We start from the raw sequence: 576,716 nt of genomic DNA on the forward strand, positions 1-576,716 counted from the left end.
AGGAGTTTCGAGGTTCTGGGGGAAAAGATTAGGGCGCTCAGCAAAATGCTGGAAGGGCGGCGATCGATCCACCAACCAATGAGGGATCTGATCGATAACATCATGGCCCTTTACACGACGGCAGACGAAGAGATGCCAATGGAGGCATCTCCTGTAAAGCCCAAGCCATCCGAGGGCAAAAGGGCAAGAAGCGAGAGGGGGTGAAAACACTTTACCACCACCGAGACCGAAGAAGCCCAGAGGCCATGCAGAGCCCAAATCAAAGGCGGAGGTAAAGGCCCTCCCAGAAAGTGCCGTCTAGGCCTTCCCCGGCAGACGAGCCTACGGGAGAGGAAAAGTGGAAGAAGGTGGAAAGGAGGAAGGCAAAAGCCAAAGCCCCTAAACCCGCCAGAACCAAACCCGCTAAGCGGGACGCGATTGTGGTGAAGGGGACAGAAAACTCCTCATACGCAGACATTCTGCGCTCGGTCAAAAGTGAACCATCGCTAAAAGGCCTAGCGCAACACGTTAGAGGAATCCGAAAGACGGCGAAAGGAGATCTGCTCTTTGAGCTATCAAGGCCGTCAGACCCGAACACAAGGGCGCTGGAAGAAGCCGTTAAAGGTTTTCTGGGGCCTAAAGCGGAAGTTAGGACCCTGACAGAAACCTCAATTGTCGAGGTCAGGGACATCGATGAGGTCACCACGGAGGAGGAACTACTGGAGGCATTGTTAACCCAGTTTGGCGAAATTCAAGCCACCAAGTCCTGCATAGTGTCTTACCGGAAAGCATACGGCGGCACCCAGACCGCGTCCCTAAAGCTCCCAGCAGACATGGCGAATAAGCTGGTGGAGACGGGTAAAGTCCGGGTAGGGTGGGTGATATGCCGGATAAGGAGGAAAGTGCAGCCGGTCCGCTGCTTCAAGTGTATGGACTACGGCCACATGGCTAGCCGATGTCCAGAAAAAGCCAACTGCAGGGACACCTGCTTCAACTGTGGCGAACCTGGTCACAAAGCTAAGGACTGCAAGAAGGGTCCGAAATGCATAATTTGCGCCAGGAAAGGCGAATAGGCAACGGACCACAAGGCTAACAGTAGTAGGTGCCCATACCTTAAAAAGGCGCTGGCTAAAACACAAAAGAGATGATCTGTATTTACCAATTGAACTTGAACCACTGCGAAGCAGCGCAAGACCTGCTATCACAGAGTCTCCGAGAAAATAGGGCCGACGTCGCCATCCTGAGCGAACCTTACCGTATAAGACCCACCAATACTTGGGCTGGGGACAAACTGCGAAAGGCAGCAACGTGGAGCTGCGGACAACACGCTTCCCCTCTTACAGACATTATGTCTGAAAAGGGATTCATACGAGCTAAAGTAGATTGGCTATATATATATAGTTGCTACTTAGCTCCATCGCTTAGCTTGGAAGAGTTCACAGGCATACTCGACCTACTGGTGACAGATGCGAGAGACAAGTCGCCATGCCTAATCGCAGGCGACTTCAATGCATGGGCGACCGAATGGGGTAGCGTCAGCACTAACCCGAAAGGGAGAGCAGTCCTTGACGCTTTTGCGGCACTGGAGGTCACCCTTCTGAACAACGGGCGCGAAAACACGTTCATTAGAGGTAATGCAGGCTCTGCCATAGACCTGACATTCGGAAGCAGCACACTTGTACCCAGGACGTCCTGGAATATAAGTAAATGCTACACCCATAGCGACCACCAAGCCGTAATAACCATGATCCATAGTCGAGCCCTCGCTCCTGTACCCACCAGAGTTACCAGATACAAATCAGAAACCCTCGACAAGGAGGTCTTCGAATACATGCTCCAAGGGCTGTATCCAAGTGGGACAGCCACAGACATGGCGTGTCAGGTCATGGCCCACGTGACCAGGGCATGCAACGCTTCCATGACGAAGACTGGAAATGGGCCCAGCAGGCAGCCCGTTTACTGGTGGAATGAAGACATTGCTAAGGCTCGGAAAGAATGCTTCCGTTCGAGACGAGCATACCAGAGAGCACTCAGACGTGGGGTTACCCACGCCGCCGCCCAACAAAGCATCTTTAAGGAGAAGAGGCGAGAGCTCAAAGCCCTGATTAAAGATAGAAAGAAACGGTTGTTCCTGGAACTCTGCGACCAGGCTGACGCGGACCCCTGGGGTACCGCCTATAAGCTAGCGATGAAGAGACTGCACGCATTTAGGCCAGCCAGCCCAAAATGCCCCGTTCTGTTGGCAAAAACAGTAGCCCACCTCTTCCCACAGCAACCGCCCAGACCGGCAGACAGGATGGTACATGCAAACTGGAACGAGATCACCCCCCAACAAGTGACGGAAGAAGAGGTCCTGATAGCAGCGCGGCGTATAAAACCAGAAAAAGCCCCCGGCCCCGACGGAATACCGAGCGCGGTCATGAGGAAGGCCATCGAGCTTCAACCAAGCTACTTTGCTACTCTCTTCAGCAGGTGCATCTCGGAAGGGGTGTTCCCCAACTGCTGGAAGAGACAGAACTTAGTTTTGATCCCAAAGGGAAGCAAAGCGCCTGAAGACCCCTCAGGATACCGACCGATCTGCTTGCTAGACACCGCTGGCAAAGCTCTAGAACGGGTCATATGTTCCCGACTAGAGGCCTCAATCAGCAGCACAGGAGGGCTCTCTGACTCCCAATTCGGCTTCAGGAAAGCTCGCTCTACCAAGCAAGCCATCCAAGAAGTCGTAAATTTGGCCGCTAGAGCGATCGCAGGTAAACGGTGGCGGTGGGGCACCAAGGAGTACTGCCTGGTGGTGACGCTAGACGTCAAAAATGCTTTCAATTCGGCGAGCTGGGCAAGGATTATAGAATGCTTGGTCAACAAGAGCATAGATCCAACCCTAACACGAATTATAGGAAGTTACCTTAGCCAGCGTGTGCTACGATACGAGACCAATGACGGACCTAAAACATATAGAGTGACGGGAGGAGTTCCGCAGGGATCGGTCCTTGGGCCGACACTGTGGAACCTGATGTATGACGGGATCCTCCGTTTGAGCCTCCCATCCGGTGTAAAGATGATCGGATTCGCAGACGATGTTGCCATTGTAGCAGTAGCCAAACATACGCACGAGCTGGAGGCTATTACTAACGAGGCGATCAGGCAGGCGAGCGAATGGCTGGCAAATGCCGGTCTTAGCCTCGCAGAGCACAAGACGGAGGCGGTGCTCATAAGCTCCAGAAAGGTCGTGGAGAGCGTAACTCTCACAGTGGGTGGCACAGCCATCAGATCTCGGCCTCACCTCCGATATCTAGGAATAATCCTGGATCATAGGCTCTCCTTCAAGGAACACCTGAAGTACACAGCCCAGAAGGCCTCGATAGCCTGTTCAGCATTGGCCCGTATCATGCCAAATACGAGAGGGCCCAAAGAACTGCGTAGACGGCTACTGAGCAGCGTGGTAAGGTCGATAACGACCTATGCGGCACCAATTTGGGCAGACGCCACAGCGAATAAGACCTACACAAAAGAGGTTAGAGCGTTCTACAGAACCTGTGCCCTGAGAATCGTCAGCGCGTTTCGTATGGTCTCAGGAGATGCAGCCGAAGTTCTGGCCGGTATGATGCCATTTGATGTAGGCATACGCGAGCTCGCACGTGCACACGAGCTTTCCCCAGAGGAAAACAGGAAGAGATCCCTTGCCGAGTGGCAGCGAAGATGGCAATGCTCCGTTAGGGGCAGATGGACGCACAAACTCATCCCACGGGTTGAGGCGTGGGTAGACAGGGCGCACGGGCAGGTGAACTACTACCTGACCCAATTCCTAAGCGGCCACGGCTGCTTTAGAGCGTACCTCCACCGCTTCGGGCACGCGGAAGACCCGTCCTGCCCAAGATGTGGCACTAGTTGCCCAGAAGATGCCGAGCACGTCATCTTCACCTGCCCAAGGTTTTCCGGGCAGAGGGACGATCTGGAAAGACAGTGCGGCGAGCCGCTGACATCAGAGAACCTGGTCAGTAACATGCTGGCAAGCGTCGCAAACTGGGATGCAGCTGCAAAAATGGCATACAGCGTAATGAAGGAACTGAGACGCGAGGAGCAAGTCTTAGGAAGGAGCCACTAGGGCTATACTCCCCCCGAGGTAATACCAAACGGTGGTTCCGGGGGGGCAGTGAGACGCGCAACTAAACAGGAACAGTCCTGGTTTCACAAGGGCCACTTGAGTGTACTGCGGTACGCCAACGTCTATGTGAAAGTTGAAAAAAAAAAAAAAAAAAAAAAAAAACAGGCGCAAGTACAAGCCGCCACACGGGCGCACACCGAAGCCGCTACACGGGCGCACACCGAAGCCGCCACCCAGGCGCAAACACAAGCCGCCTCCCAGGCGCATCCACCAGCCGGCGCAACCCAGGCACACACCCAGGCCGCTCCACGAGCACAAAGACAAGCCGCCCCACGGGCACACGCACCAGCCGCCACGCAGGCGCTCCCACGGGCGCATTCACCAGCCGCCCAGACGCACTCATCGCAACGCCCTGACGCTCAACACAGCGCCAGGGACACCAACGCGCGCACGGTCCCAAGCTGGGCCGGAGCACTACCTACGCCTGATCCAGCAGCGGTTCAGCGAAACCCATTTCACAAAGGGGACAAGAGAGTCCGCTTCAGCGACCTGGAACCACCGCCTCCATCCTGCGGTATCGCTGACGCTGAGTACGACACCGATGAGGAGGCCGACACCGGGGAGGAGCCCCTCCCAGACGAAGTGCTACTGCAAGGCGCCCACGTGCGCGACCGAAACAGGTGGATCACCGCCGACGGCTGGGCCCCCTTGGCCCTGCGGAAACGGGTCGACCAGCACCTGCGCCAGCCGAGACACCGGGAGGTCCGGTATTTGGAGGAGGCAGCCGGCGTCCGGTACCGAGTACAGATCGCCCGAAACGGGCAAGTAAGGATCCTTCCCCACCCCCGAGGAAGGGATGGGGTGTGAGGTAACCCTCACAAGGGCCCCCCCTACCGTATGTACACAAAAGTTAGGAATAGTTTATAAGATAAGAGTTAGGGATTTAGGTTAAGGAGCTAGAAAGACCCATGGAGGGCACTACATCATCGACACATCCCCGGCCACGCCGACACCACACCAGCAACATCAACATCGGCAACATCGCCGACACCACGCCAGCAACATCAGCATCGGCAACAACGCCGACACCACGTCAGCAACATCAACATCGGCAACATCGCCGACACCACGCCAGCAACATTAGCATCGGCAACATCGCCGACACCACGCCAGCAACATCATCATCGGCAACATCGCCGACACCACGTTAGCAACATCATCTCCGGGAACACTACCATCTCTCCAAACTTGCGCTCTCGGCAGCCGACTACCGGCAGAACCGACGGCCGGGTCCGGAGAGACACGAAAAGGAAGAGAGGAGCACGATCGCGTAGAGAGACGCGAGTGCGGGAAGCAGCAGAAGAAATAGGACGCCAATAGACTGCACGGAAGCAGCGAAAGGGCCGCTGCCGTGGTCGACGGCAGCAGCGAGGGCTTAGAACAGCCTTCGCTGTTCGCCGATCGAGGAGTTGAATTTGGACCACCGAAGTGAACAGTCAGAAGCGGATACAGAGGATCAACAAGGACACGTGGACATGGAGTCCCTCCAGTAAACGGGTGAGCCGGCCGCGGGCCATCCCTACGGGGTGGCCAGGATGTGCGCAGGGAATTAGGGACTCTCAGACATTAAGAAAACTATAAATAAAATTGTAAGAAAAGCACAATCGACCATAGTATTCTCTCTCCCAAGTCCTCCTTCCCCCTTTCCCCTCCATACCTACGAGCACCGGCCACCGGGTGACGGGGCCGGCATGCTGACCCCCGGGTAACGGGGGCAGCCGCTCATATCCCGTACTTAGGGGCCGGCATGCTGACTCCCGGGTGACGGGATCAGCCGCTCATAACCTGTATTTAGGAGCACCGATTCCCGGGTGACGGGATCGGTCGCTCAAAATCCCCTCCTTCGTAGTTCGAGCACCGGCCACCGGGTGACGGGGCCGGCATACTGATTCCCGGGTGACGGGATCGGTCGCTCAAAATCCCCTCCTTCGTAGTTCGAGCACCGGCCACCGGGTGACGGGGCCGGCATACTGACTCCCGGGCGACGGGATCAGTCGCTCACTACATCCTTTCCTTGGGCACCAGCACCCGGTTGACGGGGCTGGCAAGTCGACTCCCGGGTGACGGGATCGGTCGCCCTTGGTCTGCCCAGGTCCGCCGGCCGCCCGGGTGACGGGCCGACGGCATAACCACGGTACGCAACCCAAACTTTCCCGAACTTTCCCCTTCGAACCCACACCTAATTAGGGAACCCGCCTCCTTGTCCTGTCTGTCTCCGTAAATATAAATTAGTTCTGTAGGGGACCCTGGATAGACTGAGTATTTATCCTGGCCCGTGATTAGCATCCTTACAAAGTAACCCCTCAACATTTATTGTACATGGCTATGAAAATAATGAGAATTAGAATTAGGGACTCTCTTTATATTGCATTCAAGCATGTCGGCCAAGATATTGCAATAAGTAAAGAGCAAATACAATCTGACGATTATATTCACGGCTGCATTGAAACTAATTTGGCATTCCTTCGATCTATTCCGAATTCAGCATACTATTGGGCAGAAAGGAAAAGAAATCTTTTTGCTATGATTCGTCAATACGGCAAGCCAACTGTTTTCTTTACTAAACGCTAATGAAATTAGATGGCTTAAATTATTACAATTGTTACATAATTTGAAAAATAATGCGAATATATCGGTTGAAGAGGCTGCAAATTTGCATTTTATTGAAAAAAAGCACTCTTATTAATGAAGATGCCGTAACATGTGCTATATACTTCAATAAATTAGTCGGAATTATTTTAAAAATATTACAATCAAAAAGGTACAGTCCTTTCAAAAAATACAGGATTTTGCATTACTTTAAAAGAATTGAATTTCAACATCGAGGTAGTCCGCACGCGCATATTTTAGCTTGGCTTGATAATGCCCCAGAAGACGCTCTTAACAAAGATTATAATAAAGCTATCGATCTTATCGATTTTTTGATACCAGTATCTGCTGCCGAGGCTTCTGGTGATATCCGATTACAAACTCACAAGCATACCTTTACTTGCTATAAAGGTATAGCATCGAGAGGACAACAAAAATGTAGATTTGAAGCTACGTTTATGCCGGTTAAAAAAACCATAATTCTGACGCCTATGCCAGACGGTGATAGTTCAATCCGAAAAAACTTGGAAAAATATGAATACAGTGGTTTTCATTCTTTCTACGATGAGAATAACATTGCTTCAGATGAAGAATATGTCAACATTATTCGAGCAGGAATTAATAGACCGCGAGTTTTTCCTAAACGTGAACCATGTGGAAAGTGGAATAATCCATTTAATCCCTTCATATTCAACGTCGTCAGATCCAACACTGATTTCCAATTTATAACTGAATAATATTCTTGTGCAGCTTACGTGGTCGAATATGTAAAAAAACTAACAGAGGTGTTAGCAATTTACAAAGACAAATAATTGTAATAATGAGTTTAATTTATTTGACATGACTAAAGATATTAGCATAAATCTTTTGAACCACACTGAGATGTCGAGTCAAAAGGCTGCATGGTATCTATTGAGAGAACCAATGTCAAAGAGTTCAACCGTTATTACTTATATACCAACCATTTGGCCAGTCGAAAGGCATAGAATCAAGAAGACAATGAAAGAATTAAGTGAATTAGAAGATGATTCGATCGACATATGGAAGGAAAAATGGTTCGACAAGTATGAGAAGAGACCTGAAGATTTAGCAGGTATTTCTCTTGCTCAATTTGTTACGAAATACTATAAAAATAATTACCCTCTTTATTATGTACTCAGGGAAGAACCAAAAGTTATACGATATCGCAATTATGATATGGGTACAGACTACAATGAGTATCGGAGAGAAATGGTTACTTTGCACCTTCCGTTCCGTCATGAAGAATCGGAAATTCTTGCAGAATCGCGATATATTCTGTTATACGAAGAAAATGAGGCACTTATTCTAGATCAAAGAAAAGAGTTCGAATCGAATCTTGATATTGAAAAAACATTGCAAATCTGCAGGAAGTTATGTTGCGAATCTGTTTCTGATGATGAAGAGGAGATAAACGACGTCGTTGGTAGAATTCGTAATGAAACCCCATTCGCTGAATTATATAACAATCCAAACGCAGATTTAAATGATGATTTACGACTTGCGTTGTTTGATAAGCTCGGATCAATTGCTAGAAAGAAAGATAATATATTACCTTATTCAGAATTTTATGGGCTTATGCGCAAAGCAAACGAGGAACAGCGAGAAATTTTGTTTCACACTATGCATTATTTAATATCCAACGACGAGCCAATGCAAAAACCGTTGTTGATATATTTGACTGGGCCGGCTGGTAGTGGTAAAACGTTTGAAATAAAAGCACTCATGAAGATTTATAATCGATTTTCCGACACGGATGGAATTTTCAAAGCATACATTGCATGTGCTTCAACTGGAAAAGCAGCTACAGCCATAGGTGGAATAACGGAACATATTGCTTTAAGTATATCACTCTCAAGGCTGTTGCCAGTCAACATCGAAAAAGCTCATCACTACAGAGCGCTATTTAAGTTCATTAAGGTTATTATCATCGACGAGGTAAGCATGGTTTCAGCAGAATTATTAGAACAAATTAATGAACGTTTGAAGCAAATCACTGGCTTGTTTACAAAAGCTTTTGGTGGATTGGATGTGATTCTTATCGGAGATTTGCGGCAATTACCCCCTGTAAAAGCCACACCGATCTTCAAGCCAATTAAAAAGAAAATTACTGGTGAATCAATTTGGCGTAAATTTCATCAATTCGAACTCACGAAGGTAATGCGCCAAGAAAATATACTCTTTTCTGCCATTCTGACAAAAATCGGTGATGGTTTCATTCTAACAGAAGAAGAATTAAATATGATAGAATCCAGATTTATAAATAAAGAACACGCACAAGCAGAATGTCCGGGAGGAACTAGACTTATGTTTACAAATAATAAGGTTAACGAATACAACAGTACAGTTTTGAAAATAAAATTGTTTCATTGGCATCGGATGTTTTTATTGGTTGTCATAATGCAGAGCAAGAAAATTTTGTAAGACAGAAGTTACATAAGATGAAACCGGACGAGGCTGGTGGATTACCTAATGAACTACTTCTAGTTCCTAACCGACCCTATATGATAACTATAAACATAGATGTAGCTGATGGTTTATCTAATGGCACTGAAGGGAAATTACTACTTATAGAATATGATAAATATGATGAAATCACAAGACTTTGGTTCAAATTTTCAAAATCCGTTGGTCAAAAACGTGTAGCAAAATTTAGAAGCGGCATTGCACGCTTGGAAATCGACAAAGACGCTGTTTCAATTTCTTTACAATTATCGTCAATACCACTCAACAAAAATAAAACTATAGTGGCAAAAAGAAAACACTTTCCGCTGATTTCGGCTTTGGCAATGACAATTCACAAATCCCAAGGAGGTACTTTCGATGCTATTGTTTATGAATACAATCGTTCTCATTCAAGAGAATTGGTGTACGTTGCGTTATCAAGAGTAACTAGTATAGACGGTTTGTTTTTAGTCACTGAAGAAAACGCAAGGAGGAGCTGGAAATTTCATCATGGCAAAGTAGGAAACGCACAGGTGGAAGAGTCAGACGCAGCAAAAAATGAAAATAGGTCATCAACTCATCGACAAGATTAATCAGTTGAATTAAAACGATTACGTGAAAATCCTTTGCAAACTATCACCAAAACACTTCAAGATTTCATTTCTAAGAATAATAGATTGTCTATTTTTTCATTCAACTGTCAAAGCTTACGTGCGCATGTAGATGATCTAGCAATTGACGCTCTTGTTAAAAATATGAATGTGCTAATTTTATCAGAAACTCATATGGGTAACGATGAAATAATTGAGATTCCGAATTTCAACTATGTTGCGAGTTTAAGAAGAAATTATCGTCCAGCGGGAGGAGTAGCTATATATATTAAAATAAGAACTCAATTCATTATTGCTCAAATTTTATGGATGTGTATGTGAATACAATAGCATGTTTAATGCTACTGTTTCTAATGTTGGTGATATTTGTATAAGTCGTTGCCACTCTGGTGATAATCAGTTCATTATTATGGTTGCTGTTTACATCTCTCCAAATAAGTCTTTGCGTATTATACGAGACTTCTTGTACGAAAATTTATTTATTTATTCTCATGACGCATCTGCATTGCTTCAAAAAAAGATTGGAAAAAGCTTTGATAAATTGCCAATGGTTTTAAATGGAGATTTTAATATAAACTTTGCAGACGATAAAGTTTGATTGAATTTTTAAATAATGAATTTGGTTTAACTATGTCAAATGATCGCAATTTTAGCACAACGAAATACAAAACTACTATTGATGCGGTCTTTATTAGACACTTAAATAGGTTCGAATCAAAACTGTTTGTTTCTTACTTCAGTTATCATAAACCAATTGTATCAGCTGTAAAAATTTGCGATGATGATTCTGAATAATAACTGATAAATTGTCATATTTGTGTACGATATCGCAATAAATAAACATTGTATTCTACCTCATAAATGATAGTACTTTTATACTTATAATTAAACACAACGTTAATATTGAAGTTTTCACTTCTGCCGTCACTCCCAGAGTGCTACCGGTGTGTTTTTTTTTTTTTTAATCCACATAGACGTTGGCGTACCGCAGTACACTCAAGTGGCCCTTGTGAAACCAGGACTACGTCTGTTTAGTGCACATATTACTGCCCCCCCGGTACAACCGTTTGGTATTACCTCGGGGGGAGTATAGCCTTAGAGGCTCCTTCTGTTGGCTTGTTCCTCACGCCTCAGCTCCTTCATGACGCTATTCGCCATTTTTGCAGCTGCTTCCCAATTCCCAAGACGCTTGCCAGCATGTTGGCGACCAGGTTCTCTGGTGCCAGCACTGCACTGTCTTTGTAGCTCATCCCTCTGTCTGCTGAACCTTGGGCAGGTAAAGATGACGTGCTCAGCATCTTCTGGACAACTAGTGCCACATCTTGGGCAGAACGGGTCTTCCGCGTGCCCGAATCGGTGGAGGTACGCTCTGAAACAGCCGTGGCCGCTCAGGAGCTGAGTCAGGTAATAGTTTACCTGCCCAAGCGTCCTTTCTAGCCACACCTCTACCCTAGGGATGAGCTTGAATGTCCACCTGCCCCTAACGGAGCAGTGCCATCTTCGCTGCCACTCAGCAAGGGATCTCTTCCTGCTTTCCTCGAGGGAAACCTCGTGTGCGCATGCAAGCTCGCGTATGCCTACGTCGAATGGCATCATTCCGGCCAGAACTTCAGCTGCATCTCCTGAGACCGTTCGAAACGCGCTGACGATTCTCAGGGTACAAGTTCTATAGACCGCTCTTACCTCTTTCGTATAGGTCTTGTTTGCTGTGGCGTCTGCCCAAATTGGTGCCGCATAGGTCGTTATTGACCTAACAACGCTGCTCAGTCGCCGTTTACGCAGCTCCTTGTGTCCCCTCGTGTTTGGCATGATGCGGGCCAGTGCTGAACAGGCTGTCGAGACCTTCTCGGCTGTATACTTCAAGTGCTCCTTGAAGGAGAGCCTGTGGTCCAGGATTATTCCTAGATAGCGAAGATAGCGACCTTCCTGGAGCTTATAAGCACCGCCTCCGTCTTATGCTCTGCAAGGCTAAGTCCGGCATTTACTAGCCATTCCTTCGCCTGTCTGATCGCCGCATTGATTATAGCCTCCAGCTCATGTGTGTGATTCGCAACTGTCACCATGGCAACGTCATCTGCGAAGCCGATCATCTTTACGCTAGGTGGGAGTGTCAGTCGGAGGATCCCGTCGTATATAAGGTTCCACAACGTCGGCCCGAGGACCGATCCCTGGGGAACTCCTCCCGTGACTCTGTATGTTTTCCTTCCTTCATTGGTCTCATAGCGTAGCACTTGTTGGCTTAGGTAGCTTTCTATAATTTGGGTTAGGGTTCGATCAATGCCCTTGTTAACCAGGCATTCTAGGATCCTTGCCCAGCTAGCCGAATTAAAAGCATTTTTGACGTCTAGCGTCACCACCAGGCAGTACTCCTTGGTGCCCCACCGCCACCGATTACCTTCAATTGCTCTAGCCGCCAGATTTACGACTTCTTGAATAGCCTGCTTCGTAGAGCGAGCTTTCCTGAAGCCGAACTGGGAGTCGGACAGACCTCCTGAGCTGTTGATTGAGGCTTCTAGTCTGGAGCATATGACCCGTTCTAGGGCTTTGCCAGCGGTGTCTAGCAAGCAGATCGGTCGGTATCCTGAGGGGTCTTCAGGCACTTAACCTACCTTTGGGATCAAAACTAGGTTCTGTCTCTTCCAGCACTTGGGGAACACCCCTTCCGAGATGCACCTGCTGAAAAGAGAAGCAAAGTAACTTGGTTGAAGCTCGATGGCCTTCCTCATGACCGCGCTCGGTATTCCGTCGGGGCCGGGAGCTTCCCCTGGTTTTATTCGCCTCGCTGCTAGCACGACCTCTTCTTCTGAGGAGGGGGTATCGGTCCAGTTCACGTTTGCCAACCTGACTACCCGTATGGGCTGTTGGTGCGGGAATAGGTGGACTACTATTTTTCCCAACAGATCCGGGCATTTTGGGCTAGCTGGCCTGAAAGCGTGCAGCCTCTTCATCGCTATTTTGTATGCTCTGCCCCAGGGGTCCGAGTCCGCCTGGTCGCACAGTTCCAGGAACAGCCGTTTCTTGCTCTCTTTTATCAGGACTTTGAGCGCTCGCCTCTTCTCCTTAAAGGTGCATTGTTGGGCGGCGGCGTGGGTAACCCCACGTCTCTCTGGTATGCTCGTCTGGCACGGAAGCATTCTTTGGCAATGTCATCGTTCCACCAGTAAACGGGCAGCCTGTTAGGCCCATTTCCAGTCTTTGTCATGGAAGCATTGCATGCCCGGGTCACGTATGCCATGACCTGGCTGGCCATGTCTGTGGCTGTGCCACTTGGGAGCAGTCCTTGCAGCATATACTCGAAAACATCCTTATCAAGGGATTCCGGTTTATATCTACTTACTCTGGTAGGTACAGGAGCGAGAGCCCTACTATGGATAACCGTTATTATCGCTTGGTGGTCACTATGGGTGTAGCATTTGCTTACATTGCAGGACGTCCTGGGTACGAGCGTGCTGCTTACAAACGTCAGGTCTATGGAAGATCCTGCATTTCCTCTTCTGAACGTGTTTTCGCGCCCGTTGTTCAGAAGGGTGACCTCCAGCGCCGCAAATGCGTCAAGAACTGCTCTCCCTTTCGAGTTTGTACTGACGCTACCCCAGTCGATCGCCCATGCGTTGAAATCGCCGGCGATTAAGCATGGTGACTTGTCTCTCGCGTCTCTGACCAGTAAGTTAAGTATACCTGTGAACTCCTCCAGGCTTAGCGATGGAGGGAGGTAACAGCTATATACGTATAGCCAGCCTACTTTAGCTCTTTTAAAACCCTTTTCTGACATGATGTCTGTGAGTGGAGTGGCGTGTTGTCCACAGCTCCACGTTGCTGCTTTTCGCAGTTTGTCCCCTGCCCACGTATTGGAGGGTTTTATGCGATAGGGATCACTCAGGATGGCAATGTCAGACCTATTCTCCCGGAGACTCTGTGCTAGCAGGTCTTGCGCAGCTTCACAGTGATTCATGTTCAGCTGGTAGATGCGGATCATCGTTTTCGGATTTGGGTCAGCGCCTTTTTAAGGTATGGACACCTGCCGCTAGTAGCAGTGTGGTCCGTCTCCTTTTCTCCCTTCCTGGCGCACAATATGCATTTTGGACTCTTCTTACAGTCCTTGGGTTTGTGGCCAGATTCGCCACATTTGAAACCGGTGTCTCTGTAGTTGGCCTCTTCAGAACATCTGCTAGCCGTGTGACCGTAGTCCATGCACTTAAAGCAGCGGACTGGCTGCACTCTCCTTCTTATGCGGCATATTACCCAGCCCACTCGAACTTTTCCCGCCTCCACCAGCTTGTTCACCGTGTCTGCTGGGAGCTTAAGTGACGCCGTCTATGTGCCGTCGTATGCCTTCCGGTATGACACAATAGAGGACCTGGTGACTTGGATTTCACCAAACTGGGTTATCAATGCCTCCAGCAATTCCTCCTCTGTCGTGACCTCATCAAAGTCCCTGACCTCGACCAGCGATGTCTCAGTCAGGGTCCTTACCTCCGCTTTCGATCCCAGAAAGCCTTTTACGGCTTCTTCCAGCGCCCTTGTGTTCGGGTCTGACGGCCTTGAGAGCTCAAAGAGCAGATCTCCCTTTGCCGTCTTCTGAATTCCTCTTACACGTTGCGCGAGGCTTTTTAGCCATGGTTCGATTTTAACTGAGCGCAGCATGTCCGCGTAGGAGGTGTTTTCCGTCCCCTTCACCACAATCGCATCCCGCCTATGAGGGTCGTGTCAAAATAATATCAGCAATGACCTTTACCACACGATAATACCATCTTGCAAGGGTCGAGTCTAAATTGCATTCAGTCAGGCCCGTATCCAGAAATTTGTTTCGGGGGGGGCTCAAGGACAAAAATCAATAATAAAATGTGGACTTATTCGAAAAAATTCAGAAAAAGGCAAATCACACTTCAATCTTTAATCGTTTGATCTTTTATTGAAGACTTTTTAATGAAAAATCTTGGTAATACTTCGGAATTTTGACTCCAGCTATATTTAAGCCCCAAAAAAACCTGCGAACCAAATCAAGGGTTTTTTCATTTTTCATATGATAATAACCCCCTTAAGAGGGGCAGAAGGTTTTTTACCTTGGAAAATGGAAATTTCCTCGGAAAATCAACAGAAAACTCTTACATGCACGTCATGCATTTCCGCGCTAGGGGAGATTTGAGGACATATTTTGGGTAATTGGCCCAAAATAAACACTTTTTAATATATAAAATTTTTCGATTTCTCGCACCGTTTACGAGATATCGAGCCTTAAATTTCCGATAATAGTGAGGGCTGGTAGCGGGCGAAAATATTTATTGCACATATTTTTCGTGTTTTCCGCTGATTTTCCGAGGAAATTTCCATTTTCCAAGGTAAAAAACCTTCTGCCCCTCCTAAGGGGGTTATTATCTTACGAAAAAACCCTTGATTTGGTTCCCAAGTTTTTTTGGGGCTGAGATATAGCTGGAGTCAAAATTCCAAAGTATTACCAAAATCTTAAGCAGAAAAAAATTTTTGAATTCAAAGATTTCGGGGGGCTCGGGCCCCCGGGCACCCCCTGGATACGTGCCTGCATTCAGTAATGACCTTTACCACATGATAAAATCGCCAATCGATTGATCGCGTTAAGCTTTTTTTGGCATTATGGAATTTTGCAGGACGCTCGTATACGTCCACTCTCTCTCTCTTTTCTTCTGATCGCCGATCGAAACGGATCTCTCGCAGTGATTAAATTTAAAATTTCAAAAAGTGAGTATTAAACATTTGAATTATTTGTACTGCAACAAGAGAGACCCGATTAACCCCCCAACTGGGAAAACCTTCAACCGATCCCACGATCTGTGACGTGTAGAAGTGTGAAATCAAGGAATTTGCGAATTCCAGGAACTTGTGAATTCTAGGAGTTGGTGAATTCGAGGAAACTGCTTTAGTCAACGGTAAGCCAGTGAACGGCTAAAGGCCTAGTGATTTAAACTAGTGTTTTTACAAGGGCGGAATTCCAAGAACGCCGGAGACGCCGAATTTGAGGAGGGACTTCTCCAGACGCCTGGCGCGTCACATCGTTGCCATACTTAGGCGATCGCATACATGCACATCGCTGCGTGCAGGCGGATCACACGCACATAGCTGCACACGCGCAATCGCACACGCACATCGCTGCACGAGGGCGAAAGCACGCACATCGCCGCGCGAAGGCGAAGGCGCCATCTTGGATCCGCGCTCGTGCGAAAGCGCACACACACATCGTGATCACGAACGCACATCCGCGCGCCCAAGGCGCCATCTTGCATCAGCGCACACAAGCGCAAACGTCTTCGGCTCACACGGACGCCGCATCTGCGCACACAAGCGCAAACGCCTTCGGCTCACACGGACGCCGCATATAGGCAAACGTCGACGACGACCGACACGATTGTTCGTGCCCGCCTGGATCTCTAATTGGAACTTTTTTTTGTATCGTATACATATATTTTTTTTGGCTACCTTAAACTCGTAAAACATGTACTTATAAACCTCTTCGACCCCATTATAGTTTTATGGTGCAGCAGTAGAGGAGTATATATTCGCCTTTTTCTTTTGTAAAACAGCAACAACAACAACAACACCGTCACAGGCCTGCTGACTTCGTTGGAATTGTCGTAAGTACGGCATAGCCGTGTAATCTCTTGAATTTTCGTATATTTTGGCTATATATATATATTTCCTATTGCTTGCAACCCTTGAATAAATATATGGAGTAATGTGAGAAATCGTTTAAAGTTAGGAACCCTTCTGATTTTTATACCTTTTCTTTACCTTTTGAATTTATAAACAAACACATATCGGATAGGTCTTAAGCTTATCTTAAATACCGTTAATTAGATCTAAGGTTAGGTTAAAATTCAACATGTATATTATCGCTTTTCTTTCGTTTTCTTTTTAATTATATTATGTTAACCATGAATTAAAAGTAGTATTTTTGGAGGGCAAAGTTTTGGAAATGTAGCATAGCAGTTAATAAAGGGGTGGAATCTTCTCAGATTCCACTGGTAGGGTGGGTATAGAGGAGGCCATCACCATCTGGTCCTCCAACATCGATGGATACCTTGTAACGAACTGCGGAGACATAAACCGCTCGCTACGTAACGTGCGGCTAGCTCAGTTGAGTTTGTGTGTTCGTCCCACCAAATTTATTGTTGCGTGACCCCGAGACCAAAGAAGAACACAGAGATAGGTTAGCTTTAGAATATGTGTTGGGTTTATTGCTTGTGGATTTACAGCTTGGTATTGATTCGTGGATCTGCTGCCTGACGACTCGCCCTCCCTCGTTGACGCCGGTAATGGCTCCCGCGTCGACTCTACGGCGGCACGCCTGTCGCGCGTCCTCTGCCTTGCCGAGTCTTTTGGGCACCGGTCGCGTACTAGGCTCGCTACGAGCCTCTCACAACCTTGGAGGATGTTAAGCAGAACCTCCCTAGCGGGGCTAAGCAGTGATGCCTGCAGTCACCACTCTTCGCTCCACCCCGGAGTTCGGTCGGGACTTCGTCGGCCTGGCCCTCAGCAGGTCCTCACTCTCGTGTGGACCGACACCGGGTACCTTTCGCACAACTCCTCTGGATCTTCGTCGGCCTGGCCCTCAGCAGGTTCTCAATCTTTCATGGGAAACCGACGCCGGGTACCTTTCGCACAACATCCACTGCCAAGACTCCACCAGCTTCGTCGATTTCGAGACTCGTAGACGCACCCTACAACTTACCTTGTACCCTCGGGATCTCAGCTTGGCAGTCTCAGCTTAAGTAGACGTGACCGTCGTTGGGCTTCTCGACTCGGCGATCTTGATTCCGGACTGAATGGCACTTGCTATTCTCCTTGGGGTTTCACTCGCGTTGGTACGATCTCGTTGCACGACTTCACTTGACTGTCCCGCTTCCTGCACGCGTCCTCCTTTTATACGCCACCCTGGTCCCGTTATTTCCCTCCTTCGGTGGCGTGATTGGGTCCAAAGTGCAGGACAAGTGGCGTGATCGGGTCCAAAGGGCAGCACAAGTCCCGTTAGTTCACGGTCTCTCCTCTTTGTGCTGGTCCAAAGTCCGCCAACTTCACCGTTATAACGGGTACAAAGTCCAGAACTTCACCGTTATAACGGGTACAAAGTCCAGAACGGTACCGTTAGTTCACGGTCTCTCCTCTTTGCGCGGGTCCGAAGTCCGCAGACTCACCGTTATTGTGTCCAAAGTCTGCAGACTCACCGCAGCATTGAGTCCAAAGTCCTTTGAGCCGTTATTTCCCTTTTCTTCTGCACGCAGCGCATCCCGCTGTTGCTATGCGGCTCTCCTGCACTCAAACTTGTAAGGAGTTTTACAAACCCTTACATCTGCCCCTTCCTTCGGAAACTTTTAAAAGCTTCGGGCTCCGGAATGTCCTGGGGAAACGTTCTCAAATTGCATCCTTCCCACGTCGACCTCCACTCCTGAGTGCGGCCAAGGGCCCTCTGGATCTCAGCCGGACAGTCTCAGCCTAGTAAACCCTACCTGGTCGTTAAGCATCTCGACTGCGGCGTCTCGACCCCCATGGCTCCTTGCGCGCACATCCTTCCTTGATCCTTGTGGCCGTTGCCACTCCTTCGTCGACCTCCTCCCGCCACGGCTGAGAGCTCCTCAAATCTCAGCACCTAAGTCTCAGCTTATGTAGACTTCCCGTCGTTGGGCTTCTTGACTAGGGCATCTTGGCTGTCGGAAACTCCCAGCGCGCGACTCCTTCCGATCCTCGTTTCAAATTTGAAAAAGTCTCCCGCGCAGAATTTCCCCGCGCACAATCGATAACTCTTACCGATCGATTGTGGCGTTGCCACTCCTCAGGGTGCCGTCATATTTAGTGTGACCGGCCAGTGATGTTTCCAGTATTTCTTAGCTCCCATCGATCGCACTATCGATCGACCGCCGTTATCGTGGCGACCCCATTCCCAATTTCCGCTGGCCTCGTGGTTTTGTTTTGGTAAGTACTTGCGGTTATTTCTTTTTTTTCCATTTCTCACCTTTTCCGCCCTCTTCTTTCAGCGCCCACCACGATGCAGCGCGTCCCGGCAGGCCGCCTTTCGGCCCTTTCTTCCCCCACTGCCCCCCCTACCCCAGCAGCCCCTTTGGACTGGACGCCCGGGCTTGCTTCCAGGTAAGTTCGTGAAATATTTCCACTGTTCCTTGGCTTACCCTTTTTCCTTTTCTTTCAGCACGTCCAGGCTTCCAGTCGATACTTCCTCCTTATGCGCCGGGGAGCCAACCCTGGCCCAGCGCGTCCCGGCAGTCTTCTCCCTTGAGCCGTTGAGCTCCATTTCCACCGCATGCCAGGCCGGCGACGGGGACCACGACACCAGCGGGGACGCCAGTAGCTGGAGGACCGACGACAAGCGCCGGAGCCCCCACTTCGCCCCTGGCTGTTCCGCTGGCCGCGGCCTCCCACCTCGGCCTAAATTGTTGCCGCTGTTGTAGTTGTGCTGCTGCTGATGCCGCTGTTGTTGCTGCCGCCGCGGTTGTTGTTGCTGCTGATGCCGTTCTTGTTACTGCTGTTGCGGTTGTTGTTAGTTGCTGCTGCTGCTGAACTCCGGCCGTTTTTTTTTCCTCACGGCTCTTGTTTATAAATACCCTCCTCTAACCCGCTTTCGCGCTCCAAAGTACCCTCCTCTGACCCGCGTCTCACGCTCCTGGCGCTCGCGCTCCAAGACTATACGTGTGTGTGGGTGGCCATTTTCCCGATACTCCGTATCGTCCTCTCCCCTTTCTCGCGAAACACACGTACAGTGCGCCCCCAGTATGACGGTCACCTCTATTTTTCCCCTTCGGTTGTGCTCGGCTTCAGCTCGCTAACGTGAGCCCTCTTTTCTTTGCCATTCTGGCTGTGCCGTAAATTACAAATTACCGGGGAAATAAAATTAGTGATTGTGAATGGCCCGTCATATCTGGGGGCCAATTTCGCCGCGAAGCCTTCCACCGCTTTGGACAGGTGGTGCTCCTTGGCCCAGACCTTATCACCAATCCTTGGCGTCCACGGTCTCCTTCGCAGGTTGTTATGCCTTGCCTGATCCTGTGCTGCCTTCTCCATATTACGTCTGACGAGTTCGAAAATTTCCGACAGTTTTTGTGCATTTTCCTTCGGTGTTTGTGTCGCCTTTCCGGTCCCGATTGTGTGCTCGTCGAAAAGAGCTTTTGGCAGCCTAGGTTCTCGACCCTGGGTGACGAACGCTGGCGAGTACCCGGTGGACTCCGCCACACTGGTATTCACTGCCAGCTGTAGTTCTGGCCATTTGTCGTCCCAGGTCCTCTGGTCGGCTCCGCGAACTGGGCGATCATCGTCTTAACTGTCCTGTTTGCTCTTTCTGTCGGGTTTTCCTGCGGCGTGTATGGTGCAGTGAATTGGTGTCGCACCCCCAATTCTTCCAGAAATCTTTTAAACGCCCTGCTTGTGAATTGTACCCCGTTGTCCGTGATTAACACCTTAGGGACGCCGTACCGTGAGACGATCCTCTCCCTTATCGCCTTCTGTAGAGATTCCGTGGTCGCCTTCCGCATCGGCACCAACTCGGTCCACTTCGAGAATCGGTCCACCAGCACGAGCAGCATAGCATTGCCGTGTTTTGACCGCGGCAGTGGCCCGACGAAATCGGCACACACTGTCGCCCACGGCTCCTCGGGAATCTGCGTCAACATCTTGCCTGCAGCCTGCAGCTGATTCGGCTTGTACCTCATGCAGCTCTCACAGCTGCGTACGTAGGCTCTGATGTCCCTGTGCATGCCCGGCCAGTGGTACCTCGCAGCCACTCTTGCGATCGTCTTCCTGCTGCCCAAGTGACCGGCTGTTGGTGCGTCGTGATTTTCGGCTATCACCCTCTGCCTTGATCCTCTGGGTATGCATAGCTTCCACGCAACCACGTCCTTGTTCCCCGCCCTGTGGGGTATGTGGCGATACATCTGATCGCCTTCCAGGATATAATCCGGGTATTTCTGCGGGTTTTGCTCCACCTTGTTCCTCAACTCTGCTATCCAATCGCGTCCCTGTTCCGCTGTCTTCGGGTCTGCCTTCTTTGTCTTCATGCGGCGGCATTCCGCTGGCAATGGCTGTCTTGACAGGGCATCCGCCACGACATTAAGTTGGCCTTTCCGGTAGGATATCTCGAAATCATACTGCTGGAGTTCCAGCGCCCATCTCGCAATCCTTCCCGACGGGCTCTCTATGCTGTTGAGCCACTTCAGTGCCATATGATCCGTGATTACCTTGAAGTGGTATCCCTCCAGGTATGGTCGCAACTTTCTTATGGCCCATACAATCGCCAAGCATTCCTTTTCCGTTGCAGAGTAATTTCTTTCCGCTCCATTTAGGGAGCGACTTGAATAAGAGATTACTCTCTCGCCTTGATCTGAATGCTGCGTGAGTATGGCGCCGAGCCCGTAGTCGCTGGCGTCTGTTTGCAGGATGAACGTCTTCGTGAAGTCTGGGCATGCCAGGATTGGGTCTGCGACCAGCCTGGCCTTGACCGCCTCAAATTCCTTCTGGTGGTCGTCGGTCCACTCCCATTTCACCTTCTTTCGGAGTAGGGCATTAAGCGGCTGGACTAGTGTGGCGAAGTCGGGTACAAAACGTCGGTACCATGATGCCACTCCCAGGTATTGCCTCAGCTCCTTGACGTTGGCTGGGGGTTCCAGCAACGCTATCGCCGCCACCTTCTCCGGATCAGTTCCAATTCCTTGGTCGGTGATGCGATGTCCCAAGTACTGCAGCTCCTTTCTGAAGAACTTGCACTTCTCCACATTTACCTTTAGGTTCGCTGCTCGCAGTCTTCGGAACACTTCCCTCAGGTTTCTTTTATGCTCCTCCAGCGTCCGTCCGATGACGATAATATCGTCTTGGTACGCAAAGGCGTGCGGCATCATCTCAGGCCCTATGACCTGATCGAGCGCCCTTTGGAACGTTGCCGACGGTGAGTGCAGCCCGAATGGCATCACCTTCCATTGGAACAGTCCTTTTCCTGGGACGGTGAATGCGGTATACTGCCTGCTCTTCTCTTCCAGCGGTATCTGCCAGTATCCATCCTTCAAGTCCAGGCTGCTGATGTATCGTGCCTCCCTTAACTGATCCAGGATGTAATTGATCATAGGCATCGGGTACGCATCCTTTACCGACTTTGCGTTGATTTGTCGGAAATCTACGCACAGCCTCCATTTTCCCGTCTTCTTCTTTACCATGACGATTGGAGAGCTGTACGGGCTTCTTGACGGCTCGATGCGTCCTTTTTTCAGCAGCTCGTCTACCTTTTCATTTATTTCCCCCTGCATTTTGGGGTTTTTTGGGTAGTACCGCTGCTTCACTGGCTGGTCGTCCTTCATCGTGATCTTGTGGACGGCTATGTTTGATGCTCCGCTTGACTCTTTTAGAGCTTTCAGCTCCTCCTTCAGGAATTTTGCGATGTCCTCTTCCGAAAACTGTTCTGGTGTTTCTACCACTGCCACCGACAGTCTTTCTTCCAGCATTCCTAGTCTGCGCTTCCTTGCTGGTATCGCCACCTCGAGTCCTGCGCATTTTACCTTCGCTCCTATTTTTGAGAGGAAATCCCAGCCCAAAACTAGGGCGTCTATCACTCTTGGGAGGATTAATAATTGCATCAACACCTTCCTCGTCCCGAGACCAACCACTATCTCCAGCTGTGATTGGATGCTCCCGCATCTTCCGTCTGCCATGCGCACCTGCCTTCTCGTTGGTACGACCTTACCGGCGGCCTGCAGCCTGTCCGCCAACTCTTCGCTTATAAAGCTGGCCGTGGCGCCAGTGTCCACCGTGGCCTTCACTTTTCGTTGGTTAATGAGCACTGTGGCGGACAGCTGCATCTCTTTCGCCTTCAGGTCGCCCATTAGTTTCGAGAGGCAGGACCTTGCGATCCCTGGCCGCCCCTCGGTGGCTGGGGTCGCTTGGCGTTTCCCGCTCGTGCGCAGCATTCGCCGTTCGTGACGCCTATTCTTCCGCATCTCCAACAGAATGCGATCCTTCTATTGCGGCATTCTTTGGCCCAGTGGTCTTGGCTTCCGCATCTCCAGCATTCCTGGGATGGATTATTTATGTATCCCGGCCGTGCGTTGCGCTCGTTTGGCTCCTCTTGACAGCGCCTGCACGTTGCTGCGTGCTCCCTCCTCATGGCCGGCGCATGATATCGGGCTTTCGGGATGTTCTCCTGCTCGAACCGCTCCCTCTGCTGGTCGAGCTCCTCAAATTCGTCCGCTAATGCCATCAGGGTATCTAGGTTCTGGCACCTGTAGGGGCGTATAAACAGCCGTAATGCTGGGGTGCTATTTTCTTTAACCCGCTCCAAGATCTCGTCCTTGTTCATACCCAGGGGTCGCATCAGTGTCTGCATGTCTACCATGTAGTCTTTGAAGCTTTCACCGTAGTTCTGCTTCCTCTGCCTGACCTGATCTGCGAGTTTGCTCATGAATCCCCTGGGCAAGAAGAACTCCTGGAAGCTCTGGCTAAATCCGCCCCAGGTCTCCCAGAACCTGTTATTAGCGATGAACCATTTTAGCGCTCTGCCCTGAAGGAGCTCCGGCATCGCCCTCGGAATTTGGTTGATGTCCAGCCCGTACGTCATGGCCGACCACTCTACTTGTTCGAGGAATTCCAGGGGCTTCTCATTCCCGTCGTAGCGGAAACTCCACTCCCTGACTTGTTTTGCGACTTTGGCATACTCCTGTCCTGGTCTGCCATTTTCCTCGCGTTGTTCGCGGTTGACGCTCTTTCTCTCCTTGCTGTTCTCCCGTCGGTCGCGGCTGCTGCTCCTGCCGGCGTTCTGCATGCTGCTCACGTCCAGGCTGCGCACCAGGCCCTCGGCTCCGGTGACTTTCAGGCCGACCGACGGGTATTTGGCGTAATCCCTTTCCAGAGCCGCCAGAATTGCCAGCGCTTCATGATCATGTTCGGAGTGGTCGATGAATTCGGCCAGTGTCCGCCTCATTTCCTCTACAAGGCCCTCTAGCTCGATGCCTAGGGCGCTTGCGATCGCCGAGAAATCTTCCTTTTTAAGGTTATATAACCAGGACTTTCCCATTCTATACCTATTCTGGTCTCTTTGGTCTGAGTATCACGCTTGGGCGCCAGATGTAACGAACTGCTTTTTTATGTCTCCGCTCGCTACGTAACGTGCGGCTAGCTCAGTTGAGTTTGTGTGTTCGTCCCACCAAATTTATTGTTGCGTGACCCCGAGACCAAAGAAGAACACAGAGATAGGTTAGCTTTAGAATATGTGTTGGGTTTATTGCTTGTGGATTTACAGCTTGGTATTGATTCGTGGATCTGCTGCCTGACGACTCGCCCTCCCTCGTTGACGCCGGTAATGGCTCCCGCGTCGACTCTACGGCGGCACGCCTGTCGCGCGTCCTCTGCCTTGCCGAGTCTTTTGGGCACCGGTCGCGTACTAGGCTCGCTACGAGCCTCTCACAACCTTGGAGGATGTTAAGCAGAACCTCCCTAGCGGGGCTAAGCAGTGATGCCTGCAGTCACCACTCTTCGCTCCACCCCGGAGTTCGGTCGGGACTTTGTCGGCCTGGCCCTCAGCAGGTCCTCACTCTCGTGTGGACCGACACCGGGTACCTTTCGCACAACTCCTCTGGATCTTCGTCGGCCTGGCCCTCAGCAGGTTCTCAATCTTTCATGGGAAACCGACGCCGGGTACCTTTCGCACAACATCCACTGCCAAGACTCCACCAACTTCGTCGATTTCGAGACTCGTAGACGCACCCTACAACTTACCTTGTACCCTCGGGATCTCAGCTTGGCAGTCTCAGCTTAAGTAGACGTGACCGTCGTTGGGCTACTCGACTCGGCGATCTTGATTCCGGATTGAATGGCACTTGGTATTCTCATTGGGGGTTCACTCGCGTTGGTACGATCTCGTTGCACGACTTCACTTGACTGTCCCGCTTCCTGCACGCGTCCTCCTTTTATACGCCACCCTGGTCCCGTTATTTCCCTCCTTCGGTGGCGTGATTGGGTCCAAAGTGCAGGACAAGTGGCGTGATCGGGTCCAAAGGGCAGCACAAGTCCCGTTAGTTCACGGTCTCTCCTCTTTGTGCTGGTCCAAAGTCCGCCAACTTCACCGTTATAACGGGTACAAAGTCCAGAACTTCACCGTTATAACGGGTACAAAGTCCAGAACGGTACCGTTAGTTCACGGTCTCTCCTCTTTGCGCGGGTCCGAAGTCCGCAGACTCACCGTTATTGGGTCCAAAGTCTGCAGACTCACCGCAGCATTGAGTCCAACGTCCTTTGAGCCGTTATTTCCCTTTTCTTCTGCACGCAGCGCATCCCGCTGTTGCTATGCGGCTCTCCTGCACTCAAACTTGTAAGGAGTTTTACAAACCCTTACAACCTTTATTTTTTGTTCGATTCATAGCCGTTTGGTTCATGATCAGTTTTGGCCTTTTGTTTATCTCTGTCTACTATTTAATTCTGTAGCACCCCTGTTCTCTTTTAACACAAACCCACGCCACCTACCCTGAGCAGGCCGGACAAAATGTAGACAGAGCGTGTTGGGAGTGAGCAGCACTTGTGTGTGTGTTCGTTACAGAATTAATGGCGCCCAATCGTGAATCCAGCGTAGCCTGATTAGGTTCTAGTCGTTCTCCCTAGCTTCCCGAAAATAGTACTTCCATCCAATGTTTTGAGTCGTAGTTTCAGGTGGTGAAAATATATTCTCGTCTCGGATTTACTGGCAGTCTGGATAGTTTCGGACCCAGTCCAGCAGATATATTTATCATATTAATTTTCGTTTTACTATCAGTTCGGAAGCCGAACATTATAGAAAACGAGCTCCACCTTAAGCAAATTTTTCTTAGGATTACTAGTTCTGATGTTGATCGGTTCTAGACCAAGAGAAATTGCTTAAGCCCACTATCTTACCTAAGTGAAATCGAGATTTGCTCTTGCTGAATAATTTCGGCAAGTTCCTCTTTCACTGGGTTAGACATCACAAATTTTATTGCCATATTAAATCAGTTTCCACATACTGTTTATATTATCCATCGATGTTAAATTCCTGCTTATGCTGCTTTTCAAACATAAGTCCCTCAATTATCGTCAGTTTTATCGCTTATCGTCAGGTTTATCGCTTACCGTCAGTTTTATAGCTTACCGTCAGTTTTATCGCCTACCGTCAGACTTATCGTTTACCGCCAAATTTATCGCTTATCGTCAGACTTATCGCTTACCGTCAGATTTACCGTTTATCGCCTATTTCATTTATTGGAATCTTTTAGAAAGTATATGTTCTAATATTCTCGCAATTAAAAATGCCTGTAGTACGTAGTACAGAAAATTTGGTCTCACTTGAAAGTGAGGAAGAGTTAGGGACTTGTCTCATTTGCAATGTCACAATTGCTTCAGCAGACCTGCACGAAACAGGCTGCAAACACTCTTTTCATGTAGCATGTATACAAAATTGGCTACGAACCAATTCCAATTGTCCCACGTGTTCCAAATCTATTGGATCTCAGAGCGATCCAGGCGCAAGCTCGAACAGTCACAGAATGACAACTAGATCGAATTCACGCGCGCTCATGGCAAACGCTAATGCAAATCAACAGGATTCTCAGCCGACAAGTGGTCGAAGCGGCCGCAGCCCACACAGCGATCTATCAATCGATCGCCCAGACAAGATCTCAAACACTATTTCGAACTGGCGCATCAAGTTCAGTGGCTCGCCAAGCGATATAACTATCGAAGACTTTATATATCGTGTAAATTGTCTTACTCAACAATCCCTTGACGGAAACTTTATCGTACTCTGCCAATTTGCCAACTTGCTGTTTACAGGCTCTGCATTGTCGTTTTACTGGCGTGTTCACAAATCTGTAGTGTCGTTGAACTGGTCAATTCTATGCAGACATTTGAGAGAGCGTTATCAGGATCAGAGATCTGACCGTGAAATTAGGAATATTATGCGTCGTCGAAAACAAGGACATAACGAAAGCTTCGATGAATTCGTAGACGCCATGCTCTTAATAGCAGACTCTCTCCAAGAACCCATGCTTGACGCAGACCTAACGGCGGAAGTTCGCCACAACCTCAAGCAAGAGTTAAAGCTCGAATTGTTGTACATTGAAACCCCAAATTTGGCTTCCTTGCGTAAAGAATGTTATCGCCATAAAGAATTTTATCGCAATAACCGCTCAAAGACTGTGAATCGTTTCAATCCTCCTAAACGAGTAGTAAACGCAATCGAATGTGAAAACAATGTTGAAGAACACTCTGAAGACGACAACTCAACAGTTGACGAAGTCTGTGCCATCAAGATGGCAGAAAAGCTAACCTGCTGGAATTATGACGCCAAGGGTCACAGGTACCATGATTGTCGTAAACCTCGCCGCATCTTCTGCTATGGTTGCGGTACCCCAGATACGTAAAAGCCCGACTGTGCTAAATGCGCATCAGCTTCGGAAAACTCCAAAGCGGATGTCCGTCTAGTCTCGAAGGGGGACATCCGACACTAACCACGAATGCTAAAGAGCCGGTAAAGGTGTTGCAATCAGCTGATTCTTCAGTATTACCACCAGTTACATCGGACATATCACCTCCCAGACATTTCAAACCCTATCACTTACGCTTAAAGGAATATCAAAAGCGTTAGGCTGAAATATTTCATGCATGTTCTGTAGTAGCAAGCAAACGTCGATCATCAGTGCGCCTACGTCGTTACTGGAGCCGAAAGCGCAGATGCAATCGTTTCATAATTTCCTCAATTGTTCATAAGACTAATGACATTCGCCCATTTACTAACATAGAGATTTTGGGTAAAGAACATCTAGCTTTGTTAGACAGTGGTGCCAACAAAAGTGTCATAGGAGGACAGCTTGCCAAGCATATATTATCATCTGGAGATTGAATTCAACTGTACGCACCGCCGATGGCCAGTCCCAAACAGTGGCGGGCACTATTTGCGTCCCTGTAAATTATAATTCAAAACATTTAGAATTTGCGGGATGGATTTTTGGAAAGTTTTCGGTATTTCCATTGTACCTTCCGTCTCGGTCAACGAAATAGATTCCTCTTCAACAATAGAATCAGATCGTTTGAACCTTTCTTCTCTACAAAAATCCAAACTGCAAGCCATTATTGACTTCTTCCCATCATTTGAAAAGGATGGCTTGGGCCTAACTAAACTGATCGAGCACAACATCGATACAGCGGATGCTAAACCAATTAAGCAAAGATTCTTCCCTATATCGCCAGCAAAAGAAAAACTATTGTGTGCGGAGATCGACCGAATGATCCAGATGGACGTTATTGAAGAAGCTTCAATATCCCCTTGGTCTTCCCCAATTATGTTGCACATTAAGCCTGGTAAGGTACGCTTCTGCCTAGACGCTAGAAAACTCAACGCTGTCACAGTCAAGGACGCTTTTCCAATTCCCATTATGGAGGGCTTATTGAGTCGCCTACCGCCCGTTCATTGTATTTCGAAGATAGATTTGAAGGACGCATTTTGGCAAATTTGTTTGGATAAAGAATCTCGCGCAAAGACTGCATTTACCGTACCAAATCGTCCGTTATATCAATTCAACGGATGCCTTTTGGGTTGACCAACGCTTCCCAAACCATGTGTCGACTTATGGATTTAGTAATTCCGTACCACATGAAGTCTCACGTTTTAGTGTATCTTGATGACTTACTTGTTTTGTCAAGCAATTTCGAAGACCACCTCTTACATCTATCTGAAGTGGCAACTCAGCTGCGGAAAGCAGGTTTGACAATAAACGTGCAGAAAAGTCAGTTCTGTCTTAAAAAGGTAGACTACTTGGGATACCTAGTGGGAGACGGAACACTCCAAGTGAATCCCAACAAAATCAGCGCAATCAGCGAATTTCCAATTCCGAAAACACAAAGACAACTTAGACGTTTCCTAGGTTTCATCCCGAACTACTCTTCAATCATATTCCATCTTACTGAGTTGCTTCGAGGAAAGTCGTACGCCTGGAACGAGGATGCTCAGAACGCCTTCGAATTGATAAAGGAAAAACTCTGTTCAGCTCCCTGCCTAATTCATCCGAATTATGAGAAACCATTCATCGTGCAGTGTGACGCATCCCTGTATGGTATTGGTGCTGTTCTGGCGCTATGCGATGAATCTGGATGGGAAAGACCTATTGCCTTCATGTCCAATAAACTAAATAAGGCTCAACGTAACTACACAGTCACCGAACTAGAATGCTTAGCGGTCGTGTTAGCAATTAAAAGATTCCGGATGTACATTGAAGGACAGACGTTCAAAGTAGTCACAGACCACGCAAGTCTTAAATGGCTTATGAGACAATCGGATCTAAGCGGAAGACTAGAAAGATGGGGTAACAAACTGCAAGGCTTAAGTTTTAGTATCGAACATCGAAAAGGAAGTGAGAACATAGTCCCGGATGCCTTATCCCGATCATTTGAAAGCGAAGACGTAATTGCCGCACTTGATATCGAGGTTCATCCCGACATCGATTTGTCATCGGACGCATTCCAATCGGAAGAATATGTAGCTCTTAGACAGAAAATTAAAGCTTCCGAATTACCAGACTTTCAAGTTGTTGCCGATTTCATCTACCACCGAACAACATTTCCCAACAGTCTAGATATCTCACCTGATGATTGTTGGAAGTTACTGGTTCCTGAGTCACTGCGACATACGGTGATAGCAGCTGCTCATGATCAGCCATCACCAGCGCACTGTGGCATGGCCAAGTCTTTAGAGCGCATTCGTCGTCGATTTTATTGGCCAAATATGGTAACAAATGTACGCGACTACATTCGTAAGTGTGAAATATGCCTTACCACAAAATATCCGACCCGGTCTTTGAAACCACCCATGTGTAGTGAAGTGCAGAGCGAAAGAATATTTCAAAGACTCTACCTTGATTTCATAGGTCCTTTCCCGCGTAGCAAATCAGGAAACATAGGAATACTCATAATCCTAGACCATTTCTCGAAGTTCACATTCCTAAAGGCGGTCAAAAGATTCAAAACAGATGTGGTAACCAAAATCTTGCGTGACGAAATCTTTTCTTGTTTCGGAGTACCACAAACAGCTGTCAGCGACAATGGTACTCAATTCAAAAGCCATGATTTCTCCAATTTTCTTTCCAAGTATGGTATTCAGCATGTACTCACTGGTGCCTATTCCCCGCAATCGAACGCAGCGGAGAGAGTAAATCGATCTATTAACGCAGCATTGAGAGCATACATTCGTTCAGATCAACGCGAGTGGGATATGTATCTCAGCAGTATCCACTGTTCCCTTCGAAATTTTCTGCATCAATCAATAGGTGTCTCACCGTACCAGGTTGTCTTCGGTCAGCATATGCTATGCCATGGAAAAGATTACAAATTACTGCGAAACCTAGGACTACTGTCAGAAGGAGACGTCAAACTGAGCAGAGCGGATGAATTTCAGAAGATCCGATCCATTATGAATAAATATCTAAATGAGGCTTATGATAAAAACCAGCGAACCTACAATTTGCGTACCAGACCCCGTACATTCGAAGTAGGGCAAGAGGTTATCAAAAGAAATTTCGTATTGAGCAAGGCTGCAGATAACTTTAACGCAAAATTAGCTCCAGTTGGCACCAAAGCTCGGATCAAGAAGAAACTTGGACAATCACTTTACCTTTTACAAGACATGAACGGTAAAGAACTAGGAACTAAGGACATTGCATTTGGACCCTTTCTTCAGTTTCCATTTTAATCGCAGGGACTAAAAAAGAATCTGTGGTTATGAGGGTCGTGTCAAAATAATATCAGCAATGACCTTTACCACACGATAATACCATCTTGCAAGGGTCGAGTCTAAATTGCATTCAGTAATGACCTTTACCACATGATAAAATCGCCAATCGATTGATCGCGTTAAGCTTTTTTTGGCATTATGGAATTTTGCAGGACGCTCGTATACGTCCACTCTCTCTCTCTTTTCTTCTGATCGCCGATCGAAACGGATCTCTCGCAGTGATTAAATTTAATTTCTAGGAGTTGGTGAATTCGAGGAAACTGCTTTAGTCAACGGTAAGCCAGTGAACGGCTAAAGGCCTAGTGATTTAAACTAGTGTTTTTACAAGGGCGGAATTCCAAGAACGCCGGAGACGCCGAATTTGAGGAGGGACTTCTCCAGACGCCTGGCGCGTCACATCGTTGCCATACTTAGGCGATCGCATACATGCACATCGCTGCGTGCAGGCGGATCACACGCACATAGCTTTTTTTTTTTTTTTTTTTTTCAACTTTCACATAGACGTTGGCGTACCGCAGTACACTCAAGTGGCCCTTGTGAAACCAGGACTGTTCCTGTTTAGTTGCGCGTCTCACTGCCCCCCCGGAACCACCGTTTGGTATTACCTCGGGGGGAGTATAGCCCTAGTGGCTCCTTCCTAAGACTTGCTCCTCGCGTCTCAGTTCCTTCATTACGCTGTATGCCATTTTTGCAGCTGCATCCCAGTTTGCGACGCTTGCCAGCATGTTACTGACCAGGTTCTCTGATGTCAGCGGCTCGCCGCACTGTCTTTCCAGATCGTCCCTCTGCCCGGAAAACCTTGGGCAGGTGAAGATGACGTGCTCGGCATCTTCTGGGCAACTAGTGCCACATCTTGGGCAGGACGGGTCTTCCGCGTGCCCGAAGCGGTGGAGGTACGCCCTAAAGCAGCCGTGGCCGCTTAGGAATTGGGTCAGGTAGTAATTCACCTGCCCGTGCGCCCTGTCTACCCACGCCTCAACCCGTGGGATGAGTTTGTGCGTCCATCTGCCCCTAACGGAGCATTGCCATCTTCGCTGCCACTCGGCAAGGGATCTCTTCCTGTTTTCCTCTGGGGAAAGCTCGTGTGCACGTGCGAGCTCGCGTATGCCTACATCAAATGGCATCATACCGGCCAGAACTTCGGCTGCATCTCCTGAGACCGTACGAAACGCGCTGACGATTCTCAGGGCACAGGTTCTGTAGACCGCTCTAACCTCTTTTGTGTAGGTCTTATTCGCTGTGGCGTCTGCCCAAATTGGTGCCGCATAGGTCGTTATCGACCTTACCACGCTGCTCAGTAGCCGTCTACGCAGCTCTTTGGGCCCTCTCGTATTTGGCATGATACGGGCCAATGCTGAACAGGCTATCGAGGCCTTCTGGGCTGTGTACTTCAGGTGTTCCTTGAAGGAGAGCCTATGATCCAGGATTATTCCTAGATATCGGAGGTGAGGCCGAGATCTGATGGCTGTGCCACCCACTGTGAGAGTTACGCTCTCCACGACCTTTCTGGAGCTTATGAGCACCGCCTCCGTCTTGTGCTCTGCGAGGCTAAGACCGGCATTTGCCAGCCATTCGCTCGCCTGCCTGATCGCCTCGTTAGTAATAGCCTCCAGCTCGTGCGTATGTTTGGCTACTGCTACAATGGCAACATCGTCTGCGAATCCGATCATCTTTACACCGGATGGGAGGCTCAAACGGAGGATCCCGTCATACATCAGGTTCCACAGTGTCGGCCCAAGGACCGATCCCTGCGGAACTCCTCCCGTCACTCTATATGTTTTAGGTCCGTCATTGGTCTCGTATCGTAGCACACGCTGGCTAAGGTAACTTCCTATAATTCGTGTTAGGGTTGGATCTATGCTCTTGTTGACCAAGCATTCTATAATCCTTGCCCAGCTCGCCGAATTGAAAGCATTTTTGACGTCTAGCGTCACCACCAGGCAGTACTCCTTGAGCCGCGCTCGGTATTCCGTCGGGGCCGGGGGCTTTCCCCTGGTTTTATACGCCGCGCTGCTATCAGGACCTCTTCTTCCGTCACTTGTTGGGGGGTGATCTCGTTCCAGTTTGCATGTACCATCCTGTCTGCCGGTCTGGGCGGTTGCTGTGGGAAGAGGTGGGCTACTGTTTTTGCCAACAGAACGGGGCATTTTGGGCTGGCTGGCCTAAATGCGTGCAGTCTCTTCATCGCTAGCTTATAGGCGGTACCCCAGGGGTCCGCGTCAGCCTGGTCGCAGAGTTCCAGGAACAACCGTTTCTTTCTATCTTTAATCAGGGCTTTGAGCTCTCGCCTCTTCTCCTTAAAGATGCTTTGTTGGGCGGCGGCGTGGGTAACCCCACGTCTGAGTGCTCTCTGGTATGCTCGTCTCGAACGGAAGCATTCTTTCCGAGCCTTAGCAATGTCTTCATTCCACCAGTAAACGGGCTGCCTGCTGGGCCCATTTCCAGTCTTCGTCATGGAAGCGTTGCATGCCCTGGTCACGTGGGCCATGACCTGACACGCCATGTCTGTGGCTGTCCCACTTGGATACAGCCCTTGGAGCATGTATTCGAAGACCTCCTTGTCGAGGGTTTCCGATTTGTATCTGGTAACTCTGGTGGGTACAGGAGCGAGGGCTCGACTATGGATCATGGTTATTACGGCTTGGTGGTCGCTATGGGTGTAGCATTTACTTATATTCCAGGACGTCCTGGGTACAAGTGTGCTGCTTACGAATGTCAGGTCTATGGCAGAGCCTGCATTACCTCTAATGAACGTGTTTTCGCGCCCGTTGTTCAGAAGGGTGACCTCCAGTGCCGCAAAAGCGTCAAGGACTGCTCTCCCTTTCGGGTTAGTGCTGACGCTACCCCATTCGGTCGCCCATGCATTGAAGTCGCCTGCGATTAGGCATGGCGACTTGTCTCTCGCATCTGTCACCAGTAGGTCGAGTATGCCTGTGAACTCTTCCAAGCTAAGTGATGGAGCTAAGTAGCAACTATATATATATAGCCAATCTACTTTAGCTCGTATGAATCCCTTTTCAGACATAATGTCTGTAAGAGGGGAAGCGTGTTGTCCGCAGCTCCACGTTGCTGCCTTTCGCAGTTTGTCCCCAGCCCAAGTATTGGTGGGTCTTATACGGTAAGGTTCGCTCAGGATGGCGACGTCGGCCCTATTTTCTCGGAGACTCTGTGATAGCAGGTCTTGCGCTGCTTCGCAGTGGTTCAGGTTCAATTGGTAAATACAGATCATCTCTTTTGTGTTTTAGCCAGCGCCTTTTTAAGGTATGGGCACCTACTACTGTTAGCCTTGTGGTCCGTTGCCTATTCGCCTTTCCTGGCGCAAATTATGCATTTCGGACCCTTCTTGCAGTCCTTAGCTTTGTGACCAGGTTCGCCACAGTTGAAGCAGGTGTCCCTGCAGTTGGCTTCTTCTGGACATCGGCTAGCCATGTGGCCGTAGTCCATACACTTGAAGCAGCGGACCGGCTGCACTTTCCTCCTTATCCGGCATATCACCCACCCTACCCGGACTTTACCCGTCTCCACCAGCTTATTCGCCATGTCTGCTGGGAGCTTTAGGGACGCGGTCTGGGTGCCGCCGTATGCTTTCCGGTAAGACACTATGCAGGACTTGGTGGCTTGAATTTCGCCAAACTGGGTTAACAATGCCTCCAGTAGTTCCTCCTCCGTGGTGACTTCATCGATGTCCCTGACCTCGACAATTGAGGTTTCTGTCAGGGTCCTAACTTCCGCTTTAGGCCCCAGAAAACCTTTAACGGCTTCTTCCAGCGCCCTTGTGTTCGGGTCTGACGGCCTTGATAGCTCAAAGAGCAGATCTCCTTTCGCCGTCTTTCGGATTCCTCTAACGTGTTGCGCTAGGCCTTTTAGCGATGGTTCACTTTTGACCGAGCGCAGAATGTCACGCACATAGCTGCACACGCGCAATCGCACACGCACATCGCTGCACGAGGGCGAAAGCACGCACATCGCCGCGCGAAGGCGAAGGCGCCATCTTGGATCCGCGCTCGTGCGAAAGCGCACACACACATCGTGATCACGAACGCACATCCGCGCGCCCAAGGCGCCATCTTGCATCAGCGCACACAAGCGCAAACGTCTTCGGCTCACACGGACGCCGCATCTGCGCACACAAGCGCAAACGCCTTCGGCTCACACGGACGCCGCATATAGGCAAACGTCGACGACGACCGACACGATTGTTCGTGCCCGCCTGGATCTCTAATTGGAACTTTTTTTGTATCGTATACATATATTTTTTTTGGCTACCTTAAACTCGTAAAACATGTACTTATAAACCTCTTCGACCCCATTATAGTTTTATGGTGCAGCAGTAGAGGAGTATATATTCGCCTTTTTCTTTTGTAAAACAGCAACAACAACAACAACACCGTCACAGGCCTGCTGACTTCGTTGGAATTGTCGTAAGTACGGCATAGCCGTGTAATCTCTTGAATTTTCGTATATTTTGGCTATATATATATATTTCCTATTGCTTGCAACCCTCGAATAAATATATGGAGTAATGTGGGAAATCGTTTAAAGTTAGGAACCCTTCTGATTTTTATACCTTTTCTTTACCTTTTGAATTTATAAACAAACGTTTTTTACGTCCAACGTGCATACTAGGCAGTACTCCTTTTTGTTACGCTCACCTTCAATGGTGTTACTAGCAATTCTCACTAGCTCACCAATGGCAGCGGTTGTACTCCGATGCTTACGGAAGCCGTATTGATGGTTTGAGAGTCCTTGCCGGCTTTCAAGCTCGTCTTCTATGCGGTTGCAGATCAGCCTCTCCAGGATCTTGCCAATCGAGTCCAGCATACACAAGGGACGATATGCTGACGGGTCCTCGTGCTGTTTCCCCGGCTTGGGAATGAGTACCAGCCGCTGTGTCTTCCATCTTCGCGGAATTGTGCATTCCCCAATGCATTTGTTGAATAGCTCAACGAATGTATCATGACGTGCGGCAATTATGGTCTTTAGGGCCGAGTTTGGTATGCCGTCAGGCCCAGGTGCCTTCTTTGCCTTGAGCCTCGCCGCTATTTCAAGCACTTCGCTTGTGTTGGTAAGCGCCGCGTCTTCTACCTCTGGGGTCGGGCCCATGAGAGGTATAAGTGGTGGCTGCCGTGGGAACAGTGTGGCAACGATGTGCTCGAGCTGCGTTGGGCATGTTGGCATTGGCTGTCTATTAAGTTTGCCCATAACCAATTTGTATGCGCCACCAAAGGGTTCCGCATTTGCAGCCTCGCAGAGCTCCTGGAAGCATGCCGATTTGCTTCGTTTGATCAGGTAGCTGAGCAGCCTTCGTTTTTCTCTGAGGGTATTTAAGTTTTTGTCGAAATGGGGTCTACCTCTTGATCTCTGCAATCGTCTCTTTGCTGAGTGGCATTCATTTCGAGCACGCGATATTTCCTCATTCCACCAAGGGACGGGGCAGCGCCTGCTACCTCCAGTATATGCTTTCCCCATTGATGCATCACAGGCTGACTTTATGGCGTCTCCCATGTTGGCTGTACAAGTGTTTGAGTCACCTGCCATACTAATTTCCTGCAAGCTGCTGAGGAACACATTTCTATTGAACGTGCTGTCTTTGTACCCCACCTGGCGCATGGGCATTCTATAATGGCATTGTGGTCGCTGTGTTTGTATCTTCCACATACCACCCACCGAGATATCCGCGATAGCTCAGGACTCGCAAAGGTTAGGTCTATAATGGATTCGCGTCCTGCGCTGCAAAAGGTGCTCGCATTTCCAGAGTTCAGTAGGCAGATACCCAGGTGTGCCAAGCTGTCTACGAGAATACGACCTCTTGGATTGGTCGTTCTGCTTCCCCACTCTGTGGCCCATGCGTTAAAATCTCCAGCGATGATAACGAAGGATTTTTCATTTGCATCTTGAGCTATTTCTTCGATTATTATTTGGAAGTCTGACATCGGGATTCTAGGGAGTATGTAGCAACTATAGATATAGGTGTTCTTATATCGGGCTCTTGCAAAGCAATGGGATGCTTTCCTATGGGTGAGCTGTGCTGGCGGTTGGCTACAGCTCCAGATGGCTGCTCCGCCTTCGCTACTTTGGTGCCAGACACCTTCCTGCTTTGGTGAGTAGGGGTCGCTTAAGATGGCAATGTCAGTTTTTTCTTCCCGGACCGTTTGTGTTAAGAGGTCCTGGGCCGCTCGACAGTGGTTTAGGTTAAGTTGGTAAAACCTAATTTTGGTGCATTTTCGGCGCCTTCTGGTATTGTGGGCACATCCTACTCAGGGTGTTATGTGCCTTATTTGGCTCGGCAGTCCTGCTACAGAGGATGCAGACGGGTTTTTCCTTGCACTCTTTAGAGGCATGGGAGCTAGCGCCACAGTTAAAGCACTGCATGCTCGCATCATGCTTGCTTCTGCATCTTGCCGCGATATGGCCAAAATTTAGACACTTGAAGCATCTTCTGGGCTCGATTTTTGCACGAACTCGGCAGATGGACCAACCAATGCGCAGGTTCTTTTGCTCAAGGAGTTGGTCTGCTACACTTTTTTGGAGGGACATCAAAGCGATCTGGGTACCGCTGTAGCCCTTCCTTAGTTTGGGCGCTGCATCTGCGTTCAGATCGCAATCCAATTGCTCGAACACTGCCCCTAGGACTTCATCAGCTAGGGTCCACTCGGCGATGTTGCAGATCTCAACTACTACCTTGTCAGAAACTGACTGAACCTCAGCCTTTTCTCCAAGCGCCTTTTGGACTGCCTTTTGGAGGCCTGAGGTGTTTTCGTCTGCAGCTTTGTTCATCCGAAGCAAGATTTCGCCTGCCGCAGTGCGCCTAATGGCCGTGACACTCTGCTTGTACGACTGCAGCGAGCTTTCGCTCTGTACCGCCTTTAGGACGTCAGCATAGGCAGCTTTATCCTTGCATTTCACCAGGATTGCATCTGGCCGGCTTTTGCGTCTGGGTGGCTGTCAGTCACCTTTCTTGGCTCCCGCTGATGGTGTTTTTTTCGTCTCACTCCTTTGGCCGTTGCCTGGTACAGCACTTGGCTCGCCAGGTTTGGTGGCCCTGTCATCTTCAGGAAGCAGGAGCGGTGATGGTTGCACACCGTTTGATACTCGTCGTGGCGGGCTACGTCTTTCCACAGATTTCCTGCAGCAGCTATGCTGCTCAACATCCTTTGGGGAACTCTGCAAGTATGAGCTAACTCTAACTCTTGGAGCTCGCGCATTCGGGCCATGGAGCTTTTCATCTCCTGGTTTATGTGCCTCACTGGCTTTTTGGCGTTGACCATGGTCAAGAGCTCATCCAGGATGCGGCCAATCTCACTTATCGCTTCAAGCGGTATAGGAGAGCACTTCGATTTCTTGGGGGGCGTTTGCCTTTGGCCAGCTGTAGGACTCACAGAGTCCCTGCCCCTTTTCGGGGTTTCGGCTTCGTTTGATGCGCAGAAGACGAATACTTCGCCCACTGCGACTCTCGGCGGCGCAAACGCCGGAGCGCCTGCCATAGCCGGTGGTGTCCTCATCACCTTACACGACTTGGCAAAGACCAAGTCGGCAGCGCCTGCTTCCATACGGGACCACCTTAATCTCTCGTTTGCCTGCGTAGTGGGCTCCCTCGGTGACCAAAGGTTTCCCTCTGGTGTTTGACCGATGGAGTTTATACCGCCTCGGCTCGGTCGCCAGAGCCTCGTTTAGTAGCACCAATAATGGGGAGGTTGGCAGTCAGTCAGATCCGCGACCTTTGCTTCTTTTATACCCACGCAAGAGACAAGAGAGTTTGATCCCGCTCCAATCAAAAAATTTTTAAATTAAATTTTAAATTAGGGCGCCAAACAGACAAATTGAGCCAAAAGAAACCAATGGCGATAAAAGGCTAAATAAGTCGATAACCGATAACCGACCAGGTTGGCAGCCCCCGAAGGCTTCCAGTTGGTAATCAGCTGATCACCTCTGAAAAGCAGATCGGAACTGAGGAAACTCAAGAGAGAAAAACTCAGCCAAGAGGAAGATGGTTCCGAGTGAAAACTCGGGAGAAGCCCTCCGGGAGCCCCTCCGTCCCCTCGCCGTCAACTGGAGGGCGCCTGCTGGACAAAAACTTACTGGGATTCCGCAATTGGACCGGGCTTGTTGTAGCCACAATATTCACCTTCTAACTTATTTTCGCGCAGGAAAACTTCGAAAAAACTCGTAAGTAGAGCGACGCATGAAAAACTCGACCGGCGGTTTTAAATTTTCACTCGTCTCCTCTGTATGAGAGTGTGTATGAGAGTGTGTGTGAGTGTGTGTGTGTGGGTGCGTGGGTGTGTGCGAGAGTGTGTGGTTTACCCCATAAAATAGACAGATGTGTAGGGTGGGTTTTGTGTAGGTATGTGTGTATTTATTATGGTAAGTGCCGGGTTATTGCAAGTTTTGTGTTTCTGGGATTTGTATGTTTGTATCTTATAATGCGTAACAATGCGTCCACTGCGTCGCTGCCGGTGCCGTTGTTCCTCGTCACTGGTAATTTTCCACTTGTCACTCGCGCTATGTTTTTGGCTCGTTTACTCTTCGCGACCTGCTCACTCTGAACTTTGGAAATCGACTTGCTTGCGCCGGCCCATGGTACAATTATACAAGGTAGTCTCGTCGGCTGCCTAATCATTCGGCTTTTTAGTCAGTGCGTTCGTGCTTGTTGAAGGATGAGCACAAGTGCGGACGAATTTTTTCAGAGTATTAACCCTTGTGCAAAGATGTCGTTCTGCCCTTGGCTGCAAATTTTTTTGTTTTTTAACATGTCGTTTCAGATAATTTTAGTATAACAAAATATGTAAAGGAGAAACTATTAATAGCTGCTAAGAAACATTAATTTAGATATTACAAAAATTTACTTTAATATTGACATTTATTTTAAAATTAAGAACCTAAACAAAGAAATAACTATCCAAAAATAAAAACAACGTTTAATTTTAAATTCAAAACTATTAAAAATTCATTTATAAAAAACTTCAACTCTTTTTACTATATATGAGCAATTTGAGCCCCATGCGCCATCTAAGGGCTAGGCAAAAAGCTTTTTTGTCGTTTCACTCGCACTTACTACGCAGACTCCTCTCACTCGCACTTGTGGTGAGTAATGAATAAGGGAGTGCTTTTTGCCGACGAGACTACCTTGTATAATTGTACCATGCGCCGGCCCTTCGGTTGACGTCGCATGCCGATCGTTGTTTTTCTAGGTTGCCAGATCGTAGCCATCGGGAGGGTGGTCGTTGCAGTGTCGGTGGACTATTGTTTACTTGGGTCCTAGTTTCGGCGGGGTGGCAGGGCTACTGTTGTTTTGGGCTATGTGTGTCGAGGGTGGCAACCTGTTTTAACGTGGGGTGGGTTGCGATTTTGTGACTTCGTCACAACTTTATGCCAAAAAATCGGCGTTTCCGCCCAATGTGCGGTGGCACACCAATTTTCATCTATTTTGCCATCCCTGGCTTTTTTGGTAGCCATTTAAATTCAGCTGATTGTTCTAGGTTAGGTGTTCCAAATTTTTTCTCTTAACACCTTTTGCGCATACTTGCGCAAATTAAAAATATTTGAATAGTTTTGGGACAACTCAACATTCGTCGCTCCGATTTTTTGGATGTGTGGCTGGGCAGGGGACGCAGTATTGACGCTACTTTTGATTGACTATGCGATAAAATAAACAAAAATTGCTTATCTACCGACGGTCTAAATTAAAACGACGCTCTATTAATTAAAATTAATAGACATTGTAGATGCGCTCGTCGCTGGCTGTCAGTTGCGTCCCACAAACATGCACAGATTTTTATAAAGGCCTAGAAGCCGGCAATGCTCTTTCGCTGCCTGTGGCTCAGAGCTTCGATTAAGTTGCCCTACGTAATTGGGGTCCGTCCCAATACGTTAGTATTTTGGTTATTTTATAGGTTTTAGTATAAATTGTAATTAATACAAAATAATCTAATTAAAAATAAAGGAAAAGGGCAATGAAAGAAATGAATTTTTTTGTAATTAACTAGTTGGAAATTGTAGATTTATATTTGCATAAAATGAATACTAAAATTTATAGCAGATAATATGCAAGATTTTTCTCCCACTCCCGGGATGGTATCCTTTCCTAAATGTCATCTAGACTTCCTAAAAGTGTCATGGCGTTCGGGAATCGGGCCTATAAAAAGTGGCCTTAACCCTAAGCTCATCCTATTTGCCGCTACACCCTGGAGAAGACCACATCGTCAGAAAACACATCAAAAAGTAATTTTTTTTATTAGTATCCATACCGGTTGCAAGCCTAGACAGGCAAATTAACTTCATTTTAAATAATACCCTTACTTGGGAAAAAGGTAAATAATAATCGGCATTGAACACAACAAAAATTCCAAGTTCAGGGGATTTAAGGGGAAATTGCTTTTCCAGGCCATCATCGAAATCTTCCGATTTCCATTCCTCGCAAAATTTCTCTCCGCAAGTCCAAAAAGCTTGCGGGGCGAAGAGAAAGAGGAAGAAGGGAGCAGGCGCCAAGCCAAGATAAGTTCTTCGGCAGCTTAAATAGTATTCGCCGACCTATAAATCGAGAAAGCCGCATGATCGTTAAATAAACGCCGGGATACGTTTTCGCTCGCATCACCAAAAAATGTGTAAAAATGTGGTAAAATGCGTACAAAGTTAGTCCCGATCGTAAGGCAGCCCCAAATATAGTCGGGAAATTCGTGGAAAATTGGTTCGAAACAAGTGCAGCAACATAACCCCTACGCTGACCATAGGTTATGTAATCGCCGCGAGACACCCCAAACCACGATGCCCAGAGCTGGCAAAAATCCGTATTTCTCTTTCCGAATTTTCCTTACTTAGTTTGTTTTATAATTTCTTCTTTTTTTTTGCATTTTTTTTTGTTGTTTGAGAATTTGAAAATGAAAAAAAAGGTGAAATCAATAAATGTGAGAGAATGGTGTGGTAAGTAAAATAATGTGCAAGAAAAAAAAAGTGACTTAAAAATTATCAAATAAATAAATTAAAATAAAAGGGGAAACATAAAGTGGAAGGCCCCAACGGCAATGATAACTCAAGTGAAAATTTAATAATAAATATGGGAAATCTTAGACCCTCTGATCTGGAAGCCAAAAAAAAAAGTGCAGTGTACCAAAAGTGAATGAAATAAGATAAGGCAATGCAAGTGTAACCAAAAGAAATAAAAAGGTTTGAGAAGCATTGGAAAATAAAACTGAAAGTGATCTAAAATCCAAAAAAAAAAATTCCTCTCCCCTCAATTCGCCGAAAGCGCTTTCGTCACTGTTTCAGAAACCTTTTTTAATTAAAGTCTTGCTGCCGAAATACAAAATATTAAATGAAAAGAAAACAAATTTTAACGTAAAGAAAAAAAAAGGAAAGTCAAAGAAAATAATTTTTGTTTGTTTTTTTTTTGGAAAATATTTTGCTTGATAATAAATAAATTTGAAAATGAAGAAAAATCAAAGAATGAAAATCCAGTTGTAAATAAATAAAAAAAAAAAACACGCACCACTTTTCTTGTGTACGGTCCAGAAATGATGATGGAATTAAATAAAACCCTTTATTTATTATTTGTCTTATATACACATATATGCCGACTTTTAATCTGTCGCAGTGCCAAATATTTTTGCTAATTATAATATTTTTATATATATATATACCTATGCCATATTATTTTTCCCACAGCACCATTCTCACGATTTCTCACGATTAACAATAAAAAAAAAAAGAACATCTTAAGATTTTTTTTCTTGCGAAAATTAAAATAAAATACCAAGCCTAATTAAACTAAATATTTTCATAGGAATTAATTTTAAACGCTACCACCACCGTGATGGAAGTCTATTAGAATGAATAAATTGTGTACAATGAAAATGAACAACTGCTAAGCGTTTACCGTGGGGGTCATGTCGAACAGCAATATGGTAGGGTATTAAAGAAGCGACTTGAACATAGGGACCATTTAATGAAAGACATAATTTTGGAGCCGGAGTAAATGGTCTAGGTTGGGTGGGCTAATGCAAGTTGCTGAACAACAACTACAGCAACAACATTCAAGTCAAATTGTTTTAGGATTGAATCTTTCTCTTTTTCTATTGTCGATCGTTTCTTTCTTTCTTCTTTATCCTGTCAGTTTTGAGTGAGTTAATCCCTCCTACCCCAAAGCACGCGAAATCAAATAATATTACTGCATAAAACGCCAGCATTTCGAGAAGTATTCTCATAGAACCCCCCCCATCGAACCGATTCTGAGCAGCGCCGGTAGCAACGCGTGCTGTACTACCTCGTACGTCCATCAGCTGGTCACTACTGAATACCCTCCTATTTTTGTATACCCGTAATATGCTACAATAAATATTATTTGTGGCGCCCAAAGTGTCGGCCAACCGGCAAGCCGAGTTATCCATGATTATAGCCATGTTCGCTTCCATCTAGGAACTTGGGGAAAATTTCAAAAGTTTTCGCCATTTCATTCTCCCACACACTCGATTCTAAAATCTTTCCTATTTCTTGTTGTGATTAAGAATATGCTATGGGATAATGGGACAGGTTGAGGAAAAATTCTGTAATCGAATTTTTAAGCCCTGGTTCTACAAAAGTGTACTTAATCAAGCCTAGTATCTGAGGGTCTTGACTAGCGAAGGATTTTCAAGTAAACGCGCTTCGGCCACGTAAAAGATATTAAGGTACAGAAATTTAAATTGAGATAAATGATAAAGTCGACATAGGGTGTCTTGACTCAGCAAAAGCCCCTTCCTTTGTTAATTTTACTCGATCTAAATGCCATTTTTTTATTTAGCTGTTGAGTACGATTAGTTTCAAAATAACTATCGGAGCCAGTTAAAACTTTTTTTTGTGTTAATACCTTTCTTTTCTTTGATGTGAAATGGGTGTTTAATACATGAAACTCTGTCGTGGTGTAAGACTACCATTGAGATCTATATTAAAATAAACTACATCCATTACTTATCAGTGTGCTAAACTAAAACAATTTTTCTTACCCTTCCAGAAGCAAGTGATCGCATGACCCTAGTAAATTTTATAATATTATATTTATAAACTCTTTGATAAACATTCTCTTATAAAAAATAATTATTTACCTTAAACCATGCCTTTAGCACGTAGCCCTGAGGTCGCGCAAGAAGAAAGGAGAGAAGGACATAGTTTTATTTGTTTAAGCTCAATTGAGTATACAGCACAGCTGCTAACGACTAATTGCAATCATACCTTTCATCAAGCGTGTTTTAATAACACAAATCGTAAAGTTTGTCCCGTTTGCAGAGCTCCAGTGGAGTCACCAGAAACGTTAGACGACAGTCAGGCAGAACAACCATCAGGTTCCCAAAGTTTAAATCGAGAACGGGAAGCAGAAGCCGAAATGGACTCGCAAGAAAAACCACCAAATTTAGGTGAATTAATGCGGGCAATAACCGATGCCATGAGAGCTGCTTCACATACGCAGGCAGAGGCAATAACCGATATGTCGGACAGGCAAATACAACTCATTACAAGAGCTATAGAGTCAGGTTTCCAAAGAATGTCAGTTCAGGGTCGACCTAGCGAAACAAGAGATAGAAGGCAAGCTTCAGCAGTAAATTCGCCAAATCATCAGGGAAATATAAACTCACAAGCCAGTTTCCATTCCGATGCATCCGAACTAAGGCCAGATCGTATTAGTTAAATCATGACTAATTAACCCTAGAAGGGAATTTTACTTTGTTGGCCCGATATTCGAGCAACTTGTTTGAAGGCGGTCCCGCTGAGTGGTTCTGGAGATACCATAAAACAGTACCATTCTTAACGTGGTCCGATTTGTGCGTAGCGCTAAGGACGCAGTTTAAAGATGCGCGTACCGATAGGGATATCCAAGCCACAATTGATCAACGTAAGCAAAAACACAATGAGTCATTTGATGAATACTACCAGGTAATAGCAGCAATGGCTGACCACTTGTCGCAGCCAATGTCCGAGTCCTATATGTTGGGCGTCTTAAGGTCAAACCTTCTGACTGAGATACAACATGAGTTGCTTCATGTGCCGATCCACAGCGTGGCTGACCTACGTCAAGCCGTACGTAGGCATGAGATTTTCAAGCAGAATGTGTCGAAACCTCATATTACTTTCAGTCGACAGGCACCAAAGAGACAGGTGAACGAGATAGATACCCAAATTCAGAATCAACAAGACAGCGAAGATCCTGAGGTTGAAGAAATCGCAGCGATCGAGTTGAAATGTTGGAATTGTGACATGACAGGTCATAGATATCACGACTGTACCAGTGAACGCCGCGTTTTCTGCTATGGATGCGGAAAGCCTGACACTTATCGGCCAACCTGCAGAAAATGTCAGTCATCAAAAAACTGGGTTGCTCGAGCACCAACAAACAGTGCTCGCAAAATGTTTCCGTCGTCCGAACAGAAAATGAATCAATAGGTTCTGAGGAAGTTTTAGCTATCCCAGAAGTTAATAAACCACCAGATTGTAATAATTTACCGGATGTAACAATATGTAATCGATGTAGTCAGCTTGGTGCAAGGCACAGTAGTCTTCCAGAACGGGAGACCGAACCAAGACAACGCAAATCAGAGCGTCGTCGAATTTATTTTAAGGTGCGCAAGCAAGAACGTTCCAAGGTACTTTCCGCTATCATTGGAAATCCATTAGATGTCAGACCATACGCAGAAGTATCGATTCTAGGGAAAAGGATTAGTGGCTTGCTAGACACGGGAGCATCTATTAGTTGTATTGGCGGATCTCTAGCGAAGGAACTTATAAATGGTGGAAGTAGTTTTAAGCCTTATAAATGTTCGGTAAAAACAGCAGATAGTAAGCCTCAGGAAATTATAGGCAAACTAAAAGCGAAGGTTATTTTTAGGAATTTGCAAAAAGAACTGGTGTTTTATATCGTGCCTTCGCTCTCCCAAAATCTTTACCTAGGTATTGATTTTTGGCTCAGTTTTGAGTTGCTACCGTGTTCCCTTTCCAACCTTGCTGTTTCAGAATTAGAAGATCCATTGCTGCGACCACTATCTGCGGAGCAGCGAAAACAATTGGAGAGCACCATTGCATTATTTCTTTCCTTTTCTGAAAATGGTTTGGGTCGAACTTCGATACTTGCACATACCATTGATGTTGCAGATGCAAAACCAATAAAGCAGAGACACTATCCCGTGTCTCCTGCTATAGAAAAAATGATGTACGAAGAGCTCGACCGTATGCTGTCTTTGGGAGTTATCGAGGAGTCCAACAGTGCGTGGTCTTCTCCTGTTGTTCTTGTACGTAAGCCAGGAAAAGGTCGCCTGTGCTTGGACAGTAGGAAGGTAAACGCGGTAACCGTCAAGGATGCCTATCCTATGCCGTTTATCGACGGAATTTTAAGTCGACTGCCAAAAGCAGAATTTATTTCAGGTCTAGACTTAAAGGATGCTTTTTGGCAAATTCCGCTTGAACCAAAATCAAGAGATAAGACAGCTTTTACCGTCCCTGGTCGGCCCCTCTATCAATATACGGTAATGCCGTTTGGGCTCTGCAATGCACCCCAAACCATGTCCAAATTGATGGACAAAATTGTTCCGGCAGACTTAAAGAGAGAAGTTTTTGTTTATCTGGTCGATTTATTAATCGTATCCGACTCCTTTGGAAAACATATTCAGACGTTACAACAACTGGCAGCTCAGATTTCGAAGGCTGGACTTACAATCAACGTCCAGAAAAGCAAGTTTTGTCTAAAAGAAATTCAATATTTAGGCCACGTTGTAGGACAGGGAACTATCGCCACCGATCCAGATAAACTTTCAGCCATTGTAGATTTTCCAGAACCACGTTCAGTCAAACAGCTTCGCAGATTTTTGGGTATGACTGGGTGGTACCACAAATTTATAAGAAACTATGCCACCATCGCTTCACCTTTAAGAGATGCCCTCAGACAAAAGAGAAAATTTGAATGGTCCACTGAGGCGCAAAATGCGTTTGAAGTTCTCAAGAAGCATATGTGTGAGGCACCTGTTTTACATAGCCCAAATTTCGAAGAACCTTTCTTCATACATTGTGACGCCAGTCACACTGGAATCGGGGGAGTTTTGGTCCAGCTAAGCGCCGAAGGTGACGAAGTACCAATTGCCTTCATGTCTCGTAAGCTGAATCAATGCCAAAGAAACTATTCCGTAACGGAGAAGGAATGTCTGGCCGCGATTATGTCTATAAAGAAATTCCGAGCGTACGTTGAAGGCCATAAGTTTACCGTAGTCACAGACCATGCGTCGTTGAAGTGGCTCATGTCTCAGACGGACTTGAGTAGCAGATTGGCAAGATGGGCTCTCAAGCTCCAAGGGTTTAGTTTTGAGATCAAACATAGGAAGGGCAGCCAGAATATTGTCCCTGATGCGCTCTCGCGAACATTTACAGAAGGCTTGTCATCCTTAGAGGTAGATCAGTTTATAGATCTCCAGTCAGACCATTTCAAATGCAAAGAATACGAGGAATTAAAATGCAAGGTTCAGCAGAATCAGTCTCAGCTTCCCGACGTGAAAGTTTTAGGCGAGGTTATGTATCGCAGGATGGAGCATGCGACTGACGATAGGATAGCGGATGATATGGCCTGGAAAATTTGGATCCCGAAAGGATTAATTCATACTGTGCTGCAAATATCGCATGACCACCCCTTAGCATCTCACTGTGGTATAAATAAGACCCTAGAACGAGTACGCAGATACTTCTTCTGGCCCAATCTGGTAGCAGACGCCAAGGCTCATGTGAATGGCTGCGAAATATGCAAATGTTCGAAACATCCCAATTATAGTCTTAGACCGACTCTTAGCAAAACCAGCGAAACGCATAGATTTTTCCAAAAACTCTACGTAGATTTTCTAGGACCATATCCGCGATCTCGATCTGGCCATATAGGAGTTTTCGTGGTGTTGGATCATTTTTCTAAATTTCCGTTTTTGAAGCCCGTCAAGAAGTTTACGACCGAGGCAATTTTGAAATATGTTGAGGAGGATTTATTGCACTGTTTCGGTATTCCTGAGGTGATTGTATCTGATAATGGCGTTCAGTTTAAGTCTCTCGCTTTTAATCGGCTGTTAGACAAATATAATATACGTCACGCATACACAGCAATTTACGCACCTCAGGGAAACGCCTCCGAGAGAGTTAACAGGTCAGTAATCGCTGCAATTAAGTCAATTAAGTCACCCAAATCAGACTAACTGGGATGAGCAGTTGAGTAAAATTTGCTGCTCGCTGCGTTCTAGCTTCCATACGGCCGTTAATACCATGCCCTATAGGTTGACATTTGGCCAACACATGGTTACCAATGGTTCCACATATAAGCTCTTACGGCACCTGGAAATGCTAGAAGACCGCACAGTTTGTTTCCAGCGAGATGACAGTTTCGATTTGGAACGGGAAAAAGCAATAGTTACAATGAGAAAACAGCACCAGAGAAACGAAAACGCTTACAATCTTAGAAGTCGTGAAGTTTCCTTCACAACTGGTCAAGAAGTCTATAGACGAAATTTTTCTCAGAGCAACTTTGCCAAGGGCTACAATGCCAAACTTGCTCCAACGTTTCTCAAAGCCCGAATCAAGGGAAAACTCGGTAATAGCTATTACGATGTTGAGGATCTACAAGGTCATTATATAGGCAAGTTTCATGCAAAAGATCTCAAACAATAACCTCAGAAAACTCTCAGCTCCGAGCGTGGACCCCGCTTTTTACGGTTTTTCTTTCCCTCCTAAGCGTGATCTTGCTGGGGGGTTTTGTAGATGCGCTCGTCGCTGGCTGTCAGTTGCGTCCCACAAACATGCACAGATTTTTATAAAGGCCTAGAAGCCGGCAATGCTCTTTCGCTGCCTGTGGCTCAGAGCTTCGATTAAGGGGGGCTTCTCATGTAACATGCCAAAAAGTAGTGGTTTTTTGGGAATTTTTTTCACTTGGAAAATGAAAACTTACACGAATAATTTTTTGCACATATTTAAAGACATGTTTAAAGTATGAGAAAAACATTTTTTGAAAATTCTAAAAAACAAAATGGCGGACTTATTCAAGGTCGCGTGTGGCTCGACGCGGCTGAGGGACTTATTGCGGTATAGTGTGGAGCAAAAAGTTTTCATCTGAAAAAAACAAAAAAAAATTTTTTCTATGCAGCAAGGTTCAACCGAGTGCGTGAATGTCAGCCACTTCGAAAAATTCGATTTTAAAATATTGAAATCACGTCTTGAAAAAAAAGTGCCATTTTTTCGTCTTTTTTTTTGCTGAATTGGGCTGAAAAGTGTATAAAATAACTTTTTTTTCACAATTTCAGATATTCACGCACTCGTTCAATGTATAATCTGCAAAACACTTTTTAGAAATCAAAAATCGGTTCAGTAGTTTTTTCGTAATCGTGTACCGCGTTTTTTAAAACATAGTTTTGAGAAAAAACGATTTAAAGTTTTGAGTTAGTGTGGGTCTTGAACTTGAGCGCGCTCGTTCAATCACTGATATTTTCCATAATATTGAGAGTTGAGTCATAAAACTTCGGGAATATACTCTCAAGACGTTATTCTATCGATTTATGAAAAAAAAAATTTCGATTCTTTTAAAATTTTACATGAGAAGCCCCCTTAAGTTGCCCTACGTAATTCGGGTCCGTCCCAATACGTTAGTATTTTGGTTATTTTATAGGTTTCAGTATAAATTGTAATTAATACAAAATAATCTAATTAAAAATAAAGGAAAAGGGCAATGAAAGAAATGAATTTTTTTGTAATTAACTAGTTGGAAATTGTAGATTTATATTTGCATAAAATGAATACTAAAATTTATAGCAGATAATATGCAAGATTTTTCTCCCACTCCCGGGATGGTATCCTTTCCTAAATGTCATCTAGACTTCCTAAAAGTGTCATGACGTTCGGGAATCGGGCCTATAAAAAGTGGCCTTAACCCCAAGGCTCGTCCTATTTGCCGCTACACCCTGGAGAAGACCACATCGTCAGAAAACACATCAAAAAGTAATTTTTTTTATTAGTATCCATACCGGTTGCAAGCCTAGACAGGCAAATTAACTTCATTTTAAATAATACCCTTACTTGGGAAAAAGGTAAATAATAATCGGCATTGAACACAACAAAAATTCCAAGGTCAGGGGATTTAAGGGGAAATTGCTTTTCCAAGCCATCATCGAAATCTTCCGATTTCCATTCGTCGCAAAATTTCTCTCCGCAAGTCCAAAAAGCTTGCGGGGCGAAGAGGGAGAGGAAGAAGGGAGCAGGCGCCAAGCCAAGATAAGTTCTTCGGCAGCTTAAATAGTATTCGCCGACCTATAAATCGAGAAAGCCGCATGATCGTTACATAAACGCCGGGATACGTTTTCGCTCGCATCACCAAAAAATGTGTAAAAATGTGGTAAAATGCGTACAAAGTTAGTCCCGATCGTAAGGCAGCCCCAAATATAGTCGGGAAATTCGTGGAAAATTGGTTCGAAACAAGTGCAGCAACATAACCCCTACGCTGACCATAGGTTATGTAATCGCCGCGAGACACCCCAAACCACGATGCCCAGAGCTGGCAAAAATCCGTATTTCTCTTTCCGAATTTTCCTTACTTAGTTTGTTTTATAATTTCTTCTTTTTTTTTGCATTTTTTTTTGTTGTTTGAGAATTTGAAAATGAAAAAAAAAAGGTGAAATCAATAAATGTGAGAGAATGGTGTGGTAAGTAAAATAATGTGCAAGGAAAAAAAAAGTGACTTAAAAATTATCAAATAAATAAATTAAAACAAAAGGGGAAACATAAAGTGGCATTTAATTAAAATGGCATTTAGTGAAAATTTAATAATAAATATGGGAAATCTTAGACCCTCTGATCTGGAAGCCAAAAAAAAAGTGCAGTGTACCAAAGAGAAGCATTGGAAAATAAAACTGAAAGTGATCTAAAATCCAAAAAAAAAAAAAAATTCCTCTCCCCTCAATTCGCCGAAAGCGCTTTCGTCCGACTAGAAATGGAGCGGTAAGTCTTTTTTAAAGCTATTATCACTGTTTCAGAAACCTTTTTTAATTAAAGTCTTGCTGCCGAAATACAAAATATTAAATGAAAAGAAAACAAATTTTAACGTAAAGAAAAAAAAAGGAAAGTCAAAGAAAATAATTTTTGTTTGTTTTTTTTTGGAAAATATTTTGCTTGATAATAAATAAATTTGAAAATGAAGAAAAATCAAAGAATGAAAATCCAGTTGTAAATAAATAAAAAAAAAACACGCACCACTTTTCTTGGGTACGGTCCAGAAATGATGATGGAATTAAATAAAACCCTTCATTTATTATTTGTCTTATATACACATATATGCCGACTTTTAATCTGTCGCAGTGCCAAATATTTTTGCTAATTATAATATTTTTATATATATATATACCTATGCCATATTATTTTTCCCACAGCACCATTCTCACGATTTCTCACGATTAACAATAAAAAAAAAGAACATCTTAAGATTTTTTTTTTCTTGCGAAAATTAAAATAAAATACCAAGCCTAATTAAACTAAATATTTTCATAGGAATTAATTTTAAACGCTACCACCACCGTGATGGAAGTCTATTAGAATGAATAAATTGTGTACAATGAAAATGAACAACTGCTAATCGTTTACCGTGGGGGTCATGTCGAACAGCAATATGGTAGGGTATTAAAGAAGCGACTTGAACATAGGGACCATTTAATGAAAGACATAATTTTGGAGCCGGAGTAAATGGTCTAGGTTGGGTGGGCTAATGCAAGTTGCTGAACAACAACTACAGCAACAACCTTCCAGTCAAATTGTTTTAGGATTGAATCTTTCTCTTTTTCTATTGTCGATCGTTTCTTTCTTTCTTCTTTATCCTGTCAGTTTTGAGTGAGTTAATCCCTCCTACCCCAAAGCACGCGAAATCAAATAATATTACTGCATAAAACGCCAGCATTTCGAGTAGTATTCTCATAGAACCCCCCCCCATCGAACCGATTCTGAGCAGCGCCGGTAACAACGCGTGCTGTACTACCTCGTACGTCCATCAGCTGGTCACTACTGAATACCCTGCTATTTTGTATACCCGTAATATGCTACAACATATGGAATGTTTTAAGGAGGCAAATAAAAGCTGGCTAGCGTCAGAAATATCATTTCTGTCCAAGGAGGATCATGCCACAAAACAGAGGGGAAGACCCCATTTAGCTTTCGAAGAAGGAGGAGCTCGTTTGAAAAGAATGTTGGCTTCAAAACTTTCGAAGGAAAATTCAAAAGACATTCTTATACCATGCAGCTGCCATGTCAGCAAAGAAGTCCGGAGATAAGGAAACGTCCAGGATTTTAAAGACAAAATTGAATGCAAATGAATGTCATTCGAAGAGTTCGACACCAATTTTACTGTCACCAGATGAGGCGTCCTTCTCAAAGCAACAATATATTAACATTAGATTAATAAATATATAAAAAAGAATTGCAATATTTTTTCTAGCTATGAAAAGGTCAAGGAAGCTAAAAACAAGAGCAGGCCACTTGCAGTACAAGTATCAGAAACTGTTGCTGAAGTGCCGTTGCAGAACTTGTTAGACCATACTGTTTCAAGAATTATTTCATTTCAAACCCCGGTCTTTGAACAATTTTCTTATAGAAATAAACTGAAGTTAACCGTAAGCTATGGATTTGATGGTTCGACCGGACAAAGTATTTACAAGCAACGATTTAATGAAGTAGAACCTAAAAGCCTTGACCAATATTTGTTTGTGACGACAATAATTCCTCTTGAAATGACTGATCAAATGGGACGAATTATCTGGAGAAATCGAAATCCACAGTCCGTCAGGTGTTGCAGGCCATTAAAGATAGAATTCACTAAGGAAAGTCGAGAACATATCGACGCATTTCCGTGACTGTAACGTATGTAGAAAAATCAAATTTTACAGGAGAAGCTTTTTTCTTTATTTTTGTATTTCGGTATTTTTGTGCGATTGCAGTATTTCATTGCAAATTTGTATGGACATGCGATAATTTTGCGCGCACATTGTAACATACGATAAAATTGAAACTTAATTTTTATCAGAACTATAGGGCTTTCAGTTATAATATTTCACAGGGTAGTGGGACATTAGGTGCCTAACAATTTTGCATAAAAATCTCAATTTCGAAAAAAAAGCGACATACGACACAGTCGCGGAAACGCGTCGATATTTTAAACTCAAAAAATAGTTTGGATTTACAAGTAGCCAATTTAAAAACATTTTTATATGAAGAAGCCCCTCTTAAAGTAGAAATTTCATACGACTTACGCATGACGCTTATAGATGGCAAAGTTTTGAATACTTTAACGGGGACAAGGTCCACCCAATCATGTCCGATTTGTGGAGCAGGCCCAAAGGACTTTTTTAAAATAACTGATATTAACAGTAAGGTCTTTGAACCAAACCCGAATGCCTTGCAGTTCGGAGTTAGTCCTCTACACTCATGGATTCGATTATTTGAGTTCGTTTTGAATGTATCATACCGAGAGGGTCTTCAAAAATGGCGAGTAAATAATGATTCTGATAAGGACAAGATTTTGGCAAGAAAAAAATAATTAAGAAGAGATTATGGACAGAAATGGGACTACATATAAACAAACCCAGTCCAAACGGCTCTGGAAATTCTAATGACGGCAACACGGTGCGAAGAGCATTTTCAAATGTGCCATTATTAGCATCAATTCTAGATGTGGGTGAAACGTTATTAACAAATCTTCAAACAATTTTAATTGTCATTTCCTGCGAATTTAAAACTATCGCCATTAAGTTTAAGAAATTCTGTGAAGAAACCCTTATCTTACACCTAAATAAATATCCATGGTATCCGACGACCGCTACCGTTCACAAGCTCTTAGTACTTCCTGTCGGTTGCTTGGGAGAAAATACTTCTGAGGCGCGTAATAAGCATTATAAGCGTGATAGACTATTTCATGCTAGAAAAAACAGTAGAATAAATAATTTGACAGACGTTTTCCACAGAGCTCTGGATTCTTCTGATCCGTATCTATCCGGAATCTCTTTACACAGAAACTCCAGGATACAAGCTCTACGGAAAAAAGTTATTGAGCTCTTGGAATCACCGACATTTTTGAATTTAAAAATATGTTTGATTTTGATTTAGATGTAGAATTATAAAAAATTTTTTTTTTTTTTTTTATGGTGTGCCAAAATTGTATGAATTGACCCATCAACCGAAATTTTGAGACTGTTGGAGTGTTGTGATGGAACATTTTTCCGCGGGATAAATCTTCTTCTCAAGGTCATGGCTACTCTTCCAGTCACAACGGCTAGCGTCGAAAGAACGTTTTCAACAATGAAGAGGATAAAAACTCTACCTCGTAGTGTGATGGGCCACGACAGACTTAGTGCACTCGCGATGATGTCAATTCACTGGGATACTGTTGTTGATCCGGAGGAAGTTCTCGACCGTTTGGCGAAGAAAAAATCAAGGAAGTTACTCATTTAAGGTGTATGTTCTGAAGGAAAATACATACTGTGTTCACATTTTGCTATTTGCAGATATTTTATGTGAAACATAAATAATGCCTCAATTTTTTTAACATTATAGTAACTGTTAATTGTAACCTTATACTTTGTACTGTACCTTTTTCTTGCACAATGAATAATAAAAGATCAAACGTCACGTACTAATTAAAGATTGATGTGTGATTTGCCTTTTTCTGAATTTATTCGAATAAGTCCAATTTTGTCCTTGTCTTTAATTCAACACAATCAAAATATTCGAGCACAGATAAAGTCTTTTTATTTTTAATACGTATAATACTAATCTTTTATATTTCCTTAAAGAACAGTTTAACAAAAAGAAAAACCCAATCCTTAAAAATTAAGAAGGAACCAAAGACGGCTAAGCCAGAACCAAAACACGGATAAGAGAACACAAGTCATGGATTCAGGCAACGGTATAAATACCTCAATAACCACGACACTATACCTAAAAGACACTCTGGCTTTTGTAAAGCAGTACCAACTTTTGGAGGAAACAATGACACATTGTAAAAATGTATTGTAATGTAATGCTTCAATTGTAAACAAAATAATAAAATAATTAAAAAGCTTTTTTGGACTGATTCAATACGATCTACATGCTAATCGTATTAAATCAGTATTGAGGACTCCAAAAGGGTGCCCCCTACTCAAGGATTGGACGGACCAACGATATAAATAACGCCTTGGTAACGTAAGGATCCTCAAATTCCTTCGACCATCGTTTAATAATTCCACGCATTCCCCTAGCTTTATTCACCATGTTCGAAATATGAAGTGAATTTAATTTTTGGGTCCAAGAGGACGCCAAGATCGTCAATAAGCGTTATTCTTTCTGTTGAGCTAATAAACTTTTTTATTAGCTATTGAATTTAAACGACGAAAGTTTGGGTTTTGATTTCTGCAACTGCAGCGAATTTTTATTTTAGCAGAAGCGATTTACAGATGGTCCGCGAGATCGAAAGGAAGAGTTAGAATTACAAGTGAGAAGCGGATCAGCCGATTTCTGACCCAAAATGGAAGCAACAAGCAACGAGAGTGCGATAGAAAAAGATAGAGAGAGAGCGATGGTAACAATGCAGATAAGATAAGAGCTTGCATTAAGAGAAATTAATTATCTGCTGCGGCTGACCCGACATACTCCCCCGTTGGAAGCTTGGCTTTCAACAGCACCTTTAAGGGGCAGCAGACACAGCTTATTTACTGCTTATTTCGTCACTCCTGATGTTGTCTTGAGAACTGCAACTCGAGCAACTCCATCTGCACCACACAGAAGCTCAATGACTCTCGCTAGGGGCCACTTCTTCGGAGGCAAGTTCTCGTCCTTGACCAGCTCCATTTCACCGACAACCAGGCCGGGCTTCGGGGTGCGCCATTTAGAGCGCTGCTGCAGTAGCGTCGGGTATTCTTCCTTCCATCGGGTCCAGAGGACTTGCTGCAAGTAGGCCACACGTTGCCATCCACCCAATCGTTCCTTTGGGAGATTCGCCATTACACGCTCCACTAATCGAGGCCTCGTTCGAAAGCATCTGACGCATTTGTTCAAGACCTTTCTCACCGTCGTCCTCCCCCCAATAGGACAATACTATGCAGAGTAGGGCCCGAGGTCCAGTGTACAGATTACGCTCATGAAAGTGAGTAATGATGGCGGCAGTGACAGGATAGCTCCGTGGCAATATGATTGGATGACGGCCATTGAAGTCCAGCGACGAGTTTCTTAGTCGGCCATCCACTCTAAGAAGCCCAAACTGATCCATAAGGGGAAATAGAGATGCAAGCGAACTAGGGGCTACTACTCCTTTAGACTTAAGATCCGGCTAACAATAAGATTGATAAACTTGTAGACGTATCCGAAAATCCTTTGAAGCGCAGCGAAGGAATTGGAACAGGCTACGATGTCTGCGTATGGCGATTTTATTAGCAGGACCTTTCGACGATCATCAAGGCGATCCAAGCTATTCTCCTTACTAACAAGAGGTACAGCAAGGGACGAGATTAATGAAGAGCCATTGGAGACGCCATATCCTCCGGAAACAACCCATCCCAGTCGAGTCTTTTGAATAAGCGGTAATCCAGGTGCGAGCTTAATTTGTCCAACGCACAACAGCTCGTAAAACAAACTGGCTCCAATCAAAAGATCCACACGCTGAGGGATATAAAATGTAGGGTCAGCTAATTTAACGTTTTGCGGTATTTTCCAGCTGCCGATGTCCACATTGAAACTAGGCTGAAGCTCAGTTATATTGGGGGCAATTACTGCGGTTAGAAGCATTACAGAACGAACGAATCCAAGAGTTAATATTTGTGGCAACAAAAGCGGATCTACGAGAATTAGACGTTCCGTTGTTTCCCACCTGATTGCCAGACGCATAGCTTGCCATGGCGAAATCCATAGTCTCCAATGTTCTGCATCGCTGCTCCAAAAATGATGCCATGGATTCCCACGCCGGAATTAGATTGATGAATACTGGATCCTCTAAACGCTCCTCCCATTTGGCCTGGCTCGCAGGATCTAGCTTTTGAAGTAGTATTTGGACGATGATGCATCCTGCGATTTGTTCCGTCGTGCCCAATCCCTTTAGAGCACGAATATGAGCGTTAAATTTATGGGACAGCTCATGAAGCATCGAGACGGAACCACTCTGCACTGCCTTAAGCCCCAGGATCTCAGTAATGTGTGCCTGAAAAACCAAACGTCGATTATCAAATCTTTTTTGCAATAAGTCCAATGCAACAGAATAATTGCCATCCGAAATTTCCAGCGAGCGGATGGTTTCTAACGCAGAATCCCTCAGGCATGAACGTAGATGCTGCAGCTTATTACGGGCGTATTACCATCAGCAAAGGTTGAATGCTGAAGCAATTGCGAGGAGCGTTTGGTGATCTCCGATCGAACCGTCGACTTAAGAATTACGACGACGTCATCAAATTTCTCATCCAAATCGTTTTCAATTTCCTAGAAATCCAATTCCTCGAGCTCGTTGAGAACCTTTTTAAATGCGTCTTGAAGCTCCTCGATAAGCTGCAACCTCACATGAAGGCCAGAATCGTCTAAAGAGTTCAATGCCGAACTTGACAGAGATTCCATTAATCGCTCCACTCTATTAAATAGTGAAGTTGCCTTGCGCCTCAAAAATGTCACCCTGTTTGAATTGCCATTGCCGGTGACGCTTACCGAATTTTCTGTAGACATGTTAAGCAGCAACAACAACAACAAAAACTGCAGCAGACTCTGTGGGCAAAATTCGGCTTAGCGGGAAGATGAGCGCAAAGAGTAATACCGAAAACAGTTCGCTACTGGTCTATGTACCGCCTTATGTACAAGCTTGTGTAATATTATTTGCACAAATCAACTTATACAAATTTGATTTGTTTATGGCCGACCAACGCACAACGAAGCTGCAGCACCGATAAAAAGAGATATGCAGCTGGTAAAATAAATTAATTCTTGTGACTTGCACTGGGTATTTTTATGCAGAAATCACGTCGGGGTCACCAAATGTTGAGCTAATAAGCTTTTTTTATTAGCTATTGAATTTAAACGACGAAAGTTTGGGTTTTGATTTCTGCAACGACAGCGAATTTTTATTTTAGCAGAAGCGATTTACAAATGGTCCTCGAGATCGAAAGGAAGAGTTAGAATAACAAGTGAGAAGCGGATCAGCCGATTTCTGACCCAAAGTGGAAGCAACAAGCAACGAGAGTGCGATAGAAAAAGATAGAGAGAGAGCGATGGTAACAATGCAGATAAGATAAGAGCTTGCATTAAGAGAATTTTATTATCTGCTGCGGCTGGATGACCCGACACTTTGCAAGGTATTACCACTTAGCGCAGTGGTTCCCAAACTTATTTTGTCTACTGCCCACTTTGAGAATAAATATTTTTTAGCGCCCCCTTTTTTCCACTATTTAAAAACCACTATAACTTCAAATTAAATGAATTAATTATTGTGACCTATATATGTATTTTTACGGAGAATTCTAAACGAAACTTTTACTATAACCTGCAACGTGAAACCTGAGCGCAGTAGGTATTATAACATAAAACGGCGCTTCGGTCTCAAGTTAACTCTTACGGGCTCCACCTGCCAATAAGAATGATTATTGAAACGCAACTTTATAGTATTAAAACAGAGTATCTTTTATTAAAAATATAACTAAAATATATCAGTCCTTATATAAAAACTAATGTGAAGGATGAATCTGATGCTGTTTAATAAGTTTGCTGATATCAGGTAACAAGCAAACGATTTCTCTTTTTAGCAGTGTTGTTACAGCACTAAATCCACGTTCACACAAATATGACGATGGGAATGCTATCAAGAATCGTTAAACGATTGACCACAACCCAGGGCACAATTGCGGGATCGGTTTTTGTAGCCAAATTTCTTGGTAACCATTTTTGAACTTGATTTTTATTTCCTCGTTTGTTGTCAATTCTATAAGTTGTTCTTCCAGCTGAGGTGGCATTGCTGTGTTGACATTTAAAAACGGATCCAACACCCAGTCTGGAATTTCCAAGTTCAAAATTTCCTGGTATTGTTCGATGAAGTCAATGTGGATGTTTTCCAAATGTTGACAGTAGGCAAACAATTCGTCGTTACTGCATGATACTGATAAATCTGGAAAATTGTGAAACACACGTCTGCCAAGATTCTTTTTGTGTAGAAGCAGTTTGGCTGCGAAAGCAGCAACGCATTCCAACAAATTTGGTATTCGACCAGGGAAAATTTTTTTGTCGACTTTTGCAAACAATACGACATTGTTACTGACGTCAAATCATTCCAGCAATCAATAAGTAATTCACCCGTAGAAGGATTACAATTATCTCTCACAGAAATTGATTATAACACAGAACATGACTACCTACAAAATCCTAACAAATATCGAAGCACCTTGAATCCTAAAGTCAAAGCACAACTAGAAGAAATATGAACTCCAAAATTGAACAAGAAAGGAAGCTTGCTTTTGATGAAATTTAATATGTAATTCAAAACTAGTTAAAAAACTCTATATTCCAAAAAACATGCTTGTCTGATGAAAAACAACGATTTCAAAATGTTATTTTCCTGCGTAGAAACGGACAGGAGAACAGACGGATAGTTAGACAGACGTATTTCAATTCAGATCGTGATGCTGATCAAGAATATATATACTTTAAGGTGTCTCCTTCACTGCGTTGCAAACTTCTGGCCTAAATTATAATACCCTTTGCTCTGAAAGGGTATAAAAAGAAACTTAGATTCAGACGTCGCGATTGGTAGTCGATCAACTAAACTTCAAAAACTAAAAGGCAGAGTAGAAATGTTGTTACCCAAGAAAAGACAAAGACGTGGGCTAATAAATGGACAAGGAAAGGTCATTAAAGTTGTTGAAGGAAACTTAGACGACGCGGACGGACGTAGAATCGAAAATAATTTAAAAACAAGAAAGGAAGCTAGCTTCGGCAAGCCGAAGCTTATATACCCTTGCAGTCATCAAATATTTCGAAAATTTTATTTGCTATTCAAGAGTCGTTAGAAAACTCTATATTCCAAAAATCATGATTTTCTGATAAGAAATAACAATGTTATCATTTTATTTCCGTTAATTCTATATAGATTTTTCGATCTTTCTTATGGCAGCTATATGATATAGTTGTCCGATTTTTATGAAATTTTTTTTATAAATCAAGGCTAGTTAAAAAACTTGATACTCAAAAAATCATGCTCGTGGGATAAAAAACAGCGATGCTATCAATTTATTTCCATTAATTCTATATATATTTTTCGATCTCTCCTATGGCAGCTATATGATTGAGTTATCCGATTTTAATCAAATTTAATCTGAAATTCAATAACAGTTGGAAAACGCCATCTTGAAGAATTCAAGTCGATCTGATGAAAAACAACGGCGGGAGAATTTTTCATTTCATTCCCTCGTATGGGAGCTATCCGATATAGTCGGCCGATCCGGCCCGTTCCGACTTATATACTGCGTGCAATAACTACACACCTTTTGGGAAAGTTTCAGCAAGATAGCTTTAAAACTGAGAGACTAGTTTGAAGAGAAACAGACAGACGGACAGACGGACAGACGGACAGACGGACAGACGGCCAGACGGACAGACGGACAGACGGACAGACGTACAGACGTATTCTGATTCTACTCGTGATGCTGATCAAGAATATATATACTTTATGGGGTCTGAGGTGTCTCCTTCACTGCGTTGCAAACATCTGACTGAAATTATAATACCCTTTTGCTCTGCAAGGGTATAACAAATACAGAAAATCGAAGAGAAATAACACTAAATGCTAACAAACAGGAAATATTCAATAATGACTTTTTATGAGGAAGACACTGAATATGCCACCCTTGTAAATAACCAAACGCACGAGTGGGTTTAGTTCATTTAAGTATGTATTTATGTGGTGCTGCAACTCTTCGTTTTTATGTTTTCAATATGGGTACAATGTGTGTGATGTGAGCGAGATAATTTGGTATGCTTGAACTGTGTGCCGACCGAAAACGCGGCTACTTGAACTACAAGGAACAAAAATTAATTAATCATTTCATAAATAATTATAAAAATACTATTTTTATAACTATAAACTCAGAACAGCAAACATTTACATACACTTCAATACATATCTCGAATTAATTTGAATATAGAAGTTAAGTCCTTGCACATCCCGACGCGTGAAGGGCACGTAATATTACCTAAACATGTCCAGGTTTGAAGGTTTTCTCCTAGAGATTTGTAGCTCTGCTCCGCTTCCCCAAGTTAAGAGATCCGTTGTAGTTTTGCTCCGCTTTCCCAAGTTAAGAGATTTGGTTCGAATAATCGTTATAAATTTATTGTTTAAGTAACTTATAATAATGCCAATTAACTTTCTAGTTCTCCAGTCCAGTTAGCAGTGACGCTCTCCGCTCGTTCCATTCCTTATCAACCCTCTGCTCGCCGGCAGAGCTCGCGGCGACGCCGGCAGCGGCGTGGCGCTTAACGGTCGAATTGCAGACATTGCAATTCTTGACCGCTGTGTGTTGTTATGTCGCTGGACCCAAACTTGACGTCGGCAGCGGTGCTGTGTTTAGTGGCCAAATTGCAGGCATTGCAATTCTTGACCGCTGTGAGTTGTTGTGTCGCTGCTCCAGCCAAGTCAACGGCACCCGAGAAACGTCGCTGTGCAGTTTTAGCTCATCGCCGGAGCGACGAGGGCAGGGGAGATAACTGCACTGTTAACTCCTCCCCCTTTAAAGATCTGCGTCCCGCAGATCAGTGGTCTTTCGGGGGGTCGAACTGTCACAGCATGCTTCCATTCATACAGTAGAGCGACCACAATGATGATTATCGCTGCTTCTGTTAAAATTGAAAATAAAAAATTATTAGATACAGTCGATAGTCTTTTTAGGTTTTGAAGGCTAAAGTCGTGAACGTATTTCAGGGAAAAATTTTACCCCGCGGCCGTTACATTGGTTAAAACGGCCGGCATGGCCATCACGTAAGTTGACATATACATAGCTGCTATACGACATATTTCCGATGCTCACGGTCTCATTATCGTATTGGACTATAAATGAGCCGAGCAGTTGACGGTTTCCAGAGTCCGCGATGATTGTACCGTTGAAGTTGGTCAGGAACAGGGTGCCGTCGTCCACTAATTAGGTAGTCACAAAAGGCGTGGCCTCCTTTTAGCAGTCTAGGAATGCAGCTTGTCTCGTCCAATTTCTTTAAGTCTTTCTCCTGACAAACCGTCATATTTCCAATGGAGAGGCAGTTTCCCAATACTGCATAGGTTTCTAGGGGATTCATTGCTAATTTATTAAATTCCAGTACCACCTGCTTCCCAGTATTGATTGTTGGGTATAGAAGCATCAATCGGTGTTTTTTATCCACGACCTTGGGCATTGACAGAACGTATAATAGAGAGGTTCCATTGGTTAAAACCGATGGCTGTGCGAATTCCACTGCTTCTACTACATTTTGGTAGGGTAGGCTGCTCGTTTCTGCCAACAAGGTTACCACTTAAAACTTCGAAAATAGACTATTTTTATCTCGCAAAAGTGTGTTAAACACAACATCAGATAACGAACTTAGACCGCAAAATACAATCTGGTCAAATAACAAATAAATATCAGTGCAAATTATATTTGGCGCGTCAAAATTTTTGTCGAAAACAGAATTGGGAAAAACAACAGCACAAGACCCAATCGAAACTAAGCGGAATCACTCAAAACAAAACGCGAAACAAAGCACTCAAGCACAAAACACTTAAGAAAAGCACTCAAACGCAACAACAACGTAACAAAATGCCTTCTGTTACCAAGCGTCAGCGTGAAAACACTGCGACTGATCTGGGAGGAGTGAGATCATCGGATGCTCCGTCGCCCCAATTGATCCAGCTAATTGACCAGCGGTTTGCAGAGCAGGCCACTCTTATCTCCTCTAAAATGCAGGAGGCTGAGGAGCGCTTTATGCATATGCTGGAGGAACGCCTGGGAGGTCTGGCTGGCCAAGTCCAACAATTGGCACAGCGTGTGCAGTACCTCGAGCGCGAGGTTGCTGATTTGGATATAATTCGGCAGAAGCTGGGAGTTCTGGAGTCCAATTTTGTGGCTCAAGAAAAGGCAAGCGTGGCCAGAACTCTGAGAATCCATGGTGTGCCGATAGTGGAAGGGGAAAAGTGCTTCAACCTACATATTACACCCGCGCCCGCAATTAAGGAAATATACAGAACAATACAGAGAAACGCGACAGCTACTGTGGTCGACACAGCGATCATGGTTAAACTGGAGCGTGTGGGAGACAAGGCAGCTATTCTAAGAGCAACGGCGGCTTACCGAAGAGAGATGAAGCAGCAGCTGACTCTAAAGCACTTTGGCATTGACTCTCCTGCAGTAGTCTACATTAATGAGCAGCTTCCGAAAGGTGCTTACGAGGCTTTCAGAGAGGCCATGCGCATGAAAAATAATAAGCACCTTGTTGCAGTTTTAGCTTGGAAGAAAAGAGAGCCCATAAACACTAACAGACAAGCCGAAGTTTCCCCACTCCAAACTAATAATCACTCTATTCGCTCTTAATACTAATCACTTTCCTTTAATAAAAGAACACAACTTCTCCCTTCTTATTTTTCTCAATCACACCCATGTTAACTCTTTCTCTATTTTATTAAGCTTATATTATCATCTTAAAATTTTTATTATGCTGTATATTGACAATTACTTAATAGGATTTATAACTACCCAATATGACACTAGCTAACGCAAAGTCCAATGCGAACAGTGAAACTTTAGTTCGTATACTTGCCAGTCGAAAGCCAGGCCTACACGTATGCCATATAAATGCTCAAAGCCTAAAGAAAAAGATTGATGAATTCAGATTTATGTTTGTAAACTCTAATGTCGATATTATATGTGTGTCTGAGACATGGTTTTTACCTGATCTATGTAGCGTATTAATAGATTGTGATGGTTATAATGTATTTCGAGTGGATCGTCCTAGTCGGGGTGGTGGTGTTGCTATATATGTAAACAAAAAACTTAAAGTGTCTATACATTGCCAAAGCCCCCCTGATAGTCCAATGGAGTACATTTTTCTTCAAATTAAGAATGCACCTGACAAGAGTAAAATTTTAATAGGCTGTATATACCGACCTTACAATAATATTGACTTTTCTCATTTGATAGACCTTATTGCGACTTTTGCCTCTGCTTTTACTGACATCATTCTGACTGGTGACCTTAAGTGTGACATGTTGAAAAACAATCGACTTTTAGGTAATATGGAATCGATAGGATTAGCGCTTGTCAACTCTACAAATCCTACTCATTTTACAAATTCCACAAATACGCTCATTGATTTGTTCTTTGTAAACAATCTTGAGAAAATTTTAAAATATGACCAATTGGCAGCACCAGCTTACTCTAAACATGACCTCATTTTCCTGACGTATAATACCCACCCAGACTACACTGACCACTACATAGAATTCCGTGAATTTAGAAATATAGATTACAACCGCCTTGCCTGTGATTTCGATTCAATAAACTGGAACTATATTTTTTGCTTAACGTCTATTAACTGTCAAATTCAACAGCTAGAAACGAACATCAACTACTTATATAACAGACACGTACCACTTAAAAAGAAAAGAGTAAGACTGAAAGAAAACCCATGGTTCAATATTGACATTAGGATGGCAATAGCAAAACGAAATAAGGCATTTCATAAATGGAAGAGATATAAAACTGACTCTCATTACATCGTCTTTGCTAAATTAAGGAAAACCGTCACCAAACTTATTAGTTCGGCCAAGAGCAACTATTTGAGTAGTAAATTTGATAACGCAGTGAACACTAAGCAGACATGGAATCATCTTAAAAGTCTAGGTATAGGAAAACAGAAGCACGCAATAATAGAGAATATAAATGTGGAGGAGTTAAACAATAAGTTCCTGAAGCAACTGAAAATATATATCTGAATTACCCCCCAACTCATACCTGTGATACTAGATTTAATTTTATATGTATGTGTCAGCCCAAGCGATGTATTATCAGGCATCTGCAGGATAAAATCTAACGCAGTGGGACTGGATGACCTAAGCCCTACATGTTTGAGAATTCTCACTCCCAAAATCTTGACATACCTATATAACCCATATTTTTAATACAGCAATAATGACATCCACTTTTCCTGATGCATGGAAAGCGGCTAAAATTATTCCTGTACCCAAAGGACGAAGTTGTTCAGGCCTATATCGATTTTGCCATTTTTATCGAAGGTGTTTTAAAATGTAATGGCTACACAAGTGAACAAGTTTATTTATGAAAACAAATTAATAATCTGCAATCAGGCTTTAGGAAAAACAAAAACTGTACCTCGGCAGTCATTAAAATATCCGAGGAAATTCGAGAACACCTAGATAAAGGCAAAGTCACTATTTTAACACTTCTTGACTATAGCAAAGCGTTTGACACTGTTGACCACTTGATACTTTGCACAAAGCTTCGTTCACTGTTTTTCTTCTCTGATACGGCAATTAAACTTCTTTCGTCATATTTAAGTAATAGATGTCAAGCTGTTGTAACGTCTACTTGTGCTTCGTCTTTTAAATATGTGAAACGTGGTGTACCTCAGGGTTCTGTTCTTAGTCCTTTGCTGTTTGTGATGTATGTCAATGACTTAGTCAATGTTGTGTGTGATGGTCCACTGATTCACTTGTATGCTGATGATGTACAAATGTATGTTAGTCGTCCACTACATCGAATCAATGAAGGTATTGAGTTCTGTAATGAGCAGCTTAAAAAAATAAGTGTATGGGCAAAACAAAATGGACTTGGTTTAAACCCATCAAAATCAAAAGCATTGATAATATACAAAAATAATATCGACACATCCAGTATACTCAAACTCAATGTCAATAATTCACCTATTGAATATGTGGACCATACGGCTAACTTGGGCGTCATATTTAATAAAACATTAACGTGGAACAATAACATAAATCAAGCTACTGGCAAGACTTATAGTCTACTGAGAATGTTACATACAACAAAAAACTATTTACCGACGAACATTCGACTCTTAATTGCCAAAACTTGTCTTGTCCCAACTTTAATGTATGGTGTTGAAATCTTTGCGAGTTGTGATTCAGTTAGTCTCCGTAAAATCAATGTTTGCTTCAATAATATTGTTCGATATGTATACGGTCTGAGGTTGTATGATCATGTCTCGACACTAGCATGTAATATATTTGGATTAAGTACCTATAAAAGACTATATGAACTTTAGAACTTTAATATTACTGCACAAGATTATTAATTCAAAAGAACCAGCGTACCTGTACAGAAAACTTCAGTTTGCCTCTTCAGAACGAATGAAAAACATTATAGTTAAAAGGCACAGAACATTGACCTCAGAAAGGCAATTCTTTATTCACGCTATTCGCATATGGAATCAACTACCCTCTTCAATAAAACTGATTGGAAATGATATGCTCTTCAAAAGGGCGCTATTAAGAATATACCAAAATATAGCATAATGAAACGAAAATTAAAAATGAAAATAAAATAAAATAAAAATGAAAATAATATTAAAAATGAAAATAAGATTAAAATTAAAAAAGTAAATAACAACTAAAATTAATTCAACTATTAGATCTTAATTTCAAGCAAAGCCTTTTTAAATGTTAAATGTCTAAATTATAGTTTTAACTTACCTTAAACATATATATATATGTTAATTTAAATTCAATGTGACTAGGGCAATAATAAATAAGCAATAGCTTGTAGCCCTGGGAAAATAATAAAATAAAAATAAATAAATAAAAAATAAATAAAATAAATAAATATTGGAAGATGTGGAGAGTTGTTGCGATGTGAACGATCACGATAATTGGATAAAATTTGTTACTTATTGTTCTAATTTTTTGTGTATTACAAGTTTGTTTGTTTTTTTGTGTTTGTTTTTTTTATGTATTTTTTTTTTTGTATTTTTGTTCTTAATCTATTTGTGTTAATGGAATTTGAGGGCGTAAAACGTTTTCAGGGCATTCGGTATTAGTTTTTGAGGTGGAATTTGTGCAAAAGTTTCCCCGATTTGGTCTTAAAGGTTACTCTGCGGTCCTCGTGTACCACTTCGGGTTTGAAGCGGTGCCTGTCTTTACTTTTAATTTGTTTATAGGCGGCATAAACACTCTCGCCATGATTATAAACGATAGGCTTTTTCCTATTTTTGTTAAGCCTAGAGGAGGACATTTCCTGCCTATGTTGTAATAATCCCCTTATATCCTCCTGGGTAGTCTCTTTAAAATTTGTGAGGCCTTGGTAATTTATTCGGGAGGTTTGGTCGAAAAAAATATCGACTGGTTTACGGTTCGTGACCGAATAGACAGAGTTGTTGTATCTGTCTACGGCTATAAAAACCAGTTCAATAACCTTAAGATCTGGATTGTCCTTCTTTAGGCATCCATAAATTTCGAGAAAGGTCGAGTGGAATCTCTCGATCTGACCGTTTACCTCCCTTTTCTTGGATGGCGTGTAGTATACGGCGATTCCTAAAGATTGCAGGTAGTTTAGTACGGTTGGGCAAAGTAAGCCTCTTTCATTATCCGATACCATAGTTTTAGGTGCAGTGAAGTAATGCAGCACTTCAGTCAATCTCTCGCGTAGATGTATTGAAGATTTGGATGCAATTGGGAAAAGTTTGGCGAATTTAGAGAATTTATCTATTTACATTCTTTTACTCCACCCGGGAGCTTAGAGCCTCTACAATTTCTTGTATCGAAAATCTATGATAATAGAATCCTCTACAATTTCTTGTAGAGGATTCAATTATCATAGATTTTCGATCGTGCCGGTGATAAGCCAGTAGCGACTTATCCTAGCGGTGGGGTTGCCACCTGGCGCCATCTAGGAGTGACTGGCGCCATCTAGGGTGTGCGGGTCCGGGGAGCCGAAATTTGTTACTAATGTTAAGTGAGCGATAGAGCATAGAAGTGGTGGAGATTTGGAAAAAGAGACCATTTCTTTTTCTCGGGGAGCCTGGGACTCGACTCGAACCCGGGCCTTCCGGACCGGAGGCCAGCGCTCTACCTGCTGGGCCACCGTCCCTCCGGGAATTTATCTATACAACTTAGAAATCTGTCGTTTTCGATCATGAAAATATCGATATGCAAAATCTCGCATGGGTAAGTTGGAACAGGGGTCAGCTGAAGCTCTGGTTTGTTGGGGTGCCTATCATATTTAAACATTTTACAAACCGAGCAAGAAGACACTTGTGCCTTAATCCGGCTGGTCATTTTAGGGAAATAGAAATTTTCTAAAATTTGTACCCTCATTTCTTTAGGATTTCTGTGAGCTCTTGCGTGTTCTTCACCGATCCTGCATCACTTCCTCTTCATCTTTTAAATCTGCTACTAACCTCTGGGTCAGGCGGATTTTGTATACGAATACGTGATGCGAGAAAGGGCATCAGCAACTATGTTACGTTAGACTTCCCTGGTTTGTAAATAAGCTCGCAGTTATACTCCTCTATGCGAGCTTTCCATCGCTTTAATTTAGCGTTGCCTTGACATTAGCATATTCCCCCTAGTGAGGTTCGTCAGGGGCTTGGCCACTTTCGCATAATCGCAAATAAACTTCCTATAATAAGAAGTCATTCCCAATAAACTTTTAAGTTCCTTCACATTTGATGGTGGCTGCATATCTTTTATGGCTTTAACCTTTTTCTCATTGGCGCGGATCCCGTCTGAGGTTACAACATACCCCAGGAACTCCACCTGAGTGCTGTAAAGTAGTTTCCTGGCTGGGATATGACTCAGTCTGTCCAGGATCGCTTACAGAAAATTTATATCTGCGGGACTATCGGAAATTTTGATAGAGGGTGAGCCGACGGAGATGGAGGAGTCGGACTCACGGTAGTGTGGATGGCAAAGGCGGGAAAATATGGAGAACAACTGAGGCTGGTCGCCGGTAGCAGTTGCCAGGATAATGGGTAGCGGTTCACTCTCGGGCACAGAGGCTGGGCGCCTGGCTGTGGTCGCCGGAAGCGGCACACACGCGGGAGCAGCGGCAGGACGCCGGGCTGCCGTCGCCGGCGTACACGCAGGGACGGGACGTGGCACGCAAGCGGGAGCAGAGGCTGTGCGCCTGGCTGCGATCACCGGGTTCCACGTGGGCAGGAAAAGGGCGTGGCACACAAGCGGGAGCAGAGGCTGTGCGCCTGGCTGCGATCACCGGGTTCCACGTGGGGCAGGGAGAGGGGCGTGGCACGCAAGCGGGAGCAGAGGCTTGTCGCCTGGCTGCGATCACCGGGTTCCACGTGAGGCAGGGAAAGGGCGTGGCACGCAGGCGGGAGCAGAGGCTGTGCGCCTGGCTGCAGTCACCGGGTTCCACGTGGGCAGGGGAAGGGGCGGATGGGACCCTGAAATTGGGAAATGGCTGCCGGCTCTAACTACTGGGCACGGGAATGAATATGCAAGCGAGGGTGTTTCAATTTCATATACACGTGTTTTATTTTAATGATAAAAAAAATGGTCCCTGCCTATACCGCACTCCTGTGTGTTCTAGCACTACTCACTCAGACAGATTTCTTAGCAAACTCGGGGCGGGAGAGTCGGCGTCCTGGATGCTGGAGCGGGGCCTCCTTCGATGGTGATGGTTCCACTCGCGTAGATCACGAAGGGCGGCGCGGGGCCTGCCACGTGTTGGGGCGCGCGGCGTGTATTCGCGGCGGGGTTGCGATGTGCGAGGTGTGCCAGGTGCGCGAGGTGTGCGAGGTGCGCGAGGTGTGCGGGGTGTGCGGAGCGTGCGAGGTGTGCCAGGTGCGCGAGGTGTGCGAGGTGTGATTCACTTTCCCGGTGTACTGTCGAAGGGATCTGGCACGTGGTCCAGAGTACGCAGAGCCGTGTCGAACGGGTGCTGAAGTGCGTGTGGTCGCGACCGATCCTCGAAGATAATTCTCACTCCCGATACTTGGGCTGACTTGCCACGTGGTTTCTATTCGCGAGGCGTTGCGCAGAGCCGCGTCGAGCGGGTGCCGAAAAATGCGTCCTGTTCAAACCGGGCCTCGAAGATAATTGATTGATTGCCCTCGCCAAAACTCATCAGCAGCCAAAACTAATGCGTTCTGCCGCAGTCCTCTGCCCGCATGATCGGCGCTTTGCATATTCTAATGCGTCGTAACTACTTTGTATCCGCTCTCTCCCGCTTGGCCGCCCTATGCTCGCCCAAGCGGGGCCTGCATTTTCGTAATGTGAGTGCGCTCTGTCGTCCTCTGCTCGGGGATCGATGCTTGCGCTGGCCTCTGCTCGGTGCCTGCGTCGGTCCACGCAATTGCGTCGTAGCTTAGATTTTGGTTGTTCTCTCGTTCTCCACGCCGTCGTACTCTCTCCGCTCTTGCTGCCAGTGATGCTCGTTTGATTTGTACTTAGCTTAGACTAAAACACTGGAAAACTTCATGAACTTAATACTAATTCCACGGTCTTAACTCTAAGAAGGAAAAATAAGATAAAAATTGTGGGGCCCAAATTGGGGCGTCACACCCCCCCTTACTTCGCCGGGCGTAAGGAGATGGTGACCTCGTTTTTGGTGTTTATGTGGACTCGGAAAAGGTAACATTAATTTAGGGACCTGTCTAACTAACCCTGGGTAGTGCGGTATACAAACTGGCTGTGAGACTTAACGTTAGGATTACAAGTTTACTAGGTCTACCCGTTTTCCCCAAACCTGGTTCATTTGGCGATGTCCTCGGCGCTTTCGGGCTTACTGTCGATGTCTTCCTCGTGGAAGGTCTTGAGATCAGCGAGGCCGGCGGTTCGTCTGCGCCTGGTCTGCGGTGCTCGGTGGGTGTTCGCGGCGGGGTCGCGGTGCTGGGTCCAGATCGCCTTGCTGGTCGCTCGGCTTGTCCCCTGAAGTTGTGTCGCCCTGTCCGCGAGTGTCGTAGATTCCTCAGTGGTGGCGTTGGCCACGGCTGCCGTTCCTGGTGGTCGTCTAAATGGATTCCTCCGCCTAGCTTCTACGCATGGTGGCGGAAGAACGTTGCGGTGATGGCTCGTAGTGGTCCTCGGGAAAACGACGATGTCCTGGGTCGTGGGTACGGCCGAGTTCTTCTCCGGCAGTACGTCCGTTCGAGTCCTTCGGATTATTGGCGAGCGCATGTCGCTGTGCCGCTGTGGCCTTGAGGCAGGGCTTGCTGAGGTTGGTGGGGCTGGTCGCCGCTGCACCTTCGGGTCTGTGTTCGCTGAGCTGGGCGGGGCTGGTCGCCGCTGCGCCGTGGAGTCCGGGTTTGCTGAGATTGGCGGGGCTGGTCGCCGCTGCGCCGTGGAGTTGGTGTTCGCTGAGATTGGCGGGGCTGGTCGCCGCTGCGCCGTGGAGTTCACTTAGATTGGCGGGGCTGGTCGCCGCTGCGCCGTGGAGTTGGTGTTCGCTGAGATTGGCGGGGCTGGTCGCCGCTGCGCCGTGGAGTTTGTCGTAGAAGGAGCCCGTCTAGTGGGAAGTAGCTTAATGTTCACCTGGTTTATGTTAAGGGTCGCTTCCGCCTGGTTGAGAAAATCCATTCCCAGAAGTACGTCGTCAATTGCCGTTGGCAGTACCAGGACAGGTATGACTACCTTTCGGCCTCCCAAACCAATGGTAACGCTGAGGGCCTGAGTGACCTCTCTCCTGCTGCCGTCGGCGAGACTGAGCTGGGTGATACCCGCTCGTTGGTTTAGGTCGGTCCTGACCATCCCGGCGACCCTCTCACTGATGAAGGTGCGCGTGGCTCCGGTGTCGATGGTGGCATCGAAAACCTGACCTTCGATGGACACAGGGGCCACTATCCGACTCCCCTCACTTCGGAGAGCGGAATTGATGGCTGTAGAGGAAAGGGTTGGCGCTGTCTCCGCTTGTTCCTTGCTTGGGCGGAGGCGCTCCTCGTTTCCCGCAGGCTTGGCACGGCAGCAATGGATCGTCCGTGTCCCTCGGCGGCCGCAGTCCCAGCAGAACAGAATCCGTGTGTTTCTGCATTCTCTGTTAAAATGTCCAGCTTGCGCGCAGTTTCTACACGCAGTCCTGACGTTAATCCTGGGTTCGTCTCTGATGCGGCGATGTGTGCCTTCGGTTGTCATGGGTACCAGGGTACCGTTGGGTGCCCGTGGTCTGTCGGTGCGGGGGTCTCCTGGTGCTTGGTTCGCTGAAGCTGGGTTCCACGTAGTGGTTGTTCTTAAAGTCCTCGATGCTGTCATCATTTGCGTATAGCGGCGTTGGTCCCGGTCACGGGTAAATTCGAAGTCCGTCACCAGCTGGGTTAATTTCGCCAGCGATTCAAACTCGTGCCGTCGCGTGAAGAGTTGGTACTCTGGTAGGAGGTTTTCATAAATCCGGTTTAATTCCTGAGTCCTGTCGTAGTGGGCTCGGCGCATCATCAGGCGTAGACTTAGAGAAAAATCCTTGAAGCTCTCTCCCGGCTGTTGCATCCTGGCTCGGATCTCGTCCTCCAGCGTTTGAAAATACCGCGGTGGCAAGAAGAAATCCAGAAACTCCGATCGAAATTCGTCCCACTTGGCTTTCTGTAGTTGGCTGACTCGGAACCAGTCTCCGGCTCGGCCAAGTAGTACACTGGATAGCACCCTCGGCAGCTGGTCCTTCTCGAGCTCGTATGCGTCGATTCTCTCCTCCAGTTGCTCCAGGAAGTAGAGGGGGTCGTTGGCCTCTCCGTCGAAGAAAATGCCCCATTTCCTTAATTTTTCGGCCAGGCCAAACTGCATGGCCCGGTCGCCTCCGACTCGCTGTGAAAATCCTGCCGGGCCGGCCTCGGTGTGTCCAAGCAAGTTCCCGCTGATCCCGGCTGAGGGGACTTGAAGAAGGAGTTGGCCTAGTGGTTCCGTCTTCGGTGACCTGTCCTCCGCGTTGCCGTACGAGGGGTTCGGTGAGGGGTCCCTTGAGTGATCCCGTGATCTGGTCCGGCACATGAGCTCCAGCTCGGCTAAGCGTTCTACCCGCTCCTTGGGTAACTCCGCTTGATCCATGTATGCGGACATCCGCTTCCGTAGGTCCGCCAGGGTGCCTTCCGCAGATAACCCGAACTCCTTGCAGGCCTCCTCGAGTTGCTCCTTTCCGGCCTCGTAGATCCATTGTTTCCCCATGGTGTGTCGGTCGGGAGATCAGGATGACTTAATTAAGTATTCAGGTGACTCGGGAAGATCGGCAGACTTAATTAAGTATCAGCGGAATTCAATCAAAAATATCGAAAATTCATGCAAAGATCTGTGGTTTAACTTAGTGCTAAAATTTCGGCGTGCGGCTAGTACGGGGCGGTTGAAAACAATGTAATGGCGAGTGATGCGTGCGAATGATTCACCCTATGAAAACGAGAATTTTCCTGCGTCTGGACAAGGCAATGCTTCTTCTGGTTATGATAATTCTCCTCGTCGATTATAATTTGTCCCTATGCTAAGATTTTCCTCGATGGTTAAGAATTTTCTGTCTGGACTCGGCGATGCGATGATTGTATTTTTGTTCTCGGAGCAATGATTTTCCCTGTTTCTATGATGTGGCTTGAGGTTCACCAAAATTTTCCTTTTGCACTCAGACACTGGTGACGTTTTAAGTCACGAAGGATGTAATCCTCTAAAGATCCTATTCCCTAGTCCCTGCTCGGGCGCCATCTGTAAAGTAGTTTCCTGGCTGGGATATGCCTCAGTCTGTCCAGGATCGCTTACAGAAAATTTATATCTGCGGGACTATCGGAAATTTTGATAGAGGGTGAGCCGACGGAGATGGAGGAGTCGGACTCACGGTAGTGTGGATGGCAAAGGCGGGAAAATATGGAGAACAACTGAGGCTGGTCGCCGGTAGCAGTTGCCAGGATAATGGGTAGCGGTTCACTCTCGGGCACAGAGGCTGGGCGCCTGGCTGTGGTCGCCGGAAGCGGCACACACGCGGGAGCAGCGGCAGGACGCCGGGCTGCCGTCGCCGGCGTACACGCAGGGACGGGACGTGGCACGCAAGCGGGAGCAGAGGCTGTGCGCCTGGCTGCGATCACCGGGTTCCACGTGGGCAGGAAAAGGGCGTGGCACACAAGCGGGAGCAGAGGCTGTGCGCCTGGCTGCGATCACCGGGTTCCACGTGGGGCAGGGAGAGGGGCGTGGCACGCAAGCGGGAGCAGAGGCTTGTCGCCTGGCTGCGATCACCGGGTTCCACGTGAGGCAGGGAAAGGGCGTGGCACGCAGGCGGGAGCAGAGGCTGTGCGCCTGGCTGCAGTCACCGGGTTCCACGTGGGCAGGGGAAGGGGCGGATGGGACCCTGAAATTGGGAAATGGCTGCCGGCTCTAACTACTGGGCACGGGAATGAATATGCAAGCGAGGGTGTTTCAATTTCATATACACGTGTTTTATTTTAATGATAAAAAAAATGGTCCCTGCCTATACCGCACTCCTGTGTGTTCTAGCACTACTCACTCAGACAGATTTCTTAGCAAACTCGGGGCGGGAGAGTCGGCGTCCTGGATGCTGGAGCGGGGCCTCCTTCGATGGTGATGGTTCCACTCGCGTAGATCACGAAGGGCGGCGCGGGGCCTGCCACGTGTTGGGGCGCGCGGCGTGTATTCGCGGCGGGGTTGCGATGTGCGAGGTGTGCCAGGTGCGCGAGGTGTGCGAGGTGCGCGAGGTTTGCGGGGTGTGCGGAGCGTGCGAGGTGTGCCAGGTGCGCGAGGTGTGCGAGGTGTGATTCACTTTCCCGGTGTACTGTCGAAGGGATCTGGCACGTGGTCCAGAGTACGCAGAGCCGTGTCGAACGGGTGCTGAAGTGCGTGTGGTCGCGACCGATCCTCGAAGATAATTCTCACTCCCGATACTTGGGCTGACTTGCCACGTGGTTTCTATTCGCGAGGCGTTGCGCAGAGCCGCGTCGAGCGGGTGCCGAAAAATGCGTCCTGTTCAAACCGGGCCTCGAAGATAATTGATTGATTGCCCTCGCCAAAACTCATCAGCAGCCAAAACTAATGCGTTCTGCCGCAGTCCTCTGCCCGCATGATCGGCGCTTTGCATATTCTAATGCGTCGTAACTACTTTGTATCCGCTCTCTCCCGCTTGGCCGCCCTATGCTCGCCCAAGCGGGGCCTGCATTTTCGTAATGTGAGTGCGCTCTGTCGTCCTCTGCTCGGGGATCGATGCTTGCGCTGGCCTCTGCTCGGTGCCTGCGTCGGTCCACGCAATTGCGTCGTAGCTTAGATTTTGGTTGTTCTCTCGTTCTCCACGCCGTCGTACTCTCTCCGCTCTTGCTGCCAGTGATGCTCGTTTGATTTGTACTTAGCTTAGACTAAAACACTGGAAAACTTCATGAACTTAATACTAATTCCACGGTCTTAACTCTAAGAAGGAAAAATAAGATAAAAATTGTGGGGCCCAAATTGGGGCGTCACACCCCCCCCTTACTTCGCCGGGCGTAAGGAGATGGTGACCTCGTTTTTGGTGTTTATGTGGACTCGGAAAAGGTAACATTAATTTAGGGACCTGTCTAACTAACCCTGGGTAGTGCGGTATACAAACTGGCTGTGAGACTTAACGTTAGGATTACAAGTTTACTAGGTCTACCCGTTTTCCCCAAACCTGGTTCATTTGGCGATGTCCTCGGCGCTTTCGGGCTTACTGTCGATGTCTTCCTCGTGGAAGGTCTTGAGATCAGCGAGGCCGGCGGTTCGTCTGCGCCTGGTCTGCGGTGCTCGGTGGGTGTTCGCGGCGGGGTCGCGGTGCTGGGTCCAGATCGCCTTGCTGGTCGCTCGGCTTGTCCCCTGAAGTTGTGTCGCCCTGTCCGCGAGTGTCGTAGATTCCTCAGTGGTGGCGTTGGCCACGGCTGCCGTTCCTGGTGGTCGTCTAAATGGATTCCTCCGCCTAGCTTCTACGCATGGTGGCGGAAGAACGTTGCGGTGATGGCTCGTAGTGGTCCTCGGGAAAACGACGATGTCCTGGGTCGTGGGTACGGCCGAGTTCTTCTCCGGCAGTACGTCCGTTCGAGTCCTTCGGATTATTGGCGAGCGCATGTCGCTGTGCCGCTGTGGCCTTGAGGCAGGGCTTGCTGAGGTTGGTGGGGCTGGTCGCCGCTGCACCTTCGGGTCTGTGTTCGCTGAGCTGGGCGGGGCTGGTCGCCGCTGCGCCGTGGAGTCCGGGTTTGCTGAGATTGGCGGGGCTGGTCGCCGCTGCGCCGTGGAGTTGGTGTTCGCTGAGATTGGCGGGGCTGGTCGCCGCTGCGCCGTGGAGTTCACTTAGATTGGCGGGGCTGGTCGCCGCTGCGCCGTGGAGTTGGTGTTCGCTGAGATTGGCGGGGCTGGTCGCCGCTGCGCCGTGGAGTTTGTCGTAGAAGGAGCCCGTCTAGTGGGAAGTAGCTTAATGTTCACCTGGTTTATGTTAAGGGTCGCTTCCGCCTGGTTGAGAAAATCCATTCCCAGAAGTACGTCGTCAATTGCCGTTGGCAGTACCAGGACAGGTATGACTACCTTTCGGCCTCCCAAACCAATGGTAACGCTGAGGGCCTGAGTGACCTCTCTCCTGCTGCCGTCGGCGAGACTGAGCTGGGTGATACCCGCTCGTTGGTTTAGGTCGGTCCTGACCATCCCGGCGACCCTCTCACTGATGAAGGTGCGCGTGGCTCCGGTGTCGATGGTGGCATCGAAAACCTGACCTTCGATGGACACAGGGGCCACTATCCGACTCCCCTCACTTCGGAGAGCGGAATTGATGGCTGTAGAGGAAAGGGTTGGCGCTGTCTCCGCTTGTTCCTTGCTTGGGCGGAGGCGCTCCTCGTTTCCCGCAGGCTTGGCACGGCAGCAATGGATCGTCCGTGTCCCTCGGCGGCCGCAGTCCCAGCAGAACAGAATCCGTGTGTTTCTGCATTCTCTGTTAAAATGTCCAGCTTGCGCGCAGTTTCTACACGCAGTCCTGACGTTAATCCTGGGTTCGTCTCTGATGCGGCGATGTGTGCCTTCGGTTGTCATGGGTACCAGGGTACCGTTGGGTGCCCGTGGTCTGTCGGTGCGGGGGTCTCCTGGTGCTTGGTTCGCTGAAGCTGGGTTCCACGTAGTGGTTGTTCTTAAAGTCCTCGATGCTGTCATCATTTGCGTATAGCGGCGTTGGTCCCGGTCACGGGTAAATTCGAAGTCCGTCACCAGCTGGGTTAATTTCGCCAGCGATTCAAACTCGTGCCGTCGCGTGAAGAGTTGGTACTCTGGTAGGAGGTTTTCATAAATCCGGTTTAATTCCTGAGTCCTGTCGTAGTGGGCTCGGCGCATCATCAGGCGTAGACTTAGAGAAAAATCCTTGAAGCTCTCTCCCGGCTGTTGCATCCTGGCTCGGATCTCGTCCTCCAGCGTTTGAAAATACCGCGGTGGCAAGAAGAAATCCAGAAACTCCGATCGAAATTCGTCCCACTTGGCTTTCTGTAGTTGGCTGACTCGGAACCAGTCTCCGGCTCGGCCAAGTAGTACACTGGATAGCACCCTCGGCAGCTGGTCCTTCTCGAGCTCGTATGCGTCGATTCTCTCCTCCAGTTGCTCCAGGAAGTAGAGGGGGTCGTTGGCCTCTCCGTCGAAGAAAATGCCCCATTTCCTTAATTTTTCGGCCAGGCCAAACTGCATGGCCCGGTCGCCTCCGACTCGCTGTGAAAATCCTGCCGGGCCGGCCTCGGTGTGTCCAAGCAAGTTCCCGCTGATCCCGGCTGAGGGGACTTGAAGAAGGAGTTGGCCTAGTGGTTCCGTCTTCGGTGACCTGTCCTCCGCGTTGCCGTACGAGGGGTTCGGTGAGGGGTCCCTTGAGTGATCCCGTGATCTGGTCCGGCACATGAGCTCCAGCTCGGCTAAGCGTTCTACCCGCTCCTTGGGTAACTCCGCTTGATCCATGTATGCGGACATCCGCTTCCGTAGGTCCGCCAGGGTGCCTTCCGCAGATAACCCGAACTCCTTGCAGGCCTCCTCGAGTTGCTCCTTTCCGGCCTCGTAGATCCATTGTTTCCCCATGGTGTGTCGGTCGGGAGATCAGGATGACTTAATTAAGTATTCAGGTGACTCGGGAAGATCGGCAGACTTAATTAAGTATCAGCGGAATTCAATCAAAAATATCGAAAATTCATGCAAAGATCTGTGGTTTAACTTAGTGCTAAAATTTCGGCGTGCGGCTAGTACGGGGCGGTTGAAAACAATGTAATGGCGAGTGATGCGTGCGAATGATTCACCCTATGAAAACGAGAATTTTCCTGCGTCTGGACAAGGCAATGCTTCTTCTGGTTATGATAATTCTCCTCGTCGATTATAATTTGTCCCTATGCTAAGATTTTCCTCGATGGTTAAGAATTTTCTGTCTGGACTCGGCGATGCGATGATTGTATTTTTGTTCTCGGAGCAATGATTTTCCCTGTTTCTATGATGTGGCTTGAGGTTCACCAAAATTTTCCTTTTGCACTCAGACACTGGTGACGTTTTAAGTCACGAAGGATGTAATCCTCTAAAGATCCTATTCCCTAGTCCCTGCTCGGGCGCCATCTGTAAAGTAGTTTCCTGGCTGGGATATGCCTCAGTCTGTCCAGGATCGCTTACAGAAAATTTATATCTGCGGGACTATCGGAAATTTTGATAGAGGGTGAGCCGACGGAGATGGAGGAGTCGGACTCACGGTAGTGTGGATGGCAAAGGCGGGAAAATATGGAGAACAACTGAGGCTGGTCGCCGGTAGCAGTTGCCAGGATAATGGGTAGCGGTTCACTCTCGGGCACAGAGGCTGGGCGCCTGGCTGTGGTCGCCGGAAGCGGCACACACGCGGGAGCAGCGGCAGGACGCCGGGCTGCCGTCGCCGGCGTACACGCAGGGACGGGACGTGGCACGCAAGCGGGAGCAGAGGCTGTGCGCCTGGCTGCGATCACCGGGTTCCACGTGGGCAGGAAAAGGGCGTGGCACACAAGCGGGAGCAGAGGCTGTGCGCCTGGCTGCGATCACCGGGTTCCACGTGGGGCAGGGAGAGGGGCGTGGCACGCAAGCGGGAGCAGAGGCTTGTCGCCTGGCTGCGATCACCGGGTTCCACGTGAGGCAGGGAAAGGGCGTGGCACGCAGGCGGGAGCAGAGGCTGTGCGCCTGGCTGCAGTCACCGGGTTCCACGTGGGCAGGGGAAGGGGCGGATGGGACCCTGAAATTGGGAAATGGCTGCCGGCTCTAACTACTGGGCACGGGAATGAATATGCAAGCGAGGGTGTTTCAATTTCATATACACGTGTTTTATTTTAATGATAAAAAAAATGGTCCCTGCCTATACCGCACTCCTGTGTGTTCTAGCACTACTCACTCAGACAGATTTCTTAGCAAACTCGGGGCGGGAGAGTCGGCGTCCTGGATGCTGGAGCGGGGCCTCCTTCGATGGTGATGGTTCCACTCGCGTAGATCACGAAGGGCGGCGCGGGGCCTGCCACGTGTTGGGGCGCGCGGCGTGTATTCGCGGCGGGGTTGCGATGTGCGAGGTGTGCCAGGTGCGCGAGGTGTGCGAGGTGCGCGAGGTGTGCGGGGTGTGCGGAGCGTGCGAGGTGTGCCAGGTGCGCGAGGTGTGCGAGGTGTGATTCACTTTCCCGGTGTACTGTCGAAGGGATCTGGCACGTGGTCCAGAGTACGCAGAGCCGTGTCGAACGGGTGCTGAAGTGCGTGTGGTCGCGACCGATCCTCGAAGATAATTCTCACTCCCGATACTTGGGCTGACTTGCCACGTGGTTTCTATTCGCGAGGCGTTGCGCAGAGCCGCGTCGAGCGGGTGCCGAAAAATGCGTCCTGTTCAAACCGGGCCTCGAAGATAATTGATTGATTGCCCTCGCCAAAACTCATCAGCAGCCAAAACTAATGCGTTCTGCCGCAGTCCTCTGCCCGCATGATCGGCGCTTTGCATATTCTAATGCGTCGTAACTACTTTGTATCCGCTCTCTCCCGCTTGGCCGCCCTATGCTCGCCCAAGCGGGGCCTGCATTTTCGTAATGTGAGTGCGCTCTGTCGTCCTCTGCTCGGGGATCGATGCTTGCGCTGGCCTCTGCTCGGTGCCTGCGTCGGTCCACGCAATTGCGTCGTAGCTTAGATTTTGGTTGTTCTCTCGTTCTCCACGCCGTCGTACTCTCTCCGCTCTTGCTGCCAGTGATGCTCGTTTGATTTGTACTTAGCTTAGACTAAAACACTGGAAAACTTCATGAACTTAATACTAATTCCACGGTCTTAACTCTAAGAAGGAAAAATAAGATAAAAATTGTGGGGCCCAAATTGGGGCGTCACAGTGCACAAGAATTGTGTATTTTCTAGGTTTACTTGCAATCGGGCTTGCCTAAGTTTCTCAAAAATGGCACGAAGATCGTGCCAGTGAGACTCGTGATCTCTACTAAAGACGATAATATCGTCTATGTATACGTAGCAGATTTTGCCGATGTGTTCTCGCAACACATCGTCAATCATTCTTTGAAAAACTGCTGGGGCATTCTTCAGGCCGAATGGGAGACGAAGGAATTCATATTTCCCATTTAGGGTCGAGAATGCGGTTTTCGGTATATCGGATTCTTTCAAGTGATTTTGATGGAAGCCTGATGTCAGATCGAGCGTGGTGAAGAACTTAGCTTCGCCTAGGCTAGACAAGGTCGATGTTATGTTGGGGATCGGGTAGGTGTCGGAGATCGTGACCGCGTTAAGACGTTTGAAGTCGATCACCATCCGGTACTGTTTCTCCCCACCACACAGTGGGCGATTTGGTCTCGCTAGCGGCATTTAATAAATAACTTCTAACTAGATATCTTCAGTCGGTTTTTTTTTCACTGATCAGAGAAAAATCATAGAATTTTTTAGGTTAAAAAAAAATTTCTTTTTTCAATTTTCTTTTTTTTTTTTTTTTTTTTAATTAAAAATATTTTTTTTATATAAAATTTTGTTTTATTTTTATTTTTTAACTTCAAATAACATATTTCATAAATAAACATTATCTAAAAAAGGCTAGAATTTTATTTGGAACTACCGAAATCAGACGGTGGCATAGTAAAAATACTAAAATATACTAAAAAAGATCCCATTTTGCTACTGACATTGTGCCTTAAAAGTACCATAGTTTGAAGGCTAGCAGGTACTAGCAGTTTATATTACACACATTGGACGCCACTGATTCACACTTTCGGCTAATAAAAGAGTTAGACTGAATCCACTTGAATCAGGTAAGTTCTACTCCACGAAAGACAGGTGTACGCTAATCCGGGCTCGTTGTTAATACACTGAATTACCACTACGTTTTATGAGCTACACATTTATAGACAGGTCACAAACATTTTTTTTGTAACAAATATCTTGAAATTAAAAAAACTCCAAACTTTAAATAAATTCACTAAAAATTGTAAATTTCCGAGGAACTTAAATTCGATGCGCGCAAACAGGTAAAATTTTGTAAAGCTCTTTGCAAAATCATATGCTGTGTTTGTCCGTTCACAGCTGATGATCAGCTGATCGTAGAGCTTTTAAAATGCTTGGATAAATCGAATCAAAGTATCGATTATCGAAATGTGAAAAAAATAATAGCTTTTTGAAAGTTGAAATTTGAATTAAATGCCGCTAGCGAGGCCAAATCGCCCACTGTGCACCAGGCTTCGGTTTTTTAGGAACCACCCATACAGGGGAGTTATAAGGGCTTTTTGAAGGCCTTATAATTCCCTCGCGCAGGAGTTCGTCAACCTGTTTTTCCACCTCACCCCTCATATTAACGGGATAAGGGTAGCTTTTTGAATATATTGGTTCTTGAGTGCTGGTGTGGATCTCGGCTCTTACGCTCGTTTCCACGGCCTTGCCTGGTGAAAGTGGTTCGAAAATAATAGAATATTCCTTAATGAACCTACCAAACGACTTTTCTACTTCTTCCGGGTGCTGCCCGTCAATTAACGAGTGGACGTTATGGGATTCTTACCCCGGGACTTAGTGTTAGGAAATCGTTCTCCCTGTCAATTACTGCCTTGAGTGATTTTAAGGTATCATCACCATCACAAAGGACAAAAAATGTAATTGGAGAGTCATTACCTATAGCCTTGAAAAACGGTCCGGATAGTTGATAGGTTATGTTAATTTCGCCTGCTGCTGATTGAACTTGAAAAGGTTTCAACAAAGGTTTAGGACCCTTGGCTAGCTGGGGGCTAATAAAGTTCTTATTGGCGCCAGTGTCTATGAGAAATTGTAGCCTAGCCCCATCCTTCACGCCATACTCTATGTACGGAACGCTAGAGAGGCGTCGGCCATAAAATTTACCTTATCTGCGCTGCCAACCTCGCCCTCAGCGGGGAGTTGGTCGACAGTTTGGCCGTTTGGCAGTTGTGTGGTGGTATGCCGGTACGCATCTTCATAATGGGTCTCACCATTAGGGCTTCCCTCGAACTCGCTCGTAGCGGTCCCCAAGGAAGTACCCATATGGTACAGCCTTTGAGATTTACGGAAGGGATTAAGGTTAGCTGAAGCACTCGGAGAGCGCTTCACACTAGAATTGCCGTTGCCATGACTTTGGTTGGAGCGATAAGAATTTCCTGATTGATTTGATTCCATCTTGATAGCTCTGGGACTCGCGTATTTTTGGGCGGATTGGAAATTTTTGCCCGCGTTCTGATAATGGTTACCTGCTGTTATTTGGTTATTGGATGTAGGATAAGTGTTCTGCGATCCCCAGGAATATTTGTGGTAATAGGGTTGGTGTGTCTGTGAATGGTTCGCGTAAGTCGTGTGACTTTTTGAGGTAAGGTTTTGTAATTCTAGACAGATAGCATATGGGAGATTTTTCGGGCCTCGAATGATTAACAATTTTGATAGGTCGCCACTCAATCCTCTAATAAACACATCCAACGCACGGTCCCTATATGTTATGATTCCACAAAAACATTGGTGATCTCGGGGCTTTGGTTCCCATTCTTAAGACGGCGAATTATTAAGGCAAAATGGTTATTGACGCATGAATAAAATGCGTCCACGGTTTTCGCTCCCTGGCTCATTTGACCCATCTGGTGTTCAAGAGTGCGTAGGTCGCTTTTGTCGGCATAATGGAGAGTGAGAATCCGTTTGATTTCTGGCCAATCGTCATCCGGACGTTATAAGAAATAAGTGTAGTCTCGGCATTACCCATTATTTTTTGCCTAATGCTGAGAACTATAGATCGGTAAAGGGGTCGGTTATTATTATTATTATACTATTTGATAGTCCCTTAGGACAGCCTCGGCTCTGCCGATCCAAGAATCATAACTGCTAAATTCGCCCTCAAAAACATGTAGCTCCTTGACGCAGTCCGGCAGCTTTGCAATCTCCTTTAGTTCGTACTCAGTGCGCGCGGGCCTCAAGGGCTTCGACTGCGGGATAATTGGGTTCTGCTTGTCCCGGGAGTCCTCTAACCTCACTACTTTATCCGTAACCTTTTTGAAGTGAAACTTCTTTATCGGCGTTGGAAAAAATTTAGCGTCACATTTTTTTTGGTTACGCGTCACATTTCTCGGTTACGCGTCACATTTCTCGGTTGCGCGTCACATTTCTTGGTTACGCGTCACATTTTTCGGTTACGCGACACATCCCCATCCCTCTCTAACCACTGACGAACGATCTCTCTATCTTCTTCTATCCTCTCTCGAACTCAGCGCGCTCGCACAAAGTTGAGAGCGTAAAAATTTAAAAATAGAATACGGTTGCGTGTGTGAGAACAAGTAAGTGCGTATGTATGTATGTATGCTTACTTGAGCAAGAAGACGATTTTTAAGCCGAAATCCTTTCTGTGCCAAAACGAATTAATTTACAGCAGTAGAAAAAAGGGTGAGAGGTGTGAGTGTCAAAAGAAATTCTAATTGAACAGGTTGCATACAGATATTAACAGTTTAATTGATGTATTAGCTTATTACAGCTTAACTATGCATTAACTATTTTTGATTGGCACCTTAATTCTTATCCATTTTTTTCATCAGAGAAGCATAATTTTTGGAACATAGAGTTTTCTAACCACTCTTGAATTACGAATTAAATTTTATCGAAATCGTATAACCATGTCATAAAGCTGCCATATAAACAATAGTCGAAAATATGGAAAATTAATAGGAAAATCGTTATAGCTTCGATGTTGTATTTTGTTCGACATATGTAAATACATACATATGTATGTATTTGATGACTGCAAGGGTATATCATAAGCTTATTTTCTTGTTTAAAAATAATATAGTAAAATCTCAGATGTTGAATATTAAATTAAATTCCTCGTGATTTTTTGTTAATAGTAAAAATACCTGACCTCAATATAAATTTATACAAAATCATTGTAAATTAATGATAACTATAAAAGTTCCAGATTTTAACTTATAATTGTTAAAGTTGCGCTTTAGGGGCTTTTGCTAAAAATGGGCTAGGAAATTTATTCCTTTTTAAAAATGCTACCTTGTTATTTGTTAAAATAGCTGCGAGACAACCCCTTTTTAGAACATTGCCATGTTTTTTAAGCGAAAAACTTTACCGGAAAGAATTTATTGTCTTCTCAGATGTTTTTACTATATTATTATACTCTTGCAGAGCAAAGGGTATTATAGTTTCTGTCAGAAGGTTGCAACGGAGTGAAGGAGGCACCTTAGACCCAATAGAGTATACATACATATTCTTGATCAGCATCACGATCAGAATCGAAATACGAATGTACGTCTGTTCGTCTGTCTGTTCCTATGTAAACTAGTCTCTCAGTTTTAAAGCTATCTTGCTAAAACGAAAAATATATATAGAATTAATGGAAATAAATTAATAACATCGTTGTTTTTTATCCCACGAGCATAATTTTTTGAATATCAGGTTTTTTAATAACCCTTAAGTTGAGAAAAGAGTTTCATGAAAATCGCACAACTATATCTTATAGCTGTCATAGGAAAGATCAAAAAATTACAGTAGAATCCTGTTATAACGACTCCGCTTATAGTGTCCGTCTGGTTTTTGCGACGAAAACTCCATGGCTTGATGATTGGTCCCTGTACAGACTTATACACTTAAATCCTTCTGCTTAGTGCGTCTTCCGGGTATAACGACGAAAAATCGTCGGTCCCCTGAAAGTCGCTATAAGCGGATTCTACTGTATATAAAAATGACGGATAAGCTCAAAAAATCAGAATATAAAGTTTTCCCACGACTCTTGAATTACGAATTAAATTTGATCAAAATCGGACAACTATATCATATAGCTGCCATATGATCTATAGACAAAAATATGGAAAATGAATAGAAAAATCGTCCTAGCTTCGTTGTTGTTCAGCCTTTATGCGTTTTGTTCGACATATTTGATGACTGCAAGGGTATTCGGCAAGCCGAAGCTAGCTTATTTTCTTGTTTTTAAAAACAATACTCATAGGAAACGTGTCGAATAGTGTAAATATTGAAGAAATAAATTTAAAAAACTAAATTTATAATTTACAGTAGAATCCGCTTATAGCGACTTTCAGGGGACCGACGATTTTTTGTCGTTATACCCGGAAGACGCACTAAGCAGAAGGATTTAAGTGTATAAGTCTGCACAGGGACCAATTAAGCCATGGAGTTTTCGTCGCAAAAACCAGACGGACACTATAAGCGGAGTCGTTATAACAGGATTCTACTGTATATTAATTTTCAACACTTTTAATATTTTAATGACAATTAAAATCCTAACATATCTTCCTTTTTCCCTTTCTTTAAGTCTCGGAAATCTAAAGTTTTAGATTTGTATAAATATAAACAAGACTGATAAATTAGTTCGCCAAAGAAGTTTCACTTCTGACATGTGTACTTTGTACGCACACACTTTTTTTTTTATATCTTCTTTAACATTGGCCATCTGGCCAAGCAATGTTGCCAAGGTTTCCTCAAACTTCGTCAGGGTTTCTTTCATCTCTTCCATTTTAATGTAAATTAACACGGGCGAAACTTAGTAGGATTTTATTATAAGAGGACAGAGTGACAGTTAAGACTCGGGTTTTTCTGTTAATATATTTTTTGTTTTATGCCTGAAAACGTTTCACTCACCGGTATTCCGTTTTTCTTTGTGTGGTTCTTGGTGTATTCGTATGGTCGTTTGCGTAGGGTTGATGGTTGGTGCCGTCACTTACAACGTGCAGATCCTAACCATAAAGAGTGATTTTAGTGGCGTTCAAAATAATTAATTCGTAAACATTTGGGAAGTTAGGTGTGTGTGTGGGATATAATTTTTTCCCAGTGGACTTGTTTCATTATAATTTTTATTTTTCGGGGTGTAATATTTTTTCCCCAGTGGACATTTTTATTTCACAATCATTCTTCTAATTCCATTTTAGAAGGCTTTAGGCACGGTGGGCCGTATTGTTCCCCTTTGGCTTACTGCCTACTAAGGTACGGTTAACCACACAGATCACTAGGCGGCCCTCACTATGTTGGTTACACTGAGCGTATCTAGTAAGTTACCACCACCATTTTTTTCGTTATAAACTTATTCTTTATAAGGGGCCGCTCGTAATCAATTTACCGCAGCGGTTGTTTTGTCTGATTATTATAATTTCTGTGACGCATAATTAGCGCCCGTGATTTAAAAAAAATCACCGCGGCGGTTCTGTCACTTCTTTTACTTTTAGTGTAACATTTTTTGCGCTCGTAATAAAATCACCGCAGCGGGTTTGTCACTTCTATTATTTATTCGTACCGTTTTTTTGCGCTCGTGATTTGAAAAAATCACCGCAGCGGGTCTGTTACTTTTAATTTTTTATTGCAACATTTAATTAATTTTTCATTTTATTTTGTAATCGAGGAATTGATTGTGTTTCACCTTTCATTTTAATTTTATATTTTCTCCACTTTTCATTTTTAATATTTTCTTCTTATTTTCTCCACTTTTTTCACACCTCAGACACAACCTCCCAATTTTACGAACTTATTCTTCTTCTCATTTTGATTTTTGATTCGGGAATCCCCATCGTTTTTTTTCGATAGGGTCCCTGTTCGGGCGCCAGTTAAGTCCTTGCACTTCGCGACGCGTGCAGGGCTCGTAATATTACCTAAACATGTCCAGGTTTAAAGGTTTTTTCCTAGAGATTTGTAGCTCTGCTCCGCTTCCCCAAGTTAAGAGATCCATTGTAGTTTTGCTCCGCTTTCCCAAGTTAAGAGATTTGGTTCGAATAATCGTTATAAATTTATTGTTTAAGTAACTTATAATAATGCCAATTAACTTTCTAGTTCTCCAGTCCAGTTAGCAGTGACGCTCTCCGCTCGTTCCATTCCTTATCAACCCTCTGCTCGCCGGCAGAACTCTCGGCGACGCCGGTAGCGGCGTGGCGCTTAACGGTCGAGTTGCAGACATTGCAATTCTTGACCGCTGTGTGTTGTTATGTCGCTGGCCCCAAACTTGACGTCGGCAGCGGTGCTGTGCTTAGTGGCCAAATTGCAGGCATTGCAATTCTTGACCGCTGTGTGTTGTTGTGTCGCTGTCCAGCCAAGTCAACGGCACCCCAGAAACGTCGCTGGCCTCGAACTTGCTGATATTGGGCAACAGGGCAGCGGATACGGGGCCGCTGCTTCAGCGGCACCTGAGATCTCTGACTCAGCGCAGTGTGCGTGTGAACGTGGGGCTGTAACCGGATGCGCGTGTGCAAAGGGGTAGGGGATTATTATTAGGGGATATATTACTTCTATATAGAATAAAGCTTGTTATTAGCCAACCTAAAAATTGTACCAACCTTTATTGTGTCCGAAAACGAATTAAGTTTAATCAGACAAGAGATAAACGATTCAGATTTACATAATTTGTCAGACGGAAACATTTTTGAAATGTTCGAATTATATATGTACATTTATGATCGGAAATAAGATAAATTTTAGAATAAGAATACCTACACTTAAAAAGATTCCCTGCAGTTCTGGATGTCCACTGTGGACTTTTAGCAATCAAGCAATCATGTGTGTAGGAAAGGAAAAGAGATATTCCTACGTGTTCCTCTCTTTCTCACTCTTATAATACGATTTCGTTGCTTGCACCCGACGGCGGCCCGACTCCAAATTTGTCTTCTATTCTTTCGTTCGGAGAAAAATGAAATTGACCTGCGTCATTCTTTTAAGTAGTGCGTCGACGATTGGTTGTGAAATTACTTCACTTGTGCAACGGGCAGCGGAAATGCTTAAAAATTATGTAAGTGTCGTTAATATTACAAAAACATTATGGTTTTTATTACAACCTTATTTAAATCTTTTTAGGATTCAGCCATACATCCGCTAAATTTGTTTGAAAGGTAAGTTTGCTTTAAATTAAAAAAAATAATATATAATATGTACAGTCGAGTCCCGATAATTCGAAATGGCAAGGGGATCACTTTTATTACGAATTAGACGGGAATTCGATTTATCGAGATTTTTTCAAGGGATTTTTTTTTTCAAGGGAACAGAATTTTTTACGAATTATCGCGATTTTCGATTTAGCGGGGTACGAATTATCGGGATTCGACTGTAATAATAAAAATATTTTTGTACCATAGATGGACGCAAAACAGCCGATGTCCTGCAAATACTCCACAGAAATGGTAAACAAAATCTTTCGAATTTCATATTATTTATGTACTTATTTCTTATATTACAAAATAAAATATTTTAATAAAATAAAAAAGAAATAAATAAATATGTATTTTGTTTTTCATATGAATTTGGGGATGACAATTTTAGGCTTGACATAGATGATTTCACTAAGGGCATCCTCGCAAAAGCCATCGATGAAAACTTCGCCTCCACGTCAGCTACGAAAGCAACGATGGCTTATACGAATTTTCTCCATACAAAATTCGTATAAGCCACCGACGACTCGTTCGATGAAACGAACAAAAAGTTCATCGAGAGCGACATGTATCCCGAAAACGGCGATGCCATATAAAATGTCTCTATGAAATTGAGTCGCTGCGGCAACGGTTGCTACCCCCGTTGTCGTCGGTGCGGCTTCGCACACTTCATCGACGACAAAGCAATTTTGGAACTGTAGGGTTGTTACCAACTCACACACATTATTCCCTTACCCATAAATGAATTAAAATTCCTAATTTTCCCAATTATATCATAATCCGAAATATATTATTTCACGAACAAATGTAATGGAGAATAAAAATATTAGGTTTTTTGGTAATGGCATACCGGTTTTTACATTCAAATGCTGCGGAATTTCGCAGACAGATAATTGCTGTCTTAGGAGATAACAAACTTTCGATTCAAACCGCCGAACAGTGGTTTAGGTGATTCCGAAGTGGCAATTTAGATACCGAAACACTTCCAGTGACCGTTGATACTGGTAAAAGCATGGAAATAGTGGATCAAGATCATGTGACTATTAGAACCATCGCAGAGGAGCTGCAACTAAGCACGGAAACCGTCCATAGGCAAAAATTAAGTATCAATCTGCGAATCTTTATTGCAGCGTAATAAACTCGACTCATTTCTGGATCGGTTAGTCACTGGTGATGAAAAATGGATCACATATGACATCATATAGCGTAAAAGATCCTGGTCGAAGCACGGTGAGTCGTCTCAAACGGTGGCAAAGCCAGGACTGACGGCTCAGAAGGTGTTGCTGAGTGTATGGTGGGATATCAGGGGAATTATCCATTATGAAGTGTTGACCTATGGCCAAACCATCAATTCTGACCTCTACTGTAAACATCTGGAGCGATTGAAGATTGCACTTGAACAGAAGCGGCCAGCCATGGTGAATCGCAAGGGCGTTGTGTTCCATCATGACAACGCCAGGCCCCATACATCTTTGGTGACGTGTCACAAGCTACGGGAGCTTGGTTGGGAAGTGTTAATGCATCAACCTTATAGTCCTTACAGTATTATATTGCCCCAAGCGATTACCATCTGTTTTTGGCCATGCAAAATTTTTTCGATGGACAAAAATTGAATTCAATGGAGGATTGTGAAAATCGAATCGCCGGGTTTTTTGCCAGAAGGGACAGAGACTTTTTTAGGAGAGGCATATAGAAGTTACCATTAAAATGGCAGAAAATCATCGAAGACAACGGTACATATAGCACTTAAATCGGACAGTGCAAACTATGTTAAAAGCGTCGTCAAAAATCAATAAAGAAACCGGTATGTGATTACCTGTTCAGGCCTCTCCCGCTCTCCCTCTCCCTGAGCTTCTCCCCACACCGCACTCTCCCTCTCCCGGAGCTTTGAGCGTCTCACGCTCGGCCGTCCAGGCTCTCCACTCCCCGAGCGCAAGAGGTCTCCGCTGCGCCCCAAGCGCCTAGCTTAGAAAAGCTTAAGTTAGTACCAAATTCGCCATCGTTTGAATAAACACCCGGCCGGTCCGCGCTATTACCCGAAATCCAAGTGTTTTTCCTTCCCGCGATCGCCGAGTGCTTTTTCCACCCCTACAGCTTAACACCGCCAGCCGTCGCTGCCCACAAGAAGTTTTGCTGCCTTCAGTCGGACGCCCCATCACTTCATTTTTTGATCCAATCGAGCCAGATTGACCCAGCAAAATAAGTACGAAGATCAATATTAATTTGCCGGTCTGCAGTCAGCCACTCGAAAACACTGTTTCGTTTGACTTTCTGCATGATTTTTTCTAAAATCCAAGTCCGATTTAATCCGAAAACGGTAATTAATAAGATCTCTTCCATTTTCCGTTTTTCTTTGATCGTGCCGCCATTTATTTCCAATTCCTCTTTGTACAAAATTTCTAAGTACATTTGGCCCGTACATCAAAGTAAAACTGTACACATACATACAAACTTTAATAAAAAGTGAAAATTCCAAAAGTTAATGAAAAGTGTAAAGTGTGCAAAATATTCCAAGTGAACAGTGAGAAAATAAGTTCTGTGAAAAATTCCAAGTGTTCTGCCGAAAAAGGCCCCCAATTTCAAAGTGTTTTTTTTCACTGTAGTCCTACGCTAAATATATTGCACACCTTTTCTTCCAATACAGTCCACTACAGTGTATCACATTAATATTCGGTTTTTGTTTTTTTGCAACTTTAAACGCGAATAACTTGTATAATACTAAGAAAAATCGAAATTTGAAAAATGGTATATTAAAGTTTGTAATATTACCTTTACATAGATATACATATGTTAGGCCTTTATTAAAAATTAAAAGAAGAATCACATCTAAACAAAAAAAAACCCTGTAAATAAAAATCGAAAGCTCAACACATACCCGCCGGCAATAATTTAAATAAATTTTCCGCCACAAATATATACATACATATATCTCCAAATATATTCCATATATATCTCCAAATATATTCCATATACAGCATATTTTCTACTTCCTACAGCGAAAATATACCAACATTAAAAATTTTCCGTCGGCCTCCGTGTAAAATAAAATAAATAATTAAAATCCACCACCGACGCGGAAAACTTTGTTGGTTTCAGTGTGTTTTTATTTCCAACATTTTTTTTGGCGTGAGCGCGAACTGCACAAACGCACATACATACATATATCTCCAAATATATTCCATATATTCATACATCATATTTTCTACTTCCCACAGCGAAAATATACCAACATTAAAAGTTTTCCGTCGGCCTCCGTGCAAATAAAATTAAATCATTAAAATCCACCACCGAAGCGGAAAACTTTGTTGGTTTCAGTGTGTTTCATTTCCAAACTGCACAAACGCGCATATGTACGTACCCTGCAGTTCTGGCTGTCACCTAGTGTCTTTTGGCATACAAGCAATCAATGTGTAGGAAAGGAAAAGGTATATTCCTAAGTTTCCCCCTCTTTCTCACTCTTCGAATACGATCTCGTTGCTTCCACCCGACGGCGGCCCGACTCCAAATTTGTCTTCTATTCTTTCGTTTTTCTAATTGCACTGTTGTCATTCTCCGTTAGAAACAACAAATTGGTTTTCGATGGAAAATACGGCTAAGGGGCGCTCGACTTATGTATACTCTTTTGATGTTAAAGTTCTTAAAATATTAAATATAATATATATATAAAGTTATATACATATATAATATATTTTATATATACAACATTATTTAAATTATTGAACCAAGATAACCATAACCATAACATAACATTGATTGCAAATATAGATATAATATAACTCGCGTGTCATTTATGGTCGGTTATACCCAAAAAAAGAAGGGTATACTAAAAGGGTGCAAAATAAAATTGAACTGCTCATTCTTTTGCGTTGTGCGTTGACAGTTAGTTGTGAAATTACTTAATTTGCGCAACGGGGAGCGGAATTGTTTAAAAATCATGTAAGTGTCGTTAAGATTACAAAAATATTATGTCTTTTACTACAAACTTATTTAAATCTTTTTTAGGATTCAGCCTGTCTGTACGATAAATTCGTTTGAAAGGTAAGTTTGCTTTAAATAAAAAAAGTAATACATATATAATATGTAATAATAAAAATATTTTTTGTACCATAGATGGACGCAAAACAGGCGTTGTCCTGCAAATATTCCACATAAATGGTAAACAAAAACTTTCTAATTTCATATTATTTATGTACTTATCTCTTATGTTTCAAAATAAGATTAATTAATAAATTAAAAAAATATATATATATATATTGTTTTTCATATGAATTTGGGGATGACATTTTAGACATTGGCATAGATGACAACAACGCCTCCACGCCAGCAACGAAAGCATCAATAGCTTATACGAATTTTCTCTGTACAAAATTCGTATAAGCCATCGATGCCTCGCTCGATGACTCGGACAAAATGGTCATCGAGAGCGACATGCATGTCAAATCCTTAAATGCTATACAAGAGCTTTATATGAAATGGCACCAGTGCGGCTCCAGGTGCCTCGGACCCCCGCATCAGTGGGTAGTCGTACATGTCATCCACGACAAGGCACTTTTGGAACTGCAGGGTGGGTAGTCGTCCATGTCATCCACGACAAGGCACTTTTGGAACTGCATACATACATACATACATTTATATCCAAACCCAGCATGCAAAGTTAGGAGCGCTCCGAATTAGGTGTCTGAAAAGAGCCCTGCTTCGGAGCGTTTTTGGAGTAAACACATATTTCAGAGCGATTTAGGAGCGTTTTCGGAGTAAACACATATTTTAGAGCGATTTCGGTGCGTTTTGGGAGATAATGGAAAGTAAACACAAAGTAAAGGGCTCGATTAGAATAACGGACTGCAGATTCTTGCGACAAGAAAATGCTAGAAAATTTTCAGTTTGCTCATTACGAAAGTGAAAGTCGGACGGTTTAACACGTGAAGTGCAAGTTAAATTAAAATACTAAAAAAATAAACGTAAATATCTTTATAAATATATAAATATATTGACAATAAATAATAAAAATGAGTGATCGAAGATCAAGCCGAAATGAGTCGAAAAAATAATTAATGCTCTTAGAGCTAAGCGACGCTGCAGTGAGTCTCCACCGTCAGTGATGCTCAGCGAAGGAAATAAACATATAAACATAATAAACATAAACAAACATCCAGATAATTACATTAACCAAAATTATTCATAATGTCTGACTTCACTGAGACTTTTGTAAACGAGGACACCCAGTCAGCAGAATCAGCTACTTATACCGAGTTAACTACTTCTTCTAACTGTCCATCTACATCAAGTAAATATATTTGTAAAATCTTTTTTCTAAGATATTAATTAAATTGTATAATTTCAGATATGCTGCAATTAATAAATAAAAATTTAACAGGTATATATGTACATATAATAATATATAATAATTACTGGGCATATTCTAATTTTTCATTTTATACATAGAACGAATGGACAAATTGGAGGCTGAAAATTTAAATCTTCAAACTCGCCTTTTGACAGAGATAGTAACTCAACGGAAAATATCATCAGGAAATAGAACTCGCGTGCTGCTGCCACCAAAACCGTTCAAGAACACAGATGATATTGACAAGTTTGAAAGCAGCTTAAATAATTCATCTGAATTGTGCGAACAACTGGTAAGACAGAATAAAATCGCTCTTTTTCATGAAACTAAAACAGTCTTTTTCTATTTTTTTATATTTTATAGGAGGCCGAAATTCTGAACTACAACATTGCTGACCCTTCCAAATTTGTACGGACAATTCTTAAGAAGATATTTACAGACGAACTTGCAACAAAATATTCTTGGAAAGGGACGAACTGCAAAAAATGCATTCTAAGCATGACATTAACAACAACAATTAGAGGTAATCATTGTATTTTAAATGCCTTTCATTAACCAATTTAATTAATATTTGTTTTTCTTTTATTCCAGGAGCTTTCAATCAAAAATTTTCGGTTGATGATAAAACATTTCCAACAATATGCGGCAAATGGTTCCAGACTGCTTCGGATAGAATTAAATATTATAATAAGTCAGTAAATAAAGTAAATAACTAGTAAATTTTGTTTAAAAATAAGATAAAAAACTGAAAATGAAACAAAAATTAATATAATGGAAAAAATTTATAAAGTATGTTTAATGTTTAAGTTTATATTGAATACTATAATGTTTAATTTTTACAATTTTTTTTTTTTTTTTTTTTTTTTGTAGCTTTGCTCTATTTATTGAATCTTCTCCTTACGAGACTAACAATAAGTGTATCAAATCTTATACTATAACCTAACTATCAGTCATATAGACTGGAACAGTAAAAAATGGCCCTGACAAATTATGGCTGGGTTGGAAGGTCGTTACGTTGCAGGCGGGTTCTTCTGGAAACCCGAGTCAGATCTCTTGCAAGAGGATTTGGGTGTGCTGAGAGTTTTTCCTTGTATGAGGCTTTTTGCTTTTCTATTTCATCTTTTACTGCGAGAATGCCAAGGTCCCTGTGGATGTTTTCGTTTCGAATATACCATGGTGCCCCAGTGATAGTTCTCAGGATCTTTGCTTGAGCGCGCTGTATGATGTCTATGTTAGTTTTGCTCGCGTTTCCCCAGAGCTGGGAGCCATACGTCCAGATTGGTTTAAGAGTGGAGTTGTAGAGCAGTACCTTGTAGTCCAGACACATGGGCGATCGGGCGTTTATAATCCAGTGGAGGCTGCTGGCTTTTAGTTTTAAATGTAGTTTCTTGCATTCGATGTGTCTACGCCAAGTTAGACGTCTGTCGAGGTGGACGCCGAGAAACGTTACTTCGTTGACTTGGGGGATCTTTGTTCTATTCAAGTAGATCGGAGGGCAAGTTTGTCTGTTGAGAGTAAACGTTACGTGTTTACACTTCTGTTCGTTTATTTTGATACGCCAGTCGGATAGCCACTTACCGTGAGGTGGTTGGCTAATTGGGCTGTTGCACGGACTGGGCATCTGGAGCGGCTGAGGATCGCAGTATCGTCAGCGAAGGTGGATGTTAGTAGTCCCTCGCTCGTGGGAATATCCGCTGTGTAGAGGACGAATAGAGTTGGTCCAAGTGTGCTTCCTTGTGGGACTCCAGCTTCGATTTTATAGTTTTCGGATGTTGTTGTATTGCACCTCACTGCGAAGACTCTGTTGTAGAGATACGACTCGAGTAATTTGTGAGTGTACCCGGGAAAGTGTGTTTTAATTTTATGCATAAGACCGGTGAGCCAGACACGGTCGAATGCTTGGGATACGTCGAGGAATATCGCGCTGCAGTATTCTCTATGTTCGAAGGCTGTGCGAATCTCTGATGTTATTCTGTTTACTTGCTCGATAGTTCCATGTTTTTCTCTGAAGCCAAATTGGTGGGCTGGGATAATGTTATGAGCTCCCATATATGGTAAAATGCGTGTTAGAAGGCATTTTTTCGAACAGTTTCGACAGGCATGATAAAAGACTTATTGGTCTGTAAGAGGACGGAATCGTGTGATCTTTTCCGACCTTTGGTATCATTATAATTGTTGACTTTTTCCATTTTTTTGGATAGTAGCCAAGACTTATGATCCCATTGAAGAGTTTACAGATGACCTCAATAGCACAGTTTGGAAGTTCAATTATCATTTTCGGAGTTATTTGGTCATCGCCGGGAGCCTTTTTCGGTTTTAGCCTTCGAATGACTTTGGTGATCTCATTCGGTCGAAACGATGGTATTGTGGATTCGCTTTCAGTTTGGATTTCCGGTAGAACGAAAGGACTTGCGGCGGGATTCGGTTGGAAGACGCCCCTGAGATGTGAGGCAAATGTTTCGGCTCTGTCTGTGTCGCTGCGCGCCCAGCCACCTGAAGAATTTCTTATCGGGGAGACGGTTTCAGCCGGAGAGCTTAGATTTGGGTGAGCCCTCCACAAAGGATGCTTTGCACTTGTTGGAGAGAGTTTCTCGATATATCTCAGTTGTGCGTTTTCGGCATCTTGCTTCAGAACCCGGTTTAGTTTGCGGGTGGCTTCATTTAGACGTTGCTTTGAGCATGGCGATCTGCTGGCTTGCCACGCCCTTCGCAGACGCCTCTTTTCCAGAACGAGCTGTTCGATTTGCAGGTTGGTTTTGAACTTCTTTATTTTCACATCATGTCGTTGTGGTGTTGAGATCCTGGCTGCTGTGACGAGTACCTCTTCCAGGGCGGCGGTAGAGCAGTCGATGTCCTCTTCGATATTGAGCTGGGTGTTAAGCTCAATGTGGGAACTGACGTACTTCTTATATTTCATCCAGTCAGTTCTGTGCGACGTCAGCCTGTAGGTGTAGTCCGTAATATCTGGGCTTTGAAGAAGGGTTATCAACAATGGAGAGTGGTCTGATGAGAGATCGGGTAGGGCCGTGGCGCTTATTAGGTTGCGTGGGATGTTTTTTGTAACCGCGAAATCAATTAGATCTGGGATCTTTCTAGGATCTGCTGGCCAATATGTGGGGCTACCAGGAGAAACGTAGTCCAACTTATTTCTCACATTTATAAGTGCATTATAAAGTTGCCTTCCCTTGGGAGTAACGAGGCGTGATCCCCAGTGCGTATGCTTAGCGTTGTAATCTCCAGCAGCTATGAAGCGGTCCCCAAGTGAGTTGTAGAATTCCATGAATTGACCTTCAGAGATTGTAAAGCGAGGTGGACAGTAGACAGCGGCGATGCAAAGGTTGTCGTTTCCTGACTGCACTTTTATAGACGTGGCTTGCAAGTAATTTGTTGCAAACCTTTGGTGAAAATGGTGTTTGATGCGTTCTCTAATTAAGATGCCGGTGCCGCCGTGGGCTTTACCATCGGGATGATCTGTGCGGTAGAAGGTATACCCCCGTATATGGAAGTTATATTTGCTTGTGAGGTGAGTTTCAACCAGCAACATGGCGTCGATGTGATTTGCATTTAGGAATTGAGCTATTTCCAGTTTATGCCGTGAAATGCCGTTGGCATTCCACAATTTTTACAATTTAAATAATAAATAAGTAAATGAATAAAAATGAAATCCAAATGAGTAAAAAAAGTAACTTTTTGGGGCGATTTAAGTGCCTGAAAAACGCACCTAAAAGTATCTTTTTGTGCTGTTTAAAACGCACCTAAAAGTATCTTTTTGTGCTGTTTAAAACGCTCCTAAAAGTATTTTTAAGGGGTGATTTAGGTGTCTGGAAAGGCTACTTTTATGTCCGTTTTCTGAGGGCTTTCACTGCTTCATTCGGAGGGTGAAAGCACCTATTTAGGATTCAAAAAAGAGCACTTATCGGACTCTCAAATTACCATCCTTATGACGGACCATTTTCAAGAGGAAAAACGCTCTTTCCGGTATCTTTTCGGAACACTTTATGGGTGTTTTTACCCAAAAGAAAGGTTCAAAAAACGCTCCGAAAACGCTCATATTGCATGCTGGATTAATCCAGCACTCCAACTGCATACACATATACACCCATACCCATTAGGGAGCCGTTGCACGACATCTAGTGCAAGGGCCTTATACACGACATAAGGTCATAAACATAGAAAAATTTTCCAAAGACAAAATAAATTATTTCTGAGCTGTAATAAATAAATTCCAATTCCAACAACAACACAAAATTAATAATACAATCAAATTAAATTAAAAATACCAAATACTTGGAGATTAATTTTTTTTATTATTTGATTTGTTTTTTTTTTTTGTCCAGCAACATAAAATAATTTTTTTTTTTAATTTATTTCTTTGTCTGGTTCCATAAAATTCCTTTAGAAAAAATAATAAATACCAGCATACCACAAAAAAAATAATAATCCCGTTTTTACATATCCAAAACATTAAGAGTAAATATTATTTAATTAGTCTGGGTTTTTTTTGGCAATTAATATTCGCTCCTGTGCAATTTAAATATACCCCGTTTCCACTGGGCATATATTTCTTTTTTTTTGGTTTATCGTCGCTTCCACGGACCGTTTCCTTTTAGCGAGACAAATTCCTCAAGTCAGCTAAATACAAATTTTTTTCAAGAGTGCAATTCCTATAGCAAAGGTCAAAAATTTGTTTGTCAAGCCGCCCACACCTAAACCGTCCAATAAGACTCCCTCTCCCCAAGGAAGACACACTCGTTCGGACACAAAGATGGCTCTAGCTGCGTCCGATTTTGCGCTGAATCAGTTCATTGAGGTTTCAGATCGACTCAGTGAATTCGAAGCGAGATGCAACACTCCGGCGCCGACTCCTCCGAGCATGTCCATGCTAAATATCCGACGCGAAGAGGTCCGGGCAGTACGATGAGTGCAATGTACGCCTGATTTCAGCCGGAGACAGTGCAGCTGATAGCTTGCCAATTCTCCGAGCGAAATACAACTATTGCTACGGCGTCTACGAAAGGTGTGGTGCGAACATAGAGGATCTTACTGCGCAAGGTCCACGAACCCCCCAAACACAAGCTGATCCGTCCCAGACCTATGTTCCTTCAGGTTGTCGGCTACCTCCGTGCGATACCGAGGTCTTCACCGGCGATTATCTTCGCTGGCCGACGTTTAGGGACGGCGATTTACATTAACAATCCAAGATTGACGCCGGTCGAGAAATTGTTCCACCTGAGCTCCAAAACGAGTGGCGAAGCACACACAATAGTAGCAAAGTCGGCTTTGACTAACGATGGTTTTCGCTCAGCCTGGGATAACCTAACTAAGCGTTTCGAAAACAAACGGTTGTTAGTAAACAGTCATTTGAAAATACTGTTCAATGTGCAATCACTCAGGAATCTGGGCCAGCTAAGAGAGAGCTTCAAGACACCATCCAGAGTTGCCTTACCGCTTTAGAAACGAGCGATATTAGCACCGACAAATGGGATTGCCTATTGGTTTATATGGTCTCCGCCAAACTTCCAAAGTTAACACTTTCCCTCTGGGAGCAGTCGCTCCACAACAAGGTCGATGTTCCCACTTGGCAGGAGTTAAATAATTTCCTCACTGAGCGTCACAGGACACTAGAGGCCATAGATGACGTCCGTCCGTCAGGCTCTAGTCAGCCTCAACCCAGAGCAGCAGCCTCTAATTCCACGGCACGTAGAATCCATTCCTATGAAGCTAGAGTAGTACCCAGAGGTAGAGGGTGCGACCTGTGCAATAGAGAAAACCATCCAGTGCGGACATGCGCACGGTTTCTCCGGATGTCTGTCGATGAGCGGTCCGCATATATCAAAGGCAAAAAGCTGTGTCTGAACTGCTTCGCACGAGGACATCAGCTACGGGACTGTGACAGCACTCATAGTTGCTTCACCGGCCGCGGCCGCCATCACACGCTACTCCATCGTGGTAACGCGTCTCCAACGCCCTCAACTCCAACTTCCGCGCCCAGATCAAGACCAACTACGACCGCTTCAGCGACTACCAGTGGCGCAACGTCCACGGTGCAAAATTATTTTGCCACGGGTCATAGATCCGTCTTGCTGGGCACCGCCATTATTGACATTTGTCATTTGGGATCAACCTTCAAGGCTCGTGCCTTGATCGACTCTGGATCGGAGGCGACATTCATGACAAGCTGTTCAACTTGATTAAGTTGCCTCATCAGCTCATTCGTGCCCAAGTCTCCGGCTTAAGCCAAACACTGGCTGCAGAATCCAAAAGACACTGCCAGTTTTCCATTCGATCTCCGACCAGGCCTGGCCTGCAACTAGACGCGACTGCCTATGTCCTTCCACAATTAGCTGGTTAACTTCCGTCCTGCTCAATTCCGCAGCATTTCCTACGGGAGCTTCCCGATTTTTCTTTGGCGGACCCGAAATTCTATGAGAGTGCACAGATAGACGTGTTAATTGGGGCTGATCTGCTGCCTTCCATACTCCTAAGCGGCACCCGAGCAAACATCTGTGGCTCTCTTCTTGGTCAAGAGACTATATTCGGATGGATCCTTACCGGACCAATACCAGCTGCTAGGCAAGAGCAAATTTCCGCTTTCTCCACTCGAATCTCCCATATATTCGATTCAAACCTGGATCAACTTCTCACCAAGTTTTGGGAGGTGGAGGATCTGCCAATAAAAATGACAAAAGATTCCGATTTGGCTTGTGAGGAAAATTTCCTCCGGACAACCACGAGAGACGATAGTGGAAAATATATCGTAAGCCTTCCATTCCGTGATCCGGAGAACGTAAAGTCCGCCATGGGACACTCCAGATCCTTCGCGTTGCACAGTGGGCGATTTGGTCTCGCTAGCGGCATTTAATTCAAATTTCAACTTTCAAAAAGCGATGATTTTTTTTCACAATTCGATAATAGATACTTTGATTAGATTTATCCAAGCATTTTAAAAGCTCTACGATGAGCTGATCATCAGCTGTGAACGGACAAACACAGAAAATGATTTTGCAAAGAACTTTACAAAATTTTACCTGTTTGCGCGCATTGAATTCAAGTTCCTCGGAAATTTACAATTTTTAGTGAATTTATTAAAAGTTTGGTTTTTTATTAATTTCAAGGTTTGCATTACAAAAAAAATTAATGTTTCTGACCGGTCTATAAATGTGTAGCTCATAAAACGTAGTGGCAATTCAGTGTATTAACAACGAGCCCGGATTAGCGTACACCTGTCTTTCGTGGAGAAGAACTTACCTGATTCAAGTGGATTCAGTCTAACTCTTTTATTAGCCGAAAGTGTGAATCAGTGGAGTCCAATGTGTGTAATATGAACTGCTAGTACCTGCTAGCCTTCAAACTATGGTACTTTTAAGGCACAATGTCAGTAGCAAAAAGGGATCTTTTTTAGTATATTTTAGTATTTTTACTATGCCGCCGTCTGATTCCGATGATTCTGAATAAAATTCTAGCCATTTTTAAATTATGTTTGTTTATGGAATATATTAATTGAAGTTTAAAAAACATAAAAATAAATCAAAATTTAAAATTAAAAAATATTTTTTTTAAATTAAAAAAAAAAAAAATAAAAAAGTATTAAAAAAAAAACTTTTTTTAACTTAAAAAATTTTATGATTTTTCTTTGATCGGTGAAAAAAAACCGACTGAAGATATCTATTTTAGTTTAGAAGTTATTAATTAAATCCCGCTAGCGAGACCAAATCGCCCACTGTGCGTTGGCTCAATTCTTAAGAAACGAGCAGCGTTTAAAAAGGGACAGCCAACAGAAAATGAAGTACGATACCGTCATTCAAGAATATCTCGATCTCAACCACATAAATGAGGTCTATCCTACCCATGATTCTGCGAGTTATTATCTTCGTGTGGTGTTCAATGCCTTCAGCCCTTCAGACAATGGGGTCAGTCTAAATGATGATCTTACAGTCCGATCTAACCATTCAAATTCTGAAGTGGCGATATTTCCGATACGTTTACAGTGCCGATATCGAGAAAATGTATCAACAGATCTGGGTAGACCCGAAGCATACCCCGTTCCAACGCATTTTATTCCGAAACAGCGAGGGGTACATTCGAGATTTTGAATTAAAGACGGTAACTTTCGGGATTAATTGTGCGCCCTTCCTGGCGATACGAGTCCTACAACAGCTGGGGACTGACGTGCAGCTCAGCCATCCAAGAGCGAGCAAAGTCATTCGTAGTGCATGTGTATGTAGACGATGTCCTTTCGGGAGCTGACTCTGCTGAAGATGCTCAGCTCACAATAAAAGAGTTACAGAGTGCCCTAGACTCCGCGGGCTTTCCGTTAAGAAAATGGACATCCAACAACAAAGAGGTGTTAGCTCATATCCAAACCGATCATCTTCTGAACAGCGATTTCCTTGATCTCGACACTAAAAGTACAGCCAAGACTCTCGGTGTACGGTGGAGAGCGACGTCCGATGAGTTTTTCTTCGTTCCCCCAGATCTACCCACAGAAATCACCCCCACAAAACGCCAGGTGCTTTCCCAAATCGCCAAACTGTTTGATCCAGCAGGCTGGCTCGCTCCATTTGTTGTGTGTGCCAAGATCTTTATGCAAGAGATTTGGCGTGGGACAATAAGCTCCCATCTGAGTTGTGCCAAAGGTGGCACAGTTTTCTTTAGAGCTATTCGGTCCTTGATCAGGTCCGGATTCCAAGATGGGTTTCCTTTCGCCCAGAATTCCGCTTAGAGCATCATGGTTTTTGTGATGCCTCGCAGAAAGCCTACGGCGCTCCACTGCTGGACCGACTCCACCATTGTGTTGGCATGGTTAGCAAAACCAGCTTGCCATTGGACTACTTTCGTTGCCAACAGAGTGACGAAGATCACTCAGTCCACAGAGGCAGCCAACTGGTCACACGTTCAATCCGAACATAATCCCGCTGACTTGGCTAGTCGAGGGGTGGCCCTTCCAGAGCTTGTCGGTAGTTCCCTCTGGTGGCATGGACCCACTTGGTTGCAAAAACCACGCAGCCAATGGCCTAGCCAGGGGACCGACCTACTCGTGAGCGAGATCGAAAAGCGAGCAGTCAAAGCCCACGTGGCGTATATTCCGAACGAAGACATCCTTGATCGGGGTATGTCCAGCGTATGTCCAGCGATTTATCAATCGGTGCAAAAAACAATCGCCGCTTTCAGAGATCCGTCTGGAGGCCAAGGAACTTGTCGTCGCCGAACGGCTCATGATTCTCTGCACTCAGCGCAAGTATTTATCTAACGAGTATCGCTGCTTGAGTCAGAAGCTTCCGGTGCCCCCTTCCATTTCGATCCTCTTCTTAAACCCTTTCCTAGATCAGGAGGGGCTGATAAGGGCATGTGGCCGTGTCACAGCCTCTGAAAGTTTGCGTTACGATGAACGACATCCGATAATCCTCCCGTACGAATGTTCACTCTCTCGGCTTCTGGTAAAGTTTACGCATCTCAAAATGCTTCACGGAGGTAATCAGTTGGTGGTACGTCTCACCCGGTCCAGATATTGGGTTCCGAGAATTAAAAACTTGGTGAAGGCAGTTATCAATGCCTGCAAGGTCTGCGTTATTTACAAAAAGAGATTGCTCGGTTCGTATCCAGAAGAGGGTGTCCTCGCCAAGTGCAGTCGGACAATGGGAAGACCTTTGTTGGCGCTTCCACATTACTGTCCCGAGATTTTCTCCAGGCCGTTAAAGAGTCTGTGACTGATGCGTATAGTCACCAGCAGCTCGAGTGGCATTTCATTCCGCCAGGGGCACCCCATATGGGAGGCCTATGGGAGGCTGGTGTCAAGAGCTTCAAAGTATTGTTTTATAAATGCACAGCTACGCGGAAGTATTGCTTTGAAGAACTTGCCACTCTGCTAGCGAAGATTGAAGCTTGTCTAAACTCTAGACCGCTATCTCCCATGTCAGAGGATCCCACTGATCTTCTAGCGTTGACACCAGGGCACTTTCTTGTCGGCGGCCCTCTTCTATCCATAGTGGAACCCGAAGTAAATGGAGAATCCAAGTCCATATTGAACCGGTGGCAACACTTAAAAGCTCTCCATCAGCAATTCCGCGCTCGATGGAAGGATGAATACCTTAAAGAGCTCGACAAGCGCAACAAGTGGAAGTGTCCCACCGAGAATATGCGTGTCGGGGACATGGTCGTCATCAAAGACGACAATCTACCCTCAAATGAGTGGCGACTCGGTAGAATCGACTCCGTCTTTCCTGGAGCCGATGGCAACGTCCGCGTAGTCGACATCCGGACGGCGCGCGGCATTGTCCGGCGTCCAGAAGCCAAAATTGTTCTCCTTCCCGGAGAGGCTCCCCAAACTTCTACCCAGTAATCCATACGTCGTTGTCCGTAGTCCGTAAGCCCCGAGTCGTACCTTTATAAAACATCTTCTTTGTTTTTTTCTTTTTCATGATCCAACGCCGAAACCCGTAGACAATGGCTCCGCGTAAGCAAAACGCTCAAGTGTTGGAGAGCAGGCGGACTCGAGGCACGCAGTCCTACCGTTGCCGGGTCTGCCGGGGGATCCACCCTCTAAAGAGGTGCCAGAGGTTCCTCAAGCTGAGCGCGGAGAAGCGGCTACGGGCAGTTCTTGTCAATAAATACTGCGCAAATTGCTTTGCCCACGAGCATTCGCAAGGGGACTGCCGTAGCGGTGACCGGTGCAGAACGTGCGATGAGGAGCTGCTCCACATCACCGAGCCTTCCAAGCCTTCCAAAAGGGGCTCCGCTTCTCAGCAGCGTTCGCGCCGGCAAGATCCACCAACTCGCAGAGCGCTCGCTTCTCCACCGCGCTCAGCATCCTCGAAACCAGAGCCCTCAACTCGCGCAGCGCACGCCGCTCCGACGCTGGCAACCCTCCTTCAACACCACGTCGTCAACGTCCTTCCAACGGCTTTGGTCACCCTGGAGGCGGGTCCGAAGATCGTGGACACCGTGGCGTTCATCGACCCCTGCTCGCCTCAAAGCTGTATCGACGCCACCCTGGCGTCCAGCCTTCGTCTGCCGACCACCAATGTCGGAAAGGAAAGGGTGTGCACGGCGATCCTCCGATCGAAAGTCGTCGAGGGAGCTTCGTTGGAAGTCGTCCTCAAGATCGAACCCGGCGTCGGCGTCCGCACCCCCATCCGAGCGATCGACGAAGCTTTGAGCGTCTCGCGCTCGGCCGTCCAGGCTCTCCACTCCCCGAGCGCAAGAGGTCTCCGCTGCGCCTCCAAGCGCCTAGCTTAGAATGGCTTAAGATAGTACCAAATTCGTCATCGTTTGAATAAACGCCCGGCGGGTCCGCGCTATTACCCGAAATCCAAGTGTTTTTACTTCCCGCGATCGCCGAGTGCTTTTCTCACCCCCACAGCTTAACACCGCCAGCCGTCGCTGCCCACCAGGAGTTTTGCTGCCTTCAGTCGGACGCCCCACCATATCATTACCAAACAACCTAATATAATATTTTATCTGCGAAAATTCTATGACAGCCCAAGATAACCTTAACACCGAATGTCTATATAGCATACTCTCAATAAACACTACCAAATGTAAAGTCAAAGATATTGGAAACTCGGATTCTTAGCAGATATCACAGCTCCTCTTGGATCCTTATGGAGACTCGCGTTTGAGAACGAATTCTGTTTGTATCCTTATATAACTGTCGAGGGTCACGTTATTGAAATTTGGTAGGATGAGCTGGCCGCACGTCCATAGTGAGAAGACCAAAAAAAATAAGTTCATAACAAAAATAACCAAAAAGCAAAGACATGGTGTACCCAATCAATAATTTGGGGAACTACGAAATATGCGAAATTTAAACATTCCCTGGGACTTTATTCAGTTAAAAAATAACCTATTTATACAAAGAGGAATTTACTATGAGAAACTAAACCGCATGGGTTGGAACTCAAAATTATTTGTTTGTTTTATGTTTTATTTTCATTATATTTTGTCATTATTATTTTGTTTTTTTTTTTTATTTGTATTAACAATAAGATACACATTTCATAAAATATAAATTATTTATGCGTATTTATAATTTAAAATTTGTTCCTAAGTTTACAGTTTTTTTTCCGATAACAGAGAGACACAAATTAAACTTCGCACGGATATTTGTATTTGTTCATAAACTTTATTTTTCATAACCATTTCCCCAAAAAACATAAGGGAAATAACATTTTTATGTTTGTCTAGGCATATTACCTGATTTGGTCCTGTATATTATGTGGAATTTTTTAGATTTTAATTTCGTCTTAAAAATACAAATGAAATGAAAGTAGCTAAAAAGTATTATTTCTATTGACATGTTAGTTGGGTTGTTTAAAGTTAATTCTTTCCTTATGGCGACTTAAGACTCGTTCCGATTTTCGATTGAGATGTTCCATGTAAGCTGCTGGAGCCCATCCCTCTGCATTAGTATCTGTGAAAAAGTTATAATCAGTACGAATAGCTAAATGTTAAAACAAAAGATAAGGAGGGTAATCTGCCATTTAGGTTTTTATGATCACTTGCTTTGATTAAATAACAATAACATGACTTTTCCGAAATTTTTTAAGTTAAAACGGAATATCTTACAAATATCTTGTCGCATTGTAATGTAAAATCTTTAAAACTTTCACCAAAATCGTGTTCTATTATTTTTTTCCAAAAAATATGGTTTTTAAAGTTAATTTTGCTACGAGATGTTTGAATAATGAATTCCATTACTTTTTTATTCATTAATTTTTTTGAATACATAGGGCGAGTGATATAAACCTACGATTATTAGATGTGGATTAATAACAAATAGTTCAAAATTTTGCTCTTATCAAATTTATAAGTTACCTAAAGTTCTCACGTACCACCAACCAGCACATCCCACCTTCAGCAGTTCTACCGTATCTCCTTCCCGCATCGCAACTTCCGAGTGTGTCATGGCTGAATAATCAGCCAGCACAACAAATGTATCACCCTGTTTAAGATTTACCAAATAAATGTATAAGTCGAGGTAATAGTTTTCAAATTTTAAATTTAATTCTTAATATACCTCAATTAGGAAACAAAAAAAAATCAGATACCCATTGCGTTATGACACCAGATGCCTGCATTGGCTTAGGCCAATCCTAGATTATTTTAACACAAAAAATACATTAAAAAACTTAAGCTTATCAAATTTTTATAAAAAATTGTTATTTAAAACAAGCCTATTTTCCTGCACTGGGATTCGTGTAACCTCTGAAGAGAAGCCAACTTAAGCAGAAATGCGAAAAATGACTCTTTAAGCTAGTTCTTTAAGCGGTTTTACTTTGGACACCGTCTAACAACGTCAGAACGTCGGGTCAGGCCCTGACCGTCAGGGTACTGCCAATGTATGCCAGATTTCGCACAAATAATGGAACTGCTTAACATTCTGATGTAAGGCTTGCCTCTGTATAGACAGCAACGATCATAAATTGATTTGGAAGCTATGAGATTATATACCCTTGCAGACATCAAATATGTTGAAAAATCATGGTCGTGGGATAAAAAATTATTTCATTATTTCTATATATATTTTTCGATCTTTCCTATGGCAGCTATTGTATATGATAGAGTTATCCGATGTTGATAAAATTTGATTCGGAATTTGATAGTAGTTAAAAAACACCATCTGGAAGAAACTAAGTCGATCTAATCAAAAACAACGTTGTCATAATTTCTTATTTATTTATAGGTACATATATACTTTAAAGGGTCTGAGGAGTCTCCTTCACTGCGTTGCAAACTTCTTGTATTTTTTGTGAAATTTAATACGAAACACAAAAATCATGATTGCCTGAAAAAAAAAAAACGATGTTATCGTTTTATTTCAGTTAATTCTATATAGATTTTTGATCTTTCTAATGGCAGCTATATGACCACGTTGTCGGATTTACCATAAATCAAATTTTTTTCTCGATTCAAGGGTTTTTAAAACACTCCATATTTTAAAAATCATGATCTTGGGATTAAAAACATCGAAGTTATAATATTTATACCCTTGCAGAGCAAAACGGTGTTATAATTTCAGTCAGAAGTTGATCAAGAATATGTATACTTTATGGGGTCTGAGGTGTCTCTGTATGTGTCTGAAATTATAATACCATTTGCTATGAAGGGAATAAAAACTGACGGACTTTAATATACTTGTACATACAAGTCTACTGCTGCTGTAATATATAAATATGTTAATAACTATAAACTATAATAAACACAAAAATATATATTTATATTATAAAATTAATAATAGAAAAAAGTGTTGCATGTCCTAAGGATAATAGAGTTCTGTGCTAAGTCAATAGTTAACTCATACTTAGATGTATCTTATAGTTAAGATGTTTAGTTAACCTACCGGGGAGCTACTTTCTTCAAGAAAAGCCAGTTCCTCTTCGCTGTTTGAACATTCTAAGCTAAAACTGCAATTTTGTTGTTGATCCTTGTCCGACAATTCGGTAACAGTACTAAAAAAGTCGCTGCTGCATTTCGACTTCAGGTTAGAAGCCTCTGGAAGGGTTTCTACATATATTGTGTGGTTAGTAGGAGTTACAGTATTGCTTGGGGAATCCCAAAAAGTTGTTTGTCTAAAATCCTGTTGATTTATTCCATATTGTTTTATTTTCTCTCCTTTTAGTTCCTCGAGTTGATTGAAGAGGACACGTTTGATCTCTGCAACCCATTTTTGTTTTATATCAACTGAAGGTGCCTGCAAGGTATGAACTTCCTGGCGCCCTTGTAGCCAAACTTCAAAGCGTTTTGTATCACCCCTCACAGACTCCGTTAATCCAATTTGCGACATCTGTAGATGTAAATACAAAAAAAAGTGGTACATGAATCCAATTTTAACTAGTTATATATTCAAAAAGTAAAAATTATATTTTGTAAGTGAAAAATTGTAAGAAGGCTGCAGCAAAGGAAGCTAATAAAACTCAGCAGCTAAATTTAAGTCACATAACCAGTGGCTTTGATACTTGCAATGCCAGTCGTACCAAAAAAACTTGTAATATTTGAAATACTTGAGTAAAGTTCGCTTAACATTATGAGCTCGTCACCAATCAACTTTAAATTTAATAAAGAAAATATTACCTTAACATGGTTCTTAAATTGATAGGTGCTTTTGTTGTGGCCGGGCTTTAAAGTTTCCTTACAAAACAGCATTGATTTTTGATAGAGGAATATGTGTCGCTGCTGCGGCTTGATTCGAAGGCGAATATCCTTTTTGGATTCTGTCCAAACCTGGAATGAGTCTTGCATCAAAAGTTCACCCTGTTGTGCTACGTCACCCTGAAAAATGTAATATTTTTCTGCGTTACCGCGGATATATTAATTAAAAAGAAAGTACCTACCGGAAACCCGGTTATTGCTACTTGGTGCATAGAGTCGTTGACACATTTTAAAACGATAAGCATACAATCAAGTGCCTTTTGAAGTTCCTTGGAGCAGCTACCACTATCGCTGAAGCGCAGCAAGTCCTTTAAAAGGAGCTGGTATTTTGTAATCCTCTGAACTGGCTTTAACAAATATGCAGCCAGCGGGAGTTTATGACCAAGTCGTTTTTGACACTCTTGGAGAAATATATGTGTATCTACTAGGGTTTCACGCAACCTCTCTGAACGTGGGATATTTTGGCAATAGAATGAGTACAATTGATAAAATGTGTCGCGCTATAATTAAGAAAATTAATAAAAGCTAAGGCTAACTAATTAAAACCTACCCTTTGAACAAAGCATAGGGCAACCAGTTCAGTGGCTGAAATACAGTTTTCAAGATCCTTTAGAAAAACTTCACAATGAAATCTATATAGTTCTTTAAGGTTTCCAAATAGTATATCTTCTTTCCCTTGTAGACTCGCAGGGGCTTGAACTTCTGACTTAAGGCGATCACTGTAGCCCTGGAAGAATAGGCAATATAAAATGTAGACTTAATTTTTAAAGAAACTCTGCCAAACAGTTAATTCAAAAAGATAGGTTCGGCGAGCCGAATCTTAAATACCCTTACCCTTATAACATAAATGTAGAAAAAAATAAGACACACATATTTATAGTTACAATAACACCTCATACTTTTTCCTGTTATTAGTTTGACTCTTGAAAGTTTACCAATAAAGTGTACTATACATTACGTCTCTAGATTTACGAAATTTAACATAAATTTTGTGATTTATATGACAGCATTATGATATAGTAGGGACTACATCATATTTTTAGTCCCTACTATATCATATTGCCATTTATATTGCCATATAAATATAAATCCCTATATAAAATACTGCTTAAAATCTGTTTTTGTAAGTATGTAATTGCTTGCGAACAAAAGGCGTTTTGATAAAAAAAAAAAAAAACTTCAAGCTCTGTCAATTTTTTTTAATTTATTTTCGATAATTTTAACATTATTTATAGATATATTTTTCGACCTTTCCCAGGGGCAGACGCAGAAAAAATTTTGGGTAGGGCCCGATCGAAAAATGTTTACTGCCGTCTGTCCCTCTATCCTCCTCTGAAAACTAGTCTCTCAGTTTTAAAGCTATCTTGCTGAAAATTTCCAAAAGGTGTGTAGTTATTGCACGCAGTATATAAGTCGGAACAGGCCGGAACGGCCGACTATATCGGATAGCTCCCATACGAGAGAATGAAATAAAAAATTCTCACTCTGTTGTTTTTGTTCAGATCGACTTGATTCCTTCAAGATGGCGTTTTCTAACTATTTTTGAATTTCGGAATTACGGAAATAAAGTTATACCATCGTTGTTTTTTATCTGATAAGCATGATTTTTGGAATATAACATTTTCTAAAGACTCTTCAATTACGAATTTAATTTGATAAAAATCGGACAACTATATCATATAGCTCCCATATGATCTATAGTCGAAAATATGGAAAATGAATAGCTTCTTCTTAGCTTCGATCTTGTTTAGCCTTTATGTTTGACATATTTGATGACTGCAAGGGTATATAAGCTTCGGCTTGCCGAAGCTAGCTTCCTTTCTTGTTTTTTATATGATTCATCATTCATTCTTTTTGGGCTTATAAGCTTAAAACAATTTGGACATTTTCCAAATCAAATGAAACAAAACATATAAGGAAAAATAGTTATGAATTAGAAAAATTCGATTTTATATTTATTCAGCTAAGAATTGGAATGTAATCAAACTGGAGAAACAATTAGGTCCCACCCATATTCGGTTACGTCAGTACCTTACCATTCAATGCAATAAGTTGAAGTAAAAGGTTGTCTTCGAAAAATTGTGCAAAAAAACAGCAGTAGGGAGTGTTTTTAAACCTTATTTATTATTATTTATTTTACACTGTATGCCTATGTTAAAACTTAGGCTACCGGGAAGGGGAAACAGCCATATCTGCTGGGGCTTTCGCCTGATTTTTTTTAACCTTATGCAAAGCATGTGTTTTAAAATAGCTCGTCATATTACAAGTGGGTAAATTATTCTTACAATTTTATAATTTTTGGCTAGACCTGCACTTCAGAATTTTCTTTTATAGTGTGCGACGCTATATTATTATTTACATAATAAGTAAGTTTCCTTTGCTCACAAGGGTTTAAGTTTTAAAAAAATATCGTCTGCGCAAAACCGTTCAGTTCAAAAACCACACTGAACTTTAATGGACTAAACCCGCAGTATTTGTCAGCCGAAGATACGACTTTATACGAGGTGTGTTCAAAAAGTATCGCGAATTTTGAATTTTCGCGGGGTACCTGGTATCGAATTTCGATTTTTTTGTGGCGTTATGTTGGAACTCATGTCTCTCACTTATGCCGACAAGCTCGGCCATTTTGAATGTTCACTTAATTTTTGAAAGCTGCTTTGCTTACACGTGTTTTTGGACGTGTTACACAAAGAACCTGTATCAAATTATGTGTGAAAAACGAAATTAAGTGCGTGGATACATTCCAAATGTTGACTGTGGCATACGGAGAAGCTACCTTGGACCGAAGCAACGTTTATCGGTGGTACAAAATGTTCTCAGAAGGCCGAGAAGATGTGAACGACGAAGAGCGTGCCGGACGCCCGAGCACTTGAAGTTCGGTCGAATATGAAAGTTTTGCTGACAGTTTTCTTCGATTGCAGGGGCGTGGTGCATCATGAGTTCTTGCCACAGGGAAGAACGGTCAATAAGGAATATTACCTGCAAGTTATGCGCAATTTGCGCAAAGCAATCCGCCAGAAAGGCCCGGATTTGTGGAAGAACAAAAATCTGCTTTTGCACCACGATAATGCCCCTGCTCACACATCGTTGCTTGTGCGCGACTTTTTGGCCAAAAACAACACACTAATGATGCCGCAGCCATCGTATTCCCCAGATCTGGCCACCTGTGACTTTTTCTTGTTTCCTAAACTGAAGAGGCCCATGAAAGGACGACGTTACGCTACGCTTGACGAGATAAAGACGGCAACGAAGGAAGAGCTGAACAAGATAAAAAAAGTTTTTTGAAGTACTTCAAAGATTGGAAAAATCGTTGGCACAAGTGCATAATATCTCATGGGGATTACTTTGAAGGGGACAAAATAGATATTCATGAATAAATAAATAATTTTTGAAAAAACACAAAATTCGCGATACTTTTTGAACACACCTCGTACTTTTTCTACCATGGTTAATGGTTCATTCAATAAGGCTACTGTCAGCGTATATGGCTTTAAAAAAGAGAACACCAAGCGTGCGAAAAATCATTACAAACAGCGAGCTACTCAACGTAGTATGTCTGGTTATTGGCAGCGATGCAAACCCCCACCATATTCAGCGGGGAAGCCCGAAAGGCAACAACAGGAGTGAATGTTTTTTTTAACTTCGTTCCTAACTCAAAACTGTATTTAAGCAACAGGCGAAGCACCCCACTTTTATAAACAAAAACTGTCAGGCCATTATCGATGTTACCTTAATCAAAGATACAAAGATTTGCTATCGATAGCGCACCCAATCATTCAACCACCAATCATACCCGACGCGTAGTGTCGAGGGAAAGACCAACATCTTCACCTCTCACTTAGAAAATGTCTTCCAACCTCATCCGCCGGCGAATAAATTTACTCTTCGAAATATCCCATCAGCAGAGCCTTCCTCTAAATTATTATTCAAAATTATTTTTGAAACAAGTACAACCAAAGAGATGAATCCAAAAAGCCCCGCTTAAATTAATAATTGAACTGCCTGTATGTGCGGTTAAATGTATCACCATCATATTCAATTTAATACTTGAATGAGGCTATTTTCTTCTACAATTTCTACTATTTTCTTCTACACTGCCTTATTCCTAGACGTATGTATCTCAAGCCTTCAATCGCGTTTAGATTGACGGCCTGGTTTACAAAATCAACACTGAGCTACCATAAACCATAAAACACTGATTGAATCTTATCTCAAAGACAGAGTATTTATAGTAAGATGTAAAAACTTCACCTCTGCCAGCCACAAAACCGAAGCTGAAGTACCCCAAGGAAGTGTGCACTTGAATGTCCTACATATATGCGGCTGATATTTTCAAAAGCAGTTAGACAATTTTATTAACCTCTGCTGATGATACAGCCATAATCAGTCGTTTTAATGTCCAAAAACAGCAACAACTAACTTAACAAGAAAGGAAGCTAGCTTCCTTGCAGTCATCAAATAAGTCGAACCAAATACATAAGGGCTAAGCAAAATTGTTTTCATTATTTTTAAACATACAGTCGACTCTCGTTAATTCAAACCTGCGATAATTCGAACCTCTCTATAATTCAAAGTTATCACGAGGTCCCTACGAAATCTCTTTATATTTCGAACTAAATCCATACATTTTCATACACTTGGTAATTCGAACGAAAAATCATTGATATTTAACCAAACCACGCGTTAATTCGAACTCATCAGCGTCTTACACTCGACAATTCAAAGTTGCAGAGAAAAAAGGCGGAAGTTTTGCGACAAGTTCAAACTTGCCTTTGTTTTTGTTTTGATTATGTAGTTTGACCATTTGACGCACACACTTCTTACCAATTGGTTTGTGTAGTTATTCAGTTACTGTTACTCTTTCGTTGGTATGCATATTAAAAGTTAGTGTTAGCTATAAGCCCAAGAAAGTATAAAGATCCTTAATTGATACCTTACAAAGCTTATGTCTACAAAACGAAAGTGATGAAAAAGCATTTCAGGCACTTTTTCTCTTAAAAAAAGTTATTGAGCAGTGTGTGAGCAGAATTGTGCTTTAAAGCAAACCAGTATAACAAAGTTCTTTCGAAAGATAAATTAATTCACATTACGAATACATGTACATATGTACGTACACGAATGTACCTCTTAATTCTTATCATTTTTATATTAATAAATACAAATTAACCAACACTTAATAATTCGAAGTTTTATTTATTTTCTCTCGCAAATTTTGAACCATTTGATATTTCAAACACTCGATAATTCGAAATATTTCAAGAGTCTCTCGAGTTTCGAATTAACGAAAGTCGACTGTACATATATATTTTTCGATCTTTCCTATGGCAGCTATTTGATAGAATCTTCCGATTTTAATAAAAATTTATTTCGAAATCCGAAATTAGTTAAAAAACACCATCTGGAAGAAATCAAGTCGATCTAATAATATCATAGCGAAGTAATAATTTTTTTTTTGCGTGCAATTGTTACATAACTTTATGGAAAGTTTCTGCAAAATAGCTTTAAAACTGAGAGACTAGTTTACAGAGAAACAGACAGACGAACAGACGGTCATACGGACAGACATACAGACGTACAGATGTAACAGACGTACAGATGTAACAGACGTACAGATGCAACAGACGTACAGATGTAACAGACGTACGGATGTAACAGACGTACAGATGTTACAGACGTACAGATGTAACAGACGTACCGATGTAACAGACGTACAGATGTAACAGACGTACAGACTCAAAACAATTTCGGCTCCCCGGACCCGCACACCCTCTCGTCCACTTTACTACGGACACAATAATAGAACTTCCGTCACTCATAGATGGCGCCACGTGGCAATCCCACCGCTAGTATAAGTCGCTACTGGCTAATCACCAGTACGATCAAAAACCAAAAGATTAATGAATCCTCTACAAAAATCGTAGAGGCCCTATGCTCCCAGGTGGAGTGAAGAAGGTAAATGGGGTCTGAGGTGTATCCTTCACAGCGTTGCAAACTTCTGACTGAAATTATAATACCCTTTGCTCTGCAAGGGTATAAAAAACACGAGGGCAAGCGAACATTTTTATCTTAAGGCTGCAAACATAGTGCGCGCTGGGACGAAGATGAAGATAAAGGCGATGCTGAAGACAAAAAACAGTGAAGAACAAGTTATATGAATTCGCTGTCCGTAAAAATAGTGCGCGCAAAGACGAAGACGAAACGCAAGCAATCAGCTTCAAACGGTGCAGTACGGTTTTTGAAGACAAATCGCTTGCTATTTTGCCTTTGTTATTATTTTTCTCTCCTTCTACCCATGCTTTGGCGCAGCGCATGTTACAATTTACTTTTGATTTGTGATTTGCCTGACGCACATGTTTTCTAAAATGTCTGTAATACATAAACGAAGAGTTAATTGCAGCTGTTTTAAAATAACGTTATTCATGGGAACAACAAAACAAATTTTACCACAATAGGCACATTGTCGACCAAAATTGAAACGACATTTCAAAGGAATTGAATGTTGATGGTAAGTAATTTAATTAATATTAATGCAAAGAAAGATAATTATAAAATCAAATTCTTAAATACTATCAGCATTTCTATGGTTGCAAACATACTACGAAACGTGTCTCTGATTATTCGACCTCTTTTCTTTGAACTTTCCAATATATTTTTTGAATTGTTGCTTATAAATTTTTCTCCCTCTTGCATGTGAGTGTCCAGATTTTGTAAATCGAACATTGTATTATGCGGTATACAAAATGCTTAAACAATAATTTCTGCGTTGGGTGATGTCGTTTCAATTGGCTTCCATAATATCCTCCACTTGGAGTTAATTCCGCACACCTTCGCGCTCTGGACAAACGACGAATAAAGTATTTATTTTCCAATGTTAGATTTCTTATGGCATAAGGTCGAAGAAGTCCAAAAAAAAGATAAGCATATGGCATAGTTATGATGGTATTGGGCAAATAGGAATCCATCGGAAACTTTAAGTCTCTAGAATTATCATTGTGTAGAACGCTAAGGAAGCAAAAGTTCCACCATCACTTTGCCGTCCGTAACCACCAACTTCGATGGTAACAAATTTACACTTTGCGTCTGCTACTGCCTGCAGCACTATTGACAAAAATTTCTTATAAATTTAGAACATTGATCCTGAATGCACTGAACACTTTAAACGAATGTGCTTTCCACGAATAGATCCAACACAATTTTGAAATTGCCAAAGATTCCAATACTAATCCGCAACTTTTGATAAATTTTGTTCTGTGTGAATAGCCATATCTAGAGGTTGCAAAACTGTCCACAAAGCTTCGCTTTCTATCACAATAGAACGAACCGTTGAAGCACCCATTCGAAAGTTAAAAGATATAGATCTAAATGAAGTGCCAGTAGCGAGATATCTAAAACAAGAAAGCCAGTTAAAACAATGTTATTATCGTAACTACTGAAATATTAAAATATGTATTTATTTTTCAGTCATGTCTTTGAAAAAAAAAATGGATACAGTTGAGGGACACGTTTCAAACTGAACTGAGGAAATTTCCACCGGAACGTTCTGGCGACGCTGGACCTGATACCCTCACTGAGATGTGTTCCCAATGGATTCATTTTGAGTCGATGAATTTTATAAAGGACCAGATAAAGTGCCGCCAGTCTTCCGGAAATTTTAGTCACCCCAAAACTCATGATGTTAAGGATATAAACATTTATATTGGCGAAGATTCTAGTAGTTCAGATATAGAGGCGATGCATAGTGCAGATCAAGAGGCGCCGCAATATGATGAAAAAAATGACATTATATAACATTACATTTGTAGTTGAAACGTCCATCCCAAAACATACCCCAAGAGATCTTAAACAAAATCCATAACAACATTGAGGGTGAAATCCTCAATATAGAAAAAAAGAAGTTGGAGCTGAAAAATAAAAACAAGATTCCAGCTGACGATGAGGATATGGCTTTTTTATGAGCTTATTGCCACAAGTAAGAAAAATTGAACTTTTTATGCAGAATGGACATGCAAAAATCAGTTTATAACTATGCGAACAACGTGGGGCGCTCTTTTCAATTTCAAAATATCCAAAACCAGGCTTCTAACATATCTTTACCATTACCGACTGTATTTGAATCTTCGTCAACTCAATATTCCGATAATGCTTTATCCCCATCGGAGCCGAGCCAGTAACTTTCATCAGGAAACATTATTACATGAAAAGTTAAAATTATTGAAATGAATAAAAATAAATATATTTTGAATAATGTTCTACCTTAACGTTACAATTAGCCTTTCTGCAGGTATAATTGGGATTTTCAATTTTTAACAGAATATAACCAAATGTGCTGATTTTCATTCTGGTATACTTTTTTTCATCTTGACGCAGGCTCATTAAATACATGATGAAATTCGCCGAATGCTTTTCTTCCCAAATTAATTGTGTGTATTCTTCCATTCACTTTGTATTTTATATTTTAATTTAAAAAATAAACTTTCATCTAACAGCAGCTTATCATCTGAAGAGAAATCCATTGCGAGTAACATCATAAAATCGCAACAAATTCGTCTTGCACTATGTAACCTATTAGCTTACTCGCAACGCAAGCAATTCGTCTTCAGCTTCGTCTTCATCTTCATCTTCGTCTCAGCGCGCACTATGTTTGCAGCCTAATATTCACAGACGAAGCTGCTCTTGCTAGTTTAATATAATATAATAATAACAAATAAAATAATAAACACATACATTTTTTTGTATTACCTTTAAGATTGAACCCATTTCATTTACGTAGATGCGTTCTGTCTCCAAAAGTTCCTTGAGCACATGACCACGTTTCAGACAACGTGTCTCTGTATCCTGGAAAAGAAGAAGTTATTCTAGTAGCCGAAACATATAGATTGAAAGTAATAGTTTACTACTATGGTTTTTTTTAATTCTTTCGCCAGGGGACAGCAATAAAAAGAAGAAAGAAAACTAGCTTCGGCTTGCCGATGACTGCCTTTGCAGTCATCAAATACATGTATCGAACCAAATATTGAGAGTACAAATTGAAAACCGCCGTTTTCCTTTAGGTGGGGCCAGCGTTGGACGTCGGTAAAAAAGTATGCACAGGAACGTCACATACCCAGCTGAGGCATTTGTGAACAACTCTTTATCGATTCGTTTGTCTATTCTTGATGTGCTTTGTTTTGTTCGTGCGCAAAAATGGCAAAATTTGAGCCGAACAAGGCACATTTGCGTGAACTGTTGCTTTTGCATTTATTCGAAAAAAAATGAACCTCAGGCGGGTCGAATGGATGTAGAAACTAATGGTGAGAGCTTTATAAGTGAAACAACGTGTCGGATACGGTTCCAAAAGTTTAAAAATGGCGAATATGAAGTGAATGATAAGGAGCATCCCGGACCCGTCAATAAGTTTGGGGATGCGAAATATGAACCCTCCACACGAAATATTGCAACCCTCCCCACGGGAGACCTTTACGGACGCAAGTGATTCGCTTGAGTCGAGTGTTAAAGGAAAAACGGCCACAGTACGTGGAACATGTTTCCAAAGTCGTGAAAACATACCTGGAAACTTTAAAAATGAGACATCCTATAGCACCTACCGTACTCTCCTGACATCGCCCCATCTGATTTCTACCTCTTCCGATTGATGACGCATGGCCGAACAGCACTTTCGTTTTTACAAAGAAACAAACAATTGGATCGGTTCGTGGATCGCGTCAAAAGACAAACAGTTTTTTCGAAGAGGAATTCAGAACCTGCCAGAAAGATGGGAAAAAGTTGTGGCTAAGGATGGAAATTATTTTGAAGAATGGGACTGTAGCGAATTTTTGACAATAAAACATCAAATTATGAGAAAAAACGGCGGTTTTCTATTTCGACTCCCAATACATAAATGCTAAACAACATCGAATCTATGTGCATTTTTATACAGTAAAGGAGACACCTCTGACTCCATAAAGTATATATATTCTTGATTTTATACCCTTGCAGAGTAAAGGGTATTATAATTTCAGTCAGAAGTTTGCAACGCAGTGAAGGAGACACCTCAGACCTCATAAAATATATATATTCTTGATCAGCATCACGATCTGAACCGAAATACGTATGTACGTCTGTCCGTCTGTCTTTTTATTTTTAAACTAGTCTCAGTTTTAAAGCTATCTTGCTGAAACTTTCCCAAAAGTTGTGTAGCTATTGCACGCAATATATAAGTCAGACCGTAGATCGGGCGACTATATAGGATAGCTCCCATAGAAAAGAACGAAAGAAAAAATTCTCACGGCGTTGATTTTTACCATATCGACTTTATTTCTTTCAGATAGTGTATTCTAACTACATTTGAATTTAAAATTAAATTTTATCAAAATCGGATAATTATATTATGAATTCGTTGACAGTCTACTTAATATACCTTTGAGTCTGGTAAACTATGTTCGAAACTCATTGGATCGTTTACTCGATTTGTGCCTTGTCTCAAATCCTGCAGTTGTATTTCTCTCCAGAGCAACACCACTTACGCTGCCTGAAGATCCGTATCATCATTGCTTTCTGAGACTTAATCATCTTATATCTGGCAATGACAGGTGGATCTTTAACCCCGCAATAATATGGAAGGCGCCATTACATTTTTTTCACCGTGGCTTAGCAAAGAGTTGACACTGTTGAAGTTTAGTGTTACGAATTCAAAAATACCCGCCAAGTAGGAGGGCTCCTTAAATATGATATCGATTGTATCGAATTAAAAACATACCTACATAACCTAGAAAGCTATAGAAGAGTCTGAATCTACAAGAGCTTGATTTCCTAAGAAATATTGTTAATTTCCTGGCCTATTTAACTAAAGAAGTTAAAGATATAATAGGTTATGGGCCCAGGAACGTTTTGTTCTGTTTAAAGTAAAAGAAAAACCATCGATTGCGATGGATTGGCGAAGCACGTTACGAAGCTCTCAGGTGCGACCGATTGGCCGATTTGGAAAATAAAAATTACGGACCTGATAGATTATCACGACGGTGCTCTCGGTGGACGGAAAGATCGTCAAACCAGAACCATTGCCAGAAGATGCCTTAACAGCAATAGAAAATAAGCACAAGGAGCAGAGTGACTTTTTTGGTAAGGCAACAGCTATACAAAATACATGATCACCACTGCGGTTACGGACTCAGTGTACCAGAAGATTATGGACAAGGAGACAGCTCACGATACATGGGAAAGACTTGCCAAATACCTTTGAAACGTTCCGTCAAAAGATAGTAATGAAAAGGAAAGCCAGTAGGCTTTTCCTACTGCATCAAAGAGGGACCATCGTCAGGATTCAGGAGCATCTGGTCGAAGATTTGATACCTGCCACTATTGCAAGAAAAAGGGGCACTGGGTCAGGAACTGTATAAAATGGAAGAAATTTGGATGTCCGAAGCCGAGCAACCAGAATGCTGAACAAGAAAATTGTGCAGAACCAACGTTAACTCTCGTCTCAGTCCACAACGGTGTGTTTGCAGCATAGGCAAACTCAGAGGTCGACTGGTGGATAGACAACGGTGCAATAAAACATGTTGTGAAGACTGCAAAGTATTTCGAGTTTTTTGAAAAGATTGAGAATCCGAGTTGGATCAGAGCAGCTGGAAATGAGACCCTTCAAGCTTTGGGCCAGGGCACAATCAAAGTGAAAGCGTTTGTAAATGTAAAAATTCTATTTATTTCTTTAGAAAATGTGTGGTTTGTGGAATACTCTGCAGAGCAGGGATTGAGCCCATTCTTCCAGAACGAAATGTCGATGGATCAGAGCAGCTGTAAACGAAACCTTATCAGCTTTCGGCCAGGGCACAGGTAAAAACGTTTGGCAATGATAAAAATTATTTTTCTTTCGATAGAAAATGTGTGGTTTATTCCAAACATAACGAAGAATCTATTTTCAGTTTTGGCTGCCCAAGACAATAATCCAAGTAGTCGTATTGAGTCGTCCGCAACAGAGTGCACTCTCAATATAAGCGACAAGGTTGTCTTCGTTGGTGCCAGAGAAGTCGGAGGAAAAATCTAAAGTGCAGGGATCGAGCCTATTCTTCCAGAACGAAACGACGAAATCAACGTCGCAATTTCAGGAACTTTAATTCTCCAACTCTACCACGAGAGGTGGGATCATCAGGATAAGAACCACATCAACGATATGCTCAAAGGAGAAATGGACATTAAAGACAAGCTAGAGGGTAGCTTTTGCGAGCCATGCATCCTTGGAAAGGCGCATCGATTGCCATTCGGAACAAGGAAACCAGCGGTGAACCCAGGGGGGACTGATGTCAGGCGATGTTTGCGGGCCATTTGAGGATTCTTTCCAGAAGAAGAGGTACCTGGTAGTTTTTAAGGATCATTTCACCAGGTTTCGATACGGGTACATCGTTAAGCAAAAGCCAGACGTAAATGACGTGCTACGACACATGGTTTCTTATGCCAAGCAACAAGGGCACACAATTCGGAAATTCCTGAGTGGCAACGGAGGAGAATTTGACTGTGCAGGAGTCAGAGAAATTCTCCAGGAAGGTGGTATAACTTTTCGACTCACCGCTCCCTATACTCCAGAACAAAACGGCTGTATCGAGAGAGAGAATCGAACGGTAGTCTAAATGGCGAGAACTTTTAAGTATTCTAATCCAGAAATCAAATTTCCAGAACCAATTTGGGCCGAGTTGGTCAGCACAGCAGTCTACGTTTTCAATACGAAAAATCTGAAAAGTAGTACCTGGTGGGTTACGACAGAGAAGCACAAAGTAGACACGTCGAGGGACGTAAAATTTGAAGAAGAAAACCTACCTTTTCAAGATCTTGGTTCCAAGGACGACGTAGAAGACAAGAAAGAAGAACACGCAAATTTGCACCAGAGGACGAGACACACTTCAGGAGCAAGACTTAAAGGAAGATGCAGCCGAAATAGAAAGCGAAGATAATTACGAAACCGGAGAAGAAATAAGTTTCGACGAAGAAAGCAACAAGAGAAACTTACACTCAATGCGGTTGCGGGATCGTTCAAAGTTGAAGAGATCGGATAACTACATAGCAGCAGCTGAGAGTCCAGGATCCTTCTAGGAAGCCATCAACAGCAAGGTCGAGTGAAAAAGGGCAATGGAGGGAAATTGATTCCTTGCATCAAAATGAAACTTGGAACTTAACTAGACTGCCCGTGCAAGTGGGTCTATCGAGTCAAAACTCATTTCGACGGAAGCATTGACAAATACAAAGCTGGTTTGGTCATAAAAGGATTCGCTCAGAAACAAGGGATTGATTACGACCAAACGATTAGCTCTGTTGCAAGAATGGAAACAATCCGCTCAGTGTTGAGCGTTGCAACCAAAAATAATATGTTTTTGGTCCAGTTTGACGTCTCGACAGCTTTTTATACGGTGAATTGGACGACAAGGAAATTTACATGCAACAACCAGAGGGATACGAGCAAGGACAGGAGCTTCTTTGCAGATTGAAGAAGAGCTCTACGGGCTTAAGCAAGGGCCAAGATGTTGGCAAGAACGCTTCGGAGGTTTCCTGCGGAAACACAATTTTAAAGTCAGCGAGGCGGATGCATGTCTTTATATCAGGGAAAGAAATGACAAAAAGATTTTACTTGTCGTTTATGTAGATGACGGACTCGCCGCAGCAACAGATACTCAAGACTTGGAAGAATTTTTGAATGAGCTAAAATCGGAGTTCAAAATTGTCTCAAGCAAGGCTGAGTACTTCTTGGGACTCGAAATCAAGAAACAAGAAAATTGACTTAAAATAAGTAAACAAGGATATGCCAGAAAGATTTTGGAACCCCACTTCTCTAGAGTTTAGAATTTCGACAGAAGGAAAAGAGTCAGAGACCACTGCGTTCCCTTATCGCCAAGCCATCGGAGCTCTTATGTACCTCATGCTTGGAACTAGACCAGACTTGGCTTTCAGCATCGGATTTCATTCAACAACGCTTGAGAATCCAACAAACGAAAATATTGCACAAGTTAAGAGGGTCTACCGTTACATTTCAGGAACTATCAACGTTGGGATAGTCTATCGAAAACAAAAGAAGAGAATCCTCGAATGCTACAGTGATGCAGACTTTGGTGCCTGCACGAAGACTGGGAGATCTACATCAGGTATCATGATCATGTTTATAAAGAGGCTGAAATAGTAGCAGCCAATAAAGCTGCAAAAGAAATAATTAGGCTTAAAAGATTGTTGCAGGAAATCGACAGATTGGACGGAGCCCCAATTCTTCAGGTCGACAATGCTACGGACCATGAGTCTGGCTCAAAACCCGGAATTCCATCGCAGGACAAAGCAAATAGCCAACAAGCATTTCTTTTCCAGGGAAAGAATTTCTGAGGGAGAATTTGGAATCGAGCAAATCCCGACTGAGGAACAACTCGCAGATATGATGACAAAGCCGATTCTTAATACTCGTCTACGGATTCTTTGCAACAAGATTGGACTCTTCTGAAGGAGAAAACCACTATATACTTTGCTTTATATAGAATCATAAGATTTTCAAGTTTGTCAATTGAAATGTTATTTTCAAATTCTTACAAGGGAAAGTGTTGAAGTTAAGTGTTACGAATTTAAAAATACCCGCCAAGTAGGAGGGCTCCTTAAATATCATATCGTTTGTATCGAATTAAAAACATCCCTACATAACCTAGAAAACTATAGAAGAGTGTGAATAAACAAGAGGTTGATTTCCTAAGAAATATTGTTAATTACTGGCCTGTTTAACTAAAGAAGTTAGAGATATAATTTTTTTTCTCCTATGGGACCTATCCGATATAGTCGCCCGATCCGGTCCAGCCATCCGATATCAAAATCGGATGACTATATCATATAGCTGGCATAGGAAAGATCGAAAAATATAAATAAAAATAGTGGCGAAAAATTATAACGTTTTTTTTATCCCACGAGCATGATTTTTAGAACACCGAGGTTTAAAGCGAGAAAAAATGTCTTAAAAATCGGACAACAATATCATAATGCTGCCATAGGAAAGATGGAAAAATCTATATACAATTAACGCAAAGAAAATGATAACATCGTTGTTTTTCATCGAGAATCATGATTTTTAGAAATTAGACTTGTTATTAATTTTATAAAATTATTTTAATGGAAATAAATTGATAACATCGTTGTTTTTTACCCCATGAGCATGATTTTTTGAATATCAAGTTTTTTAAGAACTCTTATATTGGAGAAAAAAGTTTCATAAAAATCGGACAACTATATCTTATAGCTGCCATAGGAAAGATCGAAAAATCTATATAGAAATAACGGAAATAAAATTATAACATCGTTTTTCATCAGACAAGTATGATTTTTGGAATATAGAGTTTTCTTGCGACTCTTGAATTACGAGTTAAATTTGATCAAAATCGGACAACTATAGCTCCCATATGATCTATAGTCGAAAATATGGAAAATGATTAGAAAAATCCTCTTAGCTTCGATGTTGTTTAGCCTTTATGTATTTTGTTCGACATATTTGATGACTGCAAGGGTATATAAGCTTCGGCTTGCCGAAGCTAGCTTCTTTTCTTGTTTCTTATAATGTTTTCTTGATAGTCAATACAGATATTTCTGTGCTGTAAACTTTCCTGTGGACGTCCCGTACGTTCAAGTTTATTGCTTGTACGTGCAAATAAATACATTCTTAAGCAGAACTATCTTCGATAGTTAGTTACTTGGGACGATAGATGATTTCGGAATTGCCAGGAGAATAAGATTTTTTATTTGTTCGTGACGTATTATTGGTGAAGTTTATGCATATGCACCGACATAGGTGGGGGGATTTTTACGAGATAATTTAATTATCAATTTAAATTTTATAAGACTTTTTTATTCTTAATATAGCTATCACAAGAAAACCGTCATAATTTCTCTTTGTTAAGAACTTCACCTCATATTAAAAAAAAACACTTAACAGAACTCGGCGCAAAAAATCTAAACATCTATTTATTTAAAGGAAAGATGGCTTCGCCTTGTGATATCGTAAGAGCCACTTGATAAATATTTGATTTCGCAAGATTTTAATTACCTGCTGATTTTGTTGATCAGTGATTTCTAAAGACGGGATACCATTGCTGCGTCTTGTTCTCCAGTCCTGCTTATCATTAGCCTGAAAAAACAAAATTTAAAGGGTAGTGGTAAACAATTATTTTTAAATAACAATATTTAATTTTTTCAAAAAAAAACTTATTAAAAAAGTACAAGCTAAGGTTCCTATACTGTGAAAAAGTCATTGATGGTGATACAGAATTTTTATACCCTTGCAGAGCAAAAGGGTATTATAATTTCAGTCAGAAGTTTGCAACGCAGTGAAGGAGACACCTCAGACCCCATAAAGTATATATATTCTTGATCAGCATCACGATCAGAATCCAAATCCGTCTGTACGTCTGTCCGTCTGTCCTCCTGTCGGTTTCTATGTAAACTAGTCTCTCAGTTTTAAAGCTATCTCGCTGAAACTTTCCCAAAAGTTGTGTAGTTGTTGCACGCAGTATATAAGTCGGAACGAGCCGGCCGACTATATAAGATAGCTCCCATACGAGAGATTGTAAAAAAAATTCTCACTCCGTTGTTTTTGATCAGATCGACTTTATTTCTTCCAGATGGCGTTTTCTAACTGCTATTGAATTTCGTATTAAATTTTATCAAAATCGGATAACTCTATCATATAGCTGCCATAGGAGAGATCAAAAAATATATATATAAATAATGGAAAAAAAATTATAATGTCGTTGTTTTTAATGCCACGAGCATGATTTTTGGAACATCAAGTTTTTGAAATACTCTTAAATCGAGAAAAAATTTCATAAAAATCGGAGTACTATATCATATAGCTGCCATAGGAAAGATCGAAAAATCTATATAGAAATAACGGAAATAAAATTATAACCTCGTTGTTTTTCATCAGACAATCATGGTTTTTGAAATATAGAGTTTTCTAATGAGTCTTGAGTTACATATTAAATTTTATCAAAATCGGACGACTATATCATATAGCTGTCATATGAACAATATGGTAAATAATAGAAAAATCGTCATAGATTCGATGTTGTTAGCCTTTATGTATTTTGTTTGACATATTTAATGACTGCAAGGGTATATAAGCTTCGGCTTGCCGAAGCTAGCTTCCTTTCTTGTTCATTAATAATATGAATCTAGTAATAATTTTGGTAACTAAAAGACCTCAAATATTGGGATTATATATGCCAACTCAATTTACGATGTGAAAGTAGTTTTATGAAAAGTGAAACGCCAACAAACCTCGAGGTTTCTTGTTAAACCCTTGCAGAGAGTATTATAATTTTATTACGTACAGTACAGGTAAACCTCCTTCAACGGGGTTTTCTGTAATGCATTTTCGCTACAATGCGGTTCCCAAAATGCGGACTCTACTTTTACAAAGCGATTTATACTAACATTTTTCAAATATTTACTTTCTATTCTAACATTTCAGTAGAATCAACACGTCCTGGTTTAATGTACATTCGGGTTACGGAAATTCTCCCCTCATCAGGTTATGGGCCCAGAGCCTAGTTTTTTCTTTGCGTAAAAGTACATATAAACGGTAGTTCATTTTTTCGCCGTGGGATAACGGGAGTTACGTCAACATGAGCGCCATGTATCAGATCGATAAACTGGATACAGGGAACTATGACACCTGGGTAATCCAAATGCGCAGTGTGCGGGTCCATGCAGAGGTCTGGAAGGTGATCCAGGGGCAGCGGCCAGAAAAAGATGACGAAATATGGAACGGACTCGATCAGAAGGCATTAGCTATGATAACATTAAGCGTAAAGGAGACACAGCTGGGTTATCTTAAGAGCTGTGCCACGGCCGGGAGCGCTTGACAAAAACTCAAAGATGTTCACCAGCCAAGCGGGCCAGTAAGGAAAGTATCACTATATAAGAAATTACTCGGAATGCGTAGAAGGCAGAATGTGGCGACATAATAAAGCACATAAATTCGTTCTGCGAGAGAGTGGACAAACTCAGTGAAGTTTATATTAAGTTAAGTGACGAATTAGCAGCAATAATATTACTGTCGAGTTTGAGCAGAGAATTTGAAAATTTCGTAATAGCCATGGAAACGCGGAATAGTTTGCCCTTGGTAGATGTGTTGAAGGTTGAACTGCTTGCAGAAGGAGAAAGAAGGAATAGCGAAGCAAGAGAAAGATCGGAAAATGAACAGTTAGCTTTTCATGCTAAGTTGCAGCCGGACAGCACAAAGAACAGGAGAAGAGACAAATCCAACGTGGAATGTTATTATTGCGGACAGCGTGGGCTTTATAAGAATCACTGTAAAAGGCAAGTCAAGAACGAGCAGTCAAAGGAGACACAGCAGGAACAGATCGTATACAGTAGTACCTGCGAGTGACGTACAAGAGCTAGAAGCCTCTAGCTGGTGCCTTGATAGCGGAGCTACGGCTCATATATGTATGTTGCGCTCGAAGTCTTTTTACCAATTATGTTCCGCGAGTGGAAGACATAATTTTGGCCGATAATAACGTAATGAGATTTGTGTATGCTCCTCCAATATGTAAAGAAGATCGCGACCAGCATGATAAGGTGCAGGAACACCCTGAAGGAGAGGCAGGCAGAATCGGGCCAGGGAGGCCTAGAATCATTTGGACCGGCAAGTCGGGGCGACCAAGGAAGGAATATAACGTTGTCTATGACCAGTGCAGTACGTTGATGCCGACTGGGCCGGCGACGCCAGCCACCGACGATCGTACATAGGATATGTTTTCCTTTTATCAGGAGGACCAATTTCTTGAAAGTCGAAAAAGCAGGACAGCTTTTGTCCTGCCTCAGCAGCACGGAGGCAGAATACATGGCGCTGTCATCAGCTGTAAAAGAGGCTTTACATTTGAGACGTTTAATCGTCGAGATCGGTTGTGGAAGCAAGGATACACCAACATTCCTCTACGGAGCCAATCTCAGCGCTCAGAGCTTGGCAAAAAATCCAGCATATCATGCACGTTCAAAGCATATCGATATAAGGTATCATTTTATTAGGGAAGTTATCCAGCTAGGCGATGTTAAATTGAAATATGTATCAACCCACGATATGATAGTCGATATGTTAACTAAAAATTTGCCAAAACTGAAACATGAGAAATTGATTAATCTTATCAATATTATGTAAATATTGTATTGATAAACATTTATCATGGTAACATTGAGGAGAGGTGTTGAAATTAGTTCCAATAATCCCATTTATTAACATATGTATGTAAACAACAGTATGTAAGAATAACATCAGCAGAGAGAGCTTTGAGAGAATTAACTGTTAAGCTATATTAATGAGTCGAGTAAAGTTAGCCGTCACAGAAAGATCACCGCGCGAAGTCGCGGTCAATAAATAATTATTAATATTTCAGTAGAAACAATGCGTTTTGGTAAAATGTACATTCGGGCTACGGAAATTCTCCCCTCATCAGTTTTTAATCAGATTGACTTGATTTCTTCCAGATGGCGTTTTCTAACTAATATTGAACTTCGGATTAAGTTTTATCAAAAGCGGATAGCTCTATCATATAGCTGCCATAGATAAGATCGAAAAATATTTATACAATAATGGAAAACAAATTATGACGTCATTGTTATTTGATAACTCTTGAATCGAGAACAAAATTTCATCAAAATCCGACAACATTATCATATAGCTGCCATAGGAAAGATCGAAAAATCTATATAGAAATAACGGAAAGAAAATTATAACATTTAATCAGACAAGCATGATTTTTGGAATATAGAGTGTTCTCTATATATAATTACATTTCATCTAAATCCATTACTTTTTACCCTGTTCATTATTGACCTTCCATTGGTCATTGCACATTCCCGCGTACTTATGTACGCGGATGATGTAAAACTGTGTCTGCAGTATAATGAATTCTGCCGTCATTCAAATCTTCAAGCAGCCCTAAACAATTTTCAAAATTTTTCACGACAATTTAGTGAATTTAAACAGCTCCAAGTGCAAGCTGATGACGTTTTGTCGAGTCAATCCGCATAATGTCACCTATTCGCTAGGTGGGGGAACCTTGGAAAGAATAACGCTTGTTGACGATCTTGGCGTCCTCTTGGACCCTAAACTTAAATTCTCTCTTCATATTTCGAACATGGTTAATAAAGCTAGGGGTTTCGTTATTAAACGATGGTCGAAGGAATTTGAGGATCCTTACGTTACCAGGACTTTATTTATATCGTTGGTCCGACCAATTCTTGAGTATGGGGCACCCGTATGGAGTCCCCAATACGGAGTACATGCTGATCGCATAGAACCAGTAAAAAAAAAACTTTTTAATTTTTGCCCGACGCTGCCTAAACTGGAATGCAAACCTATTCCTACCATCCTATTCTCATAGACAGCTCCTCATTAACTTGCCCTCCCTCACTAACCGTAGAACGATGCTTGGTACTATATTTATTCATAACCTTGTACGTGGTGAAATTGACAGTGCTTACTTGTAAAGTAGACTAAATTTCTCGGTTCCAAGTAGATTTACTAGAAATTATGTTCCTTTAGTTTTAAATCTTTGTGAATCTAATTATGACGTGCATGAGCCTTTCAGGGTACTTTGTTCGGACTATAATAGACTGTTTTCTATAGTATCTTCTTCAGACTCTCTGCAGCTCCTAAAGCGATTAATAATAACATTTCTGGCACGAAATTAGATCGTTAAATTTTAAATTAAAATAAAATTAACTTTTGCTTCGTTTTTAATTTTTTTCCTTTTTATACCCTTGCAGAGCAAAAGGGTATTATAATTTCAGTCAGAAGTTTGCAACGCAGTGAAGGAGACACCTTAGACCCCATAAAGTATATATATTCTTGATCAGCATCACCATCTGAATCGGAATATGTATGTACGTCTGTCCGTCTGTCCGTTTCTGCCCAAACTAGTCTCTCAGTTTTAAAACTATCTTGCTGAAACTTTCCCAAAAGTTGTGTAGCTATTGCACGCAGTATATAAGTCGGATCGGGCCGGATCGGCCGACTATATCGGATAGCTCCAATACAAGAGAATGAAATAAAAAATCTTACGCCGTAGTTTTTATCAGATCGACTTGATTTCTTCCATATGGCATTTTCTAACTACTATTGAATTTCGGATTAAATTTTATCAAAATCAGACAACTCTATCATATAGCTGCCATAGGAAAGATCGAAAAATATATATAGAATTAATGGAAATAAATTGATAACATCGTTGTTTTTTATCCCACGAGCATGATTTTTTAAATATCAAGTTTTTTAACAACCCTTATATTGAGAAAAAAGTTTCATAAAAATCGGACAGCTATATCTTATAGCTACCATAGGAAAGATCGAAAAATCTATAAGAAATAACGGAAATATAATGTTAACATCGTTGTTTTTTGTTAGATAAGCATGATTTTTGGAATATAAAGTTTTCTAACAACTCTTGAATTACGAATTAAATTTAATTAAGATCGAACAACTATATCATACAGCTCCCATATGATCTATAGTCGAAAATATTGAAAATGAATAGAAAAATCGTCTAAGCTTCGATGTTGTTTAGCCTTTATGCATTTTGCTCGACATACTTGATGACTGCAAGGGTATATAAGCTTCGGCTTGCCGAAGCTAGCTTCCTTTCTTGTTTTCTTTTAAAATCGCGACCAAATGCTCGCGAATCGTGCCGTACGATATACGGCTGTCGCCCCTCGGTCGGTTGGGCGGGTGGTGGGACTACGCGCGTATTTTTATAGATCGGACGACTTTATCATATACATAGTTGTCATCTGAACAATAGTCGAAAATATGGAAAATTAATAGAAAAGTCGTTATAGCTTCGATTGTTTAGCTATTATAGTATTATAGTAGTTTGTTCGACATTTTTGATAACTGCAAGGGAATTAAAGCTTCGACTTGCCGAAGCTAGCTTCCTTTTTTGTTTTTATATAAAAAAACACCATCTGGAAGAAATCAAGTGGATATGATAAAAAACAACGGATTAATATTTTTTTTTTTTCAATCTCTCGTATGTCAACTACATATTTGATAACAGTATCATCTCAAACATCGCAGAGAAAAGACGTTTTGCTATTGAGCTCTCGTAGTCTACCTACAAACAACCAAAAACAACAACTAACCACTGCTTGTCCGAAAAAAACAAACAAGTTCGTAAAACAAAACAGAAAAAAAACAAAAGGAAAAACAACTAACTCAAAATCCAAGTGCCGGGCGCCAGCCCGAAAACAACTACAACAATGGACAAACCACCGGACATAAGAAGTGGTACATCAATGTACAACAAAAACCGAGGCGAACCAAAATTTATTATCATTGACTTTACATGCGATGGTGAGGTGCAGTCTTGCAAAAACACTCGTGCCAGATACCTTTTGATAAAAACTAAAAACACCTTACAAGCAAACAAATTACTTAAATTAAACAAAATTGCAAAAATTGAAGTAACTGTCTCTGAGCACAAAACCCTAAATTTCTCTAAAGGAGTCATATATTGCAACCTTCTTCGCAACATAAGCGAAGCAGAAATCTTAGACGAACTAAAACCACAAAAAGTCACCGAAGTACGAAAAATATTGAAAAAAAAAAGATCAATCCACGACTGAAACTGGTCTAATCATTATTACATTTGCTTCGCTTACCCTCCCAGAATACCTTAACATTGGATACGAAAAAATACGCATACGCCCATATATCTCGATGCCCTTAAGGTGCATGAGATGCTTACGCTTTGGACACCCAACCCCAACCTGTAAGAACCCTAATAAACTTTGTAGGAACTGTTCTAATAAAGTTCACACAGAAATGAATGAGACATGCTACTATGAAAAAAGCTGCATAAACTGCATAAACATCCCCGATGCCGACTCCAAACACAGCCCACTAGACCGCAACTGTCCAACATTCAAAAAACAACAAGAACTAAGAAACATTAAAATTACAGAAAAAGTCGATCACAAAACAGCACTTACAATATACCACACTCGCCATAACCATCCACTTCCCAAAAGCTTCGCCTCAATTGTATCAAAAAATCTAACCAACACTATAACACCAAGCAAATGAACAACATCAACACTCAGCAATCATAATAAAAAAGCGCAAGAAACCCGCCAAAGCAAACCATCTACATCCTACGACGACATCTTAACCAACACCCACACAAGACCTACACTAACTCGATCAACAACCCAATCTGCACCTGAACACATGGACACAGACACATTCATCATGGATTTCGACACAGAAACTCATATAAAATACCTCAATATACCTGTTAATTACTCCCTAATAGAAAAAAAAACACCTCATCGTCACACGGAGGCGTAGCCATCCTTGCTCATAAATCTCTGCAAGCCAAAGAAATAACCCGAAACGATGACTTTGACGCAGTATGCTTAGAAGTAACCTCGAAGGGCTCAAAGCAAAACAATCATAGAGGGAAAATACTAGAGAAATACATAACACAATCTAACTACATTCTTCTAAATGATAGTCCCCAACACATTTCAGCACACACAACTCACTAACAAATGTCAATCTGACTTTCGGCAGCCCACTCCTTAAAATTGACAGAACCTGGCGCACAGAAGGTAACCTTTTTGGAAGCGATCACTTCCATCATAACTAACCTCTTCACATCAAATACTGCTAACTTACAATCACCCACACACAAACCCACTTTCATAATGGATTAAGCAAACAAGCATAAATTTACCAAGCTAACAGAAAACTTCTCTGCACAACGACCATCAAGCACAAACATAAACAAAGAAGCTGCAACAATACAAAAAATTATCCTTTCGAGCGCTCACGAGGCAATACCACAAACACACCCAACGGGTAAGCATCATATCGACGCATTTCCGCAAAAGTATCGTATGTCGCTTTTCTTTTGAAAATTGAGATTTTAATACAAAATTGTTAGGCACCTAATGTCTCACTACCCTGTGAAATATTATAACTGAAAGCCCTATAGTTCCGATAAAAATGAAGTTTCAATTTTATCGTATGTAACAATGCTCTTCAATGTGCGCGCGAAATGATCTTATGTCCATACAATTTTTTTTTCATTTGGATGGAAATACTGCAATCGCACAAAAATACCGAAATACAAAAATAAAGAAAAAGCTTCTCCTGTAAAATTTGATTTTTCAACATACGATACATTCGCGGAAATGCGTCGATGCGTACCATGGTGGAACAACAATCTCAAAAAACTACGAGACGATAAAATGAAAAAATGGAACGAGCTTAAAAAAGACATATCTACAAAAAACATTGTACAGTACAAAAGGGCAAAGGGCCTATTTAAACTAACACTCAAACACACTCTAAAAGCAAGCATTAATAAAATCACATCCCAAATCTCAGCGGACAGCCAACACAAAACGATCTGGAGCAATATCCGACGCTTTTGCGGCATTAACCCTCAAAAACACATACACTGTATATTCAACACATCCACAAAACAAAACACTAATAGCAAATTTGAAATTGCTCAGCTCTTCTGCCGAAATTTCTCAGAAACCTCCTTCGACAGCAATTTTTCAAGCACCTTTATTAATCACAAACAAACGTCACTCAGCAATACTATTCATCTTTTACATATTCCTAGCAAAAGAGCAACCGAAATAGAAAAACCCATAACTGCAATAGAATATTCAGCAGTATTAACTACATTAAAAGGAAACACACGTGGACTTGATAGAATCAACTACACAATGATAAAAAACCCTGGATAAAACAAAAAATCACAACAGAATTATTGACCTCCAAAACGCCATACTAAACAACTACATTCCACAAACATACAAAAATAGCTTAATAATACCGATCCAAAAACCAAACACAGACAAAACCTTGCTTAACTCATACCGCCCGATCGCACTAAACTTGACAAAATAATAGCAAACAATAGCTATGGTGGTTTGTAAGAAACGACAAACTAATCCATAATAGTCAAACTGGCTTCAGAAATGGGAAATCGGCTATAGACAGTCTACTACTCATAGACCATCTTTTAGCACGATTTCTCTCAAGAAGAAATCACGCATCTATCATATCACTAGACTTCGCAAAGGCCTTCGATAGAATTGGCATCAGCGTTGCCAGACGTCCCGATTTTGGCGGTACGTCCCGATTTTTAAATTAAAATTAAATGTCCCGCGAACGTGCGGGCTGATGAAGCGCTCAGGAGTGAGAGAGGCGCGTGCGGCTGCGACTTCCTCTCTTTCTCTTCGCTCATTCCTTATTTTCATTTGCTTATAATTTTCTGTTTCACGAAAACGTACGATTACACTGTGCGACAAAAAAATGTTTAAGTTGATTTTTTTTTTTTCACTTCTACTAATCAAAATAAGAATACAGTGGAATCCGCTTATAGCGACTTTCAAGGGACCAATCAAGCCATCGAGTTTTCGTCGCAATACCCGGACGAACACTATAAGCGGAGTCGTTATAACAGGATTGTACTGTATAAGTTTGTGGATTTGTTAATATCAATAGCCAATCAGCTTTTACGCACACTCAAATGTCCCAAAAACGCGCGTTTTTGCATATTTCACAGCCTTATAATCACATATTGGGAAAATATTTTTTCACCGTTATAAGCGTTTATGCAAGTTCAATATCTATTAATTAAAATGTATTAAGCAAATATACCAATGCTTTAAAATTTTTTTCTCCCAGCTCTATACTCTGGGCGACTACGCACAGTGGGCGATTTGGCCTCGCTAGCGGCATTTAATTCAAATTTCAACTTTCAAAAAGCTATGATTTTTTTTCACGATTCGATAATAGATACATTGATTAGATTTATCCAAGCATTTTAAAAGCTCTACGATCAGCTCATCATCAGCTGTGAACGAACAAAAACAGCATATGATTTTGCAAAGAGCTTTACAAAATTTTACCTGTTTGCGCGCATCGAATTCAAGTTCCTGGGAAATTTACAATTTTTAGTGAATTTATTAAAAGTTTGGTTTTTTATTAATTTCAAGGTATGTATTACAAAAAAAAATAATGTTTGTGACCGGTCTATAAATGTGTAGCTCATAAAACGTATTGGTAATTCAGTGTATTAACAACGAGCCCGGATTAGCGTACACCTGTCTTTCGTGGAGTAGAACTTATCTGATTCAAGTGGATTCAGTCTAACTCTTTTATTAGCCGAAAGTGTGAATCTGTGGCGTCCAATGTGTGTAATATGAACTGCTAGTACATGCTAGCCTTCAAACTATGGTACTTTTAAGGCACAATGTCAGTAGCAAAAACGGGTCTTTTTCAGTATATTTTAGTATTTTTACTATGCCGCCGTCTGATTCCGATGATTCTGAATAAAATTCTAGCGTTTTTTTAATTATGTTTGTTTATGGAATATATTAATTGAAGTTTAAAAAACATAAAAATAAAACCAAATTTAAAATTAAAAAACATTTTTTTTTTTATTAAAAAAAAAAAAATAAAAAAATATTTAAAAAAAAACTTTTTTTAACTTAAAAAATTGTATGATTTTTCTTTGATCAGTGAAAAAAAACCAACTAAAGATATCTATTTTAGTTTAGAAGTTATTAATTAAATGCCGCTAGCGAGACCAAATCGCCCACTGTGCTACGTATGGAACTTGTTACACGAGGATACCTCTGAAAAAGCAAAAAAAAAAATCAGGAAAAAAATTCACTTTTAAAAAAAATACATAATAGTTTATTGGAAGTAAAAAAAAAAATAATATTTGGTGTTAATTATTTTCATAATAATAATTTCATAAAATTTACCATGAAAAAAGAAATCGTATCACTTAAAATGTGGCATAAATATTTTTGTGCATAATTTATGCACCTTAACCGAAAACAATCAAAAAAGTATTTTAAACAAAGATTTTGTTAAATTTTGTCGCACAGTGTTATCAACGAAAGAATAACGATTTCCGTTTGTTTTTGTGCAGTGAAGCAGTAAATATTTTATAAACTTCTGGTTATATACGTTTTTTATTATGTCCCGCTTTCGACGTAAGAGTCTCGCTTTTTTCACTAAAAAAGTTCCTAAGTCCCGACTTGGCTAAAAAAAAAACTGGCAACGCTGCTCCCCACTGTCAACTGTCTGTTAACCAGATATATTTTGTACTACTCGCAGCTGGCAGGTTTGTTTCTCCCCATTGTCCCACCAATAACTACTGAGCAGAAGTACATATTCTGCGGTCCTGCAGATTCCCAATTGGAAGCCATGGGTCTCTCTCAACTGGATGACCAGTGCAAGTGGCGCCGGTCAGCGCTGGGCCTGCGGAAGGAGTACTTCGGGAAGCCGTGGAACTACTGCTTTGTTTTAGTGCAGTGAAGCAGTAAATATTTTAAAAACTTCTGGTTATATACGTTTTTTATTATGTCCCGCTTTCGACGTAAGAGTCCCGCTTTTTTCACTAAAAAAGTTCCTAAGTCCCGACTTGGCAAAAAAAAAAACTGGCAACGCTGATTGGCATCCACTCTATACTTGACCAACTTGTAACCTGGAAAACTGGCCCAGAAATTATTTACTATGACAAATAGAAAACTACTCGTGCGCATTGACTCTGACACCTCCTCCTTTCAACCAATGCAAAACGGCATTCCTCAAGGCTCCCCATTCTCCGTGGTCCTGTTTGTGATTGCATATAACTCACTAACAGAAAAGCTCACACTTCACCCGAACATCAGCCTAAGCGCATACGCAGATGACTTCAACATCATCCTAAATCTAAAAAACAAAAAAAACCTATGTAAATATAAATCCGATAATATCCACTATTACAGACTGGGCAGAATACTCAGGAGCCACAAACCTCCATGTTTGCAGAAAACATAATTGTAACTGCACCATAACAACAGGAAACACGCAAATGCAAGAAGTAACATCATTAAAAATCCTTAGTCTCCACTTTAATAACAAATACAGATGGAAAACCCACACGGAACTACTAAGCAACAACCTCAAACAGTATATTAACGTAATAAAATGAATCTCAAGCGCAAAGTTTAACTGCAACACATCTACACTCCTAAACGTACAAATGCAACCATCGTCTCGAAAGCAGACTTCCAATCTACGGCTACTGCCCGTACACAATTCTGCGCAAAGTAAAGTCAACAATCAACACAGCCTTTAGAACTGCCCTCGGAGCCTTCAGAACCACCTCATCAAAAAACATACTTTACGAAGCAAATGCAGACGCCTTAGAAGACAGACGAGAGTTCCTTACATCAAAAATCATTAAGGGGCACAACTAGTGTGAAGTTTTAAAAAAATCAAAAATTTTTTTTTTTAAATATTTCAGTAGATTACACCTTTAAAAATAACATATTAAAATTTAAAATCGATATCTCAAATAGTTTTTGAGTTATAACAATTTAAAGAGCAGCCGCTCTCATAACAGTGCAAACGATCATTTTATCTTTAAACACGTTTTTCTCGAAACCGCATTTTCCAAATTTGCTGCAGTGATAACTCAAAAACTAGTGATCCGATCACTACCAAATTTTTTACATGTTCTTTATATAGTTCTACGTACCATGAACTATCGGTTTTTTGATCCGATCAAAAATCGAATTTTGGCAGGCCAAAAACGACCAAAATTTTGGTTAAAATTCGATTTTTTTTTTTTTAAAACGCTGCCATTCTGTCATTTTTTGATATTTTCTTTTTATCGTAGTTCATGGTATGAAAAATATTATCTAGTTTAACGAGAATTTTTTCGTATTAAAGAATACTTACAAGTCCACCAACTGCCATTTAAACAATTAACACCACCTACACAAACCACACCGCCCTGGAACACAAGCCCTCTAAAAATAGACACATCGCTTAATAAATTCGACAATAAAAGTAACCCTCCTAAAATTTTCATATTACAATTTACAGAAATTAAGACAAAAGACGAACACAACACAACAGCGAATACTATATTTCAAAGGCCCGTAATCTTCTACAAAAAAACAATAATAAATTTAAATTACGAAACGAACTTGCAGACGCCCTAGCGTAATAATAACAAGGCTCAGGCTTGGACACACAAAAATTACACATACTATATGGACCCAACTGAAACCAGGACCTGTCCGTTCTGCAATGATACCAACGGTGCCTTATCAATTAATCATTTACTGACTAACTGCAAGTCACTAAACTGCCAAAGACAACTAATATTTAAAAACACCAATCCACTAAAATACATCTAAAACCTCACATTACCAAACATATTAATAATAATACTATTTCTTAAAAACACAAACTTATATCACCTCATTTGAGATAATTCTAATTTAGCCAAAATGTACAGTAGAATCCCAATTATCCGAACATCGATTATCTGAACATCCGATTATCCGGACTCATTCGTTCGACAAAAATCTATAACAAGTTATTTCCAACCAAAATTTTAAATTACATAGGTATTATGTAATTCATTATCCATCGTTATAGCTTGTTTTTATACCCTTGCAGAGCAAAAGGGTATTATAATTTCAGTCAGATGTTTGCAACGCAGTGAAGGAGACACCTCAGACTCCATAAAGTACTATATGTATATTCTTGATCAGCATCACGATCTGAATAGAAATACGTCTGTACATTTGTTCGTCTGTCCGTCTGGCCGTCTGTCCGTCTGTCTGTTTCTCTTCAAACTAGTCTCTCAGTTTTAAAGCTATCTTGCTGAAACTTTCCCAAAAGGTGTGTAGTTATTGCACGCAGTATATAAGTCGGAACGAGCCGGATCGGCCGACTATATCGGATAGCTCCCATACGAGAGAATGAAATAAAAAATTCTCACTGTGTTGTTTTTGATCAGATCCACTTGAATTCTTTAAGATGGCGTTTTCTAACTGTTATTGAATTTCGGATTAAATTTGAACAAAATCGGATAACTCTATCATATAGCTGCCATAGGAGAGATCGAAAAATATGTATAGAATTAATGGAAAAAAATTGATAGCATCGTTGTTTTTATCCCACGAGCATGATTTTTTGAATATCAAGTTTTTTAACAACGTTCAACTATATCTTATAGCTACCATAGGAAAGATCGAAAAATCTATATGGAAATAACGGAAATAAAATTATAACATCGTTGTTTTTCATCATACAAGTACGATTTTTGGAATATAGAGTTTTCTTACGACTCTTGAATTACGAATTAAATTGGATCAAAATCGGACACTATATCATATGGCTCCCATATGATCTATAGTCGAAAATATGGAAAATGAATAGAAAAATCGTCTTAGCTTCGATGTTGTCTAGCTTTTATGCGTTTTGTTCGACATATTTAATGACTGCAAGGGTATATAAGCTTCGGCTTGCCGAAGCTAGCTTCCTTTCTTGTTAACTTTGAATTTCTCTTCCGGGGCAGTGTAAATGGATATCAGACGCATCTTATGTATATTTAGAGAACAACGTTTTTCCAACAAATTCGAAGTCGTTATAAAGAATAATGGCTTCATGTTGTACCGATTTAAATTTGGATTTGTAATTATTAATTAAAAGCTTTTGGGGGCCTGGTGGACCAGCAGGCTACCCCTCGAAAAAGAAATGGTTCTTCTTTGAAAGCTCCACCAATTCTATAATGGTCTAATACCCCTCGTCCACGTTACTATGGACACGATAATATAACTTTCGTGAATTTACTTGGTATACACACTCGAACAACAACAAGACACTAGTAGAAAGCACGCTTCATAAGTCATTGTCCCCGCCGCCGTAAGATAGCATCGCAGCAGAAAAGAAAATCTCCCCAGGCCCCATGGTACAAGTTCTCGCATCTCCCCGCCAGATGGCGCTGCGATGGCCCTGCCCCATCGAGGATGCTAGGAACTATATTTACCGCCAAGTGGTGGTACAAAGTGTGAGCCCCCACGTCGCTCCTAGTTAACGCTAGGTGGCAGCTTAGGATAGCTCACTTCTGGCTAATCACCAGTTCGATTAAAAACACCAAAAAGATTACTGAATCCAATACGAGATTTCTAAACACAAACAGACCCCCTCGATGACGACCATAGGCATACCAAGAAGGACTCGAATAGGACAATGGGACGTTAGGACACTAAGGGAGCCGTCTAGACTAGCACAATTCTAAGGAGAAATGCACAAACTTCAATGGACAAATTAACAACAACAATGGCCGGAATCAGTGAGATGAGATGGAGTGAAAGTGGGACAACAATATCAGTAAATTACAATCGTATCTTGCATAGTGGTAATGAGGGAAGCATATATGGAGTAGGGATATTCGTAGCCAGAAGAATGAAAGGAACGCTACATTCCTGGACCCCCACTTTAGTCAGACTCATTAAGGACACGTTAAAGACGACTTCTATGCTACTCTTACAACCACTCTTACTGGCATCCTTCGAATTAATATCACTATTCCAGTGGATCATTGGAGTTAGTCTGTTCCCACATAGAGATGTCCACAAATACACGTGGAAAATCCGAGTGGAAATGCACGAAACCAAATCGACCATATTTGCCTAAGCAGAAAATGAAGAAAGTCTCTCCTGGAAGTGAGAAACAAGAGGGGAGCAACGATAGACAGCGATCACGAGCTGATCATTGGGGAGCTTTCAATTAATCTGGACCGCAATCGCCCGCAAAGCGCTGACTGAACAATAGTCGAAAATATGGAAAATTAATAAAAAATCGTCATAGCTTCGATGTTGTTTAGCCTTTATGTATTTTGTTCGACATATTTGATGACTACAAAGGTATATAAGCTTTGGTTTGCCGAAGCTAGCTTCCTTTCTTGTTTTTTTATTTCTCGTTTGGGATCAATACGATATCTTATATATTCCGATCCGACCCGATTCGATATATACTCTACATGCAATAACTAAAAACCTTTTGGTAAAGTTTCAGTTTCAGCGAGATAGCTTAGAGCAGTCTTTTCCAAAGTGGGCGAAACCGCCCCCTTGTGGGCGCTGCAGGTCTCAAGGGGGGCGGTAAGAGAGAGGGATACTATAAAGTTGCATTTCAATAATCATTCTTATTGGCAGGTGGAGCCCGTAAGAGTTAAGTTGAGACCTAAGCGCCATTGTATGTTACCTACTGCGCTCAGGTTTCAAGTTGCGGGTTATAGTAAGTTTCTTTTAGAATTCTTCGTTAATATACATACATATACAGGTCTTAATAATTAATTAATTTAATTTGAAGTTATTGTGGTTTTTAAATAGGTGAAAAAAATGGGAAAAAAATATTTATTTTCAAAGTGGGCAGTAGACAAAATAAGTTTGGGAACCACTGGCTTAGAGTATGCTAGTTTATGGTTCATAGAAACAAACAGACCGGCAAATGTTCACATTAACATCGATTCAGGCGGTGTTTTATATATAAATATGTATATGCCTGAATAGGACTTTATGCAACATATATATATATAGGTATATGCCCAATTTGAGAATAGATATTTACCGCAACTTCGTGCAATAACTACACACTTAAAACTGAGAGACTAGTTTGCGTAGAAACGGGCAGGCGGACAGACGAACAAATGTACAGACGTATTTCTATTCAGATCGTGATGCTGATCAAGAATATACATATAGTACTTTATGGAGTCTGAGGTGTCTCCTTCACTGCGTTGCAAACTTCTGACCAAAATTATAATACCCTTTGCTCTGCAAGGATATAACAAGAAAGATACCCTTGCAGTCATCTAAAATGTCGAACAAAATACATAAAGGTTAAACAACATCGAAGCTATGACACTTTTTTTTTTATAAATTTTCTATTTTTTTGACAATTGTTTATATGAAAGCTATATTATGTATGTATTCAATAGTAGTTAAAAAACACCATCTGGAAGAAATTAAGGCAATATGATCAAAAAGTAAGGCGTTATAATTTTTTCCTGTGATTTAATACCTTTGCAGAGGGTATTATCAAATCAGTCAGTAGTTTGCAATGCTGTGAAGGAGACACCTCAGACCCCATAAAGTAAAAAACGATCTGAATCGAAATACGTCTGCAGTTCTGTCTGTCTAGCCGTCTGCCTGTCTTTCTGTAATACGAAATAATGCATGTTAAAAAACGGAAAAGAAAACGAAATAACTTTGCACCGTTAAACTAAACTTTGAAGAAATGCAGGAATTCAATGGAGCGGAGAAAATCCCAAATTAGTTTTTCCAAGCGGAAGCCGAATGCCACACTCCTATGCCCTTCATCACTTCCTGCAATATTTTTTTTTCAAAATTGCGTGGTTCTGCAGTAGTATTCATAGCTAAATTTTCAAGTCATAAGAAGAGCATTTAATTATTTTTTCTTTTATACAATTACATCACCTTCACTAAAAACTCAGTGCTTTTGCTAAATGTAAGAATCTTTATCAATATTCTTATCTATATATTATAGCTATATTTTTTAAAAAGGCAATTATATTTATTATGTTTAGATTTTAAAGGTGGTCAACATACCTTTAGCAGGAACATTTGGCTTCGTGTAAAATTCGCAACTAAACCACTGGCTTTAATTTCTTGTACCGATATGGGTTTTATGTTTTCGCTTAAATTTTCATCCAAGTGTAAACAATCATTCTTGTCGGTGCATGAAAGGCTGCAGGTTTCCATTGGAATGTCGTCATAAGCGTTGTTCCAGAAAATGCCTTCGTCGGTATTGTAGAAATCCTTGGGAAGGTCGTTAATAAGCTTAGAGACATTTTGATTATGATTACATTCGAAGCAATCTTCATCTGAATCGCACTGAGAACTGTTTTCCAAGCAAGATCCACTGCAACCTGATAGTGAAACTGAATCACTTGACAATAACTCAACAGAATAAGACCTCGTTGATTGTGGAAATTTACTCGAGTCATTGTACTTCCCGTTCATAAAGATAATTGAGGCAGGACTGTTTTTGGCGATGGACGGTGGATGAGAGTCGGTTTTAAAATATTTCTCATGGGGATGACAAATTTCATTGTTCCAAATATCATCAAACTGTTGTTCTTCTCCCTTGATTTGAAAATTATTTAATCTGCGCTCTAGATCAATGTTACACTTTTTGTTATTTGCTGTGGCAGCACTTAGCAGTTCATTAGTTGTCATTTTGGTCAAATTTTTATTCGAAAAGTTCTGCAAATCGTTATGGTCCAAAAAACCCTTTATTTGAAGTAAGCCATCAATTTCATCGCGTTCTTTGAGCAGTTGCTTTTCATTGTAATCATCGTTCACCGAGTCTCCATCCTTAATTGTTTGAAATCGTTGCTGACTGCGTTTTTTTTTATTGGCAGAAAAGCCGGGATCAGAGATGCTGTTAATAGAAAGGTTATCTTTAAAACTTTCTTTATTGCGATCTTCTTTAGATAGGAGCTTTGAAAACATACTGCATTCGTAGCTTTCGTTGCTGGAAGCTTCAGGAAGTTTAGTTTTTCTCTTCAACGGCTGATCATTCATATGTACACGGCCAAACATAATTATTTGTTGAAGGCGGGAGGATGGCTTTGGTTGCGTAATAGAAACAATGCTGCTGCACTTGTTGCTGCCATTTCTTTCCCCAGTTCCTGGGTTTTTAAACATCCACTCCGGTATAGAATGATTATCGCGCGCATCGTTTGGCTTCGGTATTCGAGTCGCTGATTTTCGGTGAGAGCTGCTCCTTTTGTTCTCAATGCGGGCAATGCGGTCTTTCCGGGAAATAACACCGACGACTGCATTTGGAAAACCAATACAATCATTATGGGATTTCCAGTTGCGCGATATTTTACAGTCACATATATCATCAACATTACTCTCTATTATGACAGTCTCTAAATTGTCCAAATTACTTGCGGAACTTACGGCGCATTGTGTTGAAACGTAGTTTGTATCATTAGTATAAGTTTTAAATTTTGAGTCCTGAGGCGTCAGCTCTTGCCAAGAATCAGCTTTTGGCATTTTAAGATTTTCCAGCAAAATCCGTGAGCTGTTTGACGATCGATTTTGACCGTTTCGATGCCTATCCTCGATTATCGGTATATTTTTCAACTGACGGCGGTATCCACCAAATGGATTCGGATTGTATCGTTGCGCAGTCAAAGGTGAATCGTTTGACTTGTGAATAATAGCATTCTTGCACTGGTGCACATAATTAACCTTTAGCAAGTCCATTTTGGGTACACTGGTACTATTTGGCGAATCAATATTGTTTTCTCTGTCAACCACATCGCCAAAAGGTTTCATTTGCGATTGAGTGCTAGACATTTTTTCTTAAAAATGAATAGCTCGATGATAAAAAGCTCATCAAAAATATTACAACAATTTTATTTTGTTCTCTAACGTTTAACAACTCGAAAGCCTATGTTCTACTTTTTTAAAATTGGTTTTCCGGCGGTTGATAACGGTTAATCTAAAACATCATTATTTTTAACATTTTCACCCCGCACACATTAACAACTAAAAGCCGGTTTTTATCCGTCAACCGTTGCCACACCCGGCACTTGATTCCGACTGCAAGGTTTTGTAGCTACTTCTTCAGAAGCTCAGATTACACTGTTGTTGGAAAGCCAACAAAGAAGCAGCGGTTGCGGTTGAAACAAGTTTTTCGTGTGTTAAAAGTTGGATACACTTAAACACTATTATTAGAAAAATGTACCTAGGTAAACATTATAATAACAAATAAATTATGTACATTATTAAAAATAACAACCAATACATTCCTTAATTTTTGACAATTTTAAGAATGGTTGGTAAACAAAACTGTTTGAAACCGTATATTTTTTAATTCGTTTACGTCAGAGACTTTGTGTGTAAATCGAAAAATAAATAAATTGTATTGCAATTAAATAAAGATTTAAAGAGTAATTAAGGGGCACAACTAGTGTGACGGCCTAAAAAAATGGTGATTTTTGGGAATTTTTATAAAAAAAACTACTTGATCAATTCTTTTCAAATTTTCAGAATATATTTATACATGTTTGAAGAATATACAGTAAAATTTTTAAAGAAAAAAATTAAATATTTTTTAAGCTAGAGCCGATCTCCAACGGCGCTAAAAAAAAAAGTGCCCCAACTGCTGCAGTGATTCCGGCCTTCTCCGTGGATGAAATCAAAAAATGAAAAATTCTCGTTAAACTAGATGATATTGTCCATACAATGACCTACGATAAATAAAAAATATCAAAAATTGACAAAATGGCGGCGTTTAAAAAAATAAAAATCGAATTTTACCCAAAATTTTGGTCGTTTTTGGCCTGCCAAAATTCGATTTTTGATCGGATCAAAAAACCGATAGGTCATTGTAGGGAGGACTATATATAGAACATCTAAAAAAAATTTGATAGTGATCGGATCATTAGTTTTTAAGTTATCACTGCAGCAAATTCGGAAAATGCTGTTTCGAGAAAAACTCGTTTAAAGATAAAATGATCGTATACACTGCTATACGAGCGGCTGCTCTTAAAGTTGCTATAACTCAAAAACTATTTAAGATAACGATTTGAAATTTTAATATGTTATTTTTAAAGGTGTAATCTACTGAAATATGAAAGAAAAAAAAAAGATTTTTTTGAAATGTCACACTAGTTGTGCCCCTTAAGAAAGATTTTGTTTTCATTACAAATCGCAGTATATGATTTATAATTTGTTACGAATATGTATTAAATAAAAAAAAATGTAGCAAAAGTTAGTTAAATTGATGGGCAGCCAGAAGGACGGACTATAAGCACTATAGGTGTGTCAATACCTTCGTTACAAACGTTAGATAAAATAAAAACCCTCTTGTCAAGGGCATCAAAAGGGGTCAAAGTTTTGAGAATTTGTTGACATGCTTTTTCTTCCGTGTAGCTAGTCAATAACAGGCTGATATTTTTTCGCTTTACAGAAATGTTAAAAGAAGATATCTTGTGTATAGAGTTTAAGTTCGACATGTTTGATGCAACTTGTTTGATGTTTTCTTGCATGACCGCGGGGTCGGGGCGGATGGTGAACCGTTTATTGGCCGTAATATCTTTAATTGTTGCGCTTTCTCTTTATAATATTCTTCAACAAAGCCTATATTCTATGCTACTTGTTTTTTGTTGCCCTAATGACTTTTTCTTATTATTTTTTATGTAGAGATAACATAAGCAATCTTTACGTTTTAAGTGATGTGTATAACCTAGTGCAAATTAAATACATAAGTAGGTAATTTTCGTTACGTTTAGAAAACAGGTCTACATGAAAAACCAAACAAAGCTTACACGGAGTGTCTTCGTGGAACTGACCTGGAAAAAGCAGAGACCCAAAAGAAACCCTAACAGAAAGTTCAATTGAAAGTGAAACTCCGTAGAAAAAAGTGGAATAAAAAACTTGTATTAATAAAATTAAGCAAGCAGTGGCAAAATGAATTTTCAAATTTAAAATGCATAAAATTAATGTACATATGTGATTTACTGCAGGAACCTCAACCAGATAATGCACTGTTAAATTTTATCCGTTGTCTTTATCGAGTTACGTTAATATTATTTATTTTAAACATTTAAGGATGCCTTAATTTTTTTAATATAATTAACGAAAAATAAAAACCAAACAAAAGATATTTTATTTTTTATTATTATTTAGTATACAAATATAATTTGCTTAACTTTAAATTATAAAAATTTTATTTCAACCTTTGCTTGAACAAAAACGTCGGATACGCAAAAGTATATTATAATTATTATTTTTGAAAAGCATCACCTTATAAGTCGATCTAGACATACATATAAGGCGTATACGCCGCTGTCGCACAGTGGGCGATTTGGTCTCGCTAGCGGCATTTAATTAATAACTTCTAAACTAAAATAGATATCTTCAGTCGGTTTTTTTTCACCGATCAAAGAAAAATCATACAATTTTTTAAGTTAAAAAAAGTTTTTTTTTATACTTTTTTTTTTTTTTTTTAATTCAAAAAAAATATTTTTTAATTTTAAATGTTGATTTATTTTTATGTTTTTCAAACTTCAATTAATATATTCCATAAACAAACATAATTTAAAGATGGATAGAATTATATTCAGAATCATCGGAAAAACAAGAAAGGAAGCTAGCTTCGGCAAGCCGAAGCTTATATACCCTTGCAGTCATCAAATATGTCGAACCAAATGCATAAAGGTTAAATAAAATCGAAGCTAAGACGATTTTTCTATTCATTTTGCATATTTTCGACTATAGATCATAAGGGAGCTTTCATACTTGTCTGATGAAAAACAACGATGTTATAATTTTATTTCCGTTATTTCTAAATAGATTTTTCGATCTTTTCTATGGCAGCTATAAGATATAGTTGTCCGATTTTTATGAAACTTTTTTCTCAGTATAAGAGTGGTTAAAAAACTTGATATTCAAAAAATCATGCTCGTGGGATAAAAAACTACGATGTTATAAATTTATTTCCATGAATTCTATATATATTTTTCAAACTCTCCCATGGCAGCTATATGATAGAGTTATCCGATTTTGATCAAATTTAATCCGAAATTCAATAACTGTTGGAAAACGCCATCTTGAAGAATTCAAGTCGATCTGATCAAAAACAACGGCGTGAGAATTTTTTATTTCATTCTTTCGTATGGGAGCTATCCGATATAGTCGGCCGATCCGGCCCGTTCCGACTTATATACTGCGTGCAATAACTACACACCTTTTGGGAAAGTTTCAGCAAGATAGCTTTAAAACTGAGAGACTAGTTTGGGCAGAAACGGACAGACGGACAGATGGACAGACGGACAGACGTACATACAAATTCCGATTCTGCTCGTGATGCTGATCAAGAATATATATACTTTATGGGGTCTGAGGTGTCTCCTTCACTGCGTTGCAAACTTCTGACTGAAATTATAGTACCCTTTTGCTCTGCAAGGGTATAAAGATCCCTTTTTGCTACTGACATTGTGCCTTAAAAGTACCATAGTTTGAAGGCTAGCAGGTACTAGCAGTTCATATTACACACATTGAACGCCACTGATTCACACTTTCGGCTAATAAAAGAGTTAGACTGAATCCACTTGAATCAGGTAAGTTCTTCTCCACGAAAGACAGGCGTACGCTAATCCGGGCTCGTTGGCAATACACTGAATTGCCACTACGTTTTATGAGCTACACATTTATAGACCGGTCACAAGCATTAATTTTTTTTGTAATGCATACCTTGAAAATAATAAAAAACCAAACTTTTAATAAATTCACTAAAAATTGTAAATTTCCGTGGAACTTGAATTCGATGCGCGCAAACAGGTAAAATTTTGTAAAGTTCTTTGCAAAATCATTTTCTGTGTTTGTCCGTTCACAGCTGATGATCAGCTCATCGTAGAGCTTTTAAAATGCTTGGATAAATCTAATCAAAGTATCTATTATCGAATTGTAAAAAAAAACAAGAAAGGAAGCTAGCTTCGGCAAGCCGAAGCTTATATACCCTTGCAGTCATCAAACATGTCGAACAAAATACATAAAGGCTAACAACATCGAAGCTTTCCATATTTTCGACTATTGTTCATATGGCAGCTATATGATATAGTTGTCCGATTTTTATGAAATTTTCTCGGTTCAAGGGTAGTTCATAAAGTCGATGTTGTAAAAATCATGCTCGTGGAATAAAAAACAACAACGTTATGATTATTTTGCCATTATTTCTATATATATTTTTTGATCTTTCCTATGGCAGCTATATGATAGAGTTATCCGATTTTGATCAAATTTAATCCAAAATTCAATAGTAAATTGAAACGCAGTGAAGGAGACACCTCAGACCCCATAAAGTATATATATTCTTGATCAGCATAACGATCCGAATCGAAAAACATCTGTACGTCCGTCTGTCTGTCCGTCTGTTTGTCTGTCCGACTGTTTGTCTGTTCGTCTATTCGTCTGTCCGTCTGTCCGTTTCTTTTCAAACTAGTCTCTCAGTTTTAAAGCTATCTTGCTAAAACTTTCCCAAAAGTTGTGTAGTTATTGCACGCAGTATATAAGTCGGAACGGGCCGGATCGGCCGACTATATTGGATAGCTGCAATACGGAGGAATGGTATAAAAAAAACGTTGTTTTTGATCAGGTCGACCTGATTTCTTCCAGATGGCGTTTTCTAACTACTATTGAATTTCAAATTAAATATCATCAAAATCGGACTACTAAATCGTATAGCTGTCATATGAACAATAGTCGAAAATATGGAAAATTAACAGAAAAATCTTCATAGCTTCGACGTTGTTTGGCCCTTATGTATTTTGTTTGACATTTTTAATGACTGCAAGGGTATATAAGCTTCGGCTTTCTTTCTTGTTTGGTATATTTTAGTATTTTTTGATATGCCTCTCTCTGATTCCGATGATTCCGAATAACATTCTAGCCTTTTTTAGATAAAGTTTATTTGTGAAATATGTTAATTAAAGTTAAAAAAAATAAAAGTAAAAGAATATTTTATATTTTAAAAATATATTTAAAAAAAAAAAAAAAAATTTTTTTTACTTCAAAATTATATCATATTTCTCTGACCAGTGAAAAAACCCGACTGAATACATCTATTTCAGTTTAGAAGTTATTAATTAAATGCCGCTAGCGACACCAAATCGCTCACTGTGTGCGGTATTAAGGCAGGCTCTCACCTTATAGGGCCGAAAAATGGCACTTTTTTAAAAATATTGTTTTTAGAAAACGGTTAAAGATAAAAGGCTGAAATTTTTAGCTTTTTTTTTAAAAAAAAAAAAAATTTTCGAAAATGAAAAAAAACAAAAAGGGACGGGAGGGGGCGTTCCTCAGTTGCGGCATTTCGGCGAAAAGGTGTCCCGCTTACGGAAGTGATTCAACCAAAACGGGTAATCGGAAACTCAAAAACCAAAAGGATTCTTAAAATGTACAGTACTGTGCATAAAATGAACTAGGATCAGAAAAAAAACGAAAATTGCAAACGTTATTAGCTTTTAAAAAAATTTAGATTTTTGCGCTTTTTCCTCTCTAATTATTTTCTCAATTAAACAGTTTTCAATAGTTTTGGATAATCCTAGTTCATTAGTTAAAGGAAACAATTAGGAACATTTAAAAAAAAATTTATGGCGAATGGTTAACCCCAACGCCTTCAACTAATTCCGTATGGTCCGAAAACGTGGTTCCGAGATAAACGCGTTTAAAGTTTTGGCTTCAAATGGCCGGTGCTCGACATGTGCTCCATGTAAAGGCCTGTAACTCTTGTAATTTTTCAAATTTTGATCTGAAATTTGTTGAGCACATTCTTAAAACTTATGTCTTTATGGCTTTGCTATCCACCACTCTACCAATAATTTTTTCCTTGAACATAGATGTCACTTTAGCCTCAGCATCTCTGCCCCTTCCTGTAAGAGGACCGTTAAGGACTCACTAAGCCCAAGCGACTATTATTCCATAACTACATAAATTTGTTTCCGCTCAAACTCGAAAAACATACCACCGATTCCCAAATTTTAATTTGAAAAAGCCAACTGGGAACTGTATCTAACGAAATGCTTAACTTCCCTGCAACAGGTGATCTAAATCTTTTTGCTGCTAAAATAACTAAAACCATTAAAACGTCAGCCAATATCGCGATGCCGCAATCAAAACCCTGTACACGTTTCAGAATTCTCCCGTGGTTGAATCAAGCGCTCCAAGGCTTGAGGCCACAAAAACAATCTCTTTGGCAAATACACAAGCAAACCAGGGCCGACGTTGCCATTAAAGGGATGCCTTTGAAAGATTCACTTCTAACATTTCTCGCTTTGTCTTCCACCAAGAAAATATGGTTTGACCTAAAATACCTAATCGGGCATTCCCCAAACAACCTTAAAGTTATAATCTAAAAAAACGAACCCCACCTGCCTTCAGATATCGGAAATGCTTTCGGGAACTTATAGTTGGACTACTCCGAAAATGACAACTTCTCCCTAGAAGTTCGAAAATCCGAAATTCTTTCCCAAGAAAGTATTCCTTCTAAGCAAATCTCGACATCTAACGATCCTGACGCGAACTTCACTTTTAGAAAGCTTTAATACGCCCTTCAATATGCGAAAGGAAAAACTCCCGGTATGCCCCTAACTTTGCCTCTAACGATCTTGACGCGAACTTCACTATCAAAGAGCTTGAAAACGCCCTTTAATATACGAAAGGGAAAACTCCCGGTCTTGACAGTATCTCCTATCCGATGCTTAAATAGCCACCTTTAGTAGCTAAATATCGTCTATTTAAAATGCTCGCGGAGGGATCCTACCCCCTATGTGTGGAGATCCGACATTATTATCCCTATTTTAAAACCCCACAACCAACACATGAAATAACATCTTTCAGTTCGATATTATTACTTCCTTGCTTAAGCAAACAAATTGAACTTTCAATTTAAGCAGACGATGCCATTACATTTACATTTAGTAAATTTAAAAACAACCCGAATTTAAATAATAAAATCAAAGAAGTTCTCGATGAAAACAGCCAGCTAAATATACCCCCACAAGCGGTTTCTGAGACCGGACTACCTGCCCAAAGCCCCTCATAGTGATTCCACAAATCAAACGAATATTTGTTTCCCGGCTGCAACCTGATCTTACATCATTTAATGTCTCGTCTTATATCAAAGACAAAATAAATTATGTTAAAGTGAAGGGGGAAAATTTGACTTTTCATATGCTACGAACATTTCATTTTTCGAGATAAGTGTTCCTGATGAACTTTTTAACACCATATGCTCGAGTGATTTTTGGTCCGCTAAAATGGTGGTTAAGGAGTTCGTAGCAAGAATAAACAAGAAAGGAAGCTAGCTTCAGCAAGCCGAAGCTTATATACCCTTGCAGTCATCAAACAAGTCGAACAAAATACATAAAGGCTAACAACATCGAAGCTATGACAACTTTTTTATTAATTTTCCATATTTTCGACTATTGTTCATATGGCGGCTATATGATATAGTTGTCCGATTTTTATGAAATTTTTTTCTCGGTTCAAAGGTAGTTCATAAAGTCGATGTTGTAAAAATCATGCTCGTGGAATAAAAAACAACAACGTTATGATTATTTTGCCATTATTTCTATATCTATTTTTTGATCTTTCCTATGGCAGCTATATGATAGAGTTATCCGATTTTAATAAAATTTCATCCAAAATTCAATAGTAATTAAAAAAAAGCCATCTGGACGAAATCAAGTCAATTCGATGAAAAACAACGGCAGAATAATTTTTCCCTTTATTTTTTGACCTCTTGTATGGGAGCTATCCGATATAGTCGGCCGATCCGGCTCGTTCCGACTTATATACTGCGTGCAATAACTACAAAACTTTTGGGAAAGTTTCAGCACGATAGCTTCAAAACTGAGAGACTAGTTTACAGACGGATTTCGATTCAGATCGTGATGCTGATCAAGAATATATATACTTTATGGGGTCTGAGGTGTCTCCTTCACTGCGTTGCAAACTTCTGACTGAAATTATAATACCCTTTGCTCTGCAAGGGTATAAAAAGAAAGGCCCTGTGGGATTAAAACTCCCCAGCCGGGGACAACAATCCGTGCCGTCTTTAGCTCCTCCCCCAAAAAACTAACCACTAACCTCCTAATTAGCTATCAGAAAACAAGAGATTTGCGTAGCAAGCTATTCAAATTGTATACTGATAGCATTTCGTTTGCATCTAAAGATATTGTGTTTACAGAAACCTGGTTAAAGCCGGAGATCTGTACCTCCGAAGTTTTTCCCGGTAAGTACACAATATATAGGCATGACCGTCCCTCTAGACGGGGAGGGGGCGTCCTTATTGCAGTGGACGCTAACCTCACGTCAGAAGAGGTTTTGACAGAAGATCATTTGAACTTTGAGCTAGAATTTTTATGCGTAAAACTGTCTGTCGCTGGCAGGTTAATTTTTATTACCTGCTCTTACATGCCTCCTTCGTCCGAACTTGAGGACTATTTTAGGCACCTATCAGTCATAAAGTCAATTTCGAGTTCTTTGTCCGATATGGATCAGTTAGAAGTTTTAGGTGATTTTAATATACCTGGAACTACGTGGTCCTCGGATGATAATTCCAACGCTTTACAACCCATAGGCCAACATGATTTCATTGACGGTCTACTTGACATACCTCTGTGTCAGGTAAACCATGTTCGAAATTCATTAGATCGTTTACTTGATTTGTGCCTTGTTTCAAACCCTGAAAGTGTTTTTCTTTCTAGAGCATCACCACTTACGCTGCCTGAAGATCCGTATCACCCTGCTTTCGAGGTTACTATCGACACTGGTATAACTGTTAAAAATAATGCTATAAAGGCAGCCAAGCGAACTCATTGTTTTCGCAGGGCTAACTTTCTGAGACTTAATTATCTTATATCTGGCAATGACTGGTCCGATCTCTATTCCTGCAATAATATGGAAAACGCCATTACAATTTTTTATTCGACGATCAAACTGTTTTTTAGCTCGTGTGTTCCGCAACATAACCCGTCAACATTCAATAAACAACCTTGGTTAAGCAAAGAGTTGACACACCATAGGAATTTAAAGTCCACACTTTATAAAAAACTAGCGGACCCGGCGTACTTTGTCCCGCCCCAATTTCACGATTTCATATAACCCCAGAGTAATAATAGAACACTGTTATTTCAAATTTGTTGTGAAATTTTGTTGACTAGAAATCATTGGAGAGCGATGTGGTAACAAAGCGCCCGCTCGGTGGTGAATTTGCCTTTGAATCTGAATGTTGGGATGCAATTTTCAAAAAAAAGGGAGCTGTTCATTTTGATAAAAGAGAGACGCCATTACCTTATAACTTGGATTGTAGCCTGGTTGATGAACAACCTCGGCTCCAAATGACGTCATTTAAAAGCATCCGTTATATTTTCGTGCAAGCTTTAGGAAACTGTTTGATTGGGCTGAATTTCCATATAGTAGCGAATACAATGGCTCTGGTGGATGAGCCAAAACGGGCAATTTAATTTTGCCACCTGCACAGCATAAGCCGGGGGTTTTCGAAACTTCAGTGCATTGCAATGCTGACATACGACAGACAATGAACCAATAACAACGCAGCTATGATCTTTGTAGGGTGTTTCAGAATTGTATGCGAATGCAGCGCGATTCAAGTTTTCATTTGCGGCTCGTCTTCCTCAATTTTTTTTGTCGGGGTTGAGGTGGGGTTTGTGCGCGAAGTTGTGCCATTCGGGCAGGTGTCGATTCATTTATTTCTGCACGTTCCTCTTGCGTCCGACTATTACGGAAATTCGGACTATTTTTTACATTGCGCGAACGTCGTCCAAGCCTTAATCGTCTAACAGCTGGCAATATTTCCAATTGTATAAGCACACTCGATTTTTTTGTTTAAATATTTTTTTACCGACTTCATCGATACACAATCTCAACGCAGCTATGATCTTTGTTGTGTGTTTTAGAATTTTACATACAACATTGTGCACATCTGCTGAGCCGCTAGAGACTTTTCCAGAAGGTTTTCCCAAAATTTTCTTATGCTATAACCTTCTTCTTTGAGCCAGATCGGCCCAGCCGTTCTCTTGTAATGCGATTCCGCACATTTATTTATAGATATAGATATAAATATTTCATGTTGTCAGTCTGTTTTTGGAAAATACATAAGAGCTCGGTCAAACTTTACCACGATTAAGGCTACCGATCAGGCAATAGACGATCTAGTTGCCCAATTCTTTCAAACGACTTACACCACAGTGTTTTATTCAAGTGAGCCATATTTATACTCCGTACCTAATTCGGAGCTTATATGTATTTTGTTTCTCCTTTAACGAAAGCTCCCTACTTTTGGATCTTCAACGTGTTACACCAGTTAACGCTCCACGCCCTAACGGGATTCCTGGGTGTGTTTTTAAATACTGTCTAAACCCCTTCTCAAGCTGTTTACCCTATCCCTACAAAATTGTCAGTTTCTCCTTGTTTGGTAGGAGTCATTTGTGATTGAACTTCACAAAAAAGGAAAGATGTCGAATGCAAAAAACTATAGGGGTATTTTTAAATTGTCAGCAATTACAAAATTTTTTGAACGAGCAGCACCTTCGTAGATCAGTCATATCTCCATGCCAAAACGGATTTATGAAGCGCAGGTCTACTACAACTAATATTTTAGAGCTCACGTCCTTTGTGATAAATGGATATAAAAATCAATCTCAAATTGATGTCATTTACACACACTTCAGTAAAGCATTGGACTATGAAAATTACTTCCTATTGATATGCAATCTTGACATGATAGGAATTCCAGTTGATCTTTTAAGTTGGATCTTTGGTTATCTCAGTGGTCGGACACAAAGAGTCCTTTTCAAAAATTCCTTAAGTAGTCTCCCCAGAGTTATCTCTGGTTTACCACAAGGAAGTCACCTGGGACCATTACTTTTTACCCTGTATATTAATGACCTTGCATTGGTCATTGCGTATTCTCGCGTCCTTATGTTTTCTATATGTACTTATGTATTTATAATAACCCGATCACCTTCAATCAGACCTAAGAAATTTTCAAAACTGGCACCACCATAACTTACTAAATTTAAACAGCTCTATGTGCAAGCTGATGACGTTTTGTCAGGTCAATCCACATAATGTCACTTGAGTATGGGGCACCTGTTTGGAGTCCTCAATACGGAGTTCTCGATGATCGTATAAAATCAGTCCAAAAAAGCTTTTTACTTTTGGCTCTACGCCGGCTAAACTAAAAATGCTGGTAATCCTACCCTCCTATTCTAATAAATTTGCTCTCCCTTACTAATCGTAGAACGATGCTTGGTAATGTGTTTATTCGTAATCTTATTCGAGTTAAAATTGACAGTTGAGTTGACTAAATTTCTCATATCATATCATAGAGTAACTAGAAAATATGTTCCTTTAGTCTTATTTCTTTGTAGACCTAATTATAACGTGCATGAGCCTTTCAGAGTACTTTGTTATGACCTTAATAGACTGTTTTGTATAGTATTTACTAGTGACTCTCTACAGCTCCTAGAGCCATTAGTACTAAACTATGCCTTTAAATTTAAAATTAAATTAAATTTAAAATTTCTTTATCGCTTTATTAATTTGTATACCCTTGCAAAGCAAAGGGTATTATAATTTCAGTCAGAAGTTTGCAACGCAGTGAAGGAGACACCTTAGACCCCATAAAGTATATATATTCTTGATCAGCATCACGATCTGAATCGAAATCCGTCTGTACGTCTGTCCGTCTGTCCGTCGGTCCGTCCGTCTGTCTGTCCGTCTGTCTGTCCGTCTGTCCGTCGGTCCGTCCGTCTGTCTGTCCGTCTGTCTGTTTCTATGTAAACCAGTCTCTCAGTTTGAAGCTATCGTGCTGAAACTTTCCCAAAAGTTTTGTAGTTATTGCACGCAGTATATAAGTCGGAACGAGCCGGATCGGCCGACTCTGTCGGATAGCTCCCATACGAGAGATTGAAAAAAAAAATTCTCACTCCGTTGTTTTTGATCAGATCGACTTGATTTCTTCCAGATGGCGTTTTCTAACTACTATTGAATTTCGGATTAAATTTTATCAAAATCGGATAACTGTATCATATAGCTGCCATAGGAGAGATCAAAAAATATATTTAGAATTAATGGAAATTAATTGATAACGTCATTGTTTTTCATCACACGACTATGATTTTTTGAGTATCAAGTTTTTTAACTAGCCTTGATTTAAAAATTGCATAAAAATCGGACAACTATATCATATAGCTGCCATAGGAAAGATCGAAAAATGTATATAGAATTAACTGAAATAAAATGATAACATCGTTATTTCTCATCAGAAAATCATGATTTTTGGAATATAGAGTTTTCTAACGACTCTTGAATAACAAATTAAATTGTGGCCGGATGGCCAGACCGTCACAGCCAGCAGAAAAACGTACCGAATATCATTATTATTAGTTCTAGGAGAAAAGTATTATGAAGTTTTGTTTTGGATTTATAGTTATAAGGATTTGTTATAGATTTAAGAGAATGACCCTGAAGTCGGCGGCAAGGAGCCAAATATATATATAATTATGTTAAAGCTAAATACTTGGGATTAGAATATTAAACTGGGTAATAAACCCCGCCCACGGTATCGATCCTGGATAAAATACCAGAAAGCGCAGAGAGGTGCCAGATAAGCTTAGGAAGGATGAAGGGGAAAAAGGTATGCGGGCACACAGGGGAAGCAAGATCGAGGCAGTCGGTGAGAGATCAAAGTTGTGAACGGACGAGCGCGGGAAAACGCCAAGCAGGCGCATTTTTGGAGGAAACACGTGGGATCCCGAATACAGGTTAGAGGAACGCACTGTAATCGGTGCAGTGAGGATACTAATAGAATTAAATAAAGCAAGTAAAAATATTAACCCGTTGCCATTGATTTTTTCCTTGCGTAGTCTTGATAATACGAAACTCCTCCCCCTTGTAATTTACCCCACGGGCACAGTGAACAAAACGTTTTGGGAAGGCCGATCCTCCCTAGTTAGGACGGTAAAGGAAAGGCGGATCCTCCCTAGTGCATAACTCGTTTTGGGACGGACGATCCTCCCCGAGTAGGCCGGGAAAAGGGAAGGCGGATCCTCCCTGTAGGGCAATCGTTTTCGGGAAGGCCGATCCTCCCTAGGCAGGTCGGGAAATGGGCGGCGGATCCCCCCTAGTGAACAGATCGTTTTGGGATGGACGATCCTCCCCAGTTAGGACGGAAGAGGGAAGGCGGATCCTCCCTATAGTAAACTCGTTTGGGAAGGCCGATCCTCCCTGGGCAAGTCGGAAGAAGGGCGGCGGATCCCCCTTAACGCGCGTGAGTGGTTTTCTGAGCCCCGAATTGTTCTGTCGGCTGCGGCCTCGCCCGAAGGTCCAGCCGGTGGAATTTTCCGCCTCCGTTAGGCGAGAGTCTCTTTTCAGCGCAAAGTCTTCCGATCGGTTGCGGCCTCGCCCGAAGGTCCAGCCCGTGGAATTTTTGGATCCGAAGAACCCCTCCAAAACAGTATAAAATCTCTGTTCATCGAATGAACAGACCTCTCTAGCTCAGTGTCTCAGTGACTTACAAATTTTCTTGTAAAGGACCCCGGAATACGACTGAGATTCATATCCCGGCTAGAAAACTCTATTACAGCTGCCATATGAACAATAGTCAAAAATATGGAATATTAATAGAAAAGTCGTCAATGCTTCGATAATGTTGTATATAAGCTTCGGCTTGCCGAAGCTAGCTTCCTTTCTTGTTGTCTCTTATTTTAATATCGCGTCAAAATTTTCGCAAATCGTGCCGTACGATACAAGGCTGTCGCCCCTCGGTTGGTTGCCCGGCTTGTAAATTGGGGAAACACCTCCGGCTTAAATAAATACAAACTATTCTAAAGTTGTAGGAAGCAATACTATAAATAGCCATAATTATTTTGATAGATATAGAATAAGTTACTTTTTTAAAATTCTTGATCTGACAATTGATAAACAAAAGCATTAACCTTAACAATAGACTAAACATAATTACATTTTTAACCACGAAGCAGTCCTTTATGCATTCAACCACACTTTTAAAATCTGCAAGAGCCTTGTTGTTTTCCAAAATCGAGTATGGACTACCCATATATGACTGCGCCCCTTACCACGCTGCAGTCAGGCGTAGAAATGGTGCATTCCCATCCACTACTATAAAGTGTAGTCTAGCAGAAGCCGGATTACCGGATATCAAAACCTGAGTGGTCCAAACGACTTTTAAGCTATTATCCATACTGAAGTGCTAACGACCGGAAATGGCTTATTACAGATGGTGCAAAATCTAACGCTGAACTTGGATCGACCGTTTCCTGGGTCTCTTCGCATATAGAAATAGTCGGGACCAGCTAGCCGACAAAGCTGCAAAACTTGCCTTGTCACGTAATCATATCGGGAGTTCAAAAAGATATATGGAAAAACATCAAAGGATAATTGCTTGAAATCGAAATGGAAAAACGCTTATCTTCCACGGCTGTGCACAACAAGAGAATGCGCTATTCTTCCACGATTGAGAACCGGGCACACAGATCTCACCCACAAGCACATCCTAAACGGCGGAAGGAAGCCAAACTGACCCGACTTCGGGAGCGATCTATCAGTCGAATACCTAATTGATATATGCAGGCACAATCAAAATCACAGAACAAATCTCTTCAGTCCCACCTGACCCTTACAACTATTACCCAATCCAACCGCGATTAATAATTGTGGGAGCCGGCAAGGCGAGGAGAGCAGCGATACTGTCAGGAGGGTGCGAGCGGAGTGACGGAGAAGAATGAGAGTTAGTTGTAATTGACCAAGTGTGCAGAGCGGATGCTACGCAATTATTACTTAAATAAACAAATTAAATTGACTTTAAAAAGTGAAAATAATCTGTCCTTATTGAGGGGACTTACGGGTTACTACATTGGCGACGAGGTAAAACTGTTTTAAAAACAAAATATATACAAGAAATAGCAATAATTAGTCTCATTTAAATATAGATAAATATGTATTTATGTAAAACGAAAAACTGCGTATGGCATTGCCATTCCAAAAAAAAACTTAAAAAAGGAACATAATGTATAACATAAATGAGATTGATAATTGTTCTACTTGCAAAGTTTTCAGCGCAAAACCAAATTACGAAACATAGTTTAAAAGACTAAAAAAATAAAGAGAGGCTGAATTTTAAACAAGCCAGACAAATTAAGGCAGGTTCTCACATTGTGGGGCCGAAAAATGGCACTTTAAAAAAAAATTTTTTGAGAATACGTTTAAAGATAAAAAGCTGAAATTTTTAACTTTATTTGAAAACATATTTATTTTGCGAAAGAAATTTGAAAATTAAAAAATCAAAATAGGGGCGGGAGGGGGCGTTCCTCAGTTGCGGCATGTCGGCGAAAAGGTGTCCCGCTTACGGAAGTGATTCAACCAAAACGGGTAATCGGAAACTAGGATAAAAAAAAAAAAATTAAATTTGCAAAAGTTATTAGCTTTTAAAAAAATTAAGATTTTCGCGTTTTTTTCTCATTAATTTTCTCAAATAAAAAGTTTTCAATATTTTTAGATAATCCTAGTTCATAAGTTAAAGGAAACAATTAGGAACATTTAAAAAAATTGATGGCGATTGGTTAACCCTAACGCCTTCAATTACTTCCGTAAGGTACGAAAAGTGGTTCCAAGATAAGCGCGTTTAAAGTTTTGGCTTCAAAAGGCCGTTTCTCGACATGTGCTCTATGTATAGGCCTGGAACTCGTGTAATATTTTGAATTTAGATCTGAAATTTTTTGAGAACATTTTCGGAACAAATATCTATACGATTTTTTTTTTTGCGCCACAAAGTGAGAACCTGCCTTAAGAGAATTTACTCTGTAAGGAAAAAGGGATTAGTGAAAAGTTAAATTTTTGCAAGCCGCATATGCATGTGCAATTACACTGTGCGACAAAATTTAACAAAATCTTTGTTTAAGTTACTTTTTTGATTGTTTTCGGTTAAGGTGCATAAATTATGCACAAAAATATTTATGCCACATTTTAAGTGATACGATTTCTTTTTTCATGGTAAATTTTATGAAATTATTGTTATGAAAATAATTAACACAAAATATTATTGTTTTTTTACTTCCAATAAACTATTATTTTTTTTAAAAGTGAATTTTTTTCCAGATTTTTTTTGGCTTTTTCAAAGGTATCCTCGCGTAACAAGTTCCATACGTAGTCGCCCAGAGTATTGTAGTATGCTCACATATTGGTACCCTCTGTACCAGCCTACATATATTCAATTACAATGTTGTGAGTTATACATAAGCCAAATGTGCGGAGTGGCATAAACAAAACGTTCCCAGCAACTCAAGTGCGAGCTTATACAACTCACACAAGAATGCCACGGGAACCCAATGTGCTTACTCTGCAGGTTTGACATGCGCAACCCAAGTGCCAAGTCCGCATGCCTAACATGCGCGACCGAGCTGATCATATGTAAGCATAATACTCTCTCACGATACATATAATAATATATAAGCGACGGCTGCTCCGCTGCCGGCGTCTCCGACAACGCAGCTGCGCAGCCGAGGGCATATCTATACTTTAGACATATGCCTAGGGGCAGAGTTAAATCGGATGTTCCTGGAGTAGGACCTAGCGGCTCCTACTCCAATCTTTATCAACTTTTAATAAATAAACTAAACTAAACTAATATAACTGCAGTGCGTTTGATTTAAAGATATAATCAATACATGGCGACCGTGACAGGACCACAATCTTCGGACGTGTTTTAAAAACAAAAAAAAAAGCCAAGCGCGCGGTATCTGAAACCGAGTTCCCTGTGTATTTCAAATATTCATATACAACAAATGCGAATAGAAACAACGGCGTAACCAATGAAACAACTTAAAGGGGAATTACTAAGAATCCAAAGCTAAGTGGAATTTATGGAAAAACACAACAATTGAAGTGTTACGAGCCTGTGCGATGACCAGCACCGGCGCCGCCTGAGTCAAAAGGGCCAATAATAATAAAAACAAAAAAAAAAAAAAAAAAAAAAAAAAAAAAAAATAAAAGAAAAATATATATATACAATCATCAGCTATAAACCTGTGCGATGACCGGCATCAGTACCGCTGACCGTTCCTAGGCAGCTATATAGAGAAAAGCGCGGGAGGCATTGGACTGCCCCCTGTACCGCCGCTGGAAGTTAACCAAAAGTGTGGGTGGCATGGCAAAGCCCCCTACACCAACGATGGAAGAAGAAAGCTGTACTAAAAGCGAGGGAGACTTTGGAACGCCCTTCTCCACCGGTAGAAGAAGAAGCGGACTAAGTAATTAGTTCACCGCTTGATTTTTTTAGCACTTGCAACGCGTTTACGCGGGGTGCGCTAATTAAGTTCATTAACAACCTATTTTTTTTCTCATAAAACTCATGCACTAACACACAACTTTTGGTGTAAACTTATAATAAGTAAAACTTTTGTAACTTGAATTTTAATAATATGTAAACCAAAAGTTGTGCATTCATTGAACCACATAATTCCAAATGTTCACCAAATGCGATTTTTATGAAAGTATGTCGATTCCATTATATATTTTCATGAGTCATGTTTATATTTCGTTTGATATCTTCTTTTTTTTTTATTATTGATCTAAGCTCCTTAGAGTTCAGGACAACTTATAAATTGGTTATTGCTTTCCTGGATAGTACAATTTCTTTATTTCATTGGCTCTATCGAGCCGATATCAATTAATCCAGTTACTTCTCTCCAAAAATAATTGTGTGGCGGACGCGCTGTCCAGGATCACAATAAATGACCTAAAGTCAATAAACAGACAGGTAATGAAAATTACCACTAGGTCAGAAACTCGTAAAAACCAGGATCAGAAATCAGAAAAGGAACCCTTACAGAAGCAAGAGCTTCAAGAGCCCAGAGTCTACGACGTTGTCAATAACAATGACATCTGTAAATATGTGAAACTTAAATTCGTCAAACATAAGTGTTTGTTTAAACGAGGAAAACGAATAATTTCACAATTTGGAATTGATGATTTTTACTCTAATGGGATTTTCCAAAGGCTTGAGATACAGGCCGGAGTGCAAAACATAAAACAATTCCAAATGGCACCCAGCGCACTGATTCTAAAGTCAGTATTACTACGAGAATTTAAAGAAATGGGCAACCGTACATTATAAAAAGTACAAATAGCGCTACGTTCTGAGGTGACCATAGTAGACAAAAACAATGAAAAAAAATATAAGAGAAATCTTAAAAAAATTTCATGACGATCCAATCGAGGGAGGCCATTCAGGAATAACAAGAACATTATTAAAAATAAGGCGACATTACTATTGGAAAGCAATATAAGCAACAACGATACCAATAACTTCTCTAAATAGTTAACTCATTAAATAACATATACATTAAAAAAAAAAACCAAATAATAATAATCGCATACTTTTTCCCAAAATTTTTTTTTCATTTTTACTTAATACAATTACTATGAAAATAACTACATTATATTACGTTATTTTTCAAAAGGAGGGAGATGTAGTATGCTCACATATTGGTACCCTCTGTACCAGCCTACATATATTCAATTACAATGTTGTGAGTTATACATAAGCCAAATGTGCGGAGTGGCATAAACAAAACGTTCCCAGCAACTCAAGTGCAAGCTTATACAACTCACACAAGAATGCCACGGGAACCCAATGTGCTTACTCTGCAGGTTTGACATGCGCAACCCAAGTGCCAAGTCCGCATGCCTAACATGCGCGACCGAGCTGATCATATGTAAGCATAATACTCTCTCACGATACATATAATAATATATAAGCGACGGCTGCTCCGCTGCCGGCGTCTCCGACAGCGCAGCTGCGCAGCCGAGGGCATATCTATACTTTAGACATATGCCTAGGGGCAGAGTTAAATCGGATGTTCCTGGAGTAGGACCTAGCGGCTCCTACTCCAATCTTTATCAACTTTTAATAAATAAACTAAACTAAACTAATATAACTGCAGTGCGTTTGATTTAAAGATATAATCAATACATGGCGACCGTGACAGGACCACAATCTTCGGACGTGTTTTAAAAACAAAAAAAAAGCCAAGCGCGCGGTATCTGAAACCGAGTTCCCTGTGTATTTCAAATATTCATATACAACAAATGCGAATAGAAACAACGGCGTAACCAATGAAACAACTTAAAGGGGAATTACTAAGAATCCAAAGCTAAGTGGAATTTATGGAAAAACACAACAATTGAAGTGTTACGAGCCTGTGCGATGACCAGCACCGGCGCCGCCTGAGTCAAAAGGGCCAATAATAATAAAAACAACAAAAAAAAAAAAAAAAAAAATAAAAAAAAATAAAAGAAAAATATATATATACAATCATCAGCTATAAACCTGTGCGATGACCGGCATCAGTACCGCTGACCGTTCCTAGGCAGCTATATAGAGAAAAGCGCGGGAGGCATTGGACTGCCCCCTGTACCGCCGCTGGAAGTTAACCAAAAGTGTGGGTGGCATGGCAAAGCCCCCTACACCAACGATGGAAGAAGAAAGCTGTACTAAAAGCGAGGGAGACTTTGGAACGCCCTTCTCCACCGGTAGAAGAAGAAGCGGACTAAGTAATTAGTTCACCGCTTGATTTTTTTAGCACTTGCAACGCGTTTACGCGGGGTGCGCTAATTAAGTTCATTAACAACCTATTTTTTTCTCATAAAACTCATGCACTAACACACAACTTTTGGTGTAAACTTATAATAAGTAAAACTTTTGTAACTTGAATTTTAATAATATGTAAACCAAAAGTTGTGCATTCATTGAACCACATAATTCCAAATGTTCACCAAATGCGATTTTTATGAAAGTATGTCGATTCCATTATATATTTTCATGAGTCATGTTTATATTTCGTTTGATATCTTCTTTTTTTTTATTATTGATCTAAACTCCTTAGAGTTCAGGACAACTTATAAATTGGTTATTGCTTTCCTGGATAGTACAATTTCTTTATTTCATTGGCTCTATCGAGCCGATATCAATTAATCCAGTTACTTCTCTCCAAAAATAATTGTGTGGCGGACGCGCTGTCCAGGATCACAATAAATGACCTAAAGTCAATAAACAGACAGGTAATGAAAATTACCACTAGGTCAGAAACTCGTAAAAACCAGGATCAGAAATCAGAAAAGGAACCCTTACAGAAGCAAGAGCTTCAAGAGCCCAGAGTCTACGACGTTGTCAATAACAATGACATCTGTAAATATGTGAAACTTAAATTCGTCAAACATAAGTGTTTGTTTAAACGAGGAAAACGAATAATTTCACAATTTGGAATTGATGATTTTTACTCTAATGGGATTTTCCAAAGGCTTGAGATACAGGCCGGAGTGCAAAACATAAAACAATTCCAAATGGCACCCAGCGCACTGATTCTAAAGTCAGTATTACTACGAGAATTTAAAGAAATGGGCAACCGTACATTATAAAAAGTACAAATAGCGCTACGTTCTGAGGTGACCATAGTAGACAAAAACAATGAAAAAAAAATATAAGAGAAATCTTAAAAAAATTTCATGACGATCCAATCGAGGGAGGCCATTCAGGAATAACAAGAACATTATTAAAAATAAGGCGACATTACTATTGGAAAGCAATATAAGCAACAACGATACCAATAACTTCTCTAAATAGTTAACTCATTAAATAACATATACATTAAAAAAAAAAAACCAAATAATAATAATCGCATACTTTTTCCCAAAATTTTTTTTTCATTTTTACTTAATACAATTACTATGAAAATAACTACATTATATTACGTTATTTTTCAAAAGGAGGGAGATGTAGTATGCTCACATATTGGTACCCTCTGTACCAGCCTACATATATTCAATTACAATGTTGTGAGTTATACATAAGCCAAATGTGCGGAGTGGCATAAACAAAACGTTCCCAGCAACTCAAGTGCAAGCTTATACAACTCACACAAGAATGCCACGGGAACCCAATGTGCTTACTCTGCAGGTTTGACATGCGCAACCCAAGTGCCAAGTCCGCATGCCTAACATGCGAGTTATGTAGTCGAAATTCTTGCTCTCTTACTCTCTCTCTTCGCCTACATCTAACGGTGAGAGATCATAAATACATACATTGTAAAAAAGCTTTTAAAAACACACTTTGAATTGAGACGTGAACGAGACAAGATCAAAAAAGTGAAAATAAATGATAAAAACTATTAAAAGAGACAAAGAACATAAAATTTATTTTATTTAATGTTAACATACCACTGTTAACAAAACTGGCGCAGTCGACGGAGTAACCAAAAACATTAAAATACCCACTTAAGTGCGGCTTAAAGTGAATTTGTGCCTGTATGTAATCTCATACATACTTTGTGCAAAAGACACATAACCTAAAGGAAAAGGCACGTTTTGTCAAAACATACCGGCTTTGACAAGAAAATTCGTTAAAGTGTGCACCGAAAAATAAAAACCAACCAAGTGTTTTTGTGCATTGGATTTGTGCTGCATCCCGTAAAACTTCGTGTTTAACCTGAAAACATATTGGACATTTTTCAACGCAGCGTGCCGGCACTTGGAAGTGTGCTCATCTCTGTATGTATGTGTGACTGTGTCTACACCGGCAACTGCATACACAACACCGGCAACTGCATACACATACACCAGCATCTCGGAGTGAACTTGTTCTGTTCACAATTGGTTCGATCACAAGTTCAAAAGAACGTTTGGTATCGATTAGCGACAACAGCTAAAACTAATTGTGTTTGTATATTGCTAGTTCCAAAGAACTCAACGGCTATTTTTTTCTCTAATAGCGATGGCAAACGATTTTACCTTATCGTTTGGGGACATTCTTAAGGATGCCCACCACATTCATGAGTACAGAGGAGACGACTCAAGGGCTCTATCATCATTTATTCGTGAAGTAGAGATGATACTTTCATTATTACCTCCCGCATCTAATGCAGCAGCCTACGTCCTTCGCCGTGTCATCCTCAACAAAATCCAAGGCGCAGCTCTACATGTTGTGAGAACTATCGAGAACTCAGAACCGTCGTGGAACAACATCAAGACGATTCTTATTCGGAACTTTGGCGTAAAGGAGTCTTACAATCAACTTTATCAGGAAGCGTTTGTACTAAGTAACAAAAACAATATTACAGAATATTTTGAATCTTTGAAAAACATAATGTGTAAAATTAATGAAAAATATGAATATGATAATGTAAAGCATTCTGAGTTTAGTCCCAAAAATGTTGAAGAAGCTATGCTAAGAACATTCTTGAAAAATATCCATGTAAACTTAGCTTCAGTCATAATTAATAGAAATGTTAAAAATTTAAGAGAAGCTTACGATTTATTAGAAACCGAAGGTCTTGTTAGAACTAAAAATCCTAAAACAAATTTTTTGCAAAGTTATGAAAAATCAAACAAAACAGAAAATCAAAACTATCAACATCATAATAATAATCAAAGAGACCGATCATACAAATCAAATTATTATAATCAAGATCAGAATGCAAAACACAACAACAATTTCCAAAATGTAAAATCTAATTCAGGAAACTTTCGATCAGGAACACAAATTTTAAATTCAAATCAAAACTGTACAAGCCATATTTCAAAAATGGAAACCGATCATGTCGAAGTAGATAAAAATGATATTCAAGATCAAAGCTTCACTTCCGAATCAATGTCTGAGCCAAAGAACTGTTCTTGCCATGCAAATTTTCATATAGTTGCCTTGAAAAATCACTTCCCTTGATTAACTTAACTGTAAACAATGAAATAATCATAGCCTTGATTGATACTGGTTCAACAACTTCCATGTTAGATAAAGATAAATTGTTACAATATCCCCGAAGAACTTTGTGTCATCCAATATCATTTTCCTCTTTAAATTCTAAATCTCTAATAACGCAAGAAATCGTCACTGATTTGCCTCTTGAATTCAAAGAAGAAGCCACAATGAGCTGGAAATTGACAACATTTAATAATAAATCGTTCGATGCTATTATAGGGCAAAACATCCTTAAGCCATTAAATGCTGTTATTGATTTTTATAAGAATACTATTACAATTAATAATAGTACTATTAAATTTCAAAACAGTTCACCATACTTTGATGAGGTAAATCAAATTGAACCAATTAAAATAGATTATGAAATACAAAAAATTCTTTTCAAAGATTTAAACCAAGAAGAAAACAATGCTCTTACAAAAATTTTAAGTAGATTTAAAGCACTAATATTTCTTGAAGGTCAATGTCTTAGCAATACAAAAATTATCGAACATCAGATAAAAACAGTTGTAGATAAACCTGTATATTGTAGGATTTATAGATACCCTCAAATACATGAGCAAGAAATATACAAGCAAATCGAAGAAATGCTACAACAGGGAATAATTCGTAAAAGCAATTCTCCATACAATGCCCCCTTATGGCTTGTACCAAAAAAACCCGACAACAGCGGAATTAAAAAATGGCGTATTGTTATTGATTACCGCAAACTAAATGAAAATACTGTAGACGACAAGTTTCCTATCCCAAATATAGAAGGTATATTGGATAAGTTAGGAAGAGCTCAATATTTTTCTACTATAGATCTCGCGAAAGGCTTTCACCAAATCCTTGTTCAGGAACAAGATAGGGAAAAGACAGCGTTTTCGACCCCTCACGGACATTACGAATTTAATCGGATGCCATTTGGGCTCAAGAATGCTCCTGCCACATTTCAACGTCTTATAAACACAGTCTTAAAAGAAGAAATAAACAGAATTTGTGTCGTCTATCTTGACGACGTTCTTATTTTTTCCACAAGCTTTTCAGAACATGTTGGCCATATTCACACAATTTTTAAAAAACTTTCTGAAGCAAATCTTAAGATTCAAATCAACAAATGTAATTTCTTTTCAAAAGAAACTCAGTTTTTGGGTCACGTTCTAACCCCCGAAGGAGTTAAGCCTAACCCAACAAAAGTTAACAGCATTCTTCAGATTAAAATTCCGCGAAATATTAAACAAATTCGAGCTTTTCTAGGAGTCACTGGCTACTATAGAAAGTTTATAAAAGATTTCTCTCAAGTAGCGTATCCATTGATTAAATGCCTTAAAAAGGATGCTAAGATCGATGTTAATGAGCCCAACTTCATGATTGCATTTGATAAATTAAAAAAAATCATAACTGAGGCACCGGTTCTTAAGTATCCGGATTTCAAAAAGAAATTTCAACTCATTACTGATGCTAGTAATATAGCTTTAGGTGCTGTTTTGCAACAAGATGGTCATCCTATTTGCTATGCAAGTCGTACATTAAATGACCATGAAAAAAACTATTCTTCTATACAAAAAGAATTGCTAGCTATAGTGTGGGCAACAGCTTATTTCCGTCCATATCTCTATGGAGTTAAATTCGACATTTTGTCCGATCACCAACCACTTAAGTGGCTACTAATTAAATATAATGGAAAAGACCTTAATGAAATGCTTTATAGGTGGCTTGTTAAGCTTAGCGAATTTAATATAAACGTATCATACATTAAAGGAAAGAATAATCAGGTAGCTGATTTTTTAAGTCGAATAAGTAACGACGAAATCTGTGCTGTAAACATAGCTGAATCTCTTAGTTCTTTAGAAAACAATATTGATGACACTAGTACACAACATTCACAAGCTGAAGACTTTGTGAATACACCTATTTTAGGGAATTTAGAAACCGTTGTTAATAGATTTAAAATACAAATTATACTTACAGATAAAAAAACTATAGAATTTGAATATAAGAATAGAAATAAAAAAATTTACTTAAATTTAAATGATCTGGAAAATAGAATGGAAGAAATTTTGAAGAATCATATCATAAAAGGCAAGGTAGGAATATTCAGTGAATATAACGACCATCAATACAATAAATTTCAAAATAAAATCATCCAAATTTTCGAAGGGAATAAAAATGTAAAATTTGTAAAATGCTCATTTCACGCAAAAGACATTGAAAACGAAGAAGATGTGTATAAAGAAATTGAACGATTTCACATATTCGATACTGGCCATTCAGGTATAAATGAAAATTACCAAAGTTTAAAAAAGATTATTTACTTTCCAAATCTTCAACATTACATTCAAAAGTACATTAATAATTGTGACATTTGTAATCGATGTAAATATGATAGGAACCCAATTAAAGAAAAATTTAAATATACAGAAACACCAAACGATAAAAGAAAAATTATTCATATGGATATCTACACAAATTCCAAATGTAATTTTCTTACTTTTATTGATCGGTTTTCAAAATTTGCCACTGCCTTCTATCTTGAGGATCGCAATAATCAAACCATAATCGAAAAAATGCGCTTGTACAAATCCCAAAGAGGAAACTATGAGAAATTAATAACTGATAATGAGTTTAATAGTGTAAATATTAAAGAATATCTAAGAAATGAGAATATAGAAGTTCATTTTGTGAAACCAAACAATCACACTGGTAATGCAGACGTTGAACGATTTCATAACACTCTTACCGAAAAGATTAGAATTATATACCTCGAAAACAAGGATCTATCAATCAAAGACAAAGTTAGTAAAGCCATAGAATATTATAACAACAATTATCACTCAGCAATAAAAAATACACCAATGAATATTGAACACGGAAATTATGACAAAGAAATTATACATAATAATATTCTAAAATATAAGGAACATTACATTAAATCTTTAAATCAAACTAGAGAGAATTTTGAAGAAACCAGAAATGAAGGATATATAAAAAACTATAAGTCCCTAAGACATAAAAATGAACCGAAATATAGAAAATTTAATTTAAATAATATACATAGCTCCAATATTAAAAGGAAGAAGAAATATCAAACTTTAAATGTAACTTAACCAACCATATTTGAATTTACAACACATATATTATATTATTACTCACTATTTATATTATCATATATTATGTATAAAAAAAAAAAAAAAAAAAAAAAAATAATTGTGAAACTCAGGAGAGTCTTAAATTTAGCGATGGGGAAGTTATGTAGTCGAAATTCTTGCTCTCTTACTCTCTCTCTTCGCCTACATCTAACGGTGAGAGATCATAAATACATACATTGTAAAAAAGCTTTTAAAAACACACTTTGAATTGAGACGTGAACGAGACAAGATCAAAAAAGTGAAAATAAATGATAAAAACTATTAAAAGAGACAAAGAACATAAAATTTATTTTATTTAATGTTAACATACCACTGTTAACAAAACTTGCGCGACCGAGCTGATCATATGTAAGCATAATACTCTCTCACGATACATATAATAATATATAAGCGACGGCTGCTCCGCTGCCGGCGTCTCCGACAGCGCAGCTGCGCAGCCGAGGGCATATCTATACTTTAGACATATGCCTAGGGGCAGAGTTAAATCGGATGTTCCTGGAGTAGGACCTAGCGGCTCCTACTCCAATCTTTATCAACTTTTAATAAATAAACTAAACTAAACTAATATAACTGCAGTGCGTTTGATTTAAAGATATAATCAATACAGTATAGAGCTGGGAGAAAAAAATTTTAAAGCATTCTTATAAAAGCCTAACGGTATATTTGCTTAATACATTTTAATTAATAGATATTGAACTTGCATGAACGCTTATAACGTTGAAAAAATATTTTCCCAATATGTGATTATAAGGCTGTGAAATATGCAAGACCGCGCGTTTTTTGGGACATTTGAGTGTGCGTAAAAGCTGATTGGCTATTGATATTAACAAATCCACAAACTTATATTCTTATTTTGATTAGTAGAAGTGAAAAATAAGAAAAAATCAACTTAAACATTTTTTTGTCGCACAGTGTTATGTACGCAGGTAGAGACGTGCATAGAAAAGGCTGTGCGGACGACTTCTGTCTTCCGTAAGCTATATAATAAATCGACTGCGTATAAATACAAGTCGAAAGAGGCTGCGTGCGGCTGTGCGGAAGAGTTTGGTCTTGCGTAAGCTAGATACGAAATCGACGTTGTAATTATATAAAAAAGAGAGGCTGCGTAAAAACTAGCCCAAAATTTTAAGTCTTAAATAACATTTTGTTTCGTGTTCTAAAAAAAAATTAGCAAACGCACGACCTCAGGAAATCCTTTTATATGTGAGGCCATTGAGAAGACGGTTCTCCGAAATGAATGGGAGAAATGGTTTAGAGCGTTCACCATCTCGATGGAGGCTGAACAGATCGAGTCACCCAAAATGAAGAGAACCAAACTAGTACACATAGGTGGGGTACAATTGCAAGCTGTCACGTTCTTGTTACCGGGTGCACTGGTAGAGGATGACAAGGACCGGGAGATTGACGTCTTCACTGTTTTGGTCAAGAAACTAAATGCCTATTTTTCGCCGAAACAAAATTCAACGTTTGAAAGGCATCTACTTTGAAGTATATCACCACTTGAGTCAGAGAATTTCTCAAAGTTTATTCTCCGACTAGACAACACATGTATAAATGTTCTTTCGGCCAATCTAATGCGGACATCGAAGAAATCTGCCTAAAAGACAAAATAATTGATTCATGGCCGCCGCTAGAGGTAAAGAAGAAACTTTTGAGTAAGGAGTAATCCTTGGAAGAAGTTATTGAAGCTTGCCAGGTCGAGAAACAAATAAATAAACAATCTGAAGCCATGCTGGCGAAACCTACCACTAGCGATTTAATCAATAAAATTATTGCTCGGAAAACAAAGCCGAATCTGGAGTGTTCGAGATGTGATCGAATGGGTCATGCAAATAGCGATTTTTCTTATTCGGCCCGAGCAGCTAAATGTAACAAATGTTTCAAGATAGGTCATTTTGCACGACAATGCAAAACAACACAATGTGCTCAGCCGAAACACGAAAATAAGAAGCGACGCCGAAATGATATTCGATGTGTGGAAGGTGAAAGTGCTGATCTCAAACGGAGGAAGGAATGTGCGAATTGTTTTAAGATCTGCAGCGACGAAGAGTTCCAGGTTAGCAGCCAGTTCGAAGAATCCCTGTGGCACTCGCGGAAAAAGTTGCCGCTATGCTGGAAGAAAGTTTGAGTCGGGACATCATCGAATCAGTTACAGGTCCGAACTCGTGGATCTCCCCCATTGTCCTGGCCTTCGGCTGTGCATTGATATGCGGCGTGCAAATAAGGCCATTCGTCGAGAAAATTATCCACTACCGACCTTTGAGTCTTTTATGCCCAAACTAAAGGACGCAATATACTTTTTACGCTTAGACTTATCATCAGATAGAAATTAACGAAGCCAGCAGAGAAATTACGACAGTCATAACACCAAAAGGACTCTTTCAGTACAAACGGCTGATGTTTGGAATTAACTCTGCTCCAGAAATATTTCAACGTCACCTCGAGCAGCTATTGGCACCCTTTACTAACGTCTTGAATTATATTGACGACGTAATAATTTTTGGAGCTAGCGACGAAGAACATGTCAATACTGTAAGAGAGGTTTGTAACGTATTTAAAGAAAGCGGCGTTTACTAAATGATCAAAAGAGCATCTGGAAAACAACCAAACTCAAGTTCCTTGGTCATATTATTTCTGACAAAGGCAATTAATTAGATAATAATAATTAGAATGTTTCGAGACCCACTTAACAAGGAAGAGACTCGGAGTTTTTCAGTTTTGGTGACATACGTTGGAAAATTTATCCCAGACCTGGCAGATTACACGGAACCGCTACGAAAATTACTGAGGAAGGACTCGAAATTCAGCTGGGGCGAAACAGAAAGAGAGGCCTTTCGGAACTTAAAGGATCGACTGGAAAAAGTGCCAAACTCGCATACTTTAACCCACTAAATCGAACTCGCCTAATAGCAGATGCCAGTACAGTAGCACTGGGAGCGGTATTGTTGCAATTCTCTATAAGTGCTGACCCCTTAACTATTTCATTCGCTAGTAGAGTTTTGTCGGACGTTGAGAAACGTTTTTCTCGAAACTGAAAAAGAAAGTCTGGCTCTAGTTTGGGCTCTTGAGAAATTTTACTTTTATCTAGCAGGACTTCATTTCGAGCTAGTGAGAGATCACAAACCATTGGAGGCCATTTTCAAACCGACATCGAGACCTCCTGCGCGCATACAGAGATGGTTACTACGGCTACAGTCTTTTAATTTTAAAGTCGTCTACAAAGCGGGAAAAGAGAACATCTCAGACGCTCTATCCCGACTTTGTCAGTTATCATCATCCGACTCTGGTGGAAAAGAAATGGAATATAGCATATTACGGGTGATCGAGAACTTGCAAAGCATTCGGTAAAGGACGAAGAAATTATCGATGCGAAGCCCTGTCTGGAGTGCGACTCATGGAAACCTGTATCCCTAAAACTGCAGTACCCATTTCGAAATGAGTTATCGGCAATAGGACCCCTTCTTTTGCGAGGTAACCGAATTATTATTTACTTTGGAACCAAGTACTTGAGCTGGCTCACGAAGGACACCCTATAGAGTCGGCTATGAAAAGGCGTCTGCGATCTAAGGTATGGTGGCCTCTAATTGATCGTGATGCAGAGAACTATGTCAAACACTGCAGAGATTGTCTTCTGGTCTCTCAATGCCCTAAGCCAGCACCAATGGATAGGAACCCATTTCCAACAGGCCCAAGGATTTGGGTAGCATCAGACATATTGGGGACCCTACCAAACAATGAGTTTGTTGTAGTTTTTATTGACTATTACTCCCGCTATATGGAGTTTAAACTCCTACGCTTAATTTCGACAGCAAGCTTAATTGAAGTAATGAAGGAAATATTCTGTAGATTAGGTTATCCAAAACTCTTTAAAACTAACAATGGGCGACAGCATATAAGTCCAAAATTCGAGGAGACTCCACCCTATTGGCCCCAGGCTAAGGAGAAGTTGAGAACATGAATAGGTCTTTGGTCAAACGGTTAAAGATAGCACACTCTAATTCGAAAAATTATAAGGAAGAAATCCAGAAATCCAGAAACAACTTATGTTTAACAGAGTTATCCACGAAAAAGTTCCATGCATAGGTGATATTGATGAACAGGTTACAGACTCGGCCGAAAAGGACAGGAAAAGGACAAAAAGGAAAGGAAGAGGCAGACAAAAAGAGGGGAGTAAGGGAAACCGTGATAAACGTAGGGGATAAAGTACTCTTGAAAAATGTATTTTTTCCTAGTAAATTGACTCCGAATTTTAAGGATACCGAATTTTAGGTTGTTGAAAAAGGCAAAAAAAATAGTAAAAGTTAGGGCAGAGGGTAGGACTCTCACAAGAAATGTATCGCACGTCAGGAAAATACCAATAAACGCAAGCCACCTGGAGACATCTTTAAACTCATCGTTAAGCAGCTCTCAACCGAAGATGACATCTACTCAGGATCACCAAGGAGTCAACGGCTCAGACAGTCCCCAGAAGGTTTGACTTCTTTGCCTGCCCAACCTTTGAAGCTAAAACCTGTCAATAAAGGAGGGATGTGGGAGCCGGCAATGAGCGGCGATGTCATGCAGGAGAGCAGCGATACTGTCAAGGAGGGTGCGAGCGGAGTGACGGAGAAGAATGAGAGTTAGTTTTAATTGACCAAGTGTGCAGAGCGGATGCGACGCAATTATGACTTAAATATTAAATTGACTTTAAAAAGTGAAAATAATCTGTCTCTATTAAGGGGGACTTACGGGTTACTACAATACTAATTTAATATTATCCTTCCTAGACAAATGTTAAACAAAACATAAAATTTAATAGATCTAAAAGGATAATTCAAAATTTTTTCAATTGTCGAGTCGATGACCATAGTCGCTTGCACACCATTTCTTAATTACGTATTATATAGAACTAAGATTTAATTCCCTTGAAATAGTATAACAATTAGTATTATTAGATCTTTATTTCGAAAAGAAACTAATATTTTTTATGATAATCAATAGTGTTTGCGTTGTTACCAAGACAGCTGCAGTATATCGTCAGCCTATCTTTTAATTAAAAATTAAATTTAATTAAAATTTTAAAATTATGCTTGCAGTTAAAAAGCCAAATTAATAGGCTTACAAACTGCGGTCCCTAAATTTAATTTATGGGTCTCTTACTCTTGTGGTAAAAGTAATCGCTTTTTAAAGGTTACATAAATTCATCCTTAGGATATCGGACTAAACATTAATATTAATATTAATATCAAACGCAATAAGTTAATATATACTTTTTTTGGTAGGAACTTTTTTAGACTGTAAATTTGTGTCGGAGAACTTCGCAACTAACTTCGCAAGCCAATTGTTGAACTACCTAATTGGTTTGCAAATGGGTCTTGGATGTTATTAAAAATGTATAGCCATGATTTGGTGGTCTACTCTCCAATCAAATGCTGTTGTTTTAGTACGAAACTTGATGGTGTTAAGTCAAAATGTTCATCGACCAAAGTTGGTCACTTGTCTTAAGTGCAATAAGTAAATATTAAACTTGACATATCCAGCTTAAAACTTAATTTATTTTATCAGTAGGAACTTATTTAAATGAAAGTACCATCTGCATATTTTGGAACGATAAATTTGAGTTCCAACTGCATCGCAGTGCTGAATATACCAGTTTTGTGGGAATACATATCAAATCTTTAAAAGGCAACCTGGACCGGGATGTGGTTGATGTTAAAGAAAGGAAAAAAGAGCTACAGGAAAACAAATTACTGTTTGATGACCTTCTTCTCAAAATTACTGTGTCTATTGAGGTGTCGCATTGTGAGGTAAAGTACCAACATAATAATAATAAGAAATCTTTTTATACTAATATTTCTTATTTATTCAGACATTTATTGTATTTGACAATAACATTGTACAGTTTGTGGAAGCATTTACTAAAGCGTCCATATACTCAATTTGGAGGTCCTTACACAATAAGTTTGTTTTTGCGCATGTAGCTAACGAGTTGCAGGAGTGCTGTGAAAATATATTTTTCGAGGGTAAATATAAAAGCTTAATAACCGTAACCATCTGACTAAACGTGTCTGTTTGAAAGTCAATGTATTGAAAACTATAGGAGCGAGGTTATTGGGATTTAACATACAGTTGTGGGGGTAAATACGCAGAAAAATCTTTTTAAAAAAATTATTTTGAAGAAACGCCCGCCCTATTTTACGGCCACAAATCACGGAACTCTGTGGCACCCACAGTTCTTATGACACAGCATTTTTGTTTAATGATTTGGATTTGGTTATAAGCAAGCAGTGAAAGCCGTAGCTATATTTACCATTATAGAAATTTTTTAGAATATAGATTACACATTATTTTTTTGAATGTTTTTTCATCTTTATTTGTCGGATAGATATTTTAACGAAAGCCATAAAGAAAATATTACTTGGTGAGCATCACCATTTGAATCGAACTAGACGTGTAGGTATGTTTGTCCGTCTTGACGTAAACTAGTCTCTCAATTTTAAAGCTATCTTGCTGAAACTTTATCTGAAGTAGTGAAGTTATAGCCCGATCCGGCCCGTTCCGACTTATATACTGCGTGCAATAACTACACCACTTTTGGGAAAGTTTCAGCAAGATCGCTTTTAAACTGAGAGACTACAATAGTTTAAAGAGAAACGGACAAACGTACAGACTTATTTCGATTCAGGTCGTGATGCTGATCAAGAATATATGGAATTATGGGGTCTGAGGTGTCTCTTTCACTGCGTTGACAACTTTGAGGTGTCGCATTGTGAGGTAAATTCCCAACATAATAATATGTTTCTCTCCTGGAGGGCTCGTTAGACCCAAAAATCCGACGGGCTGCACCTTCGGCGAGGCTGCAGACTGGAACTGGAATCGCTTATTCAGCCGAGGCCACGGCTGACGGAATGACTCGGGACCACCCTTGAAGACCCGACGATATACTGCGTAATCGCGGTTGGGAGGATCCGCCTTCCCTTTACGCGACCTTAGAAATGTAGAGTTTTTTTTAAGTAGGTACTATTAAATTAAGAAAACAACTTTATGAAAACCGAATATTGAAAATTAATAGAAAAATCGTCATAGCTTCGATGTTGTTTAGCCTTAATGTATTTTATTCGACATATTTGATGACTGCAAAGGTATAAAAGCTTCGGCTTTTCGAAGCTAGCTTCCTTTCTTGTTATTTTGTTATTTTCTTCATTGGTTGAACCATTTAAAATTTAATTATTATTTTTTTTTATTATTTTCATTTTTATTATTTTTATTTCACCGCATCAAATTATATTAACCCCACTCTTTTCCAGCAACTTGTTTGCCATTAAAATTTATATTAAAAACAATTTAATTAAAAATGAAAGAAATTAAATATTATCGATGAGGCAAATTTGTTATAATATTTTTTTTAGTTAATTTAAATAAATGAAAAAATAAGCGATTCGAATTGTCATGTTTGACATCTATATATATGTATAAAAGGAAGTCGTGTTAGTTATAACTCAAGAACGGCAGAGCAGATTTGGCTGCAAATTTGTAGGGAGGCAGCTTAGAGCCAGGAAAAGAACATAGGATACTTTTTATCCCGTTCGACATACCAAAAATCGCATATAAAGTGAGTTACTCAGCTTAGGGACGTAGGGAGGCAGCTTAGAGCCAGGAAGATTGTAAACTCAGTAGGTAATTATACATAAGTCTAGAACTGAGTAAATTTTGCACGTTTACAAAGAAATGAAATGCCGAGTCTTCGCACAGGAGCAACAAATATTGGGCGACATACTTATTATACGCAACTGGTCCGTGGCCGTCGATAAAATCAAACAGTAGAAGGACACGTGGCAAGCAATGTCAACGTAAGAGAACAGATGGTCTAATTTTTACAGCTAATTTCCAATAGTTAACATGACAGGGCTTTCGGTAAAAAGACTTATGCCGAATTTGATTGAGGCAACCATTATTAACGGAAAGTACGCAGGTGAAAATGTTTGTATTCCTTGAATACTAATGATTCCGACTTATCTTCCGTTTGACATCAAACGATGGCAATTTCCAGTTCGCCATGCGTTCGCAATGACAATTAAGAAGTCGCAAGGCCAATCGCTTAGTGTTTGCGGGACAAATTTAGAAAATCATTGTTTTTCACATGGGAAGTTATACATTGCATATTCACGAGTTGGGAACCGCTTTGTTTGTGTTAACGTCAGACCAAAAAACAAAAATTTGGTTTACCAAAGAGCACTTCAATTATAATTTGCGGACACCCCTATAACGCTTCGATTCAGTATTTACTTTGAATTTACTTTCATTTACGTAGAGAAGTTCAACTAAATAACACTTGATTTTTGTAATCAAAATGAATTCATTACTGTTGTAAAATGAAATAAAATTTTTCCTTTTTATGTATAATATAAAACAAAAAAATATTTATTTTTCTTTTAATCACCAAACGAAATTTTACATATAACTATCGCCTATATAACTACATATAACTATCCAAACGGAGTTCGCCGGGTTTACTAGTATGGAACAAGAAAGAAAGCTAGCTTTGGCAAACCGATGCTTATATACCCTTGCAGACATCAAAGAGTATAATAAAATACCTACATTAAGGCTAACCAACATCGAAGCTATGACGATTTTTATATAAATTTTTCATATTTTCGACAATTGTTCATATGAAAGCTATATGATATAGTTGTCCGATTTTGATAAAATTTAATTCGTTTTTCAAGAATCGCAAGAAAACTCTTTATTCCATAAATCATGATTGTCTGATGGAAAACATCGATGTTATTATTTTTAATTCCGTTATCTATATAGATCTATATAGATTTTTTGATCTTTACTCTGGCAGCTATATGATATAGTAGTCCGAAATTTATAAAATTCTTTTCCTCGATTCAAGGGTATTTAAAAAACGTGAGGTTTTAAAAATGATGCTCGTGGAATAAAAAACAATGACGGTATAATTTTTTTTTCATTATTTATATTGTTGGGTCAGTGAGCTTTTTCACTAACCATTACCTTGGCGGTGCCCAAATAAAATAAACTGCACAAAATTTCGTTAATAATTTGCACTTATTTATTAAACTGGCACCAAGGTCTTAAATGTATAAAGTTATTGTTTGTTGTAGAATTGGTTAGGCAGGCAGACCGAATTGTCTGTGCCTTTTTACAGCGATAAGGTATGTTGGGCAGGCAGACCGATTTGTCTGTGCCTTTTTGCAGCGAAAAGGTATATTAGCAGGCAGACCGATTTGTCTGTGCTTTAGACGAAAGTATATAAAGCCGAGATTTGGCAGGCGATGGTATGTTGGGCAGGCAGACCGATTTGTCTGTGCCTTAAACTTCGCGAAGAGTATATAGCCGAAGAGTATATAGGCAGGCGATCAGCGACCGTGCCTTCTATGAGAGTGTACAAATTCGAACTACTGAAGCTTGCCGTGGACGAAGGGCCAGGCAGCGATAAGCGAAAAGTGCAAAAGTAGTTAGCAATGATAATTAAAACAGTGTTGCCGCGCAGGGCAAATAGCAAAACAAAAGGCAAACATCGAGAATTTGGTTTTACGTTACGATTTGCAATCAGTGGTTTGATTTAGGCTGCGGCATGACCAAACATCCTCCCCCCGTTGGAAGACCAGGGCTTTCAACCAGATCCAGCTTCGGCTGCACGCACAACTTGCGAACAGCCCTTCGAGTGACTTCTGCTCGAGTTCGTATCACTGCCACATGGTCAACTCCATCGGATCCAGGCACCAATTCCATGGCCCTGGGTAATGACCATTTAAATGGAGGCAAAGTGGAGGCGGCCTCGTTGATTTGTAGCGCAGGTTTGGGAGTGCGCCACTTCGGTCGGACCAGAATGCAAGCTCTTCCGATGCAAGTCCAGTGTAATGGCACGTATAACTAGATGCTGGCGTGGCAGTATGACAGGATGCTGCGCATTGCGATTCTCGAGACGAAACTCTGGGCTGGTGAACGAAAGGGCAGGTTCCAGAAGCTCACTCGGGGAAGAACCTCTTGACAAAATGTCGGCTGGATTGCAGTGAGTCGGTACATAGCCCCAATTCTTGGCACTGGATAACTCTTGAATTGAAGATATTGGATTAGTAACATATACTTGAAAGCGTGAATGTTCATATCTTATCGATGATAAGCCTTCAGCAAAAACGAAGAGCTTTATGTTGCGTACGTCCTGCTACTAGCGCAACTGATGCTAGTAGCAAGGCAGTGCAGAACTCCAATTTGGAAACCGTGAGAGTCTTCCAAGGTGCCACACGAGACTTTGAAAAAAGTAGATGCACCTCTCGTTCGCCATCAGCATCTGGATCCAACGCAGGTCGAAGAAACGTCTTTTGCTGGGTACGACCCATGTCAGATGACAAAAGGACAACAGAAAAGCTCTCATCCAAATCCAACTTTTCTCTCCAGGCTTGTTGCAGGAAGATTTTGGCCTTGGCAGCTAAGGACCAATGAAACCAAGGAGATGATCGCACACCCGAGCAGTTGTGAAAAACACCAGTCGTTTATATGGCTTTGAAGAGACCTGTGTGGAAGTCAAAGAAAAACGAAATACATCCGCTGCAGGGTTCCAGGCAAGACCCAGTGTCTTGGTAATGTCGCTGCCATCGTCAAACTTCAGGAGTGTTTCCTTTTCCGAGTCAGCAATTTGATCAAGGACGTCGCGGTGGTTGGAACACCATTTCCTGAGTTTAGAGCCGCCTCGTGAAACCAAGTTAGTGGTTTGAGACCTGATTTCGAGGACCTCGTGTGTTGATTTCCCTCCTGTGATCAGTTCGTCAACGTCATCCATACGAGCAGCAAACAATTCACGATGCACAGCTTGATCTTGAAATCCAGTTGCCTTGATAGAGGACGATCCACCTCCTGTTACGATCCAACCAAGCTTCGTTTTTTGCAATAGGGGTAACCCAGCAGCCAACTTAATCAGCCCTACAGATAACAATTCAAAATACATGCTTGCGCCAATGAAAAGATCTATCCGCTGAGATTTGTAAAAATCAGGATCGGCCAACTGAATACTCGAGGGAATTTTCCAATCATCGGGCTTAACGTTCAAACTGGGTTGATCTTCGGTAATCGCTGGAGAAACAATAGCAGATAGGCATGCAGAATAACCGGAGGTATGCGACTTCAACTTAAGGCAAACGGTCGCTCCTTCAGAGTCAAGTCGAGCATCTCCAAGACCAGCAACTGTTACTGTAGACCTTGGCAATTCTAATTGATTGGCAATTCCAATTGATGAGCGAGTCGGGAGGTCACAACGTGGACTTGTGATCCCGAGTCTAGCAGCGTGCGGCATGGGATCCAGGCACCTGATCGACTTTGAACGCATATGACTGCAGTTGGAAGAAGGACAGCATCAGAATCCACATTCTGAGCCAGCAAAGGGGTTGCAGGGATAGAAGCGATTGCGTTTGGCGTACTTAGTTCCGCAACGGGAGCTCGCAGAACCTCGGTCGAAGGCTGAGAGCCAGGGTGAAAAGGGCTCTGATGCTTGGACCGTTTTCGCTTACCCAATTCTATATGCAACTTAACCTTTGTTAATATGGTTAGCTCCTCAAAATCGTCGCGAACCATGCTGCCGATTTCACTAAAATCCAGCCTCTCAAGCCTGTCATGGACCTGGATAAATGTCGCCTTGCTGTCGTCCAGACGTTGAACACAAAGTTGTAATTCTTCCTCCGTCATTTCCTGAAGCTTCTCGATGGTCAGGGTCGTCGCAAAGGCTTGAGCTTTAGAAAGCATTGAGCCATCCTTCAATTTATAATAGGTTGCTCCCGCAACTGGAGCAGAAAGCGTTGTGTCCGTTGACATGTTGATTTATTTGGATTTTATTATTTCGGGAAACTATTACTTGCAAGCTGATCAAGTCCCACTGTGCAATGATTGCGCCAAAATTATGCGTCTATTTGAATATATAAATACATATGTATATGTATATAGGCACTGAACACGCGAAACGAAACCGTTTTGTCGCCGCTGTAAAAACGTTTAAAGCGGGAAGCTGGGGCACAAAGAGGAAACGAAAATGTACTTACGATGCGCGGGGGCGGGTGTGTGCGAGAGTCTAGCGGAGTTACAGCTTGCGCTTATGTGCACAGAGCTACGTAAGTATGTATATGGGACATTCTTTTTACAAATCGTACGGATTCGAGAAAATTTTTTTCTTTTATGTCTCAGAATTGAATGAAAATTTTTTTTCAGCTTCTATGGAAGATTTTATTCAACACGTATAAAAGGATTTTACTCAAAAAAAAATAGTTTTTCATATATTTTTTCTATATATTAAATATATTATCTCTGCATCCAGTAGTCACATAATAAAAACTTTTTTTTAATCAATAGGTATTAATGTTGCCTTTCAAGTTTTTTTACTTCCAATTTTTTTATTTGTACAGAAAAAAAAGTTATAAACAATTTAATGGTTTCAAAGCTGATCCCCACAACATATATAGGTAATTAGGAAAATTACAATTTAATTCTATACGTCATTCCTAAGAAAAAACACTTGGATTTAGAGTGGGGTCTCTATTAGGTAATAAGATATAAAATAACATTGATCGCGCTGCGGCAGCATGTGAAGCGCGCGCTGCGCGAAGAGTCGAAATCTGATGAAGACCCCACTCTAATTCCTTTTACTGTTTATTAAGCAAAACATAGGGATAATAAATTTATTTTTATACCCCTGCAGAGCAAAAGGGTATTATAATTTCAGTCAGAAGTTTGCAACGCAGTGAAGGAGACACCTCAGACCCCATAAAGTATATATATTCTTGATCAGCATCACGATCAGAATCCAAATCCGTCTGTACGTCTGTCCGTCTGTCCTCCTGTCGGTTTCTATGTAAACTAGTCTCTCAGTTTTAAAGCTATCTTGCTGAAACTTTCCCAAAAGGTGTGTAGTTATTGCACGCAGTATATAAGTCGGAAAGAGCCGGATCGGCCGACTATATCGGATAGCTCCCATACAAGAGAATGAAATAAAAAATTCTTACTCCGTTGTTTTTGATCAGATTCGACTTGATTTCTTCCAGATGGCGTTTTCTAACTGTTATTGAATTTCGTATTAAATTTTATCAAAATCGGATAACTCTATCATATAGCTGCCATAGAAGAGATCAAAAAATATATATATAAATAATGGAAAAAAAATTATAATGTCGTTGTTTTTAATGCCACGAGCATGATTTTTGGAATATCAAGTTTTTGAAATACTCTTAAATCGAGAAAAAAATTTCATAAAAATCGGAGTACTAGATCATATAGCTGGCATGGGAAAGATCGAAAAATCTATATAGAAATAACGGAAATAAAATTATAACCTCGTTGTTTTTCATCAGACAATCATGATTTTTGGAATATAGAGTTTTCTAATGAGTCTTGAGTTACATATTACATTTTATCAAAATCGGACGACTATATCATATAGCTGTCATATGAACAATATGGTAAATAATAGAAAAATCGTCATAGATTCGATGTTGTTAGCCTTTATGTATTTTGTTTGACATTTTTAATGACTGCAAGGGTATATAAGCTTCGGCTTGCCGAAGCTAGCTTCCTTTCTTGTTTTCAATTAAATAAGTTGTGGGGATCGGCATTGAATGTCGATATAATGATTAGTTTGTTACTAATTCTTATAAATAAAAAATTAAAATAAAAAATAAAATTACTTTTTGAAAGCTGAATTCTTGAACTAAATAATAAAAAAAAATTGTAACGATACGATTAATAGAACAAGAGATAATTGATTTAACGTGTTCAAGGATAGAGAAAACCATTGATATTGTCAAAAATCATAACTTTGTAAAAAAAAAATTTTTAAGCAAAATACCGATACACGTGTTTTTTTATTTTGCTTCCTACACTTCAAAAAAAAATTTTGACAAAAATCGGAATTGTGACGCAAAAAAAAGGTAAAAGAATGTCCCATATGCGCGATCACCAACTTTAACCGAACGAAAATAATAAAATTATTTGTTTGATTTTTCGAAATTTTATTGTTTCAGTATCACGTCGGGATCACCAAAATGTTGGATCAGTGAGCTTTTTCACTAACCATTACCTTGGCGGTGCCCAAATAAAATAAACTGCACAAAATTTCGTTAATAATTTGCACTTATTTATTAAACCGACACCAAGGCCTTAAATGTATAAAGTTATTGTTTGTTGTATGTTGGGCAGGCAGACCGATTTGTCTGTGCCTTTTTGCAGCGAAAAGGTATATTAGCAGGCAGACCGATTTGTCAATGCTTTAGACGAAAGTATATAAAGCCGAGATTTGGCAGGCGATCAGCGATCGTGCCTTGTGTAAGCGAGTACCAAAATCGAACTACTGAAGGTATGTTGGGCAGGCAGACCGATTTGTCTGTGCCTTAAACTTCGCGAAGAGTATATAGCCGAAGAGTATATAGGCAGGCGATCAGCGACCGGACAAGGCCAGGAAGCGATAAGCGAAAAAGTGCAAAAAGGGAGTTAGAAATGAGTGTTCAGTGTTGCCGCGCAGGGCAAATAGCAAAACAAAGGCAAACATCAAGCAATGAATTTACGTTAAGATTTGAAATTAGTGATTGGATTTAGGCTGCGGCATGACCGAACACACTATTTCCATGATTTTATCCGTATCAACGGTCACTGGTCGTCCGGAAGGCTTGGGAACAACTGTTCGGCCGTTTGAATCGAAAGTTTGTTATCTCCTAAGACAGCAATAAGCTGTCTGCGAGATTCCGCAGCAGTTTTTCCCTGTGCGAAAGCATTGCCAGATACGATTATATTTGACTTCACAAGCGAAGCGCGAAATTTGAATGTAAAAACCGGTATGTCATTACCAAATAACCTAATATTATTAATGTATATGCACCCAGTGCTTATATGCACACCATGCACACTGCTTATACTGTTAACCCACTTCAAAGCAAGTAAAGCACGCTCCATCCGGTCGTTTTGGTGGTCACAATTCTTTCTTAAAGGTCCCATACGACGTCAACCAAAACAGCCTGTCTCTCGGAAGGTCATCGTTAAAGTGGTATCTGAAGGTGTGACTGCTGTCGCCCACTGGGGCTTCCAGGCTCTTTCCAGTTGCACTGATTAATATCGCAATAGATTTTTGCGCAACTCATTGAGGGATGTACAATAGTAAATAGGGTAGCGTATCCCGATCGGTCACTGAGACTATATACTATGTTCTTGATGACGTCTGAGTCAGAAAACAAACCTTGCGCATAGTGATGAAATAACTCAGCAGTAATTTCCCTTTTCAAGCTTGCGGTCTTGCAAGCTTAGCAACTTCACGATTGGACATGTTGCGTCCGAATACTTCCAACAACATTTTAGTCAACTGCTCCCATGTAGTCGCCTTTTTCAAACATCACATACATCTTAGCAGAACCATGAAGTAAACGGTTACCAAGCTACCAATGCTGCGTGTTCCCAATCTGTACCCCTGCGCAACCTTTTCTAATTCTAGAATCCATATGCGGACAGAAAGATGGTCATTACCGATCATGCTCCATTCTCCACAGCAGCAAAGCACCAAAGTTCTTTCAGGTCACCCATGAGGACGGCTAATTTTGCAGACGCAGACGCTTTGAAAGAATCAGATGATCATCCCTGACCTCATCTGGCGTCTCCGTGCTTGCAGCCATCTTAAAAAATCGGTTGGTGAATATCAGATCTCTCGTTCACAAGTGGTCCTTTCTCAATCTGCAGTTTAAAGAGCTCAGATTTGGTTAGACCGATGATGTCGGTGTATCGCATTAATGAATTACAGTAGAATCCTGTTATAATGACTCCGCTTATAGTGTCCGTCCGGGTTGTGCGACGAAAACTCGATGGTTTGGTTCGTCCCCATACAAACTTATATGAAAGGTCCTCCGTTTAGAGCGTTTCCGCTTTTAGCGGTTTGTCGCTTATACGAACAAATATTTTCAAGAAAATTGAAAAAATGTACCGAATATTGCGTCGTGCAGAAAAAAAATACATTGCAATAGTGCCAAATTTAAGCATCAAAACACGCGGTTAGAAATGTATGTATTTATTAGTGATCGGCACCTTTGCTTGTGCGTAGCAGCGACACGAAGGATCTTACACTGTCACTACTCTCTGTTAGTTTTAGCTGTCGCCTTAACTACGCTGCTGCCAGAGAGAGAGTCGAAGTGCAATGCCGACGTCACACGCTGCTCTGCGTGTGCAGACCTCATAGCCTATTCCATGAGATGTCCCGTTATATTTCTAGTTTTTTGTGCTTTTTTCTGAGTAAAACTAAAAGTGTACATTCGGCAAATGCAAAATATGCAATACTAATGAGAAACCCATGCTTTTGAATTAAAATTAATAAATTGTTCGTTTTAATTAAAAAACTAATTCGATTTATTTTAAAAACCTATTACGAAGACGGCAACCATAAATAAACAAAAAAAAATGTTTTTTTGTTCCTTTTGCTTAGTGCGTCTTCCGGGTATAACGACGAAAAATCGTCGGTCCCTTGAAAGTCGCTATAACCGGATTCTACTGTACTTTACTTTTGTGCAAACCCAACTCCTGATTTGTTAATTTAAAGGTTTTCGTTTTCGGCGCAAAAAAACCGCTTTTTTATTTTGCCAAAAGGTCAATATCTAGTATATTTCTATCGCACCTCTTCCGTTACATTTAGGTTATGTTTACGTCATTTCATAATAAAAGCACTTCACTACAACACTTAAACTATTCACAACTTCTTTTGGGGCAGACATCTTGTATCTGATACAAGCCATCCAAGAAGGATCTTGGACCAACAGCTAAGAACTCAAAAAATGATTCTGCTCCCATCAACATACATATTTTCGTATTATTTTTGGGTTGTCAAAATAGGGGTCTGCAAATGGTACTTTCTTTCGCATTTTCCAGTCATTGACATTTACGGAGTGGTCAGTAAGGTACCAGAATAAATAATTTTAAAATCAAAAACCCTAGGTAACTCTATTCAAGACGAGATAGAAAAATATCCATTATCGGTAATACGGCATCGATGATATTCCTTAAGGACGATTGTTGCGTTATTTTCGCAGGAGTAAACAATGTCGAAATATTTTTCATAACAATTAAGTATTCGTTCTGGTATACTTTTTTTAAGTGACTCGATAACCAGAGAGATACGAAAATAGTGGATTAAATGGATAACTGGAAAGCTGTCGTCTTGATGAAGAAGAGGTTGAAAAAGGGTGATAAAATTCCTAAACTCCGAATATATGCCGCTGAACTTTGGCAAGGCCAAGTTCAGAATTCGAGCTTGAATTGGGGCTACAGAAGCTGATCCTGAAATTTTGGGATCGCATGCTGACTACAAGGCAAATAAAAGTGACATTATTTTTGCCTTGGTTTCATTTGACAGCTATTTTAACTCAACTCGTTGTATTTATTTCAAATTATTTAAAAATTGATTAAAATGTTGAGTAAATTGTAGTCAAGCTAATGGAGTTACAGCGTTTTTAACGACCAAATTTAGACGTATAAAAAACTTCAAATCGATTTTCCCGAAAACGTTATTTTAGAATTCGTGAACATTAGAACTCAAAATCTACCGAAAATTAATAGAAAAATCGTCATAGCTTTGCTGTGGCTTAGCCCTTAGTACATATTTTATTTTACATATTTAATGACTCCAAGGGTATATAAGATTCGGCTCGCCGAAGCTAGTTTTCTTTCTTGATTTTTATTGGATTTATATAAATTTAAGATTCGATAAATGATAAACGATAAAAAACATCGACGTTTTCATTTTTCAGTAATCCGGATTTAATTTTTTATGCTAAAGAAGCTATTTGATATCGTCGCCAGATCTCTTGGTAAAATTTCAGCAAGCTTAAAAATTGAGAGCAATGTTTACTTAGCAACAAACTGACGGACAGACGTACACATTCAAATCGATCGTGATGATGATCAAGAACATATCGACGCATTTCCGCGAATGTATCGTATGCAGATAAATCAAATTTTACAGGAGAAGCTTTTTCTTTATTTTTGTATTTCGGTATTTTAGTGCGATTGCAGTATTTCTATGCAATTGAAAAAAAATTTGTATGGACATACGATAATTTCGCGCGCACATTGTAACATACGATAAAATTGAAACTTAATTTTTATCGGAACTATAGGGCTTTCAGTTATAATATTGCACAGGGTAGTGAGACATTAGGTGCCTAATTTATGGGTTCTCAGGTGGGCCCTTCACTGCGGTGCAAACTTCTGAGTGAAATTATAATAACCTCTACAAGGATATATGTACATAGAAATTTTTGTTTAATTTTGTTGGGCACGCATGCCTTTTTCTCGGCATTTAGTATTTCAATACCATAATAAATATTTAAAAAGATGTAGTTATTAAAATCAGACTTCTCTATTATATAGTTGACATAGACATAAGAAAAGTAATTGAAAATTCGACAAAACTGGAAAAAAGATTAATTTAGCCTAGTCGTTTTCGGCATTCATTTAGTCTGTTAGTTTTCTGCATTCAAATTCTGTTTGCCGAAATTAGCTTCCCTACTTGTTAAAAATAAACTTCCGCACATATGTACATATAGGTACTTACATTTTTTGTATGTTTACTGTAAATGCTCTTATAGTTTTTAAGATATCGACGTTGATACGGACATACAGACCCAGACAGAAACGGCTAGATGGACTTATCGATTATACTATTTTCTTTTTTACCTGACAAATAATTAATAGATGGAATAAACTATAAACCGAAAAATGTCGATAGAAAACTATTCTCAATTTGATCTATTTTAAATAAAATATAACCATGACATATTTAATAATACTTCTGCCATATAATTACAAAAAATAAATTATTTAACTCAAGCTTAACGTTTTTGTTTTATCGGATTTAGATCAACCAAACATTTTATTTGTTGTACGTGATTATTCATCGGGAACTATTTTCGACATAAAAACAAACAAATATGTTGGGCCAAAAGCAGGAAAGCCTGCCCAGCTAAAACTTTTGGACAGATATTTGGCCTCCGAGCAGCGGTTTCAGTTTGGAAAATTCCTTTTCCCAAACAAACTTAAGAACTTGCAGGGTCGAGAAGTCATCATAGCTGGATTCGATTACCCACCCTACACAGTTATAAAACATGTAAGTATAAACCCTTTCCCCAAATTTAATTCAATAATAGTTTGCTCACATAAATAGTATTGTTATCACCAAGTTTATTTTCATAAATTAATTAAATAGGGTACCGAGGATATATTTGAAGATTTCTTGAAAAAAAAACGAAAAAAATAAATGTAGATCCATAGTAGCATTGGAAGGCTTTAGGAGTTTTTGTTGGGCGTTTATAAGATTTATAAGAATTTTTTTTTATAAGAAGTACGATAGATGTATAAAATTAATATCCCTTAAAAATATTTTAAAATTACAGTAGAATCCGGTTATAGCGACTTTTAAGGGACCGACGATTTTTCGTCGTTATACCCGGAAGACGCACTAAGCCAAAGGAACAAAAAAACATATTTTTTTTGTTTATTTATGGTTGCCGTCTTCGTAATAGGTTTTTAAAATAAATCAAATTAGTTTTTTAATTAAAACGAAAAATTTAATAAATTTAATTCAAAAGCATGGGTTTCTCATAATACTAAAAACTGAGTGAGCTTATTATTGCATATTTTGCATTTGCCGAATGTACACTTTTAGTTTTACTCGGAAAAAAGCACAAAAAACTAGAAATATAAGGGGACATCTCATGGAATAGGCTATGAGGTCTGCACACGCAGAGCAGCGTGTGACGTCGGCATTGCACTTCGACTCTCTCTCTGGCAGCAGCGTAGTTAAGGCGACAGCTAAAACTAACAGAGAGTAGTGACAGTGTAAGATCCTTCGTGTCGCTGCTACGCACAAGCAAAGGTGCCGATCACTAATAAATACATACATTTCTAACCGCGTGTTTTGATGCTTAAATTTGGCACTATTGCAATGTATTTTTTTTCTGCACGACGCAATATCCGGTAAATTTTTTCAATTTTCTTGAAAATTTTTGTTCGTATAAGCGACAGACCACTAAAAGCGGAAACGCTCTAAGCGGAGGCCCTTTCATATAAGTTTGTATGGGGATCAACCAAACCATCGAGTTTTCGTCGCACAACCCGGACTGACACTATAAGCGAAGTCGTTATAAGAGGATTCTACTGTATCTGTTTCATATTTAGGAAAAATCTTTAAGTAACTGTTAATAAAAAGTTGATAAAAACAAAGTGTTATTATATTATTATATCATAATTATTTTTATCTTAGACCCGCAATTTGTTTGTTGTTCCACAAATTGCAATTGTCTAGGCTTTGAATAACCCGATAATATCAATGTTTGCCTATTCTTTCACAATAGCCTCCTCCTGCCTTCCACCTCCGAAAACTTTAACTGATTATAACTGATACTGTGCAACATGAAATGAAGCGGTTTCTTGTTGGATCAATAAATCCTCGCAATGAAACTTTTTAGAAATTAAGAAAAGCTCACTTCCTAAGATTTCTGTATAGATTTTTGCATTCGTGACTGTTTGTTGTTTGGCTCAGTATGCAAGCATGGAGCAAAATAAAATTTGTGCAGTTAATGGACCTGATAAAGTTTCCATTTCAACCGCACGAAGACTTTTTCCTTTTGGTGTAGAGGTGGACGAAGATACGCCACGCTCCAAAAGGCCTGTCGTCGAGATAGACCAGCATAGTAGTAGCCGTAGCCAAAAAGCTGGGCATGATTGATCAACCTTCTTCACGACAACGCAAGGCATGATAAACATTCTTCGTTCTTTTTTTTGGAAAATAAATGAATATGGAGCAAGCTACATTTAATTGAGCATGTGAAAAATGTGGGTTTTCAAGATTAGTGCGGCAAGCGCTTAATGACTGACCTTGTCACTTTTTTATTATCATTGCAAATTAAACTCTTACAGGGAACTGCAAGCGCTCCGTATGCGGCCTAATGCATTCGTGAAAAATAGACTTGGATAGTCTCTGGTTTCCGTCGTTGACATTTTTTGGATGATTAATTTCAAGTATAGTGTCTTGGCATTTCAGCGTCAAGCTGCGTTTGGACGAAATCATCACGCTATCATGTTTCAAAAAAACTTGTCGATGGTGGTCGCCCCGCTCTTCGCATTGCGTTTTCTGTCCATCATCGATTTCATTATCTTTAATTTGGAATATGCACGTGTGGTAATCCACGTTTCTGCCACTCCACTAACTACATCCATCATCGTGTCTCCCAAAAAAAAAGAATTTCACAATGAAATCCATACGCAATCTCAATTTCTGTTTTAAAACACTTGCAATGATGTCATGGCGATGGGTGACTGACCAGGAAGTAGTTCTCTTTTCATTTCTACCCAATTTCGATTAAACGTGAACGTGATAAATTAATTTGATGTGTCATATTCATGAACATATCGATGCATTTCCGCGAAAGTATCGTATGTCGCTTTTTTTCGAAATTGAGGTTTTAAATCAAAATTGTTAGGCACCTAATGTCTCACTACGTCTGTGAAATATTATAACTGAAAACCGTATAGTTCCGATAAAAATTAAGTTTCAATTTTATCGTATGTTACAGTGCTCCTAAGAGATTAAATAAAAAAAAAGCTTCTCCTGTAAAATTGGATTTTTCTACATTCCGTTCGCGGAAATGCGTCAATATGTACGACATACATACCATACTGAGCATATTCATGCATATGTCGTAGGATTCCAACTTACGTTTCAGTATCGTCATTTGCCCGACATTTTGCGCATTCTGATCGGAATTTATGGCATCACGAAGATGGATATACTACTCGAAACGCAGTTACAGTGGCTCACAGCTTAAAGTATGCAGTGCATACTTTTAACTTTAAACGCCCATAGCGGTAAAACTATAAGGAATATTGGAATAAACAAGGTGCCAAATGAAAGATTAACTTATTTAGAATAACGTAACAAAATCATTTATTTTCAAAAACGGCTTAAACACTAAAAAAAACTTAAAAAATTAAAAATACAGCTTATATTCAGCTCACAGCTTATTTTATGCAGTCTCAAAAATGTTCAAAAAATAAGGAAAAAACTCAAAAATATAACGTTTTTAATATTTGGTATGGTAACCATTGTTGTCAACGACATCTTTCAGCCTTTTCGGCATTGATTCAACCAATTTTTGGGTGACTTCTGACGAGATCTTTCCCCACTCCTTCATTAGGGCATCTTTTAAGTCATTTTTGTTAGAAATATGGTAATTTCTAATATTATTATCCAAAATGGCCCATAAATTTTCAATAACGTTGAGGTCCGGTGACTGAGCCGGCGTATCCACAACGTGAGGGCAATTGTACAGCAACCACATCCGCACAATTCCAGCCTTGTGCTTCGGATCATTATCCTGATAAAAGCGGAAATTGTCTTTTATTCCAAGACCCTCGGCACTTTGGACCAAATTGTCCTTTAATATTTGAAGGTATGCTTTTTTATCCATTATCGATTCAATAAAAGTCAGTTTTCCAGGGCCAGCAGCTGACATACAGGCCCAAACCATCACGCTGCCACCGCCGTGCTTTACCGTTGCCTTCAGGTTCTTTGGTTCAAGCTCTGTATTGGGCTTCCGCCATACATAAGCGTTACCGTCTGATCCAAATATATTAAACTTGGATTCGTCTGCAAATATCACACTTTTCCAGAAGTCGGGGGTCTTGGAAAGGTGATCTTTTGCATATTTTAGGCGAGCTAACCTATTCTTTGGGCTTATGAATGGCTTTTTACGAGCTACGCGGCCATTATAGTCATTGTTACGTAGGACTCGTCGAATTGTTTCATCGCAACAATTTTTGCCAAGACCAGCCTTAACTTCGGATGCAAGTTTTGGTGCTGATAGTCTCGGATTAGCCTTGATTTTCCGAACTATGTACCGCTCATCTGCATCAGTGAAAATCTTGTTTGGTGCTTGGCGTCCTTTATTTTCCAAACGATTTTCGTGAACGAAGCGCTCGATAATTTTTTGCACTGTTGGAGGCTTTATGTTCACTATTTCAGCAATTTTACGCTGGGAGATATTGTTTTTGAAATGGTATATAACCAATTCCCGTTGTTCTAATGTTGTGCGTGGACTCATTTTAAAAATCGCCTATCCGGAGTCGTTGAGATCAAGAATAAGAGTAAATGACAAGCACACGAAAATAAAGAAGATTGGCAAAGCTAGCAACGCCAAAAAAAACGGAAAAATTCCATGGAATTTCCAGCGTAGTTACTGAGAAAACTAACTGCATAAAATAAGCTGTGAGCTGAATATAAGCTGTATTTTTAATTTTTTAAGTTTTTTTTAGTGTTTAAGCCGTTTTTGAAAATAAATGATTTTGTTACGTTATTCTAAATAAGTTAATCTTTCATTTGGCACCTTGTTTATTCCAATATTCCTTATAGTTTTACCGCTATGGGCGTTTAAAGTTAAAAGTATGCACTGCATACTTTAAGCTGTGAGCCACTGTATGCTTGATTCAGTTGAAGCAGTCACTCAGCCTCGTTTTTGACGTACATGTCAATAGAAAATTGATCGACACTCTTAGATGTGATTATCCTCCCATTCCCGAAACAATAATATATACTCTATGCATAGTAATTCATTTAGCTCGCTTTTATTTTTTGTTTTACCACCTCCAAAAGATTTTTTTTAATAACACAGAATAAGCCTATAATTATAGGAATTTAACGACTTGATTACAATATGATAGCCATTTTCACCTTGTTAAAAAATAATAGGATGTTGTTGTGCATTACATGATCGATGTGTTTCAAACACACGCTGCAAGGAAGCTCTAATTTTTAGATGGCATATGATCCAATGTAGTTTTAAATAATCCATTAGTCCATTGTGATAATGAAGAAACATTTGCAATTGTTCTAGAATTGGTATTGGCACTGAATCGTTCTGTGAACAACGCTAGTATACTTCAACTTGTTAATCATCCATAATTTAAATATTCAGAAAATTTGTAATTTGTAACTGGTCGCTTCCAAATAAAAAAATAAAAATTTTCTGTATGTTGTTAAGTCGACGTTTTTTAGTGTGCTTGTGTGTACTGAATTGGGTTGGTGACGTAAGGGGTTAGGCCGGGGATAATTTTTTTTTTTTGCAAATGTCCATCAAGATCCATAAAAATTATTTTATCTGCGACCATTCCTTCAGCGAGCGAGTACAAAATCGAACTATTAAAGAAGCTGCTGGCCGAGAGCCAGGCAGCGATAAGCAAAAAAGTGCAAATGGAGTTAGCAGTTATAATTCATGAAAGTGTCGCCAGGCTGGGCAAATAGAAAAACAAAACAAACATTTGAGTTAGGCTGCGGCATGACCGAAGTTGGAAGACCCCGTTGGAAGACCAGGGCTTTCAACCAGGTCCTGCTTCGTGAGCACGCAGACATTGCGGACAGCCCTTCGAGTGATTCCAGTTGATGTTCGAACCAATGCCACACGAGCAACTCCATCGGATCCAGGCATTAATTCCATGGTCATGACTAATGGCCATTTAAGGGGAGGCAAATTCTCATTCTGCACCAAGGCGACATCGTTGATTTATAGCGCAGGCTTGGGAGTGGGCCACATTGACTGTTGCTGCATCAGGTTCAAATACTCTTCATGCGGCCGTAACCAGAAGATTTGTTGGAAGTAAGCAATTCTCTGCTAGCGGTCAACACGGTTAAAGTTCAGCTTTGTGACGTCAGGCTCAGAGTACGACACCAGTGGAACTGTGACAAAAAAATGTGCAGGAGTTAAAACGTCAAGATCTGCCGGTTTCTATGAAAAAGGGAGTACAAGTCGTGAGCTTATAATTGCCGAAAAGTGTGCAATTCATCGAAAAATAATAACGATGGGCCAACAGAAATGAAATTCAGCCGTTTTTACTGCAGCCATCCAGAGGCCTTCAAAGTGAGGTGAACGAGAGGGAATCAATCGAATCTTCTATGCAGAATTCTTATTTAGCTCGAATGTGGGTGCTCGATAAGGTTAGATTCTTTAGCTCAGTTAGCTCGTCCGACCATATTCGGGCAGGTTTGCCTCTGGTAAGAATAAACCGCTTCAGTGCTCCCAAGATTGCTTGTGTCGAAAGATCCTGGACAAGCTCCAGATAGATAGCTTTCGTCGCAAAACAGATAAAAACGCAGACGTACGTTTTCACAGGCATCTTGCTTCGAACTCCGACTATTTAGTAAAAGGGACCACAGAAATCCAGACCAGTGACCATGAACATAGACGTGGCGTTTACACGATTCTTGGGCAAGTCAACCATTAAGTGTTGAGATAGTTGTGGTTTGGTTTAAAAGCATATGACGCATTTGGACGTTGCAGCTGACACTGTTTTTCGGCCACCTATTGGCCAAAATTGAAAATGCATGTGAGCGAGCAGCTCTCGCAGACCAGAATGCAAGTTCTTCCGACTCAAGTCAAGTATAATGGCATGTGTAACTGGATGCTGGCGTATGACAGGATGATGTGCTGATTGGCAAAAGCTAGGACAACGGGCTGGATGATGAAATTTGCTACTTAGTATGCAGCCTCCAGTAGTCATCAGCCAGATTGCTTATTTGGATACATTTGATAGGCATCTGAGTGCCCATTTTGACATCTTCGACAGCAAGACCAGGACGTCCTATACGGTGTGCAAATTTGTATACGAATTCAAAAGTGTGGGTCATCCTTTGGTAGAGACGCCAACCAAAATGCACTTTCTGAACTTGGGAGGAGTCTTCACAGCCAAACAACAATCAAGCCAATCGTGCTGATCTTTGAAAAGAAACGCTAGGCCTCTGAACCAAAGGGCAGATTCCAGCAGGGCAGATTCCAGTAGCTCACTTGGGGAAGCACCTCTTGACAAAATGTTGGCTGGATTGTAGTCGGTCGGTACATAGCGCCAATTCATGCCACTGGATAACTCTTGAATTAAAGATAATCGATTAGCAATAAATACTTGGAAACGTGAAGGTTCATCGGTTATCCATGAAAAAACTACAGCAGAATCCGACCAGCAATAAAACGGGCAATCGAAGAGATCCATGTTGCGTACGTCTCGCATCAGTTGGGCCAGTAGCAAAGCAGCGCACAGCTTCAATTTAGGGACCGTGAGAGTCTTCAAAGGCGCCACACTAGACTTGGAAAAAACCAGATGAACTTTTCGTTTGCCATCAGCTGTTGAAACGTGTTAGCAACCTTTGGATGCAACGCACGTCAAGGAAACTTCATTTGCTGGGTACGACCCATGAAAATCTTCAGGAATGTTTCCTTTTCCGAGTCAGGAATTTGATCAAGAATACCGCGGTCGTTGGATCACCATTTCCTGAGTTTAAAGCCTCCTCGTGAATGCAAGTTGGTGGTTTGAGACATGATTTCGAGGACCTCCTGTGTTGATTGCCTCCTGTGATTAGATCGTCAACGTAGAAGTCTCGCAAAGTAACCCAGCAGCCAACTTAATCTGCCCTACAGATAATAGCTCAAAAAGAATGCTTGCGTCGATAAGAAGATCAATACGCTGAGATTTATAAAATTCAGGATCGGCCAACTGAATATAGGAGAGAATTTTCCAGCCATTGGGCTTAACGGTCAAACTGGTTTGATTGTCAGCAATAACTGGAGCAACAAGAACAGAGAGGGATGCGAAGTAATCGGAGGTATGTATGTGACTTTAATTTGATGCAAACGAAAACTCGTTCAGAGTCAAATCGAGCATCTCCAAGACCAGCAGCTGATACGGTAGACTTGGTTTTAGGCAGTTTCAACTGGTGAGCGAGTCGGAAAGTCATAATGTGGACTTGGGATCCCGAGTCTAGCAGCGTACGGCATGGGATCCAAGCACCTGATCGACTTTGAACGCCTATGACTAAAGTTGCAAGAAAGACATTATCAGAATCCCCATTCCGAGCCAGCAAAGAGGTATGTAGAAGGGCTTGAAGAAATTGCATTTGGCGTACTTTGTTCAGCAACGGGAGCTCGCTGAACCTGAATCGAAGGCTGGAAGCCAAGATCCAAAAGCCTATGATGACTTACAATTGCGCATTTGATGCCCCGCTCTTAAGCAATTAAGACACAGCGCCAATTCCTTTGCCTTTCGAATGCGCTCTTGTTAGTCAGATTAGTGAATTAACTACAGCTAGAAATGGAATGACCACTACAGTTACACACAACACATCCATCTCCCGAAGTGTTGGTTGCAATAAAGATGCTTTTGTTGCGGGTTTTTCCTGATTGTGAATATTTTGATAGCGTTTGGACAAAAATGTAGTGAACTGATTAACCGAAGGAATTTCATCAATAGCGGCGGATTCTTCCAAATTGGCCTGAGTTTTGCTATCTAATTTTTGCAGTAAAACATGAACAAGAACGCAGTTTGAAATTTGCTCAACCGAACCCATAGACTGAAGAGCACGTAAATTAGCATTAATTTTATTCGTATCAGACTGCATAAACACTTTAAGGAGACCCAAAATTGCCAATATGTGAGATTGGAAAGCTAGACGCTTTTTATTGAAACGGGTATTCAACAAATCCAAGGCTACAGCATAATTGCCTTCAGGAATTTCCAATGAGCGCACTGTATCCAAGGCGGAATCCTTCAGGCAAGACTTTAAATGCTGCAGCTTCTCAATGATAGTGAGCTCAACGTCGCTGTCGATGATGGCCCTGAACATGGACTAAAAATCGGCAAACTCGGTAGAGCCACCAGAAAATTAAGGCAATCTAATTTCAGGTAAATGAGATCTTTGAGCCGCTGACACAGAATGGAAATCCATGGATGGCTCTGGCCTAAGCGTGGAACTACGAATTGCTGGACGCTTTCGCTTACCCAATTCTCGACTTAACATGACCTTTACTGAGATCAATAGCTCCTCAAAATCATCGCGAACCTTGCTGCCGATTTCATTAAATAGATTCAACCTTATTTTCGTCCAGGCGTTCGATACGAATTTTCAATTCTTCCTCACTCATTGCCTGGTGCTTCTCACTGGTCACGGCCTTCTCAAAGCTTTAGAAAGCATCCTGTAAAACGTTCAAAGCGGGAACGAAGGCACAAAGAGGAATCGAAAAATACATTTTACCACGCGCGGGGGCGGATGTGTGTGCGACTCTAGCGGAGTTTTTTTTTTTTTTTAAATAATAATAATTTTTTTTTTAAATAATGCAATTAGCAGGTGGCAAATAATCCAAAATTTAAGTTTTATTTAAAATACTCTTTACAAATAAATGAATTAATTTTAATCTAAATGGCGAATTCCATTTTGTCTTCTATTTTGTCTTCTATTTTTTCGTTTCTCTCATTGCATTGTTGCCATTGGAATGCATTTACCGTTAGAAACACAAATTTGGGCGAAGAGATAGGGGGAGGGATAGACAAGGGAAGAAGTAGGGCAAGGAAGGACTGGCCACACGCTGTAACACGCAGGTTTCCGAAGTTCACGCCAGTTCACTCCGTACACGCGTTTTCTGAGGAGTCGGACGCATTCAAGTGAAGCACCTTTTTTTCAGAAGCTGCCACCACTGGATCGGTGATCTTTCTCACTAACGGTAACTTTTGGTGGTGCCGATTTGTCTGTCCCTTTTTACTAGCGAAAGTGTGTATAACAAAAAAAGGAGGTAGGTGATCTGTGACCGTGCCTTCAGAGAGCGAGTACAAAATCGAACGTCTAAAAAATTAGATTGCCGTAAACAAAAGGCCCAGGGAGCGATAAGCAAAAGTGTGCAAAAGGAGTAAGTAATTAAAATTAATGAAAGAATAGCCACGTAAGGCAAATACGAAAACAAAGCAAACATCAAGAATTCAATTTACGTTAAGGGGCACAACTAGTGTGAGATTTTAAACAAGAAAGGAAGCTAGCTTCGACAAGCCGAAGCTTACATACCCTTGCAGTCATCAAATATGTCGAACAAAATGCATAAAGGTTAAACAACATCGAAGCTAAGACGATTTTTCTAATCATTTCCCATATTTTCGACTATAGATCATATGGGAGCTATACGATATAGTTGTCCGACTTTGATCAAATTTAATTCGTAATTCAAGAGTCGTAAGAAAATTCTATATTTCAAAAAATCATACTTGTCTGATGAAAAACAACGATGTTATAATTTTATTTCCGTTATTTCTATATAGATTTTTCGATCTTTTCTATGGCACCCATAAGATATAGTTGTCCGATTTTTATGAAACTTTTTTCTCAGTATAAGAGTTATTTTAAAACTTGATATTTAAAAAATCATGCTCGTGGGATAAAAAACAACGATGTTATAAATGTATTTCCATTAATTCTATATATATTTTTCGAACTCTCCTATGGCAGCTATATGATAGAGTTATCCGATTTTGATTAAATTTAATCCGAAATTCAATAACAGTTCGAAAACGCTATCGGCCGATCCGGCCCGTTCCGACTTATATACTACGAGCAATGACTACACACCTTTTGGGAAAGTTTCATCAAGATAGCTTTAAAACTGAGAGACTAGTTTGCGCGGAAACGGACAGACGGACAGATGGACAGACGGACAGACGTACAGACGTATTCCGATTCTGCTCGTGGTGCTGATCAAGAATATATATACTATATGGGGTCTGAGGTGTCTCCTTCACTGCGTTGCAAACTTCTGACTGAAATTATAATACCCTTTTGCTCTGCAAGGGTATAAAAATTCGAATTCGAATTTTTCTGTAGATTACGCCTTTAAAAATGACATATTCAAATTTCAAATCGATATCTCAATTAGTTTTTGAGTTATAGCAATTTTAAGAGCAGCCGCTCGTATAACAGTGAATACGATCATTTTATCTTTAAAGGTGTTTTTCTCGAAACAGCATTTTCCAAATTTGCTGCAGTGATAACTCAAAAACTAGTGATCCGATCACTACCAAATGTTTTTTACATGTTCTTTATATAGTTATACGTACCATGAACTATCGGTTTTTTGATCCGATCATTTTGGTAGGCCAAAAACGACCAAAATTTTGGTTAAATTCGATTTTTTCTTTAAAACGCTGCCATTTTGTCAATTTTTGATATTTTTTTTTATCGTAGTTCATGGTATGGAAAATATCATCTATTGGGTTGGCAAGAAAGTCATGTGGTTTTTTTCCAATATTTTCAAAGATGATTTATTAATATCAGGACTTATAATTAATCAATTATGTATTGCTCGTTTTGTTCGACCACTAATGACCATCTCTCGGGCAGCTGCATAATTCCGCGCTCGAAGAACTTTTGGTCTTTTCCAGCAAAGAATAGAGACAAGTGGTTTTCGAAAGCCTCATCTGAATCAAAGTTTTTACCATTCAAAGAGTTTTGAAGAGAGCGAAACAAATGGTAATCTGAAGGTGCTAAGTCCGGACTATAAGGTGGATGTGGTAGCACTTCCCAATTCAGCTCCGTTAATTTTTGCCGAGTGACCAAAGATGTGTGGGGCCTAGCGTTGTCATGGTGAAAGACTATACCCTTGCGATTAGCTAGTGCCGGCTCCTTTTCTTTAATTTTTTCCGCCAAATTGAATAGCTGGTGACAGTACACATCTGAATTGATGGTTTCATTCCGTCCCAGCAGCTCAAAGTGCACTACACCCTTCCAATTCCACCAAACAGAGAGCATAACTTTCCTCTGATGGATATCGGCCTTTGATGTGGCTTGGGCTGGCTCATCTTTCTTGCTCCATGATCTTTTTCGTTGGACATTATTGTAAACAACCCACTTTTCGTCGCCAGTAATGTCCGCTTCAAAAAAGGATCGTTTTTAATCCGTTGCAGCAGAGAATAGCAGATGTTGATACGCTTAGTTAGGTGAATTTCCCTTAGGTTATACGGAACCCAAACATCGAGCTTGCTTACGTAGCCAAGTTTCTTCAAATGGTTTTCAACCGTTGTATGCGACACACTGAGCTTCTCTGACATCTCCCGCGTTGAATAACACCCGTTTTCATCCAGCAAAGCCTGAATTTGTTCGTCAAAAACGGCCGATGGTCGACCAGAACGTGGGGCGTCTTTAATTCCAAAATCTCCAAGCCTGAATTTGGCAAACCAGCGCACAGTGGTTGCGCCCATAGGCCATAAATCGAAAAATCGACTTTAAAATAATTAGTCAAAATGTTAAGAATTTGTCTCTAAATTATCCATATTTTGTCATTGCAAGCTAGTTTTTTCCGGAAATCTAACGGAACATTCTAAAAATATAATGCAAAGTGTGAACACGTCTTCAATTTTGCTCCTGCAGCTGCGTTTTAGTGAGTTTCGTGAAAACAAAAGTGAAGTTCAAAATGGTCGGACGTTCGCAAAAATTCACCAAATTTAATTATTTAAAATGCATTTTAAAGTTAAAGGTATTAACTTTAAAAAATTGGTTTTATGAAATTTATCTGACTAATTACATATTATTTGTGTATTTTAGATCGATTAACCCTTTTTCGACTATTTTGTGAACATCTTTTTCATGTTTAGTTAAAGTTTTAGTTGTGATGCCATGAAATCCCACAAATAGTATGTATGTTAATGTGTTCGTCTGACTTTTAGGGTTTTATAAGCCTAAAATCAGCTGCAGAAATTTGCAGATGTTTATATAATCGGGAAAATACTGATGCCATCTAGCGTTTGCAAAGGGAAAGTTTTTCCTTATTGTGCTTTTGTTTTGTCCTCGTCGCTCGTGTTTGTAATGTTTTTTTGAAATATTTTTATTTATTTATTTCATTGAAATTCACTAAAACTGGTTCAGGCATACAATCTGTAAGTTTGGTTTAAATTTCTTGAAAAACAAAAACGTTTTTCATACTATATACTTATTTCTTTCCTATCATTCCTATAGCAGCTATATGATATAGACGTACGATATGGCCAATTTTTTTACTATACATTTAAAAATATTTTTTTAGAATTTTGGTGTAAATTTCGTTACAATAACTGAACTAGAAGTACTTATGGCCGCTGCTCAATACAAGCCCAAATACTGTGCAATGGCCGGTGTTCGACATGTGCTCCATGTAAGGGCCTGTAACTCTTGTAGTTTTTCAAATTTGGATCTGAAATTTTTTGAGAACATTTTCGGAACAAATATCTATACAATAAGCCAAAAAAAAATCGATTTTTTTCCGCCACAAACTATTTTTTTGTTATCATAACTTTTTTGAGAAGGTTGGCGTGGGAGTGGAGTTAAGCAATCGCTCCAATTTTTTTTTATTATAGTTCTATGCTTGTAAATAACTTCCAGTATAAATATTAGCCTGATCTGCCCATTAGAAGTGATTTTAGGACTGCTCTCTCATCAAAGCGCCACCACTGATCCAATCGTTCCTATGGAAGCTATAGGATATAGTGGTATGATCCGGTCAATTTTTTTATAATATATTTATAATATTTTTATAGATTTTTTGTGAAAGTTTCATAGCGATAGCACATCTAGAAGTATTTATGGCCGCGGTTCCATACAAGCCCGACCACTGTGCAGCGCTGACATTGGCGATCACTCATGGCATCTTTACCATACACTTCGCACAATTTTTCGCGAGCTTCGACCGCTTTTTTTCCTTTTTGGAAGTAAAAAAGCAAAATATGCCGAAAATGCTCACTTTGGTCCTCCATGTTTAATTTGCTATAGCTTCCACAAATGTTATCGAATAATTACCAAATTTTCGTCGATAGTACCTAAGACCATAAGCTTTAAAAAGATACTAAAAAGTGTGACCCTGGTGCTCGATTAGTCGTAAATAAATTGGATTAAAAACGATTACTAAAAAAAACGACATGACTTTCTTGCCAACCCAATAGTTTAACGAGAATTTTTCATTTTTTGATTTCGTCCACGGAGAGGCACTTTTTTTTAGCGCCGTTGGAGATCGACTCTAACTTAAAAAATATTTAACTTTTTCTTTAAAAATTTCACTATACATTCTTAAAACATGTATAAATATATTCTAAAAATTTGTAATGAATTGATCAAGTAGTTTTTTTTATAAAAATTCCCAAAAATCACAATTTTTTTAGGCCGTCACACTAGTTGTGCCCCTTAAGATTTGAAATCTAATGATTTGAATTAGACCGAAAAATGACATTGAATTGGGATATATAAATATATTCATATAAATTCACTCGTATAAACGTTACATCACAAAAAATAGATATAGCGAAAAGAATATATTTTTCTAGGTCTTGTTGACTCAGGAATGGACAAAAATGAAAACATAAGGAAATCGCAAACGGGATCCAATGAGAAAACAAGTGTTTTTGTGATGTCAATGCCGTCGTTAAACATCAGAAATATTTCATTATCCCTAAACTTATCGAAGAAATTCGAATATCAACTTTCTTTTAAATTTCGTCAGTCTGAATTATGATTGTCTAAACTATTTCTACAACGACGTTTGTGAGGATGGGTAGAACCCCACCAAAACGCTTTTATTATTAGTATTATTTCTTTTAAGCTAAGCCACGAAATCGATATATTTTTTCATAAAGTTTAAAAATATAAGTCTAATAAGATAAATATTCGCACGCACCAGGACTGGAAAACTCCCCAGTATCGATTAACATACGCTCAACAACTGACTATACATACCAAGGTGCGATAACGATAGTATCGATAAGTAAGGGAAGAGCGAGGCGAGCTTACATATAGTTGTGTGGCCAGAAGTTTAACCGCTTTCTTACATGGCAGCGAAGGCGTGCGAAATAGCAAAGTGAGCAGTTTGAAAAGTACTGAGCGAAAGGCGGATACGCGATGCGCGAACATAGGAAAAGCCAAGATTGATAGAAATAAACCGATTCTGAGTTAGGGTTAGTATAAATGAAAAGACAAGTATCGAACAAATGAAATCCCAGTCAAGTCAAGAGAAGAGGAAATAAATCAAAGTAAAATAAAATACAAAAGCGAATCTTCTTCTTTTGTGACTAGGAGCAGTGATTTGTGTCAGCCGGGAGCCGTGTTGCGCCAGAGCTGCTTGCTCAGTGCAACAAGAATGCCCGACTGCCCACACGGAGCACAGGAACGATATTTTCGTGCTAGCCCGATCCCGTGTTGCGCCAGAGCCGCTTATTCAGTGGAAGGCCAAAATATCAACAAATTTTTTTTCCATTTTACCCGTCCCGGCTCACTATACTTCGGGTCATCTTGTTGTGCCAGATCTGCTTACTCAATGCAACGCTTCTTTCCTTACCAAATATCATTCGGCAACTCAGTCGAGTAATATCCGAGAAAAATGTCCTTACTGATTGCCGCCCTTACACGCCACGCGCCCATCAGCGCCGCCATGCGTATCATCCACGCCAGACACCCATCAGTGACGCCGTACACAGATCGGCGACGCCGAGCCCCCATCAGCGACGCCGCTCACACATCTGCGACGTCGCGCACCTATTTACGACGCTGCGCACCTCACCACTGCCCACAACGCTCACCAGTCGTGCACACCAGCGCTACCGCATACAGCAGCGCCTACCGCGCTCGGCAGCACCCACCGCACACAGCAGCTTCCACCGCGCGGGGTCAAGTAGATCGCCTACCGCCGGAGAGACGAGCTTCAAGCTCTGCTCAAAGAATTCGTGCTTAACCCTTATGATTAAATGGACGAACTACGACCACGGTTGCCACCCCTTATAGGAGGAGCAAATCACAGCCCGGCTCTTCAGGAACTCTTTGCCGCGCTGTAGGAAATTTCCCAGGAGACACCCACCCTGAAGTCGGCCACCAGTCGGTTCACCTCACCGATGCCACGGTACCACGGTACTACGCTAACATATTGCGTATCCACTGTACCCTTAATATCCCAAATACATAGTAGCGTTTGTTTAAAACAAAAAATGTTTCCAGCATTTCGGGCGCGCCATAATATGACCCACACAAGGGTGCGATGGGTAGCCTAAGTGCTGAATCGGCATGTCTGGCATGCGCGACCGAACTGTTAGTATGTGAGCAGAATACTTTATCTTTCCAAATGCGCCCGCTGCCGTCGCAGCTCACATGGATATACATAAGCACTTACTGCTTCGCTGCTGGCGTTTCCGACAGCGTAACTGCGCAGTCCCTGGCTAAAATATTTCTATTAAAGATACAAGAAACAATTATAATAATAAGATTGATTCTTATCCTTAAAAAAACCAAACTAGGACTGAAATATACACTTTTGGATTGTAAAGGCTAAAAACATGACCTAACATGGCGATCGTGACTCGAGCTAGTGCAATCTTCGGATAAAACCAAAGTGTAAAGTGTGGAAAGCAAGCCACCGACTGCACCAACGCTGGAGGCAAAATAAATGAGTGTGGGAGGGAATCCGCCCCCTGCAGCAGTGTGCGAAGATTTTTTTGATTTTTTCATTTGATTTATTTTATTTATGCGATTTTTCGATATTGAAAATATATTCAAATCAAGACCGAACAATGACATTGACGCCATGCTTATATCAGAGGCTTACCTAACAATCAAAAACTATTTTCACCTTAATGGCTGTACACTTTATGAAACAAACCATCCTGATAGCATGACTCATACTGATCAGAAAGTCCAGCCTATAAAAAAACTACATTCATACACATCAAACGGTTGTAAGGATGTCTCTGGCTATGCCGGGGTGAAGCCTCAGCGGTGCCAGGGGTGTCCTTCACAGAAAATGTATAAGAAAACTATGAAAGGACACTGGAGGTTCGTGGGCGGTGGGCGACGCATGGTACCTGAGGAGGGAGGGCACTGGCGGCGACGGTACGGGTGGTCATTGGCGAGATGGAGTAGCCGACCCCAGTCGCAGCCGACCCAGTGCGTGGTAAAAATTCCAGGCACACTGGGTGGCAGACGACGGGGCTGGTTCCCACCGAGGCAGTTGCTAGCGTGGTAAAAATTCCAGGCGCCATAACTACCAGGACGGGGCGGAAAGGGTGAACCGTGCCATGCTTGGGTACCTGCAGGGTTACTTGCCACGGAGAGGGAGGGGAAACAATTGACGGTGCCGATGCTGGTGTTTCGCTGTGTAAACGTGAGTATATGAGCATGTGTGTGTATGTGTAGGCGTGTAAGTGTGTAAGTGTATGAGAGTGAGTGTATGTTTTTTGTGCGTGTGTTTTTTTTTTTTTTTTTTTTTTATTTCATTAGTGCTCTAGGATATAATTTAATTAAGCTAATCATAACCTTGGGATGAGCCCATGCGGTACGACCGCGAAGTATTGCTTCGCAGGGGCAAAGCCCAAAGTTAGGCACCTCTTCTTATGCGCTCCAGTCTACGCAGTTCCTTTGTTATTTGGCCTGCAAAGGCCGTTATCAGCGCCCAGTTTGACTCGCTCGACAGCATGGTTGCGATCAGGGTGTCCGGAGAGAGGGCTCCACCAACTTGTACGCCGACTTCATGCCTTGCCACTGCAAATCTGTTGCAAACGAAGAAGGCATGTTCGGCGTCCTCTTCGATGCCTGCTCCACACAGCGTGCAGTCGCTGTCGGTTTCGTGGCCAAACCTTTTTAGGTAGCCGCGGAAGCACCCATGCCCGCTGAGGATCTGCGTCAGGTCGAAGTTAACCTGGCCGTGCTTCCGGTACATCCAGGATGTCAGATCTGGGATCAGGCGGTGGGTCCACCTGCCCTTCGTCGAGGCATTCCACCGGGTTTGCCAAGATGAAATGCTCAGCGCACGAAGGTTCGTCTTTACGGCACTGGTAGCAGGGCCGGATGAGCGTAGGGAGACAGCTTCCCTAGCGAGGAGGTCGATTGGCATCATACCCGCATCGTCCTGAAGCCAGAGCAGACCCGGAGCGCGCAGAGGCGGTAGGTGCTGGCTATCCCGCTGAAGTAGCTTGGCGTAGATAGGGCTGTATGGCAAATTGGAGCAGCATACAGTATGGTTGCCCTTACCACGCTCATCAAAAGCTGCCGTCTCTGCTGCTTGGGGCCTCTGGAGTTGAGCATTATTCTAGTGCGTGGGTGTGTGCGAGGAGGTGTAGCTTACCCCATAAAATAGACGGGAATGTAGGGTGGGTTTTGTGTATTTATGTGTGTATTTATTTCTTTAAATGCCGGGTTATTGTGAGTGTTGTGTCTCTGTGATTTGTCTGTTTTAATGTTAGAATTGTTGTTGTTTAATATTAATCGTTCACTATGTCGCTGCCGGCGCCGTTGTTCTGGGGAATTTTCCACTTGTCACTGAATTCACCCGCGTTGCTTGTCCTTGGTTCTCGACCTGATCGCCTCGGAGGTTCGAAGGTAACTCCCCGAACGTTCTTCCCTGCCCTCTTTGCAAGCCTCGGGCGAGCTTCGCTGCTTTGCCGATTTGCTTACGCCGGCCCTTCGGTTGACGTCGCGTGCCGATCGTGGGTTTGGTGTCACCAGATCAATTCGGAAGGGTGGCCGTTGTAGTGTCGGTGGTCTATTGTCTATTTGGGGTCCTAGTTTCGGCGGGGTGGCAGGGCTATGGTAGTGTTGCGACGAGGTGTGTCGAGGGTGGCAACCTGTTCTAGTGTGGGGTAGGTCGCTGATTTGTGGTGATTTCGGCGGGGTGGCAGGGCTATGGTAGTGTTGCGGCGAGGTGTGTCGAGGGTGGCAACCTGCTCTAGTGTGGGGTAGGTCGCTGATCTGTGACTTCGTCACACCCCCACTTTCTTCCCGGGAGAAGAATGGGCTCAGCCAATCCACCGCGATCTGACCGCGCCGGGTGACGTGCACTTAAAGTGCCAACCCTCCTGTGTCAGCATGAAGTTTCGGGTGAATCGTCTCGGTGGGGCGGCGGCCAGCACAACCCGCTCGATTACCCCCATGGGTAGGAGACGTCGGGGATTTCCAAGCCTCCAGTCAGGCGGGGCTTCCTGCCATCCTGCGGCTGTGCTTACCGTTCGCCCAGCGGAGCCTCTGCGACCTCTACCGATGCTGGTGGAGTCAGTGCGCCTGCGGCCTGGTCTGCTACGGTGCCGGGGTTGGTCTGGTTGCTGGCTGGCATGGTTACCACGTCGGGCGTTTCGGCTGGTATGGCCAACGCGTTGGGTGCTGCTTCGGCGGATAGCCTGTCTTCTTCTGCAGGGGGCGTTGGTGGGAAGCCTCGCTGGAGGTTCCGTGCCTCGGGTTCCGCGATCGGAGGGAGCGACCTCGTGTCCTCTACCTCGACGATCGGGCGCGACGCCAACGGTATGTCGCGTGCCTCATCCGCGGTGCGACGGACCTCCTCCTCGGTGGCTTTCCACCCCTTGATGGCCTCTGGCCAGGGCCACTCCGGCTCCACCAGTCCTGGCGACAAGTCGAGGCGCGAACTGGTGCCAGTTGCCTCTGCTGCGACGGCAACGTCCACTTTGGGGGCCTCCCAACAGCTCAGGACTGGGTCGAAACTGTTCCGGCCTGAGGCTGGCAACTCCCAGATCGGCCCGGCGAGAGAGATGGCTATCGGTCGCTCCAATCCGAGCTCGGCGTCGCACAGCAGTAGCGCCAACTCCTCCTCGCCAGCGTCGTACAACCCCAGGATGGGGAGATCGTCCTCGCTAGGGCTGGCAGCTCCGTCGCCGGGGATCTCGTCCTCTGGTACTTCCGGCCTCGGGTCTTCCGGGAGGCTCGTCCTGGAGGTCGAGCTCGGCGGATCGTTCGGACCCATCCACTTCGGCGCCAGAGTCGCGGCTGGCACGAGACCGTTGATGTCCGGGCCATGCTTCGGTGCTGTTGGTTGTGTAGCCATCGTCTGTGGACACATACCCGAAGGCCCTCCGGCCGTCTCCGCCGCCAAAGCGTGGGCCTTCCGCGTTCCTAGCGATCGGCTCGTTGTTTCCCTCGCTCGACTCGCTGCTGGTCTCGCCGTTTGCCTCGTCGTTCGATCCGCTACTGGTCTCGCCGCTCGCCTCGTCGTTTGCCCCGCTGCTGGTCTCGCCGCTCGCCTCGATGCCCGACATGGATGACCCCGGGCCGACAGACATCGGTGACTGTAGGCTGCCAGACGTTGGTGACTGCAGCCAGTTCCTCCATTCGTCGATGGACTCGTCGTCTTCCGTGCCTTGGATGCTAGCCATCTCCTCGTCGACGGCCATCAGCATCGCCAACTCCGAGCGGGGGCTCCTGGACATGGGGCGTAGGTCGACCGGGTTTGGAGGCATATCCTCGTCCGACACGTCCTCCACTTCGGGTTGATAGCTGTCCGGATGGGGTGGACTGATCTCCACTGGACGTGGCAGGCTTGCCACGGACCATCGGGATGTGGTCCCGTTGGGAGTGGCAACTTGGCCCGATGGGGCTGGATCGGCTTGAGTCGATGAGGTTGCCTCGGCCTGGTCTGGTGGGGTCCAGGTGTTTCCACCAGCCTGGCGAGGAGCAGTCCCTTCGATCCGGTTTGCTGCGGCCATCTCGTTCTGCGCTGGCGGGGTCCCCTCAGCCTGGCTCGGTGGGGTCGACGTGGGGCCACCAGCCTAGCTTGCTGCTACCCACTCCGCTGTGCGGGCTTCGCAACTTCTTTGTTCTGCTGCTCGCTTCATGGCTGTGGGAGATTTGGGAATGTAATTAAGAGTTCTAAAAGTTACTACGTTGTTAGTGGAGGGAATGGGAGTAGGGGTGTGGTTCCATGGCTTGGTCATTGTTGAGGCTCTTGGTGTTCTTCGGCTGGGTCAGCTGCTGCTTGGTGGTACTCCTTCAGGTCACTGATGTTTGCCGTCCGGCGCTTGCGTTCTCCTGTTTTCTGCAGCCTGACTATGTTCGGGGAGATGAATTTTACTACCCTGAATGGTCCATTGGACTTTGGGGCCGGCTTTGCGGCGAATCCATCCACTGCCTTCGAAAGATGGTGTTGTTTTACCAAGACTATCGCTCCCATCTGGGGTCTCCATTCTCTTCTTCGGAGGTCGTAGTGTCGCCGTTGCCCTTCGGTTACTTGCTGCATGTTTTCCTTGGCTGCTTGGATGACCGCGTGGCGATGCTGTGCCTGATCTTCGGGTTCTCTCGTCTCGCTTCCTATCCTAGGCGTGACTTCGTCGTAGAGATTTCCTGGCAGATGTGGTTCACGACCCAGCACTAGATAGCTGGGGCTGAACACGGTCGAATCGGAGACACTGCTGTTGATGGCGAGGGATATTTCTGGGAGCAGCTCATCCCAGGCACGTTGCGATTCTTGCAGGTACTGGGCTATTATTGTTTTTACGGTGCGATTGGCCCTTTCGGTAGGGTTCTGATGAGGACTGTATGGTGCAGTGTGTTGCAGCTTGCATCCCAGCTTCTCCAAGAATTGTCTAAAGCCGCGGCTGGTGAACTGTGTGCCATTATCGCAAGTGAACTGTCTTGGCACGCCGAATCTGGAGAGGATTCTCTCCCGAAACGCTCGAATCAGCTGCGCTGTGGTAGCTTTGCGGAGTGGGACCAATTCGACCCATTTCGAAAATTGGTCGAAGAACACCAACAGGCTTGTGTTCCCATGTTTCGATCGGGGCAGGCCGAGTGAGCATGTGTCCTGCGGGCTTTTGTTGACTTACTTTAAACCGTTGGCAACTGTCGCAATGGCGAACGTGGCGGGCCGCGTCCCTAAACAGGCCAGGCCAATAATATCGTTGGTTGATTCGTTGGATTGTTTTACGGATTCCTAAATGTCCTGCCGTGGGGTGGTCATGGCACTCCTGTAGTACACGAGGACGGTGGTCCTTCGGGACGCAGAGCTTCCACGGGATGTAGTCTTCTTCCTCCGGACGCAGGCCTCCATGACGATAGATTTGGCCATTTTCGCACGCGTAGAGGGGATTCTTGCCAGGCTCCTCTTCCAAACGTCTCCTAGGTCGGACAATCCACGGGCACTGCGACTCCTCGACTTGGACGGTTTGCAGTGTGTCTTCCGGTTGGCGTGATAAGGTGTCGGCCACGACGTTGAGTTTTCCTCTCCGATACTGGACATCAAACTGGTACTGCTGGAGTTCTAAGGCCCAGCAAGCGATCCGGCCTGAAGGGCTTTCAATCGAAATGAGCCACTTCAGCGGTAAATGGTCCGTAATTACATCAAAACGATATCCTTCCAGATAACATCGCAGTTTTCGTATAGCCCAGACTATAGCGAGGCACTCTTTTTCGGTGGGGGAGTAGTTTTCCTCAGTTCGGGTTAATCTTCTACTTACGTAGGCTATGACTCTCTCGTTTTCATCAGTCCCCTGAGTTAGTACGCCTCCGAGGCCGTAATCGCTGGCGTCTGTCTGTAGTGTGAACTTGGTAAGAAAATCTGGGCAAGCCAAGATAGGGGCCTCGGTGAGAAGTGTTTTTAGTGTCTCGAAGGCATTGCTTTGGGCTTCTTCCCATGTCCAAGTACGGCCTTTCCTAAGCAACGAAGTCATCGGTTGCACTACCATGGCAAAATTGGGGACGAATCGGCGATACCATGATGCCATGCCTAGGCATCTCCGAAGTTCCTTGAGTGTAGTTGGTGCCGGCAAGTTCCGCACTGTTGATACCTTATCTGGGTCCGTATGTATCCCCTCATTGCTGATTACGTGGCCAAGATAAACTAGACGTCGTCGGAAGAAAGAACATTTTTCCTGGTTTACCCGTAAGTTGGCCTTCTTGAGTCGTCGAAAGACTTTGCGCAGGTGGCCCATGTGCTCTTGCAGAGATGCGCTCACCACGATGATATCGTCTAAATACGCGAAGGCGAATGGTTCGAGTTCCGGCCCGATGACGCTATCGAGGGCACGCTGGAAGGTGGCAGGAGCTGAATGCAGCCCAAATGGCATCACCTTCCACTGGAACAAACCACGGCCTGGCACGGTGAACGCTGTACATGCGCGGTTGTCTTGGGCGACTGGTATTTGCCAATAGCCGTTTTTGAGATCCAGCGTAGACATAAATCTAGCATTCCTGAGGCGCTCGAGAATGTGGTTGATACGAGGTAACGGGTACGCGTCGGGTACTGACCGGGCATTGAGTTGCCGGTAGTCGACGCACATCCTCCACTGGCCTGTCTTCTTACGCACTAAGACGATGGACGCGCTGTGTGGACTCCGTGATGGTTCGATACAGCCTTGCCGCAAAAAGTCCACCTGGGTGTTGATAATTTGCTGCATCGCCGGGTTTTTTGGGTAATAGCGCTGTTTAATGGGGTTGTTGTCTTTCATAATAATTCTGTGCTCTGTGATCGTTGGGGTGCCTGTCATAGCCTCGAAGGGGCGAAGTTCCTCCTCCAGGAATTTGGTCACCTCTGCCTGGTCGTCTGGGTTTACTCCAACCATCTCGTTGTCCAGTTCCACTGTGGCCAAGGCGTCGTTCACCTGGATAGGTAGGGCCTTGAGTCGCTGCTCTGTGTCTGAGAATCCTGTGCGTCGATGGCGTCGAACCGGCCGGGCGTCGCTCGAAGAAGTCGAAGAAGTTTCCTGCTCTGCTTGCTAGTCGTTTTTACTTAATCCTATCTTTGTTGTTCCTGTCCTGCGTTGCTTAAATTCTAGCGTTGGTCTTCGGTATTCCTTCTGCTGTGCTGCCGTGGTATCGGTTTCCGGTATTCCTTGACTGGGCTTCTGGTTGTGTTCTCCTGGTGGCTGCGTCTCCATTCTTGGTGCTGCGGCTTAGGGTTTGAGGGTTGGCTTTGAGGGTTCTCTGCTGCTGGGTTTGGCGTCCTGCGTGGCCTGATCTGGTCTCTCTGGGATGGGTAACTCTGGGTTGTGTCGCTGAGGAAGCCCCAGGGGCTGTATTCTTGTTAAACTCTGGTCTTGGGTCACGGGGTTTGGTTTAAAACTTAGTGTTGTCGGCGTTTGTTTCGCGGTGATCAACTGGGTCTATGGAGTGGGCGGTGTCCGGCCAAGTGAGGTGGGCGTCGAATTCGGAGTCGTAGTTGGCGCTAGACGAGTTGTTGCGGGTGTTTCGCGTTGCAACAGAGGCGTAGGCGGGGGCGGGTACTCGAGTTTCAGCTGTACTGGGCCACAGATAATTCTTGCTTGAGCAGCGCAAAGGAAGTCGATGCCCAGTATGATGTCCTTTAGTACTGTCGGGAGGATGAGCAACGGCATTCGGATCCATAGCGTCCCCAGTTTTACTCTCACCATCAGAGCTCGCGTCACCTCCTTGGCTGTTCCGTCGGCTAACCTCACCCTGGCGCATACATCTCTATAGTTTTCCCGATTGGGAAATCTTGCCGCTGCCCTTTCGCTAATGAAGCTCCTGGTCGCCCCGGTGTCCACCGTCGCTTCAAATGGCTGCCCTTCGACTAACACGGCTGCCACGATTCGACCGCTCACCAACCTCATTGTGTCTATTGTGTCCATGCTGTTGCCTGTCCTGGCCCCGACTGATCCCTGTTCAGGCGGGGCCGCGATGCGTTACCCGGCTTCGACTTGCAGCATTCGATTGTACGAACACCGCGGCGGCCGCAATCCCAGCAGAACAAGACTGTGGCGTTCTTACACATCCCGACATCGTTCCTGGTGGCATGTTGATCGTCGTCGGTAAAAAGGAGGCAGTGCCTCGATAGGGGCCAATTCCTGCCGTTGGTTGCCGTCGATATTTGTCTCTTACCACTTCGTAGTTGACTGCCAGTTCCGTCAGATGAGCCAGCAACATGACCTCCTGTCTACGGATGTACAACTGGTATTCGGGTAAGAGGTTGTCGTAGACTCGCTCCAGCTCCTTTCGCTCACTGTAGTGTGCCCTATGGAGAAGCAACTGAATCGCCACCAGGTAATCCTTCAAATTTTCCCCTTCCATTTGGACTCGCCTACGGATTTCATCTTCGAGGGTCTCAAAATACCGTGGCGGTAGGAAGAAGGCGAGGAAGGCCTCAGGAAACGCTGGCCAGGACGCGTTTTGAAGTCGGCTGACTCTAAACCAATTTTCCGCTCGCCCAACCAGCAACTCTGGGATGGCTTGAGGAATGTGGTTGGTGTCGATGACACATACAATGTGTTCCAGTATCTCTTTTCACTTCGGTGTCCTTTTTTCCACTTGCTTTATTATATTGATCCTCTTCAAAAGGATGCCCTGGTTATCCTTGGAATCCTTCGCGACGATGTTGACCCTGCTCTTGGTTCACTGAGTTGTGGTTGCTCCTGGATCTGAGGATCGATTGTCCTGTTGGTTCACTAAGGATCGACTGTCCTGCTCTGCTGTTGGTTCACTGATGATCGACTGTTCTGCTCGTTCGATGAAGATTGACTGTCCTGTTTGATCCGGAACCGCTGCATATATAGCCAGACTCTGGCGCCTCTCTCCACTGCTCTGCCCACACACGGTTCTGTCCGCCGTCCGTCTCTGTCGCGGTTTTGTTGCTTTGCTCTCCTGCCGTCCGTGTCTTTGTACCTGCCTGCTTAACCTAACTTGGTGCCTGTTGCTTATTTCCTATTGGCCGCTGCCTGGGCTCTGCCGTCGTCTGTTGCTTGGTCCCTGTCGCCTGTCTGTCCGTCTGTTCTGTACCTCGTGAGGGCTTTTCTAATGTAAATAAGCAAAACGTGCGTTTTCTAGTTGCCCTTTTTTTCGCAACTGTACCGGCGAAGGGTTTTAACGAATATCACGAATGAGTAGGTCAAGAAAATATATATGTATATCTAATATATAAAATTCTCGTGTCACAGTTTTTGTGACCTTACTCCTCCGAAACGGCTATACCGATTCTCATGAAATTTTGTGAGCGTATTGAGTAAGTCTGACAATTACCTAACGTCTATTTTTCATCCTCTTATATCGTGTTCGACATACCAAAAATCGCATATAAAGTGAGTTTCTACCTCATCACACTGACAAAAACACGCTACCATAGCATTTTAAATCAATTTAAACTAGGGCAAAAATCCTTCATCATTAAGTAAAATTATGAATTCTACTTATGAGTGTTTTGTCCAGTGAGCTATGCCAAGAAAACGCAAAGCGGGTACTTTGAGCCGTGATACAAGTAGATCTCGATACATGCGAAATAGAAGATCCGAAAGAATAGCGCATTTGCATCAAGAAGAGCCAGAAGATACACGAGCTGAACGCAATGAAGTCAGTCCAACGACGTTGTTGGAACATAGGTCGTAGTACAGTGATTGCTAGAAGAGTCCGTTGCCATCAGGTGGCGAAACGGAGTTCGCCGGGGTTTGCTAGTATATGTATAATAATAACGCATATGTTTATTAATCTTATTGTATGTAATTGCATTTTATTGTATGTCGATTGCGAGGGTGGGGGAGTGGGTTATATATTCAAATAAGCGTGCAAATACGAAAAGTTTTCTGGTTTTACCATTTTTCTTTTCCTCGAAACCGCGTGTTTTGTACGTATATACCATACATAAGTAGGTGTACACTGTACTGCCCGACAGTAGTCGGGGCTTCCAAGCTATACATATCTACGCGAAAGCCATGTGCGATGAAAAGCATGCGTTTTCAGAGAGAGTAACGGAACCATGTGCTTTGGGGACAGGGTGGGAGTATTAATGGTGGGGTTAGATTGAAGCGGAATTTTAGGCAAAGCAAATAGCCAAAAGCGTGTGATCTACGAATATACTACCCTAACCTAAAATGAAGTAAAAAAAAAAAACACGCGTCGGCACCTTGGTGGGTTTTTAGTCTACCAATAGTGGGTGATCTTTTGAGGTCCCCAACTGCTCCCACTGGCCCCCAGTTGTCCCTGTTCGGGCGCCACTGTAAGGATGTCTCTGGCTATGCCGGGGTGAAGCCTCAGCGGTGCCAGGGGTGTCCTTCACAGAAAATGTATAAGAAAACTATGAAAGGACACTGGAGGTTCGTGGGCGGTGGGCGACGCATGGTACCTGAGGAGGGAGGGCACTGGCGGCGACGGTACGGGTGGTCATTGGCGAGATGGAGTAGCCGACCCCAGTCGCAGCTGACCCAGTGCGTGGTAAAAATTCGAGGCACACTGGGTGGCAGACGACGGGGCTGGTTCCCACCGAGGCAGTTGCTAGCGTGGTAAAAATTCCAGGCGCCATAACTACCAGGGCAGGGCGGAAAGGGGCGACCTGGGCCGATGTCGCTGCCGGGTGCGATCGGCGAGCCTGGTCTCTGGATGCGGCGGTCGAGAGAACCCAGTCGCCTCCACCGTAGCCAGTCCCGTGCGTTGTAAAAATTCCAGGCACACGGGATGGCTGACGATGGAGGGCAGAATCGGAGACAGAGAGAGAGGGCGGGAGCCCGATCGAAGTGAGGCTGATCGCTGGGGAATCGGAGTAGCCCCTGCCGCCGCCGACCCAGCGCGTGGTAAAAATTCCAGGCACGCTGGGGGACGGGCGACAGGGACCCAGATAGCACCCGCCGAGGTAGGTGATGGCGTGGTAAAAATTCCAGACGCCATACCTACCAGGACGGGGCGGAAAGGGTGAACCGTGCCATGCTTGGGTACCTGCAGGGTTACTTGCCACGGAGAGGGAGGGGAAACAATTGACGGTGCCGATGCTGGTGTTTCGCTGTGTAAACGTGAGTATATGAGCATGTGTGTGTATGTGTAGGCGTGTAAGTGTGTAAGTGTATGAGAGTGAGTGTATGTTTTTTGTGCGTGTGTTTTTTTTTTTTTTTTTTTTTTTATTTCATTAGTGCTCTAGGATATAATTTAATTAAGCTAATCATAACCTTGGGATGAGCCCATGCGGTACGACCGCGAAGTATTGCTTCGCAGGGGCAAAGCCCAAAGTTAGGCACCTCTTCTTATGCGCTCCAGTCTACGCAGTTCCTTTGTTATTTGGCCTGCAAAGGCCGTTATCAGCGCCCAGTTTGACTCGCTCGACAGCATGGTTGCGATCAGGGTGTCCGGAGAGAGGGCTCCACCAACTTGTACGCCGACTTCATGCCTTGCCACTGCAAATCTGTTGCAAACGAAGAAGGCATGTTCGGCGTCCTCTTCGATGCCTGCTCCACACAGCGTGCAGTCGCTGTCGGTTTCGTGGCCAAACCTTTTTAGGTAGCCGCGGAAGCACCCATGCCCGCTGAGGATCTGCGTCAGGTCGAAGTTAACCTGGCCGTGCTTCCGGTACATCCAGGATGTCAGATCTGGGATCAGGCGGTGGGTCCACCTGCCCTTCGTCGAGGCATTCCACCGGGTTTGCCAAGATGAAATGCTCAGCGCACGAAGGTTCGTCTTTACGGCACTGGTAGCAGGGCCGGATGAGCGTAGGGAGACAGCTTCCCTAGCGAGGAGGTCGATTGGCATCATACCCGCATCGTCCTGAAGCCAGAGCAGACCCGGAGCGCGCAGAGGCGGTAGGTGCTGGCTATCCCGCTGAAGTAGCTTGGCGTAGATAGGGCTGTATGCCAAATTGGAGCAGCATACAGTATGGTTGCCCTTACCACGCTCATCAAAAGCTGCCGTCTCTGCTGCTTGGGGCCTCTGGAGTTGAGCATTATTCTAGTGCGTGGGTGTGTGCGAGAATGTGTAGCTTACCCCATAAAATAGACGGGAATGTAGGGTGGGTTTTGTGTATTTATGTGTGTATTTATTTCTTTAAATGCCGGGTTATTGTGAGTGTTGTGTCTCTGTGATTTGTCTGTTTTAATGTTAGAATTGTTGTTGTTTAATATTAATCGTTCACTATGTCGCTGCCGGCGCCGTTGTTCTGGGGAATTTTCCACTTCGCTGCTTTGCCGATTTGCTTACGCCGGCCCTTCGGTTGACGTCGCGTGCCGATCGTGGGTTTGGTGTCACCAGATCAATTCGGAAGGGTGGCCGTTGTAGTGTCGGTGGTCTATTGTCTATTTGGGGTCCTAGTTTCGGCGGGGTGGCAGGGCTATGGTAGTGTTGCGACGAGGTGTGTCGAGGGTGGCAACCTGTTCTAGTGTGGGGTAGGTCGCTGATTTGTGGTGATTTCGGCGGGGTGGCAGGGCTATGGTAGTGTTGCGGCGAGGTGTGTCGAGGGTGGCAACCTGCTCTAGTGTGGGGTAGGTCGCTGATCTGTGACTTCGTCACACGGTTTCTTAAACCTATAAAGACTCACCAACCCCGAAGGAAGACAGCTGTACAACGCTATAATAACACCAAGAAACAAACTTCACCATCTCTCCAGGTAAGCCTACACATTGGCCAACAGATCCCAATAAGAAGCTTGACTTGAGTAATTTTGCCGTCACAAGAAGAGTACCTAGAGGTCATGTGAAACATTTAACAGATCTAACATGTACCAAAAAGAAGAGATTGACAGCTTAGTAGAAGCACTAGTGTCTGTTATGTCACTAGATGCACAACACTCCTATTGTATCGGCTTGTAATTTTAGTTCTAATTCTAGCAGGAGTCGAGCTTTTGGGCATATCAACGAACTGCTACGCAAAAAGAAAAGAAAAGAGAGACTTCGGAGGATCTCAATTATTATATTTGCAGAATCTCTCCCCTAACAGCAGACGATATCCACTGTGGAAAGCTAAATCGGGTATATGTGCACTAGAGGTGGAGAACTATCGATGGCACTATCGGGACTATCGATGGTTTGCCACTATCGATACGCAATCGATAGCTGCGCGCACTCTCGATAGTGGTCAATCGCTATCGTCGATTGTTGTCGATATTTTGGTTTTCCCATGTCTACGTTAAAAGTGTAAAGGAAAGGAAATTGCGCGAAATTGTTACAGAGTTATATAAATTGTTATTAAAAACATAATGGATCGTTTTCTTCAAATAGGTAAGATATTGTTATTTTGTTGTTATATTGTAATATTGTATTATAAAGTTAAAAGCCAAATTTTGTGTGACAATAACAAAAGTGCTACGTGAGATGCCATTACTGCTATTACGGTTTGTTGTGAAATACATACGCATATATACATACAGTGGTGGCCATAAGTATTTTGTCAAAATAAAAGTGAAATATACTCGAAACCTGAACTTGCTTCTTTTAACTTTTGGTATCAATGGAAAGGTAATTCAAATGCCTTTTGAATGATACCATACTTTTCTCAACTCATTCGATATTTATTGAAAAGGGCAATTTTAAAAAAAGTCAAAAAAAAACTTTTTCCCTCGGCTTCAAAACTAAAATTTTTGGATGCAAAAAGTTTCTTTAATCAAAAATAATAGGAACTGCAAAATTAATTTTTCAAAAATAATTTTTCTTCTATTTTTTATGATTTTTTGAAAATGACTAGAAATACGCATTTCAGCCATATTTTTCTCTTTTCCATACAAACTTTTTCCGACATTGTCACCTTCAAAAAATCATAAAAAATAGAAGAAAAATTATTTTTGAAAAATTCTTTTTGCAGTTCCTATTATTTTTGATTAAAGAAACTTTTTGCATCCAAAAATTTTAGTTTTGAAGCCGAGGGAAAAAGTTTTTTTTTTACTTTTTTTTTAAATTGCCCTTTTCAATAAATATCGAATGAGTTGAGAAACGTATGGTATCATTCAAAAGGCATTTGAATTACCTATCCATCGATACCAAAAGTTAAAAGAGGCAAGTTCAGGTTTCGAGTATATTTCACTTTTATTTTGACAAAATACTTATGGCCACCACTGTACATGCGTTTCTTTTTCACAAAGATAAATACATAATAATAAAAGTATACATTTAATTAAAGGAAAATGCCGAACATATATAAATTTATAGAAAGCAGTTAAGGTAAGCCTAAAAAAAAAAAAATCATATAATTCGAAGGATTGGAAAACCAATGACATACTTTATAAATAAATACTTTATATATAAATAAATATCATTAGAAACACTAATTAAACTTTTATTTTTGAGTGTACTCTGCACTATCGACAACTATCGACGATAGATTTTCTTTGCTATCGCCGATAGTCGATAGTTTATGAAAACTATCAAGCGCTATCGATGGTGCAGACTATCGATAGTTCTCCACCTCTAATGTGCACCAATCGAAAGCGAATCGTCATTACACACACGAACAGGTGAGAGGGCAAATGTATTTGCTGCACATCTAGAAAACGATTTCAAACTGCTTCCATCAACAAATAGCTTTGTGCTCCCAACAAACATCACTCTAGAGGCTACCCTGCCTGCCCTGAGTGATAGAGGCTCAGGAAAAAAAGAAAGCGCCAGAACACAATTTAATCTCCCCTAAAATAATTATGGAATTGCCGAACTGTGGAGTAAATATTCTTTCCCCGATATTCAACAGCATTATGAAATGGGCCATTATCCCCAACAATGGAAAAAGTCTGTCATCACTATGGTCCATAAAGCTGGAAAGGACAAGTCACAGCCTTCATCATATAGGTCAATCAGTCTTCTGCCTTGCCTATCAAAGATAGTTTAAAAGCTGCTCCTGAATCGTATAAAGGAACGCCTATAGTCCCATAATGCCATCCCAAGCCACCAATTTGGTTTTCGCGAGAAATACGGAACCATTGAACAAGTAAACCGATTGGCCTCCGAGATACGAAAGACATATGAAAGTCCAGAGTACTGTTCCGCAGTCTTTTAGGATGTAGCCCATGCCTTAAACCGCGTTTTGTTGGACGGCTTGATTTATAAAATTCAAAATTTGCTACCACAGAACACCGACAAAATACTGGAGTCATATCTTGGGCATAGAAGTGTCGCAGTACGATGTAAAGATTTCCTCTCTGAATATCATCCCATTAAAGCTGGAGTACCTGAAGGAAGCGTGCTTGGACCAACGTTGTATACAATCAACACAGCAGACCTTCCGACAACAAGTCTCACAAAAACTTCAACATTTGCTGATGATACTGCCATTCTATGTCGATCTAAGTGCACCGTAAAACTTATCTGTTAATTTCGCGCTATTGGAGAAATGGCTAGCAGATTGGCGCATAAAGGTTAACGAGCAAAAGTGCAAACTCGTCACCTTTACCCTTTATAGACAAACTTGCTCCCCACTATCACTGAACAACATCCATATTCCACAAACAACGGAAGTAGCGTATCTTGGAGTCCACCTTGATAGACGGCTTACCTGGAGAAGGCACATCGAAGCTAAGAGCGCACAACTAAAATTAAAAGCAAGAAGCCTACACTGGTTAATAAATGCTCACTCTTCGCTTAAATTGGAGTACAAGGTACTTCTGCACAATGCAGTTCTCAAACCATTTTGGAAACATGCCTCCGAGCTATGGGGAATGCATGCGTTAGTAACCTAGAAGTGATCCAGAGAGCCCAATCAACGATATTGGGAACAATAACAGAGGTTTAAGCGTTGGATCTGTTAAAGCGGAAATCGACAAAGTAAAAGCAAAGTAAGCCAACAAGCTAAAGGCTCATCCAAATAGGCTGGCGCTGTCTTTAACGTGAAAAACTAGCCACACCCAGCAACAATAGCTAGGGCCGTTATTCCAAAAAAATTTATTTTATTTAATTAATTATATGTATTAGGCGAAGATTTGAATACTTGTCGTTAGTCTCGTTGAGAGAAGGTTCGATAAAGACCGTAATTTAAAAAAAAAATTTTAATATGTTTATTTTGTTAATTTATATCTTGTTAATTTTAAAATTAAACACTTATATTTTGTAAGATCTTAATGTTCATACGGATGGACAAATGCGGAGCCAAAATGGTCGCTCTAGATCAAATTTAATAAAACTGCTTAAAAATATATACCATATTATACACAGCTTTCTTCAACTCAAAAAAAGAGCACTATGCGAGTATATTCTACGAAAACGCGCATAAAAAATCAATGGCAGAATAAGATTGTGAAGGTGCAGCCAGACGGCCAGACCTTCGCAATTATTTTGGACATATATATACTCATTTTATTTTTATTATGGTTGTTATCCTAGTTAAAAACAAGAAAGGAAGCTAGCTTCGGCAAGCCGAAGCTTATATACCCTTGAAGTCATCAAATATGTCAAACAAAATACATAAAGGATTAAGAAGATCGAAGCTAAGACGCTTTTTCTATTAATTTTCCAAATTTTCGACTATATGACAGCTATTTGATATAGTTGTCCTATTTTGATGAAATTTAATTTGAGATTCAAGAATCATTAGAAAACTCTACATTCCAAAAATCATGACTGTCTGGTGAAAAACAACGATGTTATCATTTTATTTCCGTTATTTCTATATAGATTTTTCGAACTTTCCTATGGTAGCTATATGATATAGTAGTCTGATTTTTAAGAATTTTTTTTCTCTATTCAATGGTATTCGAAAAACTCGATGTTTCAAAAATCATGCTCATAGGATTAAAAACAACGACGTTATAATTTTTTTTCAATATTTATATTATATATACATTTTTTGAGCTTTCCTATGGGTGCTATATGATAGAGTTATCCGATTTTGATAAAATTTAATCTGCAATTCAATAGTAGTTAGAAAACACTATCTGGAAGAAATCAAGTTGATTCGATGAAAAACAACGGCGAATTATTTTTTTCCGTTATTTTTTTGACCTCTTTCCATACGGAAGCTATCCGATATAGTCGGCCGATCCGGCCCGTTCCGACTTATATACTGCGTGCAATAACTACACAACTTTTGGTAAAGTTTGAGCAAGATTGCTTTAAAACTGAGAGCCTAGTTTGCGTAGAAACAGACAGGAGGACAGGCGAACATACGTACAGACGTATTTCGATTCAGATGGTGATGCTGATCAAGAATATATATACTTTATGGGGTCTGAGGTGTCTTCTTCACTGCGTTGCAAACTTATGACTGAAATTACAATACCCTTTTGCTCTGCAAGGGTATAAAAAGAAATAGAAATCATCTGTAGTCCTATTTTATTTTTATGTTATAAGGATAAAGTTGTCATAAAATGTCATGAAGTTTGCGACACGGAGCCAAATATAATAAATATCTTTTGTTAAAGCTAAGCATAATAGAAACCCCGATTTAGTCAGCCCACAAGCCCCCGCCCGGGGAGGTAACTCGTGGGAAAATAACAGAAATCCGAGACAATACTAGATTAAGCTAAGCATAAGCAAGGGAAGGAAAAGCGTGCGGGCACGGGAGGGATAGGGAGATCAGTTCGACGAGGCTGAGACGCAGTAAAGACGTGTGCGTGAAGAAGAGAGTCAAGGTCGATCGCAAGGGCAACTCACTGAAGATCATGAATATCAGACGCCAGGTTAGAGGAAAAGTGTAACCGGTGCTGTGGACGAGCTATTAATTAATTAAAGGGGGGGGTAAGGTTTTAAAGGCCAAATAATGGCGAATCTACTGTGAAACCAATAAAGCGTTTAAGTCGTTTGCAAATAGGTAATGCTAGTATATTGCTAGAATAAATAGTTCAAGTACAGAAATGTTGATTGTGTACATTTTTGAAATGCATGAAAATATAATATACTAGAAGTTTTAAAGGCCAAAAAAGGGCCATGTTTGCTTTTTTTTTGCGGCGAAATGAGTAGGTTTATTTTATTGAGCTTAATTACTTGTTATTGTTTAACTTTTGAAGAGTATTAGAAAAAAAAAATTATTAAAAAATATTAAGAAATAAGCCTGTGGCGGTTAATCTTCCGAAGCGCCTTAAGAAAAAGTTGTTTTGCGGTGAACATCATAGGGCGTTAACGGATCTTAAAAATAAAATGTGATATGCGTTGTAAAGATAATGAATTTCCTGAGGTCATCAGGAAGAGTTTTTTTAAATTTATTTTTTGTCTATTTTTGGGAGCACTTGAAAGTGAAAAGTGCGATTTTAGCTTAAAAAATCGCTGTTAATTTATTTTTTAAAAATAGAAAAAAATAAAAAATTAAAAAACACTCTTCCTGATTACCTGCGGCTTTATATTGAGAATTTGTGTTAAAAATTTGAAAAGGATCGGCTCAGTAGATTTTGAGTTCTGATGTTCACCGACTTTCAAAATAACGTCTTCGGCAAAATCGATTCAAAGTATTTTTATACGTGAAAATACGTCCAAATACGGTTGTTTAAAACGCTGTAACTCCTATAGTTTGACTTTAATTGACTCAAAATTTTTACACAATGTTCTCGACATATTGATCATTCAAAAAAAAAATAAAAAAAAAAATTTAAAAAATTTTTTTTAAAACCGTCTTCATTGAAAGGACAAACCTCTCTAGCCCAGAGTCTCAGTGATTAACAAATTTTATTGTAACCCCCGGAATGTGACTGAAATCTTTATCCCGTCCGGAAAGCATCCTAACAAGATATAACAATATTATACATAACAACTGGGATACGTTTCGCGGGCTTAAATTTAAATATCTTAGACGTTCCAATTGAGCTTGTACAGACGGGCACGACCCATACGGCCAGTGAGGTGATCGATCTTACAAAATTTAACAATGTTATACATCACAACTGAAATACGTTTCGCGTGCCTAAATTTAAGTATCTTAGACGTTCCAATTGAGCTTGTACAGACGGGCACGACCCATAAGGCCAGTGAGGTGATAGATCTTAAAAACTGTCGAAACATTTTTTAATATACTTTTGTGGGTAAACAAACTCAAATTTTTTTTTGTTTCTAGAAAACTAATAGCAATACGCGCGACCTAGGTGTGACCAAGGACTCCGATCTACAAAATGTTTACATTGATGGAACCGAAACTCGTGTTGTTTTAACTTTCTGTGAGAGATTTAACTGTACTGTCCAAATCGATACGTGTAAGTACCTTTTATATGTGTTCAACTGCCAGATACTGTTACATAATATATGTTTTTACAATTATTTTACAATTGCGATCGAGACCTATTGAGAGAGAGTACGACAGGGCGAACAGTTGTGTAGCAACTAGAGATGGAGTGAGAATAGTAAGCAAGCAAGTGAGAAAGATCGAGAGAGAAAGATCACGCACAGTGCCATGGTATAATAAGTACAAGGTAGTCTCGTCGGCTGCGTCACTCTCCTATTGTGCACTTGTGAGAAGATGTTTTCTTATAAGTGCGAAAGGAAAAAAAGAAGATGATGTCGTTTTGCCCTTATGCTGTGCATGGGAGTTTAAAACTGTTAGAACTGTTATGTGAAAATGAAAACTAACTGTTCCGTAATTTATGGTTTGTGCTCAGAGCTGTTCCTCAGGATTCGCTCCTATATTGTCCCCCCTTAAAACATTTTTCTGCAATAGTAAATGTTACGCCTTGTATGTGCTTGCTGGAATAATTGCAACAAGTATTTTTTCATAAGCACACAAGGGTTAACGTCTTGAGAAAAAATCGTCCGCGGACAACCTCTCACTTCGAAAACCCGAGCGCACTGAGCCATAGAACCCGAACAATTTTGCAACCGACGAGACTACCTTGTATAATTGTACCATGGATTGTACCATGGTGCCATGCATGCCATGTTAGTATAAATTGCTTTAGGAGCCGCAGAGAGTCAGAAGAAGATACTATATAAAACAGTCTATTATAGTCCGAACAAAGTACCCTGAAAGGCTCATGCACGTCATAATTAGATCCACAAAGATTTAAAACTAAAGGAACATAATTTCTAGTTAATCTATAATACTTGGAATCGAGAAATTTAGTCTACTTAACAAGTAAGGACTGTCAATTTCAACACGTAAAAGGTTATGAATAAACACAGTACCAAGCGTTATACGATTAGCAAGGGAGAGCAAGTTAATGAGGAGCAATCTATTAGAAAAGGAGGGTAGGAAAAGGTTTGCATTCCAGTTTAGGCGGCGTAGGGCAAAAATTAAAAAGTTTTTTTGGACTGCTTCTATGCGATCAACATGTACTCCGTATTGAGGACTCCAAACGGGTGCCCAATACTCAAGGATTGGCCGGACCAATGATACGAATAAAGCCTTGTTAACGTAAGGATTCTCGAATTTCTTTGTCCATCGTTTAACAAATCCAAGCATTCCCCTAGCTTTATTAACCATGTTGAAAATATGAAGTGGGAATTTAATTTTAGTGTCGAAAAGGACGCCAAGGTATTCCCACTAAGCGTATAGGTTTATGTGGATTGACTCGACAAAACCAGTTTTGAAAATTTCTTAATCTGCTTGAAGGTTTAAATGACGAGAGTATTCATTATATTGCAGACACAGTTTTACATCATCCACGAACATAAGTATACGGGAATGCGCAATGACCAATGGAAGATCATTAATAAACAGGGTAAAAAGTAATGGTCCCAGGTGGCTTCCTTGTGGTACATCAGAGGTAACTCTGAGGAGACTTCTTAAGGAATTTTTCAAAAAGGACTCTTTGCATCCGGCCACTGAGATAATAATATATAATACACATATATGATCTTATGAGCTAGTGGATATATATGATCTTACGAACTAATGGCTTTGTATGTGCGAATAACAATATGGGTTAAAGAATATATGTATGTAGGAATGTGCGGGCGTTTGAACGATCAGGGATGGGGCGCCATGTGTGCGTGGAATGTGAGGGTGGGTTCATCCATCCTCACACCCTCCTTTACTTCGTGTTTTTTTTTCCTGTTGGTCCTTCGGCGAGACGATCCAAACCTGTACTAGCCGTTGACGGGCAGATGTTTTGTCCTAGTCCAGGCTTCGTTTTTGTCTCAGTAAGACAATCACTTCTCGACCGGCGGTGAGTGTGACTCGGAAGCGAAGACCGTCCACTTCACGGAGGTAGCGCACCCTCCGTCTGTCCTTTTCCTGGATGGACGCGATCAGACTTGGGGGAAGGCGGCGTTCGTGCGTAGCGACTCTCCAGCCGGAGAGTCACTGTGTTTCCTCAAATATAATATAATATTTGGCCGGCCTCTGGACCCTCCCTTAGCAGGGCCTCGTCCTCCTCTCCGTCACTCAAGAGCAGTTGTAGATGGTGTGCGAGGTGAAGCCCGCGCCGGTGAGTTGGGTGGATTACGCGGTGCTGCGTCGTCGGCCTCCCTACTACACTAAGACCCTCGGCTACCATGGGTTCGGGAACTTCCACATCGTCTTCGGGCTTGCTGACGTCGGTGTAGGAGCTCAGCCCACTTTCCAGCTCGTCCTCCCCAGGCCCTGGGTCGGCATAGCTGCCGTAGCCTTTCCAGGCGAGGTTGGCCTCGCGAATCGCCTGCTGAAGTGGGGGCCGTTGTCCGCCTCACTAGCCTTTGACAGGTGATGCTGTCGAACTATCACCTGTGACCCGAGTTGCGGTCGCCACTCGCGTCGTCGTAGGTTGTGACGACCCTGGTTGGCCTCCAGGGCGGCGCGGAAAGCTTCTTGAAGTCGCTTGGCTCGTTCGGAAACTTCTCCGGCTGTTTCTAAATGTTCTCCAACATCGTCTGAGTCCATCTCATCCCCCTTGATATATTGAGCCCTTTATCGCTGGCGTCCGTTTATAGTTGGAACTTGTGCTCGAAATTTGGGGCCAACACTCGCGTGGCTGTAAGGCGGGCCTTGACGTCTTTAAGTGCTTGCCGTTGAGGTTCTTCCCAGTGCCACTTAATTCCCTTCCTTAGAAGTCTGGTCCTGATGCCTTCCTCACTGATTGGGTGGCCTAAGTATACTTACTCCCTTACTCCCTCTGGAATAACTTGCACTTGTTTTGGTTTACCCGTAGTTTTGCTTTCCACGTCGCACGGATGACGATGATATCATTCAAGTAAGCGAAAACGTGCGGCTCCATGTCTGGTTCAATGACACTGTCGAGAGCGCGCTGAAACGTCGCTGGTGCGGAATGGAGTCCGAAAGGCATGATCCGAAAGGCATCCAGTGGGAAAGTCAAAGGCCGGGCACGGTGGACGCTGTGCATTCCTAGCTTCCGCCACATGAATCTACCAGTATCAATTCTTCAGATCCAGCTTGGAGATGAAACGCGCGTTTCGTTGTCGTTCCAAGATGAGAAGAAGTGGGTACGCATCGGGTATAGAATGCGCAGTCTCGTAGTCATTCGTCCACTTGTTCGTTCATGATCTTCTGCATGGCCAGGCTCTTTGGATAATACCGCTGTTTCGACGGTTTGTCATCTCCGAGAGTGATGTATGTTCCGCAATTGTCCGCTGAGCTTGTCGAAAAGCTGTAACTCACCCTTTAGGAAATGGAGGGTCCTATCGTCATGACGTCTCTCGGATGTTGGCTCCGGAATTGGTTGTGCTTCCGTCCGATGGTAGCATCTGCGCGGGCTGGCAACTTGTATCTGCCGATTTTCTGGCAGGGCTCTGGTGTTACTGACGGGGTATCAAAAGTCTTGCTATGGGGCATCTGCGAGAAGGGTCCATGGTCTTAGTGCTGGTGGTATTCGCTTGTGGCTGTAGGTCGTCTGCGTTTCCTGACTCTGAAAAAGCGGTTCCTTGGGTTCCCGTGGTGTGTCCTCCTGCGAGGTCTGGCCTTGGATGCCGCCCGGTAGAGACTAGTGGGACATGTGTCTTCGGAGCAGGCATGGGGTTTCCTTGCTTTCCGGTATATTGGCCTTCCGTTCGATAAGCGATCCATTTGACCACCATAGTTGCAGTCGTAGATTCGCTGTGGGGTGTGGGGAAAATTTCCTCCCTTCCAGCGGAACGGGTTTCCGCTCTGAGTCTACCGACGCCTGCTTTGCTGATTTGCTCGACATAGTTCGGCCCGCACCCGCGGCCTGGCAAGCAAGTGACCGCGCTGTTACACGCTAATGGTGAGGTGCTACTCCATGGGGTACCGCTGATCGGTGCAGCGCTGCTGAGGAGTGTCGGCGTCGCTGATGATGCGTCTCCTGGAGGTCACCTTGCGGTCATTCCTAGCGCGTGTGTGCCGGGCAGTACTGACGTGGGTGCGGTTGTGGCGACGCTCCTGGGTGGGCGCGGTGGTGTGCGCGGCGCTCCTGATGTGCGCGGCGATCCTGGTTGGCGCGGCGGTGGCGACGCTCCTGATGTGAGGAAGAACGAAGGTCCGGGATCTCTTACTCTCCTTCACCTTCACTTAAAATCACTATGACGGGGCATGGGTTTTTAAACCATGTGGTTTCCGGTGGAAAATAAACCCAACTCAAAAAACTATTCGACCATTACGCGACCCTGTTCGGGGAACCGAAAATTGCGGTTCATAATTTTTTTTTAATTACGGGGTATAAATTTTAGCTTAATACATATAATTAATTAATTAAAATTAAGTTTTTTTTTTGGAATAACGGACCTAGCTATTGTTGCTGGGTGGGGAGATCTCTTCGGCGGAGTCGTGTGTTTACATTGTGAATTTCCTCTTTAACAGATCCCACGTTTAAATTTCTATGAATGTTTTCATTCCGTATGTACCACGGAGTACAAGTTATAGTTTTCAGTATCTTTGATTAGGCTCTCTGGATCACATCTAGGTTACTAACGTATGCGTTCCCCTATAGCTCGGAGCCGTATTTCCAAATTGGTTTGAGAACTGAAATTACCTTGCACTCCAATTTAAGCGGAGAGCGAGCATTTATTAACCAGTGTAGGCTTCTTGCTTTTAATTTCAATTGTTTTCTCATGCCTTCGATGTGCCTTTTCTGAGTAAGCCCTCTATCGAGGTGGACTCCAAGATAAGTTACTTCCGTTTTTTGAGGAACATGGATGTTGTTCAGAGATGGTGTGGGGCAAGATTGTCTATTAAGGGTAAAGGTGACGAGTTTGCACTTTTGCTCCTTAACCTTTATGCGCCAATCTGCTAGCCATTGACATAAAATGGCAGTGTCATCAGCAAATGTTGAAGTTATTGTAAGACTAGTTTTCGGAAGGTCTGCTGTGTTAATTGTATACAACGTTGGTCCAAGCACGCTTCCTTGAGCTCTTTTAGCTTCAATTGAATGGTATTCAAAGAGGAAATCTTTACAGCATACTGCGAAAATTCTATGCCCAAGATATGACTCCAGTATTTTGTCGGTGTTCTGTGGTAGCAAATTTTGAATTTTATAAATCAAGCCGTCCAACCAAACGCGGTCTAAGGCATGGGCTACATCCTAAAAGACTGCGGAACAGTACTGTGGACTTTCATATGTCTTTCGTATCTCGGAGGCCAATCGGTTTACTTGTTTAATGGTTCCGTATTTCTCGGGGAAACCAAATTGGTGACTTGGGATGGCATTATGGGACTATAGGCGTTCCTTTATACGATTCAGAAGCAGCTTTTAAACTATCTTTGATAGGCAAGGCAGAAGACTGATTGACCTATATGATGAAGGCTGGGACTTGTCCTTTCCAGCTTTATGGATCATAGTGATGACAGACTTTTTCCATTGTTGGGGATAATAGCCCCATTTCATAATGCTGTTGAATATCGGGGAAAGAATATTTACTTCACAGTTCGGCAATTCCATAATTATTTTAGGGGAGATTAAATTGTGTCTGGCGCTTTCTTTTTTCCTGAGCCTCTATCACTCAGGGCAGGCAGGGTAGCCTCTAGAGTGATGTTTGTTGGGAGCACAAAACTATTTGTTGATGGAAGCGGTTTGAAGACGTTTTCTAGATGTGCAGCAAATACATTTGCCCTCTCTTCGTTGCTGAGAGCCCACTCACCTCCACAGTGGATATCGTCTGCTGTTAGGGGAGAGATTCTGCAAATATATTTAATTGAGATCCTCCGAAGTCTCTCTTTTCTTTTCTTATTGCGTAGCAGTTCGTTGATATGCCCAGAAGCTCGACTCCTACTAGAATTAGAACTAAAATTACAAGCCGATACAATAGGAGTGTTGTGCATCTAGTGACATAACAGACACTAGTGCTTCTACTAAGCTGTCAATCTCTTCTTTTTGGTACATGTTAGATCTGTTAAGTGTTTCACATGACCTCTAGGTATTCTTCTTGTGACGGCAAAATCAATCAGGTCAGGCTTCTTATTGGGTTCGGTTGGCCAATATGTAGGCTTACCTGGAAAGATAAGGTTAAGCTTGTTTCTTAGTGTTATTATAGCGTTGTACAGCTGACTTCCTTTAGAGTTAGTGAGTCGAAAGCCCAAATGGGGGTGTTTCGCAGCCGCTATAAAACGGTCACCTAATAGGTCAAAGAACTGTACACATTCATCTTCGGAAATGGAAAAACGTGGTTAGGTTTAAACCACTTTGGGTATCGATATGTATTGATGTAACTTGTGAATAGGTTGCTGCGAATGATAGCAACTCATAATGCCTGATGCGTTTCTTGATCAGTATGCCAGTGCCGCCAAGAGCCTCATAAGAATTGTTTGTTTTATAAAATGAAAATGGGTTTTGTTTGTTAGATGAGTCTCTGCCGTTCGCATTCCAGAAACATTTGTACATAGGCTCGGTAGGTCTTTTATTCCATTCACAAATTACTTTTAATAAAATAGCATTCATGTTAGAATACTTGGTTTTTTGGATTGCGATTACCAACATTCGACTGGCGTGTTAAAAACCTCACATACAAATAACCCGGCAACAACAATACCAGGCTTTAGAACCAAACGCGGCGTTTTGAAAAAATTCCGGCTCGCTCAGTATAATATGTATGTATGCAATTGCCAACTGCCGTATAAGCCAAGCAGTTCCAAAATTGCTTTGTCCTAGAGCTGGGAAACAATCGATGGCACTATCGAGGTATCGAATTTTTTCCTTTCTGAGTCACCATCGATAGTTTTTTTGACACTATCGATAGTGCTGGGCATTTCTTTCATTACTGACATTAGCACAAAATATGAGGTTTGGTTGCAAGATTTTGGGTAAGAGAAATGAAAAAATTAATGCCTCTAATTTAAAAAACTTCGTTCCAAAATTTCTGTGTTCCCGCAACCTCAAAGGAGTCAGAGCTTATGTTCAGCAAAGTTGGATTCATTATAAGTAACCGGGGTTTCGCTTAAGGCGAATAATGCAGACATTTTGCTATTTTAACAAAGAAATGCATGAATAGGGTAAGATGGGGTAAAACCGCCGGTGGGTAAAACCGCCATTTGGATTTCAAATTCAAATGAAGCGCCGAAACGATTAACCGTTGATAATGTAGATTATGATGGATAATGCGCGGTTTTTGAAGTCGGTCGGAATACTGCAGCTTTATCGTGACAATTTCTATAGCGCCATTTTTGTTTCACTCGACGGCGCCAAAAATTTTGTTATAAAGATTGCTCAATCAAGTGTAAGTGAACGGCTTAAAAAAAAGAGGTAAGTGTCCGCTTATAGTACGAACCTTGATACTGATGTACATGTATCAAGTTAGCCAATATTTCCAAAATTGTACAAACTAAGTGACCTCGAAAAAAAATTGGCGCGTGGGGTAAAAACGCCGCGAAAAGGTGGGGTAAAAACGCCACACAATTTGATAACGGAAAAACTCGTTTTAATCGAGAATGAATGTCTTTCAGCATCATGCCTCGCAATTACGCAAGAAAAAAACCAAAAATTGATGAAAATATATTTCAACGGGCAATCGAGGAAGTTCAGGAGGGCAGCAAGGTGGCAGTTGTTGCCGAAAAATATGGGATTCCCCGAGAGACTTTGCGAGACCGAGTCAACAAAGCGCACAACGCTTATTATGGCCATCATCCCCAGGTAAAGTGTCAAATATTCACAATTTTTGTCAATTGAAACAATATGTAATGTCATGATTTTGAATTCAATTCAATTTAAAAATAACAGCCTTTCTTTTGAACAGATAATTGCAAACAGTTTTGTATAAAATGATTTTATCTTTTAAATAAGAATATTTTAATTTTCAGTTTCAAACCTTTGTTAATGCGACATTTCTTCTTAGTTTAAAACTATTTTAACCACGTAATTCTTATTTTACAGATTTTTACTGACGACCAAGAGGCATCGCTTGAGAAATATCTCATAAAAGCATCAGCTATCAGCTATCAGTTTCATGTTTTCTCTCGGACAGCAGTTCGGCGACTTGCTTATGACTTCGCTTCAATTTCTTATTTTTACTTTTATATATTAGGTATATTCGTTGTAACATGTAATAACCATTTGAATTGAATAAAAATTTTTCTCAGAAGTTATTGACAAACTTTTCTTCTGAACGATCACAATTCTTTTAAAATAAAAGCTACATAAAAACTTTCTAAATGAATTATGTAGCCAAGGGATTAAACTTTCAGAAATATGGTTTGGTTCATTGATCATTTTATAAATGAAAGCTTGACATCGTCAAATATTCATTTTTGGCGGTGTTTGGTCATGCCACAGCCCAAATCCAATGATTATATTTAAATCGTAACGTAAAACTAAACTCTTGATGTTTGCTTTGTTTTGCTATTTGCCCTGCGCGGCAACACTCTTTAATTGTCATTGCTAACTCCCTTTTTTTGCACTTTTTCGCTTATCGCTTCCTGGCCTTAGTCCACGGCAAGCTTCATCACAGTTCGATTTTGGTACTCGCTTGCACAAGGCACGATCGCTGATCGCCTGCCAACTCTCGGCTTATATACTTTTCGTCTAAAGCACAGACAATTCGGTCTGCCTGCTAAAAAACCTTCGCGACTAAAACGGCACAGACAAATCGGTCTGCCTGCCCATCATACTTTCGGCTATTTAAAGGCACAGACAAATCGGTCTGCCTGCCTAATTCCTAATCCAAATCTATAACAAACCAATAACTTTGTGAATTTAAGGCCTTGGTGCCAGGTTAATAAATAAGTGCATATTTAAGTCGAAATTTGTGCGTTATTATTTTACTTGGGCACCACCAAAGGTAATGGTCTTTGAAAAAGCTCAATGACCCAACAGGCGGTTTTACCCCATCTTACCCTACAACATTTTTTTTTTAATTCATATAAAAATGACTTTAATTTTGTTAATTTTTATTGAAATATCTTATGTTTTATGTTAAGGATATGATAGAATAGTTTTGACCTTTTTATTTCTGTTTGTAGTAATTTATACAGAACTAAAAACCTAAAAAATTAAATAAATATGCAAAATGCTATCGATACTATCCAATTTTCGCTATGAAAACATCGAAACTATCGAATGGCGCGACCATCGATAGTTTCCCAGCTCTACTTTGTCCTAGATGAAATGTGCGACGACGCACTGACGACAGCGGTGGTAGGTACTATTTCAAGAGACATTTTGTATGAAATTCAAGTTTTCGACATACGAGGTATGTTCAAAAAGTATCGCGAATTTTAAATTTTCGCGGGTTACCTAGTATCGAATTTCGATTTTTTAATGGCGTTATGTTGGTACTCATGTCTATCACTTATGCCGACAAGCTCGGCCATTTTGAATGTTCACTTAATTGTTGACAGCTGCTTTGCTTGCACGTGTTTTGGATCGTCTTCGATTTTTACCTATTCAAAAAAATAGATCAAAGAACCTGTATCATATTTTGTGTGATAAACGAAATGAAGTGCGTGGCTGCATTCCGAATGTTGACTGTGGCATAGGGAGAAGCTACCTTGGACCGAAGCAACGTTTATCGGTGGTAAAAAATGTTCTCAGAAGGCCGAGAAGATGTGAACGACGAAGAGCGTACCGGACGCCCGAGCACTTCGAATGTGAAAGTTTTGCTGACAGTTTTCTTCGATTGCAGGGGCGTGGTGCATCATGAGTTCTTGCCACAGGGAAGAACCGTCAATAAGGAGTATTACCTGCAAGTTATGCGGAATTTGCGCGAAGCAATCCGCCAGAAACGCCCGGATTTGTGGAAGAACAAAAATCTGCTTTTGCACCACGATAACGCCCCTGCTCACACATCGTTACTTGTGTGCGACTTTTTGGCCAAAAACAACACACTAATGATGCCGCAGCCACCGTATTCCCCAGATCTGGCCGCCTGTGACTTTTTCTTGTTTTCTAAAGGGGCCGTCCATAAACCTCGTGACGCTAATTTTTGGCTTTTTTGACACCCTCCCCCCTATGTGACGCATCACATATACAAATTACAACCTCCTTACAACAAAGCGTGACTCTCTGATGAACCCCCCCACCCCCCTAGCAGGTTTATGGACGGCCCCAAACTGAAGAGGCCCATGAAAGGACGACGTTACGCTACGCGGGACGAGATAAAGACGGCATCGAAGGAGTAGCTGAACAAGATAAAAAAAATGATTTTTTGAAGTTCTTCGAAGATTGGAAAAACCGTTGGCACAAGTGCATAAGATCTCATGGGTATTACTTTGAAGGGGACAAAATTGATATTCATAAATAAATATATAATTTTTGAAAAAACACAAAATTCGCGATACTTTTTGAACACACCTCGTATTTCATTCTCTCATATGGGAGCTATCCGATATAGTCGGCCGATCCTGCCCGATTCGGCCCGTTCCAACTTATATACTGCGTGCAATAACTACACAACTTTTGGTAAAGTTTCAGCAAGATTGCTTTAAAACTGAGAGACTAGTTTGCGTAGAAACGCACAGAAGGACATACAGAAAAACGGACAGACGTGGAATCGTGTTTCAATTCAGATCGGGATGCTGATCAAGAATATACATATATACTTTATGGGGTCTGAGGTGTCTCCTTCAATGCGTTGCAAATTTCTGACTGAAATTATAATACCCTTTGCTCTGCAAAGGTATAAAAGCAGTACAGAAACAGTTAAGAGAGCACAAGATTTAGCGATCATAAATTCATTTACCTTAAAATCTTAAAAATGTATTTATAGCTGAAGCCGACGATTGGGGAACTGTTTATCCTAATATGTCTGGATATGGAGCCCTGGGCATGATCGTCAACCACAAAGTGGATATCTGCATTGGCGCAATGTACTCATGGTCTGAAGACTATTCGTATTTAGATCTCTCAATGTATCTTGTACGGTCTGGAATAACGTGTCTCGTTCCAGCTCCTTTAAGGCAAGCCAGTTGGTACCTTCCCCTTGAGCCTTTTCAAAAGCAACTATGGGCTGCAGTTCTAATATGCCTGTGTATAGAAACTGTAGGATTGGTGTTGGCCTATAAAAGTGAGCAGGAATTGTACGTAGCGCCAAGTTATCGTGACGGCTGGTGGACTTGTACAAAGTCGGCGCTATCTACAACATTTAAGCTTTTTATATCACAATCAGGAAACAGCAAAGCAACGTCATTTACCATCCGCGTGTTGCTTTTTGCGTGCTTTCTTAACGACTTAATTATAACCAGCATATATAGCGGAGGCCTGGCGAGTATATTGACAATTCCCAGCTTAGAAGAGGCGGCGGATACAGTCCAACGCTTGCGGTCGCACCGATTAGAATGGGCGGCCAACTCCGAGGCTTGGGTTTCAGCCATACGCGGTTCGGAAGAGGTAAGTGCATTATGAAAATAAATAAATACACATAACAATTATTTTTCCCTTTAGTCATTTGTACAGGACTTGCTGTTAAATTTTCATATCTATAGCGACGAACAGTTACTTCGACTCGCCCTGGAGCAGCGGGTGCACATTGGGTTTACTGTTGAACGTCTGCCATTTGGTAAAAAATTGACCTCTAACAAAAAGCTTCTTATTATTTGAATGGTCTTATAGGTCATTTTGCTATTGGAAACTATTTGGTACCACAAGCCATTGACCAGCTCGTAATTATGCAAGAGGATCTATACTTTCAGTATACGGTGGCTTTTGTTCCCAGGTTGTGGCCCCTCCTCGAGAATTTTAATACCCTGATATACAACTGGCATTCGTCTGGTTTTGATAAGTATTGGGAGTATCGTGTAGTAGCCGATAACTTAAATCTGAAAATACAGCAACAAGTCGATGAAACCAAGTCCGGAGCCAAAGAAAACATCGGACCGGTTATGCTTGGAATGTCTAACTTTGCCGGTTTTATACTTGTCTGGCTGTTAGGATCTGCTCTAGCCACGTTTGTGTTTTTGGTGGAGTTGCTTTGTCAAAAAATATAATTTTTTTTGACGTTTACTTTCGTTAGGATTGGGTAATTTGGCACACATTAGTTTTAACACTTACAAAACTGTTTTGGTATTCTATGACCTTGGAAGGCGTACTGGTATATATAGCTCTAAAATATTTACAATGCTGTCCACTGCACGCTGATTAATTAAAATAAATGTAGTCACATTTGATCGTCTATCTTTTTGGTGCTTAACTTACAAATGCAATCCTCTCATTTAGGCTACCGTCGAGTCAGCGCAATTTACTGAACTTACAATAAATTGAAAATCAATTTAGTTATTTGCTTTACGGGCTTTTGCTAAAAATGGGTTAGGGGTAACTTGGGGGCCTAAGCATTAAAAAAAATAGTCGCGGAAAGCGTAAATTTTAATTATTTATAAAAAAAAAAATAAACATCAAAATTCAAACATTCTTTTGGCAATGAATTTATTCAGAGCTCGCAAATAACAGTCGACCGTTTCTCGTTGTCTGCTAATAACAGTCTTTTCCTGACCCTTTACGAAAAGTCTCAGAGAACGACCGATTTATAGGTTCGTGAATGGGTTCGGTTGCGCTCAGACCGAAACCGTTTTTTTCTATTCGGTTTTGTTCTGGTTGCTCCAGGACCGTTTTGTCGTTTTCAGTGAAGCAAAAGGTCTTTTGCATATGTATTGGTATACAGTGCGCGTATAGGCATGCAAATCGTTAAACATCGGTTTTGCGGGCGAAATATATTAATCGTCTTCGTGAATTGAACGTGTGTGTGTAAATGCCAAGACCGTTTGCATTGAGTTTTTCGGTCAATCGGTCTGTTGGTGACTCTCATTGTGCGAGCGTTTCTCGATCTGCTCCTTACGCACTGCTCATTGAAAGACCGAAATGCAAAGAGCTCAACGAAAAGTGCTCAACAGAAAACACAAATGATGACAGCAAGGGGCTCTTGCTCAGAGCGAGAGCGAGACAGTATGAACTTTTTCGGTTGTGCTCGCACCGAGAGCACTAGATGAAAAACGGTCAACTGTTATTTGCGAGCTCTGAATTTATTTCATGTCCGTTAAAAAGGGCTACCTTGGGGCCGAAACAATTATAAAGTAGTGTCGTAAAGCGTGATTTTTAATTATTTATTAAAAAAAAAAAAAAAAAAAAAACATGAAAATTCAAACTATTTTTAGCAATGAATTTATTTCACATCACGGACGTGATCTTCTAGATCCAAAAGTTCGAGTTCTTCGGAATGATCCTGGGATTGTATGGATTTGAAAGGTCAGCATAGGCGCAAATTCCGTGAGTTCTCGATTTTCGTGAGTGATATGCTTGTCTTCCCGTTGTGCAGTACCGTTAGGTTGGCGTCATCGTATAAAAAATGTGTCTCCTCTAAAATTTTAGTTTCTTCCAAAAAAATAAATGATGTTTTTTCCTGGTCTTTCTGGTCTCTCCTCAGAAAACATCCTGGGGCTCATCACTACCTGTGCTAAAAGCTATTGAAATCGTCTCTCCCGGAATCGACTCCAACTGCAACAATTACCTAAATTTTCTATGTTTTTTCTATGTCCGACATGGTCAAATTATTTTATTTCTTTGCTTCTTTAATGGTTGTTCTCGCGGTAATAATTGCTACTTTTACGAAAAAATAATTACAAATCACGCTTTACGACACTTTATTATGAATATTTTGGCCCCTGGGTAGCCCTTTTTAACGGACGAGAAATAAATTCATTGACAAAAAAATGTTTGAATTTCCATGTTTATTTTTTTTTTTAATAAATAATTAAAAATTACGCTTTACGACACTCTTTTAGTATTGCTTTTGCCCCAAGGTGGCCCTTTTTAACGGACGCGAAATAAATTCTTTGCCAAAAAAATGTTTGAATTTTCATGTTTGTTTTGTTAAATTTTTAATAAATAATTAAAAATCACGCTTTAGGACACTCATTTATTAATTTTTAGGCCCCAAGGTACCCCTTTAAAAATATAAAAAAATTCCTACACCATTTTTAGCAAAAGCCCCAATTTTACCTTTGTTTCAATAGTAGTGGGTAGATTGTTTAACCAAAGTAATAAGGGGAAAATTTTCAAATATTCTAAAAACATTCGGGAAGTACATTTTGAGTTACAATATGCGGTCATTTTGTGCCTATATGCTTGCAAATACAGGGTGGGCCATTTAAAGTTGACCCACTTGATTCTTAAAACAAAAACAAAAAAAGTGGACAATTTTTTTTTATTCCAAAAATCATTTATTTTGGTCCAAGGAAATTTTTTACAAATTATTATTAAAAATGATATCACGTAAATGGGCACCTTTAGCTCTGACAGCCGAATGCATTCTTTTTTCAGCATTTTCCATGACTTTGGTCAATGTTTCAGACGATATGGCGGCTATTTCACTTCTAATGTTGTCTTTTAGTTGACTTAAGGTTTTTGGTTTATTAGCGTATACCTTGGATTTCAAATAACCCCACAAATAAAAGTCTGGTGCCGTCAAATCTGGTGATGTTGGGGGCCAGTCAAAATCACCACTTTTCGATATCAACCGCCCAGGGAACAATGTTCGCAATAAATCGATTGTTGCTCTAGCTGTATGGCAAGTTGCCCCGTCCTGTTGAAACCAGATTTTATCCATTTCACGAATAATAGGCATCAGAAATTCGGTTATCATTGCTCGATAACGCTCACCATTGACGGTTATCGTGGCTCCATCATTGTCTTCGAAAAAATACGGTCCGATGATCATATTCGCGCAAACACCGCACCAAACTGTAACTTTTTGGTCGTAAAGTGGCTGTTCTTCGATTACTTGAGGATTTTCGGTGGCATAAAATCGACAATTTTGCTTATTTACGCCTCCATTCATCAAGAAATGTGCCTCGTCTGACGCACGTTGGGTTAACACAATTGAGAATTTATTTTCAATGTAGAGCTGAACATTTTGAGCGCGTTCCTTTGGAGTGTATTGTTCAATGGTATCAATTGTCTTCGACTGACGCTTCCAACGTGGTATGACATTTGACGATCTGTCGACGCTGTCAAAAGTTACAGGGTTGCCAAATGGGTCAAATTTAAATGGCCCACCCTGTAGGGGAATGTCGTCAGGGTTGGACACGCTTTCGACCCTTGCCCATAATTATCGTTTTAATAAGAATTAAGATCATTTGCGTAAATAGTTTGAAAGGTAAAGGCAAAAGGTATGTCTGACAATGAACATTATGTTGTGAAATGAAAAACATAGAAATGGCGAGTATTTAAAAAAAAAAAAATGTAGTCAGGCTTGGCCACTGTAGTCATGGTTGGACACTTGAATTGCTACTTCAGAAAAGTAGCAATAAAAGAGGACATTATTCATGGATCAGGTGTATTTTATGTCTTTCGACTCTTTTTCATTATGAACAACAAATTTTACAACCAAGTATGAAAAAAAAATTAATCAGATTCGCAATTAGGACAAACAGGACAGCATTATGCAAGTCGACTTTACCTCTTTCCGTCGTTCGCTTGTAGCGTGAACCTCTTCAAAGGGAGAAAATAAATTATTACTCAAAGGATTTATTTTTTTTTACTTTTTTACTAATTAATTTCCTTTTTGTTGAATCAAGTAATTAATTACCAAATTTATTTATTCATCCAACTCATACTTTATGTTTAGAACTTTAATCTATTTCTTTAATTATTATGTAGGTATATTTGTTCACAATATAGAAAAAAAATTATTTCATTGATTGTATTTACATGTTTTGTAGTGAATAACTGTAAAAAACATTGGAAAAATTAAAATATCCTGACAAAAGGGGAAAAACCAAGGGTGTCCAACCTTGACAACAAAAAGTGTCCAACCCTGACAACATGAGTCATAACCAGGGCTAACAGAGTTATGTTCTTAAAAACGTAAAAATATGTATGGATTTATGGACGAAAAAATAGAGAAATATGGACGAAATATGGACGAAAAAGTTGACAAAAAGCCCCGCAGAGCGGTAAAATTGAATTGAAACTATTCGTTTTTTTCGTATTCGTATTTTTTTTCAATCGAAAACAAAACTACGGCGTTTGTCACTCAATATGTGTTTATATGATGAAAATGAACGCTCAACATTGTAAGATGTAACAGAAGCATTTGCATATGCATTCAGTTCAACAGGTGACAAATTCAGGATAAGATCGTCACCTTCTGTAGAACTATCAATGAGATTTCCTCCTAACATTCGCGATATGTCCTGAAGAATAAGAACTGAAAGCATGAAATATGGAATAAAAACTGAATCTTAAAATATAAACTGCATCATAATTGTTACATTCGATGATACATATTTTGATTGATTAACGACGCATCGATGTTTTGTTTACATTATTTATTATCGAGTATAAGGCAAACGACAGAAATTTCATAATATTTGAGCCAAACATATCTTTCTATAGGTTTTCAGACACTTTAATGTTCAAAATATGGATTTATTCAAGTGATTGTGTAAAATATGGATTTATAGGAAAAAATGCGAAAATATGGAAAACAATATTTTTTAATTTAAAAACATAACTCTGTTAGCCCTGGTCATAACCCTACCGCACAACATAACCACCAAATCGTTTTATTTAGAACAAATTTTTTTTTAGGATTTCGTTGAGGGGGAACCACTTAACGTATTTTTAAACTTATCCTGCGGATGGCATATTTTCCGCTGAATTATGCCACTTTTATTGCGCGTTCTCCAATACTTTTGACACTATGTCAACAAAACAGGAAAATTAACAGTTCTGGGATGCGGCTTGGGATGAAAAGTTTCCCACAGTGAAAACAATTAATACCACATTCACACACAGATGGCGATAGTTGGTTTACAGTATAATTCGCTTAACTGCCTCGATGCTTAGCTGCATCGTCAAGATAACTGCCTTATTTCTATTTTTCTGCATTTATGGTCTCATTTGTATGAAATAATTACGTTTGCTGCATTCAAGTTAGCTGCCTTTCGCACTTAAGTGCCTCGTTTCGGCAGAATTTAACTGTCTTATTCTATGAATATCATCCAACTTAACTGCGCCATCTAGGATTCGAATTTGGAAACAACAAATTTATGAGTTTTAATCATGTATCTTTTTTTGTGCATATGGCAACGCTTGCATCTCTTTGCGCATGTCCGTTTTTCGTTTGTTTTGATCGTGCCATTTGTGTGCATAAATCATTCCTAATCGTAAAAATGGGTAAAGTGAAGCGCTTGGTTGGCTTAACTTTAAAAGAAAAGCTCCAAATTATTACGGCTGTCAGCGAAAAAGTTGATAAAAGTGTTCTCTGCACGAAATACAAGTGTGACAGATCAACAATAAACCGTATAATTAAAAATCAAGACGAAATTCAAAATTCATTCTATTTTAGACAGTTTATAAAAATTACGTTAGCTGCCTTTTTAAGATAGCTGCCTCCAAAATCACTGCAATCGACTCGATGCAGTTAAGCGAATTATACTGTATTAGGAAAATTGCAAGTGTCCGACCCTGACAACTGTCCAACCTTGACGAAATTCCCCTACTATAAAAAACTAACTTTTTGTGGTAAGTAAACAAAACAGCTTAATGACGTATCAAAGCACTACAGTGAAATTAAATAAGTTTTAGTACATAATAATTTATATATTTATTCCGAATATGGTTTAAGCTGTTTTTAATTATTCTTACGTACGATAGCCAACGTACGCAGATATTAGATTTCATTTTAAATAAATATTTAAGCTTAATAATTTTTAATTACAATCAAATTATTCAAATAATAACCCACTTTAAATTGAGTTAGTATATAAAAAGCATTATATATGTTGCATTGCTATACTGACACGATGCTAATAAAGAATTCAAGGTGTGTTTAATAACTATGGTAAGTTTTCAAATTTCGTAGGCAACGTATTTGCGATTCTGGTAAAGTTGCGCTTTACCGGCTTTTGTTAAAAATGGGCTAGAAATTTTTTTTTTTTTGTTTAAGGGATACCTTGGGGCCTAAACATTAAGGGGAGGTTCTCTTTTTTTTTTTTTTTAAAAATCGATTTTTTTTTTTTTTTAATAAAATGAAAGTTACATATGTTTAGAATATACGTGCCAAAGGATATTTCGATACGACGCGTATTTCTTGAGCTAGAGCGTGTCAAACATACCCATGTCACGCGCGCTGTGGTACGCTCTAAAAACTTTAAACGCGTTTTTCTCGAAACCATGTTTTCAAACCTCTTGTCGCGCACAGGGGTCGTTCTATTGATCCGATTTCCTTCATTCAAAAAATTTTTGAAAGTATATACTTTTTTGTATGCCTTATACCTAAAATTGGCATAAAAAATTGTTTATTTATAATTTTTAAACGAGATCGAAGTAAAAAAAAAAGTCCATTTTTTTTTAATGTCCATAAAATTGGTTTATTTTTACCAAAATTGATTCTAGTTAGGTATAAGGCATAGGAAATTCCATCAATTTTAATAAATAATTTACATTTTTAATTTCGGTTCACTACCAGCGGCCCGACACTCGACAAAGCAGAAAAATAGAGGTCTACGAGATCCGCCATTTTGAAGCCGCCATTTTGAATTTCCTGAATATTGAATATTTTTTTTAATCGTTAATAAACAACGAATCAAAAGTTCAAAAGCATAAGTTCGTATGTCTTTTCATTTTTCCGCAATTAATTCTCAAAGTTTGCTTAATTTTCGAAAAAAAGAAAAGAACCTCCCCTTAATAAAAAAGTGGCGGAAAGCTTGATTTCTAATTATTTATTTGTGAAAATAGCAAAAAAAGCAACTGGCCATAGCTTTTCTGGATATTCACTCAGTACCATAAAATCACTCTGAGTCATTTCGCAACCTTTACAGCGTTCAGTACTAAATTTGGCAGTGTCTGACATGGTGATATTGTTTAATTTCTTTTGTTTTTAAATTTTCACACCATTGCAGCATTCTTCATGCACAATTTTCGCTTGAAAAACATGGCAATGTTCTAAAACGGGTTGTTTCGCGGCAGTAATAATTGCTATTTTAACACATAAATAATTTAAATTTACGCTTTCCGCCACTTTTTTATTAATGTTGAGGCCCCAAGGTATCTCTTAAAAAAAAAAAATAAATTCCTAGCCCATTTTTAGCAAAAGCCGCTAAAGCGCAACTTTACCGCGATTCTTTTGTTTCGTTATATCGGTACACTTTTTTCAAAGATCTGTATTAAATTTCAAGTGGATGCATTTTTTGTTTGGTTGCGAGAAGCGTGAAGGTTATAAGTATTTTGTTTGCTCGTCGATTTTTTGGTCTTGACTCTTCTGGCTGCTTCCATGATCCTTGAGTAAATTTGGGTCGTCAATGAGGTCATTCAACAGTTCTTGAGCGGTGCTCATGTGACGGTTCTTTTGGTAAAAAGATAGCCAAAAATCGACGAGCATAAAAAATACTTATAACCTTCGTTGCCTGTTAAATTTTAAAAACCTCTGACCAGGAAAACTGGGTTCAAGGTTATGAAAACAAATGTAAGGAAATTGGATCAAGCGGATAAAAGCTGCTAGATAATTCCCTTGCAGCCTTTCAGGTAAAAAAAGGACGAAAGCTAAAATCAAAACTATTTTTTGTAAAGATTTTTTACTTCTTACCGTGTCTTAAGGAACTATAATTTATATAAAATATATGAAATTGTTTATTTATTATGTGGCTTACCTTGTTTGGGTCGGGGTATAGAAGATAAGGAGCTCCTCTGGGAGGTTGCAGTGGAACAGCTGGTTCTGGACTTACTTGCAGTACAGGTCTTGTTGGTTTCAAAGACAATTTTTTGAGGCTAGCAATGCGCTTATCGCACATTAAAGATACGTCATCAATGCGTTGAAGTACCTAAAAAATAAAAGCAATTTAACTATTTTCATGATTACTTTCATATTCATTTTTAAATTCTCTTTAATAGTTTTGTTTATTTAAAAACAAAATAAATTAGGGAGTTATGATTAACATAATAATAAGTGAGACCTCCCATTAGCTACAGACAAATACAATGCCCAAATGCGTTTATAAAACTCTTACGATTTTGATATCAGAAAACAGCGTATTGTAAAACAGGGAATAGAGACTAGAATAGTAATCGGTGGTTTGTTTTTGCCTTAATTGTTTTTTGAGATAAATCCCAATACCTTGTGGTATAACAAAGATAATCCTTTAAACTTTTTAAAGGTTATAGGTAGAGCAAAAGGATGAAAACGTTCCAGAGCTGGAAGAGGTCTTAAAGGTAAAGTACACGGATATTACCCTGGTCCAGTAGCGTAGATAGGGGGGATCAGGGGGATCAATCCCCCTTGGGTCTGAGAATTATAAGATGATAAAATCAAATTTTTTCCAGGCATGTGTTTTAATGTAAGCATAACATTTTTTGAAGCGCCAATATTTATATTTCTTCCATACACCTTAAGGAGGAGCTGTTCTAGAGAACACTATTGAACAATTTGATGAAACTCCAAGTGTGAAAACTGTGAAGAGATTGAATCTGACTCGATGGGTGTCAAAATATGAAGCCGTAGACGATTTTCATGAATTTTTTTCCGTTTGTCTACGAAATTCTTGACGAAATGAGAACCTCGGAAACTGACGCGAAAAATTTAAAAAATGCAATGAATTTCGAATTTTTGATCAGTCTACAGGTTATCAACGCGATTTACCAACTTTCTTTGCCTCTGAGTCGAGAATTTCAAAAGGTTGATTTAGACTTGGTCCAAGCTATGGATCTCGCCAAGGATTTACGCGACGAACTGAAAAGGATTCGAGCAGAAGCAGATACGTTTCCTGGAATTTTCGAAGCTGCAAAGAAAATTGCTGAAACTTTGGACTTTGTAATCAAACACAAACGAAAGGTGAGCAGACAAAAAAATCGAGCGAAGCCTGAAGTTCAGAGTGCAGAAGAATACTTCCGTGTCACGGTGTTCAATCCATTTTTGGATTTCTATATCATGGATCTTGGCGAGAGAATTATCGATCACGAAAAAATATTAGAAGGGTTTTCGGCGCTCTTCAAGCATGATTTATCTGAAATCGACAAAGCAGCTGAGAAATTTATAGAAACTGTCGAGTTTTATCAAAAATTTCTTGATTCTGGGCCAACTGCTGTTCTCATCGAGTTGAAAATGTGGAAGAAGTATTTGATCCATAAAGGCGACATCAAGCCTAACAATTCGTTGAAAGCGCTGGATGATTGTCCAGAAGAGAATTTCCCAAATATCAATATGTTGCTAAGAATATTAGCTACATTGCCAGTATGTACGTCTACTGCGGAACGAACATTCTCAAGTTTGAAACGGATAAAAACAACTCAAAGGAACACGATATAAGAAGTGAGTTCATCATGTTCTATCTAAATGTTTGGATACTATCGAATATGCATCAATAATAACTCGAATTATTGTATGATTTATCTATTGTATTATAGGACCGCTTGAATGGTTTGGCAGCTCTGGCAATGCATCGTGACATTGGAATCACAGCAGACGAAGTCATTGATGAATTAGCAAAAAAAATCTCGAAAGCCCGAATTTCTTCTTCGATAACACTGTGCGACAAAAAAATGTTTAAGTTGATTTTTTCTTATTTTTCACTTCTACTAGTCAAAATAAGAATATAAGTTTTTGAATTTGTTAATATCAATAGCCAATCAGCTTCTACGCACACTCAAATGTCCCAAAAACGCGCGTTTTTGCATATTTCACAGCCTTATAATCACATATTGGGAAAATATTTTTTCACCGTTATAAGCGTTTTATGCAAGTTCAATATCTATTAATTAAAATGTATTAAGTAAATATACTGTTAGGCTTTTATCACAATGCTTTAAAATTTTTTTCTCCCAGCTCTATACTCTGGGCGACTACGTATGGAACTTGTAACGCGAGGATACCTCTAAAAAAGCCAAAAAAATCAGGAAAAAAAATTCACTTTAAAAAAAAATAATAGTTTATTGAAAGTAAAAAAAATAATAATATTTTGTGTTAATTATTTTCATAATAATAATTTAATAAAATTTACCATGAAAAAAGAAATCGTATCACTTAAAATGTGGCATAAATATTTTTGTGCATAATTTATGCATCTTAACCGAAAACAATCGAAAAAGTAACTTAAACAAACATTTCGTTAAATTTTGTCGCACAGTGTAATAAGAGAATTTTTTTGTAATGCAACTTATCAATGTGAAAAATGTGTCCAATTTCTGTACACGACTGTACAACGAGGATTATTATCGCAGAGTAAAATATAACTTACAAAAAAACAGGATATTATTCTGAGTCATTTCACCTGGGGAAATCATTTCATGCATCACATGAATCCTTTGCAAAGCCTTGCCGCTTAGCATTAATTTTACTGGAACTTATGGAACGGCAAGTAAGAAAAGATTTAGTCTACGACTGCGGTTGCATTTTAACTTGATTACCTTTTATTAATAATAATAAAAATACTAAAAATTCATCGTATCAAAACTCATTCCACAGGAACAAAAGCATAAACACATTCCAAAAATATCACAGCTTAAAGTCGAATGTTAAGACCTGATTAAGTTTAAATTTTGTGCAACGCTCCAGAACCCGAGCTTTTTTCCGGCCACCGGTCAGCCGCAGAGAGTAGACATACGCTCCGCAACCAGGTAAAACCGAATCACACGTGTCGAGAACCAACGCGAGCTACAGCCACCGCGGCTTAAATAATAAGATATCGGTGCAGCAGCAGGGAAACAAGCTGTGGGTGACCGGGATCAGAGAGGTCGAGTTTCGGAGCGCACGTTTGCTCGCTACGGCTGACCGGAAAGAAAGAGGTCGAGTTGCGATCTCGATCCTCTGTCCAGGCTGTCAACGTGGCGATTTTGACAGCGTCGCGATCTGGCAAGGTCTTGCGATCTGGCAACGTGTCAACCGTGAGCGTATTGATCGACAGTGCCGTAAATGGGAATAAATAACAATAAAGTGAATTCTTATATTCTGATCGTTTCAATCCAGTGCATTTCTTGGTTTCGTAGTGTTCCTAGAAACTAACACTAATCACCTCCCCGATCCCTGCCAGGATTTAGGGATCCCTCAGGCGTGGCTACGACAATTCCTAGTTGACACAGAGAACGTCGGCGTGCCCCTGTTGGATTTATATCCCCATCCCTGCCAGTATTTAGTGATCCCTCAGGCGTGGCTACGACAATTCCTGGTTAATCCAGAGAACGTCAGCGTACCCCTGTTGGATTTATATCCCGTTCCCGTGGCCGTAACTAGTATTCCTGGGCCCTCCCAGACACGCTCACGCGATCGCTACTCTTACGTACCAAGCGTTAGTCCCGGTACAGCCAGGTGCCTCACAGGCACGTGGGAGCTCCCCCTCCCGCTCCTCTAGCTTACGGCGCAAAAACCCCCAGAAGGTGCGCAGCGTGTCCAAAAACCGGAGTACAATTGATCATGTGAATTGGCTTCCAAGATCTTGTGATTTAACACCGCTAGACTACTTTCTGTGGGGCTATGTAAAGTCATTGGATTTATATCCCGTTCCCTGTTGGATTTATATCCCGTTCCCGTGGCCGTAACTAGTATTCCTGGGCCCTCCCAGACACGCTCACGCGATCGCTACTCTTACGTACCAAGCGTTAGTCCCGGTACAGCCAGGTGCCTCACAGGCACGTGGGAGCTCCCCCTCCCGCTCCTCTAGCTTACGGCGCAAAAAACCCCCAGAAGGTGCGCAGCGTGTCCAAAAACCGGAGTACAATTGATCATGTGAATTGGCCTCCAAGATCTTGTGATTTAACACCGCTAGACTACTTTCTGTGGGGCTATGTAAAGTCATTGGTCGATGCGGATAAGCCACAAACGCTTGACCATGTGGAAGACAACATTCGCCGTGTTATTGCTGATATACGGCCGCAAATGTTGGGAAAAGTCATCGAAAATTGGACGTCCAGATTGGACTACATCCGAGCCAGCCGTGGCGGTCATATGCCAGAAATCATATATAAAATGAATTGCCACAAGATTATCTTTCGAATAAAAAAAAATTTATGTCAATCGAATAATCCATCGTTGTTTTATTGCAACTTAAAGTTCTATACCTCTAAAAAAACACCCGTTATAAGTTATCTTATAGTCGGTTGCTCGGTGGTAAAGCTGCTCCAGATCAGGCCGATGATGAGGTGGCCCCGGTAGGGTGGTTGATGATGTGTAGAATAATGTTTATGTCGAGAGGGTGACTGCCCCCCTATACCCCTGGCCTTAAGCTCAGTAATGAAAATAATATGACGGCTATAGCCGGAGTAAAGTTTACGGAGCTAAGTGCTTTTGATTCAAATAATTATAAAACAGAACTGAGGAATTTAGCTTAGGAATTACGAAAAAGGGAGCTTAGTCGGCAGGCCGACCGCATGACAGTGGAAAATGCTGACAATAGCAAAATAAGCATAACTCACCATACCGGGAACCAATGGGACCCAGGCACGGCCCCCAAAGCCGGGTATGCTGAGTCGGCATCTAGAAAGACTAGGGTGATCCAAGAATCACCCAAGCTTTCTACTGACTGTCTGTTACCCCTCAGTAGTGTTAACTTATACATAGTACAAATTAAATAATACTTCGTTGTGGAAATGTACTATCCCTACTGTAAAATCCGTGAGGTTTTTCACGGAATCGAAAACTCTATAAAACGGACTTGCTGTGTAGCAGCCTAGCAGGGGATTTTCCACGAAAGAAGACGCAAAGATGAAATCCGTATAAATGCAATTTATTGCGCGGGCGCAGCCATCAACGACGAGAGATTAAGATCGACTGACTCACACGAGCAGTGCCAAATTTTTACGAGGTTACAACTCTCAATGCTTATCAGTATAAGAGTAAGAGTAAAAGTAAACTACTTTACAAGCGAGACTTTGAGTACAAATAGCTTCATATGACTTAAATGTTATCTACTTCAATTTATCTCTTTACTTATAACTACTTATTATTTTAAATCTACACTCGACTGCTCCAACACCTACTACCCTATCCTTACATTTCTATCCGTACTATACTATCCTATCCATGTTTTACTTTCACCACTCCACCAACACCACCAACAAGTAAAACTAAAATACCAATATTCTGTTAATAATTTATAATGAAATTAAATGATATTTAATATGTACTTACAATGTGTCAATCTTCCTTTTTGCACCTTAGAGATTAGAGATGGAAAAACATCGATGTTGCCCAGTAAACATCGATGTTGCTGATGTTTCAAAAACATGTTGGCATCGATGTTTCTCCACCTCTAGCCCACACGAATGCCAGGCTTTCTATTTCTGTTTGTGAATAAATTTTCTCCACCGACGACAAACTCTTACTAGCAAACGATATTATGCGTGCAGTATTCGATTTATCAAATTGCACCAACACTGCTCCCAAGGCCACTGGGCTGGCATCTGCGATCAAACACGTTTTATCCTGCAGGTTAAAGTATGACAGCATTGGAACTGTGGAAATCTTAGCTTTGAGATTTTGGATTGCTTCTTCCAGTGGCTTGCCCCAACAGAACGTTTCATGGCTATTCAGTAATTTCCAAGGCTCTGTATTATCCACCAGATCAGATACAAATTTCCCAATGTATGTGACCAAACCGAGAAAACTGGGTACCTCTTCTTTATTTTTGGGCGCTCTAAACACCTTCACTTTCTCGGGGTCAACTTCGACCCCCTTGTCCGAAAGGATGTGACTTAGGCATTTAAATTTCTGTACTCGAAATACGCATTTCTTCTCGTTTAGTGCTACATTATTGGCACGAAATATTCCCTTAACCTTTGCGAGTGATTTGTCATGTTCCTCAATATTGTTGCGCGTCTCATGTCCAAACATACCCGGATATCCTCATCGTCCTTAAGCGCAATCACAACTGGCAATATCGGGGCTTCAAAAACTTGTAGCACTTTTAGCAGATGATCAGAAGCATATGCGCCAAACTGGTTGGCTAATTCCGCGCGCGAGTTAAACATTACTGCCCTTTTCTCGCACAATTGACCTCCGAGCCCGAATCAATTATCATAGTGACTGCATCGCCCCCTATTTTACATGGAAGTTCTTCTTCTCGTGATGATCCATATTCCACTCTGGGTTACTCTGCGTCTTTTGGACTATCCGGGTAATTTTTAGAACCACTAGATAGACTTTTTGGCCACATCTGCCACATTCGGAACTCGCGCTGCGCTGAACTATTTTGTTGATGCGCTGGCCTCCGGTCCGGAAGGCCCGGGTTCGAGTCGAGTCCCAGGCTCCCCGAGAAAAAGAAACGGTCTCTTTTTCCAAATCTCCACCACTTCTACGCTCTATCGCTCACTTAACATTAGTAACAAATTTCGGCTCCCCGGACCCGCACACCCCCTCGTCCACGTTACTATGGACCCAACAATAGAGCTTTCGTCACTCCTAGATGGCGCCAGGTGGCAACCCTACCGCTAGGATAAATCGCTACTGGCTTATCACCGGTACGATCGAAAATCTATGATAATTGAATCCTCTACAAGAAATTGTAGAGGCTCTAAGTTCCCGGGTGGAGTAACAGATTGTAAAAAAAAATTTGCATTCCATCGACTGCGTTTGTTTATTAACTTGTTCGTCGATACTACATGTTTTTATTACATGTTTTGTGTCGACTGAGCTAGGTATTGCTGCAAGCCTGCATTGTTCGTAAGGGTTCTAACTTTAAAACACACGATATTGATTTTAGTGTTTAACAAACTTTAATGCACAATATAATTCAATTAATTAACAATAATATAAAGAAATGAGATATACATATGTCGCGTAGAGCTGCTTCGGCGTTCAATCGAGCGACTCTTAGACTTGACTGCTTATGCAAAATGGGTTATGGTGGTCCTCTCTCAGAGAGAGCGATAGAGAGGAGACATCGCCGCTCTTTGCGATGTATGAAACCGAACATGCCGCCCGCCAATGCTGGAATAGCATGATGATCGCTCTCGATGTTTTTGGTCATCTTGGGTAAGGTTCTAACTGCTTCCCTCGGATACGTCTTATCTGAAAGCATTGGAAAGATACGTGCATGTGGACATAAGAGACAATTTAATGAGTGAGAATGTGCATGGTTATCCCGCGATTGATAAGCGACATAGCTTAGTGGCAGAGCGCTTCAATTGGCCATGCTTGGTTTTTAGTGTCACCACACGGACTAGGTTGTCTTCTCCTGGGTGTAATTCTAAAATCCGTCAGAGGATCCATTGTGTTGACGGAGTTCTGTCGTCCTTTATTATAACCAAGTCGTTAATCTGCAGATTGGGATGCTCCTGATACCACTTTGGTCGTTTCTGGAGATGAGGTAACCAATCTTGAGACCACTGCTTCCAAAAATTGTTCCCGAAATGATGTGGTTTGTGGTTGACATTCTGGCGGTGCCAACATAGCATCACCTATTAAAAAGTGTGCTGGTGTAACTCCATTAAGGTCGTCAGGGTCTGCTGTGAGTGGGCAGAGTGGCCGCGAATTGAGACAAGACTCAATCCTGATCAGGACAGTGGATAAATCTTCATATGTAAGGCGTGTGTCGACTACTACTCTCTTCAGATGATGCTTGACTGATTTAATGTTCGCTTCCCAAAGTCCTCCGAAATTCGGAGAGTGTGGAGGGTTGAAGTGCCACTTTATACTATGGATAGCTAGCTTTGGGGCGACTACAGATTTGAAGTCCGATTTTAGCTTGTCGTAGGCGTCTGATCTGCGCCGACAAAATTGGTTCCATTGTCGCTGTATATATGTCTACAAAGACCTCGACGTCCTGTGAACCGATCTAGTGCCCATATAAAATGTTCTGCTGTGCCCAGTGACTGCCTCCAAATGGATAGCCTTGGTTGCCAGGCAAATAAAAATGGCGATGTATCCTTTGTAATAGCTCGTTCCGCGCATACGAGCAGCCTTAATCTCGATGGCACCGGTGTAGTCCACCCCTGTTTCCCAGAAGTGCCGATTCGGCGGAGTGATCCGATGTAGCGGTAAGTCTCCCATCAATTGGGCTCCGATAGATGGCTTGGTGCGAAAGCATCGAATACATTTTCGAATAATGTTCCTCAAGATTTGTCTGGCATTGATAATCCAGAACCGATGCCGTGTGTGGGCCAGTGTTAATTGTGCTCCTCCGTGAAGCGTCATTTGATACGAGAACTTGATTAGTAGTTCTGTAAGAAAATGCGATTTAGGTAAAATAATTGGATGTTTTCGATGATAAGGTAGCTGTAAAATCCGTGAGGTTTTTCACGGAATCGAAAATGATTTTAATTGGACTTGCGGTGTAGCAGCCTAGCTGGGGATTTTCCGTCACGAAAGAAGACGCAAAGACGAATCGATATAAAAATGCTATTTATTGCGCGGGCGCAGCCAACATAGACGAGAGATTATGATCGACTGACTCACACGAGCAGTGCCAAATTCTGACGAAGTTACAACGTTTATCCGTATAAGAGTAAGAGTAAGAGTAATTAACAAGCTAGGCTTAGAGTACACGAACTTCATTTGACTTCAATTTTATCTACTTCAGTTTTTTCTCTTTACTTATAAATATGTATTTATTATTCCAAATTTGACTGCTCCAACAATCCGGCCCCGTTGAAGCCTTCCGGCACTTTAACAATTTCGTTGCTTTCGTTGCTAATTGGCAGCAACGCCAATTTATGAATCGCTCGCTTAATTACGCCTCCTTTGGTTTTTATTTCGGCCACCCTCACTCGCTTGTCTTCGCCGAGTGATGTCGCCACGACGCGTCCTGTAAACCACCGTTGAGGGGGTAGATTGTCCTCGTGTACGAGGACCAAGCTGCCGATTTCCAAATTGGTGCCTACTGTGCACCACTTGCTGCGCTGCTGTAGGCTGGCCAGGTAGTCCTTGGACCAGGTTTGCAAAAACTGCTGCTTGAGTGCAGACAGCATTCGCCACCGCTTCAAATACTCGAAGCTGGCCTTTCTGCATACTCCGTCTGTGCTGGATTCTGGCGGCAGCGTAAGAAGAGGCTGACCGATCAAAAGGTGCCCTGGAGTTAGTGCCTCTTGGTTGGGGTCGTTGCCAGGCGACGCGATTGGACGCGAGTTGAGCAGCGCCTCGACTTCGACCAGATGCGTGCTGAGTTCGTCTGCTGTGAGTCTGGCATTGCCGACTCCTCGGAGCAACCGATGCTTGGCTGCCTTGACTGCTGCCTCCCACAGTCCGCCGAAGTGTGGTGACCTCGGAGGAACGAAACACCATTCGACGCCTCTCTGCGCCGCGTATAAAATGGACCGCAGAAATCTACCCCACAAATCAAGAAAGGACGAGCATGTCTAACCCGATCGGCTGGCAAATTGTCCATTATTTGCCCAAGAAGTACAGGCTTATAGCGAAAACAGTGGACGCAGTCTCGAACAATTTTTGTGCACGCCTCTCGAGCATTAATTAGCCAAATCTGCTGCCTCAAAAGCGAGACCATCACTTTGGCGCCTGCATGATAATGCCTGTGGTGTAAATTGTGAAGGAACAGCATAACGAATTGTGATTTTTGAGAGAGCATTAATGGAAATTTGGCGTCATACGGGATTGATGCATTCAACAGTCTGCCTCCAACACGAATTAATCGAAATGCCACCCCATCTAGCTCGAATGTGTATGAAGGGATTTAAGCGTTGAAACTGTGGGGCCAAAACTTGCGATTTCTCCAACTTTAAAAATTCTGACCCTAACTCAAGTCCTTGAACTATTTGCACGAGCCTTAGGAATGACAATCTTAATTCCCTTGCGGAAATCACAGATTCGCATAGACCCTTTTTCTTTCTAGTAAAACGATGTACATATGCCATAATGCGGAGTAATTTGTCGAATGACGTACATCTTTCTTTTTATAAGACCAAGGAACACGTTTGGTTCACTTGTCGCAACGGAATGCACTGTAGCACTTTTCTTGTTCTCTGACAGCTTCAATTCCAAAGAAACATCAATCTGGTGAAGGTGAAGCCATTCGATGTAACTGCGTAGTACAAAATCTGGCCCATTTTCCCACAGAGAACATTTCAAGCCGTCCACATCTGTTCCACGCGACACTAAATCAGCTGGATTCTCACTTGTAGGAACATGACGCCACACTGCATTTTCTGATAGCTCCTGGATTTCAGAAACTCTGTTTGCGACGAACGTTGCGAGTGTGGATGGATCCCTTTTAAGCCAATAAAGAGTGATTTGAGAATCTGACCAAAAATTAATGCTTTCGATCTCTAAAGAGTCAAGCAATGGGGCTAACTGAGCCCAGAGCTTTACAAGCAGGTGCGCTGCACATAGCTCGAGCCTTGGAATGGATTTCGTCTTGAGAGGTGACACTCGCGATTTGGCGCTTAACAACCTAGATAAACTTTTTGTCCCAACACTTGTGCGTACATATATACAACAGCCATAAGCTTCACTTGAAGCATCAGCGAAACCGTGGATTTGAACAGATTCATATGCTGGCAGACAGATGTGTCGAGGTATTGAGATCTTGTTTAATTCCAGCAAATTCTGCTTAAACTTGTTCCAACTGGTAAGCAGACTCATAGGGACCGATTCATCCCAATCCAATTTTTGTCGGCATAGTTCTTGCAACAAAATCTTGGCTTTAGTTATTAAAGGACACAGTAATCCTAAGGGATCAAATAGACGAGCTGTGACAGACAAAATGTTACGCTTTGTTGGTGGTAATGAATCAAATGACTTATCTAGGCTATAATGAAACACATCACTTCGCGGATCCCATTTCATACCAAGAGTTTTGATGGATGTAGAATGGTCAAGTGTCAGAGACTTTTCCGGCCCTGTATCTGCCAGAAGGCTGGAATGATTGGTGGCCCATTTGGCCAGATCGAAGCCCCCATATTTCAAAACCTCAGCTACTTCTCTACGAATAATTTTTAACTCTTCTAAACTATCGGCTCCTGTGATCATGTCGTCAACATAGAAATCACTTGCGATAACCTGAGATGCAATCGGGTGTGATTCCGAATAGATCTTTGATAATTCAATTAGAAAACGAATCGCCAAAAAAGGAGCTGATGCTGTTCCATAAGTAACAGTGTTTAGCCGATAAGTTTGAAGTTGGTCTGTGCCTTTCTCTCTCCACAAAATAAGTTGAAAGTCCCGATCATCTTCGGCGAAGACAACTTGCCGATACATCTTTGAGATGTCAGCTGTTAAAGCATACTTCTTTAATCGAAACCGTGATAGAATGGCGTACAAATCCCTCTGAATAGTTGGTCCCACCATTAAAGTCTAATTTAACGAGACCGAAGTTGACGTCTTACTTGACGCGTCCAACACAACACAAGGAGGTATCGGAAGCAATGACATATGACCAAGGGTAAGATACTCTCTCATGAAGTCTTGGTACATATCATGCAACTTGGCGTCACGATTAAGTTTGCGCTCCAACGCAAGAAATCTGCGCTTTGCTGTTTCGAGAGACAGTCTTAGCACATTCGAATTCATTTTAAATGGTAGCTTTACCTCAAACCGACCCGAGGCAAGTCTTTTTACTGTTTCCTTGAAGTGTTCCTCACAAGCAACTTGTTCAGCTGTATAGACAGCCTTCGAACTCTCTGCGACTTGTTCCAAATTCCAAAATCGTTCAACTAGAGAGTCGAGAGAACCGATATCATCGTTAACAGTGACGCTACAAACCTGAGCACTATTCAACGTTTGCTGAGTATACTTCCCAGAAACGATCCACCCCAATAAAGTTTTCTGAATTGATGGGTGGTGGGAACCTAACTTTATTTGGCCTACGCTTAAAAGTTCGAAAAATATTTCTGCGCCAATTAGCAGGTCCACCTTTGCAGGCTTATAAAAGGGAGGGTCTGCCAACTCAATGTTTGCTGGTATACTCCATTGCGCACAGTTCACCTCATGGTCTGGTTGGTATGTCGAAATCGATTTTAAGACCCAAAAATCGGTTCCAAAACTATGAGCATTGATCCTAGAATGTATCGATGTGTGGACCTTGTGTCGTACTACCGATTCACTATTTCCTACAGTGGTAACGTTTAAGTATGACTCTTCTCTTTTTAAACGCAGACGTTGTGCTAGATCCTCAGCCATAAAGTTTATTTGCGAACCCGAATCTAAAAGAGCTCTTGCTAACTGAAGTTGCCCGAACCTATCTCGTACCTTTACTATCGCAGTAGCAAGAATGACTTGATCATTGCTCGCGACATGACTTGAATAGGCTTGATTTTGCTAACCGGCAGCTACTGCGTTGCTCTGAGAACGCACTTGGGGCACTGATCCAGGAACAGTTGGCTGATGCTCTACATCGTAGCGGTGAAGAAGCGTGTTATGTGGTGTTGAACAAACACGACACTTTGCAGCCTTGAATTACTTAACTGGATGTCCTGGACGTAGACAATTAATGCCAAAACGGTGGTGCTTAACGAAATTAAAACGCTGAATTACCGGGAGAGCAACAAAGGCTTGACAACTGCCTAAACTGTGGTCCGACGCTGAGCAATATTGACATTTTGTCTCAGTCCGTCGTTCTGTCTTTGTGCATGAAAAAGAAGATCTTGAAAATCCCTTACTTGATCCCTGACTGGTCTTTCCCTTGTTCTTTGTGGATTCCTCAGCGACTAAATGCTGATACCGACGATTTAACTGAACCACGCAATCGGACCATGTTGGCAAAGTATCGTAATCTAACTGTTCTTCAAAGCGCGATTTCGTACCGTGATCTACTTTGGACATTTTAGTACAGGAGGGATTTCAAATAATTGTGACACTGTATCAAAAAAGATCAGACATTTGTTATCACCAGGGCTAACAGAGTTATGTTTTTAAATGAAAAAATATTTATTTCCATATTTTCGCCTTTTTTCCTATAAATCCATATTTTGCACAATCACTTGAATAAATCCATATTTTGAGCATTAAAGTGTCTGAAAACCTATAGAAAGATATGTTTGGCTCAAATATTATGAAACTTCTGTCTTTTTTCTTATACTTTACTAATTGAGCGTTCATTTTCATCATATAAACACATATTGAGTGACAAACGCCGTAGTTTTGTTTTTACTAATCTGCAATGATCTTTGAGACAAACGGCGCACTTTTGTTTGTAGCGATTTCTAATTGTTCATTGTCATAAAAAGTTGATATGATCGATATTATCGTCTACGTTTATCCATTTTTATACCTATATTTATCCCTTTTTTCGTCTATACTACCTATATTTATCCATATTTATCCATTTTATTTCATATTTGTCAACTTTTTCGTCCATATTTCGTCCATATTTCTCTATTTTTTCGTCCATAAATCCATACATATTTTTACGTTTTTAAGAACATAACTCTGTTAGCCCTGGTTATGATCCTTTTTGCAGTGTAATTAAGCAAATTTTGCAATGAAACTTGGGCCATGGTTTCGGTGACTTCAATATCAATGGGTCTGCAGTGCAGCTTAGCTTTGTAAACTTTATCATAACTTGGCAATATATCACAGCCTTGTTTACGTATTAAAGCCCTTATGTTGTTGTACTGCCTTTTGGTAAAGGAATTCTCCAGTAAAAATGCTAAAGCGTCAGTTCGGAAGCTAGTTTGCGCTTCAAACGTATGCCACCTTCATCATAAGTTAAGCGTGGCCGACCTTTAGAACATTTTACTAATTCCTCTTTATCAATGTGTAATATAATTTTACCAGCCAGCCACTTTGGATGCTGTTCTTTAAATCTTGTTATTTTCCTTTGGCATTTTGGCAAATATTTGTTAATGTATGAGGTGAAATTGGATATTTGTCTCATAATTTGCTGTTTCTCGTCTAGCTGTACATTTTTAGTAAGCTTCCCAAATATAAAATTGGAAATAGACTCCGTTTTGCGACCACCTTGAATCCAAATCTCAAGCAATTCGTCGTGACTGAATTCGAACGCGTTTGCAACATCATCTTATATTTAACAAATGCGCAAAAAGGCGCAATAACTATTAGTTAAATATTGCTAAGCACATATGTCCAAAATAATGATATGATAACCAGGGCTAACAGAGTTATGTTCTTAAAAACGTAAAAATATGTATGGATTTATGGACGAAAAAATAGAGAAATATGGACGAAATATGGACGAAAAAGTTGACAAATATGGAATAAAATGGATAAATATGGATAAATATAGGTATAAAAATTGATAAACGTAGACGATTATATCGATCATATTAACTTTTTATGACAATGAACAAACAAAAGTGCGCCGTTTGTCTCAAAGATCATTGCAGAACAATATGACATGTTGTGTCAGATTAGTAAAAATAAAACTACGGCGTTTGTCACTCAATATATGTTTCTATAATGAAAATGAACGCTCAACATCGCAAGATGTAACAGGAGCATTTGCATATGCGTTCAGTTCAGCAGGTGATAAATTCAGGATAAGATCGTCACCTTCTGTAGAACTATCAATTAGATTTCCTGCTAACATTCGCGATATGTCCTGAAGAATAAGAGCTGAAAGCATGAAATATGGAATAAAAACTGAATCTTAAAATATAAACTGCATCATAATTGTTAAATTCGATGATACATATTTTGATTGATTAACGACGCAACGATGTTTTGTTTACATTATTTATTATCGAGTATAAGGCAAACGACAGAAATTTCATAATATTTGAGCCAAACATATCTTTCTATAGGTTTTCAGACACTTTAATGCTCAAAATATGGATTTATTCAAGTGATTGTGTAAAATATGGATTTATAGGAAAAAAGGCGAAAATATGGAAATAAATATTTTTTCATTTAAAAACATAACTCTGTTAGCCCTGATCATAACATTGAAAAAAGAAGTATTTCTTCAATTTCAAGAAATAAATGAAGTTAATTTGATTGCAAGCTATGGATTTGATGGATCGTCTGGTCAAAGCTTATACAAACAGAGATTTGCATAAATCCTTATTTATTACGTCTTTTATACCAATTAAATTGGTTGATGGTATAGGAAGAATACTGTGGCTAAATACCAACACGCAGTCAATTAAATTTTGTAGACCATTAAAAATATAGTTTACCAAGGAGAGTAAAGAACACGTATTAAAAGAAAACAACAGAGTACAGAATGAAGTTCAAACCTTGGCACCGTGAAATTGCGGACAGAAATATTACAGTTTCATTTGATCTCAATTTAACGCTCATTGACGGTAAGGTTTTAAATGTGCTAACGGGGATGAATTCCACCCAGTCATGTCCAATATGTGGTGCAACTCCAAAAATTTTTTTGATGACGAAGGACACAAACGCGGAAATTTTTTAGCCAAAGCCTAATACTTTGCAGTATGGAGTGAGTCCATTACATTCTTGGATGCGATTTTTTGAATTCGTACTGCATGTTTCGTATCGGATTGGCCTGAATAAATGGCAAGTGCGAAATGCAAATGACAAGGTTATTTTAAATTGCCGGAAGAAAAATATTCAAGATGAATTTTGGAAGCAAATGGGACTGCACGTAGATCGACCAAAACAAAACGGAAGCGGTAATACTAATGATGGCAATACTGCTAGAAGGGCGTTTGCAAATAACAAACTATTTGCCTCTATATTAAAATTTGATTTAAAAATTCTGGAATGCTTTAAAACAATTTTAATTGCATAAATCCGAAAAATTGAAATAAATCCGCAAAAGTTTCAAAGTTTTTGTAATGAAACTGCTTCTTTGTATATGGAAAAGTATCCGTGGTACCCAATGTCACCGACCATTCACAAGATCTTGGTCCATGGATCACAAATAATTTCTTCCTCTGCTGTTCCCGTCGGATGTTTAGGCGAAAACGCCTCCGAGGCTCGAAACAAATATTATAAACGCGACAGAATATCTCACGCACGAACAAATAGTCGTATTAATAATATAGAGGACATATTTCTCCGAGCTATGGATATATCGGATCCCTTTATATCGAGCCTTTATCCAAATAAAAAGCTTAAAACATATAAGGACAAACTGCCGTCAGAAGTGATTGCTCTTTTCGCTGAGCCAGGCGTTATAGTAGATGACGATCATATTGAATCTGATATCGATTCAAATTCTGATAATGAATATATATATTCCTCTTCTTTTGAGATAGATGCTGAAGAAAATTAATAAAAAATATCTTTTTTATGTTTAAATACATAATACAAAAAAAAGGAAAATGAATTAGTATCAAATTTAAAAACATTTTAATATGGTTAATATAGGAGGTAGGAGTGGGCGTGGTCCGATCAAAGTTTTTCCAGTTTGTATATACATTATAACCGTCAACTGTACCAATTTTTGAATCCCTGGGAACTGTATTTCATTTTATGCCTCAACTTTTAATAGAATTACTGTCGTCGGCATGTACATCGATGCAGCGATACATTCGCTGTATGTCGGCAGAAAATACATACTGGTACTGACGCCAGTTTAATATAACTGCGGTTATATCGTTTTGAAGTTTACGTCCGACGCATAATATGTCGTTCAACGATCTGCCGTTTGAAGTCTTCGCTGACGCGTCAAACACTATTCGTTGCTAGACTTTCTTCCTTGAAAACTGCGCGATGCGGGAGAATGCACGATGTAATGTGATTGCCTCCCATTGATGTACGTTTTCGTCCATTGGAAGAGACGAGAGCGATTTGATAGAGCTTGAAATATTCTTCAATTCTTTCTTGATAACGTTGCCAGCGTTCTGGCGTTTTAGATAATCGTCGTTCTAGTTGCAGAAAGCGATAAAGAGCAATTTGATGCGATTGTCCTAGGGTCAACGTGGGATCGAAAAACGTCTATAATGGTTATCTAACCATAAAGCGCCCATTTGATTGGCGTATGTGAGTCTTTTGGAAGAAGGACTCACACCAGGTGTTTTGAAATGAATCAGTTTGTCGTTTAGGAACAGCTTCAACTTCACAGAAGCGCTTACGCAGCGATTCAGTGTCCAAAGCTGCGTGATGGCATCTGAGTTGAATATCCTCCCTTGTTGATTGAGTTTTTCCGATTAAGATCCATCCGAATTGGGTATTCTGCTGTAATATGCTTACATAACGGGTACCCACTGTAACCTTTTATATACCAAACAAATAAAAGTAGCATTTGCCTAAAACCAAATGTTCCCAGCATTTAAAGTGCGGAGTCTAATGACCCACACAAGAATGCAATGGGCAGCCAAAGTGCTGAGTCTGCATGTCTGGCATGCGCCGCCTGAGTCCAAAAGGTCTGGACATCGGAAATATATAGGTATACAAAAAATAAAACCAAAAAAAATCCATCAGCCTGTGAGATGACCAGCACCGGCACCGCCTGAATAAAAAAAAAACCCGCAGAACAAGGAAAAGTGTGGAAGGAATTGCAAATCCTTCTACATCAACGTAGGAAAATAAAGTGTGGTAGGCAAACCGTCGACTGCACCAACGCAGGAGGTAGATGAGTGCGGAAGGCAATCCGCCCTCTGCACCCTCGTGGGAGAGAAGGGAGCCCACGGAGAAAATATAAAAGCCATAAAGAAACAACTTCGCCCTGATGCACAGTGGGCGATTTGGCCTCGCTAGCGGCATTTAATTCAAATTTCAACTTTCAAAAAGCTATGATTTTTTTCACGATTCGATAATAGATACATTGATTAGATTTATCCAAGCATTTTAAAAGCTCTACGATCAGCTCATCATCAGCTGTGAACGAACAAAAACAGCATATGATTTTGCAAAGAGCTTTACAAAATTTTACCTGTTTGCGCGCATCGAATTCAAGTTCCTGGGAAATTTACAATTTTTAGTGAATTTATTAAAAGTTTGGTTTTTTATTAATTTCAAGGTATGTATTACAAAAAAAATAATGTTTGTGACCGGTCTATAAATGTGTAGCTCATAAAACGTATTGGTAATTCAGTGTATTAACAACGAGCCCGGATTAGCGTACACCTGTCTTTCGTGGAGTAGAACTTATCTGATTCAAGTGGATTCAGTCTAACTCTTTTATTAGCCGAAAGTGTGAATCTGTGGCGTCCAATGTGTGTAATATGAACTGCTAGTACATGCTAGCCTTCAAACTATGGTACTTTTAAGGCACAATGTCAGTAGCAAAAACGGGTCTTTTTCAGTATATTTTAGTATTTTTACTATGCCGCCGTCTGATTCCGATGATTCTGAATAAAATTCTAGCGTTTTTTTAATTATGTTTGTTTATGGAATATATTAATTGAAGTTTAAAAAACATAAAAATAAAACCAAATTTAAAATTAAAAAACATTTTTTTTTTTAATTAAAAAAAAAAATAAAAAAATATTTAAAAAAAACTTTTTTTTTAACTTAAAAAATTGTATGATTTTTCTTTGATCAGTGAAAAAAAACCAACTAAAGATATCTATTTTAGTTTAGAAGTTATTAATTAAATGCCGCTAGCGAGACCAAATCGCCCACTGTGTGATGCGAAGAAACGCAACAAAGGCAATGGCAAAGCCTGAGTTGCCTTTAATTTAAGAAAAACAAAACCACAGTAATCTGCGCGAAAGTGCTAGCTGTAAAACCTCTGTTAGGCTTTGTACTAACCACATGTAATCAATATTGAATTATATAGAGCGACAAATTGTAAATTGATTACATGTAAAATAACTCACACATTTTATTTCTTCATTTTATGCGACTATTTAAAATATAATTTAACAAAATTTTATTGAAAGGAAAATATTTCTTTTTAATCTTTTTAATTTCTCGAGAATCATTACTAATCATTACACTGCGCTATGATGACGCTGTCCGAATTGGTGGCATCCTCTCATGCTGGTGCAGCGAGGAAGAGCCTGTGTCTTGCTAAGGCAATTGAGACAAAGTTTCGATTTGCTCACGAGATCCTTGCGTTGATAACAGTCCATGGCGAGGAAAGATGGACAACGTCGAAGGATATGGTTATCACCACAATGACTTTTCTGTACTATGTTTGTGTTATGAACATGAAGGCGTCTTGAATCTGAATGTGAAAAAGGAGTTTTGTTAATAAAGGTCGAATTGCGATTTTCAATTGCATCAATAGTAACCAGACGGACATTTAAGAATTTCTCGAATTCCTCAAACGTTGGGGCTTCAGTTTCGCTGCTCAAGTAGAGCTCCCAGGCGGTGTGCGTTTCATTCGGAAGCTTAGTGGATAGGTAATGTACCAGCCAGTGATCACATTTTCGTACCGGAACGTTAACTCGTTCGAAGGCGGCTTTACAAACATTCACAGTGCTCAGCATGGCTCTCATCTCGTCTGCCTTTTCCTTGTTGAGAGTCGGCACGTTATATACCGCGTTCATGTGATGTGAAAATACTATGTGGCTGTTGTTGTAGCGTTTCACCAGCGTTGACCATGCCACGTTGTAATTTGTTTCTGTAAGTTGCATTTGGCGAACGTCACCATCTCGACTTGCTGGAAGTGATTCCTTCAAAAAATGAAATATCTGCAGGATGTGTGTGCTCGAGAGCTTCTGCGATGGTGCTGTAGGTTTCCATGTAGCGCTCCTCGAACTCAAACGCAAATTTTTTAAGATAATAAGAAATTTCCGTGTAAGTCGCCGAGCAAACGATCGCGTTGTGTGTTTCTGCAAAAGCCTTTGAGATATTATAAACTTTCTCCAAACGTTTGTTAAAAATAAAAATTGGTTAAGATTTGTTTCATGGTTTCATGACGATCCCTTTTGCTCCCTCGTTCCGATTCCAGTGACGTGTTGCGAAGCAGGGTAGCGACGATCTATGTGTATGTTTATGTACATACATATGTGTAAGCACGCACAGCAAGTGATGTACATGTTAAAGTAATGTTTAATTATTTGAATTTAAACTGAGAAACTAAATATGTATTCAAACATATGGTGCTAGTATTTTTTGTTTGTTTTTAAGCACCGGGCACACTTCTTTCACCGATCTGGCAATCTGGTTACTTCTTCTGACGCCTCAATTATCAAGCCTACTGAATAAATTGCTATTTTACTTTAAACAGTGTTTTTACTTGAGCGAATAAAACTTTAATAGGTTATGGGACCAGTTTACGCAAGTTACTCAAGTAAATAGTAAAGGCAATAGTGCGCGAAAAGAGGAAAAGCTTTTCTTCAGCGCAGTTGTAGTCAAAGTCGTTCGCTTGGTGTGAAGTCTCGTCAACGCAGTATTATTGAAGATGGATTTGGCGAAACACATCAAACCCTTGGCTGGAGAAGCGGATTGGCCGATTTGGCGGAGAAAATTGAGAGATATGCTGGACTACCACGAAGGTGCAGTGGACGTCATTGAGGGGAGGTTAAAGAAACCCGAGCCCTTATCAGATGATGCTACGGATGATAAAACCAAAGAGAACAAAAAGGCGGGTGATCTTTTCCGTAAGGCAAACAGCTATGCTAAGTCAATGATCTCGAGTTCAGTTACAGATACAGTTTATCAAAAGATAATGGATAAAGAGACAGCGTTTGAAGCATGGGAAGCATTAAAGGCGAATTTTGAAGCATCGTCCAAGGACCAGCTGTTCAAAATTTGTACAGAGTTTTTTGCATTTTGTTGGATCAACGGAGAGGATGTTTCTACACATGTTGCAAAATTAAGAAATCTATGGCATGAGCTCAATAATGGATTAAAGTCTAAGAACGAGCATGCATTACCGGATTTGATACTAGTCTGCAAAATTTTGAACATTTTACCAAGTGACTTTGAAAATTTTAAATCAAGTTGGTTACTATTGTCAAAAGATGATGTTAAAACTGTAGAAGAGTTAATTACCCAACTATGTATGCATGAAAGAAATTTTCAAAAGGCCACAGAGGGAGCCACGGGATCAGCATTTTTCGCAAGCAGTGGAAAACCAAAGTCAAAGAAGAAGTCCAAAGAAACTGACAGTTGCCATTACTGCAAGAAAAAAGGACATTGGGTGACAGACTGCAGGAAGTGGATTTCTGATGGACGACCAAAGAGAAATGCTCCTCAAAGCAACACCGTAGATACCAATTTAACTTTAGTTGCCGTCTCTGAAGATGCTCTAAAAATGGAAACAAATTCATCGGCAGACGCAGGTTGGTGGATCGACAATGGAGCGACGAAACACGTGACCAGCTGCCCAGACCAGTTCGTTGACTTCCAAGAGTTTCATAGTCCATGCGTCATCAAAGCTGCTGGAAAAGAATCTCTCAAGGCGATTGGGAAGGGAACAATCGAGATTCTGTCCTTCACTAAAGATGCGACACTAAAGATGACGTTGACCGATGTTTGGTATGTTCCGAAAATTTCGAAGAACTTATTCTCTGTTTTAGCAGCCCAAGACAAGAACGGAAACAGCAGATTTCATTCAACAGCAACCAAGTGCTGGCTGGAAGTAGAGGGAAGAACAGTACTGTGCGGAAGTCGTGAGAAAGGCGGGTCTCTGTACAAGGCATCGATTGAACCGGTCATTCCTGACAAAGAAGAAAGAGTCAATGTTGCAGAAGCAGAAAGTTCTACACTGCAGTTGTACCACGAAAGATGGGGTCACCAAGACAAGAGACACGTGAGAGAGATGCTCAAAAAGGAGTTGGGCATTAACGTGAAGCTGGTTAAAGAAACTTGTGAGCCCTGTATTTTCGGAAAGGCGCATCGTCTACCTTTTGGCACAAGAGCAAAGACAACAAAACCAGGAGAACTTGTCTCCACTGATGTTGTAGGTCCTTTTTCTGAATCCTTCAGGAAAAACGATTTCTAGTTGTTTTTAAAGACAGTTTCACAAAGTTTCGTTATGGCTTCGTAATCAAACATAAATCAGATGTTAAAGTCGTTTTAAAACAATTTTTAGCACATTCGAAGACACTTGGACACAACATTAAGGAGCTACTCAGCGACAACGGCGGGGAATTTGACTGCAAAGAAGTCAAAAGCATTCTAGCAGAGAGTGGAATCGTTCAGAGACTGACAGCGCCATACACTCCAGAACAAAATGGTGGCAGTGAACGCGAAAATCGTACGATTGTGGAAATGGCAAGGACAATGAAGTATTCGAGCTGCGAAGTTGATTTTCCAGATGCAATGTGGGCAGAGCTAGTGTCGACAGGAGTCTACATTCTTAATAGAACCGGAAAATCATCCAAAGAAGGAGTCAGTCCCTACGAGTTGTGGATGGGGAAGAAACCCAGGATCAAACATCTTCGCTTTGTTGGATCCACCTGCTACGTCCATGTACCAGCTGAAAAGAGGAAGAAGATGGACAAGAAGGCAGTTAAAGGTGTGCTCGTAGGATACGATGGTGACGAACGTTACAGAATCTACATTCCAGGCATTCATCAAGTCAAACCAAAAGACCAAAAGAATGTGAATGTAAAGTCGAGCTACCACTAAAAGACATCGAGAATGAAAGTCAAGACGAGATTAAAGACGATGTCAATGATGAGGCAGAGATCAAGAACGAAGAAAGTGATCATGATGAGCCATCAGTCAACACTGAAGAAGAGTACGAATCCTTCACTGAAGAAGAGTTTGAGTCAAACACTAAAGAAGAGACAAACAAGAGAGTACTGAGAGATCGTTCAACCTTAAAGAAGCCCCAGCATCTTGAATATTACGCCTTGACATTAGAAGAGGTTGTGAATCAGACGACTGAACATCCTGTGACGCTTGAAGATGCCCTAAGGAGCAAGGATTCAGCAGAGTGGAAGAAAGCCATGGATCAAGAAATCGCCTCGTTGAAGGAAAATCATACTTGGACTTTAACCGAACTTCAACCAGGTGCAAAGGCGATACCATGCATGTGGGCCTGCCGGCTGAAGAAAAATCCTGATGGCAGCATTGATAAGTTCAAAGCAAGACTCGTTATCAAGGGATTTAGTCAACGTTACGGCATTGACTACAATGAAACTTTCAGTCCAGTTGCAAAGATGGGAACAATTAGATCGATACTCAGCATCTCAGCGAGTGAGAAGCTGCATTTGATGAAGTTTGATGTATCAACAGCATTCTTGTATGGACAACTCGAAGAAACCGTATTTATGAGACAACCACCAAATTATGAAGATGGATCCAGCAAGGTCTGCAAGTTAAAGAGAAGTCTTTACGGACTGAAGCAAGCACCCAGGTGCTGGAACAAGCGTCTTACAGTCTTTCTTCAACAACATGGATTCAAGGCCAGCGATGCAGATCCATGCCTGTATATTCGAGAGAAGAACGGACAGAAACTCATACTTGTGGTCTACGTGGATGATGGTCTTCTAGCAGCAATAGATCTCAGCGAGATGGAAACTTTTATTGGAGAGTTGAAATCGGAATTTAAAATCGTCTCAAAGAAAGCAGATTATTTTTTGGGACTTGAAATTGCACAAGAAGAAAAGTGCATTAAGGTTTGTCAGAAGAGTTACGCACAAAAAATTTTAGATCGTTTTAATTTTTCAGAATGCAAGCCAGTTTCAACTCCAATGTTAAAGGGCGCAGAATCCTCCACACCAGGGAAAGCTGACGAGCCAACCAAATTCCCTTACCGGCAGGCAGTTGGAGCACTGATGTACCTGATGCTTGGCACGAGACCAGATCTGGCATACAGTGTCGTGCGAGTCAAAAGAGTCTTCCGATTTATAGCAGGGACTCTGGACCTGGGAATCGTTTATCGAAGCAATGTCGAAGTGGGACTTCTACAAGTGTTCAGTGATGCAGACTTTGGCGGTTGCATCAAGACAGGGCGTTCTACTTCTGGAGTCGTCGTGAAGTATGCAGGAGGCGCAGTTTCCTGGACTAGCCAACGACAAGCAGTTGTTGCAACCTCAACTACCGAAGCAGAGATCATCGCAGCGAACGAGGGAGCCAAAGAAGCAATTTGGTTAAGCAGACTCTTCAGAGGGATCGTCAAACTCAAAGACGTTCCCGTCATACAAGTTGACAATTCTGCAGCAGTGAGACTGGCTCAAAATCCGGAGTTTCACCGCAGAACCAAACATATTTCCATCAAACACTTTTTTTATAAGAGAAAAAGTGACAGAAGGGAAACTTGGCGTTCAACAAATCTCTACAGAAGATCAATTAGCAGACATTCTTACGAAGCCGCTGCAAAGAACACGCTTGAAGATTCTTTCGATGAAGATAGGACTCATGTAGTAAGAGGAAGAGACTCAAAAATTCAACTCTAATTAACAAGGGAAAGTGTTAAAGTAATGTTTAATTATTTGAATTTAAACTGAGAAACTAAATATGTATTCAAACATATGGTGCTAGTATTTTTTGTTTGTTTTTAAGCACCGGGCACACTTCTTTCACCGATCTGGCAATCTGGTTACTTCTTCTGACGCCTCAATTATCAAGCCTACTGAATAAATTGCTATTTTACTTTAAACAGTGTTTTTACTTGAGCGAATAAAACTTTAATAGTACACGCATATAATATCGAACGAATCCGCCCTCAATATGTGGGACGTGTGTATTTAGGTGATGTGAATTAGAGTTGGAGATCTCCAAGAATTACAAATATTTAATTATATTGATTATGATTACACATTAATTTTTTTTAGCACTTCAAAGTTCCCCTCATGGGCCACCAAAATGTTTTGAGTCGACTGAACTAGGTATTGCTGCAAACCTGCATTGTTCTTAGGGGTTCTAACTTTTAAACACACGATATTGATTTTAGTGTTTAACAAACTTTAATGCACAATATAATTCAATTAATTAACAATAATATAAAGAAATGAGATATACATATGTTGCGTAGAGCTGCTTCGGCGTTCAATCGACCGACTCTTAGACTTGACTGCTTATGAAAAATGGGCTATGGTGGTCCTCTCTCAGAGAAAGCGATAGAGAGGAGACATCGCCGCTCTTTGCGATGTATGAAACCGAACAGTAAGTTCATTTTCCTATAGCTTATTTTTAGCTCCGAAGTCCAGACATCGATTATTCTATCTTTTAGGCAGATATCCTCTATATGCTCTTTGGTCGCTCCAAATGAACAGTTAACTATTTGGCAGCGAAGCCTCATCAAAAACTCTGTGAAACATTCTCCCTCTATTGGGGTCATCGACCGAAACAAATGTCTCTCAAAAGACAAGTTGCGCTGTGGTGAAAAATACTCGTTCAATTTGGTAATAAGAGGTGTTAAGACATAATTTTTTTATCTCCTCGTGAAAATGAATTAATGCTCCCGGAATGAGGTAGACTACAGCCTGGAGCTGCGGTCCGTCCAGGTGGAGAAGGTTGTTTCTTTTCTTTTATACGGATTTTTTACTTCGGCGAGTCAAAGCTTATATGTATACCCTTGCAGTCATTCCAGCTATATGATGTAGTCGCCCAATTTCCATCATGTATGTGTATGTGTGAAGGAGTGTTCATGTAGGGATGTTTTTAATTCGATACAATAGATATGATATTTAAGGAGCCCTTTAAGGGGTTATATACCTTTTTCACCAGAGAAATACAGGGTTTTTATTTATTTTTTTTTACCATGTTACCATTGTTTTATTGAAATACAATATAAATTTTATCAACGTACGAGTCCTTAAGTAAATTCGTATAAAATTTCGAGTGAAAATTTTCATAATTTTGGAAGTTACAGTCCTTGCCGTAGAAGTCCTTTTTTAAGTAGTGCCTCACGGTAAGCATGAAAACAAGAAAACGGCTCAACTTAAAAAAAAAATGAAAAAAACTACGTTAGTATATAGTGTTACCTAGTTCGTGAACGAAGGATTTTACGAAAAAAATTTTTTTACAGTTACAGTGATTATTTTTAAAAAAAAACGATTTTTCGAGGTCTAATAATATAGTTTTTTGCCCCAAAAAAATAGAAAAATTTGTCGAAAATAAAATTCCTTCGTTCACGAACTAGCTATTGTATCTACAAACAATCCCCCAACATTTCAAATCGATCGATGTAGTGGTTACCGAGATATCGTGCTCACCGCAATGACCTTTTCTCAAAAATGTGATTCCGAGATAATCGCGTTTAAAGTTTTAGGTGGACATTATGTAGTCATGTACACCGTGCGCTATGAACGGCTGTATCTTAGGTTCTAGTGCCTCGATCTCTAAAAAATTTTGCAGAAAAATTGTTGAAAGTATGTACATCAAAAAAAATTATAAAATTTTTTTTCGATTTTTTGAGCTTGAAAAAGGTATATAACCCCTTAACTTGGCGGGTATTTTTGAATTCACAACACTTATCGTCAAACTTTCCCTTGTAAAAATTTAAAAATAACAATTCAATTGACAAAAATTCTTATAATTTTATAAAAAGCAAAGTAAAGTGGTTTTCTCCTTCAGAAGTGTCAGATCTTGTTGCAAAGAATGAACGAGTATTAAGACGAGTATTTGTAATCATATCTGTTAGTTGTTCCTTAGTCGGGATTTGCTCGATTCCAAATTCTCCCTCAGCAATTCTTTCCCTGATAAAGAAATGCTTGTCAGCTATGTGCTTGGTCCCGCGATGGAATTCCGTGTTTTGAGCCAGCCTCATGGGCGCAGCATTATCGACCTGAAGAATTGGTGCTCGGTCCAATCTGTCAATTTGCTAAAATAATCTTGTGCGCCAAATTATTTCTTTTCCAGCTTCATTGGCTGCTACGATCTCAGCCTCTGCAGTAAAATAGCTACCGTTGCTTTCTTAGAAACATGATACAGCTCCTGAGGCAAACATGATGATGATACCTGATGTAGATCTCCCAGTCATTTCCCAGCCACCAAAATCTGCATCGCTGTAGCATTCGAGGATTCCCTTCTTCTGTTTTCGATAGACTATCCCAACGTTGATAGTTCCTCAAATGAAACGGAAGACCCTATTAACTTGTGCAATATTTTGATTTGTTCGATTTTCAAGCGTTCTTGAAAGAAATCCGATGCTGAAAGCCAAGTCTGATTTAGTTCCAAGCATGAGGTACATGAGAGCTCCGATGGCTTTGCGATAAGGGAACGCAGTCGCCTTCGATTCTTTTCCTTCTGTCGAAATTTCCAAACTCTTGACAAGAGGGGTTGTAAGAGCTTTGCAATCAGAAAATCTGAATCGTTCCAAAATCTTTCTGGCATATCCTTGTTGACTTATTTTAAGTCAATTTTCTTGTTTCTTGATTTCGAGTCCCAAGAAGTACTCAGCCTTGCTTGAGACAATTTTGAACTCCGATTTTAGCTCATTCAAAAATTCTTCCAAGTCTTGAGTATCTGTTGCTGCGGCGAGTCCGTCATCTACATAAACGACAAATAAAATTTTTTTGTCATTTCTTTCCCTGATATAAAGACATGCATCCGCCTCGCTGACTTTAAAATTGTGTTTCCGCAGGAAACCTCCGAAGCGTTCTTGCCAACATCTTGGCCCTTGCTTAAGCCCGTAGAGCTCTTCTTCAATCTGCAAAGAAGCTCCTGTCCTTGCTCGTATCCCTCTGGTTGTTGCATGTAAATTTCCTTGTCGTCCAATTCACCGTATAAAAAAGCTGTCGAGACGTCAAACTGGACCAAAAACATATCATTTTTGGCTGCAACGCTCTACACTGGGCGGGTTGTTTCCATTCTTGCAACAGAGGGAAAGGTTTGGTCATAATCGATCCCTTGTCTCTGAGCGAATCCTTTGATGACCAGCTTTGTATTTGTCAATACTTTCCGTCGGATTGGGTTTTGACTCGATAGACACGGAAGTGCCCTCGATTCTTTGGGCAGTCTAGTTAAGTTCCAAGTTTCATTTTGATGCAAGGAATCAATTTCCCTATCCATTGCCCTTTTCCACTCGACGTTGCTGTTGATGGCTTCCTAGAAGGATCCTGGACTCTCCAGCAAAAAATTCTCAGCTGCTGCTATGTAGTTATCCGATCTCTTCAACTTCGAACGATCCCGCAACCGCATTGAGTGTAAGTTTCTCTTGTTTCTTTCTTCGTCGAAACTTATTTCTTCTCCGGTTTCGTAATTACCTTCGCTTTCTGTTTCGGCTGCATCTTTTTTTAAGTCTTGCTACTGAAGTGTGTCTTCGTCCTCGCTCTGGTGCAAATCTGCCTTGGAACCAAGATCTTGAAAAGGTAGGTTGACGCCTGGTTCACAATTGCTGAACTTTTCTTCAAATTTTACGTCCCTCGACATGACTACTTTGTGCTTCTCTGTCGTAACCCACCAGGTACTCTTTTTCAGATTTTTAAATTTTTTTTTTCTTTTTTTTTCTTTTTTGGAAGATGTTGGATTCTTGGTTTCTTGCCCAGCCAAAGTTGTTAAGGGCTCACACCCTTTAACGAAAATTTGCGTGTCGTATTGAGAACGTAGACTGCTGTGCTGAGCAACTCGGCCCAAATTGCTTCTGAAAATTTGATTTCTGGATTAGAATACTTAAAAGTTCTCGCCATTTAGACTACCGTTCGATTCTTTCTCTCGACACCCCCGTTTTGTTCTAGAGTATAGGAAAAGGTGAGTCGAAAAGGTTTACCACCTTCTTGGAAAAATTTTCTCACTCCTGCACAGTCGAATTCTCCTCCATTGTTACTCAGTAATTGCCGAGTTGTGTGCCCTTGTTGCTTGGCATGAGAAGCCATGTGACGCAGTACGTCCTAGACCTCTGATTTTTGCTTAACGATGTACCCGTATCGAAACCTGGTAAAATGATCCTTAAAAACTACCAGGTACCTCTTCTTCTGGAATGAATTCTCAAATGGGCCGCAAACATCGCCTGACATCAGTTCCCCTGGGTTCACCGCTGGTTTCCTTGTTCCGAATGGCAATCGATGCGCCTTTCCAAGGATGCATGGCTCGCCAAAGCTACCCTCTAGCTTGTCTTTAATGTCCATTTCTCTTTTGAGCATATCGTTGATGTGGTTCTTATCCTGATGATCCCACCTCTCGTGGTAGAGTTGGGGAATTAAAGTTCCTGAAGTTGCGACGTTGATTTCGTCGTTTCGTTCTGGAAGAATAGGCTCGATCCCTGCACTTTAGATTTTACCTCCGACTTCTCTGGCACCAACGAAGACAACCTTGTCGCTTATATTGAGAGTGCACTCTGTTGCGGACGACTCAATACGACTACTTGGATTATTGTCTTGGGCAGTCAACACTGAAAATAGATTCTTCGTTATATTGGGAACAAACCACAAATTTTCTATCGAAAGAAAAATAATTTTTCCATTGCCAAACGTTTTTACCTGTGCCCTGGCCGAATACTGTAAGGGTTTCGTATACAGCTGCTCTGATCCAACTCGGATTCTCAATCTTGTGAAAAAACTTGAAATACTTCGCAGTCTTCACAACATATTTTGTTGCACCGTTGCCTATCCGCCAGTCGACCTCTAAGTTCGCCTCTGCTGCAAACACGCCATTGTGTACTGAGACGAGACTTAACGTTGGTTCTGCACAATTTCCTTGTTCAGCATTTTGGTTGCTCGGCTTCGGAAATTAATCCTTCTCCCATGTTATACAGTTCCCGACCCAGTGCCTCTTTTTCTTGCAATAGTGACAGGTATCAAATCTACGAACAGATGCTCCTGAATCCTGACGATGGTCCCTTTTTGATGTGGTAGGAAAAGCTTCCTGGCTTTTCTTTTCATTATTTTCTTTTTGTCTAAAATTTCTCTCAAACATGATCATTTGATTAGTTAGTTCATCGAAAGTCTTTTTTTCTTCTTTTGTTAAAAGTATTCAACATTGACGGAACGCTTCAAAGGCTTTTGACAAAATGTGCAGCGTTTTACAAACAAGTATAAAATCTGGCATTCATTTTCGTTTTTAACCTTCAAAGCTAGATTTAACTCGTTCCAAAGACTATGCAATTTTGCTATGTGAGTTGAAACATCGTTACCTGGATTCCAAGGGAAAGCGAAAAACTCATTGCAGATCCTGAATACCTGGTTGAATACCTCTGCTGTTGCTTCAAACTGATTTTCAAGGCTTCCCATATATCGTGTGCTGTCTTCTTGTCCACATTCTTCTGATATACTGAGTCCGTGACCGCAGTTGTAATCAAGGATTTTGCATATATGAAAAAAGTCGCTCTGCTCCTTGTGCCTTGAGGCAACTTTTGGCAATGGTTCCGGTTTGACGATTTTTCCGTCTAACGCAGATTATCGTCGTGATAATCTTTCAGGTCCCTAATTTTTCTTTTCCAAATCGGTCGGTCGGTCGCAACTGAGAGCTTCGTAACGTGCTTGGCCAAATCCATCGCAATCAAGCAAAATTAGCCTTTTTCGTTTACTTTAAACTGAGCAAAACGTTTCTGGGCCCATAACATATTATATCTGTAACTTCTTTAGTTATTTAGGCCAATAAATTAACAATATTTCTTTTTTTGTCTCTTGCTACTGTCAATGAGAACGGACGTGTTTTTATATCGCTCCGCCGTGTAATTAAAAATACATCGTAAATAGCCAAATTCCATTTCGCGAAAAGACGCTGAGGTAACGCATGGGTACATGTACTCGTGTTGCCTATGAAATAATTTCAAGTTGTGTTCAAATTACGAAAATAAACAATAATACAGCTGATCATAAACAAAGCCATCGTTTAAGAGCACCAGCTCTGTAACGAAGAGTGATAATGAGCAAGGCTCGGCAACAACAACAAGACGAACGTCGGCTCTCGTCAATTAGAAACAACGCTTACTTCTCCATAAGAGCGGAAGAGTTGGAACCGACAACAAATGCAACACTAAAAGTGAGTACGGAGAGAGCACGCTCGCTCTCTCCCGCCTTATTATGTCCCGTCCCGTCCCCCGACCCCTACAACATTACCAACGATCTGCTGATAACAACAAGGACCAGCACAATGCCATCGTTTAAGACGGTGACATCGACACTAGCGGCGACAACAACCATTACAACCACCACATCAACTGCAGTTTCTGTTTCGTCAGCCCTTACTGACAAGCTAGCCAATACCCAACCCAAAACTAACAAAAATGTTAATGGATCGTTAATTCAAACTGGAATCGATCGGTACGTGCAAATTAAAAGAAAATTAAGCCCACAAGCAGCCAAAAAAACAAATGCATCAAAAGTCACGAAGAAAGTTGAAGCCACTGCACCAATCAATGCGCTAACAAGAAACCGATTTTCTATTTTGAGTGACCCAAGGGAAGATGAAACCGCTCCAAAACCTCAGACCAAGTAACTAAGGCCACATCCAATCTTTGTACGTCAGGCAAATTGTTCTGAATTGGTCAAAAAAATAACTGATCAAATAGGAGCAAACAATTTCTACGTTAAATCCTTAAAAAGGGGAAACATTAATGAAACAAAAATACAAGTGAGCAACGAACAGGACTATCGATCTGTTGCCAAACACCTTGACAACGGAAAAATAAATTACTACACCTACCAACTTAAAAGTTGCAAAGGACTACAAGTAGTTATAAAAGGCATCGAAGCAACAGTCCCTATTTATGAGATAATAGCTGGACTTAAAGAAAAGGGCTTTAATGTCAAACATATTAAATAAAAACAAAGTTCCACAGCCAATGTTCAAGGTAGAGTTGGAGCCGGAAACTTTGAAACTAAAAAATAATGAAGTCCACCCAATTTATAAGCTTCAATATCTGCTGCACCGTAGGATCACCGTTGATGAGCCCCACAAGCGGAATGGGCCCGTGCAATGCATGAATTGTCAGGAATACGGTCATACGAAGACTTACTGCACTCTACGTGCAGTCTGCGTTGCCTGCGGAGATGCACACTCAACTGAGGCCTGCCCAATAAATAAGGATAACCATTCTGCAATAAAATGTAGTAATTGTGGGGGAAACCACACTGCAAATTACAGAGGTTGTCCTGTCTACAAAGAGTTGAAAAGTCGACTAGGCCAACACATAACTGCAGCTCGAAATCCTGTAACCCGAAACAGTTGTTTTTTTGTACCAACGACCACGATCCCGGGAGTCTCTTTTGCACAGGCTTTAAGTAACAACAACGGGGCGAACGCCACAGTATCTAAGGTGAAAGTTCAGCAAACCACTGCTGATACAGTGCGGCAACAAATATTGAACCAGACTCCAGAAACTACTGGCCAACATGCGAATGCAAATACACAACTGCCTAATGGCGTAGAAGCAATATTGGTAACTATAACCAACACAATGGTAGCAATACAGCAAACGCTGCAGGAACTTATGCGCTCTCAAAATCTCCTTTTGGAGCTATTAATTAAACAAAAATCGGTTTAGATGGGTACCCTAAAAATATGTTTCTGGAATGCGAATGGCATTTCTCAGCACAAATATGAGCTCTTGCAGTTCCTAGATCAGTATGACATTGACGCCATGCTTATATCAGAGACTCACCTAACTAACAAAATCTACTTTCACCTAAATGGCTATTCATTTTATAAAGCAAACCATCCTGATGGCAAGGCTCATGGCGGCACTGGCATACTGATCAAGAAACGCATCAGGCATTATGAGTTGCCATCATTCGCAAAAACCTTTTTACAAGCTACATCAAAACACATCGATACCCAAAGCGGTTTCTTAAACCTATCCGCTGTATACTGCCCACCACGCTTCTCTATTTCCGAAGATGAATTTGTAGAGTTCTTTAACCTATTAGGTGACCGTTTTATAGCGGCTGGTGATTACAATGCGAAACACCCCCATTGGGGCTCTCGACTCACCAATCCGAAAGGAAGACAGCTGTATAACGCCATAATAACACCAAGAAACAAGCTTGACCTTATCTCTCCAGGTATGCCTACATATTGGCCAACAGATCCTAACAAGAAGCCTGACCTGATGGATTTTGCCGTCACAAGAAGAGTGCCTAGAGGACATGTTCATGTGGAACACTTATCAGATCTTTCATCCGATCACTCGCCCATTTTAATTCTTCTCTACGACCATCCACAGCTTTCTAAACAAACACATCTCCTAACTTCCAGTTAAACAGATTGGCTTAAATACAGAAAGTATGTAAGTACCCATATTGATGGCTTCCCAAACATGTACCAAAAGAAAAGACTGATAGCTCAGTTGAAGCACTAGTGTCTGTTATGTCACTAGCTGCTCAACACTCCACACCTACTATATCGGCTTGTAATTTTAATTCTAATTTCGAGCTTCTGGGCATATTAACGAACTGCTACGCAATAAGAGAAGGCTTCGGAGGGAGTGGCAAGCCCACAGATCGCCTGCCTCAAAGGAGCGGCTTAAAACAGCCAACTATCTTCTACGCACAGCCTTAGAAGATGAAAGTAATCGATCTCAATTTTTCTATTTGCAAAATCTCTCCCCTAACAGCAGACGATATCCACTGTGGAAAGCTAAATCGGGTATATGTCCACCAATCGAAAGCGAATCGCCATTACACACACAAACAGGAGACGTGGAACACTAGCCACACACGGCTCCGGCGAAGAGACCTCCCCACCCAGCAACAATAGCTAGGGCCGTTTTACCAAAAAAAAAAACTTAATCTTAATTTTTATTAATTAATTATATGTATTAGGCTAAGATTTGAATACTTGTCGTTAGTCTCATTGAGAGAAGGTTCGATAATTAAAAAAAAAAAATAAAAAAAAAAAAAAAAAAAAAAAATTTCTTTGGAAATTAAGCTCTTGTTATACCCTTGCAGAGCAAAAGGGTATTATAATTTCAGTCAGAAGTTTGCAACGCAGTGAAGGAGAAAAGTATATACAGTAGAATCCGCTTATTGCGACTTTCAAGGGACCGACGATTTTTCGTCGTTATACCCGGAAGACGCACTAAGCAGAAGGATTTAAGTGTATAAGTCTGTCTGGGGACCAATCCAGCCATCGAGTTTTCGTCGCAATACCTGGACGGACACTATAAGCGGAGTCGTTATAACAGGATTCTACTGTATATTCTTGATCAGCATCACGAGTAGAATCGGAATAATCGCAACGAAGACATCGCATCTGGAAAACGTCTTCAAACCGCTTCCATCAACAAACAGCTTCGTGCTCCCAACAATCATCACTTCAGAGGCTACCTTGCCTATCGCATTCGAATCAAGAGAAGTGACAAAAGTGATCGAGGCTCAGGAAAAAAAGAAAGCGCCAGGACACGATCTAATCTCCCCGAAAATTATTATGGAATTGCCGAGCTGTGCAGTAAATCTTCTCACCACCATATTCAACAGCATGATGAAATGGGGCTATTATCCACAACAATGGAAAAAGTCAGTCATCACTATGGTCCATAAAGCTGGAAAGGACAAGTCACAGCCTTCATCATATAGGTCAATCAGTCTTCTGCCTTGCCTATCAAAGATAGTTTAAAAGCTGCTCCTGAATCGTATAAAGGAACGCCTATAGTCCCATAATGCCATCCCAAGCCACCAATTTGGTTTCCGCGAGAAACACGGAACCATTGAACAAGTAAACCGAATAACCGCAGAGATACGAAATACATTTGAAAGTCGAGAGTACTGTTCCGCAGTCTTTCTGGATGTCGCCCAGGCCATCGACCGCGTTTGGTTGGACGGCTTGATTTATAAAATTCAAAATTTGCTACCACGTAACACCCACAAAATACTGGAGTCATATCATGTGCATAGAAGTTTCGCAGTACGGTGTAAAGATTTCCTCTCCGATTACCATCCAATCGAAGCTGGAGTACCTCAAGGAAGCGTGCTTGGACCAACGCTGTATATAATCTACACAGCAGACCTTCCGACAACCGGCCTTAAAATAACTTCAAAATTTGCTGATGATACTGCCATTCTAAGTCGATCTAAGTGCCTCATGAGAGCAACGCAAAATCTATCAGCTCATCTCGGGCTTTTGGAGAAATGGCTAGCAGATTGGCGCATAAAGGTTAACGAGCAAAAGTGCAAACACGTTACTTTTACCCTTAATAGACAAACTTGCCCCCCACCATCTCTGAACAACATCCATATTCCACAAACAACGGAAGTAACGTATCTTGGAGTCCACCTTGATAGACGGCTTACCTGGAGAAGGCACATCGAAGCCAAGAGAACACAATTAAAATTAAAAGCAAGAAGCCTACACTGGCTAATAAATGCTCGCTCTCCGCTTAAATTGGAGTACAAGGTACTTCTGTACAATGTAGTTCTCAAACCAATTTGGAAGTATGGCTCCGAGCTATGGGGGAACGCATGCGTTAGTAACCTAGAAGTGATCCAGAGAGCCCAATCAAAAATACTAAGAACAATAACGGGTGCACCGTGGTACATACGAAATGAAAATATCCACAAGGATTTAAACGTGGGATCTGTTAAAGAGGAAATCGACAAAGAAAAAGCAAAGTATACGATCAAGCTACAGGCTCATCCAAACAGTCTGGCGCGGTCTTTAACGTGGAACACTAGCCACACACGGCTCCGGCGAAGAGACCTCCCCTCCCAGCAACAATAGCTAGGGCCGTTTTACCAAAAAAAAAAAACTAAATCTTAATTTTTATTAATTAATTATATGTATTAGGCTAAGATTTGAATACTTGTCGTTAGTCTCATTGAGAGAAGGTTCGATAATTAAAAAAAAAAATTTAAAAAAAAAAAAAAAAAAATTTCTTTGGAAATTAAGCTCTTGTTATACCCTTGCAGAGCAAAAGGGTATTATAATTTCAGTCAGAAGTTTGCAACGCAGTGAAGGAGAAAAGTATATACAGTAGAATCCGCTTATTGCGACTTTCAAGGGACCGACGATTTTTCGTCGTTATACCCGGAAGACGCACTAAGCAGAAGGATTTAAGTGTATAAGTCTGTCTGGGGACCAATCCAGCCATCGAGTTTTCGTCGCAATACCCGGACGGACACTTTAAGCGGAGTCGTTATAACAGGATTCTACTGTATATTCTTGATCAGCATCACGAGTAGAATCGGAATACGTCTAAACGTCTGTCCGTCTGTCCATCTGTTCGTCTGTCCGTTTCCGCGCAAACTAGTCTCTCAGTTTTGAAGCTATCTTGATGAAACTTTCCCAAAAGGTGTGTAGTTATTGCACGCAGTATATAAGTCGGAACGGGCCGGATCGGCCGACTATATCGGATAGCTCGAATACGAGGGAATGAAATGAAAAATTCTCACGCCGTTGTTTTTTATCAGATCGACTTGAATTCAGCTCATCTCGGGCTTTTGGAGAAATGGCTAGCAGATTGGCGTATAAAGGTTAACGAGCAAAAGTGCAAACACGTTACTTTTACCCTTAATAGACAAACTTGCCCCCACCATCTCTGAACAACATCCATATTCCACAACCAACGGAAGTAACGTATCTTGGAGTCCACCTTGATAGACGGCTTACCTGGAGAAGGCACATCGAAGCCAAGAGAACACAATTAAAATTAAAAGCAAGAAGCCTACACTGGCTAATAAATGCTCGCTCTCCGCTTAAATTGGAGTACAAGGTACTTCTGTACAATGTAGTTCTCAAACCAATTTGGAAGTATGGCTCCGAGCTATGGGGGAACGCATGCGTTAGTAACCTAGAAGTGATCCAGAGAGCCCAATCAAAAATACTAAGAACAATAACGGGTGCACCGTGGTACATACGAAATGAAAATATCCACAAGGATTTAAACGTGGGATCTGTTAAAGAGGAAATCGACAAAGAAAAAGCAAAGTATACGATCAAGCTACAGTCTCATCCAAACAGTCTGGCGCGGTCTTTAACGTGGAACACTAGCCACACACGGCTCCGGCGAAGAGACCTCCCCTCCCAGCAACAATAGCTTGGGCCGTTTTACCAAAAAAAAAAACTTAATCTTAATTTTTATTAATTAATTATATGTATTAGGCTAAGATTTGAATACTTGTCGTTAGTCTCATTGAGAGAAGGTTCGATAATTAAAAAAAAAAAATTAAAAAAAAAAAAAAAAAAAAAAAAATTTCTTTGGAAATTAAGCTTTTGTTATACCCTTGCAGAGCAAAAGGGTATTATAATTTCAGTCAGAAGTTTGCAACGCAGTGAAGGAGAAAAGTATATACAGTAGAATCCGCTTATTGCGACTTTCAAGGGACCGACGATTTTTCGTCGTTATACCCGGAAGACGCACTAAGCAGAAGGATTTAAGTGTATAAGTCTGTCTGGGGACCAATCCAGCCATCGAGTTTTCGTCGCAATACCTGGACGGACACTATAAGCGGAGTCGTTATAACAGGATTCTACTGTATATTCTTGATCAGCATCACGAGTAGAATCGGAATACGTCTAAACGTCTGTCCGTCTGTCCATCTGTTCGTCTGTCCGTAAGCAACGAAGACATGGCGAATGTATTTGCTGCGCATCTGGAAAACGTCTTCAAACCGCTTCCATCAACAAACAGCTTCGTGCTCCCAACAATCATCACTTCAGAGGCTACCTTGCCTATCGCATTCGAATCAAGAGAAGTGACAAAAGTGATCGAGGCTCAGGAAAAAAAGAAAGCGCCAGGACACGATCTAATCTCCCCGAAAATGATTATGGAATTGCCGAGCTGTGCAGTAAATCTTCTCACCACCATATTCAACAGCATGATGAAATGGGGCTATTATCCACAACAATGGAAAAAGTCAGTCATCACTATGGTCCATAAAGCTGGAAAGGACAAGTCACAGCCTTCATCATATAGGTCAATCAGTCTTCTGCCTTGCCTATCAAAGATAGTTTAAAAGCTGCTCCTGAATCGTATAAAGGAACGCCTATAGTCCCATAAAGGGGGGACGGTGGCCCAGCAGGTAGAGCGCTGGCCTCCGGTCCGGAAGGCCCGGGTTCAAGTCGAGCCCCAGGCTCCCCGAGAAAAAGAAACGGTCTCTTTTTCCAAATCTCCACCACTTCTATGCTCTATCGCACACTTAACATTAGTAACAAATTTCGGCTCCCCGGACCCGCACACCCCCCCGTCCACGTTACTATGGACCCATCAATAGAATTTTCGTCACTCCTAGATGGCGCCAGGTGGCAACCCCACCGCTAGGATAAGTCGCTACTGGCTTATCACCGGTACGATCGAAAACCACAATGATAATGAATCCTCTACAAGAAATTGTAGAGGCTCTAAGCTCCCGGGTGGAGTAACAGAATGTAATAGTCCCATAATGCCATCCCAAGCCACCAATTTGGTTTCCGCGAGAAACACGGAACCATTGAACAAGTAAACCGAATAACCGCAGAGATACGAAATACATTTGAAAGTCGAGAGTACTGTTCCGCAGTCTTTCTGGATGTCGCCCAGGCCATCGACCGCGTTTGGTTGGACGGCTTGATTTATAAAATTCAAAATTTGCTACCACGTAACACCCACAAAATACTGGAGTCATATCATGTGCATAGAAGTTTCGCAGTACGGTGTAAAGATTTCCTCTCCGATTACCATCCAATCGAAGCTGGAGTACCTCAAGGAAGCGTGCTTGGACCAACGCTGTATATAATCTACACAGCAGACCTTCCGACAACCGGCCTTAAAATAACTTCAAAATTTGCTGATGATACTGCCATTCTAAGTCGATCTAAGTGCCTCATGAGAGCAACGCAAAATCTATCAGCTCATCTCGGGCTTTTGGAGAAATGGCTAGCAGATTGGCGCATAAAGGTTAACGAGCAAAAGTGCAAACACGTTACTTTTACCCTTAATAGACAAACTTGCCCCCCACCATCTCTGAACAACATCCATATTCCACAAACAACGGAAGTAACGTATCTTGGAGTCCACCTTGATAGACGGCTTACCTGGAGAAGGCACATCGAAGCCAAGAGAACACAATTAAAATTAAAAGCAAGAAGCCTACACTGGCTAATAAATGCTCGCTCTCCGCTTAAATTGGAGTACAAGGTACTTCTGTACAATGTAGTTCTCAAACCAATTTGGAAGTATGGCTCCGAGCTATGGGGGAACGCATGCGTTAGTAACCTAGAAGTGATCCAGAGAGCCCAATCAAAAATACTAAGAACAATAACGGGTGCACCGTGGTACATACGAAATGAAAATATCCACAAGGATTTAAACGTGGGATCTGTTAAAGAGGAAATCGACAAAGAAAAAGCAAAGTATACGATCAAGCTACAGGCTCATCCAAACAGTCTGGCGCGGTCTTTAACGTGGAACACTAGCCACACACGGCTCCGGCGAAGAGACCTCCCCTCCCAGCAACAATAGCTAGGGCCGTTTTACCAAAAAAAAAAACTAATTCTTAATTTTTATTAATTAATTATATGTATTAGGCTAAGATTTGAATACTTGTCGTTAGTCTCATTGAGAGAAGGTTCGATAATTAAAAAAAAAAAAATAAAAAAAAAAAAAAAAAAAAATTTCTTTGGAAATTAAGCTCTTGTTATACCCTTGCAGAGCAAAAGGGTATTATAATTTCAGTCAGAAGTTTGCAACGCAGTGAAGGAGAAAAGTATATACAGTAGAATCCGCTTATTGCGACTTTCAAGGGACCGACGATTTTTCGTCGTTATACCCGGAAGACGCACTAAGCAGAAGGATTTAAGTGTATAAGTCTGTCTGGGGACCAATCCAGCCATCGAGTTTTCGTCGCAATACCCGGACGGACACTTTAAGCGGAGTCGTTATAACAGGATTCTACTGTATATTCTTGATCAGCATCACGAGTAGAATCGGAATACGTCTAAACGTCTGTCCGTCTGTCCATCTGTTCGTCTGTCCGTTTCCGCGCAAACTAGTCTCTCAGTTTTGAAGCTATCTTGATGAAACTTTCCCAAAAGGTGTGTAGTTATTGCACGCAGTATATAAGTCGGAACGGGCCGGATCGGCCGACTATATCGGATAGCTCGAATACGAGGGAATGAAATGAAAAATTCTCACGCCGTTGTTTTTTATCAGATCGACTTGAATTCTTCAAGATGGCGTTTTCTAACTGTTATTGAATTTCGGATTAAATTTGATCAAATCGGATAACTGTATCATATAGCTGCCATAGGAGCGATCGAAAAATATATATAGATTTAATGGAAATAAATTGATAACATCGTTGTTTTTTATCCCACGAGCATGATTTTTTCAACAACGTTTATATTGAGAAAAAAGGTTCATAAAAATCGGTCATCTATATCTTATAGCTGCCATAGGAAAGATCGAAAAATCTATATAGAAATAATGGAAATAAAATTATAACATCGTTGTTTTTCATCAGACAAGTATGATTTTTGTATGTATAGGGTTTTCTTACGACTCTTGAATTACGAATTAAATTAGATCAAAATCGGACAACTATATCGTATAGCTCCCATATGATCTATAGTCAAAAATATGGAAAATGAATAGAAAAATCGTCTTAGCTTCGATGTTGTCTAGCCTTTATGCGTTTTGTTCGACATATTTGATGACTGCAAGGGTATATAAGCTTCGGCTTGCCGAAGCTAGCTTCCTTTCTTGTTTTTTTTACACTCTTCTTCAGCCTTCTAGGTTATGTAGGGATGTTTTTAATTCGATACAATCGATATGATATCTAAGGAGCCCTCTTACTTGCCGAGTTTTTTTGGAATTTACAACACATATCTTGAACATTCTAAACCATTTGCATGTCCAAACCAAATTTAATTAAGGATGGAATAGTAACATGTAAATTAATGCTTACGTTCCCATAATTCAGATTCCCAAACCAAAGTAGCATATTTAAATTTCAAGACCAGGTCGTAGACAAAATTGAAACCAAAAATCCAATCGAGAAGATTCAAAGTCCAAACAAGAAAAGCCACAAAATAAAAATAAACACACCCAAGATAAGCTTAAAAGCTTCAAAGCCTAGGTATGATCGTAAAAGTAGTCCGAGTTAGGAGTTTAGTTCAGTTTAAGACTTGAAAATGACAAGTCAGTGTTCTTCCACACAAATATAGTAACCAGTTAGAAATAAAACAGAGATATTTTTTATTGAAAATTTATGGTGCAAACATTTAATTTTATGTACTATATCAACCGTCAACAATAATTGCTAAAATTCCAACAAATTTGAAAAAAGGTGAACTGCTAGATAAGAAAGTCAAAGTAAGGTCTTATGTTGTATATAACTCTCGCGATCGCTCTCTACCCAACCTAACCATGATCATCCCAACGATTCCTGAAAATTTCTCTAAAATGCCATATAGGTCCAAGAAAACATACAATTTAGCACTTCATATTTTTAAATTTTCAAAAGAAAAAATTTAATAAGGTCAAACAAATGGCTTACGTCATAATTAACACTATATAAATTTCAAAAATTATAGTTATAGTTCTATTAATCTTAATTCCTAAATTATTTGATTTCTTACTCGAATAATTTCAGGTGTTTCTTTTTATGTTTTATTTTCAAGATATTATTGGATCGGCTCAATATTTTTGAGTAGATAAATACAAAGAAGCTGCTGATAGATATTGTGTTTGTCGAAGAATTGAAGCCTTCTCTACGCAAGTTCTCATTAGTCGCTGGTTCGATTGCTTGTTGCTCGTCCATATTGAGTCCTGGCAGGTGCTGCTAGTCTTTGTTGCCTTTGTTGCTCATAATTATTACTCAATAATTAGTCCTCATCTAGACACCACGCTAAAGCTCGGAACGATAGAGAAAGAGAGACCACATCCAGCAACACAACGAAGCCACACACGGCTCAGTTCGCAAACTGAGTTCCCATCATACCAGAACTGGTATATCCCAGCACGACCTATGGTCATCTTAGAGTCTCATGTCTAACGAGAGACTGAATTACCTCCTCTCCGACATGTTTTACTCATATATTTTTGTGGTAAAAGGCCTTCCAGCATGGTGATTTTGATGCTGATCGAGTTTAATGGGCCAAGTAAAGCTTACAATTGAATTAAACTTCCCTTGAGCGTACGAAAGATTAACTTCTAAAAATTCAAAGATTTTATTATATAGTTAACGTTTTATTTAGTGCATGTTAGTTCGCAACACTTTCAACCATTTTCATCCCTACTAAAAGGGTGATTTTTTAGCAACTTTCTTTTTGGCAGCCCTAGTTTTTACAGTTGACGTAGTATTTTGTCTTGTAAAAGGTTCCAAATTATTGAACTTTACTATCAAAATGAGTGTTCGGTTAAGAAAGTTCATCGCGCGCTTCTTCTATTTTATGGTCAGTTTCGTCGACGTTCTCTGTCGGCTATTCGGGGTGTTGTGATGAAATTACGCAACAAATTTACCTTATTGGACATTACCCAAAATGGAAAAGCTTGGCCTGCATGACATGTGGATCCAACAAAACGGTGCCACATGCCAGACAGCACATGAAACAATGGACCAACTGAACGTACGTTCAATGAACAGTTTATTTCACGTTTGGGTCCGGTCAATTGACCGCCTAGATCGTGTGATCTAACGCCCTTAGATTATTTTTTGTAGGGCCATCTCAAGGCTCATGTCTATAAGGACAAGCCCGAAACAATTGGAAGCCAACATCGAAGATTTCATGAGCGAGATACCGGCAGAAATGTTGGAAAGAGTATGACAAAATTGGACTAAGCGACTGGAGCATTTATGGCGAAGCCAACATTTATTGGGTTGGCAAGAAAGTCATGTCAATTTTCAATATTTTTAAAGATGATTTATTTATATCAGGACTTATAATTAATCAATTATGTATTGGCCGTTTTGTCAGGTCAATCCACATAATGTCACTTGAGTATGGGGCACCTGTTTGGAGTCCTCAATACGGAGTTCTCGATGATCGTATAAAATCAGTCCAAAAAAGCTTTTTACTTTTGGCTCTACGCCGGCTAAACTAAAAATGCTGGTAATCCTACCCTCCTATTCTAATAAATTTGCTCTCCCTTACTAATCGTAGAACGATGCTTGGTAATGTGTTTATTCGTAATCTTATTCGAGTTAAAATTGACAGTTGAGTTGACTAAATTTCTCATATCATATCATAGAGTAACTAGAAAATATGTTCCTTTAGTCTTATTTCTTTGTAGACCTAATTATAACGTGCATGAGCCTTTCAGAGTACTTTGTTATGACCTTAATAGACTGTTTTGTATAGTATTTACTAGTGACTCTCTACAGCTCCTAGAGCCATTAGTACTAAACTATGCCTTTAAATTTAAAATTAAATTAAATTTAAAATTTCTTTATCGCTTTATTAATTTGTATACCCTTGCAAAGCAAAGGGTATTATAATTTCAGTCAGAAGTTTGCAACGCAGTGAAGGAGACACCTCAGACCCCATAAAGTATATATATTCTTGATCAGCATCACGATCTGAATCGAAATCCGTCTGTAAACTAGTCTCTCAGTTTTGAAGCTATCGTGCTGAAACTTTCCCAAAAGTTTTGTAGTTATTGCACGCAGTATATAAGTCGGAACGAGCCGGATCGGTCGACTATATCGGATAGCTCCCATACAAGAGGTCAAAAAATAAAGGGAAAAAAATTATTCTGCCGTTGTTTTTCATCGAATTGACTGGATTTCTTCCAGATGGCGTTTTCTAATTACTATTGAATTTTGGATTAAATTTTATTAAAATCGGATAACTCTATCATATAGCTGCCATAGGAAAGATCAAAAAATATATATAGAAATAATGGCAAAATAATCATAACGTTGTTGTTTTTTATTCCACGAGCATGATTTTTACAACATCGACTTTATGAACTACCTTTGAACCGAGAAAAAAATTTCATAAAAATCGGACGACTTTATCATATAGCTGCCATATGAACAATAGTCAAAAATATGGAAAATTAATTGAAAAGTCGTCGTAGCTTCGATGTTGTTTAGCCTTTGTGTATTCTGTTCGAAATATTTGATGACTGCAAAAGTACATATATGTTATAAGCTTGGGCTTACCGAAGCTAGCTTTCTTTCTTGTTTTTTTTTCTTTTTAAACAAGAAAGCTCATGAAAAAATCAGCCTTTATTTATAAAAAGTTTATAACTAGAATTTAGCGTGCATATCCTAACTAAAATAAATTATTTTCCAAACCCAAAACTCGATCGTTGCAGCCGTTTTTGGCTGTCGTTGCCGCTACCGGCGTGGTTTCATGGGGGACTAAATTCGATGATGGATTTTAGGAACAATTGTCTTTTTGGATTTCCCAAATTTACAAATTTTTCAATTTTTTAGAGTTCCAAGATTAAAATTTTTTTGTGAGAATCGGGTGGAATGAAGCCATTTAAGATTTTTTTTTTTTTGTCTAAAATCTAGTTGAATAGCGATGTGCAAGATATTAGAGTTTTGGGCGGATTGCATTAAAGTGTGGGGTAGGTGCCTTTTAACAAGAATAGCCACTCCTTGCTTCGAATTTAAATTTAGTGGTAAGTTAGTAAAATAACCAATATATTGTTTTGGGCAGATTATATTTTTTGAACTATATGGTAAGTGGGTTTCCTGAAGTTTCCATATAGTATCTGGGCTTTCGATAGCTATTAAGATTTTTAATTCTTCGTTTTTTTATCACATAGCCTTAAATGGCTTCCATTGTATAACTTTAATTGTCATTGATAAGTATTATATAATTTAAGTGATATGTCAACAGGGGCTTACATAGATATGTTATTATACCCTTGCAGAGCAAAGGGTATTATAATTTCAGTCAGAAGTTTGCAACGCAGTGAAGGAGACACCTCAGACCCCATAAAGTATATATATTCTTGACCAGCATCACCATCTGAATCGAAATATGTATGTACGTGTGTCCGTCTGTCTGTCTGTCCTCCTGTCGGTTTCTATGTAAACTAGTCTCTCAGTTTTAAAGCTATCTCGCTGAAACTTTCCCAAAAGTTGTGTAGTTGTTGCACGCAGTATATATGTCGGAACGAGCCGGATCGGGCGACTATATCGGATAGCTCCCATACAAGAGAATGAAATAAAAAATTTTTACACCGTTGTTTTTGATCAGATCGACTTGATTCCTTCCAGATGGCGTTTTCTAACTGCTATTGAATTTCGGATTAAATTTTATCAAAATCGGATAACTCTATCATATAGCTGCCATAGGAGAGATCAAAAAATATATATATAAATAATGGAAAAAAATTATAATGTCGTTGTTTTTAATGCCACGAGCATGCGTTTTGGAACATAAAGTTTTTCAAATACTCTTAAATCGAGAAAAAAAATTTCATAAAAATCGGAGTACTATATCATATAGCTGCCATAGGAAAGATCGAAAAATCTATATAGAAATAACGGAAATATAATTATATCCTCGTTGTTTTTCATCAGAAAATAATGATTTTTGGAATATAGAGTTTTCTAATGAGTCTTGAGTTACAAATTAAATTTTATTAAAATCGGACGACTATATCATATAGCTGTCATATGAACAATATGGAAAATTAATAGAAAAATCGTCATAGCTTCGATGCTCTTTAGCTTTTATGTATTTTGTTCGACATATTTGATGACTGCAAGGGTATATAAGCTTCGGCTTGCCGAAGCTAGCTTCCTTTCTTGTTTTTATAATTGATTTAATTATTTATTTATTAATCTGACATTGACTCATCGTAGTCAAGATCAGAGATGTGTTTCGGTTTGTTTGTCATTAACTCCGGGAGTCAATCTCAGAGTGAATATTTTCGAGGTTTATGTTGTTTAGTGTAGAGGTAGTTAATGTAAAAGAAGAGTGGTATTGATTTTTAGTTGTGTGTTTTGATGTTGTCGCGAGTTCAACTGGAGCAACTGATTTTTTTATATTTTTTTTTTTATTTATGCGTGTAGTCCCACAGAACTCCATATTGGGGACTCCAGACCAGTGATCCATATTCAAGAATGGGACGGACAAGCGAAATAAATAAAGTTTTAGTTATGTAAGGGTCGTCAAATTCCTTTGACCACCTTTTTATAAATCCAAACACACTCCTGGCTTTATTCACCACAGACGAAATATCGATAGAAAACTTTAATTTTGGGTCCAGAAGAACACCAAGGTCATCTATCTGAGTTATTCTGTCCAAAGCACCCACTTAAAGTGTAAGCCCCCGTATTGGGTAAGTTCGACAAAAAGTTACCCGTTTAAGTTGAGCAAGTTATCACTGCACCATTTTTGAAAGCTATTTAGATCGGATTTTAAATTCGAACGGCAAAAAATGTCCTTATATTGCAAGCACAATTTATCTGCGTACATAAGTACTCGAGAGTGAGTTATTACTAATGGAAGGACATTAATAAATAAGGTAAATAGTAGCGGGCCAAGGTGGCTCCCTTGAGGGACGCCGGAGGTGACTCGAAGAACACAAGAAAGTGAATTTTTAAAAAGGACCCTTTGTATCCTGCCATTCAGATAACTTAAGATCCATTCTAAAAGATCAACTGGGAAACCTAATAAGTCAAGTTTCCTTACAAGAAGTGAATGATTTACAGAGTCAAACGCTATACTAAAGTCAGTCTAAATGACATCTGTTTGAAAATTGTGTTTAAGGGGCACAACTAGTGTGACGGCCAAAAAAAAGGTGATTTTTGGGAATTTTCATTAAAAAAAACTACTTAATCAATTATTTTAAAATTTTCAGAATATATTTATACATGTTTTAAGAATATACAGTGAAATTTTTAAAGAAAAAAATTAAATATTTTTTAAGTTAGAGCCGATCTCCGACGGCCTTAACTGCTGCAGTGATTCCGGCCTTCTCCGTGGATGAAATCAAAAAATGAAAAATTCTCGTTAAACTAGATGATATTGTCTATACAATGACTTACGATAAATAAAAAATATCAAAAATTGACAAAATGGCGATGTTTTTAAAAAAAATTGAATTTTAGGTACCCAAAATTTTGGTCGATTTTGGCCTGTCAAAATTTGATCGTAAAAATCGATAGGTCATTGTAGGGAGAACTATATAGAGAACATGTAAAAAAAAATTCGATAGTGATCGGATCATTAGTTTTTGAGTTATCACTGCAGCAAATTCGGAAAATGCTGTTTCGAGAAAGACGCGTTTAAAGATAAAATGATCGTATTCACTGCTATACGAGCGGCTGCTCTTAAAATTGCTATAACTCAAAAACTATTTGAGATATCGATTTGAAATTTTAATATGTTATTTTTAAAGGTGTAATCTACCGAAATATGAAAGAAAAAAAAAAGATTTTTTTGAAATGTCACACTAGTTGTGCCCCTTAAAACCCCTAATCACGAATGAGGTAAACTCCAAGAGATTAGTGGTTGTTGATCTTTGTTTTATAAAACGTGATAACTTTTTCAAAAAGCTTAGGAATGGAAAACAATTTAGAGATACCCCTATAATTGCATGCATCCGATTTGTTACCTTTTTTGTGAAGAGATATTTCAAAAGACTCCTTATGGGGAAACTGTGACGTTTCCAAAGAGAGGATAAACAATTTGTTAAGCGGCTTCCACAAGGCTTCGGCGCAGTATTTAAACACACAGCCAGGAATTTCATCGGGGCCTGGCGAATATACGGGCTTAACACGCTGAAGATCGCAAAGTAGAGAGCTCTCGCTTAACGTGGGACTGAATATTAAATTCGACTTGGATATAGCGTAAGAATAGGCCTGATCATAGTGAGGTAACGCAGAGTATGTTGTTTGAAAAAACTGGGCCAATAAATCGGCTATTGCCTGATCCGATGTCACCGTAGTATTTTCAAATGATAGCGAGGAAGGGAAAAAAGATGATTTACGCTTAGTATTGACGAAATTATAAAACTGTTTCGGATCCTACGCAAACTGGACCTTGCAACGGTTTAAATAATTTTTGTTATACTTGGCATTAAGCACGGTAAAATTTGACCGAGCTTTTAAATATTTTGAAAAGATATATTGAGAACCGGTATTTTTAAATTTCTTATAAAGTCTGGATTTTACATTTCTTAAGTGTGTCAACTCTTTATTGAACCAAGGAGGTTTGCTAAAAATAGACGGATTTCGGAAAACAAGAATTTAAAAAAAGTCTCGTATATATTTATGGCATCCGCCATATTATTACAAGTGTAAAGATCGGACCAATTAAAGCAAGATTGCTTATCAGAGGCAGCATGGGCTTCGGAACAATTAACGCATTTGGGGGTACAGTTAACGGAGTGGGGAGCTCCACCGCATGTATTACGTGCTTTTTGTGTTTGGCCAATTTTTGGCAAGACTTGCATCTCATTAATTCCGGGACTTTAGCATAATGCCATGAAATAGTAATTTAGGAAGGAGATTATTTAAATCAAATGTAAGCAGTATGACTCCGCTGGGCTGTGGGCCTTTTTCAGTTTGTCTCAGGAATTTGTACCCTGTGGTGACTTTTTGTGGGCTGAGATTCTGACGTTCAAAGCTAGCGCAGCGAACTGATTGCTCCCCAAATTGGGTGGCCCAGAGCCCCCATGTTTATCTAATTAAGATTAGTCATACGTTAGACACACTTCGCGGTCGAAGAGTATAGAGAAGACAACTTTTCTTTTTTTTTGTTTTTTTGCGACGGAAAGAAAGAGCGACACTATTTGATAAGCAACTGACGTCTGCTCACGATGAGTGTTAGTCGGCGACTGATCTGAATAAATTAAATTCGTCTAAATAATTAATAAGTTAAAGATAAAACAGATTTAGGCAAAAGATATTTTCCTCACCAAAATCAATTAAATTTCGGGTGCACCGTCAGATGGTATACCCGGTATATGGTTTCGCTGGCTCTAACTATTTATTTGGACACTTCGGCGAAATGAATTAACTTTTAAATTCGCGTGGGCGGGTTGCATTAAGACTTTTGATGGAGAGGTCACCAACCCCAAGTCCTTTTGACCTACCAGTTTAACATTGGAAAAGCTGGTAGACTACCATATCAGGACCACAGTTCTCAAAGACTGTCCGCTACAATTCACGCAGCATGCACACAGAGCAAGTCGTTCAAAAGAAACAGCACTGTACCAACTATGTCACACTCTTGAAGGGGCAATCGACAATAAAAAAGTTGCAATCTGCGCCTTTCTAGGTATAGAGGGACAATGCGTCCCACGATGATGTCTTAGCGGCCCTATCTAGAAGAAATATTGATGCAACAACAAAAAAGTGGATTGGAGCTCCGCTAAACTCCAGACAGGCAATGGCGACTATTGGTAATAGCACAATGACCGCTGGAATAAGCAGAGGGTGTCGACAAGGTGGAGTATTATATGCGCTACTGTGGAGCCTACTAGTAGATGAACTACTCAGGAAACTCGCTGATAGAGGAATTCAATGTCAGGGCTATGCCGATGATATAGTAATAGTAGCCAGAGAGAAATTTAAAGAACTCGGGCTCAAGATAATGTTGGATTGGTGCAGGGAAGAAGCCCAACTTCAACACCTCAAAAACAGTCATTGTTTTTTTTACAAAGAAGTGTAAGTTACAGAAAATGAGACAAATCATGCTACTAGGAACTCCCATAGCAATAAGCCGAGAACTTAAGTACCTCGGCGTTACCTTCGACAGGAAGCCAAGGCTTGCAACCCAAATTCAAAAGACAGTTGGAAAGTGCCTCAGGGTGCTTTTCACTTGTCGGAAAATCGCAGGTAAATCATGGGGGACTTCACCCCAAATCAGCAGAGGGCTATACCTTATGATTGTGAGGCCAATTATAACATATGGTTCAGTAGCTTGGGGTAAAAGAGCGAAGCTCAGTATCGCACAGAAACAACTACAAAAGCTGCAAAGTTTGGCGTGCGTCTGTATGACAGGAGCAACGAGGACCTGTCCCACTACGGCACTGGATATTTTCATGGACCTTACTCTGCTCCACTGCGTAGTAGAGCTGCAGCGGTAGTGACCGCATCCTCAGCTTTAGGGATGTAGCGAAACTACTAGTCCCATCCCATTGCCAAAATGACAGTTGAAATCATCTTCGAAAAGAATTTCTCCGCTCAATTGAGCAGCAATAAAGAATGGACCACCATGAAGGAAGTGCACTTCATGGCAAGTCACACTATAGCGTGGTATACGGAAGGGTCCCCAACGCAACAAGGCACTGGCCTTAGAGTAATAGAACCACGAACGAAATGTCATGAATCTTTATGCCAATACACCAGCATATTCCTAGCTGAGGTATGCGCTGAGCTCAACATGAAGCGTGGGTACACAAACAAGGACATTGCTATCGTCACGGACCTCGAAGCTGGTTCGAGAAGTAAGAACAAAGTTTAACCTTCTGGGCAGCAACAACAGGCTGTCACTGAGATGGAACCCAGGAAATAAAACACATATCCGGGAACGAACTCGCCGACTATTGAATTTTTGATGAAATTTTATCAAAATCGGATAAATCTAGCATATAGCTGTCATAGGAAAGATCGAAAAATATATATATAAATAATGGAAAAAACTAATAACATCGTTGTTTTCAATCCCACAAGCATTTTCAAAATATTTTTTTTTTTGCAAAAAATTTCATTAAAATCTGACAACGTTATCATATAGCTGCCATAGGAAACACCGAAAAATGTATATGGAAATAGCGGAAATAAAATTAGAACATCGTTGTTTTTCATCACACAAGAATGATTTTTGGAATATACAGGCAGGCACCGGTTTTCACTTTCACAAAATTGTCTCGTTTTCGTTTTCAAAAACGAGAATTGGTGCTCCCGTTTTCATTTTCACAAAACTTTTTCGTTTTCAAAAACGGACAAGTTTTTTTTGTCGAAATGAAAAGTAAATGCATTTTTCTACATCAAATCGGTAATTAATTGCAAAAGGAAAAAAATAGTTGACTCCTTGGTCTATTGATGTTCATTTCACACCATCACACAGTGGTTGCGCCCGTAGGCCATAAATCGAAAAATCGACTTAAAAATAATTAGTCAAAATGTAAAGAATTTGCTTCTAAATAATCCATATTTTGTCATTGCAAGCTAGTTTTTTCCGGAAATCTAACGGGACATTCAGGGGCGGATTAAGACAATTTGCCGCCCTAGGCAGTTTTGATTTTGCCGCCCTCGACTGCAGCCTAATTTTCACCTTTATATCATTGTTTTATTGACCTTGTGTTTACACGGTTGCATGAATTTCCACATTAGGAATATGGGTTCAATCAGAGAAGCAGGTAGTGATGGTTCAGAATTCTTTTTTAATATCATCTTTTTTGTCAGTTGTACATATTAACATAAGTATTTGTATATCTGAGCGTTTGTTCGTTTATTCGGTTGTTTCATATCAGTGGTTTGTGCGTTTATTCGGTTTATGTGTTCTTACGTCGTGCTTTAGGAATCGCAAAATCAGAAATGATTGCATCGCATTCTACCTCACGTAAAACTTCCGCTTCTATTGTCAACAAAGCCAAAGAATTCAAGCGATTATGTCCAATAGTTGATCTAAAGTAATTTTTAACGGAAGCGTGAAATACGAGGAGAGTTTTTTGGTTTTTGCTATAACCTCGTCATCTTTTATTTTTTATTTTTTGCGGCTTGCTTGCGATATTCGGCACCGCTTAATCGATTTCGCCCGTCACTCATTTTTATAGAAAGTTAAAAAATAACTATTCTCTTTATCGATATATGGATCTTTCAATTCAAATTGATGAAAACTTAAAAGAAATTTTTACGATTGACACATTTTCAACAATGTGATTGCGCGATATTGCACACATATGTCTTCACAACAATAACACGAGCCTGTTCACATCGGGAGCGTACCTTCGCGAATTGGCGCGAAGATGGCTTCAAACGCACGGTAATTTTCGGTTATAATGATTGTGCGTTTGAATTTCCGCGTGTTCGCGGCAGCGAAAAGAAGTATATTGAACAATATGTTAGAGTTGAAGACCTTAGAGTAAAAATTTTTGTGTCTATTAAAAAGTAGTATTTTATGTAGTGTTAACAGTTGAAATTTGCCGACCCTAAAAATTTGCCGCTGCCTATGTTGCCTACACGGTAAATCCGCCACTGGGGACATTCGAAAAATTGAATGCAAAGTGTGAACACGTCTTCAATTTTGCTGCTGCAGCTGCGTTTTAGTGCTTTTCATCAAAACGTTCGCAAAAATTCACCAAATTTAAACTATTTAAAATGCATTTTTAAGTTGAAGGTATTAACTTTAAAAAATTGTTTTTATAAAATTTATCTGACTAATTAAATTTTATTTGTGTATTTTAGATCGATTAACCCTTTTTTTACTATTTTGTGAACGTCTTTTTCATGTTTAGTTAAAGTTTTAGTTGTGATCCCACGAAATCCCACAAATAGTATGTATGTTAATGTGTTCGTCTGACTTTTAGGGAACCATATGCCTAAAATCAGCTGCATAAATTTGCAGATGTTTATATAATCGGAAAAATACTGATGCCATCTAGCGTTTGCCAAGGGAAAGTTTTTCCTTATTGTACTTTTGTTTTGTCCTTGTCGCTCGTGTTTGTAATGTTTTTTGAAATTTTTTATGTATTTATTTCATTGAAATTCACTTTTTAGGAGATTCCCATAAGTGTGTATTTACACGACTATTTATTTTTAATCCTTGGTGTGCAGAAGGTGGCACCAACGCTGGAAGATTACAAAAAAAAAACTATATAGAAAGCAGAACACACGAAAAATATCTCGAAATGCCACAAATACGGATTTAATTAATAGACTACTTTTGTCTTCTGATCCTTTTATTACAGGACTAAGGAAATTACTTTGCAAATTTAAATCCAATTTAATGAAATCAACGTTAGATTTGTTAGAAGGATTTGATTAACTGTTATGTTTTTCTTTGCTTTTTGATTTAATTAATGTTTTTTTTATTTTATTTTATTTTATTTTTTATGGCTCCTAATTTGTTTACAAAAGTTTCTTATTATTAAAGTATTTCAATATTACTTGAAACTGGTTGAAAAATTAGAAGCGTTTTTCTAATTATTAAAAACCGAAACTTGGGTGGCTAATTAATAAATTTATTGGCAAAACGACAACGAAACGAAAAATAATGCGTGCGCTCGATCGAACTCAATTTCAACGAATGCTCTATTCTCCACAATCATACTTAAGCCTAGCTTACCGAAGGTTGGCGAAGACGGAGCGAACTCGCAGAGAGCGAACAAAAGCTTTATTGCGCTCCCGCCTTCGCCCTAAACTAACTTACAGTAAACTTCAAATTCAACGATACTTATTCTAACAATTCAAAAATAAAAAAAACGAAAAACTGGCTTCAGCCAACACCGGCCCCGTTGAAGGCCCGTCCGGCTTCAACATATTGGAAGCGGCGCCAATTTATGGATGGCCCGCTAAAAATCCCTCCTCCGCTGGTCCTCACTTCGACGACCCTGACCATGCCGTCCTCTCCTGCGTGAGTGGCGATGATCCTCCCTATCAGCCATTGTTGAGGCGGCAGGTTGTCCTCGGCGACGACGACCAGTTGTCCTTCCTGGATGTTGGGCTGCTCCTGGTGCCACTTGCCCCGAATTTGCAGGCCCAGCACATAATCCAGGGACCATCGCCGCCAGAACATTTGCCTGGCTGACGAGACAAGTTGCCATCGCCGCAAGCAACTGAGACCCGCCTGGTCCGGGGTCCGGAGTGCTGGGATGGGGAATAGCGGCCCGCCTGTCAGCAGGTGCCCTGGTGTTAGCGCTTCTCCGTCGCTGGGATCGTTGGATAGCGCGCCTAGCGGCCGGGAGTTCATCGCCGCCTCGATCCCGACGAGCACCGTCTCCAGCTCTTCTGCGGTTAGGAGCGCGCTGCCCACCGCTCGTAGGAGTAGGTGCTTTGCAGTTTTCACACCTGCCTCCCAAAGCCCGCCCATGTGCGGAGCCCGAGGCGGTGTGAATGCAAACTCGCATCCGCTTCTTGACGCGAATTCGCGTATGGCGTCTGCTTCCTCCTCGATGCGCTTCCGAAGGCCCTGGAAGTGGTGACTGGCTCCGACGAAGTTCGTCGCGTTGTCGCAGTGGACTGTGCGAGGGCATCCTCGGCGCCCAACGAACCTTTGGAAAGCCAATAAAAAGGAGTTAGTGGTTAAATCTGAAACAATTTCTAGATGAACCGCTTTGGACGCAAAACAAACAAAAAACGCTATGTAGGACTTATAAGGAGGCCTTCCACGAATTTTCAATGTCGTATAGACGGGGCCACAAAAATCAACGCCACAGATACTAAATGGGCGGAGAGCACGGAGACGATCTGCGGGTAAATTTCCCATAATTTGTGTCATTAGTCGAGGCTTGCATTTAAAGCAGCGAATACAGGATCGAACTATTTGACTGCAGACCTCCTGAGCGTTTACGATCCAAATACGCTGTCGAAGGAGACTCACAAGTGCTCGTGGCCCGACATGAAAATTGGTTAGATGCAAATGCCGGACATAGCTCTGCACAAATTGGGAGCATTTTGTCAACAGCAGGGGAAACTTGGCATCGTACGTTATAGGAGCATTTGCTAATCGCCCCCCAACTCGCAACAACGAAAAATTACACCAAGTGCCTGAGTCTTCATGAATTAATGGGTTCAATCGTTGAAGACTTGGGCCAACTCTGGAGTTCTTCCGAACTTTTTCAAGAACTTCGTGATACTCGTGTTTCTGGATGGTCTCGACAATTTTTAAGAAGGCTTCGTTGTACTCATTCGGAGACAGAGTTTTTTCAAAAACTATACTCTTGTCTCTGCATTTCCTTATAAAGCGAAACATGTAACCGAACACTCTAAGCAGCTTGAGGTGTGACGAAAATCCCTCGATGACATCTACCAGTTCCGACTTCCGTACCGTGGCGGCCATCGTTACCACAGTCTTCCTTGATTCCTCAATTAGGACCTTTTCATCAAGAATGAAATGTGAATTTTTGGGCCAGGTCTCTTCTTCATTCTTCAAAAAGGATGGTCCAGTAAACCAGATTGAATCACTAATTTCCTCTATGTCACAACCTCTTGATACAATATCTGCTGGGTTCTGGTTAGTTGGGACATGCCGCCACGTAGCTTCTCCTGACCACTCCTGAATCTCCGCTACCCTATTCGAGACGAATATCGACAAAGAAGACGGATGGGATCGAATCCAATGCAACGTAACTTCCGAGTCCGACCAATATACTATTCGTTCGATAGGGACCTTTAATAGGGGTTTGATTCTGTGACAGAGATCTGCGAGAAGGTGAGCGGCACATAACTCAAGCCTTGGGAGCGTTTTAGTCTTGAGCGGCGCTACTTTAGATTTTGACGTCAGTAATGACAGTTTAATACCTTCTGCAGTTTTGCTACGAATATAGACGCAAGCTCCATAAGCTCTCATGGATGCGTCGGCAAAGGCATGCAATTGAACCGGTGACATCGGATCGGTGTGCACATACCGCGGAATTGTTATCTCTTCCAAACGAGACAATGTATTTTTCAATTTATTCCACGCAGTTTCCAAATGCACAGGAATCGACTCATCCCAATCCAACTTGTTCAGCCATAGTTCCTGCAATAGGATTTTTCCTCTGATTACGATAGGACTAAGCAAGCCGAGGGGGTCGAACAGCTTCGATGTCACCGATAGTATGTTCCGCTTTGTCGCTCTGAGACCCATGACGGAATTGTCAATTTCAAACTTGAAAGAATCTTCGTTAGGCAACCACGATATGCCTAACGCCTTCGTCGACTCTGAATCCGAGATCGGTATGGATTTAACTGTGCTCTCAGATGCGGTGACCTCAGGTGAGTTCGAAAACCACTTTGTCAATTCAAACCCGGCGGTTTGAAGAACCTGAGACACTTCAGACCTAATAGATCTGAGCTCCTCGACGCATGCAGCACCAGTTAGCATATCATCGACGTAAAAGTCGGATCCAATCACTTCAGCAGCTCTAGGGAATGAAAGTTTGGCAGATTCACTCAACCTTTTTAAACACCGAATCGCTAGATATGGAGCTGGACCAGTTCCATATGTTACGGTGTTGAGCTGGTATAATCTCAAGGATTCTGAGGGGTCTCTTCTCCACACTATAAGTTGAAATAGCCTATCCGCTTCATTTACCATTACTTGGCGATACATTTTTTTAACATCGGCTGTCAGAGCAAACCTGTGCAGCCGGAAGCGGAGCAGTGTGGAGTATAACTCATCTTGGATAGTTGGGCCTACCATCAAGATATCATTTAGGGACACCTGAGATGACGTTTTGCAAGAGGCGTCAAACACGACACGCAACTTAGTAGACGTACTCTGGGGCCTAAGGACACACTGATGCGGAATAACATAATGTGGAGTCAAGGGAACTCTATTGTCTGTAGGAGACATATGACCTAAAGCGAGGTATTCTTCCATGAATTCGAGATACATTTTCTTTAATTCAGGATCTCGCGACAACCTTCTTTCGAGCGACAGAAATCTCCTTTTTGCAACCTCGAATGAGTTGCCCAATCCAGTGGGATCAGATTTAAACGGCAATCTAACTTCAAACCGACCTGATGGCAAAACCTGAGTGGTCTTTCTATAGTGTTCTTCACACAACTTATGCTCAGGTGATAGAATTTTCTTTATAGATGGCATTTCTTCCAGTGACCAAAACTTTTGTAGTGTGCTATCAATCGATACTAATAGCTCTTCACTACAACTATAACTATTCACAACATCTCTTGGGGCAGACGCCTTGTATCTGCCTGAAACAACCCATCCAAGTAGGGTCTTTTGAAGAGTTGGATAGTCAGGACCTTGCTTAATTTGACCAACAGCTAAAAGTTCGAAAAATGATTCTGCTCCTATCAACATATCTATTCTTTGTGGCTTGTAGAAATAGGGGTCTGCTAATGGTACGTTCTTAGGAATTTTCCAGTCACTGATATTCACAGACTGGTCCGGATGATATCCGGATATCGATTTCAAAATCCAGAAATCGAACGAAAATTCACTACCATTTATTCGCGACTTCACCACTGTGTGTACCTTTTTCTTAACTTGAGAATTGGATTCGCCAATACCAAGTAAGTTGATACACGATTCCTCTTTACGGATCTGTAAGCGGCGAGCAAGGTCTTCTGTAACGAAATTGGCTTGAGACCCAGAGTCAAGAAGGGCTCGAGCCAAAATGTATTCACCGCTTTTCGTGCGGACACTTACGATCGACGTGGCCAAAATCACCCTGTCCAATGATGTCGCATGCATAACATGTGACGTGGAAGGCTGATCCTGACTTTTAGAGGGAGACAGACTCTCTTGGGGTGGTGGCAACGCCAAACTATTCTCGGAGACGGTATACCTGTGCAGTAAAACGTGATGCGAGCGACCACAAACTCGACATTTACTACTCTTGCATTTGGAAACCGTATGACCCTTTCGCAGACAATTTATGCACAAAGACGCAGATTTAACAAAATCGAACCTTTGCATTACTGACAGCCGACCAAACGGACTGCAGTTCGCTAGGACATGGTCTCCAGCATTGCAATAGCTACAACTTTGCACGGACTTAGTGTTGGTCGAAGAACACGAAAACGAGCTTCGATTATGTTGCTCGGAATTAATTTATCTTGCTTTGGTTTTGATGTTTCCTCAGCAGATAAATGCTGATATCGGCGATTCAACATCTTCTCACAATCGGACCAAAGCGGCAAAGTTTCATAATCGAGCTGTTCTTCCCATTTTTGTTTAGTCACTGGGTCTACTCTGTTCAAGACGAGATAAATCAACATTGCATTGGATATTTTTGTATCATCTCCTATCGATAACAACGATCCATAAATTGATGAAACGGTATCGATAAGGCTTCTTAAGGAAGAGGCTGATTGGTGCGTAATTTTTGGAAGAGTGAACAATGTTGAGATATTATTCATAAAAATCAAGCATTCGTTATCGTAGACTTTTTTAAGGCTGGCCATAGCCTTCTCATAATTGCTTGCGGTGACTTGATAAGCCTTAATAGTCCCTAAGGCTTCACCGGAGAGACACGAAATTAGGTGGTTAAATTTCTCGATAACTGGAATGCTGTCGTCTTGATGAACGAGAGTTTCAAAAAGGCTGATGAAATTTTTAAACTCCGAATATTTGCCGCTGAACTTTGGCAAGGCCAAATTCGGAAGTCGAGCTCGAGTTGGGGCTACAGAAGCTGATCCGGAAATTTTTGGATCGCTTGCTGTCTTCAAGGCCGACAAAAGCGACATTAATTTTGCCTTGGTAACAATTGATAGCTCCTCCAACTCATCTCTAAATTCATCGCCATCATCTATATCTTCTATCTCTTCTTGCAATAGATTTGCCTTATTAATTGCAGCGTTTAACGTATCTAATCTACATTTTAATTCTTCTTCTTTAATCGCGATCGTGCCAGAATCGAGTCGATCACTTAATCGGCGAATGCTTTTTACTCGATTTTGTAACTTGGCTTTCAAGTCTTCAAGCAGGTTACTTTTTGGCTTTTCTTGGCTCATTTTTGAATTAAATTATCAAAAAACCAAATTTATTAAAGTAAATTATTAATGGACCAAGTGTTAAAAAATTAAATGAGATTAATTTTCGAACTAAACCACAAAAAAATAATAATTTATTAATTATTAAATTTGTTCGAAAAAAAATTATTAAATAATTATTATTATTAAATAATTATTTAAAAGCGAGAAACAACGAAAATAATTTTTAAATTGAATATCGAGGCACGAAGTATCAAAATTAATAGTGGGTGCAAACGACGGCGAAAAACAATATACCCAACCGAATGCGGGGTAGCGCGTCACTTGACGGTCCGTTAACCTGTAGCGCGCCCAAATGACAAGAACCCAACAACAACAACAACGCTGCTAGCGGCGACCAAGCGAAAGCGAAAACGAAAAAAGTTTACCGCTGCAGCTGCTTGTATATAAGGGCTTATTTATTTGTGTATAACGGCTCAGATTAACTTCCCAACTATTAACTTGCGAGGTTTTAACGATAATTAAAAACAAGGGGGGCGACAGTGATTGCAATAATTTAACACAATTTAACAAAAGTTGCATCCAAATTGGTTCAAATAGTATATATCAATTTAGCACTTGTAAATATATTAGGTATTTATATATATATAATGGCTGTAATATTTGCTACTCTTTGAAATTATTAAAATTGTTTAAATTTTATTTTGCATGCAATCTAGCTCTACTATTTTGTACATATGTGCCAAGAATTGAAAGCGAGGTGCAATTTTTCAGCACTAGACAATTAACAAATATTTCTAGTTTTTTGTCAAAACTCAGCTTTCAATTTTTTGCACAAATACCTTTGGTTCTTCGTTTGGATCTTTCAATCCTGCTGCCACTTTCCTTTTGCAACTTGAACAATCGCAGGGCATCCCTCGTCGGTGGCAGAAACGTCGAATTAGGGTATAAAATTTCGCGACCGGCACGAGTGAATTTGTTGTTGTTTTTTAATAATTAAAAACACCACACGTCGCGGGCAACTTGTATGTACTTCACAAGAACTTTATATTTTTGTGCAATTTTTATAGCAAAAAAACCACAAGAAAAAAAATCACTTGCAATTGTTTGTTATTTGTGTCACTGTCACTTTAAAAAAATTGTTGCCTTTTATTTAATTAATTAGTCCACCCGGGGGCGCCATGAAAAATTAGAAGCGTTTTTCTAATTATTAAAAACCGAAACTTGGGTGGCTAATTAATAAATTTATTGGCAAAACGACAACGAAACGAAAAATAATGCGTGCGCTCGATCGAACTCAATTTCAACGAATGCTCTATTCTCCACAATCATACTTAAGCCTAGCTTACCGAAGGTTGGCGAAGACGGAGCGAACTCGCAGAGAGCGAACAAAAGCTTTATTGCGCTCCCGCCTTCGCCCTAAACTAACTTACAGTAAACTTCAAATTCAACGATACTTATTCTAACAATTCAAAAATAAAAAAAACGAAAAACTGGCTTCAGCCAACACTGGTACTTATTTGTGTTTATAATTTTGGCTATGGCAGCTGTATGATATAGTTTTCCGATTTGGACTATATTTGGCAAGTATATATAAAACTGGTCCAGGCATACAATCTGTAAGTTTGGTTTACATATCTTGAAAAACAAAAAAGTTTTTCATACTATTGTATATACTATTTCTATCCTATCGTTCCTATGGCAGCTATATGATATAGACCTACGATATGGCCAATTTTTTTACTTTACATTTAAAATATTTTTTTTAGAATTTTGGTGTAAATTTCGTTACAATACCTGAACTAGAAGTATTTATGGCTGCGGCTCAGCACAAGTCCAACCACTGTGCATAAGTAGATCAGTCTAATTCGTATCTATTTTTAAAATAATTTTTTTCTGACCCCATCTTGATTTCATAAATAATAATAATAATAAAATATTTGCCGTCGGCAACAACAACTTTCGTTTTGCTAAGGGGTCCATAAATCTATCGCCAAAAGTTATCGTCAATGCAGCCGTACTTGTAGTGGAACAAAACAACCACTTAAGGGGTTACATACCTTTTTTTTTTCAAAAAAACTTGTAGTAGTAAGTTAGTTCTAAGCAACACTGTGCAATATTAGATTTAAGTATTATACAACACTATGCTCCCTCTCACGAGAGAGCATGAAGGAAGAGGATCTTCAATAAAGAGGCAGTTCAAGTTTGGCTGCAAAGGAAACATCACGTGTGTGTGCGCTTACTAAAAACTAAAATTTTTTTTTTGCTGAATCCTAAAGTATATCCCCTAGAGAACATTTTCCCAAATTTTTAAAGAGATCCGAATAATAGTTCGATAGGAAAACAGCGTTTTTAGGCGCGGTTCGTCAGTCTTTGTAACGCAACGTAAAACTTTGAATGCGATTATCTCAAAGTCGTGTTTTTCCAAAATTGCCTTTGCTGTGACCGCGATTGCACAAGAACTATTTGATCGATCTTCTTCAATTTTTTTTTAAATATTCGTAATGATTGTGCCGAGTTCGTGAATGATTCAGTTTTTATGCGCCAATTTCGATTTTGCAGATCAGAATTTTTTAATAAAATTTTTAGAACTCGAAAAATCAACTTTTTGGAAAAATTGTTACTGTATGCAGAAAAAACCAAATATTCTTGAAATAATTCATTCACGAACTAGAAATAATACTAAACTAATAAAAATTTTTTTGGTTTTTTGATTTCGGTTGACCTGCTGGACTTCAATCGTGGTCACCGCAAGCCGCTATAAAAAAAGGGTTCCGAGAGAATTTCCATAACTTCGTAAATTATTTATATTTTTTCAAGAACAAACGCTTGTTGTTTCGATAAAAACATGTACTATTAATAAATAATAACTTCAGTGTCATAAAATAATTGCTACACACCTGAAAAAAAATCCAAAGTTCCCTCAAGTTTTTCGCTTAAAAAGGTATATTACCCCTTAAAAATACTTATAAAATGAAAAAGAAGAAAAAAATACTTGTAAAGAAAAGTTAAATAAGCTTTTTATAAATAAATATGAATAATTTAGTTTCTTAAATGGTAAAAGTTCAGTAAAAAAGTTGTTGAGAATAGTGGAATGAAAACTGCAAAAAAAAAAGGTGGCAGCCCCTTATTCTGGGAAACAGCTTAAGTCAATCAATTTCTGCTTTCTTTTGTCTTCAAAACAGGCAATTGAAAATATAAAAGGCATTTTTTCGCGTTGTTTACTATTGACCAAAAAAACAATTAAGCCGTTTGAACAGTGAGAAACGATTAAAAAATGAACCATTCCGATAACGAAACGATGACAAAAAGTTTGTGAAAACCGGAGCACCTAAAACGAAAACGTACGTTTTCGCCCAAAAACGAAAACGAAAAGAAAGTGAAAACCGGAGCCTGCCTGATAGTGTTTTATAACGACTCTTGAATTACAAATTAAATTTTATCAAAATCGGGAAAATATATCATACAGCTGTCTTATGAACAGTAGTCGAAAATATGCAAAAATTAATAGAAAAATCGGCATAGCTGCCATGTTGCGTTGTTTGTATGTATAAATAATAACGTCGTTTTTTTAATCCAACCAGCCATGATTTTTAAAACATCGTGTTTTTTTACTACCCTTCAATTAAGAATAACAAGAAAGTAAGCTAGTTTCGGCAAGCCGAAGCTTATATACCCTCGCAGTCATCAAATATGTCGATCCGAATACATAGACCCTAAACAACATCCAAGCCATGCCGATTTTTCTGTGAAGTTTCTATATTTTTGACGTTTGTCGTCCGATTTTTTTAAAATTTAATTCAAAACTCAAGAGTTTTTAGAAAATGCTATGTTCGAGATTACGGTGCCAAGGTATGGGAAACTCTCGACGTATTCTATTGGGTTTCCATCTACGATGATATTTCCTTGGCTGGCGTGATTGAGGCGCATCGCTTTTGTCTTCGCCCACATGGCTGGCTAGGTTCACGAGGTCATCAACTTTGGATTGAGTATCGCTTAGTTTGTGAGGGATTAGGCAAATGTCGTCTGCGTAGTCCAAGTCTTCTAGGTGTCTGGTGAAGCTCTAGCAACGGTGGCGTGAAAGAAGATGTGACGAGCAGGCTAGCCAAAGCCAGGTCTGCCTTCGGGAGAATCTACCTCATATGGAGAAGCCGCCAAATAAGAAGAAAAACAAAGATACGGATCTTCAACTCATGCGTAAAATCCATCCTACTATACTGAAGCGAGACGTGGCTCACAACCAAGACAACAATCCAGCAATTGCAGGCTTTCACCAACAAGTGTCTCAGAATAATATGCGGGATTTTCTGGCCAAACAGAATCTCCAACATAGACTTCCCGAAATAAAGTAAGATGGAGGAATCTAGTCGAGGCCCTATGCTCCCAGAAGGAGTTATAAAGGAAAAAAAAAAAAAAAATGTTTGATAGTCATGCCTCTCACATAATGTATTTTTTTATGTCGTCAAAAATCGGTGCCTGATGCATATTTATAAACAATTATGCCAGCGGTTTGGTGTTTTAAAACGAGATCTTCATTTAATAACTTTTATGCAGAAAATCCATATTAATTTTGAAGCGGTAATCGGTAATCTGGACACTTTTCCAACAGAAGAATGTCGTGAAACTATAGAAGATTGACGTAATCCTTCTGTAAACTTTTAATCAAATAATGATTGCGTTAAGTGAAGCGATTTCGCATTTGCACGTTTTAATAACAAATCGTTCGTAGAAATACATTTTAAATTTTGGTTCACAGTCCTGAAAGTACTTAATTCATTTACTTTTTTGGCGTGCTTGTGTAAAGTTAAATTTACTTTCAATGGGCTTCAGGTCGGAACGGAATAAAAGAGGATGAAAAACCTCCATAACAGCCTAACTGAGGAAAAGTACACTCAAGATCATTGATTATGTTCCACGGTAATTTTAGTTAACAAGATCTGAGACGTACGCGGTTTTCAGAACAAGCAAATGAAAGTTAATGAAACACTTACCTGGGCAACCAAGGCTTTTGTCTCCGGTGTTGTGCCTTCTAAAAAAATGCGTTTTAATTCACTTGGACTTGTCAGTTTAAAGTCTGATGCAGTGGATATAAAGGCCTCTAATTCTGCCAACTCCATTGATACTGAGCATTTTTCAAGTCTTTGGGAGGCCAATAAATCCACGCCATTAGTACACCAAAGATTAGCCTTTTATACAAAATATACAATTACAAAAAATAAAGAACACACATTTTAGGGATGAAAATATTATGTTTCTGATGGGTTACCTTTTCAATTCTCTCCATTAATTCCTTATTTTTAGCAAGGGAGCTTAATCGGTTGTCAAGTCGTAACCTTATTAAGTCACAAACTCGCTTAAGTTCGTCACACTTAGGCTGAACGGCCTCCCATGGACAAACTGCTTGCGAACGAATTAAATGTTGCCCAGCTAACATAACATCTTCGCCCATTTTTAGATCTACGTCGACAGCAATAAAAAATGCCTCTGTTTCCTGTATTAGAGTCGCAACACGTTCTACACTTTCGCCATTTTCTGTGAACTCCGTTATTGTCTTTATGTGTCCATCAAGAACGCTCTTTATAAAAATCAAACAATAAAATACTACTTTTATCGAAATAATTTGAACTTTACCTGCATTTTACGAAAATCCTGCTCAAATATCCGTAAATGTAAGCACTGACCCAAAAGATCTTGGTGCTTACGCCAGAACTCGTCAAATTGTAGATCGGTCTCTTCCAGTTGAACTAGAAGTCTACGGTAAAAAAAAAGTAAATGCTGATGTGACTATAAAAAACGGTTTGGTAAAATAATTCTACTTTAAAATGGTTGGTCACAAATGCCCCGACGGGGACTACTCCAGATCGCTAAGGGATGTACCTTTACCACATTTTGTACTTTCCCTTCCGGGATTCATACCTCCTTTATTCAAATTAAGGCACAAAACAAGCACATTTAGACTAAATGTAGCAAAATACAGAAGAAAAAAAATTCAACTAAAAAATAATACCCTCTGCATGCGGCTTTCCCCCATTTTTCCTACAAGCTGCTATGGCAGTCATCTCTTAATTGAAGTGTGGCCGGGCTTACACCGATGTTGTGTCAATAAAAACTGTCATCGTGTTTCGAAACTTTGGGAAATTTAACTTGCAGTACGAAGAGTTTTGTGGGATGTCCCTCCGTATATATCTGGTAAGACTCCAATTGTCTGAATATTATTGTGTTTCCTATGCTGTCTAGAGCTGCTTCTAGCTGCCTTTACCTTGGGTTCAAAGACGTGCGTCTCTCTAAGTTTTTTGATGAATATAACAGATTATCCAAATAGGATTAGGCGCTTATCAGACCAGTAATTTTCCAAGTTTCTCTAGTTCATTCGACGAACTCCTATCGCTGTTCTAATGTACTAGACGACTCGCACCTAGGAAGTTCGTTCCACTGTTCATCTTTTTTCCGGAAAACCTCGTTGTGCGGTTCTTTGCAGGTTATCCTCGAGTGGGCCGAAATAATCATGACATAGGCTACCACTGCAGCTTTCGCATAATGTGTCACGATCGCTCTATGTTACCGACTTGTTCATGCCAGCCCACGTGGACCTCCTTATCTCACTCCTATTTATCCACTGCGAGGTAACAAGAATCACCGAGCATTATAACGGCTATAATAAACTTAGCTTTTTCTCGACTGTTGTCTCTGAGACTTAACAGAAATTGTTGTTCGCCGTGGTCCTCCAATTTTTTTTTTCATATCTCCACCAATTGCTCTGATAGTACCGTGTTGAGGATAATTTGTTTTTATTGGAATCTTTACGATAATAATGAAAAGGTTTCTCATTGACCGTTTGAGAATTTTATTGGCAGCGGTGTAGTCACAGAACAGAGTGCACGCTGATTCGGGGTCGATCAGTGCAAATGTTTTTTCCCTGCACTTCCACTCATAAAAATATATCTGCACGTTTTTGAATATCACCTCTTTGTTCAGGCTTGTATAAAAAACCGATAGCGAACCGTGTTGTCTGTTCTGTTTACCAAATGAAAATCTGTTTTCAGGAGAAAGTTGTACTTTCTCGTACTTTCGATGACCTGCAGTGTCTTATAAAATGTTATCCATAGTATCATTAACATAGTTAGCATTCTATGAAAAAGTTCTACCTATCGGCCACGCTAAGTGCACGAAATTTCAAGCAAGCTTTTGAATTGTGTATGTATTTTATACAAGCTGGTATAGAGTTGGTATTGTTTGGGACCATAAACCATATTTCCTTACAATCAGCTTTTCTTTACTACGACGTTCACTGGTAAAACGCACGGCAAGCTCAGCTGAGTTCTGTGTTCGTCCCATCAAATTTATTTTTGCGTGATCCCGACCAAGAAGTACACAGAATTTGGTTAGGCTTAGCAATAGAGAGATTGGTTTATTGGTTCTCGATTTTATAAGTTGATTCGATCTGGAACGCTGCTGTCTGGCGACGATATCGCCCTCGTTGACGCCGGTGATGACTCCCGCGTCGACTCCTGCGGCGGCACGCCTGTCCTGCGTCCTCTGCCTTACCTAGTCTTTCGGGTACCGGTCGCGTAATAGACTCGCTACTGGTCTCTCACAACTTGGAGGATGTTAAGCAGAACCTCCTGCAGTCACCACTCTTAGCTCCACCCCGGAGTTCGGTCGGGACTTCGTCGGCCTGGCCCTCGGCAGGTCCTCACCTTCGTGTGAACCGACGACGGGTACCTTTCGCACAGTTCCACTGGATTTTTGTCGGCCTGGCCATCAGCAGGTCTTCACCTTCGTTTGAACCGACACCAGGTACCTTTCGCACAACATCCGCTTTTAAGAATCCACCAACTTCGTCGGTCTTGACCTACAACTTATCTTGCACCCTCGGGATCTCAGCTTGGCAGTCTCAGCTTATGTAGACGTGACCGTCGTTGAGCTTCTTGACTCGGCGATCTTGATCCGGATATATGGACACTTGGTATTCACTTGGGTTTCCACTCGCGTTGGTACGATCTCTTGCACGACTTTCACTTGACTGTCCTGACGTGGGTCTTGGACACGACCGTCCTCCGAAGCGGTTCCTTTCTAACTCCCCGTGTTGCGCTTGCGCCATCCTTTTATATCCTCTGCGGGTCCCGTTATCCTGTCCAGCCGGCTCACGTGATTGGGTCCAAAGTGCATCGAGGTTCCGTTAATTCACGATGTCTCCTCTTTGTGCGGGTCCGAAGTCCGCAGACTCACCGTTATATCGGTCCAAAGTCCGCGGATTCACCGTTCGACCTCGATACCTGCATCCCTGTTTCGACCTCGTCGACTTCCACATCCTGATGCGGCCAAGGGATCCCTGGATCTCAGCCGTATGGCCTCAGCTTCTCGAACCCTACCTGGTCGTTCTTGACTGTGGCGTCTTGACCCCCATAGCCCCTTACGCACACCTCCTTCCTTGATCTTTGTCGCCGCTGCAGCTCCCGCAAGCCACTTCTCCATCGACCTCCTCATCCTGTCATGGCCGAGCGCTCCTCTGATCTCAGCATTTTTGTCTCAGCTTATGTAGACCTGTCCGTCGTTAGGCTTCTTGACTATGCGTCTCGACCGTCGAAACTCCCAGCGCGCAACCCTTTCTCCCTCGTCGTTTCTCCTATTTTCCCCGTCATCGATTAATTCCTGCCGTTATCAATCATGTCGTTGCCATCCTCCTCTGATGTTCCGGGGTGCCATCCTTGGCTCCGCGCGCCCGGAAGTTCCATGTTGGTTTCTCTTACGGCCTCGATACAACGTATCGTCTTCCCCCTTTCACCAAAATCTTGGCCGTCATCCCCACGCGGCCTCCTTCCGTAATCCAGTCCTGGTACTTTAGTTCTTGGTCCTAGAATCACGCTTGGGCGCCAGATGTAACGAACTGCTTTTTTGACTGTTTGCCCCCTACGTAAAAAGCGCGGCTAGCTTAGCTGAGTTTGTGTGCTCGTCCCATCAAATTTATAGTTGCGTGATTCCGACCAAGAAGTACACAGAATTTGGTTAGGCTTAGCAATAGAGAGATTGGTTTATTGGTTCTCGATTTTATAAGTTGATTCGATCTGGAACGCTGCTGTCTGGCGACGATATCGCCCTCGTTGACGCCGGTGATGACTCCCGCGTCGACTCCTGCGGCGGCACACCTGTCTTGCGTCCTCTGCCTTACCTAGTCTTTCAGGTACCGGTCGCGTACTGGTCTCTCACAACTTGGAGGATGTTAAGCAGAACCTCCCTACTCACTTGGCCTCTTGCACGACTTTCACTTAACTGTCCTGGCGTGGGTCTTGGACACGACCGTCCTCCGAGGCGAATCCTTTCTAACTCCCCGCATTGCACTTGCGCCGTCCTTTTGTATCCTCTGCGGGTCCCGCTATCCCGTCCAGCCGGCTTACGTGATTGGGTCAAAAGTGCATCGAGGTTCCGTTATATCACGGTGTCTCCTCTTTGTGCGGGTCCAAAGTCCGCAGACTCACCGTTATATCGCTCCAAAGTCCGCGGATTCACCGTTCGACCTCGATGCCCTTGGCGACCGGAGTCCAAGATCCAGAGCGGTACCGATATTTCCCTTTTTGGTACCCGCTCTTCCGCACGAAGCTCCTCCCGCTGTTGCTATGCGGAGTTTCCCCTGCACCTGTATTTGTGAGGAGTTTTACGACTCCTCACAATGCATTTAGTCATATCGCGTTTACGGTCGCTTTGAATTTTTAGCTGACAATTCGAATCGCTTCATACGTCCCTTCAATGCAGGTAATAATAAATAGCTTTAGTTAGAGCTTCCTGTTCCATAACTCGGTGTATGCTAATTTCATTCATTTCAATTAAAGAGGAACTCCCTATGGATCCTGCTATCGAGTTTTAGGAAATAGTACTGTTCGGTGTTCCTCAATTTGCCCAGAAAAAACGTGTGCGAGCCTATAGGTAGTTAATCAATAGGCGGCTCCACCTTTAAATTCATTAATATTTTCCGATAGGTGCTCCGTATTAGCAAGAGAAAACGCTCTAGTCAAAAGCCTCGGCTCTATGGAAGAATAACAAGTAACTACATTTGTTTTTCCAAAGTACTAGCTCTTCTTTACGGGCAAACAGAGAGACATTGGTCTCTGATGACCCTGATCAAGAATATATAGAATATATAAATATTTATTATTATATTGCTTTCTTCAAAAACGGGTAATACTTGGTATCTGGCCAGCGACAGTCACTTGATGCGTGAGTGTTTCTAGCCGGACTCTGGGCGATGAACCCCAGAGTGTCGATTCGGCAGTTCCCTTACTGCGCGTGTTGGCCATTGGATACGGGCTCCAACTCGACGCCCAAACTCTGATCTTCAACAAAACAAGTAATATGTAAGAACTATCTTCTGAAATGTATAAGCAAATAGATCCCTACATATAGGTTTATGACATTAGTACATTTCAGAAGATAGTTCTTAAATATTACTATTAAATAGATCAGAGTTTGGACTTTTATCTTTATAGCTAAGTAATTATTTTTTATATATTTAAACAACATTTTTTAAAAGTTGTTAAAGGACAAAAAAGGAAGAGACCCAACAATCAGGTGTTCGTTGAGCATAAAGTTATTAGAACAACTTTTGAAATTAAATTAGTTTATTTCTTTTAGTTTGGCTTTAAATTTGTAAAAGAAAAAAATTTAGGCTAATTATTGTATGTTTTGCTAAGTTGATATTAACTTAATTATCCCTAAATTATTCATAAAAAATTAAATTAAAATAAAAAGAATAAATTATTTAAAATATGCTGCCGAAAAAATGTTGAAAATAAATTGGCGATATCTGACTCTTTCAAAGCAGAGGTGCCCCTATGAAAACCGTCCAGAAATTTGCAAGATTTTTCTTTTGAATTAACGAAAGCTGAAATTGAAGGTAATTTAGTCAACCAGTAGTGGTTTTCAGTTTGTGAAAAGCGCCATGTGTGTAAGTACAGGAACAAGCATTTTAAATGCACCATACAAACCAATCAAATAAATAGGTACATATTTACATATAATTACCTTTTCTAAAGCACAGGATGTCGATTAAAATATTTTTAGTATTGGGTGGTAAGAGTATTTTGTCAGGAATGCGGTTTTTGAAATGTCTGCATTGACCGTTCATTAACACATGAAGGTAAGAGGATGCTCGAGTCGGCTGAGGACGCGTGGTTGTCCAGGGATATGATTATTATCTTCTAAGTTAAAATGTGTTAAATTTGAGCCAAATTAGGAGTAGGTAATGTTGATTAAAAAAATCAATATCTCTATGCAAAAAGCAACAAATAATTTTTAATATCGGTGGTCGTGATGGCTAATGGTAAAATTATTTTGAATAAAAAAAATAAGCTAGCTTCGGCAAGCCAAAGTTGATATAAGTTAGCACACCCAGTTCCCACGGAAGAAAATTGTCGAGTTGGAGCCCGTATCCGATGGCCAACACGCGCAGTAAGGGAACTGCCGGATCGACACTCTGGGGTTCATCGCCCGGAGTCCGGCTAGAAACACTCACGCATCAAGTGACTGTCGCTGGCCAGATACCAAGTGCTGACCCGGCGCTTTAGCGGCAGCGCTGGGAACACTCGCTCAGCGAATGATCGCCAGTAGCCGGGTACCAAGTGCTGACCCGGCACTTGAGCTAACGATGATGCAAAACAAAATTGTAATCAACTTGTAATCAATCCAAATTATTCTTTACTCTAAAGAGTTTAGGATCGATAACTAATATAAAAACTTAAACTAAACACTTCTTAATAACTGGCGCTCAACCCAATCAACCCGATCGATACAGTGCATTTGCAAAAGAAATTTGCAATTCGGAAATATTCGCGCGACGTAGTGTAGTGTGTTTGATAAATAACTCAAAAGTTGCAATTAAAATTGCAGCGTCGGCAGCAGCAGTACCAGCAACAGCGCAACGACAAAATAAAAATAAGAAATGTGAGTAGGCTTTTTGTTTAATATTTGCTAATAAAACAAATTATTCGGAAAGTAAATTTTGCCGGTGCTTAACAGCAAAAAATTTTTACTCGCATAAATTTCGAACTTTTTAATTTTTAAAAATAAGTATCAACTGGATTTTTTCTTGTATCGTCGGGAAACAAATAATTTATATTAAAAATAAATTCTGCGATAAACTCTTCGGATGAAATTTGTTGCACCAATGAAATTATTTCAAATATGAATAGAAATAACGGGGACATTTCATCAGACGAAGAAATTCTTTCGGAATATAGGAAGCTTTTGGAAACAAGAGTAGGAAATTAAAATTTTCAAAAAGATCAGGAAACTGCGGCAGTTTGCCACCCATTTACCAGTAGGGCAGTAATTATTCGAAACAGCGTTCTCAACACCAAAAATAGAGAAACTCAACAGCAAGCACTAAAAATGCAGCAGAATAACTTGCGAATATGGAGGCCGCCATAAACAACGCCCTCAGAGAGCAACGGGAGCTATTTGATAAAAAATTAGCCGCAGTAATAGGGGAGTTAAACTCATTTAAAATAAAAAATAACACAAGTTCCGGCTTTCCAAGAAATTTAATTGAGACCAGAAGTACTATGTAATGAACCCCTTGACATGGTAAAATCAGTCCCAGAATTTGACGGCAAACAGAAAATTGCGTTTCCTGGAGGCAGGCTGTCATAGCAGCTTATAATCATATTTGAATCATATGATGGCAGTAGCCGTCACTACCAAGCAGTTTGAATACTTAAAAATAAAGTAAGGCGTCCAGCAGCCGCTATGTTATCTTCATTTAACGCCGTTTTTAATTTTCACGCCGTACTGGCACGCTTGCATTTTATGTAACGCGGTTAAAACTCCGGCGTACGTAATAAAACAAGACGGGGAACTACCCCTGCTTTAATACTATGACAAAATAGATCGAACACTAACGCTCCTTACTAACAAAACCATTATGTCGTACGACGCAGCCGCAGCGGCCGTCCAAAATGAACAACACAGAGTAGACGCTTTGCACGTGTTTATTTTTGGTTTGATCTCTGAAAATCTCTGAAAATAGCCGTTTTTCCGGCGCAACCTAGGGACTTACCTTCAGCATTAGCGCAAGAAGCTGAGTCACGAATGAAGTGTCTTTGCAGCCATTTTCGCGCGACACAATGAGGAGAAAACGTATAAGCCATGCGGGTTGGAAAAATCTCCAGGCATACTACGAGCAGAACTAAAACTCAGGGGCAATAAGAAAAATCCTCACTTCGTTAGGATTCAAAAGGGAAACAATAATCAAACTGGTTCTTCTAGGCAAAGTCCGCAAAATAATACAGGGAATATTCAGGGCCAGACGGATTTTACGCATGAGTTGAAGATCCGTATCTTTGTTGTTCTGCTTATTTGACGGCTTCTCCATATGCGGTAGAGTCTCCCGAAGGCAGACCTGGCTTTGGCTAGCCTGCTCATCACATCCTCTGTCACGCCCCCGTTGTTGGAGATTACGGTGCCAATGTATGGGAAACTCTCGACGTATTCTATTGGGTTTCCACCTACGATGATATTTCCTTGGCTGGCGTAATTGAGGTGTATCACTTTTGTCTTTGCCGTGTTTTTTTGTAGACCCACACGGCTGGCTAGATTCACGAGGTCATCAACTTTGGATTGGATATCACTCAGTTTGTGAGAGATTAGGCAGATGTCGTCTGCGTAGTCAAGGTCTTCAAGGTGTCTGGTGAAGCTCCATGTGATTCCACGCTTGTGTTTGCACACTTCTCTTATAACCTTGTGAGGTATCCCTCACGCGGCCCCACCACCTCCTTTGTATAGTTAAGAGAAGTGTGTAAGTTAGGATTTAAGTTAGTTTAAGACCCACATACATAGCCAGGCGGGCACACCCGGAACATTATCAGAAGCATCGCCCGCAACTTCACCCGCAATATTGCCTGCAACATAACCCGCAACATCGCTCCGCAACATCGTCCGCAACATGACGTCCGCAACACCGCCTTGGGCACATCGCACTCACAGCGCAAACAACGACCGGCAGAGCCAACAATCGAACCGACAGAGCCAACCAACGAAAGAGAGCAGCACGATCAGACGAAGTGACGCCGACGCAGAAAAGGTGCAAAGAGAAGAGGACGACGACAGCTTGCACAAAAGCAGCGAAAGGGCCGCTGCCGCGATCGGCAGCAGAGAAGGGCTTCGAGCAACTCCCGCTGCCCGCCGATCGGGGAGTCGGTTTTACACACTTGGAACGATCAGACGTGAACGCGGAAAACACAAGGAAGCAGCAGCTAGACGACCCCAGGAAAGCACGTGGCCGACGGACATGGAGTCCTCCGCCGAGGAGTAATACGGGTGAGCCGGCCAAGGGCCGATCCCAAGTGTGGGAGGCCAGCGGTGCGCGGGATGTAGGGAATAGCGTAGGGACAGGCTTAACACTTAGGTAAGACCTTGTAAATAAATACCAGGAATAATACAAGAATGCTCGGCTCAATATTATTTTCCCAGTCCCGGTCACTAGAAAACCCGGGCGAATGCGGTCTCCGGATGACGGAACCGCATTCCTCCCTCTCTCCCATCCTTTCCCTCCTCGTAGTTCGGAGCACCGGCTACGGGGCCGGACGGGCCGGATAACCGATTCCCGGTTGACGGGATCGGCCGCTCACATCCTCCCCGTAGTTTGGGCACCGGCACACGGTTGACGGGGCCGGACAACCGATTCCCGGCCGACGGGATTGACCGCCCATAGCCTGTCCAGGTCTGTTGGCCGCCCCGGTTGACGGGCCGGCGGCACGACCGCGGCAAAAACCCCTCCCCTGGCCACCTCACCGGCCGCACGCGGAGCGCTCACGGTTGCTGGCCGGAGCGGGCATCGGTACCCGGACGTCGGGCGTATTCCTGCACGGATCCCGATTTCCTCCACTCGATACGCACACCTAAAGAGAAGCCCGCCTTCTTTTTCCTGCCTGTCTCCGTAAATAAAAATACTATAAAAATATTATATCCTGGCCCGTGATTAGCATCCTTACATATGGCGCCCGAACAGGGACTAGGCAGGGTAATGCAAGGATAATTCTCCCTTCGTGGCATAAAGAACCATCATGAAAATGTAAGTTAAAAATTTTGAGGTTGGAGAAGAAAAGCTAGGGGAGCACATTTTTACAACGGGGCGAAGTAGAGTACACGGGGAATTGAGAGAAAAGAGCAACCACGAGGAAATGTCGACGCACACGATACGAAATAAAGGCAAGCTAGTACAGTCAGACGGAGAATCAAAGCACGCACACAAACACGAGCATGTAAGCACACAGCCACGCGAGAAAAACAGAACAAGATGGAGAGAGTGAGAGCCGCAAAACTTAAGCCACGTGGACGCCGCAGCCACGCTATCAGATATCTAGTTCCCCTATACCTTTCGCGCAACTGGTCCTTCTTAGGTCCAAGTAGGACGCCCAATTCCGGCAGAGCCGGAAATATATAAGTCGCCACCGACCGTCAATCACCAGAACACCTAGAGACAACTTCGATCACCGAACTCGAGCACTAAGGACACTCCTGCCACCAGGACACACGAAGGATACACAACCAGTCAAGGACACGCAACAAGGACACTCCTGCCACCAGGACACACCAGGATACACAAACACTCAAGGACACGCAGCCTGGACACTCCTGCACCCTAGCCAGGACTACCAAGGACACGCAGCCAGGACACTTCTACCACCAAGGATACACAGCTATCAAGGGTAGGCAGCTGAGACACTCGCCAAAAACATGGGAGTCTCCTGGATTTCATACAGAAAGAAGCACGAGGCTATTCTTCTCGAGCTTGGCCTGGAACAAAACGGTACGGTCGAGGAGCAGCGGGCCCAACTGTACGCATTCGCCAGACAGCCGGAGCACTCCGAGGATACACTGATCCGGCTCGAGGAGTTGGAACAAGTATGGAAACTCCCCCTACGGAGATATTAAACCACCATCGCCGATATCGCCCTACCACGAAAAGACACCTAGCAGCAACCACACGCTGACCATACCACGCAGCACTTCCCCGTCCCCAGGGACGCGAGGAAAGTCGAAGAGCACTTGTAACGAACTACGTAAGCGTGCGGCTAGCTCAGCTGAGTTTGTGCGTTCGTCCCACCAAATTTATTGTAGCGTGACCCCGAAACCAAGAAATACGCAGAAGTTAGGTTAGACTTAGAATTATACGATGAGTTTATTGATCGTAGATTTACAAATTGATGTTTGATTTTGGCTCTGCTCTCTGGCGACTATATCGCCCTCGTTACCGCCGGTAATGGCTTCCGCGTCGACTCCTGCGGCGGCACGCCTGTCCTGCGTCCTCTGCCTTGCCGAGTCTTTCGGGCACCGGTCGCGTATTAGGCTCGCTACGAGCCTCTCACAACTTGGCGGATGTTAAGCAGAAAACCTCAATAGCGGGGCTAAGCAGCGTTGCCTGCAGTTAACACTTTTCGCTCCACCCCGGAGTTCGGCCGGGATTTTGTCGGCCTGGGCCTCGGCAGGTCCTCACTCTCGTGTGGACCGACTCCGGGCACCTTTCGCACAACTCCCTTGGATTTCCGTCGGCTGGCCCTCAGCAGGTCCTCACTCTTTCATGTGAACCGACGCTAGGTACCTCTCGCACAACATCCACTGGATCTTCGTCGGCTGGCCCTCAGCAGGTTCTCACTCTCGTGTTAACCGACGCCGGGTACCTCTCTCACAACATCCACTGCTCAGACTCCACCCAAATTCGTCGATTTCGAGACTCGATGACGCGCCCTACAACTAACCTTGTACCCTCGGGATCTCAGCTTGGCAAACTCAGCTTATGTAGACGTGGCCGTCGTTGGGCTTCTTGACTCGGCGATCTTGATTCCGGATTTAATGGCACTTGGTATTTTCCTTGGGTTTCACTCGCGTTGGTACGATCTCGTTGCAAGACTTTCACTTGACTGTCGTGACTACCTGCACGCGTCCTAAGCACGCGCCGCTGCGTCCCAGTTCGATGCAGGCATCTGCTCGATGTTGGCCGAGCAGAGAGCTGGTTCCGTGATCTGCATGGACGGACCTGGACAGAGGTCCGCCGGAAATTTTTAGAGTTCTTCCTACCGCACGGTACTATCAACGCCTCGACGACGAGATCCGCTCACACTTCCAGAAAGTGAATGAGCCATTCGAGGAAAACCTGGTAGATCTTCGCCTTCAGATGCGCCGCGCTGGATTCTCGCCAGAACAGGAATTGGAACGGGTCTACGAGAACATGCTGCCCGAGTACCAGATGTTCACCCGCCGGCAGGATTTCAAGACGCTAACCGAATTCACGCACCTAGTGGTCAACTATGAAATTGCCCGCAACCGCGGAGGCCGAACCGTCCGTGGATACCCGTCAGCAAGCCCAGACGCTGAGTATCCATCCCATAGCAGAGTCGCTCGACCCAGGGCGACTCCTGCCCACACACCGCAGGTGCCACGCCCTGGGAACGCGACCAACGAGGCCGCCAGCCGAGGCACCGGAGGAAACTCCAACTAAGGGGCCACGCCCATCAGGTCAACCGACCCCAGCACCGCCTGCCGAATCTGCAGCCAGGCCGGTCAATACGCCACGGAATGCTGGAACCAGAGAATCATGTTCTGCTGGAACTGCGGTCGCCAGGGCATACGCACTATCGAGTTCTGCAGGAACCAGACGCCGGGAAACGGGCAAGGGCCTCGAGTATCAGGGAGTCAACCAAAGAACCCACCGAACTCCCGCACCCAGTAAGCAACGCCATCCAGCAGGATCGGAACCATATACGCGCACAGGTCACGGTCAAGGGACGCCCTTTCACTGCCACCTTGGATACGGGGGCCTCGCATAGCTTTATAAGCGAACGCCTGGCGAGAAAACTCGACGATGGAAGGAATCACCGCGCCGTACGGTCACAGGTGAAGTTAGCAGACGGAACCGGCAGGGAGCTCACACAGGCCCTGCGAGTCACGATCCAGTTGGGGGAAGCTCGGGTCAGCGTCTCCGCTCTCATCATGGCGGACGTGCTGGACGACCTTCTGCTCGGCATGGATTTCCTGTGCTACAGTGTGGGGGCATGGCCCTCAAGCTCCAGCCACCAACGCCGCCTCACAGGCGCACCCAGAAGCCGCCTCACAGGGGCACCCAGAAACCGCCTCACGGGCGCACACACGCCGCCTCACAGGCGCACCCAGAAGCCGCCTCACAGGCGCACCCAGAAGCCGCCTCACGGGCGCACACATCAGCCGCCTCACAGGCGCACTTGGAAGCCGCCACACCGGCGCACACACACGCCGCCTCACAGGCGCACCCTAGCATGGCCTCCCTGCTTTGCATAGATAACCATGGAATCACTAAACGCGACTGCGCAACGATTAGAGACAACGACTAGGAGTTAAACAAACAAACAACAACAACCGACATGAATAATGAGGAGGAGTTCGCATGAGGTCTGATCGATAGCATCATGGCCCTTTACACGACGGTAGACGAAGAGATGCCAATTGAGGCATCTCCTGTAAAGCCAAGCCATCCGAGGGCAAAAGGGCAAGAACCGATAGGGGTGAAAACACATCACCACCACCAAGACCGAAGAAGCCCAGAGGCCATGCAGAGCCCAAATCAAAGGCGGAGATAAAGGTACCCTCCCAGAAAGCGCCGTCTAGGCCATCGCTAAAAAAGCCTCGCGCAACATGTAAGGGGAATTCGGAAGACGGCAAAGGGAGACCTGCTCTTTGAGCTCTCAAGGCCGTCAGACCCGAACACAAGGGCGCTGGAAGAAGCCGTAAAAGGCTTTCTGGGATCGAAAGCGGAGGTAAGGTCACTGACTGAGATATCGCTGGTCGAGGTCAGGGACATTGATGAGGTCACGACAGAGGAGGAATTGCTGGAGGCATTGAAAACCCAGTTTGGTGAAATCCAAGTCACCAGGTCCTCTATTGTGTCATACCGGAAGGCATACAGACACGGTGAACAAGCTGGTGGAGGCGGGGAAAGTTCGAGTGAGCTGGGTAATATGCCGCATAAGAAGGAAAGTGCAGCCAGTCCGCTGCTTTAAGTGCATGGACTACGGTCACACGGCTAGCAGATGTTCTGAAGAGGCCAACTACAGAGACACCTGTTTCAAATGTGGCGAATCTGGCCACAAACCCAAGGACTGTAAGAAGAGTCCAAAATGCATATTGTGCGCCAGGAAGGGAGAAAAGGAGACGGACCGCTGTGGACAACACGCCACTCCACTCACAGACATCATGTCAGAAAAGGGTTTAATAAGAGCTAAAGTAGGCTGGCTATACGTATATAGCTGCTACCTCCCTCCATCGCTAAGCCTGGAGGAGTTCACAGGTATACTTGACTTACTGGTCAGAGACGCGAGAGACAAGTCACCATGCTTAATCGCCGGCGATTTAAACGCATGGGCGATCGACTGGGGTAGCGTCAGTACAAACTCGAAAGGGAGAGCAGTTCTTGACGCGTTTGCGGCGCTGGAGGTCACCCTTCTGAAGAACGGGCGCGTTCAGAAGAGGAAATGCAGGATCTGCCATAGACCTGACGTTTGTAAGCAGCACGCTCGTACCCAGGACGTCCTGGAATGTAAGCAAATGCTTCATCCATAGTGACCACCAAGCGATAAAAACGGTTATCCATAGTCGGGCTCTCGCTCTTGTACCTATCAGAGTCAGTAGATATAAACCGGAATCCCTTGATAAGGATGTCTTCAGTATATACTGCAAGAACTGTACCGAAGTGGCACAGCCAAAGACATGGCGAGCTAGGTCATGGCATGCGTGACCCGAGCATGCAATGCTTCCATGACAAAGACTGGAAATAGGCCTAACAGGCAGCCCGTTTACTGGTGGAACGATGACATTGCCAAAGCTCGGAAAGAATGCTTCCGTGCCAGACGAGCATACCAGAGAGCACTAAGACGTGGGGTTTCCCACGCCGCCGCCCAACAATACACCTTCAAGGAGAAGAGGCGAGCGCTCAAAGTCCTGATAAAAGAGAGCAAGAAACGGCTATTCCTGCAACTTTGCGACCAGGCGGACTCGGACCACTGGGGCACAGCATACAAAATAGCGATAAAGATCTGTTGGGAAAAATAGTAGTCCACCTATTCCCGCACCAACCGCCCAGACGGGTAGACAGGTTGGCAAACGTGAACTGGACCGATACCCCCTCCGATTGTGTGACAGAAGAAGAGGTCCTGCTAGCAGCGCGGCGAATAAAATCAGGGAAAGCTCCCGGCCCCTACGGAATACCGAGCGCGGTCATGAGGAAGGCCATCGAGCTTCAACCAAGCTACTTTGCTTCTCTTTTCAGCAGGTGCATCTCGGAAGGGGTGTTCTCCAAGTGCTGAAAGAGACAGAACCTAGTTTTGATCCCAAAGGGAGGTAAAGTGCCTAAAGACCCCTCAGGATACCGACCGATCTGCTTGCTAGACACCGCTGGCAAAGCCCTAGAACGGGTCATATGCTCCCGACTAGAAGCCTCAATCAACAGCTCAGGAGGTCTGTCCGACTCCCAGTTCGGCTTCAGGAAAGCTCGCTCTACGAAGCAGGCTATCCAAGAAGTCGTAAATCTGGCTGCTAGAGCAATTGAAGGTGGCGGTGGGGCACCAAGGAGTACTGCCTGGTGGTGACGCTAGACGTCAAAAATGCTTTTAATTCGGCTAGCTGGGCAAGGATCCTAGAATGCCTGGTTAACAAGGGCATTGATCTAACCCTAACCCGAATTATAGAAAGCTACCTAAGCCAACAAGTGCTACGCTACGAGACCAATGAAGGAAGGAAAACATTCAGAGTCACGGGAGGAGTTCCCCAGGGATCGGTCCTCGGGCCGACGCTGTGGAACCTTATGTACGACGGGATCCTCCGACTGACACTCCCACCTGGCGTAAAGATGATCGGCTTCGCAGATGGCGTTGCCATTGTGGCAGTTGCTAAACACACGCATGAGCTGGAGGCTATAACCAATGCGGCGATCAGACAGGCGAAGAAATGGCTAGTAAATGTCGGACTTAGCCTTGCAGAGCATAAGACGGAGGCGGTGCTTATAAGCTCCAGGAAGGTCGTGGAGAGCGTGACACTCACAGTGGGTGGCACAGCCATAAAATCCCGACCCCATCTCTGCTATCTAGGAATAATCCTGGGCCACAGGCTCTCCTTCAAGGAGCACTTGAAGTATACAGCCGAGAAGGCCTCGACAGCCTGTTCAGCACTGGCCCGCATCATGCCAAACACGAGGGGACCCAAAGAGCTGCGTAGACGGCTACTGAGCAGCGTTGTTAGGACAATAACGACCTATGCGGCACCAATTTGGGCAGACGCCACAGCAAAAAAGACCTATACGAAAGAGGTAAGAGCGGTCTACAGAACTTGTGCCCTGAGAATCGTCAGCGCGTTACGAACGGTCTCAGGAGATGCAGCTGAAGTTCTGGCCGGAATGATGCCATTCGACGTAGGCATACGCGAGCTTGCATGCGCACACGAGGTTTCCCTAGAGGAAAGCAGGAAGAGATCCCTTGCTGAGTGGCAGCAAGGATGGCACTGCTCCGTTAAGGGCAGGTGGACGTTCAAGCTCATCCCTAAGGTAGAGGTGTAGCTAGAATGGACGCATGGGCAGGTAAACTATTACCTGACTCAGTTCCTGAGCGGCCACGGCTGTTTCAGAGCGTAACTCCACCGATTCGGGCACGCGGAAGACCCGTTCTGCCTAAGAAGTGGCACTAGTTGTCCAGAAGATGCTGAGCACGTCATTTTTATCTGCCCAAGGTTCAGCAGACAGAGGGATGAGCTACAAAGACAGTGCGGCGAGCCGCTGGCACCAGAGAACCTGGTCGCCAACATGCTGGGAAGCGTCTCAAATTGGGAGGCAGCTGCAAAAATGGCGAATAGCGTCATGAAGGAGTTGAGGCGTGAAGAACAAGCCATGAGAAGGAGCCTCTAAGGCTATACTCCGCCCGAGGTAATACCAAACGGTTGTATCGGGGGACAGTAATATGTGCAATAAACAGGCGTAGTCCTGGTTTCGCAAGACCACTTGAACGCATACTGCGGTACGCTAGCGTCTATGTGAAAAAAAAAAAAACAGGCGCACCCAGAAGCCGCCTCACAGGCGCACACACAAGCCGCCTCTCCTTAGCGGCCTGGTCTGTGTAGATTCTTATGTCACGAGTGCCATACAAATCTTGCCTTAATTTTCCTAGAGCCCAGACTATAGCGAGTAACTCTCTTTCTTTAGTTACGTAACGGGTCTCGCAGTCTTTAAGGGTTCTGGATATTATCGTTATGGGTTTTTTTTTTCTTGCAACGGTACAGCCCCGATGCCGCGATGCCCGACGCATCGGTTGTCAGATCGAACGGTTTCTTAAAGTCTGGGTATTTGAGGGTGACATCTCCTGATGCCAAAATGTTTCGAAGTCTATTGAATGCGTCTCTTTGCTGATCGTTAAAATTTATTGGTATTTTGCTAGACATGTGTTAACTTACGGAACCATTTTCTCCCTTAAGGAGGTAGGTAAGTGGTCTGGCTATAATAGCTGTCAGTCCTAAGAATGATCTTAGTCAGAATAAGCTTGTCGGGTCTGCGTATTCCTTAATGGCTGCTTCCTTTTCAGGGTCAGTTGTAGCCGCGTTTCGGGTTACTACGAAGCCGAGGTATTGGACACTTTCTTTAAAAAAATTGGATTTCTTTTTCGAGATGGTCATATTGGCTTGGCCTAATTTTTTCAGGACCCAGTCAATGTGACTGACATGCTCTTTTTAGTTTTCCGAAAAGATTATGACATCGTCAACATAGACGTAACACGATTTCCCTATCTGCTTTATCAATACGTCATCGATTACCCTTTGCAAACTGCTAGCAGCATTTTTAATCCAAAAGGTAAACGGCAGAATTCATACTTGCCTCCGTTGACTGAAAATTAAGTTTTTTCGCGATCTTATTCCGCGAGGAAAATTTGGTGGTAGCCAGATTTTAAGTCTAGAGTTGTAAAATATTTGGCTTTGCCAAGGCTTGCCAGTATTATTAACCCTTGCAAAGGTATTTATCAGGAATGGTTTTTTCGTTCAGTTTCCTGAAGTCGATGACCAAACGCTTTTTCCTACCACCTGTCTCATCTGACCCTTTTTTATCGATCACCCAAGTCGGATTATTATACGGTGATCTCGACAGGGTTATAATATTAGACTTCAGTAAGTCTTTTATTTCTTTATTAACGAACTCTGCGACACCCATTGGGTGTGGGTACGCTTTAGAGTACACCGGGTTGTTATCCTCAGTGCGAATAGTTGCCACAACATTTGTGTTGTGCGGCAAGGTTTGAGTTGCGCCGGAGAAGATGTTAGATCTTTTTTTCATCATTTCGATATACTAATTCTTACTTACTGGTAAAGTTTATATTGTTAGGCAATTTAAAATGAAAAATGGGGAAGTTGTTCCCAAGACACTTATTTGGCACTTTTTATTTATGTCGTTGGACCCGTGAATTGAATTCACGCGAAATGGTGGCTACTGGCGTTATGTTTTTAAGCTGATTTACGGGCTTTATATAACTTTTCGCTGACCCTGTACCAATAAGAATTTTTAAAGCTCTCCCAGCCAGCCGTAGTTCGATAAACGGTAGCTGCGACCGCTCTCTAAAAAATTGAGAAGGTCATGGGAGTCGACCAAGTCTCTGTCGTCTTCGATTGCGCTCAGCGCGGCTACCGCAGCGTTTTCATATTCTTGGTCTTTGGCATTGGCGATTTGCTTGATGTTGTCAAGCCGCTACACAGTGGGCGATTTGGCCTCGCTAGCGGCATTTAATTCAAATTTCAACTTTCAAAAAGCTATGATTTTTTTCACAATTCGATAATAGATACTTTGATTAGATTTATCCAAGCTTTTAAAAGCTCTATGATCAGCTGATCATCAGCTGCGAACGGACAAACACAGCATATGATTTTGCAAAGAGCTTTACAAAATTTTATATGTTTGCGCGCATCGAATTCAAGTTCCTCAGAAATTTACAACTTTTAGTGAATTTATTAAAAGTTTGGTTTTTTTTATTAATTTCAAGGTATGCATTACAAAAAAAAATAATGTTTGTGACCAGTCTATAAATGTGTAGCTCATAAAACGTAGTGGTAATTCAGTGTATTAACAACGAGCCCGGATTAACGTACACCTGCCTTTCGTGGAGTAGAACTTACCTGATTCAAGTGGATTCAGTCTTACTCTTTTATTAGCCGAAAGTGTGAATCAGTGGCGTCCAATGTGTGTAATATGAACTGCTAGTACCTGCTAGCCTTCAAACTATGGTACTTTTAAGGCACAATGTCAGTAGCAAAAAGGGATCTTTTTTAGTATATTTTAGTATTTTTACTATGCCTCCGTCTGATTTAGGTAACTCCAAATAAAATTCTAGCCTTTTTATACCCTTGCAGAGCAAAAGGGTATTATAATTTCTGTCAGAAGTTTGCAACGCAGTGAAGGAGACACCTCAGACCCCAAAAAGTATATATATTCTTGATCAGCATCACGAGTAGAGTCGGAATACGTCTGTACGTCTGTCCATCTGTCCGTCTGTCCGTTTCCGCGCAAACAAATCTCTCAGTTTTAAAGCTATCTTGATGAAACATTCCCAAAAAGTGTGTAGTTATTGCACGCAGTATACATATAAGTCGGAACGGGCCGGATCGGCCGACTATATCAAATAGCTCCCGTACGAGGGAATGAAATGAAAAATTCTCACGCCGTTGTTTTTCATCAGATCGACTTGAGTTCTTCAAGATGGCGTTTTCTAACTGTTATTGAATTCGAAAAATATATATAGAATTAATGGACATAAATTGATAACATGGTTGTTTTTTTATCCCACGAGCATGATTTTTTGAATATCAAGTTTTTTAACAACCTAAATATTGAGAAAAAAGTTTCATAAACATCGGACAGCTATATCTTATAGCTACAATAGGAAAGATCGAAAAATCTATAAAGAAATAATGGAAATAAAATTATAACATCCTTGCTTTTCATCAGACAAGTATGATTTTTGGAATATAAAGTTTTCTTACGACTCTTGAATTACGAATTAAATTCGATCAAAATTGGAGAACTATATCGTATAGCTCCCATATGATCTATAGTCAAAAATATGGAAAATGAAGCCTTTATGCGTTTTGTTCGACATATTTGATGACTGCAAAGGGTATATAAGCTTCGGCTTGCCGAAGCTAGCTTCCTTTCTTGTTTAAATAAAGTTTAATTATGAAATATGTTCATTGAAGTTAAAAAAATAAAAGTAAAACAAAATTTTATATAAAAAAAATTTTTTCTCTGATCAGTGAAAAAAACCGACTGAAGACATTTATTTTAGTTTAGAAGTTACAGTCGAATCCCGATAATTCGTACTCCGATAAATCGAAAATCGCGATAATTCGTAAAAAATTCTGTCCCCTTGAAAAATTCGTAAAAATTCCATACATTTTGGTCCTCTCGTTAATTCGTAGTATTTGGCGCAACGCAAAGAATATTGAACCTTTTATAAATCGTAATTTTGTTTCGTAACCTCTTATAAATCGTAAAACGGCGAAATTTTTTGTAGTTAAAGCACCGTTAGATTTTGCAGACAGCTATGCCGCCTTTATGTCGCTATGCATTATGAATTTTGTGTTTCTCTCGCTGTTATAATTTTATGTTATTGTTTAATTTTCTTTTTATTTGAAAAACGTACAAATGAATGTACATACTTATAATGTTTGTTTAATTTTAATAAAATTAAATACATATGTTAACATGATGTGAAACGTAAAAACCCCCTTTATTCGACTCTTTCATTTTTGAGCACAGTTAAATAGAAATCTCGATAAATCGAATTCCCGTCTAATTCGTAAAAAAATTGATCTCCTTGCCATTTCGAATTATCGGGACTCGACCACTGTGCGCTGGCGCCTTTGACCAGTTATCCTATCTGAGGAGTTTAGTCTTTTTGAATTTTTTGCTTGCATGTGGCCTTTGCATGCATTTGGTTTTGTTTAAAATGTCGCTGTTGCTTGGACTTGGAAGACGATGGATTCCAGTCCATGGGCTCTGCTGCCTGACGTGGATTGTCACGGTCGGCCCAGTTCTCTGGCTTACGCCCAGAACCATTTTGTTGGTTCCTATCTGGTTTTTTAAAATAATGAGGATTTTTTTCGTTTCCTTGTTTATGGGGAGCGCGGTACTGAGTCTTAGGAAAGTCAGAATTCTGTGTCTTCTGTTCCATTGCCCTAGCATACGTTGCCGCGAACTGGCTTCTTTCGATGCTGACTTCAGCCTCCCTAGCTAATGTTAATGCCGAAGGAAGGGTTTTTGGCTGTGCCGGGAATACGACTGCCCTTAGGATTTTTTTTTATTCCTGAGATAGAGCGTCCGCCCTTACCTCATTGTTGAGCAGTGTGGCTCTTTCAATGTCGTGGGACATGACAATTTTATTCGTGACAAGGGTTAGCTTACGCTCAACCTCGTCATAGTATTGTATGAGGCTTTGGTCACTTTGGCGAACAGCCTCAAGCTGTTGTCGCAACAGCCTCAACGAAGTTTTATCTGCTAGGGATCAGTCTAATCTTGCCAGAATGGCATCGAAATTAAGTACAGTGTTGAGTGATTTCAGCAACGCTCGCGCTGGGCAACTAATTTTATTCCTGATTATGGTAACGACTTGATAATGGGCACAGCTGCCCTGGTAAGGTTTAAAGAGTTCGTATGTATCCGTGGCAGATTGCCTACGTACTTGTCTTGCTCAGCGTTAAAATCTTAACTACGTGGAGCGGCATGGGGGTTTTCCTGGCTGTACTGAGACTCTTTGGTAGGCCTCCACCTGTGGGGTCTCTACGCGCATATTTTGTAACTGCATATTAACAGAACTGATTTGATCTTCAAATTCTGCTCGGAGCATAGTTTCCTGTTGCGCTAAGGCGCCCTGGATAATGTTTTGCAATTCATTCGCGTTCATTATGTCTTCTTTCTCTTAGATTTGAACCTGTCTTGGAACCCGGGTCTCTTCTTCTTCACTATCACTCACGACTTTCTTTTTAATTTCTCTATACGGACCTGGAAAGTTCATTAAACTTGAACTTATGCCCCCTAATTCATACGAGGTTCAATACATATACAGTCGAGTCCCGATAATTCGAAATGGCAAGGGGATCACTGTTTTTTACGAATTAGACGGGAATTCGATTTATCGAGATTTTTTCAAGGGACTTTTTTTCAAGGGAACAGAATATTTTCGGAATTATTGCGATTTTCGATTTAGCGGGGTACGAATTATCGGGATTCGACTGTATTTAATTGTTTGTGAAAACACCGAATAAAATGCGAAAAAAAGAATAACCAACTGCTAATCACGTCGGCGTCACCATGAAAATTCAATATGCTTTTATATAGAGCAAAAAAAGGGGTGTGTCCAGCCTACGCACGACAGAAGTGAAACTTCTTCATCACTACTCATTATTAAAATTGAAATTCTGTAGGAAACCGAATAAAAGCCTTTTTAGACGCTTAATTTTAGAGGTCTCGAAATGTGCTGGCGACTCTCAAAAGTTAACAAACCGATTGAGAAGAAGAAGAAGACAAATACATATCGATATGTGTTTTCATTTCTAGGTCAAATAAAATGGATAGAAATTATGGTGCCAATTAATATCTGTATGCAACCTGTTCGATGGGAATTCCTTTTGACATTCACACCTCTCACCACTTTTTCAACTGCAACCGCATTTTATTTGTAGATTTTTACGCTCTCAACTTTGTGCGAGCGCGCTGAGAGCGAGAAAGGATAGAGGAGGATAGAGACATCGTTCGTCAGCGGTTAGAAAGGGATGGGGATCCTCGCTTTTTCGTGACGGTCGAGAAAAGATAGAGGAGGATAGAGACATCGTTCGTCAACAGTTAGAAAGGGATGGGGATCCTCGCTTTTTCGTGACGGTCGAGAAAGGATAGAGGAGGATAGAGACATCGTTCGTCAGCGGTTAGAAAGGGATGGGGATCCTCGCTTTTTCGTGACGGTCATGAATCGGTTTTACTCCGTCCCCGAAAATCCATAACGCGCCTAAAGAAGTTTCACTTCAAAAAACGCGAATCTTCTGATTTTCAGTGGTTTTATTCTTGGGCGAAATTTAGTAAAACGAAATCGAAAGTTACGACGATACGTTCGATAAGGAGTTCGAGCGGCGGCCGAATTCGCCTGAGCGAAATAGCTTTATTAAATTCTTAAAATTATAAAAATTCTCTTTTCAAGCGAACGGTCGTTTTTTTTTTTTGCGCTCCGAATTTTTCATCTTTATTGATAAAACCAGCAGTGGTTCTGTTTTAAGATTTGAATATTTGATTATTTAAATACATTTTTTTTCGAACCGTTTCGCTTTGCGAGTGAATTTTTGTGCTTATTGTGTTTATCAAAAACTGTCCCCGCTCTTCCGCTCTCCCGCTTTTCTCTTTTGTACTAACAAACTCGAAAGTTCTAAGCGTGCAATTTATACGCTCTCGCGGTACAATTGAGTTGCTCGCTTAAAAAATTCGATTTCATTTTCTCTTGGCACAGTGGTCCGTAATTTAATAAACATGGAATCCTACAATGTCTGCTTAAAAAAACCTGCCTTCAGGTAATAAAGTCTGAGCAGGCTAAACTCACTTGTTGGCTTTGTGACAAGATGGTGCACACTAAGTGCGCTGGATTCCCATGGCGGACAAGTGACGGTCTTAGTAAAGGCCTTGGTTTGCAGTCCTGCTGTGTAGCTTGTTGCGAAGAAAATGAAGTCCTTGATAAGCCAAACTAAAGGCGGCCTTAAGGGACTGATCACTAGTTTTGGCATAGTTAGAGATAGTTTTGCCAAGGTTAGTGATCTACTCTTAGATGAGTCCCCGAAGCGCAAAAAGGCTGCTGCTACCCCCACAAAAGGTTTCTGAGACCGAACTACCGGCCCAAATTGTCACCGCAGGCCCATAGCCTGCAGTAACAAAACCCCTCACAGTGGTTCCACAAATGAGACTTCACCCTGATCTCACATCATTTGATGTCGTAGCAAGCTAACAAAATTGTATACTGATAGCTTTTAGTTTGCATCCCAAGTTATTGTGTTTACAGGAGATCTTTAGCTCCGAAGTTTTTCCCGGTAAGTACACAGTATATAGGCATGACCGTCCCTCTATACGGAGAGGGGGCGTCCTTATTGCAGTGGAAGCTAACCTCACGTCAGAAGAGGTCTTGAAAGAAGATCTTTTGAACTTTAAGTTAGAATTTTCAGGTTAATTTTTATTACCTGCTCTTACATACCTTCTTTGTCCGAACTTAAGGACTATTTTAGGCACCTATCAGTTGTAAAGTCAATTTCGAGTTCTTTGTCCGATATGGATCAGTTAGTAGTTCTAGGTGATTTTAATATACCTGGAACTACGTGGTCCCCGGATGATAATTCCAATGCTTTACAACCCATAGGCCACAATGAATGCATTGATGGTCTACTTGACATACAGACACTGTGTCAGGTAAACCATGTTCGAATGCCTTGTCTCAAATCCTGAAAGCGTTTTTCTTTCCAGAGCAACACCACTTACGCACCACACACACCACAGGTATCCGTAGCACCCTGCTTTCGAGGTGCCTATCGACACTAGTATAACAGTTGAAAATAATGCAATAAAGACAGCCAAGCGAACTCATTGTTTTCGCAGGGCTAACTTTCTGAATCTTATTCATCTTATATCTGGCAATGACTGGTCCGATCTCTACTCCTGCAATAATATGGAATTGGCAATCAATTTGTTTTTTAACTCGTGTGTTCCGCTATATAACCCGACAATATCCAATAAGCCACCTTGGTTTAGCAAGGATTTGTCACACCTTAGGAATTTAATGTCCAGACTTTATAAAAAATATAAGGTTTCAGGTTTTCAGTCTCTTTTTGGAAAATACATAAGAGCTCGGTCAAACTTTACCGTGCTTAACGCTCAGTGTTACAAAAATTATTTAGTCCGTTGCAAGTCCCACTTTTTACGGGATCCTAAACGGTTTTATAATTTTGTTAACATTAAGCGCAGAACATGTTCGTTTCCGCCTTCACTTTCGTTTGAAAGTATGACGGCTAATGCTGATCAGGCAATATCCGATCTGTTTGCCCAATTGTTTCAAACAACATACTCCACAGAGTCTCATTCAAGTGAGCAATATTTATACGCCATACCTAAGTCGAACTTAATATTTCGTCCCACTTTAAACGAAAGCTCCCTTCTTTTGGATCTTCAAAGTGTTACACCAGTTTACTCCCCAGGTCCTGACGGGATTCCTGGGTGTGTTCTTAAACACTGTGCTAATGCATTGTGTAAACCCCTTCTCAAGCTGTTTACCCTATCCCTACAAACTTATCAGTTTGGAAGAAGTCATTTGTTATTCCCCTTTATAAAAAGGGAAACAAGTCGGATGCTAGCAATTTTAGAGGTGTTTCTAAATAGTTAGCAATTCCAAAGCTTTTTGAGCGAGTATTAACTCCTCACTTGCAGCACCTTTGTAGATCAGTCATATCTCCATGCCAACACGGATTTATGAAGCGCAGGTCTACTACAACAAATCCTGTAGAGCTCGCGTCCTTTGGGATAAATGGCCTTAGAAAAAATTTTTAAACTGGTGTCATATACACAGACTTCAGTAAAGCATTTGACTCTGTAAATCACTTCCTTTTGATTCGCAAACTTGACATGATAGGGTTTCCAGTTGATCTTTTAAGTTGAATCTCTAGTTATCTTAGTGGCCGCATACAAAGAATGCTTTTCAAACATTCCTTAAGTAGTGTACCACAAGGAAGCCACCTGGGACCATTACTTTTTACCTTCTTTATTATTGATCTTCCATTGATCATAGCGCATTCCCGCGTACTTGTGTATGCGGACGATGTAAAACTGTGTCTGCAGTATAATGAATACAATTTTCAAAACTGGTGTCACGACAATTTACTGAAATTAAACAGCTCTAAGTGTAAGCTGATGACGTTTTGTCGGGTCAATCCGCATAATATCACCTACTCGTTAAGTGGTAATGCCTTGGAAAGAATTACGCTTGTTGACGATCTTGGCGTCCTCTTGGACCCTAAACTTAAATTCTCTCTTCATATTTCGAACACGGTTAATAAAGCTAGGGGAATGCTTGGATTCATTAAACGATGGTCGAAGGAATTTGAGGATCCTTACGTTAACAAGGCTTTATTCGTATCATTGGTCCGACCGATCCTTGAGTATGGGGCACCCGTATGGAGTCCCCAATAGGGAGTATATGCTGTTCGCATAGAATCAGTACAAAAAACTTTTTAATTTTTGCCCTACGCCGCCTAAAGTGGAATGCAAACCTATTTCTACCCTCCTATTCTCATAGATTGCTCCTCATTAACTTACGATTATTATTTTTATTTTAGTCTAGTCTATGCATATGTTTAAAATTCCCACGACTGTATCAATTTTATTGTTTTTTGGGTATTAGTACATTTATCTTAAACATTGCAATGTATGTTTAACATAAAACCGTTTAACTTAAAAAGTTTTTTTACCTATTTTTATTTTCTAGTTTTTAGTTTTTATGTCGCATTCTGTTTAATTCATTTAGTGCTTCATTATTGCAAGGTTTCTTGCCCGTTAGTTTATTTTACCATTTTGTTCCCAAGAGTAATAGACATTTAAACGGTCTTTCGTGGAGTCGAACTTACCGAATTCAAGTGGATTCAGTCTAATTCTTTTATTAGCCGAAAGCCGAATCAGTGGCGTGCAAAATGTGTAATATGAACTGCTATTACCTGCTAGCCTTCAAACTATAGAACTTTTTAGGCACAATGTGCTACTGACATTGGGGGATCTTTTTTTGAGTATATTTTAGTATTTTTTAGTATTCCTCTCTCTGATTCCGAATAACATTCTAGCCTTTTTTAGATAAAGTTTATTAATGAAATATGTTAATTCAAGTTAAAAAAAGGTAAACAAAATTTAATATTTAAATTTTTTTTTTTAATTAAACAAAATATTAAAAAGATGTTAAAAAATTTTTTTTAACTTATTAAATTCTATGATTTTTCTCTGATCAGTGAAAAAAAAACGGACTGAAGACATTTAGTTTAGAAGTTATAATTTAATTGCCGCTGGCGAGACCAATTCGGCCTTTGTGCAGAGGTCCAATAAAGGGGCAAGGCTATGTTCAACAAGATGCGCCTGAGTCTTGAGGGGAAAACGCTAACGACATATCATACTTCTCCACCCTAATGCCATACAGTTCTCGGCGCGATTTAACCTTTCACCTTAAATTGGGTGGTGTCCCGCTAACGACGTATCATTTTTAGCCACCCTAACGCCACACAGTCCTCAACAGGATACAAAATCTTGACTTGGGTGATGGATTCAGGCTGGATTGATCAGATACCTAAATTACAAAATCAATTTCTAAATTTAAATCTTATTATTATACGCCATTTAGTGGCTGCGCCCATCTTAAATATTGAGGTTGTATAGTGCACTGTATTCTTCTTGTCAAGCCCTTTTATTTGATACCCATATTGGTGGGATTGATAAAAAATTGTTATTAGCCATTTGGTAGCGACGGCCATCTTAGATTTCAATTTTGAATAGTAAAATGTATTCTACTTGTTGAGACCTTTCATTTGATACCCATGTTGATGGGATTGATAAAACCTAAGTTATCCGCCATTTTGTAGAGACCGACATCTTGGATTTTAATTTTATATAGTACATTGTATTCTACTATACCCATATTGATGGGAATGATAAAACCTACGTTATCCGCCATTTTGTAGAGGCCGCCATCTTGGATTTACAATGTTATTGACATTACTATAGTGTATTGCCATCGGAACTGAAGGTGTGTACTAAATTTCAGATCAATCTGACAACAGGAAGGTACTTAAATTTCAATTTATAATTTTGACCCTAGAAAAAAAACACGGTAAGCTAAATAAAACCATTTAAATTACGAGGGGGCGAAAGCTTTATGATCGCTTGCTGAGTGATGCAGTGCAATGCATCTAAAATCTATCATTATTTTCCGTTAATTTTATATATATTTCAGCACGATAGCTTTAAAACTGAGAGACTAGTTTGCGTTGAAACAGACAGGAGGACCGTGATGAACTGACTGAATTTAAAATTCTCTTTGATTTGTAAGGGTATAAAAAGAATTTGGTCAAAAAAATGTGTTTTAGTCTAAACGAACTTTTCAGCCTAACCATTATATCGTTAAACTGAAAACAATGAATGGAAAATTACCAAACAAGATAACCAAGAGTATTTATAACTTCGGCTCGCCAAAGCTAGCTTCCTTTCTTGTTGTTTAGTTTAAATATTCCGAGCAATGTGTACAACAGTAAAATGATATTTTAGGAACTGCTTTGAAATGTCCCCTAGTATCAAAATAAATACGCCCGCAATAATATATTAAGACAAAAATAACAGACCTCTCAATTGCACTAATATTGCCGATGCGTTCAAAAAAATCTTTAAATTCCTCCATCGATTTGATGTGAAACAATAGCTCTTCTCCGTGTTTAGTTGCTTCAAATATATCCACCTTAATGAAACGATTTAAATCAGTTAAGAATCGCTTAAAGAATGTTTGTTATTAACCTTTAGGCATTCGTAGGCGGTCGTTTGATTTTCCAAAAGCTTATTCGTTGCTTCCACAGAATTCGGAAACTCAATATCGTGTATTGCTTTCATGAAAACATCTAGCTGGGTTGAGACGTTATGCGTTAATGTCGAAAAATTTTCCAGGGACTGAAATATATTATAAATATTATAAATCTATTAGTGTTTTTATTTATCACAATCTTGTTAAGTATATCTATTATAAAATTGTGAAGAATATTAAGAAAATAATAGCAAAACAAGAAAGGAAGCTAGCTTCGACAAGGTTTAGCTTATATACCCTTGCAGTCATCAAAAATATCGAACAAAATACATAAAGGCTAAACAACTTCAAAGCTATGACGATTTTTCTATTAATTTTCGACTACTTTTTATACTTGTATGTCTCATATATTCATTTTGATCAAATTTAATTAGAAATTCAAGAGTCATTAGAAAGCACTATACTCCAAAATTTTTTTTTTTGCCTTTATTTAAATTTACATTTTTAGATTTACCCTATTGCAGCAATATGATATAGTTTTCCAATTTTAATATAATTTAATTCAAAATTAGATAGTAGTTCTGGAAGAAATCAAGTCGATTTGAACAAAAGCAATTCTGTGAGATTTTTGTTTTTAATCTCTCGTATGGGACACATCCTACATAGTCGCCCGATCCGGCCAGTTCCGACTTATATACTGCGGGCTTTCGGATACCCCCCCATCGTCAGTCCCGGACGGCAATTGTCATAAATAATGTTAAAATTGTAGAGCACATCGTGTTTGTGTTGTTTCACAGACTTCGCTGGCTGGGTCACATCGCCCGTATGGAAGAAGACGCTCCGGCATGTAAGGTGTTTGATGCGGTAATTGTCGGGAAACGGAGGAGAGGACGACCCCGTATGCGTTGGCAAGACCAGGTGATGGGAGCCCTGTCTACATCCGGTGCTGTCAACTGGAGAAGGCGCGCCCAGGACAGGGATGCGTGGAGGCAAATCGTGCACAGGCTGTGACCCGTCAAGGGTTGTGATGGCCAATTATTATTTATCGTGTTTGTGAAACACAAGATTATTAAGAAGAGATATATCAGCAAAGCAGATAAATTATAAAGACTTGGGTACAAAAAAATTTCAATATTCTAATATTACAATATTATATTACATACTAGCTGCCCGTCCCAGCTTCACCCGGGTTTTTTTTTTAAGTTGCAAAAACTTTGGTTGTTCATTATTTGCGGGAAGTAAGGAACCAATTCTGTGATACACCTGTCCTTGGATGGTAAAAGTAGGTGAAAATCCAGGCATTAGGACCTCCTTATCTACTTCAAATGACGTCATCTGAAAGCAAGAATTATTCTAATCCTGCTTAAAAGCCTGCGCGATTCGTTACTGTCGTATAAAAATAAAGATTTGATAGGTTCCTCTGGCTCGCCAAGTAATGGAATTTTAACCTTTCCACCAGAACAGCACATACCTGGAGGTTCTTCTTTCCATTTCAGTGCTTCACAATATCTGAATTTTTATCCATTCTCCCAATGATATCCAATCGGTTATTAACATAGTCGATCAAAGGGTCATACTCAAAAGAGGCACCATTAAACGCCTCCCACGTTCTCATTGATAACGTACGTGTTCTTTCTGCCTGCCGCTCAGCATTTAAAAGACGTCGTCTTTGTGAATCTTCGTCAGACTCTGCCGCAAACAATTGCGCGTGACGTTCGGCATCTAAAACTCGACGTGCCTGAGTCTATTCCACTGTCTCAGCAGCTCTTTGAGATGCGTGGCGTTCAGCATCCAGGGTCTGACTGGCCCGAGTCTGCGTATAGGTCTCAGAAGCTCTTTGAGTCGCATGACGCTGAGAATCTAACATCTGACGCGTCCGAGTCTGCTCTTCAGATTCTTGGCCTCTAGCAACATTTGCAGCTCGAGCTCTGCTAGAAATACTGCTTAGATTGGATTTACGTTTGCGTGGCATATCGAAAACAATAACGCGCCTTTTAAAAACTAAAACGTAAGACAATTTTTGTATAAGAACTTTGATAAAGCAAACCTTTTTACTTAAAACGTAATGCCTACTGCCTACCCCATAAGAACGATTGCGTGATTATTCAGTTTCGCCACCTGCTGCTTACCACCTAAGAACGATGGCGTGATTATTTATAGCGTATTATCATTTCTAGGTTATCATCTATCACCATACCAAATTTCATCAAAATCCGTTCAGCCGTTTAGGCGTGAAAGAGTAATAGACAGACAGAAACATTTTCACATTTATATATTAGTATGGAGTATGGAAGTATGGATATATATATGTATATGAAAAACAAAAAACCCATTATGAATACCAAAGAAGCAATTTAAACCTTTTATGATGTAACGAGTACCTCACGGACACTATCTCAGGTTAGGTGTTTGGGTCGGGGGAGAGGGCGCACGCAGAACTAGAAAATCATCCGGCCTCTCGCTCGCCAGCAAATGGGGTGGTGTTTATGCCGCCTCCTCCAGAGTCGCCTGTGGTCATTATCTTAATAAAAAAAAAGTCTGCGTGACGAGGCAAGCGATAAGAAAAGGGGTCACAAAGCTCTATCAAACATCCAAACGAACTTCTTTGGACCTTCGATCGCCTGCGTCTGAATTAATTTTAAAATTTGGTTTCTTGGTCTTTTCATAACGTTAAGTTTTAATTTAAAAATGGGTTTGATTTTGCCCATTGAATTAAATCCCGCCGTGTGTGGGCTTTTTCCTGCTTCTTCTTCTTTTTGACAATATATAGCATTAAAATTACCGTTAAATCTTCAAATTATTGAAGAACCAACGTGTAATATTGCAAAACACTCAGCAATGGCCAAAGTTTTAATGGTAACAAAATAAAATTTTTCCTTTTCTTATATAAAACAAAAACAATTTTCTTTATCTTTTAAACACCAAACGAACTTTTCCCTAAAACTATCGCCATCTGGTGGCGGAACGGAGTTCGCTAGGTTTACTAGTATATAGATATAGGGTGATATTTTCTTCCTCTTTGTCTCTATCAACCTTTCCCTTTTTCTTCTTTAATATTAATCGTTGCAACTCGCACTCACCCGCACTTTTTGGCGTTCCATCGAAGACAGCGCTTTCCCGAGGATTGTGGTGGCTTGGATATCTAATAATGATGATACAAAATTCTGTCCAAACGTCATGTAATAAGGACTGATACCTGTTGCAGAATGGACTGCTGTTCGGAGAGCGCAGCAAATACTACTGAGGTGCTCGTCCCAATCTTTCTGATCTGCCCTGGGGTGAATAGGCGGCAGTCAAAGTATGGGAAATTGAATATTACCTTAACAATTTCTGAAAAGCTTCAGCCCTGAACTGCGAGCCATTGTCAGAAACAATGGTCTCTGTTGCATATACTTCATAACTACATCCGCCGTAAGTTTCTTCACAGCTTTGAGGAACACAAACTTAGAATAATGACTCAGAACTATAAAGATACCTATACTACCGCTGCGAGAACGAGGATATGGGCCGAGAAAATCGATATAGAGTCGTTGGAAAAATCGTTCCGATTCTGGTGCCACGCCCATGGGAGGCCGCTGTGTCCTATTTGGCGGCTTGGTAGTCTTTCAGACTACATCGTTTACTAACCCTGGCCAGTAATAATATCTTCGAATCCTTTCCAACGTTTTATGAATGCCCCCATGGGAAGCAAGGGGATCGTCATGATTTTTCTTCATGACCTCTCCGACTAGTCCACTTGGAACCCATAGTTTCCATATGAACGTGTCATGCAGTTGGTCTCCCGTAGCGTGATCGGATCGTCGATAAACCAAATTATCTAATACCTTCAAATCAGGCAACTTATCAGTATTAGCTTTTACGCGCTCGGCCAGTTCCACATATTTCTCCGACTTAAATTCCTGGGAATTAAGGTCTATTAATAAACCCTGCATCGCATCCATAGCTGCTGTCTCTGCTTCGTTTACTCTGGATAAGGCATCCGGTACGACATTCATCTTCCCACTTCTATGCTCGATCTTGAAATTGAATCCTTGGAGTTTCAAAGCCCAGCGAGCTAGGCGAGAATGGATTTCAGTTTGGGACATTGACCACTTAAGGGAGGCATGATCGGTAATTACAGTGAATTCATGTCCTTCCACATATAGACGAAACCGCTTGATGCAAATCATAGCCGCCAGACATTCCTGTTCTGTCACTGAATAATTTCTTTGCGCTTTATTTAATTTTTTGGACACAAACGCAATTGGATATTCATCACCCTGGCCGGACTTCTGCACCAATACCCCTCCAACTCCAGACTTGCTTGTAAAATCGGGGCTTTGCAGGACTGGGGCAGAACATACCATTTCCTTCAACGAAGGCCTTCTCGCCTTCTGGGGTCATTTGAAATTTTTTCCCTGGCTTCAACAAATCCGTAAGCGGAGCACCCACCGAGGCCAAATTACTGATAAATTTGCGATACCACCCCACCATGCCCAGGAAACTTCGAAGAGATCTTAAACTTTTGGGTAGTGGAAAGTCTGCCATGGCCGAAATTTTCTCCGGATCAGTACGGATAATACCTTCACCTACGATATGCCCTAAATACTTTACTGATCGCATGCAGAATTAGCTTTTTTCTACATTGAGCGTTCATCCAGCTGCTTTTATTTGATCAGCCACGGCGCCTAATACCTTTATATGAGTTTCGAAAGAATCTGAGACCACCAAGAGATTATCTAAATAGACGAAAACTTCGTTTCTAAGTTCGGGCGGTATTACGTTATCCATCAACCCGGTCATTGTTTGGGATGCGTTAGTTAGTCCAAATGGACTAACTTGGTTCAATGGCTTCCTCGGAACTGTAAAAGCAGTTTTATCTCGAGAATTTATATCTAAAGGAATCTGCCAATATGCATCTTTGAGATCCATACTTGAGATGTACATGGCTTGGGGAAGTCGAGACAGAATGCCATCAATTTGTGGCAAGGGGTATGCATCCTTCGTTGTTACCGAATTGACTTTCCGACTGTCCAGACATAAACGCACCATTCCAGGCTTCTGCACCAGGACCACGGGCGAGGACCACGCACTCTGAGACTCCTCGATGACCCCCATCGCTGACATCCGATCGATTTCTTGGTAAAGAAGCTTTTCGACTGCGGGCGATGCCGGAAAATGACGTTGCTTCACTGGCTTTGCTTCGCGGACATCGATTTTATGGCATATAAGAGAGGTTTTCCCCAGCCCTGATACAGCAAACGATGGGAATCTCCCTATTACCTCAGTTAGACAAGAATGCATGAGAATCAGCTGCGATTTCAGAAATCTGCATGGATGGCGGCAAGAGATTGAACGTGGACCAAAAACTAATTCCCAAATACAAGACTTGACTTAGCGATGGAACAATATGAAATTCCAAGTCCATGGGCATATCCTTGTATTTTACTTCCGTTTTTAATTTTCCCACAACGTCTTGCTTTCGACCATCAGCTGTTGTGGCCACTGTAGGAACTATCTTAAAAGGAATTCTACCTCGGAATATTTGTTCTGCCAACTTGCCTCCAATGACATTGATGGCGGCCCCGGTATCCAGCAGACCAATAACTATTCTATCTAAAAGTCTAACTTTGGCGTATGGACGATTATCATTGTTTTTAAACCTTATAGTATAGATAGTTTTAACATTTCTCCAATATGCTTTTATTCTATTTTTATTTATAGATGCCATGCGATTTTGAGGAATTTCTTTGAACTTATTTTCTTGATGGGTCACTAAACTTGGCCAACACACTTCGGTCGAACTATCGGTGATCAAAACATTGGACGTCTGGACTATTTGGGAGGGCTTTATGGGTTCAGATCCTTGTTCGACTGATTTTCGGAACAGTCGCCGGCTGTCGACTGCTGGCGGTGTTCACCCTGCCGTTTTTTTGGCACCTTGAACAGTTTGGCTTGTACGCATTTGCGGCACCACACCCGAAACAAAACACCCTCCGTTTGCTTCCGCAATCTTGGTAGCGATGGCCTTCCTTTCTGCAATTCCAACATATTAGGGCCAAAGCACCCACTTCCGCATCCTGATCGCTCTCAGAGAATTCCGCTGCCTCTTCCATTTCTTCGAACAATTCAGAAACCTGCTTCCGGAATGGTACAACTCTCTGATAGCCTTGGGATTTTCTAGAATCCTCCAAAAAAGTTCCTTTTTAGAATTTCCACCAATTTCATCTCGGTAAAAGGTATATCCAGATTGTCCATCAACTTTTCAATCGCATCGTAGAAAGAATCGAATCCTTCTTTTTCCGCTGCTTTTGATCTCGAATCGATTCCCGGATATCTAAATCTGATCGGGCATCTCTGAATTGCCTTCTCAGTGCCGTACATAAATATTCCCATCGCAATTCCTGCGTGTTTTTATGATATCGCCAATAGAACTCTCTAGTTTTTCCTTCGAAAAGAAGACTTGCATTGCTGCTGAGGACTGAAAAGTTCCCTTCAAGTGTTTGGGTTGTGAGAGCTTCTACCCGGTAGATGAAGCTATCAATGCTGATCCCATCGGGATTTTCACTAAAGTGTTGTTTCCAACTATTCATAATGTGGCCTACTTTATCGGGCCTATGGCTTAAATCGGGAATTCCTTCTCGACTGGCTTTCCGATATCGGTTCCCCCGACCGAAAATGCAATAAATTAGTCTGGATTAATTGAGACATTTTCTCAGATAGCTAGGTTAAAAGGTCGTTCTGCATTGACTGCACTGCACTCGCAACTGCGTTTTGAATTAACTCAGACTGAGCCGCCCCCAAAACTGCTGACTATGATGAGCCACTGGGCGTACGATCGCTCGCCAATAAAATCTGTCCTTTTTGCCCTCTTGTGTTTTGAGATGGGGTTGACGGCTTCTCAAAGCACACTGTGTTGCAAGTAGGGCAGGTAGACTTGGTTTTGGAATGGGTTATAATACAAGATTGGTGGAATTCGTGCCCACACTTTGTTTTGTAGATTTTCCCACTATCGAGACTGTTCTCACACAAAGGGCACTTTTGTGCTATGTTTCCCTCAGAATCTGGCATGTTTAATTGCGAATAAAAAACTTATAAATCCAATATCGTAAAAATTTAAAAGACTAAAATGGCGAAAATAGCCAGAAAATGGTAATAAGAGTAACAAGAAAGGAAGCTAGCTTCGGCAAGCCGAAGCTTATATACCCTTGCAGTCATCAAATATGTCGAACAAAATGCATAAAGGCTAAACAACATTGAAGCTAAGGCGATTTTTCTATTCATTTTCCACATTTTCGACTATACATCATATGAGAGCTATATGATATAGTCGTCCGATTTTGATCAAATTTAATTCGTAATTCAAGAGTTGTTAGAAAACTTTATATTCCAAAAATCATGCTTATCTAATAAAAAACAACGATGTTATCATTATATTTCCGTTATTTCTATATAGATTTTTCGATCTTTCCTATGGTAGCTATAAGATATAGCTGCCCGATTTTTTATGAAACTTTTTCTCAATATTAGGGCTATTAAAAAACTTGATATTTAAAAAATCATGCTCGTGGGAGAAAAATCAACGATGTTATAAATTTATTTCCATTAATTCTATATATATTTTTCGATCTCTCCTATGTCAGCTATATGATAGAGTTGTCCGATTTTGATAAAATTTAAACCGAAATTCAATAGTAGTTAGAAAATGACATATGGAAGAAATCAAGTCGATCTGATAAAAAACAATAGAGTGAGAATTTTTTATTTCATTCTCTTGTATTGGAGCTATCCGATATAGTCGGCCGATCCGGTCCGATCCAACTTATATACTGCGTGCAATAACTATACACCTTTTGGGAAAGTTTCAGCAAGATAGCTCTAAAACTGAGAGACTAGTTTACATAGAAACAGACAGACGGACAGACGGACAGACGGACCGACGGACCGACGGACAGACGGACAGACGTACATACATATTTCGACTCAGATGGTGATGCTGATCAAGAATATATATACTTTATGGGGTCTAAGGTGTCTCCTTCACTGCGTTGCAAACTTCTGACTGAAATTATAATACCCTTTTGCTCTGCAAGGGTATAAAAATGAAATAAAATAGCATAAATAAAGGAAAAATTTTAAAAATTTAAAAATTAATTGGTTTTGGTAGTAATATAATATAAAACAATATGTAATGGTATAAATAAGAGACAAACTTAAAAAAAATGTATAGAAAGTCCGAACGAACAAAAAGGTGTTAAATTCGATCGAATCTGATTTATTGTAGATATCGAACTCAAACCAAATTTTGTTATATGACAAAGAATTCGCGTAGGTAGACAAACACTTGAAAATATTCGGAACAAAGTAATCACAAACTCGGAAACAAAAAGTTGTCATAAATAAACTGACTAATCCCCGTGAGAAAAAAAAACCGAAACACAAAGAAGAAAGAAAAAAATATAAGGAAGAATATTTTTGCACGTGCCTTACGCCCGTCGCTTGCTGCTTGCACATCTACAAAAACAACGAGTGCGGCTGGCGCTTGCGGTTAGGCGGCTGCGATCAAACGCTTTTGCCTATTACACTGTGCGACAAAATTTAACAAAATCTTTGTTTAAGTTACTTTTTTGATTGTTTTCGGTTAAGGTGCATAAATTATGCACAAAAATATTTATGCCACATTTTAAGTGATACGATTTCTTTTTTCATGGTAAATTTTATGAAATTATTATTATGAAAATAATTAACACAAAATATTATTTTTTTTTTACTTCCAATAAACTATTATTTTTTTTTAAAGGGAATTTTTTTCCTGATTTTTTTTTGGCTTTTTTAGAGGTATCCTCGCGTTACAAGTTCCATACGTAGTCGCCCAGAGTATAGAGCTGGGAGAAAAAAATTTTAAAGCATTCTTATAAAAGCCTAACGGTATATTTGCTTAATACATTTTAATTAATAGATATTGAACTTGCATGAACGCTTATAACGGTGAAAAAATATTTTCCCAATATGTGATTATAAGGCTGTGAAATATGCAAAACCGCGCGTTTTTGAGACATTTGAGTGTGCGTAAAAGCTGATTGGCTATTGATATTAACAAATCCACAAACTTATATTCTTATTTTGATTAGTAGAAGTGAAAAATAAGAAAAAATCAACTTAAACATTTTTTTGTCGCACAGTGTTATCCGAGCTACGCACACTGCAATTAGGGTATACCGATTTCCCATTTATCGTGGTCAGTAAATTTAATAAACTATTAAATTACTGCTTTTCCTATGCCCAAAAAAATGCAAATGTACATTGATCCTATAAGTCTGATGGAAACAATCCTATCGATTCGAAACCAAAAAAAATTTAGAGTATCTATAGAAAATTTTCCGTCTCCCAAGATCGAATTGAATAGAGGCTAGTCGACTAAGTGTATAAACTCCTTGGTCTGACTATTTCCGAATCGACTGATCGAACTTCGAGCGAGGTTTGATGCTGGTTTGATTAGTGCGGACCAGAACCTTGATTAGGCCAACGAAAAAGTCGTTTAATTCACGCAAGAGTCTAAGAATGTCTGCACCATTTAGGCTAAAACGAGGATTGTGACGTTGAGCCACGTGAAATTAAGCGGCCCTTAAGTTAGGCGCAATTTTATAAGATAATGATTATTAATTATAATGTAAAGAGTACATCACGGACACTATCTCAGGCTAGATGTTGGGGTCGGGGGAGAGGGCGCACGCAGAACTAGAAAGTCATCCGGCCTCTCGCTCGCCAGCAAATGGGGTGGTGTTTATGCCGCCTCCTCCAGAGTCGCCTGTGGTCATTATCTTAATAAAAAAAGTCTGCGTGACGAGGCAAGCGATAAGAAAAGGGGTCACAAAGCTCTATCAAACATCCAAACGAACTTCTTTGGACCTTCGATCGCCTGCGTCTGAATTAATTTTAAAATTTGGTTTCTTGGTCTTTTCATAACGTTAAGTTTTAATTTAAAAATGGGTTTGATTTTGCCCATTGAATTAAATCCCGCCGTGTGTGGGCTTTTTCCTGCTTCTTCTTCTTTTTGACAATATATAGCATTAAAATTACCGTTAAATCTTCAAATTATTGAAGAACCAACGTGTAATATTGCAAAACACTCAGCAATGGCCAAAGTTTTAATGGTAACAAAATAAAATTTTTCCTTTTCTTATATAAAACAAAAACAATTTTCTTTATCTTTTAAACACCAAACGAAATTTTCCCTAAAACTATCGCCATCTGGTGGCGGAACGGAGTTCGCTAGGTTTACTAGTATATAGATATAGGGTGATATTTTCTTCCTCTTTGTCTCTATCAACCTTTCCCTTTTTCTTCTTTAATATTAATCGTTGCAATTCGCACTCACCCGCACTTTTTGGCGTTCCATCGAAGAAAGCGCTTTCCCGAGGATTGTGGTGGCTTGGATATCTAACGTTAGGGGGCAGAAAAAAAATATAAGGAGCTGAATTTAAAGCTACCCAATCACACTGCACAAAATTACTTCACATTTTCCGGTCACCGATGCGCAAACGAATTTTTTTTCTCTTTGAAATTAACACCTAAAAAAACACTAATTCTCTATTTATAAGCTATAAAAAAATTAAATCCAGTCCTTGGTCCTCCGTCCTTCCTTCTTCTCGCGCCCGCTTTCGTCCAGTGTATCCTATGCCTTCCTCTCCTCTTATGCAATCGCTGCAGGCGGTTTTAGAAGCGCCAGGCCTTTGGCGAATCTCCCCAGGCCTGGCGGAATACCGGAACTACGATTTTTACGGTTTTTAGGAAATAATTCATATCCATACGTTAATGGAATGGAATGAATTAAATAAGGAATGACAAAATTTAAAAAGTGATTTCGACAATTTGTATAAGTCGTTAACACAAAATCGAACAATTCCGCAAATTACAATAAATAAACATGCTGAAATATTAGAGGCCCGTTTTAATACAGCGCATACGCTTATACATACATGACCAAAGAGACCGTTTAGGTAAAACTCTTTGGTCTCAAGTATCAAAATTCTTGATCAAACACTGATCAAACCTAATGACAGTAAAACTACCTTCGTTTTATATAATATAACTGTTTCAGTACCAACCATCTTGAACACTCCTTTAACAGTGGAAACTGAGCAGGAATATTTAGAAACCCCAGAAGTCGATCCATTAGAGGCAGTAGACTCTAATTCCAATTCTCCCGAAATAGAGGATAAAGATCTAAGCAATCTCGCCATACCTGCTGTTTTTATTTAATCTGAATTATTAGATCAGGAACAAACCGATTCTGACACGAGTACAAGTGTAATTGAGCAAAGGCCTTACATCATGGTGGACGAATCGGCAGCCCAGAGGGCTTACATAAAAGACATTTCGTACGCTGTGCCCGAATTTGATGGAAAGAAAATCCATCTGCAAAGATTCATAACAGCAATTAAGTTAGTTGATCTAAGAAAAGGGAATTATGAATCAATTGCCATAGAGTTCATAAAGTCAAAAATAATTGGCTCGACCCTTTAAAAGGTACAAAATGAAACAACAATTAAAGTAATATTCCAAAAATTGCAAGACACAATTGTTACAGAGGTAACAACCGTTCACACGGAGGAAATAATACAAACAATAACAACAACGTCAGGGTAGCCCAGAGCACTTCGGGAAACTCTCAATAACCCTTGGATACTCAACAATAGTAAGCCATAAGATTCACACCATCAATCTCAGTCTAAACATATTCGTATGCTTTAGTAATGTTGCAACAGGCAAGGAACTTGCATTTTTAGTAGACACAGGTGCAGACATATCACTAATTAAAGAAAATTCTGACGTCTTTCGCGATTTAAAATCAGATAATATTATAAACATTCAAGGCATTAGCCAGGAAGTCACTAAATCAGTGGGTCAAATTTCCATTGAGATCCAGACTGATAAGTATATAATTCCACACAATTTTCAAATTGTAAATTCACAATTCGCTATTCCCTATGATGGAATACTAGGAATCGGTTTTATCAAAAAATATTACTGTCAATTTTATAAGAAAAAACTGATTTTGAAGGATGATGAACCAGTAAATATCAAGAACTACAGAAATCCTCACAACCAAAAAGATGAAATTCAAGCCCAGGTACTAAAATTAATTCAAAATAAATTTGTGGAACCATCTGTATCTGCGTATAACAGCCCACTATTGTAAGTTCCGAAAAAGTCTCTTCCAGGCTCGGAAAAGAAGAAATGGCGATTAGATATTGACTATCGTCAGATTAATAAAAAACTGTTGTCTGATAAATTTCCGCTCCCTAGAATTAATGACATTCTAGATCAACTAAATAGAGCCAAATACTTTTCATGTATCAACTTAATGTCAGGTTTTCATCAAATTGAACTCAAAAAAATTTCAAGATATAACTTCTTTTTCAACAAGCAATGGTTCGTATCGCTTCAAGCGATTACCATTCGGCTTAAAAATAGCGCCAAATTCTTTTTAGAGAATGATGACTATAGCATTCTCTGGCCTAGATACTTCTCAAGCATTTATTTATATGGACGATCTTATAGCCATATGCTTATTGTTAAAGTAATGTTTAATTATTTGAATTTAAACTGAGAAACTACATATGTATTCAAACATATGGTGCTAGTATTTTTTTGTTTGTTTTTAAGCACCGGGCACACTTCTTTCACCGATCTGGCAATCTGGTTACTTCTTACTGACGCCTCAATTATCAAGCCTACTGAATAAATTGCTATTTTACTTTAAACTGTGTTTTTACTTGAGCGAATAAAACTTTAATAGGTTATGGGACCAGTTTACGCAAGTTACTCAAGTAAATAGTAAAGGCAATAGTGCGCGAAAAGAGGAAAAGCTTTTCTTCAGCGCAGTTGTAGTCAAAGTCGTTCGCTTGGTGTGAAGTCTCGTCAACGCAGTATTATTGAAGATGGATTTGGCGAAACACATCAAACCCTTGGCTGGAGAAGCGGCCGATTGGCGGAGAAAATTGAGAGATATGCTGGACTGCCACGAAGGTGCAGTGGACGTCATTGAGGGGAGGTTAAAGAAACCCGAGCCCTTATCAGATGATGCTACGGATGATGAAACCAAAGAGAACAAAAAGGCGGGTGATCTTTTCCGTAAGGCAAACAGCTATGCTAAGTCAATGATCTCGAGTTCAGTTACAGATACAGTTTATCAAAAGATAATGGATAAAGAGACAGCGTTTGAAGCATGGGAAGCATTAAAGGCGAATTTTGAAGCATCGTCCAAGGACCAGCTGTTCAAAATTTGTACAGAGTTTTTTGCATTTTGTTGGATCAACGGAGAGGATGTTTCTACACATGTTGCAAAATTAAGAAATCTATGGCATGAGCTCAATAATGGATTAAAGTCTAAGAACGAGCATGCATTACCGGATTTGATACTAGTCTGCAAAATTTTGAACATTTTACCAAGTGACTTTGAAAATTTTAAATCAAGTTGGTTACTATTGTCAAAAGATGATGATAAAACTGTAGAAGAGTTAATTACCCAACTATGTATGCATGAAAGAAATTTTCAAAAGGCCACAGAGGGAGCCACGGGATCAGCATTTTTCGCAAGCAGTGGAAAACCAAAGTCAAAGAAGAAGTCCAAAGAAACTGACAGTTGCCATTACTGCAAGAAAAAGGACATTGGGTGACAGACTGCAGGAAGTGGATTTCTGATGGACGACCAAAGAGAAATGCTCCTCAAAGCAACACCGTAGATACCAATTTAACTTTAGTTGCCGTCTCTGAAGATGCTCTAAAAATGGAAACAAATTCATCGGCAGACGCAGGTTGGTGGATCGACAATGGAGCGACGAAACACGTGACCAGCTGCCCAGACCAGTTCGTTGACTTCCAAGAGTTTCATAGTCCATGCGTCATCAAAGCTGCTGGAAAAGAATCTCTCAAGGCGATTGGGAAGGGAACAATCGAGATTCTGTCCTTCACTAAAGATGCGACACTAAAGATGACGTTGACCGATGTTTGGTATGTTCCGAAAATTTCGAAGAACTTATTCTCTGTTTTAGCAGCCCAAGACAAGAACGGAAACAGCAGATTTCATTCAACAGCAACCAAGTGCTGGCTGGAAGTAGAGGGAAGAACAGTACTGTGCGGAAGTCGTGAGAAAGGCGGGTCTCTGTACAAGGCATCGATTGAACCGGTCATTCCTGACAAAGAAGAAAGAGTCAATGTTGCAGAAGCAGAAAGTTCTACACTGCAGCTGTACCACGAAAGATGGGGTCACCAAGACAAGAGACACGTGAGAGAGATGCTCAAAAAGGAGTTGGGCATTAACGTGAAGCTGGTTAAAGAAACTTGTGAGCCCTGTATTTTCGGAAAGGCGCATCGTCTACCTTTTGGCACAAGAGCAAAGACAACAAAACCAGGAGAACTTGTCTCCACTGATGTTGTAGGTCCTTTTTCTGAATCCTTCAGGAAAAAACGATTTCTAGTTGTTTTTAAAGACAGTTTCACAAAGTTTCGTTATGGCTTCGTAATCAAACATAAATCAGATGTTAAAGTCGTTTTAAAACAATTTTTAGCACATTCGAAGACACTTGGACACAACATTAAGGAGCTACTCAGCGACAACGGCGGGGAATTTGACTGCAAAGAAGTCAAAAGCATTCTAGCAGAGAGTGGAATCGTTCAGAGACTGACAGCGCCATACACTCCAGAACAAAATGGTGGCAGTGAACGCGAAAATCGTACGATTGTGGAAATGGCAAGGACATTGAAGTATTCGAGCTGCGAAGTTGATTTTCCAGATGCAATGTGGGCAGAGCTAGTGTCGACAGGAGTCTACATTCTTAATAGAACCGGAAAATCATCCAAAGAAGGAGTCAGTCCCTACGAGTTGTGGATGGGGAAGAAACCCAGGATCAAACATCTCCGCATTGTTGGATTCACCTGCTACGTCCATGTACCAGCTGAAAAGAGGAAGAAGATGGACAAGAAGGCAGTTAAAGGTGTGCTCGTAGGATACGATGGTGACGAACGTTACAGAATCTACATTCTAGACATTCATCAAGTCATCGTGTCAAGAGATGTTCAATTCGAAGAGAGACCAAAAGAATGTGAATGTAAAATCGAGCTACCACTAAAAGACATCGAGAATGAAAGTCAAGATGAGATTAAAGACGATGTCAATGATGAGGCAGAGATCAAGATCGAAGAAAGTGTTCATGATGAGCCATCAGTCAACACTGAAGAAGAGTACGAATCCTTCACTGAAGAAGAGTTTGAGTCAAACACTAAAGAAGAGACAAACAAGAGAGTACTGAGAGATCGTTCAACCTTAAAGAAGCCCCAGCATCTTGAATATTACGCCATGACAGTAGAAGAGGTTGTGAATCAGATGACTGAACATCCTGTGACGCTTGAAGATGCCCTAAGGAGCAAGGATTCAGCAGAGTGGAAGAAAGCCATGGATCAAGAAATCGCCTCGTTGAAAGAAAATCATACTTGGACTTTAACCGAACTTCAACCAGGTGCAAAGGCGATACCATGCATGTGGGTCTTCCGGCTGAAGAAAAATCCTGATGGCAGCATTGATAAGTTCAAAGCAAGACTCGTTATCAAGGGATTTAGTCAACGTTACGGCATTGACTACAATGAAACTTTCAGTCCAGTTGCAAAGATGGGAACAATTAGATCGATACTCAGCATCTCAGCGAGTGAGAAGCTGCATTTGAAGCAGTTTGATGTATCAACAGCCTTCTTGTATGGACAACTCGAAGAAACCGTATTTATGAGACAACCACCAAATTATGAAGATGGATCCAGCAAGGTCTGCAAGTTAAAGAGAAGTCTTTACGGCCTGAAGCAAGCACCCAGGTGCTGGAACAAGCCTCTTACAGTCTTTCTTCAACAACATGGATTCAAGGCCAGCGATGCAGATCCATGCCTGTATATTCGAGAGAAGAACGGACAGAAACTTATACTTGTGGTCTACGTGGATGATGGTCTTCTAGCAGCAACAGATCTCAGCGAGATGGAAACTTTTATTGGAGAGTTGAAATCGGAATTTAAAATCGTCTCAAAGAAAGCAGATTATTTTTTGGGACTTGAAATTGCACAAGAAGAAAAGTGCATTAAGGTTTGTCAAAAGAGTTACGCACAGAAAATTTTAGAACGTTTTAATTTTTCAGAGTGCAAGCCGGTTTCAACTCCAATGTTAAAGGGCACAGAAACTTCCACACCAGGGAAAGCTGACGAGCCAACCAAATTCCCGTACAGGCAGGCAGTTGGAGCACTGATGTACCTGATGCTTGGCACGAGACCAGATCTGGCATACAGTGTGGGGTTCATTTCAAGAACACTGGAAAACCCTACTCAAGACGATGTCGTGCGAGTCAAAAGAGTCTTCCGATTTATAGCAGGGACTCTGGACCTGGGAATCGTTTATCGAAGCAATGTCGAAGTGGGACTTCTACAAGTGTTCAGTGATGCAGACTTTGGCGGTTGCATCAAGACAGGGCGTTCTACTTCTGGAGTCGTCGTGAAGTATGCAGGAGGCGCAGTTTCCTGGACTAGCCAACGACAAGCAGTTGTTGCGACCTCAACTACCGAAGCAGAGATCATCGCAGCGAACGAGGGAGCCAAAGAAGCAATTTGGTTAAGCAGACTCTTCAGAGGGATCGTTAAACTCAAAGACGTTCCCGTCATACAAATTGACAATTCTGCAGCAGTGAGACTGGCCCAAAATCCGGAGTTTCACCGCAGAACCAAACATATTTCCATCAAACACTTTTTTATAAGAGAAAAAGTGACCGAAGGGAAACTTGGCGTTCAACAAATCTCCACAGAAGATCAATTAGCAGACATTCTTACGAAGCCGCTGCAAAGAACACGCTTGAAGATTCTTTCGATGAAGATAGGACTCATATAGTAAGAGGGAGAGACTCAGAAATTCAACTCTAATTAACAAGGGAAAGTGTTAAAGTAATGTTTAATTATTTGAATTTAAACTGAGAAACTACATATGTATTCAAACATATGGTGCTAGTATTTTTTGTTTGTTTTTAAGCACCGGGCACACTTCTTTCACCGATCTGGCAATCTGGTTACTTCTTACTGACGCCTCAATTATCAAGCCTACTGAATAAATTGCTATTTTACTTTAAACTGTGTTTTTACTTGAGCGAATAAAACTTTAATACTTATGGTAAAAATTATGTTTTTGAAAACTGTAGAAGATTTAACCTCAAATAACATCCCGAAAAAAGCTCATTCCTCATGCATGAAGTCACTTTTCTAGAACATAAATGCACTGATAAAGGAATCTTGCCTGAAGACAAAAAATACGACGCCATTAAAAACTACCCAGTCCCACATGACCCGGACAGCGCTAGAAGATTCATTGCATTCTGCGACTATGCACATCACATAACTAGGTTATGCAAAAAGGATGTAAAATTTGAATAGACAGCTGATTGCCAGCATGTTTTCGAACACCTTAAATCGGCTTTAATATAACCAACTTGTTACAATACCCAGATTTCAGCAAAGAATTTTGCATAATAACAGATGCAAGTAAGCAAGCGTGTGGAGCAGTTTTAACTCAAAACAAGAATGGACTCCAACTTCCAGTTGCATACGCATCAAGATCCTTTACAAAAAGTAAAAGTAACAAGAGTACAATAGAACAAAAACTTTCGGAAATTCATTGGGCGATAACACACTTCAGACTATACCTTGCATGTAAAAATAATGCTATGTTTCTTTAAACACGGAAAGAAAATTACTGCAAGATATGACGTTAGCGACTTATAACTAATGGAATCCTTGACTTAGATCAGTTTTCCAAAGGCTTGAATTGCAAGCCGGTATACACAAAATCAGCCAACTCAAAGTGGTACCGTGGGAAAATATCTTTGAACAAGATATTTTCAAAATAATGGGCAATAAGATATTTAAATCATTAAGAGAAGCTGGAGTACCTCTGGAAAGCGTTCTTGGTATAATCTACTCAGCAGACCTTCCGACAACAAGTCTCCCAATAACTTCAACATTTGCTGATGATACTGCCATTCTAAGTTAATCTAAGAGCCCCATGAGAGCAACGCAAAACTTATCTGCTTATCTCGCGCTTTTGGAGAAATGGCTAGCAGATTGGTACATAAAGGTTAACGAGCAAAAGTGCAAACACGTCACCTTTACCCTTAATAGACAAACTTGCCCCCACCATCTCTGAACAACATCCATATTCCACAAACGACAGAAGTAACGTATCTTGGAGTCCACCTTGATAGACGGCTTACCTGGAGAAGGCATATCAAAGCCAAGAGAGCACAGCTAAAATTAAAAGCAAGAAGCCTACACTGGTTAACAAATGCTCGCTCTCCGCTTAAATTGGAGTACAAGGTAATTCTGTACAATGCAGTTCTCAAACCAATTTGGTTTGCGTTAGTAACCAAGAAGTGATCCAGGGAGCGCAATCAAAGATACTGAGAACAATAATATTCACTCTCTTCAAGTGAACGGTCGTGTTTTTTTTTTTTTGCGCTCCGAATTTTTCATTTTTATCGATACAAACCAGCGGTGGTTCTGTTTTAAATTTGAATATTTAAACATTTAAATGCACTTGATTTCCAAACCGTTCGCTTCGCGAGTGAATTTTGTGCGTTTTATCATAAAATCAAAACTTTAACGATCTGATTTTTGTCTTTTTGCCTACTTTTTTTGTGCTTCGTCCGTCAACCGTAGTGTTGGTGTTAGAAGTGCATGCATATTAACTGACCCGCTGTCCCGCTCTCCCGCTTTTCTCTTTTGTACTAACAAACTCGAAGCGTGCAATTTATACGCTCTTGCGGTACATTTGAGTTGCTCGCTTACAAATTTCGATTTTATTTTCTCTCGGCACAGTGGTCCGTAGCATAATAAACATGGACTCCTACATTGTCTGCTTTAAAAAAACCTGCCTGATCAGGCTAAACTCACTTGTTGGCTTTGTGACAAGATGGTGCACACTAAGTGCACTGGATTCACAGGGCGGACAAGTGTTGACATTCGTAAAGGCCTTGGTTTGCAGTTCTGCTGTGAACCATGTCGCGAAACTGCGAACGAGATCAAGTCGTTCATGCGCCAAAATAAAGGTGGCCGAAAGGGATAATTTTGCCAGGGCCAGTGATCTACTCTCAGCGCTGGACTCGCAGTTTAATAGCCTTAAGCTATTAGAGGAGTCCCCGAAGCGCAAAAGGGCTGATGGTGGTACGCCTGAGGGAATCGTCCCCCAACTTCAAAGCGACCAGCAGAACTCCTCTGACTTTAGCAACCCCTCAAATGTTGCTAAGATCGGCAGGTAAAAAAAAATTCGGACGCCGATCAATCCGCAGTGGAGTGTGTGGGACCAATGCAAATAAAAAGTTCCGAATTGTCTGAAGGTGGTTCTCAACCTGTAATTCCACCCAGTCCGCTAAATATTCCCCCACAAGAGGTTTCTGAGACCGGACTACCGGCCCAAACTGTCACTGCAGGTCCACAGCCTGCAGTAGCAAAACCCCTTATTGTGATTCCATAAACGAAACAAATATTTGTTTCTCGACTACACCCTGATCTCACATCATTTGATGTTTCGTCTTATATCAAAGACAAAATAAATGCCGATAAAGTGAAGGTGGAAAAATGTAACTTCTCATATGCTAGGAACATCTCATCTTTCAAGATAAGTGTTCCTGTCGAACTTTTAACACCATATGCTCGAGCGATTTTTGGCCCGCTAAAATGGTGGTTAGGGAGTTCGTAACAAAAATAAAAAAGAAAGGCCCTATGGGAATAAAACTCCCCGGCCGGGACCAACAAACTGCGCCGTCCTTAGCTCAAGAAACTTACCACTAACATCCTATTTAGCTATCAGAATACAAGAGGGTTGCGTAGCAAGCTAACAAAATTGTATACTGATAGCTTTCGTTTGCATCCCAAGTTATTGTGTTTACAGAAACCTGGTTAGAGCCGGAGATCTTTAGCTCCGAAGTTTTTCCCGGTAAGTACACAGTATATAGGCATGACCGTCCCTCTAGACGGGGAGGGGGCGTCCTTATTGCAGTGGACGCTAACCTCACAGAAGATCTTTTGAACTTTAAGTTAGAATTTTTATGCGTAAAACTATCTGTCGCTGGCAGGTTAATTTGTATTACCTGCTCTTACATACCTTCTTCGTCCGATCTTGAGGACTATTTTAGGCACCTATCAGTTGTAAAGTCAATTTCGAGTACCTTGTCCGATATTGATTAGTTAGTAGTTCTAGTTGATTTTTTTATACCTGGAACTACGTGGTCCCCGGATGATAATTTCAATGCTTTACAACCCATAGGCCACAATGAATTCATTGAACTCAACAATGAGTTCGCTTGGCTACCTTTATAGCATTATTTTTAACTGTTATACCAGTGTCGATAGTCACCTCGAAAGCAGGGTGATACGGATCTTCAGGTAGCGTAAGTGGTGTTGCTCTGGAAAGAAAAACGCTTTCAGGATTTGAGACGAGGCACAAATCAAGTAAACGATCTAATGAGTTTCGAACATGGTTTACCTGACACAGTGTCAGGTATGACCTGTATGTCAAGTAGACTTGACATAGTGACTAACTTTAGGGGCTAACTTTCTGAAACTTATTCATCTTATATCTGGCAATGACTCTACTCCGATCTCTACTCCTGCAATAATATGGAACTGGCAATCAATTTGTTTTTTAACTCGTGTGTTCCGCTATATAACCCGACAACATCCAATAAACCACCTTGGTTTAGCAAGGATTTGTCACACCTTAGGAATTTAATGTCCAGACTTTATAAAAAATATAAGGTTTCAGGTTTTCAGTCTCTTTTTGGAAAATACATAAGAGCTCGGTCAAACTTTACCGTGCTTAACGCTCAGTGTTACAAAAATTATTTAGTCCGTTGCAAGTCCCACTTTTTACGGGATCCTAAACGGTTTTATAATTTTGTTAACATTAAGCGCAGAACATGTTCGTTTCCGCCTTCACTTTCGTTTGAAAGTATGACGGCTAATGCTGATCAGGCAATAGCCGATCTGTTTGCCCAATTGTTTCAAACAACATACTCCACAGAGTCTCATTCAAGTGAGCAATATTTATACGCCATACCTAAGTCGAACTTAATATTTCGTCCCACTTTAAACGAAAGCTCCCTTCTTTTGGATCTTCAAAGTGTTACACCAGTTTACTCCCCAGGTCCTGACGGGATTCCTGGGTGTGTTCTTAAACACTGTGCTAATGCATTGTGTAAACCCCTTCTCAAGCTGTTTACTCTATCCCTACAATACTTGTTAGTTTTCCCTTGTTGGGAAGGAGTCATTTGTTATTCCCCTTCATAAAAAGGGAAACAAGTCGGATGCTAGCAATTATAGAGGTATTTCTAAATTGTCAGCAATTCCAAAGCTTTTTGAGCAAGTAATAACTCCTCACTTGCAGCACCTTTGTAGATCAGTCACATCTCCATGCCAACACGGATTTATAAAGCGCAGGTCTACTACAACAAATCCTGTAGAGCTCGCGTCCTTTGGGATAAATGGCTTTAGAAAAAATTTTTAAACTGATGTCATATACACAGACTTCAGTAAAGCATTTGACTCTGTAAATCACTTCCTTTTGATTCGCAAACTTGACATGATAGGGTTTCCAGTTGATCTTTTAAGTTGGATCTCTAGTTATCTTAGTGTAGTGGCCGCACACAAAAAGTGCTTTTCAAAAATTCCTTAAGTAGTCTCCTCAGAGTTACCTCTGGTGTACCACAAGGAAGCCACCTGGGACCATTACTTGTTACCTTCTTTATTATTGATCTTTCATTGGTCATTGCACATTGTAATGATGATGTAAAACTGTGTCTGTATTGTGAATCACACAACATTTAACACTTGATTATAGCGACAGGTGTACCACGCGGAAATGGCCAGGTTGAAAGGATTCATAAGCTCGTCGTACCAATGCTTGCAAAGTTAAGCTACGGAAGTCTAGTTGCTTGGTATAAATACGTACGACAAGTTCAACAGATCATTAGATCGAGAAAAGTACCGTTCAGAAGCTCGAGATAACATCAGAAAACTTCAAGACGAAAACAAGAAAGCTTTTGATATGAAACGAAAACAAGAAAGAATCTATAAGATCGATGATGTAGTAGCAAATAAAAGAACTCAGTACGGAGTCGGGCTAAAGCTTAAGGAAAAGTTTCTAGAGCCTTATAAGATAGTCGTAGTAAAGGACTATGGGCGGTATAAAGTAGAACGCATAGGAGATACTGAGGGTCCGGTTAGAACCTCAACAGTTTCGGAGTATATGAATGAATTCCATAGTCACGTCCATTCGAGGCAAACGAACAGTCAGGAGGGCCGAATGTGGGATTTGAATCAGGCGGGTTTCCTCCACGGCACACTCGAAGCGGGTTGAGCTATATGGCAACACTTAATTAAATATATAATCGATACTTTTTAAGACTGCCGATTCTTGCGTGATGAAGCGAGAGTCGTCGTTGAGCATTGAAAGGAAAACAACACCAATTTTGTTAAACTTAATCTAAGCGCCATTATGTTAAAATGAAAACCGAAAAATAAGTTCTATGCGATTAAATAAATATCTTACATGAATAATCGGAAAATACTAATCGCATTTTTATCTCTTCGTAAATCATGAATAATATATTAAGTTCTTTAAAAAAATTTATTTCAATTTAATAAGTTGCAATTATTGCAGCAAGCACATACAAGGCGTAACATGTAATTTTGCACAAAAATATTTTGAAAGGAGAACAATATGGGAGCGAGTCCTGAAGGGTAGTTTTGGGTAAAACCAAACATTACAGAACAATTAATACTCATTGTGAAAGACCAAAAACAAAAAGTTAAAGGCTCCGTTACTTCTGGCGACGCTTGGTGCGTTTAAATTTTCGTACTTGAAAAAAAAAGGTTGTGAACCATTTCGGACATTTGCAAATTTTTTTTTTGGAATTATTTCAAAATGCCAAATTCGGCCTCCAGTAACATTCAATTTTTACCGGCCAAAGTGCAATCAATTTTGTGCAAGCCAACGCATTGATAACTAATTAAACGGCTATTAATATATTGAGCAGTTTGATGATGCTGATATATATTTATATATATATTGTAGTAGGTTGTTTGGTAATGACATACCGGTTTTTACATTCAAATTTCACGCTTCGCTTGTGAAGTCAAATATAATCGTATCTTGCAATGCTGTATATCGTTTCAAAGTTATTGGCATCACGTTTAAAATGACATTTATAGCACTTAAATCGGACAATGCTAACTATGTTTAAACCTAATATTAGATTGTTTGGTAATGACATACCGGTTTCTTTATTGATTTGATTGATCACCAGTGTCTAATCGATCTAGAAATGAGTCGAGTTTATTACGGTGCAGCAAAGATTTGCAGATTGATACGCGGTCGAAAAGGTTTTCTTTGGGATAACTCATACATCGAGATTTTTTGTTAAATTTTTCGACTTTAAATGCCTATGGACGGTTTCCGTGCTTAGTTGCAGCTCCTCTGCGATGGTTCTAATAGTCACATGACGATCTCGATACACTATGTCAATGCTTTTATCCGTATTAACGGTCACTGGTCGTCCGGAAGGCTTGGGTGTTTCGGTATCAAAATTGCCACTTCGGAATCGCCTAAACCACTGTTCGGCGGTTTGAATCGAAACTTTGTTATCTTCTAAGACAGCAATAACACTTTGCGACAAAAAAATGTTTAAGTTGATTTTTTCTTATTTTTCACTTCTACTAATCAAAATAAGAATACAAGTTTGTGGATTTGTTAATATCAATAGCCAATCAGCTTCTACGCACACTCAAATGTCCCAAAAACGCGTGTTTTTGCATATTTCACAGCCTTATAATCATATATTGGGAAAATATTTTTTCACCGTTATAAGCGTTTTATGCAAGTTCAATATCTATTAATTAAAATATATTAAGCAAATATACCGTTAGGCTTTTATAAAAATGCTTTAAAATTTTTTTAACCCAGCTCTATACTCTTGGCGACTACGTATGGAACTTGTAACGCGAGGATACCTCTAAAAAAGCCAAAAAAAAATCAGGAAAAAAATTCCCTTTAAAAAAAAATAATAGTTTATTGAAAGTAAAAAAAAAATAATATTTTGTGTTAATTATTTTCATAATAATAATTTCATAAAATTTATCTTAAAAAAAGAAATCCTATCACTTAGAAGGTGGCATAGATATTTTTGTGCATAATTTATGCATCTTAACCGAAAACAATCAAAAAAGTAACTTAAACAAACATTTCGTTAAATTTTGTCGCACAGTGTAATCGGTCTGCGAGATTCCGCAGCAGTTTTTCCCTGTGCGAAATAAAATTTCAAAATTGCCCGAATTCTGCGTTTTTGAACTCCATTTCAATCGATTGTAATTTTTTAACGTGGAAGCTCATGTAAACAACAACAATATGTCATTTTAAAGGTTATGCCAATACCTTTTAAACGATATACAGCATTGCCAGATACGATTATATTTGACTTCACAAGCGAAGTGCGCAATTTGAATGTAAAAACCGGTATGTCATTACCAAACAACCTAATATACATACAGGCTGCTGCAAGGAAACTGTGGAAGGACGCAGCCCGCCACGACGGGTATCGAATGGTGTGCAAACATCACCGCTACCTCTTCCTGAAGATGACAGGGCCACCAAACCTGGCAAGCCAAGTGCTAAACCAGGCAATGGCCAAAAGGGCGAGGCAAAAAAAGCACCGTCAGCAGGTGCCAAAGAAGGTGACTGGAAGAAGGTGGAGTCACGAGCAAGGCAGCCACCCAGGCGCAAAAGTCGGCCAGATGCAATTCTGGTGAAATGCAAGAACAAAGCTGCATATGCTGACGTCCTAAAGGCGGTACAGAGCGAAAGCTCGCTGCAGTCGTTTAAACCAAGTGTCACGGCTATTAGGCGCACTGCGGCAGGCGAAATCCTGCTACGGATGACCAAGGCTGCGGATGAAAACACCTCAGGCCTCCAAAAGGCAGTCCAAAATGCTCTTGGAGAAAAGGCTGAGGTTCAGTCAGTCTCAGACAAGGTGGTGGTTGAGATCTGCAACATCGCCGAGTGGACCACAGCGGATGAAGTTTTAGAGGCAGTGTTCGCGCAATTGGATTGTGATCTGAACGCAGATGCGGCGCCCAAATTAAGAAAGGGCTACAGCGGCACCCAAATTGCCTCGATGACACTCCAAAAAAGTGTAGCAGACCAACTACTTGGTCAGAAGAACCTGCGCATTGGTTGGTCCATCTGCCGAGTTCGTGCGAAAATCGAGCCCAGAAGATGCTTTAAGTGTCTAAACTTTGGCCATATCGCGGCAAGATGCAGAAGCAAACATGATGCGAGCAACTGAACCTAAACCATTGTCGAGCGGCCCAGGATCTCTTAACGCAAACGGTCCGGGAAGAAAGGATAGACATTGCCATATTAAGCGACCCCTACTCACCAAAGCAGGAAGGTGTCTGGCACCAAAGTAGCGAAGGCGGAACAGCCATCTGGAGCTGTAGCCAGCCGCCAGCACAGCTCACCCATTGGAAAGCATACCATTCCTTTGCAAGAGCCCGGTATAAGAGCACCTATATCTATAGCTGCTACATACCCCCGAGAATCCCGTTGCCAGACTTCCAAAGAATAATAGAAGAAATAGCTCAGGATGCAAATGAGAAATCTCCTGTCATCATCGCTGGAGATTTTAACGCATGGGCCACAGAGTGGGGAAGCAGAGCAACCAATCCAAGAGGTCGGATTCTCGTAGACACCCTGGCTCACCTGGATGTCTGCCTACTGAACTTTGGAAATGCGAGCACCTACTGCAGTGCAGGACGCGAATCCATCATAGACATAACCTTTGCGAGTCCTGCGCTTTCACGGATATCTCGATGGACGGTCTCAGGAAGATTTACACATAGCGACCATAATGCCATCATAGCTGAGTTCGACTCCACGGCTGCCCAGAACAGACAAATGCCCATGCGCCTGGTGGGGTACAAAGACAGCACGTTCAATAGGAATGTGTTCCTCAGCAGCTTCCAGGATATCAGTATGGCAGGTGACTCCAACACTTGTGCAGCTAACATGGCAGACGTCATAAAGTCAGCCTGCGATGCATCAATGAAAAAGGCCTATACTGGAGGTAACAGGCGCTGCCCCGTCCCTTGGTGGAATGAGGAAATATCGCGTGCTCGAAACGAATGCCACTCAGCAAAGCGACGACTGCAGAGATCAAGAGGAAGACCCCATTTTGACCAAAACCTAGGTATCCTCAGAGGGAAACGAAGGCTGCTCAGTCACCTGATCAAGCGAAGCAAATCGGCATGCTTCCAGGAGCTCTGCGAAGCTGCAAACGCGGAACCATTTGGTGGAGCATACAAATTGGTTATGGGTAAACTTAGTAGACAGCCTATGCCAACGTGCCCAACGCAGCTGGAACACATCGTTACCACACTGTTCCCCCGGCAGCCACCACTTATTCCTCTTATGGGCCCAACCCCCGAGGTAGAAGACGCGGCGCTTACTAACACAAACGAAGTGCTGGAAATAGCGGCGAAGCTTAAGGCGAAGAAGGCACCTGGGCCTGACGGCATACCCAACACGGCCCTTAAGACAATAATTGCCGCACGTCCAGATACATTCGTTGAGTTATTCAACAAATGCATTGGTGAAGGCACAACCCCACGAAGATGGAAGACCCAGCGGCTGGTACTCATTCCCAAGCCGGGGAAACAGCACGAGGACCCGTCAGCCTATCGTCCCTTGTGTATGCTGGACTCGATTGGCAAGATCCTGGAAAGACTGATCTGCAACCGCATAGAGGACGAGCTTGAAAGCCGGCAAGGACTCTCAAATCATCAATACGGCTTCCGTAAGCATCGGAGTACAACCGATGCCATTGGGGAGCTTGTGAGAATTGCTAGCAACGCCATCGAAGGTGAACGGAACAAAAAGGAGTACTGTCTAGTATGCACGTTGGATGTAAAAAATGCCTTCAAAACAGCAAACTGGAGCAAAATCATTGAGGCCCTGATACAAAAAGAAATCTCGCCGTATCTGATAAAGCTTATCGAAAGCTACTTTGAAGAGCGCACACTGTTGTACGACACGGACACGGGTAAAAAACAACAGATAACCGGTGGAGTTCCCCAAGATTCTGTACTTGGCCCCCTCCTCTGGAATATCATGTATGATGAAGTCCTGCAGCTCGTACTGCTAACCGGGTGCACCCTCATTGGGTTCGCCGACGATATCGCCCTGGCAACAGTTGGCAAAAAACTAGAGGAGGTAAATGTTAGATGCAGTGCTGCGGTCGACCAAATCATTAACTGGGTAACAACGAATGGACTCTGCCTTGCTGAAAAAAAATCAGAAGCAGTAGTGATAAGCAGCAAAAAGAAGCTAGAGAACACATCCATCCGAATTGGGTCTACCACTATCGATTCTCAACCGGCAATCAAGTACCTGGGGATAATGATTGACCACAGGCTCAAGTTCAGCCAACACTTGCACTACATTAGCCGTAAGGCGGCTACAGTAACCACCGCCATAAGCAGGATCATGGCAAACACCAGAGGCCCCAAGCAGCAAAGCCGCCAACTCCTAGCTGGAGAAGTCACCTCCACCATATTATATGGCTCGGTGGTCTGGGCTTCGGCGTTGAACACCCCTTCTTACAGCCGGGAGTGCAAAGGAGTGTACAGGAGATGTGCCCTTAGGGTTGCCTGCTGTTTCCGAACTGTATCCGAGACAGCAGCCCTCCTGGTTGCTGGGATGATTCCCTTAGATCTGTTGGCAGCTGAAAGGAGTCGCGGCACAATAGTTAACCATAACCAAAGAGATGCTACAATTGTGCATTGGCAAGCACGATGGGAGTCCGCACCAAACGCTCATTGGACTAGGCGACTGGTGAAGAACATTCGGCCCTGGCTCAAGCGTCGCCATGGGCAGGTGAACTTCTATCTGTCACAATTTTTGACAGGCCATGGATGCTTTAAAGCCTACCTGTTCAAATACAAGCACGCTGATGATCCCATCTGTGACCACTGTGGAGCCGGTGTTATTGAAGACGTCGAGCATTGCTTTTTTGAGTGCCCAATCTTCCAACGCGAACGGGACAGCTTGCTGAATGGTAACGGAAGTCTATTAACGGCTGATAGCGTTGTAGACTATATGCTGTCAAATGAGGATCAATGGAATGCAGTAGCGCACATGGCAGCGACCATTATGAAGGAATTGCGACGGCGAGAAAGATCTCGCTCTTCTCGCACTACCCGATGAGCTCCCCCAGCCTTATCCGCCCCGTGAAGTAGAACTGCAAAGCCCAATCACGCGGGAGCGGATTCTTTTCTTCACTTTACTTAGTTTACTTTATTCTAGTATGTAAATATATTATATTCTTTCTTCTATAGCTACAAATAAAAAAAAAATAAAAAAAACATACAGGCAATATTTGGCTTGAAAGGTGACGAGAAGGGATCTACCAAGGGTTTTCGGAAGATCAATCTATCTATCTATCTATATATATAAAAGCAAGTTGTGTTAGTTACACCACTTATAACTTAAGAACAGCTGAACAGATTTTGCTGAAAATTGGTAGGAAGGTAGCTTAGAGCCCGGAATAGGAGGTAGGGTACTTTTTATTCCGTTCGACATACCAAAAATCGCATATAAACTGAATTTTTACCTCATCACACTGACAAGCTACCATATCACTTTAACTCAATTTTTGTGATTTTGGTGAATTGAAGTGAAGTTAAGTTATGTGATTTTTTGTGGTTTTTGTGAATTTAAGTGAAGGGAAGTTTAATTAATAATGCCGCGACCAAGACGATCGAATCTTTCCCGACAAAGCCGTAATTCAAGAAGACTGCAAAATACTGCAAATGAAAGGACTGAAGGTCGACTTCGTGCTTCTCAATAAGAAGAACAAAGTGAGGCAACCCGTAACACGAGCTTACAACAGAGGTCAAGAAATAGATAATTTGCGACGCAAAAGATATTTATCAAGTGCTGATTTGAATCGAGCAGTGTTTCAATACAATTGCATCACTGATTACAGCTTGCATCCCAGCGTTTGCATTGGGCAAATGGACGTTGTTTGCAAGTATTGCGGTGCGTTGAAGTTTTACGGAGAAAGCCTGGATTATGCTGCTTTAATGGTAAAATGAAATTGCCATTTTTGACTTCGCCACCTGAGCCATTGTATTCACTGCTTTGTGGTGAAACACAAGAATCACGCCACTTTCCTGCAAATACTCAAAAATACAATGGTTGTTTCCAAATGACGTCATTTGGGGCAGATATTATCAAAGAACGAGGATTTAATCCGACATTTAAGGTTTTTTTTTTGGTATTACATAGAATTTAGTTAAAGAATAACTTACTTTATCTTAGATACAAGGGCAGATTCACCAGCGAATACGATCATTACTATCTTTCGAAGATACAGAAAAAAATTTTTTAAATATATTTCATGGGCAACATGGAAGAACAACTTGATCGACGCCTAGGGATCAATACAGGAATGAAGCGAGCAATTCTTCAAGACTTGCAGTGTCTGCTTCATGAACATCATGCGATGGTCAGGTTGTTTAAGAGTGCTTTAGAGCGCATGCTAAATGATGACTATAAAGTTGTCATAAAAGCAGATAAACGACCATCTGGAACACACGAAAGGTAATTTAATGCTCCAACAATAGACGAAGTCGCCATCCTGATTGTGAACAATTTGATGAATGAGGAGATACATAATCGGGTTTTACGCTTGATCGAAGATATGTGTTACCTCATGTGCGGTAATATATTAATCAGGTTAGAATGCCAGCGCCAAATCGTGAATGAATTTAGTCGAGAATTGGAACGGGAACGTGAATATGATCACCAGGAACTAAATTTATTAGTTCAAGCGAATGTACTCCTGTGTTCTTCGGGAATAGCAGCCATATTGTTAAAAGGATGCCAAACTGCTCATTCAGCATTAAAATTACCGTTAAATCTTCAAATTATTGAAGAACCAACGTGTAATATTGCAAAACACTCAGCAATGGCCAAAGTTTTAAGGGGCACAACTAGTGTGACGGCCTAAAAAATGGTGATGTTTGGGAATTTTTATAAAAAAAACTACTTGATCAATTCTTTTCAAATTTTCAGAATATATTTATACATGTTTTAAGAATGTATAGTAAAATTTTTAAAGAAAAAAGTTAAATATTTTTTAAGTTATAGTCGATCTCCAACGGCGCTAAAAAAAAAAGTGCCTCAACTGCTGCAGTGATTCCGGCCCTCTCCGTGGACGAAATCAAAAAATGAAAAATTCTCGTGAAACTAGATAATATTTTCCATACCATGAACTACGATAAAAAAAAATATCAAAAAATGACAAAATGGCAGCGTTTTAAAAAAAAAAATCGAATTTTAACCAAAATTTTGGTCGTTTTTGGCCTGCCAAAATTCGATTTTTGATCGGATCAAAAAACCGATAGTTCATGGTACGTAGAACTATATAAAGAACATGTAAAAAAATTTGGTAGTGATCGGATCACAAGTTTTTGAGTTATCACTGCAGCAAATTTGGAAAATGCTGTTTCGAGAAAAACGCGTTTAAAGATAAAATGATCGTTTGCACTGCTATGAGAGCGGCTGCTCTTAAAATTGTTATAACTCAAAAACTATTTGAGGTATCGATTTTAAATTTTAATATGTTATTTTAAAAGGTGTAATCTACCGAAATATGAAAAAAAAATTTTTTGATTTTTTTAAAACTTCACACTAGTTGTGCCCCTTAATGGTATCGAAATAAAATGTTTCCTTTTCATATATAAAACAAAAAAAAATTTTCTTTATCTTTTAAACACCAAACGAAATTTTACCTAAAACTATCGCCATCTGGTGGCGGAACGGAGTTCGCTGGGTTTACTAGTTATTTTATAAATTCTTATTCCAATCCGTAGGCTGGTCACAACACAACAAATTTTAGATGGATTTCTGATTTATATCGTCGCTCATAACCTTGATTAAAGCACATGTGAAAAATGGGAATAAAATTTGTCTACAACTGAGCTATCTACATGGACCGATATGGAATCGATATTGGAGAAGAGGGGCAGAATGATTGAAAATCTGGATCAAGCCTTGGATATTCAATGCCAGGAGGCGGGAACAAAACTTGCATAGATGAAAGTCAAATACTATTATTGCATCTGCTATCAACTTTAATCATACAGTATGCCTATTTTGCAATGGTTGGTATCACTATTTGCCGAGGTGCTTTCCATTTTATACCCTTAAGTCAGAAGTTTGCAACGCAGTGAAGGAGACACCTAAGACCCCATAAAGTATTTTCTAGATCAGCATCACGGTCTTAATCGGTTTACGTCTCTACCTCTGCCCGTCTGTCTATCTGTCTGTTTCTATGTAAACTTGTCTCTCGGATAGCTCTCATACGAAAATTGAAATAGCAAAATTACCACTCCGTTATTACACCCTTGCATAGCAAAGGGTATTATAATTTCAGTCAGAAGTTTGCAACGCAGTGAAAATGGCACCTCAGACCCCATAAAGTATATATATTCTTGATCAGCATCACGATCTGAATCGAAATCCGTCTGTACGTCTGTCCGTCAGTCCGTCGGTCCGTCTGTCCGTCGGTCCGTCTGTCCGTCTGTCTGTTTCTATGTAAACTAGTCTCTCAGTTTTGAAGCTATCGTGCTGAAACTTTCCGAAAAGTTGTGTAGTTATTGCACGCAGTATATAAGTCGGATCGAACCGGATCGGCCAACTATATCGGATAGCTCCAATACGAGAGATTGAAAAAAAAAAATTCTCACTCCGTTGTTTTTGATCAGATCGACTTAATTTCTTCCAGATGGCGTTTTCTAGTTACTATTGAATTTTGGATTAAATTTTATCAAAATCGGATAACTCTATCATATAGCTGCCATTGGAGAGATCAAAATGTATATATAGGGTTAATGGAAATTAATTGATAACGTCATTGTTTTTCATCACACGACTATGATTTTTTTAATATCAAATTTTTTAACTAGCCTTGATTTATAAAAAAAATTTCATAAAAATCGGTCAACTATATCATAGAGCTGCCATAGGAAAGATAGAAAAATCTATATATTATATAATAGAATTAACGGAAATAAAATGATACCATCGTTTTGATGATTTTTGGAATATAGAGTTTTCTAACGACTCTTGAATAACAAATTAATTTTTATCTAAACCAGACGACTATATCATATAGCTGCCATATGAACAATAGTAAAAAATATGGAAAATTAATAGAAAAGTCGTCGTAGCTTCGATGTTGTTTAGCCTTTGTGTATTCTGTTCGAAATATTTGATGACTGCAAGGGTATATAAGCTTCGGCTTGCCGAAGCTAGCTTCCTTTCTTGTTTAGATAAAGTTTATTCATGAAATATGTTAATTCAAGTTAAAAAAAATAAAAGTTAAACAAAATATATTTAAATTTTTTTTTTTTTTAATTAAAAAAAGAAATATATAAAAAAAATGTTAAAAAAATATTTTTGTAACTTAAAAAGTTCTAAGATTTTTCTCTGATCAGGGAAAAAAAAACCGACTGAAGACATCTATTTTAGTTTAGAAGTTAATAATTAAATGCCTCTAGCGAGACCAAATCTCCCACTGTGCACCGTGGCCACATCCAATCCCTACAGAAGTGCAACGGAACCTATAATTTGTTAAAAAAGGACAACGCTCTCAAATTTTTCTGAGATGCCTTGTAAGTTGAAAACGGATACACATTTTATCGTACAAATCATCCTAATGGTAAGGGCCATGGCGGCACAGGCATCCCACATGCTACGCATAAGGCACAATTCTCTACCAATGCTACAAATGAACAAAATTAACTTCAGGCAACAACAATATAACTTGTAATGCAAATCAATCTGTCAACACAAGTTTGACGTTATTTCTCCGGACAAGTCTACTGACTGGGTGAAGTACAAGAAATACGTAAGTTCTCATATTGATATCTGTCCAATTATCAACTTAGAAAACAGCAAAGATAACTCAGTACACTAGCATCTCTAATGTCGCTTTTCGCAAAGCACTTAACCCCAAAAATAGCTCATAATAAAGTCCACAACAACTATCCCGCAACTATAGACATCGAAGAATTGCTGCGCCAGAAGAGACGGCTTCGTCGAGATTGGCAGGCCCACAGATCCTCTGGTTGAAAGGAGAGGTTGAAAATAGCGAACCAAACACCAAAAACACCGTCATTAGAAACACCTACCGGCAAATTTGGTCGCAGTAATATCAAGACGGCAAAAAGTTTTTAAGCCACACCCAGCAACTAATGGATTTTCTCTTTCACCCGTCAACAACATGAAAGCCGCCACGCCAATCGCGTTCCAAATAAGAGAAGTTGTACAGATCATTAAAGATCAAGCCAAAAAACAATGTTAGGCTCCGGGACATGATATAATCTGTGAGGTAACCCTCACAAGGGCCTCCCCCCTACCGTATGTACATATAAGTTAGGAATAGTTTATAAGATAAGATTTAGGAGCTAGAAAGACCCATGGAGGGCACTACATCATCGCCACATCCCCGGCCACGCCGAAACCACATCAGCAACACGCACATCAGCAACATTCACATCAGCAACACGCACATCAGCAACATTCACATCAGCAACATCCACATCAGCAACATTGCCATCGGCAACCACGCCACGCTAGCAACATTACCATCTCTCCAAACTTGCGTTCTCGGCAGAACCGACGGCCGGGTCCGGAGAGACACGAAAAGGAAGAGAAACGCACGATCGCGTAAAGAGACGCGGGTGCGGGAAGCGGCAGACGAAAGAGGACGCCTATAGACTGCACGGAAGCAGCGTAAGGGCCGCTGCCGCGGTCGACGGCAGCAGCGAGGGCTTTGAACAGCCTTCGCTGTTCGCCGATCGAGGAGTTGGATTTTGACAAGCAGAGTGAACGGACGTGAGCGGATGAAACAAGGATCAACAGAACACGTGGACATGGAGTCCTTTCAATAAGACGGGTGAGCCGGCCGCGGGCCAGCCCTACGGGGTGGCCAGCACGTGCGCAGGGAACTAGGGACTCTCAGACATTAAGGAATCATAAATAAAGTTGTAAGAATAACCACAATCAACCATAGTGTTCTCTCTCCCAAGTCCTCCTTCCCCTTTCCCCTCCATACCTTCGAGCACCGGCCGTCGGGTGACGGGGCCGGCATGCTGACCCCCGGGTGACGGGGGCAGCCGCTCAAATCCCGTATTTAGGAGCACCGGCCGTCGGGTGACGGGGCCGGCATGCTGACCCCCGGGTGACGGGGGCAGCCGCTCATGACCTGTACTTAGGAGCACCGATCCACGGATGACGGGATCGGTCGCTCAAAACCCCCCTCCCTCGTAGTTCGAGCACCGGCCGTCGGGTGACGGGGCCGGCACGCTGACCCCGGGTGACGGGGCAGTCGCTCATACCCGGTATTTAGGAGCACCGATCCACGGGTGACGGGATCGGTCGCTCACCATCCCCTCCTTCGTAGTCTGAGCACCGGCCGTCGGGTGACGGGGCCGGCATACTGATCCACGGGTGACGGGATCAGTCGCTCACTACATCCTTTCCTTGAGCACCAGCACCCGGGTGACGGGGCTGGCAAGTCGACTCCCGGGTGACGGGATCGACGGCTCGTAACCCTCCGCCCCCTAACAGGGCTCCGGCACCCGGTTGACGGGGCCGGATAAGCCGATCCACGGGTGACGGGATCGGTCGCCCTGGGCCTGCCCTGGTCCGCCGGCCGCCCGGGTGACGGGCCGACGGCATAACCACGGCACGCAACCCAAACTAACCCAAACTTTCCCCCCTCAAACCCACGCCCAATTAGGGAACCCGCCTCCTTGTCCTGTCTGTCTCCGTAAATATAAATTATTTCTGTAGGGGACCCTGGATAGACTGAGTATTTATCCTGGCCCGTGATTAGCATCCTTACAAATCTATATATAATCTGTTTAAGAATGTTTTCCAGCCATGAAATGAATCTCATTCGTATTCCGGGGAAAAAAAATTTGTAAGTCACGGAAACACTGAGCTGGAGAGGTCTGTCCGTTCGATGAACAGAGTTTTGTCTGGAGGGGTTCGTCAGACCCAACAATCCCACGGGCTGGACCTTCAGGCGAGGCCGCAGCCGATAGGGAAACTTGGCGCTGAAATAGGAGTCTCCCGTCTGACAGAGACGGAAAATTTCACGTGCTGGACTTTCGGGCGAGGCCGCAGCCGACAGAGTATTCTCAGGATTAGGAAATCACTCGATGCGCGATAGGGAGGACCGCCGTCCCTGCCTGACCTAACTGGGGATGATCGACCGTCCCAAAACGAGTTATTCACGAGGTAGGATCCGTCTTCCCTTTCCCGACCTGCCTAGGGAGGATCGAAACGAACAGGGGAGTAACAGGGGAGAGGGGTCTTGAGCTACCAAGTCTACGTTATTTGGCAGCGAAGCGGCAATGAAATTAATCTCAAGTGGTTAATCTTATTAATTCGTTTCCAGAAAATGTTCACTGCACCGATTACATCGGTACTCTTACCCCGTGCTTTTCTCTCTTCTTTTCCCGTTCGTTTTTTTTCCTTGGCGTCCCGGCTTCGCCCTCTGTCACATTCATACTTAAACTTCTCCGCCTTGTGTGGCACACGTCCGTACTTTTTCGTGGCCGCCCGGAAAGAGAGTGATCTTTTTCCCTCGTGTGCCCACATGCATTTTTCTCCCTCGCCTACGCTAAGCTTATCTAGTATATTCCTGGACTTTCGAGTATTTTACCAGGAATCGATACCCTGGGCGGGGGTTCGTGACCTCACTTAATATTCTAGTCCCAATTATATTTAGCTTTAAGATAAATTGTTTGATCATGCCGCAGCCTAAATCCAATCACTAAATTCAAATCGTAACGTAATTCAAATTCTCGATGTTTGCCTTTTGTTTTGCTATTTGCCCTGCGCGGCAACACTAATTTAATTGTCATTGCTAACTACCTTTTTTGCATTTTTTCGCTTATCGCTGCCTGGCCCTTCGTCCACGGCAAGCTTCACCCCAGTTCGAATTTGTACACACTCATAGAAGGCACGGGCGCTGATCGCCTGCCTATATACTCTTCGGCTATATACTCTTCGTGACGTTTAAGGCACAGACAAATCGGTCTGCCTGCACAACATACCTTTATAGTAATTCGAAATACAAAAAGGCACGAACGCTGATCGCTTGCTAAAATCTCTCGCGTCTATATACTTTCGCTAAAGGCCCAGACAAATCGGTCTGCCTGCTACAATACCTTTTCGCTGAGAAAAAGGCACAGACAATTCGGTCTGCCTGCCTAATTCAAACCAACAAACAATAACTCTGTGAATTTAAGGCCTTGGTGCCAGTAATAAATAAGTGCAATTTAAATCTAAAATTTGTGCGTTTTATTTACTTGGGCACAAGGTAACGGTTAGTAAAAAAGCTTACTGACCCAACATTTTGGTGACCCCGACGTGATAGTGATACAAAGGCAATAGAAATTCGAACTATCTAAAACTAAAGTGCAACCAAACAAATAATTTATTATTTTCGATTCGGTTTAAAGTTGGTGATCGTGCAAGTACATAACAGCAGAACATACGCAAGCTGAAAACTCCGCTAGACCCTCGCACACACCCGCCCCCGCGCATTGTAAAGCATTTTCGTTTTTCTTTTGTGCCGTCGTTCCCGCTTTAAACGTTTTACAGCGGCGACAAATCGTTTGTGCGCGGGTTCATTGCCTACATTGCATATGCTATAGGCTTACACATTGTGCGGACTCTGCCGAATGCCGAGTTATTAGAGTAGAATTAAAACGTTCGACTTGTTTCGGTCTCTAATATGCCCTGATTTTAATGTTCGATTTCGAGTTTACAAAAGAGAGATATGTATGTATGTACATGTGTGAGCTGCATGTATAAAAGAGCGTAAGGCGAATTCAAAACATAAGCATATGATACAGTGTGGGGTAATTAAATATAACAAGTTGGCAAAGAATTCAAATTATTAATCAGCTTGAACAAAGTTATTCATAAAATAATAATAATTAAATCAAAATTAATTTTGACTTATGATGTCATCGAACATTCTCCGCCCGTTGAATGATCCAAGGAGTATTCAAGCACCAATTTGCTCAGGCAGGGGCGCTATCTTACAGATGGGTCTTCGAATGGTTCCATTTTTCACTTTGATCTCGGCCACTCGTACTCGTCCATCGGCTCCGACATGCGTGTTGGTGATGCGACCAAAGATCCATTCCTGGGGAGGTGTATTATCCTCGTGAACAATCACCATTTGGCCAATTTGAATATTAGCATTGGGTTTGAGCCATTTGGAGCGCTCCTGAAGCGTGTGTAAATAATCACGCCTCCATAGCTCCCAGAACTGCTGCTTCAAGTACGTTACGCGCTGCCACCGCGTAAGATAAGATGGTCTGCTATTGTCAATTGAGGGTTCCGGTACGGACATCAAAGAGGACCCAATAAGCAAATGCGCTGGGCTAAGCGCCTCCCCATCGTTTGGGTCTTCGGAGAGGGGTGCCATTGGTCTTGAGTTCAAGATTGCCTCCGACTCGATTGCAATCGTTTGAAGCTCCTCGTACGTTAGCCCAGTGTTGCCCAAGTTTTTCATCATAAGGCTCTTCATGGACTTCACTGCGGCCTCCCACAAGCCGCCAAAGTGGGGAGCACGCGGAGGGATGAACTTGAACTCGAATCCCACGATGCTGCTGAACTTCTGCAAATTCGATGTGTTGGCTTCGTCGAACAGCTGCAGCTTAAAGTCCTCGAGCTGCGATCGTGCACCGACGAAATTAGTTGCATTGTCACAATAAATGCGTAGTGGGATGCCTCTGCGACTGACGAAGCGCTTTAAACAGAGAATAAAATTATTAGTGGATAGATCGGAAATGAGTTCTATGTGGATTGCTTTTGAAGAAAAGCATATAAACACCGCCATGTATATTTTATATGGCACCTTGCTTCGAATGCGGTATGATGTGGCAAATGGTCCACATAGGTCGACTCCAGTGACAAAAAAAGGTCGTTGTGAATGAAAGCGATCAACTGGAAGTGATCCCATCATTTGTTCCATTAAACGAGGCTTATAATGGTAACAGTGTGTGCAGCGCCGTACAATCTTTCGAACGATTTCTCGGGCGTTTACAATCCAAGCCTGAAGTCGCCGAATTCCAATGAGAGCCTTTGGTCTAGCGTGCATGTGCTGCTGGTGGAGATATTCAACGAATTTCAATGTGAAGGAATGATTTTTTGGTAGAAGAACAGGAAACTTGGCATCGAGTGAAATGGGCGCCTTGGCTAAGCGGCCTCCTACACTTAATAGTGTTATCGAACCGTTTGATCCGTCCGTCGCTGCTAGGAACGGATTTAGCTTTTGAAATTCGGGCTTCAAAATCTTGTTTCCCTTCAGCTGCTGGATTTCGTTGAAAAAGGCCTTCTGCTGAATATGTGATATGTTGTGCTTGAACGCGTATTGCAATTCAGTTGATGGTGTATGAATTACATCGACTAAGTTCACCTTCCTGTTGACCTTGATTCTATTGAAGACGCGCAACACAAAAGCCATGACTTGCAAAATGCGCCGATAGGATGAGAATTTGTTGATAACGTCATCGAGTAAATCTTCCTTGCTACCACTATCGGTACATGTGAGGACTGTTGCTTTCCGCAGCTCCAACTCTTCACTGGTGTCCTGAGAATTTGGTACTGGTTGAGGCCATCCAGATGAGTCTTGACGTAAAAAGCTTGGTCCACGAAACCATATAGTTTCCATAAGCTCGGACGCTGCGCAGCCTCTTGACACTATGTCCGCGGGATTGTCCTTGCCCGGAACATGCCTCCAAGTGATGTTTGACGTGGTTGATTGCATCTCAGAAATCCGGTTGGCGACGAAACAGTTTAGCCTGGACGAGTGCATGGTAAGCCACTGTAGAACGATTCTTGAATCTGTCCAAAAGAAAATATGATAATTGTATTTTTCGAATTTATGCTTAATCTTGGCCCATGTTTGACACAATAAATATGCGGCGCACAATTCTAGCCGCGGCAATGAAATTGCTTTTATTGGGGCCACCTTAGACTTGGCGATGATTAGCATTGATTTAAACTCTCCATCTATGTATGTTCGTAGATATAGGCAACATCCATAAGCTCGCTGCGATGCATCTGAAAATCCGTGTATTTCCGATAGACTTCTTGGTGACGAGTTAATGAATCTTGGGACTTCGATGGTTTGAAGATTGTGCAAATCTTCTTCTATTTGCTTCCATTGAGATTGAAGCTCAGGAGGAAGTGGATCGTCCCAGTTTAGATGATGCATCCACAACTCTTGGACCAATATTTTGCATCGAATAACGACTGGTGATACGAGCCCTAGCAAATCGTACAGGTGAGCTACAAGTGAATCGATGCTCCGCTTGGTGATGACAGAGATTGTAGGTAGGGTATACCTGAAACAGAACACATCGAGTTTTGGTTGCCACGACATGCCCAAAGTCTTCGTCACATCCTTGGTATCAACTTTGAATTGGAACTCTGCTCCATCGCCTTCTATTTTGCTTGTGTTCCACTTTGCAAGCTCTAATCCAGCCTTAGAAAGTATGCTGGTGACCTCTGCAGCCTTAAGATGAAGCTCTTCGACACTGTCTGCTCCAGTAAGGAGGTCATCGACGTACATATCTTCTTTAAGTACGGATGCTCCGATGGGAAACTGATTGGAGAAGTTATCCGCAATATATTTCAAGCTCCTGATTGCTAGAAATGGTGCACAGGACATGCCGTACGTGACAGTGTTGAGCCGAAACCATTCTAAAGGCGCAGCTGAGGATTCTCTCCAGAGAACAAGTTGATACATACGATCGTCTGATGATACTTCAAACTGGCGATACATCTTGCAGATATTAGCTACGAGTGCATGACGATGTAAGCGAAAGGCAAGAAGTGTTAGGATAAGATTCTGCTGGATGCTTGGGCCAATCATCAACAACTCATTCAGAGAAAGGTTCGACGTTGTTTTGCACGATGCATCAAACACAACACGCAGCTTGGTAGTTGTGCTTTCAGATCTAAGGACTTCATGATGCGGGATTACATAATGTGTCTTCTGAGATTCGAAATTAGATGCCAATTGCATATGATTCAAATCTATGTACTCCCTCATGAATTGTACGTACATCTCCTTCAACAACGGATTGCGGCTCAACCTACGTTCAGTTTGCAGAAACCGGGATTTGGCAATTTCAAACGATTTACCTAGCATGTGGGGATTCTCCTTAAATGGCAAGCAAACTTGGACCCGTCCAGATGGGAGAAACCTTGTGTTCGCCACAAAATGCCGTTCGCATTCCTGCTCTTCTGCGGTGAAACCTTGATCGTGCGAATCAAACTCCTCGATTAGCCAAAACCTTTCTAATGCACCTTGCAGCTCCGTAGAACGTGCCATGTTGCATGTTACGACTTGAGATTGCGAAATATCAGAAACCTTTCCGCCAACGATCCAACCAAGAGCAGTATTGACCAGGCAAGGAAGGCCTGGACCCAAAGAAATTTTGCCATTTGAAAGTAAATCAAAAAACTCTTGTGTGCTGATGAGTAGGTCGATTCGGTGCAGTGTTGCCAGTTTAGCTTATTATAAGCTAGTTCTAGCATATTTGAAACTAGAAAAGCTTGAAAAATTTCCATCTAGCTTATAGCTTGAAAAATAGCTTATTTTAAGATTCATCTAGTATATTTTAGATTTTTATATATTTTCAACATCCACGGGATGTTTTGTACGAAAAATATGTTTTACGGCATGAAATATCGGAGTTTGTTCTTTTTTTTGCCAATGGTTATGTGCATTTAATGTGATGTGCGTGGTTACGCAAAGTGCCAGGAGAAGGAACCAAAGCATATGGTTACTACTGTAAGTCGACAATATCAGCCAAAATCTTTGAAATCAGGCAGCATGCGGCATCGAAAAAGCACACTTCAGCAATGGGATCAGTTGCTGAATCGCAAAAAAATACATTTTCCGGCTAAGTGTTTCAAGACTCAGGATCAGGAAGCAGCGCTTTGTTTGTTCATTGCCGAACACTCGGCGATATTGCCAGTGGACCAATTGTCGCGGTTGTGCACAACTAAATTTAAAGAATGAAGTGCAGCGGCTCAAATTCAATTGGGGCGTACGAAATGCACGCAAATAACACTGTGCGACAAAAAAAATGTTTAAGTTGATTTTTTCTTATTTTTCACTTCTACTAATCAAAATAAGATTATAAGTTTCTGGATTTGTTAATATCAATAGCCAATCAGCTTTTACGCACACTCAAATGTCCCAAAAACGCGCGTTTTTACATATTTCACAGCCTTATAATCACATAATGGGAAAATATTTTTTCACCAAAGCCAAATAAAATCAGGGAAAAAAATTCACTTTTAAAAAAATAATAGTTTATTGAAAGTAAAAATAAAAATAATATTTTGTGTTAATTATTTTCATAATAATAATTTCATAAAATTTACCATGAAAAAAGAAATCGTATCACTTAAAAGGTGGCATAGATATTTTTGTGCATAATTTATGCACCTTAACCGAAAACAATCAAAAAAGTAACTTAAACAAAGATTTTGTTAAATTTTGTCGCACAGTGTAATCAATAAAGACCTTATCATAAATATAGCCCCCAATGATTGTTGCCATCCATATAAAAACATAATAATGTTTCGTGTTTTCTCTCATTTGGGTGTAGCTTGTTTTTTTTAGCATTTTTTTTTTTTTTAATTTTTTAGCTTATTCTAGCTTATTTTTTATAAAAATCTAGCTTATACGGGCGCTCATCACCTGGCAACACTGATTCGGTGAGGCATGTAGAAGCCAGGATCAATCTCTGAGGGTATGTTCCATTGTGAAGTATCAACGAAGCGCTCTGGCTGATTAAGTGATATTGTCTTGGCTACAGCGGATTGTAAGTGCCATTCATTTACAGACAATCGTGAATAGTTGTAGAGACCGAGAATCTCATCTGCGTTCTGACATCGCCTATGCCAGAAATGTCATACTTCTGTCTCTAGAATCTGAGCTGAAGGAGCTTGGCCAACTCTTCAGAGATGAAATTTATTTCAGAGCCTGAGTCAAGCTCTGGCTGGCTGAAATATTCCGAACTTATCACTAATCAATACTATTGCTGTAGAAATTAAAGCGCGCCTCGAATGACGCGAAAGCATGGAAACAGCATGTGTGGGTTCCCGCTGCTGCTGTAATGTGTTCGAAACAATTTATGTTGGTTGCTCTCGATGAGCAGATCTATGCAGAATAGTATGATGTAAGTCTTGACAAACGCGGCATCGAGATCTACTTGGACATCTGCTCGCCAAATGGCCGGTGCGCAAACAATTTATGCACAGAGCGGATTGCTTAACGAAATTCAATTTATCCTGCCAGTCTAGTAAACCAAATGAAGGGCACTGAGTGAGAGAGTGATCAGTAGCAGAACATTTTTTACAACCACCCTGTGCCGTAACAAAGGCTCTTCTATTCTGCGTGGGCCTTTCCTTTGGCTTCTCATCAGATGTTCGTTTAACGTTGCTCTCCAAAAATTGACAATGACGGCTTAAACTGCGATAACAATCCTCCCAAGTAGGCAACACCTCGTATTCTTGACACCGATCGTACGATAATTTCGAATCTGCATCAATTTTAGATAAAACAAGGTGAATTAATATTGCGTTCATAACATCTGCTTCTGTTCCTAACGACAACAACGATTCACGCAGCGCGGAGACGGTATCCAAGATACAGCGAAGAGCTGCGGGATCAGATCTTTTCATAATTTGAATATCGAATAAGCTAGATATGTGCTCTATGAAAACCAAAACCTTTTTATCTTAGCGCTCCTTTAACTGCTTTAACGCCTTTGGATAATTGATTTCGGACACTTGAAAGGGGGCCACAACACTCAGCGCTGGGCCAGACAAACAGCTAAGCAAGTAGTTAAATTTGTCAACAGCTGATATAGAAGCGTCATCATGTACCATGCTAGTAAAGGCAGTAATAAACTTCATGTAGTCACCATACTTCCCGTCGAACTTAGGCAGCTTTAACGAAGGCAAACGATTATGATGCCCAGTTGCACAACATGCCGATGAATTAAAGAAACTTGCATCTTCTGGCCGGTCCTTCTTTGACTCCCCAATTCGAGTGATTATAATTGCCTTGGTTTCTATGAATACGTCCTCTAATTCTTGGCGGCCGTCTTCAGCCGCATCCAGCCGTTCGATCTGTGATTGAATTTGAAGAATTTGTTTAAAATATGATTCCAAAATTTGTGACTGGCATTCAAGGGCAGAAAGGTCGTTCTGCAGTTCGATGCGAGCTTTGAGATTAACTATATTTCGCTGAATTGTATTCCTTTGCTGTCTTAAAGACACAAGTTGAGTATCAGTCATTTTTTCGAAGAGTTATTTAGCGAAAACTAAATGTAGAGCAATTATTGAGTGAAGCAATACTTTATCCAAATATGTTGGCAATGCCCTTTGGTTCAGAGGGAGAAAACAAAACACTCCGATGCTTGGAGAGTAACTCAATTTTTGGCTTATTTATTTGCAGACCAGCTGCACAAGTATGTATGTGTATATGGGCAATGCCCTTTGATTCACAGTGGAATGACAAAACCGCGATTGCATTTGCGAGTCTAGCTTATAGTTTTTCGTCCTCTTTGTGCCGCTATTCCTTGGTCTCCAAATCTGTACTTGCGACGGTTATGATGCGCATACCCTGTATGCAGGTATCCACGACGATCCAGTGGCGAGAGGCAAGAGAGAGTGGCAAAAGAGAGATATGTATGTATGTACATGTGTGAGCTGCATGTATAAAAGAGCGTAAGGCGAATTCAAAACATCATATGCTTATGTTGGTTGGTCAGTGTGGGGTAATTAAATATAACAAGTTGGCAAAGAATTCAAATTATTAATCAGCTTGAACAAAGTTATTCATAAAATAATAATAATTAAATCAAAATTAATGTTGACTTATGATGTCATCGAACACACATAGATTCCGCTTCGTTTTCGCTGGCTTAGAATTTTCGCGCTAATCATTGCACAGTGGAACTTGTTTAGTGTGCAAGTGATAAATTCTCAAAGCAATTAAAATCAAATTTAAACAACATGTCAACTGACACAGCGCTTGCTGCTCCAGTTGCGGGAGCAAAATGTTTCAAGTTGAAGGCTGAGTCAATGCTTTCTAAAACGAAAGCCTTCGAGAAGGCCCTGACTGCCGACAAGCTCCAGGAAATGAGCGAGGAGGAATTGGAGCTTCGTGTTCAACGCCTGGACGAGATCAAGACTGCCTTTTGCCAGATCCATGACAGACTTGAGCAGCTGGACTTCAATGAAATTGGTAGTATGGTGCGCGATGACTTCGAGGAGCTTATCATCTCAACAAAAACAAAATTGAATGTTGAATTGCGTAAGCGAAAAGGGACCAAGCGTCATAGCCCTTTGCACCCTGGCTCTCAGCCTTCGTCCGAGGTTCAGCGAGCTCCCGTGGCGGAACTAACCTTTTTATCCGTTCGAACGATGCATCAATTGGCGAGTGATGAGAAGAGTTCAGTTCCAATCGGCTCTAAAACCATTTTGCGAGACTTCTATGTTGACGATCTGATCATAGGAGGGCAGTCAACACAGGAGGTCCTCGAAATCAACGACGTCCGTGATCAAATTTCTGACTTGGAAAAGGAAACATTCCTGAAGATTGACGATAGCAGCGACAAGACGCTCGTTCTTGCCTGGGACCCTGTAGCGGATGTTTCTCGTTTTTCCCTTTCTTCCATACAGGTCTCTCCAAAGCCATCTGCCAAGGCCAAAATCTTCCTGCAACAAGTCTGGAGAGAAAGGTTGGAGTGGGATAAGAGCTCTCCTGTTGTTCTGTTGCCATCTGACATGGGTCGTACCCATCAAATGGAGATTTTTCGACGTGCGTTGGATCCAGATGCTGATGGCGAACGAGAATGCATCTACTTTTTTCAAAGTTTCGTGTGGCACCTTGGAAGACTCTTACGGTTTCCAAATTGGAGTTCTGCACTGCCTTGATACTAGCGCAACTGATGCGGGACGTACGCAACATGAAGCTCATCGTTTCTGCTGTAGCTTTATCATGGATAAGCGATGAACCTTCACGTTTCCAAGTATTTATTGCTAATCGAATTTCTTCAATTCAAGAGCTATCCAGTGGCATGAATTGGCGCTATGTACCGACTGACTATAATCCAGCCGACATCTTGTCAAGAGGTGCTTCCCCGACTGAGCTTCTGGAATCTGCCCTTTGGTTCAGAGGCCCAGCGTTTCTTCTCAAGAATCAGCGCGATTGGCCTGAATCTTGTTTGCCTGTGAAGACTCTGCCCGAGCTTAGAAAGCGCATTTTGGTTGGCGTCTCTACCGAAGTGGATCTGACTTTAAAATGCAAGTTTTTGAAATCCTGGCAAAAGATGACCCACACCTTTGGATATGTATACAAATTTGCACACCGTATAAGACGTCCTGGTCTTGCCGTCGAAGATGTCAAAATGGGATCAGATGTATCCAAATGAGCAACCTGGCTGATGACTACTGGAGACTGCATTCTAAGCAGCAAATTTCATCATCCAGCCCGTTGTCCTCTCTATTGCCATTCATCGATAGCTTCGGTCTGATCCGAGTTGGTGGCCGTCTACAGAATTCGTCCTTGGATTACAATGCGCAGCATCCTGTCATACTGCCACGCCAGCATCCAGTTACACGTGCCATTATACTGGACTTGCATCGGAGGAACTTGCATTCTGGTCCACGAGCTCTGCTTGCTCACATGCGCCTTCAGTTTTGGCCGACAGGTGGCCGGAAAACAGTGTCAGCTGCAACGTCAAAATGCGTCATTTGCTTTCGTGCCATGGTTACTGGTCTGGACTTCTGCGGTCCATTTTATTACAAAACCGGAGTTCGAAGCAAGGTGCCTGTGAAAACGTACGTCTGCGTTTTCATCTGATTCGCGACGAAAGCGATCCATCTGGAGCTTGTCCAGGATCTTTCGACACAAGCATTTTTGGAAGCACTGAAGCGGTTTCTTCTCACTAGAGGCAAACCTGTCCGAATATGGTCGGATAATGCCACGAACTTCGTTGGAGCCAAGAACGAGCTAGCTGAGCTGAAGAATCTGTTCTTATCGAGCCCCAACATTCGAGCGATTGAAGATTCGATTGAGTGGCGTTTTATTCCCCCTCGTTTACCTCACTTTGGAGGTCTCTGGGAGGCTGCAGTAAAAACGGCCAAATTTCATTTCTACCGTTCTGTTGGCCCATCGTTATTATCGTTCGATGAATTGCGCACTCTCATTTGCCACATTGCGGCGATTGTAAACTCACGGCCTTTACTCCCTCTTTCAGAGAATCCGGCAGATCTTGAGGCGCTAACTCCTGCACACTTTCTTGGAACAGTTCCACTATTGTTGTACTCTGAGCCTGACGTCACAAAGCTGAATTACAACCGTTTGGACCGCTGGTAGAGAATTTCCTACTTCCAACAAATCTTCTGGTCACGGTGTCGTGAAGAGTACTTGACCCTGTTACAGCAACGGTCAAAGTGGCGCACTCCCAAACCTACGATACGAGTCAACGAGGTCGTCTCCACTTTGCCTCCATTGAAATGGCCAATACCCAGGGTCATGGAATTGGTGCCTGGATCCGATGGAGTCGCTCGTGTGGCAGTGATACGAACTTCAACTGGAATCACTCGAAGGGCTGTCCGCAAGTTGTGCGTGCTGCCAAAGCTGGATCTGGTTGAAAGCTCTGGTCTTTCAACGAGGGGAGGATGTTTGGTCATGCCGCAGCCTAAATCCAATCACTAAATTCCAGAGCTCGCAAATAACAGTCGACCGTTTCTCGTTGTCTGCTAATAACAGTATTCTCCTGACCCTTTACGAAAAGTCTCAGAGAACGACCGATTTATGGGTTCGTGAATGGGTTCGGTTGCGCTCAGACCGAAACCGTTTTTTTCTATTCGGTTTTGTTCTGGTTGCTCCAGGACCGTTTTGTCGTTTTCAGTGAAGCAAAAGGTCTTTTGCATATGTATTGGTATACAGTGCATATATAGGCAAGCAAATCGTAAAACATCGGTTTTGCGGACGAAATATATTAATCGTCTTCGTGAATTGAACGTGTGTGTGTAAATGCCAAGACCATTTGCATTGAGTTTTTCGGTCAATCGGTCTTTTGGTGACTCTCATTGTGCGAGCGTTTCTCGATCTGCTCCTTACGCACTGCTCATTGAAAGACCGAAATGCAAAGACCTCAACGAAAAGTGCTCAACAGAAAACACAAATGATGACAGCAAGGGGCTCTTGCTCAGAGCGAGAGCGAGACAGTATGAACTTTTTCGGTTGTGCTCGCACCCAGAGCACTAGATGAAAAACGGTCAACTGTTATTTGCGAGCTCTGCTAAATTCAAATCGTAACGTAATTCAAATTCTCTATGTTTGCCTTTTGTTTTGCTATTTGCCCTGCGCGGCAACACTAATTTAATTGTCATTGCTAACTACCTTTTTTGCATTTTTTCGCTTATCGCTGCCTGGCCCTTTGTCCACGGCAAGCTTCACCCCAGTTCGAATTTGTACACACTCATAGAAGGCACGGGCGCTGATCGCCTGCCTATATACTCTTCGGCTATATACTCTTCGTGACGTTTAAGGCACAGACAAATCGGTCTGCCTGCACAACATACCTTTATAGTAATTCGAAATACAAGAAGGCACGAACGCTGATCGCTTGCTAAAATCTCTCGCGTCTATATACTTTCGCTAAAGGCACAGACAAATCGGTCTGCCTGCTACAATACCTTTTCGCTGAGAAAAAGCCACAGACAATTCGGTCTGCCTGCCTAATTCAAACCAACAAACAATAACTCTGTGAATTTAAGGCCTTGGTGCCAGTAAAATTTAAGTGCAATTTAAATCTAAAATTTGTGCGTTTTTATTTACTTGGGCACAAGGTAACGGTTAGTAAAAAGCTTACTGACCCAACAATAAATAATATATATATTATTTACATAACTATTGCTTACAACTATAAAACTGAAATAATAGGTACTTCATGTCGGAACTCTCTTAGGATAATAACAATGATATTAATAGGATAATAATAAAAAAAAGTAATCAAAGGGCAAAAATGCGTCGGTACATATCCCGGCTAATTGTGACGGTCTGGCCGTCAGGCTGCATCGTCTCAGTACGTAGACGTTAGTTCTCTCAAATATATAGAATGTCATCATATGTCATTTCATTTTAGCAGCGATAATTAGTGCTTTGTGTTTATATTTTTCAAACAATCGATGTATCTTGAATTAGTAAAGTATAATTAAATTTTGCTTGGTCCGTCACAGATACAAAAAAAAATTACCATTAAAAAAATTCACTAATAAGAATTAATCTAAATTAGAAAAATAATATCATTAAATAATTCTTAATAGTCTTTTTTTATTATGACTGACGAAGCACAAAAGAAAATCGAAATAACAAAAATTAAATTATTACAGGTTAATCTAAATGCACAAACAATCACTCGGGAAGCGAACGGTTTCGAAAACCGTACTACACAAACGAAATATTCAAATTTAAAAACGAAACCACTGCTAGTTGTCTAAATAAATGTGAAATATTCGGAGCGCACAAAAACATGACCCTTCGCTTGAAGAGAGAATGAGAATTTCTATGAATAAAGTTAATAAAATTATTACTGAATTTCCGAACCTTGCGATATTTACTTACAAAAATATTTAACAGCATAATAAAATGCGGATTGAAGCCGGTGCACAGTGGTTGGTCTTGTATGGCAAAGGCGGCCAAAAATACTTCCAGTTGGAATATGGAGCCCAAAATTTCTGTACTGCTAGATAGACCCAATATTATCAAGAATATTTAAAAAAAAAAATGCAAAAACCATTCGTTAAAGCCCTAAAAAATTAAAAAAATAACATTTTAAGCATTTAATTCAATTGCATACTTTCAGGCTACGGAAATTTCTTATTAATTAAATTAATAAATTATTAATAAAATAAAAATAAAATACAAAGGTTGTTTAAATATATAGTAGGTTTTTAAATATACTAAATATAATACACTAAATTTAATAAAACAAAGCCAAAAAATATAAAAAAAATAATACAAAACACAAAATATGCACGAAAACAACAAAACACAACATATGTTCGAACACAAAAAAGGGAATAAGTCAGAAGGTTGCAAAAAGTTGCAGCTCAAATTTTTAACATAGTTTAAGAAAACATTCACTAGGGGGCTGTCCATATATTACGTAATCACGTTTTCTGCGATTTTTGACCCCCTCCCCCCCTGGTAATCAAAAGTAATCATTTAATGAACACCCTTCCCCCCCTACAATGATTACGTTATCACAAAAAAAAAAAGATATGCAAATTTGTTCTTTTATTCTATATTTTCAAAAGGAGATTCCAATCTTTAGTATTATTTATTACTGGAAGTTGGCTTGTCAAAATCTGTTTATCTCCGCAGGTATTATCTTTGTCTTCGTCGTCTACATAGTCTATACAAATAATAGAATATGTATATCGACTTAATTATAGAGTTGCATTCGGTACTTATTGACGGAGTAAGCGGCGCGAAACCAATTTTTTAATATATACTTTTAACAACAAAATTTTTATAAAATGATTACGTAATCAATATCCAAGACCCCTCCCTCCCCATGTAATCAAACCTAATCATTTCCTTGACCCCCTCCCCCCCTAAGTGATTACGTAATATATGGACAGCCCCTAGTATTAATAAACAAGTTTCATTAAAGGGTAAGACTGGTATCACAACTGTTTCTTTACCTTAATTCTATGTACACACAAAAACTCGCCACTCGAAAGGTCACTAATGAAACACTAACTTTAAAACAATAACACAACACATAATGACATAAAAATTACTTAGTTTTATAGTACATGCCTTTATTTTCGAAATTCATTTTATTTGATGATGATCGGACTCGATTTAATATTTAAATAAAATGTTTTTGTATGAGCTAATTTTCAAGCTGCGTTCACTGCAACGATCACGTGTTTAATTTGTCTCTTTTCTCTCTCTATTCGTAAAGCGAAGGAAAGAAATAGATCGAAAATAAAAATACTGTTCGTTTTATTGATCTGTTAAGAAATATTTTTAAAACAAAAAGTGACCAATTTCGAACTTTTGTTTTTTTATTTTTGGCCTATGGAATCAACCACTGTGCGGTGTACCGCAGGGCAGCATACTTGGCCCAACGCTGAAGATAATTTACACAGCAGATAGACCAAAATGCAGCCCGAGAACATCTTCGACGTTTGCTGATGATACTGCCATCTTAAGCCGATCCTTCATTTCATTTTGGGGTCATAGAAAAATGGCTAGCGGACTGGCGCATAACATACACGTAAATGTGCAAAAGTGCAAACATGTCACATTTATTCTAAATAGAAAAACTTGCCTCCCATTGTCTCTTAATAATATATGTAGCTATCCCTAAAACTACAGATGTTACATATCTTGGGATCCACATTAAGTCCAAAAGGAACCAGTTGAAGGTAAAAGCTAAAAGTCTCCACTGGCTTTCATTCTCTATTAAAACTCGAGAACAAACTACTCTTGTTTAATGCAGTCCTCAAAACAGTCTGGGCATATGGCTTTGTACTATGTACAAACCTTGGGCTAATCCAAAACGCTCAATCCAAAATAATAAAAACCATCACTGGTGCACAATAATGATTATGAATAACACTGTGCGACAAAATTTAACAAAATCTTTGTTTTTAGTTTCTTTTTTGATTGTTTTCGGTTAAGGTGCATAAATTATGCACAAAAATACCACCTTTAAGTGATACGATTTCTATTTTCATGGTAAATTTTATAAAATTATTATTATGAAAATAATTAACACAAAATATTATTTTTGAAGTGAAAACTTCTTTAGCGGCGCTGAGCACTTTTTTGTATGGGTAAAAACTTTCAAGCTCGCGTCAGAGTCCCGTTATGCTGATCGAAAAAGCGTAAGATCGTGGGAAAGGGAGAGGAACTAGTATCTCCCACTCTTTCTACCGCGCCTGAGTCATGGTACAATTATACAAGGTAGTCTCGTCGGCTCGTCACTCCCCTATCGACACTACAATTAGAGCGAGAGAAAGAGTGTTTTCCTACGAAAACCCGAGCGTTCGGGTCGATAGGGGAAAAACCCGAACGATTTTGCAGCCGGCGTCAGGACTACCTTGTAGTTATTATACCATGGCCTGAGTCATGGTACAATTATACAGCATATACTGAAGGGCAGCTTTGTGTAAAAACCAAAAATTTCGGAAAAATTAATACTTATGGTCATATAACAGTCCTTTTTAAACCCCGTGCACAGCATAAGGGTAAAACGACATCATCTTCTTCTGTTTCTTTCGCACTTACGGGAAAACACCCTCTCACTCGCACTCATTGTAGTGCCCAATAGGGGGGAAAAAAGCCGACGAGACTACCTTGTACTTACACTTAAATAGGTTCGAATCAAAACTGTTTGTTTCTTACTTCAGTTATCATAAACCAATTGTATCAGTTGTAAAAATTTGCGATGATGATTCTGATAATAACGATGATGTAAAAGTCGTCGAAATTATGGATGGAAGTTGATTTTTTCTGAGAGATAAAATTTAATGTAATATATAAATTACGATATAATATTATAAATAACAACATATAAATTGCCATATTTGTGTACGATAGCGCAATAAATAAACATTGTATTCTACTTCTCTCATAAATGATAGTACTTTTATACTTATAATTAAACACAACGTTAATATTGAAGTTTTCACTTCTGCCGGCACTCCCGGAGTGCTACCGGTGTTTTTTTTTTTTACTTTCAATAAACTATTTTTTTTTTTCCCTTGAATGGAGAAAAAACTTTCATAAGAATGGGACAACTATATTATGTAGCTGCTATAGATCGAAAAATCTATATAGAAATAACGGAAATTAATGAACAAAAGTAAGTATGATTGGCTCCAATCTTTTTTAGACCAATCTGCTGGGACTTCATAGTTATAAAAGCATTTATTTTTCCGGCGTAGTAATATTATAAAATTTATAATTAAACACAACGTTAATATTGAAGTTTTCACTTCTGCCGGCACTCCCGGAGTGCTACCGGTGTTTTTTTTTTTTTACTTTCAATAAACTATTATTTTTTTTAAAGTGAATTTTTTTCCTGATTTTTTTTGGCTTTTTCAGAGGTATCCTCGCGTAACAAGTTCCATACGTAGTCGCCCAGAGTATAGAGCTGGGAGAAAAAAATTTTAAAGCATTGTGATAAAAGCCTAACGGTATATTTGCTTAATACATTTTAATTAATAGATATTGAACTTGCATGAACGCTTATAACGGTGAAAAAATTTTTTCCCAATATGTGATTATAAGGCTGTGAAATATGCAAAAACGCGCGTTTTTGAACATTTGAGTGTGCGTAAAAGCTGATTGGCTATTGATATTAACAAATCCACAAACTTATATTCTTATTTTGATTAGTAGAAGTGAAAAATAAGAAAAAATAAACTTAAACATTTTTTTGTCGCACAGTGTAATTAATTTTTGAGGTCGCACTTAACCTCGTAACCACGTACCTGTTGTAAGGGTTTGTAAAACGCCTTACAAGTTTGAGTGCAGGAGAGCCGCATAGCAACAGCGGGATGCGCGGCATGCAGAGGAAAAAGGGAAATAGCGGTGCAAAGGACTTTGGACTCGATGCTGCGGTGAGTCTGCAGACTTTGGACCCAATAACGGTGAGCCTGCGGACTTCGGACCCGCGCAAAGAGGAGAGACCGTGCACTAACGGTACCAGTCTGGACTTTGTACCCGTTATAACGGTGAAGTTCTGGACTTTGTACCCGTTATAACGGTGAAGTTGGCGGACTTTGGACCAGCACAAAGAGGAGAGACCGTGAACTAACGGGACTTGTGCTGCCCTTTGGACCCGATCACGCCACTTGTCCTGCACTTTGGACCCGATCACGCCACCGAGGGAGGGAAATAACGGGACCCGGGTGGCATATAAAAGGAGGACGCGTGCAGGAAGCTAGACAGTCAAGTGAAAGTCGTGCAAGTGACCGTATCAACGCGAGGAGTTAGAAAGGAACCGCCTCGGAGGACGGTCGTGTCCAAGACCCGCCAAGACAGTCAAGTGAAGTCGTGCAGCGAGATCGTACCAACGCGAGTGAAACCCCAAGTAAAACACCAAGTGCCAAATAATCCGGAATCAAGATCGCCGAGTCAAGAAGCCCAACGACGGTCACGTCTACATAAGCTGAGACTGCCAAGCTGAGATCCCGAGGGTACAAGGTAAGTTGTAGGGTGCGTCTACGAGTCTCGAAATCGACGAAGTTGGTGGAGTCTTGGCAGTGGATGTTGTGCGAAAGGTACCCAGCGTCGGTACCCCATGAAAGATTGAGGACCTGCTGAGGGCCAGGCCGACGAAGATCCAGCGGAGTTGTGCGAAAGGTACCCGGCGTCGGTTGCTCATGAGAGATTGAGAACCTGCTGAGGGCCAGGCCGACGAAGTCCCGACCGAACTCCGGGGTGGAGCGAAGAGTGGTGACTGCAGGCATCACTGCTTAGCCCCGCTAGGGAGGTTCTGCCTAACATCCTCCAAGGTTGTGAGAGGCTCGTAGCGTGCCTAGTACGCGACCGGTGCCCGAAAGACTCGGCAAGGCAGAGGACGCACGACAGGCGTGCCGCCGTAGAGTCGACGCGGGAGCCATTACCGGCGTCAACGAGGGAGATCGAGTCATCAGACAGCAGAACCACAAATCAAATATCGAGCTACAAATCTACGTACAATAAACCCAACAAGTATTCTTAAATCTAACCTAACTCTGTGTTATTCTTTGGTCTCGGGGTTACGCATCAATAAATTTGGTGGGACGAACACACAAACTCTTCTGAGCTAGCCGCACGTTCTCGTAGCGAGCGAAGACAAAAAAGCAGTTCGTTACATCTGGCGCCCAAGCGTAATACTCAGACCAAAGTAACCAGAAAATAGATTTAGAATGGGGAAGTCCTGGTTGTACAACCTTAAAAAGGACGATTTCCCGGCGATCGCAAGCGCCCTAGGCATCGAGCTAGAGGGCCTTGTAGATGAAATGAGGCGGACACTGGCCGAATTCATCGACCACTCCGAACATGACCATGAAGCGCTGGCAATTCTGGCGGCCCTGGAAAGGGATTACGCCAAATACCCGTCGGTCGGCCTGAAAGTCACCGGAGCCGAGGGCCTGGTGCGCAGCCTGGACGTGAGCAGCATGCAGAACGCCGGCAGGAGCAGCAGCCGCGACCGACGGGAGAACAGCAGGGAGAGGAAGAGCGACACCCGCGAACAACGAGCGGAGAACGGCAAATCCGGACAGGATTATGCAAAAATCGCGAAACAAGTGAGGGAGTGGAGTTTCCGTTATGACGGGAATGAGAAGCCACTAGAATTCCTCGAACAAGTGGAGTGGTCGGCCATGACGTACGGGCTGGACATCAATCAAATTCCGAGGGCGATGCCGGAGCTCCTTCAGGGCAGAGCGTTAAAATGGTTCATCGCGAACAACAGGTTCTGGGAGACCTGGGGCGGATTCAGCCAGAGCTTCCAGGAGTTCTTCTTGCCCAGGGGTTTCATGAACAAACTCGCAGATCAGGTCAGGCAGAGGAAGCAGAACTACGGTGAAAGCTTCAAAGACTACATGGTAGACATGCAGACACTGATGCGACCCCTGGGTATGAACAAGGACGAGATCCTGGAGCGGGTTAAAGAGAATAGCACCCCAGCATTACGGCTGTTTATACGCCCGTACAGGTGCCAGAACCTAGACACCCTGATGGCATTAGCGGACGAGTTTGAGGAGCTTGACCAGCAGAGGGAGCGGTTCGAGCAGGAGAACACCCCGAAAGCCCGATACCATGTGCCGGCCATGAGAAGGGAACCAGCAGCAACGTGCAGGCGCTGTCAGGAGGAGCCAGAACAGCGTAACGCACGGCCCGGATATGTGAACAATCCATCCCAGGCATGTCGGAGATGCGGAAGCCAGGACCACTGGGCGAAGGAATGCCGCAACCGAAGAATAGCGTTCTGTTGGAGATGCGGGAAAATAGGCGTCACAAACGGCGAATGCTGCGCGCGAGCGGGAAACGCCAAGCGACCTCAGCCACCGAGGGGCGGCCAGGGATCGCAGGGTGCTGCCTCTCGAAATTAATGGGCGACCTGAAGGCGGAAGAGATGCAGCTGTCCGCCACAGTGCTCATAAACAAACAAAAAGTGAAGGCCACGGTGGACACTGGCGCCACGGCAAGCTTTATAAGCGAAGAGTTGGCGGACAGGCTGCAGGCCGCCGGGAAGGTCGTACCAACGAGAAGGCAGGTGCGCATGGCAGACGGAAGATGCGGGAGCATCCAATCACAGCTGGAGATAGTGGTTGGTCTCGGGACGAGAAATGTGGTGATGCAGTTACTAATCCTCCCAAGAGTGATAGACGCCCTAGTATTGGGCTGGGATTTCCTCACAAAAATAGGAGCGGAGGTAAAGTGCGCAGGACTCGAGGTGGCGATACCAGCAAGGAAGCGCAGACTAGGAATGCTGGAAGAGAGACTGTCGGTGGCAGTGGTAGAAACACCAGAACAGTTTTCGGAAGAGGACGTCGCCAAATTCCTGAAGGAGGAGCTGAAAGCCCTAGAAGAGTCAAGCGGAGCATCGAACATAGCCGTCCACAAGATCACGATGAAGGACGACCAGCCAGTGAAGCAGCGGTACTACCCAAAAAACCCCAAAATGCAAGGGGAAATAAACGAAAAGGTAGACGAGCTGCTGGAAAAAGGATGCATCGAGCCGTCAAGAAGCCCGTACAGCTCTCCAATCGTCATGGTAAAGAAGAAGACGGGAAAATGGAGACTGTGCGTAGATTTCCGACAGATCAACGCAAAGTCGGTAAAGGATGCGTACCCGATGCCTATGATAAATTACATCCTGGATCAGCTAAGGGAGGCACGATACATCAGCAGCCTGGACTTGAAGGATGGATACTGGCAGATACCGCTGGAAGAGAAGAGCAGGCAGTATACCGCCTTCACCGTCCCAGGAAAAGGACTGTTCCAATGGAAGGTGATGCCATTCGGGCTGCACTCAGCGTCGGCAACGTTCCAAAGGGCGCTCGATCAGGTCATAGGGCCTGAGATGATGCCGCACGCCTTTGCGTATCAAGACGATATTATCGTCATCGGACGGACGCTGGAGGAGCATAAAAGAAACCTGAGGGAAGTGTTCCGAAGACTGAGAGCAGCGAACCTAAAAGTAAACGTGGAGAAGTGCAAGTTCTTCAGAAAGGAGCTGCAGTACTTGGGACATCGCATCACCGACCAAGGAATTGGAACAGATCCGGAGAAGGTGGCGGCGATAGCGTTGCTGGAACCTCCAGCCAACGTCAAGGAGCTGAGGCAATACCTGGGAGTGGCATCATGGTACCGACGTTTTGTACCCGACTTCGCCACACTAGTCCAGCCACTAAATGCCCTACTCCGGAAGAAAGTAAAATGGGAGTGGACCGCCGACCACCAGAAGGCATTCGAGGCAGTCAAGGCCAGGCTGGTCGCAGATCCAATACTGGCATGCCCAGACTTCACAAAGACATTCATCCTGCAGACAGACGCCAGCGACTACGGACTTGGCGCCATACTCACTCAGCATTCAGATCAAGGCGAGAGAGTAATTTCATATTCAAGTCGCTCCCTAAATGGAGCGGAAAGGAATTACTCCGCAACTGAAAAAGAATGCCTGGCGATCGTATGGGCCATAAGGAAGTTGCGACCTTACTTAGAGGGATACCATTTCAAAGTAATAACGGATCACATGGCACTAAAATGGCTCAACAGTATCGAGAGCCCGTCAGGAAGGATTGCGAGATGGGCGCTGGAACTCCAGCAGTACGATTTTGAGATATCCTACCGCAAAGGCCAACTTAATGTCGTGGCGGACGCCCTGTCAAGACAGCCATTGCCAGCGGAATGCCGCCGCATGAAGACAAAGAAGGCAGACCCGAAGACAGCGGAACAGGGGCGAGATTGGATAGCAGAGATGAAGAGTAAGGTAGAGCAAAACCCGCAGAAATACCCGGATTATATGCTGGAAGGCGATAAGATGTATCGCCACATACCCCACAGGGCGGGGAACGAGGACGTGGTCGCGTGGAAGCTATGCATACCCAGAGGATCAAGGCAGAGGGTAATAGCGGAAAACCACGACGCACCAACAGCCGGTCACTTAGGCAGCAGGAAGACGATCGCAAGAGTGGCTGCGAGGTACCACTGGCCGGGCATGCACCGGGACATCAGAGCCTACGTACGCAGCTGTGAGAGCTGCATGAAGTACAAGCCGAATCAGCTGCAGGCTGCAGGCAAGATGTTGACGCAGATTCCCGAGGAGCCGTGGGCGACAGTGTGTGCCGATTTCGTCGGACCACTGCCGCGGTCAAAACCCGGCAATGCTATGCTGCTCGTGCTGGTGGACCGATTCTCGAAGTGGACCGAGTTGGTGCCGATGCGGAAGGCGACCACGGAATCTCTACAGAAGGCAATAAGAGAGAGGATCGTCTCACGGTACGGCGTCCCTAAGGTGTTAATCACGGACAACGGGGTACAATTCACAAGCAGGGCGTTTAAAAAATTTCTGGAAGAATTGGGGGTGCGACACCAATTCACTGCACCATACACGCCGCAGGAAAATCCGACAGAAAGAGCAAACAGGACGGTTAAGACGATGATCGCCCAGTTCGCGGGGGCCGACCAGAGGACCTGGGACGACAAATGGCCGGAACTACAGCTGGCAGTGAATACCAGTGTGGCGGAGTCCACCGGGTACTCGCCAGCGTTCATCACCCAGGGTCGAGAACCTAGGCTGCCGAAAGCTCTCTTCGACGAGCACACAATTGGAACCGGAAAAGCGACACAAACACCGAAGGAAAATGCACAAAAACTGTCGGAAATTTTCGAACTCGTCAGGCGCAATATGGAGAAGGCAGCACAAGATCAGGCAAGGCATTACAACCTGCGAAGGAGACCGTGGACGCCGAGGATTGGTGATACGGTCTGGGCAAAGGAGCACCACCTGTCCAAAGCAGTGGAAGGCTTCGCGGCGAAATTGGCCCCCAGATATGACGGGCCATTCACAATCACTAATTTTATTTCCCCGGTAATTTGTAATTTACGGCACAGCCAGAATGGCAAGGAAAAGAGAGCTCACATTAGCGAGCTGAAGCCGAGCACAACCGAGGGGGAAAAATAGAGGTGACCGTCATACTGGGGGCGCACTGTACGTGTGTTTCGCGAGAAAGGGAGAGGACGATACGGAGTATCGAAGGAAATGGCCACCCACACACACGTACACGTTTGGAGCGCGAGCGTTTGGAGCGCGAGACGCGGGTCAGAGGAGGGTACACGATTGGAGCGCGAAAGCGGGTTAGAGGAGGGTATATACACAAGCCGAAAAAAAGGGAAAAAAAAACGGCCGGTGTTCAGCAGCAGCAGCAGGAGACTTCAGCAGGAGCAGCAGCGACATGAGGATCGGCGGCAGCAACAACAAACGGCAACAGCAGCAGCACAACTACAGCAGCGGCAACAATTCAGGCCGAGGCGGAAGGCCGCGGCCAGCGGAACAGCCAGGGGCGAAGTGGGGGCTCCGGCGCTTGTCGTCGGTTCTCCAGCTACTGGCGTCCCCGCTGGTGCCGTGGTCCCCGTCGCCGGCCTGGCATGCGGTGGAAATGGAGCTCAACTGCTCAAGGGAGAAGCCTGCCGGGACGCGCTGGGCCAGGGTTGGCGCCCCGGCGCATGAAGAGGGAGCATCGACTGGCAGCCTGGACGTGCTGGAAGAAAAGGACAAAGGGTAAGCCGAGGAGCGGCCAAATATTTCACAAACTTACCTGGAAGCAAGCCCGGGCGTCCAGTCCAAAGGGGCTGCTGGTGTAGAAGGGGCAGTGGAGGGGAAAAGGGGCCAAGAGAGGGCCTGCCGGGACGCGCTGCATCATGTTGGGCGCCCCGGCACATAGTCATCGGGGAGGCGCTCGCAGCTCAACCCGGCAAAGATGCATGCTGCAAGAAGAGGACGGAAATGGTGAGAAATGAGGAAAAAAAACGAAATAACCTCAAGTACTTACCAAAACAAAACCACGAGGCCAGCGGAAATTGGGAATGGGGTCGCCACGATAACGGCGGTCGATCGATAGTGCGATCGATGGGAGCTAAAAAATACTGGAAACATCGCTGGCCGGTCACACTGAATATGACGGCACCCTGAGAAGTGGCAACGCCACGATCGATAGACGAGTTATCGATTGTGCGCGGGGAAATTCTGCGCGGGAGACTTTTCAAATTTGAAACGAGGATCGGAAGGAGTCGCGCGCTGGGAGTTTTCGACAGCCAAGATGCCCTGGTCAAGAAGCCCAACGACGGGAAGTCTACATAAGCTGAGACTTAGGTGCTGAGGTTGGAGGAGCTCTCAGCCGTGGCAGGAGGAGGTCGACGAGGAGTGGCAGCGGCCACAAGGATCAAGGAAGGATCGGTGTGCGCGCAAGGAGCCATGGAGGTCAAGACGCCGCAGTCAAGATGCCTTACTAAGCTGAGACTGTCCGGCTGAGATCCAGAGGGCCCTTGGCCGCACTCAGGAGTGGAGGTCGACGTGGGAAGGATGCAAATTGAAAACGTTTCCCCAGGACATTCCGGAGCCCGAAGCTTTTAAAAGTTTCCGAAGGAAGGGGGAGATGTAAGGGTTTGTAAAACGCCTTACAAGTTTGAGTGCAGGAGAGCCGCATAGCAACAGCGGGATGCGCGGCATGCAGAGGAAAAAGGGAAATAGCGGTGCAAAGGACTTTGGACTCGATGCTGCGGTGAGTCTGCAGACTTTGGACCCAATAACGGTGAGTCTGCGGACTTCGGACCCGCGCAAAGAGGAGAGACCGTGAACTAACGGTACCAGTCTGGACTTTGTACCCGTTATAACGGTGAAGTTCTGGACTTTGTACCCGTTATAACGGTGAAGTTGGCGGACTTTGGACCAGCACAAAGAGGAGAGACCGTGAACTAACGGGACTTGTGCTGCCCTTTGGACCCGATCACGCCACTTGTCCTGCACTTTGGACCCGATCACGCCACCGAGGGAGGGAAATAACGGGACCCGGGTGGCATATAAAAAGGAGGACGCGTGCAGGAAGCTAGACAGTCAAGTGAAAGTCGTGCAAGTGACCGTATCAACGCGAGGAGTTAGAAAGGAACCGCCTCGGAGGACGGTCGTGTCCAAGACCCGCCAAGACAGTCAAGTGAAGTCGTGCAGCGAGATCGTACCAACGCGAGTGAAACCCCAAGTAAAACACCAAGTGCCAAATAATCCGGAATCAAGATCGCCGAGTCAAGAAGCCCAACGACGGTCACGTCTACATAAGCTGAGACTGCCAAGCTGAGATCCCGAGGGTACAAGGTAAGTTGTAGGGTGCGTCTACGAGTCTCGAAATCGACGAAGTTGGTGGAGTCTTGGCAGTGGATGTTGTGCGAAAGGTACCCAGCGTCGGTACCCCATGAAAGATTGAGGACCTGCTGAGGGCCAGGCCGACGAAGATCCAGCGGAGTTGTGCGAAAGGTACCCGGCGTCGGTTGCTCATGAGAGATTGAGAACCTGCTGAGGGCCAGGCCGACGAAGTCCCGACCGAACTCCGGGGTGGAGCGAAGAGTGGTGACTGCAGGCATCACTGCTTAGCCCCGCTAGGGAGGTTCTGCCTAACATCCTCCAAGGTTGTGAGAGGCTCGTAGCGTGCCTAGTACGCGACCGGTGCCCGAAAGACTCGGCAAGGCAGAGGACGCACGACAGGCGTGCCGCCGTAGAGTCGACGCGGGAGCCATTACCGGCGTCAACGAGGGAGATCGAGTCATCAGACAGCAGAACCACAAATCAAATATCGAGCTACAAATCTACGTACAATAAACCCAACAAGTATTCTTAAATCTAACCTAACTCTGTGTTATTCTTTGGTCTCGGGGTTACGCATCAATACATTTGGTGGGGCGAACACACAAACTCTTCTGAGCTAGCCGCACGTTCTCGTAGCGAGCGAAGACACAAAAGCAGTTCGTTACACTGTTTACTAAACGAGAAACGGGTATATAAATAAGCTTCTAAAGAAGCTTACTAGCTCGAAGACTATTGTTTTTACAAAATAACAGTATTTACGATATTTGTATTAAAAACTTACGATTCGTTGCTGTATCCATTCATGATGAGAGTATATTAAATATCCTCCCATGTCTGGAGTTAATTGGCTGATATGAATATAATCATGCAAGTCAGAAACAGTCGAACAAACCACAAGTCGAAACCTGTATTCATCTCTTGAAAACTTATTGCTCACTTCTGATAAAGCCTTTTGAAACAATCCGGATGGGCGAATTACATAGACAACATGAATAATTCCCGGAAAATACTCCTTTACGAAAAAAAGTATTTGTTATTTCTGTGTTATAAAGAAGTTATAATATAATTACCGATATTCTTTGTAAAACAGTTCTTACGGAGCTCCACCTGTCTTTTCGGCGATCCACAATCAAATTAAATCCTAGGTCAGCCTCCTGTAATCTAAAACAGAAAACTTACTGTATTTAAAACAAAAATTGTGTAGCATTTTTTTCCTATCGTTTGCACAATACTGACAATGTCAACTATTAGGTGTACTACACAATACTTCTCGACTTTATGTCGATTCTTCCATTTATTTTATAATTTTGTTCATGGCAGCTAAATAAGTAGTCTGATCCAAATATATGATAAAACCTTTAAGCTATATTTTATGTTTTATTTAGTTAGTTTTATTTTATTTTGTTAAAAGTTTCAACTTCTCAAAAATAAAGCTTGTATTTAAAAAAAAAACTATGTAAACTGATTTCCCATTAGCTTCTTATAGGTTTATTTTATATTGTACTTACGAAGTCACTGATGCTAGGTACGAAACAAGTTTTTGGTAGTCTGCCTCTTCTATCGAACAGAAATTATTGTTATCTGGAAAAATTATTAAGGGACAACCATCTGCAGAGCGACCACCAGTAATGATGGCGTACTGTGGGTGCAGCAAATCAGCTACACTGGCTATATTAAGGACCTCGTTATTTGTTGTGTCAGCCATCTGCAATATACCAATAGGTTTCAAAAGAAAATTTAAATTGTCCGTGTTTAGCGTCGTTCTGAGAGTATTTTCAGCGATAGAAAGAGAGTTTTTCGATGGCGTGGCATGGGTAGAATGCTGCCGGTATCCTACACCAGTTGAATGAACTGGCGAGTTCGTGGGAGACTGGAAAATTTCTGTTTGAGTGGAAGTGACACTGCCGGCCAAAATCTGTGAGTCGATCATGTGCTCGTTGAATTTTGTTCGCTCCCGGTAAATATTTTGGTTTTCTGTCACTGCCATCATCAACTGGGACTCGTTTAGTGAGTTTCCAGCAATTTCTGTGCCATGAAAAGTAAAGAAAGAAAGAAAAATATTTTTTTATTTGCACAAAGGGTTGGTAAATTTTCACAATATATGGGTCACCTTAACATGCTCATTTCCAAATTCGGCTCCAACACATAAAAATATCCAAACGAATTACATTGAACCAAATATTTTACTGACATGGAATATCCCTAAAGCATTTTTGAATCAAAATTGTAATAATAAAGAAATTTCTTTAGTTGTTCAGTTCAATTAGACAAATTTATTCTTTCAAATACAATGGCAGACTATACTCAAACAGTTTTTGTTGTAATAATGTAACAAAACTAGAACCACTAGTAGACATTTAAACAAATGAAATTATAGAAGCACATACGAGGTATGTTCAAAAAGTATCGCGAATTTTGAGTTTTTTGACTTCCCTTGAATGGAGAAAAAACTTTCATAAGAATGGGACAACTATATTATGTAGCTGCTATAGATCGAAAAATCTATATTGAAATAACGGAAATTAATGAACAAAAGTAAGTATGATTGGCTCCAATCTTTTTAGACCAATCTGCTGGGACTTCATAGTTATAAAAGCATTTATTTTTCCGGCGTAGTAATATTATAAAATTTGGGCTAAACAGATAAAATATCTTACGTGTAAAATTGAGTTTAATGTTTGAACGGTCATTTTATTTCGCAGCTGAGTTTTTACATTGTTTATTTGGCTGAACACTCAACCTCTGCGTTCGACAATGGTAACGATTAAAGGCTTAGCGCACAAGATGCTAGTGTAAGATCCTACTGCATCCACGTAGTTATACACTTCGGCCCAAAAACTTTTGGTACCCATTAAACTGGACCATTTCATAAGATAGACGTTTTTGTATGGGAACAGGATCTCTTCAATATTATCCGATTCTAGCTTGAAGTGCTCAAGGATGTGCAAAATTTCAGCCTTCTTTGGACATAATATTTTGTTGACGGAAAACAAATCAATTTGATGATATACATATTTCAAAATTGTCTGGCAATCTAAAAAAGAATTTTAAACTTAACTGCAAAACATAAAAATTACTCTATATGAATACCTCTGCTTGAGCTCATTAATTAATGTTATTATAAAATTAACACATTTTAAACGAATTTCTGCCTCAATATCGTTCGAGATGTTTTCATTATGTTCGTTGAGCTTTGTCTCGAATGCATATCTCAAATAGCAATCGTGCTTTACCAAATGTTCTAAATCGCTTTTAAAAATATGTAACAATACTAACATTTGCGGGAATTATTTTGCTTTTTTATGAATTTATTGCAAATGTAATATTATATCATTAAAAAATTTGCCTGAGTCTCCAGTGCTGGAATAGTGAAACACCCAGATGGTTATGGTAAACTGGTAAAAATCGATAAAAGATCTTTTGGCATATCGATGTTTCATAACCATTCCAATGCAAAGATACTGTACGTTTTTAAAGTATGACATTGTAAAACATAAAAATACAAGAAGGTACCAGATATTTTTAAAAAGCTGAAATTCCGTCAGTTTTGCTTTGAAAATAGCTATAATTCCCGCTATCCGTTAGTTTTCAATTTATCCCGTATTTTCTTTTTGAAAACCGCCAGATCTAGCGGGGAAATGGCTAAATTTTCAATGTGGTGCGGAAGTGGACTGGGCAAGATATTTTGATGCATTGCATCAGCCTTGTATACAACACTGCCGGACGCAATATCGACGTGCGCCAAATAAAGCTCACCGACTCAAATTTCCCGTTGGCTTGGTCCCTGATGCTAAAGTGTTGGGACAACCCGCGCCTGGTTTTCGCTCATCACATGAGTGTTATTTTTTCGGCGCCGAAATTGCGTCATCGCAAGCCGCTTTTAAGCGCGTCAAGGCCTTAGAAGGAGAGGCATATCATTGGCTGCCATATCACGCAGCTTCCAGGCTCCCAAAGGAAGCACTCAACGCATGGGAGTATCATCAAGGTAATACGCCTATCGTCCCGTCCTATGCCGACTTGCAGTTTTTTCTGAATGATCGGCTGGTGGTCATGGAGGCGGTCGTAAACCGAAGCTCGTCGAACGACATCTGTACCGAGTTTGAGTGCACAACGTGCGCGACGAGTCAGGACGCCCGGGCTTAAGGTGTCATCATTGCAACGGCGGTCACATTCCTGTCCGATGCTTCTAGCTATGGAGGTATGGAGGCGCAATGAGATTGTGGGCAGAGCGAAGCTGTGCACTTTCCAAGTGTAGCTCCACCCGCCATGGCACCGCAGGTGCCCTCTGCCCAGTCGTCGTCACTCCAGTCGCGATCTTCGATGGCTGAAAGTGGTGATCGGTCTCAACGGGAAGACGGCTCTGAGTATCGATACTATACCTCCCCATCGCCCTCTAATCGAGTGGGCAATATACTCTTGGCTACAGCACGCATCATGTTCAGAATCCAGTCAATGGCCTCCAACCTGTCATCACGGCGCTCATGGACCGGGGCTCCAAGGCGACTATCCGAGCTTGTTGTGCAGTCTCTTTAATTGTCGGAGGCGGCCAAAGGGGTTGGGTCCATCGCTCCTGCCCTGCACAAGCTTCTCGCCGCAGCGATGGTCCCACATTCAAGGACTTCCGCTAGCGGATCCGCTGTATTATCTTTCGAAGAGGACTGACCTCATCTTGGGAGTGGGCCTTATCGCGTAGATCATGCTGTCCGTTACGCGAATAGGAAGTCCTACGTAGCCAATTGCTCAACAGACTCAACTTCGATGGATTCTCTCAGGTCAAGCCGCCGGCTCGCCTAGCTGCACCCAGATCCGTTGCCATCATGAAGTCTCCAAAGCGGAGTTGCTCCTGAAGAGCTTTTTCGACATGGAGGCGGTACCAGAGCGGACGGCTCGCACAGATCGGTGGTGCGAAGCGTTCTTTCAAAGAACGCATTCTCGACGTCCCGATGGACGCTACGTGGTGTGTCTCCTTTTCAAGAAGTATCTGGACTAAAAGAGCGTGTTGGGACGATCTTACCTAGGAGCTTTCAACCAGTTCATTCAGCTGAAGCGGCGAAGAAGACAATACGCTGAGGAAATTGTGTACTTCACTTTGGGATAAATCGCTACCGCGGAAGGATCCGGCGCAGATTATGTGTACGCACTCCGGCCGGAATACATCATGCGTCTTGTGTGCTAGAAGGTAGACGGTCCTGTCACGAAGCAGAGAATAGTGTTCGACGCATCCGCGAAGACGAGGAACGGAAGATCCCTCAATGATGTTATATTCACGAGTCGAGGTTTTAAAGAACGAGATATATGGAGACGATATACTAACCGGAGGTCACACTATAGAGGATGCGGAAGAGAGGCGGGTGCAGGTTCGTAGGAGCTATAAAATCCGGCCGGAAGGAACTGCGCAAACGGTCGAGTAACGATCCGCGGTTGCTAGGTTCTATACCGCAGGAGCATCATTGCAGCCAGACATCTTTAATTTGGGATACAAGAAATCCGGCAAAGGCGTTGGGAATGTACTGGCTTCCAGGCTTTGATTGTTTCAAATTCAAAATGAATTTTGACTTTCCAGACTGCACGACAAAGGGGACCTTGATGGCCGCTATGACGCGTCTGTTCGATCCGTTAGGTCATCATAATAGGGAAGTTTATCCTAAAGGACCTGACTTTGACCAACCTGGGAAGAAATATTCTCTTGGACGGACGCCACCATCGTCTTGCACACGCTGAATGACAGATTCCCATCTCGATCTTGCCACCTGAGCCAGCGCTCGAAGCGAATGCGGATAAACTCCGGATTCACCACGTCTCTCCAGCCCTTGCATTTATCATTCGATTTTCTACGTATATTCGAGCCCTAGGAGTGGGCGCCTACTTAAGGAGTTTTGTGTACAACGCTTTGCACAAGCGGAGTCGACGGGCCGGAGCCTTGACAATACCGGAGCTCGACGATGTAAAGTTTTGCATCGTACGGATGGTCCAGAAGGAGTCGTTCGCGGCGGACTTTCGACCCGAAAGACACTCAAAGCCGCTTTCTTCCCAGAGCAAACTGTTGCAACTGTTGCCTTTTCTGGTGGGGGATAACTTACGGGTAAGAGGTTCTCTGCCTTGCCGCCGGACAGGCGCCACCATATAATTTTGCCCAGTTCCCATAATTTCACCGATCTTGTTATTAATCATTCTCACCTAGTTAAGCTCCACGGAGGTGCGCAGCTGACCTTAGTTTTGGGTTATTACCGGAAAGCGATCCGAGCAACGAGTGATACAGAAATGCGTTCGCGGGTTTTGCGCCAACCCAATCATCTCGTCGCAGCTCATGGGAGGCCTGCCTCTTCGCCGGGTGAACCCGCCCCACAGGCCTTCCGTAACGACAGGAGCCGAGGCTAGAGCGGCATGGATTCGGTGGCCGAGCACCTACAAAGGCTACATTGCAGTTTTCATCTGTCTCGCAACGAAAGAAGTTTATCTGGAGCTGGTAACCGGGCTCACCACGGAGCACTTCCTGCTGGCATTGGGCATGTTCACGAACCTCGAGGGATGGTTCAGCTTCTTTATACCGATATTAGCCCCAACTTCGTGGGAGCAGACCATCAGCTTAAAGGTTTAGTGAAGCAGTTCCGCGCTAACTATGAGAAGCTTCTCGCTCCGAAGTGGTCCCAGCTGCAAGTCACTTGGAATTATAGTCCTCCGCAGTCGCCTAACTGAGGTGGGCCTTGGGAGGTCAATGGCAAATCGGTCAAAGATCATCTTAAGGGTGTGATCACGAATCGGAAGCTGACCTACGAGGGGATGACCACGGTGCTAGTCAGCATAAAAGCGAGCCTTTAACTCAAAGCCGCTGTGCCCGCTCACGGCGGACGTGGATGACTTGGATGGGTTCACTCCGGCCCATTTCTTAATAGCCGATTTCATGTTTGCACACCCGGAATACCGACCAGCCTCTTCCAAGTTCAGGGAGCAGTTCATGTTTAGGGATTGTAGTAGGGATTAGCTAAGCCAAAGTCAGTCTGAACACAGCACTGCATCGCGACGCTAACGGAGTTGCGCTATTTTGTTAACTGTTTCGTGGTATATACCTTTCTGAATCCGCAAATAAAATGAAATATATTCATTGTTTGAATATCCAAATTGTTTGTACGACTAAGGGAACCCTAAATTTTATGACCCCAAGGAGGGGACACATCGTAACACCGTCTACATCCAATAAACCACCTTGGTTTAGCAAAAAGTTGACACACTTTAGGATTTCATAAGGTTTCAGGTTGTCAGTCTGTTTTTGGCAAAAACATAAGTGCTCTATAGTTTACCGTGGTTAACGATCAGTGTTTCAAAAATTATTTAGTCCGTAGCAAATCCCAGTTTTTTCGGGATACCAAACAGTTTTATAATTTTGTAAACACTAAGCGCAGATCATATTCTTTTTCGCCTTCGCATTTCTCTGAAAATATGACGGCTTATACTGATCAGGCAATATCTGATCTGTTTGCCCAATTCTTTCAAACGACTTACTCTACAGTGTTTTATTCAAATGAGTCATATTTATACTCCATACCTAAGCAAACATAATATTTGGTTCCACTCTAAACGAAAGCTCCCTACTTTCGAATCTTCAAGGTGTTTCATCAGTTTACTCCCCAGGACCTGACGGTATTTCTGGGTGTGTTCTTAAGCACTACGCAAATGCATTGGGTCAACCCCTTTTCAAGCTGTGTACCCTATCCCCACAAACTTGGTGGATTCCACTTGTTTGGAAAAAACACACAAAAAAAGGAATAAGTTGGATGCAATCAATTATAGAGGTTTTTCTGAATTGTTAGCAATTCCAAAGCTTTTTAAACGAGCTAAAACCCCTCACCTTTGTGGGGTTTAAAAATCATTTTTAAGCTGATGTCATTTACGACACACACTTCAGTAAAGCATTTGACTCTGTATTATGGTCATTGCCCATAATGTCACCTATTCGGTAATACCCTTGAAAGAATAACGCTTGTTGACTATCTTGGCGTCATCTTAGACCCTTAACTTAAATTCTCTCTTCGTATTTCGAACATGGTTAATGAAGCTAAGGGAGTGCTTGGATTTAATAAACGATGGTCGAAGGAATATCGTAGGTCCGGTCAATCTTTGAGTATTGGGCACCTGTTTGGAGTCCTCAATACGGAGTACACGCTGATCGTATAGAATCAGTGCAAAGCTTTTAATTTTCAGTGCACTCTCGCCTCTTTTTTATTACCAAGTCAGTCGGCAACTCAGTCCATATTCGCTCCAACTATTTTCTACAAATTTATCTGTAATGTACCTAGACCGGACTGAGTACTATCTCGGCCTAAGAAAAAGGACAGCAAACGACATCCATTTTGGAAAACTAAGTCAGGCATATATCCACCAATCGAAATGCCGACTTACGTATTACATTCACAAACAGGAGAGTGGGCTCGCAACAACAAAGAGAGGGCAAATGTATTTGCCGCACATCTATTGGGTTGGCAAGAAAGTCATGTCGTGTTTTTTTCAATATTTTCAAAGATGATTTATTTATATCAGGACTTATAATTAATCAATTATGTATTGGCCGTTTTGTTCGACCGCTAATGACCATCTCTCGGGCAGCTGCATAATTCCGCGCTCGAAGAACTTTTGGTCTTTTCCAGCAAAGAATAGAGACAAGTGGTTTTCGACAGCCTCATCTGAATCAAAGTTTTAACCATTCAAAGAGTTTTGAAGAGAGCGAAACAAATGGTAATCTGAAGGTGCTAAGTCCGGACTATAAGGTGGATGTGGTAGCACTTCCCAATTCAGCTCCGTTAATTTTTGCCGAGTGACCAAAGATGTGTGGGGCCTAGCGTTGTCATGGTGAAAGACTATACCCTTGCGATTAGCTAGTGCCGGCTCCTTTTCTTTAATTTTTTCCGCCAAATTGAATAGCTGGCGACAGTACACATCTGAATTGATGGTTTCATTCCGTCCCAGCAGCTCAAAGTGCGCTACACCCTTCCAATTCCACCAAACAGACAGCATAACTTTCCTCTGATGGATATCGGCCTTTGATGTGGCTTGGTCTGGCTCGTCTTTCTTGCTCCGTGATCTTTTTCGTTGGACATTATTGTAAACAACCCACTTTTCGTCGCCAGTAATGATCCGCTTCAAAAAAGGATCGTTTTTAATCCGTTGCAGCAGAGAATAGCAGATGTTGATACGCTTAGTTAGATGAATTTCCTTTAAGTTATGCGGAACCCAAACATCGAGCTTGCTTACGTAGCCAAGTTTCTTCAAATGCTTATCAACCGTTGTATGCGACACACTGAGCTTCTCTGACATCTCCCGCGTTGAATAACGCCGGTTTTCATCCAGCAAAACCTGAATTTGTTCGTCAAAAACCAGAGTGGCAAACCATTGGCGATCACTCAAGTCATCTTTACCATACACTTTGTACGGAGTAATGAGCGTATTTGTAAAGACGTCTCCGACGTAGTTTGAATTGTAACCAAAACTTTAAATGCATTTTCTCGAAACTATGATTTCAAAGTTGGTGAGAAATATGTTTCCGAGACGGCTTGACCGTTTGACTTCAAATTTCTTAAATACTTTATTACCCGCAAACTCTTAGACGACTAAAGAGATTCCACCGCAGCGATCTGTCTTCCCGTGTTGTACATTAATATTGTAAACATATGTAAATATTTGTAAATAATTGTACAATATAATATATAGTCAAGGCCCATATCCCATTGGTACCATACACACCCCATCTTCTAAACGCCCGGTTATGTTCAAATGGTCCTGAAATTTATTCAATATTAAAAAAAAAGATACTTTATTCAGGTAATAATCGAATTTTGACTATTTCTTCGATAATTACCTGTGTTTATCTATCCTAAAAGTAATTCGTTTGGGTTTTGTGTATTTTTGATAATTTGGATCAGATATATAGTATCTTCCTCACCGCCAGACACATGTTTGTGGAGAGATTCCAGGAGCTCTTCTACAGGAACGACGGAAAACCAACATTTTTAATAATAAAATAAGAATTCTTAGAATACATTAAATTCGCTAAATGTTCATATATTCTTTGTATATAGTCAATATAAAGCCTCTCCACGCAAAAATTAACAAAAAAATAACAAGAGTCGGCAAGGAGTTCATATACCTTGGCACCGCCATTTAGACCGAAAATTGTATCAGCCTGGAATTTAAGCGAAGAATCACACTTGCAAATAGGTGCTACTCTGCGTAAGCAAAGTGGATAAAGAATCCCCAGATCAGAAGGTGTTTGAAGCGAGGGTCGACTACGGGAGACGACGAAGGGGACGACCAAAGCTCCGATAAAAGGACTAAGTGGAGGAGAACCTGACTGCACTGGGTATTTCCAATTGGAGGAGGCGCGCGAGGAGCAGAGGCGCCTGGAGGGAGACGCTGAGGTCGGCCAAAACCCGAATCGGGTTGTAGTGCCACCTAATGAATCTGCGGAAGGGGGAATGCATCATTTTCGGTGAAACTATTCACCTTAAGACAATCTAGGCAGATCCTAACATTTCCGGGTTTTGTCACCATCACGATTAGGGAAGACCACGAACTTTCTGGCTCCTCGATGACTCCCAACTGTAACATTCTGTCGATCTCGGCATACATGGCCTTTTCGACCGCGGGTGAGGAAAATTCCGTTGTTTTATAGATTTGGCCGAACCAACATCGATTGCGTGCGTTATCAAATTGGTCTTGCCGAGACCCTCTTGAGTGAATGACGGTAAACAGTTGATCACATGCATTGATTTCGCCTTATCCATTTCCGACAGGATGTGCTGCTCAGCATTTATTTTGCGGTCATGATCGGCATCTAACGCGGATGCATTTAGACATTTGAGAAGCAAATCGTAAAGTTTCCAGAACTTAATTGCTAAATACAAATTCTGCTTTAGGGACGGTACTATAAAAATTATCAAAGGTTTTGTAATTTTATTATATTCTACATTAACTCTCACATGACCAACTATCTGCTGAGATTTCCCATCAGCAGTTGATGCGCTGCATTTTACGGCCTTATATTTTATATTCTCAATTATGTCACTGGCTAAATTTCCTCCGACACAACTAATTGAGTCTAAAAGTCCGTTAATAGTGCGATCTAACATACGAATAGATAAAAATGGTCGAGGATCTATAGGTCCTGAGAGTTTATATATTCAAGTCCATTTTTGCACGTTTTGACATTTTTCCAAAAAGACGGAATCGGACGGAACTTCGCGGTATACGCTTTTCTAAATCTGGCATTAAATTCACATCCGGGATAAAAATTTTTCCCAATGCCGGCATTTTGCTATGGAGCAATAAACTGTCTGGGGATTTTGGTACTTCCGGTAAAAATGTTGGTGGAATTTCCACAGTATTATCTATTGATCGGTCATCGTTGCTTGGCTTCGAACGGCAGTCAAGGTCTTCTATTTGAATGGCGACTTCGACATGCCTGCTTTGGAGATTTTTGAACACCTATTTCAATTGGGTTTGTAAGTGTTAGCAGCTCCGCAACCATAACAAAATACTCTTCTGTCGGAAACGCAGTCCTGATATCTATGACCTTCCTTGCGGCAGTTCCAGCACGCCAAGGAAAATGCTTCGATCTCGCCTTCCGATTCCGATTCCAGTGAGATCTCCGGTTCTGGACAAAATTCAGAAACCTCACGTTTAAAGGTGAAGTCTTAGCATTCCCATGGTATCGTTTAATATCTGACAAGAACGCTTCACGGCTACGACAGATCCCCCTCAATTGTGAAACTGATTATATATCAATGTTTAGGATTTCATGCCTCATTTCGGGACGAAGATTATTTCGGAGAACCCGAATGAGTTTACCTATGAGGCATCCAAGGCTGTTCTAACTGGTTCAATGGACTTAAAATGGATTCATAGAAACAATCGAACGTTTCGTTTGGTTTTTGCTTGGTACCCCTAATCATCTCTTCAAGATCACCATCATACCTACTTTGCCGAAATTGCAGACGCAGCGCTGCGCAAAAGCTATTCCAGCGGACTTCGCCATTAGCTTTGTGATAACGCCAATAAAATTCGTTTGCTTTTCATTCAAAAAGAACACTTGCATTTCTACAGAGTACAGTGAAATTATTTGCTAACGTTTCCCTCGGTAGTGCTCCCACGCGGTAAATGAAATTGTCGACTGACACTCCTACATCAGAAAATTTAATTTTCCAGCAAGTCAATATATACACTATTTTATCAGGTCGGCTCAACAAATCTGTATCGGGACTTCGTAATGACGCAGAAGAACTCTGAGCTCGCATATCTTTCCCAGAATTTCCATTTTCTTCCCTATTGTAAGGGTTAAAAGGATGACTCATCACGCTTGGAGTCCCATTTAAACTAACCACGTGAATTGGTTCAGTCATGCTAGCAGTAAGTGTAGATAATAATCTTCGCTCCATTGCTTGTAAAGTGATCGCATTTGCAGAAATAACACTGGGAGTGTTATTACCACTGTTACTTAGATTGGTATTGTATTCTGTCATCTGACACTAGTTTCCCGGCATTTTACGCGGGTTAACGGTTCTTTGATTGGCTACGAGTTTGTCGTCCAGTTCCCTTTCCACTATTCGCGATTGCGGGTCTACTAGAAGCTTTGCACACCGAACATTGCAAAATCTTTGAAACCAACGATAAAGCGAAATAAGGTAATAAGAAAATTATAAGCGGTACGAGAATAGCTTCAACAAAACAAAATCTTTGAAACCAACGATAATTAGAAATAAGGTAATAAGGAAAGTCTACACGGAATTCTTGCTTGATGTCTCATGCCAAAGGGTATATAATAATTATAAAATCTCTCGGAAAATTTTCTAAATAAGAGTTTAGATGGCTTTTAACAAGAAGTTACTTCTGTCATATTGGACTTGGACAGCGGCTTATTCGAACGAAAACTCGCATGTATTTCAGCCGATAAAAAAATATAATACTTCTGGTGAAAAGAAGAAACAAAAATTTAGTACAACTTTTTCTCGCTACGGCACAGCTCGTGATTTAAGCCAGTATTTTCCATAAAAGGCAGTGTTTGTACTACTTTAATTACATAATGGTGGTTAGCTCAAGAACTTGGTATTTGCATCCGGGTCAGAAAATCTACCTAATTATGGTTTAACCTTCTGCTTTCCTCAGATCAAGTCTCCTGGTCTAATTTTAGGAAAATTCTTTCGTTAACTCGCAATATTCGGACAGATAAAACCTTAATAATGTCTCAATCTGTTTTCCAGAAATTATCAAAATTAAGAAAGGACTTTAGGAAGAGTAAAGAAAATTTAAAGGATAAAGAAATTAAAGATAATAGAATTTTTGCATCTGTGGGTCTCAATGAATTAAGCTGTATTCATTAAGGCCCCACACGTTTGGGCGCCACTTTTCTTAATAATAATAATAAATTTTAACTGTAACGTGTAACGTTCAACTCATGGTAGAATTAATCAAGGTAGTCCCGTCGGCTGCAGAATTGTTCGGGTTCACTCCCCTATCGACCAGTACGCTCGGGTTTTCGTAGAGAGAGGTTGTGCGCGGACGAAATTTTTCTAAAAACATTAACCCTTGTGTGCTTATGAAAAATACTTGTTGCAATTATTGCAGCAAACACATATGCGTAACATGTAATATCCACAGAAATTTTTTGAAAGGGTAACACCATGGGAGCGAGTCCTAAAGGGCAGCTCTGGGTAAAAACCAAAAATTACGGAACAATTAATACTCATTGCCATATAACAGTCTTTTAAAACCCTATGCACAGTATATGGGTTAAACAACACAATCTGTTTCTGTTTCTTTCGCACTTATGAGAAAACAACCTCTCTCTCGCACTCATTGTAGTGTCCAATAGGGGAGTGAAGCAGCCGACGGGACTACCTTGTATAATTGTACCATGGTTCAACTGTTGTAGAAAGCAGTGAGACTTCCCAGGATCTGTGTTAGCAGGGCAAGCTATAGAGTCCGGCTCTAGCTCGTCGGCTTGGGGGGTGGAAGTCTTGCTCGAACAGATCTGGACATTAGTATTATTAAGATCAGAAATTGAGCATGCGTGCGACAAGAAATAAAGCTAGTAAACTAAACCGGAAGAAAGAATGCATAAAGTCAAAAAAAAAAACACCGGTAGCACTCCGGGAGTGCCGGCAGAAGTGAAAACTTCAATATTAACGTTGTGTTTAATTATAAGTATAAAAGTACTATCATTTATGAGAGAGGTAAAATACAATGTTTATTTATTGCGCTATCGTACACAAATATGGGAATTTATATGTTGTTATTTATAATATTATATCGTTATTTATACATTACATTAAATTTTATTTCTCAGAAAAATCAACTTCCATCCATAATTTCGACGACTTTTACACCATCGTTATTATCAGAATCATCATCGCAAATTTTTACAACTGATACAATTGGTTATTGATAACTGAAGTAAGAAACAAACAGTTTTGATTCGAACCTATTTAAGTGTAAGTACAAGGTAGTCTCGTCGGTTTTTTTTCCCCTATTGGGCACTACAATGAGTGCGAGTGAGAGGGTGTTTTCCCGTAAGTGCGAAAGAACCAGAAGAAGATGATGTCGTTTTACCCTTATGCTGTGCACGGGGTTTAAAAAGGACTGTTATATGACCATGAGTATTCATTTTTCCGAAATTTTTGGTTTTTACACAAAGCTGCCCTTCAGGACTCGCTCCCATATTGTTCACATTTCAAAATATTTTTCTGCAATATTACATGTTACGCCTTGTATGTGCTTGCTGCAATAATTGCGCTTTTTCGATAAGCATAACGGGACCCTGACGCGAGTTTGAATGTTTTTACCCCTTCTCAGCGCCGCTAAAGAAGTTTTCACTTCAAAAAAAAAAAAAAAAATAGAACAAAAGAGAAAGTCAAACAAGAGATAAAGTGAAAGAAAAGAAAGAGAGATTTAATATAAGCGAATTCAGTTCGCATGCTGCCCACCCTACCTATGACCACCTGCCGCTAGAGCATGACTCTGGTGATCCCTTGTATACCCTAAGGCTGCCTAGACATCAAGCGAGTTCAGTAGGTAATCGTTTAAACTTGCATTATTTAATTCACAAAATCAAGAAAAATATAAAGTGAGAGGTAAACACGTTCAAAATTAATGATACTGAGCCTTGAGATAATGAAGTAATTTTTTCTTTTTTTTTTTTTTTTTTCTTCTTTTATAACTCTTCCTGGGAGCATAGGGCCTCGACTAAATTTCTCCATCTTACTCTATTTCTTGCTGTCTGTTTCGCTGTGTCCCATGTGATGTTGTATTGTTACAATTCTTGAAGGACGGTTCGTCTCCATGTTGCTTTGGGTCTGCCTACTCGTCTACTTCCCTGTCGGTCCCATTCTAGCGCCATTCATACTGCTATCCTGATCCTTTCGCAGTGCGTGGCCTATCCATCTCCATTTTTTCTTCCTAATTTGGAGTCTTATTGCGTACGTACGTTTCGTGGAGTCAACATTGACTCGGACCACTATCTTGTCGCAGCCAAGATATGAAAGTTATCCAACCCATGAAACCAGGCCTCTTATGGCATTTATAAACAATTTTCAAAATTCAATCTTAGCGTTCTTCGCATTTGCCTTTGCCATTACCTGCCTTTGTCTTTGAGGTCCGCTCTTGGACCTCCGCAACCGAAATAAACAAATCAAACTTAAAGTAAACATCAGCTTCCGTTCGAAGCCCAATCAATTGCGCCTTCCCCATTCCAAGCCCCAAATAAACTGCATTGGTCAGCATAATTGAATTTCACAATTGGATGCGATACTTGCATCATGAGCTTTTATTTTAAAATTTATTCTTGAAGTTCGAGAAAAGCTTTTGGCCGATGTTCTTTGGATCAGATTTAAGATTGGGAAGAGAGTCTTAATTTGACGGTAGCCGCCATCGGTAACCGAATTATAAAATAAAAAATTCTTGTGTAAAAAATATATTCTAATAAAAGGTTTGTCACCAAGTATAGGTGAAATTAAAAAATTAATTTTTTTAATAAAATATCCGGAATAAAATTAACTTGCATTCGGCTAAGCGAAAAACATACGCCCCATCACGCAACGAAAGCTTTACGTCACTAGGCTGCGCTCACAACGGACAGCAATAGTCTACCCCACTCACCTCTCGGAACTGCTCCACCAACCTAACCCTCTCACTGTTAACGCCGGCGGACTCTGGGCACACATATTCCACTCCATACAAACTGCTTAAACAGCAATTGGGCTTCGGCGCCCACCCCCACGGAACCAATGATATGACGAAGAGTGTTGAGTCGCAGCTGCAGCAAAAAACACCGCTCACAGAAAAACTGCAGTTGCAGCTGCAGTTTGGCGCAACGAGAGCTACGTTTGAACGTTACAGGGGGAAATGGAAGGAAGAAAACGGGAGCAAGGAGGGCGAGAGTGCGAGAAATTTGAGGTGTTGCAAGACAGGAATGATGTTCGAATATTCCAGACCGAAGTATCTAATTGTCGGGATGAATGTGGAAATCTTTTGCGGATACGCAGTGCACGCTGAGGTTATGGAGGGAGCGTTTCTCCAAGCTGCTAGCAGGCGATGACGGCACTAAGTCCGCCATTGGAGGAAGCAGCCCGATACCACCAATCGACGACAACTTGGATATACCATTTCCTAGCCATGACGAGGTCCGAGTTGCTATTATGCGGCTCAAAAACAACGAAGCAGCCGATGCTGATGGACTGCGTGCAGATTTGTTTAATAATTTTCAAAAGTTTAATGACATTGTTCATCTTTTAAAAAGTATTAGAATCAAATTTGAATAAAAATATTTAGAAATAGGCCTGTGACGAGTAATCTTCAGAAGCACCTTGAAAAAAAGTTGTTTGGCGGTGAACATCATAAGTCGTTAACGGATCAACTTAAAAAGGTGATATACGTTCTAAAGATCTTGAATTTCTCGAGGTAATCAGGAAAAGTTTTTTTTGTTTGGTTTTTTGTCTAGTTTTTCAAGCACTTGGAGTAAAAAGTGCTATTTTAGCACAAAAAAATGCTATTAATTTATTATTTAACAATATAAAAGAATTAAAAACTCTTCCTGATTACCTGCGTATTTATGTGAAGATTTTGTGTTAAAACTTGAAAAGGATCGATTCACTAGGTTTTGAGTTCTGATGTTCGCCGACTTTAAAGATAACGTTTACGGGAAAATCGATTTAATGTATTTTTATTCATCAAAATACGGCCAAATTCCGTCGTTAAAAACGCTGTAACTCCGTTTGATTTGACTCTAATGGCAGAATTTTCTTTATTTACCAATGAATTAGTAACTCGTGCTGATGATTCTGTGGCTCTCTGTATCCGATGTCTATTTCTATCTCAACTGCTGTGAACCTCACGCTCTACTGAAGATTCTCTCTCTCTCAGCTCCATATCTATCCTTAAGCTGACTGAGTCACATTTTGTTGACGGTTCTTCATCTCTTTGTATATGTACTCTTTTGGTATTCACTGTACTACGAAATATGTTCGAACGATGTCGTCTTCCAGACATGTCCTTATAGTTTCTGTACAAAATTTACTCAGTTCTAAACTTATCATAAAAAAAATAATAAATATATATGTATGTATATATTATGCATATAACCCTTCCTCTTGAATGACTTTATCTATTAAAGTTTTAAGCCTACATAGGGCAGGAAAGCGACTTTGTTGTTTACTATGTATAGATATCATTCGCGTGTATGACACGAGCATTTGTATATTTTATTCCACCATTCTAACCAGTGGCGGACTTAGAATTTTAATCTGGCGGGGTTTTCGATTGACAAAAAAAAAAAAATTTCAGTGTAAATCTAGTCTGTGGAATTTATATGTTTCTATCGGGAATTAACTTTATATTAGTTCATATATATTTCTAATTTGCAAATGCAGACCTGCAGATATCGACTAAGTATTCAAATCGTTGTGGATGGTTGGCAAAATAGTGGACGTGGCACAAAATTTACAAAATTTGCACTGCGAAGGAATAACAGGAATATAAATTTCTAATATTTTCCCCTAGATTTAGACGTTCACGCGGACGGACAGATAGACACAGATCGACTCGTCTGATAATTTTGATTTAAAATACATAAATATGTACACTTGCACTGTTACACATTTTTAAAAGAATACATTATAACCTTTCCCATTAGGAAAAAAATTTTACTTGATCGAAGTTTTAACTGAAAGGGTGTAGAAACCCCGCCGAAGCAAACTCGGCATTAAAAAGCTTCGTCAGTTAAGCAGCATTAAAAAAGCTCCATCAGTTCAGTTGATTAAAAATGGATTTTTTTGTCTCCCACTTTATGACAACAGACGTGTTTTAACATCGCTCCGTCGTATATCTAAAAATACATAGTAAATAGCCGAATTACATTTCGCGAAAAGACGCTGGGGGTACGCATGGATACGTATGCTCATGTTGCTTATGGAAATTTTTAAAAAGTGTCCGAATTACAAACAAACAATGCCAACGTTTAAGAGCGCGTTTAAGAGAACAGACAACATGTGCAACACTCCAAGTGAATACGGAGAGAACACGCGACGAAAACAACTACATCAACCGCAGTTACTGTTTGATCAGTTGGCAAACTAGCCCCTACCCAACCCAAAAATACGAAAAATGTTAACGGATCATTAATACAAACTGAAATCGATCGATATGCGCAAATAAAATAAAAATTAAGCCTACATAATAAAAATTAGATCCACCGTACACCCACTCCGGGATTCTTCGTCAAATCCGCATCTTCATACTCGCAATCCGACTCCTTTGGGTCGACTATGGCTCACACCGTTATTCTTCGGTCGTTTCTTTGTAAATATCAATACAGGGCGCTGGTTGGATTCTTCGATCCACCTCGCAAGACAGTTTGTCTTCTTCAGTGGGTCTTTACGCCACTTTCTTGTCACTCTAGCTAGCCTCAGTGTCCCTGCTCGGACGCCACTTGTAAGGGAGTTTTCTAGCCGGGATATGAATCTCAGTCGTATTCCGGGGTCCTTTACAAGAAAATTTGTAAGTCACTGAGACACTGAGCTAGAGAGGTCTGTTCATTCGATGAACAGAGGTTTTATAGACTGTTTTGGAGAGGTTCTTCGGACCTTCGGGCGAGGCCGCAGCCGATCGGAAGACTTTGCGCTGAAAAGAGACTCTCGCCTAACGGAGGCGGAAAATTCCACCGGCTGGACCTTCGGGCGAGGCCGCAGCCGACAGAACAATTCGGGGCTCAGAAAACCACTCACGCGCGTTAAGGGGGATCCGCCGCCCTTCTTCCGACTTGCCCAGGGAGGATCGGCCTTCCCAAACGAGTTTACTATAGGGAGGATCCGCCTTCCCTCTTCCGTCCTAACTGGGGAGGATCGTCCGTCCCAAAACGATCTGTTCACTAGGGGGGATCCGCCGACCCTTTTCCCGATCTGCCTAGGGAGGATCGGCCTTCCCGAAAACGATTGCCCTACAGGGAGGATCCGCCTTCCCTTTTCCCGGCCTACTCGGGGAGGATCGTCCGTCCCAAAACGAGTTATGCACTAGGGAGGATCCGCCTTTCCTTTACCGTCCTAGCTAGAGAGGATCGGCCTTCCCAAAACGATATCTACAGGGAGGATAGTTTCGTACTACCAAGACTACGTTTACTCGGCAATGGATTAACAAGGAAAATTAATAACAACGGGTTAATGTTTCTACTTGCTTTCAAACTTTATTTCGTTAGTATCTACACTGCACCGATTACAGTGTGTTCTTGCTAAGCTGTCTTAGAGATCCCAGGTGTTCCTCTTCCTCGATGCCTTTGTTTTCGCGCACCGGGTCCTTATCGCCCGCGCACGTCCGCTCGCCACTTTCTTGTTCGCACCCAATCCCCCTCTTTGTGATCCCACGTGTTCGCGTGCCTGTTTCCGCGTGCCGGGTCCTCGCTACCCGCGTACGTCTACTCGTCACTCTTATCCGTCGGAAACTGCCCCGATCTTACTTTTCCTATGTGCCCGCATACCTTTTATTTCCCTCACCTACGCTAAGCTTATCTGGTATCTCTCTGGACTTTCTGGTATTTTATCCAGAATCGGTACCGTGGGCGGGGTTTATGACCTCGCTTTATATCACAACTTCCTGTTCCTCGCGAACTAGTGAGATGTTCAAGGGGGGCTTAGCTGAGGCCACCAGGCGGGTCGCAGGTTGCGGATAGCGAACGGCCTTCTTCGCAAGGTTAGTTGTGAATAAGCGCAAGCTAATAAGCAACCCCGGACAAACAGCGGGTACACCGGAGTCGGTGTACTGATAAGACGCTTGTTTGGCCGTCTTTAAATTGTAGCCTCACACACCCCTCTTTCCTCACAATTACCTACCAACTTCCCTTCCCACAATCTCACTCCGGTGCCGGACTAAGGTGTCATCCGACCCTTGCCGATAGTCAGCCTGGCTGGGGGCCCGGATTAACAACTAGCCCAGTCTCTCACGGAGGGTTCAGGCAAGTGGCGACCGCCTGTCCTAACCGCGCCTTACCCGGGTATGGCGGATCTCTGCCCGGGTGGACCTTACTTTCTCCGCAACTCGTGGAATTCGATTATGAGAAAACATACGAACACCAAATTGCCACAGGACATCCCTGCCTCGAGTGTCGCAAGACCCTTTGAAAACCAACTCCTCGACGGAGAGCGACCACAGGCCACCGCCAGGAGTGCGTCTCGGACGCAAGATGTGGGACATCCCCCACAACGGTCAATTGTTCCAGTCCGGGAACGTGCGCGACCAGCAGGACCATCCCGGCTGGCTCGCCCACCCCCCGCGACAGAGGACCAGACCTGCCTCCTCCCAGCCAGAGGACAACCTGGAGGCATAGACGACCCCAACAGGAGAGGCCTGCCGGGGTCCAAAACTAAATGGTACCTCAGATACCTCAAGCAGGGCATGTCACCTAACGAGGCATTGAGGAAGGCAAAGGAGCCACGACCAGCGGCGCCAAGTAGTGCACCTGCCAGCAAGCGGGGTAACAGCACCCTCACCCCTCCGACAGACACCCCAAAAAGGTCGAAGTCAGAGGGCACTAATGAGGTCAAGGCAACTCCCTCCTGCCCAAAGCTTGGGGAGCCTTGCACCTCAGAGGCGGCGGCAGCACGGACGAAGCAGCCACCCTCCATCTCCACAGCCCCTCTTACTGGCACACACACCTCCTATGCGGAGGCTGCCAAGAGGGTCAGAGTGGCGGTGTTACCTGAGGAGTTCATCATGGACGACGTAATCACGTCGGCATGGGACACGGCAGTTGCGTTTAGGGGCATCCACTTCAGGGTAGGATACCTAATAATCGACTGCCTGGACCAGGACTCAGCGGACTGGCTGAGGGCCGTTGTGCCCTTGCTCAGGACGTGGAAGGGCGTGCCCCTAGAAACCAAGGTGGGAGAAGATATCCCCGCGGCATATAACGTCACGGTCTTCTGCCCCAGAAGCGCGGAAAGAGATAATGAGGAACTCCTCATGATGGGCGCCAGAACAGGCTGGAGACGGATGCCTGGAGAGTGGTCTCCCGGAGGAACGATGGAGGCGGAGCACTCCTTGTCATCGGGATCGACCAGCTCACCCGAGACGAGATCGTAGCTAGAGGGCATCAGCTCAACTTTGGGTTCGGTACCGTCTCGGTGAGTGGGCTGAGAAAGGCAGCAAAGGTGGCCGCAACGGAAGGAGCGCCCTCTGGTCCCCCAGATGGCAAAGTGGAGGTCGAGGAATCCCTCGACGAGCCACAGGAGCCTATGGGTACAGAGGAGGACCCTAGCTCCGTTACAGTTGTGAGGAATGAGGATGAGGAGCATCCTACGCCCTCCGACAGTAACGACGATATGGCGGCCATCCGGCCACATCGTCACAAGGCTGATATCTTTGCTGACAATTAAGAGAACAGATTTAAGCCGATGGAATATCGAGTGCTTGTGCAAATGTGCCTGGACAGGCCTTTTTGTAATGCCCCCTGGTTCTTGAGAACCAGAGATATTGAAAGAGATCTCAAAATCCCAAAGATAGGCGATGTTTGTCGTACGCATGCTGAAAACTACTTGTTTTGTTTTTTTTTTGTTTTTGTTTTTGGCTCTCATCCTAACTCCCTGGCGAAGAGGATAATTTGGAGACCAACAAGAAGAAGACTTAAAAGATACCACCCATATGACCTTTCATTAAGATATAATTAAATTGCAAATTAATAGAATTTATGTATAATCTTGTATACCAACACTTTGTTATCCCCTATATTTACAACCCGCTCGAGCTGCCACATATATAGCAGTATACGTGTTAATTCTAAATTAATATAATCTTTTTACAAAAAAAAAAAAAAAAAACAATATCTATTGCATCTAGAACCACCTTTGAAGAACCCATTCATGCATGAATTGTACGCACAGTCTGCGTTGCCTGCGAGGATGCACATCCAACTAAGGATCTACCAAAAAAAAGGAACGGGACTAACGCCTCATCATCTAAGCTGACAGGTCAGAAAGCCACTGCAGATACAGTGCCCAACATGTGACTGCAAATACACAATATGCTAAGAAACAGAGCTGGTAACTATAACCAACACATTGATAGTAATACAGCAAACGCTGCAGGAACTCATGCGCTCTCAAAATCTCCTATTGGTATTATTAATCAAACAAAAATCAGTTTAGATGGTTGCCTTAAAAATATGTTTCTGGAACGCGAAAGCATTTCACAGCACAAATACAAGCTCTCGCAGTTCCTAGATTAGTATGACATTGACGCCATGCTTATATCAGAATCTCACCTAACAAAAAAAAAACTATTTTCACTATAAAAGCTGTTTATCTTATGAAACGAACTATCCTGATGGCGAGGAGGTACGGACGTGCTGATCAAGTAACGCATTAGGCACTATGATTTTCCATCATTTTCTATAGCCTATATGCAAGCTTCATCAATACACACTGAAACACACCCAAACGGTTTCCTAAACCTATCCGCTGTATACTGCCCACCACGCTTTTCCGTTTCCGAAGATGAATTAGTACAGTTCTTTGACCTATTAGGTGCCCGTTTTATAGCGGCTGGTGATTACAATGCGAAACACTCCCATTGGGGCTCTCGACTCATCAACCCCAAAAGGATGAAAGCTGTACAACGCTATAATAACACCAAGAAACTAGCTTGACGTTATCCCTCCAGATAAGCCTACATATAGGCCCTCAGATCCTAATAAGAAGCCGGACTTGATTGCTTTTGCCGTCGGAAGAAAGCTCATGTTCACTTGAAACACTTAACAGATCTTCGATTGGATCACTCGCCCATTTTACTTCATTTCTACGACCACATCTCAAAACGCACACACTTTCTAACTTCCAGTAAAACATATTGGCTTAAATATAGAAAGTATATAAGTACCCATTTTAATGTCTTCCCAAACATATTCTTTAAAGAAGAGGTTGACACCTCCACAACACTACATCAGCTAATATTCTTTTTAACAGCGTTCGGGCTTCTAGGCATATTAATGAAACTGTAATGCAATAATAGAAGGAGAGAAGAGAGAAGAAGAGTGGCAAGCCTCACCCTCTCCGAAGCCTTTAAAATCGATATCTCAAATAGTTTTTGAGTTAAAGCAATTTAAAGAGCAGCCGCTCCCATAACAGTGCAAACGATCATTTTATCTTTAAACGCGTTTTTCTCAAAACAGCATTTTCCGAATTTGTAGCAGTGATTAATCAAAAACTAATGATCCGATTACGATCAAATTTTTTTTTACATATTCTATATATACATAGTTCTCCGTACCATGATCTATCGGTTTTTTGATCCGATCAGAAATCGAATTTTGGCAGGCCAAAAACGCCTAAAATGTTGTGTAAAATTCGATTTTGAAACTCCGCCATTTTGTCAATTTTTGATATTTTTTTATCGTAGTTCATTGTATAGACAATATAATCTAGTTTAACGAGAATTTTTCAGTTTTTGATTTCATCCACGGAGAGGGTCGGAATCACTGCAGCAGTTAAGGCCCTTTTTTTTAGCGCCGTTGGAGATCGACTCTAACTTAAAAAATATTTAATTTTTCCTTAAAAATTTCACGGTATATTCTTAAAACATTTATTTATATATTCTGAAAATTTGAAAATAATTGATCAAGTAGTTTTTTTTTATAAAAATTCCCAAAAATCACATTTTTTAGGCCGTTACACTAGTTGTGCCCCTTAAAACAGCTAACTACCTTCTACGCGAAGCCCTAGAAGATGAAAAAATCAATTTTAATTATCCTATTTGGAACCACTCCCCCGAAACGAAAACTAAGTCCACCAATCGAAAGTGATTCGGCATTACATACACAAACAGGAGAGTGGGCTCGCAGCAACGAAGAGAGGGTAAATGTATTTGCCGCACTTCTAGAAAACGTCTTCAAACCACTTCCATCAATAAATAGGTTTGTGCTATTTGTGCAGAGGCTACCCTGCCTATCATATTTTTCTTTTGATGTGCCTATCAAAGATATTTGAAAAGCTGCATCTGAATCGAATAAAGCAACACCTACAGTCCCATAATGGCATTTCAAGTCACCAATTTGGTTTCCGCGAGAACACTGAACCATTGAACAAGTAAACCGAAGAACCGCCGAGATACGGAATACATTTTAAATTGTTCAGCAGCTCTTTTGGATGACGCCCAGGTCTTTGACCGCGATTGGTTGGACGGCTTGATTTTTAAAATTTTAACATTGCTTTCACAGAACACCCATAAAATACTGTAGTTATATCTTGTGCATAGAAGTTTCGCAGTTCGATGTAGAGATTTACTGTCAGTCAGAGAGTACCACCCAAATGAAGCTTGCCCCAACACTGTATATAATTCTCATTGGCTAGCAGATTGGCGATAAAGGTTAACAAGAAAAAAATCAAACACGTCACCTTTACCCTAAATAGACAAACTTGCCCTCCACCATCTGTGAACAACATTCACATTCCACAAACAACTGATGTAACAATTGTTGGAATCCACCTCGATAGTCGGCTTACTTGGCAAAGGCACATCGAAGCTAAGAGAACACAATTAAAATTAAAAGCAAGAAGCCTACACTGGTTAATAAATGCCCATCCTTCATAAAAAATAGAGTACAAGGTATTTCTGCATTCTACAATGCAGTCCTCAAACCAGAGAGCTCAATCAAAGATACTCAGAACTATAACTGATGAACCCATCGTACGTACAGAATGATAACATTCACAGAGACTTAAATGTGGGATCTGTAAGAGACGAAATCGGCAATGTAAAAGCAAAGCATACGATGAAGCTACTGTGTCATTCAAATAGGCTTGCGCGGTCTTTTACCTGGAACATACTTGTCGTCAGTCTCGAAGAAAATAGATTCGATAAATAATACACCGTGTAAAAAAGTTTAAAGAGACAGGCTTAACAGAAAGTGTTCCTTGATCCGCCGGACCTAGAGGAATGAGGGACCCGAAAATTTTTTTTTGCCTAAAAGTGATATCAAAGAGCGGTGACATTATCCTCGTAGCCCAGATCTATTTCCAAGAAAATACCTGAAAAGAGAACTCTATAACACTAACGCCACCCAGTGGCGTAACTACGTCAGAAAAACTTTTGTTCCGTGACGGGAGATAATTTTTTATTATCTTCAATTTGATCAAAATGATCTTTCTGCTTTTGCGACGGTGACTGGGATGGTGAGAAACAGACAACATGCTGTTACAATTTCAGAAAGACTACTGCTCGAGGAGTATTTTTTTAATAGAATAAAATCGAGAATTTCCGCAGAAGTGTTCATTGTTTTCAAATCATTGTTGAAGCACTCCTTAAAAGACAGTAGTTGGCTTGAAATTGTGTCTGAAATATCATCTTCATATTTTAGGCAAAATTTTTGGCCGTCAGAGAAAACTTATCGTCAGACGAATCTAACAAAAAAATGGGAGAAATAATTCGAAAATGGTGGGCAATTTTTCTCAAACCAGTACTGCGTTCTTATAACTGCGTAGAAATAATATCAAGAGTTTGACAGAATACATTGGCTCTGAAAAAGTCGTCGTCGCTTTCAATGTAATGATGTTGACTCAATTCATCGAAATGTCTTTTGGGGCGACGTTTCCTTTTCGGGGAAAAAGATGTTGGACATTTCCATTTTACTGCCAAATCAACAGCAGTGCTTTTCAAACTCTCGAAGTCTTCGCGGAGACTGTTCACTTTAATGCAAGCATCATTCAACATCTTGGCTGCATTTTGAATGTCCTGCTGTTGATTTTGCAGTTCCTTGGAAACGGGATTGATGATTTTTAAAATTTTACTTTCAAGAACAATCAAGAAAATAGTCTCGAACGTTTGCAATTTGTCTCTCAGGAAGGTAGCTTCATCTTTTTCGTTTCTAATTTCTGATGTTAGATTTATTTTATTAAGTGTTTTCAAAATGTCGGTGAATCTAAATCGAAGAGCTTCTATAGTATCATGTCTGGACGACCATCGAGTCGGATTCAGCTTTTTCAAAGTCAAACTCTCATTATTTCTAACATTTTCTTGTAACAGTGCCCAGCGCTTTATACTGTTCCCGAAAAAAACGTACACTTCTTCGACAAAATGGTAAAAGTTCCTTATTTCTTCCACATTTTTAACTGAATCACTTAATGCTAAATTCACTTCATGATCTGCGCAGCGAACATACGGCGCATTTGGAGCTACTTTCAAAACTTCAGCTTGGACTCCGTTATATTCTCCAGATATATTAGCTGCACCATCATACCCTTGTCCAAGCAATTTTGTAACAGAAAGATCATTACCACGTATGACATCATACACTATGACTTTACCGAGATGCTTACCAGTTTGATTTATTACTGGAATGAAGCCTACAAACGATTCGTGAATAATGATTTTCTTCGGCTTTTCGTACTCTTTCTCAATAGTGATGTATCTTAAAACAGTGACGAGTTGATCAACTTTTGCAATGTCTTGGGTAGAGTCTACTATTACAGAAAAGAACGGAGCTTGTCGAACAGCAGAAAGAATATCCTTTTTCACACAATTACCGAGTAAATCGATGATCTAATTTTGGATAGCTGGGCTTAAGTACGTTATGAAATTTTTCGTTCTTCGTTCCAGTAAATCTTTCAAAACCGGATCGTAATGACTCAGCAGTTGAATAACGGACAAAAATATTCCCGGATTATTAGAATTTAGAGACTCGTCATGACCACGAAATGGTAAATTACAACCAGCCAATGTCAAACTTACATCTATTATTCAAGTCAGAATATTTATCCAGTAAGATTCTTTCTCTCTTATCGCTTTTTCAAGTTCGAAGTCTTCAGTTTGATTTAGGCGCCACTTATCGAACATGCAACAAGAAAGATTATGCTCATTTTTACTCTCGTGTCGAGACAAGGTTTGCTGGAAATGTATTCAGTCTTTAGAGACATTGGCCAATGAATCTTTAGATTGAGAAAATAACCAACAAGGTAAGCAATAACATTGATCCAAGATGCTAGAATAGTTCAACCATGGACGCTCTGCTACAATACCGGATTTGAGTGTTTTCTTGTAATGAAACTTCGAGAAACTTCGACCGTCAGGTCGGTTTGGATCCTGCTGAATTAAGAAACGTTTTTCTTCTGTTGTGACTTCACGATGCCCATGATGACCTATGTCATTTTTTAGAACAGGTCGGGTATCAGAAGATTTGTTTTCATCATTCGGGGTTTCGTGGTATTCTGCTGCTTGAGATGCGTCAATTGGGTCTCTGGAACCTAAATATAATTTAACGTATATGATTATTATGTGACGGTTGGGAACACTGCCAGATAGTGCTAGGAGTGGCAACTCTAGAAAAAAATCCATAGATCGACCGACAGTATCGTTGACGACGAGTGAAACGACAATTATTTACCTGCAACAATACTCGATGTACCAAACTGAAACACGGGATCGTTATCTTCCGATTTTTTGGACGGATGTTTACCCAAAAATGGTTTTTCATTTTCGAAAATCTTTTCATTGCCTCAGAAACGCAATCGGTTACGATAGGGTTGACAGGATTGATTTCACTGTCGACATTGTTATTATTATTTAGGGGAATGTTGTCAGGGTTGGGCCTTTGTCAGAGTTGGGCCATCTCAATATTTCGAATATTCGTTCTAGTACCTTCTGTTTGTGGGTGTCAAGAAACTTCTATCGGTCACTCGAAACTTTCCACGTGACTACTTATTTCGGGATTTCATTTTTCTACGTGTCGTTGTTCTTTGAAAAAAAAAGTGGATAAATGCGAGGTTGAGGCCGTAAATCTGACATTTTGGACCCGAATGCTTGTTTACTTTTGACCGACAAACGACGAAAATTTTTGTACGTTCTACGGATTGTACACAAAGCACGTGACTCACATTAAAGAGCACAATTCTTGAACAACGTTTAATTAATAGAAATTCGGGTATCGATTACGAGATCGATATTTCGTAGGTATAACCACACAAAAAAGTTGAGTGAGGCAGATGACACTACTTCATGGCGGCTTTTTTAGAAATTGCATACCTATCGTCAGCTTATAAAAAACCACTAACTCAATAGTACAATAATTTCGTTTACATCAGATCTTATTTCATTTCCTTAAATCATTCGTAATCTTGTTCTTTTGAGGTACCGAAGGGGCCCTTTTGGGGCCCCCAAAGCTCGGGGGCCTGTGTTCCTGGAACACATGGAACACCGGTAGTTACGCCACTGACGCCACCACTCTTGAAGAATTTGTGGATAGTGTTAGTGAAAAAATGTGTACTGTTGCATTTTGTTGAATTTTGACTCCAGCTATATCTCAGCCCCAAAAAAACTTGGGAACCAAATCAAGGGTTTTTTCGTAAGATAATAACCCCCTTAGGAGGGGCAGAAGGTTTTTTACCTTGGAAAATGGAAATTTCCTCGGAAAATCACACATACTCTATGTAACATCAATAAATAAAAACTTTGGAGACACCATATGTTAATAAAACAAATCACCGGCACCCACCCCCCACCCCACCGAAAATTTCTTTTTAAGAGTTGCTTACCTATCAATTCAGATGATGTTCCTGTTTTTAAGGAATCATTTTTATCATTCGATAAAGAAACACTACGCTTTAACTGCTTAAGGAAACAGCCAGTTTGTTTTTCAATTGAGTGGGGCAATGATTTTTCCATTTTGCATATGCGTAAACATAAAAGTAATACATATATATATATATACATATACATCCATGCTTATATTGGTTTTAGCACTTATCACTATCACAATAACTGTTTAAAAAGCTTTTCCTTTATTTTTGCAGCTTATCATAAGTCTGAAAAAATTCACTCATGCTTGACTAACATATCAAAACAAACTCTTTGTTTTTTTTTTAATGCGCATGTTCTAAGGAACCGATAGGTCTTTATACGCATACAAAAAAGGGTACATTTTTAAAAAGTGAAAGAAAATTATTTTATTCAACTATTTTTAAGTACAATTTTAAAGAATTAACTTATGTTTCAAATTTATTTTGAATGTGGGTAAACTTAATGGGCATCATACTGAACAACAAAAAATCTTTTGGCGCTATTCTTGTATACATATGTATGTATATACATGCATAACAAAATTGGATGGCATTTCATGTAGTTGGGTCTTATAAATGCGTATGTATTTAATAAAATGGTATTTTTTGTAAATTGTAATTTTTATACCCTTGCAGAGCAAAAGGGTATTATAATTTCAGTCAGAAGTTTGCAACGCAGTGAAGGAGACACCTCAGACCCCATAAAGTATATATATTCTTGATCAGCATCACGAGCAGAATCGAAATATGTATGTACGTCTGTCCGTCTGTCCGTCTGTCCGTTTCCGCGCAAACTAGTCTCTCAGTTTTAAAGCTATCGTGCTGAAACTTTCCCAAAAGTTGTGTAGTTGTTGCACGCAGTATATAAGTCGGAACGGGCCGGATCGGCCGACTATATCGGATAGCTCCAATACAAGAGAATGAAATAAAAAATTCTCACTCTATTGTTTTTCATCAGATCGACTTGAATTCTTCAAGATGGCGTTTTCTAACTGTTATTGAATTTCGGATTAAATTTGATCAAAATCGGATAACTCTATCATATAGCTGCCATAGGAGGGATCGAAAATTATATATAGAATTAATGGAAATAAATTGATAACATCGTTGTTTTTCATCAGACAAGTATGAATTTTGGAATATAGAGTGTTCTTACGACTCTTGAATTACGAGTTAAATTTGATCAAAATCGGACAACTATATCGTATAGCTCCCATAAGATCTATAGTCAAAAATATGGAAAATGAATTGAAAAATCGTCTTAGCTTCGATGTTGTCTAGCCTTTATGCGTTTTGTTCGACATATTTGATGACTGCAAGGGTATATAAGCTTCGGCTTGCCGAAGCTAGCTTCCTTTCTTGTTTGTATTATAAAAGAAATATTAAATAAAATTAAGTAAAAAAGAAGAATGGAAGGCCGTTTTCGCAAGCCGTCAAAACATTAATATCTCTATGATATAGTTCTCCCATATTAATAAAAATAATTTTTTATATCTATTATCGTAACGAAATGCTTATTATAAGAGCTTAACAACATTGAAAACACGAAAATTTTTCTATTAATTTTCTTCGATTCATATGAAAGCTATATGAAAAAGTTGTCCGAATTTCTTTAAAATTTAAATCAAAATTCAGGAATCGTTAGAGAACGTTTAATAAAATATTAGTTGTCATAACTACCCTTCGTTAAAGTTTCAGAGAGATTGCTTTAAAACTGAGAGTCTAGTTTGCCTCGAAACATACAGAACGGAGTGACGGGCACGATTTTAGTTTCTGGGGCGCCAAGATTTGAGGACATATTTTGGGTAATTGGCCCAAAATAAACACTTTACTAAATAACCGTTTAAGAGATATCAAGCCTTAAATGTCGGCTAATAGTGCAGCCGTTACACTTATTTTTATAAAAATTACCTCAAAAAAATAATATAGCATATGGGACATTCTTTTACAAATCGTACACCTTTTTTGCGTCACAATTCCGATTTTTGTCAAAACTTTTTTTCAAGTGTAGAAAGCAAAATAAAAAGACACGTGTATCGGTATTTTGCTTAAAAAATTGTTTTTACAAAGTTATGATTTTGGACAATATCAATGGTTTTCTCTATCCTTAAACACGTTAAATGAATTATCTCTTGTTCTATTAATCGTATCGTTACAATTTTTTTTTATTATTTAGTTCAAGAATTCAGCTTTCAAAAAGTAATTTTATTTTTTAATTTAATTTTTTATTTATAAGAATTAGTAACAAATTAATCATTATAGGGGGGATAGGGGGGACGGTGGCCCAGCAGGTAGAGCGCTGGCCTCCGGTCCGGAAGGCCCGGGTTCGAGTCGAGTCCCAGGCTCCCCAAAAAAAGAAACGGTCTCTTTTTCCAAATCTCCACCACTTCTACGCTCTATCGCTCACTTATCATTAGTAACAAATTTCGGCTCCCCGGACCCGCACACCCCTCGTCCACGTTACTATGGACCCAACAATAGAACTTTCGTCACTCCTAGATGGCGCTAGGTGGCAACCCCACCGCTAGGATAAGTCGCTACTGGCTTATCACCGGTACGATCGAAAATCAATGATAATTGAATCCTCTACAAGAAATTGTAGAGGCTCTAAGCTCCCGGGTGGAGTAAAAGAATGTAAATTTTAATCATTATATTTTAGTAAGCGCACACACATGTGATGTTTCCTTCGCAGCCAAACTTGAACTGCCTCTTTATTGAAGATCCTCTTCCTTCATGCTCTCTCGTGAGAGGGAGCATAGTGTTGTATAATACTTAAATCTAATATTGCACAGTGTTGCTTAGGACTAACTTACTACTACAATATCGACATTTCAATGCCGATCCCCACAACTTATTTAATTGAAAAAAATCAATTTATTAAACAGTAAAAGGAATTAGAGTGGGGTCTTCATTAGATCAAGAGAAATTAAATAATTTTCGACTCTTCGCGCAGCGCGCGCTCCACATGCTGCCGCAGCGCGATCAATGTTATTTTATATCTTATTACCTAATAGAGACCTCACTCTAAATCCAAGTGTTTTTTTCTAAGGAATGACGTATAGAATTAAAATGTAATTTTCCTAATTGTATATGTTGTGGGGATCAGCTTTGAAACCATTAAATTGTTTATCATTTTTTTCTGAACAAATAAAAAAATTGCAAGTAAAAAACGTGAAAGGCAACATTAATACCTATTGAATAAAAAAAGTTTTTATTATGTGACTACTGGAAGCGGAGATAATATATTTCATAAATAGAAAAAATAAATGCAAACTATTTTTTTTGGAGTAAAATCCTTTTACACGTGTCGAATAAAATCTTCCATAAAAGCTGAAAAAAAATGTTCATTCAATTCTGAGACATGAAAAAAAAATTTTTCTCGAATCCGTACGATTTGTAAAAGAATGTCCCATCTGTATCAATGCATAATTGTTGTAAAAAAAAATGAGCTAAAAACTGAAAATTGGCAGAATTTTTTTTTTTATAAAAATTATTTCAAAAAAATAATATAGCATAGGTATGTATTAATGCATAAGTGCGCGCGAGTTACCGCACACATTGTCGCGGACACATCGCCGCCCCCAAACCTCAGCGACTCAACCAAATGGTTATTAACCCAAACGCTGGACACAAACGCTGAGTTTGGGAGCCAACGGAAGTAAGCAGAACCAACACTTAACAGCTACGCGAAACATAAACAGACCAACACATCAGATATGCCAAACCTGCCAACTATGCAGATTCTCATTCTCCACTCGAATCTGCTGGATATGCGAATTCCCGATCATACCATTTTCATTCCCACATATTCCATAAGTTACGCTTGAGCTGGTAGAACAATAAAGATTCATTATACTTTTGACCGAAGTCGAAGCAAGTTGTCATTTTATTAAACACAATATTAAATACATTGAAACCATTCATTGGACTTAACTGGCAGTATACCAAGATACTGGAAGGACCCCTTTGGATTTTATTCCCCCCAGTATCCGCAGATACTGTAATTGGCGCAGCCGGATTCGGACTAAGGAGATCGCAAAATGCTCCAGCTCCTGATCATATTATACCTGTAAGATAGGTAAGTGAACAATGGTGGTGAAAATAAGAGGAAGAAAGAAAAAGGAAGGAAAAATGAAACAAATAAATTGAATAAAAATAAAAAGAAAAGAAGTGAAAAGTGATGAACCAAATTCATGCAAGTGTACAAGTGTTAGTGTTCCCTCAACTTGCGACCGAATACGTGCACATCAAACGCTGATAAGGCACCGGGTCCACATTATTTGAAAAATGACAAATTTATAAAATCACATACAACTAAATGCAAAAGAAAACTTCCAATTATACAGATTCGTGACCGAATATGTGCACATCAAACGTTGATAAGGCACCGGGACCACGTAATCAATACACAAAATCTTTTATATACAAGCTGTAAATTATTTGCAATTGCTGAAATTTGTGACCGAATATGTGCACATCAAACGCTAATAAGGCACCGGGATCACATAACAATAAATACACTGAAAAAAAATCTTCTATTTACAAACCGTAAATCATTTACAACTGTTAAAATTTGTGACCAAATTTGTGACCGAATATGTGCACATCAAACGCTGATAAGGCACCGGGATCACATAACAATAAATACACTGAAAAAAAAAACTTCTATTTACAAACCGTAAATTATTTACGACTATTTAAATTTGTGACCGAATATGTGTACATCAAACGATGATAAGACACCGGGATCACATACCAGTAAAATACAGAGAAAAAAAAATCTTTTATACACAAACTATAAAACACTTACAATTATTAGAATTCGTGAATGAATATGTGCACAGTAAACGCTGACAGAGCACCGGAATCACGTAACAATTACAAAGTTTGATTTTCTCTCTCTTCACTTGAGTTGAAACTGCTGCATCGGCAGTTTTTGCTTGATGTGGTGGAGAGCAAATAAATACCCCCAATTGTACACTTAGCGGGAAATTGGATTCAAGCAATTACGTCATATTATACCTCAAGGAAAATAATAATAAAAATATATAAACTTCTTTCTTATAGTCGCCATATGTTCACTTGCCTACACTCAATCATATTATCAAATTTTAAACAAATCAATATATGTACATTACAGTCAACACTAGAAAAACAACACAGGGAGAGGACATCAACGAAAAACACACACAACAAGTAACATCTACACATATTAATAGTAATCATATTAATTATAAGACATAAGCATATTATTTTACAAATCATACAATTAAGACAACATCTCTATAACATAAGAAAGTTAAATAAATGTTAAAAAAGGTAAACGCAGCTAGTAGAAGATTAGGTTTGAGAAGTAAGGGCAGTTCGTCAGACCTAGGAGGAATTGAGGAAGAAGAACAACACGACCAAATAAATCAACCTTCTAACCCAAACATGAATCCTTTAGACTCCGGTAACGCATCGGGCTCCATCAGCCCCACAGTTAGCAACTCATTAACCATTATTAATACAACTTTAAACCCGAAAGATATATTGGCGTTTGTACAACATTTGCCAACTTATGAAGGCCCCAATGATAACCTAGAAACTTTTATCACTAGCGTTGAAGAATTATTATTGCTCATTCGATCCGTCGACCAGTCGACGTACGGACAATTGATCCTCAGGTCTATCCGACATAGAATTAAAGGCAGGGCACATGAAGCATTGAACCTTTGTAATACACCACTCATTTGGGACGAAATTAAGGCAAACCTTAAACGACTTTACACTTGCAAGAAGACAGAAGCTATATTAATCCGAGAAATCCAAACCTTACCAAGCGGACTCTCCATCAATAAACTATTTTTCGCAATAGCAAAGTTGAGGGGCCAACTAGTATCTTTGACAAAAGATTCGAACCGAGATGCTCAGAGCATCACGGCAAAACACGCCCTATACTCCGACATCTGCCTCAATGCATTTATTGTCGGATTAAACGGCCCATTAAAAACAATAATTAGATCTCGTAATCCGGAATCTTAAGAAAAGGCTTATGAGTTAGCACAGACGGAACAGAATTTTTATTACCAAAACTCTAACGGTAACAACAATAATCGTTACCGTGACAATTTTAATGAACGACAAAATAATAATCGCCGCGAAAACTCTTCTGATCAACAAAATTATCGTCACCGCGGAAATTCGGGCGAACGAAATCGCCCATATCAACGTTACGAACAGAACCAGAAACAAACAGACAACAATAACACTAAAAAGAACGATACACGACAACCATCCCAAAACCGACAAGAAGGTCACTCGTCTAGAAACCAAAACCCATTCCGGGGTAATTCAAGATCAAACGACAACACCCCTACTGCTTCCTGCAACATCAACGATGGTGCAAATTTTTTACAAGAAGCCTCGGACAACCAGTCGGATTCTTAAACAAAAAGTCCCACGGGAAATCTTTACCTTATGTCCTTTTATCCTCAAAATTCCTTACAACTAACCCACATAAATTTCTTATAGATACTGGATCGACTTACTCTTTTATAAAACCGACCTTAGTTTCAAAAGACCACATTAAAAAAATAAACGCCCCTATTGACATTCATACCGTTCTCAATAAATTCCAGATCCAGGAATATACAGACTCTGTTACCTTTGAACAATTCGATTCAACAGAAGAACCAAAATTCTTCCTATTTGATTTCCACCCACATTTTAACGGTCTCTTGGGTATGGACTTCTTGAGTACCTTAGATGAAAAAATAAACATAGCGGACTCTATTCTAGAAATAAAAAAGATTTCTTTACCAATCCTAACAAGTATAAACCCAGTAGACACAACACATACTGTACCACTAAATACAAAAATCAGACTGTCGCTCCCTGTAAACATAATGGAGGGAGATTTCTTATTCGAGACCACAACCCTAAACAACGACTTATCAATCACAGGGGGGCTGTATACTGCACTGGACGGCTCTGCACACTTCGAAGTCTGCAACACATCGGACTATGACCAGACACTATTCCTAGAGGAACCATTAAAAGCCGAAATAACCCATTTACGAGACTACGAGTACTTGAACTGCATGTCCGCGGGGGAAACCCCACAACCCACAGACTTACAGACCAAATTAGATATTCAAACGGGACACTTAAACAACGAAGAAACACAAAATTTACTTAAACTTTGTAAACAATTCAAAAAACTCTTTTACAATGAGAATAACCAACTGACGTTTTCAAATGTTGTCAAACATTCGATTCCCACAGTAGACGACGTCCCCATACACACAAAATCCTACAGATATCCCTTCATACACAAGGAAGAAGTTCGGAAACAAATTTCGAAAATGCTTCAACAAAATATTATCAGAAATAGCCATTCCCCTTGGAGTGCACATGTATGGGTCGTACCTAAGAAATCCGACTCGTCAGGTCAGAAAAAGTGGCTATTGGTAATTGATTTCCGTAAATTAAACGAAAAAACGATTTCAGATAGATACCCAATTCCTAATATAGCAGACATATTGGACAGTATAGGGAAAACTAAATACTTTACAACAATCGATCTGGCTAGTGGTTTTCACCAGATCGAGATGAACCCACGCGACGCAAACAAAACAGCGTTCACTGTCGAAAACGGACATTACGAGTTCACAAGAATGCCTTTCGGTCTCAAAAACGCACCTGCGACATTCCAGCGCGTTATGGACAACGTCTTGGGAGATCTGATAGGAAAAGTTTGTCTTGTATATCTCGACGATATTATTATATTTTCCCCTTCACTACAAAGCCACATAACAGATATTAAATCTGTGTTCACTAAATTACAAACAGCAAACCTGAAAATACAACCCGCAAAGTGCAATTTCCTAAGAAAGGAAATTGACTTTTTAGGACTGAAAAACAATAAGCGTTTTTATTGCCGAACGAAAACTTGTGCGAAGGCAGTGGTTAATTCTTTGATGTTTTATTTAAGTCGAAAAAAAGACGAGAGCGAACGAAAGTTGCGGCGGTGCGCACGAAAAGGAGTTCTGATTTCAACTGACTTTAATTTCATATAATTCTCTTATGCTAACATAAAGTAATGAGCGGGAGATCGGCGGCCGAATTCGCCTGAGCGAGAAAGCTTTATTTACGCCCCGATCCCCGCTTTACACGAACATCAGAGAGAAATCTCCAAACACCGCCCCCTCTGAAGGGACGACGTCCTTCAGGACAACGTTGGAAGAAGCGCCAGCCGATGGATGGCTCGCCTGAAGGTTCCCTCTGCCGTCTTGATGTCCGCCACTCGGACCTTCCCGTCAGCGCCGACGTGCACCGCTACTACGCGCCCGATCCTCCACTGCTGGGGCGGCAGATTGTCCTCGCCGACGACGACGAGAGCTCCCACGACGACGTTTTGGACCTCCTGGTTCCACTTTTGCCTCGTCTGCAGGCTGGAGACGTACTCCCGGGACCATCGCTGCCAGAACCTGTGCCTGAGCGACGAGACACTGCGCCATCTTCGCAAGCAGGTCGGGCTGATCTGGTCCGGGAGTGCCGACGGTGGTGGAGCGACCAGCGGGCCGCCGATCAGGAGATGTCCGGGTGTGAGAGCTTCGCCGTCGCTGGGGTCGCTGCTTAGCGCTCCTATGGGCCTCGAGTTCAGCACCGCCTCCACGCTGGCGAGGAGAGTTCCGAGCTCCTCCGCGGTCAAGAGGTCGTGACCGACCGTCCGAAGGAACAGGTGCTTTGCAGACTTCACACCTGCTTCCCATAGACCGCCGAAGTGAGGTGCTCTGGGCGGTATGAACGCAAACTCGCATCCTTTTCTTGACGCGAATGCTTCGATACCGCCCCCCTGCTCCTCCAGACGGGCCCGGAACTCTTTCAGGTGCCGATCCGCGCCGACGAAGTTGGTCGCGTTGTCGCACCACACCTTCTCCGGAATCCCGCGACGACTCACGAACCTTTGGAAAGCCAAGAGAAATGCATCAGTGGTAAGGTCAGACACTAACTCTAAGTGGACCGCTTTGGACGCAAAACACACAAACAAGGCCACATATGACTTGTACGGTGGTTTACCACGGATGCGATACGTTGTGCTAAATGGCCCACAAAAATCGACGCCACAGATATTAAAAGGGCGGAGAGCTCGGAGTCTGTCTGATGGCAAGTTCCCCATAATTTGCGTCAAGAGCTGCGGCTTGCATCGAAAGCAGCGCATGCACGAACGAACTGTTCGGCGACATACGTCTTGAGCATTGACCAACCAGACTTTCTCTCGTAGGAGACTCACAAGAGCTCGAGGACCAGCGTGACAATTCGTAACGTGCAGATACGACACGTAGGTTTTAACGAACTGTGAGCTTTTTGTTAGCAACAACGGAAATTTGGCTTCGTACGGGATAGGAGCATTCAATAACCGACCACCAACTCGCAATAATGTCGAAGAGCACCAATCTGATTTCTTTTCCTGCACAAAGGGATTTAGCTTTTGAATCTGCGTTGATACCGGTTTCTTTTTCCGAATTTTGCCTATGTCGTCACTGAATTCGTGAGATTGGATGACTTCTACAATTTTCTCGAACGCAAAATTCAATTCTCTTGGCGTAATGCTTTTTTCAAAAGGCTGTAAAACTTTCTTACACCTCCGAATAAATCTGAAAACCCACACGAAAACTCTCAGCAGCTTCAGGTGCGACGAAAAGGACTCGATTTTCTGAAGCAGGTAGTTGGGCTCTGGTGTGACAACAAGAGTTAACGCCGACTTGCGTAACTCACTCGACACAACTTCTGAAGGAAGTTCGAAATGCTGATTTACAGGCCAACTATTTTCTGTGTCGAGCAAAAATGACGGCCCAGCGAACCAAATGGACGTTAAAAGATCTTCAACGTCACATCCTCGAGACACTATATCCGCTGGGTTAACTTTCGTGGGAACGTGTCGCCAAATTGCGTTCTCCGACCACTCTTGGATCTCAGCTACTCGGTTTGAGACGAAAACGGACAACGACGAAGGATGAGTTTTGATCCAATGCAGAGTGATCTCGGAGTCGGTCCATAGGACCACTTTTTTGATAGGGCAATTTAGTAATGGCCTTACACGATTCAGAAGATCTGCTAGAAGGTGAGCTGCACACAGCTCAAGGCGAGGCAAAGTTTTCGTCTTGAGGGGAGCTACTTTGGATTTGGCAGTCAGTAATGACACTTTCAAACCTTCAGCAGTTTGAGTGCGAACGTAGATGCACGCTCCATATGCTCGCATGGAAGCGTCAGCGAAACCGTGGATCTCAATCGGGACTTGCGGATCTGTATGAACGAATCGCGATACCTTAACTTTGGGCAGTTGCAGCAGAGTTGCCTTGAAGGCTTCCCACGACGTTTGTAGCTGCATCGGTAGCGACTCGTCCCAATCTAATTTTCGAAGCCACAGCTCCTGTAGAAGCATCTTCGCCTTCGTGACCAAAGGACACAACAGGCCCAGTGGATCGAAAAGTCTCGCAGTCACGGAGAGTATGTTTCGTTTTGTCGGACGAAGATCCTGGAAAGAGTCATCCAACCGGAATTGGAAGTAATCTTTACCAGGTAACCAAACCACTCCAAGGGTTTTAGTCACATCTGAGTCAGCCAATAATGGCATGATAGCGCTGTCAGATGCGGAGATCTCTGGGCAGTTCGAAAACCACTTTGCCAATTCGAAACCTGCCTCTTGCAAAACCTGAGAAACTTCCTCACGAAGGCTTTGCAGGTTCTCAACGCATCCGGCGCCTGTCAACAAATCGTCAACATAAAAATCATTCTGAATGACCTTTGCGGCATTTGGATACTTAGCTTGCGCCATCTCTCCAAGCCGCATTAAACACCGGATTGCCATGAAGGGTGCTGGCGATGTTCCGTATGTCACGGTATTTAATCTAAAGATCTTCAGAGACTCAGAAGGATCTCGTCTCCACACTATGAGCTGATAGTTTCGGTCAGCTTCGTCCACCATCACTTGGCGATACATCTTTTTAATGTCCGCTGCAAGGGCGAACCTGTGCATTCTGAACCGAAGTAGCGTCGAATACAGCTCCTCTTGAATAGTGGGGCCTACCATCAAGATATCATTCAACGCAACATGCGTCGATGTGCGGCTTGAAGCATCGAAAACCACTCTCAACTTGGTTGAGGTGCTTTGAGGCCGCAGCACGCATTGGTGCGGAATAAAATAGTGTGGACCATCTGGAATTCTATTATCAGTAGAAGACATATGGCCCATTGACGCATATTCCTCCATGAAATCCAGATACATTTTTTTTAAGGAAGGATCTTTGGACAATCTCCTTTCCAGCGACAAAAATCTACGTTTCGCAACTTCATACGAAGAACCAAGAGAATGCGGGTCAGATTTGAACGGCAGACGAACCGAAAATCTCCCGGACGACAGTCTTTGAGTATTCTTCTCAAAGTGTTGCTCACAAAGTTGCTGCTCAGGAGTATGGACTTTAGCCTTAGGCGGCAAGTCCTCCACAGACCAAAATTTCTGCAGGGTTGTGTCGATTGACTCCAACGCTTCTTCCTGGCAGCTGAGATGTACCGAATTTTCTGCCTTAATGTTGGTTTCCGAGGTACATCTCCCTGACACTATCCAGCCGAGAACAGTTTTTTGTAAGATGGGAAGTTCAGGCCCCTGCTTTATCTGGCCGACTGACAGAATTTCAAAAAATGAATCTGCGCCGATAAGCATGTCTATTTTTTGGGGCTTGAAGAAGAATGGATCTGCCAATTTAATATTTTCCGGCACCCTCCACCCGCTGGTGTTCACCGCTTGATCCGGATGATAACCAGAAATATTCTTTAAAATATAAAAATCGGACGACAACTGGCTGCTCCCTACTCGCGACTTCACTATTGTATTTATTTTCTTTGTTGCTTGGGCATTAGTTTGACCAATGCCCCGCAAGCTCATACACACATCCTCTCTTTTAATTTGTAGTCTCTGAGCGAGCTCGTCGGTCACAAAATTTATTTGTGAACCAGAGTCAAGCAACGCTCGAGCCACAACAAATTCGCCACTTTTCGATAATACGCTCACGATAGCTGTGGCAAGAATGACTCTATCCGAAGCAGTCGCATGCAAAACATGTGAAGTGGATGGAGTCTCTTGCATGAGCGTGGGCTGAGGAGGAGGCGGCAACGCGAGATTTGTCTTAGGCGAGTATATGTGCAGCAAAGTGTGGTGTGAAGATTTGCACACCCTGCACCTGTTCGATTTGCATTTCTTCACCGTGTGACCCTTGCGAAGGCAGTTAATGCATAAGGGCACTTTCTTGGCAAAATCGAACCTCTGCTGCACTGTTAGAGCTGCGAAAAAAGCGCAGTTTCCTACTTGATGCTCTGCTGATGTGCAAAACACACATAAAGAAGCGTCGTCCCTGGCAGCGATCAATGAAAAACTTTTATTTCCATTCTTCTTCGGAATAGTCTGGCTTGGCTGAACATTTTTCGGCTTGGAAGCCTCTTCGGCGACCATGTGTTGGTATCGCCTGTCCAGAGCCGACTCACATTCGCTCCAAAGCGGAAGCGAAGTATAGTCCAACTGTTCTTCCCACTTTCTTTTTGTCCCTGCATCGACTTTGCTCATGATTAGATGAATGAGGATGGCATTCGTTATACGTTTGTCATCCCCAATGGATAGCAACGAATCATACAGAGCTCTGACTGTGTCGATCAGGTTTCTCAAGGCTGTAGCTGATGGCTGGGACATTTTTGGCAGATTAAAAAGTGTCGATATATTGTCGAAGAAAATCAGACAATCATTATCGTACACCCGCTTCAGGCTAGCCAGGGCCTTGGGATAGTTAGCCGCGGTGACTTGAAATGCCCTGACTGTGCCAAAAGCGTCTCCAGCTAGACACGATATCAAATGGTTAAATTTTTCGATATCGTGCAGAGTGTCATCTTTGTCGACAAACGTTTCGAAAAGGCTTATGAAGTTTTTAAATTCGGAGTGCTTTCCGCTAAATGTTGGAAGAGACACGCTCGGCAGGCGGCATTGGGGAGTGCGCCTTGCCGGTGGAGCGGATTCATCGACGCTCGTACGCCTGGTTTTGTTTATTAAAGAAATTAGCAGGGACTTGGCCAATACAGCAGTCTCTTCCAATTCTTCCCGAAACAAATCCTCCGGGTCTCTCGCTTCGATTTGGTTTTGGATTGTCGAAGCATTTTCGATGTGCGAACTTAAAATTTCTAAACGACATTCCAATTCGACAGGATTCAGAGATAGTCTACCCTCATTCAAATACTGTTGAGTTCGGGATATACTTCGCATAATTCCGTCTCGTTTATTTTTTAGCGCTTCGATTTCCTTGTTGCTCATTTTGATTTGTTATTTAATTAAATTTGGTTGACAATCGAAGGCTGGGAATTTAGTTTTTTTTTCAAAAAAAAAACAAAATTAAAATAAAAAATTTTAATTTATTTTTTATTATTTAAACAAAAATAAAAAAAACAAACGAGTGGTATATGCCGAACGTCTACACTGTAGGGGATTTGTCGAATAACTTTAACGCAGTCGTTTAGAAGAATAATAATTAATTTATTAATTCCTTACGGAACTAATAAGCCCCACGCACAAATTGTAGAGGAGCACACGCTCAGCGCAAATACCGAAACACAGCGATAACACAAAAAACGCTCGCAATAGTCCAGCGACCAAAAAACGAAAAGCGCGAAAGCGAGATCAAAAACACTGGCAGCGCTGCGTGGGTGAGAGTGCGTGTGTGTGTGTATGTCTGTATGTCTGTATTTGGCTGGCGGCTCACTCTTTGGAAATGCCGACTAGCGGAAAATGATGCACTGACCGATATATAAGGGCAACGAATATATAAGCGGGATGCAGAAGCGCGGGAAATGGCGCTAAGGCTTGGGAAAATGGCGGAAAAGCGCGGCAAATTTGGGAATGAAAAAATGCGCGCACAAGTTTTTTCCGCGATTTTCTTTACACAATAGTTCACTGGATGCACTATTTAAATCACTTTATTTTCGGCCTTAATTTTTAACCGTAAATTGGTGCTCTCTACGACAAATTGGGGGATTTAATTTGCACTTATTGGGTCAACGAATATTTATTTATAAAGGTCCAAAGCGATTCACTTTCAGTTTAATATAAATATATGGGTATATCAATATAATATATATTCGAATCAAAGTTGTTAGTGCATGCGAAAATCAAATTTTTTGGTTAGAATGCTCACTATCTACCGATTTTACACGAATGCAAAAAGTTGAAAGATTGGCCGAACACAATTTTAACAACACGCCACAATCAACTTTTTACACTCTATACCTGGCTGGCCGATTCGGTCTGATCAGCGACTTCCCTTTTGGTATCCATATGCCTGGGTATATAGGGTCCGATCAATCTTCTCCAGCGGCGACGACGAAAAGGGCTTCTTGGCAGCAACAACAAAATTTTCTCCAGCGACAGCGACGACAAGGCTTCTTCAGCAGCAAAGTCTAACGACGATAAATATTATTTATTGGCACTTTATATATTTTAAGCCGACGCGGAGAACTGTTTTTGGTTTTTTTTTTTTTTAATTGTTGTCACACACCAGAAAAAAAATGCGAAAAGAACGAAAAACCAACTGCTGATCACGTCGGGGTCACCATGAAAAACAATAAGCGTTTTTATTGCCGAACGAAAACTTGTGCGAAGGCAGTGGTTAATTCTTTGATGTTTTATTTAAGTCGAAAAAAGACGAGAGCGAACGAAAGTTGCGGCGGTGCGCACGAAAAGGAGTTCTGATTTCAACTGACTTTAATTTCATATAATTCTCTTATGCTAACATAAAGTAATGAGCGGGAGATCGGCGGCCGAATTCGCCTGAGCGAGAAAGCTTTATTTACGCCCCGATCCCCGCTTTACACGAACATCAGAGAGAAATCTCCAAACAAGGACACATTGTTACACAAGAAGGAGTAAAACCTAATCCCGACAAAATCCAAGCAATTAAGAATTTCCCTTGCCCAAAAACTGTTAGGGAAATTAAGTCCTTCTTAGGCTTATTGGGTTATTACAGGAAGTTCATAAGAGACTTCGCTAGAATAACCAAACCTTTAACCAGACAACTAAAAGGAAACAAAATCAATAGTGATAGATGAAGAATTTAAAGAGGCAGTAGCCTATTCCAAAAATCTCTTGTGTAATGAGCCGATTCTAGCTTACCCTGATTTCTCGAAACCGTTCACTCTAACCATAGACGCGAGCAACTACGCCATAGGCGCAGTATTATCTCAAGGTCCAAACACCAACGATAGGCCTATCTCATTTGCCAGCAGAACACTATCCGATACCGAGGTTAGATATTCGACAATAGAAAAAGAGATGCTTGCAATTGTTTGGTCTGTGGGACACTTTAGGCCCTACCTTTTCGGTCGCCGATTCAAAATAGTGACCGACCACAAACCGTTAGTCTGGCTAGAAAATCTTAAAGGCCAAAACCCGAAATTGCTTCGGTGGAAAACCACTTTAGCCGCCTATGATTACGAAGTAGTCTATAAAAAAGGATCGCAGAATGTCGTCGCTGATGCACTCAGCAGAATAGAACCCAACTTAAATGTAAATGAAGATCCAACAAGAATATCAGTTGCCCAGAAACCATTAAACTATTTTAACATCCAAACAATTTTTCAAATCGGTCCATCAATCCCGGTACAATTAATTACCCCATTTCCTCACAAGATAAGACGCATATTTTCGGAACCAGAATACACATTTGACGCAATCACAAAAAATATTACAGACTATTTTAAAACCAAACAAAATGCATGCCATACTAGCACCAGACAACGTCTTTGTTATAATTGAAGAAGCATACAACAACTACTTTACAGAAAATAACCTGTATAGTATTTGTCGTTGCTCATCACTTCTAACTGACCTTTTTGATTTACAAGAACAAAAACAAAGGGTTCAATCATACCATCTTAATAGTAACCACAGAGGTATCGACGAGACCCTCAACCATCTCAAAAGAGACATTTATTTCCCACGTATGAAGGAAATTATTACACAAATAATTAAAGACTGTGACATTTGTCTAACACTCAAATACGATAGACAACCTCACAGACCTTTCTTCCAAACCCCACCGGCACCAAAAGGACCCTTAGATATTATTCATATCGACATTTACGTAATCAACAATACAAATAACTTGACCGTCATCGATAAGTTCTCAAAATTCGCACAAGCATACCCATTAACCAATAGGAACTCAATTAAAGTAATAGCAGCACTATCAAAATTTTTCAGTACCTTCGGCCTACCGAAGAAAATTGTGTTTGACCAAGGTGCAGAATTTTCGGGAAATTTGTTCACCGATTTTCTGACCCAGTATAATATAGAAACTCACACCACCTCTTTCCAACAATCAACGGGAAACGCACCCGTCGAACGACTCCACTCGACATTCACGGAGCTCTATAGAATAGTTGAAAACCGCAGGAAAGAGCTTCAACTCGAATCCGATCACGCGGAGATATTTGCAGAGGTATTGACAACATATAATAATTCAATACACTCTAGCACTGCCCATACACCGTTCGAACTTTTTCATGGCAGAACCCACATGTTTGAAAAAACAGTATAATTTGACAGTCATCACGACTACTTGGCAAAACTGAATGAATTCAGGAAGGAAATTTACCCCAAAATCCAAGAACAATTAGATAACCAGACGGAAAAAAGGCTAACCAAATTAAACGAAAATAGGGAACCACCAATCCAAGTTGAACCTGACGATGCTATCTTTAGAAAAGAAAATAGGAGAAACAAACTAACACCTAGATTTTCCATACACAAAGTCAGAACCGACAAAGGAGTCACGTTACTAACAACCAGACAACAGAAACTACACAAACAGAAAATAAGAAAGATAATCAGGAGAAATAATAACACCCAATGAACTACTTCATTCCAGAACTACCCATTCCGCCACGCAGTCTTTATCTTTAGAAAGACTCAACGGATCTTCACCCCTCGCCTTCATTCATCTGGGAGACGCTCGTATAACACAGAGCTACTCAATCCTAACCCATGTCGTAGATGTCCAAGAATTTTAACTATGCCTGATCGGAATAAAAGACACGTTAAAAGCCCTTAGACTAGATGAAACATTTGACATTTCGCTAGGAATTATAAAAGGGAAACTACAACAGCTAGAAGCAAGAATAGACACCCTACTTCCACACGCCAGAACAAAAAGAGGCTTAATCAACGGCCTAGGGACTATTCTCAAGTCAATTTCGGGTAATTTAGACAACGACGACGGACAAAACATACTTGCAGAAATAAATACCCTGAAAGTTACCTCTCACACATTAAAAAATGATCAAGATAAACAAGAAAATTTCAATAAACAGGTTATTATTAGACTTAATAATATTACGAATCATATAAACAACGAACAAATTAAAATACAAAAATTTCTAGACACAGCACAGAACACTATCTTCAAAGAACTTAGGGAAGATAGGGAAAACATTTTTACACTACAATATATTAATCGAATAAATTTCCATATTGACACCTTGAAAGAACATATTAACAATATAGCTGAAAGCCTTCTGGCCAGCAAATTGGGCTTAATCCCAAAATTCTTATTTAACAAACAAGAAATAAATATTATAAGAAATATGTTAACCACACAAAATATTACCCTACAATTAGATGAACATATATATAATATACTTACACCATCTTGCTTTACTTTTAGTAACAAACTATTGTTTAACGTTAAGATACCAATTTTCGATTCAAAAATTTATAAGTTCACCCACATCATACCCCTACCGATAAACAATTCGCGTTTCATCATTTCCCCCGAATTCTTGGCACATAATAACAACACTTTACATCAATTTCGCGAAAGCTGCCTTAAAGTAGAACACGAGTTCTTCTGTCAGGGAATCCACGCTGACCCGACGATGAAAAACAACAAGTGCCTGGCAGACATCGTCAATAACGTAAAAGAGACAAAATGTGACATGATAGACACAGGTCACGAAACCAACATATTCAAACCAGAAAAAGGGTTTATTTTCATTTTCAACGGAAAGAACACCACCCTTAAATCAACCTGCAACGATGAAACACTTTTAAATGGCTCTTTCATAGTGCGTTATAAGAATTGTACCATATGGATAAATGGAATAGAATACAGCGACAAAGAACTAGTGGAACATGACCATTTCACCTTCATACTCCCACCAGTCGTCAAGATAACAAAAAATCAAACCATCGAAGCACTATCACTGGAAAAATTACACTTAGAAACCCTTTCGACAGCTGGAAAAATCATCAACATGAATAATATAACGCGCTACAAATTCACGGCTATATATTCAGCAATATCATTGACCCTTATCCTGATCGTCATCCTCCGATTATGTCATAAACCGCAGACCATCTTCCTCCCACACCCGCCGACTGTCACTACCTTGGTGGAGCCGACCATTCCTTCGTTATGGCCCTCTCTCCACTCTAGGGGGGAGGAGTTACCGCACACATTGTCGCGGACACATCGCCGCCCCCCAAACCTCAGCGACTCAACCAAATGGTTATTAACCCAAACGCCGGACACAAACGCTGAGTTTGGGAGCCAACGAAAGTAAGCAGAACCAACACTTAACAGCTACGCGAAACATAAACAGACCAACACATCAGATATGCCAAACCTGCCAACTATGCAGATTCTCATTCTCCACTCGAATCTGCTGGATATGCGAATTCCCGATCATACCATTTTCATTCCCACATATTCCATAAGTTACGCTTGAGCTGGTAGAACAATAAAGATTCATTATACTTTTGACCGAAGTCGAAGCAAGTTGTCATTTTATTAAACACAATATTAAATACATTGAAACCATTCATTGGACTTAACTGGCAGTATACCAAGATACTGGAAGGACCCCTTTGGATTTTATTCCCCCCAGTATCCGCAGATACTGTAATTCGCGCACTTGGGCCAATTACCCAAAATATGTCCTCAAATCTTGGCGCCCCGGAAACTAAAATCTCCCCGAGTGACGTTCATGCACTGAGTTAAAGACTTCGAACTAAAACTATATTGCCCTCTGCGAGGGTACCAACATCTTCATTCGTATCTTATACATATATCCCAAATTTGCGAGAATAATTAACATAACTCAAATTTATTTTACTTACACAAGAGGAACTATTGTAACACTAACATGGCAGTTCGTCATCCCATCCTAGGCCTTGGAGCCAAATCTCTTGCACACTGGTACTGTATTTATTTATAACCTTATACGTGGTGAAATTGACAGTCCTTACTTGTTGAGTAGACCAAATTTCTCGGTACCAAGTAGATAAGCTAGGAATTATGTTCCTTTAATTTTAAATCATTGTAGATCTAATTATAAAGTGCATGAGTACTTTTCAGAGTACTTTTTTCTGACTACAATAGACTATTTTCTATATTATCCTTCTGACTCTCTGCAGCTCCTTAAGGCAGGTTCTCACCTTGTGGGGAAAAAAATCGATTTTTTTTTTTGGCTTATCGTATAGATATATGGCTTAAAAATGTGCTCAACAAAAAATTCAGATCAAAATTTGAAAAATTACAAGAGTTAAAGGCCTTTCCATGGAGCACATGTCAAGCAACGGTCTTTTGAAGCCAAAACTTTAAACGTGTTTGTCTGAAAACCATGTTTTCGGACTTTACGGAAGTGATTGAAGGCGTTGGGATTAACCAATCGTTATCAAATTTGTTTTTAAATGTTCCTAATTATTTCTTTTAACTAATGAACTAGGATTATCCAAAAATATTGAAAACTGTTTATTTGAGAAAATAATTAATGAAAAAAAAAATTAAATGAAAAAATTTTTTTTCGCAAAATAAATATGTTTTCAAATAGAGTTAAAAATTTCAGCTTTTTATCTTTAACCGTTTTCTCAAAATAATTTTTTTAAAAAGTTTAATTTTTCGGCCCCACAAAGTGGGAACCTGCCTTAAGGGGTTATATCCAGTTGCAATTTTGAAAAAATCGAAAATTTAGTTTTTCTCTATTTTGCATGTAGGGAAATGTTGTCAGGGTTGGGCCATATTTTGGACTATGCCCATAAGTACTGAACGAATAACAATTTAGAATAAGTTTGTACGGGACGGTGTCCCAGCAGGTAGAGCGCTGGTCTCCGGTTCGGAAGGCCCGGGTTCGAATCCCAAGCTCCCCGAGAAAAAGAAACTCTCTTTTTCCAAATCTCCACCACTTCTATGCTCTACCGCTCACTTAACATTAGTAACAATTTTCGGCTCCCCGGACCCGCTCACCCCCTCGTCCACGTTACTATGGACCTAACAATAGAACCTATCGTCACTCCTAGATGGCGCCAGGTGGCAACCCCACCGCTAGGATATGTCGCTACTGGCTTATCACCAGTTCGATCGAAAACCAAAAGATAAATGAATCCTCTACAAAACTGTAGAGGCTCTATGCTCCCGGGTGGAGTTAAAGAATGTAATTTTTTTTTTGTACATATTTGGAAAGGTACAAGCAAGAGAAAGTTTTCACAAAAAATAGAGAATTAAAAAACAAAAACAAAAAAAGTTATAGCCGTTTAAAAAAAAAATGTTGTCAGGGTTGGGCCATGTTGTCAGGCTTGGGCCATCTTTAGAAAATCGTTGGCAATATCGTAAAGTGGTGGAATAAAATTGAATTCAGGTAAATCTCACATTATTTTGTTCATTTATTTTATTATTCAGGATTTTACAGTAGATGTCGGTTCAAGAAAATGATTCAGAGTTTCAGTTTTGACATTAACAATAACTTTTTCGCATTTTTACGCACTTCAGGTAAACTTCGCTCTTGCATTCAATGCACGTAACAGAGTTGTTGCGATTTTTATACCGTGGCATAGTTTCCAAACATATAAAGCAGAAGTCGATGTCTTCATCTTTATCAGCAGAGAGTTTATTTTTGCATTTTCTTTGGGGGACGACCACGTTTCGCTGGTATTTTGGTGCAAAAATTGGTTTTTTTCGCTCGTTGTTTTTGTCGAATAAAAGTTAGGAATAATTTCTTTGTCTCAATCAAAATTCACTCTTTTGCATATTTTTGCTACAAAAGACTAAAATATTACAACAAAAATCAAAAATACACGAATAAAATGTAAAAATTATGATGGCCCAATCCTGACTACAAAAGTGGTCCAACCCTGACGACATGCGTTATTAATCTATTATGGTATGACATAGCCAAACTATATCTGTCAATGAAAATATATCTTAGTATTTTGTAATATCACAACTATATAATGTATTTTTATGCTCAGCTTGCGGATGACATGTTGTAATTTTGAGTTATGACATCTTTTTGGCCAGGTTAAAAAAACTTTTCCGAACACTTTTCCTTCACATATTAACGAAATGTAGAAAAAAGTAATCCCGAAATGAGTTGTCACGATGAAAGTTTCTTGTGACCGATAGAAGTTTAATGTTCGTTTATTCATATAACACAATATACACTTACTTAAAACTAAAGAATGATAAAGATACGAAATGTGACAAAGACGTAGCAGTAGCGATGGATGAAACTGTCGTAGTCGTTAGACGAGTGTGTGTGTCTACTGGGGATGGCATCCATTTTGATACTTCCGTGAGTTATCGAGTTTGATTGTGCTATCGTAAGCTGATAAGGGTTTCCACAGTATTCTGGTATTTTCTGGGTCAGAATTGAGTAGCGATTGTAGTTTGTCGTCGTTTTCCTGTTCCAGTGCCATCTCGTCGAAGTCGATGTGTTTGATGGCGTCGATGCGTGAGAGAAGATCAGCCACGTTGTTTTCCTCTCCTGTGATGTGCCGGATATCGGTGCTGAATTGGCTGATGAAATCCAGTTGGCGCGCGCGTCGCGGTGATGCTTTCTCGCTGTTTTGATTGAAAGCGTACATCAGTGGCTTGTGGTCGGTGAAGACCATGAAGCTTCTGCCCTCCAATGCGAACTTGAAGTGCAAAATGGCCTGATAGATGGCAGTCAGTTCTCTATCGTAGGTGCTGTATTTCTTTTGAGTCGGTGTGAATTTCTTGGAGAAGAAATCCAGTGGTTGCATCTGCCCGTTGACGATCTAATGTAACACGGCACCCATGGCGTCATCGGAGGCATCGGTGGTTAGTGTTAATTGCGAGTTAGGTGCCATGTATTGTAGTTCAGCAACGTAGCGCTTGCAAGCTTGTTCTTGCAGGTGTCGAATGCGTGGTCGGCTTCTGTAGACCAGAGTATCGGGGTTTTTTCGTTCTTTTTATTGCCTTGGATTAGCGTCTGGAGTATGTGTTGGTTATCAGCAGCTCGTGGAATAAACGGCCGGTAGAAGTTGATCATAACCATAAACTTTTTCAAATCTTTAGCAATAAGCGGTTTTTTAAAGTGGCAGATGGCTTCCACTTTGGCTTCGGATGGTTTCAAGCCGTGCTGGCTAATGTCCCAGGAACGTGAGTTGTGGTTTACCGAATTGGCACTTCTCGAAGTTGACGGTCAGATGTGCTTTCGAAGGCGGTCAAGGATCGTGCGGAGGTGCGTCTCGTGCTGCGCCTCGGCTTCTGAAGCGATCAGAATGTCGTCGATGTATGCGAAAGCAAAGTTAAGACCCTGTATTACGTTGTTTATGTGACGCTGAAAGGTTTGCGCTGCGTTGCGCAAGCCGAAAGTCATGAACAAGAATTCGAATAACCCAAAAGGAGTGATAATTGCTGTTTTGGTAATATCTTGCGGTTCGACAGGGATCTGGTGATACGCTTTTTGGTCGATTTTTGAAAATATATTTTTACCGTGAAGGATGCTCGTTACATCCAGTATGTACGGAAAAGGATATCGATCCGGCACTGTTACGTTGTTCAGTGCTCGGTATCGCCGCATGGTCTCCACTCTCCGTTTGTTTTCTTTACCAGGTGTAATGGACTGGACCAGTTGCTTTTTGAAGGGCGGCATATTCCTTTTTCGATGAGGTAGGAGAACTCAGTTTGTGCAGCTTTGAGCTTGTCGGGCGCGGGCGTGAGTGGGCAGGCCGTTGGTCGAGATGAAATGCTCGTTTAAGTTTAACTCGTTGAGCAGTTGTGTGGGGCGCTTGTCACCAAGGTCAGTCTCCGAAATCAACTTCTAGATTTTCTTCTGCTCGCTTTCGCAGAAGCGTTCCACAATTCACGACTTTAAGTTTTCGTACTTGCCTGTGCCTGGTTGGTTGATGATGGCGTCGGCAATTCGGGCAATTCGGGGTCACCAATTTAATGTTCGTATATTCATATAACACTTTATACATTTACTTAAAACTAAAGAATGATAAAGCTGCGAAATGTGACAAAGACGTAGCAGTAGCGATGGATGAAACTTTCGTAGTCGTTAGACGAATGTGTGTGTCTACTGTAGATGGCATCCAGCGATTTTGATACTTCTGTAACGAACTGCTTTTTATGTCTCCGCTCGCTACGTAAACGTGCGGCTAGCTCGGTTGAGTTTGTGTGTTCGTCCCACCAAATTTATTGTTGCGTGACCCCGAGACCAAAGAAAAACGCAGAGTTAGGTTAGATTTAGAATATGTGTGCTGGGTTTATTGTTTGTAGATTTACTGCGTGATATTTGATTCGTGGCTCTGCTGTCTGACAACTCGATCTCCCTCGTCGACGCCGGTAATGGCTCCCGCGTCGACTCCTGCGGCGGCACGCCTGTCGCTCGTCCTCTGCCTTGCCGAGTCTTTCGGGCACCGGTCGCGTACTAGGCTCGCTACGAGTCTCTCACAACTTGGCGGATATTGAGCAGAAAACCTTACTGGAGGGCTTAGCAGCGTTGCTGCAGTCAACACTCCACGCTCCACCCTGAAGTCGGTCGGGATTTCGTCGGCTGGGCCTCGGCAGGTCCTCAGTTCCGTTAGTTCACGGTCATTCCTTTTTTGCTAGTCCAAAGTCCGCGAACTTCACCGTTATACGGGTCCAAAGTTCAGGACTTCACCGTTATAACGGGTACAAAGTCCAGAATAGTACCGTTAGTTCACGGTCTCTCCTCTTTGCGCGGGTCCGAAGTCCGCAGACTCATCGTTATTGGGTCCAAAGTCTGCAGACTCACCGCAGCATTGAGTCCAAAGTCCTTCAAGCCGTTATTTCCTTCTTTACCACCGCACACAGCGCATCCCGCCGTTTCCATGCAGCTCCCCTGCACTCAAAATTGTAAGGAGATTTACAACTCCTTACATCTCCCCCTTCCTTCGGAAACTTTGGAAAGCTTCGGGCCCCGGAATTTCCTGGGGAAAACGTCCTCGAATCGCCTCCTTCCCACGTCGACCTCCAACTCCTGAGTGCGGCCAAGGGCCTCTCGGATCTCAGCCGGACAGCCTCAGCCTATTGGACCCTACCTGGTCGTTCAGCATCTCGACTGTGGCATCTTGACCCCCATGGCTCCTTGCGCACACGTCCTTCCTCGATCCTCGTGGCCGCTGCCACTCCCTCGTCGAACTCCTCCCGCCACGACTGAGAGCTCCTACAATCTCAGCACCTAAGTCTCAGCTTATGTAGACTTCCCGTAATTGGGCTTCTCGACTAGGGCATCTTGACTGTCGAAAACTCCCAGCATGCGACTCCTTCCGATCCTCGTTTGAATTCGAACCTATTCCCGCGTAGTATTTCCCCCGTGGCGTTGCCACTCCTCAGGGCTGCAGTCATAACCAGTGTGACCGACCAGCGATATTTCCAGTATTTTTTGCTGCCATCGATCGCACTTTCGATCGACCGCCGTTATCGTGGCGACCCCATTCCCAGTTATCCGCCGGCCTCGTGGTTTTGTTTTGGTAAGTACTTGATTTTACTTTTGTGATTCTTAACCCGCTTTAACAACTCACCGTCTGTCCTCCAGAGACTCCGGCTGGCTCCAGGGCACTCCTGACGCACGTCGAACCCATTCCGTGTGTGTTGCTGGACGTCCACTCCTTCTCCGCTACCCCGCGGCTCCTCGTTCTGTGGCATGCCACAGGCTGGCCGTGAGGGCATTGCCACAGGTGAGTTTAGTTGTTTACCTTTTGCGTACGAGCCTAACCTGTACTTTTTCCTCCCTTTTGTTTTCAGCCCGCCTGCGGATCGCCCGCTCGCTCACCGCGGATCGCCCGCCTCCACCTGCCCTCGCTGGACCTGATGCAGCCGCCGCTGGATTAATATCATTTATATATTTTTTTTAATGTGATTTAACTTTACTTTTTGTGACTTTGTGCGTGCGGTTTTTAACTCCACCGAAATATATTCGTGCGTGTTCGTGGTGTCGTCCTGACCTATCCCAAATACCTTCAGTGACTCCTGCTTCCATCCCTCGGCGGCGTAGGCGTCCTTGGCGGCGGCGCCGGCGTCCTTTTCCTCGGCGGTGGTGGTGGTGGCGGTGTCTGCGTCCTCGGCGGCGGTGGTGGTGGTGGCGTTGGCGTCCTCGGCGGTGTCCCCTTCATCGACGGCGGTGGTGGTGGCGTCGGCGTCCTCGGCGGCGGTGGTGGTGGCGGCGTCCTCGGCGGTGACGTGGGTGGCAACGGCGGCTGCGAGGGCGCTGCCAGCGGAGGTGCCGGTGTCCACAGCGCGGCCTCCTCGTCCTCCGCTTGCTGTAGTTTTCTTCTCCACTCCCTCACGGCAGCCATCCATTCCACCTGCCGCTCCACCATCCTGGCGATCGTTGCTCGTCGGCGGGCCTCGATATCCTCCTCGTTCTCCGGCCTCTCCGATGAAGCCGCTGACCCGAACGGGATATATCCCTCGTCGTCTACCACCCGCCTCACCTGACGGTAACCCCTCCGGGCCTGGTTGGCCCACCGGGTGCCCTCCTCATCCGAAGAGACCACGGGGGTCACCGTCTCACCACCACCGTCGCTCTCCTCTTCCGTCGACGACAACTCCACCGTCTCCATCTCGCCGGTGGGGCCGCCGTCGACCTCCTCGTCGGAGGACATCTCCCTCTCCGACACGTCGCGCCAGGCCGGTGACGGGGACCGCGACACTAACGGCGACGCCAGTAGCTGGAGTGCCGACGACGAGCGCCGACGCCTCCACTTCGCCCCTGGCTGTTGCCGCCGGCCGCGGCCTTCCGCGCCGACCTTGCGCTTGCGCAGCTGCTGCTGCGGCTGTCGATGCTGCCGTTGTTGCTGCTGCGGCTGCTGTTGTTGCTGCTGCTGCTGTTGTTGCTGCTGCGGCTGCTGTTGTTGCTGCTGCGGCTGCTGTTGCCGTTGTTGCTGCTGTAGCTGGCGGTGGTGTAGGCGTCCGGTCATCTTGGCGAAAAAATTGGAAAGACCGAACCTCTATCCGTCGCCTCCGACGACACCTCGGTTTTCGTCCTCTCCCACCTTTCTTCGTTCGGAGTCCCGTTACCGGTGGAAGCTTTTCTCTTGATCTGGTGTTGGTGACCCGGTAACGGTGATCGCCCCTTATGTACCCTCCACTGACCTGCTTCTCGCGCTCCATTTACCTTCCTCTGTCCCGCTTCTCGCGCTCCTGGCTCTCGCGCTCCATAGTGTGTGTGGGAGGCACTGCATCGATACTCCGTATTGTCCTCTCCCTTTCTTACGAAACGCACGTACAGTGTGCCCCCGCAATGACGGCCGTTACTCATTGTTTCCCCTCAGATGTGCCTGGTTTTAACTCACTAATGTGAGACCTTTTTTCCTTGCCACTCAGGCAGTGCCGCAAGTTACATATCACTGGGGAAACAAAATCAACAATCGCTGCGAAGCCTTCCACTGCTTTTGACAGGTGGTGCTCCTTGGCCAAGACCTTATCGCCAATCCTTGGGGCCCATGGTCTCCTGCGCAGGTTGTAATGGCGCGCCTGATCCTGCGCCGCCTTTTCCATACTACGCCTTACTAACTCAAAAATTTCTGACAATTTTTGTGCGTTCTCACTTGGTGTTTGCGTGGCTTTGCCGGTCCCGATCGTGTGTTCATCATATAGCGCCTTTGGGACTCGGGGTTCTCGACCTTGGGTGACGAATGCTGGCGAGTACCCAGTGGACTCCGCCACACTGGTATTGACGGCCAGCTGTAATTCTGGCTATTTTTCGTCCCACGTCCTTTGGTCGGCCCCTGCAAACTGGGCGATCATCGTCTTCACTGTCCTATTTGCCCTCTCTGTCGGATTTTCCTGGGGCGTATACGGCGCAGTAAACTGGTGTCGCACCCCCAACACTTCGAGGAATTTTTTGAAGGACCTACTGGTAAACTGCACCCCGTTATCTGTGATCAGGATTTTCGGGACGCCATACCTCGAGACGATTCTCTCCCCTTATCGCCTTCTGTAGAGATTCCGTGGTCGCCTTCCGCATCGGCACCAACTCGGTCCACTTCGAGAATCGGTCCACCAGCACGAGCAGCATTGCATTCCCGTGTTTTGACCGCGGCAGTGGCCCGACGAAATCGGCACATACTGTCGCCCACGGCTCCTCGGGAATCTGCGTCAACATCTTGCCTGCCGCCTGCAGCTGGTTCGGCTTGTACTTCATGCAGCTCTCACAGCTACGTACGTAGGCTCTGATGTCCCTATGCATGCCCGGCCAGTGGTACCTCGCAGCCACTCTTGCGATTGTTTTTCTGCTGCCCAAGTGACCGGCTGTTGGCGCGTCGTGGTTTTCCGCTATCACCCTCTGTCTCGATTCTCTGGGTACGCATAGCTTCCACGCGACCACGTCCTCGTTCCCCGCTCTGTGGGGTATGTGGCGATACATTTGATCGCCTTCCAGCCTGTAATCCGGATATTTCTGCGGGTTCTGCGCCACCTTGCTTCTCATTTCCGCTATCCAGTCGCGTTCCGCAGTCTTCGGGCCTGGCTTTGCTGCTTTCATTCGGCGGCATTCCGCCGGCAATGGCTGTCTCGACAAGGCGTCCGCCAGACATTAAGTTGGCCTTTTCGGTAGGATATTTCAAAGTCGTACTGCTGGAGTTCCAGCGCCCATCTCGCAATCCTTCCTGACGGGCTCTCAGGCCCTATGACCTGATCGAGCGCCCTTTGGAACGTTGCCGACGCTGAGTGCAGCCCGAATGGCATCACCTTCCATTGGAACAGTCCCTTTCCTGGGACGGTGAACGCCTGCTCTTCTCTTCCAGCGGTATTTACCAGTATCCATCCTTCAAGTCCAGGCTGCTGATGTATCGTGCCTCCCTTAACTGATCCAGGATGTAATTGATCATAGGCATCGGGTACGCTTCCTTTAGCGACTTTGCGTTGAATTGTCGGAAATCTACGCACAGCCTCCATTTTCCCGTCTTCTTCTTTACCATGACGATTGGAGAGCTGTACGGGCTTCTTGACGGCTCGATGCATCCTTTTTCCAGCAGCTCGTCTACCTTTTCATTTATTTCCCCCTGCATTTTGGGGTTTTTTGGGTAGTACCGCTGCTTCACTGGCTGGTCGTCCTTCATCGTGATCTTGTGGACGGCTATGTTTGATGCTCCGCTTGACTCTTCTAGAGCTTCCTGCTCTTCCTTCAGGAATTTGGCGATGTCCTCTTCCGAAAACTGTTCTGGTGTTTCTACCACTGCCACCGACAGTCTTTCTTCCAGCATTCCTAGCCTGCGCTTCCTTGCTGGTATCGCCACTCCTATTTTTGAGAGGAAATCCCAGCCCAATACTAGGGCGTCTATCACTCTTGGGAGGATTAATAACTGCATCAACACCTTTCTCGTCCCAAGACCAACCACTATCTCCAGCTGTAATTGGATGCTTCCGCATCTTCCGTCTGCCATGCGCACCTGCCTTCTCGTCGGTACGACCTTACCGGCGGCCTGCAGCCTGTCCGCCAACTCTTCGCTTATAAAGCATGCCGTGGCGCCAGTGTTCACCGTGGCCTTCACTTTTCTTTTGTTTATGAGCACTGTGGTGGACAGCTGCATCTCTATCGCCTTCAGGTCGCCCATTAGTTTCGAGAGGCAGCACCTTGCGATCCCTGGCCGCCCCTCGGTGGCTGAGGTCGCTTGGCGTTTCCCGCTCGTGCGCAGCATTCGCCGTTTATGACGCCTATCTTCCCGCATCTCCAACAGAATGCGATTCTTCTGTTGCGGCGTTTTTTCGCCCAGTGGTCTTGGCTTCCGCATCTCCGGCATGCCTGGGATGGATTGAAGCTTTCGCCGTAGTTCTGCTTCCTCTGCCTGATCTGATCTGCGAGTTTGTTCATGAATCCCCTGGGCAAGAAGAACTCCTGGAAGCTCTGGCTAAATCCGCCCCAGGTCTCCCAGAACCTGTTGTTGGCGATGAACCATTTGAGCGCTCTGCCCTGAAGCAGTTCCGGCATCGCCCTCGGAATTTGGTTGATGTCTAACCCGTATGTCATGGCCGACCACTCCACTTGTTCGAGGAACTCCAGGGGCTTCTCATTCCCGTCGTAACGGAAACTCCACTCCCTGACTTGTTTTGCGATCTTGGCATAATCCTGTCCGGGTCTGCCGTTCTCCGCACGTTGTTCGCGGTTGTCGCTCTTCCTCTCTCTGCTGTTTTCCCGTCGGTCGCGGCTGTTACTCCTGCTGGCGTTCTGCATGCTGCTCACGTCCAGGCTGCGCACTAGGCCCTCGGCTCCGGTGAGTTTCAGGCCGACCGACGAGTACTTGGCGTAATCCCTTTCCAGGGCCGCCAGAATTGCCAGCGCATTAGGATCATGCCCGGAATGGTCGATAAATTCGGCCAGTGTCCGCCTCATGTCCTCTACAAGGACCTCTATCTCGATGCCTAGGGCGCTTGCGATCGCCGGGAAATCGTCCTTTTTAAGGTTGTATAACCAGGACTTCTCCATTCTAAACCTATTTTCTGGTTTCTTTGGTCTGAGTATCACGCTTGGGCGCCAGATGTAACGAACTGCTTTTTATGTCTCCGCTCGCTACGTAAACGTGCGGCTAGCTCGGTTGAGTTTGTGTGTTCGTCCCACCAAATTTATTGTTGCGTGACCCCGAGACCAAAGAAAAACGCAGAGATAGGTTAGCTTTAGAATATGTGTTGGGTTTATTGTTTGTAGATTTACTGCTTGATATTTGATTCGTGGCTCTGCTGTCTGACAACTCGATCTCCCTCGTTGACGCCGGTAATGGCCCCCGCGTCGACTCCTGCGGCGGCACGCCTGTCGTGCGTCCTCTGCCTTGCCGAGTCTTTCGGGCACCGGTCGCGTACTAGGCTCGCTACGAGTCTCTCACAACTTGGCGGATATTGAGCAGAAAACCTTACTGGAGGGCTAAGCAGCGTTGCTGCAGTCAACACTCCACGCTCCACCCTGAAGTCGGTCGGGATTTCATCGGCTGGGCCTCGGCAGGTCCTCACTCTCGTGTGGACCGACTCCGGGCACCTTTCGCACAACTCCCTCGGATTCTCGTCGGCTGGCCCTCAGCAGGTTCTCAATCTCTCATGGGAACTGACGCTGGGTACCTCTCGCACAACATCCACTGGATCTTCGTCAGCTGGCCCTCAGCAGGTTCTCAATCTCTCATGCGAACCGACGCTGGGTACCTTTCGCACAACATCCACTTACTCGGACTCCACCAATATCGTCGTTTTTGAGACTTGTAGACGCACCCTACAACTTACCTTGTACCCTCGGGATCTCAGCTTGGCAGTCTCAGCTTATGTAGACGTAACCATCGTTGGGCTTCTCGACTCGGCGATCTTGATTCCGGATATCCTGGCACTTGTTGTTCACTTGGGCTTCACTCGCGTTGATACGGTCACTTGCACGACTTTCACTTGACTGTCTAGAAATGTGCAATTTCCCTTCCTCGGGTGCGTGATCGGGTCCAAAGTGCAGGACAAGTGGCGTGATCGGGTCCAAAGTGCAGGACCAGTCCCGTTAGTCCGCGAACTTCACCGTTATACGGGTCCAAAATTCAGGACTTCACCGTTATAACGGGTACAAAGTCCAGAATGGTACCGTTAGTTCACGGTCTCTCCTCTTTGCGCGGGTCCGAAGTCCGCAGACTCACCGTTATTGGGTCCAAAGTCTGCAGACTCACCGCAGCATTGAGTCCAAAGTCCTTTAAGCCGATATTTCCTTCTTTACCACCGCACACAGCGCATCCCGCCGTTGCCATGCAGCTCCCCTGCACTCAAAATTGTAAGGAGATTTACAATTCCTTACACTTCCGTGAGTTATCAAGTTTGATTGGGCTATCGTTAGCTGATAAGGGTTGCTACAGAAGTTTCTTGACACGCACAAACAGATGACACTAGTACGAATATTCAAAATATTGAGATGGCCCAAGCCTGACAACGGTCCAACCCTGACAACATTCCCCTATATATATTTAAGAATATTGTCTGAAAATTTCAAAGAATTCCCTTAAATAGTTTTTGAGTAATGAGTGTATTTTTAAAGACGTCTCCGACGTAGTTCAACTAGTAGCCAAAACTTTAAATGCATTTTTCTCGAAACTATGTTTTCAAAGTCGGTGAGGAAAATTTCTCCGAGACGGCATGACCGATTGACTTTAAACTTTCACAGGCTCTTCTTAGATATTTGTTTCAGGTAATGACGCGAGGAATTTTGGCTCCGACAAAAATTTCTATTTTTTTAGTCACTTCAAAGTTGAAATTTTTGTGCCAAAAACGAAGTTTTATGTTTGGGAAGCCGCCATTTTGTCTAAAATCAAAATTTTGAAAATTCCCCGCGTCATTACCAGTATTTGTCTATTCTTAACGTAATCCTTTTGGTTTTTTGTATTTCTTATAATTTAGATCAGAGATATCTTCCTCACCGCAAAACACCTTTTTTAAGGGGACTACGCGCAAAAACAAAAATAATAAAAACCCCTTAACAGATTAAAAACGGCGCCAACCTGCTGGATCGAATTATTTAGCAATGTGAAAAGGACCAGGCGCTGAAGGACCGCTTCAAAGAATATTTCTGGTGGAACAAAAGCAAACAAAGAGAAGTCGGCAAATATTGCATTTCACCGGATGTCGAGGGACTTAGCCGTGCTATCGGCATCAATTTTGATTAAATCTGTGCACAGAAGATGATCGCTCTGTGTGTCCTAAAATTTTATCAAGCTTGAAGTCCACTTTCTCAATGAAAACCCCGCAGAATATAGGGCACTTCGAAGCTCTTGAGTGAATCGAGCGCCTGCTAAGAAGTCGATGCCTCGTAGTATATTATATATTATATTACAATACATTGTCAACGTTCATACAAGTCTTAATGATTTACCTATAGTTCTGACAAATGTTAAGATCAGAGCCAAATCAGATGTTCGTACACAAAGGCAAGTCGTGATCCAATTTATATTTTATACCAAATAATATAGACTTATATTTTAACATAAAGTACCAAACAACAAAAATAATTATGATGTATTCCTTCGCGACGTCGATGGGTCATTACATGGCGACCGTGACAGCTTCGGATCCGAAGTCCGAAGTCGAGAAAAAAAAAAAAAAAAATAAAAACAAAAACAAAAAAAAAGGAAACTAGTTTCGGCAAGCCGAAGCTTATATACCCTTGCAGTCATTAAATATGTCCAACAAAATACATAAAGGCTACACAACATCGAAGCTATGACAGGTCTTCTATTCATTTTCCATATTGTTCATATGACAGCTTTATGATATAGTCGTCCGATTTTGATGAAATTTAATTTGAAACTCAAGACTCATTAGAAAACTCTATATTCCAAGAATCATTATTTTCTGATGAAAAACAACGAGGTAATCAATTTATTTCCGTTATTTCTATATAGATTTTTCGATCTTTCCTATGACAGCTATATGATATAGTACTCTGATTTTTATGAAATTTTTTTTCTCGATTTAAAAAACTTGATGTTCCAAAAATCATGATCGTGGAATTAAAAACAACGACGTTATATTTTTTTCCCCCATTATTTATATGATTTATTTATTTATATGATAGATTTATATTATTTATTAGACTTCTGCATGAATGCACCCATTTGTGGCATAACAGATCTGTACAGTAGTGTAGTGTCTTCAAAAACACTGCACTCATTCTTTACTGTACAGTGTACTCTATAGGTCAGAAGAAGATAGCACAACATTTTTAGTGTACTCACTTCGAGTGAGTTCAGTATATGGTTGTACTCTTCGTAAGGAGTACTATATTTTTCCTGTTTTAAACACGCTGTACAGCTTGTTTGTTGACTGTGAACAACTGGACAGATGAGTGCAGTAAGTCGTAATAAGTGGATAAACATGGATTCTAAGGAGAACGACGCTCGTGCAATGAACTCACAAGATAATGTAAGTCTTTGTCATTATATATATGTTTTGTAAAAAAGTATATGTGCTATTTTATATGTTTGTGATTTTCTTTTGTATGTCAAAGGTTATTTAGTGCCAGAGCCCCAGGCAAAAACAGTGATTGTTATGTATATGTATGTATTTTTATGTTTATTTGTAGTATAAATTCTGTACAATTGTATATTAAAACAAAATTGTTTGCAATCAGATACTGGACACGACAACTGAATCGTCCTTTAAAGAGTACTCTGCCGATCTGAAATCAAAATTATTAGATGGTGATCTTAAGCCTACGGATTCACGCGGTCGGAGCAAAGTGTGGGACACCTTTTCACGACTGGTCGATACCAACGGCATAGTGGCGACTGATGCAGTAGTGTGCAACGTATGCAAAAACATCTATAAATTTGACAAAAGCACATCAAATTTAGTGAAACACAAATGCTACATTATGGCCAATAGCCGAAAGCGCAGTCTTCCAGTCGTTGATGTACCCACAGAAACCAAAAAGAAGTGCACCAGTCTGGCAACTGAGTGGACAATTAAGAATGGTCAACCGTTTAATTTAATTTCGGACTCTGGGTTAAAAAACTTAGCACAGTTTTTTATTTCTGTCGGTGCGAAACTGGGGGAAAATGTCAATATTGACTCTTTGTTGCCGCATCCCACAACTATATCGCGAAACATCGGTGCACTCTATGATTTTCACTTCAATGAAGTAAGAGCCGAAATTAAAGAGCAGAAACAATACGGATATAGCATAACTTCGGATATCTGGACGGACGATTTCTTTAAGGAATCTTATATTTCACTTACTATGCATTATGTCAAAGAAGGCACTCTTAAAAACCGCCTTCTAGCAGTGAAATCAATGGGTGGAGCCTCCTGTACCGGTAAGAATTATAAAATGCTATTGGAATATAAAATAATGTATATATTATTAAATAACAAAATTTCTTAGGTAATCATATAAAAAACAAAATTGAGCGAATCCTACGTGACTTTGGATGCCATTGATGATGGACGATCCAATAATTGTTACCGACCGAGGAGCTAATATGAAAGCAGCATTCAACGGACTCAGCACAATACACTGTGCAAATCACTTGATTCACAATGTGATTGGCAAAGTTGTGAATGAAGTACCAGAATTGCTGGATCTGGTTAATCGCTGCAGCAAGCTTGTTAAGTATTTCAAAAAATCGGGACAAAACTGGAACTTAACAAGCACCCTTAAAAGCTACTGTCCAACTCGTTGGAATACAATATTTAACCTCTTAAAGTCGGTTGAGCTAAATTGGATGGAATTTTCGCAGATTTTGGCTGATAAAAATGAAATTTCTAGAATCACGGATATACATTTAATTAATATTAACGGAATAGTCAACCTTCTAGCACCTTTTGAATGTTGCTCCAAAAAGCTAGAGGGTAGTAGGGGAGAAATGGGGGTTGTGGGCATGGGTCGGTTGTCGGCACCCCTACGTATATTTTCACAAAATGAAGATTGACTTTTGTTGGTAATGTCATTCGCAAGAAATTACCCTATGTATAATTTATGCCAAATATCAAAGTAAACGAACGCGTTTGCTTTTTGAAATGAACGAATTGGTTTTTTTTCTGCTTGGAAAAGGTGGTGAAACTTTATTCAAAGATTTTCAATAGTGTATCAATTAAAGAGAATCGATTAAAAAGGTAAGTGTAATGCATTTTTATTTAGTCAAAGCATTATACTAAATGGAACAATATCGATTTGAACCAAAAAATTTATGCAAACACATTTTTTAATTACTTCTTAAAATGTCTGCGAAAGTTGGTTGTGGGCACCACAATTGGGTGGGTTGTGGGCACCCGTTTTTTTTTTTTGGTAAATTTTTTTATTACCTACAATTTCTTGTAAAATTGTTTTCAAAATTTGTTTGGAACCCTCTAGAACATTCTTGTAGAAATCTTAGGCTCTTGGAAAAGGATCCTCTCCCGCTGAGAGGGATTATCACTAAGATTTTCACACTTTATTCTTCATTTTTCGGCTTCCAGAATATTCGTAAGATATAGATTATCACTAAGAATTCCACGCTTTATTCTTTATATTTCGGCTTTCAGAATATTCGTGAAATAAATAAATTGTCATTTTGTTGATATTGGTTGCGGTTTTTTTTTCCATATTATTCCATTTGCAGCATTTTTTCCCAGGGTGCCCACAACCCCCCAAAAAAAATTTTAGCTAAAAATTACGATTTTACAAAAGTCCATATGAAATTTTTTCGCATGACAAAATCAAATATGTTTCTTCATAACTAGTTAGCTTAGGTCTCTAGCTTTACACAGATACCCATATGTCCAAATAATATGCACTAGTTCGGTAATTATAAGCCAAAAACAAAACTATGCCCACAACCCCCACATCTCCCCTAATTATCCAACACTGCACTTGACTGTTCCACATATAAATAACTTAAAAAAAATATCCTTACCAAATGAAAATGATATTGAAATAGTTAAAAAATGTAAACTAACGCTTTTAGAATATTTAGACTCAATAGTTATAGAAAATTTAAAAAAATATCACAACATTGCCCTGTTTTTGTTTCCGCCCACTAATAAATTAACTAAATTCTCGGAATTAGAAAAGGTACAAACTTTTAAAGACGTAGAAGAAATGATGGTTAATATTCATCTAAATAGCCAAAATGATGAAATTGAAAAATTAATTAAACCTACACAAGAAATAGATAACATATTTGCAGATTATTCAGAACCTGTTCATAGCACCAACATTTTCTCATACATTCAGGATGAACTTCAAACATACAAAAATGTAAATAAAGCGTACACTCAAGATTTTGATGTTCTGCAGTGGTGGTTAATAAATAAAGACCGTTTTCTTCTGCTTTATCAAATTTGCTGCAAGATACTAGCAGCTCCCGCGAGCAGTGCAGCAAAGGGCATTTTCTGTTGCCAAAAATTTGATTTCCGAAAAACGGTCAAAAATTGCCACCACTGAACCCATGGTGAATAAAATTATGTTCCTGCACTCTAATATTAATAACCTAAATATACAGGCAGGCTCCGGTTTTCACTTTCACAAGATTCTCTCGTTTTCGTTTTCAAAAACGAAAATTGGTGCTCCCGTTTTCACTTTCACAAGATTTTTTCGTTTTCAAAAACGTGCAAGTTTTTTTTGTCGAAATGAAAAGTAAATGCCTTTTTCTACATCAAAATGGTTCTTAATTGCAAAAGGAAAAAAATAGTTGACTCCTTGGTCTATTGATGTTCATTTCACATCATCAGTAGGTCAATCTAATTCGTATTTATTTTTTAAATAATTATTTTCTGACCCCACCTTGATTTCGTACATAAAATATTTGCCGTCGGCAACAACAAATTTCGTTTTGCTAAAGGCTCGATAAATCTATTGCCAAAGTTATCGTTAATGCTGCCGTACTTGTAGTGGAACGAAACAACCACTTAAAAATACTTATAAATTGAAAGCGAAGAAAAAAATATTTGTAAAGAATAGTTAAATAAGCTTCTTATAAATAAATATGATTAATTTTCTTTCTTAAATGGTAAAAGTGCAGTAAAAAAAGTTGTTAAGAATAGTGGAATGAAAACTGCAAAAAAGGTGGCAGCCCCTTATTATGGAAAACAGCTGATTTCTGATGGGGGCTTATTTGAAATTTTTGAAAATGTAAGTAAGACAACTTAATTTACCGATCGTCAGACATATTAAAAACACATGTGTTGCATCTAAGATGTCTCGATTTTCTTAAATAAATCAATTTCTGCCTTCTTTTGGCTTCAAAACAGGCAATTGAAAATATAAAAGTCAATTTTTCGCGTTGTTTACTTTTGACCAAAAAAAGTCAGCTGTTTGAACAATTCCGATAACGAAACGATGACAAAAAGTTTGTAAAAACCGGAGCACTAAAAACGAAAACGTACGTTTTCGCCCAAAACGAAAACGAGAAAAAAAGTGAAAACCGGAGCCTGCCTGATAGATTCTCTAATTACATAAAATAATTATAATAATTAATTTAAATTTAAATATAAATAATTTCTAAGTTTTTTATTTTATAATAAATACATTTAAAACGAAAAAACAAATACATTTTCTAATCGGACATACATACACACGAGAACTATACATATATGTGTGTATGTACCAGTCATGAAGTTTCACTCACTGTACAGTAAGTCAACTGTACACCAAAACACTGTACAGTGCGTTGTCTACTGCACACCAATTTTGCTGTCCTCATAAACAGCTGTACAACTATGGAATGAGTGAGACTACTGTCAATCAATACAGACAATACTACCCTATTCACTCACACCCAAATATACTGTGCACAAAAAATAGTGTGCCCACTTTTAGAATAAGTGATTCATTTGTCGTTTTGGATGCATTCATGCAGAATTCTATTATTTATGATTTATATGATAGAGTTATCTGATTTTGATAAAATTTAATCCGAAATTCAATAGCAGTTAGAAAATGCCATCTGGAAGAAATCAAGTCGATCCGATCAAAAACAGCTGCCTGAGAATTTTTTATTTCGTTCTCTCGTATTGGAGCTATCCGATATAGTCGGCCGACCCGGCCCGTTCAGACTTATATACTGCGTGCAATAACTACACACATTTTGGTAAAGTTTCACCAAGAAAGCTTTAAAACTGAGAGACTAGTTTGAAGGGAAACGGATAGACTGACAGACGAACAGACGGACAGACAGACAGACAGACGAATGTACATACATATTTGCATTCTGATAGTGATGCTGATCTAGAATATATATACTCTATGGGAAATTATAATACCCTTTGCTCTGCAAGGGTATAACAAGAAAAGCTAAGACAACAGTGAAACAAAGAGAAGAAAAAAACTGTGTGAACGTGGGAATATTTCACAGTGCTAAAGACACAAAAAAAAAAAACAAAAATGAAACAAAAACAACAACAACAAGCTGCACGAACTGTGCGAGGACCAGCACCGGCATTACTGAGCACAGAGGCCCAGGACATGAAGACACCTGTGCGAAGACCAGTACCGGCACCGCCTGAGCCCAGAGGCCCAGGACATCAATTTGCGAGGGGCAGGCCGACCCTTGCGCCGACGATGGAGAAGAAAAAAAACACGTGTGGGAGGCATCGCAAAGCCCCCTGCACCTACGTGGGACTGAAGTGTGGTAAGCAGGCCGCCAACTACATCAACGATGGATGCCTCGGCAGGTCCTCACTCTTGTGTGGACCGACTCCGGGCACCTTTCGCACAACTCCCTCGGATTCTCGTCGGCTGGCCCTCAGCAGGTTCTCAATCTCTCATGCGAACCGACGCTGGGTACTGTAACGAACTGCTTTTTTTTTGTCTCCGCTCGCTACGTAAACGTGTGGCTAGCTCAGTTGAGTTTGTGTGTTCGTCCCACCAAATTTATTGTTGCGTGACCCCGAGACCAAAGAAGAACACAGAGATAGGTTAGCTTTAGAATATGTGTTGGGTTTATTGCTTGTGGATTTACAGCTTGGTATTGATTCGTGGATCTGCTGTCTGACGACTCGCTCTCCCTCGTTGACGCCGGTAATGGCTCCCGCGTCGACTCTACGGCGGCACGCCTGTCGCGCGTCCTCTGCCTTGCCGAGTCTTTTGGGCACCGGTCGCGTACTAGGCTCGCTACGAGCCTCTCACAACCTTGGAGGATGTTAAGCAGAACCTCCCTAGCGGGGCTAAGCAGTGATGCCTGCAGACACCACTCTTCGCTCCACCCCGGAGTTCGGTCGGGACTTCGTCGGCCTGGCCCTCAGCAGGTCCTCACTCTCGTATGGACCGACACCGGGTACCTTTCGCACAACATCCACTGGATCTTCGTCGGCCTGGCCCTCAGCAGGTTCTCAATCTTTCATGGGAAACCGACGCCGGGTACCTTTCGCACAACATCTACTGCCAAGACTCCACCAACTTCGTCGATTTCGAGACTCGTAGACGCACCCTACAACTTACCTTGTACCCTCGGGATCTCAGCTTGGCAGTCTCAGCTTATGTAGACGTGACCGTCGTTGGGCTTCTCGACTTGGCGATCTTGATTCCGGATATCCTGGCACTTGTTGTTCACTTGGGTTTCACTCGCGTTGGTACGATCTCGTTGCACGACTTCACTTGACTGTCCTGACTGCCTGCACGCGTCCTCCTTTTATACGCCACCCTGGTCCCGTTATTTCCCTCCTTCGGTGGCGTGACTGGGTCCAAAGTGCAGGACAAGTGGCGTGATCGGGTCCAAAGGGCAGCACAAGTCCCGTTAGTTCACGGTCTCTCCTCTTTGTGCTGGTCCAAAGTCCGCCAACTTCAGCGTTATAACGGGTACAAAGTCCAGAACTTCACCGTTATAACGGGTACAAACTCCAGAATGGTACCGTTAGTTCACGGTCTCTCCTCTTTGCGCGGGTCCGAAGTCCGCAGACTCACCGTTATTGGGTCCAAAGTCTGCAGACTCACCGCAGCATTGAGTCCAAAGTCCTTTGACCCGTTATTTCCCTTTTTTTCTGCACGCAGCGCATCCCGCTGTTGCTATGCGGCTCTCCTGCACTCAAACTTGTAAGGAGTTTTACAAACCCTTACATCTCCCCCTTCCTTCGGAAACTTTTAAAAGCTTCGGGCTCCGGAATGTCCTGGGGAAACGTTCTCAAATTGCATCCTTCCCACGTCGACCTCCACTCCTGAGTGCGGCCAAGGGCCCTCTGGATCTCAGCCGGACAGTCTTAGCCTAGTAAACCCTACCTGGTCGTTAAGCATCTCGACTGCGGCGTTTCGACCCCCATGGCTCCTTTCGCGCACATCCTTCCTTGATCCTTGTGGCCGTTGCCTTCGTCGACCTCCTCCCGCCACGACTGAGAGCTCCTCCAACCTCAGCCCCTAAGTCTCAGCTTATGTAGACTTCCCGTCGTTGGGCTTCTTGACTAGGGCATTTGGCTGTCGGAAACTCCCAGCGCGCGACTCCTTCCGATCCTCGTTTCAAATTTGAAAAAGTCTCCCGCGCACAATCGATAACTCTTACCGATCGATTGTGGCGTTGCCACTCCTCAGGGTGCCGTCATATTTAGTGTGACCGGCCAGCGATGTTTCCAATATTTTTTAGCTCCCATCGATCGCACTATCGATCGACCGCCGTTATCGTGGCGACCCCATTCCCAATTACAGCTGGCCTCGTTAGTTTGTTTTGGTAAGTCAGAAAATTTTTAAATTCCCATTTTCTTCGTTTTACCATTCTCCTTCTCTTTCAGCCTGTCGCGCTGCCGATGCCTCCTTAATGTTCATGCGCCGGGGCGCCAACCCTGGCCCAGCGCGTCCCGGCAGGCGTCTCTCTTGGGCAGCTGACCTCCTCTTCTCCACTTCCACCGCATGCCAGGCCGGCGACGGGGACCACGGCACCAGCGGGGACGCCAGTAGCTGAAGGACCGGCGACCAGCGCCGGAGCCCCCACTTCGCCCCTGGCTGTTCCGCTGGCCGCTGCCTTCCGCCTCGGCCTGAATTGTTGCCGCTGCTGTAGTTGTGCTGCTGCTGATGCTGCTGTTGTTGCTCCCGCAGCGGTTGTTGTTGCTGCTGATGTTGCTGCCGCTGCGGTTGTTGTTGCTGCTGATGCCGCTGTTGTTACTGCTGTTGCGGTTATTGCTGCTGCTGTTTCGTTTGCTGCTGGTTGCTGCTACTGAACTCTCCTGCTGCTGCTGCTGAACACCGGCCGTTTTTTTTTCCCCTTTTTTTCGGCTTGTGTATATACCCTCCTCTAACCCGCTTTCGCGCTCCAAAACTATACGTGTGTGTGGGTGGCCATTTTTCTCGATACTCCGTATCGTCCTCTCCCCTTTCTCGCGAAACACACGTACAGTGCGCCCCCAGTATGACGGTCACCTCTATTTTTCCCCTTCGGTTGTGCTCGGCTTCAGCTCGCTAACGTGAGCCCTCTTTTCATTGCCATTCTGGCTGTGCCGTAAATTACAAATTACCGGGGAAATAAAATTAGTGATTGTGAATGGCCCGTAATATCTGGGGGCCAATTTCGCCGCGAAACCTTCCACCGCTTTGGACAGGTGGTGCTCCTTGGCCCAGACCTTATCACCAATCCTTGGCGTCCATGGTCTCCTTCGCAGGTTGTAATGCCTTGCCTGATCCTGTGCTGCCTTCTCCATATTACGTCTGACGAGTTTGAAAATTTCCGACAGTTTTTGTGCATTTTCCTTCGGTGTTTGTGTCGCCTTTCCGGTCCCGATTGTGTGCTCGTCGAAAAGAGCTTTTGGCAGCCTAGGTTCTCGACCCTGGGTGACGAACGCTGGTGAGTACCCGGTGGACTCCGCCACACTGGTATTCACTGCCAGCTGTAGTTCTGGCCATTTGTCATCCCAGGTCCTCTGGTCGGCACCCGCGAACTGGGCGATTATCGTCTTAACTGTCCTGTTTGCTCTTTCTGTCGGGTTTTCCTGCGGCGTGTATGGTGCAGTGAATTGGTGTCGCACCCCCAATTCTTCCAGAAATCTTTTAAACGCCCTGCTTGTGAATTGTACCCCGTTGTCCGTGATTAACACTTTAGGGACGCCGTACCGTGAGACGATCCTCTCCCTTATCGCCTTCTGTAGAGATTCCGTGGTCGCCTTCCGCATCGGCACCAACTCGGTCCACTTCGAGAATCGGTCCACCAGCACGAGCAGCATAGCATTGCCGTGTTTTGACCGCAGCAGTGGCCCGACGAAATCGGCACACACTGTCGCCCACGGCTCCTCGGGAATCTGCGTCAACATCTTGCCTGCAGCCTGCAGCTGATTCGGCTTGTACCTCATGCAGCTCTCACAGCTACGTACGTAGGCTCTGATGTCCCTATGCATGCCCGGCCAGTGGTACCTCGCAGCCACTCTTGCGATCGTTTTCCTGATCCTCTGGGTATGCATAGCTTCCACGCAACCACGTCCTCGTTCCCCGCCCTCTGGGGTATGTGGCGATACATCTGATCGCCTTCCAGCAAGTAATCCGGGTATTTCTGCGGGTTTTGCTCCACCTTGTTCCTCATCTCTGCTATCCAATCGCGTCCCTGTTCCGCAGTCTTCGGGCCTGGCTTTGCTGCTTTCATTCGGCGGCATTCCGCTGGCAATGGCTGTCTTGACAGGGCATCCGCCACGACATTAAGTTGGCCTTTCCGGTAGGATATCTCAAAATCATACTGCTGGAGTTCCAGCGCCCATCTCGCAATCCTTCGCGACGGGCTCTCTATGCTGTTGAGCCACTTCAGTGCCATATGATCCGTGATTACCTTGAAGTGGTATCCCTCCAGGTATGGTCGCAACTTTCTTATGGCCGATACAATCGCCAAGCATTCCTTTTCCGTTGCGGAGTAATTTCTTTCCGCTCCATTTAGGGAGCGACTTGAATACGAGATTACTCTCTCGCCTTGATCTGAATGCTGCGTGAGTATGGCACCGAGCCCGTAGTCGCTGGCGTCTGTTTGCAGGATGAACGTCTTCGTGAAGTCTGGGCATGCCAGGATTGGGTCTGCGACCAGCCTGGCCTTGACCGCCTTAAATGCCTTCTGGTGGTCGTCGGTCCACTCCCATTTCACCTTCTTTCGGAGTAGGGCATTAAGCGGCTGCACTAGTTTGGCGAAGTCGGGTACAAAACGTCGGTACCATGATGCCACTCCCAGGTATTGCCTCAGCTCCTTGACGTTGGCTGGCGGTTCCAGCAACGCTATCGCCGCCACCTTCTCCGGATCAGTTCCAATTCCTTGGTCGGTGATGCGATGTCCCAAGTACTGCAGCTCCTTTCTGAAGAACTTGCACTTCTCCACATTTACCTTTAGGTTCGCTGCTCGCAGTCTTCGGAACACTTCCCTCGGGTTTCTTTTATGCTTCTCCAGCGTCCGTCCGATGACGATAATATCGTCTTGGTACGCAAAGGCGTGCGGCATCATCTCAGGCCCTATGACCTGATTGAGCGCCCTTTGGAACGTTGCCGACGCTGAGTGCAGCCCGAATGGCATCACCTTCCATTGGAACAGTCCTTTTCCTGGGACGGTGAACGCGGTATACTGCCTGCTCTTCTCTTCCAGCGGTATCTGCCAGTATCCATCCTTCAAGTCCAGGCTGCTGATGTATCGTGCCTCCCTTAACTGATCCAGGATGTAATTGATCATAGGCATCGGGTACGCATCCTTTACCGACTTTGCGTTGATTTGTCGGAAATCTACGCACAGCCTCCATTTTCCCGTCTTCTTCTTTACCATGACGATTGGAGAGCTGTACGGGCTTCTTGACGGCTCGATGCATCCTTTTTTCAGCAGCTCGTCTACCTTTTCATTTATTTCCCCCTGCATTTTGGGGTTTTTTGGGTAGTACCGCTGCTTCACTGGCTGGTCGTCCTTCATCGTGATCTTGTGGACGGCTATGTTTGATGCTCCGCTTGACTCTTCTAGAGCTTCCAGCTCCTCCTTCAGGAATTTGGCGATGTCCTCTTCCGAAAACTGTTCTGGTGTTTCCACCACTGCCACCGACAGTCTTTCTTCCAGCATTCCTAGTCTGCGCTTACTTGCTGGTATCGCCACCTCGAGTCCTGCGCATTTTATCTCAGCTCTTATTTTTGAGAGGAAATCCCAGCCCAAAACTAGGGCGTCTATCACTCTTGGGAGGATTAATAATTGCATCAACACCTTCCTCGTCCCGAGACCAACCACTATCTCCAGCTGTGATTGGATGCTCCCGCATCTTCCGTCTGCCATGCGCACCTGCCTTCTCGTAGGTACGACCTTACCGGCGGCCTGCAGCCTGTCCGCCAACTCTTCGCTTATAAAGCTGGCCGTGGCGCCAGTGTCCACCGTGGCCTTCACTTTTCGTTGGTTAATGAGCACTGTGGCGGTCAGCTGCATCTCTTCCGCCTTCAGGTCGCCCATTAGTTTCGAGAGGCAGCACCTTGCGATCCCTGGCCGCCCCTCGGTGGCTGAGGTCGCTTGGCGTTTCCCGCTCGTGCGCAGCATTCGCCGTTCGTGACGCCTATTCTTCCGCATCTCCAACAGAATGCGATCCTTCTATTGCGGCATTCTTTGGCCCAGTGGTCTTGGCTTCCGCATCTCCGGCATGCCTGGGATGGATTATTTACATACCCCGGCCGTGCGTTGCGCTCGTTTGGCTCCTCTTGACAGCGCCTGCACGTTGCTGCTGGTTCCCTCCTCATGGCCGGCGCATGGTATCGGGCTTTCGGGATGTTCTCCTGCTCGAACCGCTCCCTCTGCTGGTCGAGCTCCTCAAATTCGTCCGCTAATGTCATCAGGGTATCTAGGTTCTGGCACCTGTAGGGGCGTATAAACAGCCGTAATGCTGGGGTGCTATTTTCTTTAACCCGCTCCAAGATCTCGTCCTTGTTCATACCCAGGGGTCGCATCAGTGTCTGCATGTCTACCATGTAGTCTTTGAAGCTTTCACTGTAGTTCTGCTTCCTCTGCCTGACCTGATCTGCGAGTTTGCTCATGAATCCCCTGGGCAAGAAGAACTCCTGGAAGCTCTGGCTAAATCCGCCCCAGGTCTCCCAGAACCTGTTATTAGCGATGAACCATTTTAGCGCTCTGCCCTGAAGGAGCTCCGGCATCGCCCTCGGAATTTGGTTGATGTCCAGCCCGTACGTCATGGCCGACCACTCTACTTGTTCGAGGAATTCCAGGGGCTTCTCATTCCCGTCGTAGCGGAAACTCCACTCCCTGACTTGTTTTGCGACTTTGGCATACTCCTGTCCTGGTCTGCCATTTTCCTCGCGTTGTTCGCGGTTGACGCTCTTTCTCTCCTTGCTGTTCTCCCGTCGGTCGCGGCTGCTGCTCCTGCCGGCGTTCTGAATGCTGCTCACGTCCAGGCTGCGCACCAGGCCCTCGGCTCCGGTGACTTTCAGGCCGACCGACGGGTATTTGGCGTAATCCCTTTCCAGGGTCGCCAGAATTGCCAGCGCTTCATGATCATGTTCGGAGTGGTCGATGAATTCGGCCAGTGTCCGCCTCATTTCCTCTACAAGGCCCTCTAGCTCGATGCCTAGGGCGCTTGCGATCGCCGGGAAATCGACCTTTTAAGGTTATATAACCAGGACTTCCCCATTCTATACCTATTCTGGTCTCTTTGGTCTGAGTATCACGCTTGGGCGCCAGATGTAACGAACTGCTTTTTTTTTGTCTCCGCTCGCTACGTAAACGTGCGGCTAGCTCAGTTGAGTTTGTGTGTTCGTCCCACCAAATTTATTGTTGCGTGACCCCGAGACCAAAGAAGAACACAGAGATAGGTTAGCTTTAGAATATGTGTTGGGTTTATTGCTTGTGGATTTACAGCTTGGTATTGATTAGTGGATCTGCTGTCTGACGACTCGCTCTCCCTCGTTGACGCCGGTAATGGCTCCCGCGTCGACTCTACGGCGGCACGCCTGTCGCGCGTCCTCTGCCTTGCCGAGTCTTTTGGGCACCGGTCGCGTACTAGGCTCGCTACGAGCCTCTCACAACCTTGGAGGATGTTAAGCAGAACCTCCCTAGCGGGGCTAAGCAGTGATGCCTGCAGTCACCACTCTTCGCTCCACCCCGGAGTTCGGTCGGGACTTCGTCGGCCTGGCCCTCAGCAGGTCCTCACTCTCGTATGGACCGACACCGGGTACCTTTCGCACAACATCCACTGGATCTTCGTCGGCCTGGCCCTCAGCAGGTTCTCAATCTTTCATGGGAAACCGACGCCGGGTACCTTTCGCACAACATCCACTTACTCGGACTCCACCAATATCGTCGTTATTGAGACTTGTAGACGCACCCTACAACTTACCTTGTACCCTCGGGATCTCAGCTTGGCAGTCTCAGCTTATGTAGACGTAACCGTCGTTGGGCTTCTCGACTCGGCGATCTTGATTCCGGATATCCTGGCACTTGTTGTTCACTTGGGCTTCACTCGCGTTGATACGGTCACTTGCACGACTTTCACTTGACTGTCTAGAAATGTGCAATTTCCCTTCCTCGGTGGCGTGATCGGGTCCAAAGTGCAGGACAAGTGGCGTGATCGGGTCCAAAGTGCAGGACCAGTCCCGTTAGTTCACGGTCATTCCTTTTTGTGCTAGTCCAAAGTCCGCGAACTTCACCGTTATACGGGTCCAAAATTCAGGACTTCACCGTTATAACGGGTACAAAGTCCAGAATGGTACCGTTAGTTAACGGTCTCTCCTCTTTGCGCGGGTCCGAAGTCCGCAGACTCACCGTTATTGGGTCCAAAGTCTGCAGACTCACCGCAGCATTGAGTCCAAAGTCCTTTAAGCCGTAATTTCCTTCTTTACCACCGCACACAGCGCATCCCGCCGTTGCCATGCAGCTCCCCTGCACTCAAAATTGTAAGGAGATTTACAACTCCTTACACTTCCGTGAGTTATCGAGTTTGATTGGGCTATCGTTAGCTGATAAGGGTTGCTACAGAAGTTTCTTGACACGCACAAACAGATGACACTAGTACGAATATTCAAAATATTGAGATGGCCCAAGCCTGACAACGGTCCAACCCTGACAACATTCCCCTATATATATTTAAGAATATTGTCTGAAAATTTCAAAGAATTCCCTTAAATAGTTTTTGAGTAATGAGTGTATTTTTAAAGACGTCTCCGACGTAGTTCAACTAGTAGCCAAAACTTTAAATGCATTTTTCTCGAAACTATGTTTTCAAAGTCGGTGAGGAAAATTTCTCCGAGACGGCATGACCGATTGACTTTAAACTTTCACAGGCTCTTCTTAGATATTTGTTTCAGGTAATGACGCGAGGAATTTTGGCTCCGACAAAAATTTCTATTTTTTAGTCACTTCAAAGTTGAAATTTTTGTGCCAAAAACGAAGTTTTATGTTTGGGAAGCCGCCATTTTGTCTAAAATCAAAATTTTGAAAATTCCCCGCGTCATTACCAGTATTTGTCTATTCTTAACGTAATCCTTTTGGTTTTTTGTATTTCTTATAATTTAGATCAGAGATATCTTCCTCACCGCAAAACACCTTTTTTAAGGGGACTACGCGCAAAAACAAAAATAATAAAAACCCCTTAACAGATTAAAAACGGCGCCAACCTGCTGGATCGAATTATTTAGCAATTTGAAAAGGACCAGGCGCTGAAGGACCGCTTCAAAGAATATTTCTGGTGGAACAAAAGCAAACAAAGAGAAGTCGGCAAATATTGCATTTCACCGGATGTCGAGGGACTTAGCCGTGCTATCGGCATCAATTTTGATTAAATCTGTGCACAGAAGATGATCGCTCTGTGCGTCCTAAAATTTTATCTAGCTTGAAGTCCACTTTCTCAATGAAAACCCCGCAGAATATAGGGCACTTCGAAGCTCTTGAGTGAATCGAGCGCCTGCTAAGAAGTCGATGCCTCGCAGTATATTATATATTATATTACAATACATTGTCAACGTTCATACAAGTCTTAATGATTTACCTATAGTTCTGACAAATGTTAAGATCAGGGCCAAATCAGATGTTCGTACACAAAGGCAAGTCGTGATCCAATTTATATTTTATACCAAATAATATAGACTTATATTTTAACATAAAGTACCAAACAACTAAAATAATTATGATGTATTCCTTCGCGACGTCGATGGGTCATTACATGGCGACCGTGACAGCTTCGGATCCGAAGTCCGAAGTCGAGAAAAAAAAATAAAAACAAAAACAAAAAAGGAAACTAGTTTCGGCAAGCCGAAGCTTATATACCCTTGCAGTCATTAAATATGTCCAACAAAATACATAAAGGCTACACAACATCGAAGCTATGGCAGGTCTTCTATTCATTTTCCATATTGTTCATATGACAGCTTTATGATATAGTCGTCCGATTTTGATGAAATTTAATTTGAAACTCAAGACTCATTAGAAAACTCTATATTCCAAGAATCATTATTTTCTGATGAAAAACAACGAGGTAATCAATTTATTTCCGTTATTTCTATATAGATTTTTCGATCTTTCCTATGACAGCTATATGATATAGTACTTTGATTTTTATGAAATTTTTTTCTCGATTTAAAAAACTTGATGTTCCAAAAATCATGATCGTGGAATTAAAAACAACAACGTTATATTTTGTTTTCCCATTATTTATATGATTTATTTATTTATATGATAGATTTATATTATTTATGATTTATATGATAGAGTTATCTGATTTTGATAAAATTTAATCCGAAATTCAATAGCAGTTAGAAAATGCCATCTGGAAGAAATCAAGTCGATCCGATCAAAAACAGCTGCCTGAGAATTTTTTATTTCGTTCTCTCGTATTGGAGCTATCCGATATAGTCGGCCGATCCGGCTCGTTCCGACTTATATACTGCGTGCAATAACTACACACATTTTGGTAAAGTTTCACCAAGAAAGCTTTAAAACTGAGAGACTAGTTTGAAGGGAAACGGACAGACTGACAGACGAACAGACGGACAGACAGACAGACAGACAGACAGACGGACAGACAGACAGACAGACGGACAGACAGACAGACGTACATACATATTTGCATTCTGATAGTGATGCTGATCTAGAATATATATACTCTATGGGAAATTATAATACCCTTTGCTCTGCAAGGGTATAAAAAGAAAAGCTAAGACAACAGTGAAACAAAGAGAAGAAAAAAAACTGTGTGAACGTGGTAACATTTCACAGTGCTAAAGACACAAAAAAAAAACAAAAATGAAACAAAAACAACAACAACAAGCTACACGAACTGTGCGAGGACCAGCACCGGCATTACTGAGCACAGAGGCCCAGGACATGAAGACACCTGTGCGAAGACCAGTACCGGCACCGCCTGAGCCCAGAGGCCCAGGACATCAATTTGCGAGGGGCAGGCCGACCCTTGCGCCGACGATGGAGAAAAAAAAAACACGTGTGGGAGGCATCGCAAAGCCCCCTGCACCTACGTGGGACTGAAGTGTGGTAAGCAGGCCGCCAACTACATCAACGATAGAAATAGGACGACTGATTGCGGAGGGCAATCCGCCCCTGCAGCATCGCTGGTAACTTCCAGCATCCGAAAAACAAAAAATAATTCCCCAGCCGTTACATGTCATAAGATGACTAACTCCGCAATGATGCGAAGTAACGCAACAAAGGCTGCATTTATGCAAATGCCCAAGTTGCCATTAGTTAAAAAAAAACTCTATATCAGGCAGATACGCGAAAGTGTTACCTGAAAAATTACTAACCTCTGTTAGGCTTTTGTACTAACAACATGTAATCGATATTGAATTATATAGAGCAAAATATTGTAAGTCGATTACATGTAAGCTACCAACATTTAGTTTTTCTTCTTTTTGAAAACAATTATGCGGTTATTTAGAATATATCCGAATTCCATTTCAATTATGTAAGTATATAATGTTTATAAAATATAAAACAAACACATCTTTATAGTGTTTGTTTTATGTTTTAATATAATTTATTGATCCTAAACTCTTTAGAGTAAAGGATAATTTGGATTGATTACAAGTTGATTACAATTTTGTTTTGCGTGTGCGTTAGCTCACGGAGTGTAATTAAGACTAACTGCAAGACCTGATCTATATAAATATGTTGTATCTGATCAAAAATAAATATTGAACTAGAAGTGAAATCAAATTTTGACATATACTCCCTTGATCAAAAAGTTCCCGACTTTTATTAATAAAATCAAAAATACAAAGTTAATCATCAAAATCAATATTGTCCCCTTCAAAGTACTCCCCATCGATTGCAACGCACTTATGCCAGCGTTTGATCCAATCATCAAAACACTTTCTAAAGTCAGCTCGCGGTATGGCCATCAGAGCCATCTTCGATTTTTCCATGATCTCATCTCGGCTGCTGTAACGCGTTCCGCGGAGCGGTTTTTTAAGTCGACTGAACAGGGAGCCAAATCCGATGAATTTGGTGGTTGTTGGATTGTATTGGTGCTGTTTTTAGCCAAATGGTCACGGATAATTAAGGCATTTTTTTGTATGAACGGGGGACGATGGCCCAGCAGGTAGAGCGCTGGCCTCCGGTCCGGAAGGCCCGGGTTCGAGTCCCAGGCTCCCCGAGAAAAAGAAACGGTTTTTTTTTTTTCAAATCTCCACCACTTCTATGCTCTATATCTCACTTAACATTAGTAACAAATTTCGGCTGCCCAGACCCGCACACCCCCTCGTCCACGTTACTATGGACCCAACAATAGAACTTTTCGTCACTCCTAGATGGCGCCAGGTGGCAACCCCACCGCTAGGATATGTCGCTACTGGCTTATCACCAGTACGATCGAAAACCAAAGATAAATGAATCCTCTTCAAAACTGTACAGGCTCTATGCTTCCGGGTGGAGTTAAAGAATTTAATTTTTTTTTTGTATGAAATTCAGTTCTTTTGGCACCAACTTTGCAGCGACGGGTCAGAAACCCAAATCATTAGCCAAAATATCTTGAACGGTTCCAAAAGCAATGTTCAACTCCTCTGCCATCTCTCTAATAGTCAATTTGCGGTTTATGGCCATCCAGTCTTTGATTTTGCCGATGTTTTCGTCCGTTTTCGAAGTGGATGGCCTGCCAGAACGGTCATCATCGTTGATGGAATTACGGCCACTTTTGAACCGTCCATGCCACTCGCGAACTGTTGTTAGTTTCAGAGCATTGTCACCGAAACACTTCTCCAACATTTCCAAAGTAGTCAGAACACTAATTTCATTTTTAACACAAAATTTAATGCAAATTCGTTGCTCTTGTTTTCTATCCATTTTTTTAAATCAAAAAAATCGAAGACACGCTCAAAGGTTCATGTAGACAACACAACGTAACTTTGACAAATGTCAATGGATGACGCTGAAAATTGGTGGAAATATAAACAACAGTGCTACCAATCTGGGAAAAAAAAATTTATTGAAATCGTTTGACTGGGAGCGCCACACGGTGGCAAAGTCGTTAACTTTTTGATCAAGGGAGTATACAATAGAAGAGGAATCAAAGAAGATTATTCAGCTACCAGTAAACGTCACAAACGGAATCTTCTTGTTTGAAACCACAACAATTTCCGAAGACATTGTAATATCAGGTTGACTCTACACTGCCGAAAATAACCTTAGTTTTATGGAAGTTCGTAATTTTTCAAGCCAGGAGAAAACATTCTGTTTAGATACATATTTAGATGCATTGGCGCACAGAGGGGGGGGCCAAAGGGGCAATTTGTCCCGGGCCCCGGGCTTATGGGGGCCCCGCGCGATATGATATATGATATATATGATGATATGTAAGGATTGACAATCTCCCAAAATTGAATTTTGCCCCGGGCCCCAGACTTCCTCTGTGCGCCCCTGTTTAGATCAGCGGTGTCATTTCCGCTTCTTTCCCGTCAGATTTGGATTTTTTTTGAAGTGTGATTGCGGGAAAAATATAAAAACAGCGGGCAGCGGGAATTATGGCTTTTTTGAAACTTAAAAAGTAATGAGTATTTGGTACTCCCATCATCGATAAAACGACATATTCCTAGTAGAGGATGATACAATAAAGTTCTGGGTTGAAGTTCAGAAATACCGGGATTCTGACGGAAACTGCCGTTTTAATGAATTGGCTTCAGTTGCTCTGCAAATGCAGTCTCTGCCCTGGTCAAACGCCGAAGTCGAGCGGGTATTTAGTCAAGTAAATTCAATTAAAACAAAAATTCGAAATAGCATGAGTGTTGAAACGTTAAACGCTATACTAAGTATAAGGTCCATATTTAAATTTATTAGGACTGCGTCGACAGTATAAGTGCTGTTTTAACTACAATTTACCACCCAGCTACCTAACTACAATTGAACAAAAGAATTTTTATCCAAGCGATGATGTCATTAATACTGACGATATCTCAAATATACTATAATTCTTAATTTTTGTACATTAATGTGCTGAACTGAGGGCTTATTAATGAAAAACATGCAGCTTTATATATACATACTGCTTTACAAAAATCAGCTTTTTTCTTAACTTTTTTCTCTGGTATTCCGCCTTTTTTAGCTTTTTTTGCTCAGAAAAAAATGACACCACTGGTTTAGATGTACAAAACTGTAGAGAACATGATTATTTTGAAGTGAACTTAAGGGGAGGTTCTTTTTTTTTTTCCGAAAATTAAGCAAACTTTGAGAATGGATTGCGGGAAAATGAAAAGACATACGAACTTATGCTTTTGAACTTTTGATTCGTTGTTTATTAACAATTAAAAAAAATTCAGTATTCAGGAAATTCAAAATGGCGGCTTCAAAATGGCGGATCTCGTCGACCTCTATTTTTCTGCTTTGTCAAGTGTCGGGCCGCTGGTAGTGAACCGAAATTAGAAATGTAAATTATTTATTAAAATTGGAGGAATTTCCTATGCCTTATACCTAACTACAATCAATTTTGGTAAAAATAAACCAATTTCATGGACGTTTAAAAAAAAATTTGACTTTTTTTTTTACTTTGATCTTGTTTAAAAATTATAAATATGTAAACATATGATAATATAGGTACATATATGATAAGTGATGTTAAATGATGCGAGTGATGCAATGTATATTAGTGTGTACGATATATTGGATATATTATATTTAAGACAAATGTTATCGATACGAAAGTGAACTCGATTGTCGATACACAAATAAATGTAATTTAATTTTTAGAGCGTACCACAGCGCGCGTGACATGGGTATGTTTGACACGCTCTAGCTCAAGAAATATCCCTTGGCACGTATATTCTACACATATGTAACTTTCATTTTATACAAAAAAAAACAAAAGAACCTCCCCTTAATTCAAAAAGAAAATAACGAAACGACATTCAATAATCAAGATTTCAATACCTATATACGAACTCCGCACCTTAATAATGAGGAAATTAGCCAACTTAAGGGGCACAACTAGTGTGAAGTTTTAAAAAAATCCAAAAATTTTTTTTCATTTTTCGGTAGATTACACCTTTAAAAATAACATATTAAAATTTAAAATCGATATCTCAAATAGTTTTTGAGTTATAACAATTTAAAGAGCAGCCGCTCTCATAACAGTGCAAACGATCATTTTATCTTTAAACGCGTTTTTCTCGAAACAACATTTTCCAAATTTGCTGCAGTGATAACTCAAAAACTAGTGATCCGATCACTACCAAATTTTTCACATGTTCTTTATATAGTTCTACGTACCATGAACTATCGGTTTTTTGATCCGATTAAAAATCGAATTTTGGCAGGCCAAAAACGACCAAAATTTTGGTTAAAATTCGATTTTTTTTTTTTAAAAACGCTGCCATTTTGTCATTTTTTGATATTTTTTTTTTTATCGTAGTTCATGGTATGGAAAATATTATCTAGTTTAACGAGAATTTTTCATTTTTTGATTTCGTCCGTGGAGAGGGCCGGAATCACTGCAGCAGTTGAGGCACTTTTTTTTTTAGCGCCGTTGGAGATCGACTATAACTTAAAAAATATTTAACTTTTTTCTTTAAAAATTTTACTATACATTCTTAAAAGATGTATAAATATGTTCTGCAAATTTGAAAAGAATTGATAAAGTAGTTTTTTTTATAAAAATTCCCAAAAATCACCATTTTTTTACGCCGTCACACTAGTTGTGCCCCTTAAGAAACTCTGCTTAGAATTCCCGATGCTGTTTTTCAAAGATAGAAATACCTTACCTTTCACTAACTTAACCCTTTATATGGCATAAACTCCGATTTTGATGCGGTTTTTGTTATTAGATCGATACCTAAAAATATAAAATACGTTTTTTTTTTTTGTTTTTCCAATTTTTTGATTCTTACACTTTTATAAGGGATAAAGGATATTGACGCATTTCCGCGACTCTATCGTATGTAGAAAAATCAAATTTTACAGGAGAAGCTTTTTCTTTATTTTTGTATTTCGGTATTTTTGTGCGATTGCAGTATTTCCATGCAAATTTGTATGGAGATACGATAATTTCGCGCGCACATTGTAACATACGATAAAATTGAAACTTAATTTTTATCGGAACTATAGCTTTCAGTTATAACATTTCACAGGGTAGTGGGACATTAGGTGCCTAACAATTTTGCATTAAAATCCCAATTTCGAAAAAAAGCGACATACGATACAGTCGCGGAAATGCGTCGATATGTTGCATAAATACATCAAACATGCTTGGGCTCAAAATTAAACTTTATATATTCCAAAAATCCATTTAACATAAATGCATTTATTTGTAATGTTTTTAGTGCATTAAACAAAATTTTTGATTTCATAATATATTTAAAAGTTTCAGTACTCAACTTAGACCGATATAACGTACATTTTATTATAACATTTGCTATGAAGCGCTAGTTACCGCCTCAACAATTAGCCTCGGCGGTCCCCCACCAAAACCGCCGCGACTATTGTAACCGCCGCTACAGCAAACACTTAAGCGGCCACCCGATCGCACCCTCAACAAACACTTAAGCGGCCACCAGATCGCAGCCTCAGCAAACACTTAAGTGGCCACCCGATCGTCACGCCGCCTCAGCAAACACTTCAGCGGCCATCCGATCGCCCTACTAATAACCGATGCATCGAATCGCAGACGAATCAAAACAATAGCATCCGCTCCGCTTAGCCACTCTACTAAACTCCTCCAATTATACGACCCACTTCAAATCCATAGAGTAAGCACTTTCCGTTAGATCAGCATTTTATGTTAGAATAAGAATCAACAAGCCAACCAAAAGAGAAATACAGAATCAGTCTTAAAGTTGAACTCAAACCATCCGGGCGTTTTATTCAAAATCTTGTGAAGTCAAAGTGATTCCCAAATCAAGTACAACATTCCCATTTCGAACCTATTATAACTGGCGCAGTCGGTAGTCTTCGCCCACGAACGGATTCTACAAAGGACCTTTGGACAATCAAGGACGAGCAGGATCCGAGACGACGAAGACCGAGAAGGATGATTAGGATCCTAATTATTATTATGTAAGAAAGTGAGTAGAGTGAAGTGTGTGACATGGAGTGAATAGTAAAGTAAAAGTAACAAAAGTAAAAGCAATAATAATGGAGAAGAGAAAGCCTATAATCAGGAAATATATTAAGATCGGTAAAAGGAGTGAAGTACAGCGGGATCGAATCGTACCCTCAGGAAAAAGAAAATTAATAAAGACTAAAACTAGAGGGTATGATATTGAATGCGAGGCGTATTAATATAAAAGAGAGAATATGATAAAAAGGTGGAGAATTATAGTATTGAGCAGTGTGAGTGTGCAAATAATTGATTATAAGTAAACGAAATAATGTTGATGTAGGCGAAAAGTCAAACGAGGTCAAGTTGAATGGCAGAATGCATCGAGCGTCGACCTAGTCATGGGTACCATAGGTAACAGTTTGACGTTAAATGGGTCGGTGCGATCAACGGTGGTTGTAGGTCAGGCACTTCGATCAGCGTTGGCAGCAGATCGAGGGTTTGATGCGCACCGAGTGGTCCGGTCGAGCGGCTCGATCGGCGACGTTGTGGTTATAGTTAATACACAATGGGTCGACCGAGCAAGCTCGGGCACCCTGCACAGTAGGAAGTTAACTGAACAAATAAATAATGATGGATGAATACTAGACAAACGGTGCACAATGTTAATAAGAAATACGCTGAACATGGAGAATAATGTTCAGTTGTGAGTGAATAGTTTATTTCGGTTGGACTTTCAGTTGTATTAAATGGCGAACTGTAGAGCACAGAGCGACTGTTTAGCAAGGGAAGTGTTAATTCGAAGTAAACCGAGTAGGAGGAAAGAAATCCATCGGCATGTATTAGACTGCGCCTTGTAACGCACAGGGCGGTCGTTTAGCATGAAGGTGGAAGGATTAGAACAAGGAAGGAATATATAGCAGAAGACATAAGGTACACGATTTGGTCATTTACACGTAGTAGGTGACACACTGTGGTCACTTAGCGTAGGAATGACCGAAGACAATTATAAGACCAGGAGCGGTGAAAAGGAAATTAAAGAGGAAACTGGCAATGACTGTCCGCAATTAGTTGTTTAGCTGTAGCTCACAGCTGAACAACTAGCTTCAGCATGCTAGGAGCAGCGAGTGCTCGAAACAATAATGTTGGGGACGAAAACGGCTACTTTACAGATGATAGCAGAATAAATATTAATAGGAAGTCCATTGTTGCTATTGAAAAAAGAAAAAGGAAAATCTTTTGAAGTTTAACTTACGATAATTAATTACAGAACTCCAAGTCTCCACACGGAAACTCACGAAGCCACTACACTATAACAACAACAGAAGATAGGAATAACATTGAGATAACAACCAGCAGAACATATAGTAAATAAGAACACACATAATACTTACCTATTAATTATTATTACATCACTAAAGATTAAGCTAAGTATTATAAGAAATTACGAATAAGCAAGATAGACTTTGGGAAATTCCAAGAAAGTTAAGTCCGAAAGTAATGCAGGTAGAAAAAGAACCCGTAGCAATGGCAACAACAAGCGTACTAGAGGCGATTAAGGTAGTAGACCTAGTGGAGATTATTCCAAAGTATGAGGGGGAGTCTGGAAAATTAAACGGATTTATAGCAGCGGTAGAGCAGGTCCTAGGTCTTATTAAAGGGGAAGAAAGGTCGAGTGTAGGACTAATAGCATTAAGGGCCATTAGGAGCAAGATTGTAGGAGCAGCAGATAGGGCTCTGGATCTAGATGAATCGGAATTGAACTGGGACCGTATCAGGGAAACGCTAATAACACATTTCAAGGACAAGAGGTCGGAGCAAGACCTAATTATGGAGTTAACACACCTGAAGGAAAAGAAATTGGATTTGGACACTTTGTACACGAAGGTTATGGCCTTGAAGAAAGCCCTCGTTAACCAGAACAAGGCCTTCGAACGGGGGATGACACTCAGGGGAGACAAACCCAAATGGTATGAGGAGATAGCGTTGAATGCATTCATATCAGCGCTGGACGGACCAGTAGGCGTGACCATTAGGAACATGAGTGTGCCAACTATAGCAAAGGCATACGAAATAGCTTGTCGAGAAAGGAACTTAGGAGAGATGGATAAAAGGAACCTGGAGCTAAGGAATCAGGAACTGACCGAGTCGCAAAGGAAGGAGGTTAAAGAGATTCCGAAACAGGAGAACGAAGAGGTGCCGATTCCGATAGCAGAAACGCAAACAGGCACCTGGGCCCAGTATCGATGGGGAGACAATGCCCAACCACCATTCCTGATGCCGTTCGCAATGCCAAATATGAATGGATGGCCAGGATTCGGGTTTCCATACCCAATGATGGGCAATTCATTTGGGCCAAACAATTTTGGTCAAGGAGAGACATCCGGGTACCCAAGGCAATATCGCAACTACCAGAATAGGAACGCTAAATGGAATTATGGACAACAAAATCGAGACAGGCAATGGAATAGTAACTATAACTATAATAATGGCAAGCCCAGAGGGGGAAGTCAATTAGCAATCCAGGCACCAAAAGATACGCAAGGAAGTGGGCAATCAAGGATGTCTGGGAATTCAAATTATTCAGGGCAATCATACAACTCCAACAACTCCAGGCAGTCGAATTTTTCGAACAATTCGAAGCGATCATATAACTCGACCAATAGTTCCAATAGAGGAGAAAACAGATCGGCAACTGGGGGCAGCTACATAACATCCAGGAGGAGGATGGAAATTTTCAGCAGCTAGCCTCGAACAATCAACAGGATATCTAGGGACGAGGAAAGGTCACTCCACTCTACCGTATTTGAAGATCAGAGGCACCTCAGGAATAGTTAAGATATTAATTGATACAGGATCCACCTTTTCTTTTATCCGGCCTGAATTGGTACAAACACAAGACATAAGAGAGTTACGAGAGCCAATAAATATTAAAACAATAACCCAATCTCATGCAATTTTAAGAGAGGCGTTTATTCCAATGTTTGAAGAACTGGGAGGAGTAGGGGAGATGAGAATGCTACTATTCAAATTTCACCAGTTTTTTGAAGGATTAATTGGAATAGATGTGTTACAGCAACTAGGAGCCATTATCGATGTAGAAAAGGGGTGGTTCCACACGGCAAGCGGGAGGTTGAAGATTCATTTCGAGAAATATAGACCAACGGATGTATACACGATAGAAGCAGGAACAAAAAGAGTTGTTTCCGTCCCGGTACAAATGCAGGATGGAGATTTCTTGTTGGGTAGGACGTCAATAAAGGAGGACATGGTTATCTCGGAAGGTATTTATACAGCGGTAGCCGGACGGAGCCTAGTGGAGGTGACGAATTATGCAGAGGTAGACCAAGAATTGTTTTTGGAGGAACCGTTGAAGGTTACTGGATTTAAATCAGAACAACACTTCGAACTGAACAACATAGAGGAGGTAGGAAATGGAAATAAGGATATACCGTTCGACAAGATTAGAACGGAACATTTAAATTGTGAGGAAGTGGCTGAACTGAGAAGGATTTGTAAGAAATACCCCAAGGTATTCCACAGAGAAGGGGATAACTTATCGTTTACGAATGCGGTCAAACACCATATAAGAACAAAGGACGACATTCCGATATACGTCAGGCCGTACAGATATGCATTTAAAGAAAAGCAGGAGATCAGGAAACAGTTGGAGAAGCTATTGGACCAGAGGATTATTAGGCATAGCCATTCTCCATGGAGTGCTCCGGTCTGGTTAGTGCCAAAGAAGAAAGACGCATCGGGGGAGAGAAAATGGAGGATGGTAGTGGACTATAGGAAGCTTAACGAAAAAGTAATCAAGGACAGGTATCCACTACCGATAATTAACGATGTGCTAGACAGTTTGGGAAGAGCAAAATACTTCTCAACCCTGGACTTGGCTAGTGGATACCATCAAATTGAAGTAAAGGAGGCAGACATTCCGAAGACAGCCTTCTCGGCAGAAGGCGGTCATTTCGAATACGTAAGGATGCCGTTCGGACTGAACAATGCTCCGGCGACCTTCCAGAGGCTGATGAACAACATTTTCGGAGAATTGCTGGGGAAGTGTTGCCTAATATACATGGACGATATAATGGTATATTCAACATCCCTACAAGAACATATCACGGACCTGGAAAAAGTCTTTAGGAAACTTACAGAAGCCAATTTCAAGCTGCAACTAGACAAGACGGAATTTTTAAGGAAAGAAGTAGAATATTTAGGGCATGTAGTAACCCAACAGGGCATCAAACCGAACCCGGGGAAAATCGAGGCGATAAAGAAATTTGAAATTCCCAAGACTAGAAAACAGATTAAGTCCTTCCTAGGATTACTAGGATATTACAGGAAATTTATAAGGGATTGCGCAGCCATAACAAAACCAATGACAAGACAATTGAAAGGGAAAAAGGCCGTACAAGTGGACGAAGAATACAGAGAAACATTTGAGGTGTGCAAAACCTTGTTATGTAACGACCCGATATTACAATTCCCAGATTTCGAGAAACCGTTCATCCTTACTACAGATGCCAGCAATTATGCAATTGGAGCTGTTTTGTCCCAAGGGAATTTGGGGACAGATAGGCCAATAGCGTATGGGAGTAGAATGTTATCAGGAGCAGAGGTGAATTACGCGACCATAGAGAAAAAATGCTGGCCATTATTTGGGCGATTAAACACTTTAGACACTACCTGTTTGGTACCAAGTTTAAGATAGTGACGGATCATAGACCATTAACCTGGCTTATGAGCATCAAAGAACCTGATTCTAAGCTAGTAAGATGGAGGCTCCAAATGCTGGAATACGATTACGAGATAGTGTATAAAAAAGGATCCCTGAATGTGGTGGCAGACGCGTTGAGCAGGATCCAGCCAGAGATTAATGTGTTAGAAAATGTCTCGGAGGTAGCAACGAACGGTGAAACGATCCACTCTGCAGGAGAGGACTTACAGCTTGGGTTTCCTATATCGGAAAAACCATTAAATGAATTTAACATTCAGGTAGTTGTTGAAGAAGGGGGACAATCGAAAATAAAAAAAGAAATTCCGTTTAGGAATAAACTAAGAATAACTTGGACAGAAAATACTTTCAATGAGGAAAATATTGCCCGGAAATTAAAGGAATTTTTAAAACCAAAAAGAACAGTAGCGTTATTAATACCAGATAACTTAGTGATAACAATCCAGGACGTATATTGCAAGTACTTTGCATATAGTAAGCTGTATAAAGCAATACGATGTGTAATATTATTACCGGACATTACGGAGAAAATACAACAAGAACAAATTATTAAGGATTATCACGAAAAAAGTAATCATAGGGGAATAGATGAAACCTTAGCCCTCCTAAAAAGAAGGGTGTTCTTTCCGCACATGAGACAGGCTATAGCACAAACAATTAATAACTGCGATAGTTGTCAAATACAGAAATACGACAGGAATCCACACAAAATTAAATACAGCATGACGGAAACTCCACAGGGACCCATGGAAGTAGTGCATATAGATTTATATTTTATTAATAAGAAAAATATATTAACCATAATAGATAAGTTCTCAAGATATGCGTGGGGAAAAACGATTCCAGCAAAAGAAAGTATAAACGTGGTAAAGGCGATAAAAAATTTCATGGCTTTGTTCGGGATACCCAAAAAGTTAGTATGTGACCAGGGAGTGGAATTCTCTTCCAACCTGTTTAAGGACTTTTGTAGGCAGTACGAATTAGAACTGCATACAACCTCCTTTCAACAGTCGTCAAGTAATTCCACAATCGAAAGACTGCACTCTACCTTGACAGAAATATATAGATTAATAACCGAGGCAAAGAAAACAAATAAAATGGAAATTAAGCATGAGGAAATATTGGACGAAGCATTCATAACATACAACAATGCTATTCATTCGGCTACAAAGTTAACACCACAGGAATTATTCACGGGTAGAACACATCATTTTCGGAATAACATAGCGTTTAACAACGAGCATGATTATTTGCAGAAAATCAATGCGTTTCAGGCCGAATTATACCCAAAAATCAGGGAGATGGTGGAACAGAGGAAAAATAAACGTATAGAATCAGCAAATACAAACAGAGAGGATCCGAACCCAGTAGAACCAGGGGATACAATATTTAGGAAAGAGAACAGGAGGGACAAACTTACCCCTAGATTTTCAAAACACAAGGTGCTGGAAGACAACGGATTAACACTAACATCTACCAAACCCCAGAAAATCCACAAGGAAAAAATTAGAAGACTAACCAAATCAAACGAACAATAACAATTACAGGTGGTCGGTGACCATGGCCGAAGGAAGGAGTCTCGAGATTCGGGAGTTACAAGGAGACGAGCCGCTAGCACAAATAAACTTAGGCCCTGCAAGAATAATACAAACACATAGGAATTTGATACACATAGTAAGGTTGCAAGAATACCAGGAAGCAGTAGAAAACATAGGAAAGACACTCAGAGACATAGCTGACGATGCAGAAACAAGAGACCTCGTGAGAGCATTACAGAACAAGTTACATATGATTAAAACAAGACTAGAGACAATATGCCCTAAGAAAAGGAAACCAAGGGGACTAATTAATGGGTTAGGATCAGTTGTTAAGTCTATAACAGGAAATCTAGATGCAGAAGATGCAGAGAAATTAGAACAGGAAATAAGGAAAATACAGAACGAGGAGGAGAGATTACGAGAGGCCGTGTCCGCACAGGAGAAAACAGGTAACAAGTTCGGCATAATGTTTAAAAATTTGACGAAATATATTAATGAAGAACAAAGCAGGGTAGCCACGTTTATTAATAACTATAAGAATGGAATAAGTAAGACGTTTTTAGAGGAAGATAAGAGGATTTATAGGTTAGAATACATAGACAGGATTTCAGTAACAATAGATATGCTTGGATTAAATTTAAACGACGTTGCTGAAAGTTTATTGTTGGCAAAAATGGGGATAATTTCAAAATTTATATTCGAAAAGCAGGAAGCAACTAAATGCATACAGGAGTTAGAGGAACAGGGCGTTCAGATAACATCAGAGGAAAACATGTATGAATTTCTAGAATTTAAAGCTATAATGAATGAAACTGACCTAATATTTGCAATAAAATTACCAATTTTTAAAAATGAAACATATTCACTACATAGAATAATAGCACTACCTATGAATAAGACGGAATTTGTAATAACGCCAGAATATGTGGCAATGAATAATGAAGAAATGTACTATTATAAGAATAAATGTCAGCAAGTAAGGAACTTATATATATGTAAGAATGACAAAATTGTAAACCAAGTTAATGAAAATTGTTTAAGAAAACTGATTAGCGGAAAGGAAGCGGATTGTGAGACGAGAGATGCTGGGCTCAAAACAAGGATTTTTGAACCGGAAGAGGGGTATATCGCCGTTTTTAATGGAGAAAATGTGAAACTGCGTACGGACTGTGGTCAAGAAAGAACAATAAATGGATCAGCACTAATCACGTTCAATGAATGCAGAACTATGGTTAACAACGTCCAGTACGAAGCAACGGAGAGGCTTGGCACAGCCAAACTGAACTTGGACATACCACACATCGGAACTATCAACACAAATAGAACAACACAGGAACTGGGAATTCACGAACTAAAGATGGAAGATATAGAAACGAAACTACAAATCAACAGACTACAAATGGGAACCACTATACATACGACAGCAACATACTCGATGTTAATCATAATGTTGATAGTGTTGTTGGCCGTGGCCGTTTGCTCAAAAAGAACGACCACCTTCACACCAACTTCACCAATTGCGACGTTGACACCAACCATTAGTCCGCCTGCCACCTTCACATCAACTATTACTGCACCTGCCACTTTCACACCAACCATCGCTCCGCTATGGTCGGTAGTTCAATCTGAGGAGGGAGGAGTTACCGCCTCAACAATTAGCCTCGGCGGTCCCCCACCAATTGTATTGTAACCGCCGCTACAGCAAACACTTAAGCGGCCACCCGATCGCACCCTCAGCAAACACTTAAGCGGCCACCAGATCGCAGCCTCAGCAAACACTTAAGTGGCCACCCGATCGTCACGCCGCCTCAGCAAACACTTCAGCGGCCATCCGATCGCCCTACTAATAACCGATGCATCGAATCGCAGACGAATCAAAACAATAGCATCCGCTCCGCTTAGCCACTCTACTAAACTACTCCAATTATACGACCCACTTCAAATCCATAGAGTAAGCACTTTCCGTTAGATCAGCATTTTATGTTAGAATAAGAATCAACAAGCCAACCAAAAGAGAAATACAGAATCAGTCTTAAAGTTGAACTCAAACCATCCGGGCGTTTTATTCAAAATCTTGTGAAGTCAAAGTGATTCCCAAATCAAGTACAACATTCCCATTTCGAACCTATTATAACTCGCTCAAATTACCGTTTCATATAAGTGAAAATTATTGAAACAATTATTTCTTTTATTGAAGCATAAAGCTACTCCACATTTGTTGCACATGACTTGAGAATATCCTGCACAGTTTAGAAACTTGCATCTTATTCTTTTGTCTGCCCAAATTGGCCAATGTGATCCTGTCGTACCATTTGATTTGGTACATACATACATGCTCAGTTGGACCCTTCTGCTTTTTTAGCTGCAATTCATTTTTAATGACAGAGCTTCGTTTACCCAAATTTGTTTTAGTGTTAACTTTTTTTTTAGCACTTCTGCGATATCAAGCCGAAAGTCTTTTAGAGCACGTTTATACCACAACCATGCGTTGCTGATTGTAAGGTCTAGTAAATGGTAAAATATTCGAACTTGCAAACGATTGCTTCTCAATAATATTTTATATCATCCGATTATACTGTCGATCAGATCAACGCCTCCCATATAACTGTTGTATTGCGCTACAGCGAAAAGACGTTCAATTTGTATATACATATGTACATATTCTGTTTTGGCCTTGTCGAATCGGTGCGCAGTGTCTGAGGGAACTATTCCAGCGAAGTTCGATACCAATGAAACTATTTTATTATCAACCCATGAGGTGCAAGATATGTCTAATCCACCAAAATCAGCAACATACTCCACAGATGTGCCGCATGGATATGTATGTTGCATATAGATATATGTACATCAAAACAGAGACTGCAAAAATCAAGTCGGAAAAGCAGTTTGATGTATATCTGCAACACAACGATACCCAATATAACATAATAACTCGACTGCACATGCATTATTAAAATAAATACCTTTTCAATTGTACAGTTTGGTTTAAAAAAATAACTTATAGTTTAAGAAATATTTGTAATACAAAGTTTGGAACGGAGGTCACATGCGTGTTTCACAAAGTTGGCGGGAAAAGTAAACATATCTTGTGAAAACACATACAGTCGAGTCCCGATAATTCGAAATGGCAAGGAGATCACTTTTTTTACGAATTAGACGGGAATTCGATTTATCGAGATTTTTTTCAAGGGAACAGAATTTTTTACGAATTATCGCGATTTTTGATTTAGCGGGGTACGAATTATCGGAATTCGACTGTAGTAAAGTGGCACTATGTCATAGAGTAAAAAAACCCCTTGTTGCATTATGACATCAAATTAACACATGTCACTTTCTTGATATACATTAAGAAGTAATTGAATTTAAACGGTATGTTGCAGATATGCATCACGGCCATAAAAAGGGTTAATCAAGCACAGAATTAGAACCACATACGAAATTCCCATTCACACTAAGCCCTTTCGTTATAGCCAAAAAGAAAGACAAGAAATGAGGAAACAAATCGATAAACTTTTGGAACAAAAAATAGTTAGGCATAGTTATTCTCCATGAAGTGCTCCAACGTTCCTAGTATCAAAAACAACGGACGCCTCATGTAGAAAAAAAATGGCGATTAGAAGTAAATTTTTTTTTTTTTTTTTATAGCTTTGCTTTTATTTATTGAATCTACTCTTAATTTTGAGACTAACAATAAGTTGGCGAATCTTAACATTAAAATTTAACTAACAGTATACTAAGACTGCATTCTGGTAGCGCGTCCCTCAGGTCGTTCGCTGGGTGGGTAAGTCGTTGCGACGAAGGCGTGATTGGTTGCTCAACCTTGTTAGACCTCTCGCCAGGTGGTTAGGGTGCACCGATAGCTTAGTTAAGTACTTTGCCTTCTGTTCAGCGATCACTTCTTTGACTGGTAGAATGTTTAAGTCGCGGTGTATGTTTTCGTTGCGAACGTACCACGGTGCCCCGGTGATAGTTCTCAAGATCTTCGACTGAATTCTTTGAATTATGTCAATGTTGCTATTGCTGGCGTTCCCCCATAACTGGGAGCCGTACATCCATATAGGTTTTAGGACCGAGTTGTACAGCAGGACTTTATATTCAAGGCTAAGAGATGACCGAGCGTTGATAAGCCAACGAAGGCTGCTGGCTTTTAGCTTTAGGTGTGTTCTTTTGGCTTCAATGTGCCGGCGCCATGTGAGTCTTCTGTCGAGATGTACTCCTAGGTATGTTACTTCGTTTGCTTGTGGGAGTAGGGTGTTGTTTAATGTAATCGGCGGGCAGTTTTGCCTGTTCAGAGTGAACGTAACGTGCTTGCATTTTAGTTCGTTCACTTTAATTCGCCAATCTGACAGCCATTTTTCAACATCAACCAAATGAAGGGCTAGCTGCGCAGTTGCTTGAATCGGGCATTTTGAGCGGCTAAGAATAGCTGTGTCATCGGCAAACGTGGATGTTGTTAGACGTGTGCTTGTCGGGATGTCTGCTGTGTACAAGACATATAAAATTGGTCCTAGCACGCTACCTTGAGGAACTCCAGCTCCAACAGTGTAATCGTCAGAAATAGCAGTGTTGCACCTCACGACAAATTTTCTGTCGTAAAGGTAAGACTCTAAAATCTTGTGGGTGCTGTAGGGGAGCATTGTCTTGATCTTGTACATTAGACCTTCTAGCCAGACTCTATCAAATGCTTGAGAGACATCTAAAAATATGGCAGTACAGTACTCCCGTTTTTCGAACGCGTTCCGAATTTCGGATGTTATCCGGTTGACCTGCTCAATTGTTCCATGCTTTTCACGAAACCCAAATTGGTGTGACGGGATTCCTTCCTGGATTCTAAGGTATGTGTTTATCCGAGTCATTAGGCATTTTTCAAAGAGTTTGGATAGGCAAGAGAGTAGGCTTATAGGTCTATACGACGTGGGGATAGTGTGGTCTTTCCCCGGCTTTGCTATCATTATTATAATTGACTTTTTCCATCTCACTGGAAAGTGGCCAAGTTTTGCGATGGCATTAAAAAGCTGGGTGAGAGTGCAAACGGCGCAGTATGGGAGCTCAATGATCATTTTGGGAGTTATGAGGTCGCAGCCCGGGGATTTTTTCGGATTCAGTTGTCTTTTGATGATGTTAACGATTTCGTTTGGGCGAAACTCGATTGGCTCATGTTGAGGCTGGGGTTCATATGATAGAAGCGGCAAAGTAAACGCATTGGTGGCAGGATTTGGTTGGAAGACATTTTTTAAGGTGTTTGGCAAACGTGCTGGCTCTGTCTGCGTCGCTTCGCGCCCACCCGCCTGTGGAATTTCTAATTGGCATCACGGTTTCTTTCGGTGAGCTCATAGTTGGGTGAGCTCTCCATAGTGAGTGTTTTGTACTGTTAATTGACAATTGCTCTATATAGCGGCGGTGGACATACGTTTCTTCTTGCTGTAGAGCTTGATCAAGTTGACGGAAGGCTTATTTTAAGCGTTGCTTAGCAGATGGCGATCTGTGACATTGCCATTCTCGGCGCAAGCGTCGCTTTTCGAGGACCAGCTGTTCGATTTGTAGATTTGTCTTCTTTTGAATGTATAGTGTGTTTGTAGTTTGAGGTGTTGAAACTCGAGCTGCAGAGACGAGTACAGACTCCAGTGAATTAACAAAACTGTCTACGTTGGCTTCGTCGCTGAGGTGAGGACTCAGCTCAATGTGTGAGCTGATATACTTCCTGTACTTAACCCAATTGGTGTTATGTGAGGTCAGTTTTGATGAGTGATCCCATGTTCCTGGGTGTCGGAGTAGAGTAAAGAGGACAGGCGAGTGGTCAGATGAAAGATCCGAAAGGCATTCGGCGCTAATCATATTTTTAGGAATGTTTTTGGTAATCGCAAAGTCTATTAAATCGGGAAGTTTCTTCCTGCTGCTATGAAGTGGTCTCCGAGTGAGTTGAAAAACTGCATTAACTCATCTTCGGCTATGGTGAAGCGTGGGGGACAGTATACGGCGGCTAGAGTTAGTTGCTTGCCAGTATTTAGGTGTATATTTATTGATGTGGCCTGTATGTAGTTTTTAGCAAATATCGTATGGTAATGGTGCTTAATACGGCTTCTGATTAAAATTCCAGTCCCGCCGTGTGCTTTACCATCTGGATGATTTGTTCCATAGAATGTATATCCTCGTAGTTGGAAATTGTATTTGTTTGTAAGATGTGTTTCTGAAAGCAGCATTACGTCGATTTAATTGTCTAGAAGGAATTGCGCTAACTCGAGTTTGTGCTGCGAAACGCCGTTAGCGTTCCACGTAGATATTCGTAGGGAAGTCATTATTTGGATTGTTGTGAAACCAGCATTTGTATAAGTAGATTTTGGTTTCGCATTAGATCTTGCATAGTTGTACGCATAAACGACATAAACTCCGTAAGGCTTTGTTGTAGACTGCATATCAAAGATTCAAAGTTACTTTTTGGCTGCTCCAGCGGTTGATGCTGCTGAGCCGTGTTCGGTTCTTGGTGTGCTGATTGCGGCAGTGAGATTTTTGGGGCTGGGGTAGCCAGTCCTGATTTTAAAGCGAATGATACTTTAAGAATATAATAAAGCGTTTATTATGAATAGTCATTGAGAATCCATTAATAAGTTATCAATGTACCTAGTGTTGATCATTTGATGAAAATAAACTGTAACGAACTGCTTTTGTGTCTTTGCTCGCTACGAGAACGTGCGGCTACCTCAGCTGAGTTTGTGTGTTCGTCCCACCAAATTTATTGATGCGTAACCCCGAGACCAAAGAATAACACAGAGTTAGGTTAGATTTAAGAATACTTGTTGGGTTTATTGTACGTAGATTTATAGCTCGGTATTGACTCGTGGATCTGCTGCCTGACGACTCGCTCTCCCTCGTTGACGCCGGTAGTGGCTCCCGCGTCGACTCTACGGCGGCACGCCTGTCGCGCGTCCTCTGCCTTGCCGAGTCTTTTGGGCACCGGTCGCGTATTAGGCACGCTACGAGCCTCTCACAACCTTGGAGGATGTTAGACAGAACCTCCTTAGCGGGGCTAAGCAGTGATGCCTGCAGTCACCACTCTTCGCTCCACCCCGGAGTTCGGTCGGGACTTCGTCGGCCTGGCCCTCAGCAGGTCCTCACTCTCGTGTGGACCGACGCCGGGTACCTTTCGCACAACTCCACTGGATCTTCGTCGGCCTGGCCCTCAGCAGGTCCTCAATCTTTCATGGGGTACCGACGCTGGGTACCTTTCGCACAACATCCACTGCCAAGACTCCACCAACTTCGTCGATTTCGAGACTCGTAGACGCACCCTACAACTTACCTTGTACCCTCGGGATCTCAGCTTGGCAGTCTCAGCTTATGTAGACGTGACCGTCGTTGGGCTTCTTGACTCGGCGATATTGATTCCTGGTATCCTGGCACTTGTTGTTCTCCTCGGGGTTTCACTCGCGTTGGTACGATCTCGTTGCACGACTTCACTTGACTGTCCCGACTGCCTGCACGCGTCCTCCTTTTATATGCCATCCATGTCCCGCTATTTCCCTCCATCGGTGGCGTGACTGGGTCCAAAGTGCAGGACAAGTGGCGTGATCGGGTCCAAAGTGCAGCACAAGTCCCGTTAGTTCACGGTCTCTCCTCTTTGTGCTGGTCCAAAGTCCGCCAACTTCACCGTTATAACGGGTACAAAGTCCAGAACTTCACCGTTATAACGGGTACAAAGTCCAGAACGGTACCGTTAGTTCACGGTCTCTCCTCTTTGCGCGGGTCCGAAGTCCGCAGACTCACCGTTATTGGGTCCAAAGTCTGCAGACTCATCGCAGCATTGAGTCCAAAGTCCCTTGCACCGTTATTTCCCTTTTTTCTGCACGCCGCGCATCCCGCTGTTGCTATGCGGCTCTCCTGCACTCAAACTTGTAAGGCGTTTTACAAACCCTTACATCTCCCCCTTCCTTCGGAAACTTTTAAAAGCTTTGGGCTCCGGAATGTCCTGGGGAAACGTTCTCAAATTGCATCCTTCCCACGTCGACCTCCACTCCTGAGTGCGGCCAAGGGCCCTCTGGATCTCAGCCGGACAGTCTCAGCCTAGTAAACCCTACCTGGTTGTTAAGCATCTCGACTGCGGCGTCTCGACCTTCATGGCTCCTTGCGCGCACATCGATCCTTCCTTGATCCTGGTGGCCGCTGCCACTCCCTCGTCGACCTCCTCCCGCCACGGCTGAGAGCTCCTCCAGCCTCAGCACCTAAGTCTCAGCTTATGTAGACTTCCCGTCGTTGGGCTTCTTGACTAGGGCATCTTGGCTGTCGGAAACTCCCAGCGCGCGACTCCTTCCGATCCTCGTTTCAAATTTGAAAAAGTCTCCCGCGCAGAATTTCCCCGCGCACAATCGATAACTCGTCTATCGATCGTGGCGTTGCCACTCCTCAGGGTGCCGTCATATTCAGTGTGACCGGCCAGCGATGTTTCCAGTATTTTTTTAGCTCCCATCGATCGAACTATCGATCGACCGCCGTTATCGTGGCGACCCCATTCCCAATTTCCGCTGGCCTCGTGGTTTTGTTTTGGTAAGTACTTGAGGTTATTTCGTTCTTTTCCACATTTCTCACCATTTTCTCCCTCTTCTTGCAGCATGCATCTTTTCCGGGTTGAGCTGCGAGCGCCTCCCCGATGACTATGTGCCGGGGCGCCCAACATGATGCAGCGCGTCCCGGCAGGCCCTCTCTTGGCCCCTTTTCCCCTCCACTGCCCCATCTACCCCAGCAGCCCCTTTGGACTGGAGGCCCGGGCTTGCTTCCAGGTAAGTTTGTGAAATATTTGGCCGCTCCTCGGCTTACCTTTTCCTCCTTTTATTCCAGCTTGTCCCGGCTGCCAGTCGCTGCTTCCTCTTCATGCGCCGGGCGCCATCCTTGGCCCGTCGCGCCCGGCAGATGGTCCTCGGGCGGACGTCCATGGAGTCGTTGGGTCTGTCGCTGACCCCCTCTCGCCTCGCTCCTTGCCGGCCCGCGCGCCTGGCTCGCGCCCCTTGCGGGGTCATTGACCCGTCCAGCCCCATCTACATTTTTTTCTTGTGTATTTTTTTTTTTTGTGTTTGCCTGTTTTTTTGTGTATGTTTTTCTTGACCGGTCCACCTCCGGCATTACCCACCCCTGTCCCCTAAATACACAGCCGATTCCATGGCACTTGGCGAGGCATTTATTTTGTTTTGAACACCCTGGCCCGCCCGCCCGCCATCTTAATGCGGTAGCGGGCCCCCTCCGACCACATCAGCTTGGCCCACCGCTGGGTCCTCCCTCGTTGGGCCTGCTTCTCCGCCTCGACCCTCACCGCCTCCGGACACTCCGCAAGGGCTATCTCCCGCCCGGCGGGCTCCACCGACACCGTCCTCCGCAAGGTGGGCCTCTTCGGTGCCTGGGCCTCCGGGCACGACACCTGCCGGAGTAGCTTCGGCGGTCGTGGCGGCGGTTGCGGCGCCGACGGCGGTGTCCCTTGCGGCAGTGGCGGCGTGCTTCTTGCCACTGGCGACCCTGGCGGCGGCGGCGGTGGTGACGGCGGCGGCCCTTGCGGCAGTGGCGGCGGTAGCGGTGGCGACGGTGGCGGCCCTCGCGGCAGCGGCGGCGTCGACGACGGCAACGGTCCTTCCGGCCGTGGTGGCCACACCCACGCCGGCGGAGGAGGCGGTGACATCTTCGGCGGCGGCGGCTGTGACAGCTTCGGCGGCGACGGCCGTCTCGGCGGTGGCGACGGCAGTTTCGCCGATGGCGGTGGCGATTGCAATTTCGGCGGTGGCGGTGGTGGCGATTGCAATTTCGGCGGTGGCGGTGGTGGCGATCTCGGCGGTGGCGACGGCCGCTTCGGCGGTGATGATGACGCCGACGACGACGACGACGACGACGACGATGACGACGACGACGACGACGACGACGACGACGACGATGACGCCGACGGCGACCTTGGAGGCGGCCTCCATAACTCGGCCTCCTCTTCCTCTGCCTGCTGGAGGCGCACTTGCCACGCCTCCCACGCCGCCACCCTCTCCCTCTCCTGCTCCTGTAGCCGTCGCAGCGTCCATTGGCGCCTGGCCACAATGGCTGCCACCTCTGCGGGGTCCCCCGACGGAGCCTCCGTTCCGCATCGGATAAAATCGCCGCCCGCCACGGCCCGCCTGAGCTGCCTGTAGCTCCTCCTGGCCTTCGCCGCCCGCCGGTCGTCGTCCTCATCCGACGAGACCACGGGCGTTACGGTCTCACCGCCGCTGTCCTCCTCTGTCGACGACAGCTCCACCGTGACCATCTCCGCGGTGGGGCCGCCGTCGACCTCCTCGTCGGAGGACACCTCCCTCTCCGACATCTCGCACCAGGCCGGCGACGGCGACCGCGATACCAGCGGGGACGCCAGCAGCTGGAGGGCCGACGACGTGCGCCGACGCCCCCATTTCGCCCCTGGCTGTTGCCGCTGGTCGCGGCCCTCCGCGCCGACCTTACGCTTGCGTAGCTGCTTCATGGGCAACGGCTGCTGCTGTTGCTGTTGTTGCGGCTGCTGGTGCTGCTGCTGTTGCTGCTGGTGCTTCTGCTTCTGCTGCTTCTGCTGCTGCAGCTTCTGCTGCTGCTGCTTCTGCTGCTGCTGCTTCTGCTGCTGCTGCTTCTGCTGCTGCTGTTGCTGTTTGCGTCCGGCCATCTCGATCGTAGTTTTTGAAAAGACCGAATCTTCCCACGTGGTTCCCCATGACAGCTCGGTTTCCTTATTTCCGCCACTCCCGTTATTTGGTGGATCTGTACCGGTAACGGGATCCTTCCCGCCGCTCTCTTTCGGTTTGTTAGTGTGAGTGATCCGTTATATGCATGCGGCTGTGTACCCTTCTCTGACCCGCGTCTCGCGCTCCAGGCGCTCGCGCTCCAAACGTATACGTGTGTGTGGGAGGCCATTTTCTTCGATACTCCGTATCGTCCTCTCCCTTTCTCGCGAAACACACGTACAGTGCGCCCCCAGTATGACGGTCACCTCTATTTTTCCCCTTCGGTTGTGCTCGGCTTCAGCTCGCTAATGTGAGCCCTCTTTTCCTTGCCATTCTGGCTGTGCCGTAAATTACAAATTACCGGGGAAATAAAATTAGTGATTGTGAATGGCCCGTCATATCTGGGGGCCAATTTCGCCGCGAAGCCTTCCACCGCTTTGGACAGGTGGTGCTCCTTTGCCCAGACCGTATCACCAATCCTTGGCGTCCACGGTCTCCTTCGCAGGTTGTAATGCCTTGCCTGATCCTGTGCTGCCTTCTCCATATTGCGCCTGACGAGTTCGAAAATTTCCGACAGTTTTTGTGCATTTTCTTTCGGTGTTTGTGTCGCCTTTCCGGTTCCGATTGTGTTCTCGTCGAAAAGAGCTTTCGGCAGCCTAGGTTCTCGACCCTGGGTGACGAACGCTGGCGAGTACCCGGTGGACTCCGCCACACTGGTATTCACTGCCAGCTGTAGTTCCGGCCATTTGTCGTCCCAGGTCCTCTGGTCGGCCCCCGCGAACTGGGCGATCATCGTCTTAACCGTCCTGTTTGCTCTTTCTGTCGGGTTTTCCTGCGGCGTGTATGGTGCAGTGAATTGGTGTCGCACCCCCAATTCTTCCAGAAATCTTTTGAACGCCCTGCTTGTGAATTGTACCCCGTTGTCCGTGATTAACACTTTAGGGACGCCGTACCGTGAGACGATCCTCTCTCTTATTGCCTTCTGTAGAGATTCCGTGGTCGCCTTCCGCATCGGCACCAACTCGGTCCACTTCGAGAATCGGTCCACCAGCACGAGCAGCATAGCATTGCCGTGTTTTGACCGCGGCAGTGGCCCGACGAAATCGGCACACACTGTCGCCCACGGCTCCTCGGGAATCTGCGTCAACATCTTGCCTGCAGCCTGCAGCTGATTCGGCTTGTACTTCATGCAGCTCTCACAGCCGCGTACGTAGGCTCTGATGTCCCGGTGCATGCCCGGCCAGTGGTACCTCGCAGCCACTCTTGCGATCGTCTTCCTGCTTCCTAAGTGACCGGCTGTTGGTGCGTCGTGGTTTTCCGCTATCACCCTCTGTCTTGATCCTCTGGGTACGCATAGCATAGCATAGGATATCTCAAAATCATACTGCTGGAGTTCCAGTGCCCATCTTGCAATCCTTCCCGACGGGCTCTCTATGCTGTTGAGCCACTTCAGTGCCATATGATCCGTGATTACCTTGAAGTGGTATCCCTCCAGGTATGGTCGCAACTTTCTTATGGCCCATACAATCGCCAAGCATTCCTTTTCCGTTGCGGAGTAATTCCTTTCCGCTCCATTTAGGGAGCGACTTGAATACGAGATTACTCTCTCGCCTTGATCTGAATGCTGCGTGAGTCTGGCACCGAGCCCGTAGTCGCTGGCGTCTGTTTGCAGGATGAACGTCTTCGTGAAGTCTGGGCATGCCAGGATTGGGTCTGCGACCAGCCTGGCCTTGACCGCCTTAAATGCCTTCTGGTGGTCGTCGGTCCACTCCCATTTCACCTTCTTTCGGAGTAGGGCATTAAGCGGCTGGACTAGTTTGGCGAAGTCGGGTACAAAACGTCGGTACCATGATGCCACTCCCAGGTATTGCCTCAGCTCCTTGACGTTGGCTGGCGGTTCCAGCAACGCTATCGCCGCCACCTTCTCCGGATCAGTTCCAATTCCTTGGTCGGTGATGCGATGTCCCAAGTACTGCAGCTACTTTCTGAAGAACTTGCACTTCTCCACGTTTACTTTTAGGTTCGCTGCTCGCAGTCTTCGGAACACTTCCCTCAGGTTTCTTTTATGCTCCTCCAGCGTCCGTCCGATGACGATAATATCGTCTTGATACGCAAAGGCGTGCGGCATCATCTCAGGCCCTATGACCTGATCGAGCGCCCTTTGGAACGTTGCCGACGCTGAGTGCAGCCCGAATGGCATCACCTTCCATTGGAACAGTCCTTTTCCTGGGACGATGAACGCGGTATACTGCCTGCTCTTCTCTTCCAGCGGTATCTGCCAGTATCCATCCTTCAAGTCCAGGCTGCTGATGTATCGTGCCTCCCTTAGCTGATCCAGGATGTAATTTATCATAGGCATCGGGTACGCATCCTTTACCGACTTTGCGTTGATTTGTCGGAAATCTACGCACAGTCTCCATTTTCCCGTCTTCTTCTTTACCATGACGATTGGAGAGCTGTACGGGCTTCTTGACGGCTCGATGCATCCTTTTTCCAGCAGCTCGTCTACCTTTTCATTATTTCCCCCTGCATTTTGGGGTTTTTTGGGTAGTACCGCTGCTTCACTGGCTGGTCGTCCTTCATCGTGATCTTGTGGACGGCTATGTTTGATGCTCCGCTTGACTCTTCTAGCGCTTTTAGCTCCTCCTTCAGGAATTTGGCGATGTCCTCTTCCGAAAACTGTTCTGGTGTTTCTACCACTGCCACCGACAGTCTTTCTTCCAGCATTCCTCGACTGCGCTTCCTTGCTGGTATCGCCACCTCGAGTCCTGCGCATTTTACCTCCGCTCCTATTTTTGAGAGGAAATCCCAGCCCAGAACTAGGGCGTCTATCACTCTTGGGAGGATTAATAATTGCATCAACACCTTCCTCGTCCCGAGACCAACCACTATCTCCAGCTGTGATTGGATGCTCCCGCATCTTCCGTCTGCCATGCGCACCTGCCTTCTCGTTGGTACGACCTTACCGGCGGCCTGCAGCCTGTCCGCCAACTCTTCGCTTATAAAGCTGGCCGTGGCGCCAGTATCCACCGTGGCCTTTACTTTTCGTTTGTCTATGAGCACTGTGGCGGACAGCTGCATCTCTTCCGCCTTCAGGTCGCCCATTAATTTCGAGAGGCAGCACCTTGCGATCCCTGACCGCCCCTCGGTGGCTGGGGTCGCTTGGCGTTCCCGCTCGCGCGCAGCATTCGCCGTTCGTGACGCCTATTTTCCCGCATCTCCAACAGAACGCTATTCTTCGGTTGCGGCATTCTTTCGCCCAGTGGTCCTGGCTTCCGCATCTCCGGCATGCCTGGGATGGATTGTTCACATATCCTGGCCGTGCGTTGCGCTCATTTGGCTCCTCTTGACAGCGCCTGCACGTCGCTGCAGGTTCCCTCCTCATGGCCGGCGCATGGTATCGGGCTTTCGGGATGTTCTCCTGCTCGAACCGCTCCCTCTGCTGGTCGAGCTCCTCAAATTCGTCCGCTAATGTCATCAGGGTATCTAGGTTCTGGCACCTGTAGGGGCGTATAAACAGCCGTAATGCTGGGGTGCTATTTTCTTTAACCCGCTCCAAGATCTCGTCCTTGTTCATACCCAGGGGTCGCATCAGTGTCTGCATGTCTACCGTTTAGTCTTTGAAGCTTTCACCGTAGTTCTGCTTCCTCTGCCTGACCTGATCTGCGAGTTTGCTCATGAATCCCCTGGGCAAGAAGAACTCCTGGAAGCTCTGGCTAAATCCGCCCCAGGTCTCCCAGAACCTGTTATTAGCGATGAACCATTTTAGCGCTCTGCCCTGAAGGAGCTCCGGCATCGCCCTCGGAATTTGGTTGATGTCCAGCCCGTACGTCATGGCCGACCACTCTACTTGTTCGAGGAATTCCAGGGGCTTCTAATTCCCGTCGTAGCGGAAACTCCACTCCCTGACTTGTTTTGCGACTTTGGCATACTCCTGTCCTGGTCTGCCATTTTCCTCGCGTTGTTCGCGGTTGACGCTCTTTCTCTCCTTGCTGTTCTCCCGTCGGTATGCTGCTCACGTCCAGGCTGCGCACCAGGCCCTCGGCTCCGGTGACTTTCAGGCCGACCGACGGGTATTTGGCGTAATCCCTTTCCAGGGCCGCCAGAATTGCCAGCGCTTCATGGTCATGTTCGGAGTGGTCGATGAATTCGGCCAGTGTCCGCCTCATTTCATCTACAAGGCCCTCTAGCTCGATGCCTAGGGCGCTTGCGATCGCCGGGAAATCGTCCTTTTTAAGGTTGTACAACCAGGACTTCCCCATTCTATACCTATTCTGGTCTCTTTGGTCTGAGTATCACGCTTGGGCGCCAGATGTAACGAACTGCTTTTGTGTCTTTGCTCGCTACGAGAACGTGCGGCTAGCTCAGCTGAGTTTGTGTGTTCGTCCCACCAAATTTATTGATGCGTAACCCCGAGACCAAAGAATAACACAGAGTTAGGTTAGATTTAAGAATACTTGTTGGGTTTATTGTACGTAGATTTATAGCTCGGTATTGACTCGTGGATCTGCTGCCTGACGACTCGCTCTCCCTCGTTGACGCCGGTAGTGGCTCCCGCGTCGACTCTACGGCGGCACGCCTGTCGCGCGTCCTCTGCCTTGCCGAGTCTTTTGGGCACCGGTCGCGTATTAGGCACGCTACGAGCCTCTCACAACCTTGGAGGATGTTAGACAGAACCTCCCTAGCGGGGCTAAGCAGTGATGCCTGCAGTCACCACTCTTCGCTCCACCCCGGAGTTCGGTCGGGACTTCGTCGGCCTGGCCCTCAGCAGGTCCTCACTCTCGTGTGGACCGACGCCGGGTACCTTTCGCACAACTCCACTGGATCTTCGTCGGCCTGGCCCTCAGCAGGTCCTCAATCTTTCATGGGGTACCGACGCTGGGTACCTTTCGCACAACATCCACTGCCAAGGCTCCACCAACTTCGTCGATTTCGAGACTCGTAGACGCACCCTACAACTTACCTTGTACCCTCGGGATCTCAGCTTGGCAGTCTCAGCTTATGTAGACGTGACCGTCGTTGGGCTTCTTGACTCGGCGATATTGATTCCTGGTATCCTGGCACTTGTTGTTCTCCTCGGGGTTTCACTCGCGTTGGTACGATCTCGTTGCACGACTTCACTTGACTGTCCCGACTGCCTGCACGCGTCCTCCTTTTATATGCCATCCATGTCCCGCTATTTCCCTCCATCGGTGGCGTGACTGGGTCCAAAGTGCAGGACAAGTGGCGTGATCGGGTCCAAAGTGTAGCACAAGTCCCGTTAGTTCACGGTCTCTCCTCTTTGTGCTGGTCCAAAGTCCGCCAACTTCACCGTTATAACGGGTACAAAGTCCAGAACTTCACCGTTATAACGGGTACAAAGTCCAGAACGGTACCGTTAGTTCACGGTCTCTCCTCTTTGCGCGGGTCCGAAGTCCGCAGACTCACCGTTATTGGGTCCAAAGTCTGCAGACTCACCGCAGCATTGAGTCCAAAGTCCCTTGCACCGTTATTTCCCTTTTTTCTGCACGCCGCGCATCCCGCTGTTGCTATGCGGCTCTCCTGCACTCAAACTTGTAAGGCGTTTTACAAACCCTTACAAAACAACGTGAAAGTCAATTTACTTTCAATTTCACGCAATAATCTTAAACACAATAAGATAGATTAGTAATAGAATGTATTAAGTTTTTTGTTGTTATTCGCATCAGAATGATTTTCATATGTCACAGCTAAATTATTGTCAGTTTTTATGAATGAAATATTAAAATATGCTCGAACATGCATTTTCGATTAACATATGCTCTAAGGAATAAAATATGCACAATATGCATGCAACATGCATGCATATCACTTTCACATGTCACTTTCTTGATATACATTAAGAAGTAATTGAATTTAAACGGTATGTTGCAGATATGCATCACGGCCATAAAAAGGGTTAATCAAGCACAGAATTAGAACCACATACGAAATTCCCATTCACACTAAGCCCTTTCGTTATAGCCAAAAAGAAAGACAAGAAATGAGGAAACAAATCGATAAACTTTTGGAACAAAAAATAGTTAGGCATAGTTATTCTCCATGAAGTGCTCCAACGTTCCTAGTATCAAAAACAACGGACGCCTCATGTAGAAAAAAATGGCGATTAGTAGTAAATTTTTTTTTTTTTTTTTTTTATAGCTTTGCTTTTATTTATTGAATCTACTCTTAATTTTGAGACTAACAATAAGTTGGCGAATCTTAACATTAAAATTTAACTAATAGTATACTAAGACTGCATTGTGGTAGCGCGTCCCTCAGGTCGTTCGCTGGGTGGGTAAGTCGTTGCGACGAAGGCGTGATTGGTTGCTCAACCTTGTTAGACCTCTCGCCAGGTGGTTAGGGTGCACCGATAGCTTAGTTAAGTACTTTGCCTTCTGTTCAGCGATCACTTCTTTGACTGGTAGAATGTTTAAGTCGCGGTGTATGTTTTCGTTGCGAACGTACCACGGTGCCCCGGTGATAGTTCTCAAGATCTTCGACTGAATTCTTTGAATTATGTCAATGTTGCTATTGCTGGCGTTCCCCCATAACTGGGAGCCGTACATCCATATAGGTTTTAGGACCGAGTTGTACAGCAGGACTTTATATTCAAGGCTAAGAGATGACCGAGCGTTGATAAGCCAATGAAGGCTGCTGGCTTTTAGCTTTAGGTGTGTTCTTTTGGCTTCAATGTGCCGGCGCCATGTGAGTCTTCTGTCGAGATGTACTCCTAGGTATGTTACTTCGTTTGCTTGTGGGAGTAGGGTGTTGTTTAATGTAATCGGCGGGCAGTTTTGCCTGTTCAGAGTGAACGTAACGTGCTTGCATTTTAGTTCGTTCACTTTAATTCGCCAATCTGACAGCCATTTTTCAACATCAACCAAATGAAGGGCTAGCTGCGCAGTTGCTTGAATCGGGCATTTTGAGCGGCTAAGAATAGCTGTGTCATCGGCAAACGTGGATGTTGTTAGACGTGTGCTTGTCGGGATGTCTGCTGTGTACAAGACATATAAAATTGGTCCTAGCACGCTACCTTGAGGAACTCCAGCTCCAACAGTGTAATCGTCAGAAATAGCAGTGTTGCACCTCACGACAAATTTTCTGTCGTAAAGGTAAGACTCTAAAATCTTGTGGGTGCTGTAGGGGAGCATTGTCTTGATCTTGTACATTAGACCTTCTAGCCAGACTCTATCAAATGCTTGAGAGACATCTAAAAATATGGCAGTACAGTACTCCCGTTTTTCGAACGCGTTCCGAATTTCGGATGTTATCCGGTTGACCTGCTCAATTGTTCCATGCTTTTCACGAAACCCAAATTGGTGTGACGGGATTCCTTCCTGGATTCTCAGGTATGTGTTTATCCGAGTCATTAGGCATTTTTCAAAGAGTTTGGATAGGCAAGAGAGTAGGCTTATAGGTCTATACGACGTGGGGATAGTGTGGTCTTTCCCCGGCTTTGCTATCATTATTATAATTGACTTTTTCCATCTCACTGGAAAGTGGCCAAGTTTTGCGATGGCATTAAAAAGCTGGGTGAGAGTGCAAACGGCGCAGTATGGGAGCTCAATGATCATTTTGGGAGTTATGAGGTCGCAGCCCGGGGATTTTTTCGGATTCAGTTGTCTTTTGATGATGTTAACGATTTCGTTTGGGCGAAACTCGATTGGCTCATGTTGAGGCTGGGGTTCATATGATAGAAGCGGCAAAGTAAACGCATTGGTGGCAGGATTTGGTTGGAAGACATTTTTAAGGTGTTTGGCAAACGTGCTGGCTCTGTCTGCGTCGCTTCGCGCCCACCCGCCTGTGGAATTTCTAATTGGCATCACGGTTTCTTTCGGTGAGCTCATAGTTGGGTGAGCTCTCCATAGTGAGTGTTTTGTACTGTTAATTGACAATTGCTCTATATAGCGGCGGTGGACATACGTTTCTTCTTGCTGTAGAGCTTGATCAAGTTGACGGAAGGCTTATTTTAAGCGTTGCTTAGCAGATGGCGATCTGTGACATTGCCATTCTCGGCGTAAGCGTCGCTTTTCGAGGACCAGCTGTTCGATTTGTAGATTTGTCTTCTTTTGAATGTATAGTGTGTTTGTAGTTTGAGGTGTTGAAACTCGAGCTGCAGAGACGAGTACAGACTCCAGTGAATTAACAAAACTGTCTACGTTGGCTTCGTCGCTGAGGTGAGGACTCAGCTCAATGTGTGAGCTGATATACTTCCTGTACTTAACCCAATTGGTTTTATGTGAGGTCAGTTTTGATGAGTGATCCCATGTTCCTGGGTGTCGGAGTAGAGTAAAGAGGACAGGCGAGTGGTCAGATGAAAGATCCGAAAGGCATTCGGCGCTAATCATATTTTTAGGAATGTTTTTGGTAATCGCAAAGTCTATTAAATCGGGAAGTTTCTTCCTGCTGCTATGAAGTGGTCTCCGAGTGAGTTGAAAAACTGCATTAACTCATCTTCGGCTATGGTGAAGCGTGGGGGACAGTATACGGCGGCTAGAGTTAGTTGCTTGCCAGTATTTAGGTGTATATTTATTGATGTGGCCTGTATGTAGTTTTTAGCAAATATCGTATGGTAATGGTGCTTAATACGGCTTCTGATTAAAATTCCAGTCCCGCCGTGTGCTTTACCATCTGGATGATTTGTTCCATAGAATGTATATCCTTGTAGTTGGAAATTGTATTTGTTTGTAAGATGTGTTTCTGAAAGCAGCATTACGTCGATTTAATTGTCTAGAAGGAATTGCGCTAACTCGAGTTTGTGCTGCGAAACGCCGTTAGCGTTCCACGTAGATATTCGTAGGGAAGTCATTATTTGGATTGTTGTGAAACCAGCATTTGTATAAGTAGATTTTGGTTTCGTTTATTATGAATAGTCATTGAGAATCCATTAATAAGTTATCAATGTACCTAGTGTTGATCATTTGATGAAAATAAACTGTAACGAACTGCTTTTGTGTCTTTGCTCGCTACGAGAACGTGCGGCTAGCTCAGCTGAGTTTGTGTGTTCGTCCCACCAAATTTATTGATGCGTAACCCCGAGACCAAAGAATAACACAGAGTTAGGTTAGATTTAAGAATACTTGTTGGGTTTATTGTACGTAGATTTATAGCTCGGTATTGACTCGTGGATCTGCTGCCTGACGACTCGCTCTCCCTCGTTGACGCCGGTAGTGGCTCCCGCGTCGACTCTACGGCGGCACGCCTGTCGCGCGTCCTCTGCCTTGCCGAGTCTTTTGGGCACCGGTCGCGTATTAGGCACGCTACGAGCCTCTCACAACCTTGGAGGATGTTAGACAGAACCTTCTTAGCGGGGCTAAGCAGTGATGCCTGCAGTCACCACTCTTCGCTCCACCCCGGAGTTCGGTCGGGACTTCGTCGGCCTGGCCCTCAGCAGGTCCTCACTCTCGTGTGGACCGACGCCGGGTACCTTTCGCACAACTCCACTGGATCTTCGTCGGCCTGGCCCTCAGCAGGTCCTCAATCTTTCATGGGGTACCGACGCTGGGTACCTTTCGCACAACATCCACTGCCAAGACTCCACCAACTTCGTCGATTTCGAGACTCGTAGACGCACCCTACAACTTACCTTGTACCCTCGGGATCTCAGCTTGGCAGTCTCAGCTTATGTAGACGTGACCGTCGTTGGGCTTCTTGACTCGGCGATATTGATTCCTGGTATCCTGGCACTTGTTGTTCTCCTCGGGGTTTCACTCGCGTTGGTACGATCTCGTTGCACGACTTCACTTGACTGTCCCGACTGCCTGCACGCGTCCTCCTTTTATATGCCATCCATGTCCCGCTATTTCCCTCCATCGGTGGCGTGACTGGGTCCAAAGTGCAGGACAAGTGGCGTGATCGGGTCCAAAGTGCAGCACAAGTCCCGTTAGTTCACGGTCTCTCCTCTTTGTGCTGGTCCAAAGTCCGCCAACTTCACCGTTATAACGGGTACAAAGTCCAGAACTTCACCGTTATAACGGGTAAAAAGTCCAGAACGGTACCGTTAGTTCACGGTCTCTCCTCTTTGCGCGGGTCCGAAGTCCGCAGACTCACCGTTATTGGGTCCAAAGTCTGCAGACTCACCGCAGCATTGAGTCCAAAGTCCCTTGCACCGTTATTTCCCTTTTTTCTGCACGCCGCGCATCCCGCTGTTGCTATGCGGCTCTCCTGCACTCAAACTTGTAAGGCGTTTTACAAACCCTTACATCTCCCCCTTCCTTCGGAAACTTTTAAAAGCTTTGGGCTCCGGAATGTCCTGGGGAAACGTTCTCAAATTGCATCCTTCCCACGTCGACCTCCACTCCTGAGTGCGGCCAAGGGCCCTCTGGATCTCAGCCGGACAGTCTCAGCCTAGTAAACCCTACCTGGTTGTTAAGCATCTCGACTGCGGCGTCTCGACCTTCATGGCTCCTTGCGCGCACATCGATCCTTCCTTGATCCTGGTGGCCGCTGCCACTCCCTCGTCGACCTCCTCCCGCCACGGCTGAGAGCTCCTCCAGCCTCAGCACCTAAGTCTCAGCTTATGTAGACTTCCCGTCGTTCCCAATTTCCGCTGGCCTCGTGGTTTTGTTTTGGTAAGTACTTGAGGTTATTTCGTTCTTTTCCACATTTCTCACCATTTTCTCCCTCTTCTTGCAGCATGCATCTTTTCCGGGTTGAGCTGCGAGCGCCTCCCCGATGACTATGTGCCGGGGCGCCCAACATGATGCAGCGCGTCCCGGCAGGCCCTCTCTTGGCCCCTTTTCCCCTCCACTGCCCCATCTACCCCAGCAGCCCCTTTGGACTGGAGGCCCGGGCTTGCTTCCAGGTAAGTTTGTGAAATATTTGGCCGCTCCTCGGCTTACCTTTTCCTCCTTTTATTCCAGCTTGTCCCGGCTGCCAGTCGCTGCTTCCTCTTCATGCGCCGGGCGCCATCCTTGGCCCGTCGCGCCCGGCAGATGGTCCTCGGGCGGACGTCCATGGAGTCGTTGGGTCTGTCGCTGACCCCCTCTCGCCTCGCTCCTTGCCGGCCCGCGCGCCTGGCTCGCGCCCCTTGCGGGGTCATTGACCCGTCCAGCCCCATCTACATTTTTTTCTTGTGTATTTTTTTTTTTTTTGTGTTTGCCTGTTTTTTTGTGTATGTTTTTCTTGACCGGTCCACCTCCGGCATTACCCACCCCTGTCCCCTAAATACACAGCCGATTCCATGGCACTTGGCGAGGCATTTATTTTGTTTTGAACACCCTGGCCCGCCCGCCCGCCATCTTAATGCGGTAGCGGGCCCCCTCCGACCACATCAGCTTGGCCCACCGCTGGGTCCTCCCTCGTTGGGCCTGCTTCTCCGCCTCGACCCTCACCGCCTCCGGACACTCCGCAAGGGATATCTCCCGCCCGGCGGGCTCCACCGACACCGTCCTCCGCAAGGTGGGCCTCTTCGGTGCCTGGGCCTCCGGGCACGACACCTGCCGGAGTAGCTTCGGCGGTCGTGGCGGCGGTTGCGGCGCCGACGGCGGTGTCCCTTGCGGCAGTGGCGGCGTGCTTCTTGCCACTGGCGACCCTGGCGGCGGCGGCGGTGGTGACGGCGGCGGCCCTTGCGGCAGTGGCGGCGGTAGCGGTGGCGACGGTGGCGGCCCTCGCGGCAGCGGCGGCGTCGACGACGGCAACGGTCCTTCCGGCCGTGGTGGCCACACCCACGCCGGCGGAGGAGGCGGTGACATCTTCGGCGGCGGCGGCTGTGACAGCTTCGGCGGCGACGGCCGTCTCGGCGGTGGCGACGGCAGTTTCGCCGATGGCGGTGGCGATTGCAATTTCGGCGGTGGCGGTGGTGGCGATTGCAATTTCGGCGGTGGCGGTGGTGGCGATCTCGGCGGTGGCGACGGCCGCTTCGGCGGTGATGATGACGCCGACGACGACGACGACGACGACGACGACGACGACGACGACGACGACGATGACGACGACGACGACGACGACGACGACGATAACGCCGACGGCGACCTTGGAGGCGGCCTCCATAACTCGGCCTCCTCTTCCTCTGCCTGCTGGAGGCGCACTTGCCACGCCTCCCACGCCGCCACCCTCTCCCTGTCCTGCTCCTGTAGCCGTCGCAGCGTCCATTGGCGCCTGGCCACAATGGCTGCCACCTCTGCGGAGTCCCCCGACGGAGCCTCCGTTCCGCATCGGATAAAATCGCCGCCCGCCACGGCCCGCCTGAGCTGCCTGTAGCTCCTCCTGGCCTTCGCCGCCCGCCGGTCGTCGTCCTCATCCGACGAGACCACGGGCGTTACGGTCTCACCGCCGCTGTCCTCCTCTGTCGACGACAGCTCCACCGTGACCATCTCCGCGGTGGGGCCGCCGTCGACCTCCTCGTCGGAGGACACCTCCCTCTCCGACATCTCGCACCAGGCCGGCGACGGCGACCGCGATACCAGCGGGGACGCCAGCAGCTGGAGGGCCGACGACGTGCGCCGACGCCCCCATTTCGCCCCTGGCTGTTGCCGCTGGTCGCGGCCCTCCGCGCCGACCTTACGCTTGCGTAGCTGCTTCATGGGCAACGGCTGCTGCTGTTGCTGTTGTTGCGGCTGCTGGTGCTGCTGCTGTTGCTGCTGCTGCTGTTGCTGCTGGTGCTTCTGCTTCTGCTGCTTCTGCTGCTGCAGCTTCTGCTGCTGCTGCTTCTGCTGCTGCTGCTTCTGCTGCTGCTGCTTCTGCTGCTGCTGTTGCTGTTTGCGTCCGGCCATCTCGATCGTAGTTTTTGAAAAGACCGAATCTTCCCACGTGGTTCCCCATGACAGCTCGGTTTCCTTATTTCCGCCACTCCCGTTATTTGGTGGATCTGTACCGGTAACGGGATCCTTCCCGCCGCTCTCTTTCGGTTTGTTAGTGTGAGTGATCCGTTATATGCATGCGGCTGTGTACCCTTCTCTGACCCGCGTCTCGCGCTCCAGGCGCTCGCGCTCCAAACGTATACGTGTGTGTGGGAGGCCATTTTCTTCGATACTCCGTATCGTCCTCTCCCTTTCTCGCGAAACACACGTACAGTGCGCCCCCAGTATGACGGTCACCTCTATTTTTCCCCTTCGGTTGTGCTCGGCTTCAGCTCGCTAATGTGAGCCCTCTTTTCCTTGCCATTCTGGCTGTGCCGTAAATTACAAATTACCGGGGAAATAAAATTAGTGATTGTGAATGGCCCGTCATATCTGGGGGCCAATTTCGCCGCGAAGCCTTCCACCGCTTTGGACAGGTGGTGCTCCTTTGCCCAGACCGTATCACCAATCCTTGGCGTCCACGGTCTCCTTCGCAGGTTGTAATGCCTTGCCTGATCCTGTGCTGCCTTCTCCATATTGCGCCTGACGAGTTCGAAAATTTCCGACAGTTTTTGTGCATTTTCTTTCGGTGTTTGTGTCGCCTTTCCGGTTCCGATTGTGTTCTCGTCGAAAAGAGCTTTCGGCAGCCTAGGTTCTCGACCCTGGGTGACGAACGCTGGCGAGTACCCGGTGGACTCCGCCACACTGGTATTCACTGCCAGCTGTAGTTCCGGCCATTTGTCGTCCCAGGTCCTCTGGTCGGCCCCCGCGAACTGGGCGATCATCGTCTTAACCGTCCTGTTTGCTCTTTCTGTCGGGTTTTCCTGCGGCGTGTATGGTGCAGTGAATTGGTGTCGCACCCCCAATTCTTCCAGAAATCTTTTGAACGCCCTGCTTGTGAATTGTACCCCGTTGTCCGTGATTAACACTTTAGGGACGCCGTACCGTGAGACGATCCTCTCTCTTATTGCCTTCTGTAGAGATTCCGTGGTCGCCTTCCGCATCGGCACCAACTCGGTCCACTTCGAGAATCGGTCCACCAGCACGAGCAGCATAGCATTGCCGTGTTTTGACCGCGGCAGTGGCCCGACGAAATCGGCACACACTGTCGCCCACGGCTCCTCGGGAATCTGCGTCAACATCTTGCCTGCAGCCTGCAGCTGATTCGGCTTGTACTTCATGCAGCTCTCACAGCCGCGTACGTAGGCTCTGATGTCCCGGTGCATGCCCGGCCAGTGGTACCTCGCAGCCACTCTTGCGATCGTCTTCCTGCTTCCTAAGTGACCGGCTGTTGGTGCGTCGTGGTTTTCCGCTATCACCCTCTGTCTTGATCCTCTGGGTACGCATAGCTTCCACGCGACCACGTCCTCGTTCCCCGCCCTGTGGGGTATGTGGCGATACATCTGTTCGCCCTCCAGCAAGTAGTCTGGGTATTTCCGCGGGTTTTGCTCCACCTTGTTCCTCATCTCTGCTATCCAATCGCGTCCCTGTTCCGCTGTCTTCGGGTCTGCCTTCTTTGTCTTCATGCGGCGGCATTCCGCTGGCAATGGCTGTCTTGACAGGGCATCCGCCACGACGTTAAGTTGGCCTTTCCGGTAGGATATCTCAAAATCATACTGCTGGAGTTCCAGTGCCCATCTTGCAATCCTTCCCGACGGGCTCTCTATGCTGTTGAGCCACTTCAGTGCCATATGATCCGTGATTACCTTGAAGTGGTATCCCTCCAGGTATGGTCGCAACTTTCTTATGGCCCATACAATCGCCAAGCATTCCTTTTCCGTTGCGGAGTAATTCCTTTCCGCTCCATTTAGGGAGCGACTTGAATACGAGATTACTCTCTCGCCTTGATCTGAATGCTGCGTGAGTCTGGCACCGAGCCCGTAGTCGCTGGCGTCTGTTTGCAGGATGAACGTCTTCGTGAAGTCTGGGCATGCCAGGATTGGGTCTGCGACCAGCCTGGCCTTGACCGCCTTAAATGCCTTCTGGTGGTCGTCGGTCCACTCCCATTTCACCTTCTTTCGGAGTAGGGCATTAAGCGGCTGGACTAGTTTGGCGAAGTCGGGTACAAAACGTCGGTACCATGATGCCACTCCCAGGTATTGCCTCAGCTCCTTGACGTTGGCTGGCGGTTCCAGCAACGCTATCGCCGCCACCTTCTCCGGATCAGTTCCAATTCCTTGGTCGGTGATGCGATGTCCCAAGTACTGCAGCTACTTTCTGAAGAACTTGCACTTCTCCACGTTTACTTTTAGGTTCGCTGCTCGCAGTCTTCGGAACACTTCCCTCAGGTTTCTTTTATGCTCCTCCAGCGTCCGTCCGATGACGATAATATCGTCTTGATACGCAAAGGCGTGCGGCATCATCTCAGGCCCTATGACCTGATCGAGCGCCCTTTGGAACGTTGCCGACGCTGAGTGCAGCCCGAATGGCATCACCTTCCATTGGAACAGTCCTTTTCCTGGGACGATGAACGCGGTATACTGCCTGCTCTTCTCTTCCAGCGGTATCTGCCAGTATCCATCCTTCAAGTCCAGGCTGCTGATGTATCGTGCCTCCCTTAGCTGATCCAGGATGTAATTTATCATAGGCATCGGGTACGCATCCTTTACCGACTTTGCGTTGATTTGTCGGAAATCTACGCACAGTCTCCATTTTCCCGTCTTCTTCTTTACCATGACGATTGGAGAGCTGTACGGGCTTCTTGACGGCTCGATGCATCCTTTTTCCAGCAGCTCGTCTACCTTTTCATTATTTCCCCCTGCATTTTGGGGTTTTTTGGGTAGTACCGCTGCTTCACTGGCTGGTCGTCCTTCATCGTGATCTTGTGGACGGCTATGTTTGATGCTCCGCTTGACTCTTCTAGCGCTTTTAGCTCCTCCTTCAGGAATTTGGCGATGTCCTCTTCCGAAAACTGTTCTGGTGTTTCTACCACTGCCACCGACAGTCTTTCTTCCAGCATTCCTCGACTGCGCTTCCTTGCTGGTATCGCCACCTCGAGTCCTGCGCATTTTACCTCCGCTCCTATTTTTGAGAGGAAATCCCAGCCCAGAACTAGGGCGTTTATCACTCTTGGGAGGATTAATAATTGCATCAACACCTTCCTCGTCCCGAGACCAACCACTATCTCCAGCTGTGATTGGATGCTCCCGCATCTTCCGTCTGCCATGCGCACCTGCCTTCTCGTTGGTACGACCTTACCGGCGGCCTGCAGCCTGTCCGCCAACTCTTCGCTTATAAAGCTGGCCGTGGCGCCAGTATCCACCGTGGCCTTTACTTTTCGTTTGTCTATGAGCACTGTGGCGGACAGCTGCATCTCTTCCGCCTTCAGGTCGCCCATTAATTTCGAGAGGCAGCACCTTGCGATCCCTGACCGCCCCTCGGTGGCTGGGGTCGCTTGGCGTTTCCCGCTCGCGCGCAGCATTCGCCGTTCGTGACGCCTATTTTCCCGCATCTCCAACAGAACGCTATTCTTCGGTTGCGGCATTCTTTCGCCCAGTGGTCCTGGCTTCCGCATCTCCGGCATGCCTGGGATGGATTGTTCACATATCCTGGCCGTGCGTTGCGCTCATTTGGCTCCTCTTGACAGCGCCTGCACGTCGCTGCAGGTTCCCTCCTCATGGCCGGCGCATGGTATCGGGCTTTCGGGATGTTCTCCTGCTCGAACCGCTCCCTCTGCTGGTCGAGCTCCTCAAATTCGTCCGCTAATGTCATCAGGGTATCTAGGTTCTGGCACCTGTAGGGGCGTATAAACAGCCGTAATGCTGGGGTGCTATTTTCTTTAACCCGCTCCAAGATCTCGTCCTTGTTCATACCCAGGGGTCGCATCAGTGTCTGCATGTCTACCGTTTAGTCTTTGAAGCTTTCACCGTAGTTCTGCTTCCTCTGCCTGACCTGATCTGCGAGTTTGCTCATGAATCCCCTGGGCAAGAAGAACTCCTGGAAGCTCTGGCTAAATCCGCCCCAGGTCTCCCAGAACCTGTTATTAGCGATGAACCATTTTAGCGCTCTGCCCTGAAGGAGCTCCGGCATCGCCCTCGGAATTTGGTTGATGTCCAGCCCGTACGTCATGGCCGACCACTCTACTTGTTCGAGGAATTCCAGGGGCTTCTCATTCCCGTCGTAGCGGAAACTCCACTCCCTGACTTGTTTTGCGACTTTGGCATACTCCTGTCCTGGTCTGCCATTTTCCTCGCGTTGTTCGCGGTTGACGCTCTTTCTCTCCTTGCTGTTCTCCCGTCGGTATGCTGCTCACGTCCAGGCTGCGCACCAGGCCCTCGGCTCCGGTGACTTTCAGGCCGACCGACGGGTATTTGGCGTAATCCCTTTCCAGGGCCGCCAGAATTGCCAGCGCTTCATGGTCATGTTCGGAGTGGTCGATGAATTCGGCCAGTGTCCGCCTCATTTCATCTACAAGGCCCTCTAGCTCGATGCCTAGGGCGCTTGCGATCGCCGGGAAATCGTCCTTTTTAAGGTTGTACAACCAGGACTTCCCCATTCTATACCTATTCTGGTGTCTTTGGTCTGAGTATCACGCTTGGGCGCCAGATGTAACGAACTGCTTTTGTGTCTTTGCTCGCTACGAGAACGTGCGGCTAGCTCAGCTGAGTTTGTGTGTTCGTCCCACCAAATTTATTGATGCGTAACCCCGAGACCAAAGAATAACACAGAGTTAGGTTAGATTTAAGAATACTTGTTGGGTTTATTGTACGTAGATTTATAGCTCGGTATTGACTCGTGGATCTGCTGCCTGACGACTCGCTCTCCCTCGTTGACGCCGGTAGTGGCTCCCGCGTCGACTCTACGGCGGCACGCCTGTCGCGCGTCCTCTGCCTTGCCGAGTCTTTTGGGCACCGGTCGCGTATTAGGCACGCTACGAGCCTCTCACAACCTTGGAGGATGTTAGACAGAACCTCCCTAGCGGGGCTAAGCAGTGATGCCTGCAGTCACCACTCTTCGCTCCACCCCGGAGTTCGGTCGGGACTTCGTCGGCCTGGCCCTCAGCAGGTCCTCACTCTCGTGTGGACCGACGCCGGGTACCTTTCGCACAACTCCACTGGATCTTCGTCGGCCTGGCCCTCAGCAGGTCCTCAATCTTTCATGGGGTACCGACGCTGGGTACCTTTCGCACAACATCCACTGCCAAGACTCCACCAACTTCGTCGATTTCGAGACTCGTAGACGCACCCTACAACTTACCTTGTACCCTCGGGATCTCAGCTTGGCAGTCTCAGCTTATGTAGACGTGACCGTCGTTGGGCTTCTTGACTCGGCGATATTGATTCCTGGTATCCTGGCACTTGTTGTTCTCCTCGGGGTTTCACTCGCGTTGGTACGATCTCGTTGCACGACTTCACTTGACTGTCCCGACTGCCTGCACGCGTCCTCCTTTTATATGCCATCCATGTCCCGCTATTTCCCTCCATCGGTGGCGTGACTGGGTCCAAAGTGCAGGACAAGTGGCGTGATCGGGTCCAAAGTGCAGCACAAGTCCCGTTAGTTCACGGTCTCTCCTCTTTGTGCTGGTCCAAAGTCCGCCAACTTCACCGTTATAACGGGTACAAATTCCAGAACTTCACCGTTATAACGGGTACAAAGTCCAGAACGGTACCGTTAGTTCACGGTCTCTCCTCTTTGCGCGGGTCCGAAGTCCGCAGACTCACCGTTATTGGGTCCAAAGTCTGCAGACTCACCGCAGCATTGAGTCCAAAGTCCCTTGCACCGTTATTTCCCTTTTTTCTGCACGCCGCGCATCCCGCGGTTGCTATGCGGCTCTCCTGCACTCAAACTTGTAAGGCGTTTTACAAACCCTTACAAATCAACGTGAAAGTCAATTTACTTTCAATTTCACGCAATAATCTTAAACACAATAAGATAGATTAGTAATAGAATGTATTAAGTTTTTTGTTGTTATTCGCATCAGAATGATTTTCATATGTCACAGCTAAATTATTGTCAGTTTTTATGAATGAAATATTAAAATATGCTCGAACATGCATTTTCGATTAACATATGCTCTAAGGAATGAAATATGCACAATATGCATGCAACATGCATGCATATCACTTTCACATGTCACTTTCTTGATATACATTAAGAAGTAATTGAATTTAAACGGTATGTTGCAGATATGCATCACGGCCATAAAAAGGGTTAATCAAGCACAGAATTAGAACCACATACGAAATTCCCATTCACACTAAGCCCTTTCGTTATAGCCAAAAAGAAAGACAAGAAATGAGGAAACAAATCGATAAACTTTTGGAACAAAAAATAGTTAGGCATAGTTATTCTCCATGAAGTGCTCCAACGTTCCTAGTATCAAAAACAACGGACGCCTCATGTAGAAAAAAATGGCGATTAGAAGTAAATTTTTTTTTTTTTTTTTTTATAGCTTTGCTTTTATTTATTGAATCTACTCTTAATTTTGAGACTAACAATAAGTTGGCGAATCTTAACATTAAAATTTAACTAACAGTATACTAAGACTGCATTCTGGTAGCGCGTCCCTCAGGTCGTTCGCTGGGTGGGTAAGTCGTTGCGACGAAGGCGTGATTGGTTGCTCAACCTTGTTAGACCTCTCGCCAGGTGGTTAGGGTGCACCGATAGCTTGGTTAAGTACTTTGCCTTTTGTTCAGCGATCACTTCTTTGACTGGTAGAATGTTTAAGTCGCGGTGTATGTTTTCGTTGCGAACGTACCACGGTGCCCCGGTGATAGTTCTCAAGATCTTCGACTGAATTCTTTGAATTATGTCAATGTTGCTATTGCTGGCGTTCCCCCATAACTGGGAGCCGTACATCCATATAGGTTTTAGGACCGAGTTGTACAGCAGGACTTTATATTCAAGGCTAAGAGATGACCGAGCGTTGATAAGCCAATGAAGGCTGCTGGCTTTTAGCTTTAGGTGTGTTCTTTTGGCTTCAATGTGCCGGCGCCATGTGAGTCTTCTGTCGAGATGTACTCCTAGGTATGTTACTTCGTTTGCTTGTGGGAGTAGGGTGTTGTTTAATGTAATCGGCGGGCAGTTTTGCCTGTTCAGAGTGAACGTAACGTGCTTGCATTTTAGTTCGTTCACTTTAATTCGCCAATCTGACAGCCATTTTTCAACATCAACCAAATGAAGGGCTAGCTGCGCAGTTGCTTGAATCGGGCATTTTGAGCGGCTAAGAATAGCTGTGTCATCGGCAAACGTGGATGTTGTTAGACGTGTGCTTGTCGGGATGTCTGCTGTGTACAGGACATATAAAATTGGTCCTAGCCCGCTACCTTGAGGAACTCCAGCTCCAACAGTGTAATCGTCAGAAATAGCAGTGTTGCACCTCACGGCAAATTTTCTGTCGTAAAGGTAAGACTCTAAAATCTTGTGGGTGCTGTAGGGGAGCATTGTCTTGATCTTGTACATTAGACCTTCTAGCCAGACTCTATCAAATGCTTGAGAGACATCTAAAAATATGGCAGTACAGTACTCCTGTTTTTCGAACGCGTTCCGAATTTCGGATGTTATCCGGTTGACCTGCTCAATTGTTCCATGCTTTTCACGAAACCCAAATTGGTGTGACGGGATTCCTTCCTGGATTCTCAGGTATGTGTTTATCCGAGTCATTAGGCATTTTTCAAAGAGTTTGGATAGGCAAGAGAGTAGGCTTATAGGTCTATACGACGTGGGGATAGTGTGGTCTTTCCCCGGCTTTGCTATCATTATTATAATTGACTTTTTCCATCTCACTAGAAAGTGGCCAAGTTTTGCGATGGCATTAAAAAGCTGGGTGAGAGTGCAAACGGCGCAGTATGGGAGCTCAATGATCATTTTGGGAGTTATGAGGTCGCAGCCCGGGGATTTTTCGGATTCAGTTGTCTTTTGATGATGTTAACGATTTCGTTTGGGCGAAACTCGATTGGCTCATGTTGAGGCTGGGGTTCATATGATAGAAGCGGCAAAGTAAACGCATTGGTGGCAGGATTTGGTTGGAAGACATTTTTAAGGTGTTTGGCAAACGTGCTGGCTCTGTCTGCGTCGCTTCGCGCCCACCCGCCTGTGGAATTTCTAATTGGCATCACGGTTTCTTTCGGTGAGCTCATAGTTGGGTGAGCTCTCCATAGTGAGTGTTTTGTACTGTTAGTTGACAATTGCTCTATATAGCGGCGGTGGACATACGTTTCTTCTTGCTGTAGAGCTTGATCAAGTTGACGGAAGGCTTATTTTAAGCGTTGCTTAGCAGATGGCGATCTGTGACATTGCCATTCTCGGCGTAAGCGTCGCTTTTCGAGGACCAGCTGTTCGATTTGTAGATTTGTCTTCTTTTGAATGTATAGTGTGTTTGTAGTTTGAGGTGTTGAAACTCGAGCTGCAGAGACGAGTACAGACTCCAGTGAATTAACAAAACTGTCTACGTTGGCTTCGTCGCTGAGGTGAGGACTCAGCTCAATGTGTGAGCTGATATACTTCCTGTACTTAACCCAATTGGTGTTATGTGAGGTCAGTTTTGATGAGTGATCCCATGTTCCTGGGTGTCGGAGTAGAGTAAAGAGGACAGGCGAGTGGTCAGATGAAAGATCCGAAAGGCATTCGGCGCTAATCATATTTTTAGGAATGTTTTTGGTAATCGCAAAGTCTATTAAATCGGGAAGTTTCTTCCTGCTGCTATGAAGTGGTCTCCGAGTGAGTTGAAAAACTGCATAAACTCATCTTCGGCTATGGTGAAGCGTGGGGGGCAGTATACGGCGGCTAGAGTTAGTTGCTTGCCAGTATTTAGGTATATATTTATTGATGTGGCCTGTATGTAGTTTTTAGCAAATTTCGTATGGTAATGGTGCTTAATACGGCTTCTGATTAAAATTCCAGTCCCGCCGTGTGCTTTACCATCTGGATGATTTGTTCCATAGAATGTATATCCTCGTAGTTGGAAATTGTATTTGTTTGTAAGATGTGTTTCTGAAAGCAGCATTACGTCGATTTAATTGTCTAGAAGGAATTGCGCTAACTCGAGTTTGTGCTGCGAAACGCCGTTAGCGTTCCACGTAGATATTCGTAGGGAAGTCATTATTTGGATTGTTGTGAAACCAGCATTTGTATAAGTAGATTTTGGTTTCGCATTAGATCTTGCATAGTTGTACGCATAAACGACATAAACTCCGTAAGGCTTTGTTGTAGACTGCATATCAAAGATTCAAAGTTACTTTTTGGCTGCTCCGGCGGTTGATGCTGCTGAGCCGTGTTCGGTTCTTGGTGTGCTGATTGCGGCAGTGAGATTTTTGGGGCTGGGGTAGCCAGTCCTGATTTTAAAGCGCTTGCGTATGTGACATTTTTGGCGGAGTTTATGGGTCCTAGTGAGGATCTGGCTGCAGTCGAGAAGAAGACTTCAGGGTTTGACCTGGAGGCTATGAACTGATTATTTTGGGTGCGGGCAGTAGATCCCCTCTGGTGGATGCGACTTTTCAGCTCCTTATAAACTGGGCAACCTCTATAGTTAGCAGTGTGATTTCCACCGCAGTTGCCGCACTTTTTCGAGTTCTGGTCATCTTTGCTCGCTGGGCAGTGTGCGGAGTCATGAAGCTCACCACAAACTACACACACCGGGCGCAGTTTACAGTAAGACCTTGTGTGGCCATATTCTTGGCAGTTCGCACGTTGTACCGGGCCATTGCGTTTGTGCGGCTCCTCAACTGTAATTCTGCGGTGCAGCAGGAACTGAAGATTGTATATAGGGTGCACTTCGTATTTCTTTAGGGGCTTAATTTGTGGCTCGAGCTCGACTTTAAAGAGTGGCTGTGGCTTTCTATCCCTGTTAAGGATATTGAAGACTGTCTTGGCGCTAAATCCCTTCTCTTGTAGCGCCTTTGTTATCTCTGCAGGCGATACTTCGGGCTCTATGCCCTTAAGTACGACTTGCAGGCCCTTGCTGCTTTTTAGCTGATACGTGTAAAATTTCTTTTTTTTGTCGGTGAGGTATTTCGATAATACTCTGTAATTATCTTCAGACTTCGTTTGAACTTTTGTTTCCTGGATATTGCCCTTTACGAGTGGTATTATGTGGAAGTTGTCCAATAAGCTCTATAATTTTGTTGACAAGAACGTTGGAACTTTTTCTCGTATGTAAATTGGCGGGGGCTTAGGCTTCCTTTTTTCGACTTCTGTAGATTCGGCGTCATCCTCATAGTCTCCCAAGATTTTAAAACGGTTTGAGTTAGTGGGCGTTTCTACTGCAGCTATGTTAGCATTGCCACGGGTTATTTTCCGTTGAGAGTTAAGGGGGCTCAGCTTCCTTTTGATTTGGATGTACCGATCCATACCAGTCTGCACAGCCGGCTTAAAATTTTTCTTGTTATTGTTCTCTTTTTCGGGCAGCGCAGCGGCAGAAGTATTAATGTTTGCGCTGCTAATTGATGACGTCCTTAAACGCGCTGTCGTTACAGTTGCGGTTGTTGTTGTTGTTACGGTTGACGTTGTCAAAGAAATTGCGGTGCTAGTTACTGCGCTCTTTGGCTGCAGAGACATCGATGGTAGCGATGGGGAGCAAGATCGAGCTCTCTCGTTCTCTACGTTTAAGAATTCGGTCAAGTTTGGGGTAATTGACCGTGTTTGTGATGAGCTTGCATTACTTTCGGTTGCTTTGAAAGTGAAGTAAGCGTTGTTTCTTTGTACTGAGAGCCGTCTCTCGTCTTGCTCACGTTGACGTTGTGTGCGAACGTCGTTTAGACTCATTGCAATCGAGGTTGAGATTGTTCGAGTTTAAAGTGTTATGTTTTATATTATTTAATTAATTAATCAATATAAACATTAGCGATTTCATCGCTAAAAGCGTCTTTTCGCGTTGTTGTTGATTTTCGAAACCAGTCACTGCACTTTTTGATATTATTGAATACTTTTTCCCGGAGCACAATAAATACACGTCTGCATGCGATGACGATTCGAATAGTAAATTATCGCAAAAACTATTAAAGACAAATATCCTATGCCTAACATCAATAATGTGTTAGATAGAATTGGCAGGGCTAAATACTTCCCAGCAAAAATAATTTTTTTTTGCAAAATAATTTTAACAATTATCGACAAATTTTCAAAATTTACAGCTGGATATATGTACTATTCCAGCAAGGAATAGTCTGAATATAGTTAAAGCCATGAGAAATTTCTTTATACTCTTCGGTACTCCGTACCGTAGACCAAATTTATTTAACAAAGAATCGATTTTCAACAACGAACGTGACTATATACAAAAACTTAACGATTTTCAGAGAGTAATATTATATATCCCGAGATTAAAGATGAAGTTAAAAGAAAAATGAAAATGAGAAACAATAAATTTGTGACGATGTGGCCGGATGGCCGCAACGTCACAGCCAGCAGAGAAGCACACCGACGGGACTGACAACCACTCTCAATAACAATATTATTATCATTATTAGTTAGTTATCTTGAAGTATTGATTTTGTTTATAGTTGTAAGGATTAATTAAGTATATAAGAGGAAAACCCCGAAGTCGTGGCATGGAGCCCAATATATATATAATTTTTCTAAAACAAGGGCTAAGCTTACTGGGAGTTATTATATAACGCGAGGTCATCAACCCCGCCCACGGTATCGATCCTGGATAAAATACCAGAAAGCCCAGGGAGATGCCAGATAAGCTTAGCGTAGGTGAGGGAAATAAAAGGTATGCGGGCACATAGGAAAAGTAAGATCGGGGCAGTTTCCGGCGGAGAAGAGTGACGAGTAGACGTACGCGGGCAGCGAGGACCCGGCACGCGGACACGTGGGATCACAAAGAGGGGGATCGGGTGCGAACAAGAAAGTGGAGAGCGGATGTGCGCGGGCGATAAGGACCCGGTGCGCGAAAACAGAGGCACCGAGGAAAAGGAACACGTGGGATCTCTAAGACAGGTTAGCAAGAACACAGTGTAATCGGTGCAGTGTAGATTCTAACGAAATAAAGTTTGAAAGCAAGTAGAAACATACACCCGTTGTTATTAATTTTCCTTGTTAATCCATTGCCGAGTAAACGTATTCTTGGTAGTGCGAAACTATCCTCCCTGTGGATATCGTTTCGGGAAGGCCGATCCTCCCTAGTTAGGACGGTAAAGGGAAGGCGGATCCTCCCTAGTGCATAACTCGTTTTGAGACGGACGATCCTCCCCAGGCAGGTCGGGAAAGGGAAGGCGGATCCTCCCTCGCGCGTAACTCGTTCTGGGACGGACGATCCTCCCCGAGTAGGCCGGGAAAAGGGAAGGCGGATCCTCCCTGTAGGGCAATCGTTTTCGGGAAGGCCGATCCTCCCTAGGCAGATCGGGAAAGGGGCGGCGGATCCCCCCTAGTGAACAAATCGTTTTGGGACGGACGATCCTCCCCAGTTAGGACGGAACAGGGAAGGCGGATCCTCACTATAGTAAACTCGTTTGGGAAGGCCGATCCTCCCTTAACGCGCGTGAGTGGTTTTCTGAGCCCCGAATTGTTCTGTCGGCTGCGGCCTCGCCCGAAGGTCCAGCCGGTGGAATTTTCCACCCCATCAAGTGAGAACTGAACTTTAGCCCCGAATCGTTCTGTCGGCTGCGGCCTCGCCCGAAGGTCCAGCCGGTGGAATTTTCCGCCTCCGTTAGGCGAGAGTCTCTTTTCAGCGCAAAGTCTTCCGATCGGCTGCGGCCTCGCCCGAAGGTCCAGCCCGTGAAATTTTTGGATCCGAAGAACCCCTCCAAAACAGTCCATAAAACCTCTGTTCATCGAATGAACAGACCTCTCTAGCTCAGTGTCTCAGTGACTTACAAATTTTCTTGTAAAGGACCCCGGAATACGACTGAGATTCATATCCCGGCTAGAAAACTCCCTTACAAGTGGCGCCTGAGCAGGGACTAGAGTGACAAGAAAGTGGCGTAAAGACCCACTGAAGAAGACAAACTGTCTTGCGAGGTGGATCGAAGAATCCAACCAGCGCCCTGTATTGATATTTACAAAGAAACGACCGAAGAATAACGGTGTGAGCCATAGTCGACCCAAAGGAGTCGGATTGCGAGTATGAAGATACGGATTTGACGAAGAATCCCGGAGTCGGTGTACGGTGGATCTATGCCCGGCGTAAAGACGAGCTCACGGCCTATCGGGCCTACGAGAACATGGCGATGGAATACCGGCTGTACATTTGACGCCATGAGTTCACGACCCTGGCCCAGTTTACGCAGATGGCGACAGAATATGAGAACGTGAGACAGCTGGAGTCAAGCCGCGTTGGAGTGCCGCGAAAGATGGGCATGAACAATGAGAGTCCTAATATGCGTCGCACCCCAAATCCGTTTCGGAATCCGGGAACGCCCCATCACGAAGTGGGTGTTACACACCGTATGCTCGTGCAGCCCGGGGCAACCGTAGACGTGCAGCGCGCGTGCCGCCGATGCGGGGAAGTGGGGCATTTCCGGCGGGAGTGTACTGGCCCACCCGTGGACTTTTGTTGGGATTGTGGCCGTAGAGGAGTCTTGACCATCGAGTGTTGCCGACGAGTTGTACCGGGAAACGGACAACGTCTTCGCCGAGGCCCGAGAGCAGCGGAGACGTTCGGAGAGACAACCCGGCCACACACAACTCGCAATTGAGACTGCACAATGGCCTGATCACGTCTACAGTGCGGATCGGCGGACGATGGGTAGACGCGACGATTGACACGGGAGCGTTACGGAGTTTTGTCAGTGAGGAATTCGCCCGCATGGTGGCCAAACGAGAAGAAATCTATGGAATCACGACCACGATCGCACTGGCGGACCGATCGAACTTGAAGGTGGAGGAGCTATGGCGCACCCGGGTGGAATTTGCTGGTAAACAGGTAACGATGCCATTTTTGATTATGCCCACTATGTTAGACCGCATGATATTGGGTATGGATTTGTTGGCCGCGATGGCGACACGAATACAATGCGGGACAGCGGCTCTGGCAATGACGTTGAGTCCGTCGGCGGAAGATGCCCGACTACTCCCGAGTCAGGCGGAGTCGATCCCGGCCATGACGATAGACACAGGGAAGCTGGAAAGGAAAAGGAAAAAAGCACAGATGAGGGAAGAATCTAGCTGACCAACCAGAGAATCTAGTGGCCAACCAGAGACGGGAACGGATGACTTAAGGCCCGACCAACGGGAATTCATCGCTCGTGAGTTGGCGCTCTTCGAGAAGCTTCAAGGAGTATCCCACGTGGCGGAGCATCGGATAGTCATGCGCGACGACAAGCCCGTGAAACAGAGATACTACCCGAGGAACCCAGCGATGCAACAAGTGATCGACGCTCAAGTAGATGAACCCTCGCGGAGTCCTCACAGTGCCCCGATTGTGTTAGTCAAGAAAAAGACAGGCGACTGGCGGATGTGTGTAGACTATCGGCAGTTAAATTCCCATTCGGTGCCAGACGCATATCCAGTCCCGGGATCAACCATATCCTGGAGAAATTGCGACAAGCGCGGTATATTTCGACGTTGGATCTCATACACGGCTACTGGCAGATACCAATGGCTCGAGACAGTCGCCAATACACGGCCTTCACGGTCCCAGGTAGAGGCCTAATTCAATGGAAGGTCATGCCATTTGGACTCCATTCGGCCGGCGCAACTTTTCAACGAGCCTTAAATAGCGTTATCGGAGCAGACATGGACCCCTTCGCCTTCGCATATCTGGATGACATAATTGTCATAGGCGCCACAGAAGAGCAGCATCTGACTAATTTGGCCGAAGTCTTCCGAAGGTTGCGGAGGGCTAATCTGAAGGTCAATTCCCAGAAGTGTGTTTTCTTCAGGCGAAAGTTGGTCTACTTGGGACACGTCATTAGCAGTGAAGGAGTACAGATGGATCCAGGGAAAGTTGCGGCTATCACCGGTTTGAAACCTCCAACCCATCTCAAGGAGCTCCGACAATGGCTGGGCATGGCGTCGTGGTACCGGCGTTTTGTACCGAATTTCGCAACAGTGGTACAACCCATGACCTCTCTGCTGAAAAAGGGGCAGAAATGGAATTGGGGTTCCGAACAACAGACAGCTCTCGAGAATATCAAACGCAGTTTAACCACGGCCCCGGTCTTAGGGTGCCCGGATTTTGACAGGAAGTTCGTGTTGCAAACGGATGCGAGCGACGTTGGTCTGGGAGCAGTACTCTCACAAGACTTCGAGGGTCAGGAAAAGGTCATCGCGTATGCCAGTCGGCGACTCACTGCCGCAGAGGGCAACTATATGACTACAGAGAAGGAATGCTTGGCAATCATATGGGCCATCAGAAAAATGAGATGCTATCTGGAGGGCTACAGGTTCGAGGTAGTCACTGACCACTTAGCTCTCAAATGGTTGAATTCTATTGAAAGTCCGTCCGGTAGAATATCACGGTGGGCTTTAGAATTGCAACAATTCCAGTTCGACGTGCGTTATCGACGAGGGAAGTTAAACACGGTGGCCGACGCATTATCCCGACAGCCGTGCGAAGTCTTGCAACAGATGGTTGAGATGGAGTGGATTCGAAGTATGGAAAGCAAGATACGGGAACACCCTGAGAAGTTCGCGGACTACACCGTGGAGAATGGACAAATTTATCGTAACATCGGACGAAGGATCGACGGGGAGGACTACTTTCAGTGGAAACTCTGTGTTCCTAGCCCACACAGAAGTCGGGTTCTACGAGAGTGTCACGATGCTCCGACGGCCGGACATCTCGGCGAACGGAAGACGATCACCAGGTTAGCACAAAGATATTTTTGGCCCGGAATGTTCCGGGACGCAAGACGGTATGTACAACACTGCGACTCATGCCAAAAATTTAAGACCGCTCAAACCAAGTCGGCGGGTAAGATGCTGACTCGGGTGACACAAGAACCGTTTGATGTGTTGTGCGCGGATTTCGTTGGACCTCTACCCCGCTCGAAACACGATGCGTTTTCCAAGTGGGTGGAACTGATTCCATTACGAAAGGCCACGGCAGCTCACGTCCAAAAGGCTTTCCGCGAGCGCATATTGAGTCGAGACGGCATCCCGAGGAAGTTCGTGTGTGACAATGGTACGCAATTTACCAGTCGTACGTTAAAGGAGTTCTTCGCATCGCTGGGGGTGGAGATACAATATACCGCACCATACTGTCCTCAAGAGAATCCGACGGAGAGAACCAATCGAACTATAAAGACGATGATGGCCCAACTTTATGAAGGCGATCAGAGTTCCTGGGACCAGTTGCTGCCGGAGATAACACTCGCGATCAATTCCAGCGTTTCGGACTCGACGGGGTTCAGCCCAGCCTTCCTCACGCAAGGACGCGAGCCTCGACTGCCCTCGATGTTGTACGACGAGGTCACCCCTGGATCTGCGGTGGAGACCCGCGACCCCGAAGACAAGGGATGCCAACTGAGGGGGTCTTCGACCTGGTGCGTGACAATCTACAACGATCTTCGCAGGAGCAAGCAAGGCATTATAATCTTCGCCGACGAGAATGGAGACCAAACCTGGGAGATCAGGTGTGGCTCCGTCAGCACCACCTTTCGAAAGCGGCCGGGGGATTCGCAGCCAAACTAGCGCCTAAATTTGACGGGCCCTACGTTGTCTCAAAGTTCGCATCACCAAACCTGGTTATTCTACGACGCCGAGGAGAGAAGAAACGACGCACAGCAAACATCGCCCAGCTCAAGCCGTATCACCCAGGAGAAACTACCAACGAGGGATGCGACTTTGACCACGAGAAGTAATGGTATGGGTAGATAGAGAAAATAGAGTACTAAAAGCGATTAATGAAATAAACCCTAAGTAAAGAAAACTGTAACATGTAGCACTAAGTCTAAATATCACTGCACCTAAGTTAGGAATTCGTGGGGTTAGGTTGCTATAGCGATAAGTTAGTCTGTAATTCTAGATGGACCAAGTCATCGAAATTTTGGACAGCCCGGACGAGAGCGAGGACGCATTTGGCGATAGAGCCGTATGTGACGAGTGGGAGCTGGAGGGCTCGGACGAGGGAGAGAATGCGCCTAGCGACGCAGCCGGACATGGCGAGTCGGAGGACGAGGATGAGGATGGAGTGGCTACGGACGGGGACGAGTCAGAGGAGTCTGGAGACCGATTCGCGAGAGCACGCGAGAGGGCATGGAGACCCAGACCCGACGGCGACCGACGCACACCTGGGCCGAGCTCGTTTCCCCGACCCGATTACGTCCTCGAGGACAGTTCATGTTCTGAAGACGAAGAATATGGATCGTGGGGGCGTACGGGTGGACGTTGCCCATCCCCCTATTACACGGAGGGGCCGAACGACGGTGAGCAGGCAGGGTCGTGGAGCTGGCGGGATCCCCGGTTAAGTCATCCAGGGTACTCGGGCGCACGCCGCGAGGTGGTCTTCGACCACAATTGTTTTCATACGGTCGATCACCAGATCTCTCGCTTCCACGGCCACGTGACCCTGATGAGGATCGAGACCCGGTCGGTCGTACTCTGGGTGCCCGACTTGCAACCGGAGGGTCCGTATGTCGAAGAGCCATTGTCGCCAACACTCCCCGCGCTAGAGGGACGTCGTCCAGGGCAGGACTCGCCAGATGTCGACGTGGGAAAGAAGTCTGAGGAGCTGGAAGGCCGTGGTCCACGCATCCCCGAATCAGGTCCACGCTTCCAAGAAGGCGTCCGACCACTCGTGCCAGACGTCGCCCGTCCAGCTCCATACGCCCAAGAAGACGTCCGACCACTCGTGCCAGACATCCCCAAGAGCCACCACCCGGCCACGGTCAGCTCAGACGTCGCCCGTCCAGCTCTACACGCCCAAGAAAACGGCGAGCCGCTCGAGCCAGACGTCCCCTGCAGCCAACCACACCGAACAAACGCGGGACGAGAGTGCACGGTCGGAGAACAAACGACGCGGCCGTAGCCCGTCGATCGAGGGACCCCGCACGAAGTTCTTCGCAGAGTACGAGGGGACCACGGACAGCGGCGACGTCGGCGAGGAACGGCCCCTGTTCAGACGGCTGTGTCGCAGGAGAGAAGCGAACGAGGGGGTAGAGGTCGTCGATGATCTACCCGGATTGCCCCAGCAACCCCCGCGGGAGGGAACCACCGACTCCCAGAGGTCGCCGCAGTGTGCCGCCCCAGACCTACCTCTCTTCGATTGGGAAGGCGAGGTGGTAGATCGGGTGCTGGATGAGATCCAAAGAGCCGGCTGGATCGGAGGCTTCAGCGACTACATCCCAGACATGGCGATGGACGTAGACCCCCCAATGACAGTGGCAGACGGGTGTGCAATACCCCGAGGGTGGTCCGTTCCGGGCGGAGCCACCACCCTGCCCCGGACGACGATTACGAGAATCGCGGAGAGGATCGACGGCTGGGCTGGATCCGGCAGGCGAATACGATTCGCGATCCGCTACGTCGTCACCGGGAGGAGGAGCGGAGCCTTCTTCATCGACCCGGCCGGATGGCCGCAACGTCACAGCCAGCAGAGAAGCACACCGACGGGACTGGCAACCACTCTCAAAAACAATATTATTATCATTATTAGACATAAGAGAAAGTTATCTTGAAGTATTGATTTTGTTTATAGTTGTAAGGATTAATTAAGTGTATAAGAGAAAAACCCCGAAGTCGTGGCATGGAGCCCAATATATATATAATTTTTCTAAAACAAAGGCTAAGCTTACTGGGAGTTATTATATAACGCGAGGTCAACAACCCCGCCCACGGTATCGATCCTGGATAAAATACCAGAAAGCCCAGGGAGATGCCAGATAAGCTTAGCGTAGGTGAGGGAAATAAAAGGTATGCGGGCACATAGGAAAAGTAAGATCGGGGCAGTTTCCGGCGGAGAAGAGTGACGAGTAGACGTACGCGGGCAGCGAGGACCCGGCACGCGGACACGTGGGATCACAAAGAGGGGGATCGGGTGCGAACAAGAAAGTGGAGAGCGGATGTGCGCGGGCGATAAGGACCCGGTGCGCGAAAACAGAGGCACCGAGGAAAAGGAACACGTGGGATCTCTAAGACAGGTTAGCAAGAACACAGTGTAATCGGTGCAGTGTAGATACTAACGAAATAAAGTTTGAAAGCAAGTAGAAACATTAACCCGTTGTTATTAATTTTCCTTGTTAATCCATTGCCGAGTAAACGTATTCTTGGTAGTGCGAAACTATCCTCCCTGTGGATATCGTTTCGGGAAGGCCGATCCTCCCTAGTTAGGACGGTAAAGGGAAGGCGGATCCTCCCTAGTGCATAACTCGTTTTGAGACGGACGATCCTCCCCAGGCAGGTCGGGAAAGGGAAGGCGGATCCTCCCTCGCGCGTAACTCGTTCTGGGACGGACGATCCTCCCCGAGTAGGCCGGGAAAAGGGAAGGCGGATCCTCCCTGTAGGGCAATCGTTTTCGGGAAGGCCGATCCTCCCTAGGCAGATCGGGAAAGGGGCGGCGGATCCCCCCTAGTGAACAAATCGTTTTGGGACGGACGATCCTCCCCAGTTAGGACGGAAGAGGGAAGGCGGATCCTCCCTATAGTAAACTCGTTTGGGAAGGCCGATCCTCCCTAGGCAGGTCGGAAGAAGGGCGGCGGATCCCCCTTAACGCGCGTGAGTGGTTTTCTGAGCCCCGAATTGTTCTGTCGGCTGCGGCCTCGCCCGAAGGTCCAGCCGGTGGAATTTTCCACCCCATCAAGTGAGAACTGAACTTTAGCCCCGAATCGTTCTGTCGGCTGCGGCCTCGCCCGAAGGTCCAGCCGGTGGAATTTTCCGCCTCCGTTAGGCGAGAGTCTCTTTTCAGCGCAAAGTCTTCCGATCGGCTGCGGCCTCGCCCGAAGGTCCAGCCCGTGGAATTTTTGGATCCGAAGAACCCCTCCAAAACAGTCTATAAAACCTCTGTTCATCGAACGAACAGACCTCTCTAGCTCAGTGTCTCAGTGACTTACAAATTTTCTTGTAAAGGACCCCGGAATACGACTGAGATTCATATCCCGGCTAGAAAACTCCCTTACAAATTTAATAACGACAGGCAAGATCCGGAACAACTAGAAAATAATGATATAATATTCAGAAAAGAAAATAAAAGAAATAAGCTTTCACCTAGATTCACAAAGCAGCAAGAACTACGAGATAAAAGTCCAACCCTTATCACAACCAAAAATCAGAAGATTCACAAATCAAAAATTAAAAGAATTATCAAAAAACAAGAAGCTCAATCCATTTAAATTTTAATCCATTTAAAGAAAAGAAAATGAAGTTTGTTACAAAAATATATATATATAATATAAATAATGAAAGTAATAAAAAAAATAATGAAGTTTTAATATTTTATAATTACACTGAATGGGCATTATTACCTTTATTTTCGCGAAAAAAATTAATAAACGTTCCGTTTCATACTAACGGACACCCCTAGCCTCTTGTTTAATTTTTTTAAATTAACTACAGGTGGTATAGGTTTACCAGAATCTCGTGGCAAATAAGCCAAACTTTATACACAAATATATTAAAATCCATTCATTATTTAGCCTTATTTATTTCATACTCTATGTGCAAATATATAAATATCTATATAAACAGATCATTTACTGGTAATAAATAAATAGATGATTTTATATTTGCATGTAAAGTTTGGCTTATTTGCCATGAGATTCTGGTAGATCTATAACACTGTGCGACAAAATTTAACAAAATCTTTGTTTAAGTTTCTTTTTTGATTGTTTTCGGTAAAGGTGCATAAATTATGCACAAAAATATCTATGCCACCTTTTAAGTGATACGATTTCTTTTTTCATGGTAAATTTTATGAAATTATTATTATGAAAATAATGAACACAAAATATTATTTTTTTTTACTTTCAATAAACTATTATTTTTTTTTAAAAGTGAATTTATTTCCTGATTTTTTTTTGGCTTCTTCAGAGGTATCCTCGCGTAACAAGTTCCATACGTAGTCGCCCAGAGTATAGAGCTGGGAGAAAAAAATTTTAAAGCATTGTGATAAAAGCCTAACGGTATATTTGCTTAATACATTTTAATTAATAGATATTGAACTTGCATGAACGCTTATAATGGTGAAAAAATATTTTCCCAATATGTGATTATAAGGCTGTGAAATATGCAAAAACGCGCGTTTTTGGGACATTTGAGTGTGCGTAAAAGCCGATTGGCTATTGATATTAAAAAATCCACAAACTTATATTCCTATTTTGATTAATAGAAGTGAAAAATAAGAAAAAATCAACTTAAACATTTTTTTTCGCACAGTTTAATTGATAGATTTTTTTTTATTTTTAAATTTGTTGTTTGTTTGCTGTCTACTACTTTTAGGGTTATATAAATTGTCATTTTATTTACTTTTACCTACCCTACTCTCTTTATTTCACTCAGAAACAAGAAAGGAAGCTAGCTTCGGCAAGCCGAAGCTTATATACCCTTGCAGTCATCAAATATGTCGAACAAAACGCATAAAGGCTAGACAACATCGAATCTAAGACGATTCATATTCATTTCCATATTTTTGACTATAGATCACATGGGAGCTATACGATATAGGGGTCCGATTTTGATCAAATTTAATTCGTAATTCAAGAGTCGTAAGAAAACTCTATATTCCAAAAATCATACTTGTCTGATGAAAAACAACGATGTTATAATTTTATTTCCATTATTTCTATATAGATTTTTCGATCTTTCCTATGGCAGCTATAAGATATAGATGACCGATTTTTATGAAACTTTTTTTCCAATATAAACGTTGTTAAAAAACTTGATATTCAAAAAATCATGCTCGTGGGATAAAAAACAACGATGTTATCAATTTATTTCCATTAATTCTATATATAATTTTCGATCTCTCCTATGGCAGCTATATGATAGAGTTATCCGATTTTGATCAAATTTAATCCGAAATTCAATAACAGTTAGAAAACGCTATCTTGAAGAATTCAAGTCGATCTGATCAAAAACAACGGCGTGAGAATTTTTTATTTCATTCTCTCATATGGGAGCTATCCGATATAGTCGGCCGATCCGGCTCGTTCCGACTTATATACTGCGTGCAATAACTACACACCTTTTGGGAAAGTTTCATCAAGATAGCTTCAAAACTGAGAGACTAGTTTGCGCGGAAACGGACAGACGGACAGATGGACAGACGGACAGACGGACAGACGTACATGCATATTTGGATTCTGATCGTGATGCTGATCAAGAATATATATAATTTATGGGGTCTGAGGTGTCTCCTTCACTGCGTTGCAAACTTCTGACTGAAATTATAATACCCTTTTGCTCTGCAAGGGTATAAAAAAGTACGTAGATCTACGTATTTTTTATATGGCAATTTCACATTTCTACATAACTTTCTTTATCTGACCTACGCCTTTTTTAAAATCCGAGTTGGCAACCCTGCTCTGGGCATCTGGCACTTTAGGAACAGTTTTTTTTAACATTTTTGTTTCGCCTTGCACCTTGCAACACGAATTTAGATGCGGCTTGCCCTTGTGCAAGCCCAAGATCTCGATGTGAGAGTGTGTGTGTGGGGTGTTTGCCCTTGTGCAATCGAGAGTCCAAAAAGAAATCAAGAGACAGAGAGGTGTTCTGTTTTCTACCAATATCTGTATTGAACTAATCTCAGCTTACAAGCTTTATGCTGATGACAAGAGTGCAAGCTCGTTTGGTTACAGTAAGTGGATCTTATTTACAAGTACAATGCGGGATATTCATTTATGACGCTTCTACATACTCCCCCCGTTGGAAGGACTCTGGTCCTTGCAATAGATCCTTAGACTGGGAGTGGCGCAATTTTACAAATGGGATGGCGAGTAACTCCTTTCATCGTCTTAATATCCACAACTCTGACTCTTCCGTCAGCTCCAGCACAAGTGTTTAAGATTCGGCCGAGAGGCCACTGCTGAGGTGGAGCGTTGTCATCGTGGATAACTACCAGTTGTCCAGGTGTGATGTTGGCTTGCGGCGTCAACCATTTGCTGCGGAGTTGCAAAGTGTGAAGGTAGTCTCTTCGCCAGAGATCCCATAACTGCTGTTTGAGATACGTGACCCGCTGCCAGCGAGTCAGAATGTTAGGGTTCCGATCCTGCAAACACGGTTCTGGAAGCGCCTTTATGGAAGAACCTAATAAGAAATGAGATGGGGTTAGAGTTTCTCCATCATTCGGATCCTCTGATATTGGTGCCAATGGTCTTGAATTTAGGACGGCTTCGACCTCAATGGCAACAGTTTGCAGCTCCTCGTATGTCAGACCAGAATTGCCAATGTTTTTGATCAACAAATGCTTCATTGACTTCACCGCCGCTTCCCAGAGCCCGCCGAAGTGCGGCGCACGTGGAGGGATGAAGTGAAACAAGACGCCCGTTGACGAGGTGAACGTCTGTAGGTCTTGAAGAGCCTGCTGACTGAACAGCTGCTTTTTGAATCCATCAAGCTGGGATTGAGCACCAACAAAATTAGTTGCGTTGTCGCACCAAATACTCTCTGGCAGTCCTCTGCGTCCAACGAAGCGCTTTAAACATAAAACAAAAGTATTAGTGGAGAGGTCTGATACAAGTTCAACATGCACTGCTTTGGTTGCAAAGCAGATAAATAGGGCCATATACGTTTTGTATGGAACTTTTCCACGCATCCGGTAGGAGGTTAAAAATGGTCCACACAGATCGACTCCTGAGATAGCGAATGGCTTGCTTAGAGTAAGCCTTTCAGCTGGCAAGGATCCCATAATTTGTTGCATTAGTCTGGGCTTGTAATGGCAACAATGAACACATTTCCTGACTACCTTTGCGGCGATGCGACGAGCGTTTACAATCCATATTTGAAGCCTTAAAATTCCAATCAGCGCTTTGAGGCCCGCATGCATATTGACCTTGTGAAGATATTCCACGTACTTATAGGTAAAAGGGTGATCTGTAGGAAGAAGCTATGGAAATTTTGCATCGACAGGAATCGGAGCGTTTGCTAAACGGCCACCGACTCTGATCACTGTGACAGTTCGATGTCCAATGTCAGCTTCAGCTACAAACGGAGTCAATTTTTGAAGATGTTGACTAAGACGATTTCCCTTTTTTAGGTCAACTAATTCCTTCGCAAAACTTTGGCTTTGAATGGTGGAGATTAGATATACAAACGCCCTTTGAATTTCGCTAGTTTCTAGTTTGATAGGTTGTGAGCCAAGAAGCTGTCTATTGGCAGGAACGCCATTAAAAACTCGAAATATGAACGCTACAATCCGGAGAATTCGAAGATATGATGAGGTTCTGCTTATAAGTTGATTAATGATGGTTCCCTCGGTGCCACTATCGCTACATTTCAATGTTGATACCTTACGCAATTCTAGTGCGGTATCTGCTGAGTTGGATGTTCGTTTTTCCTTTGGCCATGAGAATTTATCAAATCGAAGAAATGTTGGCCCTGTGAACCAGATTGTGTTTGGTACGATAACCGCTGGATTCTCCTTACCCGGAACATGTCGCCATTTAACGTTCACAGACTTTGTTTGATACTCGATTGGCTACAAAACACTTAAGCTGGGACGTATGCATTGTAATCCACTGCAAGACAATTGTCGAATCTGACCAAAATGTGACATCCTTGGAAATGTTTTCAAACTTGTGTTTGATTTTATCCCAAGTTTCGCACAGCAGCAAAGCTGCGCACAATTCTAATCTCGGGAGACAGACAGTCTAAAGAGGTGCCACCTTTGATTTTGCGATAACTAAATGTGATTCCGCTTGTCCTCCTTGAGATGATCGAAGATAAATGCAGCACCCGTACGCAAGCTCTGAGGCATCTGCAAACCCGTGTATTTCGCACTCCATATTGCGAGAAGAATTGACAAATCTTGGCACTTCAATTTTGTTTAGCAACAGTAAATCAGGCTCAATTCGCCTCCAGCTTTCTTGCAGCGTTGCTGGCAGTGGGTCATCCCATTCAAGACTATGCCTCCAAAGCACTTGTACGAACATTTTGTACCGAATAATGATTGGACTTAGCAGACCAAGAAGGTCGTATAAACTTGCAATAATGGAAATAATTTGCCTCTTGGTGGTAGCTTCGGATTTCGGTAGATCAAATCGGAAGCAAAATATATCCATTTACGGCTTCCATGACATTCCCAAACCCTTTGTCACTTCTTTGTCTTCCATCTTGAACTGGTATTCTCCTACACATTTGCCCTCGCCGCTAAAATTCCACTTGGACAGCCTTAAACCTGCTCGTGAGAGAATCTCTTCGGTCTGAAGCATTTTAATTTGCAAATCCTCTAAGCTGTCTGCTCCTCTCAGAAGGTCATCTACGTACATGTCGTTCTGTATAGTAATCGATCCAATTGGGAATTCCTTTTCGTATCTTTTGGCAATGAAATTAAGACTCTGTATAGCCAAAAACGGAGCACTAGCAAGGCCGTAAGTCACCCTATTCAAACGAAACAATTGTAGAGGCTGATGAATACTATCTCTCCAGAAAATAAGCTGGAAATTACGGTCTTCAGGGTCGACCAAGAATTGCCGATACATTTTGGTTACGTCAGCTGTGAATACGAATTTGTGCAATCTGAAACCCAACAACGTTATAATCAAATTTTGTTGGATCGTTGGTCCAACCATTAGGATGTCGTTTAGAGACAAATTTGATGTTGTTTTGGCTGAGGCGTCAAAAACCACACGCAGTTTAGTAGTTGAGCTTTGAGGCCGCAACACTGCATGGTGCGGAATGACATAGTGAGGTTGATCAATCCTAAAATCAGACGCGAGTTCCATGTGACCAAGATCTACGTATTCTTTCATAAACTCGGCGTACAACTTCTTTTGTTCAGGTAAGCGTTCTAATCGCCGCTCAAGCTGAGCATTTTCCAAAGAACTTCCGAGATCAGTGGGCGATTGAGAGAATGGCAAACGGACTTGAATCCGACCGGAGTCAAGAATAGCTGCGTGCTTTAAGAAATGTTGAACGCACTCTTCCTCTTTAAGCGTAAACCCCTTTTTGCTGTTCTCCTCAATCGATTCAATTTTCCAAAACTTTGCTAGGGCATCGCTAAGATTCTGGGTTTCCACAACATTGCACGAAAATGAATGCGCCCTTGCACCTGATCCGAACCCGTCTTCGACTTTTCCTCCAACAATCCAGCCAAGCGATGAGTTGAGTAGACACGGCAAGCCAGGACCTAGAGATAGCTTTTGTCCAGTAAGAAAATCAAAAAATTCCTGCGTACTAATCAACATATCGATCTTTTGTGGCTTAAAAAACTGTGGATCCGCCAAATCAATGTCTTCCGGGATAGACCATTGTGAAATGTCTATGCAACGATCTGGCTGCTGTTGAGCTATTGATTTTGTGACCGAAAACTGCAGAGTCCATTCATCAACTGTTAGTCGTGACCGGATGGTTGCTTCTAAAGAAAACTTTATGCGCTGTCGAATGTTGCCAATTCCCGATACCTCTAAATTCTTTTGCTTTAATGGTAATTGAAGCGTTTTCGCAAAAGTTTCCGTAATGAAGTTGACTTCAGAACCTGAGTCTAATAGAGCTCTAGCAGAGTGATATACGCCACACTTATCCTTTATCAAGATAAGAGCTGTTGGGATGAGCGAGCGTCTCGAGTTGCGCGTAATTCCTGCAAACACCTGAGATGAGGAACTGGCTTGAGAGTCCTCTTGCTCGTCACCTTTCTCAATCGCTGTCTTAGTCTCAATTGGGCGATGCAAAGAGGAATGATGCAATCCATGGCATGTCCTAAAACGAAATTTTGAGGGACAGTCTGTGGCAATATGTCCTTTATGTAAACAATTTAAGCATAAAGAGGCCTGCCTAACCCAGCTATGTCTTCTTTCAAATGGGAGTGAAGTGAACGAAGGACATGACCCTAGGCTATGGTCTGTTAAATTGCATTTAAGACAGCTCCGATTGGCTGTTATAAATGCTTTTCTGGAATAGCTTGGTTTTTCGGAACGCTTCTTATACTGTTTTCCTTCAACTGGAGGTTTTGTATGACACTCTAAAAATTGACAGTGTCTGCTCAAAGTATTGTAGCAATCTTCCCACTTTGGAAGCTTCTCATACTCCTGGACTCGGTCGTAAGCTTGCTTAGCATCAGAATCGACTTTCTGCAAAACGAGATGGATGATGATCGCACTAAGAATATCCTTTTCAGTGCCAATAGAAAGAAGAGAACCAAGAAGTGCTGAGACTGTATCTAAAATCTGCCGAAGAGAGTTCGGGTCAGATTTTTTCATGTGATACCTTCTGTCAAAAAAGTACCGGGACTGGATTAATTAAAACGCCTGTGCTAAACCGATTTCGGAAATTTTTTTTTTTTATGTTGGTAACACTGTTCTGCATTACTAAGTAAAGTTTGATCGCGATCTGTGAAGTAGTTTGTTTACAGTCGCTGGTTACGTCAGTCTATGTTCTGATTGCTTGCCGAATTTTATAATGAACAACTATATTGAACAAAGAATTTGTCTTAAATTTTGTGTTGCGAACAAAATTTCTTGTACTGACGCGTTAAAAATGTTGCAGAAGGCTTATGGTGATGCAGTTTTATCGAGAACACGTGCTTTTGAGTGGTACAAAGCATTCCAAGAGGGTCGTGAGATTGTCGAAGACATGCCTCATTCGGGACGACCATCCACCTCTCTCACCGACACTAACATCGATGCAGTGAAGGAATTTATTTTTGAAAATCATCATGTCAGCTTACGAGAGATAGCACAAGTCCTGAACATCTCTCACGAGTCAATTCGTACCATTTTGACTGACCGTTTGGGTATGAAACGAGTCGCTGCACGGCTTGTTCCAAAAGAGCTGAATTTCCTGCCGCATCGAGCTACCATTGTCAACGAATACAAGGTCAAAAACTCGATAAATACCATCGAACAAGCTCCGTATTCGCCAGATTTAGCTCCGTGCGACTTCTTTTTGTTTCCTCGACTCAAGTTGCCGCTTCGTGGAACCCGTTTTAGCACCATTGAAGACATTAAACAAAATTCGGCACGGGAGTTGAAGGCTATTCCGGAAAACTCTTATAAAAAATGTTTCGAAGACTGGAAGAATCGCTGGCATATGTGTATTGCCTCTAATGGGGACTACTTTGAAGGCGACAAAATAAATTTGGATGAATAAATAGAAAATGTGAGTGTTATTAACCCAGTCCCGGTACTTTTTTGACAGAAGGTATGCTCAAAAAGAATTAATACTTTCTTATCGTACCGTTCTTGCAATTGATTTAGAGCCTTTTGATAATTGGCATCTGAAACCTGGAAGGCTGACACGACGCTTAGCGCTGGGCCAGATAGACAACTAAGAAGATACGTGAATTTGTCTACTTCTGGTATGGTGACATCTTCGTCTACCATGTGCTTAAATGCCGAGATGAACCGTTTATAGTCGCTGTACTTCCCATCGAACTTTGGCAACTTTAGAGCAGGCAGCCGGTTGTGATTGGCGCTACCTGAGAAAGATGAATTCGTAAAGTTTAGTTCTTCAGAACGCTGTGGCCTATTTAACGTCATCCTTTTCATAAGGATCGACTTAGCAATGATATATTCCTCTTCATTTTCCAGTCTAGAATTATCGATTGGGTCTAACTCCTCGATTTGCAACTGAATTTGAGCTAATTGCCTATAGTGAGATTCTAGCATTTGCAACCTACACTCCGCCGTACTGGCATCGGTGACAGTAGCAGCCAAAGCTCGATCTTTGCAGCTATTGAAGTTTTGCTCAATCACTGTGCGTTTGCGCCTGAGTACCACCAGCTGCTCTTCGGTTGTCGGTTTCGTCATCTTTGAAAAAAAAATTGATGGATCAAAAGAACATAAACTCCAACGCAGAATGTATGCAAAATGTAGCGATAGTGGTTAAAGTTTTACAGCCGTTGGTGAAATGGTAAACAAACTGGATACAGTTTTAAAGCCGTTGGTGAAGTGGTAAACACAAACTTTGAAACTAAATTCCAATGGTCTTCAATTAAGTGAGTTACACGCTTACGGTTCGATAGCTAGTTTAAAAGAGTAGCTATCGGATGTGAGGTTATGTTGCTCCACCTGAAGTCCAAAGTGCAGAATTATTGCTGCCGACGGATCCCTTGTGATCCTCCGATTCCAACAAATCCAGGACTGCAGACGTCCTGTCACGGTCGCCAATGTTTCGCCTTGCACCTTGCAACACGAATTTAGATGCGGCTTGCCCTTGTGCAAGCCCAAGATCTCGATGTGAGAGTGTGTGTGTGGGGTGTTTGCCCTTGTGCAAACGAGGGTCCAAAAAGAAATCAAGAGACAGAGAGGTGTTCTGTTTTCTACCAATATCTGTATTGAACTAATCTCAGCTTACAAGCTTTATGCTGATGACAAGAGTGCAAGCTCGTTTGGTTACAGTAAGTGGATCTTATTTACAAGTACAATGCGGGATATTCATTTATGACGCTTCTACAATTTTATCACTAGCAATTCTTTGTTTTGTCGCTCACATTGTATTTTTTGCCAGCGCACGATACGATTTAGCTGTGCGACCCACAATTTCAACCATTAATTTTGGTCTTGACTTGAGACTTCCGGATCCGGGGGCTCTCTCCATTTTTTTTCACTCTGAATATCCAAAATAACTTGATAAATCAAAGTTTTCTTGAACCCAATAGCCGAAAAGTAATGAAAAATTTAATTTTTTTACTGAGATGGGTGATTTGCACAATATGTGCAAATCAAATTTTGACGCTCTATTGTCCTCAGAGACATTACCGCGACTAGTCATTTTCAAGAAAGCTACAATTTATTGTAATACAAGCTAGAATAGTACCGATAGTTATCGTGTGATTTTTTTTATCTTTATCGGTTCTTATTACCTTTAGCGAACATATTCAATTTTGTTAGTATTTCATTCCGCATACCTTCCCTGCAGTTCCAAAATTGCTTTGTCCTATATGGATTGTGCGATGAAGCACCGAGGACACTTGGCTCGGAGGTTAAGCCGCACCGACGAGTTTACCGATTAATTTTGTATGGGATTCAAGTTTTCTTCATACGTGCCGCTCTCGATGAACTTTTTGTCCGTTTCATCGAACGAGTCGTCGTTTTTCCATACAAAATTCGTATAAGCCATAGATGATTTCGTAGATGCCGTAGAGGAGAAGTTTTCATCGATGGCTTTTGCGAGGATGCCCTTAGTAAAATCATCTATGCCAATGTCTAAAAATGTCGTACCCAAATTCATATGAAAAACAATATACATATATGTAATATATATATATTTTTTTTTATTTTATAAAATACCTTATTTCGCAACAAAAGAGATAAGTTGATATATAATGTGAAATTCAAAATTTTTTGTTTACAATTTATGTATACATACATATGTGGAATATTTTTGCAGGTCATTTTTATTATTACATATTTTATATTACCTACTTTTTTTTAATTTAAAGCAAACTTACCTTTCAAACGAATTTATCGGACATAAAAGATTTAAATAAGTTTGTAGTAGAAAACATAATATTTTTGTAAATTTAACGACACTTACATGATTTTTAAACATTTCCGCTGCCCGTTGCACAAGTTAAGTAATTTCACAACATATTGTCAACGCACTACGCAAAAGTATGATGCAGTTCAATTTTATTTCTCACCCTTTTAGTATACCCTTCTTTTTTTTCGAGTTATAATACTTGTATATCTATATTTGTAATCAATTTTGTGTTATGGTTACCTTGGTTCAATAATTTAAATAATAATAATAATAATATATATATATCGGAGAATCAATATTTTCAGAGTTTTGCATTTTAGCGAAGTGAGTCCCGATCGCGGCAAGAGTTCAAATCGAAGTGTCGCGCTGTTCATCTTCAACGCCTCTCCTTCCCCGAAATTATCTTATTCTCCTCTCTTGCGCAATCGGGCCACACTCGATGGTTATGCCGTTATTCTAAACGTCTTGCAACACCATCTCGCTAATATTGCACTCTCGCTCTCCAGAGAGAATGAGCACTTTCGATTCAAGGAATCTGTCACTTTCTGGAATTATAGAATCAACTTCTATGCCCGCCAAATAAGTCAACGGCTCTTAGAATTCAAATAATTCCTAGAACTGCGACATATATATATACATATATATATATATATAGACTAGCAGACCCGGCCACGCGTTGCTGTAGCTAAAGTTATTGTTATATTACATTGAAGTATACAATTTAAGAAGAACGGTAGGTAAGGTAGATAGTCTTAAGTCTCTAATATTTATTATTTTAAACTATAAATATTTTCAATTTAAATTTAATTTAGCACTAATCGGTGTACAATATTTTTGGTTAACCTGTCTTTAGCTAACACAAATAGATTTGACGGTTTTCCAACACGTGAACATGCAACATATAGTTGCCCATGAGAAAAGCACGGACGGATTAGATTTTTTCAGCGGCATTTTAATTTATTATTATAATTATGTGACAATACCTACATGTATATTTTTTATATCTATAGAATTTTGAATAATGAAGCACAGATAACTAAAAAGCAGGAATGATTTCACTGTATTATCGTCCCTATAATTTGAATTTGATTTACACTTCGGTCTACGTACGTGGTTGGCTATGCTAACACCAAAAATTAAAAAAGTAGAAATAATTGAATTTTACTCTATTTCGTTTACTACAAAATAAATTTAATTTATACCTTAACCTCAATAACACGTGGTAATCAGGCTATTGTCGGTTTACCATAGCAGCAGGGTTGCCAACTCTACGTCTTTTTACGTAGATCTACGTACTTCAAGCCTTTCTTGCAAACCTACGAACTTCAGTCCCAGAATCTACGTATTTTCTATCAAAATTGTTCATATCAGTGCCATCTATTGTTTACTTACTCAATCTAATCGAAAAGTATCGACATCTATTAAATTCTTTTGGAGTTAACAGATAATTGTGACTTTCAATTAATTATAAACAAATAATTAGCAATAAAATAAAATTGCGACTTTAATTAAAGATCTAAGCTATCCTATCTCTCAAGTTGGACCAGACTGCTCATGGTATGCCAATTTAATTTAACATCGGTTAAGTAGTTTAGGAGTCCATCGCGGACAAACATAGTGACAGGAGATTTATATATATAAGATATACCTATATATATATTATATATATATTTTATATTATATTTATATTTAACGAACTTTAACATCAAAAGAGTATACAGAAGTCGAGCGCCCCTCAGCCGTGGTTTCCACCGAAAACCCAAATTTGTCTTGCTAACGGTGAATGGCAACAATGCAATAAGAGAAACGAAAAAATATAATACAAATTTGGTGTCGTTGCCAAGCAACCAGATCGTATTCGAAGAGTGAGAAAGAAGGGGAAACTTAGGAATCATGGTACAACTACATATGTATATATAATAATTGTACCATGCTTAGGAATATCCCTTTCCCTTTCCTACACACATGATTGGTAATTGCCACAATTCACTTGTAACAGCCAGAACTGCAGGGTTACTGCAAATTTCTATACCACAAATTTCTATACTACAAATTTCTATTCTACAAAAAGTTTAAGTCTATCCTTATAAACTGTTTGTTTCTTGTTGTTAAAACTTATAATATTCTTTTCTCCGATTTCCGTTACTGTATAATTTTGTCAAAATAGGATAAATAATAGAATTAATTGAAATAAATTGATAACGTCGTTGTTTTTTATCCCACGACTATAATTTTTAGAACATCGATTTTTTTAAATACCCTGGAATGGGGGAAAAATTTCATAAAAATCGTGCAATTTATAGATACATATCTGCCATAGGAAAGATCGAAAAATCTTTATCACACGACAATGTTTTTCTAACATCGTTGTTTTTTATCGACTTTTGAATTTCGAATTAAATTTCATAAAAAAATGTCTACGCTATCATAGAGCTGTTATATGAACAATAGTCGAAAATATCGACGCATTTCCGCGACTGTATCGTATGTAGAAAAATCAAAATTACAGGAGAAGCTTTTTCTGTATTTTTGTATTTCGGTATTTTTGTGCGATTGCAGTATTTCCATGCAAATTTGTATGGACATACGATAATTTCGCGCGCACATTGTAACATACGATAAAATTGAAACTTAATTTTTTTCGGAACTATAGGGCTTTCAGTTATCATATTTCACAGGGTAGTGAGACATTAGGTGCCCAACAATTTTGCATTAAAATCTCAATTTCGAAAAAAAGCGACATACGATACAGTCGCGGAAATGCGTCGATATAGACGAATAATAAAAAAAAAAGAAAAATCGTCATAGCTTCGATGTTTTTATCCTTTATGTATTTTGTTCGACGTATTTGATGACTGTTTAATAAGGTTTTATCTCCTACCGATATACATACGAGGTGTGTTCAAAAAGTATCGCGAATTTTGAATTTTCGCGGGTTACCTCGTATCGAATTTCGATTTTTTAATGGCGTTATGTTGGTACTCATGTCTATCACTTATGCCGACAAGCTCGGCCATTTTGAATGTTCACTTAATTGTTGACAGCTGCTTTGCTTGCACGTGTTTTGGATCGTCTTCGATTTTTACCTATTCAAAAAAATGGATTAAAGAACCTGTATCAAATTTTGTGTGAAAAACGAAATTAAGTGCGTGGATGCATTCCGAATGTTGACTGTGGCATACGGAAAACCTTGGACCGAAGCAACGTTTATCGGTGGTCCAAAATGTTCTCAGAAGGCCGAGAAGATGTGAACGACGAAGAGCGTGCCGGACGCTTGAGTTCTTGGCACAGAGAAGAACGGTCAATAAGGAATATTACCTGCAAGTTATGCGCAATTTGCGCGAAGCAATCCGCCAGAAACGCCCGGATTTGTGGAAGAACAAAAATTGGCTTTTGCACCACGATAACGCCCCTGCTCACACATCGTTGCTTGTGCGCAACTTTTTGGCCAAAAACAACCCACTAATGATGCCGCAGCCACCGTAATCCCCAGATCTTGCCCCTGTGACTTTTTCTTGTTTTCTAAAGTGAAGAGGCCCATGAAAGGACGACGTTACGCTACGCTTGACGAGATAAAGACGGCATCAAAGGAGGAGCTGAACAAGATAAAAAAAAAAATGATTTTTTTAAGTGCTTCGAAGATTGGAAAAACCGTTGTCACAAGTGCAAAATCTCATGGGGATTACTTTGAAGGGGACAAAATAGATATTCATGAATAAATAAATAATTTTTGAAAAAACACAAAATTCGCGATACTTTTTGAACACACCCCGTATCTATATTTCTAACATTTTTATCGTAAAGTTCCCAATTCTTTTTCTTATGTTCTTCTATCATAGTCCTAGCTCTTCTATATGCTACTTCTACATCTATACTAATATTATAAAGAGGTAAAATTTGTTTGTTTGTTTGTTTGTTTGTTTGTTTGTTTGTTTGTTTGTTTGTTTGCAGGGAATAGGCTCCGGAACTACTGGTCCGATTTAAAAAATTCTTTCACCGATAGAAAGCTATATTATCGTGGAGTTAAATAGGCTATAATTTATTTTGAAAAAAATTAGGGATCCGTAAGAAAATTGCAATATTGTCGCATATAAAGTGAGTTGCTACCTCATCACACTGACAAACACGCTCCCATAGCATTTTAAATCAATTTTTGTGTTCACTGTGAAATTGTGAAAAAAAAAGAATTTTTATTCAATTTAAGTTGAACTGTGAAAATTATGTGGATCGTGCATTTGAGGATAAATTCACCACTCTGTCCATAGTCCAAAATGCTTAGAGGACGACGTGCAAACATTGGCCGCAGACATCCAAGCCAGCAGCCAGTATATTCACAAAACTTAAGCGAAGAAAGACAAATGAGCACATGGAGATCATTAGCATCATTCAATCGCTTGGCATTCCAATATGACCCCACTGCGAACTACAGTGATAATGAAAATTTAGATATTGGACCAATGGCGACCGATATTGCAGTGCGTTAATGTTTAAAAGAGAAACGGCTGGATTGTGCTGCGCAAGTGGAAAAGTCAAACTGGAAAAGTGTTAAATAACCATCTTTCTATACTTCCATATATTTAAAAAATGTTGCAACATTGACTTTTATGTTGTTAAATTGTGTTGACCAGCGAAGCGGACACAGGACCTCTAGTAGCTACATATAGAAGAATACGCTAAGGAAAATAAATACCTCTAACCTATAGATTATGTACTTCTATATTGGTTAGGCTATTAAAGTGCTTTGGTAAGTTGTTAGTTTTCCAAAGACAATACAATATAAGACCTTAAGTTACAACGAAGTTGTGACTAATTATTGTCTTTCGTCGGAATGTTGTTAATTGATGCATGGTCACATCAGTATACAATTTCGTCCAAAAAGTGAAAAAAGGTTCAGTTAATTCTAAAAAACAAGATAAAGGTAAGTTATAATATAAACATTTTTGTTTGTATATCCTTATTTCAGCGTTACGGATATGGTGAACATAGGCATTTTTACTAATATTTAGTAGCCGCCAGAGGCGGTTGTCAAGGAAGTAAGTAAGTTTTTTATTTAAATTTATTTTTCAATTTTATTGGAATGGCAAATAAATTCATATTCGTTACCATTTTCTGATCTTGGTAGTGGACCTATAGTGTCTACTATCACATTGTCAAATGCATTAATGGGAATGTCTGTAATTGTAAAGGAGTTTTTGTGAGTTTCGTTACCTTTATACAATACCAAGCGCCATACTCATTTGGGTTACATACAAATGATGCTCACTCATCTTAACAGAATCTTAACATACAATTAAGGTTATATACAAATTTAACATAATTAGCTTTGCGAATTTACGACATATGTAAATGTAGACAGTATAGCTTCTCTTTCTTTTTATTATTTATTAGGGTCACCGGGTTGAGAAGCGCTACTCTCAATGATTTTTTAAATTATCAATTGAAACTTGTTCAAGATATTTTCCCAAGGCGCCATTTTGAGTTGGATGGTTTTGTATATATCGGCTTGCGTTTCAAGCCTTTGAAAGAACTGACCTAACAGGCAGGCTCCGGTTTTCACTTTTTTTTTTCGTTTTCGTTTTTGGGCGAAAACGTACGTTTTCGTTTTAGGTGCTCCGGTTTTCATAAACTTTTTGTCATCGTTATCGGAATGGTTCATTTTTTCATCTGGCTTGTCTTTCATAAAACCCAGCATGATTTCATCCTGGAGCGTTGACTTATGCTTCCCCCTGAAAACAAAAGCTTTGCATTTAACTTTTAGTACATAAATTAAGTTGTCTTACTTACTTTTTCAAAAGTTCAATTTAGCCTCCATCAGAAATCAGCTGTTTCCCACAATAAGGGCCTGCCACTTTTTTTGCAGTTTTAATTTCACTATTCTTAACAACTTTTTTACTGCACTTTTACCATTTAAGAAAGGACATTAATCATATTTATTTATAAAAAGGTTATTTAACTTTTCTTTACAAATATTCTTTTCTTCATTTTCATTTTATAAGTATTTTTAAGTGGTTGTTTTGTTCCACGACAAGTACGGCAGCATTGACGATAACTTTTGGCAATATATTTATCGACTCTTAGCAAAACGAAAGTTGTTGTTGCCGACGGCAAATATTTTATTTATGAAATCAAGATGGGGTCAGAAAAGAATTATTTAAAAAGTAAATACGAATTAGATTTGTTAAAATGTGTCCCCTTCTGCCGGCGGCTCGGGGTCATAGAATTAAGGGGGTTCCGTCGTCGAACAAACACTTTGAGATTTCAACAATATAATTTCACTATTTATTCGTAGCTTTGAGTTGGTTAGGAATATATAACAATCAAAAGAAAATATAACGCAGCTCCGTCAGCGTCGCGGTGCAGTGCAGAATCAGACTGCCTCGTCTCTCTCCCTCCAGCAGCAGCCAGAGCCCCCTTTGCCCAAACTCTCCGCAAGTATTGGCACCGTGGGGCAAGATTGCGAATCTGAACATGCCGCTCGCCAATGCTAGACCGTAGCATTAAGTGTGCCCTAAGCCTCCTGAGCGTCCTGAGCGTCCTAGGCGTCCTGAGCGTCCTGAGCTGTACCTAGAATCTGGGAGGAGAAAGAAAAAGAAATTGTGTGCATGAGCGTGAGCGACTAGAGCTACATTGAGGGAGGCTATTCTTGAATCGGTAAGCGACAGATCTTCGCTACCGAACGCTTCAGCTGTCCTTGCTGGGTTTTTAGCGTGACCACGCGAACCAAGCCATCCTGACCCGGATGAAGCTCCACAATCCTTCCGAGCAGCCACTGCGATGGAGGAAATCTGTCGTCCTTGACGAGTATAAGTTCATCCAACTTCAGGTTCTCCGAACTTTGTGACCATTTTGGACGCTGCTGCAGATGGCTAAGCCAGTCCCTACTCCAGCCGTCCCAAAAATGCCGTAACATTGATTGCTGAAGCAGGAACTGCTCCCTAAACTTAGCAGAAGCTGGTCGGTACTCCGGGGGCGCAAGCATGGAGTCGCCGATTAGGAAGTGGGCCGGAGTGAGCACGTCTAAATCGTCCGCGTCCGCTGTGAGCGGGCACAGCGGCCTTGAGTTAAGGCACGCTTCTATGCTTATAAGCACCGTGGACATCTCCTCGTAGGTTAGCTTTCGATCCGCGATCACGCGCTTGAGGTGGTGCTTGACCGACTTGACATTGGCCTCCCAAAGCCCACCAAAGTTAGGCGACTGAGGCGGAGTGAAATGCCAAGTGACCCGTAGCTGGGCCCACTTCGGAGCGATGAGCGACTCATAATCATCGCGGAATTGTTTCACCAAACCCTTTAGCTGACGGTCTGCTCCCACAAAGTTGGTGCCATTGTCGCTATATAGATGCTGAACCATGCCTCTACGTCCAGTAAATCGGTCGAATGCCAGCAGGAAGTGTTCCGTGGTGAGCCCGGTCACCAGCTCCAAATGAACTGCCTTTGTTGCGAGACAAATGAACACAGCTATATAGCCCTTGTATGTGCTCGACCCCCGAATCCGCGCCGCTTTGAGCTCAATGGCTCCGGTGTAATCGACTCCGGTCGTGACGAAAGGCCTCTGAGGCGGGTTCACTCGGTGAAGAGGCAGGTCTCCCATGAGCTGCGGCGAGATTGTTGGGTTGGCGCGAAAGCAGCGAACGCATTTTCGTATCACTCGTTGAACGGATCGCTTTCCGGTGATGATCCAGAACCGCTGGCGCGTATGAGCCAAGGTCAGCTGGGCACCTCCGTGAAGCGTAGCTAGGTGGGAAAAGTTAATAACCAGATCGGTAAAATGATGGGTACTGGGGAGAATTATGGGGTGGCGCCTGTCCGCCGGCAACGCAGAGAACCTCAGACGGCCTCGTACCCGCAAAATATCGTCCACCAGATTGGGGGACAGCCGCAACAGCTTGCTCTGGGACGGAAGCGGTTTTGAGTTCCTTACGGATCGAAGGTCCGCCGCGAACGACTCCATCTGGACCATCCGTACGATGCAGAACATGGCGTCGTCGAGCTCGGGTAAGCTCAAGGCTCCTGCGCGTCGGCTCGGCTTGTGCGAAGCGTTGTGAACAAAACGTCGTAGGTAGGCGACCACTCGAACGGCTCGATTGTACGTGGAAAAACGAACGACAAATGACGGGACTGGAGAGACGTGGTGTATTCGGAGCTTGTCCGTTTTCGCTTCCAGCGCTGGCTCGGATGGTAAGATCGAGCTGGGAAACTGCTTCGGCCAAAATTCTCGCTCGCGCGACAACCAGCCTGGCCCTCTCCACCACAAGGTAAAATTCTGTAACTCCTTCGGAGTCAATCCTCTGGTTGCGCAGTCCGCCGGGTTGTCTTCGGTACCCACGTGCCGCCATTGACTTGGGTCAGAATGGTCCAGGATGAATCCAACTCGATTGGCCACAAAGGTCTTCCACCTTTGTACGTCTCCGTTCAGCCAGTGCAAGACGATAGTGGCGTCCGTCCAAAAGAAGGTTTCCATCGGAACTCCGTCAATCCGAACAGCGGTGGACAACCACCTGACCAGCTTGACTGCCAGTACTGCTCCGCTTAGTTCTGTCCTGGGTATCGTTAAGGGCTTGACTGGTGTGACCTTCGTCTTGGCCGCTAGCAAGGTCGTACCGACGGTCCCGTTGACGTGCTCGACTCGCAGGTAAACAGCGGCAGCATACGACGACGACGACCCGTCACAGAAGGCATGCAACTGCACATCGGCTACAGAGGCGGGATCGTACTCCGTCCACCGACTGACGGTGATGTCCTCGATTCCTGGGAGGTCGGAGCGAAATGCTCGCCAACGCTCCAGAATCACTGCCGGCACCGGTGAGTCCCAGTCCAACGACACCTGCACTCCCTCGCTGCTCGCCACCTTGACCGAAGTAACCTCTTTTAAAATGAGCTTCCCAACGATGATGACCGGAGCTATCAGACCTAAGGGATCGAAAAGTCGTGCGATAGCAGCCAGTAAGTTCCTTTTCGTAGTGCACTCTGGAAAGTCAAAATTAATTTTGAACCTGAAACAGTCGGAGTCTGGAAGCCAATACATCCCCAACGCCTTTACCGGATCCTTTGTATCCCAGTTTAAGAAAGTCTGACAGCATCGATGTTCCTGCGGGACCGAGGCTAACAATCGTGGATCGTTGCTCGACCATTTGCGCAATTCCATCCGTGCGGATTTTATAGCTCCCACGACTTGCATCCGCTTCTCTTCCGCATCGTCCATAGTGTGCCCTCCAGATAGTATGTCGTCCACATATATCTCTTCCTTCAAGACCTCGGCGGCCCTTGGGAAAGAATCCTTCTCGTCCTGCGCCAATTGGTGTATGACTCTTATGGCCGTGTATGGTGCGGATGCCGTTCCGAACGTCAGAGTCGACAACGCGTATGCCTTGATGGTTTCATCCGCCGCCCGCCATAAAATCCGCTGATATTGCGTGTCCTCCGGGTGAACGTCAATGCAACGATACATTTTCTGGATATCAGCTGCAAAAACATAACGATATTTTCGCCAATTGAGAAGAACAGCAGACATGTCGTTTTGGAGAGGGGGTCCGGTGACTAAAACATCATTTAGGGATCTCCCGTTGCTCGTTTTTGCGGATGCGTCGAACACTATCCTCTGCTTCGTGGCAGGACCTTCTGCCTTGTAGACGGCGTGGTGGGGTAGCACACAAGATGCATGATGCATTCCGGTCGGTGTGCGAACACATAAGCTGCTCTCGGATCCTTCCGCGACAGCGATTTGTCCCAAGGTGAAATACTCCTCGATCTCCTCCGCGTACTGCCTTTCTTGCACCGGGCGTGCTGCAAGCCGCCGCTCGAGCTGGAGAAATCGGTTAAGGGCCCCTTGGTGGGATCGTCCCAACACGATGTTGTGGTCCAGATATCTCTTGAAAGGAAGACGCACCACGTAGCGCCCATCCGCACGTCGGGAATGCGTTCTTTGAAAGAACGATTCGCACCAGCGATCCTCCTCCGTGCGAGCCGTCCGCTCTGGTACGGTCTCGACCTCGAAAAAACCCTTCAGCAGCGACTCCGCCTCGGAGACTACATGATGGCAACGGATCTGGGTGGAACTGGTCGCGCCGGCGGCTTGACCTGAGAGAATCCATCCCAGCTGAGTCTGTTGCGCAATTGGCTCCGTAGGACTTCCTATCCGTGTACCGGGCAGCATGATCTGCGCGATAAGGTCCACTCCCAAGATAAGGTCAATCCTCTTCGCACGGTCTGCTAGCGGAAGTCCTTGAATGTGGGTCCATCGTTGCGGCGAGAAGCTTGAGCAGGGCAGCAGCGAAGTGACAGTGTCCAACACGTATGCCGAAGAGACGTCTAGCGAGAAATGATTATTAGTACTAAGAACCTTGAAATTATCCATGTTCTTGCTCCTGGACCCAACCCCTTGGCCTACTCCGACAATAGACGTCCTCGCCATTGTCCGCCTGAGATGTAGGGATTGCACCACATGCTCGGATACGATGGTCGCTTCGGAGCCCTGATCGATGAGCGCCGTGATGACAGCTTGCAGCCCGTTGTCTGGGTTCTGGACCGTGATGCGTGCTGTAGCCAGAAGTACATTGCCCACTCGATTAGAGGGCGATGAGGAAGTAAAACATCGATATTCGGAGCCGACTTCCCGTTGAGACTGCTCACCATTATTAGCCACCGACGATCGCGGCTGCAGCGACGACGTCGGGGCAGAGGGCGCCTGCGAAGCGATGGCGGGCTGAGTTGCACTCGGCAAGTGCAACAGCGTATGATGACGCTGACCGCAAATTTGACACCCTTTGTTGCTGGTGCAGCGGGGAAGCGCATGAGCCTTGCTGAGGCAGTTGATGCACAGCTTCGCCCTGCCCACAATCTCCTTGCGCCTCCAAGCGTCCATGGCTAGAAACGCCGAACAACGGCGCAGAATGTGACCGCCGTTGCAATGATGAGAACTTAAGCCGGGACGCCCTGACTCGTCTCGCACGTTGTGCACTCGAACCCGGCGCATGGCATCTGAAGATCCCGGCCCAGGATTGAGGTCGTTCGACGCGCTTCGGTTTTCGATCGCATCCATGACAACTAGCCGGTCGTTCAGAAACGACTCCAGGTCGGCATAGGACGGGACGGTTGCCGTACTACCTTGATGGTGCTCCCATGCGTTGAGTGTCTCCTTTGGGAGCCTGGAAGCCGCGTGATATGCCAGCCAATGGTGTGCCTCCCCTTCTAAGGCCTTGACGCGCTTGAAGGCGGCGAGACACACGTTGACGGTGCTGAGCATAGTCCGGAGCGCTTCCGACGACTCCTTCTGCAATTTCGGCAACGAAAAAATAGCGCTCATGTGATGAGCGAAGACCAGACGCGGGTTGTTGTTGCGCTTTAGCATCAGGGACCAAGCCACCGGGAAGTTGGAGTCGGTGAGCTGCATTTGCGCACGTCGTTATCGCGTCCGGCAGGGAGCGATTCCTTGAGAAAATGCAGCTTTTGCATCCCGGTTAGCGACGGATTGTTGTATACAAGGCTGTTAAATGCATCGAAATATCCCGGCCAGTCCACGGCCGCACCTGAGAATTTCGGCACTGTCATTTGTGGCATCGTCATCCTAACCTCAGCAGTTGGTCCGACAGCTGCGGCGACAGTCGCGGTCTTAGATTCCGCTGGCACAAGCTTCTCTTGATCCTCGGCGAAAAGGCAGTAGGCGTCCATATACCGCTCTTCAAATTCCGATTGCAAATGTTTGGAAGCATACGCCGATTCCGCATAGCCGGCTATGTTAACAATCTGCTCGTGAGCGACCAAAAACGCACTCCGCAATTCATCTATTTGCTGAAAACGTTTTTTAAAATATACCAGCGTTTTCCTACTTGCCGAATCTTTTCTGTAATTTTGTAAAATTGCCTTCAAAGTGCTGTGCCTGTCAACTTGGAGATTAATAAATTTATTTAAGGACAGAGAAGTTTCTGGTTCTGAATTCATGTTGGCGAGAGTAAACAAAACCTTCCCGAAAAAACCTTCACAACAATGCCGCTCAGCTATGACACTCACACGCACACACAAAAAACCTTTTCTTTTCCTTACCCAAAATCCAGCACAAAGCCAAAGCGAAGAAACAAACGGCGTTCCGATCAAAGTTCCAATGCAAAGCCAAATCGAAGATCAGAAGATAACAAGCGGCGTCCCGCCTGAGCGTAGATAAGCGTTTAAGCGGCGCTTAACAATATTTCTTATCTGCTTTATTTGGGTTCGTCGAACCGAGTTGATTTGCACTACACGAACTGACGGAGCTGGCGTCGCGCACTTTTAATGATTTTAGTTGGGCTTTGTATATATGTAATTAAATTGTTCATAAATGTTTGCAGACGTTCCCCTCATGGGCCACCATGTTATAATGTGTCCCCTTCTGCCGGCGGCTCGGGGTCATAGAATTAAGGGGGTTCCGTCGTCGAACAAACACTTTGAGATTTCAACAATATAATTTCACTATTTACTCGTATCTTTGAGTTGGTTAGGAATATATAACAATCAAAAGAAAATATAACGCAGCTCCGTCAGCGTCGCGGTGCAGTGCAGAATCAGACTGCCTCGTCTCTCTCCCTCCAGCAGCAGCCAGAGCCCCCTTTGCCGAAACTCTCCGCAAGTATTGGCACCGTGGGGCAAGATTGCGAATCTGAACAAGATTGATCTACTGATGGTGTGAAATGAACATCAATAGACCAAGGAGTCAACTATCTTTTTCTTTTTGCAATCAAGAATCGATTTGATGTAGAAAAAGGCATTTACTTTTCATTTCGACAAAAAAAACTTGCCCGTTTTTGAAAACGAAAAAGTCTTGTGAAAGTGAAAACGGGAGCACCAATTCTCGTTTTCGAAAACGAAAACAAATAGAAATTAAAAATAATTTTTATTACAAAGTGGCTTTTAATAAGTTCCGGTGGTGTCCTAAATAGGAAAAACGCAAAACAAAGGAATATGAACGTGAGTTTTCCTCTTGCAAGCCTCGTGTACTATTTGTTAAATTTGGACGCTGTCTAGTGCAGTGTCGGCAGACGTTTAACTACAAAATCATATCTGTAGTGGAATTAAGACTGCTTTCTGTGGCCGTTTGGGCAGAACGACAGCCCTTCACTGTGCGCGCAGCCGCACAAAAAGAAAAACTAACAAATGGATAGAAACACACCCTCACATCCGCTGCTCTTGAAAGAGCTGACTGGATTCGAGAAAATGAAAGAAGTCGCTGGCCAATCTCCAGCGGAACTTCGAGCTATGCTTTCCGGAGATTTGTCTCGACGGCATTTAGACAGCCTACCGCAACTAAACGTGGATGCTTTTAAAACCAGCCCAGCAACACCCGTTACCAACACCGTTACTGCTACAAGTGCCAGTTCTGGCACTACCACGTAAACCGTTGCAGCCTCGCCACGTATCTCTACAGCAGAAATGAATTTGGGAATTCAATTCTCAAAACTACCCGCTGTGGAGTGCTCATTTCAAGCACCAAGTGCTTCTCTACGCAGGAAACGGAACCCTTCAAACTGCAGTAAAGAGCCAGCTGACATAAAGAAAAGCAAAGCTAATGCCAACGCCAATGCCAATGCCAAAGTTGCTGATTCAAATCAGGCTTCGACATCCAACGGACTGCGCAACAACCGCTTCGCACCGCTAGCTGAGGAAAATAGCTCTACTGAGGAAATGGAGACAATTGAGGAGATGTTTGATCTCAATAGCCAAGCGCAAGGTTCAAGCAAACCGGATCTAATGAAGCCTAAACCCCCGCCCTTATGTGTTCCAAAGGTTACTAATATTCTCACTCTAGAAGGAACCTTAAATAATATCATCTCTGCAGATAAATACGAGATACGTACTTCTAAATTCGGAATTACTCGTACATACACTGACAGCGCGAGCTCTTTCCGCAAGGTAGTTCGCAGCCTGACTGCGTTGAATTGCGAGTTTTGGCATCATCAACTCCGCGAGGACAAGCCATTTAAGCTGGTGCTAAGGAACATACACTCCACAGTGGAGTCTCCACTGTCCCTAAGGATGAAATAGAGCGTTGTTTCACGGACAAAGGTTTCAACGTTGCAAATATTTACTGCCCAAAAAATCCTGGCATGCGCGGGACTATATGCGAAATAAATAATGATGATAGGCAAAATTTATTCTATGTAAATCTCAAGATGACGCCGAATGTCGCCGAGGAAAGTTCGGATTTTTTTTAGGTATGTAACCATTATTTAATTTTTAACAATGTTTGTGCAAAATTTCGTGGAAAAATATTAAATAGTTTTTAAGGGGTGGCTGTTTCCTTTAGAGGCCTTTTTTTTGAAGAGCCTTGCGGTGATAATTCCCCAGGTCGAACAGGTCAACCGAAACCATAAAAGTAAAAAAATTTCATTAGTTTAGTGTAATTCCTTGTGCTTGAACGATCGGTTTTAAAATTTTTTTTTTTAATGCTAAAAATTGACTTTTTGGTCTCTAGAAATTTCACTAAAAAATTCATTTCGGCGAAAAAAAGTGCGTGAAAAGTCGATCGTTCAAGCACAAGATAATTTCATTACGAACATTTAAAAAAAAATTTGAAGTAAATCGGTTCAGTAGTTTTCCGCCAATCCTTATCACCGCAAAGTCGTTTTTTAAGAAACACCATTTCGAGATATTCACGTTGAAAGTTTCAAGTTCAGTTTCGGGCCGCGACGAGGCGCGCGGTTAGGAGCGCTGTAACTTTTTTCTTTTGCTCGAATCTCTATGAAAATTTGGGAAAATGTTCTCAAGGAGTTGTTCTTTAAGATAAAGCAATCAAAAATGTTCGATTTTTTGAAAATAAAAAAGGTATATAACCCCTTAAGCCGTTTAACCTAACTACTATGGAAAATCGAATGCTTGTGCAAATGCGACTGGATAGGCCTTTTCAAATGGCTCTTCCCACAAGGCCTGTTACCCTACAAGAAGTTGTGACGCAGATCGGAAAGCTCAAAAATAAAAAAGCCCCAGGCGAGGACCGTATAGACAACAAAACGCTAAAGATCCTTTCCAAAAAATGAAAATGTGAGTAGAGCTATTCTAAAGTGGCAGTTTGGTTTTCGAAAAAGTTACGGCACCCCTGAACAGCTTCATCGCGTGGTCAATTTCGCTCTGGAAGCCATGGAAAGCAAAATGTACACAGTTGCTGTGTTTATGGATATCCAACAAGCCTCTGATAGAGTATGGAACGACGGCCTCCTAAGCAAGCTAAAGACCCTACTAACGCCTCAGCTTTTCCTCCTTATTCAGAGCTTCCTTACGGATAGGACATTCAGTGTTGTTGTCGAAGGCGAAGAGTCGTCAAAACGTCCAATCTCAACCGGTGTTCCACAAGGCAGTGTACTAGGCCCGACACTCACTGTATACGTCAGTTATGCCAGATTCCTGGGGATGTACCGAAGTTGACGACGATGACATACTCATCGCAACATACGCCGACGACACAGCGGTTATGGTCAGGAGTCCAAGTATAGACATTGCAGCCTTGGGCTTGCAGGAGTACGTATCACGTTTTAAAAATGGACAACTGATTGGAATATAGGCATAAACTGCAACAAATGTGCTTGTGTCACATTTTCCACAAGGCCAAAGAACTGCCCAGGCATTTCAATGCTCGGTTCTGTACTTCGTCACGAGCACTTCTACAAGAACCTTGGTGTGATCTTGGATAGAGGACTCACTTTCCAGATGCACACCACAATGGTCAAGCAGTCAGTGCTTTCAAAGGCACCAAGTATGTCCTGGCTACTTTCGTCAAGAAATAAGCTCTTTTTGTCGAACAAAGTACGCATTTATAAATCTATTATCAGTCCAATCTGGAAATATGCATTACAAGTCTATGGCATAGCATCTAAGTCCAACCTGAACAAAATAAGAATAGCGCAAAGCAAGATTTTAAGATCAATTTGTAATGCCCCCTGGTTCATGAGAACCAGAGATATAGAAAGAGATCTCAAAATCCCAAAGATTGGCGATGTTTGTCGAACACATGCTGAAAGCTACTTCAGACGCCTTGGCTCTCATCCTAACTCCCTGGCGATGAGGCTAACTAGGAGACCAACAAGAAGAAGACTCAAAAGATACCACCCACACGACCTTCCATTAAGATATATTTAATACCCTCGAAGACTGATCTAATTGAATTACACATGAATAGAATTAATGTATAATCTTGTACCATCCCTTTGTTAACCCCTATATTTACAACCTGCTCAAGCTGCCACATAGGTAGCAGTATACCCGTTAAATAATAAATATACACTTTTTACTTTTTTACTAAAAAAAGGGAACGAAAACGAGAGAATCTTGTGAAAGTGAAAACCGGAGCCTGCCGGTTAGTCAAGGATTTCATTCGTATACAAATCGCTAACATCATATCTTAAAATTATTTTCTTTCCATGCCTAAAGAAACATAGCATGTACTTTAATTGGTCAAGGTCATTACTTTACGTACTTTGTCATTTTGGATGACTTCGTATACGTTGGGCTTTAAAGCAATTATATTTGTTTTTTACTTGTAGTGACTTTTTTACAATAATACTCTAGTTGATATTTTGTAGTTCTTCGATGGTTATTCTTGATAACTTATCGGTTACATACAGTGGCGTAACTACCGGTGTTCGATGCCTCAAAAGAAAAAGATTACGAATGATTTAAGGAAATGAAATAAGATCTGATGTGAACGAAATTATTGTACTATTGAGTTAGTGGTTTTTTATAAGCTGACGATAGGTATGCAATTTCTAAAAAAAGCCGCCATGAAGTAGTGCCATCTGCCTCACACAACTTTTTTGTGTGGAAATATCGATCTCGTAATCGATACCCGAATTTCTATTAATTGAACGTTGCGCATAACATCATAATTGTGTTCTTTAATGTGAGTCACGTGCTTTATGTACAATCCGTAGCACGTACAAAAATTTTCGTCGTTTGCCGGTCAAAAGTAAACAAGCATTCGAAAATGTCAGATTTACGGCCTCAACCTCGCATTTATCTATCAGGAGCACAAAAACGAAAAAAAGCAACAGAAGCTTTAGAGCACAAAAAAATCCTGCCAAGGGTCAATAATTATTTCAAGGTTATAAATAGTGAGACGACAGTGACTACACGTGATAAGGATGACGGTGAGATATAAGTTTGTCATTTTGTAGCCCAAATATTCGTGTAATTTTTAATAAGCTCGTTTTCGTCCAAAATTAATTATTCGTTTTTTATAGGCGAAGTGCAAGATGTAAATAATAACAACAGAGGAAAATCGTTTCTTAATTCTGCAGGATCCAAACTGACCTGACGGCCCTTTTCCTCGTGACAAGAACGGTCGAAGTTTCTCGAAGTTTCATTACAAGAAAACACTCAAATCCGGTATTGTAGCAGAGCGTCCATGGTTGAACTATTCTAGCATCTTGGATCAATGTTATTGCTTACCTTGTTGGTTATTTTCTCAATCTAAAAATTCATTGGCCAATGGCTCTAAAGACTGAATACATTTACAGCAAACCTTGTCTCGACACGAGAGTAAAAATGAGCATAATCTTTCTTGTTGCATATTCGATAAGTGGGGCCTAAATCAAACTGTAGACTTCGAACTTGGAAAAGCGATAAGACAGAAAGAATCTTACTGGAGAAATATTCTGACTTGAATAATAGATGTAAGTTTGACATTGGCTGGTTGTAATTTACCATTTCGTGGTCATAACGAGTCTCTAAATTCTAATAATCCGGGAATATTTTTGTCCGTTATTCAACTGCTGAGTCATTACGATCCGGTTTTGAAAGATTTACTGGAACGAAGAACGAAAAATTTCATAACGTACTTAAGGGGTTATCCTACCCCTGACCTTTTAAAAAATTCATTTTTTTTCAAAATTTTTTATCTAATAGTAAAAAGTGTAAAGAATGTTGTCCGAAAATTTCAAGTCGATCGGAGGAAAACTGTAGGAATGGGGGAAATTTAAAGCGCCGTTTTTCCAGAGTGTTTCAAAGGGTTTGAAACTTTGAACGCGTTTTTCTCGAAACGACTTTTTCAAAGTCGGTAGTCAAATTTTCTCGAAAACTATTGCACCGATCGACTTCTCCTTTTGCACACTTCTTTTAGACATGTTTTTCTCGTATTTGAACGAAGGATTTTTTTTTGGTCAAATAGAACTTATTTTATAGGACGAAATATGGTCAAAATGTATGCAAAAAACGTCATTTTTTATAAAAAACGTTGTAAAAAATTCAATTTTTAATTAAAAAAAAATCCTTCGTTCAAACACGAGTCAGACACATACACTTAAAGAAAAATTTTGGATTTTTGATTTCAGATGAAAATTGGCGGAGAAAATTTGACTACCGCCTGGGCACTATTTTTGATGGGGTCAACTTTCAGGCATTCTCACTCGCTCATTTTTTAATATTTTCTTTTCAAAATTTTACAGATTATAGTTGAAGCATTATATATTCATATTCAATAAACAAAAATTGTAAGAATATCCCAGGAGCTTTGAAAAAAATTCACGAAAATAGGCCTTTTTTTGGGCCTCCAGGGTAGGATAACCCCTTAAGCCCAGCTATCCAAAATTAGATCATCGATTTACTCGGTAATTGTGTGAAAAAGGATATTCTTTCTGCTGTTCGACAAGCTCCGTTCTTTTCTGTAATAGTAGACTCTACCCAAGACATTGCAAAAGTTGATCAACTCGTCACTGTTTTAAGATACATCACTATTGAGAAAGAGTACGAAAAGCCGAAGAAAATCATTATTCACGAATCGTTTGTGGGCTTCATTCCAGTAATAAATCAAACTGGTAAGCATCTCGGTAAAGTCATAGTGTATGATGTCATACGTGGTAATGATCTTTCTGTTACAAAATTGCGTGGACAAGGGTATGATGGTGCAGCTAATATATCTGGAGAATATAACGGAGTCCAAGCTGAAGTTTTGAAAGTAGCTCCAAATGCGCCGTATGTTCGCTGCGCAGATCATGAAGTGAATTTAGCATTAAGTGATTCAGTTAAAAATGTGGAAGAAATAAGGAACTTTTACCATTTTGTCGAAGAAGTGTACGTTTTTTTCGGGAACAGTATAAAGCGCTGGGCACTGTTACAAGAAAATGTTAGAAATAATGAGAGTTTGACTTTGAAAAAGCTGAATCCGACTCGATGGTCGTCCAGACATGATACTATAGAAGCTCTTCGATTTAGATTCACCGACATTTTGAAAACACTTAATAAAATAAATCTAACATCAGAAAATAGAAACGAAAAAGATGAAGCTACCTTCCTGAGAGACAAATTGCAAACGTTCGAGACTATTTTCTTGATTGTTCTTGAAAGTAAAATTTTAAAAATCATCAATCCCGTTTCCAAGGAACTGCAAAATCAACAGCAGGACATTCAAAATGCAGCCAAGATGTTGAATGATGCTTGCATTAAAGTGAACAGTCTCCGCGAAGACTTCGAGAGTTTGAAAAGCACTGCTGTTGATTTGGCAGTAAAATGGAAATGTCCAACATCTTTTTCCCCGAAAAGGAAACGTCGCCCCAAAAGACATTTCGATGAATTGAGTCAACATCATTACATTGAAAGCGACGACGACTTTTTCAGAGCCAATGTATTCTGTCAAACTCTTGATATTATTTCTACGCAGTTATAAGAACGCAGTACTGGTTTGAGAAAAATTGCCCACGATTTTCGAATTATTTCTCCCATTTTTTTGTTAGATTCTGACGATGAGATTTTTCTCTGCCGGCCCAAAATTTTGCCTAAAATATGAAGATGATATTTCAGACACAATTTCAAGCCAACTACTGTCTTTTAAGGAGTGCTTCAACAATGATTTGAAAACAATGAACACTTCTGCGGAAATTCTCAATTTTATTCTATTAAAAAATTACTCCTCGAGCAGTAGTTTTTCTGAAATTGTAACAGCATGTTGTCTGTTTCTCACCATCCCAGTCACCGTCGCAAAAGCAGAAAGATCATTTTGATCAAATTGAAGATAATAAAAAATTATCTTCGCAATACAATGGGACAAAATCGATTGAGCTCTCTGGCTCTAATTTCCATCGAGAATGAAATAGCGAAATAGATAGCATAGTGAGAATGGCGCTGGAGCGGAACCCACAGGAAAACAGACGGGTAGGCAGACCTTAAACAACATGGAAACGAACCGTCCTTCAAGAGCTGTTCCAATAAAACATCACATGGGACACAGCGAAACAGAAAGCAAGAAATAGAGTAAGATGGAGAAATCTAGTCGGGGCCCTGTGCTCCCAGGTGGAGTTATAAAGGAAAAAAAATTTGGGCATGCATACAAAAGTTAGCTTTTTCTACGCAAAATCTTTCTATTAGTGTTTCGATCGATATATATACCTAATACTAGCTGACCCTGCAAACGTTGTTTTGCCACCGGAAGACTTTATAATTTCTGTACAAAATGCACTCAGTTCTAGACTTATGTATTATAAAGTCATCTGGAGAGCTGTGAATTATGAGGGAATATAAAAATAACAAAAGGAAACCCTATTTTTAAGATATTATAATTGCGTCTAGCAAAAAATGAATCAAGGTTATTATAATCACAATGTGCATTCAAGTGATTGGCAAGTGCGCTTCCGGAATCCTCGCCGCCCATAAAGTAGATTTGTAAGAATTTATGTGGTTTGTTTGGCATTGGTAGCTGTAAGCCCATTTAATGATAAACTTTGCCTTTGAATGTCTCGTATATACACATTGATATAGCATTAAGTTGTATGGTTCCATTCGAAATTTTATAATACTAGTTTCATGGACCGAGAGACGTTACGAGACTTTCTAGTGATATGGCAACGTTTTGCTGTTGTATGGATTAGCACACACACAACGACCACAAAAAACTAACAAGGGGTGCTACTACAACTTCGTTTATTTAGTTAGTATATACAACACATTGAGAGTTATAAAAGTTTTAATCGCCTACAATTAGAATTAGGGTTGGGGCATTGGGGTTGTGGCGTTTTAATTGCCACACAAGGGGCTATATTCCTACCAGACAACAAAGTGTTTCCTTAAATTAGTTCGTTTAGTTGGGTAGTTAGTTAGTTAGTTGGTTAGTTGGTTCGTTAATTGGTTAGGCTAATTGTTAGTGCTTGTTGTTCTCCAGTTTGATGCTTTGGTATACATATGTGTCTGTCAGTGTCCTGACGGTGCTTTTGTTGTTGTTTTTTTTTTGTTGTTGTTTTGTTTCAGTGTAATGTCCACACATCTTTCGACTTAGCCCAGGAACCTAATGTTGGTGAAGACCGCCTTGGCAGGACGCTTGCGATTGCAGAAATTAACCGTCTTGCTGTGATTGCCCTTGCGATTCATTTGCCTTTTGACCATTTGTATTAGTATTTTGAACTATTTTCATAATTCATAATTTTACTTAATGATGAATGATTTTTGCCACAGTTTAAATTGATTTAAAATGCTATGGTAGCGTGTTTTTGTCAGTGTGATGAGGTAGAAACTTACTTTATATGCGATTGTTGGTATGTCGAATATTAGATATATATTATCTATTTACTAGCTGTGCCCGCGGCTTCGTCCGCGTGGAATAGTGATTTTGGGTTTCGTCTTGATCTGCGTCCGCGTCAATTTCCGTTATTAAAGAACTTCTGCATAAATTATATTTTTTGTTTTATTTTCTGGTGGCAGAAGAACATATCGATTTTTTCAGTAACTTGGTAAACTTGACCTTGAATCTATATGAAAAATGTGATACAAGATCACACTTCATATTCCAAGAAAAAAATTAACTTGAAATGTATTAATGAAATGACAAAACTACCTTAACCGTAGACATAAAGTTGTCCCTTATTATATAATATTTGTCGCGCCAAAAGACGTTATTTGAAAGTATAAACTGGATATTTGTTAAGAAGTGATTGCACTCTGGTGTGGAACCAGAGACCAATGATCGCAATGGCTCTAGTAGAAGTTTAAAAGCAGGCAATCTAACTTTGCCACTTACTCAGCACATTTCTGTCACATTTAAGTGCCTAACATGCCGATGTGGAAATCGTGGAAATAGCAAAGTCGATAAGAAAGGTCAACCGGCTTGGAAGTTCGGTGTGGGATTTCTTTGAGAGGACCAAAGATGAAAAGAAAGCCACATGCCGGATTTTTAAAAAAGCGTATAAGACAAGTGGAAACACCAGCAACTTTACTGATCACCTCAGAAGATGCCACCCGACCCAACATCAACATAAGCCAGCACAAGCGACTGTCAAAAAATTTTTCAACAACAATGAGTACGACAGCAAGTCGGTGCGAAAAGCAAACCTTGACACGGCGTTGATGCAGATGATTGCCAAGGATATACAACCGTTCTCTATTGTGGATGACGAAGGATTTAGAAACTTCGTGAAAGTGTTGGATCCGCGCTATACTTTGCCGTCACGCACGACTTTGCAAAACGTACACATGCAAATCATTTACTCGGATATGACAGTAAAACTGCAGACCATCCTTGTCAAAGTCGATCAGTGCGCAATTACTATGGACTGCTGGAACAGCAAGGCAAATACAGGTTATTTGACCATTACTGTGCACTTTATTGACGAAAAGTTCCAGCTGAGATCGGCAGAATTGTCAACGCAGCCACTCCTATGTGCAACAAACCATTCTGCTGATAACATCGCATCATCAGTGCGCGCAGAACTCATTAGCTGGAATCTATTGCCAAAAGTCTGCGCAATTGTAACCGATAATGCGCTAGCAGCATGATAAAGGCTTGTGAGCTGCTGGAAAAGAGACACCTGCCATGCTACGCGCATTGCATAAATCTTGTTGTACAGGATTCGCTTTCTCTAAAATCCATTCAAACGATTTTGACTAAGTGCAAGCGTATTGCCATATTTTTTAAATGCAGCACTATCGTCTACGAGAAGTTCAAAAAAGCGCAAGGAGTCGACAAGCCGTACTGCTTAATACAAGAGGTATGTACCCGCTGGAACAGCGCGTTTAAAATGGTAGAGCGCATACTATTGACCAAGGAGCATATCCTGCCTGTAATTCTAAGTTTGTCCAAGGCGCCGGAGCCCCTGGCTGCAGACGATGTTGCGGTCTTGGAAGATTTAAAAGACGTGCTGGCTCCATTCGATGAAGTTACCACTCAATTATCTTCGAGTACTAAAGTAACCGTATCATGCATAATTCCCAAATCGAATGGTCTTGTGCAGAGTTTACACGAAAAAAGAGAGAAGTTAAGAACCAAAGAAGGCGAGGAACTGTGTGCACTTTTGATTGAAAAGTGTAAAAAACGTCTTTTTCCCTTTGAGGAAAGATCCTTCACTCGGTTGGCCACAATTTTAGACCCTCGGTTTAAAAAAGAGGGTTTCAGGTCCCTCTTTAATGCGGAGCAAGCCGTATCTCTGCTAGAAAAAACACTTTATTCTCTACCCCATACCAACAAGGAACCCTGTTTAACCACCCAACCACCGGAACCACCAAAACCGAAATCTTTGCTCCTCAATTTTGTAAAACAAAACATAGAGCTTAATAATAATTCAGATAAGGCAGTATTTCGAGAAAATGAACATTGATGAAAATCAGGACCCAATGGAGTACTGGAAGGTAAGTTAATAAAAGCTATAAGTACTATTCTTTAAAATTTTTATAATTGCAGCAACATGAATTAGAGATGCCCCAACTGGCTATGAGCGCTAAGCAGGGGCTCTGCATTCCGGCAACCTCGACAGAATCGGAAAGGATGTTTTCCAAAGCGGGCCTAACAATCTGTGACCGACGGGCGTCCCTAAAGCCAAAAACCGTCCACAAACTGTTATTTGTGAACAAAAATTGGTTTTTAACCAAAGATATATGATTTATTTTCTTCTTCAATATATGAATTAAAAAGATCTCATTTGAATTTAAACTACATGCATTTTTAATCAAAATGGGTATTTATGTAAAACCAATATAATAGGGGTATTCCCGAAAAAATTATTTTAAGTATGTTGGTTTTACATGAATACCCCTAATGTTTATATATGAGCGATAGTATCGCGATAGTATCGAGGTTTAGTCCGAAAAAAATCAAAACTATCGATGGAGCTACTATCGATGTTTTTGCAGTTCTAATTGCTGAACGTGATCTTGCTGTGCCCGTCTCGTGCCCAAATCATTGATAAAAATCGAATGGCCTTGAAGTGCTCGGGCATCCGGCACGCTCTTCGTCGTTCACATCTTCTCGACCTTCTGAGAACATTTTGGACCACCGATAAACGTTGCTTCGGTCCAAGGTTCTCCGTATGCCACAGTCAACATTCGGAATGCATCCACGCACTTAATTTCGTTTTTCACACAAAATTTGATACAGGTTTTTTGATCCATTTTTTTGAATAGGTAAAAATCGAAGACGATCCAAAACACGTGCAAGCAAAGCAGCTGTCAACAATTAAGTGAACATTCAAAATGGCCGAGCTTGTCGGCATACATAAGTGAGAGACATGAGTACCAACATAGCGCCACAAAAAAAAAAATCGAAATTCGATACGAGGCAACCCGCGAAAATTCAAAATTTGCGATACTTTTTAAACACTCCTCGTATTTCGGGAAAAGACGCTTAGGGTACGCGTTGGTACTTCTGCTCATGTTGCCTGTTGCATCCACCAGCGTTTCTGTGGTGACATGAAACTAGGATCTGGGCGGTGAGAAAAAAGGCGTGCCAAAAATCCGTACCGGCTTAAAAGAGTGTTCTCCGTTTTGCTATTTCATTCGTACTGATCTGTTTATTCTGCTGCGCAAAGTGCAGCTTCCGTTACATGACTATCGTAACATAATAAATACCAAATAAATAACAGTCTCTGATAGGTATGTATAAATTAAGAAGTCTTGGTTTATATTATTATTAATAAATTTTATTTATTCGGTCCGCTGTCTAGCGTGTCCGATTAATTATGTAATAATGATCCACGTGGCTTGTGTGAGTTGAGAGTGAGTTTATTATAAACTTGCGCGGCGATGACCGGCGCGTAAGATCTCCAAATATTGACTGAAGAAAATGTTCTTATCTCTTATTCTAGATCTATAAACGAAAACAAAGTACCGAAATGTTCGAAATGTTTACCGTGACGACTTGAACGGTCATCTATTTGGAAACTTTTTCTTTGGATAGCATTGTGATCCGTGGGTTTCGGTTTCATCGCTGATTCTCGTAGTTGTAGGTGGGAGGCGAGGTCCTAGAGATGGTCGTATCGAAGTCAACACCGCTGGAGTGTAGTTTTTGTAAGCATCTTGCATTAAGCTGCTGATAGCAGAAAGTATTCATTGCGGCACTGCAGCACTTAAACGCAAGAACCTTGTTGAGGCATTGTAATGTCTGTGACGATTTTTAAGTTTTTAGATTGAAGATCCTTCTTAAATGCTATATATTAGATATTTTAGGCTTTAAATACTAGTAAATTCAAAAATTATAACTACGAAAATATAAAAGCGATTTATATTAAATTTGTTTTAGTGGTATTCGTAGAACGCTAATTGATTGAATAAATTTGTTAAAATAATCTCTGGTTGCATATATTTTAAATTTGTGAATCATTTGTGTGTAGCATTTCATCAACTACCTTTAAATTATGCTAAAAAGGATGACGCGAAAAAATGATACCAAGTTTATTTTAATTTATGTCGAAGTAAATAGTAAGAATTGTGAAATGTTTAATTGATAAACGTTTGCTAACCTTGTTGCCATTGTTTAGTCTGCATTCGTGTAGCCTGCTTTTCTGGCGGTGGTCAACCCAAAAGATAAACAACAAGACTAAAGAATTTAAACGATTGATTGGTGTTCAATGATCTTAACGTAAATTATCTTTATGAACGACCCTCCCTTTTATGAGGACCGTTGTCCCAAGGTCTGCTTCAATCGTTTCTGTCCTATATCGTGGGGTAAGTTTGTTTCCCAAACGTTTGTTCAATTTGACTAGAACGGTTTCTCCCACCTCAAAAGTTCTGTCTCGTCTTGTTTCATTTATTCTTCTTAGCTGTATCTCCTCAGCTTCTTTAACCTTTCCTTTGATTTCGTCTGCAAATTCGGGAGAAATTGAATGAATGATGTCTATCGGCCTTTTATCTGTCACTGAATGAACTGTTTTATTGTACTCTATAGTTGCCTGAAGTATGAGGTTGTCCGTATCACTCATGCCACTTTCAAGTTTCAGGCAGCGTGCTATATTCAAAAGCGTGCTGTGGAACCTCTCGACCTGCCCATTTGAGGTACTATGGAGTGGTGGTGCGTTTGATATCTCAACATTAAATCTATTCGATACAAGTGACCTGATTGATTCTGAATTTATAGACGGTTCATTGTCACAAAATATTATCTTTGAATGAGGATAGAAGTTCATCGATTGCATTATTGCAGGTTCTCTATCGGTTATTGTTCGAGAAGCTATGGGTTGCACAATAGCAAATTTAGAAAAATTGTCAATAAATGTCAAAAAGTACTTTCTGTCTGTAGAAAAAATATCGATGTGCACTGTCTCGCCTACGTGAGGAAGGAATAGGTGTTCTTCCAAGGATTTGCTTTTGCGGATGGCGGTCGTATTTGGCTTTTTGACAAACCAAGCAGTTAGCTACGAAACTAGCAGCTAATTATGACATTTTAGGGAAAAAGTAATACTGAAGTATTTGCTTAACGTTTTCCTGCGCTGCCCTGTGCGCTCTGTTGTGCTCCGTAGCTCCTATTTCTTTTTGTTCTGCGTTATTATAAATGTCGATGACCATTTTTTTGTGTGTCGAAAAGTTGTTGCTGGGAACTCATTTACGAGATTGTTTTGAATGAAAGCAAGTACGGGCAGTTCGCAGTGTAGTGCATTTACAACATCTGGCTTGACCACATCACGAATTCTCCCTAGTAAAATTTCCTTGTTTAAAAATTGTATGATATGCCTTGACTTTCTCCCGAAAATAACAAAAGTGCGGGTTGAATCTGCTGTACCTTCTTCTATAACGATCTGGTTTCTGAAACAATTGACAGGCTTGTCGATTGTTACGATGGTATACGTCAGTGAAATTTCGCTATGTATTGTTGCGTTGTCTGATTGAAGTTCGTTTTCTAAAACATGGATGGCCTGCCTGGAGAGTGGATCGGCAACATCGTTTTCTTTTCCTGGCTTATAGAAAATTTGAGCATTATGCTCGTCTATAAATGCTTTCCACCTTTTAATTTTTGCATTTGGATTTCTATCAAATAACGCGAGTGTTAATGGTTGGTGATCTGTATAAATGTTTAAGTTTTTGACACCATACAGATAGTTTCTAAGAGACTTTAAGGCCCAAACGATGGTCAGAAGTTTTCGCTCATTTGTCGCGAAATGAAGCTCTCTATCCTGTAAAGTTCTCGAAATCATTGTAATAGGCTTGCCATCCTGAGAAAGGACTGCACCCAGGCCAAGCGCCGAAACGTCCGTAGTTAAATCAAAGGGTTTCTTGTAATCGGGGTACAGTAACATTACATTCTCAGACACAAGGACATTCTTAAGCTTCTCAAAAGCAAAACATTGTTTTTCATTAAAGGTAATTGGAATCTTTTTAGACTGGCTGGCGGAGACTTTCTCGTTTTCTCCCTTCAAAATGTCAGTCAGGGGTCTAACAACCGAAGTCCTTCATAAAACAGCGGTAATAGCTTGCCAACCCCAAGAAGGATCGAACACTGAACAAATTTGTGGGTTGCTTATAGTTTCGGATAGCATCTACCTCACTAGGACTGGTTGTGATACCTCCGCTAGATACCGTAAGTTCAAGATATTCTACGCTTTCTTTAAAGAAAAAAGATTTATCTTTAGAGACCCTCACATTGGCCTCAAACAGTCTATCCAGTACCCAAGCAATGTTTTTTACGTGGTCGTCAATATCTTTCGAAAAAATGATTACGTCATCGACGTAAACGTAACAAGACTTCCCTATTTGATCTCTAAGAACATCATCTATTGCACGTTGAAAAATACTTGGAGCATTTTTCAGGCCAAACGGCAATTTGCAAAACTCGTATTTTCCATTTCCAATTGAAAAGGCTGTTTTCTCCCTATCCCTTTCCGCCAGCAGGATTTGATGGAATCCCGATTTAAGGTCCAGGGTTGTAAAAAAACCTGGCTTTTCCCAAATTTGACAGGATGGATACTACGTTTGGTATAGGGTACTTGTCGTCAACTGTTTTCAAGTTAAGCTTCCTAAAATCAATGACCAGCCTTTTTTTGTATTTCCCTTTTCATCTGTACCTTTCTTATCGACTACCCAAACTGGATTATTGTAGGGTGACGTCGAGGGCCTCATAATTCCGTCTTTTAACAGATGTTTTGTCTCCTCATTTACAAAATCTGCTACGCCCAAGGGGTACGGGTAAAGTTTCGAGTATACGGGTTGATCGTCTTCGGTACGTATTGTAGCAATAATATTTGTATTATAAGGCAGTGCTTCTTCTGGTTCTGCGAAGACAGCCATTCAGTCTCTAAGCATTGTGTGAAATTTATTGGATATCTGGTTTGGTACTACGATATTATTTATATTGGTGAAATTAAGCTGTTACACCTCAAAAATTTAATTGGCTCGACTTCATTGTTGACTTTTAGAGTTTTGGTCTTAAAATCTAGGATTTCATTTGTCTGCGTCAGTAAGTCTAGTCCTATTATGGCGTCAAAACTAGAAAGGTCTGGGAGAATGAAGAAGGGAACATCTGTATTAAAGAGTTTAAGGGGTTATATACCTTTTTCACCAAAGAAATACAGGGTTTTTATTTTTTTTTTTTTTTTAGCATGTTACCATTGTTTTATTTAAATACAATATAAACTTTATCAACGTACGTGTCCTTAAGTAATTTCGTATAAAATTTCAAGTGAAAATATTCATAATTGTGGAAGTTATAGTCCTTGCCGCAGAAGTCCTTTTTTCAGTAGTGGCTCACGGTGAGCATGAAAACAAGGAAACGGCTCAACAGAAAAAAAATAAAAAAAACTAAGTTAGTATATAGTGTTACCTAGTTCGTGAACGAAGGATTTTACGAAAAAAATTTTTTACAGTTACAGTGATTATTTTTAAAAAAAAAACCGATTTTTCGAGGTCTAATAATTTAGTTTTTCGCCCCAAAAAAATATAAAAATTTGTCGAAAAAAAAATTCCTTCGTTCACGAACTAGCTATTGTATCTACAAACAATCCCCCAAAATTTCAAATCGATCGATGTAGTGGTTACCGAGATATCGTGCTCACCGAAATGACCTTTTCTCAAAAATGCGATTCCGAGATAATCGCGTTTAAAGTTTTAGGTGGACATTAGGTACACCGTACAGCGTGCGCTATGAACGGCTGTATCTTAGGTTCTAGTGCTCCGATCTCTAAAAAATTTTGCAGAAAAATTGTTGAAAGTATGTACATCAAAAAAAATTATAAAATTTTTTTTCGATTTTTTGATTCTGAAAAAGGTATATAACCCCTTAATAAAGCATTTTTATTTTACGGTATTGCAACCATGTAGCGATTTAACCGTGAACTCTTTTTGTACCGGCGTTGTGTATGTTAGTTCAGAGATTGGCTGTATGTGGTTTTTTGAAGCCCCGGTATCGATCAGAAGTTTTATGGTTCGCCCTGCTATCTTTCTCTCTATGTACGGTAGCAGAGATCTGTGGCTAAAAAATTAACATGACCATAACCTGTGAGTTCGTCTTCAAAGTCTTCAACCGTCGCTTCATCCTCCTGATGATAATCGTCGGCGTGTTCCCTTCCTTGACCTTCCCTATGGGCTAAGTGATTAATTCTTTGTTGTTTTGGACCTGTAAACCTTGCAGTGCCACTATTTGGTCTTTTCGATGCCTGTGCATAATTAGCTTGTGCCTGAGCCTGACGTGCGTTCTGTTGTTGAGATTTCCATGCGTTTTGATTTTGTGTTGGCCATGTATTATTTTGTTCAGATGGCCAAACCTTTTGTTGCGGAGGTGGCCAAACATTTTTTTGCGGAGGTGGCCAAACATTTTCCTGAGTAGGAAATGGTGCTTGCCTGAGTTGATTTTGACCCGTTCGAATAGTGCGCATAGATACATCATGATTTATTGACTGGATGCGACCTTGCCCTTCCTGGTTACCGTAAGTAAAATAAGGGTTTTTGTTTTGTATGGGCAAGAATGAATTTCTATCCCTATCATTGTGTCTATGATCGGTTCTCTGACCTCTGTCTTCTAATTTTCTCGAGTAATTAAGGGCAAATTGGTAACGCTCATGGTTAGACTCGACTTCTTGCGCTAAAGCAAAAGCTGTCGGTAGGTCTTTTGGGCTTTTCGCAAAAAGAATATCGCTCAATGTTTTCTTTACTCCAGTTATAAACACACCTAACGCGTCCACCCTGTACTTCTCATTCAGTGACATCGCCAAGGTATTATCGAAGGTCAATACTGTCTTGTTAGTAAGTAAGGTCAGTTTTTTTTCGACCTCGTCATAGAATTCGGTAAGTGTCATGTCCCCCTGCCGTAATGTTGATAGCTCTTGTTCAATTAGGTAGATCGGTTTTTTATCGGCATATGTAAAATCAAGACGGCTGATCATTGCTTTAAAATTTAACGGTGTATTGAAAGAAGCCAACACCGTGTTTGCCGAGCCTTTTATTTTTATTTCGCATAATGCCAAGAGCTTGGTAGTATGTTGAACTGCCCTCGTATTTTTCAAAAACTTTAAAAGCGACATGAGCTGCTTTCCTTCACGACACATATGTTTAACTTTTGCCCTCAAAGTTTGGGAGAGACTTTATTGTATCTAAAGGTTCCTTACACACAACACCCTCTATGATCTCGGCATCTGTGTAAGTTTCCACCTTTGGGGTTTCAACTGTAAATTTTTGTATCTGCTCACTAATCTCCTGTAACTGCTTTTCAAATGATTGTTTTTGAACTGCGAGTGCACCGGCAACAGCACTTTCTACGATCGTTTTTAACTGAGCTTCACTTATCTCCATTTCACTAACTCTATTTGTTTTTGACCACCAATTATTTCCTGACGAGTTGTTTTCCCTTGCACTGTCCAACCGCCTTGTCTGATGCGCTGACCACTTATTCAAACTTAACAAGAGGTCGTCTTAACTGTTAGTGAATGTTAGAAGAGTACGTTGCCATCTGGTGGCGGGAATCGCAGCCACTTTGCTTGAAGGTGGTCGAACAGCCCATTCAGCACTAAAATTGCCATTAAATATGCAAAGCAATGAAACTCCAACCTGCAACGTTTCGAAGAACTCTGCATTGGCAAAGGTTTTGCAGCAATGTAAATTGATTGTTAGGGCTGAATGCACGATGGCACATAAAAAATCTTTGGAGGCTTTAGACAGAACCTTAAAAGATCTACGGAGCAATAATAACCGATTTGGTGGTGCAATGATTTTATTAGCAGGAGATTTTCGTCAAACATTGCCAGTGATTCCACGATCAACACCAGCTGATAAACTCAATGCATGTCTTAAGTCCTCCAATTTGTGGAAACATGTCAAAGTACTTCATTTAAACATATTTTCTAAACAACTCATTGACATTGGTAATGGCAAATTTCCTATAGACATGTTCACTGCTGCAAATGCCAAATGAACCACATAAATTCGTACTCATATTGTTTAATAGTGTTACTGTCGTAATTGTTTAACTAATCTATACTTCTATACTAATATTATAAAGAGGTAAAATTTGTTTGTTTGTTTGCAACGAATAGGCTCCGGAACTACTGGTCCGATTTAAAAAATTCCTTCACCGGTAGAAAGCTACATTATCGTGGAGTAAAATAGGCAATAATTTATTTTGAGAAAAATTAGGGATCCGTAAGAAAATTGCAATATTGTCGCATATAAAGTGAGTTGCTACCTCATCACACTGACAAACACGCTACCATAGCATTTTAACTCAATTTTTGTGGTTTTCATTTATCATTTCCAAGTGAATTAAGTTTTTTTCACATATTATGCAAACTAAGTGTTCTCGGCTCAGTTAATTTCATGGACAAACGGGTATTGTGCTCACTGTGAAATTGTGAAAAAAAAAAAAGAATTTTTATTCAATTTAAGTTGAACTGTGAACATTATGTGGATCGTGCATTTGAGGATAAATCCACCACTCTGTCCATAGTCCCAAATGCTTAGAGGACGACGTGCAAACATTGGCCGCAGACATCCAAGCCAGCAACAAGTATATTCACAAAACTTAAGCGAAGAAAGACAAATGAGCTCATGGAGATCATTGACATCATTCAATCGCTTGGCACTCTAATATGACCCCACTGCGAACTACAGTGATAATGAAAATTTAGATATTGGACCATTGGCGACTATATACCGATATTGCAGTGCGTTGAAGTTTAAAAGAGAAACGGCTGGACTGTGCTGCGCAAGTGGAAAAGTCAAACTGGAAATGTGTTCACCATCTTTCTATACTTCCATATATTTAAAAAATGTTGCAACATTGACTATTATGTTGTTAAATTGTGTTGACCAACGAAGCGGGCACAGGACCTCTAGTGGAAAATAAAGATCAAGGTATGTAAATTTATAATTTCTAAACTTTTTACTATATTTATATATTTTTGGGCTCTTTTGTCCAATGTGTTCCAAATGTGTTGTTGTTTTAGGTTATTCTAACAAAAGTACATGTGTTCTGTTAAGGTTTTCTTTTAGTGCCTCCAAGTGCCTTGAAGGTAAAATTGTAATGTTTTTAACAAATTACTATAAAATCAATTTTAAGTAATGGTTTTTGCCCCTTTTCGAAAAAACAATACATGTTGCAGGTGTTTATGAGTTCTCTCATGCAGCGCTCCTCGAAGTTTGGGAGGAGAGCAACCGGAAAGTCGACGCTGTTAGAGGTTTTGTATTATCTGACGACCATATGGGGGAAATACTAAATAAAGCTAAATATTTCATTAACTATATGCCAGATGCAACAGAATGCCCTTTAATTGTGAGCTATGGGTTAGATGGATCTACTGGACACAGCACATATAAGCAACGATTTGAATTGAATGAATCTGTCGGCTTAAATCATTCGCCTTTCGTTACCACAGTTATACCGTTAAAGCTAATAGATCAGCATCATCGGGTTGCTTGGATTAATAGGACTCCACAGTCAGTGAGATTTTGTCGACCTTTGAAAATTGAGTTCGTGAAGGAAAGTACTGCACTGATTTTAAAAGAGAAAAAAATCTGGACGTGGAAATAGAAAACCTAAACGTATTATCTTTTAGCTACAAAAGCAATATAATAACTGTAAAATTTCAAACTCATATTACTTTAATCGATGGTAAGGTCTTAAACATTGTAACCGGAACCAATTCGTGCCAATCATGTCCGTTATGTGGAGCAAAGCCTACTCAATTGCTTAAAACAACAGATTTTAACTCGCCGATTTTTAATGTGAAATCAGAAAATTTAAAATATGGAGTGAGTCCGCTTCATGCATGGATACGGTTTATGGAGTTTGTTCTGCGAATTTTCTATAGAATTGAAGCAAAGAAATGGCACGTCAAAGGAGATGAAAAGCTTAAGGTATCCTTGCTTAAAAAATTTGTCAAGAGAAGTTGTGGACTGAGCTTGACCTTAAGGTAAATACACCTAAACAAAATGGAAGCGGTAATAGCAATGATGGATGGGATGGCTTTCATTCGTACAGAGTAAAGTTTTCTGATCGCGGTCAACTTGGTGGCCGCCAGTGCGATCTCTGTTTTCGAATGATTGCAAGTTGACACACAGCCTCCTCGTGGCACCTCCTGGGTAGCTATCTTAGCATCCGCTAGATAGTGAGCTAATGTGTGCAGCGATGTCACCCGGACGTTAAACGGTTGAGCGCAGAGTTTGGAACCCGCCTCGTAAAAAAGAAGCCCAGTGAAGACCAAAGCGAAAGCCTCGGATAGGATCCCCCTTTATGTTGACGACCACCGCAAAACGAAAAAAGACTACGATTTAAGGATATGCACCTGGAATGTCCGAACCCTTAATTGGGAAGGTGCCTCTATCCAACTGGCGGATGCCCTCGAAAAATTAAAGGCTGACATTACCGCCATCCAGGAAATGAGATGGACAGGACAAGGTTGCTCCAAGCGAGCAAACTGCGATATCTACTACAGCTGCCATGCGGAGAGGCGCGAATTTGGATGCGGATTTGTAGTAAGCCGGAGACTTCGCCATCACGTCTCCAACTTCACCCCAGTGAGTGAACGACTGGCTACAATCCGCGTCAAAGCTAGGTTTTTCAATCTAAGCATAATTTGCCCGCACGCCCCGACGGAGGAGAAGGACGATGCTGTTAAGGATGCATTCTACGCGAGACTCGAGGACACATACGACCGCTGCCCAGACCACGACGTGAAGATTATCCTCGGGGACTTCAACGCAAAGGTCGGGCGCGAACGCATCTTTTACCCCAACGTCGGTTAATTCAGCCTCCATGAGACCACCTCGAACAACGGTCTCAGGCTGATTGACTTCGCCGCGGCGCGAAACATGGTAGTGAGTAGCACCAGATTTCGGCACCTCGATATCCACAAGGCCACATGGCTGTCCCCTGATCAAAAGACGCGCAACCAGATGATCACGTTGTGATAGATGGAAGGCATGCCTCAAGTGTAATGGACGTGCGTACGTTTCGTGGAGTCAACATTGACTCGGACCACTATCTTGTCGCAGCCAAGATACGCATGTGGCTATGCCGAGCGAAAAACATACGCCCCATCACGCAACGAAAGCTTGACGTCACTAGGCTGCGATCACAACGGACAGCAATGGCCTACTCCACTCACCTCTCGGAACTGCTCCACCAACCTATCCCTCTTCCTGTTCACGCCGGAGGACTCTGGGCGCACATTTCCCACTCCATGCGAGCAGCTGCTGAATCAACCATTGGGTTCAAGCGCCCACCCACACGGAACCAATGGTATGACGAGGAGTGTCGCGTCGCAGCTGCAGCAAAAAACGCCGCCCACAGAAAAACGCTGCAGTCTGGCGCAACGCGAGCTACGTGTGAACGTTACAGGGAGAAAAGGAAGGAAGAGAGGCGACTTTTCAGGCGGAAAAAACGGGAGCAAGAAAAGCGAGAGTGCGAGGAACTTGAGGTGTTACGAGACAGGAATGATGTTCGAAAATTCTACCAACAAGTCAACCGTCTGACACAAGGTTTCCAGACCGGAGCATCTAACTGTCGGGATGAAAATGGAAGTCTGGTTACGGATACACAGTGCACGCTGAGGTTATGGAGGGAGCATTTCTCCAAGCTGCTAGCAGGCGATGACGGCACCAATCCTTTCATTGGAGGAAGCAGCCCGATACCACCAATCGACGACAATGTGGATATACCACTACCTAGCCATGACGAGGTCCGAGTTGCTATAACGCGGCTCAAAAACAACAAAGCAGCCGGTGCTGATGGACTGCCTGCAGAGTTGTTTAAGGCCGGCGGCGAAGAGTTGATAAGGTGCATGCATCAGCTCTTGTGCAAAATATGGCTAGAAGAAAGCATGCCCAACGATTGGAATCTCAGCGTCCTTTGTCCTGTACTGAAGAAAGGTGACCCGACGATATGCGCCAACTACCGGGGAATCAGCCTAATTACCATCTCATACAAGGTCCTATCGAGAGTAATTTGTGAACGACTGAAGCCGTATACCAGCACACTGATTGGACCTTATCAGTGCGGCTTCAGACCTGGTAAGTCCACCATAGACCAGATCTTCACATTACGCCAAATCCTGGAAAAAACCCAGGAGAATAACATCGACACACACCATTTCTTTGTCGATTATAAAGCTGCATTCGATAGCCCGACAATGGAATGCCAATATGCCACCATGTCTGAGTTCGGTATTCCTGCAAAGCTAATACGGCTTTGCAGAATGACATTGAGCAGTACCATCAGCTCTGTCAAGGTAGGAACGAACCTCTCCGAACCTTTTAATACCGTTCGAGGTTTCAGACAAGGCGACCCCCTGTCGTGCGATCTCTTCAATTTCGTGATGGAAGAGGTACTGCGGAAAGCCGGTGGACACTTTTATAAAAAACAGTGCCAGATCGATCTGTTTTTTATAAAAGTGCCCAGCTCCTTGCTTATGCCGATGATATTGACATCATTGGCCGCAG

At 42.3% G+C, this 576,716-nt stretch overlaps 8 protein-coding genes across 10 annotated transcripts; 2 read left to right on the top strand and 6 right to left on the bottom strand.

Moving 5' to 3' along the window:
• The first annotated feature begins 92,983 nt into the window (after positions 1–92,983).
• On the top strand, positions 92,984–93,901 carry LOC122320062. Its single transcript, XM_043208138.1, has 4 exons — positions 92,984–93,086; positions 93,245–93,438; positions 93,510–93,669; positions 93,738–93,901. Exons 1-4 carry the CDS (start codon positions 92,984–92,986, stop codon positions 93,860–93,862), a joined length of 582 nt encoding a protein of 193 aa, XP_043064073.1. The 3' UTR covers positions 93,863–93,901.
• An 11,419-nt stretch (positions 93,902–105,320) lies between these two features.
• Positions 105,321–346,255, bottom strand: LOC108101728 (guanine nucleotide exchange factor DBS). 3 transcript variants are annotated; one of them, XM_043208208.1, is made up of 16 exons: positions 346,136–346,255; positions 346,001–346,062; positions 335,640–335,789; positions 335,471–335,583; positions 307,670–307,790; positions 307,305–307,613; positions 307,030–307,224; positions 243,718–243,888; positions 124,324–124,404; positions 117,018–117,128; positions 108,844–109,020; positions 108,476–108,793; positions 108,216–108,413; positions 107,485–107,928; positions 105,960–106,086; positions 105,321–105,555 (listed from the first exon to the last, which is right to left on the bottom strand). In XM_043208208.1, the coding sequence occupies exons 2-16, from the start codon at positions 346,019–346,021 to the stop codon at positions 105,443–105,445; spliced, it is 2,649 nt and encodes an 882-aa protein (XP_043064143.1). In that variant the 5' UTR covers positions 346,022–346,062; positions 346,136–346,255; the 3' UTR covers positions 105,321–105,442. The 3 variants fall into 3 exon arrangements, with proteins under 3 accessions (XP_043064143.1, XP_043064144.1, XP_043064142.1); XM_043208209.1 differs by lacking the exons at positions 346,001–346,062; positions 346,136–346,255 and adding an exon at positions 338,724–338,779; XM_043208207.1 differs by lacking the exons at positions 243,718–243,888; positions 307,030–307,224; positions 307,305–307,613; ... (3 more) ...; positions 346,001–346,062; positions 346,136–346,255 and adding an exon at positions 141,732–143,785.
• Positions 175,082–236,419, top strand: LOC108089075. The gene is made up of 8 exons (XM_043208212.1): positions 175,082–175,124; positions 175,176–175,417; positions 175,480–175,633; positions 188,504–188,751; positions 223,885–224,020; positions 234,843–235,462; positions 235,517–235,631; positions 235,685–236,419. The coding sequence occupies exons 1-8, from the start codon at positions 175,082–175,084 to the stop codon at positions 236,056–236,058; spliced, it is 1,932 nt and encodes a 643-aa protein (XP_043064147.1). The 3' UTR covers positions 236,059–236,419.
• Positions 346,256–372,848: 26,593 nt separating the features above from the next.
• On the bottom strand, positions 372,849–376,190 carry LOC122320063. The gene is made up of 3 exons (XM_043208139.1): positions 374,891–376,190; positions 373,896–374,695; positions 372,849–373,598 (listed from the first exon to the last, which is right to left on the bottom strand). The coding sequence occupies exons 1-3, from the start codon at positions 376,188–376,190 to the stop codon at positions 372,849–372,851; spliced, it is 2,850 nt and encodes a 949-aa protein (XP_043064074.1).
• A 20,705-nt stretch (positions 376,191–396,895) lies between these two features.
• Positions 396,896–425,609, bottom strand: LOC122320105 (guanine nucleotide exchange factor DBS-like). The gene is made up of 4 exons (XM_043208210.1): positions 425,313–425,609; positions 397,776–398,292; positions 397,338–397,428; positions 396,896–397,279 (listed from the first exon to the last, which is right to left on the bottom strand). The coding sequence occupies exons 1-4, from the start codon at positions 425,494–425,496 to the stop codon at positions 397,037–397,039; spliced, it is 1,035 nt and encodes a 344-aa protein (XP_043064145.1). The 5' UTR covers positions 425,497–425,609; the 3' UTR covers positions 396,896–397,036.
• A 70,332-nt stretch (positions 425,610–495,941) lies between these two features.
• Positions 495,942–497,249, bottom strand: LOC122320064 (MAGE-like protein 2). The gene is made up of 2 exons (XM_043208140.1): positions 496,699–497,249; positions 495,942–496,578 (listed from the first exon to the last, which is right to left on the bottom strand). The coding sequence occupies exons 1-2, from the start codon at positions 497,247–497,249 to the stop codon at positions 495,942–495,944; spliced, it is 1,188 nt and encodes a 395-aa protein (XP_043064075.1).
• An 11,433-nt stretch (positions 497,250–508,682) lies between these two features.
• On the bottom strand, positions 508,683–510,005 carry LOC122320065 (MAGE-like protein 2). The gene is made up of 2 exons (XM_043208141.1): positions 509,455–510,005; positions 508,683–509,319 (listed from the first exon to the last, which is right to left on the bottom strand). Exons 1-2 carry the CDS (start codon positions 510,003–510,005, stop codon positions 508,683–508,685), a joined length of 1,188 nt encoding a protein of 395 aa, XP_043064076.1.
• A 37,183-nt stretch (positions 510,006–547,188) lies between these two features.
• LOC122320066 lies at positions 547,189–552,042 on the bottom strand. The gene is made up of 2 exons (XM_043208142.1): positions 547,327–552,042; positions 547,189–547,224 (listed from the first exon to the last, which is right to left on the bottom strand). Exons 1-2 carry the CDS (start codon positions 552,040–552,042, stop codon positions 547,189–547,191), a joined length of 4,752 nt encoding a protein of 1,583 aa, XP_043064077.1.
• Between the last annotated feature and the right edge of the window lie 24,674 nt (positions 552,043–576,716).

This window comes from Drosophila ficusphila, unplaced genomic scaffold (genome assembly GCF_018152265.1).
Source record: "Drosophila ficusphila isolate 14025-0441.05 unplaced genomic scaffold, ASM1815226v1 contig_414, whole genome shotgun sequence".
Classification (NCBI taxonomy): Eukaryota; Metazoa; Arthropoda; class Insecta; order Diptera; family Drosophilidae; genus Drosophila; species Drosophila ficusphila.

Coding starts and splice junctions, on each gene's coding strand:
- LOC122320062 (XM_043208138.1), top strand. CDS start 92,984: ATGTCTGACTTCACTGAGACTTTTGTAAACGAGGACACCCAGTCAGCA. Junction 93,439..93,509: donor CTGAATTGTGCGAACAACTG/GTAAGACAGAAT, acceptor TATATTTTATAG/GAGGCCGAAATTCTGAACTA. Junction 93,670..93,737: donor ATTAACAACAACAATTAGAG/GTAATCATTGTA, acceptor CTTTTATTCCAG/GAGCTTTCAATCAAAAATTT.
- LOC108101728 (XM_043208207.1), bottom strand. CDS start 143,495: ATGTCTAGCACTCAATCGCAAATGAAACCTTTTGGCGATGTGGTTGAC. Junction 124,405..141,731: donor GCCAAATGTTCCTGCTAAAG/GTATGTTGACCA, acceptor TTGTTTTTTCAG/GCTAATGATAAGCAGGACTG. Junction 107,929..108,215: donor AATTTAAGAACCATGTTAAG/GTAATATTTTCT, acceptor TTACATCTACAG/ATGTCGCAAATTGGATTAAC.
- LOC108089075 (XM_043208212.1), top strand. CDS start 175,082: ATGTTCATCGACCAAAGTTGGTCACTTGTCTTAAGTGCAATAA. Junction 224,021..234,842: donor TACTGTCCAAATCGATACGT/GTAAGTACCTTT, acceptor ATGTATTTATAG/CTGAAGCCGACGATTGGGGA. Junction 235,632..235,684: donor TGTTGAACGTCTGCCATTTG/GTAAAAAATTGA, acceptor ATGGTCTTATAG/GTCATTTTGCTATTGGAAAC.
- LOC122320063 (XM_043208139.1), bottom strand. CDS start 376,190: ATGGCACGTTCTACGGAGCTGCAAGGTGCATTAGAAAGGTTTTGGCTA. Junction 374,696..374,890: donor ATCGCAGCGAGCTTATGGAT/GTTGCCTATATC, acceptor TCTTTTGGACAG/ATTCAAGAATCGTTCTACAG. Junction 373,599..373,895: donor GGCGACTTCAGGCTTGGATT/GTAAACGCCCGA, acceptor CTCTGTTTAAAG/CGCTTCGTCAGTCGCAGAGG.
- LOC122320105 (XM_043208210.1), bottom strand. CDS start 425,496: ATGTATATGTATATATATATATATGTATTACTTTTATGTTTACGCATA. Junction 398,293..425,312: donor AACATCATCTGAATTGATAG/GTAAGCAACTCT, acceptor TTCATGGCACAG/AAATTGCTGGAAACTCACTA. Junction 397,280..397,337: donor CTGTTTTACAAAGAATATCG/GTAATTATATTA, acceptor TTTTTCGTAAAG/GAGTATTTTCCGGGAATTAT.
- LOC122320064 (XM_043208140.1), bottom strand. CDS start 497,249: ATGAAGCAGCTACGCAAGCGTAAGGTCGGCGCGGAGGGCCGCGACCAG. Junction 496,579..496,698: donor TTATGGAGGCCGCCTCCAAG/GTCGCCGTCGGC, acceptor GCCACCGCCGAG/ATCGCCACCACCGCCACCGC.
- LOC122320065 (XM_043208141.1), bottom strand. CDS start 510,005: ATGAAGCAGCTACGCAAGCGTAAGGTCGGCGCGGAGGGCCGCGACCAG. Junction 509,320..509,454: donor TTATGGAGGCCGCCTCCAAG/GTCGCCGTCGGC, acceptor GCCACCGCCGAG/ATCGCCACCACCGCCACCGC.
- LOC122320066 (XM_043208142.1), bottom strand. CDS start 552,042: ATGCAGCTCACCGACTCCAACTTCCCGGTGGCTTGGTCCCTGATGCTA. Junction 547,225..547,326: donor AAGGACAGCTGAAGCGTTCG/GTAGCGAAGATC, acceptor TTCTCCTCCCAG/ATTCTAGGTACAGCTCAGGA.